Consider the following 576,716-nt stretch of genomic DNA (forward strand, 5'->3'; position numbering starts at 1 on the left):
AGACAAATTCAATCCTACCTTAGTGTCACTAATAATTAATAGGCAATTTTTTTGATACTTGAAGGCTAATAGCAGAGCATGTATTAGGCAGTAACTCTTTACCTGGAGTTTACAGATGCTCTACATTATGTTCCCTTAAAAGGGTGCTAGGAGGACAGCAGGGAAAAGCATGGTTTCTTTCTCTGGATTTTTATGGGGAAGGAAGGGAGTTGGGAGTCTGCAGCACATAGTACACTAAGAAATTGCTGGAAAAGATAGGGCTGTTTCTTACACACCCACAACTGCTGGAAATCTGATGAAATTTGTCTGGGCAGGACTGGAAAGGTCAGTAAAAGTAGACAGTAGGTAGAGGAGAGGCAGCTTTGTAGAACTTTTTGTTGAAAAGTTATTTTGCTCTAGTTGTGCTTCTACTAGCCTAGCATCTACAAGTACTGTAGGTGTTCAGAGGAAGAAAATGTTGAATGTCAGAAGTCTGGCCAGTTCACACACAGATAAGAAACAGTGTCAATCCCTAAAATAACTGTGTTCCACTGGATATCTCTGGAGTGCTGTGTGGTGCCTTACTAGCAGGGAAATCCCACCATATCTACCATATCCATGCACTCCACCATCTCCATTTCAACAGGTTGCTTTTGTGACAAGTGAGAAGGTAGCAAAATGCATGAGCAGGAATGCAAGTATTTGTGTGACCTTGCCCACATCCTCTGAGAAGCATATCCAACTCAGCCTGCAGGACAGAATTTATCACCTTTTCTGATGTAATAACTTTACCTTTGAATCGGCCTCTGATATATACGTTAGTGAAATTAATTGTGTTTGAATTATAACTTGATAAATAATACATTTCTCCATGCAACTAAGTGGAAAGAACAAAGATCAGACTGGATCAGAGTTCCATTAGAAAGACACATCATTAAACCTACAGCTTCTTTCCTCCCTTGTTCCTCGAAAGAAGGATAAACCTCCAGAGGACCTCACTAATATATGAGCTCTTCATCCTCTGAGAAACCATTGAGCATGGAATATACAGCAACATCTTGGCTGTCCCTCCTCTGGACTTGCGCCTACAGGTCCGTGCCCTTCTTGTGCTGAGACCCCAAAGATGGATGCAGTGTTCCAGGTGGGGTCTCACTGGATTGAGGAAAAAGATCTTTTGTAAGTAGATGTGCTGCATCAAGAGTTACAAATTCAAATAGGAACCTTCAATTTTGTATGAAAAGCACCTAATGAGTCTGGCTTGATATGGTAGAGAAAAAAAAATTCCTAAAGAGAATGATGTTTTAAGAAGTGAAATACCAATGCTTCTTATCTCAATTGTTTTACTGATACAGAAAAATGGATTATTAAGCATAAATCAGCTGAAACTGCAAGCAAACTGAGTTGAGATATTTTCATTCTTTCCTAGGATTTTATTTTCTTCTACAGCCTTGGGAGCAGCTATGCTTTTTATCTCTATATATATCTTGCAGATGTAAATAGGTGGTGGGCTAGTCTTAGTTAACAACCAAACACTCATCCTGCTGCTTAATTACTCCGGCACTATGCTCCCAATGGGATGGAGAGAGAAAATAAGAAAAAACAAAAAAATCAGGAAAGAGAAAACTCATGGGTGGTGATAAGCACAGGGACATTGCTTTCCAGTTATTGGCACAGGCAAAACAGACTTGACATGCCAAGAATTAATTTATTGTCAATCTATTTTACAGATTGAGGTGGTAAGAATCCAAACCCCAAACACTGAAACAACCTTTTCTCTCCTCTTTCCCAAGAAGCTCTTAATTCCTTTAGACCCATTTATTCCTTTACACTGGTCAACCCCTCCCAGAGGCACAGAGGGATGTGAAGGATGCACAGAGGGATGCTATGTACAGCCAGTAAATAGCAATAGGTCTTCGCTCTCCTTCCTCTTCATTCTTTTCCCCTGCTCTGGATTTCAGTCCTCCACAGGCTGACGTGGATTTCTGTTTCTCTCTATAGCTTCTCTTTCTCATCCCACACTTGGAGCCTCCCACCACTAACACCTCAACATCTACATGCAATATAAAACATCAAGAACATGGAGAATGCTTTTTGAAGAAACCAAGACAGAATGGAGGGCAATTGTGGGTTGAGCAGAAGGCAAACTCTGTGATGAGCAGAAGCTGCCTGAAAATTGTTCTGGAAATTTGCATATCAGCCCTCTGACTGCCTCCAGCAGAGAGCAATACCATGCCAATAAGTTCTGCATTTCTCAGAAGCTGACTGCATTTCCCATGGCTTTGATTCAAATTTTCAGGAAAAGAAAAAAAAAAAAAAAGAGGTTTGAGGATATTTGGTACACATTTGGCTATATTAATCAGGCAAAATCTTACTACTAGGAGAGGGCTCTATGTCCACCACTGGTGTAATCACTGCTGCAAATACAATGACAAGTCATCATGTCATGGAATGGTGATGCCATACCTGGCAGTGCTGACCTGTGTGGCTCTGAAATAATGGAAGCATGCACCTCTACTGTCTTTGGGAAATAATACCATTGCTTATAGCAATTGCCTTCCATTCTGCTGTTCTTCTGCTGAAAAACCATATAAGGCGGGATGTGCCGTGGTCTGGTGCATGACTGCTGGTGGTGGTGCTTGGGTCAATGGCTGCAGATCTTGGTACCATCACATGGTCCTGGAGACATGGGATTACTTCAATGTCACACAGTTGGGTGCTACTTTTAGCTGTCTTGTTCTTGGAGAGGGAGCTACAGCCCCAAGTCTGTTGCCTGACACCAAGTCAGAGGCCATAAATAGGAGATCCACAAATGTAGTATGTCAGGGGATCAGTCATGTTCTCTGGGATAGGCACAGGCTGTCTCTTCAAATTTCTTCTGTAAGACTGAAAACAAGATGAAAGAAAAATAATTTATAAGTATGACAGAGAATAAATGAGATGCAGTGACTGAGCTGCTCAGTTGTTGATAATTGATGGGTCCTGTTAAACCCTGGAGGATTTTCCTGGTGACAATTTAGTTATTGGTGGACTTGAATTTGCAAGTAGTGGGAACAAATAAAGGGAATTCTTAAAACACCTTAGCAGTAAAAGCTTTTTTCATAGCAAGGCAGACAGCTGCCCAATATCTTTCAAGAACACAAAACAAATTCTGACTTCTCTCTGTAACTGGAAAAGTTAGTTCTATACTTCATAATAGTGATGTAGAGGTGTACCTTATTGTATTTAGTAGGGTCTCAAATAGTCACTCATAGTATTATGTTCAATAAGAAGCAGTACAGTATAATTTCAATAAGAAAAATGTTAGGGCAAAATTCTTAAATTTCTGCAAGACATTTAACATAGCAATTGCCTTCCATTCTGTTGCCCTGCTAAAACAATGCTGTACACAGTCAGCATATAAATTGTTAAATAATGTCTGCAAAAATAAATGTGAATTAGAAACAGCCGCTTGACAATAACAGTTCTAGTGAAATCTTGCAGAGGTATGTTTAGTACGGCTTTTTGAGTCCTAGCCTTGCCTTGCATAAGCACAAAATCTGATAATCCTTCTCCCAAGCACTTGAAATTTTATTTGTAAAAAGAATAAATCTTGGGAATAGACAGACCTTCTTTTGAAAACGTGGCTCAGGATTTCAGTGCTCTGATACTTGCTATAGACCTTTTCATCCAGGTACACTTGCATATAGACAGCTTTTATCCATTTGCTTTTACGATAGTTTTACCATTTTGATTTTCTCTCCTTCTGGTACTAAATACTCTCCTCTATTCATAGAAGGAAATTGTTTCAGCTAAGTCATAATTTTACAGTATTAGGAAGAAAAAAGCTCTTTTAGTCTTCTTTAAAGGAATCTTCTTCCAGGTTCATTTGTGTTACTCACTAACAATACTGATTTTATTTGCATTTTCATTATTTTGGTCCTGGTCATTCCGTTATTGCAGAACTCTTTTATGAGGACTCTCTCATGCAGTCCTCTTCTATGCATCTTAGCCTAGCACATTCCATATGCTTTATAGGGCATGTACTTTTGCTTTATGACAACATCATTAATGAAAATATTGGAAAAGCTTAGTTTTTTCAAGGGGCAGTACTTGAAAAACTCCACCAATCACCATCTGCTGGCATGGTATTTATTCTTTCAGCAGTACCTGTTGTAGTCACCCTTCTAGCAAGCACCTCACCTGCCCTGCAGCTCCTGTACTAACTCTCTAATTCTGTTACTCATTCAGATCTTTTTGAAACAGAGTGCCTGAAGTGAGACACATCCATCTTGTATTTGGTACTTCTGGGAAAAAGAGGGGGGAAGCATGCCAATGAACATGGAAGATAGATAGACGTCTGCCAACCATTAAGTTAAATCAGTTGTATAAATGAATAATCTTTGAAATGCTGTTAAGTTTTGTCTAAATTACCTCTATTTTTTTCTGACAATGAATTAATTTCATAGCTTCAATTCTATGTTGTATTTAAAGATACTACTCCTTTTTAATGTTAACTGCACTATCTTTTAATATAAAATTTCATATTCAGTATATCATGAGCACTTTTCTCTAAATCATCATTCCTAAAACAGATTGTTTATGTTCCATATAAACTGACATCCACTTTTGCAAAATTTTCAGACCAGAAAATCATAGATAATTCTGAGTCTTTCACAAATAAGGGACACACAGAAGATAGAGGTGCTAACAGCCACTATTATCAATGTTTTTTTTTTCAAAATATTGTCTGTAATTTGTTGCTTGATTTTTCAGAATTCTGAACTTAATGCACATGTAGTTGTTGGCCCATTTAAAGCAGGAGACACTTATGTCAACTTCAAAATTAAAGAAGATAAACATTTTTGGATATTCACACTTTTTTTTCTCAGAGCAAAGTAAATTAATGAAAGAAAATATGTCAAAACAAAGTTCATAATAAACCTGTGCAACCTGCTGCGAAAAATAAAATAAATCCTTTACTGGGATGAAGAGCTTTGTTGAATTCAAGGCTGGCACATAACTGTGAATTCATGTGGGCCCCCTCTAATTGTCATTTTGTGAAGTCAAAAGTTCTTACTCCACTAATGTTTGACAGCAATCTGAGCTGCTCAACTAAATAGAAATAATCCCCTAAGGGTTTTTCTGACTGCCCTCTCTGTCTCTCAGCTATCTCTGGCAGATGCTTTAGAGGGCTTTAAATTTTAAAATTGCCTCTTAAACAATGAATGAAGCAGGGATTTGGGTGGTTAGCTATCTCACACTTCTTTCTCTAGTGGGCAGTCTATTTCTGAAGCAATTAACATCACACACAGAAGATAGAACTTCTCAAAATCATTCCTGGATTTATAAAAATATCTGGGAAAAGTGAGTGCACAGAGAAATAGGCATATATTCCTTAATATGTCATGAGGCGGCACATTGTACCACCATCTCAGAATTGTAGCATCTCCAGCTTGCCTGAGGGAGTAGAGGGGAGCTCAGAAAAGATTTTCATGTTATGCAAATGGATCTGGAAATGCTTTCTATGTGGTTTCAGTAGGTACAATTTTTTAGTATACAGCCAAGGCATTAAACAACTTAATCTTCTACTGAAATTATTTTACCTGTCCTCAGTATTGGTTGGATTAGTAAAAACTCTGTTTGTGACTGACAGATGTTCATGCCCAAAGTCATCAGAGAGATGTCCCAGGGTTCTGCCTGCCAAAGAAAAATGCATATTTGGTAGTATCGACTAAATGCATTTCATTTAAATGGATTGGAATGCATTTAACTTCTAAGTATTGGCCTTACTTGTTCTAGTAGCATGGCTAAAGCCAATTTGAGATAATGTTCCTTCTAAAATGTAACCATTACATCCAGTATATTAAAGTTAATCTATTGTCATTGATTTTGGTTCTGTGCCACACTGGGAAACATAATAGTCAACATTTCAGAAAATATGACACAATTCTTTCATATCATTTAAAAAGCTTCTCTCAATAAAAATTTTTAACATGGTATGTATTCATATTATTTTTCTTTCCTTAGCTCATCACTGATATACATGAGATTCAGTTAATTATATAAGGGTATAGGAAGCTGTTTCTTAACAAAGAAATGAAGAAAAGGAGATAGTTTATTTTCTTGAAATTGCATGCCAATACAAAATAAAACATTAATTTAACAGGGAGTGAAGTGTACCTACTTCATCTTTCTTGCATTCCTGACACAATGCCCATTGCTTTTGTCGCCTCATTCCATCTCATGTTGATCTCAGCTGCAATATTTTGGCCATGTAAGTTAAATACCATGAAAAAACAGTGAAATATTTTTGTTCTAAGAAACCCTGAGCTGCTGTAACAGGTAGGGCTTTAGAAATTGGTTAGAGCTGACAATATATTCACAATTGTGTACTAAGCCTACAGTGCCTTCCTTATTCTGATAACAAACAGCACTTCAGAGCTTGGGGGAGAAAAAAAGGAAAATGGATAGTGCTTTTCCTGCTGTATTTTAGAAGCCTGTATTAGTAAGTCTTTTACATGTTTGCGAACAGGGAAGAAGCCTGGCAGTAGAGCTGAGCATGGAGGAGAAAATTGTTGCCACTTAAACCCAAACTTGAATTCTTGGTGTTGCATGTAGCTTCCCTGAGGAACAGGCAGTTTCTCCTGCTTCAGAAAGCCAGATGAAATGGCTACTTTTTTGGGGGAATCAAAAAAGTCATCTCACACTGATTTTTTTGACCATTCTTGTAAAATACATAGGAAAAAATAATTTTCTTCATATTGATGCAAGGAAACCTTTGCTCTTTGCTCTTTGTGCAACACTAGAGAATTTAAATCATAAGAATAAAATTGAAAGAACAAGAGGACTATTTTGGGAGCTATGTGGGTCACCATTAAAACCCCTGTACAGTTCTTATTTTACTGTTAAAATAAATATTGTGCTTTAAGCAGCAGAAAAAAAAATATTTCTATGTGGAAATATTAAATATGTAGCATATATTTGCTACCATCTCTCTCTGGAATCTCTACTAGACTCTAATCTTTTATGTTTTACCTAGCTTTTAGGAAATAAGAAGTCAATGGTAGCTGCAAAATTAATAAGCAGGTGAATTGAGAAAGAAAAAAATCCTGTATGCTTCCACTAATAGAGATCCACTTTGATAATTTTTTAGATGTTCAGAACTTCAAAGTGAAAATATACTGGCATCTGTAGTTATAGTGTAAGAATTCAAGTCCCACCTCTACCGTTATAGAGGAGCTATTCATTTTTTTGAATTTGAGCACACCTTCAAAAATCTAAGAACATATTTGTTTAAAGGGGCCCACATATGCTCCTTTAAAGACGAAACAATGAAGATTGTGAAAATTGTAGAGTGTAAATATCAGCATGCAAATTTGGGGCTACTTTAAAAATAAATAATGCTCCACTAATGACTACTTTCTGACTTTAAATTTTCCTTTGCTCCTATAGTTGTGTCTGGTATATGAAGGATCTATTTATGCCAGACTTACTTTCAGTTCACCCCTGTTTGAACTTTAAGCCCATTAAATTATGAGATTATTTCCTTGGATTTCCTACACAGTGTAGTTCCCCAGCTGACTTTTAAGGCAACAGGGCTCTGCATTTCTAAAGGAAGATGTCCATATTAAATTTTGATTTTGACAATCATGAAAGTGCATGAGGCCTTCCTTCTTCTAGCCAAAATTCACATTCTGCATTTCCAAGTCTTTACTTGGAGATAGATAGATTCCTGTGAGTAGAGGATCGGTGCCTGTGAATCTCTGTTCAAGCTGAGGATATGATCTAGGTTCCTAAAGATGCTGTTGGAAGCTGGGACACTCCAGATTCCCAAGGCCTTTCTTCTTCAGATCATGGAAGCTTATTGTCCCAAGTCATAAGCCTTCTCTGCCAGACAATTTCGGTTCACATTTCCCTCTGGAGTTCTGCTTCTCTTCTTATTCACATATTTTGATGCAGGCCCAGGATGTATTTTGGAGTGTATAATTTTTTTGCATGCAGAACAAAACCCAGCTATGGTCCTGGGACACATCCCAACCTGCAGTAAGGATGAGCAGTGTCAACTCTTGCTGCCACATTCAACACCTCAGCCTCATCTGTCATAAGCAATACATCAGCCTTATCTCACAAGAGTTTGTGTCTCAGTTGCAGGATGTGTCTTCACTTTCACATTAGAAAACAACAGTTCTGCTAGGCTGCAGCACAGATTTTGCTTTGTCACTACGAATGTCAACAGGCCATGGGACAACAGACAGGCCAACAGAGAAAAGTTCCACAGCCGACAGACACAGTCAGAGTCCTGTAGAAGAAGAAAAGGCTTGTGGGCCCACTTGGCAAGGTCCATAGTCTCCTTCCAAAACTGATGCATTTAGCACTGAGAAGAGAACAGAGGCCTGTATCCTGTAGCTCTGGATTAATCCCATCACCTGGGTCACTCCAAATTTTACATTTCTTGATGTCCATCCTTTGGAAATGGCTAAAGCTTCAAGCTTCCAAGCTGTTTGTCCCAGAAATATTAGCACTGAAACCTGAAAGATCAACAAGGACTCTGGTTAAATCAACATACATACTCATAAGAGCTCATAAACTATGGATCCTGGTTTCAAGAAAACATGCTTTTACACATATGTCAGCACTCTTAACAGAAATAATATTTCAGACAAAAAGCTCTGAGGTTCTTGATATTCAATGTTATTGCATGAATTATAAAGCTATGCTTGAACCTGAGTTCAGAAATATTTCTGACTTACAAAAATTAGGATCTAAAATATTCCAGAATACTTGTATGCGTCATGAAGGCTCCATTATAGAAGAGTTACAGTTCTCACTGTCATAGGGTTAGACTGTGCTCAGTGAGGTAGGAGGTGAGTAGTTATTAAATAGATAACTCTAGGATACATGTGCAATACCCATCTTTTAACGAACATTTCACCTTGTCAGTTAATAAATAAGCTATTGTGTTGTTCTTGCTGATGTATCTTTGCTTTGCATGTATCCTGTATATCAAAGGACAAATTATGATGTTAAAAAGAAAAAAAAAAAAAAATTAGTCAGTAATATATCTTTGGTTAAGTGTTTTCCTTGGAGTGCCCTTGAAATGCTTTTTTGCCTAATCACATTTCCTCTTTGTTTATTCTATTTCATCATGCATAAGTTGCTCAAGCATTGCTCACTGGATCTTTGACAAATGGCTTTTATTATAGAAATAATTCTTTGAAAGTTAGAAAAAAAAATTTCTGAAGAGGTTCATAATTTCTTGTCACGACTTCTCAACTTGGTTTCATAATACTTTTCAGAGATGCAGCGGGAAAGGATAATGTTTATTTTACTGATAGAGGAACTATAAAAGTTTATATATATGTTTGATATATGTGCACTAATATATACACTATGTAAAGCTACAGTGTTTAAGCTTTCATTACAAAGGCCAGGTATTTAAAAATCAAGTGATCTCATTTTTCAAGACACTAAACACACACAGTTTTCTCAACTTCAGTAATACCTACTTTTATTAAAAAAAGATTTCAGAGTGCAACTTTGGGCACCCCTCCCTAATATATTCCGATTATTTCATTTATACAAGTTTTAGCAGAGTCAATGGCAAAGAAATTTCATAACTCATGAAGTTCCTAAATCCAGTTGCAGGTACTTATTTTAAAAGTCACAGTGAAAGCTGTTAAACATTCAGCACTTCTGAAAATCAAGTCTTGCATGTAGCAGTGATTTTCTTGTCAGGGTTAATTCACTGGCTTAAGAGAAATTACACTACCAGGAAATGTGTTTGCTATGAATTGAACTGTCTTAGTTGATAGTGATGTTCATTCCCACACACTGTTGTCATGTCACTAAGCCTTAACTTGTGTTTCCCAGTAAAAAAAATTTAGTATTGATGGGACTATCTAGTCAAAGCAGCATTTCTCATTGAAAGGAGGACTTTCACATAGAAATTGCAATACTGCATAAACAACGAATCTAGGCCTAGCTTCACATCTTATTTCTTTACCTCCTCCACCTGAGTGGCACACGGAAATAGGAATAGGGTCAGTTCATCACACATTGTCCCTTCTGCTCCTTCCTCTTCACAATCTCCCCATTCCAGTGTAGGGATGGGGTTGCGGTGTTTCAGGAACAGTGTGCTCCATCTTGGGGTCACAAGCCTTTGAGGTCATAAGCCCTGACAGCAAATCTGCTCCAACGTGGTACTCCATGGGCTGCACAGACAGCCTTTCTCACCGTGGTCTTCACCACAGTCTGCAGGAGCCTCTCTGCTGCAGTGCAGAGCATCTCCTCCCTTTCCTTCTTCACTGACCTTGGTGTCTGCACAGCTGCTTCTCTCGTATATTCTTACTCCTTTCTTTGGATGAAGTTGTGCAGCTTTCTTTTCCCATCTCCTAAAATACATTTTCTCAGAGGTGTTACCTCTGTCACTGATGGACTCAGCCTCAGCCAGCAGTGGGTCCACCTTGGAGTCGTCTGTCATTGGCTTTGTTTGACATGGAGGAAGCTTCTGGCAGCTTCTTTCATAGAAATTGAGTCATCTGGATGGAAAAAGACCCTAAAGATCATTGAGTCCAGCCTTTAACCCAGCCTTGTCAAGTCCACCGCTAAGCCATGTCCCCAAGTGCCACATCCGGACATCTTTTAATAACCTCCAGGGATGGTGACTCAAGCATTCCCTTGGGCAGCCTGTTCCAGTGCTTGACACCCATTTTGGTGAGGGACTTTATCCTGATATCCAATCTAAACCTCCCCTGGTGCAACTTGAGGGCATTTTCTCTTGTCCTTGTTACTTGAGAGAAGAGACCCATACCCACCTAGCTACATCCTCCTTTCAGGAACTGAGAGCAACAAGGTCTCCCCTGAGTCTTCTCTTCTCCAATCTAAGCCATTTCTCAGACCCTTTCCACATAAACCTAATACAACCAAGAATAAGTCAAATGTGCTGTACATGTTAATTGCACACAAACACAGATTTACTGCTGCTGACAATCCTCTTTGCCATGATGTATAATTTTACTGGTTTTAGTTGAACATTTAAAATCAGATTGAAAAATTACTTCCGTGCTCTAATGCTATATCAAACCTTGTTGATACATGTTAGGAATCATAGTTTCATCTGTCTTTCCAGAAATACCAATTTGTTGACTCAAGTGTAGCATAACATATGCTGTATTTCCAGAGGGATGAATTCCATCATCTTGGGATTTTTGCATTTCTATCTCAGAATGTTCTGTACATCCTTACTAGATGCATAGCAGTGGCAGATGCGTTTTTAAAAATCAAGGGTTTCTGTGATATTTCCTGCATATTTTTTCTGTATATAATTACTTAAAATGAAGTAAGATTTGCTTGTGGTCTGTTTCTGTATATTAGTGATATATGTGATTCAGTACTCCAAAATAATCATAAAAGTTGTGAAATTTAACATGAGATCACAGCTTTTGAAAAATACCTGTCACTGTCAAAATCCTTTTATTTGAAAACCCTAAAGGTTATAAAACTGTGTTTACTTCTTGTGTGAGGGTTATTCTCTGATGCATTCTAATTATGCTTAGGAACTAGATACATGTCAAACTACCAGAAACTAAAATTTGTGGAATTTTACAGCTTTAGAGGCAGAGGCTAGGAAATCATTACCAGGATGAAAAGTGCAGGACTGCTCTTTTTTTATCTACAAATGATCAAAGGAAGACACATAAATGAAGACTGATCCTGAAAATGTGGCTGCTGCTTTTATTTCAACTATAGTCATCCACTGACCACTACACAAAGGTTTCAGATAGATGTAGACATACTTTCATTGTTTCAGATTCTGGTTTTTGTAGTATACAAGTATACTGCATAATGTTAGACATGAAGCAAAGAGAATTTTTTAGATTCTATGGGAAAAGAGAGAAAAAGTAGGTTTAGTTGATACCATTTGCTCAAATGATGAGCTGAAAAAAATGTTGAGCTGTTCCAAGCCCCAGACAGTGTAAATGGGAGCAAGGGTGCAGGTCGGAAAGAAAAGTTATGAAAGATCTTTCATTCTTCCCCCTGGATTCTACAGGGCATGGTGTCTTTGTGAAGGAGACATTAGTAATTTCCTTAAGAGCCTTTTATGCTGAAGTAGGTTGTGTTCACTCCTTATAAGGTCTATTTTCTTTAGTTTGAGTTGCCCTCATAATTAGCAATTAAAATGATAAAAAGGAAGAGTGTATTTCATTAACAGTTGTGGATATATAGTCTCTCTGTCACAGAGATCAGGTAGATCTAAACACTACAGTGCATATTTTTAGCATTAAAATATGTACTGTTCCTTCAAAAATATCTGAATTGACTCATTTTTTTTTTGTCCTTGCCTTTTTGCTATAAAAATCTTTGGAGTTTTTTCAGACCATTTATTTAAAGTCTAAGTAATCCACCATGTTTTATCCAGCATTGCATAAACAGGCATGTCCTTATTAGTGATTCTACAATGGGAGGAAAAGTAAAAAGAATACTTGGACTAGATGCCTATTTTTATTTCATAGTTGTACAAAGAAGGTACTAAATGACCATCAAATTCAAAGACGCTTCAGGCCTATGCATGTGAACAATTGTTCGGTTTTTGAGATTGTTCCTGCGTTCATAGTGTCCCTGAAAAATGTATTTCTTGAGAGGAAAAGAGTCTTTTAAATAATACTTTTGGAGTGACTTAATAAATCTCCCTTTTCTCTTGTTTTAGTGGTTGTTGTTTTTTTGGCCTGTGAAAATATCTGTCATTTCCTGATGAGCGTGGGATTCAAAGTGACAGAACAGAGTTAGACAAGTCAGGTAGCAGTAAAAACCCAGAATTTTGCCATATCTCTCCTATATGTTTCTAAAATTGGGAAAAAGTTATTAAAAGGAAAATCAAGTTCCTGTAACTTTATTCTTGTGGGAACTGGGTTTATCTGCAACATTTCTCTGTAATAACATTGTGCTTCAATGCTTACCATTTTTTAGGATTAATTGATTTGAATTATTACAACTTTTGAGTAACCCTTTGTTCACTGTATATCATGTCTCCTAACATTTTATGACCTTTTAAAATTCTAATCACTAAAATACAGAAGGAAAGAACCACCTTGGCATCACCTTAGATAAGGCATGATCTGTGGGTCCAGGCAAGGACCCGCGCTCGCTTCAGCTGCTTTCTCGCAGTTTTCACACCCAGAGCTGCACTTAGAGACCCTCCCAGCTCTTGCTCAGAGACAATTTCACCAGTTCAGTGGCTAGCCTGAATTGACCTTCGCTGGCCACCTCTGCCTCTCATGCACACACCTGCATTGCCAAGCTCCATGGGCACACCCGCGGTCTGACCCGTGGCTGCATTCACACACCCTGCCCACAAACAAGTGCCCACAGCATCCACTCCTTTCACCCAGGATACAGCTGGAGAGGCATTTAATGGCAGGATAGTGAAAATTCCTCTTTTTCTCTTGCTCCAGAATACAAGAAAAGCAGTAGCCTTAACTTATACCTAAAAGAAAGTACACAGGTCAGATTATAATAGGCCCTTTGCAAAATGAGGCAATATGTGGTGTTTCAATACAGCAAGCACCATTGGATTGCTATGCTGGATTTTATAATAATACTTCTGATGTTTGAAAAATGGAGGAAAATGGTAAAAACATTTGAGCTGTGAAGTTCTTTAAGTTTAATTTAAAATAACACACACCTCCAACCATATTGCCTTTTTTTCTTGACTCTACCATCCAACTTGCATTTTTCTAAGTGAATGAAATTCACAGTTTGAAAAGAGAAAAGACTCTTTGTTTTTAAGGTGCTCTCTCTCTTTATTTACATTCTGTTTTTAACCCAGTTCCTGTTTTAAAATGAATTCTGTAGTGATCCAAAAACCTTAGGCACATACATAGACACCTGGGCTTCCAGAGGAGAGGAGACTGAGGTGTGGCATGGGAGACAGGAAGGGAATGCAAAAAAGAATGGGTAAGTTTGTCTAAATCAGACTAAAATCGGACCTTACTGCATTGGGATATGAGCCTAAACAAGCAAAAGATGAAGACTTTTTTTGAAGAGTGGTGTTATTATTTTCATTCTTACTGCTTTGTAGGTCTACTTTCTATTTGTTCTTGTACCTGTTTTTTAACACAAACCTGAGTTTTATTGTAGTTTGAGCTGCATGAATGAGAGGCTCCACAATTTTACTGCTCATTCGCATCTTGGAAATGAAAGATGGCTGCAGACTGTATGAAAGTAGCAATTAAAAACCTACTATTTTATATGTTGTGTATGATTGAGGCACAATTATGACATAATTACTAATTTAATTAACAACATGTTCAAAGCTAATAATTTTTGAGTCAAGAAAGTACTGGAAGCAGCACCAACAGAAATTACTGTACTGCTGCAGCAAGATGCTCCAATCAAAACCCCAAAGCATTGTAAGTAATTAGAGAAATATCTTGTGTACAAGAATTGACATCATAGTATTAAGAGCCATAAGAAAAGATTTGACTCTCATATTTTCAAGACTTGATATCATGACCTTCCACTGAAAACCTTCAAAGGCTCAGAGCAGATTAGATTTGGTGCCTTGTGAAAAAACCTTGGAAGAGAGAGTGAACGAGAGAGAGAAATAACAGGCATTGAGACTGTCTGACTGGTACAGTAGAGGACTGGTATTTTATCCTGAGCAGCAGTTGAATGACGTGAAGATGTAGCTGAAACATTTTTAAATGTAGTTGCAAGTGAAAAATACCCCTTTTTCTGCTATGTTTCAGCCCAGTTTCAGTTTAAAATTCATTGATTTCTATTAAGGTAAATGACACATGGAAATGTCATCTTAATGGACTAGAATAACCTGCATCATTCTCTGAAAAAATACAGAGGCAATTTCATAATCTGAAACATGAGTTTTTCTCCAGTTATTTATTATTTCTGTTAATTCAACTTACAGCATATGGTTAGAAATCTAAACAGTGAATCTTCTGAAATTATATTGATTTAGACCTAAATTTTTTAAGGTTTTAATACTCATCCTGCCTTTTATAGGGTAAGTAGAAGGCCATTGTAGGGATTTCAGTAGCAATTAAAGTTCTTTTTTAATTTTCTTTTTGTTTTATGAGAATTTTTTTCACTCTCCAATTTTCATTCATTTTCAAGCTTCTCTAGGAAATTTATCACCATTTAAATGATAGAATTAATCATCTTAGTAAGTATCATGTTCTAGATCCATTCCATCCAATCTATCTAAAATCTGAAATCCAAAGAGAATTTTTTTTCTGACAGAATTGGAGCATCCTGGCAGCCCTGCTAAAGCATGAGGAGCATCCAGGAGTAATGTAAAACTTGCACAAAGATGAGCTGTAGACACTCTGGTTTGCCAGTCCAGCTGACGCAAATTAAGAACATGTAACATGATATAGTAAATATTTTCCCTCTTAGAACATGAAACATAATTAGACCTTGTACTGGCAGTGAAAGTATACACCAGTATATTACTGGATGTGTCCTAGATAAAGTTTTTAACATGCAAGAAAACTCAAGTTACAGCCTACAAAGAGATGTTTTGGCACAGGAAGAATAAAAGGTAGATTTGGTTAAGGCACTGAGCAATCAGAGCCTTCTTATTCAATTTGTTGTAAACCAAAATATACATCTGCCCAGGTTCCAATATTGCCCTAAGTATTATGTGTAGAAAAAAAGGAAATAATAAAAGTTTGGCTGAATTGTTATACAATTTGATTTTTTTGGTGTAAATATGCTCCACAATACCTGAAGACCAGAGTGACAAACACCAGGACAATTCTAAGCATGTTCACCTTTGAAACCCATAGTTTGCCCAAAGAATTAAGTAGCTCAAGTCATGCAACACTCTACTACACCCAGCACAGCTGCACGAGTGCTACACACCACAGGGTCACAGGGCACGTATCTCACCCTTCTTCCAGCAGAATCACACAATACAAATGCTAAAAGCAGCCCAGGAGCTCACACTCCCTCCTCCTGTCAGTCAATAATGCTGAGCTCAGCATCCATCTCATATACTTTTATAGAGAGGAAATAAATACATTTTAGTGCAAAGCTTGCACCTTTATCATGGCTCCTGGACCAAGTCTAAAACCCTGGTAGAACCAGCTAATATTCTTCATCCACATCTGTGGGAGGTGCTTCTTTGGAAAGCAGTTCAGGGATGCCCTGGGAGACTGCATTTGTTTAGGACACTTTCCTAGAATTCCCTGCTTCCCCATGTCTATCATCTGTTAGTACATGCTTGTCATCTCTCGAGTTCTAGAAAGTTCACTGTTCTCAATAACTTCATTGGTTCTCCTTGTAAAATACTCCTTCCCTTCTCCCTCATTGGTTCAGTTTATGTTACCCCATCCTTGCTCTTCTCTTGTGCCCTTTTCCCATTGGACAGTTTATACTCTGACCACTCTTACTCTTCCCCATTTAAATTCCCTGGCCCCTCTTTCCCCAGTTGCTCTCAGAGCTGTCTCCCCCTGCTTGTAGTTGTCTCCCAGATCTTGTTCCCGTTTCCTCCGCCCTTCGACTTACCTTCAATAAACCCACGTGGATTTTAGCAGCACGAGAGTCCTCCTGTCTTTTGGTGGAGCTTCATTACACTATCCAGGCACCTGTTGACCAGCCAACAGTGGGTTGCTCTGCAGGACTCGGTCCGGGGCAGCCCACACACATCATTAAGAGCTTGAAGGGCTGCACAAAACTGCTAAAATTTTTTTACAAGGATGAAGAGAGGCAGTTAATATATCACATTTGATATCAATAAGATACCTCTATTCTGTCAATACATAATTTCATTGATTGGTGGAAATTTTTCTTGACATACAAAAGAAACACTCCCAACCTCTGAACCCATGCAAGAAGGAGGAATAAAAAGAGATGTATCTTGTTACCATAAAACAGAAGTGTAAGTACAGAAGAAGAGGTTCTATGTCACACCATGCATTCACATTATGCTTATACAAGCTGTAATTCTTCTGAGAGTCATCCTCCACATTCCCCAGAGGACATGCCTGTGTGTAGCTGCAATTCATCTCTGGGACAGATATCTTCTTCCCTTGTTTACACCATAGGAGGCTTTAAAGGCTTCTGGGCTTATTGGGAGAGTGATTAAGCTCACTGACTTCCTACAAGGCATAGAGAGGTCACCATATCCAAAGTAAACTCACCACACCCATTCTGTGCATCTGTAGCTGGTACTCATAATGCTCTAAAAAATCCCCCACACCTGTTATGAGGAGGAGGTGAAGAATTAAGCAACAACCAATGACAAAAGAACTCCTGGGACAGTAGGTTCCCAGCTTTCCATACTAAAGAAGAGTCTGCAAAGGACAGTAGGTCCAACATGCTGCTTTTTTCTCCAGCACAAGCCAAGAGGGTAGCAAATAAAAGAAGTCATTATCTTGGCAGAGAGTCTTTACCTAGTCAGAGCACCACGAATCCCATCCTGCTTGGCGTACTTCAGATGAATCACAGCCTGGAACTACTGTCTTATATGCTTAATCAGATGAATAATTCCTGAAAATTTATCAATCCCAAATGAAGTTGAATTGCCCCTTTTTACTTATTTATACATTGTTCATAAAATTAATTTTAGAAAAAGAAGTTTGTATTACTCATTAATCTAAAATAGTCTGCTCCAGGTAATTGGGGATCATCTGCAACTAGTTGTATTTAAATTTTTCCATGGACAAGACTCAGTATAGGCTCAGTAAGAACATTGTTAATAAAGTATATGATGCATTTAACACTTAGTTTTCATATAAAGCAACATGGTACAATATTTTCCTCTGCCATTTTCTTTCTTTTAAGCTAACTTTGTACTAATTTTTGAACAGCATGAGGGGCATTGTCTTTATACGGATTGTCCTGAAGCTGATGTTCACATAAACAAGCAAAGATTACCCTCCTTGGGTAGAGGCTTCAGGATAATCCATATAAAAGTGACAAACCAAAATTGACACATCAGATGTAAAATGGAAATTAGACTCCTTCCTGGGGTTTTGCTAGCTTAAAAATCTTGCCATTTCAGGTTTCTTAAACTGTGGTGCACAGAATGTTTATTTGTTTTTAACTTCACTGTACTTCTTCCTTTTCTAGGTCATGCATTTCATTATTTCCTAGCTTCTTCACTCATTTCTTCCTGCTTTGATTATGTAAGGAAGTAAGTCTGGTGCCACACACCAAGGACAGAACTAAAAGCATTTCTTCTCTGGTTTTAACAAGAGGCTCCCCTTTATCAAAATGCTTGTGGCTATTGCGTGTTTGCTTTCATCTCAGTTCTAATACAAGGGTGACATAAATCATATTATACAAGAGCAATAAAATAAGTTATTTGAGTTAAAGGTATGGGACTTTTACCGGGAGTATAACCTGAAGTAAAACAATATGCACATGTTCCTGGAACATACTGAATCCAAAAGAGACAAAGCAGGCAAGAATAAAAATAACAGTGTGATCCAAAGGAATACCTTTGGGGACAACAGGGGAAGTGTATGTGTGCATCTTCCAGTTTCTGAATGTATTTGAGCATGTGGACCAGCACCATGAGCTGTCATGAGACTGGAGGGACAGACTGCAACTATGTCAAGCTGGTCTTCCTCTCTGCTGGTAAAACAGTAGTCCTACTAAGAGACTTGGAGGTATCACAGCAGGTTCTCGTCATTATTCAATGATGTTAAAGATTATCTGTCCTGTTGATCCCAGACTGTGCACATTGTATTTCAGTGTTTTTTTTTTTTTTTTTTTTTTCTGTTTTTCTGGTGTGCAGTGGTTCTGGTCTGGTCAGGCAAAGGACAGATGCTGGTTTAGATGCAGTCAAAACAAGGATGAGGCAGATTATGTCTCTAGGCCAGCACAGCTGTGAATCAGGAACCTGCCATGCTCCATCATAGCACCTCCAACCAGTCTGACATAAATAGGAATAGCGCTTTTGCATGCAGAATGCATTTAATTGTTACCCTTCTGTCTGCTGTGGCCACCACAATTTTTCTTGTTGGACTGGAAGAAAACACCTATAGAGAAAGATACTTCCTATTCCCCTCATCTCAAGCAAGTTCTGTACAGAGCAAACGTTGGCCACAAGCCTCAATCTGCTTACATGACATGCAGCTTTTTTTCAGCTATTGTTGGTTACTTGAAATGTCAGATAATTTGATCTCCATGTATGCTACTCCACAGTACGTGGAATACAGCTTTTCTCAGGGATATAGAGAACAGCTGGAAAAAAATGTTTACTAAGGCTTATGTGTGTCAACAGAACAAATTATGCTTAGAAAATGATTAGACTTCATAGTTCTAGTTTCTCCTCCATGAAGCAGCAGACTTGTTGACTTCTGCAGCTGTTTATTACTCAGCGGAAAAGCAGACTCAAATTAGGCCCCAAGATTTGAGTGAACATTTAAAACTTTTAGCTACACTCCCTATCTTTCCCTTTCAAAACACCACAAGTTCTGTAATGTCTAAAATACGGTCAGGAAACTCACCTGGTCACAGTCTGAGTATCACTGCTACCATTTTGTTTTGTGAAAGGTGAAGGAATTTGAGCCCTTGGGCCATTCTTACAAAAATATGTGCTTTCAGTTCTGGTCACTGGTGATGTATTCAGCAGCCCAGAGAAGGAAAAAAGCCCAAAGAACTGAACTACATTTTGCTTTGTTAAGTGCCCTTTCCTGCTAAGTACTGAGTCATAATGCAGAACAACATGTGGCACTTTGTGACGTTGTTTTGTGTTAAATGTTCTTTCTACAGAGAAGGCTACTCTCTAAGTTTGTCAAGTTGTCATTGATGTGAATGATAAATCTGACACACACAAACAGAACTTAGAAAATTACACCATAATTTAAAATCAGACTGATATCTAGGTAAAATACTTTGAGAGCAAAGCCAATATGAAGATGTTGTAAAAGTGGGCTACTATATTACACTGGTTGCATATGGGAAAAAATTGGTTGTATATTGAAAAGCATATTTTCTTTCAGCCTTTTCCACTTCTGTAAAGAATAATAATTAGTGTTGTGTGGTATGAAGTAATCCAATGCTAATGATTCAGAAGATTAGTTTAGGATTGTTTCTCTTATCTATAGAGCCATTTTAGGGGCTGCTGTCCTTCCTCCATCCTTCCACATTGCTTCTCATTTTTGCTTTCTATCTCAGTTTATGTTGCTGCAACTCAGGGCCAGTGGCGTGTTTTCATTATTATCTTTCATTAAATGTTTATTGCATTATGGCCTTAACAAAACAGTAGAATAAGCAGCAGAACTAACCAGGGTTCTTATCTAAGATTGCAACAATGTCAGAGAAAAAAGTAATTGTCAAGCAAATGTGTTATAAGCTTAGCATGATGCTGCGTAAATTCTTAAACTAAACCCCATTTTACTTCAAGGTGGTTTTGTTTCTTAGACACATGAAAAAATACAGTAAGACAATTCTGAAATGAGTTGTTTTGTAAAGATAGAGGTTTCTTTGTAGGTAAAATTAGGGTAGAACCCTGAAGACATAAACAACAAGCATTTTAAGAAACAGGTAAGAGATGGAGACTTTAATGTAAGTGCATCAAACTGCCCTGCAGGGAGGCAGGGTAATGAAATTGTACTGATTTTCTGTAGCAGTGAAGAATGTCACTGTATGTTACTTCTGTGACCAAGATAGTCCCTGTAATGCTTTTCTGCAGTAATTTGCTTTGGAAGAGACAGAACTTTGATTTTTATCTTGGGTGGGACAATGTGGTACATGCAGTTCAAATCTTTTTGCATTGCTTAATTCTTTGCCACACACCACACTGCAATGACATAGTCTAAAAAAAACTACATGTAATTAATTGTTTATGTATGTAATAATATGTGTACAACTATCTAGCATTTTGTTAAACTTCTTTAGGTTTGTCATCCAAATATTAAGTTATATCTAAAACATATAATCTCAGATACAAAATATTGCCCTTAGTTTTTATAGTGTTTGTCCACTCATGGTACACATGTCTTGTGCAATTAATTTAAAGGAAAATACTATTTTCACTCAATTTTTAAATTAGGTGAATAGAAAAAAATGTTTTCTTCTAAATGCTTTAGACTTCCTCAGCCATGAAGGTGTTACCAACAAGAGATTTCTAAACCATAACTACTGATTGTGAAAGCCTTTTAAAATAATTTGAACAGGCTGTAGAAATATTATTATTGCTATACATGTTAAATTCTATCAAGTGCATATTTAATATATGTAAGCCACTTTCAAATGAGCACAAGGCCCTTTCTTCTTAATTTGACAAAGTTATTTTGTTAAATGTGTATCTGTACATGACAAATAACCTGTTAAGTCTAGCACAGCCAGAGGTTCAGGACTCTTCACAAACATTTGTAGATCAATTTGTGTTTCCAGGAAGCCCATGACACTTTCTAGCTCAGTCACAGCCTCAGCTGCATGTCCTGTTGGCTCAGTATGCCTGCTCCTCAAAAGGGCAGGGAAGAGATTAAGGGGAGGCAATGAAAAGAAAGAAAAGCACACCCTTGGCATAGGGAAGACACTGAATGGATCAGGAGAGGAGTGGGAGCATCCCAAACCTCCCCAGCGTGGAGGGCAACAGCAGAGTGAAGAGCATGAGTTCTCTGGAGCTACGGAACAAGGGAGCTTATGAGGGAAGTTAATGGTATAAAAGAAAGTCCAGGATTCAGGTGGGCTAAGCAAGCTCTTTCCCAAGCTGGCCTAGTCCCAGAGCTGGGTGGAGCAGGGAGCTGGACTGAACCCCAGGCTGGGGGTGCCCCAGGGGCTGCAGCGTGGAGCAGGGTGCTGCCGAGCACACCGCTGACCGCCTCGCATCCACGTTACGTCTGCAGGTGTGCAGCAATGCTGCCCATCAGCCGCATCCCTCTGCACTCAGGAGGGGTTTCTCAAATGAAGATGGGCAGCAAATTAATTCTAAAGCTGCAATATATAATGAGCTATTCTCAGCATTTTCTCTAATACTTTAATCCTTATAATCAAATTCCCAAAGTTTAAAAAAGACCAAACTTTGGCCTAGGATGAAAACCTAGTCTCACAGACACAGTCCATGCACAGTTAATGGCTGACAAATCTGTCAAGCACTGTGAACAATTTCAGTCCTAGGTCTAAGGTTCCCACTGAAGCTCATTGGATTTTAATGCTAAACTGAAGTTAGAATATGAAGTTAATTACTTGCATCCACTTAGATATGAATTCCCACACAGGATTCAAAATTCCTATTAGTGAAGGACTTGTAAGAATCTAATTTTTTAGTATAATAATTTAATATTATGCTTATTAATACAGCTTCATGTAAAAAGAGGCTGCACTCTAATTACAGATTTTTATACTGTATGTTGGTACATGTTTGTACTAATGTTTTAGAAATCAGTATATTAATATATTATTTTAGGTACAGTGAGGAGCAAGAAGCTTGCTCACTGTTTGAATAACAGACTTAAAAATAATATTGAAGCATGAGGTCTTCCATTAATTACTGTAGGATTTTGCCTAAATAATTCCCAAACTAAGACCTAAAAAGAAATAACTAACTGAATAATATAGAATTCAAGAAACAAAAATCCAAGATTATTAGAAGGAGAGACAGAAGCATTGAATGAAATGCATCTAAACTATTTTGAAGTTCTAAATTAACTAGTTTGAAGATAATAGTTTTAAGAGTAGCTATAAGAAATGAACTAGATATTTGAGTTATATTAAAGGAATATTTTAAATCCTGTTATTATAGGAGATTTTTAGCATGTACTCTGTATCAGAGTAGTTCCCATTTTATCTGTGCTGAATTTTCTATTCTTCTCCAAGAACTGCACAAAGAATTGAGGAATAACATTTCCTTAAATGTTCATGGTTTCTTTTACACAACAGTAAGCCCAAGAAATCCATATTGAGACTGTCACCATTGTGCTGGCTTTGCATAAAATATAAAAGCATAGGCTTGATTGCCTTTGAAGAAAATTCACTGCCCAAAAAGTCACACCTCTCATCATTGTTCTGTCTACTTTATGTCTCTTATGTGGACCTTCATATTAGTTCATAAGGGCTCTTTTTCTGTTTTTCAGAAACAGACAATTTAAGAGACATTTTTTAAATGCCTGAGAGATGCTGAGGTTTTCCTGTATTTACTTTGTTTGGTTTGGTTTAGTTTTTGAACTGAAATACTGAAGGCAAAGAGTCTGCATTTGGCATTGCTCTGTAGCAAAGTTAAAACCAGTTAATACCCCCAGACATACCTCTCCATAATACCCTCCAGCATAACAGATCTAGGTTTCACATCATAACAAATCTTTGTTCTTCCTCAAAACTAAACCTAAGCATGAAAAAAAAAGGCAAAAATAAAACCCACCATGAAACCTAAGCGTTTGTAAATAGGAAATGAAATAATTAAATAATTGAGGAAAAAACAGATACATACTAAAAAAACTCAATTTTTGTATAGTGTGTGAAACAAGCATGAGTGGGCAAATGAGCTTTAAGTTGATATGTCCTCATTTTATGTGCATTTAAAATATATTCTGCTTGAACATCAGCAGTCAGAAATGTGCTGTATCTATTTCATGATTTTTGGATGCTGCTGTGATTGATACTGCTGACACAGCCTAAAAAAGGCTCATTTTTCATTTTTTGGCTATTTACCACCAGCGATTGACAGCACTTTGAGCCCACTCCAAAATCAGTCAGAGCCATGAATAATCCATCTCCTTTCTCAGTTAATAGCTTATTCCCTTTGTCCTCTCTTGTACCAATTCATATGCAAACCAGAGTAGTGAGGTAACTTCAGAAGCAGCAGCAACAGCACCAAGAGGTGGCCCATTTGAGGTCTAGTCACCTCCAGATAACACCTGGAAAGAGCACCCTCTAAGCCCACTCTCCTATTTGTAAGGTCCCAAAGTGTCTCTAAACATCAGAGCTGGAAGCAGACACAATGTAAGAAAGTATTCAGCTTCTTTCTATCCAAGCTGTTAATGGAAGCTGAAGAAAAGCCAAAGGGTAAGGAGAAGCAAAAATATAAAGTTCTCTCAGCAAATCAACCTGGCCAAGGAAAACAGAGAGAAGAAATGCTCCCTGCTAGCCCCAGGAAGAGCTGTGAGCAGAATTTCAGATACCTAATCTGGAAAGGGGTTTGTTTATGGCTGAAGACCTGAGAATGCTTTTCAACAATTTGTTTGAAATCCTAGCCTACAGCACTTGTAGCAACTGAAATCATGTTCCTGTGTCGTGAGCTTTTCTTTAAGATCTTTTGGAATGCACTATTACCATCTGTTTTTTGTTGTTAACAGATCTACCAAGTTCTGTGTGGCTCCACATGGGACAGTTTGTCAAACTCATTGAGGCATGTTGCAGATTGATACGCGCCAAGTGTTCGCCTTTAATTAACTCAACCTGCAAGTGCAGTGTTAGGGTAGGATTCAGATCATGCCCATAAGTGTGGAACAGGAAAGCTGGTGGCTGCCTTCTTTGGAGAAATGGGCAGACATATGGGGAGTAGACCAGTAGGTGGTTGGTAGCATGAGTTGCTACAGGTGTGGGATGTATCTGGCTGTGGGAGGCAATCTTGGCTAGGCTTGCTTGGTAGGTGTAGGATGAAGATAACTTGGAGTAACTGAATGCTCTGGGAACGGGAAGAATCTCTTGGAGGGACTAGATGCTGCATTTGTTTGGCTTCTGGAGAACTTGGAGGTGGTGAGAGAAAATGTTAGTTTTGCAGCTCAGGTAATATCACAACCACTACCACAAAGACTGCTCCTGCTTCATGCTGCCCCTTTGCAGCTGTGAACCACAAGAAAAACATCATTTTTGAAAAAAAAACAGCAGTTAGAAAGCAATTCTTCAGCCCAGCATAGGAGTTAAGATGTATGGCAAGCCGTGTCTGTCACTTGAACATCACAGCAGGAACAGAGCGCTGCTGCCAGCTCCTGAGCTGCAAAAAGCAAAGAGATTGAGAGTCTTGCTGGCACTGGTTCCTCTCTACAGTCATAAGAGGTTGCTTCTCTTGCTGAACAAAGACAAATGCATGAGGTGCCTGATCAAAACTTTTTGGCCCTTTTCCTGAATATTTATAAAACATATCTGAATGTTAGGATTTATTTTGATTCAAAAAATGTGTAGTTATTTCTCATTTTGAAACCAGTACACAATTTCCCTATTTTCTGCCAGGTTTCTTTTTTCTGAATAAATCAGGATCATAGTTTGATACATTACACAATTATTTTCCTTTTTTTTTTTCTTTTCCTGTCCTTAACAGCTCCAAACCAGAGTCAAAAACTTGACAGACAATTCTTTGCACCCACTTAGCTCCATCAAATCTTCCTAACTTGTGCAGTCTGCAAGTTTAAGTCCAGCCTTTGAATTTTTGACTGGAATAAGGTGGCAAGTAGATTTGAATGGCATGGACACTGTGTCTTTAGCCCTAAGTTAGATCTCTGGCTAGAGAATAGTAAGAGCTCTAACCAATGCAAATCTCTCCAAGGACCCTCCAATGCTGCAGGGGCTTTCCAGCTAGAAGCTTTCCTCCACCAAGATCCCTATGACCTGCTGGAAGGACTTTAAGAAAATTATTCCAGAGCCCTGAAATATGACCCATAATGGCACTGGTGGATCTACAGATATATTATCTTTAAAGTAACAGTGATGCTTTGTTTATATGTATTTGTCTTTTGGATACGTTAATATAGAAGTTTCTGTACTTTGGAAAGATAAAGAAATTAACTTCAATAAACCTCTTCTTTTATCCTCCCCTCCCCCAGCAGCAATGGCTTTATTAAACAGGGGGATAAAAGATTATTTTTAATTTATATACTTGAGACACTTTTAATGATCAGGAAAATTTTCAGACTTGCAATTTAAACCAGTCACTGATATTTGAGCAAAATGAGACTGTAGTCATACTGCTGCAAGTGGGTACTTACTATAATAATACAGTCTTGATTTCTGATTTATCTCTCATACTTGGTAGAAAATTTCTTATAGAAAAGTATTTCCTAGAACTTTAAATACTCAATGCAGATATTGTTGCTCATTATGAATGATTGTGCTGCCATTGCTGTTTTCTTTCTTGGCGCTTGGGTCACACAGTGTAAAAGTTAGCATGTGAATTAAGGTCTCATACTGTTTTTCAGGTCTCAACTGGCATGGTGTATTCTGATTTTACATCAATATATTACTCCACCCACTTTAGGAAATGCCTATTTAAATCTGCTTTTCTGGCAGAATAAGTGGCTATATTGCATAACTTTCCATTACGTTTTCTGTTGGGCCAATTTAGACATGATTTATCTGTAGGCGTTATGTCCAGATGGGATGCTCAGCCCTACAGATCAGGTGCAAAATGTAAAAAACATAAGTAAAAAAAAAAAAAAAAAAAAAAAAAAAAAGAAAAACCCTCAATCAGTTATTTCGAAATGGTAAGACTTACCTGAAATTAGAAAAAAAAATCCAACAAAAATCAAATACCTTATGGATTTGTAATCCTTTTTATCGTAAAGAAATGCTTTTTATTTGGAAGGTCTAACCAAGTTCCTCAAGCAAGAAAAAAATTTAATCCTATTGGAAGAGTTCTGTTAATGAAAGCAGTAATTGCATTTTCCCAGTTTTCCAAATTCTGTGCAAATAATTTTCTGTTGTCCTCACCTTCTGCAGTCAAGGGTTAAAAGGGTTAAAAACCTTCACATATGCTTTCCTAGCATTTGCTAAGAGTTTTCTCCCCGTTTCTCCTTGCAGACCTGATGCTACAAAGGTGGAATGGGTGAGTGTTATTCACTGAAGATGGTCAGCTCTGCTTTCACCTCCACTGCTAAAATAGTTCTGCATTCTTGAAAGGATGACATGTACTGCTCTCTACAGTAAAGTGCCCTAGGAATAAAAAAAAGTTTGGAAGACAACTTTTCAGATCGGATTCTCCTTCTATAAATGCAGCAAATTTCTGTGGGGGAATCTAAAGAACTTGATGGAAATTTCTGAAAAGTTTAAGGCAATAAATGTCAGCAATTTCACTTCAAAGCTTTTCAAAATCCTTCAAATTGAACTACTTCCTCCTGGCTTGGTAACATGACCTGAAGTTCTTAATGTCAAGTTATTTTAATGTTAATGTTAATCTAAATTTAACATTCATCTGTATCTTCCCTGGTGGAATGTTACTCTTGAGAAGGAAAAGGATTGCTGGATGAAAATAGAGATTTCCAATGTCTCAGGTATTGTGGCCAGACAACTGAGTGGCCAGTGCTCACTATGCACCAAGAATCCCACCAGTGGGATCTAAAAATTTGATCTAGATCTATGATGATCTAAAAATGTTGTAGCCTAACCCCAAGACCAGACGGTAGAAGTACAGAACTCACAAGGCAAAAAAGTAACTATTCTGGTTAGAATCAAATCAAGCTGAAATGAAGTATTTTGCTGTAAGCTTTCTGATAGAAAATCAGGATATATAAAATTTACCGGGATGAACCATATTGAGTACAAACAACTTGTTACATTAGTAAAACATTTTATCAGAAAATCTGAGCTGCCTCTGATCACATCTGCTACATATATTTTCTTTGCTTTCCTCAAACACAAATTAGACTGTTTATAAGGAGTTGGACTGCTAAGTATGCATAGGAATTTTGGAGGACAACTGGAAGACATTTTTGCATTAATAATGACTAAAATTGTTCCAAAAAATGGAGATTAAACATTGACCCCTTTAGTCTATGTTTAGGTTTTTGTTTGGTCCGTATTTAGGTACATTAGTGCAGAATCCAATTTTTTGTATATGCTGGATGAACATTAAGTAGTTTTTATTAAGGCCCCAGGCATGGATTTCATCAAGATGTTGTTTATAATTTTTTTCTTTTTGGTAGGTTAGAAAGAATCCCTGCTTAAAAAAACCTTTGTATTTCTCATCATTGTGAAAAAATTGTTTATTACAATCCATTCCCAATGAAATTACATTTCCATAATTGATAGAATAATTAGTCATAACACAATACAAAATTTATTAAGCACAATACGAGTGCTACTTTCTTCATTGTCACAACTCCTGAAAATGGAATAGAAATTAAATATATTTTTACTAAATTGCTGGCTTTTAAAATCTGTAACATTTTAATGAAGAAAATAGATTTTTTTAGTACAGTTAACGTTTGATAGTATTGGTGATCTAACATAACTGCTTGAGAATTACCTGTATGTTACCAAGAGATGTGCTAAATAGTAGAATTACTGTCATTTCAGAAGCACAAAAATTCGTATCATCCAGACGGTCAAGTGTCACAGTAGACTGTTTGGATTCACAGCTAGCAGAACCACAGCTATTTGTATGAAAACTAGAGACCAAGAAACAGTTTTTAAATTTACCACATTTTGTAGGGATTTTTAAGAGAAGTGTTCTCGATATAGCAAAAGAAGTTATATCCAATTTACTTCAATTTAAGTGGACTGAGATAAAACAGCTTCAGAAATAATAACTAAATGTATCAGATGGAGAATTTAAGACTCACAGGCCTTCTTTCATGTCTAACTGAGTCTATATTTATCATGTCTGTTCTTTTTCAAGTAAAAAATACATCAGATTTGAACTGTAATTTTTCTTATTCAGCTCTAAGAGAAGCAAAGCACAGATGTGGTTCTGCGCAGAGCCTCTCTCCAGGGCCAGGTCATTAATATTCACAAGAAGAGAATTAGTCTTTAGAAAGAGTTTGTTTCTTCTGATGAGGCAAGCTGATAAGAAACATTCCAGTAAAGAAAAGACAAAAATAAATGAAGGAGAAAAGATTAGATGGTGACATTTCATCCTTGAACGCAGCATATTTTTACAGGGTAGCTATTATCATTAAGTTACACCCAAATAGGAATGGCTATTAACAAAAGCACTGAAAGTTTAATTAAAGGCTATGGAGGGTTTAATTTAGCAAAGGTGGTATGCAATTCTTCTCAAGCCAAAGGAGAAGTGAACTGGGAGGGATATGATGGGAGAGAGGGAGAGGGAGGGAGAGCTGTGCAGAAGCACCTCTCATCTTCTGCACTGTAAAAATCACAATGCATTAGCTTCTAAAGCAGAGCCTTGCTATGAAAGAAATAGGAATAAAAAGCAGAAGAGAATAAGCTGCGCTTTTACTGGGCAGGAATGAGAGCTTCAGTTGCAGCTGGTTTGAATGTTAGAATACTGGCTAGGAAAGAGGAGATACTGGCATTTCAGCAGACCAGAGCAGCTGGTTTGCAGCTGGTTTGAATGTTAGAATACTGGCTAGGAAAGAGGAGATACTGGCATTTCAGCAGACCAGAGCTTTCCAAGACATGTCTGTTTACTACATCATTTGTGCTGTCAGTAAAATACTCAGATGCTGACAGGAACTGATGATTCCTGAACAAATACACACTGTTGACACAGTGAATACATCATAAACTGGCGAGACTGGTAAACACACTGGCAGTCATAAGCTTCTTTATTACAGCATATGTGTATTTATGCCTCCAAAACAAATATATATTAATATTCCATTTTGTTGTGGGTTTCTTTTTTTTTCCCCCTATCAGCAATGTATATTTCACAATAAAACAAAAATTTAATTTATATTAATGTCCAGGTAACACCTGGTCTGTAAATATTGGTTTACACTTCAGATGTAGTTTTACTAACATATGAAAAATCACACCTTATAATCAGAACAGCCAAGATAGTTTTCAGACAGAATTTTCCTCTTTCTGGAAAAAAGAGACATTTCAAAGAAAATAATACACAGGGATTGTTGGCCCTTGGGTATTCTGCTCCATGTGGTGTTAGCTTGAAAAATGCAAATATTATGATTAATTTTTCATAAAAATGTGTGCATTGACACCTCCTTGCTTCATCACTGAGACAAAGGATTATAAACTATTTCATTTGTTAATTGCAAACTTTAACATCTGATATTTGTCTTAATGCCTGGGTTATATGATTGCCTGAGAATATCAGCTTTTGCAGGTGGGGATGAATCCTTAAATTAAAATTCTACAGGTTTTGGATGATGAGATAGCATATTAAATATTTGAAAAAAATATTATCAGGTAAACAAAAAAGATCTTATTGTTCTTGTTACAAAGACATAGTTTCAATTGTATTTTAGAAAAAAAAAAATCTTAATTAAAATTCTTACATATCTGGAAATAGTGTGGGCATGGGTGCTCCAGACTGAGAGAAAAGAACAAGCTAAAAATTATTTTGAGCCAAGCTTTCTTCAGGTCACTCCCAGAGCAAGATTTGTTCAAAGGTGACTAAGAGAAAATGGATAACTTGACTGTTTAATTTTTTTTAATCTTCTGTCTGCAGTATAAATAGAAGTGGTGACTTTGCAACACCAGCTACGAAACATTATATCATTCTGTGAAAGATGTTCTATGAAAATTGATAGTAACAGTCATATTCAATCAACTTAAAGATTTATTTGTGTACCACAGGGATGGCACAATCTTTCAGTTGATTTTATTTTTAATGCATTCAATCCTTATGAAGGAAGAAGTTATATAAAGAGAACAAAGCATATCTAGCTGTGCACCTTGACCCTGGCCATTCCTTGGAATTTTTGTTGCTCCCAGTGGTGAGTCATTTCCTGAAGACCTATGTGTGGCTGGTAGGTCACACAGTACATTCCTTCCAAATTGTCCAGGACCATTTGGCAACCTTTTTCATTTGTTCCAGCTACTGTTACCTCACAAGTGTTGCAAATGGAAAAATTGCTCTGTGTAGCTATTTCTATGACAAAGCCTCTTTCATGACCTGAGGATAACTTTTCAAACAGTTCTGGTTTTGGCAGCTAATGTACTAAGTGACATTAGCTGTGACTCACAGGCTCAGCAGAAGAGCCACAAAGAAGTGCAGGTAATTGTGGGATCTGACCTGCAGCAGCACTATTGTATAATATGTGATTTGAAGGCAAGCCTAGTTTCCTTTTTAAGATGATCTGATAGATCAAAGCAAAAGATGTAAACTGTTTTCACAAAGTCTGTGAGTATTTATACATCCACACAGAATGCAAAAAATCCACACAACATGCAAAAGTTAACAAGGGGCTTCAGAACTGCTGTTGTGCCTCACTTGTCTAACTCTGGTATTCTTCTGGGTTAAATTCTAACTCTTAATGAAGCTAACAGGATTCTGTCACTCACTTTAAGGGGAAAATGATCTAAATATCTTAAAATATTATTCACATTTCTTCACTTGTTTAGTTTTAAAATCTCTAACATGCTTATCCTGTGATCTAATTCTAACAGGTTTTACCAATTTTGAAGCTGTTAGTCAGTTACATTCTGCTGTTCCAGGTATTATAATATATTTTCCTGTATATGTTTAAACCAGAGTAATGTGCATCACAGACTGGAGTGGATGTATATTTTTGTTTAGGAAACAACAGAGAAGAAAGAAAATTCAAAACAGATCAATAATAAAAAAATGTAGTCAATTTTTTTCACTTCATTTAGAGAATGCGCAGAACATTTCAAACATTTTAAACAAGAAAACTGACAAAGTGCAATTCCTACATTTGTTGAAATAAAATTATAAAACTGCATCTAGAATTTAAAAGAAGTGTAACATGCTGACAACAGCAACATGAGGCTTTCTCCAATTCTCCACCTGAAACAAGCTATTTTTCACTTCCAGCTTATCATTTCTATGTAGTGACTGTCCATATCCTGCACTAGACACAGAAATTCTGCCACCTCTTCTGTTCCAGTTGGGTTTCAGCTGCAGGAGCTGATGACTGGCTTTGGCAAAGTGCTTGTGTAGCACCCCGGATCTCAATGTTGTGCAAGGGGCACACAAAAAGGAGCTGTAAGATTTTCTGGGGTCTCCATCCATTAGTTTGGGAGCTGCAGTTCGTCTTAGGCCCTGAGCTATGTTACAGCTGCACCTGTGTACCTTGCATTCCCTGCCTTGATGGCATGACTTCCTGGCTTGGCTTGGCCCTTTCTGATTGCTACAGCTTTGTACTGCAGCCACAGGTCTGTCAGCTGAACCTTTGTCACTGCTTTCGCACACACTTTTCAGTGTTGGTTGGTGTGAGACATACTCCTGTAAGTGAGGGGACTACACCTGTCCGCCTTGCTGCCTGTCACCCTCAGCTCACAGCTTGCCTTCTCTCTGGAACAGCCCCACTCTTCCGCTTCTCAAAATGAGGTTTGTCTATTTACATTGACATTAATATCTTTATGCACTAGCCTACATTTCTTGGTGTTGCAAGATGAAAGTCAGTGGAGTGCAGTCTACCAGTTCCTCATGACGGAAGGAGGAGGGGCAGACACTGATCTCTTTTCTCTGGTGGCCAGTGACAGGACCCAAAGGCATGGTCTGAAGTTGTGTCAGGGGAGGTTTGGGTTGGACATTACAGAAAGGCTCTTCACCCAGAGGGTGGTTGGGCACTGGAACAGGCTCCCCAGGGAAGTGGTCACAGCACCAGCCTGTGCTGGTTCAGAATTCAAGAGTTCAAGAATTGTTTGAAAAATACACTTGGGCACATGGTGTGACTCTTGGGGTTGGTGCTGTGCAGGGCCAGGAGTAAGACTCGATGATCCTTGTGGATCTCTTCCAACTCAGTTTATTCTGTGATTCTGTGATTCTATGAAATCAGTTCTGCTCTGCATCTCAAAATAATAAAGTAGAAACGGTAAAAGGTTATACAGGTGATCAAAGGTGTGGAGTAATTTCTATACAAGAAACAACCAAAAATCCTGGAAAGGATCCTTTATCCTGGAAAGGAAATGACTGATATGAAACTTCAAGTAGTGAATGACCTAGAGACCTTCAAATAAATGTAGTGTTGATGGATTTAAAAGACATAGAAGGACATGGCTCATGACACATCGTGTCACCAGATTGTGGAAATACTTGACAATAGGTTGGGGAGTCTGAAAGCTTATTCAAAAGAAAACAAAGTATGAAAAAAAAGCTGGAAAAAAAAAAATCTACCAACACTCACTCACTTACTTCCAAGACACTTTTTTCAATGATAAAAATCTCTGTGCTACAAATCACCAGATGTTTGAAGCATCATTATAAGCTTCTGTTCTCATACACTTTCCTAGGCATCCGCTGAGGCACCGCCAGACAGGATGCTGGGCTAGACGGATGTCTGCTCTGACCCGATACAATTGTTCTAATGTTCTTAGCACCCCCGGTTGACACTGAGGAGTCATCTGTGCTGTCAGGATTTGCCTGTGAAAAAAGGACTTACTGTTTTGAATCTCTGGGGAGGAAAATAGGAAGTGTCATTTCCCATAAAGAAATCTGCCTAGCTTCTTTCAGTTCTGCAGTACATGGGGGCTGAATGCAGAGGGCTCTTTTTTAAACTCTTACCTATCAATTTTGGGGGGGTTAATGTGAGTTTTAAGATTAATATTTTCAACACTTCAATTTTGGAAAATTATTCCTATTTTAGAGTAATTTATGTATATGAGAAGAAATTTACAAAGTTTCCCATCAATGACATCAAATCTATCCAGGGTTCACACTATTTGGAGTATCTGAGGTCTGGAAAAGGAGCATAGATTTTGTACTGAGAGCTAGCACTTGCTCTTGGCCCTTTCCCTGGAGTTCCAGCACTTCACTGGGCAGACTGGACACAGGATGAGGGCTGAGTTGGTCCAGCGTATTTGTCACTTTATTCTTCCAATGTGTCCCTGCCCACACAAGAAAACAGAAGAGAAAGTGCCTGTAGAGAGGTGAGAATGAGAACCACCAGCTGTGTCATCACCACTCCATTTTCTGTTCTTTGAGTGGAGTGGAATGCAAACTCCCAGCTTCCTTCTTTTTCAACTACGCCATCCATCCCTGTGGGAGAGGACAAGAGCATTTATAAGGCTGGGTGAAGCTCATTTGAAGAGATTATTAGAGACCAGATGCCAGAAAAGTATTTCTGTGGGGAGAGGAAGGGGGGAGTTATAAAAATAGAGCAAGCTATCCAGGCCACTGTGACAAATATAATGTACAGAAAGAGGAAGAGAAGATGAAGAAGGCAAAAGAGCAGTGTGAGTTAATTTAAATGAACTTTTTAGAACATTTTGACTAGTTCTTGCAACATGACTTCAGTAAGATGGTACCTACAATGGTACTCAAATCTAGAATAACATTTCCATATTTAACATAAAACTTTCCTGCAAATTTTCTCTTTTTGCATTCTGTAATTTTTTTCTATTCTCATTCAGCCCTATGAGGTCAGTTTTTCTCATTACAAAAATTTATAGTCACCCTGAGGCTTCTATATTCTGCCCTTTGCCTTTCCACCATTGCTGATAAAGAGCACAAACTACCTCTAAAAGGAGAATTTTAAGTTGCAGTGATAAATTCTATGAAAATATATCACACCTCCAGAAAACTGAGGAGAACCCAAAATAAAGGTCCTTATCATGATGTTAGGACATGCTTAGGAGATGATTATTGATAAAAAACCAGCTGTACTGCTTTAGACTGGCTGAGTGTCTAGCTCAGAATGGTTTAAATACATTGGTTTATCTGTATTCAAAGTGTAAGAGCTCGATTAGCTGTACTTCCCATTCACAAGAGGAGATTGCCTACCTGAACATGTAAGCAACAGGTAACTTGAACTTGCTGTTGTAGCTCAGAGACTTGTACTCCTTTCTATAAAGACAAAAAGAAAGATAACACCTATCCTTACGTTGTACACACACACACACACTGTTTAATTAAAACACCCCACACACTGTTTAATTAAAAAACTTCAACCTGATATAAGCTTCAACCTGATATTCTGTAGTCCAGTTCCACTGGGTATATTTGCAGCTGGAAATTTCAGGAGTGTCTGCCATCTCTGTGCTATGGAGTGATGTCACATTAGTCTTTCTGGTTAAAAAGAAATGGACAATAAAAGCACCTTACAAGCTGAGAAGTACAAAAAAACCTTACTAGATATTGTAGCAAGGAGACATTTTTAAAAGAGCTGCATGAATCTCCATTGAGTAAACAACAGTAGGAAAAACTCTAAATAAGAAAAAGATGCAAATAAAAGAACTTGTGATGATGAAAAATATGAGGAAGAGAGAAAAGAAGCCCTAGACATCCAAATGCTGAGAAAATATGTGTGAAAGCATCAATCTTGAAACCCAGTGGGGCACAACATGGCAATTATTTCATGTTTGAGAGCATCAGTTTAATACCTGAAAATTAAGTATAAACTGAGCATGAGCACATCGGTTGATGTGCTCAGAGCCTCATCCAAATGCTGCATCGCAGTCCTCAGAGAATGACTAGGCAGGAAATTGTTCATCTTAGAAGACACTAAATAGAGACATGGGGAGGAAAGCAGGATTCAGAAGGCCCAGGTTTATGTGTTGGTTTAAAGCCTGAATCTCAGTGTGGGAGCAGCGAGCCCAGCTCAGCCCAGCTCAGGCCTGACCCCAGGCCAGGTGATGTGCATCAGTGGCACTGCAGCCTGTGTAGATGCCAGTGGTTACACTGCCAACATGCTTGACCTGTGCTGGGACAAGGAGTCATCTTCTGTAAGGATCTGAGCCTCATTAAGCATCCTTGATTTATCCTCGGAAGTGTATTACTCAGTTTATCTGGGGTTTGCGTTAAGAACAAGTGTCAGCTGACACAATATTGCAAGTCCAAACTTGATTGTAGAAGGCAATTCTGTGAAAGAACATGAATTTCCCTGAACCCCATGGAGAGTTCATGCTGGAGCAGGGAAATATGTGAGGAGAAAGGAGCAGCAGAGAGGAGCTGTTATGGGCTGACCACAGGCCCCCATTCCCCATCCCCTGTACCACTTGGAGAGGAGAAAGTAGAGGACTTGTGAGTGAAGGGCTGAAGCTGGACCTTGGAAGAAGGCAAAGAATAGGGGGAAGGTAATTTTGTCTTTGCTTCTCACCATCTTGATATATTTTTAATTGGCAATAAAGTACATTTAGTTTTTGTCCGAAGTCTAGTCAGTTTTGCCAGTGACAGAGATTGGTCATTTATCCCATGAGCTTTTCCATCTTATTTTCTCCCATGTGCTGTTCAAGAGGTGGAGTGAGAGAGCAACTGGGTAAGGTCTGGCAGCCAGCCAAGGTCAACTCACCCCAGTAATAGTAAATTAAACCCATGTTTGCCATGTCTGGGTTTATCATATCTATCTCAGATTCTGAGCATAACTCAGAATTTGTTGAAAGAAAGCATGAGGAAGCTCATTTTTCATTGGACTCTCTCATTGTTTCCCTGTCACCTAAGATGTAGTAGAACAACATTTAGAAGACTTTGCTGAGAGTTTTATGGGGTTAGTGGAAGAAGCTGCTTTGCTCACAGAATACAGGGTTTAACCTTAGTAGGGTGCTTAACATAGGGTCACGTGGCACACAGATGTGACATTCCCTGGCAGAACTCTAAGCGTGTATTACCAGGTAGAAGTGTTGTGATACTCATAATGCTTCAGCCACGTTTTCACTTTCTTTGCTTCTAAGCTTGTTCATGGCAAGGCAAAGTTAGCACAGCCCTACCTACAATCAGAACAGGAAACAGTTTGCTGAGGAAACATATGTTAATTTAAATAAGCTGTTCATAGTTTCCTTTACTGGTACAGTCTCATTGCTCCCTCACCAACTAAATGAGTCATGAAAGCCAGTTAGAATCAAGAGTTAATGTCAAAATGCTTTGGCATTTCCACTTCTACATCTCATACATTTGCAAAGGGAATAATACGTTGCCTGTCCCTTTTTCTTAAGTTACTTCAAAATCTGTCTTAACTACACTGTATGAGATCAGATTGCTCATGGGCACTGGTCTGACATGCAGGAGAACAGACTGATGGCTGATACAGAGGAAATAAATCTTAGGGAGTAACTTACTTATTTTTTTTTTTTTTAAGTTTAATTTGCCAGAGATGACAGAGAAATTATTTCTACTCAGGAAACAATCAGATAATGAGGAAAGGCCTGAGGCTTTTAAACACAGCACCTCTCCTTCCCTCAACGAAATTGAGAACAATGGTAAATTTCTTGCAAGTGGTCTCTTGCAGGAGCATTTCTGAGTCTGGAGGTGGTTTATTTTATTTTTAAGACAGTTTTAAATAATTAGTAAATACCCTCAAAATAATTATTAAATAATTAAATAATTAATAAACCCACTACTTCTATGGGCATCAGATTCTGTTTTCAGCACTGATTCCTACTCCTGACCAGGAACCCACATCTTCCTGGCAAAAGCATCAGCAGCATCCTGCTGAGGTCCCCCCAGCAAGTTAGGAAGTGTCTTTGCAAGAATCACTGCGAGCAGTCCTGACTTGTCCTGTGAGCTATCAAAAAGTGCCCTGTGCTGGGATAGCTCTGGGCTAGGGTACTAAATCAGGCACAGGCAATCCTGTGTGGGACTCTGTGTCATCCAGACATGAGCTCTTCCAACACCAGAAGATGTAAGTGTTTTATGGCCTACTTGTAAAGACTATCCTCAAATATCTGTCTTGAGGGACTTGGAAAAATGCACCTCTTTTGAAATTCAAAGGGGAAAACAAAGGAAAGGGAAAGGGAAAAGGAAAGGGAAAGGGAAAGGGAAAGGGAAAGGGAAAGGGAAAGGGAAAGGGAAAGGAGGGAAAGGAGGGAAAGAGGGAAGGAAGGGAAAAGGAATTTATATTTCTACAGGGTAGTACTGTAGGATTTTGCAATCAAATAGACAAAAATTGTAAAAGTTGTAGAAAATCTCTACAAATGATAGAAAAAGAAGCAATTTTGTTTACTTTAGGAACATGATTGTTGTAAACTTTAAACACATGTCAGATGTGGAATCATATTTCCCCAAGCTTCTTTAAGTCATAAAACACAGTCCATTTTATAATATATTTTCTGTATTCTCTTTAATAGATTGAAAAGTTGACATTTCAGTCAATTTTGGCTTTCAATACTTGCTGTCAGGGAAAGAAGAGCTTTTTCAAATAAAAGACATGAGATGAAAGAAGTGAATCAGAAGTGAGGTTCTTTAGATAAATGACCTTTCAACTTATGACAGCCATGATTATTATTTAATTGGGAAAAAGGTAGCTTATGAATATTTAATCAATAAAACTCCAGTGGAAACCAGAGACTGAAACAGAGATAGGTAGATCTTTGTGATTATACTGATTTCTCCTATTAATTAGAATTCTACTCCATGCTCTTTTGTTGTGTTTGTACTAACTCTTGTGGTAATTGTAATTTGGCTATTTCTGTGGAAATTTAATTTGCATTTTGTAATGTTTTATGCTTTAGCCATTCATTTCTTGTAGATCCCAGCCTATAGATTTTGAATGCAATTAATCTATAACTGGGTGCTATAAGGCTGTTGGAGTGGCTATAGCCAGAGATATATCCCTGTATGTTTGATTACGCTATCAAAGTTTTCTTGATAAAACTAATAATTCAGCACAAGTTTCTTTAAAACAGTAGAAGAATAAAGGGATTGATTTGGAAGATGGAGAACCCTTATGAAGGTAACATTTATTTCTTATCTATTCTTTTATAGTGAATTAATCTCCAACTCCACATAAAGTTAGTGCTAGTCCAATATCAATAACAATTAAAACTTTTCTGGAGTTGTCTCACCAACCAGAGAAAAACAGCTGGTACTGTTGTGTAGAGTCCTTTTTCATGTAAAGTAGCCAGACATTTAAACAATTAAAAATGAAACACAGCACAACAAGGAACATGAGTTAGCACTACAAGTGGCTTCAAAATTTGTTTCCAGTTCAGAATGAATATGTTAGGCTTCAGAAAATTGACATCTTGCTCATTGCTGATTCCCCTATCCAACAACTATCTTTAAAGGCATTGGGCTGCTTCTGTTCTCTGATGAGTATTTGTCAGCTACTTGTAATATTTAATCAAATAAATGGTGAAGCCTTCCGACTGTTTTCCTAGGATTTTTGTATAGCAACCTGCTGCTCCAGAAATCTCACACAGGGGATGGAATCACTCTACAGCAATACAGGCTGGGCACCAGCTGGATGTTTGCAGAGGGGATGGGAATCCTGGTGTACAACAAAGACTTTAAGTGAACATGGGCAAGCTGTCTGCCTCTGCAGGGAGTGCCCAACAGCTGTGGCAGCAAGAGCATAGACAGCAAACCAAAGGAGGTTTAAAGCTTCCCTCTGTTTAGCACCAGGGTTTCACAGCTGGACTGGTGCACCTGCCTGTGGGCTTCCCAGTGGAAGAAATGCATCTGGTGCAAGTCCTGTCCTTGTCCAGGACCACTGTCCTGGTGCAAGTCCAGTGGAAGGCTATCAGGAAACTCAGGGTACTGAATTAAAATCAAAATAATAGCCCATGATGGAAAGCAGAATTTTGAAAGGAGATCCTTTAATATTTAGCATGGTTAGAAAAGCTTTTTTCTTTATGGCACCTAAGAATGTTTATCCAAATTCTGGAGTTTTTGCTGTTATTTCCCCTAAATCTCAAATAACAATTTTAAAAAAACTTGGCTGTGGAGTTATTCAAGAACTGGCTGGATGCAATCCTGTGTTATGTGCTCTAGGATGAGCCATCTTGAGCAGGGAGGTTGGACCAGATGAGTCCAATGGTGGTCCCTTTCAATCTTGCCCATTCTGTGATTCTGTGTTTCTGTGAGAGGTTTTGAATAAGACCTGCTCATGAAAATATCTAGAACCCAGAACTTCTGTGCCTTTAAGTATGTGGAGATTGAGGTAAACAAAAACCAACAAAAAAACAAAAAAGCAAACAACAAATAGAGGGTTTGACTACACTATGGTATGGGCAACCTGTATTTAAAACATTGAGATAGGCTACTGAGGGGATCACAGAATTCCAGATCAGTTCACTGCAGTATTTAAATGCTGTAACAATTACACAGGAGTGACCTGAAGCCATACATTTTCTAGAGAATGACAAAGCTTGTCTTGATACTTGTAATTCACAGGAAGTGCAAAAAAAAAAGAAAAGATACAATGCTTGGCATTCTGCATATTCTGGAATTACATAACACACCATCTTGGGTGGAAGAGATAATTTGTATAAACCTATTTCACAGGTTATGGGCAATTACTGCCTGCCATAGCCTTGGACAAAAAGATTGCTGTGACACTGAGTGAAACATTTCAAAATAGGATGACATATATAGAAGGGAGGAGTCAAAATACATATGCTCCATGGTTGCAGGAGCTTTAACAGTATGTTTACTAAGATATAAAACTTGGATTCAAACAAATTGAGTCAAAGCAATATTGCAGTATTGCTGCAGAAAACCCTGGAAACATAAGCAATATTGTTGTCATAAGCATTAGTTCAATATATCATGGTTTAATTGCTTGCACAGTGAATGAATGTGATCTCAAATATTTTTTAAACTGTAATATAATTGCTTTGACTTTTATTACTATTGTTATGTTCCAGCTCCAATGTTCATATAGTTAAAAGTGATCATATTAATAGCACTGGTTTACTTGTATCTATGCCAATAATATTTCATACATAGCTATGCTTTCATATTAGTTTATTAATGGTCTGAAATGGCAGACTGGGAGACAGAGGTGCCTAGGATGAAGACTGAACCACTGCTGGCAGAACATGACTCGAAGCAGTCTAAGCCACAGTGACATGAGAAACATTCAGAGCATTTTTTAAATGATCCAGAATCATATTATAAAGTACAAAATTTAGCTGCCTACAGTTATTCTAAACAGTCCCAGCAAACTGGCCACTGAGACAAAATTAGCGAACAATCAGATAGCAAATCAGTTAAAAAGTCCTCTGGAAAAATAAAAGTTGGAGGGAGATATTGACAATTTACTACAAAAATTTTTTGTACATTTTCCGCAGAGATCTGAACATTTCAGAGTGAAAGCCAGACTGTGAAAAGACTAATGTAAAATCCTGGCTGCTTTTGCTTGAATGAGGGGACACCAGCATTGGAAAGTCAGCAAAACATAAGAAAAGACAATTAAAAATAGGGAAATATTTTGCTATGTCTCAGAATAAGGGGAACAAAAACAAGATCTATTTCTCTCAAAGCAGTTGTTTCAGCATTTGAAACATAAAATAGAAAAATGCAGTCAGTACTGATCTTGTGCACACTTTGTCAGCTGCTGTTGCACATTTCACGAAGAAAATTCATCTCGGTAGGGACATGTAACTTTCAGGTTATGACAATAGCATCACTTCATTTGCTGGTGCTTGATCTGTACATCTTTACAAGAGGCTGAGGAGACTTCTGGAGGCTGTCTGGAGCTGGAGTGCCTCGGTGTGCTTCTCAGGGATCCCAGAGCTGCCAGGGCTGGGAGGGAGGCAGCAAGCAGCTGGCACTTTGTAACCCACATAAGTTGCACATCTGTAGAGCCTTACAGGTGTGTGGCAGGTTTATTCGGAACTGAAGGGTGCACACTTCTCATCACCCTGCACTGCTTTCCACTTCTATTAACCCTCACTTCACAACTCTCCTTGGGGTAGGAAGTCAGCCCAAACATCCATCGCTTTTGCAGCTTGCCATACAGCACATGAGCTGTGCCTGTGGGAGTCAGTGTCATCTACAAGAGTTTCACATGGTCTTACCATTCTTCTGGAAAAATGTTTGCAGCAGTTGGAAAATGGACAGCACATGTTTCCAGAGCTTTTTTCTGAAAACAAAGGGAGTCTGAATAGTACTACTGCATGAGAACATCTGAGCCCATTTGATTATTGATTCTTTCTTAATCACCAGTGCACCTTGGATCTAACTGTGGAAAGCTTAGGGAGGGGTGTGATTCTGGACAAAACAGCAGAAGGAAATGAATGAAAATGACTGTGGAAGTGAAATCTGAAGGAAGTCCCAAACCAGACATCTCCTTCCTCATGATTTGCAGACAACGTGCTTCTGCTGTTCTGATTCACCAATAATTATGACACTTCTCCCTTCCAGAGTGTTGTTGTAGGAAAGGAAAAATGTTTGCTGCTCCTTATGTCACTTGAGTTCTGCTCACTACAAATCACTTCTAGATGAGACAGAAAATAATACAAGAACCAAAGCTTTGGAAAAGAAGAAATGGCACGTCTCATATATGATTTCCTCCGCTACCTCATATTGTTTGCTAAGTGCATAACAGGGTCTGTTAAGAATCTGGCAATACAATCTATATACAGAAGTCTTTATACTATGATTTACATGATGCAAAATGTTTACAGCTAGAAGTAGCAGAAATTTTTAAAAAATGTGATGATTGAACATTCTTGATAACTCAGCCATAAATCTACATCCCCATATGTTGAGTAACAGAAGCAGAACTCTTAGTCAGTATGCCCTGTACACAGACTGCAAGCACTGCCAGCTTTAACATATGACTGAATGCTTAACTTGCATTAAGACTTTTCACCAAAATGCATTAATTTACAAGTGAAAAGAAAAAAATGTATAAAATACCTTTCTGGAAGATTTAATACTCTATTCTAAATATTATATGATGTTCTGTAAGTTACCAGAAGTAGTGAATTTGACAGATATTTTAGTATGTGACATAGGAAAAATATTTGCCCCCATGCCACCACGAATAGGTAACAGAAAAATTAGCTAAATTTGTCAGCCATCCCAATAGTTTTTGAAAGGTTTTAGGAGAACTTTCTTAATCTTTTCAGAAAATAAATATGTGCTCTTCCTTTAAAACACTCTGACCAATGAAGTATAAAACTCAAAGACTATACATAAAAATCATTATTTGATCCTCAAATAGTTGGCAGAAGTCCTTATTTTCTCTTTGAAAGCATTCCTGTGTTCATTCAGCCTATATATAATAGATAATAAATCAAAGAAATAAACTTCTGAAATTTAGAGAGATAAATATTACTTTCTTCTCCATAGCTCATCATTCAAAGATTAAATAGATAAATGCAGTGCATAACGAGCATCTTTATTTTTTATATGCGAGTTGCAGACAGCAAAAAAATGGGAGGGGAGGAAAGGACCAAAATACAGAACTTCTTTTGTTTGAATTCAAAATTCTGCTAGAATAAGAGGGAAAGACAAAATCTGGGATTTTTCCTCCCTCCTCCAAGCCCTTCTGAAATCATGACTTCTAGCTTTGATATATTTTTTGTCTCCTTAAGCATACAACTCTACAAATTAATTATGTTTATCATGTCTGAAAATACAGAAATACACCTGATGAAGTTATGGCAAACAGTATGCCCTTTTAGAAATTTTCAAGAGAAAAAAAGTTGATTTTTGAGTCTTATATAGATCACCTACCTAAACCTTTATTAGTATTCAGAAATTAGTATTCAGGTGGCTGAAACAAAAGCTGATGGTGTCTAATATGTGTAATATCTTTCTATTTTCAGGCAATATCTAAAGAAAAATAAGTGCAAAAGGGATGCTGCATCACAAAGCTAGGACACCAGGAAAAATCTAGATGCAGAACAAGGACCTTTGATTAAGACTCTATGATACATTACTCCCCAGAATATACTGCAGTGACAGGTCTGTACCCAGAATGAAGACAAGTCTTTAGCTTGCCAGTGAAAAGATCCTCTTAATTAAAGATATTTTCTCTGTATTTTTCTTATGCCTTTTTTTTTAATTTGAGAAAATGTGTGGAATCGCTCTGTGCAGTATTTTGTTATTTAATATTTGTAGCTTTTCTGCAATTTTTACTTTATTTTTGTTTATATGCATATTACAACTCAGTGCATTTTTAAAAGAGGCAAGTATTTTCTTATTTATTCCTGAATAGAAAAAAGCAATATTTTTTCTAACCATGAGGAAAATATATGCACTACATTTTGTTGTTCCTTCACTGTGTCATTCACTGCCCTAAACAAATCTGCCCTTTCCAAGTCCATGAAAATAACCCCTTCACACTGCTGCATACATTTCAGTAATTTATTAGGCTGTCCTTATTTGTTTAGTATTATGTCATTTGTTTGTCCTATAGGCTGTCAATTATTTTTAACTGTAGCCAGTCCAGTACATTGATTTAACATCTTGAGTGTAAAGGCTTAAGATAATTTCTTTTCACAGAGAAACAAGGCTTTGCTGCTTCCAGTGTTTGATGCCTATTTCATTTGAGGCAGATGCTTGGAGCCTGTGAGTAATGCTTCCTTATACTTGAATGCATTTAATTTAGCAGTCTTTCACAGTAGTTTAATTCATTCCAGCTAGTTAATGAACATTCATACCACCAGTATAGATTTATTTTTCCTCTAAAAATCAGTAAAATGAATATAATAAAAATCATTTCACCAACACTTGCCGCTAAGAGTCTTCAATGGAATTTGAAAATTAGTTTGGGAATGAGCCCATGTTCAGAACCAATATAAAAAAGAAAGTACTTTATAGCAAAACATATCAGTCAGCAAAATCTGGAACAAAAGGAGAAGGCTACAGACTAGAGGCAACTCTAGATAGTAAACTAATATTTGTTTTTAATATATGCTGTTCAGTCTGCATGTGACAGTCTCACTTAGGTTCTCTTCCAACAAAATTTTGAAATTCCATACCCGTTATTCAGTGTTCAGTGTTTTTTAACTGAACATTAATGACTGCCATATTTTTTCCAGCGATACAGCAAAGCTCAATTTAAAACTCAATGTACTGAAGGATGGGTTATACAAACAGCCTTTTGGGAAATAGGTTTGTTGAGCAGGGATGGAGATCTTGGTGATACCAAGGATGGGTGTTCTACCTCAAGAACATCTGTGACACAAGCTCTCCACTGGGCAAGCACAGATTCTGCTGGGAAAGGCTTGCTGAATTTCAGAAAGAAAGACTTGGCAGTGTTCATTTCTATATAATCACTAGGCCATTCTCTGAGGGATACCCCACTATCAAAAACCTAAAATTATTCTTCAGACAAATTACAGTAAGACAAACAAAGAAAAGTTATTTGTGATCTCCAAAGTGCTCTGATTTCTGTATCCATCAAAGTAAACATCATAACTGGAACATCTCACATTATTGGTGAAATAAAGGGAGACAAAAAGAAAAGAAAATGAGATTATATATGAGACTTTTTCTTGTTCTGTCATTTCTACCTTACATACCTCAGGGATTTCCAGTCTGCCCTGTGATATGCCAGGAAGAAATTCTCCCTGATAAGGTACACCATATTAGCTTTTTATAGCCAATGTCAGCTCTGCTATAGCATCCAGACATGTCATCTTTCTTTATGAGACTAGTGGTTCTTCATTGTTCATGACACGGCTTTGCCCCGTTAAATCAAGATTTTTCTGATATGACTTCTATGTTTTATACAAGTGCTGTGGGGAAGGAACAGACAATTAAAAGAGGAGGGATGAATCTGGAGCAAGATACATGGCTATGCTGCCATACTGCAGCTCATTAAATATCTTTCTGGGTTAAAATATGGTCTTGGTGGAAACATCTAACTGAGGTAACTTTGTGGTTCACTATCTGCAGCTAGCTGCAGTTAAAATCATCATGAATTATCTGTCTTAAAATTATAGTGTGATTATAATAGAATAGAATAGAACAGGCTATTTCAGTTGGAGGGACCTACAACAATCATCCAGTCCACCTGCCTGACCACAATAGGGCTGACCAAAGTTTTAAAGCAGGTTATTAAGGGCACAGTCCAAATGCCTCTTAAACGCTGACAGGCTTTGGGTTTTGACCGCCTCAGCAGGCAGCCTGTTACAGTGTTTGGACACCCTCTCAGTAAAGAAATGCTTCCTAATGCCATCTGAACCTCTCCTTGTGCAGCTCTGAACCATTGCCAGGAGTCCTATCACTGAATCCCAGGCAGAGGAGCTCAGCGCCTCCCTCTCCCCTTCCCTCTGCATGGAGCTGTAGAGAGCAATGAAATCACCACTTTGACTCTTTTTCTCCAAACTATAAAAGCTCAAAGTCCTCAGCCACTCTTCACAGGACATTTCTTCCAGCCCTATCAACAGCTTTCTTATCCTCCTCTGGGAACATTCAAGGGCCTTTACAGCCTTCTTAAATTGTGGGGCCCAGCACTGCACCCAGTGCTTGGGCTGAGGGCGCACCAGCACTGAATGCATCAGGATAACCATGTCTCTTGGCCAGATGGTGATGCTGTGTGTGATGCTCCCCAGGAGGGGGTTTGGGCTCTGGGCTGTCACAGAATGCACTGCTGACTCACACTGAGCTGCTGATGCTGACCAGCACCCTCAGATCTCCCTTCCTACAGGGCTGCTCTTCAGCCTCTCCTCTCCCAATTTGTAGTTGCATCTGGTGTTACTCCATCCTAGGTGCAGGATCCGTCACTTTAACTTGTTAAATTTCATCCCATTTATCATATACAGCCCAGTGTGTCAACCTACCTATATCCCTCTGCAAGGCATCTTGTCCTTTAAGACAGTCAAAGGCACCTCCCTGTTCAGTCTCATGAGCAAATGTGGTAGTGGTGCATTCAGCTCCTGCTCCCAGGCTGCTCACAAGCATACTGGGCAGAACTGGCCAAGAGAGGAACCCAGAGGAACACTGCTGGTGACCAAGTGCCACACAGGTGTAGCCCCATGCACTACAGCTCTGTCAGCCTTGCCCTTTGACCAGTTCTTCATCCATGCACTGTGCTCATCCCAAAGATGGATAACTTGCCCAGAAAGATGCTGTGAGAAACAAAAAAACTTATTAAAATCAGGAAAAATTACATCCACTGCATTCTCTTCACCCACTAAAACTTATCATAGAAGGATATAAAATTAGTTAATTTTTTTTCCTGTTGTGAACCCATGTTGACTTTTATTGCTGGTGGCTGGCTCAACACCACTTTTCTAAGCATTCTTTGCAGTTGATGACCTGGTGAACCTAGACTTGCACTCAGAATTCCAATGGTGATGTTTTTTCAAACTGGCAGCAAGAGCAAGTTGATGAGTTATTCAGGCTTTTTCCACCTCTCAGTTCATAACACCAAAGTGTGGTTTTTAACATATGCTTATCTCTGATTAAAAAAAAAAAAAAGGAGGGAGGAGGAGCATATGGCCCGTATTTTTGCAGCTAATCAAAATAAAAAACATGTAGCAAGAAGCCTGTGGACATACTGGAATGAAAAAGAGACTCATAAGGACAAACAAAATGTTATACATGGACCACACTTTTGAAAGTTCAGTAAAAGTTTGTGATCTCACTCTACATGACTGAGCCAGATGCAAATTACTATTAATTAAAAGGGAAATATAAGCTATCTTGATAGATCCAACATAGGGACTATGCATTGAAGGAGCATACATGGTAAAACTCCTCTGAAACACAGAACCTAGTTCTCATTTGTCCTTAATGGTGTTGTTGAGTTATAACTATGTATTCATGGGTTTGGTTATTTAGTCAAATAAAATAAATCAAATTACATACCATTTTCTAATCATTACTCATCTTCTTTTACCTTATGAAATTTCGACAGTGGGCATGAATTGCCCACTATGAAGAGTTTAATGGTGGTAAGATGTTACTATTTTTCAAGCCAAACCTATTTATTTGCTGGAGTTTTAATTCATTCTATTTCTAGATTAACACTGTCTTATAAAAACAGACACTCGAATATTTCAAGATAACTGACCCTCTTTTTTTGATTCATGCTCCTGTATAGTACTTTGACTAACAGCTGTCACACGCCAGCTGTTAATTTCTTGATGTTGTGTACTGGCACAGTTATTTGGAGGATTTAGAAGTTAAAGATGTAAGACAAGAAGTTAAAGATGTAAGTTAAGATGTAGAAGTTAAAAATGTAAGACAATTTCTTGATATTGTGTACTGGCATAGTTATTTGGAGGATTTAGAAGTTAAAGATGTATGTTAATATTTTCTATTTACTCAAGTCACAATTTCAGGTATTTCTTATATCTGCTTTATTGCATTTCTTGTACCTCTTTTGATCAGCTGACACCCCTGTGCTGCAAAGTCATTTTGCTCATTTACATTTCCTTGAGGGTGTTTAAAATGTCATTTATTTTACACCACTGCTCTCCTGATAGAGCTCCTTGTGATAGTTCTGTCTTCTCAGGTTTAGGTTAACCTCTCACATGCAAGATAAAAGCTGACCTGTGACGGCTTCTGTGAGGTTGTTCAGATCCTGCAGCTGTTTCATAAGCAGAATGTCAGTGGGGTGGGAGAAGGGAAATAGGAGTATAAGTTTTGGTTGTTGTTGCCAGTACATAAAACCATTTCTTCAGTTCAACAGTTTATTACCAGCAATCCCTGGCACTCACCACATTGGATCACATGCATGGCAGCACTCTGTTTGATTGGGAAGAGTGGCTTTCAGGGCACCACTTAAAAAGAGCATCGGCAGTCGGAAAAAGCAGCATTCAAATTCGTTCAGAGTATCCTTCAGAACTAAAAAAAGTGTTCTTGGTTTTTACACTGAGTTGCTCATATAAACGTACATGTATTTGAAATGCATGCTATGCAACATTATACCCCTGTTTGGAAAATAGCCTAAGGGTTTAAATACAGCCAGAGTAGTTGCATGGAGATCTCCCATAATCTGAAGAGAAAATAATTACAGTACTGTTAGGTTCATTTTAGAAGCACATATCCCCCTGTGTGTTAGTCTATTCCCAGTACAGTTTTACAGTTTTTTGCAGCTTGGCTCTTCTACAGCAATGCTGCATGAAATTCTTCTGTCTGGTCTCAATCATATGTTTGGAAATTAATTATTTTAAAGGAAAATTAAGCTACCTTTAAAGAGAAATTTTAAGATGTAAAAGTCCCATTTTGCACCTACTCTTTCATGTTTCAATATTGTATTTGACTTGACTTACAGTAGTTGCTAGAGAAACCTGCTATTTTAAAATAAACATTCTTGCCCAAAGCTCTATGAATTTGCACATTTGCACCCAGTATTACTTTGGTCAATGATACACTTTCTCTGCTGCAGAGCTTTAAGGGATGAATCTCTGCACCCAAAAAAAAAAAAAAGTGCAGTTAATTTCTGATTGGTATTTACAATAATTTCACTATATTTTTATTTTTAGTAGTTATTATATCATGACCAAACTAGTTAAACCAGTATTTTTTTACTTACAGTTACTCTTATGATATTTCTTTCTTGCCATTGTACATTTCATATTATTGCAAGATCCAACCCTGTAAAAGGATTTTTTTTGCTAGAATAAATATAATTAAAAAAAAAAAAGGACTTAATAAGAAATGAGTTATTGTGAGATTCAGGTTAACTTCTTGATCCCGTGAGGTAACTTTGCTTGAAGTAGTCTTGCAGGTTTTGAATTACTGTTTTCAGAAGCACAGGCTGTTTTGCAGAAACCAGAGTATAATAATGAAGCACTGCACTCGAAGCATTACCAACTGTAGAAGACAGGCTGCTCTCACCTTCCACCCAGCCTGCTGGTAGTTGCTGCATGGTTCTTACCATATGAAGCGTGAACTTTATTTTGTTCTTGTTCCCCAGAGAATATTGCTATGAAAACTTATTATTGTATCACCAGGTCTTGAAACTTTCTTCCACTTCTGCTTGACTGCAAACTGAGATTCTAAATCTAAAAGAGAAAAAAATCACAAAGAGGTGTGCAATGTCTTTTTGCAGAAGTGTTGAGTATCCCTTAAAAGATTTTAAATAAGAAATTAAAAATATTCAACAGCATTACTTGTGGAAAAAAATCACATTTAATGAAAGATAATTTTTGATACCTTGTCTTTATATTAATGTACTTAAAATCTTTTCAAACAATAGATTCTGTCTACATACATGTTATATTTCCAAGTACCTGATTCCTCATATTTTTTGGAAATCCTTATGAATTACTTTTGAAGACCGTATGTTGACAAATGTAATTAAAATGTAGTTTCGTTCTTTTATCAAGACTTCTTTCACTTGCCTACGGTTAATTTATTCTGCAGCCTCATGCAACTGCAAGCAATTATTGGTTTCCTCTGTGCAGAGAACTATTGGAAGCAACCTCATCTATTCCATTACTGGCATAAAGCACTTTTGTACTTGTACTTACAGTGTTACTCACTCCTGACAGATGCCTGTCGATCCTGATCTGAAAGGACTTTAGCAATGAAGATTTTACACCCACTCTATCGCACACTTCTGCTGTTCTTGGCAGTTAAATTCTTTCCTGAATATCTAATCAGAATATCCTCTGCAAAGGTCCACCACTTCTTGCTCTATTTGGACAAGGAAGAAACTACTTTGCTTACTCTGACTCCAGTGAAGCTAATGAAAATTTTAAAAAAAATTACAAATTACCAAAAGTAATGAAATAAATTAAATTCAGCAGAAGGTGGTGACAAGTAATCCTCTGCAGGAATGATAAACATCATGAAGATTGGATGGGATGAGTTGAAGTGTGTCCCTAGCAATTATGCAGAAAAACATACAAGAGACTATGAAGGATGATGAGAAGACTGTGGCATCACAGTGTCAGGATAGTGTGAAAAGAGATAAACATCACTCTGGAAAGTATAAACAGGCTATAAACAGGAAAGTATAAACATAAAGCCTAGACTAGCTTATTCTACTAGGAAGGCTTTATTTTTCAGAAAGATGTAAAGCAATTAATGGAACTTTGATGATAAAAATAGAAAGCAGCTAAAGTGTTGTATATATCATCTGAAAAGATTAAACAAGCTGGGGCTTCCTAGCTTAAAGAAGAGAAAGCTTAAGAGGAAAATGACAGCCTTCATCTCATAGATGAAATAGAAGCAGAAAAATATATGATAATTTGAAGAGGTTGCAGTTGTTCTCTTATCTTTTTCTAACATATTTTGCATGAGGCTGCAATCATAAAAGTGTTTTCTGGAAGTTGGTCACATGTCAGGAGTGTCAGGACAGAGGTTGCCTTGCCATCCTGGACACATACATCGACCAGCTTTGAGGGTATCCTCAGAGCTGTCAAGACTTGAGTGAGTCCATCTTCACTTCCCTGCATCCATCTCTCCTGGGACCCTAGTTTGGCCTTCTTGTGCCCTCAGGCATCTCCTGTGGCCTGCTCTGAATTCTGAAACCAGAATCCTTAAGTGGATTGCTGTCAGCAACATCGAGTCGTTGACTGGCTCATACTGATATGAAGGATTCCATTATTTGTTGACTTGTGTGCACAGTTTCTTTCTCTCCAAAGCTGTGACCCTGGCCTCACTAGGATGAACAGCTTTCAGTAACACTTCAGACTAAACAGAAACACTGGGGCAAAGCTTCCTCATCTTCCAAACAGACAAGTGAATGCCGTGTGCCTTCTCACCGAATTGCTATGAAAATCGGTGCCCAGCAAAATGTGCTGATCATTGCAATACGAGATGCTACCAAAAAATTATACGAAGACAAATTAAAATAAATTCTTTTGAAACTAATATTGAAAAATTCTTTCAGACTTTCTGCATTGTCAAATTGTCATGAGATTTATATCACCTGCATTGCATTCTCTCATTAAAACAGTTTCTATGTAGGGCCAGGGATTGGATATTTCACTCTTTGTGTGTGGATGTCCTGTTGTGGATTAGGAAAGGCATGAGGTAATATAGAATAACCTCAGGGTACTGGCCATGTCCCTCCCAGCTACTGCAAAAATTAACATTGCCCTGGCTGGAACCAGGACTCATGTTATGGGAGAAAAATGCCCTCTATAACAGTAAGAAATGTAGCTTGTTCTTTATGCTATTTCACTGTATCTAGAGCAGCCACCACTGAAATAAGGAAAAAAAATCTTTAATTTGGTAGAAGAAACATCATAAGGAGCCATTAGGGATTAATTTCAGTAATTAATTTTCATACTGTTACCATAATTAATGATAGCTAACTATTACCATAACTAACGATGACTTGTTAACTGAAGATAAATACTGTAATAACAAAACGTCCATGTTGGTCTTCCTTCATTTTAAAGCAGTAATATAATTCTCAACAAGTAAGATTTGATTCCTTTATATTCTTCCCAGATGAGCAAGCTGCTGAATGGGGATACTGACAGGGCCAGAGATTTGAAAGAAACCTTAGATAATAGAACTAGAAAGGGTCCACAGAGTTTATACTATTCATTCCCATTGCGTGTTTAATATCATTGCTGTGAGTAATTCTGAGAAATTAAGTGGAGGAGCTCACCTGAGTAAATAAAAAGATATATGTCTACAGGTTTGAGAACATATTTTTAATTACTAAACCACAATTTTTAATTTTTCTTAAGTAGGTTAAGTTACTGATTTAAGGAACTCTGAACTGGGCAACCACTTAAAAGCAAAAAGTTCCACATATTAATCAGTAAAAAATGGCAATAAAAATGAAATGAAAAAAACCAAAAAACTCCAAACTGTTTCAAACAATGGTTTTGTACATTTAAATAGCAAGCATTAAGACAACCATGAGTGCAAACAAATTAATAGCAGAGTGTTTTTAGAGCAAGATTTATCTGCCTGGAAATTTTCAAATACTTCCCAATTGGTCAGCTGGATGATTATTCTCATGTTTATTGCTGAATCTAGCTCTTATAGCAAAGTCAGCTTCAAACCAAGTGAGAATTGCCATTATGGATTGCTTTGATGTTATTCTTTCATCTAATAGCTCTACATTTGAGATATCATTAACACAAGTGTATGTAAAAAGATATATATATATATATATATATTTTAGAATGCTTTCAGTTGTCAGTAAGACACTTGCCTTACTCAAATTCTTGAAATATAATAGATATTCATATATACTATTTCTATTCTATAGCATTTTTAATGTGAGGGCAGAATTGTTAATTCTTCTCTTATTCTGGTCAACAATAATCTACCAAAAAAAGTCTACTAAGTGCAGTAAATTTTTTGTGACATTTTCTTAGGGGTCTGGTAAATCATGTGTCAATCTGTACAAAGACAGTTTGGCATTGGATTTGCAGCACTCTAGGTTGCCTTAACATTTGAGAAAAAGATCTGACAAATAATCAGTCTAAGTAAGCCAATTAAAACTCCTATACCTCCAAAATTCAAGTTTTTATGGTGACATTGACCATCACAGAAAAAAACTACTTTCTATTTAGAATTACAGGAGACTGCTCAGAAACAGCATTTTGGGTACATTTGAGTTAGGATTTTCAGGATTTTCTTGATCTACAAATTTCTTACCTCTTTCAAACTATTTACCAGCCATTTCATTTCAACCTTGAAATTTAAGATCTTTTTCTTCTATGAGGACATACTCTCTCTCGCTCTTCTGTCCATCAGTTGATCCTTTACTCATTCAATGTGTAATTCTTGAAACCTTTCTGACAACTTGCAGTACTTGATCCAGTTGTTTTTCTAGCCTGCTTTGTATGTAAGAACAATCTTGGCCTGTTCAATATAGCCAAATACTTATTTTTCTACATATATATATATATATATGTCTTCTAGAAGTAAACATAGAAGAGATCAAGCAAAAGGAAGATTGTAATACATGATTCATGTTCAGTCAAAAGAGTCAAATAATTCACAGAAGTTAACAATTAGGAAAAAAACCCCATACCTTAACCTTTGCAGGTAAAGAGTTTCATCCATTTAGAAGTCCTGCGTATACATCTCAGATAAATTTAAAGATCTGTGAAACTGACCCCTCAGCTAAAGGATTACTCAAAAATCTGTATTATTTATATCTGACTTAAGCAATAGTATGAGAAATTACTTTTAAGCCATTGGATAATCTTCAATCACTATAGTCATGAACCAGTTGTGACCATCTAAATATGATATATTTTATTTTACTTTCTCTGTAACCAAAGGAATAAGATAACATTTGCTTACTGTGATAAAACACATTACCAGGAAGATATAATGCCATGCTATATAATACTTTGAACATCGTTAGATAAGTAGGGGAAAAACTTACCATGTGTGAGGAGGAGTTAATCAACAAGCACATATTAATTTATATGAAGAAAATATTAAATTTTTCCTATGACCAAATTATAAATAGCTGCACTTACTACAGCAATTCAGAAATTCACAAATATATTAGGTGGTAGAAGGACACAGTTATCTCTCTGTCAGTTTTCTTTGCAGTGAAATGATATCTCTGATATTATTAACACATTTAATGGCCTACCTTTTACCTTTAAGAAATTAAGAATCTTGTCTATGCCATTTAACTTGACAAAAGACACAAAGCCTTTAAAATTTTACTGTATTTACTATTTTATAAATGATGGCTTCCCTAATATTTTTAGGTTTTAATCTCTGAAAATTTTGGTAGGGTACTGCACTTCTTTACCTCTTTTTTTTCCCCCCTTTCTTTACTTTTTTTCCCCATTTCAGAGATTTGGGCTCCCATAGCGATTTTAACCATTGCTATGTTTATCTGTGCCATGCCAGAGTCCCAGAGTGTCTGCTACCAAAGGGGGATTTCCAGCCTCCAAGTAGCTTCTAAAAGTTCCTGAATGACATTTGAGAGCTTGGCACTGATGTCACAGAATGCTGCAAACTGACATGGAAACGGTAAACTTGCTGGCATAACATGAGGACAGGTTGAGGGAATGGGGCTCATTCAGCCTGGAGAAGAGAGAGGTTTGGGAGAACCTAACAGCAGTCTGATGGTTTCCATGAGGAAATTATTTGAAAGGTGGAGCCAAGCTGCTCATAGGGTTGAGATGACGACAAACACCAGGCATAAGATGAATCAAGACATGTTCAGACCATACATCCACTATGAGGACAATTGAGCAGTGGATCTGATTACATAAAAACACTGTGTGCTGTTTCCAGCCTTGGAAACTTTCAGGACCAGACTGGGCAAAGCCCTCAGTAGCATGGTCTGATCTCACAGCTCAGCCTATTCTGTGGTCAGCAGCTTTGACCCTGCAGGAGATGACCTCCTGAGGTTGTCTCCAATCTGAATTATCCTGTGATAATTTTTATTTCAAGCATGTACAGAGAAACAGATCAAATATTTATTGATCTGTCTATTTGCTGTCTGTAATTCAAAGGTAAATGTGTTTTTAACAAGCAATTAAAGAAAAGAAAAACCCCCAGTTTCCATCCTAGATAGATGCTATAATGTAGACACAACACTGAGAGATGCTCTTTATAACTTGTTACTTGCAAACAAGTTTGCCAGATGGTGGGAAGCCTGATTTTAAGCTTTGTCTGCATTAATCATGAGATTTTGGCTTTTAAAATCCCCAGAAAACTGAGCTAAACAGTAGAAAGATCAGAACCATGCACTTCCAGGTGTTAGAATGCAGTTTGTTCAGCCATCTGTTCAGCAAAAATAGAACATTGATCTGAAGGGCAAAGGAACCCAGGACAGCTGGTAGTTCTTCAAGAGTGTCCTCCTCAAAACACAACAGGTCATTCTCTGCACATGCAGAAGGTCAACAGGAACAAGAACCCCCTGATCGAGCTCAATCATCAGAAGGAAGTCCACAACAGGCAGAGATGTGCACAGACTACTCAGAAGGAATATACAGATGTTACCTAAACAAGCAGGGTTGGAGTTAGGAAAGCCAAAGCTCAGCTGTAGTGGAAATGAAAAACAGATGGAAAGAATAGGCATGGTAACTTCTGTATGTCCATCAACATACAAGGGAACACAAAGGGCCAAGGTACCCAAGGTACCCAAGGTACCCTTTTGTCTCAGTTTCCACCAATGTCTGATACCAGGCTTCCTGGGTCACTGAGCCTACCGGCAGAGTCTCTGGGAATGTAGCATTATCCATAGCACAGGAAGTAATTAGGAACCAATTAAGTCAGTTTTGCACTTGCAAATCCACAGCATTAGATGGACTTTACTTAAGGCTGTTAAGGGAGCCGAACACAGTCATTGTAAGGCCATGCTTTATCATCCTTGGAAGGTCATGGCAAATAAAGGAGGTTTCTTATGAACAGAAAGAAACAAATATTACACCCATCTTCAGGAAGATCAGGAAGGCAAACCCAAACAGTAACAGACCTTCAGTCTAACATCAGTCCACAGAACTGCAAACAAACTTGCCTGGAAACCCTAGCCAGGCAAATGTACAATGGGAAGGTGACAGGGAAAAGCCAGCATAGATTTAGCCGGAGGAAATCCTGCCCACCTATAATAATACCATGCCAGACTCTGTGAGAAGGGAATAGCAAGTACAGGATATTTACCTTGACTTTTGATATAGTATCACACAGTATTCTTGTAGTCTATTTGGTAAGGTAAGGACTAGAAAAGATGGGGATCAATACACTGGACAGGACTGCTATTAAGAGGGCCCTCAATGAGCTGGACATGTAAGTTGAGAGGAAGCTCATGAAGTTCAACAAATACAGATTTATGGTTCTACAATTTTATGTGGAGTAACTCTGTGCAGCAATTCAAGCTGGGCACCAACTGGCTAAAAAGCAGCTTTGTGGGAAAGGGGTGAGAAAGAAGGATGTAAAATAAACATGAGGAAGCAGTGTTTATTATAGGTGTTCCTACAGCAAGAATGTGCAACAACATAGCAGTTATGCAGCCAGAAGGTCAAGGGTGGTGACAGTTTCTGTGTGGGCTGTTCACAGCTGGACTGCTTGTGGGCTTCCCAGTACAAGGAGGACATTGCTACAGTGGTGTGCGTCCAGTGTAGAGTCATCAAAATGCTTATGGGACAGCAGCACATGGTGTGTGAGAAGGCATTGAGTACTAGTTTCTTTGGCTCTCAAGGTAAAAGAAAGGTGAGGAGGCATCTTATTGTTTTGAATATCCAATAAGCACATGTAGAAAAAGCTGTGGCAGATTATTTTCAGAGATAGATGAAGATGGGACAGGCAGCAACCACAGAAGCACAAATTGCATCTTAAAAATGTTGGCATACAAGAGTGAGTCCAGTGGAGCTGATGAGGGCTGTAATGCATGCAGGAGAGAATAAGACAACAAGATTTTTTAGCCTTAGGATGACAAGTCAAGACAGTTTCTTATTTTTTAAAGTTCTTAATAGAATGGCATAGAGAAAATGGAGCCAGGCTCCTCTCAAAAATGCAGAATGCATTGCATAGGGGTAATGGATCTAAGCTGCGACACAAAAGAGTCTGATCAGATTCAAGGAAAGCAAATGCATATGAAATCTGTTAAACCCTGGAAGAAATTGCCCAGAGAGATTGTGCAGTCTCCATCCATTCATCTGCACAAGGCCCTGGGCAACCTGATCTAGCTGGGTGACCAGGAACCTGTTTGGGTTAGAAGACGACTGAAGTTGCTTCTAGATTAGATTCAAAGAGTCTATGATTTTTTTTTTCATTGTTTTAGTGAAAGTTTGTATGTTTCCTATGTTTTTATTAATATATCATAATGTCCTCATTTTATAAAACAGAACATTAAGAGGACAATATAAACATTTTCTGTATTTAGAAAGCAGAATTATGCAGTCTCCCAAAGCTTGTTTGGTTTAATTTAAATAAATATAAGGCTTATATTTGTTATCCATGTAATACAGAGCACTTTTGTTGTTGTACTGTATAATAAAAATAGTCCCTAAATGAATTAATCTTAATTGTGCTTTTCATGGTACATTCGCAGGGCATGTGTTTAGATTTTACAACTGTATATGCACCACTCATGGATGGCAGTGTTCTCCTCAGAGGCTGTATGATCCTTCTGTGTATGTCACATCCAGAGGCTGTATGTCATATCCAGGACTTTGGAGGATGGAGAGATCAGTAAAGGAAATATGTCTATAAAATAGACACACAGACACATTTACATACACACACAGAATTCACCATATCCTTTACACAGTCCAGAATTAAGCCTTCCAGGCAGCCTTGTAGACAATCTCTCTTTGCACAACTCCTTCAGCCATATCAAGCCCTAAACGTAATTCTGCCTCTAGGGACAACTTTGCACGACCCACAGATGCTTTCCCAAGACTGCCATGTGCCCGGGGGGTAAGGTAAGGCTTAGAAGGTTATGTGTAACAGCACCACCTGGTGAAATATTTATACAGTCTACATAACACAGAATACATTAGTAGACAGGCCAATTGTCTGTGCAAATCAAGACTGTGTTGAAACAAGCCTTTTCCAAAACAGTGTTTCGGTTTATCACATATCTCAGGGTCACTTTAAAGATTCCAGGTATTAGAACCAACCACGTAGTACAGAACTTGCCATTACCTGAATTTCATGGTGTCCTAGGGTGACTTTATGATGCTTGCATCCCCAATCATCTGTTCTGTTTATGGATATTAAATTCTGTGCCTTTAAGGCTGGTTCCAAGAGTGAAAGGGGGCAGAGAAGAAGTGCAGAGTTTGTTATCAGAAACTGCACTTGCTCCCCTGCATCCTTCTCCTGGACTGTGCTGTCTGCATCACGGACAGATGGCGGGATAGAGCTCTCCTTTGGTTTTTAGTCTTTTTTTTTTGAGCTAGCTGAGGAAGAGAAGTTCCGCAGGCTATGGCTTTTCTTTTTCTTGGAACTGATCTGGACTGAAAACCCAGAAAAACACTGGCAGCTCGCACCTGTGGCCCACTGGGGCCTGGGACGTGGCATTTTCCAGCGCAGGAGGGACTGATAAGAGACTGAGCGAGCTGAGCTACACTCCATGAGAAGGACTTTCTGTATTTGTCATCTCTTCAGAACAGCAAGAGGTTCTATTGTTTAATATTCTTCTTTTATCTTGTGAATACTTTGCCTTTTAACACTTGTGTAAACAGGTTTTTTCCACTTTTCCCCAAGAAAATAATTTCTCAAACCAGTTGAGTGAGGGGCCTCTTGAATCTGCTTTCTAGAGGGACCCCTTTGGAAGTTTTCTTCCAAATTTGCCCTAAACCGGAACACATGGTCACACCATTGCAGCAGTCATCATAGGACTGGAAGAGAAGACTCAAGAGGTCATTTAGCCCATCCCATTGTCCAGAATAGGATCATTTATCATTGTTCACATCCTGTCAGCTGCTCTCTAGAAAAAAAATCCTACAGAGTTGCTAAAATCTTCCCCATTAAACCTACAATCTATTACTTCTCTCCCGGTTCATCACATGAACCAACTATTTATTCCCTCAGTTTTGAGAGGTTTTTCATTCTCTTTCTCCCAGCTGCCTTCAGCATTTTCCAGTCTTTTATTCAATCTGTTTTCTGCTATAGATTATCTTTTCTCTGGTCTAGCTCCTCCTGTAACAGCAGTGCCAGGTTCTGAAGAGTGCTCTAGCTTTTGCCTTCCCAGTGGTGAATGGGGCACCAACAACCTTTAGATTTCTTTTTGCATGTCTGTACTAGACCAGCAGGTTTTTGTTTTCTGTGTGAAGTGGGTTTCTCCCACCTATTTCACTCTGCACAGCAGAATTCTACCTTTTTGTATCACATTTCCAGCAGCTTAAGTTTCATTTTCACTTCATATATAACTTGAGTCCTCTTCCTGCTTGATCTCAGTTGCAGATTTAATAAACCATTCTCTTCTCTTATCCCCAGGCTACATATGAAAATATGAACCAGACTTAGGACAGACTTGCACAGGATCTTTCTGGATTGCTCCAATCATTCAGATACTGAGACAGAAATAGCTGCTCCCTCAGTGGAGACTTTCTGAACACCAGCAATCCTGTAATCACTCTATAATAATATAATCTGTGGATTTTTTTTCCCTGGTTTGCCTATGAGAATACCATCTGAGATGGATTTAAAAGCCTTACTCAACTATTTTTTCTCTGAAGTCTGTTATGCGGTCATGGACAGAAATCAGATATCATCGACCAGTGCCTAGGATGAAATTACATCAGGTCTAGGTGGATTGAAAGCATCTTTTCTACCAAGATATTCAATCTCTGTTGCAAAATAGACCCCTAATTTTTATCAATTATCCTTACTTTGATAGCTATCTGATTGCAACTGACTGAAAAAAAATATGCCTAATCATTGGGCCTCTCCACAGGGCCCGTCACAGCACCCTCTCATATTCAGTAGGCCTTTGGCTTTGATTTTACAACTCAAGTAATTAAAGTAATCATTTTTCACTACAGGTTTTACTGTTACATTTCCTACACATAATTTCATGCCACTTTTTTTTTGGTCTTTATTTTTCTACTCATCTTTTTAAACTGGTACAGATTTTTCTTCTGTTGTTTTTTTCCCCCAAGGGGAAAGTGCATTTTCTATGAATTCATCACAGTTGATCCTTATAAAAGATGTTGTGTGCCTTTTGTTGCTGAGGTTTTTTTTCCAGTGACATGAACTGTACTGATCCCAGGAATAATTAATTTGCTGCCTTTTCCTATATGTGCCTTTCCAGACACTGGGAAGATGAATATTTACATTGCCTACATGTAATATGCAATTCTTAATACTTCTGGGTCTACCTTTGTTACACGATGAATTTATGCTTTCTGCCAACAATTTTACAGCAAAGGACTGAAGTTGCAGGGTTTACTCTTCTACAGCCCAATAGACCGCATAGCTCTTGATCTATAATTCACACTGCTGTGGATTTTGATATCAACTATATTTTTTTCTTCATACTTTGTACAATTTTATTGCATATTTCCTTCTTATGCAGTTATTCAGCACCAGTCTACAACTTAATTTTTGCCATTCCAATTTGGAAACCCATTCACATAATAAATCTTGCTCACTTTTACCAGAATAAAAGCTTCAAGCATAAGATGTTTCTCTTCTAAAATTTAAACTATTCTTCCCATATTATACTATTCTACAATTTTTCTTACTCATGGTATCTTTCTAGATCACACAGATCTCTAAAGCAAACACACTAAGGAAGAATACATGTTCCATATATAAGTTTGTTATACTAGAAAAGATATTCCACATTGTTTTATAGTAAGTCATGGTTTCCTGGGGATACAAACAAATACCTGGAGGGTGGTTAAAGCTTTCAGCCTTTGCTCTGGAATTTTCTGCACTTGATTTTTCATCTTTGTGATTACATTAATGCTATTGTCTTGCTTATAATAACAGTAACAATGTTATGATAATCATATCCCCCTGTTTAAGCAAAATGAAACAATATTTTAAATAATAAAAAAAAAGTGAAGCAGTTATTTATAGATGAGGGATGAAGAAAAGGCTACCTGTGGCAAATAATGGCATGAAATATATTATATTAGGAATGCCTGTCTTACCAGGAGAATATATTTATGCAAATGGGATTTCAGTCAGGATAAATATTTGTTCTGAGTTAAACTTTCTGGTTTCAATCCTCACATCTCCGGGAAAATCAAAATAAGTTTTATTCTCACATTGAAGACCTAATATACTTCATTTTTAATTTGTGTCCATGCAAAGCCAGGATTTGGTGTCAAAATTCAAAGGGTCTGAAGACCTTCAGACTCAACCACACAAGACATGGTTCCTCCCTTCCCATGTCTGATTCCCTCTGACAGTGAGGAGGCCCACTGCCTTACGGGAAGACACTTAGCTCCTATGCATTGGCACTGTACCAGATATATCACTCATTTAGTCTTTCTCGCAGCTTCTCTGCTACTGATGCTTCACCCCAGTTTGCAACATCAGAAAGCATGCAGTGTTAATGAAAACACATTTCCAGGCTCGCTTAGGTGCTCCTTAAGCTAATAGGTATTTAGCACATTTTCTGTTACAATGACAGCTAAAGGATAAAGTGTAATTAATATCATCAGTATCTTCTGGGGAGAGGGTGGTGAGTTGGTACAAATCCTCTGTGGGCTGTCATAGCTAAATTTTTTAAGTCACAGTTGCTTTTCTTAAAACACATATTTATCTCAAAATATGTCCTTATCAGAGGGAGAGTGAGGAGTGTTAGAATGTTATCAAGGACTGTTTATACCACTCACTGTGTTTCTGGCATATAAAATAGTGACGTCTCTTCTCCCAGAAATTTCATGCATTTTCATTTAATCTGTTTAATTACTTTTGACATAAACAGAAGAAAATATTTAATTACCTCTTCCACTTTCATTTCTGAGATTCTCTACTTTATATGGCATTTGCATCTCACAAATGTACTTTTTCTGCAATTCTTTTTCTATCTGTTATCCCACCTGTGTTAAAAAAATTCTTAAACTATGTCCTTGACATTGGAAATTCAGCTTTTCACCCTGTGATGAATGGCTGTGATCACCAAGAGCATGTTCTCAGATATTCAATATTTTGCTGTAATTCAAATGAACAAAGCTGTTTGCCAAGGAACACTCTAGGAGTTTATAAATTGAGTGCTACTTAATATAGATGCGACATAAGTCCATTTGTAGTGTTCCTGCAGAAGGCTTTCTACTTTTTTTCTGGAAATCAGTATGGCTGAAAGAAAACATAAAGCCACAGGGATGTGACTTTTCTTTTGATCAGAGGAGTTATATAAATCACACTCCTAGGAATGCTGAACATCCCTGAAAAAAATTGTATCCCAGAAATTATTTGTATCAAGGTGTTTGGTGCCTTTGAGGACTGAGACTTATTTCAATGGGATTTATCAGTATTTACACAGACTAAGGAATTGGCCCAACAATAACAGAAGAATGAACTTATCTTTAAATTATGGTTTCTTGCAGTAATTGTGTAATTTAAATGGTTTCACCTCTAACTAGTTCTTCATATTTAAAAGCTGCTGGCACAATGCTAAGACTAATATTTTTTGTGCTTTTTTATCATTGTTATGGATGTCCGTCTTTTTTAGAGAAGAAAGACTGTTCCTGTTGTGATGTAACTGTGCTTGTGCTATTTCTATACAGGAATTTGGGGGGAGAAGGAGGAAAGGAATATCTGACCTAAAATTTTCTTGGACAACATAGTCCCATCTTCACTGGGCAGAAGTCATCTGCAAAGGCAGTTATTTTTTCAGCTTCTGGATGTGTTTTGCTTCCCTAAATAAGGGCTTGTGTTGTTTTGGTTCATCAGTTAATTAACAGGTACTTCTCTAAGAAAAGTAAAAGAGGGAAAGGATATGGCTTTGCAGCTCACTTCTGTGTGATGTTTATGCAGTACTGATTTTAACTCTTGTTTTTGTACAGCTGGAGCCTTCCATGAGAGTAGAGCATGGGTGAGAACTTAAATTGCATCCCTTGATCTGTTTGTTAAAAAGATATCTGTTTTCTATTACCAGTCTTAATGACTATCCTCTACGATTTCTGAAACACTCCAGAAGCTCCAATTATAATAGCAGGAGCATTACAATGCATGCAGAGTGCTGCTCTCCAAGATGAGAAAACTTCAGAATGGTTCTAGGAGAATAATTTGGGTACTTAATTGAGATAATGTTTTGCAAAGCCTCTTCTCTATAAAGGTCCTACTCCTTGGAGTAAGATCCAACGACCATCCATCCCAGGAACCTGTCTCCAACACTGGCCAGTGGTACATGCTTAGTATTATGCACTGAAGTTCATGATAAGTAATAAGAGATGACAACTTATACGAAGATCCATGACTGGACTTTACTGCTGATATCATACTGTAACAGTCTAATCAAATACAGCAACCACTTAGTCCAGTTACAAGCACTTAGATTCTATATTTCTTAATTCTGCTAAAGATCATTAGTAATATAATAAAATCAAAGTATTTAACCCATTAGGCTCTCAACCTTCCCATGGATTCTTATAGGAAGTTGTCAGTGACCTGACTTTTTGTTAAAGAGGAAAACAGTGTTGAAGGTACATTCCTTGGGTTTGCTCACAGTTATTTTTTCATGTTTTCTAATTACACTTGGGCTAGATATACTATGATTACTTAGCTTTGGTACATTATATTGTCATGATACCTTTAGAAGCAGAACTACATAGCTGAACAAAGCTATGCAATAATTAAGCTAAAACAAGCTGGACAACACCATATGTAACACAGATTTAGAACTATGAGACATGCAGCAGACACCTGGAAGCTGGATAGTTTGGCTGCTGCAACTACAACAATCTGGATGACAGTCATCTGATCAGAGAGCTAAAGAAACTTCTTGCACATTTTTTCTTTTGTAGCCATGCTTGAAACCAGCATAAAGCACCAAACCAGCTGGACTATAAGACTGCAGCAGGAAGGTGTACAAAAATTAGACAAAATGTGTAGTAGTGTCTCCTTTGACTCCCCTTTCAGATTTTGGTAACTTGTGGCTGGGAAAAACTAATTGCTCAGGAATTTTATGAAGTGGAAGTTGTTTCTGAGCCTAATGCAGATTTCCTCTATCAGCACACATCTTTCTCCAGTTGCTACTCAAACACTTGAAAATATTTAGCATTCACAGCATCCTGCAACAAAGAGTTCTACACTTTGCTTATGCACAATATAAGGAAATATCTCGTTTAAATCACGACAATTCCTCCAATCTATATTTAATATCAATTTTATAGCTGTTGATTCAGACATGAAAACTGATGTAGATAAAACACATGGCCCTGAATGGTCTTCCTATTCTCCCTACTAAAACCTGTTAGCCTAAAATAAATAAGTGAGTTTAAGATCAAATAATATCTGAGGAAGAATAATATGTTTAGGTCTTGATTTCTGTTATACCGTATCCTGTCTTTTTCTATAGCTGAGATCATTTGCCTTATTGGAAAAAATCAAATGCAAGTCATTTTTTCCAACCAGAGCTGTGAATTTGGTAATAAAAGGGACACATGCATGACTGCTTCAGGTAGGAAAGCAGCTCCCAAGCTTTATTATGCATTGATAGCAGACAAAACTAGTGCTGACCTTCCTAAACCTCACAATGTATTACTGTGACTTTTTGTAACCAAAATATTTGTTCAACTTTCATAATTTCAATTTTTTCCCAAACAGTCAATGACTAGATATATTTTAAAAGATGAGCTTTTCATAGATCTAGAAAATTCCTGTATTTCTCTTTTGTTTAAGACATAAAACAAGCATGTAATAGCAAACCCAGGATTTCTTAGCCTATGAGATAGCAATCATAGCAAAAGATTTTTATTATTTTTTTCTTTTCTATTTTCTTTTTTTTTTTTTTTTTATTGAGCAAATTATCATTCTCTGTTCCTTTAGATATTTTCAGATTTTCAGACCAATGCAATCAGTTTGTGAATTAGATAAGATTGCATGAATTTTTTTTGGTTCTTGCTCTAAGTATATCAGCATGGAAATTATGACATTTCATGCTTTGCTCCTGGGAATTCTGATTGTCTTTTGTGATTTCTACTTGCACTTAAACTTACTCTTAAAAATTTCACTCTTTACTAAATGTCTCAGCTGCATAGGTAATGGCCAACTTTTGTTTTGGAGTTTTGTTTTTGTTTTTTTTAAAGAAACTTGCTTCATATGAAGGACCTGTTTTATAACTGGATAGTTTCTGTGACTGTATTATTTTATCCTAATTTTATTCATTATTTGATTGCCTTCTAATTAATATATTTTTCTTTATAGGTTGATTACTTTCCAAAATACTCCTAGACCTGTGGAATCCTTTGAACCATTCCACTGTCACTGTTGCTTTTGATTGTTTTCTACTGAGTTATTTAAGCATTCTCTTCTATTTCATCAGTTTATTGCTCTCTTTTGACTTTTTCACTCTGCAGGAGCTTGCTATTACACTGTCGTTTTATGTTTTAAACAAAAGAGAAATACAATCCAGACTGATGCTGGACTTTGGACAAATGTTCCAATGTGTCCAATCTAAGGTCAAAAAGTCAATTAAGCAATTGAAGGATTTTTCTTCAGAAGAAAGCTTGAGACTCTTTAGTTTGGAGAAGAGAAGATTCAAGAGGATATAAGAGTGTATAAATACCTGACAGGGGATAGAGAACAGAAAAGTTGGAGACAAACTCTTAGTGCTGCTCAGTGAAAGGACAAGAGGCAATGGGCACAACATGCAAAAAACAAAGTGCACCTTAGAAAAATCTTTTTTAGTGTAAGGATGATCAGACACTGGAACAGGTTGCTCAAGTGTATTGATGAGTCAGCATTCTTGGAGGTACCCAAAACTCAACTTGACACACTCCTGAGAAACCTGCTCTAGATGACCCTCTTTAGAGTGGGGGGGTGGGGGGGGGGGCAGACTAGACAATCTTTGGAGGTCCCTTGATGCCTCACTTGTGAATTTTCTTTCAGCTCTAAGGAGTGAGAAAGCTCTTGTGAAATGTATAGGTCTGTGGTATTTTATTTTTTGAGATCTTGGTCTCAAAAAATGGAAACATTTACACAAAGTCACTTAGTGATAAGATGGTGCTCAAACATCTGAGGAAGTGCTTTAGCAGCTATTTATAAGCTTCCCCTCCAAATACACATTGTGGCTATGCAGTTGTGCAGGTTTCTTCAAACCTGCATCAGCAGGTTTGAAGAAAAATTCTAAAGCTGGAATATTTTCTTGATTAATATAAATACCTTTTCTCCAAAGCGACAAGAGAAGTGTTCCCAACATGAGGTAGGTTTCCTCAGCAAGGCAAAAGGCTGGATTGGGTTTCCCGATGACATTTACTCTACAGCTCCCCACTCCTTAGTGCTAAGTAGGGTTAGGCTGTGCTGCCAACCCACAATCTCTATTTAAGGTGTGACACTGTGCCAGGACCTGACTCAGCCCACACACCCAAAGCCTCCCTTCAGAAAATCTCTCCAGCCTCCTGGACTCCAGCACCCTGGTCTGTCACTCATTCAGTACCAGGGGATTTCATGGCCAGGGTGACCTCTTATCCTCAGCAGCAGCTCAGTGTCTCCTTTCTCACTCCGGAAATAACACTTTCTCCAAAATCCTGGTATCCATTACTCTTGGCAGAATCCCGCAGGCTTGGATCCTGGAACGTTACCAATTCTTACAACTTTCTGCTGTCAGCTGGGTGCTCTTATCAAATATGCAGCTGAAACCATTACCTCACCCAGCTTCACACGATTCTGGAAGCCATCTGTGGTTAACATGTTTTTACTAAGGTCACTAAGTGGCAGAACAGAGGTCTGAAAGCAGGCAGTGCCAGCTCCATCTCCAAAAGGAGTATGCAGCATTTATCTATAAGAACATGCTGAAGCTGTGAAGAAGGAGAGGAAGAAATGCAGGACCTCTGCAGGAGTGAGAGAGAGTATAGCCCTGGCAAGTGGAAAAATTACGGATAAAATTTAACTGTGGTCCAAATCTGGAGTGATGTTCAACTCTCCTGTAGTTTTGTGCTTAAGTCCAGTCCAATTAAAATATTAACTTGTTGATAACATATCCTAGAGTTCTTTTCTCAGTCTAAGCAAAACTTTGGCCACTAAAGAAATAATACCACAATAATTATAAAAACATGAGCCGAGATGGTCTTTCTTGGAGCCAAGAAGACTATAAAATTAAAAGCAGGAAATTTTTTGCCTAGGGAAAATACTTGTCATGCCATCTTGCAAAAACCTATTTCACTAATTAATTCCAAACTTTCAAAAAGTTTCACAGAAATCCCAGAAATAACATGTACAGGCTTTTGCTTACTTTTAAGTATTTTCAGAACTAGGTTCATATCTTGAAATTTGCAGGATTGTGCCATTTATTTGCACTGCCATTTGCAGCTTCTGTTGGGAGGAAGCTTCCTTTAACATAACTATGACAGCTACTGAAGGAAAAAATTGAAGCAACACTGAGATTTTGCAAAATTGTTTTTTTATATACACATGAATATGGTTTTCTTGGATATCAATTTACCTAGGTGCATTTCTCTATTTCAGCTGCTCATTTGATATTTAGATTTATGTGTTTCTGTTCGGTAGTATGAGTTAACCTGATTAACCTGAATAGGTCAGTAAATGCTTTGTATCTGATTTAATCATTGGAATAATTTTGAAGCATTGCAAACTTATGAGTTTGCTTTAGGTTCTTTTTTTTTTTTACTTTCAGTGGATTGTGCAGATGGAGTAAAAATCATAATAAAATGTCTAGACCCAAAATAATTTTACTATATATATATATATATATATATATATATATATATATGCCTTCCTTATTGAAGGAAGAATATATAGACTGTGTTGTGTGATTCAGTAGGCTTTGAATCAATGGTCTTGCCCTTTATTCAGGAAATCAACATTTATTTTAATCAATGAAATTCATTGGAACACCACTGACCCCAACTGAATGACAACAAAAAATAACCCATGTTAATAACCAGTCTTTGATAATAGAAAAAAAAAATAGCTGCATCATTATTCAATAGAAGGTGCAAGAAAGCCATTTTGACATAATCTCCCTTTTGTATTTTTTTTTAATCTCTGCATGGCTTTGTACTGATGCTAATCATGAAACAGCAGAATCAATATTCCTTGTAACTTATGTTATTATTGACAGTTATCAAATTTACTCTGACAAACATATAAAATCAAACCAGTTTTGTTGCCCTGAAATTCTTGTTTTAGAAGTCTCTTGTGACAGAGTTCTGCTCTTACAGATTAACTACCACAGTGAAATAACATATGCCATTTACTAATTTTGCATTCCATTCCTTTAATTTTTAGTATAACCTTTTTCTTAAAAAAAAAGTAAGAAAACAAAAATTCCAAGCAGTGTTTTCTAGAGAAATGTTATGTGCATTAGTATGGTTCCTCCTATGTTTTTTTTGTGTAGATAACAGTCTTATATATTTGCTAAATAGAAGAAATCCTTCCTTGTTTTTGATTAACTGTTCTCTGAAGAATCTGTCTCTAATTCTGCAATGTTTTCTATGAGGTCGGATGAGTAGGGTAATAAAACTCAAGATTAAGGTCTATAGTTGATCAGTATAGAGGTATTATTGTGTGTTCTAAATTATTTATTATCTTATTCTTTTTGCATTTGAAAGCTGTAAAAGTGTTCTGACTGTAGTTATATATTGAATAGCTCTTTCCTGAGCTGCCTATGGTACTTGTCTCTAGTTTGTCCAGTCAATTTGCAATTTTATAAAACCACCTGAGCAGTTCCAAATTTCCAAAGTTCTATTGCTTTCCTCCCACCTTCCCTAGATCTCCCACCTGAAAGCAGGATATCTAGGAAGAGTAGGTGGTTTCCTAAGTAATACCACTAAATACAAACTGTCCCAATATGAAAGATGAGGAAATGTATAATTGAAGGCTAATGCCTTGAAACAGAAAAAGTATAATATTATATAGAATTTGGAAACAAAGTCATATTAAAACAGTGAGTGTAAATAATAGTATGATCAAAATAAGAAAGGACAAGGTATAGGCAGAGAGAATGCTGATGCACTTCTGGATAATTTTTTGTTTGCCACATGCTTTTTGAAAGAAGATGACTCTGGAAATCATTGGCCCACCATTCAGCTAATAACAGATGGTCCAAAACCTTTAAAAATCTTATATATATTTTGCTTCTATCTTCAATAAAAAGGTTATCTATGATTAGATGACCAAAGTAGTCACCATCTGTGAGGAAATAATCCAAGAAAAGAGGTTACTGAGGTACTTTCAGATCATCTGAATCTCAAGTAGTTCCTTCAATAACCTCAGAACTTTTTAATAAACATTCTTAAAAGTTTATAGAGGCTGAGAAAGGCCCAAAGTTAGATACTGTCTTCAAAAAGGGGGAGGGAGAAAAATTACACATGGAATTATAAAACAGTCAGACTGTTATTTAGCACCTTAAATAACAATGTTAAACAACTCAGGCAAGTCTGTATCTAAAACAAACACCTGGTTCCAGGTGTGTGAAATCCAATTTATTTCTGTAGGAAATTGTGTCCTCATTTTTTGAAGAGCAACAGTAACACACAGCTGCCATTATAAGATTTGAAAGAGCAAGTCCTGTTAACTGAACTCAGTAAAATGAATCCAGAAAAATTCAGTAAAAAATAGCAGTCTTCAGTCTTAAACAACAACAACAACAACAACAAAATTATGCATCAGTAGTGGACAAAATAATGTTCTTAAGACCCTGGTCACATCAGATGTATTCACACATCTGGCAGAGATGGCTCTCCAGAGCAACCTTAAGCGGGTCTGGCTGCCCTGCTGCCACATCCAAGCTCTGAAGTGCCACTGAAGCACTGGCTAGCTATGTGAAACCTTACTGGTAGGACACCCTGACCTGCAATCTCAGCTCAGTGTGAGGTGCCCTGGTGGAGCTGGGCCGTGGCAGTACAGCATCAAGGCTGCAGCAATGGGCAGCTTTGGTGGACGGCTGCCAAGGGGGGCAACCTGACCACCAGTGGACTTGGGGGCAGTGTTTTGCTCAGGCCAATTGCTATGGCTCTTTTGTGTGCTTGCTATCTGGCAGGACTGTGGGATTCAGCAGCTTTCCCTGCAATTTATTTCCCATGGCTCAGGTTGTCCTACAGCTGAACAGAGTAGCTGAGAGCACAGGATCTGTCTCTACTGGGAGCTAGTAGAGCTGTATCCCTGACCAGAACACTCATGCAGAAGACAACAGAGAAGGGAAAGTGAAGGAAAGATGTGATGGCGATTGAGCCAGAGGGGCAAAGGGGCAGAGAGCAATGTAGGAACAAGAGGTTCTCCTGTATGTCCTGCTCCTATTTATCTCTTTCCCTAAGACTTATCAGAGATCCCTTGACACTGGAAGTAAGCTGTGATAACACAGAATCACAGAACAATTGAGGCTGGAAGGAACCAAATTCTCTAAGTTAATCTGCTACTGCAATGTGTAATGCCTCTGGCTTACAGTTGCTTTGACAAGCAGTTGTGGACCTCAACCTTTTGTTCTCTGTTGTTTTGCTTCTCCAGAGGGGTACAACAGATGCTTAGACACCAGCTGGCTAAGAAACAAATTTTTTCATGTTGTTGGAGTCCCAAGGGTACACAGGAGATAGTTTCTGACAATCTTAAGTGCTAGCTTTGCTTTTGTTCCTCATTTAGAGAAATAAGGTAGAATACATGAAGAGTTTTTTTTTTCTGAAAGTCCTTTGCTTTTCAACCACAAATTACAGAATTCACTGTACCTTCCTTTTCCCTGAGGCATAGCAAACTTTCAGGTTGAGCCAAGTAAGGATGCTTATTTTCAGCTACCTAGGGTAATTGGTCTCTAAAAACATATGGCATTTCAACTTTAGCAATGACATAATTGTCATTCAACTGCAATAATGTTCGCTTAATTAAATGCATCCTGTGGGGAGAAAAAAAAAGTGTTAATATGTTAAATAAAAAGTAGAGCATTCAAATTAGAAGTTCACATTCAGATTTGGATACTGCATAGTTTCAATTACCTTGTCCATATATAGAATATTGCAGTCCTTATTTACATGACAGTGTGGGGTTTTTTTTTCACTGGACCACTGCCTCTATCTAGAGATCTGCTCTAAGAACTGACGAGGGTTTTAGACATTAAGGTGTAGGATATTTCTAGCTGAAATTTGAATTGAAAGATACAGGTTTCTAGTTTGGAGAGGGAAAGTAGAGCGGGGGAGTCCATCAGCTGGACAAGAAAACACAGGAGTCCAATGGAAACATACCATAGAATTGTAGAATCAGAATCGTAGATTATGCTCGTTGGACACCAGCCTGATGTCACCCCGCTCACTGTAACTCTTTGTGCCTGATTTGTGAGCCAGTTGCTCACGCATCACATAACATGGTGATCCAACTGTATGCTGGATCTTTTGTCCAGAGGAATACTGTGAGACACATCACAGGTTTGCTGTGACATTTCCTCATCTCCTTCATAAGACATCAAAAACTTTGCTGAAGTCCAAAAAGATTACATGAAATGGCATTTCTAGGTCAACAAGGTGGATTACCCTGTTGTAAAAGGAAATTAGGTTTCACGAGCAGGATTTAAACTGTACTGGCTGTGAGTGATTACTGCATTGTCCTGTAGGTGCTTTCCAATACTTTCCAGAATAGTATGTTTCATGATTTTACTGGACACTGAAGTGAGACTGACAGGCCTGTAGTTTCTGGGATCCTCCTTCTTGCCCTTCTTGAAAATCAGGACAATGTTCACCAGCTTCCAGTCAGATGGGACCTCTCTGGATTCCCAAGACTGCTCAAAAACCATCAAGAGAGGTTTTGGAATGACATCAGCTAGCTCCTTGAGGATTCCCAGATGAATCCCTTCAGGCCCTGTAGATTTTTAGGGATCCAGCTGGAGCAGCATATCCCATAAAATTTCAGGGCTGACTGGAGTTGATCATTCTCTCAGTCATAGCCCTCCAGCTCAGGGCACTGAGATCCCCTTGTTCCATCATCCATGCAGAAGACCGAGGCAAAGAATACATTAAATACTTCTGCCTTCTCCACGTCCCTGTTTGGGAGGTGACCATCCTCATCCTCTAACTGGGTGATGTTATTTCTAGTCTGCCTATTTCCATTAATATTAAAATAAAAACCAAACCTTTTTTTATTCCCCCCTACAGTTTTGGCTAACTTCTACTCCAGTTGAGCTTTGGCCACACCAATTTTCTCCCTACAGTGACAAGCAGCATCTCAGTTTTCTTCCCATGTCATCTGACCTTTCTTCCACTGTCCTTCCTTTTTCATCTTACTTCCATAAAAAGACCCCTGTTCAGCCAAGCTGGCCTTCTACCTCACCCGTTTGACTTATAACATCAAGGAATTGCTTGCTCCTGCGCCCTTAGGAGGTGATTATACATGATAATTTTGCTTCCTTTTGTTACCATGTTACTTTCTCTTGCTCAGCTGTTGAAATACCTTATATCTGGTCTTTCAGAAGGGAGTTATGCTTATGCCATTGTTTTGGAAAGGCATGAGACACCACTGGGCAACCTTTGAGTTAATTAAGTTTTTGCTGTGCAATTATAATTTTATTTCCTAAGAAATTGCATGAGAGTAATATAATGAGGAATTAGCTGCTACAGGCATAAGATCTTACTGAAATAACAAACAAATGACATGATCATCATGGTAAACTCTTTGGAATGGCCTTTCCTGTTCAGGTTCAGGGAGGTGGAAAGCAGTGGAAAGCTATTAAAGCAGAATCAGCTGCGGGAAGAAGACAACCACTTCTACCATCTATATTAATATACTATCTAAGTTTAAAATGCTTTTGCAAGGATGGTTGTGGTACTCATGGAACAGAGAACTTTCTTCATTTTGCCTGTTCAGATATTTTGAATTTCTGTGATTACTTACAGGATCATGGAATTATTCTTGAATGTTAAAGAAGTGTGTATGTGATACTGGTCTTTCCACCTTTGAGAGATCAAAACACCTTCAAGTACCAAATTCTGAGATCTGCTTTTCCAAGAGGTTTTATGCTGTATTTCTGGTTTGGCTCTTGATTTTTTTTTAAACTCCCTATGCTTATCTCACTATATATGTGTATGTGACAGTGAGGGTGGCCAACTCCATAATTTTTGAAGTGACTGCAAGTAAAGCCTTTTCATGTTGCAAAAATTCTCACACCCACCTCTACTGACTCCTTCCCAGCAATTAATTCTGCCAGAATGTTCTCCCCACATAGATTTGTGTTCATCCTTCAATCTTACCACTGCCGCTTTTGAGAGTTTTTCACCCTCTCTCTCCCAAAACAGTGGGTGCGGTTGTAACTTTCCACTTCTCCATTATGTGTTTCTCCTGCCCCAGAAAGTGCTTCAGGGGAAGGAAGAGTGAAAAACAAGCAGCTTTTCTTCCATCCAGCCAGTTGAGAGGAACAGCGGGCAGGAAAGCTCAAGTCTCATCCCTTTTAAAAACCTGAGGAATCTAAGAGGTGCAAATATATAGACAGGGCTTTGGAGCTGTACATGCTATTGGTTTCTCTGCATTGTTACACTCGTGGAGGAGGACCCATCTCTTGTTTTTCTGGGTAGAAAAATCAGTGGCACAGAATTTAGGTGTTAAATATAAATTAGTCCATGCTCCATATAGTTTTGGTCTATATAATCCTAGTTACCTGCCGTCTCTTCCTGATTAATGGACAGCCCTCTATTCTGTCTCATTTATGACAATTTATGACCACTTATGTCTGCTCCAGTTTTTCACCTTTTGTAGTAGCATAGTACTCCCATGTCTCTCTTGTTTCTAACATTACTCCAATCACCAGGAGAGACACCCTTGGGACAGTCAGGCCCATTAGCATCTGTGTTGCTCTGTTCTCTTCCTCTCCTGGGAGCGTTTTGGCAGCCTCTATGAGTTTAAGGATGTGACAAAGCAACAACAGAGGCTGGAGGGTAGAACAGAGAGGGCAGAGACCGACTTAACCTATGGGGAGGCACATTCAGGGAAGCAATGGGCTGGGGATGCAGAACTGCCTGTAAATGCTGTGCATGACAGATACGTAACTTTATTGTGTTAGATGTCCAGCATCTTTCCAGTCTCTGCTTTGGCAGGAATTAAACAAATCCTTCGGAACATGGTAAGCTGAGGAAAAATGTGTCATGCTTCTTTCTAACTTGAATGCTCGTTTTGACAAAAATCGACGTATGATTTCTAAAAAGGGGATTCCGCCTCCGGAAAAGGTACCCAGAGAAACAGTCCTGCAAGAGCCCTCCGCCTGTGGGAGCAATTTCAAAGCAGTCTCCAAATGTCTCTCCCTCCGGAGCTGTGAGATGCTGCCACACACCCTAGGGAAGGCAGCGCCGTCCCCGCGGGAGCCGGGCAGGGCCGGGGCCGCCGGGGGCGGGCCGGGAGCGGCACACGCCGCGCTCTCCGCCCCGCGGCCGCTGTCGGGAGCGGCACCTGCGGCGGCACCGCACCCCTCCGGGCGGCGAGGACTCCCGGCCCCGCAGGCGGAGGCCGGGGCAGGCGGCCCGACCCCCAGGGCATCGCCCGGCTCTGGTGCGGAGGGGCGCGGGCTAGGGGCGGCTTTCACGGACGCCCGCGAAGGCACCTCCCGCTGCCGCCGCCGCCGCCGCCGCCCCGGGGCGCTTACTCTGGGCGGACGCCCGCTGCCCTCCCCGGCGAGGAGGAGCGCGCCTGCCGCCCCCGCCTCCGGGGGAGCCGGGCAAGGCATGTGCGTGCGGGGTGGCGCCTTCCGGAGGCGCACTAAGCCCCGGGCGGGCTGCGCGGCGGCCGCGGCATCCCGGCGCAGCATGCCCATGCCGCCGCCGCGGCTCCTCCTCTCCGCCTCCCGCGCGGGAGCGCGCCCCGCTCCACTCCCCGGCTGCCTCCTGCAGCAGCGGCGGCGGCGGCTCTGAGGGAGTTGCGCGGGCTCTGCCCGATGTGGCAAGAAGCGATGATGATGAGAAGGAGACGCCGCTACCTGCTAGAGCGGGCAGAGCAGGGGGGCGGCGGCTGCGGGGCGAGCGGCGAACAGTCCCGCTCCCGGGACTGGCTCTACGAGTCCTACTACTGCATGAGCCAGCAGCACCCGCTCATCGTCTTCCTGCTCCTCATCGTGATGGGCGCCTGCCTAGCTCTGCTCGCCGTCTTCTTCGCCTCTGGGCTGGTAAGAGACGCCCTCCCGCTCTGGGACCCGCTCCATGCCCGGGTTCCCGGACATCCCCGCTGCCGCCGCCCGGCATCCCCTCTCTGTCGACCCGCTGGCATCGCCGTACGCGGCACTCTCAGCCGAGGCGGACGGGGCGGGACGGGACGGGGCGGCTGAGAGCCGGTGCTGCAGCTCCTGCGGCGGAAAGTTGGTGGCGGGAGGCGCCGAGGTGGCGGCGGGGGCCGGGGAACCCCCGCCCGAACTTTGCTGCCCGATATTTAGAGGCGACGCTGGAGCAGCGGCCGCGCGGCTGATGGAGCGAAAACTGAGTCAACAAGCGCATCGAGTTTAATTCACTTAATTCCTTGGCTCCGCTCTCTTCCAACTCGCGGCTTGGCCGTGGTGGCCTTTGTAGTGGCAGGGTTTTAGTCGCCGCACAAAAATACAGACGGTACCTCTGTCTGAAGGTATCTGAATATTTTAGAGCAAGTAAGCCGGGGCTGTGCCCCTCCTTGTGCTAGCCCCCTCCATCCCCTATGATATAATTTTCTAGCATTTGACCCATTTTCTCAAGAAAGCTTTTGGGACAGCACAGCCTTCGTTTTTAAGGAAGGTGACGTTGTTCGGATGTCTTTTCTGCGTGCTCAGTGTGGGGTTTCCAGGCTTTGGGAAGAAAAATGTGTCACAGCAGCAGGTGACAGTCGGTATCAGTTTATCTCCCCTGAAATGGGTGGCGTTTTGCCCTTGCAAAGGAAAAGCTGCAGAGGGCAGTAAAATTCTTGGTCCTTTACAGAGTTTTCCTGCTGTTGATGATTAGAGGCAGGCTGTTTGCATAACTGTATACTTCTGTAGTAAATGGGAATTTGTGTGGTCTCAGACTATTCCTATCCCTTAAAAAACAAAAAAAAAAGAATCTTTTTTATGGTCTTCTGGAAAGCTGAATGTTTATTGAATAGAGCTAGTTATCTCTAAAGGCAAGGATGAGCAGGTCGGTATAATCTAATGGATTCTCCTAGAGGCACTGCAGCTAGCGTTTGCTTATCCTGCTTTATTGCTTGACCAAACTTTTGTCTTAAAGCCTGCAGAAACTGCCTTCAGGATTAGCTAAGCTTTGAGTCAGTTGGTGGTTTATTTCCTTTTGGTGTTTGTATTAGTTGTATTTTAAGCTTTTTGTTCAACCATTCCTACTAAATAGAAAGCAGTTGTAAAAGTGAGGCCAGTAATGGTGATGCTTCATAATTCAGTTATTTAATGTCCAGAGGTTTAAATTTTGGAGCTCTGTGTGCAAAATACAGGTTTGACCACTTATCTCTTTCTAGTATGTTAATGTGGGTGCTTGTCCATCAGGGCTGAAGGGACTGTTGGAAGGTAGAATTGGATGTCTGTTGGGCAGAGTCAACTGTGGATATGTACACTGTACTTGCCCACAGTCAAGGTGGCAGAATTTGGGCTTGACAGTGTTTAGTACTAAATTTTGTACTTTTCAGTCATGGTATGGTCTGCTGCTTGTTTACAAGTTGCATGTGGTTATTTTGGTAATTTCATCTCTTGAGGTAAATCATTTGCAGTAATGGAGGTGGCATAAAACTGGACTCAGATGGAAGGACTGCTGAAAGTTATGGAAACAAAACTGTGAACTGGCTGAATCTTGCCAGGCGTTACTTCTTCAGAAAGAGTGAATTTAATAGTTCAGTCTGCATTTGGAATTCCAGACATACCGGAAGAGAAAAAAAAGTGCTTTTAAAACTGTTTTCCTGAGCCTTTATCTTCCTGTAGTTAACAACTGGATGGGTGAGTGGAGAAAGAGGTGGGTTTCATCCAAGTTTCCAGTCGACAGATGAAAGTAACTTCAGGCAGAGAGAAAGCTTGCCTATATGGACTTCCAGCCACAGGATGCTGGACAAAATCCTTTGGAACCCTGCCCAGAATTTCACCTAAAAGTGCTTTATTATAGTCTAGTTTGTAGTTGCATTTGTGATTGAAGTATTCCTGAAGGTTTAGATCTGTTTCTCCTGCGTCTGAATGAAGGATACATATTTTATAGATCTGTGGACTTTTAATCATTTTTTGTGCCTGATGATATAAAAGGGACATATGGTTAGGAGTATCTGAGCCACAAAATCTGGTATTAATATCCTTATCTTTCATCTTGCACAACTTGTAAAAGTGTGGTTGTTTTGACAGAAGACCTATTTTTGTAGAGAAGGCCCAGTGGAAGTGAAGTGGGATAGTTTTTTGCAGATCTGTGCTATGCATCTGAAGTTAAGGGAAATATTTCTTAACAGTTTCCTTTAGATTTTTTACAAAGTAGTTAAGATTTCACTGAAAATTACTTAAGCCTATTGTAGAGAAAAAATTCCAAAATGACTCACTATTACACTCAGTTTGGATTTCTTGCTTGTGCTTTATAGAACAGTTTAGAACATGCAACGAAGGATTGGACATTGTTAGGATGGATATTCATGAAGCGTGAAGAATATTCATGTTCTAGGCTGTCTAAAAAAAAAACCTGGAAACCAATGGAAGTGAGAGGACGCTTTCCTTCTATTTTAATGTTTTATTTGGTTGTTAAAATATATCACTGTGGTGTCTGAGTTGCCTTTTTTTGGTGCTTTTTCATGTGGCAAAGTATTCTTAAGTGTTCCCAAACAACTCCAGCCACACAGGGGATGTATTTTACTTACTCAGCTCTTTCAACCTGTCAGAATACAAGCAATAGCCTTCCTGATTTCAGATGAAAAATTTATGAAAGCTGTTGCAAAATTACAGTAAACAAGATTACTTACAAAGTGTGTCTGGAAATCAGATTACTTTTCTTTCAGACAATGTACTGCTATTATTACTGAGAGAGGTTTCTTGGGAGATTTTGCTTTTGTTTCAGAGAACTATTGTGATTTTGACCTTTGGAATTAAGCACTCTATCTCTCCAACACTAGATATAAAACTTGAGTCAGCTTGAACGATGACCATTCACACCTTGTAGTTTTAAATAATGTAGTGATAGTATCAACCTTTGAATTTCCTGTGTCAGAGTATCCTCTGTATTTTTCTACCTGGCATGAACTGCATGCTGGCAAAATGAGATCAGTCATCCATGTTTAGCTGCTGCTTTAATCGATAGAGAGTAAATTATTTTCCCAAACCTGCAAAAGCCTTTCAGGACTTAAAAATGCCAGAGGTCAGATTCATTTTCTCTCTGACTATTGTGTTGTTCTTTCAATGTAATATGTATGAAAAACTCATTATTTGCCGGTCTCTCCCTTTTTAGTACTAAAAGCTTATGACCATTTTTAGTGGTATCTAAAACATTTTTGTCTCTGGCAAGAACATATATCTTATAACTACAGTTTGCAGGAGATTAAAAAAAAGAGCCGTTTTTAAATTCATAGTATAAAATATGAGTGTACCTGAAATATCTGAAATTGTGATTAATTTCTTACATGAATAAACAAAAACTCTGAAGATAGGATGATGCCCAAATTGTACAATTTATTTGAAGGCCATAACTTTCCTTTATCTGTGCTTTTTTCTAGACTTAAAGAGTGCCTAGTCCATAGATAAAGGCTTCAATAAGAACCTACACTTCAGGGATATCAAAATCTTTTAGCACTTGTGTTGTAAGTGGGAGAAGATTTAAACCTGTTGTGATCTTCTTTCTGTTCCTTTTCTGAAAACCTATGGTTCACCAGTCTGCTACCAGATACACGTTTTCTTTCAGGCTGGCCTGTTCCCCTTGCTCAGGACCTGTATGCCTGCTGTGTGATGTTAACATTAGCTGCAGCCCTTATCTCCCTCCCGAATTCTTGCTGCCGCGTGTGACCTTGTAAAAGCTCTTAAGATGTGGTTGCTGGTGTGTAGGCTCTGGTGTGTCAATGCATGTTTCTTGAGGGTGTCCTTGGCCAACCGGAGCATGTGTTTAGCAAAAAGTGCTTCTGCAAGGTGGCATGGTGTTGCCTTCCCTCTTCCAAAGCACTCTGAGATTGTACTGGATCAGCCACCTAAGGACTGTCTGTAGAGCAGAGGTATTAGTTGCCCCCTCAACCACTTCTTTGAAGTTCCTGAAAAGCTCAGGATCGTGCTGGTAGGCTCAGTTTAGATTTGTGAACCTTTTTATGGATTTATAAATTCAAGAAACTAAAGGTTGACTGCACATCTGTTTTACTGACATATCAAAATACCTACTGTAGCAAAAAGGGGAGCAGTCAGTGGTTCTTAAAGAGGGAGTACAATTAACTGGGTAGATGTACCTGCAGCATGGCAGATGTACATTCTGCAGGAGTTGGTTTACTGGCGTCAGACTGACTGAACTTACCATCAGCTGATCCTGCATTGAAGAAGAAGTAGTTGCCTCATTCTGAAGGAGTATGTGAAAACTTTCTGGCTGCCAACCTGACTGGCAGAGAACTGTTTCTGTGCAAGGAGAAGATCAGGAGAGTCCTGTAACCCTCTTGGGGTTTGAACTGAGGTGTGCCATTTCGTCCCTTTAATTGATGTTATTCCTGAAATAAATTCCTTCTGTTTCCGGTAAAAGCTGTACATCAGCCAAGCCCTTCCAGATTTCCATGATCAGAATCTTATCTTGAAATGAAGGGGGAAAAGTCTTCCAGGTCCATGTGGAAAACGTAGTTTTAGCATGTTTCATTTGTTCTCTAAAAGCATCTGATGTGTACCTCTGCTAATGTTCTCATCTCATCTGTTTGCCTCTGAAAAATTCATGCATCCACACCAAAATTCATCCATCCACACACTGACGACATGATTTTGTATCTGTATTCTTGAGATGCTCTGTTATAACCTAATTGCATGGAATAATACAGGCATACTATAAGACCATTTGTACTCTCAATTTTAGGATATCTTTTGAGATCAACTCTGTGTAATTTACAGCTTTTTTTAGTTTAAGAGCACCAACTGTTTTCCCAAAGCCAAAGAATAACCAAGGTCTGAAAACTTTGGAATCCTTGCAGACTGAAAGTAAGCCAAAGCATCTGTTAACAGTGTTTTCAAACTCCGATCTATTCATTCCCCCAAGAAGAAAGCAAAATCACAGCAAAAGTAATGAAGTAAGAAAATCCTCACTAATTGAAGGACAAGCAGAAGTTTTCTGCATGCTTGGTGCTATGGTTGTTGTGCTCAGGTGGTATCCTACCTCTCCTTAAACTCTTTCTGCCATACTGCTGCTACTACCAACATGTGAAGGAATTAAAAATAAACATCAGTGTATTTACAATGCCTTTTCTGTCCACAGTTCCAGTTATAATTGACTGTACAGTTGTGCTTTCAAGTCCCTTATTAAAATGTTCCTTGAGGAAACCCCATGCTTCTAATTCTTTTTTTCTTGTCTCTAGATACCATATAGCAGTATATTCTTCTAGCTATAGTTGCTGGTTACTTGATGCAGTCTTAGGATATTGCTATCCCTGCCAGATGTTCCTTCTGATGTTCTCTGAGAGTGACTTTCTAAAGGCAGTATTATCTCTTTAGTGAGGCAAGAAAGGTTGCTGTATCTTCCTGTATGAAGCAGGAATTGCCTGGCTTTCTGTCTGGTTTCAGCCCTCAGTACTGCATCAGTCTGGGCTGCTACTTCTTTCATTCGCTAATGACACTCGCAGTACATCTGTGGTTACTTTTATTGCTGCTAAGAGCTTGTCTCATTTGCCAGTCTCTAACAAGTCTGGAAACAGAGCCATCAAGTTAATGAGCTGCTGGTGGCAATCACTTTGCATGCCTCTGTTTCATCTTTCGTATTGAAAAACCTAAATTCTGGATAAGAATTGGCTAAAACTATGAGTATGGCAATATTGGAAAAATGCTTAGACTTTAATTGTAATCTTAATAAATTGAAGTTTTATGAATACCTTGGCAATAGAAAACTTATTTAATGCCACAAATTGTGACTCAAAATGGTGGATCCACAGCTGCTAATCATTACTGCAGCTGACAGACATGATAACATTCTGACTAGAGCTGTTGTTTACTGGTGTGCAATGGGAATAAGACAGATGATGGATTGGGCTCTGATTGTCTGCTGTCTTTATCAGCCTCAAGCCAGGTATGTGGATTCACAAATCCTGTTCTGGGAACTTCCTAGTGGATCTGCCATGGACTTGCAAATACCTGTCTGCCTGTCTTCCTTAAATTTTTATAAATTGGTTTCAAGTTCCTTGTTGTGGACAGATACATCCAGCCCATTTGTTGGCTTCTACAAAATGGTGAATATATTTCTTTGAACCTTCAAGGGCTCTTTTAGATTAAGGACCTTAGCCAGAAGTCACGGTCTCTGCGTTTATACTGTGATTAAGAAAACTTCTTGTTATAACAGTAGTGGTCACTGGAGCCTTCCAGGCTGCTCCATTCATGACTCCAAACTGATGGACACTTCACACAAATAGATGTGTTCTGCAAATCTCTTGAGCAGCTGGGTGTGCTGGGGAGCAAAGTGCAGCTGAACACCCATAGTGTTTGATTCTATGCCTACCTCTCCAGTCACAGCAGAGCTGTGATCCCAAATAATTATGTGCTGCCATAGTAGCTTCTGCGTATTTCAAAAAGAATTGAATCAGCTCAAGCCACGTTGATCTGTGATGATGAGAAGATACTAACAGATTAAACTTCTGTTTTGGGGGATCTGGATGCAAAAATAAGTGAATTGGCACAGTTCTGCCCTTTTTTCCCTGACTTTTTTTTTTTCTTTGAGCATCAAACCTGATGAAAAAAACCTAAAACTCAAAATAGCTCAATACATTTTCTTTTCCATGTCTTTTCTTTTTATATCTTGAATAAACAACCTTCAGACACTGACCCTGATTCAGGTGATGCTGAAAATTGAAGGGACTGTTGCACCATCTGTACGGGGGAGTGTGAGGCCATGACTACACTTACTTTCTCAGTTGTCTATTTTACCAAGCTGTACAGAAACATTTTCTTCATCTCTTCTCTAAACAGAACTCTTGGTTTTAGTGTGCATATAGGATATAAAAGCCCCTTGCTGTTTCTGGTGTGACCCTATTCCAGGTTTGTGTCTGGGAGGGTCAGAGGAAATGACCACAAATGATGATGTGTTAGTCTGAACATTTTCTTCTTTCACCATCCGTAGTTCTAGTTTTGAAGGTTTTCTTACCTGGAAGGTGTGCTCCAGAGTGCAGGTAAATGGCTTCTGGTACACCAGAGACCAGCTGGGATGAGAGGTGCTCTAGCCCACCTATCTGTTTCCCAAATAGCTTCTCAGAGCTGCTCAGTAAGGTTTGCAAAAGTAGTTAGAACTTACTTTTTTCCACGTGCCTCCCACAGCTGAACTGTGTGCTGAGGGACCGTTTAAGGACCCTAACTGCTATGGCTGGCACAGGGTATCTGCTCACTGACTGCATAAATGGGATTGCTGTCCTTCAATTCCAGGTAAAATTTCCATATCCCTTTCTCCAATTTGCTAGTACTTTGGTCAGTATGGAAAATCCTAGGAAGACTAGATTTCCCCCAGCTCCTTTTCCAGCAACACTGATTTCAGGCTGAGGACATGGACACGTTACTTCCTCTGAGAGAAGTGTTAGGAAAACAGATGCTCTTTGAACTTAGCTCAGCACCTGCTTGGTAGTGCTCCTGCTCCTATAGAATTGTTTAGGTTGGAAAAGATCCTTAAGGTCCTCAAATCCAGCCATTAATCCATCACTGCCAGGTCCACCATTAAGCCATGTACCTAAGTGGCACATTGACATGTGTTTTAAGTACTTCCAGGAATGGTGACTTCAGCACTTCCCTGGGTAGCTTGTTCACCCTTTTGATGAAGAGATTTTTCCAAATATGCAATCTAAACCTCCCCTGGTGCAATTTGAGGCCATTTTCTCTTTTTCCATATTTTGTTATTAGGTGAAAGAGACCAAGACCCACCTTGCTCTGCCTTTCAGGTAATTGTAGAAAGTATTAAGGTCCCCACTGAACATTTTCTCCAGGCTAGACAACCCTCGTTCCTTCAGCTGCTCCTCATATGTCACTTCAGTTGCTTCATATACCTTGGCAGGTGGGTGGATTCTCTTTCCTTGCTGCAGGTATTGTGATGGTCCTTTGTAGCAGCACAGTGGTCTGAGAACTGTCTAGTCTGGTCAAAACCTAGGAGGACACGGTAGGGGAGCTTGTCTAGACCAGTAGCTTGTCCTGTAAGCTACTGGGATCCATACCCTGCTAACTCATGCCAGATAATGGCCACATACTCTCACTGGGGCTTGTTTTCTGTACCAGTGAGCTCTGACTGATTTATAAAGGGATTTTATAAAGTTGTAATGTGACATCTATTTAACAATAAAATAATTTACCAGATTGGTTTTGTTTTCTTTGATTTTTTTTTAATTTTCTTACCTGTGTTTTAATGAAATAGGGTAACAGCACTTATGAAAAAGCTGTCAACAAAAACAAAAATGCCTGTATTTGCAGAATCTGTATTGCTCTATTTCTTATGATTTAGTCTGAAGTTTTACTCCTGAGATATTATTTGGCAATTATATTTTAAATGTAAGTTAACATGTTTTTATCCTTTTATTTGAAATTTTATCATAATAGAAATAATCGCCATTGCAGAATGTGGTCCTGATCATGGAGTCAAAAATGAAATGAGAAATATCTTAGATTTGAAGTTAGTTGAACTGAGAGAAGCATGAGAGCGTGGACAGTATCCTTAGGGGAGTAAACTTTAAGAACATTGTTGTGATAGTAGTAACGGTGTTTAGTGTGTATTTGCACAACCTTAAGAAACACTTGAAAAGTAATTACAGGATGACAGTAGTGCCTTTAATATTAAAGCTGTTTTTCATGCTACCCTATTATGCCTGTTCATTGAATCTTAGGACTATTCTTGCAAGATGTATTTTTAAAAGACCCATTAGAGAGAGGAGCCTAAGTGTACCTTTTTCTTCCTTAAACAGACCCTTAAAATGAGCAGTTTCCTTATGTGCTGAAGCTCCTGTGCTCCCTGGTTCAAATTTTGTCATTCTTACTTTTAAGTGAGTTGCATCTTGACACTTTTTTGATTACAGCCAGATTCTCAAGTTACTATGTCAGGAGGAAAATGGTGAGGGAAAGCCACCTTTTAGCTTCGATTTAAAAGTGACAGCCAAAATATGTAACTGTCACTATTAAATAGCTCAAAGAGTCAGATGAGTACTTCTGACTTCTGCAAATCTAAACGAGTATTTCAGACTTCCATGAATCTATATGGGTACAAGAAAGGCCCTAATTTCACTTTTAATACATGTTACAGTGCATTTAATCTGAAAAATACATCTTTGAGTCTTGTGAAGTATTTTATTATCCATAATGTTTAGCTGATGGAGCTTTTTCAATGACATGTTTTGAATATATTTAACTAAAAAATATATGTTCTTCCTGAGTGTTCTACTCATTTTATCTTCCATATATTGTGATTTGTATAAATAGTAGTTGCATTTATTGGAAAGTTTCTTTAAAAGTGTTTTTTATCATATAAGGAAGGATTTCGAGAATATCTGAAAAGCAAGCTAAACTGAGTTAATAACCCACCTTTGTTTGAGAGGAAGTCAGAACCAATGCATGTAGAATAAAGTATGCAAGAAAGATATTTTGATCACTATATTTACATTAAAAATTAATAAATGAGGTGAGTAGGTTCTAATTACCTCTGGAGCCTGAAATAATTAGTTTCATCAAAGTACGGATTTTTGCTCACTTTTCTGCTTGCTGTATCCCCCCTCTTCTGAGGGGACACTTCAGGGAGCAGGATGTAATTAACTGTCCTTGCTCTCTGGGATGTGGTTTATCTTCTGTGGCTGCCAGCTACTGCCATTGAGTAGGACAATTTTAGAAGTGCACCCATCTGAGTGTTGTAGCCACTAGTAATTGGGTTTGACCATCCTGGTTTTCTTATGCTGTTACATGTTTTAAAGTAAAGCTTTTGATAATTGCCAGCCTAAGAGAAGGTTGAGATGCTGCTGGATGACCTAAAGGCATGGCAGTCCTGTTCGTCTTCCCAGACACTGTTCATGGGCCCTCTGAACCTAAATACATAGTAGTATGCACTGACAGATTTTATCTGACGTGTGGTTAACCAGAGGAGAGGACACAAATAGATGGAAAATAAACCAAGAGAGGAAAACTGCTGTTATGTCAAATGAGGATGTAAAAAAAAAAACAAACACTCACTGTTCAGGTTGAGTACATGGTGTTTGCACGGGGCATATTTTTGAATATAAAATATATGGGCCCACACATCCTGGTTCTACAAGTTATGTTTTTGGCAGGGATAGGTGTCTGTTCTCTGTTCCATGGCATATGATAGAGTAGGAATGGTCAGGGCTCATGGGGTTCTGGCTACATCTTTGTATGCAGATAGCTGCAGTGGAGGTTGTTCCTGTTGGCCTGAGATGGACATTACCTTTAAACAACAAAAGAGCTGGATTAAAGGTCAGTTGTGCTCACTCCATGCAGAGAAGAGAAACCTTAAAACCAAGTGTTACTCCTTCAGAGTCTAGCCACTGTATTGCAGCTTTGACTATTCTTGAAAACTATCTTTTCTTCCTTGGAATTCATTTGGGAATGGTGATTGAACCAGAATTATGGTGTTCATCATGCATTGAGGTGGCATTGTGATGTTCTCTCTTCTTTATTCTATTTTCCTATGTTCTGCATTTCAGGTTGTTTTTTGACTGCTGGTGAGCACCTAAGTGATGTTTTCATGGGTGTAGCTATGATAAACACCAAATATCTCGAAGTATTAGTAGCCAGCCAAGAGCTTGTTGTCATGTGTATAAAGTTAGGATTGCTCTGAGGTGCATCTCTGCACACACATCTCTGCTGAAGTTCATCTGTGATTTTCTTGCTCTGTAGTGACTCTTACGAGATCCTTTTGTGTTTCTTCATAGCTGACCTCCATCTTTGTAAGATTGCTGTTCAGCCAGACTGTTTATGGATATTTTGAACATATACCCTAGGATTCCTGAGGACTTTGGTACCTTCGTTTTTTTCAATTTTTCCTGGTAGATGCCAGATGTGCTGGTACTTCCCTTTGTCTTTGAGAGAGGTCCCAGGAGAGATGGCATCACATCACATGCCTGTCTTTGGACACTGTGGAACTTTTGGGTGCAGGTTACATGCTACTATGGTCCTAGCTCTTTCTTCTTTGAGTCTTATTGGCCCTTCCTGGTGAATCTTGACTGCTTGTGGTTTGTTTTTATTTTACATTTCATGTTTCTGCTTTTGTCTGTAATGCCTTACACTAATGCTTCAGCTTGAGACAGACTTTCTGATTTATTCCCCCTGCATAGATTATTTTGGAATGAGAATTATCCCACACTGAACACAGTTAAAAAACAAACAACCCAAACACTTTCTGCTACAGTCTGTTCTTCTCTAGTTGTTCTTTTTAATACCTGCATAATCTGTTTGTTTGGAAGTTTCTTAGCAGGCTGCCAACTCCTGATCATGTTTCAAAAAGAATTTACTATTTATTTGTATACTCTTAAAAATAACTTCTCAAGCAAGTTCTTTTCTTGGCCTGCATTATTGAGTCTTTACATTAATTGAGCTTTTATATTAAATCCTTTTTTATCATTGCCTTTCAGGTTGTTGTTTTGTTTTTGTGTTTTGTTTTTTTTTTTGTCCTTTACTGAAGATAAATTTTAGAAGCTTCCTTACTTGGATGTTGAGACATTCTGGTTGTGTTTTGGTCTTTCTCAAGTCATTTAGGGGAATTGATTAGCTGTTGTCCTGTGCCTCTGAGTTTTGTAGTGTCTTCAGGCTACCGACAAAGATTTTAATCTATAAGCTTATAGCTCCCCCTTTCAATTTTAGTGTTTAGGTTTTGTTTTTCATTTGTTTGCTTAACAAGATTTATCATTGTTATAAAGAAGCCCCTCAATAGCAATATTTTTTGGACCAGGTTCTTTCCTTTTCTTGAGATCAGACTGATCTCAATATTGTTTTCTCTTTCTTTGGGTGGGTTTTTTGTCTGTGCACTTGTTTGTTTTGTTTTTCAGCAGTGCATGAGACACAGACTGTGGTCTCAGCTTCCATCTGCTGTTGTGATGCTTAGCAAGTCCATCTGGGAGTCACTAAAGTATCCCTTGATCTGCTGTGTTTTCTTCTTTGACAGCCTTCCTTATCTCTGCGTGATAACCAGTCCTCTAAGTAATTTATTTTTATAAGGCTTTGCTGTTCAGTCTCTTTTTTTTGGCTCATAGCCACTTTATACTATTTGTTAATTCTCTTAGACTGTTAACACAGGCCTTTCTTCAGTCTCTGGTGAACAGTATGTCTTTCAGTCTTTTTATACTTTTTCATTATTCTGCTGATGATTTTTTACACCAAGTTTTCAGTAAGACTATTGTGTAAATAATGCTTCAACAACAGGCATTTTCATTCTTCCATCTAGGTTCCTAGGCTTGTAGAGAAGAGTGTATCCTTTCATATGGTGTCATATTTCTTTGCCAGATTTTAAAAAGAGATTCTGTTCTGCCTTTCCTTTGCTGAAACCTTCTTAGCTGAGTTTAATCAACTTCTATCCTTTCATTTAGTTGAGACTTACTGGTCTCCTTGACATTACTGCTTCTCTTAAACCTTGCACTCTGTTTCTGTAACTATCAATCTATAACATTCAATTTGAATGTTTTCCTATGATGTTGAAAGTACCAGAAAACTCATTCTTATCTTTGTTAAGCTCAGTTGCCTTCTAGAGACAAAATCCCTATTCCCCAAATATCTCGGTTTCTTTGATTTCCCTTTTGAACACATTTTCTTAGCTGCTTATTGAACTTTTACTTGCCAACCACTTGGTGTTTTTTGTTGTTGGTGTGGGCTTTTTTTTTTTTTTTTGGCTTGGTGGGTTTGTTTTTTTTTTGAGGATCATTTCTGGGAATGCTACAACTGTTCTCTGCTTTCTTCACTAGCAGCAAATATTTTATCTCCAGAAGTTTTCTTCCAATTTCTTATATTACTGTTATTTGCACAGCATCCATGGCACCTCCAAAGAGCCTTTCCAAAGCTTCTGTGAGTTCTGATGTTTTTTGCATTGAACAGAGAAGTCTTTGATCTCTGGTATGACTTTGCATTCCTGATAATCATTGCTACGACACTGAAGCAGGCAAGGTTCACTGATAGCTATCAGGCAAACTTGGGAAAATCTGGATACCATCATTTTCTACTGACTAATTGAGAAGATAAATAATATCTATATGTGACTAGACTTACTGAAAAAAAAACCCACTGACCAAAACTGCTTGGCTTGGTAGTCAAGCATGTGTGTGGTTATATGGGTGTTCACAAGACGTGCAGGATTGGCCACTGTATTGTCACTGTTAGTCCCGTGTGCTCACAAGGACATTGCCTGTAATGCCAGAGAACAGTTCCTGTTGGATTGCAGCAGAAGTGCTGCACTGTTGCAAAACTGCACACTTCTCATATGGGAACACATTTACAGCACACATGGTTCATGGCTTTCATGCCTGGGGGAAGGCTTCAGGTGGCCACAATGTCATCTGAAGTGTTTGGATGAAATCTTGCTGCTCCAATTATGTTCCCATGTACTAGTGAATACAGAATGGTGTAGAATGGGGCCATGGATGCAGAACTGCTTCTCATGGTTGCATACACAGCATCATGCAGCAGCTGGGCAGCTGTAATGCCACATGATCCATGTGATGTGCAAATGGCTGGACTGGCATTCATCTAGTGTGGAGTCAGAGATCTCTGTGCACTGACAGCAAGTGTAGACTGCACATCAGACTCATTAATAGACAGAACTGAATTTCTCAAAACAACAGACATCATGAAACAACTGGATTTGGGCCTGATGCTGTTATCATTGATCTGCTAAGCCAGAAAGGGAATGTTGAATCAAAGAGAAAAAAAAAAATTCAGGCATACAGTTGCATAGGGCCTTAGTGAAAATGAAAAGCTTCATTGACACAAAATTCAAGACAGTTTGATTAAAAGATACACGTTGGGTAATTTTCTGCTAATGTCCTTGAATACACTGCACAAAACTCAATAGAAGATTAAAAAAAAAAAAAAAAAAAAAAAAAAAGAAAGCTTCAACCAGGCAGCTAAGCAAGAATAACAAGCAAAGTTTTATATTATGAAAGATAAATGGTGGGCACAAAAGGCAGAGGAGTCTTTCTGAGTTGTGGATCCAAAAAACATGGTGTGGTATTAGAAATAAAATCTGGCCTTAAAGGCACTGCACAGTTTCTGAAGTGGAGATGGACTAATACTAATGGAATTGATGGAAAAGAAACCTTGGACTGCTGGCAGAAACTTTTCAGTTATTGTCCTAAATGATGAAATCCTAGATGAAAGAGTCAGCTACTTGGCCAGGAGCAGGGCACGGCACCTCTTAATAAAATAGAGATTTTTCCAGCTGTCTAGCAGATGGCACACAGTGCAGTCAGCTATAAGCAAATTCACTAAAATATAAAACCACAGGAGAGGGGTCACAAGTAGCCAGAAGAATTTTGCAGATTTTGTACAGAAATATTTTTTGTAATATTTGAGAATTTAATTGCTGTCCAGTTTTACAAAGAGAAGGGAGATTATTTCTTCTGAATATCATTTTCTTGAGTCCCGGAAAAGGTTTTACAGGAAAAATGAGCAGTTTTTGCTGCAGAAACAACTCAACAGATTCTTTCAGTCAGTCCTTTTAAAGGAAGATGTTTGATTGAGAGGTCAGCAAACTAGTAATCCTTGAGCCCTGTAACATTTCTTCTAACACTCAACATTTTTGAAAATAGCTGCATGAAATGGAAGATACTGAAAATTGAATAGATGTATGAAATAAAAAAGTAAATCAGTGTTTGAAGAACATTAATCACTTGGTTTTATGTTTACATTTAGAGTGTGTTTCATTGATCTCAGCAAAAAGGGATTTTAGTAGGAGTTTAATGTAGTAAATGGTTTGAGTTAATTCAAAGTGTGTGATATTTGAGATCCCAGCAGAAGTCCTCTGTATATAGACTACTGTTGAATTCCATTAAACAAAAAGAATAAAGTGTCAAAAGAATGAGTGACCACGTGAAAAGATTTTATGCTAAAACTGGCATTTTGATGCTTGTTTGTTAATTTTTATGGATTATTTCATATGACTATGTTTTTATATATAACACTGAAGTGCTCTTTAGCAGCTTTGCTGTTTAAAATTAAACTGAGGACATGGTATTACTGGGAAAGTACAAGATGTAGACTGAGAGAAAGTTGTGGGTTTTGGAAAGATGATTGAAAGTGACTTCAGATTTTACTGGTGATAAGAAGATTATCACACTTTGGAAGAATTTGTGGGGGTTGAAAAATTTCTAACAGTAGACTTTTTAATTTCTTCAGTAATTAAAAGACAGCAAGACAGAAAACACTCAGGGAGACAAAACTGTCAGGTAAGATCCATCTATTGCAGGCTTAGCCATTATGTTCAAAAGTGTCATGCTGATATTTTAATTCCTTTACTGCTGGTGTATTTTAATTTCTGAGACTAGCAGAAAAAAAAAGCAAAGTGTTTCACTTTTCGCCCCACCTCTTTGGGAACTGGTTAAGGCAACAGAACAGCTAACCTTTAGGATTTTGCCACACCCAACTTGCTAAGCACACTGATAATTGCAAATATTGATCGGGAAGCTGCATGTTCTAAATGTCCTGCCCTTAAAGTTACAGTTCTATAGAGATTTAGTTCCTCTGCAGTAATAGGAAAATATTGTTCAAAGTAGTTTCCAAAATAAACCTCTGCCTTACAGGGCCTGCTTTTCTTGAGCTGACATTAGCACATATTTTAAAGGCAAGATTGTGAAAACCCCCCTGTACACATTGAGGCTTTCTGTAAAGGATACACATTATAATAAAGTTTATTTTCTCATATATTTTTTAAATTGCCTAACGGGTACACTGTTCTGTCTTTAAATTTCAATTTTACTTCAGAATTTGTACAGGGTATGGTGGGATGCAAGCATCTTGTGACAGCAGAAGGATGTTTTCCTGTGTCAGCTCAGGGAGGTCACCTGTGCTCAGGAACTGATACTCTGTAGTCTATTTTGGTTTTTTTTTTTGTTTTTTTTTTTGTTTTTTTTGTTTTTTTTTTCATACATTTAAATCAAAATGTAAATTTGTGTAGTAGGCAACCACAGAAAGAGAGAAAGCAGAAGTAAAATTTTAGATTTAGTGATCAAAATAGTTCAGCTAAGTGTTGAGATCAGTGTATGCAGAAAAAAAGGAAATTGAGTAGCTGTTAATTTGGAGCAAACATTTTGATGGATTGATCTAGTTATAGAATACATATAAATATATGTAGCTGCAATAGCACACGTGTGCTCTAAACAGACACCTAAATACTGTTGATCTGTTATGGAGCCAAATCCTCCCATAAAGTACAGAAGTTTTATTACTTTCTTACCGATGTGGAGAAGCACGCAGTTAAAGTGCATCTGAATTTTCTTGCTAGTATGTTTTTAGCATGATCCTTATCGCTGAAATGCCAATTTTCCATCATTTAAATGTGTGGTTTTCCACGGTCTTGGCTTACTCCAGGAGTTTGTTGTTTCCTATGGTGCTGTGACTTGGGCTGCGTGACAGATGGTGCAAGGAAGTTGATGTTGTCCTGTTGCCTGTGACACCTGTCTCTTATAACAAGAGTTTGGCAGTCCCACCTGGCTGAAGTTAAACGCTTTTGGTGTTAACTGAGCTGACATTGGTTGGGCCACTTACTAAATCAATTAATTGAAACAAGTTCCTGAGATGGGATTGATCAAAAATCACAACATTTAGATATATAAATCATTAGTTTTTCCTACTAGTAGGTGAGTTTTGTATTTTTACTCTTACTGTGCAGCTCTGTACTCTTGCAGACATTTAGCCCTATGCCTAAATTTAAGGCCGTAATTTTGTTTTCAGTGTGACTACCCAAGAGCTTGAAAGCCTTTGTGTGTGTATTTGATATTTGGAAGCTTAGTGTTTGCATTTCAGGGTTAGCATCACCACTTAAAATTTCCTGACACTTCTTTTGCTTACACCGTGATTGTCAATGTTGCAATAAAAATTGCTTAAATGTATGACTTGATAAATTTAAAAAGGATTAAAAAATAAGAGGAGTTGAAAGATGACCTGACTTTTCCCAGGGAGAGCAGGTTATATTGTGGCATTTCCCTTGGTTTCAGCCTGCCAGTGTGGTGGGTGCTCCTGAGCTGGAGCTGGGAGCAGCTGGGTGCCACAGTCTGCAGTGCACACGCAGGCAAGGCTGCAAGGAAAATGAAGAAATGGGAACAGCAAAGGGGGCCAGATTTTTACAGCAAGTGTCTCTAGATATCAAGCTCTAAAATTTACTAGATCAGGGTAAAAAACCCAAATAAAAAAAAACCCACTCACTGATGATTTTTTTTGTGTGTAAATGTTTGTAAATTTACAAATTTATTTGTAAATTTTTAGTTTTGATTTAATCAAAGCAAATCATTTATACATAAGAAGGGAAAAAAAGTCATATTAAGATACTTTTAAGAAAAATGTTATGTATTTAAGTTGAAAACCCATCAATAAACAAGATTTAACAGGGCACTAAGGAAGCAACTACAAATAAGGGAAAAAGAAATGTTACTTTGTGCTTAGATGTCTTACAAATCATCAAATAAGTACTTTCAAATTCTCTTGAAGATTTCACCATGAAAAATGAATCTGAGGCTTTTCTGCATGAAGTCTGTGGTTACTGTTGCAGCAGTAGCATTTGGAGCCTGCTTTTGGGGAATCCTTGTTTCTGCAAATGAGGCTGTTAGAATTCATAACAGCTGGGGAATGACTAAAGATCCTGTGACTGTGCTTTGATGTAGTGCTGTTGTATTTCAACCAGGCATACTTTTGAGCATGTACAGCAATAGAAAATCAAATATTTATTTTTTTTTAATGCACCCATCATTAGACCATTTAAAGATGTTAGCGTAGTAGCTTTCAAGTAAGCTCTGTATATAAATTTAAATCTTGAATATTCTGAATCTTACTTCACATTATATTCTAGTCCTTGTTCTGGGCGTTGCTTGTACATTTCAAAGTAAGCAGTTGCTAGGAGAAAATGTATATATGTAATCTAGAGTCTGTACTTCCAGATAAATACTTTAAGCTGAATCTAAGCATGTAGTACCTTTAAACTGTCACTGTCAAAAAGGCTTTTATAGAGCTATGGACATTTTGTGAGGCATTTTGACAGCTGCATTGTTCAGGGTGATTTACAGTTTTCTCAACTTGCTTCAAATAATATTAAATCATAGAGTGCTTTGGGTTAGAAGGGACCTTATAGATCACCTAGTGCCAACCCTCCTGCCATGGGCAGGCACACCTACTAAAAAAGGCTGCTCACAGCCCCACCCAACCTGTCCTGTATCACTTGGAGAAAGGAATTATCATCAGTGCATTCCAGGAACCGCCTGGATTGCTCATGCCCTGCTTTGTTGCCCCTTCAACAGGCACTGGGGTGGCTGAAGCTCCTCATGAGGACCAGGACTTGTGAACACGAGGCTGTTCCTGTCTGTCTATAGAGGGCCTCATCTTCTCCAGTCTTCCTGGTTGGAGAACCTGTAGCAGGCCCCCACTGTAATGTTGCCTGTCTCTGCTCTCCCTTTAACCCAACCTCTAAGCCCTCAGCTCCTCATCCATCGCCCGGCAGGGGATGCTCCGTGCATTCTTACTGGTCATTGACATAGAGAGAAACCCTCCTTCCTTGTGTCCCCTCTCCTCTCCTTCCTGAAGAGCTAGTATCCTTCCATTCCAACACTCCCGTCGTAGGAGCCATCCCACCACATCTGTCTGACGAGGTCCTAGGTGCACATCTCTTTTTTACTGCCCATGCCCCCAAAGCCAACATACTGGCTAGAGTGGCTGGAATTTCTTTCCCTGCTGACTTGCAATCCCCTTTCAGACTCAGAGCATCTCTTTCTGGTATTGGCATCAAACTTGTAGAAGTGGAATGGATTGAAGTTCTGTTTTCCCTAGGAACTTATCTTTTGTAAAGATCGGTGAAAAAACTACTTGCATTCCAGAGTGCGTTACCATCACCCTCTGCAATCCATCTTGGTATTGCTCAGACTGTTCCTGGCTGTGCCACTGGTGCCCTTGTGAGACTGCAGCAGTGGGCAGTAGTGGCCTCTGTGAGGCTTGGGAGTCTCTTGGTGACATCCCTGCTATGAGCCCCCCAGAAGCAGCACAGCTCTCAGGACTGTGTCAGACGCAGACCTCTGTACCTCTCTCAGTAGGGTCCCTGCTGCTGTCACCATCACGTTCTTGTGGTTGCCTTGGCTGTTACAGAGCAGATGGGGCTGCCTGGCTCAGCTCCAGCACCTCTCCTGATGGGATTGGTCTTTTCAGTCTGCAGAGCAGAGAAGAGGTTCTGCAGGGGCATGCCAGGAGTCAGGGGAAGTTTCTTTCTCCTGTAGATTCAGGCAAGCTCTTGCAAGCTTCCGTTCTGCATTTTGCCCCTCTCTGTTCTGTGTGTGCCAGCAGTGGAGTTGTTGGATGGTTGGCCATGGGCTGGGGGCCCACTGCAGACTGAGCTTGGAGCCGGCTTGCCAGCTCAGCCCCCATCGTGCTGCACACACTTCTCACAGCCTGCTACAACCCAGAGTAGTAAAAGAAGTGTTGTGCTATTGTGGTTAGTGGTTACAAGGCTGATTGTCTACATTACAGTTTCTTGCCATGAAAGAAATCCTATTTTGAATTTAACTCACTTTGGAAATCCAGTCTTGTCTTTCTGCCATCTCCACATACAATAAGTTTAGAGTATGTTATTGATGTCTGATGTTTAAGTATATTTGTTTTTAACTTCCTTTTCATTTTTCTCTGTTTTCAGGAAGTTGAAGACCACGTGGCATTTTTAATAACTGTTCCAACAGCCCTAGCAATTTTTTTTGCTATATTTATCCTTGTCTGCGTAGAACCTGTATTTAAGAAGCTGCTTCGTATATTTTCTCTGGTGGTCTGGGTATGTCTTGTTGCCATGGGATATCTTTTTATGTGTTTTGGAGGAATCATCTGTCCCTGGGACCAGGTAAGACTGTCATTATTACTAATTTTACTTCCATTGGGTACATTTCCAAGAGCCATTCTGTACAAAAGCATTCATGTTCATTTTTGTGGGACATCTCACAAAATGTTTTTGTGACTAAGTGGTTGCATGCTGAGACTCCCTCTATCTGTTTTATAAATACCAGAGATGAGCATACTTAAAATACATTAGGAAATATTAGAATGACTTTGCTGTTATATTTTTAAGCTCCTTTAATCATGAATTCTTGATTCCAATCACCAGCTTCTTAGTAGAGTGAATATTTGATTCTAGTGACCAGTTAACATGGCAGAAATGCTAGTTTTGTTCAACACTGTTTATTGCTATCTTGCTCAGTTTAAAATGTTTGAGGTCTCACTGTAGGCTTTTTGTGGTCTACAAGGTGTTCTCTAGCAATGCATGAGAAAAAGGACTGGGAGTCTCCTTACTTGTCTAGAAAAATGGTCGAGTAGAGAAGAAGTGAAGTACCCTTAACATTTTTTAAATTTTATAATGAAGAAAAAGCAAAATATAATTGCAGCCTAATAGCAGCACTTTTGAAACATCAATAAATGATGTGCAATATCCAGCGCTGCGGCTGATCGATTCTTTTGAGTTCTGTCACATTATTTTCTTATCTCCAAACTGCTCTACATGGGAATATGGCTCATATAGTATTTTTATAACTCTTCAAAGGATGGAAAAAGTCTTTTAAACATATAAATATGTCTTCAGAAGATTTCATGCTGATTCTATGAGTTTAACCTTTAAATTGTATTACTCTCTCCAGAATGCACTCTAGGTCCTTGGAACAGACTTGGAATAAATTCTCAGACTTTTTATTCAGATCTTGCAAAGACTTGAGCAAATACTGAACTTTAGGTAGTTCCTTTAAACTCTTAAATATAAATTTTTAATATTATTGGTGCTTTTTGGTAATAATTTTGGAGCCCTTTTCATTTGTGGGTGTCTTTATATTTTCATTTTCTTGGAAGGTTCTGGGATTTATTATCTAAGAAACCTCTTACCTGGTTTGGGGTTTTTTTAGGTTTTATGTCTTTTCAATAGTTTAAACTACCAAACCAGCTCACACTTGCATGTAATAAAAAACATCAGAACATGAACTACTTTTCTTTAGATATGGATTTCACCCTGGGAGTGCTTCTGTCTTTGTGATATCTCACATAGGTAATTCACAAGGTCTTACTTTTTTCATTTGTTTTAATTGGCATTTGTGTCATGTCATGCTAGAATATTTCAGACTTTCAATCTTAGATGCAAATATTTAGTTAGTCATATTATTTATTCATTGTAAATGATACTAAATTTAGTTTTGGTATTTGAAAGCTAGGATAAGGATTTTCAAAAGCACATGGACTGAAAGAGATCTAAGAGGGATATTGATGTCTCAGGCCTAGAGTTGTGTTTAGCCTGTGATGATTTGTCCTGCCTTGCTTTCCTCTTAGGAAAAATGTAGGCATTCCCACAGCATGCAAGGGATGAGTCTGGCTCTACAGAGGAAGGACTGTAGAGCTCTGGGAAATGGCATTGTCTTCCTGTAGGTTGCCAGGACACAACTCCGCTGCTACTCAGTCTTCTCTTTGCTTTGCATGCAAGAGTTGCTTGGAGAAAAGGATATTTGGGACGGAACTGCTTCTCTTGCTCTGCCAACAGAAGCCAGCTCTGGGCAGCTGCCTTGCCAAGTGATTTGCGGGCTCCAGCTGAGAGCGGGCAGGGCTTTTCCAGAATGCAGATGTCCTTGGCATCTGATGGGAGAGGGGCTGTGCTAGAGTAGCCCCTGGCCACTGCTGAGAGTCCAAGGTTGTGTGTGTCTCCTTGTAGTGAAATCCTTCACTTCCCCAGACCTGCTTTTTTTTTTTTTTTTTTTTTTTTCTCCTTTGAATAGCAGTGCAGTTTTTTGGACTGCTTTTGTAGGAGTACTCTTCCCTAGTGTCAGTTAAGAGTAAACTGTGGAAATATGGGAATCTTTCTGGGAATTTGACGCCTTACACAAAAGACTAACTGAAGGTTTGATGTTTTCAAACATTTGAAAAAGAGCTGTGAGCAGTAAAATACTGCCTTGTATTCCTTTGATGAAAGTGTTTTGTTTGCTCTGCACTGAGAATATATAGGTCCATAACTGGTGTTATCTATGTGAAACCAAATTGGAAAAATCCTTCCTCATTGATCATTGACAGGTTCTTTGTCGAAATTTTACATTTTGTGAACCTTTAAACAGTTTTACTTGGCATATTGAAGTGGTTTTGTGATTCCTTTATGCTTTTTATGAAAGAAAGGAGACATGATATAAAATTTAAACTAGTTAGGTTTCAAATATATTTCTGTCAACATTAACTAATTAGAAAATGATGAAAATGAAAGAGTCAGTTCATGCACAGTTACTTACTAAACAAGTGCTTTATTTTAATTTACTTAATGTTTATATATATTTACTTTAATTTAATTTCCTTCAAATTACAGCCTAACTTCTCTTCTGGTCCAGGAGAGTTTAAAAATGTCATAACTTTCATGTCCCCTGAATCTTAACCTTTTTAAGAATATGGCATTTCTTAATTGTACCAGTAACTATTGAAAGATAGATTTTCTTCATACGACAGTTACTAGAAAGAGCGTGTTATTGTGCCATTTGTGGACAGCCCTTTGACTGACACCCCTGTATCTTTAAATTTTGGCTTAATGATTTTCTTGTGCCTTTTGGCTGTTTGCAACTGCTCAATGTAGTTTTTCTCTGTTGTCTTAAAAAAACCTGAGGTGTGAACTTTCACAAATCTTGTTTACAATAAAAATACCATTTGAGAGAGATTATTTTAATTAGGAACTCAATATATATTTAATGCAGAGCAGTTCTTCCTTAGCCTGCAGGCACATAGCTCAGATAATCCACAATTAGTAGAGGGATGGAAATGAAGTGGTTGATCAGGGCCATCGTTTTGGGTTTTTTTTATTAGAAACGTGTAGGCTGATGTGAAATAAGTGCAATTAGTAATTGGTTTCAGCTATCTTTTTGCTGTCCCTGCCCACTGATAGCACACTGTCCTAACAGTCTCCATTTCCTTGACTCTTCTTTGGTTGCAGGTACAGCTTTGGAGAAAACTCTTATCAGGTGGGTATCTGGCTGCTGTTTGAAGGGGAGGGACAGTGTTGCTGTGGACAGTTACTTTGTCCCTTGTGCCAATCTGCCAGCTCCATGCTGGCTCCGTAATTGACTGCTGAGCCTGATCCAAAGGCTGTCACTGGACTGCCTGGGCATCATCCCTAACCCATCTGGGAGAGCAGCCAGCATATTTGCATCATCAGCGTTAGTAGCTAACTTACCTCTTTAGTTAGTCCAAGCTCCCTTACTCCTCTGTGTCAACAATGAAGAATGGTGAGTGCGCTCAGAGGGAGATGGAGTGTGCCTTAGGGAGACAGTGGGTCACTTAACAGGAAAAAAATTGAAACGGTGGCAAAAGTCTTTGGTACCTGACAATTTTTTTAAAGAAGTGTGGCAGCCCTCCTTTATTGGTGTCAGCCTGTCCCCCTGATTTCTTAGGATTTTCTAAAACCTTCTGAGTTTACATTCTTGTAGAAAACTTTCTCACGCAACTTTCTGTAAACAACCTATTGTTTTGCATTCTTTCATAGAGGCGGAGAAATTTGATGTACTGATAGTTTGTCCAGTGTCATTGGAGAGGTGGCACGTCCACCCTCCAATCCACTGGCACCTTTTGAGAACTATAAATGATTGAAGTCAGAGAAATAAATTAGTCTCTTCATTGTGACCATAGCTGTGGTGCGTTGTTTTTCCTTGTGTCCTCTGGCGACACCAGGCCAAGTTTTTGTGGTATCGGAGCCCCTGGTTTTCCTTGGTGGCTTGGGAAACTTGGATCTTGACCTTCATGTGCTACAGTTTGCATGAGCCAGGAGGGAGACTGGGCTGCCTGCTAGGAGTCATGAGACACCTGGGTTGGTAGGAAATAAGTAGAGCAAAGGCAGTCATGCTGAGGCTCAGAGAAAGCCACTGCCTGCTGGCAACTTTCTTCCAAGTCTAAGATGTGAGCAGTAATATGTGAGGATGTTTTCAGTAAGGGAAGAGCCAAGGGTGATGCTTGCTCAGCAAGGTCTGTGAGGAAATCTGTGGATGGTGTGTTGGTGGAGGGCCAGTGATGCAAGGCCGGCAAGCTGAGGAAGGAGTGATGGATTGATTTTATTGTGTTAGAACTCTTACTTACTATAGTATGAAGCACCTTTCCTTCCAAAATGTAAATCCAGTACCTGTCTGTAGAGTTTCCTGCCAGGGAATGAATTTAAATTAGTTTTCTCTTGTTTTGCTGACTGTGTAGTTATTGCACAACAGTTGCCTTTCTGTGTCACCCTCTGACATGTCTAATACTTCCTCAGCCTTTTATACGGGACGTAGGTAAATATGACATAGCACATTGATATCAATGGGTAAAAAGAGCTCTTAAAGCAAGCAGTGGATGATATAAAAAAAGAGTAATTATGCAGCATTATACTAGTCTAATGAATTCTATCATTGCAGGATTCTGGTATTCAATTCTATTTAATCATAAATATGTTTGCACAGTGCAGACACCAGATGTGTTCCTCCTTCTCTGTATTCAGTTACAGCACAGAAATTACTTCGAGCAGAATTTGACACTTACGGTTTTAAAAAAAACTCCAGAGTGATGTGCTTAGAATATATATTTGATTATTTTAGCCTAAATTCTGCTTTTTGAGCTGAATTTAAAGTACTTCTTTGTTTTCTTTTAATCTGTTGATATAGAATGGTTTGATTTGGGCCTTGGAGCAGTCCTGGCTTAAGAAGTGTGGGCAAAATTTTATGCCCTAGTATTTATAATAATCTTTTGTTTTTATACTGTCTTAGCACCTGGGGATACCTGTTGTGTGCTGAGGGGTGAGGGCCTGCAGAAAATTTCTGTGGTTGTGGTAGTCAGCTCCTGTATTAGGCAGTTTGGTAAACAGTGGGTCTGCAGAAAGGGGAGACTTGTCTTTGTGTGAATTACTTTGGGTCTGATTTCCACACCTTGCCGTATCTAAAGCCAGCCCTGCCCTAAACTATCAATAACATGATTTGTGGTTAAGCAGTATAAAACAAAATATATTGTTAGATATTTGAGGAAAGCAAGGTGAGTGTCAGTGAAGTCCCTGCAGCACAGGAAAGTGAGGATGCATTGATGCTATATCACTTGTTCAGGATCTGGAGTGTGGGGAGACTTACTTTTTTTAAAGTTCAAGTTTAATCAGACTCTCAGGAAAGAGTATCCTGAGCAAGGAACCAAAACTTGTAGGAGCATGCTTCAGTACCTTGTAGGTGAATATTCACCTGAAAAAGGACATGAAGAAAACCAGAAGGGTTGTATAAAAGGGAAAGATACTGCCAAGCAGATGATTCTGTGCTTTAGGAATAGGTGTGGTAGAAAAGCAAGACCCCCTCAATCCACCAGAATATGCCATATTTTCAGTCATAATACTGGAAAGAAAACAAATATTTTTAATCTTAATACTTTTTAAATTATACATAAAGTCACAGGCTTTATAGCAAGGCATTTAAGTGGTTTTATCAAGGCTGGTATGGTTATATCTGTATAGAAGACAGGAAAAGATGAACTATTAGACACACCTGCCAGTTAATAAAATCAGTAATACAGTAGATTAATATAATATAATAGTGTGCAAACCCCTGAAATACCGGTTGACATAACCAGTGTGCCATTGTTAACCTTTGCTATGTCCTGGCAGTGCATTATGAGAGCAGTTAGTGAAGAAAAACTGACATCTGTTTTAAATAGGGAATGTATATTTGAAAGAAAAAAAAAAAAGTTCCAAACAGGAGACTAGAAGCCCTGCTAAAGGAGATGACCATTATTAAGGTAACTGTACATGTCGGTGAGAGGAGATGGCAGGTAGTGTGACTTTAGAGGGTGTCAAGCAGGAGGAAGATTTCTGGCTGGATTTTTCAGACAGCTCTCTGGAGAATGTTTCCCTTTATTAGTGCTTTTTACTTGTGAAGGGGTGACTGAATGTCACTGCTATAATGAAATTTATTGATGACCCAGTTCAAGGATTCCTAATACAGGAAAAAATCACAATGTTATGGGGAAGAAAAGCTTGACCTTGAGGACTGCAGTATAGCAGCTAGATGAAATTTAATAATAGGAAATATAAGGTGCCTGCATTTGGGGACTAACAGCAGAAGTTACAGCTATAGGCTGAATTTGTCAGTAGAAAGAGAAGCAAGGACAAGCAGAATGAAGAGAGGAAGCACTAACTGATCACTGGGTCATTTGGACATGTGTCCAGAAAAGCATTGTTTATGATGGCAGATCATCCAGCTAAAAATGAATCCTTGCCTGAATGACTATGTAAACTTCTAGTCACCTTTATGCAAAAGATCACCAGGAGAAAGGAGGGTTTTGTGAGAGGAGGTGAGAAGAGCTTGGCTTGTGTATAGATCTGCAGAGGAGAAGAATGCTGAGAGTTGTGTGACTGCCATCTACAGATAGTCCATGGCTGCAGACATCAGATTTGAGGAGAAGCTACAGAAGAGAAAGAATTAGTGATGCATATACCTACACCCAAACAAAAATAAAAATCACCAGGCCGGTAATGAAAATTAAACTGAAAATTGGAATTTATCCCATACCCATTGGGGCACTTGGTTTGCGGAGTTTAATATACTCAGGATAATAAAGATTAAAATAATGAATTGGTTTCACAGTGGGATGCTGTCCTTAGCTGAGAGTCAGTCAGTGTCTTCATTCAAAGAGAATGGACTTCAGTTGTTCAGGAGCATCCTTTTAGTTCTTTATTTCTATGGACCACAGAACATCAGGAAACTACTGAGATGTTTTAAATGACAATTTCCTTTGACCTGTGCATGAAGTTCATCTAAAAGCTAAAGAGATGCATTTTCTGAATTTTAAAAGTTCATGGCTTTTTACTATCTAAGTATCTTTTATCCTTCTGGTGTTGTGGAGAAGTAGTCTCAGAATTTAAAACATCAGGGGATAATAATTTTGGTCTATTTCTGATCTCTTTAGGCATTCATTATAACATTTCTGAGAGAGGTTTGATGTAATATAAAGTGGAAGGGACTGGATGTGTCCTGGAACTTACTGAATGAACCTTATGAAATTCTTTTTTCCTTGACTCCATTTCTTGAAGTGTGTTTTTTATCTTGGAGGGGACAATTAAGTACAAAGGCTGAGCTGATTGTTGTTTTCATCAAGATTATTGCGTAGTTTACATGTAGTGTGATAATTGGAGTGCAAGTCATGTGAATGAATTTTGCCAAGGCAAATGCACATATTAATGTACAATAGAAATGTTAGATTCAGATAAATATGGACGAAGTGAATGTGGCAAGATTTTTCTCTCTGATGGGAAATAACATTTACCAATAAGAATATTAATGTTTCAGAAAGTACTTAAAATATGCAATGCTCATTTTCAATATCATTATATTCTTCTGATGTTGCTGATGTTGAAAGACCAGGTGATAAATGCAAGTGAATAATATAAGCCCTTCATATGACTTCTTATGTGCTTAGTAATTGATTTGACATCAGGAAATAAACATTTAATAATTGCATAGTACACACATAGTTAACAGTTACTTGTATGATGGAGCTACTAGAGAACCACTGAAGCAGGTATCCAGTACTTCTTGCTAGCAGGTTTAATTTAGGAAGACATGCAAATGTCATTCATTGGAATTGTATTTTATTCAGAAATCTAACAGTTTGCCTGACTTCCAGGAGGAAAGGTTTTGGCATGATACTGCATTAGTCTGTTGGTTTAAGCTGATAGACCTTGCATGCCTGCCTGCTGTGGAAAAGCTTGTACCTTTACATGGCCGTTGCACGTAACATTGTAGGTTTTTATTTTTGTGAATTGGGTGCTGAAAGGGCATATCACCATAGAGCCTGACCTTTGGTCAGTTTTTTGCCTTTGTCTCAAATGTGTGTCAGTTTGCAGGTTTCTAGTGCTGTAAAAATTTAGCTAGTGAGCTATTGAACAAAGAAAAGATAAAGTAGAGGATGAAAATGTTTCCTACAAGCTGCATAAGAAGATATAGTTGTTAGGGGTATTCCCTTTTTCTGTAGATTTTATTAAGTGTTAGGCTCAATTGTGGTGCTAAATAAATGAACCTGAGTATTCGGATTGTCAGAGGATCACTTCTCTTTTAGTCTAGGAAGCAGCTAACAGGATTTTTCCCATATCGCTGCAGTTTATAGTATGCTGGCTGTGGCATCCTTCTGACCTGGTTTAGGGAAAACGTGGGAGGGAACCTCCAAAAGGGTTGCTTCCTCTCCCACTTACTAATGAAGACAGCCTTTATTAAATCTATTATTTGTAACCACTCTGTATTTTTTTGCCTTACAACCAACTGTAGTCTTAATAAAAATATTTCTTGTCTCATTCAATATGGATGAATTTTCATAGATAACAATTATTATGACAATGATAGTGTGGCAAGTTCAGATATCTGAGGGCTCAGTTTGAATTCAGTTATATTCCCCTTGACCACACTTGGAGTTCTGCCTGCCTGCCATCCCCAAAAAAAGGAAGGAAAAAAATCTTTGTGGCATGGTAGTTTTTTTTCTTTCTTTGGTAATATAAGCAAGCAAAGTATTACAGTTTTATCTTACAGATTCTGTAATTTTTAAATATATTTGTAATTTTGGATTGATCTGATCCTAAGTAAATGTGATAGTAACTACTGTATGCATTTTCTTTACTATGCTATTGTTAGCCTTAATCATCCAATATTTTTTCAAATAATGTACAGTTAGTTATGAAGGAAATGGATTCAAAAGCCTGTCATGTAAAAAAGGTGAACATCTAAATAAAACATATTTAGCATACATATGTCTAAAAAGTTCTACTTTCCAAAAAGAACTAAATCAAAAAAGTATTTTATTTCTATTAAATGAGGCAGAGATTTGATTAAGTCTTTTTTTCCCTTGTCACACTATGATTATCCATCATGACTGCATATGTTATCTAATGCCGGTTCCTAACAATGTGCACATATTGCTTACACACCTGTACAAACAAGTATAAATTGATGCCTTAAATGGCTTTCACATAGAGGAGACTATGGTCTTTGTTAGGTAGATATGGGTGCCTTTTATTTTCACTAACCTGAATTTTATCGCCAGTAAGAAACTTATTTAAGTATATCAGTTACAATTTTAGGTCTTTGTTAGGTCTGATGTAGATAAACTGCCAGGTCTACAGGATGACCCAGGGTATTGACAACAGAATGAAAGTATGTGGTGTGAATGACATTAATTTGTACATTGAATTCCATTAAAATGCTGGCTTGGTGTGCAAAAAAAATATTGAGAAAAGTCATGTTTCCTTGATCAGATGAAGACTGGAAAGAAATATTGATTGATGACAAAGCCCCAAATGCAGAAAAGTGCAGTACAAACGCACATTGGAATGTGTCAGTCATACTTCTTTCTATACTATGATTTCCTCTAGAGTAGCCCAAGAGTTCCATGCCTCATTGATGATGTGGGCAGACAGGACATTTTTCTCCAGAGAGGCTAGCAAGAGAATCTGTCCTTTAGAACCCCTAAATTTCTTTTCTCCTCATCTCTCCTTGTTTAGTTTTCACTGCATTTCAGTAAGCACTACTACTCTCAAGCCGTGCGAACATTCCAGGAATGGCGTTTTGCAACATTTCAGGGACATGTGGCCACTGAAACTACAAAAAGAAAATTTTCTGGATCCATAGAATTTGCATAGCATCTGTGATGCATTATTTAGCTGGTGGTTTTGATCACACATGATGTAAAAATGTAGAACAAAACTTTGCCTCTTGTGCTCTTGCAGAGTTTGTATTCTCCTTTATTTACCATGCTGAGCAACCACCTATCTTATGAGTTTATAGATAAAATGGGATTTACTTAGTAAAATGCCAGGTTTCAGTTTTCAGTACTTTAGCTATTTTGTTGCAAATCTTACATGAGGACTCTCTTGGGTAGTGTTTGGCCTTTTTTTACCTGTTTTATCATAAGTGAGATTGTCAGGCCAATTGTACTGCTTTGTTCAGGATGGCTGCAGTCTTGGGGAGAGTGGGAGAGGACTGAAATCAGGACAGATCCCACCACCACTGTGTCTGTGTCTCTCAGGAGCTGTTTCTGTGGGTTGAGACATGGGCCCTTTGGTGTGCATGGGCTGAGCATCAGATGCAGCAGAAATGCTGGGACAAAGCCTCCTAGAAATGTGGTGAAAGCTGAGCACTGCTGCTTGTGCAGTGTGGAGAGCTGGGCATGCAGACAAAGGAATGGCTTTTGTGAAAGTGGTGCCTATCGGTTTTACTAATAGATGCTTTTTCACTATACTCTGGTGTTTTCCTTCTCTTTCGGAGCTGTGAAAGTTGGTCACACAGCCCTGGACAAAAGATGGTTCCTGGCCAGCAGCATGAATGGAAAATGGCTGAAGGAAAAGGTGGAGAAGGGTTGTGTTAAAACAGAAGGAAATAAAGTCCTTAGGTAGGGGTAGGTCAGTAAGCAGACAGCTGAGTGGGCATGGAGCAGCATGCATTTTGTTTGTACAGAAAATAGACTTTCAACTCTTGTCATTTGTATACTCAGTGGCACTGGATAGAAATGGGATGGCAAACAACAGGAGCTATAAAAACTGGAATGATTTTGAAGTATTGAAGGTCAATGGGATTGTGTATTTCAGGCTGCTGTATCTTACTAAAGCATACAATTCTAGTAAGGTTTCTTGCTGTTATGGAAATTGCTTCTTGAATACACTGCACCATCAAGACCTTTATATAGGAAAATTTATCTCATGTATATTTAAATACAATTTAACACTTGACATACTAATATTAATATAGCTCCCCCGGTGTTTGAAAAAAAAATAACATTAGCAAGAGGGAGTGTGTTTTGAATAGATTAATTTTAATGCAGAATATGCATAAGGATGTCATTCTTTTTAGGCACGGTCTGTTGTCGAAGTCATGCAATATGAAGTAATACATTAAACTTGTCACAATTTTGGAATATATTTTAAAGCAAAGAGATTTCTGGGCAAAAAGTATTTGTCTAAAATTGTTCTTCTTATGAAATGTGTAACTGAAAATGTTATGGATTCAGTCTCTTACTGGTAATAAAAGTGAAGTTTTTCACTTTTTTCCCAGTTTACTTTTCTGCATTTTATTATACTCAGATTTCAGAAAAACAAAAAAAAAAAAAAGAGAAAAAAGGTTTGCAAATATAACATAATTTGATTTAATGACTTTCTTAGTATCTCCTTAGGTGCAAATTAAAATAATCATTGCAGAGCACCAAAATGAACTCCCAACATTTGTTGTTTAAAACTGTAGTGCTCTAACCCTTCCTTCATCCTGAGAAATTCTATTCTTGAAATCCTCCAAAAGAAGCCACAAACTAAACTGTAACTGCATAGTAAAATACTTATACCTGTGTCTGTGCAATTAAGATATTACTCTAGTTAGGTTTCTTCTTACAATAAAATAAATTGGTACTTTCAAATCCCATTTCTCAGTTCTCAGACTAGTGACATTTTTCTTATATCATTGTTTTTTTGACTAGAGCTATTGGAGAATTTTTAAGATTGAATTAATTTTAAAAAACCTAAATATTTTGGGGATATATGTTTTTCACAACTGAAGTCCTGAGTTAGGGGAGAGGCTGTGCATGGCAGCTGGTGGAGTGAGAAACCATGATAACATTGATGCCTGAGCAATTCCACAGAAACCCTGATCCTTGTTATCCAGAAATGTCTCTGCTCCTAAACTCCCTTTCCTGCAAAGCACAAATCTCCTATTCCTCCAACACACCCCAACTCCTGTTCCCCAATTATGCAATATTAAGACATAATCACCACTGGTTGTGAAAGCTTCTTCCTGACCTGTTGCCTATTGATATTGTTGTGGGAAGTTCTATCTGGTTCCAGAGGTTTGGGAAGCACTGACAGTGGACTGTGTTGACACAGTACATGAACCTGGTTATAAAGTTTTAGTTAGTACCTAGATACAGCCTCTGATAATTGAGGTAGCTGAAGCATCTGTTTCAATCTGCATCGCAGTGTGCAGGACCTTCCAAAATGGGCCAAGTGTGATGTGGAACTGTGATTCTCTCCGCCAATGTATCCAGAGCAGAATCTCTTCTGGAACAGCATCTCTGATCCAATCTGTCTATTTAGTCTCCTTCTAGAAGGCTTTGTTCTGTCCCCAGTCCAAAAAATGGGCTTAAAAGCTAAAAGAAGCCTCCTTTAAGATTGTTCCTGAGGTCTTTATTGCAGTTTAAACCTTTTGCAGTGAGAAAACAATGTTTTAAGGTTGCAATTAAGACTAGACTGCTAAAGCTAGAAATTCCCAGACAATGTATTGTTGTTGTTCGCTTTTACATGTAGTAGTTTTAATTTTGACAAACTACCACAGAAGAGCTCAGTTGAGAGTATTTTGCAGCCATTGATCCATTGTGGTTGGGCAAGCGTTCTGTCATGATTATTAGAAGGTATTTGCATGAATATAGGCAGAGGTTACACAGCCTCACACTTTGGTTAATGGCTTTTCAGCTTGCTCTTAGGGAAGGGAAAGCAGACGAGGTACCAGCTGGAACAATTCCAATGTTTGTTGGGACCTGAAGTCAAATAGGAAATTATCCCTGGAGCATCAGGTCCCTCTTCTGAATAGTCAAGACTGGCAGGAGTTCAAAGCCCTTCTGTACAGTATCTCACACTCCTATTTTGTCCTTTTTTATTTTTTGGAATCTTAGTATGTAATTTTTTTGTGTAATGCAGTATTGGGTTTTGCGTTCCATGTGCTTATTTTTATTTCAGATATTTGACTTTGGTTGAATTTTGGAGGCTGCATTATGTAGCCATTTATTTAATAGGTCATGATGAAAGTAATGTTAAGCAGGGATCATTAAAGGGGATATTGTGTGGGATAACTGGAAAGTTATTTTAGCCACAAGACTGAAGAGGAATCTCTTCCATCCTAATTCCCTAAAAGACAGGAATGACTCATTTACATTTCAAATGAGGTACAGATACCGTCTGTTACCAACTTCATTCAGATTTCTGATGAAGCCTTCAACAGATTGCTTTTGCATGAATAAAAAAATGACTGGTTATTAAATAGATCAACAGTAATGTTTGTTCACCTTTGATTACACTGGATTTCTGAGAGATAATGTATGTCGTAGAATTGCATGCTCTGAGAATTAAAAAAAAAGTTATATTTATTCATATTTTTATTTTTGCTCTTTAATAACAATAAGGGGACATGAAACCCCCTTGGTCTCTGAAGCCAAGAACTCTCAAATTCTGGGCTTAGTATTTCAGCTGCCCACTTGAGGTGTTTTGGTGTGAGAATCAATTTACCACTTGCAGATTATGAAGCTGAAGAAAGTATTTTCTTTCTTCTCTGGAATAGTGCCCTTTTTCAGGTAACATGCAATAGGTAATTATATTACCTAGCATCTTGTGTATGTTTGTGGAAAAGAAGGAGTTTTATGGCTAAAAAGTATTGTTTTGTCTTTATTGATAGTCAAAAGTGAAGATTTAACAAATTCAGGTACTTATAACAACAGTTATAATTTTACTGGAAGTACTGAAATTTCTTTGATGGATTGTACTTGTGGATTAGTGGCTGTCAGAAGCATTTACATCTCAGATTTTTCAGGGAGCCCTTGCGAAGCAGAATCGATTGCTTTTCGCAGTGGCGTTTTGGCCACTTCCTGCTTTATTGCAGTTCAATAGCAATACCAAACCTCCAAGGACCGCTTCAAAATGGATCAAGGTAATGCTGTGGAGAGAGTGTTCCTGCCAGGTGTTGATTTCCTGGGAGAGTATGCAAGGTGGCAAGCCTGGAGAAAGGATGAAGTGGCAAAGATCATGCGGAAGTGGTGTGAAACAGGCAGAGGAAGGACCCTGTGGTGCTGGAGGTGTTTGGGCAGTGCTGGCAAACTGGCGGTGGTGTTGTACAACTGATATTGCCACTGTTTGCCTGCTAGTCTGCTGGTCAGGAGCCAGCTCAGGCAGCTCCTCCAGCTGGACAAGCCTTTGCAGCTGCATCAGAGATGTGTTCTGGTATTGTCTGAAGTAATCAAATAGTCTGGGAGAAGGGACAAGAAAGAAACTGGAGCATTCCCATTTGGATCAGGTTATTGGAGGTGTGGTTGCTCATCAGCAGCAGCAGGACGTGGCAGATGACACTCTGGGTAACACAGTGGCTTGTGCGTTGCACACCTGTGCAGATGGCTGGCTGGAGGACAACTGAGATCCATAGGTGTGGGAGACAAAGTGCATGGGAGAAATGCAATGGGTTTTAGGTCAAAGAAGGTTGAAACGAGATGAGGGTCAGTCTCCTCTTCCAAGTAACAAGTGATGGGACAAGAGAGGAGATGGCCTCAAGTTGCATCAGGGGGAGTTAGTTGGATATTAGGAAAAATCTCTTCAGCAATAGGATTGTCAAGCACTGGAACATGCTTTTGAGGGATGTGGTGGAATCACAATCCCTGGAGGCATTTGAAAGACATGTATATGTGGCACTTAGGGACACATGGTTTAGGGGTGGATTTTAGCATACTTGACTAATGGTTTGACTTGATGATCTCTGAGGTCTTTTCCAACCAAAACAACTCTGTGATAATGAGCTTCTGTATCATGAGGAAAGGAAGACCAGCAATATTCAAATTATCTGGTCTAAGAAATGGGGTACCTTTGTTGAATGAGGATATGTGGAGGTGGAGTTTGGCTGCCATCAACTGCAGATAGACCTGTTCTTCTCCGCTTTTCCCCTTTGTCCAGGCTGCACCAGCCCCAAGTGGCTGTGCATTGTTTGGTTTATTCAGTGTTGGCTCATGGGCTCAGGGCTGCCAGCTGCTCTGCATGGTGACCTGGAGGCCTTTTGGGTAAGGGCCTGCAGGGCATGGTGGAGAGCAGAAATGGGGATCCTGGTGTTTGTACTTCCTAGAAGAGTAAATCTTAAAATAGCAGCAGCTGTTCAATCTAAAGATATTACAGTAGGAGAAAAACACACGTTTCTGGGACTTTTTTTTCTGTGTCTCTCACCAGCACTGATCAGTTCTCACTGCTAGTGGAGAAATGCTCAGTTAGCTCACCAACTGCTGGTTGGTGAAATGCTCAGAATGTGGTAACTGACATGTGTAGCAACCCACAGAAGGTAATTCCACCTAGTTGTGGTTGTGTTGAAGGTTTCCCTCAAAGAACCCAGGCTATGACATAGACGCCTAAAAAAAAACCACAAAACCTCCATTATAGTGTTAGTGAATGTAAGGAAAATATCAAATCCCTGCTCAGTATGGAAGCACTCAATTTGTTTATCTGCCATCATGAGATAGATATGATAAAAAAACAGAGAAGTAAACTTATGCATGGAATAATATATACAGGTTTGGAGCAGAAGGCAAACCCACTGCTCCTGTCAGATGCCTCTGAGCATCTCTTTCTCTCTGAAGCTTCAGAACTGTAAATACTAGTTAGGAATTTCTCTCTTCTCAAGGGCAGGGAAGGAATTCAGATGGAAGCAAAATAATGAATTGCCAGTTAATGTACAGTTTTCCTGTCAGTGCAATATAAAGTTAATACTTGCTCTGCTAGAGGTGATCTCTTTTTTTGAAGCAGGAATGATGGAGGAAATTAGCATAAATTTTGTGTTTATTGTCAGAGGTGTCTGATTACAAGGAACAAGTTAAAGTAACAACAGAGAGAAATGTCTTCTTTAGATATGAAGAAAATGATTATGTAAATGGTATTTGGGTAATGCAGTTTCTTCCCCCATACTGACACTTCAAAGAGCTACACCAGCACTGCAGGATAAATGGGATGAAGCAGGCACATATTCAGATCTTCCTCCACCCACTGTTCCCCGCTTTACTGTTTCTAAATGTTCATTTGAGTACTTCTGAGTTCTCATTTTCATCACTGAAGCAATCTAAATCTAGTCCAGGAACTACTATCAAGATAGCACATCAGGAATCAATCTGGAAACATCCTAGTAGTTATTCTGCTGTGAAATCAATGTAATGTAGACTAGAATAATTAATTTCACGTGTTTTTCAGTTATGTCTGTTTAGTTGATTTACCCATGTGAAAGAAATAATGCTTAGGAGAAAATCTGTTGTGCTGCCTTATGTAACATTGGCTGAATTGCTACAGAAATAACAGGGTCAGAAGGTGCAGGAGGAAAGCAGCTGATGTTTCAGATACCAGTCTGAATGTCTATTTGTAGCTTATAGAAAAGAGTTTAAACAGCTCTAGATCAGGGTTTATAAAGCATTCCTGCTTGAATGCTTCATCTGGCCACAGCAGCAGCAGCTCTAGGATCCTGGAATGTTTATATGCCATTTGCTGTTTGAAAACCCTTGTTCTGGATTTGTCAGGAGTTCAGCTGATGAAAAATAAAGAGTGAGCACTCATGTTTTGGTTTCACAGCTATATTCATATATATGTGCATACACTTGGCCTCATTCTGTGCATCTTTAAAATATATAGTGTCCCTTAAAAAAATTAAAATAGTGTAAGAAAAATAAATATATTAGAGCTTTCAGTAATTCTAAAATAGCTATCAACCTGAAACAGAGGGAGTACTCTGTGTGTCACAGAATTTTCTTCTGTCCATAAGCTGTGTCTCACATAGTGAAGGATATTGCTTTTTCTGTATTTGCCAGTGTGTTTGCTGCTCCTTCTGTCACTACAAGCATGATGGATTAGCATCACATCTTCCCATCGTTTTGTCCCAATTCCTTACAACCTCTTTCAGGTGCAACTGCATTTTGTCAAATTCAAAATATCTAACTATCTATGTAGATGTATAATGTCTAGATAGTTTCTAGATATCTGGAAAGTTGTCAAAAGTGTCAAAGATATCTTTTGTCTAATGCCAGATGTCTTTAATATCCCCAGCCTGTTTTCTTTGCCTAGGGATATTCCATTCTGCATTTTTATCTTTGCAGTTTGGAGGAATTATTGGTTCCCCTTATCATAATAACTGTTGCTTGAGGTGATAGCAAAAGTTGAGAGTTTGCAATTGCCCTTTAGCTGCTCAAAGCTATTGGAAGCCTCATGCCAGAGAGAGCTTCCTGTTTTAGTTTTAAGCAAAAGCTACTTCACAGAATTCATCAGAACTAAATCACACATAGGTTCTAAAGTTCATCACTAATGATTCAATATTTTAGGAGAAAATGAACACCAACTCTCAAACAAGCCGTAAATTATGACACTGAATGAGAACCAGGTTGGTTTCTTCTTTTGTTGTTTCTGGGTTTGTCCTCTGTAGCTGCTCCCTTGCAAAGCCATGTATGTCTGTGTGAGCAACACATACACTTTACTGTAATGTAACAGATTTTTTGGGTATAACTTCTATCTATGCATCTACTTGCTCATTTTAGCTAATGATAAGTACTAAACCAAATCATTCAAAAAACATTATTTGTATTATGTGATGTATTGAGTTTCCTGTTTTCACAGAACAGGTGACATTTTCTTGCTGGTACTACTTGGTCAGTAGTGAAAATCAGAACTGCCAAGGAATGATTTATTCAATATCTGAATTTTATCTTAAAAAAATGTGAGAGAAAGCAACCAAAACCTGCCAGTAAGTCTGAAGGTTAAACAATTATTCTGTCTGACATTTCTGACTGATTTTAAATATCAGCTTTTAGAGGAAAACAGGACTGTAGATACCATTTGAAGCTGATTTTAGAATGTCAGACTTAAAATAGAGTTGTTCCTAGGCACTTCTGTGAGGTTTTTGTGCATTCAGAGACTTGAATTGTTTGGAGAAATCATATGGGTCATTGATTTACCTGAATTTATGTACGTTCTTTCATAAAACAGAGAGACTAAATCTCTCCTAAGACAGTAGCCTACCCTGTATTGCAAACCCCAACCCACTGAGGACTGAATTCCTCTGTAACAAAAGACCAGTGTAAAATATGTCTGACTTAGAAGTAAATATTTTAGCTTGTATTTAAATTAATGTTGCGTGAGCACTGAAGGCCAGACACCAAGTGTATTTAGACTGATATACTGCTGTAGCTTTGTTGAGTGAATACCATACTGGAAAGCGCTGAACTAGAAATGAAAGTCATTAGTCTTGAAAACAGGGTCAGTGAAAGAAGTTGTGCCAACAGCAAACATTTATGGGAGACAGGCATCTTTTCATTCACCATGGGCAGCAGCAGTCCAGACAGCAAAATAAACAGAGAGAACTGTGTTAGTGCTCGGTATTTGCCTGGATAGAACTGACTCTGTTGCTAGTATATATTGATTTAAATCTAGAGGACACTGAGGGAAGAAAAAAACAAGAAAGAGTGATGAGAAAACTATTTTAGAGCTCTTTATGAATAATTCAGTAACATAATTTATTTCCATCTGAGTGATTGATAATTGCTAATTTTTCCCCAAAACTCTCATATTGTCAGTGTGCAGAAGTGTTATGCATATGGTTTTCTTCTGGACAAATACTGCCATGCCACATCTTGTTCAAGTTTATGTACAATCAGCATGGCTTTTAATCCCTATATAAAGTGTAGAATAGGGCTGTAGAAAGACATATGTCTTTCCAAAACCCCAAAAATGGTCTGAGCAGAGTTTAGAATTTTAAAATATGATCTCGATGTTATTTTCCCATATGTAGTCTGGTCCTGAAGTTGCTAGGGGATGTTGAACAGTTGGGAATGAATTTGGTCTCTGCAATTGCCAATAGGTGAGTAATGGCTTTGTGAGATAAACCATCCCTATAAATATATTGCCTGTAGACTAGAGATATCTGAGAACTTTCAGCAAAGCACTAGATCTTCCCGTTTTTCTAGGACAGTCTATAAAAGAGGTTTCTCATTTCAAAATAATTATCTTTCAAAATATAACTTCTAAAGAGAATATTCCCATGAAATTTTTTGTATAAATTTATAGTTTTTTTCACTCATTTTCAGGCTAACATCAGAAATAAGAGAAAACCTGGTGTTCCCTGCTGTTCATGAATCATTTCAGGATGGACTACTTAACAGAAAACAGTCCTTTTTACTCAATTGCATAAATGTGAATCAGACCAAGCATTGAGCTTTGCTTGTCTTTTACTTAGAAGAAGAATGATTTTTGTGTTACAGATTTTTTGTTACTTACTTTTTGTCAGTGTTGAAAAATAAGTGCTATGTGGCATCAGTTCTCTTGAGAAATGTGATCACAACTGGCATCAGTAATGGAAGGGAAGCAGAAGCATAGCAGGTGTCTGTACCATGTTGATCTTAAGGATGTAATTTATTTAATTGTGTTGAAAATAGAACTTTTTATATTTTCAGTGGATGTGGAGTTATTTTTTTCCAGTCTTTAGTGGAATAAATTGGTCGTCTTGATGGACAGCTGTCTTTCGTAGGTAAGGGGAGAACTGGTTTGTAACTGGTGTTTTTACTGCTGACAAAAACTCAAGTAGGAGGTTTCATATGATTAAGCCTGGGTGAGTTGAAGTAATATCTTCTGTATGGTCTGTGGGGTACTTAAAAATAATACTATTCCACATGGATGTTCCTGGCCAGCTGGTATGGCTGACTGCAGATGCTGGATCAGCCACCTCAGAGATGAGCTATCAATTTTCTCCCTCTATGTTTCCTCAAACCTTTCCCCTTCTATGTGCCCTCCTGGACCCTCCCATGTTTGAAATATTTCATAAACTGTTTAGTTTTGGCTTTGAGAATTTTCATTTTGACAACAGGTTGAGTCTATCAGCAGGTTAACAGTGCTACATAATTCAGATTGTTAAAGGCTCTTTTGAGGCTATTTTCACTGTTTCTGACAAATGACTGGCCATTGTGATGTTGCCTAACAATTTCTTAAATGTTCTTTGCTGATTCTGTTCTTGAGCTAGAAAAAAGCCTTAGAGAAAGAGAGCAAGGGACAGAGAGAGAGACAGAGAAAGCAAATCAGCCTTTATACTGCTTAGGTCTGAGAGACGGTATCTTATTTTCTCTGTGGTACATCTTGTAGGTCTGATATTCATAAATGAACCCTCACAAGTGGCCAAATGGCAGGTTTCAATGAGACCTGGGTGCGCATCATTCTTTCCACATTGCCATTTCTTATGGAAGGAAACTGAGACACATGGGGAAGGGGGGAATTGCAGTGTGTTCTACCAGGAGGAATGGGTTTATCTTCCTAGATAGGGTGTGACAGCTTCAGGGGTCCATCTTTTCCACCCAGCACAGCAATTTTCACACAGATGTGTGTTGTGCATGCCCACTAGCTATTTTTCCAGATGCACTGCTTGAGCTATCTTCACAGTTCATGCTGTAAACTGGGAAGTCACTTTCAGAAGTAGGCAGATACTGCTTTCCGTCACTGGAAGATAGCACTAGAAAGGGAAAAAAAAACCCACGTGATTTGGAACATTCACAATGTTGGGAAGAAATATGAAAGATAAGTGCCAAGGAGATGCAGGTTTCTTTACAGGTAAATCAATGAAGTAAAAGGCAAATTTAGAAGGAGAAGAGAGAATGCAAGTATTTTAAATTTTTGTGTGTTAGGATTGATTCTCAGTAAAAGACCCAAAGACTCTAGCATCAGACAATCCTAGCTATCACCTAAGAGAAATAAATTTCTGGCCTTAATGAGTGCAGAGAGAAGAGCTACAGCAATACAAGGTATAATCTTCATGTGAGTAGTAAAGGAGAAATTGGGGGGAAGGTAGCTTCTTTCTTTCTGAGGCAAAGCCAATCTGAAAATTTTGGTTTTTTGGCCTTAATTTTAAATTTTTTTGTTTGTTGTTTGTTTGTTTATTTTGTTTTTTTGTTTTGTTTGGTTTTGTTGTGACTACTTGGGAAACAGTACAGCAATAAGAGATAAAGTATATCTTTGGTTTGGCAGCAGAAAGATTTGTGTGAACAGACTTGAGCCTCAAGATGCAAGGACTTTAGTAATGTGCTTGGGAATGGAAAGTTTGAGAAATAATCAGGATATGCAAAAAGAGCCTGGTCTTTTCATGAGAAAAAACACCTTCCAAAACCCATTTGGGACCATTTTCCCTTCTAAATCAAGTCTCACCCTCTAAGAAGTCTTTTTTTCAGAGGACAGCCTTACTACACAATACTAGTGCAGCTGTACTGCCACACACAGGGAAAGCTGTTGGATGGATGAAAGTCCCTGTTGAATTCCATACCCTGCAAAAGATCCAACCCTACTATGCCTTAGCATTGTTTATCTATTTCCCGTCTTTCACAAAACAGTACAAAACACAGAGAATTGCATCAAAAGGAGAAGATGGTGCCAACTCCATGGTAGTTAGTGATTTGTCTTCAAAGGCAAATCAACACACTTTTTTGGTTTTGGTTTTTGTTTTTGGTTTTTTTGTTTGTTTGTTTGTTTTTGTTTGGTTGATTTTGGTTTTTTTTCTTTGATTGCCCTGAGTTCTCGGTAAGACCTTGTCTCAGGAGTGGAATATTTGCACTGGAATGAATTTGATCTTGGCAGAGACGAATAGGGAACTTGCTGGCAGAATGAGCATTTCTGAATGCTGCATCTTGCCTCCTTATGCCTGGAAGACAGATATGGAAGGCAGCAATCTGAAAATGGAGGAGCAGTAGAATTTTGCATTAGCAATCTTCTTTTGAGGAAAATTACAGTGACATTTCATTAACATATAGGATTACTGCAATGCCTTGATACTTCTCTTAAGAAAGCATTTTACCAGACTTGTACAACTGGATTCTTCTTGCATATCAGTAGTAGAAGGCAGTTGTGCTAGTGTCAGTAATGCCAGCATTCACAAAGTCAGCGCAAATGAGGAGAACAATTGGATTGTCCGGAGGATCCTTTTTACTCCCGTGAGTAGTGTCTTCTTTCAGCAATACAGATGCACTGAAATATTCTTGCAGCCCTCACAAGATGACTTCTCTGGAAGGGCAGTCTTGGGAGGTTGTCCACTAGTTTTCCTTGCACATGTTAGCTTGGGGATATGCTGTGGAAGAGGAGGACTGAGGGCTCAGTGAGGTGAGTTTTACTGCTGCTGAAATATAAATGCACCACTGAACTGGCAGCATTGGGATGCTGCTGCTCTTATTTGCCCTGAGGAAAGAAAATAATCACATTCATGAAGGTGGAGTGATGACCCTCAATCGTATTTAGCTCCCCTCCTTCTACTTCTTCTCTGTTAACTCCTTAAGGATCTTTATCACTCCAGTCTTACATTTAGTAGGAGGTGGTCTTTTTTTCTGCACAGCTTCAACCCCAGGTTTTAATAGGGCTTCTGTATTATTTAGGCTTGCTGGCTATTTTGAACAGGGAAGTATGTCAGAGAGCAGACAAGATAGACTAGAAATGCTATAGCAGTGTCTTCTTGTCACTGTTCTCATTCTTATCTGTTTATCTAGTAAATGGGGTCCTGGAGAAAGACAAGAAAAAGATGTTTGGGTTTGTTTGAGCAGTACTGCCGCTCAATTCAAAGCCACGTTTAACCAACTGGACACTGTAACACCTGTCTTTAAACAAGCCTTTGAAGAAGCAAGTTGCTGTGAAACAGTTTAAATGAGAACAGGAAAGAAACCACATGATGCGCTGCTGGTAACTAATCATCCTGCAATGTGGCTTTCGCTGGAGATACTTTTAATTGTTTCAAGTGACTTGGTGTTCTGAGAACAGTGCCTTTGTTTATCCTTGCTTCATAATTCCAAAAATAAAGAAAGAAATAAAGGAGAAAAGTATTGAGAAAGAGGTAGCAGAGAGAATGCTGCAGAGCTGAATTTACTGTTCCTGGGGAATTTCAGCTACATTTCTAGCATTGCTGCCTTACATTAATTCTTCAGAGACAAAACCAACTTTCTGTAAGATTTCAAGTGTTGTAAAGTAAAAATTCATGATTCAAAGGGCAGATCTTAAGTTATTTGAATGTTCTTGTAAAAAAAGTTAGGTTTTGTGCTGGAAAATTAAAAGAAGAATCCTTTCAATAAAAGCAGAATCTATTTCAGGCCTTTGTTTGACATATGGGCCAGCATTTCAGGAACATATTTTTATTGAGTGGAGATGTGGGTCCAGATTTAAAGTCGACACTTTAAATCAAAAAGCTATTTACTATCCCCATTAAAAAATAGCGACCATTGATTTACACATTTAATAAAAGGAAAGTAACTAAGACATCAATTGGTAGCTAAGGAAATGGGCTGAAATCTGAGACAGTTTTCTTGCAGTACATTAATTATTATTTTTCCATAACCTCCCCAGAGGATGGAATTAATGACACATCAGGAGGTGTGAAGTGTTTTATTTCTAAGGTCAGTAGACCTACTTGTTTGTCTAAAGGAAGTGCCTAAAGCAGCCCATATTAGGTTTTCCAACGAAAGCATTTAAAAGAACAATGCCATTAAAAAAAAAGTTTGAAATTATTTTCCTAGTTTATTATTGATGTAATCAAGCAGACTTAGTTTTGTAAACAGTGAAATTTTTATTTGGAATTTCATTTCCTTATTTACTAAGTTCAAAAGGAAAATTTGAAAATCAGTTTGACTTTTGCTTGTTTTAATAGCTCATTTGAGTTTCTGGACAAAGAAGGTCACACTGATAGAGTATTTCACCTTGAAAAGTTAAAATATTTTTTAAGTTTCTTTCTACGTAATTAGTGGGTACTTGTTATAATTACTGAGTTGGATGAATGAGACCCGTGGCTTTGCACTTGACTGTGCTTAGCTTTGCTTAGTCTTTTCTTAACATTGATGCTCTTGTACTTATTTCTGCTCCGTAAATCTGTAATATGGGTTTTCTCATACGGAATGGCTCATTTGGCAGTGAGAATAGCTCACATGATCCAGCAGGAGGAGCTTTTTGTTACGAATGAGAAACAAATACAACCAGAGCCCAGAAGCCTGAGTGGAGCACAGCTAGGGTGCAGATTTTGGCCTGCCCAGCCATTCAGTTTTAAGCTTTTCTGCAATTCAAAGCATAAGAAAGTGGGGAAGGGAAATGTTCCAAAATACTGGGGTTTAATAATTTTTCTTTAATTAAGTAGCATTAAGAATATGTAGCAATACTTGTTAGCCTTGTTCAGTCTTGTAATTAAATTATTATCACTCTTTGTTTTCCATTTCTGGCCTTAAAGGAAGACTTTGTGTCCTGTTTAGGTTTCATTTCAGTGCACTCTGATAGTGCATGCAGATATGTTGCAGCATATTTAGAAGAGTAGGCATTTTTTGTGATAAACAGTTCTGCCTAGTACTGACAGCTGTGTAATTCTAATAGGCTTGTGTGCAGAAGTGCTCAAGAACTTTTAATCAGCTTCATTAGAAATAAGTTCAAACATTAGCAGAGGTATAGACTCCTGTAAATATGTATTTGCACATTTAATGATTTAGAAGTCAGAAGAGTTACATACAAATTATGTCAGAAGACTTTTTTTTTTTTCTCACAAGCAGCAAGATAACAATAACCACAGTTTCAAAAAGAGCATTTTAAGGAAGCATATGGGGATATGTGGCATGGACTTACAGCAGAGACTGTGGGATTCTTTGTCCTGGTCACTGTGGGGTCCAGATAGCTCTGAAACCATGGTGAGCACCCTGTTGTGTGCCAGACACTGAAATGGCTACAGGTGCTGGGGGAGAGGCAGGCAGAGAGATGATCTTGAGGAGATAAGGGGAGGGAAAAGCTGCTGACAACACATATGTCTGGAGGTGTCCACCTGGAAGGAGACACTCCATCAAACATGGGCATCCTTCTGAAGCATAGAATCATGACAGAATGGTTTGGATTGGAAGGGACCTTAAAGAACATCTAGTTCCAGGCCCTCTGCCATTGGCAGAGACACCCTCCACTAGACCAGGATGCTCAGAGCTCCATCTAAGCTGTCTTTGAGCACCTTCAGGAATGGGACATCACAGCTTCTCTGGGCATCCTGTTCCAGTGTCTTACCACCCTCACAGTAAAGAATTTCTTCCTAACATCTATTTTAAATCTACACCCTATCAGTCTAAGAAGAGACTGGCCTTCCTAAGAAGGACACTTCCGAAGAACAGTGGCCATGGGTGGCCTGTGGCAGGGCAGCGCTGGCTTAGCAGTTTGCTGTCTTGTTTTTTGTTTCTCTGATAACCAAAGCAGTGTTCACAAGCTGGGATTAGCTGGCACTGAATTAAATGAAAAGCTCACAAGTGGAGATCATTTTGGCCCCAACAGAATTTAAAAAAGAAGAGCTTAGGAACTAGGTAGCTCAGGTCCAATATGCTGCCATTAAAAGCATGTATATTATTTTTGCATTGACTGTGTCATAGCCCATTAACACTACAGCTATTTCCCAGCTACCTACTTTCTTTCATTATCTGCAAATTATTTCACATTCTTTGCATAGGTCTGTGGGTTTTGCCTTTATTTTTAAAGCAGAACTAACTGTTTCTAGTACCCATCTGTGCTGCTGCCAGGCTATCAAAATCCCCAATTTCTCCCACAAGCCCCAAACCAACCAGTGAGTGGAAAAGGCAAAGACGTAATGTAGTCATGAAGGATGGAGAGCATTTGGGAAGGGGGATATCTCTCTGCTTTGGAGGCTTAGGATCTTGTCTGTCTCTGTAATTATTTTTATGAAATTAGCAGGCATTTGAGAATAGAGGATGGAGCATTTGGGATTAGAGAGCACGATTTTTTTTTTACAATGAACATCATTGTCCTTCATACTCTTACGCTGAAAATACAGAGACATTTTCTTTATATGTAGAATAAGATACCCAAACTAAAAATAGTTATTTAGCTCCTTTTGAAAAGTGAGAGTCCTGTTTTCTTACTACGAATCAGAACCTCTGTCTGTCCATAGCAGGACTGAATGTATTGAACCTTTGAACTGTGACTGTAGATACTGATAAACCATCTTAGGTAGCTCAATAAGATCTATAAAACCTGTCAGTTCTTTGCCATATAAAACTTCCAATGCTGGTAGTGTATGCAGAATAAGCTGGATATTTCAAAGATATTCTTCTGCACAGCATGTGAAATACTACAGTACAGATGAAACCATTTAATGTTATAAGTTACTGGAGTTATGTAGATATTGCCTTGATTTGGATTGGATCGCTGGAAGATTTACATCTCAGTGGGCTGCCTGTCAGGCTTCATGTTAGAAATGATACTGATGCTCTTCAGTCTTCTGGCAGATATCAGTTATTCTTTTGGTTAGGTGAAACTTGCATGTTTGGCTCAGTAATGGCTTCCACACTGAAATGGGAAGAAGTGTGAGAAGATAGAAAATAAAGCAGGCTGAAAATGTTCAGTTCTGGAGAAACCGATGTGCAGTTCATTTATTTTAGTGCCTAAGTGAATAGATCAGTGGGCCTAAGGTAAAAGTACAGGAGAAATATAAGTGCATTTAAGGAAAAAAGCACTACACTGTATTGCAACAGAAAAGCTTTGTTGATAAAATTACCCTCAAGGTAATGAATGCTGTGATTTCTCATTCATTTTAGACATACATCTTCATTTTATCCCAACTCATAATACTTTTACTTAAAAGTTTTGGTATCTGTTCCTTCATGCATTGGCATTCAGAAGATCTGGTGGTTGTGGCTCTTCTAGCTGCAGTTTCACTGTATTGATGATTTCTCTGAGTTTTGAGTTTTTTACAGTATCGGCCAGCAACTCAAATTAGTTACATGAGAATACTGAAATATTCAAAATCAATAAATTAAACAATTGTAAAACATTAGAAGTTTGTTTTACTTCCTGAATCCAAATCAGTTCCTAGCTTTTCAAATTTGATTCTGCTCTCATACTCTTGTATATCAAAATTAACTCTCCTGCTATCAATTAGTATAACCAGTTAAGTGAGAAGTAAACTTGTACTTCTTCCTTCCCCAAAAGGCTTTACTTCTCTGTATTTTGTGTAAAGGTAAAATATGGAATAAAAAGCCTTATTGTTTAATGAAGAGTGGCAAGTATAGTATATAAGATGCCTGACTATCTTTTTGAGCTAACTCAAGCTTGTAAAAGAGTTTGATTATAAAGTTTCAAATGGCATGACAGATTTGGCTTTTCATGCATGAGGATGGAAGGGGTCTTTGAACTCTTGCATTCTCAACATTTCCTAGTCCTAGTCAAAACCATCTGGATTAAATTCTTTTTTTCCCCCATTATCTAGTATGGGAAAATCTGCCAGAGTGTAGTAGCAACAGAGGAATAGTGCCTTTTTTTTCCCTATGTGTGGGATGTGTGTTGTGAGAAGAATCAAGTTCCTGTACTCTTTTATAAAGTTTGATAGAGATAAATTGACTCTGGAGGGCATAGTTTTTGACAAACAAACCCAAACTCTCATTTTATAACATTTGATAACAGTTGATTACACTTAAGAAGAGGAAGGCAATTACTGAGAAAGAAGTACATTGTTGTAATTTTACATGATAACAATGGAAAACTGGTGTATTCTATTAACATTGTCAGGAGTGAAAAGAAACAGCAAATTTAATTCTTTAGGCCATGAATCTCTGGGATGCAATCTGAGGGAAAATCCATGCACACATCTGCAATAATATCACTGGACATTGTACTGCTGGGCTTTGGTGCCAGGGATTGGGAGACGCTTCCACCTCAAAGAATGTGTGTGTTGGGGTATAGAAGAGAAGATAGTGTCTCATAGGAAGATGTAAATGAAAATGCCCTGATCTGGAAAAGAAATTTTTTCGTGGCCTTTATATACACTAAAAATGTGTTAGGAATAAAAATAACAATATCTGCGGTAAAAAAGAAAATTGTAATTGCCATAAAAATTATTTCACCTAAAACTAGGTGAGGGGGGTACATAAATTATCTTTTTATTCAAGTTCTGTACAGTGATGACAAATACTGCCTGTCTTGTAAATGTACTTGACTGTCTCTTTTCAGATAAGCAATGATTGTGAAAGGGGCCACTGAAAGCCCCACTTTTTATAGTGGTCTGTTTTTATATTTTATTGCTGTCATCTTTAATTCATGCTTCTTTCCATTTTTATCTAAAGCTTTCAGTAAACTATTCCTTTATGAAAAAGCTCCTTGCAGAGATGTACTGAGTGCAGAATGAGATTTGTCCGTTAGTACTTCAAAGTGTAGAAAATTGCATCTCTGAGCTGTGGAGTTCTGCTTCAGATTTCTCCTGTCATATTGGCAAATTAATAACAGTGTCTGTAAGATGTGTATAATTAGAAGTTGTAATGGGAGTTCAGAAGTACTTTCATGATGGTTTAGAAGTATGAGTATGGGGATGCTGGAGTCTTGTGATAGCTGATGTTCTCTGTTTCCCTTTCTTTCTAAGGACTGTCACAGCTCTGTTGCTGTTCGGGTATACTGGCATAGGCTGTCTTATTTCAAGGATAATGATATTTATCTAACCTGTCTGTGTTTCCTTGGAGCTTATGAATGCTAAGTCATGTTCCTGACACAGTTATGCTGCACCTTAAAATAGTAGAGTCTGTAAAATTGGGAGGTACTTAACTATCAATCTATTGAAACATCCAGTGTATTAAAAACAATTGTTCTCTGTTTCCTGTGTGGCATTTTGGTGCAACTCTGTTGCTTTCATTGACAACCTTAGCATGAAAAAAACCAGATGTGAATTATGATTCTAGATGCAAGAGAATAGATTAAATAAACTGAATTATCTTCATAGGTACTCCAAACTTGCTGGAAGACTCTTGGAGGTAAGGTCATTGCTCACGTGTTTCTGTGCTTATCACCAGAAGATATCTCTGCCACACCAACTCCAGCTGGCCTAGTTTCCAAACATTTTATTGAGCGTGGCACTTCTTTTTATAGTCTCTGGAGTTGTACTGAGCACTGTGAGATTGTGATTCAGTATCTAATTTTTAAGGATTACCACTTCGGCAGGGATAGGATTTGCTGGTAACCTACCAATTGCCGTAACACAGTTCAGGTTAAAATAATCGTAAAATAAGCAATTTGTTTACCAAATAGAAATACAGAAAGCTGTACGCAGTTGCAAATGTTTTTGAGATGGGATGCAACAAGTAAAGGAAGATCACACTTAGATTGAGTTATCCTTAGATTAGCCCCAAAGCTTCTCTCTTTCTGTCTGGTTGTTTGCAGCATCCATCTAATTGTGTGGCTGGGCATCATGTTCTTATGCAGAGGAAAGCAGTTCTTACGCAAGCTCTATATTTTTATTCATGGAACAGAAATTTGATCTGGACGTCTGTTTTCTTTACATCCAATCAGGCCTACGGTTCTGTTAAGATTTACATCATCATCCTTTTGTCCTTTCTTGCCTGGATAAAGCTGTTCCTACCCGAGGGCAGAGAATTATTAAGTCTCCTCTCGCTGGACCATGCAGAGACACAGTGCTGTGTTAAATTGTTAACCTACAAATTGCCAGCCTAATGTGAGATGCAACACTCTCCTTCAGTGGTCATGGCAGTGTTTGTGGTCCATGTACAATCTTTCCAGTGTTTGAATCTTACGTTGTATGTTACAGCTGCAGCTTGTCAATCTTTCTGTATCCTCTCATTTAAGTGGAATTAATACCTGTGGCTCACTGGGGTGGATTAGCCAGAGCCATTGCCAGTCTCTTTGCTGACTTTTAACCTACCTCAATAGCTGGCATGATAATGGGTAGAAGAAAAAATACATCCCATTGCTTCCAGAGAGTTCCCCCCTTTTCTTTTTTTTCTATCTGAAAAATCACAAAGCAAAACAGAGGAAACATTTCCCTCTGACGTTTGTGAAGGTTTCTTTGTGCTAGTCAGATTCCTCTCTACCACTATGCAGACAGCTGTGTATTCATTCAGAGAGAAGGGAGCTCAGTAAGAATGTATATTGTTATAGGTTTGTTGGTAATGGTAATGTGTTAATTCTGTGGATAGGCTGCCTGGGAAAGAAATGCAAGATGCAGGATGGATGTCTAGTTTAAATTTAAATTTTTTTCCCTCTGGCTTATTTAAATGCTCAGGGATTTGACTGCAAGAATAGATTTGATCACTTCAGCTGTCAAGAAAGAAAGTTGTGTCAAGTCCAGCAGCTTCACAGGTGCATGGCATGGTTTTCTTTTCTTTTTTTTTTCTTTCTCTTTTTTTTTTTTTTTTATTTACTTTATTAGTACTAAATCAGGTCAGCAGTGACTTTGGATTTGATATAGCATGCTTACTTGGAGTTGGCCAGTCTTCTCAGAAATATATGAGAATATATGACTGTATTCTTATGCCATGCATGGTTGCCATTGGTTTCTATATTATGATCCACAAGCATTGACTGAAAGGTAGATTTTAGCCATTTCTGTTACTGTGGCTGCCTCTGTGTTTGCATCTATTTCTGTGGATGTGAACAATCAGACAGCAAAATAGGAGAGAAGATCTCTGCTGTATTATTGAAATAACTGCAAGGAGTTCATTTGTATATCAGAATTCTGTTGCAGTGTCTCTGTCATTGCAGTATCTGCAAATTCTTGCCTGTGTTTTCCTGCTATTTTTTTTCATGGGCAAAGTTGTGTGGTTCATTTAAGTGAGACTGTAAGATAATTTAGGCAGAATGTGACCATGTATTTTTTGCCATTTTGTGACACATCTAGTCTTGGCAGGGTTCTTCTTGACTGGTTCTTCATGTACACTGAGTTTGGGAATTTCATTGAATTTGGGGGTTGAATTCAATAGTGTTTGGGAATTGAGTATTTCAATAAAGAGATTAAAAGTATTCTGCTCATTTTAGAGGAATTGCCTTGTTCTGTTCACCTGCAAAACTGAATGTCATAATTGATAACACAGATGCTATTTCCTACTGTAAAAAGGAATATTAAAGAGCATTTTCAGTTTTTATGTCACTCTGTTTAGTGTCTCTTAATTAATTCCACACTCCATAAAAACACATACAGTTTTGGGTAAGCAAAAATAAATTAATTGAAATTTGTGCCTATTATATGTTGTAATTTGACCATTATCTGTCAGGAGATTGGACAGGATGACCTCCAGAGGCTCCTTCCAACCTAAAATTGCTCTGATTCTATAAAGTGAAGAAATATACCAAATATTTCCTTGTTTAATTCAGATAATTTTTCTGCATGTGTGTGGTATATACTACCTAGAGAGATTTTACTGTAAAAAGATGGTATTCTTATTATTTTGGAAGTTGTGAAATGCTTTCTGGGATTTTGAGTATGCTGGTTTTTTTTACTTTGGGATTCAGACTTCCATGCAAATTGTTCCACTGAAAACTTTTGAGGAGAAAAAGCTTTGTACAGTGAAAGCTGTGAAATGGAAGGTGTGAAACAAGGAAGTCTTTTCAGCAAGCAATGGCAGAACTTTCTGCAAAATAACATGTAAATTAATTGTTGACTAATTTTAATACTTACAATGCACTGAGATATGAAATCCTATGCTTGTTAAAACAGATTGGAATAACATTTCTCTGTATTCATCCTACTGGGATTAATTTAACTAATCCTACAGCTACATAATGAATTTCTTTGTAGTTAGAAAAATATTCACAAAAAAAAAAATCTACAAAAATATCTGGAGACCCAGCTACGGTATAACAAAAAGGTTTGGATTCAAAATCAAAAGAAGCTCACTGTGTAAAACCTGGGATGAGGAAAGCATGTGACCTTGAACAGGACAGAGGCAGGCAATGAGAGAAGTTTGAGATTACTTATGTTAATGGTGAATCTGCCTGTCTGTCAGGTTAAATTCAAGCCTTAATATAATTTCTGTGTAACCCCTTTCCAGTTTAATCCTCTTTCTCCTTTCAGTCTTTACGTAAAACAGGGTTAACCTCTGACAGATCTCAAGTGAAGGTTTATCTATGTTATTAAAACAGGTCAAATTTCTACAAATTACCATGAAATTATTTTACTGACTTTTTTTTCTTTAATTTCAATTGAAATTAAATCCCTGTAAGAGAATTAACAGCTTTGATTTATACTATGAATCTAGTAGGGATTAGCATTCCCAAAAAAGGCAGTTTGAAAAATGTGGCAGTGGAAAATAAATGTATGAATACCTTCTCTCTCATTCTGTTTTGCTTGGGAGAGTGTTATGAGTAAAATATATGGAATTTTTACATGTCAAAACTGGAGAAGAGGTGATGACGATTTTTATTGCTATTATCATTGCTAGATTTGGTACATGTGTCCATTCCTACATTTCTGTTCTACTTTTGCATCCCACACCTGTGACTTTTGCCTGGTGGAAAGGTTTGTCTGGAATGAAAGAGAACCTGGACTGCCTCTTTCTCTACTTCCTTGCTAAGGAAGCAGCATCCGGGCTGCTAGCGATGTTGGTTCCCGATGTTCATGTGGAGGCTGGCACATTAGTGGCCATCAAAATCTGACTACTTTCTGATGTAGAAAAAAGTGATTTCTGACACTGGAAATACACTTTGTAGACTTCAAAAGTTGAGGGAGAAGACAATGTTAAGTAAGAGATGTTAGGACAGGTTCTCATGTGCAGAGAGTTATTGGCAGGGTTTGTAGCTGATGGCATGTGTTGACTGTAATGGCGAAGAAAGAGAAACAAAATAAGAAGGAGTGAGAAAAGGGAGAAGACAAACTCCTCCCAGTGGCCATCTTGGAGGAGTAGCATCTGGGGCACTCCAACATCCTTTCCTGCATGTCACCTCTAGTTCAGCATGTGGCTCTCCCTGTGACACTTAACCCTGTTGTGGCTATGTGGTTCTCTTCAGGAGCTGTTCAGACTCCCAGATGATGGTTCCTGCATGGGGTGCTGGTAGTGCTGACTAGAACACGGTGATGTCAGCAGTTGCTGAGATCCCTGCATGCTTATGTTTGGGTTCTCTAATATAAATGAAACCCCACAGTTGAAGAGAGGGAGAAGGGCATGGGAGAAAAGAGGTGATATTGCCAGTGGCAATCCTTTTCCATGCAGTCCAGCACAGTAGCAGTGGTTGGCCCAATATGGCTTGGCCCATATTATGGCCCATGGGCATAACAGCCAAGGTTGCAAGTAGGAAGCTCTGAGCTAGGACCTTTAGACTGAGGTCCTAAAGGTACTGTGCAAGAACCAGAGTGGTAATTTCATCCTGTATTAAAGTCTGTGGGAAAGTTTTAGCAGATGATTTTAAAGTCTTTGGGAAAGGCAGGTGTTACAGGAAAATAACACAGGTTTTTCAGTAAGTGCTACAAAAGCTGTTTTAACCTCATGATGACTAAAAGCTGTGATTTTTTCTCTTTTTTTTCCCCACACAATTTAGTTTCTCTGAACATGGTTTTGTCCACTTTTTTTGATGACATACACTTCTAGGCATGTTGTTTCTATGATTAATGAGTTTTACCGAGGAGGTGTTGTGTCCTATTTTGGCAGCTCTCCGAAAGAAGAAATTTGTTTCCTTCCTTTCCCATTAACATTATGCTACTACTACTCTGTACACAGTCACAGTATTTCATGACAGTCATCAAGAGGCTCCTTTTCTTGGCAATGTCTTGAGTTTCTTTTCTGTTTTGCCTAAAATACATGCTTAGATTAAACCATAATTTGCAAAAAACCCATCTTGTCAGGTTATCATCTTTCTATAAGCAGAGTCATGTAAATTCATCATGTTTTTCTTTTGCAGCAGTTTCTGACTTGAGCTGCTATATGAAACTATTGATTCGTGCAAAGTAACTCCAAGTCTCCTTTGTTCAGGCACTTCACTGACTTAAATTTTTCTACCAGATATACCCCAACCATGACCCTTTATCACTGTCTGGTTATTTTCCCTTCGTTCTGACACCTGCCACAGCAAATGTCAGTCACCCGGGAGTGCTGCCCTTTGCTGACACTTGAATATCTCAAGGAAAGGAGGGCTTCTGAACTGTAAAGGAAATGGCTCCTCAGAGTTGCTGTCTGTATGCTCCTGTTTCACCTCCTTCTTTATTTTCAAGCATAGCTCTTGTTGGATTCTCTGACAATAATGAACTCAGATTTCCAGGGCTTCTCAGTGTGTTGTTAAGGCTACTCTGGTGTCTGTGATGTTCCAGTGGGTCAGTATGTCAGAGGCACAGGTCTGTCAGGGCTTATACTTCCTCTGGTTTTTGGGTGGTACTGGACATGGTTGTGTGATCATGCCCTGGGCTCCTTTAGGAAGAGCTATGCACTTCCTAATGTTTGAGAGAGGTGATCCTTTTTCACTGCTTGGCACTGGTGACATCAAATCTGAAGTTCTGGGTCCAGTCCTGGACTCCCCAGTTCTCAAATTTTAAGTTTTAACCTCAGTTTTAAGTGAGTGAGTCCAGTGAAGAGCCACAAAGATGACCGAGAGACTGGAACATCTTTCATTTGAAGGCAGGATGAGAGAGCTGGGGCTATTCAGCCTAGAGAAGAGAATGCTGAAGGGAGGGTGTTACCAACATGGTTTCTTTTTCCCTTGACTTTTTTTTTAAGGTGGGGAGATGTGGTGTTATATTTTAGTTAAATGGTATGCTCTGTCTCATCCCTCGAAAATGTAGGGTTTATTCCAAGCCTGTGATCCTCCCCTGCAGTATCCTGTGTCTGTAATCCCATTGGCCCGATCTGTTCCGCGCCCACTTTGAATCTCCCTGTTCAGTGTGCCAGGGGTACGGGTCTCTCGCTCTCTCTCTTCGCCGGCTCTCCTGGCCGGTGCTCTCTCAGCCCCTCTCTCCCCCTCCCCTTTCCCCCCTCTCCCTCAGAAACCATGCTGCCTCCCGGGGGTAGGACCCCCAATAAACCCTCATCTAATGAGCACCCTCAGAAGCCGTGTGGAGTCTCCTTGCCTGCCGGCTGCTACCAGAGAACTCACAGCCTAGGGGGGCACCCCAGGGACACCTCCAGTGGGTTCCTCCCACCGAAACTCACCGCTACAGGGACGGAAATGCATGAATTATTCAAGAAATGCTCACATCATGGATTCATACAATGTCATCATGATGCTTGATTCTCTATTCTTTTCCTAATAATTGGTGTTCTTTCATTTGTCCTTTCAGCCCCTGCTATCATTCATTTTTTCTAAGAGCTGTTCACAGTGAGTCTTGTATATTTGTCAGAGGATATAACAACTAAGCTCAAGCCCACTTCCGGAGGTGTTTGGTTGAAATTCCTTTCTTCATTCCTATTTTGCATTTATCTTGTTGGGTTTCATCTGCTATGACCCAGTCACAGCAGTGTGAATCACTTCTGCAACTTTTCCCACATTTTGCTGATTTTGAATACCCTGAACAATGTTAAAACCCCACCAGTCATTGCCACATCACTGTTCCACTCCTTTTTAAAAACATTTAGGATGACATTGAATAAATTTGAGTCCTCTGAATTCATCCTCTCAGTATAAATGTTGACCATTTATTTTCTGTTCTTATTTCTTACTTTTTCCTTTTACCAATCTAATTTTACCTCAGTTCTCTGGGGCTGGCCTGGTGTATAGGCAGTATGGAAAATAAACTTACATAATCATGAACTCTTATAAGATGCTGGAGCATGATTTATTGGACCTGCTGTTACAAAATTTCTCAGCACTAGTATCTGTGGCTTTATATACTTGTGAGCTAATATTTTGGAACATAAAAATGTACCACAGTTATTGTTTAGCATGATGTAAACACATCCTTTAGTTTTTCCTTTGATAGAGAACAGGCTTTTTTATTTGATTGTTCTGATTTTCTTTTGTTGGAATTAACAGTTTTACTTTCTCTTACAATAGTTGATAAAATTCACTGTTAGGCTTCTTTTATGTCTAATATGTAGAAAAAACTCCTTGGATCTCCTGAAGTGTGGTATATTCTTCTGTGGTACTAGCTCATTTGATTTTTTAATTTAAATTAATTGCTGTCATTGCTCATAATTTCTGTCTATGTGCAAGCATGCATATGTTAACATGGGTTTTCACATCCTTTCTAACTAGACTGAGGTTTTATGTATTTTATGTTTCTTTCACAGTTGTATATGTCTCTTCATACAAACTCTGAAAATGTTTTCAACGTATGTTCTTACTCAACTACCTTAAAATTTGACGTATGGTGCTTGGGTGTTGTAAAATTACCTCCTTAATAGTCCATGTGATAATGGAGCTCATTGCTTTGGACTTGAGTCTGTTTACATATACTGTATAATTATTTGGATCTTTCCACTTTTAAATGTGTTAATTTAATTGCAGTTTAGACTTCTGAATAGGATGCAGCATGGTCTTAGCGAGAATTAAATAAATTTGCTTTTTTGATGGCATAGAAAGACAAGGCTTTAGTTTTAATAACATGCTATAATATCTTTATCACTGTCCTTAGATTAAACAAAAAAAAAATTATTAAGATAGCATGAAAGAGGGTATCAACTGTCCCTTTTAGAGAAAATCCTTGCTGTGATGATCTGGAATTATTGCTGCAATTCTAGGTTTCTGACCTTAATATTTAACACAGTAAAACACAGGAGGGAAAGATAACAAGGATGAACAATGAATTCACTATCTCTGATGGTTTTCACTTTTCTCATCACTGAAAAAAAACAAAGACATGGGTTACTGTCATCTGGTCCAGTTAAGAGTGAAATCACTGCCAACAGATGCCGTTGTTGGGCTATATGGTGCTTTATGAAGTTGTCTTTCTGCTTACAGGGATTTAGCAATGATGCAGCAGAACGAATCTGTCTTCTTGACTGCTTAGATTATAATGTGGCTGAAACAAGGGTGGAAAGATACAGCAGAAAGATGAGAATTAAGTGAGGAAAGGAATGATGGTAAAAACAAGGTGTTAGGAGGTAAAAGAAATTCTTTCTTTTCTGAGTGTGTTCAGGAATAATCTCAAATCTACTAGAAATGTTAGTAGCTCAGTCTCCTCTTTTTGTAGCAGGAAGGACCAAAAATTGTTATGAATTGGTGGGTCACTGCTGATATTCCTTGAGTCACTCCTTCAAAATCTCATGTCTCTCTTACTGGTCCCATGCAGTGAAAGAAAAGGTTCTGTGACACAGAAGGCAATCACATAGTAGACAGCACACAATCAGTTTGTATCATGATTATTTCAAACATGAATTTTTCTTCATTTCCAGGAGTCTTTCATCTTAGTATCACATTAATATGTGACTTCAGGAGCACATTTGAAGGTCTCTTATTGTAAAATTATTTTTAAAATATCCATTTTAGTGCAATCAACTTTTATTCTGTCCAATTTTGCTAACGGTTGTTGCTAATTTTTTGGCAGAGGCTTGTAATGACTGTTTCCTGATGACATTTAAACCCAGACCCATGATCAAAAGAAAGGGATTATTACTTTGAGAGTTCTCTATGATCAAGAACAAGGCATGATTTGCAGAGTTGTTTACTACTTCTATGATAATTATTGGAAAATAAAACTTTATGTTTGGTAAAAACAGTGAAGTAGTAATTTATTTCAGACACGATTTTGTGGAGTATATCACAAACAAATCTTCCTTGTTGACTTTATTCTTGAGGTTTATGGCATACCAGGCACTTGGGAACCATTATTTTTATGCAAATTAATATTCAGCTCCTTTTGTGTTTTATCCTGTTGTTGCTCAAAGTTCAACTTTCCTCTCCTAGTTCCCTTCTAACTAGGGAATGGTTCTACAAGGCTTCTTTTCATAATCTCACTGGGATTTCATTTCTTCTTCTGAATTGTCTTGCTTAATTTTAAAGTCAGGGAGGGTACTGTGTCATAACTGCTTTGTCTTTTGCTTTTCCTCTGAAGCACTTTTGACTCTTAGCACCAGAACACAAGAATGTCCTGCAGGGTAAGGCCATGGTCCGTCTAGCACGGTAATGTGTCTCCAAGAGTTGCAAGAGAAGCTGCTAGGCAGCATGCCAAATTGATCACTTTGTGTGTTCAATTTCCTTCACACCTTGGCCAGCCTCCACGTTAGTGACATCAGAGGGTGCATTTCCCTGCCCTGTTTTTTTATTGTTGGTTTATGGATAAGGAGTTCATGAATTAGTTTAATATATTTTTGATCCTGATAGTGTAAGTTCAAGAGCATCACTATCCACTAAGGATAGTGGCTTCCTTTTCATCTTTTTTCAACCAACCTTCTAGTTCCATTAAGTACCCTTTCTTCTGGTGTTTCAGGGTTTGGTGAACAACATTTCCACCTTCACTTATCCAATGCTTTTATAATTTTGGCCTTTTTATAGATGACTCAGAACAGAAGCTGATTTTCGTATTCTAAATTTGTTTTGTTTTATGTGTGTAGCTTGTTTTATTCTTTGAACATTGTCCAGGTAGAAGTTTAGGGGCTGGACTTCAGAATTACAGTGGCAAAGAGTGTTACATATTTGCAACCTTTACACTGCCAACACAAAGTTTTTAATATAGAGTTTATAGCTTGTATAAATACCCTTCTAATGCCATAAAACATACATTGTATTAAACATAGTATTTGTAACTAGTTTATAAGATTAGTAGGTCGTACCAAATCTTATGAAACCTAGCTATTTCTATAGAAAAGCTAGAACATCTTCTGTGCAATTAGGTATACAGACAACATTTGAAATCAGTGGCTGGAATCTAAGTGTCTTTCCAAGGGACAATTCTTCAATTAGCTGATGATTTTTGCTCCTTTTACACAGTGATGTGGAAGCTGATCTTGAAAAACCTCTGAAAGTGATCCTTTAGTGGGCTGGCTACTTCGTTTGAGTTTTTGTAGTCTTACCAGTTTAATTATGGTTATACAGTGAACAGCCAGCACTGTTGCAGTTATCCTAAAGAACTACAGATATTTTATTAGCTGTAGCCTCACTACTGCTGGCTGTGTCCAAAGAAGTGCTATTCCCAAATTTAAATGGTACATTTAAATTTGCAGGCTGGCTTCAGAGCCAAGGTATCGTGCTCCTCAGGGGAAAATTCTGGTCAGAGTAACATTAGCTTGAGTGAATTTTACACATGCCAAGCCTGTTATGATTAACCATCTTAACACAGTGTTAAAAAGGCTGTCTAGGTGGGAAATCGTGAGTCATTGTTGGAACATAATTTGTATAAAATGAATGATTAGTATCTTTTTTACAGTTGTTCTCAGTTCCAAAGCAACATCCCCTATGATACCCTGTGTGCTAGGAAAGACAGTTTTAATTTGTAAAATATGTTAAAATTTCTACTCCACGTACTCTTTTCGTGGAGTTAAGGCAACCCCACTGAAGAGTAGAAACTGGTGACACAAGGGAGACAAGGTGTCTCAGAACAGGTTGTATCCACAAAAACCAGCATAGATTCGTGGCTTGGGTCCACTGTAGTTTGTGCCATCAGTCCAAACTAGTGACATTTCCAATAGCAACGTCTGCAAAACACCAAATATTATCAACTTCATACCAGTTCTCCTAGCTGACAGTCAACAGAACAGATTAAAGGCTGTAGTAGCCAATGTACATCTAGAGGTACTGGAACAAAACTGCCAACATGAAAAGTGCTCAGAATGGGTTTAACTTAAAGAAGGATCTACTTCTCTACCTCGTGCAGCCTGAATCTTTCCATTTTGCATGCTGAAGATGTTTAGTCATAGTTGCATTGTATTCTGTGACAAGAATGAGTTTTTGAAAGGGTTCATGATCATCATATCCCACACCATGGTGTCATTTTACCATTTTGTATCCAGCTCTCTCCAGTGGCATCACTGCACCAATGTATGTGAACTTTTGCTGCCCTTCTGAAAACAGCTGCATAAAATCTGCAGGAAAACCATCTCTTACATACCCATCCAGGCAGCTACGCTATGGCAGTGAACCCTTTAAATCATTTAAATCTCTGTGGAAAGAACTGCTTACATAGTAGATGATAATGTGACCCTGCTGAGTTATGGGAGAAGAAATACAGAGAGCAGAAAACCCACTCAGAGTTTGCTAAGCTCTGACAGTCAAGAGTGATTGGTCAGAGTCCTGGATAATCCTCAATCAAAGCAGGAAAGCTACGTACTTGTGTGGAAGATGTTGCACCGGTGTTAGCCAAAAGTGAACGCTACATGCTGTGATGCACACCATCACTGCTCAAGCACTCCCATCTCCAAGGTATGGATAGCATAAACTCATGGATAAAGTATCTGAGAATCAAATGCCTAAAGCAGTGTGAGTTCAGATCAGGACAAAAAGCATATTTCAGCTAGACAGTTGTAGTGATGACCTGCATGAAAGACTGCTTTCAACATAACAGCAACAAGCCTTGTGATTGTGGCACAATTTGGTGGAACAGGCTACTTTTAATAGTGTCAAAAATTAAAATTTAAAACACTGTAAATTAACTGTGTTTACTGGCAGAAACACACACCAAGTGCAGGCATGCTGTGATCACTGGCATTAGTAAGTCTTGCAGTGACTTAGTGGTGTGTTTCAGAGCTTGGCATCACTGCTTTTTAATGTTGTTATCAGCAATATTCTGCGAGTTCTTACAAAATGATAATGGAAAGGGCCATTCATGATAAAGATCAATGGTAAAGGGCAGACAGTAAAGAGGCAATGGTGATCGTTCTGCAGATTTTGACTCAGACCAAGAACTCTGTTCCTCTTTCTACCTGCTGAAAAACCTTTGAGTGTTATCTTCTACAATATTAAACTTAAATACACCGGCATTTTGAAATATGTTGAAAAGTCCCAAGTCTTACATACTATGTATGTCTGTGATGAAGATGAAAGGTAGGAGCATCTTATTTGAGGCTTACATGGGGAAAAAACTCTTCAACCATTGTGAAATAAAAAAGCAACCTCTGTGATAAAAGGAGCTCTCTTGGGTCATTAGACTACTACTAGAAATAGGGGAAAAGTAGTGTGACAAAAAATTAAAGAGCTATTGATAGGTGCCGTTTCCTACATGTATTTTGGAGGAGAGTTTCTGCCTTAGCATGACTGACTACTACTAGAAATAGGGGAAAAGTAGTGTGACAAAAAATTAAAGAGCTATTGATAGGTGCCGTTTCTTACATGTATTTTGGAGGAGAGTTTCTGCCTTAGTGTGACTGATAGATGTTCTGCTTTGCAACAGCATTCTCATACCAAATTTCAAAACTGCAAATATATGCAAATATAAGAATTGAAGGGTCAATATTTTTAAATCAATTTTTTTTTTGACACAGTTCCTCTGCAACCCAGCCTATTTGAATATGTAATGTCAACAGGGGCTGAATCTCCTAAAAGTGTTCTCTGTTTGTAGTTGTTGAATGTTGAAATTATTCATTTATTTTGACCCAGGAAAGCAGTGAGGTGATTTATAAAACAGTTGTTTACAGATAGACAAGGAATATGGACCTGATACAGCTGATATCACTAGAAGCATTGCAAAATGTCAAAATCTTGCTCACATGCTTAGTAGCCTGTTTTACGTCAATGTTGAAAAGCAGCAGCAGCATACTCCGTCCTACATCCACTTGTAAGTTTGGAAAAGTACATAGCATGTTCCACACAAATGGAGTGGATCCTTTAGTTTGTCTATAAAGTCAGATATTAAAAAATATGCAAGTTGTATTTTTTGAGACAAACCAGTTAAAGAAGAATAATTTTCTATTTTCTAATAATAAAATTTTCACACATATGTGAATACCACATAGGCAATGAGAAAGTTAAACTTGTAAACAACAAAACCTTGTTTACATGAAAAATCACTAAGAATGGGGGCGTTTGAAATCCTTCTTCCAAGACTTGGATCTGGGATTCTTCCTCAAACTTTTTTTTAATATTAAAATCACAGACTGGTTTGGGTTGGAGGAAACTTAAAGATCATCTACTTCCAACCTCTCTGCCATGGGAAGGGCAACCTTCCACCAGAGGAGTTTGCTCAGGGCCCCATTCAGCCTGGCCTTTAGCTGGAAACATATTTTAGGCAGCTGATCTTACATGCTAGTAGGATACTTTGCCTTTTGCCTCTGTTCATCTTACGCCTGCATTAGAGGACCTTTCACATCCCTTGTTGCTGCCTATCTCATTATTTGGATTTTCCCTATACTGATGCTGGTTTTCATGGCAGAAGATGTAATTGCTTTCACATGATTTGTTCTTAGCAAAAATCACATTTGCTATTACCTGTGTTTTTCTTAACTTTTGGGACTCTTGATTATGAATTGCTGTATATGCATATTGTATATGCATATATTGGCTGTTACTTCTACAGGAATTAAAGTGAAGCTCATGAGATTTACCCTTTTCCCAGCCTTTCAAAAGCACATGCTATATTTCTCTTTTCTAAACTGCCAGTGCTTTCTATACCTTTCCCAAGTTTTAAAACTCCCAGTTGGTTCTATCAATATCATAGTTGATTTTTCCTTAGCCTGGACAGTTTTAAAACATCATACTGGTATAACCCTTCTCTTACTAGACCAAGTTTGTACACCCTTTTCTTTGCTGTTGGTTTTATTAACATTTGATCACTGTGAAAACTTCTAGGGAGGACTGAAACCAACCAGTCACTTCTAGGTTGGACTGAAACCAAACACTTTTGTTTTCTTGTGGTATCTGTTGGTAGATTGGAAGAGTAGAGAGGCAAAGCAAAAGCTTGGCATTTTTCTTGCTGTATTTTCTTGTTATCCCTCATTTCCTTTGTAGTTCTCTTTCATTTCATGCCTTTGAAGTATTTGACCCTTGAGTACATGGGAGAGCTGACAGCATTGAAAAGGGTATGAGAGATCAAGAAGGAGCTGGATTGATCTTAATGGAGGGATTGGAGAAAGATGAATGGATAACAGAAATGGACATCTTCTCCATCTGGTTCTGTCCCCATGATAAAAAAGAATGCCTCCACTGTCCTACAGAGGCACATACCTTAGACTTCAGTTTTGACTACGTAGTTGTTACATGCAGATGTGAAGAATACAGACTGGCACTAAGGGAAGTGAGCAGCAAATTACTCTTGCTCATGCCTGCCTGGGAGTTTTCTGTGTTCTGTACTGTCTGTATGCAACTGCTGGATGGTGAATAGGCTTGCAACTCAACTCAAGCTGATGGAAAGCCTTCCATTGAGATATAATTATATACAAGCTGGCACATTTTCAGAATTGTCTACTTATGTGTGCAAAACCTGTGTCCCAAATCTAGTTACATTTTCTCAAATGTGCGGTGGGGTTTGGAATATAAGCACAGCATCAAATATATATTTTCCTAAGTATAGCAAAGGAATCCCTTTTGCTGTTATGGGTTGGGCTGTGCATTTGTTCCATAAGGTTAGTTTGGATGCTAGTACCCTTTAAAAGAAGCTGACAGGAGATTCTGCATATGGTCTGTGATTTACTGAAGCTGTTTTTCATGATTAAATAAATGTATTACCTTAAAATGTAGTGATTTTATGGAATTTGACATAGGTCATGTAGATTCTTATGAAATACAACCTTGTTACATCAAATTTCTTGGCTGAACTTAAGCTTTTTTTTTTTGCATAATTTCATGTATATGATATTGTGAATTTTTAGGACATCAGGATATACAAAATCTCTCTGTACTGAAATTAAGACTCTGTGAGGAGTTTGCCAGATTGTTTTGTAATGCAGGTCACAATGAGAATTGACCAGTCCTGGTCAATATTATTCTTTACTTGTAAATAAAGTATTAATAAAAATAAAAATTTGAAAGTATAAATTTGAAGTAAAATTTTAAAAGTTTGGAATATTTTGTAGGTGTGAAACCATGATTTAGTATCTTGAAACCACACCTCTTAAGTCTAACAGAATATAAATTTTCCAACTCTTAAAAATTAATTCTTCCTAAATCAATTTTCTTCAATGTTTAGCAATGACTTTCCCGTGAAAACTGGTGTGTAACTTTATGCTGAAGACAGTTCAAAATCAAATGCTATTTTTAAAATCTTATTCCAAAGTGAATTTGACATGCTTCTTTTTTTTTTTTTTTTGTCTTGGTGTCTTGCACAGGTATCATTTTTCTTGTTCATCATTTTTGTGGTGTACACCATGCTGCCCTTCAACATGAGGGATGCTATAGTTGCCAGCATCGTGACCTCTGCGTCTCACACGATTGTGCTGAGCGTCTGTCTGTCAGGTACAGCTGTTGTAAAGGAGCACTTGGTTTGGCAGGTAGGTGTTTTGTGGAGTTAATGATAAACTGTGCCTTGAGTTGCCTGGTAAATGAGCCAGGTGTGCCTTAGTGGGTGCTTGGAGTATAAACTTACTTCTGTCTTGATTTCTGAATTGCTAATCACAGGTAATTTGCTTTCTAATAATGAGGGCGTCAGTAATGTTATGTCTTCCTGAATTACACAAAAAAGTGGTGGAATCTACAGCCATGTAGCGCTTACAATGTGAAAACTTAAATTCCTGAAAAAATATGTGATGCAGCTGTAGTGTGGTAGGTGCCCTACCCCTCTGGTTTGTAAAGAACATTGTTCATCTCCTTACCCCACTAAGGCCTTCATTCCAAGACCAAGGAATTTTTCCAAGTAGCGAAATGTTACCTTTGACATTGTTCCTGTGAATATGCTCGAGTCAGCTGGGTTAAAATTCTGCTGTGAAGACATTGCCCTCTACAAGTCTGCTCTAGGTCTTGTCCTCCTTCTGTAGCTCTCAGCCATTTATAGGAATTCTACTGCCTCACCCTGATTGGTCCCAATGATTGAACAAGACTGGCTGGCTCCAGACTCCATGACATTTTGGGAACCCATCTGGGTTTGCAGTTGCGTCTTGGATCGTAACTCAACTCTGATAATCTACCACATGACATACTGCAGATTAATAATTTGTAAAAATCCAAATATTAGGAGTTGTTTTTCCTTACTCTTTTACAGAAGATCTTTTAAATGTGAATTATTACAATTTTAGTTGTAGTGCTGTGACGATCCCAGCTGACATTGATAGACATTTGTATTTTTTAAGGAAAACGTTAAGATTTCATTCTGAAAAACAAAGACAGGGGTTTGGTTTTTTAGTATAGTTATGTCATGTCAAGGAAACAGAATTATTTTAACTTTTGCATCAAAATGATACTGAATCTTTAAAATAAACACATTTTTATAAACATACTAATAGAACAAGAAAGACAGACATCGTACTATTTATTATGAATAGCATTAAGAACAAAGCAAATAATAGTTTTAGCAAATAACAGTAGCAAATAACCTTTTGAGATACTTATGGCTTACTTTGAGGAACACTGTGCCTCAAAGTGATTTTACAGATGTCCTGCCTTGTAACTTGTTGTTCAGGAAAATACATTTTATTTCCAGTTATGGCTGCAGAAATATGTTCTATGGAATACTGAAATTGAAGTCTGGTAAACAACATGTGTTCTGAGATGTAATTCTCCGTAGAAATTTTAAATGATGAGCAAGGTAGTTTTCCTTTTCTCTTGCTGATTTGGATTAGTTGAGTGTTTTTTTGTGAAGGTTGCGAAGTTGTGCTGCATGTTAAGCAAGAACTGTGGACATCTGCAGTTAATATAGTATTTAAATAAGTCAGTAATACAGTTATTGATATTTATAGTGGAAAAAATCAGAGAATAATACTCTTCAGTTTTTTGTTAACCTATGGCTTTTTTTCTAGTCATCGATACACTGCTAAAGCAGTATTAATGTTTGCCACTCCTCTAAAATTATTTTGGGTTAAAGTTGTTGTTTGCAAAAATTATTTATTTTTCTTACCCGTGTAGACCATTAACATTTGGTATATCTAAAACAATACTTTCAGAAGATGTTGTATTTTTAGACACATCACCTCTACAGAATAAAAAGAAATAAATCATGGTCTGTGAGGCAATTGTATCTTCTATTGTATCTTCTCTGAGCTTTCTCTTGGCTGAACAACCATTCTTTCAGTCTTTCTTCTTATGTCAGGTTCTCCTGCCTTATAATGCATTTGATAGGCCTTTGCTGGACCTTGTTCAGTTTTTCAACCTCTTTCAGTGACTGATTGGCATCCCCTAACATTTTAAAAGTTAATCATACCTTCAGTCTATGAGAGAGAAAAATCGATGTCCCAAAGCATCTACTCATTTTGAAATTTGGCAGAGCCTATCTGACTGGTTTTGTCACTCCTTTGTTATCCTCTGTAAGATTTTACATAAAAAAAGTTGCTTCCTTAAAGCTTCAAAGTTTACAATGCTCTTGATCCAGGGTCTGTTGCAATTAGAGATACTGAGATGAAGCTTCCTGCTGGGATAAAGAAGGATTCTTCAACAGACTCTGCTGGTTACATGAAGTAGTCTCTGTTTGACCTACATGTCTTTCGAAGAAAAGGAACGCATCTTGGTTTAAAAATCGGGAATGGTGGAGATGCACTTCCACAAGCCTTCATATTTTTTCCATGGCTGTTGAGTGCCAGTGTTAGAATTCTGTTCATCTTTCTTATTAGGAATTTGTGTAGCCTTATCATCCAGCTTCTGGATCCCATTTTTCTGGCCGATAGGCTGACAGACCCAACAGGATCCAATTTCTGTTCCTTCCATGAGAGTGCTTGTAGACGATCATGAATTTGCCTCATAACATTTTTGTCAGCAAAATAAACGAGTTGCCTGCTTTTGCACTAGCTAAGCCTTTCATCACTTTCACAGTTGTTCTTTGAGTCCTCGCTTGTGCTTCATCAACATGTTTCTTGCAGCGTGGGCATTTGCCTTAGAGGAGCGTGCCAGGAGCAGCTGCAGCCGTGCCAAATGCTAATGGGGGCCAGGTCTACAAAGGGGTCAGTGTGCTGCTGTGCCCAGCAGCACGGCGAGACACAGCCTCTACAGTGAAACACCCGGCTCAGCCTCCCCGCACGCTCCTGTGGGGAACTTAATGCACAGCTGCGGGATCTCTGACGGGAAGGGGGGAAAAAGACTCCTGTGTTCAAGCCTCAGTTTATGAAAAAAAAATAACTGTGTGTGTATGTTTTGGGGTTTTTTTTCTGTTGAAGCATTTAATCCTAGCCTTTATGAGGTGCACGATCTGGAATCTGGGACTGTGCCCCCACTTTCCAGGTGAGAATCCTACTGCCAAGCAGAGGATGTTGTTCTGTGTGCTCCAGGACTGCTCTAAGAGAACATGACTCTAATTCTGATGTAAAGGCATTTGGCTCAGAAGACTTTCACAACTTTAACATCCCTTTCAGTTATTCCTGGAATGGAAAGTATTTAATTGCCATCTCTTCCTATAAACACATAACCTGTTTTTCCCCAAACCAGAACAGATTCTTATCAAATACTTATGTTTTTCCCGTTCTATTATCAACTAGTCAACCAGTCTGATCTCTAAAATAGGCTTGATACTATCATTAGAGGTACTTTTGTTCTTAATCTGTTAAAAAAATAGGTAACCAAAATAATTAAATAACCTATAAGCATCCATTTTTTCCCTATGATTTATGTGAGGAGTCTGATTTTTTTATTTTCATCTTCTAGTTTTACTTTCTCAGCAAGCAATATTGGTGCTCTTGCAATCATTTTTCATGAGCCGTGGCTAAGTGTTTTCTAAACCTTGGCTAAATCACTACAAACTCCCCTTTTAAATTATTTTTTAAGTAGTGTTTTTTACCTTAGAGGGTTTTTTTGGTGGCTTCTTACAGCTCAGTAAAAGGGGTCGCCTTTAAATACACAAAATTATAGCTAGGCAGAATGAATTTGTGCATACATACAACTTCATATTGGCTTTGGACTATGTTCATGAATGCATAAACCAAAAGGAAATAATTGTAACAACTTCTATGAAAGTGTTTGTGTGATCTCATAGCCTTAAGATAATATTCTATTGTGGTGAGAGAAAAACAAAGGGTAAATGAAAAATTTATTTTCAGGAATGTTTGAATTGAGAAATTCCACGGCTTCATCCACAAGATCTTGTGCATTTGCCATCAGCTAAGCTGAAGTCTCCTCTTATAAAATTAAAAATCAGTGGCTATGGCCTATTTAGGGAAAAAAATAAACCAAACAACAGTGAATTGATAAAGGGAATTAGCTTTATTAAAAAAAAATACCAGTTTCTTCATCACCACACATCTTGAAACAAATTGTACCAAAAGCTCTTCACCAGAAGTGTAGCACAGTTTTCAAAGATGGACAACTTTGCTTTTCATCTGTAACATGCAACATAAGCAAAAGGCATATACCTTTTGTTTAGAACACTGAGTTAAACTCATCTATTAACTTAGTAAATTTAAGAGGTGATGATATTTGCAAAAACTGTTTTATGCAATAACACTGTTTTATGTAATAAAGTGGCGCAGCAGAAAAATAAAAATAAAAATAAAAATCACCAGTATTCATTGGCTTATAAAAGAAGAAAATGTACAGCGCTAAGGCTCAGAAATAATAGAGTAGAAATCAGTTTATGCTGTTATCACACAGTGCAAGAAAAAATCATGTTTATTAAAAAAGTCTGGGAAAAAAGCCCATGTCTTTAAGTACATCCAGTGCTGTAAAACCCCTGAGGCTGTAAAGCTGCACAGTGAAAGTTTAAAGCACGTAGGAACTTCATTCAGTCTGAATGTCAAAATGCTGTTACTGGGGGCTGAATTTATCCTTTTTCCTTGAATACTTTTATTTTGAAGGAGATGGGGAAAGGTTATTTGAGAAGGTAAAACAGCTTAAACAACTCCCGCTTTCTGCTGCTCAGTTTCACAAGGTGAATTGCTGTTGTTCCTGCTGCAGGTGTGGACGGCAGTGACTGCTGTGGAAGGAGAGAGGCTCTATTCCTTGTACTCCTTGTAGCAGCAGCTGCCACTGTCCTGTACCTTGTGCCTTTCCCCCTCTGCTCTCCCCACCCTAGCAGCAGTCGGGCTCAGCACATAGTGCAGCAGCTGGGAGCCACTTAGAGAGAGGAAGGCTCTGTCCTGCACTGCACAATGCAGCAGGTGTATTTTTTATTATTGCACCTTTTCTTTACTCTTGATTTTATGCTTTATCTAGGCAGATAATTGAAATGCCACCTGCTGTGGATTTTTAACTAATTTTCACAATCAGCAGAAGTCCTTTGTGTTTCACTCATTCTTTAAGAAAATCTGTACAGTTTGGATGTGCTTATGAAGAGGCCACTTGCCTACCAGAGTATAGCTATGTAGGAGAAAGTATAATTGCATTTCAGAGTATTTAAACATAAACGTGGAGAACATGAATGTCTTCCAAAACGTCCCTGAGGCTGTAAAGGGAAGACCTGTAATACTCAGTGTGATGGAAGATTCAGCAAAGTCCTAGAATTGTATTGTGAAATGAAGCATGTGTGCAGGTGGCCATTTGGGTTTTCCAAAGCACCATTTCCCTGCAGCCCAAAGTCATCATCTAAGAAAAGCATAGAAAATAGTTCTGGTGAGATGTGTAGGAAATCATCAAAGTACAGAAGATAAATAATAAGTGCCTCCTTTTTTTTTTTTTAAATCATGGAAATATCTCCAAATAACTCCAGTTTGCAGTGATTCTTACACTTTACTGAAAGGATTAGATTGACATTTGTGTTAACTTTGTTTAAGTTAATATTTTTATCAGCAGTGAATATTTATCACTTTCATACTACTTTAGCTTTTTCTGTTCTAAAAATGACAATTTCTTGTAGCAATTTTTAGTTTTCCAAAATATAAATTAATTTGTTGAACAAGCTCCCAATCTTTCAGTCTGTCCTTGAAATTATAAAATGCCTATGTCAGAATGCTCAACCTTGAGGCTACTATACTTCCAAAACTGTAAAAAAATTAAAACAGGTGCTAGGAAATTCCAGTACTTCTAGGCTGAAGCAGCAACTAAACTGTCACCTATACAGCATACCTTTTGCAAGGCAGTTGTATTCCAGATCTTTCTAGAGATGCTTTAATGTAAATAACTGACCAGTAAAATGTTAAACCCATCAATTCAGAATTTTGTAATACTGCCCATCCAGATAATATTTTCTTGGGTAAAGAATCCTAGTTACTGCATCTGAGTTAGTTTTGCTGATTTCCTTCCATTTTCACAGATGCTGGCCAGCCTTTTCAGTTACATAGTACTTTTACATATTGGTATTTTTTGTCAAATTTATTGTGAATTTGTTCTTTTCTTATTGCAGCTGGATCATTAAATTCTGTGAATGATACTCACTCTAGGCATGATGCTTTGTCATTTCATATACTCAAAGAATTACTGTATAGCTCTACATATAATTTGGAAATATTCTGTAAAAGAAAAATGTCTTTCACTATCAATATGTGAATACATTTCCTCATCCTGTCAGCCACTTTTAGTGCTGCATAAAATATGGATCAGGAGCACAAACACCTGTTGTTGTGTAGAGAAGACTTTGGTGAGTCAGAAACCACCTTGCAGTGGTTCAAGACCCCATCTCTTTGTAGATGCCTTCAGTAGGATGTGATCTTTCTATTTGTCATCTAAGCCCCTGCCATCCACCAGTGCTAAGCTGCTGGTGAAGTAGAAGTCATTCCTCTTCCAATCATCTTCCAAACCTTGCACTTCTGTGCACTCATGGCAGTGTGTGCTTGTGCAAGTCCCTGGATAGACCTTGTTTCCCTCAGCACACTTCTGCCATGTGTTTCAGTAAAATGCTGGCTGCAGGCCTGCCTTAACTGCAGCTTCCAAGTGCCCATCTTGTAGGTCCTGTGGTGGAATCAGTTAATGCTCCCAAATGAGCATGTGGAGGCCAGGAGCAAAGGAGGTAAACTTCTGCCACATTTTTGGTTTTTTTTTTCTTAGCAGCGACAGCTATGCTACTGGTAAAAGGGAGCTGTTCTCTGGCCCTGGAGTTGGTAGCACAGCACAGCTTTTGTTTACCTGCCTAAATTCTCACCCTTTCCCTTCCCCAAACATGATGCTCAGGTGTCAACTTCTTCCAAAACACTCCTGACATATTCTGTCCTCTCAGACATGTCAAGGCTCTGGGAAAATACTGCTTTGCCCAGATCAAAATGGTGCTAGTGAGCAAGGTAGCAGCTATACAGAAGCATTGATCATGGAACTCAAAACTGCCTTCCACTCTGGTTTACCAGCAGAGACACAGCTGGAGGACATCATCTGGTAACCTTAAAGTAAAGCTGGATCTGGTGCTGGGTGATATTGTTTAGCGGATTAGGGGCTACAGTGATATGCTGGGTGGACTGCCAGTTGGACTGGATAATCTTGTAGGTCTCTTCCAGCCCTTGTGAATCTATGATTCTGTGCATCCATCAATTCCTAATTCTTCACAGGGATTGCACCTTTGGAAATTGCACTGCATATTCTTTTCCCTCTCAGGGTGTATGTGTTCCTACATACCCGGTGAGTGGCATCATTATTTGTTACCTGTGGGCCTGAGAAGAAATCATGTCTCTCCTGTGCCTCTCTCTAGTTATGTGTAATAAATTATGTCTATCTGCCATCAGTTTACAACTGGTTCTGGGTATACTAAAGACTGTATGCTGCATATTTTCTGCGAAGGTCACCTGCCTGGACTCTGCTAGCTCTTACCTGTTTCTGAGTGGGATAGTATGAGTTACAATTTTGATTGCAGCAGTGTGCAAAAAGGAAAGGGTACAGTTTATCAGACATAAAGTTACAAACATAAAGTCATGAACATAAAGTTATGTTCATGAATATATTTGCAGTTTTATTTTCTTTGTTCCTTTGAGGATATATTTTCTCCTAGATGTGTGGCAGTCTATCAGCTCAGAAGCCACAAGAACACAGGTCTGAAGTAAGCAAGCTGTGTCTGTCCCAGACTGGCTCGGGTCTGCGGGCTTTGGGAGTTCAGGCTGTGTGAAAGCACTTATGCTGCTCTGGATACACAAAGCTCTGCAGAGATCTGTCTGCATCTGAACCTTAGGCCAGCTTCCATGTCTTTGGATATACAATAGCACGGTTAATCCTAAACCCTTTAGTCTTTTAACAAATAATTAAGACTTAACAATATTAAAATAGCATACATCTGCAGAAGATTCAAATGCTTATGGGTGCCCAGAACTAAGGCTGATAGGGCATCATTGACTTAAGACTCGGCAGGACAGGAAACAAACACGCTAAAGGAGCAAAATCACCCTGAAGGATTCCAGCAGATGTTTTGTTCTCGATGCATGCAAAATGCTAGCTACTCAAATACCAGTGCCTGTTGTTCAAACAGTTGTTGCCACTATGTGCTGCTGCAGAAGAGAATGAAAAGAAGGACTTGGAAGTTCATTGGGTCAGTTTTAAACTGGGGAAAATGATTGCAACATTGATGAATGCAAATGAGTAGGTCAGATTCTGGAGCATGAAATTCTGAGTTCTTCAACACAGACACAGTTTTGTGTTTTAGAAGCCAAAACTGAGTTTTGCTCCAAAGAGATAAATCAAGCTTTGCTGTGAAGAAATTTGTTCATTTAAAAGATTTTTAATGGCCTCTTAAACAATATTCTTTGTCTTAAATACTCTCTCACTCCTTATGGTCCTAGTTTTGTAGCCTCTCTGTCACAGTAATATTTCTTCAGGTTAACTACAGCAGGTTTGTCTGTCCTAGTTACTAGTGTTACTTGCTACACTTTGCCCCTGGATACATAGAGATGAGATCCTGCTCAAGTTATTTATAGACAGGAAAAGACTGTGTCCAGATGAGTATTTACTCCCATATGGACTTTATTAGTAAAACTGTTGGGATTATTCGAGGAGGTTTGCAACAGCTTGTGTGAGAGAGCTTCACACTCTGAATGCAGATATGAGGTATGCAATTATCCTGTTTCCTCTGGAATGTAGGGGATGAGATAGAGTTTTAGCTTCTGATGGAAGTCAGCTGGGGTTTTGCTGATGATCTCTGAATGCTGACTGCTGCTGACCTCCATGTACACAGACACGCACACTGCTTGATCTTTGGAGTGAGTCATTAAAATTTGGCCTCTGGAAAGAGCTGGACAAATAGTGACATAATGACAAGGAGCAGTGCTCCCAGGTGGTCTGCCTGTTACAACCAACTCACACAGGCCAGCGGGCAGGAGAAGAGAGAGAGGAGATAGTATTCTCCCTGTGTGACACACAGAGAGGCTGTTGCTGTAGTGACGGTGTCCTCAGGGTCTAGCAGGGCAGTGAAGTGGCGGCATTCCAACCCCAGTTCTTTTGCCCTAACAGACTATTTAGATCCACTCATTTATCATGTTTAATTTATTTCATAACGTCAAATACAGTCAGGTTGGTTAAAATCTTTAGGGCTTGCCTTGCCTTCCCCCTTCCCTCTCCCCCCTTCTTTTTTAATAAAATAAGCATAGAATAACAACTCAAAAGTCTTGAAAGTGGAGAAATGGCCACAATAAAAAAGAAAGTACAGCAAAAAGGAGGGGACAGAGAAGATACATTAAATTATTTGTGCAAAAATGGTGACAAAAGCATAAATGCTAATAAATAGGAGAAGTAGAATACTGAAAAGTTGAAAGGTGGGTAATGAGGCACCTTTAATAATATTCTCTATTTCTTGCTCAAAGATTCAGCTTTATTTGCTGTTCAGTCATCAATGATGGCACTATTTGTTTTTTTTTTTTTCTGCTATCCAGTCATTTAGTAAATGTTTTCCTTGAATATTTGGAACTTTCTCACCTCAGTTCAGTTTATTGATGCTGCACCAATGATCTCTGAATGCAGAGATGATTCCCATTCTATTCTTATTGGTATTGACTGTGTCACTTCAGAATCTCTTTCATATGGTGCACACATAGTCCCTGAAATCATTATCTAGTTATTTTCTCTGAACTACATTATTTCGGCTTCCATTGAGCTGCATTTGCTAAAAATATTCTTGAGTCAAATCCTGGCGTTGCACACAAGCAGAGCTGGCCTGCCTGGGACAGTGAGGGATCAAGCAGTAACCTTTTTAAACGTGTTCTGTATCCTCCCTGGACCTACCTGTGCCGTCAGTCCTGGGCTTTGTCAGTGACCTTTAAGCTCCTGCAAATTTAGAACAGAGTACAAATAAAGATCTCACTTCCCAACTCTCTTTTCCTCAGCACAGTCAGTGTTAAACCCAGCTTGGCATTTGAATTGCCCGGTGCAGGTCTTGAATGAGAGACTGATACTGATGGGTCTTGAGTGGCAAATTTCTGCCCTTTTCCCTCCTCTGAGAGGAGGAGACCACAGGCGGGTTGGAAAGGTGTGCTGGAGAGCCATTTTAGTCCTGCTGGAGCAGCCTTAGCAGTGACTCCAATCCTTCTCATATTACCACTGGGATAATCATTGCAGCTGCAATCAGCTGGTCCTGTCTGGAAACAATGTGTCTCTACCCACTGGATTTGGATATTTTGGATATTTCCCTTGTCTCAACCTTTGGCTGTCATCCATCATCTGTGCTTTCTAAACTCCAACTTAAACTTCAACTCCAACTCTAAACTTCTGACTCTTAGATTGGATCAGCTGTTACGTCAATGTTAATTAAAAGCTAATCTTCAAAAATATGAAGGAGCGGGGAAACAGTGACAGAGGAATCCCAATAACCTAATCAGAGCAAACTGGAACTCAACTGACTTAGGATGGGATGTTTAAGGGAGGAACCAAAGTGGGGAAAAGGAGGGTGCATCATGGTTTGGAGGAGGAACAAATATGGGGGAATAGATGAACAAGGCAATAAAAGCAGATGATCATGTGTTAAGAGGCTGTCGTCAGTGCCATTATCTGGCCATGCCCTGTCCCTGACCCATGCTGTTTGTCCTGTCTTCTTCTCAACCTCCATTCCTAATACCCATTCTGTGTGCATGTACCTATGTGTGTGGGGAGACCATAGAATGGAAACCTTGTGTCACAGGGTCCCTCCCAGGTGTTGCAGTGGAGCAGCTGGAGAGAATGGAGAGGTCTAAGTACTCCCTAGTGCTTAGGGGCTTGTGGGTCAGAGGGGCTCAAGAGCTGGGGCAGCTGCACATGTATTTTGTGGGTGTGTATCAGCACGTGTGATCACTGGTCAGCCCACACTAGTGGTGAGTGGCAGACGAGGCCATGAGCCGGGGTTGGATACTGGAAAGGTTAGCAGCCATGTGGCTTGACTACTGGAAGAAGCAGGAAGTCCAAGCCAGACCAGAGATAGACTTGTTTGTGCAGGTGGATGATGATGCAGAGGTCTGCTATTGAACAGATCTGTGGCCGGTTACTGGAGGGATATAGAATGTATCTATGTATGTATTCTGTACTAAATTTCTTTCACCCAGCCAGAGAGGGAGCAGGACCAGGATGTTGGTGTAGCTTGTGTTTGCCCAAGTACTGCATTGATCTTGTGTTTTTCAGTCTGCGTTGATCTGTGTGGTTGGCTATTAGTACGTGTATAAATGCACTGTATGGAGTTGTGACTGGATGGATGTGGGGATGTGGTGCTGCAGCAGCTTTGCCTCTGTCAGACTACCAGAGTCAGAAACCTCCAACATAAACCAGAGCCACGTATTTTCAAATGGAATTCCATATGTTCATAAACAGCATTATGATTTTGCCTAGGAAGTGGTTTTCTTGGTGAACTTGATGAAGATTTGACTTTAATATCTTTACAGTGAATAACACAGGGACAGTTTCTCCTCTGGGCATCCCTTCCCTTCATATTCACATGTGGGATATGGTAAGCCCTGAATCCATAAGCGTTGGTCATCATGAGAAAACATTAAACTTTCATATCTCCTTCTGGGAGTTGCGGACGTGTATTACTGCATGATGAGGTAGTTGGGTTTTCACTTTACATTTGCTGATCAGCGTCAGGGTTCCAGGCAATCACAATAGTATCAAAGTTAAAGAAGAAAAAGTGTGGAAATGCTGCTCCATAATTACTGAACTGAAATGATACCTGGCAGTGAAGGATTGCTGCAGGCAGATGCTGTGAGGGTGCAGAGAGAAGGGAAAGATTTTCTGATGTAAACTGCCTAAGAAGACAATGCTGTCCCTAGAGAGACATTGAGCATTCAGGTAGCAGAGCACATGTTTTTTTCCTCTTCAATGTCACTGAAAGAAATGTAAGGATACAGAGCAGAGGTGAGTTCAGAGTGCTAGAGTCAAGCCAGAAAGGTTGTTATAAATTTTTGAGAAAGATTGAATATCACTTGTGAAAAGGGATTTTCAGTAATGAATGCTCTTTCCATCCCTGAAATATCTGACACAGTTCCTTATGTTCTTATTAGAAATTTATATTAGGTATTATTTAGTTTGTGAAAACAGCACAAGGAAGGTAATGGTACTGAGATTCTCATTCATGCTAGGCTCAGTTTGGATGTTTTGATATGAAACATAATGGGATATCTCAGAGAACTGAGGAGCTGAGAGGTAGGACAAGAGTTGGACTAAAGTGCTTCAAGGTGATGCTCCTCTGTGTCTGCAATGCTTTTTTGCAGTTGTGGTGTGCAGCTAAATTGGCTTCTTTTGCACTTCCCTTAAATAAGTCTTCCCTTCCTGAAAACTAGAACTGTTTGTCATCATGCTGATAGCTCTGAAAGTGGCACCCTTTGGTTAGCACTGACTATGAACCAGCAAAAGTCAGAAGTCCAGAGATATTCAAGAACCATCTGGACACAATCCTGTGCTATGTGCTCTAGGATGACCCTGCTTAAACAGAGAGTTTGGGCCAGATCACCCATTGTGGTCCCTTCCAACTGTAACCTTCAGTGATTCTGTGAAGTCTGACATCTTATTTTACCTTTCCAAATTCAAATTTCTCTTTGTAAATTACTGGAAGTTTTCTCCCAAGACTTGTGTCTTTCTACTTCCCTCACACCTTGGTTTAAAATCAATTTTTGCTTATTTTTTTACTTATTCTTTCTTCCAAACCTGTTTTTTACTTTTTTTCCTGACCTAGCTGGGCCTTTTAAAAAATTTAATTTATCCTTCAGTATAGTTCATCCTGCTTAACAGCTTCCTGTGACAGAGAGTTCATCAGCTTACCTGTGTTGTAAGAAGAACCTTCTTTTGCTTGTTTCAAACCTGTCATCTGTTTGCATCCCCCATATTTCTTACACTGGAAAAGACTGAACATTGGAGCTCAGTACAGCATTTCCAGATCATTTATGATCTTATAAACCTCTGTCATACCTCCTCTATAATTTCTTTCTCAGGCTGCAGAATTGAAAATTATTTATCTTTCCTTGTTTAGAAGCCATTCCATCCCTTTGATCTTCCTTATTGCTTTTCTCTGATCTGAAAGTTTTCTCTTACACAGTATGAAAGCACAGTCTCTAAGACAGAAAATCCATTTAGACTTCATAACATGCTTGTTTAGTAAGGAAGTAGGTCATTGTAAATTCTGATGACCCTGAATAAAGAGGAAAAAAAATTCTAGCCTGATGCTCAAGGCAAGCACAAATTAGCTGAAATGTTACTAGTGAAGGAAATGAAAAATCTGTGACCTGACCCATGCTATCTTGAGGGGAAGACTTGGAGCATTTTGCTTAACAAAATGCACATGATTCTGTAGCTTGTGAAGGAGGTTCAGAAGAACTGTTATGCATTAATTAGGGTGAAGTAAGAGAAATAAATATGTTCGCTTTTCATGTCAGAAGCTAAAATGTTGAGGTCTGCTTGTACTAAAAATAATTCTAAAGGAGAAAATAGTGGTTCTGATTATACTGTATTATGCTAAGACCTGAGCAGCTAGGTTTGTTTCTGCAGGGCTGTTGCTTATTGGTTTATTATCATTATTTTTTTTAACAATTCCAATTTAAGAGTTGTGAAGCTGAATATGAAAAAAAAATTATGCTTCTATACCCATATTACTAGGGATGTGGGAAATGAAAATCTGTACTTAGAAGCAAAGATTCCTTCCTAGACCAGGAGGAAAAATTTGATATTTCTTTTTTTTCTAAGTAACTCTATTCCTCTTTAAAAAACATGTATTCACCAAAAGGACATATAAATAGAAACTAATTTAAAAAAATTAAAATTGCAGTGTATCTGAATGATAATGCAGTTACTGTCTCATTAACTGGATGCCTAAAGAAGGCAGTGATAATTGTGTAGCTGCTGCTAAGAAAATTTTCAGAATGCATTATGGATGTTGTGCCTCATCCTGACAAAGTCAGTTCACAAAAGAGCAATAAGCACTGTCTCAAAGGAGTGTTATGTTTCAGATATCAAAATCTTCCCTTAACAAGCATCCAAGACATAGATCAAAGTAGAACTACAGTGGGTATGGGCTTGAAACTCATACATATTTTCTTGAACTCAGGATTGCAGATCTGTTCCTATCTTGGAAATGAGTTAATTCCAGTATTCAGGGAAAGTTCATGGTATGTTCTGTGGTATTTAGCATTTCAGCAGTGATAAAATGCTTTACATTATGTGATGTCTTGACAACATTATTGCCTGTATATGTGTATATATAATATGCAAAATTATATATATATATAATGTACGTAATATAGATAAATATATTTTTTTCTCCTCATCTACACATGTTTTTTTTTAACAGCAAAGCAAAGTCTCTGCACTATACTGTTGTTTTTCAGCTGTGGTTAGTGAGGTTTTTTGATTACACTTGTGTCCAAGTACCTTCCATTTTATTTCAGTGAGTCCAGATGGAATTAAACACATCTCAATATCGCAGGAGATTTTTATAAGTCTGAACCCAAGTATAGAAGCCTTCTTTCCGCAAATTCTGTTTCTTCATCAAGTTCTTGTACCTTGCCTTGATGTTAGCAATGGGCCATCGAGTTGGACTACTCATAGCTTAAATCACAGACCATATGAACACAGTGCTGCCTCTGAGAGGGACAGAATAGGCTTGGACAAGAAAGTTGTGTGTGTACCTCCTAGATAGATTGAGACTGTCGAGGTTCAGTTTTCTTTTGCTGCCATTTACAGTGTTTAAGGGAGGTAGAGAAAGCTGTGGTAAGGGACAGTGCTAAACCACAGTGTACATGGAAAACTAATAATTTATTTTTAAAAGTTGTTAAGTCTCCTACACTGTTACACTTATGTAAGCAAACTCTTGGAAATAGAACAGCAAATATGATTAATGATGTTTTGGGTGGTTTTGTTTTCCCCTTTCCCTATGGTGTTCTAGAGAAATTCAAAGACATTTAACAGAAAGTTAATTCTCCTCTACCTCTGTGAAGTTTGTTGAACTGGATGAAAAAAGAAAATAAATCCAAAGCTATATTCAGTTACATAACTACTTTAAAATTTTATGTTTTCCAACGGTAGAGCAGTAATAACATTTCATCAGTGCCAAAGTGCCATGTTACATTGCTTTGGGATTCAGAAGAGTGTGTCTCTCTGGCTTCGTCTCTTGAAGTCCTGTTGATTTATTTGAAGTCCTTTGAAGTGTAATCTTTATGCTGTATGCCTCCCTTAATTCCATTTCTTTATTGGTTAAACACTGATTTTAATATGTGGGGCCATACAGTTTGACCTCAAACATCCTATGTTACTTTTGTAGCATGAGGACAATTAATGCAAAGGAAAATATCAGATCTGGAGTGGAAAATAACATCTCGTATTTGGCCATAATCTTGTCTATTCTGAACAAATCTGATGAATATCGTTATGTATTTTAGGATCTTTCATATGGTACATAAAAAAATCATCTTGCTTTCTTAAAGTTTTAAAAAATTCAATATAACTTAATGGGTTTCCTTATTGTAATTTTGTTTGTTGTCTCCACCTGCACTGTGGGCAATTTAATTACTTTGCACCTGAAACATGAAGTGTGTTGTATCTTCAGCAGTAGCCTGGAAATCATATAACCTTAACTTGCCCAGGGCCAGAAAGTACCTTAGGGTCTAAAGTATGCTGTTCAAGTAGAAGTAAAGACTAATGTGTAGATTACAGAGCCAGAAGGAGCTGCAAGGATCATCTGGTGCCACGGTGTTTCTGAGATCAATATTACGTTCCTCACCTGACAATTCTCATCAAGGCTTTTGGCTCCCTCCCCATGCAGTTAGTGTTGATGGTGATTGCCTTTGACAACCTTTGAAAGCAGCACAGAAAGAAGAAAAGCAAAATCTGTTTTGCTCATCTGTCACAGAGCTTCTAAAGAGCCTTTCTGTATCCACTCTGACACTGCTATACCTGCTCTTTAAAATCCAGATTGATTTGTGTCTTAACGTGGAGGAAATTTGATTCCAACTTGTGAATGGACTTTCCCGTCATCATTAAGGCTCGGAGACGTTTGCCCTGACCTAGGTCATGCTGACCTTAATTAAAGACCCAATCACCATGTCTCAGCTAATGTCACACACTATTTTTATAGTCCCTTGCTGCAGTAGTTCCTCAGAAAGCTAGCAACTGAGCACAGCACGGGCAAGGAAAAGACACGCAGTTAACTTGTTTCCAAAACATCTTTATTCAAATGTGATTTAAATGTCCTCAGTTATGGAAACATTTCCCATGATATGATAGAAGTTCCTGTAACTACCATAAACATGCTAGATGGGAGGCAGATCTGGAGTATTTAATTTGTTTGTTTATTTTTAACAGCAGTAACGTGCGTGTCTCATCCAAAATGCAGCACATTAAACTTAGTCATTTTCCACCTACTCTCCCTTTCGTGTTGTTCTTTTTTTTTTTTTTTTTTTTTTTTTCTTTTTTTTTTTTTTCTTTTTTTCCCCTGCAGCTCCTGTATTACATGCTCTTTTGTGCAGCCTGTAAACTTCTTCCTTGCCGGGGGACCCACTCTGGCATGGGATCAGGGGCAAGCTGCCTGGGGCTCACAGAAGAGAGGGGAATGCAGCAGAGGCAAGGGCAGTGTCCTTGTGGGGCACCACCTGCGCCTGTTCCCTTCCCCAGGGAAGGTGGTGCCAGCCAGCAGGCACCACTGCATCCCATCACGTGCTTCCGAGCAAGACGGTTGGCAGCTCTGCAATCTGCTCCATTTGTTCTACTATTCCTGTCGTGGATGCATCATTAATTTTCTTTGAAAAACAAGGGTTGTGAAGAAGAGAGGTTGTTTAATGGAGGGTGGGATATAATGTTTTTGATATTTCAAATACAAAGCTATTAAAACAAGCAGAAAATCCCAAATGTGGAGAGCATAAAAACTATTTATGTGCCACAAAGTATTAATTTTGGGAAATGTTTAGCATCCAGGATTCATCTTGCAGCTTCGTCTATAACTGTGAGGGATTTTCTTAGACATGTCCATGACAATCTTGGTGTTTTTATAACCACCTTGGTCAGCACCATGTTTTAATGAGTCTTTAAGGCATTTGATTTGAATATTTCTCCCAAGTATGATTAATAAAGAAGTTAATAGACTGAATATAACGATTTCTGTATTTTAAGTTTGTCTACATTTTCTTGTACTTCAAGATAATTTATCAATAATTCTAACTTTTTTTTTTGTTTTATTATCTACTGTTACTTGGCAGTTACTCAGAGTAACTCAGTCCTTAATTATCCATCTGACACTAGTGTCTAGTTGAGGTAGATAAATTTTGTCCTTCATCCATAATAGAAATTTTGAGTGTATTTCCAGCTATTGTGCTATAGTTTGTTTATTTTTATATCTTTTTAGCGTATGAAATTATAATTTCATGGGTTGTGAGATGGTTTATTATTATTAATTTTGTTGGAATTGACTACTGGTGGTTGTTTAGATTTATCTCTTGAGTGAGCAGGGAGGGTGTCTCACCCAGCTGCCTACAGGTGCTGGCTACCTGCAGTACCTTTGACCAAAGAACTAACTCACTCTAAGCATGTTGCTTGTGATGGGTTCTGTCTTAATTACTAAATTAGTTTTGAAGGACTGGTAGAGAATCTTTTAAATATCAGATTAATATTGCCTACAATATATAATAGCAGGCAAGCCTCTAAAGAATTTATGAAAGAATAGACTGCTGAATAAATGTTTATTAAATTCAGCTAGATCTTTCTTGAGATGCTTTTAGAGTAACTTTTAATTTGCTTTCAGTGCATAGGTATTAAATATATTAATGAACTGTTGTAATTCTGTTTTTGTGTCTTACTAGTTTAATTCCTCTTAACACTTTGAGTATTCTTTGACCATTGTGGTAATCGTTTTAAAAAAAAATCTTATTTTAAGTGCCATTCATTTAATCATTTATTGAACACATATATTGTTCAACCAGCAAGAAATGTCAAAAGTCCTAGTAAAACCTGCAGTATTTAAAAGCACAGAAGCACTTCCTGTCTTTTCAGCTAAGTCTGAGTATTGATTTTTTAAAATCTGGATAGATTTTGGGCCCCTCTCATCTGATATTTAGTAGGTGTGAGGCAATCACAAAAACCAGATAGTGTCATTTCCATGCCTATAATCTGCTAAAACTGCTTTTGGAACCCAGCTAGCCTAATAGCTCCCTGTAATACCTGCGTATAACATCTCTTATTTTTACCTATTGGTTGCCTGGATTATCTGTGAAGAAAACAAAACATAAATATATTTCATTTAGTAGCAGTACAACTTTGATTCTGTTTGGAAACAAACAGAGTTTTACTCCAGACTTACTTTTCAAAGTCTAATGATTATTTTTTTTTGGGTGGGAAGGTGACACAATGTTGAAGTGACCTGCATGGGAGGAGTGACTGCATGATGTCTGTGTGTACTTCAAATGTGGTTTTCTGCCACAATTCTGTATCCATTAAGGAGACAATTACTCTTTTTGCCTGAAAACAAAAAGTTCTGTGTATAAACACTTAAAAGATTATAAGCTTTCAGGTATTAGAAAACAAGGTAAAAGTAACTTTGTAGCATTTTTTAGCATTTTCCATTACTCTGTAAGACGCTTTTGAGCTTTAAATACAGAAAATCCCAGAGGAAAAGCTTTTTTTTTTTTGTAACATTTGAGTTAGTTACATTCCTAGCATACATGATGCAGAAACACTGCATCAGATTGCTACTTTTGGTGGGTTAGAGGAATAAAAATACAGAGCCTGGTTTTGAATTTCTCTCGTTGCTTGGCAGTTTTGGCAGCATGTGGCACAAATCTGATGGAAACCCAGATGTGAAGCAGCTGCACTTCAGTGGAAATTGGTTGATCCATTTGCTGTGTTGATCAATTTTCATTAGATTGGCACAGTAAATTATTATATCCTGACTCCTACTGCACCTACCTGTGCGTGTGAGGCTGTATCTGTAGTTCTTGGTCAAAGGTACTGCAGGTAGCCAGCACCTGTAGGCAGCTGGGTGAGACACCCTCCCTGCTCACACTTGGGACAGCTTGCTCCAGCTGAAGGGCTGCCTGGTCACCAACCTCTGGCTAGAAGCATGTTAAGGACAATACTATCCTTTTTCCAAGCTTTTCTCTCTGTACACTTTTTATCTTGTTCCACCGCTTTTGAAAGGAGGGATTCAGGTAAACTACACTCATGATCCTGAAGAAATTATTCTCCAAGAGTGTTTTGTACACATCAGTAGCTTACCTCAAAACAGAATTGTATGACCATGGTGTGCAGCTACAGCTCTGTCCCAGAGAGGGTAACAGCTTTACAACATGTTTTTTGTGACATCACAAAGAACATCTGACAGAATTAAGTTTAGGCAAGTGGTAATAGGATTGAGAGTTATCTGTACTGGAGAATGTGATTTAATTTGGGAAGGGCTGCTGGGACACTTAATGCTGTAGTGTGCTGGCAGTGATAAATGACCACTGCTTTACTGTTGAATTTGGTGTCCTTGGTCAAAGAAATTTATGCCCTGAGGCTTTCAGCTTTGGGGCTTTGGGTTTTGGTCTTGCAGTTTTGTGGTTAGCAGATCCACCTTGAAAGGATGTGTAGTACAATTTGTAATACACCAGTGTCTCTCAGTCATGCTCATTAGTTGCAGGCTGTGTAACTGATTTGTAGTGTTTGCCTTTTAGTATATGGCAGTGCAGCTCGTTATTTGCTAAAATGATGTTTTGTTTAAGCTTTTACCAAACTAATAAAACAATGCATTTTAAGCAGGATGAGTTTTGATTAAGATGAAACAACCATTATTCATCAATTACCACTTTATATGTGAGTTGCTTCTTAGTATTGTAGGGTTTTTTCACAGCAGTGTTAACTGTTTGGTCATTAAAGAATATTTAGGATTAGATAGGTATGGATACATTAGATAGGTATTTTTGTTAGTTTTAGAATTTTGTCTTTTCTGTTATTAAATGGGTCATTTGTTTTCCCAAACAAAATGTAGCATTCTAAAGTCTAAATATATTTTTATGTATAAAAATTATCTCCATTGTTTGCAAACATACCCTAAGTTATATGGAAATTAGTGAAAGTTTTGATGACTGTGTCAGTCCTTTTATGTCACTTAAAAAAAAAAGTTTCAACATATTTTGTAATTTTGCCTTCTTAGGAAAATAAGTCTGAAAGTTAAAAAAAATCAACTTTCCTAGGACTTAGCCCTGATTTTAGTCAAAACTGCACTTTGCTTAAGTTCCCAGTATTACATCATCTGTGCAGTTTAAAAGATGAACTTATTAGTACTTCATGTGACAGTTCATGAACTTTTGGATTTTCACCAATATATGGGAATACAATGAAAACTCTTTTGCACATATCAGCTAAAGCTGATAGTTACAATTATGTTTTAGTATAGTAAAATAATTTATTCTGCAAGATGATGCACAGATGTAACTTGTTATTCATAAAAGCATACATGAAAGCAGTGATTGAAGCCCAAGTTTGGAGACATTGGTGAGTTCTAGAAATGATGATATAAATGCAACTCTTCAGCATTAATCCACATGAAACATTCCTAGTGTGTAATTACAGTACCTGGAAATTATGTTTTCAAAAACTATAAATGCTTCAATGCACATTTATTCTGTAAATAAAAGATACTTTAATGAAACATGGATGCAACTTGATGTGTTAATTGACCGGAATGTTCCTAGTGACGGGTCTTCACTATGGAAAGAGGCTAGATAGCATTGACATTATGTCCTCTTCTTACCTTAGTGTGCTATTTTAATGTGTTGCAAATAGAAATATATTTCATGAATTCATTCTTCCCTGTCTTTGCTTGTTTATTGCTCTTATTATGTTTTCAATACCTGAATCCAGTGAAATTGCTTGAAAATATTGAAGGCAGTGAACTAAAGGTCATGGGTGAATCATATTATTTTACTGAAAATTGACTGAATTGAATGGCACTTCTTTTCAGAACTCTTTGCAAGGAAGCAAATAAGGGACAGTGCAGTAGGGCCAGGGTGACTGCTCTGATCTCGGCCCTACAGCATTTGAGTAAGGCAAGCCCAGAGACCGTAACCAGGTTCAACCAACAGACAAGACCTATAAAAGGCAAAATCATGGCAAGGAGACTGGTGCAAGGTCAAGCCAGAAAGCCCATGCATAGGTCAGGATCACAGCCAGCAATTTATGGGCACATTCACAGTGACAAGGCAGGGCTGAGGTCAAGTCAGTCTACAGCTCAAGGGTGTCTGTGGTCAGGCACAGCTTAGCTGGAGACCAGCATTCCTCCAGCACAGCGCAGGCAGGAGCTAAAGGCCCCAGGCTGTGCTTGTGTAGAGCTCCTGGGCCTGAGGATGTCAGCAGAAGCCCCAGGCGAGGCTGGGGAGGGCTGCTAGGATTTATGAGTGTACTCAAAGCCCTGTCACATCAACTACTCCCTCTTCAGCCACAATGCCAGTCACTTCATCACAGAAAGGTTGTCCAGGCGTGATTTCTCCTTCATAACTCTATTCTGGTTAATCCCAGTTATCTTCTTGTCATTTATAGAGTTGCAAGTTGTTTCTAGGAGGATTTGTGCTATCACTTTCCCAGGGATCAAGGTGATGTTATCTTCCTTGAAGACAAGAGTGATACTTGCTTTCTTGCAGAACTCAAGAACCTCCTTTGGTCCCCATGAGCTTTTAAAGGCACTCAAGGGTGGCCTTGTAATGATATTAGCAGGCTCTCTCAGCTCTTGTGGTTGCATCCCATTGTGTCCTTCAATTGGACTGTCAACTGGATCTCTGAAAGGTCTCTAACAAACTAACGAGAAAAATACTGTGTTGAATCTTTTGCATCTGAGGCCATCTCCAGGCATGCTGATTTAGAAAAGATGATCTGGATTCTGTCATATGCAAACGTGGAGAGAATACAAATCAATAGAGAGTTTTTGATGTAGAAATGGCAGATAGCTTTTGGAAAAAAACCCACCCCACCAGTTTTTCTTAACAAGAGAGGACAATTATCCTTATAGATAATTTCTGATTTTAGTGGTGGTGTTGTTGAATGTAAGACAGTGGCCCAGAATGCTTCTGCAGTTTCAGAGCTAATGAATCTCCCTTTCTGTGATAATAAACTTTTGCTAGTATAGAGTGCACTTCATTTTTATTAATTACCTTCTCTCTTTAGGATGAATTCAGACACTAAATGACAGTTTCCTATTATCTGGCAGTCTGAAACTTCCCAATGCAGGATGGGATGAAAGGAGGAGTGTTAAGATTGTGCTAGAGGTAAAAAATACATTTCCAGGAAATAATTTCTGGGGCTCTGTAGCAGTCCACTCTCTTGGTGTGTTGTCTACAAACCTTTTTTTTTTTTTTTTGTCACTTGGCAGGCAATAAGCATGTTCATCACAGTGCTAATTAAGAAAGGTCTGTACATGCTGGAATCTGGAGTGGGGATACACCTGCCCTCAGCCATACTGGCAAATGTTGGCAGCTCCACAAAACACCAATAAAAAATCATACAACTGTTTGTCAACATATGAAGTACTTTTGATGAACATTGTTTCAGAGTAGGAACAGATCAAGAGTATAAAATATTTATTTTCTGAAAAGCATGGATTTCTTTTTTATTCATTGCTGGTTTCTTCTGCAACTGGGTCTTCATTTGCCTTGATAAAATGGTGGCCTCATGCACAGCTTGTACCTCTGTACTTTCCTTGCAGTGCTGCCCAGCTAGCTGTCTCTAGTAGCCGTAATATTGCTGCTCATTTCTTCTCCTGAAGAGTGCCTTGCAAAAGACCACTTTGAAGCAATTCATTGTCCATTACTGTGTTACCTCCACAGACACTATCTACACCACCTATTCAGCGCAAAGAAGTGGAGGTGGAGGAAGATGAAGAAACTAAAGAAAGTCCCAATTCTGAACATATACACGACAGCAAATCAAAGAATCTTCAGTGCAAGCAACTGAAAAATCTAAGCAAAGTAACCAAATAAAGGAGCACTAATACAACACGGGAATTTTTAAGCCTTGGCTAAAGGAAGCAAAGTTCCTTACTCATTACAATCCTGTTCTTTAAGTGATTACTCATTTTGTCTCTTATTTGGCATTTTAAGCAATGAAGTGTTGGAGTGTTTATTATCTGTCCTGTGACTATTGTATGTGGCTCCCATCATTTTGGTTTGGGGCCAGCATTTAGGAGTTCTCCTGTGGGCTGCTGATCATATTCTTTCTCATGCTTCTGCTTCAAGAAGCCCTGATGGCAGGGGCCAAACCCATCTTAGTGCTCTTGCAAAAGCCAGACCTACTGGTGTTGCCCATCTAACTGGCCATTCAGCAACTGACCTGCTTGTCAATTTTGAACTCTTCTGTAACAGTCAGTTATTTTCCATGAAAATAACTCTTGTTTGAAGGCGGTCTCAGAAAACTGCTTGGAGAGGAGTTCTGTGCAGTGTGATAAACTCGTGCTGAAATTAATTGGGAGAGTTGGAACAGCTTAGGTTTTCCAGCATTGTTCTTCAGCATCCCATGGCTAATAGAAATATCTGATGAGCAGTTGGAGTGGGGAAGGAAAGGAGTCAATTTGTAGGCTTAGAGCCACTGGGTAACCGTGGCTCTAGCTGTTTCTAGCTGTGATTTTGTCTTTTCCTCAAAGGGAAAAGTATATTGAAAACCTTTCTCTGTAGAAGATGGTCAATAACAAAGTAGCAGCCTTCATTGATCAGATTGGGATATTCAAAGCAGAGATAAAGGATGCCTGTTGGAGAGAACTGAGAAATACTTCCATGAATATGTTTGAGTGGTTAGTAAAACAGAGCAAGGGGTGTTATACAGTCCCAGAGGTGAACATGGGTAATGTCCATACACTCAAATTCACTAACTTGAATTTGAGATGTTAAGTGAAGAAAAATTAACTTAGTATGTATGTGGACTTACAGATGTGGGAAATTGTGTTTTAAACATAACAACTGAAAAGCAAAGTAAATCTGTTATTGAATGTGGTGCTGAGACCTGCTTCCCTTAGGTAGCACATTACTTTGCAATATGTTGATGCTCTAGAAGCCTTCTTTGATTAAGAAGGGTTGGTATCTGAGAAATACTGCTTCCAAGTCTTCTTTCATGTAGTATTACTTCATACCTTCATGATGTATTATCAAAACTTTCAAGCGGCAGGCTGTACTATTAAAAGGTAGGTTGGTTGCAGGGTGAAGCTTACTTTGCTGTAAAATATAATTTGTATTAGCAACCGAAACTGATGGGGTTTAAATAAGAATTTGCTCTTTGTACAGGATAATTTTTCTTGTAGAAAATAAAAAAAAATAGTCATTCCATGCAGAAAAAAGTCCTGCAAATCATATGCACTTTCTGCATTGTTCATATTGCTGCTTAGGAGCACTTAGGATGTAATTTTTCTATTATCTTAGAACATGCCAGGTTCAAAACAGGCATCTTCTGTAAAGACAGACAGGAGACTGAAAACATTAGAGAAGGGAAATTGGTTTTTTATTTTTGTTGCTAGGTGTGCATCAGAATTTGCAAAAAGAGATTGTATTTTCATGTGACTATTTCTAATTTATCCTCAGTGTTACAATAATATTCCAGTCACATTGGGGAATGAAGTCAGAAATTAATAAATACAATATAACTGCAATCATCTGGAAATTGTATTATTTCCTTCATATTATTAGTAACTTCTCTTGGTACATAGGGAAGCCTTTCAGTTTTGCAAAGTATCACGATATATTTCAATAATTGATTCACAGCTTTTTGTTTCTAAAATATGTAGAAATGTAGTATACAAACTGTAAAGGAATTTGTAAGAAGTGTGTTAAATGCAAAATCTGGTAGTAAGGCAGAGATGTAGGTATTAGGGAAGGTTATAATGTAAATGGCATTATTGCCACTTCAGTGACTTCTATTTGTCTTCGTGTTCACAGTATTAAACACATTTGATTTTTGAAATACAATCTTTGGAAGGGAAATCTTTGTTGTTTAGCATTTAATCTTCCCTCCAGCAATCATAACCTAAAAGCCACTTCTTGTATGGTGCACAAAATTTGTAGGTTTATTTGCCAAGCAAAAACCTCTAGAGAATATTTTGAACACAGGAAAGAGTAAAGTAAAATATGAGCAAGAAAATGACAGTAATGAAAGAATTTTTTTTATGTTGAATATTACATAATCATAAGCAGTTTTAAATTGTAATTCAGTTAAAATAACATTTGCCTTAGATGCACAGTAGTCAAGCTATAAAATACCTTATGGAGCTATCTCAATCCACCTTGTGATTTTGCCTGCTCTAGCTGCAATTTTTTCCTGCTATTCATTCTGCTAATTAGCATGCTTTATCAGCAATTTCGGAATCTATTTGCACCACTAAACTTAATTAGCCAAAGTGAAAACATTTCATCTGTGCAAGTGTTTTTTAAAGTGTTGCAAAATGCCTTTGTATGCAGTTACACTGGTCAGATAGGAGTTTGAAGATCATACACCTAAAAAAGTGTGTAATTTGTTCTAGATAGCAACTAGAGCTGTGGCAGTTAACCAAACCAATTCCCCTGCCCTGCATGCTGGGTCCTTGCTTCAGCACGTGAGTAACAAAAGGGCTTTCTTCAGAGAGTCTGTAAGGACATTTGACATCCTGGTTACAAAAATACTCAGGGAGGACAAGGCTATCACAGAGAAACAATTTCTGTATGCCTGTTCAGTGAAGAAGAAACGGAAGAAAATCTCAACTTAAAATCCTCTCAGAGGGAGGGGTGAAGGAGAGCATGTATAGGTTGGTCTGAAATAGGCCCTGGTTCCTGTCAGCCATAAGATAAAAAATGTGAAAATAAACTTTAAAAAGGTTCTAGAAAGGGTCAGGGGGACTTTGGGTCTGTAAACTCAGTGACTTCATGAGGCAAAAAATAAAACTCTAAGAATAGAGAATGAGATAAGCACATTCTATTTTGAAAGAAGCAAAAGGTAGTATTTCCTTAAAAGTACCTTGAATCTGACTGAAGGCATCAACAAACAAGTAGATGAGTCTGATTTCATTGATAGCCGTATGCCTCGGAAGGAGTCTTTTGCCCAAACCTTTTCAGTGAACTGAGAGGGAAGATCTGTGTGTTGATGAGTAGTTCTTTAAAAGACAAGGAACAGAAGGTAGGAGTAAAAGAACAAGTCTGGAGGGATGGAAAATTTCTCTTCCTTGGACAAGTACCTCCATTTGTTTAATCATTGCTCTCAGCTAGTTTGAGAGTAATAGCCTATTCCTAACAATGCTGTGTAGTATTTTAGGTGCCTGCAGTGGATGTGCTGCTCTGTAGGGGTTGTCACTAATGCTGGTATGAATAGAAAATGACGGAGAAAAGGAGGCTCAGTGGAGACCTCCTCACTTTATACAATTACCTGAGAGGAGGTTTTAAACAGATGGGTGTGGGTCTCTTCTCCCAAATAACAAACAAGAGGACAAGAGGGAATGGCTCCAAGTTGTGCCAGGGGGTGATTTAAACTGGATATTAGGAAAAACAGCTTTGCTGTAAGGGTGATCAGTCACTGGAACAGGCTGCCCAGGGAATCAGTGGAATCATGATCCTTGGAAGTGTTCAAAAAATGTAAAAATGTGTGGCACTTAGGGACAGTTTAGTGGTGAACATGATGGTGCTGGGTGAATGTTTGGACTTGATGATCTTAGAGGTCTTTCCCAACCATAAGGATTCTATGACTCCGATTCTGCTCTATGAATTTGAGGTACTGTGCTAACTTTTAAGGTGTTACTCAGAATATATTCCCACAAACCATGTGATTTAGAAAAAAAAAACAAACAACAACTGTTTCAGGGTGTCCAAGATGCTTCACATTAGGGCTTTGGAGTAGAAAGCCTGACCTGACAGATGTCATCTTGACAGTTTTACGGCATGAAGGAGAGAAAAATGATGTGTTTTATGTACAGCTGGAATGAATTGGCACCAACAACATGAAGAGGTTTTAATATTTTCTTCATTCCTTTCTGAATGTAACCCAAATTTAGTACTTTGTCCCACCTTGCTTACTCTTGACAGCATTTGCCTGACAGCAGAAAATAGAACTTTCAGGTTTCCTGAGAGCAAATTTTCCTGTTAGATGACTTCCAATTAAGAATTAACCCAAATACTATTAGAGATCTCATCGTATTTCAAAATGGTAACCAAGTTGTTTAAAAAACATTAAAAACACTTGTAAGATCGTCATAATCACTAACTCCAACTCTGAGGACTTTCTGGAATCCATTTAATCCAACTCTGTAGGTCATCACTTTCCTCACTTATACACCACTATCATTATCCTCCCTTCTGTTCCACACCATTCTCTGTGAACTGTATAGCCAAAGACCACTGATTCCTAGCACAGACCGCCAAATTATGCTTGATTAAAGTTTGTCATAATCATCAGACTAGCAGAAAAAATTCTTAAGTATATCCAGTTAAAAAGCTTATCAGGTTGTTGTGAACACTGATAGACGAAAATATTACTTGAGAAAAACATGCTTAAATAAATCAGAATTTCATATAGAGATCATAAAAATAAAATTTCAAAATGTTTATCAAATAGATCAAAGCACATATTTATTGTCAACTGTTTAAATGCAGTAGAAAAATTAGACTGAGTATATGTTCCTACTGTAATTTATTGATGTAATTCTAAACTGTCCATTGATTTTAATTTCCATCTATATTGATAACTGAGAGTATGTAGCATATTAATATGCAGTGCAGTTACATACAGTATAAACTACAGAAATTAGGGGAGAAATCTGAAATCAACAGTAAGTTATTGAGGTTTAGGCATATCAGTACATGAATAATGAGCATATATGTGATTAACAGTTCATTCATCTGTTTGTCTTTCCTTCTCCTGGGAGCTTTTGAACCTATTGGTTAATTTCTGTAAAACTTCACAGAAGGGGAGATGCTTAGAGATATATGAAGAAATTTTAATAAGTCTGGTAGATAATAAAAGGAAATAAACTTCATGAAGGCTGCTAGACAGTGCAGGAGAGATAGCCTTGTAGTACTTCCAAGCAGGGCAAGCAGGGAGTAATCTAGTGGTACACATTAAACTTGGCAGTATATTGCTGGTCCTGTAAATGTACTTACATTAGAGATTTTAGTTTAGTTTTTTTTTTTTTTAAGAGTAAACCAGACTTGTTGGAAAAGACTGAAGGTATTTTAAGATCAGACATAGGATTATTTCTGTAACAGTCCAAAGATTGATGTATTACTGCATAGATTCTATTTTTGGGGTTTTTAAAATGGTTTTAATTTTATGGTCTTTTTTTTTTTTTCCTTATAGTGCAGTAATACTCACCCCTACATGAGATCCAGAACCTAAAAATTAATCTCTGTCTTTTTGAGAGGACATTTGAAGATCAGTTTTAGAGGTAAAGAAATGAAATGATCCCAGAGGTACATGTAAACACAAAAGACCTCTCTGCAGGCAGGCAGGAGAGTGCAGTAGCTGCCTGTTTCCCTCTCACTGAGGAGAGCATGAGTTCCCCTTATGCTCATGCAAAAAAAAAAATTTAGATTCGAAATATTAAAAGTCATTAATTACAGGCAATGATATTGATTATATGTATTACACAGAAGTGATCTAAAGGATCCATAACTCTGATTCTTGTTTCTAGTTTATTTTTCCTAGGTTTGATTAAAGAGCTTAGAGTTTATGATCTGTTTTTATCTACACTGGCATATAGATAGGGTCTCTGTATGCCCAGAGCTGAAGGAAATAATTCCAGTCATGCCACAGAACAGCTTAGAGCTATGAGAAAGTTTAATCTGTAATAATGATAAAAAGAAAATCATAAGAAATAACATAGATATTGCAAAAAAGGAATATCCCGCTGCTGTCCTCAATGCTCTGATTGCAAAAGCTGCAAAGACAATTACGCATACCAATTAGAAGACAATATCACAGCTTCCTGGCTTGTAAAATGATATCAATTCCCCTTCCACAATGAGACTCTTTACCAAATTTATTTTAGCACTGAAAATATGGAACCATCTGGGATACTGAGTAATTCAAATCTTTAGGTTTTTTTTTGCTGCTTCTCAGTTATTTTGAGAAGTCTTAAGTTGAAGGAGGGTTTTTTGGTTGGTTTATGGTTTTTCTTTTAAATGAGTTGTTTCTTGCAAAATTGCAGCTTTTTTTTCTACTTACCTTGCTGTAAAACATTTTACATTCTCCTTGATATAGACAAAATATCTGAGGATACTGGGTCTTACTGTTTCTTCTCTTCATCTGTAGTGTGTTCTTATTGTGGCCTTCATAAGTATTTAAGGATTTAAATACCACTGACCTTTTAGACTATTAAAATAATTTTGCAGTGATTAAAGAAATTAATTTTTTACTTCGAATTCATGAGGAAGTATGTATGTAGTTGCCCATAATCTCTCTGTCCTTCAGCCAGTCATGTTCTCTACCTGAATTACTTGAATTCATAAACGTTTACCATCATCTCTAAAAAAGAAATAGAAATCTAAGAGGTTGCTACATTTCTTCATGGAACACAGGAGCTTTCATAATAAAGACCTCAACTTAGTGGTGTCACTAAGTACAGGAAAAGGCCAGGTGTGACATTCTGTAACAGCAGCTGGTAGACCAGGCATCGCATGATCACTAGTTTTAGGCCAGCTACAAAAATTTTTGCCCTGTATTTTGCTCCTCCCCAAAGTTCCTTGTTTTTGAAACAAAGGTTGCCATATGGCAAAATGTCTCCCATTTTCAAATTTGCCATCCTAAATGTACTGTAACATAGCTATAAAATCTGTTGGCACTGAAATGTATTCAAATATTGGACTTCTATAGGTCTGGAAATCTGAAAGAAGAAAAAGGCAGCATTGTATGACTGGCCAGAGCTCCAAGTGGAAGAAATTTGCACGGAATAGCTGGAGAATCTGAGTACATCTACTTAAAATAATGGTGTTGGGCATAGTGCACGGTGACCAAGTGAATAACTAATTTACAAGCCAGCTAGGCATTTCCTTCTAAAATGATGCTTTTCAGTTCTACCCAGCATTAACCCCATTGTTTTTAGCTGAATTATATCTGAGTCTAAAGCTCTACAAGTTCCAAAGCAGCACAGACTTGTTCCATTAGTTGGCTGGTCACACCACAAACCATCACATGAAAGATCAAATGAAGGGAGAGACAATTCATCTTTGAAGAGCTAAAGAATTTGAACTTAGGCAATGACATAAGAATTATTTTTTCTCATGTTAATTTTCTTGGAGTCATCATAAATGATAGCCAATTTTGCCCACCCCTCAGCTTTCATGTCCTCAGTTTTCTTATCCAGAAGAAAAGTGAAATTTAACTATTGAAAAAATTGTTATTATTTTGTGTTGGTTTTGTTGTTGTTGTTAAAAATTCTGTTCATGCAGTATTTGGGAAGGATATGTAAAATATCTAAGAGGAAAGAAATGTGGAAAAGTAACTCATAAACTGGAAGCTTTCAACGCAGGGAAAATCTTTGGAGGATTCTAATTTTTATATTCAGTATTTGAACAGCAGTTTCTAAGATATTTAACAAATTATTTACGCTTCAGTCAGAATCAGCAGTCTTTATTATAATTCTTGTATTTTTATATAGCATAGTACTTCTTTGTATGCGTATACCTTTGTGGGTACTTTTCATCAGTTGAGCTTATATGTGATGTACTACATTTTTTTTTGAGCAACTCAGTGAACTGTAGTACTCTCTTGAGAAATTAGTCATAGCTCCTTTACTTTGTCTTCATTTGCTTTTAAATACAGTCTATTTTGATAGAGAAGCACTAGACATCTGATTCCTTGATATTCACTGATACTGAAAAAATACCTGTGCTTGAATGTAAAATTTCCCCATTGCCAGGAAGCACACAGAGTTTTCTGTAGGCCAGAACAGACTGAGGAGACGTCAGCCATGATTATGTTCCTTAAGTGATTAGAGATGCTTCCTGGTGGTCTCTTGGTGTTCCTTGTGTTAATTTTTGACTCATATTTAGATCACTTTCTGTAGACATGGAATTTATTCATTGATAAAACAGAAACATCAGCACAGTGTATGGTTAATGGATATATCTGAAGGGATGCAGATGGCCCGCAAGATAGATTTGCCTCTATCTCCACTCTGACTGTACAGAGAGATGGGAACTTCTGCTGTGTTGCTCAGTGTTTCCATATGGTGAATTGAGTGGGAGCTTAGTAGAATTTATGTGTACTGTGGGTTTTTGGGGTTTTGGTCATACAGTGCCTGTTCGTAAAGGGTGTTGTCCCAGATTGCATTTCAAACCAGAACAGGTGTGAACCAGGTTAATGCAATACAGTCTTTGAGGTCACTCTGGTCTTTTCCTGCTATTGAGTTACAATCATTATTTACATTCTTTTCCTCAGCTCAGGCTTGTTCTCCTGGGAGAAATCCCTAACCATGTTGTGTTGTTGATTCCTGAATTCCCTACAGACGTTCTCAGCTACAGTTTTATCTGCACAGTTATCAGAGCTATCACAGAAAGATGGAGAATTTTTTACCAGGAGATCCACCACAGCTTTTCTTATTATCTAATACACATCTAGGGTTGGGGGAAGGCAGGGATGCACAGAGTTCTAACCTAGAGAAATGACAAAGTAGAAGATTGGTCTGACCCAGGATTTCATTCCAAGTGCTTTGGTACTGTAGGATTCACAGCATGGCATCTTCTCAGAGCAGGTGCCTGAACAGAAGAAATCTTTTGTATGACTGCATATTGATTAGAGTACTTGGTTAAGAAGTGGGAAGCTCAGTTAATTTTTTTGGACTGAGGAAGACTTTGAACCTGGCTCTTCTGGGAGAATGCCTATGAGACTTTAGAACAAACCTGGGATGGAGGTCATGTCCAGCTCATGTTGAAACGGGGCTGCAATTCAGAGGAAAATGCAGACTTGGGAGGGGAGAGATATTCAACAAGAAGTATATAATCTTGCTTATTTTGTTTAGTAATGTTAATTGCACTTGCTATTGAACTCTCTATTGGCAGGATGCATTTTGCTCAATAGCAGAAATCTTCACTTAAGCCACAATAAATACAGGCAAAAAAAAATCTGTTGAGAAACCAGTTCATCCATTTATTGATTTTTTTTTAATTTTATCCCTTAGTAACAGATTTCTGAATGAGCTCCATGCTAGCCTAAAGAATCAGGGTGTTTTAAACACAGTTTCTACCTGCATATTCACTTACACATTTACTTGTTAGCTCTACATTAAGTATGGCAGTGGCTGAGATATCTTGCACTGTCTTCCAACTGCTTAATTCAGGTGCTGGAAGCCATTGCAGAGCTTCATGTGGGCTGAATTACCCCACTGAGTATCTGAAAAGCCTGGTTAATTAGCTTCCTTGCCTGTCACTCACTTGTTTCCATCTATTTTCTCACTTCAGCTACTTCAGTCATAAAACTGTAATTTGTTTTTCTATGACTGTGAAGATGATACTCATAATTTACTCCTCCATCTACCCATTACAGTATATTTTTTTAAAAATTTGATTGATTATATTCCTGAAGTTTCGCTTAAATGCTCTATGACTTTATGAAGCTGGACAATTCATTTAGTGTGTGTGCAGACTTTCCACAGTGACATCTACCTAGAGATTATAACAGCACACTGTTGATTTCAGTTCGATTTAGTGATCATTTCATTACTAAACCTTCATGCTATGTATCTCAGCATTTTCTATGCCCGGCAGTCTTTATTTTCAGGTATTTTTTAGTACTTCATAATTTCATTTAAAACCCAGCAACAACTGCCAGTTGGAAGATCTTTATCCCTGTACTGTGATCGGTCGCAAAAGATTTTTGTTCACTAATCCATGTCTGCTGACATCAAAGCAGAATTGAGCAATTGTGATTTACAAAGAAGTATAAAATATTTTAAGGTCAAATGTTTTGCTGTACACCACAATCTCATGTGTACATTTTTTTTAATGTATTATTGCCTGTTGAGAAATGTTTAATTTAAACTATTTCTTATTTCTCTACTTCATAACAGAAGTTCTTTGGAGAAGGTGAAATATATAGATTTTTACAATTGTTTCTAGATTTATCTATTTTAGAAAAATTTAAGAACTCAGATGTTGCTTTTAGAAACATTACAATGCCATGATCTTAAAGCTTTAGGGACAGAAAAAAAGTTCTACCAAACTGAAAACACTGATCATTTTTGCAGTAAAAGTGAACAGCTCCTGACTTTAGCTTTGTGGAGCCATGAAAGGTGAGATGTCAGAAATGTCACAGATGGAGGAACAAGTATTGCATATAATGCTGTTAAAATTTGTGAGGAAAATAAAAGCATATATTTAAATCTTGCATTTTAAAGTTTCCATTTATCAAAGAAATATTAAAATTCATGGGAGATTTTTTGTGAATAAAATGTATTCCACAAGGCAATGGATTTCTGTTAATAGGACAATATATCGTTTTTCTCTGAACCACTGCAGCACACAGTTGGACTTTTTTTCTGATCTCTTTCACTACTAGAATTCCCAACAGATTGCCTGGTACGTAGGTACACCAAAACCAACCAATGAATGATCACCAGGGAAATCTATCATAAACTTCATTATTAGATTAGCTGTGGAGAGTTAACAAAATGTTTGCCCCCTTTCTTCCTCCTTTTCTTCCAGACCATGAGTACTACAACATCATATAGTGCTTGTAATCCAGGGTATATGATACACTAGGGCCTCACAAGTAGAGACGATAGAGACCTGCTCTGAGCAGACTGCAGCTGTATCTCAACTTCAATTTAATATTATCTGTATTATTACTTTTATTATTGAATTAGGGATTGGCTTCATTACTTTACTGTGTTTCTTTTGCTCTGAGTGAGCTAGAATGGATAAATGTGTTTCTTTTATTTGCAGCAATAAGCTGGGTAGAGTTAAAAGTATTAGCATCACCACACAATATTGTATCCTTTCCAAAGATCAAGTGCAAAAAAGGCCTGGACTTTTTAAGCAAACTTATTTCTCGTGTTTGTGGGTTGTTTCTTGCAGAGGGCATCTGATGCTGCAAGTGTGACCCCCTAAACTTAAATCTTTAAGTTCTGTGTTTTAGGCAAATGTAATTTTTTGGTAGTAAAGAAAAGTATATTCTAGTAGACAGCTGTCAGATCTTGCTCCTTAAACACTGCTTATCATCACCAAGGTTACTATTTATAGCTGACTGACTGATAGCAGTGGATCAGGCTGAGGTAAAATGCAGGTCAGGCTTTTCATGTGTGTAGGGGAAACTTTTCACCCCTTAATTATATGGCACTGCAAAAGAAAATGTTGCTAAAAGAGCATAGCAATAACACAGCTTCCAAGATTGCTATTAGGAGCTGTAGCTATTGCTTTACATGAGTAGGTGATGATCCCATCTAATTAATACTTAGCAGTGAGCTCTAACATGAGCTGAAATTCTTTTTTCAGAAAACGTGTACCTCATTGAGTAGGCAAACATGTTGTTCATTTTCATTCCGGTGTAATCCTAAATTTAAAAAGTATCCAGCCTAACTGATTCTGTCATTCTGTTATTGCTTGGGGTGTTGCCACAAATTTTAAAGGCTTTTTGAAAGGTTAGCCTTGGCTAGAAACAAACAAAAGCAGAATACATAACTGCAGCAATATTTCATTGCAAGCTAGGAATAATTTCTTTTAATACATTTATATAAATTACCTGACACTTTTTTTTTTTATCCCCCTAGATATTGGCAAATGTTATAATTTTTATCTGCGGGAACTTGGCCGGAGCGTACCACAAACACCTCATGGAGCTCGCGCTGCAGCAGACGTATCAGGACACATGCAACTGCATCAAATCCCGTATCAAGCTAGAGTTTGAGAAGAGGCAACAGGTAAAGGAACACCCCTGTCTGGGTCTGCTTTTCTGTTTGCACACGGTCCCCCTATTTGTCGCTATGTAATCCATCTTGTTAATGGGAAAACACTTACAGAATTACTTAAACTTCATGAAATATGCAAAGTCTTTTGAACGTGGTTGTGCACAATTTCCATCTGACTGTAGGATAAAGTGTTACGGCTATTTCTGTTGTCAAAATATGGTTTTTTCTCACTTGTTCTATGAAAATATTTTATGATACAGAGAGTTTAAAAGACTGTATAGATCCTGTTTGCACACTGTCTCTTTTGTTGTCCTCATGGACTGAGCTGTGAGATGTACATGTGTGCTTTTGGGAATCTTCAGTTCTTCGTGCCCAAGACCAGTACAGCATATTACTGCAGGAAGATATTACTGCACTGTTTTTGAAAAATATTTGAATCCACAATACTGATGAATCATGTGATATAGTTTTAGAGGTCAGGTTTGTTAAGAGGAGCTAGGGAAATTGCATAATGATACTGTCATTTATTGCAGCAGTTGAATAAAAGAATTCTCTGATTGCTTTATATAGTTCTTTTTCTCTTTGCAAGTTCTGTACAGTGCCTATCATCCTGACAGATAGGTGCCTCATTTATGGGAATTTGAAATACAAATCAGTTCATCAAGTAGTAAAGAAGATAGGTGCATTTTGCTTTGAAGGTCACCAAGACTCTAACTTCCATGAACTGTTAAGGATCGGAGAATAGAGACACTGACGGGTGTCTGTGGTCACAAAAATGTTTGTGTGTACCTCGTGTGTCCCAGCTGACCTTAATTGTCATGTCTGTCTCACAAATGCCTGTATCTGCTTTAAATTAAGGTTTTCAAGATCCATCACCAACACTTTTTTCTTAAAATAAGCAAATGGGAATTCCACGCCAGGACTTTACCAGGTTGTGTGTTCGGAGGGCTGTTCTTATTCTGCTGGGCACTTGGCTTGCATACTGGCTGAAGTTGCTACAAAACATTTCAAGTAATCTTAAGGAGAACAGTTTACAGTAAAAGCAAGTTTTGATGATTTAGATACAAAATTTGCATAAGGTGCTATTGCAGGAAAAGTTTATAAGAGCAATCACTTATGTTTCCACCTCTGCCTCCAAAGCTGTGTGCAGGGAATGGGTTGAGCTCAGTTGTAAGGGCCTGAGTTTCTACTATTGGTAGCTTTTCCCTCCAAGAATAGGAAATATATTGGTTTATCTGCAATAAGCAGGTGAGTTGTGTTACTGGACACTGCATTCAAAGGAGTAAGGATTTTTTTTTAAGAAAACAGTACTTACAGCAGACATGGTTCTAGCTGATGTTCTCTGCAAATGTGTATTATTTTGCTAAACATTACTAGTTTCTGTGGAAAGATATAAATAAATAGTTCTGGTGTACTGTCACTTTTGAAGGTCTTGCAGAAATGATTGAGAACCTGACAGTGAAGAGAAGCAAAACTACCAGGAATTCTGTGACAGATACTTCCTCTTTGGGGTTTGTCGTACTTATGTTTTAAAAATGCTGCGGCCTAGCAAGATGGAAAGAAGCAAAACCCTTTTTCACTGATAAATGTCGTTCTTCTTATGGAATAATCAAGGAAACTGTACATAATGTGTTATATATATTTAAGTGTGTGTTATGTTTGTGTTTTGATAGGAATAAATCTATCAAATTACTTCAGACATCTACACAACCCTAAGTAGTGTATTGCAGGGCTGGATTAGTAACAGATGGTGTCAGTGTCTTATTGAAAAAGTCAGTATTCTGTGAAAGTCAATGATCTTTTAAACATCCAGTGAGCTCAAAAAGATCTCATTAGATCTTCAGATCTTCTTCTAGAGATTTCTTTGGCCTTTATCCCCTCAACCCCTTAATACATGTCTCTTATCTCCTGTCAAGTTTTTTCCAGCCAAAGAACGAAGACGTGTACCACCATATTATCACACTTAGAAGCATTAGGTATTTAAATGTGAAAAGATAAAATGAGGATTCATTTCATAAGGTGTCTGTTTTTTTTTTCCTCAGGATTAACACGTCTTTGTTTGCAGACATTAGTTCAGATGTGGATGTACTTTAGTCTGCTTTTAACACTGGTTGTTTTGCCAAGAAGATACAAAAGATCATCCACATTGTTAGTATTCAGGTAGCAAGTCAATCATATTGGTGACTATTTTTTAGAGAATGGGGATACAATGAAACAGTAAGAGCATGGTGCATTTTAGAAAGCATTGGTTTTGATCAAAACCTTTGTTCGCCTGTAAAAGGTTGTAGCATGACCCTTGATTCAACATCTCTGTAACAGGAAAAAAATTAATTTAGTTTAATTTACTTTACATAAGCTACTTTTGTACAAGTGCAGAGTGTAGGATGTGCTTCTAAATGGTTAGGGCTCCAGGTCAAATTTGCACATTTTCCCAGATTATGGACGTCACGTATTTTACAATTGTTTTTGAAAGATGTACAATTTATGTTCCAAATTATTCTCTCAATTTCCTTTTATGTTGAGAGTAGGCTCATACAAATGTAGACTACTGTTGTTTTTCACTTATTGGGGTTTCTTTTGTGTGTCTGTGAATAGCGTTTTTGAGAACACCATTTTGATAGATCAGTAGATAAATATATTAAAATACCACTCAACAATTATGCTAAAGAACTCAAGAGAAGCCCCAGATTTATGCTTTCAAGTGAATCTGGTGAAATGGTGGGAGGGATGTGTATACTGAGGTACTGGACACACTGTACCCACACCACTGTGTATTTCTGCTGCTGGGGCTCAGCAAGGCTGGCTGCCCCCAAAGGGTTGGGAAGCTGTGGGTGGTGACACCTCGTAGCAGGGCAGGGGCCACTTTTGAACTCTTGTGGCAGTATTTTCACTTTGGTGTTTCTCACACACCTTTTATGTCTTTTCAGAATTTATAAAAGAGAAATGTGGAACTATTCTGACCTCTTTTTAATTTGCAGCCTTATTCCAAGATGCGTATTTAAAATAGCCTCTCATAATGTTATTTGTCTCCCTGATAAAAGTCTGGCTGACAGTTTGTAGGGGTAATGACTCACTAGTGCTGAGTGCAAGATCTTAACTCTGACAGCAGTATAATTGCTCCTCTCTCTCTTCTGGGGCTTTGCATCGTGAGACACAGGAATATACACCGAGAGGTTCTTACAACATTGCAGGGAGGTGTTCATAAGGTGTTGGTGCTCAGTGAGTTCTCTGAAATGCTCTCTTTGAGAAGGAGGCAGTATAATGATGGTTTTAGAAACAACACTCAGGGAGCAGATGAAAATGAATGAGGTTTCAAATCATTGAGTGGGATTTTAATTTTTTCACTGAAATATGGTGAAGCAATGCCATTCATTAAAGGAACCGAAATATTTAAAAATTGTTTTTAAATTAATCTAAACAGAGAAGCCTCATACATTTGTGCGGCTTAAGGCTGTTAGTAAAGAACAGAATCATTGAAATACATTATTTGGAACTAACATATGAAATGTTGATTCCTGCAAGTTTAATTAATGCATTTTAATAGATAACCTACTAATATTTTCATGAATATACAATAGTTTTTCTAAGAGCTCATTTTCCTTTTCCTCATAGCTTCAAGGCTAGTAAATGGGAAAAAACAAAAGCATTGGTCTTTAAAATTTTAGACTCCATTTATTACTTCAGCAGTGTTTGTGCGCAGAAGAAAAGGCTTGGAGGGGACAACTAACATCTGCCTAGTACCAAAGGGGCTTACACAAAAGGTGTGGTCAGATTTTTCTGAAAGGCACACTGTGAAAGGATGAGAGACAATAAGCTTGAGCTCTGACAGGATAAATCCTGGCTGGAAGGAGATAAAAGATTGTTCCCCAAGAGAAGGATTAAACACTGGGAAAGACTACCTGGAGAGATGCTGGAATCTGTGAGCAGGGAGATTTTGAAGTCCTAATTGTATCAGATCTTATGCTTCAATTCTTGTGAGCAAAAGAGAACACATGATAAATATAGAGTTCAGAATCTCATTAGGCTAATTAAAGTCTTAACAATCTAATGAAAATACAAAAAAAAATCTAGTTACAATAATAATAACAGTCACAGTCCACACTAATTAACACAAAAAAGCATAAATATAGATAAAAATGTTATGCAAAAAATATTCAGGTGTATCCCCTTGTTTCTCTGGTATTACCCTCAGTCTTCTGTAACCATGTACCCCCACAGTACAGTACTGCCATTACCATGGGCTTTGTACTGAGTTTGCAAGGCCCCAGGGTTAAAGCTCTCTGAATTTTTTTTACCTTCCTGGAGCTTTATTTTTACTTAACTGTAACAGCAGTATTTCTAATGACAAGGTGGTTATAGGTAATTAATCTTATATTTCTTATGACACAGCACAAACATAGATACTATATAAATAATAGTAATGAACAACTACTCTGTGAAGAATGAGATATATACAACTGTAACATAAGGTGGAAAATTGCAGACCTGACATGATGGTGGAAGCCTTAAGAAATGAACACACAGAATGAGGGGGGAGCAATACATACATGTGATGATTGGAGATGGTACACAGGCTGGGCACTGAAGACTCCAGATCTAAGACTGTATAGATCTGTGAGATCTATAAGTGACCAGTCACCACTAGTCATTTGAAGAAGTACAGACCTGGACCTGGACACAAATGTTTTTAGGGATAACAAAGCAAGAGCACAGACTTGCAGACCAGCAAAGAAAGAGCAAGGTATAAATGTGTGTGAACAGATATCTAAAAAGTACTGCAAAGAGATCCTAGATTGAGGAAGAAGTAACCATCAGCATCAACATCAGCATCATATTCCTCCTCATAAAGGGCTTCAGATGCTTATGACTTGCTGAAAGTCTTTCACCATCACTGCCAGGCTGAAACCCATTCACATTAGGACCCACAGGAACAGTTAAAGCATAAGACTTTTTTACCAGAAAAAGGGTTGTAAACTAGAGAAGTGTATGCCTAACAATTTAAACCATATTATTACTACTAGGACTTTGCTTTGTAAATATAGAAGTATTTCTTTCTTTATTGTTTTTTTTCCTAATAATTAGAGTGAGAGTAATACTGATACTTGAATTAGACTGTTAAGGTTTCAGTTATGCTATAAAGAAATGTAAACTAAATCTAAGTATGTAAGCTAAATTCTTAGCTTTAGATGTATGTATGTGTGTGTGTACATTATCAGGCTTGTTGCCTTTTAGTCCATAAACAAGATTTTGGGTATTCTGCTTCATGTGTCCCTCTGGATCCTGAAATGAATGATATCAGTGTTACTAAAGCAGAAAGAAGGTGAGCAAGATGTCTCAAGTTCATCAGGAAAATGTAAATACTGGTGGTTTGAACCCCCTTCCTCTTCCATTTTATTCCAGTTAAGGCTGTACACTGCTGTCCCCCAGTCCTGTTACCCCGGAGGGATTGTTTGTCCCACAGTGTCAGGCCTTAGGTACTCCCAGAGCTAAGGCAATGTAGTGACGCAGCAGGCACGTGACCACAAGACAACTGCTGCCACTAAAAATCAGGCAAGGCAAGCTCAGAGAAGGCTGGAGACCCAGTGTCGGATGCAGAGCTTGTGATGTTGTGGTAAAATTGTATTTTCTGGGCTACAGAAGTCCTGAGCAACTTCATCTAATTTTGAAATTAGCCATGTTTGGAACAAGATGTGGGACTACTAATCTCAAGAGGGCACTTCCAACCTGAATTTTTCAGTGAGTCTCGGGTTTTCTTTAATGTCTTTCCTATAACAGAGTGCTATGACATGCAGGAATACTATGATTTCAGATAGAAAGAAATGAAAAGGTAAATATCACTTTGAATCATATCCTACAATTGCAAATGAATGGTTTTTGAATCAACGAAAAGTCCTATCAGGTGCTACTGAAATTTTTTCCAAGTTTCTCATAATGACTCTGCTTGCAGAAGTAATACCAGGAATTATGTAGCTATTTTTTCTCAATTATTGATGAGAATAATAGTAATTTTGCAAGAGGAATATGTGTTTGTTATGAAAAGTTGAGTGATTTGATAATCAAATAGATACCCATTGTTACTTCATTATGTTCAGGTTGTCCAGTCACTGAAGAATTTGAAATAGACTAAATAGGCATGATGATACTACAAGAACAAGAGTCTTCAATTACTTTTCCCCCAAGGCTTAATATTTAGTACAAGTCTGAAACTTTGAATTCAAGTTTTATGTCACAACCAAGACCTGTAGATCAAAAAGCTGTAACAAAGGTAGGATTGAAAGGTACAGAGGCTTCACATATGCCTGGCTGACCAGAGCTTTTGTGAGGTAAAAAAGATCTGCAGTTCCTTGCCTGCAAAAAGATCAAGGTACTACATTAGCAATCTGCATCTTGCTTATATCCCTGGAGTTATTCTTTCATAATATTTCACTACTTAAAAATTGCTTAGGAGCTTCTGCCCTATGGAGATGGAGAAGTGAGGAGGGTGGTTGGCAGCTCTGCAGTTTACTACTGTGAAAAACTCCAGAGGTCCAACAAGTGTGGGATACTTTCCTTGTAGTGCTTTTTCAGGGATCTGGAAAATTACCTTGAAATTTATAGCAAAACACTACTGATGGATGGATGGCCACTTTTCCTAACCATTATTTTCCCAGTTTTTCTTTGCTGAATTTTTTGTAGGAGCTATGAGAGACTCCTTATGTATAAGTAAGGCTTTGTCATGTAAGTGTTATAAAATGTGCCTTTCACCCCAGGGAATGTATATTTCACTGTAAGGGGAAGAGATGCCAATATTGTAAGTCTAGATATCTATATGAAGACACTCATATTGTCCACAATTCTGAAATTAATGGCTTAGCAAATGCCTTGTGCAAGTATCTACTTCACAGATCAATAGAGATGCTCCAGTTCTTGCATGTAATCTTTTTTCCTACCTCAGAACTTCATTGTGAGAAAAGGTCATTTACCATTTTGCAGTGAACTAGATGAGATTTCAGCTGCTTCTCTGTGTGTTGATCTGCAGTAATTTATTACATCTAACATACTCAGATAAACTGATGAGTCAATTGCTTTGTTTTATGAGGAAAATATGTAGTTTAAGCAGATACTAAGTACCACATTTTCATAGATATCCTGATAATTTGGATGAAATACATAGCTGGCAGGCAAATGTTAATTTTTATCATGGCACCTGCAATTTTGTCAGCCACAATACAAAAGCTAAAATTAATAGGTGAAAAGTCATTATTTTTAGAAAGAGAATGTCTTTTGACAGTGAGTCCAAAATTTTCAATTGTTCATTATTCTCATAATTAATCGCCTCATTTTAAATTGCCATTTTATTTCCAGATAAAATTTATTTAAGTCCAACTAGATCCCTTTGTCCTTACTAACCTTGCTTTGTCTTTTTCAGATCTCCACATTAAACATTATTCTCTACAGATAGGGATTACAGGATATTGTGCCTATAGAAACTACACATAGATCACACAGATTTTGATAATCCAGAGGCCTGGTTTTTTTTAACATATAGAATTGCTCAGTCATGTCATATTTTTTTTTATAATATTGTAAATAACTTAAAACATCTTAAAGGGTTCTCTGTAATGAGGGTTTTCCAGGCATTTGTTCATTTGTGTGACCTCTTAATCATTCATGATTTTTTTGTATCATTTTTATAGCAAGTATATCCGAACACACTGTTGTTAATTATGTTCACCTAAGGAGATAAAGATCCATAAAAAAGTCTTATAAGTGTGTGGGACACATTGGCCTTGTTAGCAGCAGCATCATGCTGGGAGATCCTGCTCATTGTGTTAAGTACCATGAACTCTCTATTCTTTCCAAAGCTACTGCTTTCCAAAATAAATGCTTCTGTATTGTAAATAGGTTTTTTAATTCTGAATTAATTTCCTTTTCATGTTTTAAATACCTTGTGTGGCGCTGCTCACAAAAAGTTACATATTTTTCTAACATTAGCAATCATATCACTTCTAAATATCTTCTTTATGTCAGTTCTAATACATTTAGTTCTTTAAATGATTGCTTACATGGACATTCACAGTGGCAGTGCACATACACTAAACAACTTTAGTTGGGTACATTTGAATCCTGTGTGTCACTGTGTTCTTCCCCCTTGCTTTACTGTGCTCAGGTTATGATGGAAAGGTGTGGTCACTGTCTTTAAGGTCTTCTTGGGAATCTGGCTATATTGGGACTTTTCTAGAAGTTCATGTCCTTGTCCATGGCCTACTTAGGTATTACTTCCAACTGTCTTCAGATTGTAAATCAATTACCTTTCTCTTTTTGTAATATTCTCCTTCTTTCTTCGCTCCAAACCCTTACCCCACTTTAGCAATTTTCTGTATCTGAAAGGCTTCATACTATAAGAAAAACCATAAGAAGAAAATACCACGCTGCAAAGTGTACTATTCCCAGGTGCTTTCAACTACCAAGTGGTAGATGTCAAGTATAGAAGGCCCCTCAGTATCCTTCTAGGAGCTCACTTGGTTGTGTTCAAGACCAGCTTCCAAGACCTGCTATGAAAGCTGTAAGAACTTAGAGTACAGTCTAAGTTCTTGCCTTCCCTTAGGAGTTGCTTTTTGCTGGGGGTGTCACCCTTCGTCCCCCTCTGAGGTTCATTGCAGCTGCACTGCAGTCATGTCAGTGCCTTCTAACTTGTCAGTCTGGACCCCAACCCACAGACAACCACACAGTTTCTTCTTGACTTTCTGAAGAAAAACCCTTTCCTCCAATTTGGAGTGGTTGTTGGATTCACGTGTTTGTGCTCCAAGATGGTGTTAGGAAAATTAATTTTTTCCTGTAGGTCACAAGGCTTCTCTTCAGAAAATCCCATTTCTCTTTGAGGTTCTGGTAAGAATTGTGCATGTGGATGCTTAAGGAAATTAGAAAGAAAAACTACTTAATAATAAGCAAAGGTTCTTGAACTCAAAGGTGCTCACAGCTTGTGTGCCTTGCTGACTCTTAGAGCCACATTTCATGTTTTATTATATTTTAACTTTCTTTTGAATTAAAAGTCTCTCAGAATGAGAGGAATGTGAATTTATATGAGGTGGAAGGGGAGGTGATACTGTTAGTCTTTGAGCTAAAAGGTGCATGTCCAACCTCAGATGCATGGGCATATGCACACCTACAGAATGCTTCTATACAACAGCTCTCAGAGTGTAGGGACATTTAGGCAAATAGGATTTTTGTTAAAAGCATTGCATTTATTTGTTCTTCCAGTTTATCAAGTAGCTTTCTGGAAACTTGTGATGTCTCAGGATTGCTACACAAAATACTCGACATTAAAATATGTTTCTCAGTAAATTGCATTTAGAAATCTGCCAGGAAGTTCAATTGCAAGCCATTCAATCTGTGCTACTGTGCTAATTTTTAAACCAGAATGTTGTATAACACTAAATCATATGTTAGTATAAATCTAAATTATCACATGAACAGTCATTATCGTTGACAAATGTCCTCTTGTTAAAAAAAAAAAGTCTGATTGCCTCATTAAGGGAAATAAACCCAAGAATTACAGCTGCATTGGTTCATGAGGTAGTTCTAGTTGACATGAAGCTTTGTGCATTATTATAGGTGAAAGTAAATGTGACATCTTCATGAAAATTTAACTTTATTAAAATGTGGTAGTGATGACAGTAAACACCTTCTCTGAACTTCCTCTCCCTGTATTTCCTTATTCCACTGAAACCTGACACTTGCTTTCTCAATCCTTACCAGAGCCACTAATGAATTTTTTTCAGCCTCCTCCTCTGATTTTAATGTGTTTTCAGATGGCAGAGATTCAAAAAGAAATAAAAAGGAAAAAGAGAAGTGAGAGAGAATGCAAAAGTCCACTTTTTAACTATTTACAACTTTTACGTTCATCTCTTTTGGATCTATTGAAACCTATTTTGTGAACTTAATTTGTTCCTTTTAAAATTTGTGTCTAACTGAAATGTTCAAAGAATTTTCATGAGCAGAATTGGAAGTGTAGAGTGTAGAGACCCTACTGGATCTGTTTTCAAAATACAATTTATCGAAGGCTTTATTCCTACTTCAAAATGTTTTTTGTACAATGTACAAAAATAAGTCTAAAATATGAAAAGGTGACTTCATCTTTCTTCTTGCTGGGAGACCCAGCATACTGGGTGGGACCCAGAGTACCTAAAATGTTCTCAGCAGGTGTCTGGAGTTTCAAATACCTTTTCTAGATTCTGCTTTTATCTTTGGGGAATATTTTCCCTTTTGCCCAACTTAATAAGCCACAACTCAATCTAGGCCTGTGAATTGCATTGGATATAAATAAGGTTTATTCATTTCCTCTTTATTGGAACCTTATGTGCACCTGAAGGCTATTGCCCCCTCTCAGTTTGTGCTAAAGTGATGAAGTCCTAAAGTAAGGCAAACAAGCCCAGATTCCTCCACTGTGGCTTGTAGGACATGTTTTCTTGGCCTCTGATATTTTGTATTGTCTAACTTTCTGCAGCTGGTCCAGGTGATTTTCTATAATGCTAAATACTTTGGCAGCATTATGGGTTTTTATAAGTACAATCTGACATTTCAGAGGACGAGGACCTTGGAACATAATTTGCTATTGTCCTTTCACCTTTACATTTCCAAAAGTTTGTTTAAAAATCAAATTACTGGAGGTCACATAGAATCCCTAATTAAATCAGTTCCATTGTCTACTAGTGCTGGACTGGAACTGTCTCCACGGTTTCATTTCTCTTTGACCACTCCATTCTAGCAGTTTTCCTGCTTTTAGAGTGTAGTTGCATAAGCCACAATGCACTTAATTAAAATAGAGAGGTGATTTTTGATTATTTGCTGTAACCAAAACCTAATGTAAATATGTAGTATTCATCTTTTCCTTTCTGAAGTGAGAAAAAGAAAATTGCCCCTGGTTCTTTGAACAACTGCAATTTAAAATGGTTTCATATTTTAAATGTTATTAATATAGTTCAGCTATCTGTGTATGATATTAAACTGATCTAAGAAAAAACCAAAATAGCTGCAACACTGATGCCCTTTACTCAGTTACTGGGAAGTCTGCAAGATCCCTCAAACCTTGTTCCCTGGAACTCCAAGAAAATATGCTCTCCCTGCCTTTTTGTGATTTTAGATACCTTCTTAACGCCATGTAGTGTTTTCTTTTTGCAACTGGTTGTGTTTGAAGGCTCTTTCAGTCTAATTCTGTTGACTGTGTAAGAATCTTCTGCTTCCAGCTGTTGTGCATTTGTGGCTGCTCTGTATTTTAATAAAGTGACCGTTGCCTTTCTCCTGTATGGTTATTTATATCCAGTGCATTAGATTTTCTATTTTACACTAAGTAATGAAATCTGATGGAGCAAAGAGTTGCAGCTGACTTTTTCCAAATTCATCACTTTGAGCACCCCAAACCATCCTGTAAATAACTTCATCAGGGAGCATTCCTTTTCCTGTCATTTGCATTTGTGCATCCTTAGTGTTTCTCAGATGTTCTTGTTAAAATGATCTCAAAAGGAATTTTATACTCTTAAATATTCCATTTCCTTCTTTCATGTCTCTCTCTGCCAGTAGATAGGTGTCTTCTTCCATGCTTCCTTTCATCTCTTGGGACAAGTCTTACATTCCTCATGTATATCTCTTCTTTCAAAGTACATTTTATTTCCTGTACAGTCTTTCAAAGAGACCTTTTGCCCTATGAAAACTTTGACTGGTTTATCATTGAAAAAAATAGGAGTCTGACTTCTACTACTGTATTTATTTTGTTTGGTTAATCAGAGTAGTGCTTTTAAATATTTGTGAACATCTGATATGCAGGTCCTGTTCAAGCTGTATTAAGCATCCTGCTCCCCTCATACCATTTTTTTAGATGGCCGTTCAATGAAGACATCAAAAATGTACAACGACCTGCCTGCTACTCCCCCCCAAGATAGTCTGCATAAAGAAGGATAATCTATTTTGAAAACACTAAAATGCAAAAGATAAGATCCCAACTACTGAATGTTCTCAGCCTCTCCTTGAGTATGAGGAGCTGCTCATAGAATACGAGAGAGAGGAGACATGAGAGTATATTTATCTATGGCAAATTTAGCAGCTGCAGGAGGTTCCAGTCACATAGGTATGGGCTAATCGTAGAAGTACTGTAAGTAAGTCTTGATTTATTGCTGAACATTGTCTGTGAGCATCCCTGCATGGTTAAAACAGGAGAAAGTAAACCAAAACAAAAGTATATGCCTATGAAAAAATGGAATAGATAATCTTAAGCAGATGCTTCCCCAGTGATCTGAGTGCAAGAAAATGTGTGACCCAATTACTTAATGAACCAGAATTGATGTTGCATTTAACCAATTTTGATATCCTCAAATCCCATGGCACCTTTTTTCAACTCAACTGCATAAAGTGTGAAAAATTATTTCCTTTTGGTTGTTTTAATTATTGACTGCATAGTTGTATTTTGTGACTACTTAAGTAAGTCTCAGTCTAAAGCTCAGATTGCTGTGTGTCTGCTTTAAAGTTCCTTCTTCCTTGCTACTTTCATTGGATTTTTCAAGTTCACTAGTTACCAGTTTTCTCATTATGGGTCATCAAATGTGACTGCTCAAGCAATAAGACAGTGCTAAATTTGTGTAGCCTTTTTTAATTTTATGCTTTTAGCAGCACTACTGTATTGATGACTTTACACAGGATAATAAATTTTCAGGCTCTAATGGTGCCTAACAGTCCCAACCTTTTTTTCAACATGGAATAGGAAGTTTCCTGTAGTATTTAGAGAAAAGCGTAATACTGAGGTGTTTTAGCCATGGCCCACAGCCAAACATCTTCTGAGCTGCTCACTCACTGCCCCCCAGCCCCAGGAAAGGGGGAGAAAATAGGGGGGAAAAAAACAGGAATGGGAAAGCCTACAGTTCCAGACAGGGAAATCATTTACCAATTACTGCTCTGGGAAAAACAGATTTAATCTCATGACAATAACATAATTTTGGCTAGTTGAAGCAAAAGAGACAGGTAATAAAGCTTCATCTTTCCTCCCACCTTTCCCAGGCTCAACTTCACTCCTTCACTCCCAACTTCCCTACTGTGTTCAAGCACCATGGAGGGGGATAAAGGGTGGTCAGTACATAGGAGCTCCTCTCTGCTGCTGCTGTTTCTTCCTCGTGGTTTTCCTCTGCTCCAGTGATGGCTCTCTCATGGCTGCAGTTTCATCAGGCATATCCATCTGGTCTGGCATTGGGCTGCAGCATGGATATCTGCTCCAGAATGGAGCTTTTCCTCCTCTGCTGATCTTGGTGTTCCCTCTGCTGGATCTCACTCCTTTTGTTTCCTCCTCTCTCTGTCTGACTCTTCCCGTCCTTCTTCACACGCATTTCCCTGGAGATAGCACCATCTTTGCTGATGGACTCAGTTGTGTTCTTCGATGGATCTTTGGCAGAGCTACTGACCTCCTTCCCCAGAGGCCACCTCTGCAGGTCCTCAGCTTGCCACCCATGCCCGAGGGAAGCAGAGCGTGGGGTGTGGGGACCGTAACAGCTGCAGGTGGGGCTGGCTGGCAGGGGGCTGTTGGTGACAGCTCTTTGTACACAGTATTACGTGCCTTGTGAAACCATGGCCTCTGTCCTCTGAGACCTTTCTTCAGCTATTCCCAGTCCCGTCTTTCTCCTGGTTATTACAAACAACTTGGTATTCATCAGAAAAGAGAATGGCCCTGATAATTTTTCCCACTCATTTTGTCACTTTGCTCTAAAACCTGTTCTACTCCAGCATTAATTTGTATCAACTTCTTTGATTTGTACCCCAGAATTGATAGTTTTGCATCTTGCCAATTCCCGCCTTTTGTTAGGAGCATTTAGTCGCATAGTTTTTATGAGTCTTTCTGCAGTATATTTCAATCTTCCTTTGGCCCTCCCAGCTCTGTGTTAAACTCCTTGAGACCAAAAATCCTTTTTTTTTCAGTTGCTCAGAGAAAGTTGTTTCTCCAGAACTTTGTTTTTTATGGTTTTTAATGATTTCATGTTCTTCTCTATTCCTAATGTTTGAAAGGAATATCAGGTTTGGAAGGGTGCCTTTCTCCAGTTACATATATTTGATCTTTTAGAAATGCTCTAGCCAGAGTCGATCCTGACACCTGCCTTCCTTTCCACTTCTGAGCTCTATTGGCTACTGTGATCTTTCAAATGTGAGAGGACTGAGGGAAAATAATGATATAAATAGGTTTTGTTAAATTCCCTTTGCTTTATAGGTCACATCTGGTTTTGTTTGTGAGTCAGTCCGTCACAGATACCTTTAATATTGCCCTTTACAGCATTGAAGGGAACCCTCAGGCAGCCCAGGGCTGATAATGCTGCAACAACTGTGGCTGCACGTCTTTTTTTACGTAATGAAGAAAAAGGCCTGGTGCTCAGGGGTTATGTGCAGCTGTAACACTCTCTACACTGACAACACTCTTTAAAAGCACAGTTGCAGTAAAGAGATTTACTCCAGGGGAGTAACTCCTCATCACTGATTTTGAAGTGTAGGGATTGCTGGGCAAAATCTGTCTGTGAAGAATAGAATTTTAAATTGATAATAACTCCACTTTCTCTCCATATTTACAAAAAAAAATTAAAAATTGCATCGGTAGTCTTGCTGCATTTTTAAGTTATTCTTTCAGGTTATTTTAAAATACATTCTTCCACAGACACCTCACAGTAAGAAGAAACATTTGTTTACTGATACCATGGGGAAAAAAATGCATTCAGCTTGTTAGAGGAGTTATAAAAATAGAAAGCAAGAGTTAGTATGCCTGGTGTTGTTATTGTGACATGCAAATACTTTGCAAATATATCCAAGGATTTCTGAGGTTTTCATTGTTCTATCAAGATAATATAATCAAAATCACAAGCCTTTGGTTTTCTTTTTATACCAGCTTTTTAGGTTAAGCCTTTCTTTTATACATACTCATTTCTTACTCTAATAATATATGCCTTCCTAATGAGAGTTGATTGCTTATCTTGTGTGTGTCCTGTGATAAAGTTTCTCTCAGTTTTCCTCATTTTGTGTAAACTGTAGGCCTCATTTTTCTTTCCCATATGCATTTTCTGAAGTTCTTGTAAATTAATGTGTGCATCTTCGGTGAGTTTGAGGAACAAACAGTATGTCACAACCCAATTTAGAATCAGTGGCATATTAATAACCTATTGCTTTTAGCTGAAGCCCCATTGATTTTTGCATATAAAATGCAATTAAATATTATTGTTGTTGTTATGTTTTTGTTCAAACTCTGTGCAAGGATTCTTAATTATGCCAACAGACTATCATTAAAAAGCTGTGTAATGCTATAAATAGATGTACTCTAACTTACTCACATAAATCACTGCACCAGAGTGTCTTCCTAATTTTTTCCATTCAGTTAAAATTTTCATCTAGCCATTAAAAGACAGAAGCACCTTGTTGCATAGCATGGAATACATTAGCATTTTAAAGATATGACTGTCTGAAGGTGAATTGGTTGACAAGTGTGAGGAATATGAATTATGATGCCCCTGAAAGGAAGTGGCAGAACTGTATAGTATGCCTGTAATGCAAACGTGGATGCAGTTGGTGATTCTCAGGAAACTCTGATGACAGTTAAATAGAACCATGCATGTTTAGGATAGTGTAAAATGCAGGCAGTTGTAAAATCTGCAACATTTTTGCTATACTGTCTAAGATATACTATAAAAAAAGGAATCAAGTCAGCCTGATCCTGGTGGAGACTTTGGTAAAAAAAATTGTATGTTGTACGAATAAAACATGTATGTGTAGGAAAACATCTACCCATTTTGAGAAAGAGAGAGACTTTTCTACATTATGATGAAAATGTAGAAGCCATGTGATAAATATCTGTGAGAACTTATGGTGATTTCCAGAAAAAGCATCCTATTATTTTCTATGCCAGTAGGAGTAAACTATGTACGCAGAACTGCAGTGACAAGGTAAAAAAATGCATCCTAGGGAAATGGATAATAACTTCAGCCCTTCTGTGATCTTACCTAATCCATGAGGTAGGACAACTAGACAATGAAACTGTGGAGTGTGAAGAGCCATGAGAAATACGGTGAACCTGTCTTGAACTTGGGATGGAGGAAGCTGAAGGACTGGCCACAATGTATGCCACTACTGAAAGTACATTGCAAGTTTTCAGAGGAGATTAAATATCCTTTTAACCCCCAAAATCACATTAAAATGTGGTCCTGCTCACTGACATCACTGTTAAAATTAAGAAAGTCCTAACAGCATTCAGCATGCACCTAAGGATTTTTATCTTCCACCAGTGTCCCAAAGCTCTTGAAGATGACTGATCCTGACAGAGCATTATAGTGAATCCCTCCAACCTTGTTCCAGGTTCATCATTAATTGATTCCAGGTTGATCATTAATTCCAGGTTGATCATTAATTGATCCAGTTCAGTGATACTTCTCAGATTTAAAAACGTGAAAACGTGAAAATATACAAAATGATTGAGACATTCAGAAAACGCTATTTAAATCCTAGCTAAAAACTGTGGCTCAGGGGCAAGAGGAAACTGACATAATGTGTGTGCACAGCAGACTTCAAAACCACTTTAGTCTGTGGTTTCAGATCTGAAAAGGCTGTTGCTGAGCACATTTGCTCTGTATAGGATGGGACAAACATTTAGTCTATGAAAGGACATGACCAGAGTTTCCCCAGTTACCCACTGGTACTCATTTTTGCAGCATCTTTGTCCTCATATGCCTGCTTCAAATGGCACTCTAGCAGTGCCTTTTCTGGGAGATTTACTGTGGAGTTCTCAAGCAATTTTGGGTTTTTTAATACTCATGAAAAATTCAGTACAAGATCAGCATATGGTTCAGTCACTGACTTTGTTTAGTATATTACACTTTTTAGAGAAGAGCTGCACTGCTGCTGGATTCAAAGAGAGAACCATTGCAAAACTCCTCTGTTTCTTCTTGATCATAAGCATAGACTCTACACATCATTGTCTTTAAACGACTCACTGTCTCACTTTACAGGCAAAACATCTGAAATTTTCTTTCATAAAATAAAAATAACACAGCTAGGCAAGTATCTGCAACGAAACACATTTTCACTGAGAGGAAAAAACAGAGGGTAATGTAACTGAAAAGTTTCGCTTTAGTTGACTAGAGATGCACAAACTCACTTGCAGTACTGCAGTATGGTGGCTTTTCTTAAGTGATGCTGGAATTGCAGCCTGGGTAGGTAATAAGACATATTTTTAAGAAGCAGGGAAGGAAACAAAATTATATGATAAGACTGATATATGATATGAAATTATATTATTGGCATGAGATATGATATATGATATGATATATGATATGATATGATATGATATTATATTATATGATGCAAGTTTTTCTTTCCATGGAAATGTGTGCTTGAGTTGGTCATGTGATTGATTAGCCCAACTTTACTGAATGAATTGGTTCCTTAGTCTGGAAAGCGACATATTTTTTAGAAAATTAAAATGCACCCTAAAGAGGTTTTTATTTTTTGAGATAGGTTTGATATTGGGAACATTCTGGCATCAGCTGCAGGGTAGGTGCAATGAGAGCTTCTTCTGAGCCACTAACTGTGTTAACAGTGATGCAGGGTTGTTTACCCTTCAGTGAAAGATGTGTTCTTGGGCAGATTAACAAAGAGCCCTGCAGGGACTGCTGTAACCCCACTGTACCCATCACTTTGTGATAATTATACCTGGTGCAGTGTTGCCATTATATCCCCACTGCCACATGTTCCTAACTTGTCTTGTATCTGATATCCCTGTGCAGGGCAGTATCTGTGCAGGAGAATTTGCTCGCGGATTTTCTTTTTTAACAAAAGGAAGATGTTAGCCTTTCAGCTGTAGAGCCATGATGTTAATTCCTTTTTTCAAAGGGAATAGATTTAAATCCATAGAATGATTTGAGTTGAAGGGACTTTAAAGATCTTCTATTTCCAAGCCCCCTGCCAAAGGCAGGAATGCCTTCCATTAGAGAAGGTTGCTCAGAACCCCATCCAACCTGGCTTTGAATGATGGAGGATAACTTATATTTTGAATATGTAACATCCATTGTTTAAATACACTGCATTATTGAAATGAACATATTTTTTTTTCATATATAGATACATAGATATAGAAAGATAGTAGTTTTATAATGAATTACATGAGAATGAGAAGATGACATGGTAGGATTTTGTTATTTTGTGTTTTGATTTCATTTTAGTTTTATTATGTGAGTCACAGCTTTAAGAATTTGGAAAAAATACAAATTTGAGACATTCTGTTGTACCTTTGAACTCGTAAATTGGTATACACTAATTAATTGTATATAGTACAAATGGGACAAAGAGTTAGGCACTCACTCAGAAGGCTATCTGTAGTCATGCCTTAAACACACTAAAGTTACCTACTCTTGTAGGCAACTTTTTAAAATCATCTTGGGTGCATTCAAGTACCTTTTGGCAAGGAATACATATAAAAAGAAATAGTAAATGTTTTAAAGGATGACTGTGTTGTGTAACTTTCCTGCTTTGTGTCCTTGAAAATTCATTAAAATGTTAAAAATCAATCATAAGAAAACTACTTTTCCTCCACCACTGAAAACAAAGTATTAACTTAATTTGTTCTAGACCAGCTTAAAAATGGTAAAAAGAAACAGAAAGGCATTCATTTGATTTAATCCATTGCTAATGTTTAATACTTTGTTAATGTGTGTGAAAATTGGTAATAATTGGTAATTTTAAATAAGTACAAAAGCATCTGAAATTTGCTTAGATGAAAGGGAATACTAAAAATTTAAAATCTTTAAAAAATTGTCTTTTTAGAAAATTAAATTGTCATTGAGAAGACAAATATTACTGTAAGTTTAACAATTACTAGAAAGAAACACTAAGTAATTTTTAAACTGTGCAGAAATTAACTGATTTATCTTTTTCCGAGTAAATTCGTATTCATAATTATGCCATGTGATTCACAAGAGTAAATCTACTGAATCCTTTTTTTAATGCTTCTGTGCTCATTGTGGAGGAGAGGGATTTTCTGCACTTATGGAAGACTAATTGCAACAGTTATCTCAAGGTGAAGCATGAGGAGGAGAGGTCAAGGAATAGATAGATAAAATAAAATGAGTGGTAATCAATCCTCATGTCTGTGTATTCAGCAGAGAAACCTAAAGAAGTTCAGGGATGAAACAACTGAAATGCTGCAGCCACCTCTCTCGTGGAGTCTGTCACCCAGAGTTGTGCTGATAGCTCAGGGCAAGAGGGAGGCACCTGTGATACCAATTTTTGCTGAGCTCCAAGGGAGGACAGAGGACTACTGACTTAGAAACACAGTGTCTGTTTGGGCATATTAGTGGGACTAGTATGCTAGATTTGGGTGAGGATGATAGATGAAATAAAGTCAAGACAGCTTTTGTAGAGCAAAAAAATAGGAATTCTCTGAAGGTTTTGAAACTTTTGGGTGAGAATGATCCACTTTAACAGGCTGCCTGGAATTCTGGAAGACAAGAGCCCTCACAAAAGGGTCTTGAAGAAATTAAGCAGACATGGGACAGGACAAATGTCTTTACAGGATCAAAGACTTAAAATTTTATTACTTATCCCCATTGAGAATTTTTTTAAATGTTGGATTTTTAAAAAAATCCCTCATGTCCCTTCAGTTTTGTTTCATGATCAGATTATTTTAAAATAGCTTTCTGCATTGCTCTGAAACTTAAACATTTCAGTGAAAGTTGCTTATCAACCATAAAATATCTACAAGTCTCCGAAACAATAATTTGTTGTTGGAGCATGTGCCACTAGTCTGCATACTGTTATTTACAGAAGTGCTGTAGTGCCACATAGTACAGCACAATGTGAAGATCTGCCAGCTTTTAGTGAGCTTTATGCTACCCAAAGGAAATCTGTAAATAAATTTGCTTTGTTTTAAAATATTTTTAGATCTCTGTTTATGTATAAAATAAAGCCTGAGTATGCAGGTGTACAGACAGTAGTTTATGTACAATTCTAGGAGATTAAAAGAATACTCAAGGAGTAATTTTACTGGAATTCATAAGCGGCGGATTTACAGATTTACAGAGCTTTCTTTTCTCACTTTGATATAACTAGATAGATCTGTTTATGAAATACATGGATATTGAGGGTAGAGCCAATTGTCATTATGAAATAAATAGCAGGCATCTTCCTTGCTTCTTCTTAAAAGTGTTTCTGTCTAGTGTTTGCAAGTAGCCACTATTTTTACTATTCCATCTTGTGGCATAGCCTGCGCTGCAGCTTTTGGTGTAGCCCAACATATTCTCGTTGATGATTAAAAAAAAAAACAAAAACAGAACCATCAGATTTAGGTAATTGAAGGTATTTTAAATCTGGGCATCTGGCACAGCTATTTTTCTGTCTACTTTGTCAAACTGAAGAAATATGATTTATTGCTGGTCTTTCAGTTCTTCCTGGGCCATATTTTGTTCCTTTCTATTTACTCCCTTCTTCTGCACTGGGAGCAGAGACATGAAAATGCTGTATTGCATATACTGTTGGATTTCTGTATCACATACCACTGTACATCTGGGGAGCTGTCCTTTCAATATGCTTCTGTTAGATACTAGAAACAAGCATCTGAATAATGCAAATGTGAACCTATAGATGAGGAAAGTTAGCTGAAACCAGCAGAACTTGTTATCAGAATGTCACCTTCCCCTTAGTGTTGAGAGAAAAACAAACTTTGAAGAAGTTGTGCTGGAAGATACAAGGTGACTGGTCTGGGTAGCTTTTACTGCCCTGAATCCAGTGAATTTTGTCCTGCTGGGAGAGCTGTAGGTTTGTGCAAGAAAGATTGAGCTCTTGCCCTGAAACAGCTGTCAATATTTCAGCATACAGTCTCAGACCAAAGCACTGGGCTTCCTTGGAGACTGCAAAAGGAAAACGATATGGGAGAATAGCAGAGGAACTCGTATCTCACCAGACACATAAGATGCAGACCTTTATCTGTCAAACATTAAATAATTGCCTTCAGTATGTGTGGTATCCCTCTTTGAATAGCAGTTACAGGTTAAGGGATGAGCTTCTGCAATGGAAGTTTCTCTCCAATTGCCCAAATACACAACAACATTTTGCCCCAAATGATTTGTAGAGTTTGCTCACTGCATGGGCTGCAGTCCATACAGGAGTAGGCACAACTGCAGAGGCTTCACCTGCTGGATCACTGAGAGAGATTATTCCAACTTTAAACCACACTTGGTATGACAGAGCATGACTCATAGGTCCTTGGATGGAATAGCTGCCAGTCTCAAAAAAAAGAAAAGTTTTACTTACAGTAAAGTTACTTAGAATAAGTTAGAATAACTTTACTCTTCAGCCAAGGAAAGCTCATAATTGCTGATGAAACAGAAAATACCAAACTTGAAAAAATCTCATACTGAGTCCTTGCAGAGCAGAGTTTCCTACAGCCTTCTTCTAGAAAGCCCTTCTGCTTGCAGTGGCTTCCATCATTGAAACAACCTCAGCAAGCCCTATCAGTGTCTCTAGGAAATATTTCTGTCAACAAAGTGGGAAATGCTGAAGCTGGGTGCACTGCAGCAAAGTAATATCATACTTCTTTGTTCTTTTTCCCTGATTGCTCCATCCAGTCTTCTGAAAGGTTCTTTCTGCTGCAGCTCTGACTCTCATTTAAATGGATCCACCAGACTCAGAGTGAAGCATTCCCTCCCAGTCACCCCTCTTGGGGAAAAAAAAAAATAATTTTGTTTTTTTTTTTTTAACTGGCATTGCAACCTGCAAACAAGCAAGTTCTGCAATGACCCAATCTGAATATGTAGGATGGCCCTGATTCATCAGAGCACATCTGTGTATTGAGAATTTGTTCTGTAGTTTCTTGGCAGTACTCAGTATTTGAAATGTTGCTAGGTTGTGTTGGATGTGGCAGTGCCAGTGCTGCTAAAGACAGCTATGAGGCTCCGTGGGGAGGAAAATATTTTGAGGTGCACCTTGAACTCAGGATTGAAAAAGAAATCAGCTCCCTTTTGCTTATTAATAAAAATAGTGTGCTAGCAAAAATAAAAAAGAATACTTTATAGCATTTCTTAAAATAAGTGGCTGAAAACATATAGCAGTCTCATATTTTGCTACTTTCTTCAAAATTATGTAATGAAAATGGTGCTAACAGCAATGCCAGTCTAAAAAGGAAATACATAATCTGTAGCTGTTGCTAATATCATACAGAAAGGGTTTCCAAGCAGTAAAAAAAATTTACCAAGAGAACTGGAGCAGGAATTAAATATGAAAATAAATGTTACATAAAGACGTACATTTTTTCTTCTTTCTTCCTTTGTGGAATTACGGTTCCTGTAGCTTAAACAGTTGGTATTTTGTGCCTGTATGCTGAGGTTTCAGTGATGAATAACAAATTATGATACTGTGAATTACATGGGAAAATGTCATCAGTTTAATACATATTACCTTCTAGTTTCTTTTAATTTTATCTCTTTGAACAGCAACACAATACTAATTGTCAGTGTATTTTTCTGATGGATATATCTGTTAATCCATTTTTAAAATGCAGTGTTTCAAAATGAATCAAATTCTATAAAGGCATGGAGCATATTGATGAGATATGCTGGAAATAACCAAAACCAGTGATGGGTAAAAAAGTCACAAACTACTTCCAAATTTCTAGAAAGTTTGGAATCCATTTAAGTGCAGTGATCATAGATTAGATTTCATTAATTTTTAGCATATCTGCCATTACAAATAACTGCCACAATCAGTCGGCTGCAGCTATGGTATGGTTTTTTTACAGTATACAACTTCACACATACAAACATGCAGGCGTCAGTGTGTAAACCAGGATTCCAAAACAAGGGACATAGAATATGGAATTGGTAAGAATAGACCTATTTTAAACCCTTCAACATGTGAGACCAAGAATTCAGACACAGCCCTAATCCCTCAAGGAGACAAACTGGGCCCCGTCTTTTGCTGTGCTGAAGGACATTTGCCAAATGTCTCCACTGGATTGCACATCCCATGAGAGAGAAAGAGGAAGCAGAGCAGCCTTTGTGCAGGAGCCTGGAGATTAGGGAATTCACCTGGAGCACTGCAGAAGCAGGAAATCTAGTACTTGCTTCAGTGATTTTTAAAAGGTTTCATTTTGGAGCAAATTAGTTTCACCTGAAAAGGCTGCTAGGGCTCTACCTCATGCTCACTGATAAGCATTTCTCTGTGGAGAAGGGAAGAGACTTGAGCTCTCGCTTTGGAGAGCGCTGTTTTGATGAAGGTTTGCACATGGGGAACACTGTTTAACTTGTGGATCTCCTGTTAAAGCTTGAAAACCTCTGGAGCTGACACCCCGTTTCTGCACCACTGGCCACTGTGGCTTTGTGTGGAGCCTGTGTTGGTGGCCACAGGTTGCAAGGGGCTGAGGTAGTGAGCTGGAGGAGGGGTCATTGTGAATCATTTCATGTCTGCCAAAGCTGCCTCCAGCCTACTGTGGGACACATGAAACAGTCATGGAAAAAGCCTGCTTTGTGTACAAAATCTTAGCTGTTTGGCATTAAAAAGTCATCTAACTAGGGACCAAAGGTGCCCCTGCCCAAACACAGTTCGGAAGGAAACAGGCAGCTTCTGGAGGCTGGAGACAAGCTGATCTGTGCAGAGGACTCTCTCCCCCCAAACAAGGTACTCTCGCCCTTGAGGAGTTGTGGCACATGGACAATCCATGCTGGAGCAGGGACACACCAGAGGGCACTGCAGGCCATCAGTGTTTGAGGCTGGATCAGAGATGTGGAGGACAGGGGCAGCAGAAACCTTTAATCATAGAGCAGCAGAAGTGGTTAAGCAAACAGTGACAGAAAGAAACTATCACACATTGCTGTCTCAGCTTCCTACCCTGCCTGCCACGTCAGCACAGGAATTTTGATGGACCTAGCATAATGAGTGGCAAAAAGAGGGAAAACTGAGGTCAGGAAGTTCAGAACATAGATGGTTAAGTGTCTGTGTCAGTGTTCATCTTCACTGTTTTGGTTTTTTAATTTTTTTTTTTTTCAAAACTGCAATCAGCAGTGAGAGGTTTGTTTTTGTTTACAGTAAATTAATTCTATTAAAATTACCTGACTGCAGACTGTTTTGCCCACAACAGAGATCCAAGCACATTAAGGTGCCTCCTTCCAGCCTGGAGCTAACGACCTGGTGGCTCTTTGTGCAGAATCATAAACAGCACCCTCTTCTGGGAATTTTCTTCTTATGTGGCTTCTTCCTGCAGATCTAATTTTTTCTCAGTTGCATTTTTAGGATTCCAGTTTTCTCAGTGCATTGCACACACAGACAGTGTCCCAGGAGGACAGGCTTTTCCTAGGTGACAAGGCACTTCAAAGTCTGGTAGTTACCATTCCCGTCTTTCTGTGATTCAGCCCAAGTTCCTGTCTGCAAACTTACATGTGTAAGTACCTCTGGAACATACCACAGGAAACACTTCCAAAATTGTACACACAGTAACATGGAAAATGTTCAGAAAATATAATGTGTAGAATAAAATTCAGAAAATATTTAGAAAATGAAACCAGGCTAATTCTGAATGCTTTAACCCTTGCTATGATTTATGCTAAATTTTGTTTTGTGGTTAGGCCTGGTAATGAGTGTTAATTACTAGTTTAGCATGTATCTGCTATACAGTAAGTTGTTGCTTTTCTTCCCTGGTCAGATTCCTCATAATAAAGAGAATTGGTTTTCAAAACTCTGTTTATATTGTTTTTGTTTTTGGTTTTTTTTTTTTTCAGGAGGAGCAAAGATTTTCATTGAAAACTTTCTATATTTAGTAACTGGTGAATATAATCATTAAAGAGCAATTGGGAGATTTCTACAAGAAACTGTCAATCCTGAGATGGAAATATAATGCAAACCATTCTTGTTCCCTTTTATTTAGACCATTGTAAGGAAACAAGAGGTCTGCTTTATGAATGCAGTAACAGCATACACCCTCCAGACATCTGCCTGTTCTTTGATTTCCACCTAGTGTGAGTCAGCCTCCTCTGTCTTCAAGGCTAGGAAGTGAGCTGTTGAATAAATAGTGGTGCTCAGAAAAGAGGTGTTAAAATATACAGCTTGCAACATTAAAATTTATCATCACTGTTCTACAAGAAGTAGCACAGCTCCTTACTGTAGGCTCACTTTTCATTAATTATGGGTGAAATAAACTCTTATTTCTACTTGAATGAACTTTTATCTCTATTTGAACTGGCTGTTTTATGGGCCAAAACTATGTTTAACTACTTCTACTCTTGACAGAGATTGACTGTTTTGATTAATTTCTGTTGCTGTGTGGCCTTACTTCTCAGTGCTCTGTCTGACCCACTTTTAAGTGGTTTTGAGCTCCTGACAAGTGCAGCTAGGTGCCTGATAATAATCTTTATTCTTAAAAAATCTAGATTTTGGTCTTTATTCTGTGTGGTGAGAAATATTTGGTCACTCAAATATATGCTATCTGTAGACTAGCCAGTAAAACATTAGCAAATCACCAGTGAAATACAGAAAGAAATCCATTCTTGCATATTTACTTGGTAATCTGTAAACAGATGGCTAAAACACCAGAGGCAATGTCAAAGGTAAAAACTATCAGTTTCATTCTATTTAGAAGTCTGTGGAGGAGTGATGCTGTCATGTGCTTCAGATACGATCTTCTAACTTAAATGCAGTGCTGTGCCTTAGAAGTGCTTTTGGTTTTGCTTTGGATTTGATGCTTTTAACTACAAGGTTTGGTTCTAAACTGGGCAGATGAACAGGAAGCTTTAGTGTTTGAAAAAGGGCTGCATAGATACCTTTCAAGTAGTACTCTTGAATATCTTCCCTGACATGTCTCATAGATGGCTTGGAAGAAGGAAAATATGCAAAAAGAGAGATTAATTTGGTTTTCTTCAATTTGTTGAAAAAATAACAAAATTCTTCTCATCAAAATGTGAAGTGAGTTGTACCAGAGTTAAATAGTTTATTGTTTAAAAGAATGTTATTGAGCAATTGCCAGCACTGTAATACTTCACCTCTATTAAAGACTGATATAGTAATAAACATGTTATGCTCATCAAACTGATTCTTTGCAAAATGCTGCTTCTGTCTGTTCATCAGTTCTATATGAAATTTAGAGCAAGAATTAACAGGATCAGACAGAAACAAACAAATTCTGTCAGTTAATTAGTCAGGTCTGGCTGTGTATGTTGGTGTGTTCTCTTTTACTCTATTGTTGTGCTGTTTGGTGACTCGTCACTTGAACAGCCCCAGGATAGGCATGCTTTCTGAAGGTGTAGTGAACATCGTTTGCAAAATTAGTCATAAACAGGCTGCATATGCAAACTGTAATCTATGCATAAACATTAAACATCCCCTAGGTTCTGTGAAGGAATTTGTCTTTGCCAAATATGTGGTGAGCCTGTGAATTTAAATGAGCTTTCAGTCCCCTACATTGAAACAGTGGTGGTGTTTGTTGCTTAGCTTTAGTATTTTTCAGATGTGGAGGTGACTGGTGAGATGGCAGCTCTACATTCCCAGAGCTACTCTACAGCAAACGAGCTGGGCACACTGAGGGTGCACAGTGCTGAATATTTAGCTTGCAAACCCTTGCCTTAAACTGACAGCCTGCATTGGCTTTACTGCTCTTGTGAAGTGACCGAGTCGCGCCACTGATGTTTGGCAATGGCAAAATTGTTTGAAGACAGCTGTCCCCTTTCTGAAGGCAATGGCTGGAGCTCAAGGACTGAGTGGGGAGGGCAGAGCCTCTTCCCAGGCAGAGGCTCCCAGGCAGCACTGTGGGAGCAGATCCCTGTCTAGCACCGACCTGGGCCTCCCCCTGGCCATGGTCCAGTCCCAGCACCTGGGTGGACACAGCTCATCACCTTCTGAGCTCGTGACCTTTCAGCTGCCTTGGGCCTGAAAACTGGCAGCCCCCGCTTGGGGTTCCTCCTATTCTCATGGGAGCAGCTCCTGGACAACTACAGCTTGTCTTCTGCAGAATAAATTCATGAGGGCATTTGCATTTCATGCCTGGGGAGCTAGTGAGGATTGAGAGGATGGTGCTTTCATTCCCCTTGTGTGTGTGTTGATTTCCTGGTGTTGATATTGTAGCTCCTGGCATTGCACGCTTGAAATTTCACCAAAAGGGTCATGAAAACAAAAAGCTTTATGGTACTATGCTTGGGGAAAAAACTCATTTTCCAAGGAGGAAAAAAAATCAGAAATTAATGTTGTTAGCAGTGGCGGGGAGGGGGAGGGGTGTGTGGTGTGGCATTGATGAGAACAGATGACAGTTCATAGTTCTGCCATCAAGAAAGATGTTACCTGTGTCGTAAAGCCTGTACTAGCCACAAGCAAAAGCAGCATCTAGATATATAAAAAAAAGATCAAAATGACAAGAGATGTGATATGTAGGAGATTTCTAGATGTCATGAAAAATCCTTGATCCTTGTCTGGTTTTGTCAAAGCCAATGAAAGTGCTTTGGATATTTTCCAGGAAAAAAGCCATCATAACCAAGGAAGGGGCTGCCACTAGATAGAAGAAGTATAATCAGTATGAAATAAAAGGTGCTGCTGTGATGGGATTGTATTTGGAAAGAAATAGAATGATGCACTCAACAGTTTGGTAGGAAATCAAGTAATAAGAAAATGTTTTTTAGTATTTAATGGGTAGAGGTTTGGGTTAAGTAACTTTCCATAATCAAAAGATTTCAGTGATGTTCAGCATAAAAGTGCTGACACTTCCCAGCAAGAAAGCACAGTCTAATAGTTTTTGAGTGGAGTAACTGGAAGTTACCAGTGGAGATGTTCAATGAACTAGCACATGTGTTATGTTCTGCAAGAAGCTCATCTCATTGTTTATGCTATTATGTATTTTTTATTAATGATCTAGGAGGTATGTGAAGACATTCACAGACAATTACTTTTGCAGAAAATGTAAATACTGATCTTATAATAAATACCATAATATTGAATACTTTATAAACAATATTAATCAAGAGAGTTTTTTGTAACTTTCTGAAGAGACATAATTCTAAAAGAGTATGGGCCATAGCTAGGATATTGTAAGGCTGCAACTTCGTAAAATATTTTGGAGAAAATAGGAGACATGGAACAGCAGACAGAGAACTTCGGGGATTTTACAACAGAAGGTTGTACAGAGTAAGTCATGGACATACTGAGGGAAATAAATGTATGCATGTCCTTGTTCACTGGAGCAAACTGTTAGGATTTGTGTCAAGAAACCCCTAAGAATGCTTGAAGGTTGTTGTGGATTTTGAGAAGAGATGTAGAAAATACTTAGGAGGAGGAGAGTTTTACACTTAAGTCTGTTTACCTGATCAAAAAGACAATTATCTGTGTTTACAGGAATAAGAGTAAGGACATTAGTCTTGAGCTGAGAATGATATAACAGGTCCAAGGCTTCAAAGTAAGGAATACAGAACACATTTTTAACAGTTTTTAACAGTTCAGGTGGTCAACCACTAGAAGTTGCTGAATTCTCCATCTCTTGATGTCTCTGTAGTCAAGACTGAATACCTTTCTTGTTGTATATAAGTAAAGTCAATTTATTGGCTTCAGTCAAAGTAATGAGGTTGATGGAGGCTACTAACATGGGCTAAATTTAAGGAGATAATAGCACGTAATTTTTAGGAATCTTATCATCTCTCAGTTAGAAGTCCAAGTTAGCTTTAAGAAAAAACAATTTACAATTCTTTATTCTTGTAGGTGTGTTTTAGAGGATGATCATGATGTCTGGATTAACAGCACAGCACAGTACTTTGACAAATACCCTCTGGACCACCATCTCTATCAACTCTTGACTGTTCCATCATTTTGTCATCAGGAATCAGAAAATTAATTTATTTTATGTTATTTCTTGATACATTTCAAGGGCAGCTTAAAATTTGATATTATTTGTGTTTATGTCTAAACTTTATTGTGAAGCAGGATGCGTGCATAGGCTAATTGCTTCTGGAGCTCTTACTACTGACTTACTGACCTGATTTGTCAAACTCACTAAAGAGATATATGCCACAGGAATCTGAAAACAAAATCCAACCCACAGAAAAGCAGAATTCAATATTCAGTGCCCTAAATGACATTGAAAGGGACAAAAATATCTCTATACGGGATTATAAGGACAAAAATATTCCTACAGTCCTTTACTGATCTACAAATATATAGTTTTTCTGCAGACTTCTTGAATATCACAAAAAGCTTAACAACAAAGATGGACATTTCTTCCAGTGAGACCAAAATTTGGACCTGCAGTTCTCTCCCTAGATAACAGAGAGAGAGAGAGAGAAAATTGCTACCTCAGAATTTCAGTATTAGATTCTTTGAATTGCCTTGAAGGACAGTTTCTCTCCACTGACAGCAAGGCACAAAGTTGATTTTAATAGGGTGAGTCCTATCAGACTACCTTTATTTTTCCTTAATGACATTCTGTTGGCTATATTATTCAAGAGATCAGACTAGGTGAAAGAATATTTGGCCTTTAAATCTATAAATGCTTACATGTGTGCTCAGTAAAGCGTTGATCATGGTGTAATCTTGCACAAATGAGTGAATCAGTATTGGTAGTTTGCATAACAAAACAGGAATAAGCAAATAAATAAAGCATTATTGCCTCAGGCCAAGAAGAGGTTGATTTGTGAAACATTCACTCTTGAAAATAACCTGTACCTAATGTTTGAGGAGATCGTGCTTGTTTGTTGCAGAACATGCTGTTGCATGATGTTTTGTGAGATACTCAACGCAGCTGCCACCTTGCAGAAAACAGCACAATGCTGTGTTCTTTAACGGAGCTGTGCCAACTTATTCTAGCTAAGAAAGCAACCAGAGTTTATCAAGCTTTAGAGGAGTGATGTGTAACTAAGAATCACTGCTAAAGTTATCTGTATGTTTCAGGGAAATGTCTGACAAAGAGATCAACTTGGATGTGAGAGATTGAGAGGACAAGAACTCAAATAACAGCTTGACATATACCACAGACAGTCTTCAGCTGGAGAACCCAGGGAGGATGCCTACTTGCTATACTTCTAGTGGGGTCCAGGTGGAGAAGAGAGAAGTACTTAACCTATAGTATTGAAAGGCACTTTAATGTTGTATTCAGTATAGGTAGTGGGCTCCAGCTTTTAGCCCTAAGACTTGAAAGGTATCAGCTGGAAGTGACTTGAATGCTTGAGAGGAAAGCATAGTCCCAGGGAATAAGTCAGGAAGCAGTCTTTTGTGCATAAATCCCCTGTATAAGTTGTTAAGGTCATGTTATTAATATTCTAGGGAAGGACATTTGTGAGGAGATTTTCATTATTGTCATAGCACAGCAGTTTCTCTTTCACCAGAAGCAGGTATTCTTATTTTCAGTCTGAAGACTTTTAAGTGGTACCTCTTGACCTGCATTCAGAATTATTTCAGCTTTTTTCTTACAAACTGTAGCTCTTAGAGTGGCTTCTCTGTCTACTACAAATAAGGAAGATTTTTGTCTAAAAGTCAGTGTCTCATATCTCAGTTCAACTAGTTTTGATGTGTAGATTTTCTGTCCTTTTGAGAGAATAATACAGAATTGAATGTATTACCAAATATAAAGCCAGCATAAGCAGCAGTCTTGATTTGTGGTGTTCCTTGCATAGTTCCAGTCTCTAGGAGTTTCAGTGCAGAACATCATGCACTACAAGCTGATCAGTAAGTGGTTTTGATCCTTCCACTATGCTCTTTTAAGCCAACAGCAATGACAAAACAGGAAGGAAGAGGTGTTCTCATGTGCTTTGCATTTCTTAGGATCTTCAGCTGACCAGCCCAGCCGCAGTGTTCATCAGTAGTTGAGATTCACCTTCTTTCACAGCTGTCTTTTAGTGAAAGAAATGAAAATGAACAATCCACATTATCACACAAGGGATAACGTCAGGACTGAAGTGTGAATGCTTGCAGCCTGGAGGATGGAGAGGGTGGCTGAAGGCTGTATGTGCACCTGGGTACGGCAAGGTGTTCTACAGTGTGCTTCACCAATTGCAGTTCTCTAAAGCAACCTCTGGTTGCAACCTTCTCTTTTGCACAGTGAAAATGGAGGAAGAAAAACATTGTTTGGAGGGAATTCTGGTGTGGTGAACAGCTTCATCAGGATGTTTAAGCAGAATGGAATAGTGGGCTGGCCTGAAGAGAAAAAGAAGGGGAAATATTCCATCTCTCCTGATTTTCCCTACAAAATGAGGGCATTCTGTTTTCCTTTTCCTCATATGATTCTTTAGCTTGTAGTTGACTTTATGCTGCTTTCTATGAAAACCTTTCCTCTTGTTTTTTTACTTGCTTCCTTGAAAACATTTGTTGCTTTATGACCTTTTACCATCCTTTCTGAGTTTCAAAGACGTAAGCAGTAACCTGGACATTGAGTGTCTGCATCACTCTGTGTCTGGAATCATAACAGTCAAAGGAAGATAGTGAACCAGCTTGCATTTACAATCTGTGGTATAAAAGGAGTATAGTGTTGTAAAATCGTAGCTAAAAGCACTCACCTCTCCATTAACTGTGTAATTACAGTTGTTAACAAGTCTGAACAATCCTGTACCATTAGATAAAGAGCAACCTGGAAGAGTAGGTTTTCATTATGGAAAAAATTGATTGGTTGTATGGATATTATTTACAAGTTAGCAAAATACCTCCACCAAGGAGCAGTGGAAATGAAACACTGCCAGTGAACAAAAGCAATGAAAATACCCCGGTCTCTTGGATGTGAACTTGCTAAAATGCCTAAACATACTAAATTAGTCTTGCATTTAAGAAATAAATTATTAGTTCAATATTAATTAGCAGCAAAGCAAGATTCTGTCTTGATTCACTGCAATAGAAGTTTTTTGCCAAATATGTGCAGGATCAGTTTCACAGAGCCTCATGTTACTGAATGCTATGCTTACAAGTGCACACATGCTATGAGGAATGTGAATTTGTCGCTATATTTGACAGAGATATATAGCCAAGGTTGCTGCAAATATTAGAAGAGTCTATAGCCCCGTTATTGCCTTGCTCTACTCAAGGTCATCAGACCTGAACAGGAATAATTATACCAGGCAGAGGATTGGATTAATGGCTACACTTCTTCTGGTACCTTCATGAACAGAACTGCAAAGTCTGCGAAAATACTCTTGTTAACCAAAGAGCATGCATCATTCTGAGTAACACCTGAGAATCATGCACATTTTGAGGTCAGCATCTTTTCTGGTGTAGCTGTTTCTCTCTCTGACTCTGTTAGGGGCTTTTTCAGATGCCTTCCCCCTCTTCACTGGTTCAGGCTTCTGGTTTTCATCCTTAGCCAGATGGAGTCTCTCCTGTCTGCCTATGAGAAAATGGGAAATTCTTTTTCAGTTTCAAGATGGAATATGATAAAGCAAGAAGGATTTTTTTTTTGCAGAGTTTTTGTTGACCTGATTTCCAGTGAAACAGGAAATCAGTCTAAAGCTGTCACAGATGAAATGGGCAAAATGGAAGTGTCAGAGAGCTTTAAAAGAGGAAGATCATAATAACAAATGAAGAGGAAGACCCTAATACCAAATAATGAGGAAAAATATGTAGGGTTTGGATTTTTTTAGTATTCCATATGCATTTGGGTTAATTAGAAAAGAAATCGTCAAATGCCATATTAAAGGAGAGAGTACCTATCAAAATGCTTTGCATAAGTTCAGCATTTTCAGCATATTCTGTGTATTTTATTTTCAGTCTAACTGCTAAAATTAAGGCAGAGCATTTAAAATGCATGAAAGAAAAAAGAAAGATGTTGCTTATTTCTGCTTGAATGAGACTGCATTTCTGTGAAAGTCCCCCGGACTGGCCTTGTGACTCTTGTTTCATTTGCTGCATCCTACTCAGATATTGAATTGATTCCTGTAGATAACATCATCAAATGTTAAGCTTATCTTAAACTTTTTCTAATATACCCAAAACGTTGAAGAAGGCAGGTATTGGAAATGTGTTTATGTCTCTGTCACACTCCTCAAGATGCTGATTAACTTTGGGGCTCCTACCAGGCCTGAGAGCAAGCCTCATCAAAATGTTCTGTGGTATTGACAATAGGATGTGCCTTGCACAGTATCGACGCCATACTGAATTTATTCTCCTTAAAAAAACTGTGGATTTCATTTTCAATTTTAGGAGCGTCTTCTACTTTCTTTACTGCCTGCTCACATTGCCATGGAAATGAAAGCAGAGATCATTCAGAGGTTACAAGGTCCAAAGGCAGGCCAGCTGGAAAACACCAACAACTTCCACAATTTGTATGTCAAAAGGCACACCAATGTAAGGTATTGTACTATAATAAAATTTATCAACAACATTCAGGAAAAAAAATTAAAGAAAGAGTTAAGGGAGGAATTAAGAAAATATTTTTTAAACATGCTTTTCAGCAACTTAATATGTAGCACCCCTTAAGTTGATCGATTGCTGACAATGCTACATTCCAGAAGAGCTACAAAGGTGTTAACATGAAGGAGTTGTTGAGAAAAAGCCACACAATAATAGGCTGTTTTTCATAATGTCTTCATTTTTCAGATTGAAGTACCAAATCCTGCTTCTGTGTATGCTAGTCAAAATTGTAATTCATGTCAGTGGTATGATTCAGATTTTGCAATTTTCTTAATTGGAACAATTTCTCAGGATTTGTATCATGTAAACAGAGGCAGCTGTAACACATATGTGTTTTACATAGTACCTGAGATAAAATATTCTGCTGACAGATCTGATTATTTATTATTTAAAAATTTCTAGTAGCTGGAAAAATAAATCACTTTCATCTCAAACATTCTTTCTTCTTAACACAGTACTTTTCCCCTTTTTTTTTGGGTTTTTTGTTTGTTTGTTTTGTTGGGTTTGTTTTTTTTTTTTAATTGGACAAGTTAGTTTAAATTATATTCTTAGAAACTGATTTATTAAAAATGTTGTAGGACTTTTGAGGAAGTTCATGTTCTCTTGTGAGCACAAATACTCTTTGAAACTATTATCATGCTATTATTATACTGATGATTTGTGACTTAAAAAAATATTTCTGTTTTTTCAACCCCATAACAGATAGAGGTATAGAATGTTTATAAATTCCTATAAATATAGGTATGCTTATAAATGTTATACCTGAGGAGGTAATACCTATAAAGGTATATATAGGTATATATTACCTATATGTATTAGGTACATATTGAACACAATGTGTTGAACACAACACCCATAAAGGTAAATACATGTTTATCTATAGATGTAGTTATATTTATTGCTCTACATTTAGTAGTGGCTGTTTTGGGTGTGGGCATATCCCTGTGAAGTCCAGGGCACTTGCTTTCAGGTTTTGCTGCTGGTTGATTGATCTGAGTGCTGCAGAAGGAAGCTGTGACCGAAATTCTGTTCCTTTCTGTTGCAGCATCTTGTACGCTGATATCGTGGGATTCACTCGCCTGGCCAGTGACTGCTCACCAGGGGAGCTGGTGCACATGTTAAATGAGCTCTTTGGCAAGTTTGATCAGATTGCCAAGGTGGGTTGCTATGGGAGGCTGCTGTTAGATTAAATAAGAAAGTCATCTTTATAATGTTGAGGATTTTTTTCCTCTTGGGGTTTTCGTGCAGCCTTTCTGAGACTTTGGCAGGAAGATTGGATTTGAAACGTGTGAAGAAAATGATCTGGCTCTGGTCTGAGTGCAATAGTGCATTTCTGCCAGAGTGACAGTCTGTGAAACCCAAGATAGCTCTCTAATAGGACCAATAGGGACAGCTCATAGAGCCCAATAAGGCTTAATGGCAGATGAACACTTCTTTAAATAGATGTTTTGCAATATCAAGGATTAAGAAACTCAAGAAAGAAAAGTATTAGTCAGTTTTCTGGTTTCAAAAAAAGCATTTATGAAGGAGAAGAGAGACAATATTGATCGAATCAATTTTAATTACTGACCACAGGCTCTTTATTACTCAAGAAAAGAGTCAAATACAATCAGAATTTTTTATTCTGCTTATTTAGGTGTCATTTTTATAAAAATTAAGTCAAATTTCATGTGTAAAGGTAAAATCAGAAACCTCAGAACAGATAAAAATTTCCTGTGTTTTAACTATCATCAAGTATTTTAAAAATTAAATTAAATTAAATTAAAATTTCAGTTTTTAAAAAATATTAAAAAATAAAAAACTTTACATGGTCTTCGAGTATAAAATATAGAAATGCTATTATGCTTGCTAGCTTCTGGAAGCATTCCATAGTATATCTTCATAGACATAAATGTGGAAGATTACATCTTTTGATTTAATATTTCAAACAAAAAGGCTTTATTTAGATTGAGGACATGATAGTTTAGCTCAGTTCTTTATTCTCAGATGTGAACATGTTTTGCAGTGGAATTACTTCCTGCTTTTGCCCATTAAGGACCATAACTGGTGGAGGGATCAACCATACAAAACTCTCTCAGCGTTTCTGTTGTAGCAAGCCCTTCTCTACTGAAACAAGCTTTAGTAGAAGGACTTTCCTAATGTCATTTAAGTCAGTCTTTGCAACAGTAACACTTCATTTATGTATTTCAAATTGAAAGTCACTGTCTCAATTTCCTTTTTTTTCCTCCAGGAAAATGAATGTATGAGAATTAAGATCTTAGGTGACTGCTATTACTGTGTTTCTGGACTACCTATATCTCTTCAAAATCATGCCAAGAATTGTGTGAAAATGGGACTGGACATGTGTGAAGCCATTAAGTAAGTACTAAATTTTTTTTTTTACAAAAGCTTTTAAAACCAGTCTTTCACCAAAATTATAGTATATATAGGTGAGCTACACTTGACAGAAGTGTGTATCATGTGGAGGTCTCGCTATGTGGGAGTCCTCTGTGTGATTTATTTTTCCTAATAAGCTGGACTTTGACTTTAAAACTTGGTGTGCTCTTCTGTAAATTTAAGTGCCAATTTTTATGTTTTTGTCTAGATCACATTAACCACTGTCCATTTAGCAAAGTGAGAAATTGGCCCATCCTTGTGAGGTATATGTGTGGTGTGCCCCTCATCATGAAATGGATAATTATGTTGAATTGTGTTGATCCTAATGACTAATGAAGTAGCCATACAAAATTATTCCTCTAATCCTTAAATGTGTGTAATTGTAGTCACAAGAGGGATTTGGCTTTTCGTTATCTGACCTTCTAACTCAATCCAGGGTAATCACTGTATGGGTAGGTTGACTAAAGCAAATTTGGTTCTTTTCCCATTTATGTGTTCACGGAAAAGGTGTAGTATTTTTGGAAACTAGTATTTTAATCTCTTTGCTTTAGCAATCTTTTATAAAACTAACCTCAGTACAGGAATCAGGTTTCTTCATTCTCTAAAATGTTGTTTCTTCATCCAAAAATGGTTGTACCTTACAAAGTGACCAAAGAAATCTAATTTTTAAATGGTACTTGGGAGAATTTCTCCTTGCCAAGCAAGATAAAAGTCTACAGATTTGGTTGCATTTCAGTTGCTTTCACTTGATGCTTTCTCTTTTTCACTTAATATCACAATTAAGCCATTTGCTTTTTTAGCATATTAGGAAGTAAAGCTACCATCCCTTCTGTAGAGCAGTTGGTAAAAGGGTGTCAGTTCCAAAGTTCTGGCTCTCCTTGTTGGTCGACTTAAAAATGTCAGGATTTTTTCCCCAGCCTTTGAGTAAAAATGAGAGCTTTCTGGTTTGCATTTCAAAACATCTGTGTGATGTGTGAGAAAAGTGAGTTAAAAGTATTTGCATAGAGTTTCCTATCAGCCTGTTGCTTTGTTACTTAAGAGGAAAAAAATATAGGAGGTTACAGGGTGGTGGAAAAACAGCCCTAAACTTGAGCCATAAAGTGCCCTTCACAAAGTACCAAAGTATATCACACATCATAATACAATGTTTTACTTGAGCTCAGAGAGCAATCTGTCAGTTTCTCACCCTTCAGAACTTCCAGTCTTCTCTGAAATAACTTTCTGCTCAGGCTGCTATCAAGTATGTTCATTGTTAAATGCTGTACAATCAGGTTCTTGGTAAGAGCAGCCTTATAGACTAGAAAATTATATCTTAGTTGTAAAGCATATTCTGATCTGACTTTATAACTGTAGTCAGAAACCACAATGCTCCCATAGACAGATCCCTGATTACCACAGCCTGCTTGCAGAAGGAGGGAGGAATCTGTACCCTGTGTTTTCAAATCCTTTCAAAGTATTACGTCAAGTGTCGCAAGCTGCAGGTGAATGAAAATTGCTGATTATTAACCAACTCCATATTTTGTCGTGTGCTTGCTGCATCCTTGTATGGAAGCATCTCCTGACGTACTTCTGTGCCCTGTAAAATTGAGAAGTAGTAATACTCTTGCTATTGGCAGTGTGTCACTCAATATGTTTGACTTGCTCTATCTGAAATATCTTTTTTGTCAGATAGAAAGTATTGTTATATTCAGTCACTGAGGTGCAAACTGCCCCCTCAGTATGTAAGCTACTGAAATAAAGTCATTTGCTGTTTATATTAGCAGTTCTATATAGATTTTACCACCTGAATATAGTTTCAGTTCCAGTTCTCTTTGGAGCAAAAAAGGAAGAATTCTGCCAAATTGCCAGGTGATCTGTACTACAAAGTCTAATTCAGTCTTCTTACCTAATGTTGTGTAGCTCCATTTTGAGCAATTCATCTTTCCTATGCTATGGATTGTTCCCGTGAAAACTTGGATTGTAGTCCCATTGATTAATTGCTTTGCTTCTCTGCTTTATGTTGGAACAAATCCAATGTTTCTTATAGTAGTCTGCAGCCTGCTTGCCCAGGATTGGGATGCTCACTTTATCAAGCCATAAATGCCAGTGCTGCCTGTGATGCTGAGAGCTGGCCACCTTAACTGGGCGCTTTAAGGAGAGAGCTTATCTGTTAAGGCAAAATATTTTTGTGTGTGAATATATGTGTTGTTTCCATTCAGCTCCAACTCTACACCCTTGTCTGTCTGGTGACTTCCTTATTTGCATGTTTCTCAGTCACACATTCTCAAAGACTTCTTTTGATTTGATAACATGAAACAAATTCCATTTTAGAGAAAAGTGAAAGAAACTGTTGAATATAAGATGTTTATAACATTTTGAACGCTATATACAAAATAAAAGAATTCTTTAAGGTATGATTTAATTCCTGCATGTCTGATCCAAAAGGAAACTATGCTGTTAAAGCTGGAAATTTGCAGGGAATTAAATGCCTAAGGTTCAATGTGTTAAAGTGTGTAAGAAAGGGCTAGGTGAGTCTTAGATACCTTGGTCCAGAATTATAGAGGAATAAAGCTCAGGTAAAGCATGTAGATACTTTCCTAATGACCTGAAAGCTTGCTTGTATGGAGTAAAGTTGCTACAATTACCTGCAAGCTAACCATGCCTCTGAAAAATGAAGAATGCTTTCAAACTCAAATTTCACATTGCAATAAGAAAAATACTATCTTGATGAGTATTTAGACTGCACAGCCAGGCTGGGCACTGTGCTGTACTGAAGGAAACCAGAGAGACGGGGGGAGCAGAAAATGAAATAAAGGTGGGAAGTTTCAGATATGCTTCTGTAGGTAATGCAAACGTCCTCTGGGGATGTGATAGCCTACATTCTTGAATGCATTCAGTGCCTGCATTGTCATGGCAATTGTTAAAGGAGATCAGGAGAGAAGAAGTGGTAAACCCTAAATTGGTCTGGAGTCACACTGCTAATTTAATATCTCCTGTCTCCTATCTTTAATTTGTGAGACAGAAGAGAAGAGATATTAAGTGAAAAAGTCCTGTTGCTCCTCTGCTTAAATCCTGAGAGCTTATTATAAAGCAGACTTTATTCCGCTTGCTCTTGCTTTATTCCACAGAATATGGAAGGGCAGTCTTTTGACAAGCACTCCTAGAGGATAAATGTTCCACTTCCATTTTGCCCAGTCTTTTAAAAAACTTTTTTCTAAAGTGCTAGGCTTGTGTCTTATACCTTGTGCAGAGCAAAGTGGTGTTGTGATTTGCAAACTGCTTACAAAGACCATTTACAGGCAGTTCATTTTCAAGTGTGTCAGCTACACAAGAGCAGTATAAAATGGCAATGTGAAAAGAAATACCAATAAACACTTGAGAGAGACAGATGGAATTAAAATACTTTCAGTCATGGTCCTGTTACTTTCATTTCCCAGGAAAAAAACACTTGAGAATTACTGCTTAAATGCAGGATTTACCATATCAAATTAGACCTCTTGCATTCTATGTTGCCTTTCAAAAAAAGGAGGAAACTATCACATTAATTCAATAATTCAGAAGGTACGGAGCTGATGATTCTTATCACTGAGATTGAAGATGTTGCTAGAACTATGCACCCAACTTGTATACAGGACCTATTTGGTTTCCTTATCCTGTAGCTGTTTCTTCCATTAACACCCTGAATTTCTCCAAGTGTGTGTGCACGTTCCTTATTACTGGCTAGGTTTGGGTCCACATCAGTTGGGGTTTAAATACATAAATCCGGTTAAGTTATAATCTTCTCATTTCTTAGAGCTAAGCCTGTAAATATCTGAATTATTTTTATTACTCTTTACAAATGTGGCTAGGTACCCATGTGACATATGTCTGGAAATGTTCTGGTTGTTTGACCTCAGTTTCCCATCAGTGATTCAGAAGAACTGCTTCTGCAAAGATAGTTGCCTGTCTTATGTGCAGGGCTCTTCTGAGATTAGGGATGGGGTGAATAGATACTTAACTCTGTGACTGGAAAGGTCAAAGGTTTAGATGTGGTCTGGACAGTGAGGGTAGCTTTTCATTCGCCGTATAATGTTCTAGAGGGTGCAGCACTCACTAAGCATGTGGAAGGTTGTTGAGCCTATGTTCTCCACAGCCTGAATGGCACTGAGCCCATATCCCCAGAGTGTACAAGCCCCAGCCTGTGGAATATCCTGAGGTGCTGTGGTTTTCTTCCTTCCTCTCACATATGGCAGATATGAGAAGCTCTCCAGTGTAAACATTGGGGTCTTTAGATAGAAGGGTGCATAACTGCAGCTCCAGACCTCCAAAAGCAGCATGTAGAACAAAAACAGTCCCTAGATTCTACCATGAGACTAAACATTTCCACTATTCATTGCAGCCCTCCCAAATAATTTCAGATGAATATAAAAGAAGGAATTTCAGACACAGACTTGAAAATTAATATTTCTACAAATTGTTGCAAATACAGATAATAGGAACGATAATATATAATCATAGCATTAAAAGAATGGAGGCAATGCTAAGAAGAGGTAAATGTTATTACTGTTGTTACTGCTACTTTCATACAATCAACAAATGATAGAATGTTTTGGATTGGAATGGTCCTTAAAAGACCATCTAGTTCCAACTCCTCTGCCATGGGCAGGAACACCTCCCACTAGAGCAGGTTGCACTGAGCCCCATCCAACCTGGCCTTGAGCACTTCCAGGGGTGTGCCATCCACATAATTTGACTGGTAAATTAAAAGAAAGCCAAGGGCCTATTATGTATATTAACAGAGGCTTTATTCTCAACCACAGGAAAGTGAGAGATGCGACTGGAGTGGACATTAACATGCGCGTAGGAGTGCACTCCGGGAACGTGCTCTGCGGCGTTATTGGGCTCCAGAAGTGGCAGTATGATGTGTGGTCCCATGATGTTACCCTGGCCAATCACATGGAAGCTGGGGGAGTGCCAGGGTAAGAGTCTTCTCTGTTAACCTTTGGACAGATGGACTGTTCAGTCATGGAAAAATGCCTAGGCACTGTGTCTTAAGCCATCAGCCTTCATGGAGATGCCTGAACTAATTCTTAGGTGCTGTCTTGAGGGGGAAAAAAAAAAAAAAAGCACAACCAAAACTGGGGCACTCAGTATTTGCTGTGATTTAAGGAGCATTTTTTTCTGGATGGAAACCTTTAGATTTATGCCCATTAGAACTTCTAAAATATAGATTGGAGGGACTGCAAAAGAAGTGAACAGCAAATAAAAGGTGGATCCAAAAGCAAGCAAAAAAGGTTGATCAGGTTTAAATTATGCATTTGATCAGTATCTGTGACTTTGTCCTTCTTTTAAAATATTATTTCAGTCGTGTTCACATCACCTCAGTCACCTTGGCACATTTGAATGGAGCTTACAAAGTGGAAGATGGGGACGGAGATGTGAGGGACCCATATCTGAAAGAGCATAATGTTAAGACTTACTTTGTAATCAATCCTAAGGTTAGTAGTACTTTAATTTTGTGGCCAGTCGTACTTGTTTTTGAGCAGGACCACTAATCTCTTTATTGAATAATTCACTACAATAAGATATTGATTAGGACTGTTACTGATGCCTACAATTATATCATGTTTGCAGTGCAAATGTTTCCCGCTCTTCAGAAATAAGTCTCTGATGTTTCCCAGCAATATCATTAAGAATTGCAGGTTCTTAGCATCTCTCCATTTATAAGTCCGTAATCATGGAGATCTGTGATGCTAGATGATGAACTGCTGCTTCAAAAGGTCATGAACACAAAGGCTGACATCACCTCTTGTCCTCTGTCAACCAGGGAGAGAAGAGAAGCCCTCAGCACCACATTCGGCCTCGGCATACTCTTGATGGAGCCAAAATGAGAGCTTCCGTCCGCATGACCCGGTACCTGGAATCCTGGGGAGCAGCCAAGCCATTTGCACACTTGCACCACAGGGACAGCATGACAACTGAAAACGGCAAGATAAGCACAACAGTAGGGGCCTACTTATGTCATTTTGTACAATATAGCAATATTTGAAAGGAAAAAGCTGCTCACTGCTAAATACCTGGTTATTTCTGCTGGAAGAAGATACATGTAGTTTTACAGGGCATAAATGCAGTGAATTTGCTGCAAGTTTTCCAGTTTTGGATTAGGTTCTAAAAAGACATGCCTTCCTGTAAGTGCATCTCTGAATTAAAAGGAGTCCAACACACTTACTAAAGTACAAAATTTGACCCCCTGAGCTTAGACCCATCCCAAGTCACAGCATGTGCAGTGCTGCTCTTCGTCTTGTGGAAAAATATTTTGAACATAAAGCCAGAATGCAACACCTTTAGTAAGGAAATCCTTTAATAGGGAGAAATTCCTAGAGATTTACTGACTGTTTAGCTACATTCTCAATTTGTAAAATGGCCAAACCTGGAGCAAAGGCTGTGAAGTTAAAATAATCCCTGTGATACTTCAAGTGGACTTTATTCAGAGTACCCCAGGAACCAAATTCATACTTACTGTAACATCTACCTTTTGAAGGTGCTCTTACAAGTCATTAGCTGTGGTTGAAGACCTGAGTTTTACTGTATTTCAGTGTTGCACCTTTTACAGTGAACAGATCTCTTTTTAATTTTACTAACACTGTTGTACTGCTGTCAGTAAGATATTGACAATTCTGCAGCTTGTACATTGCATTACCTTCTACTTCTTAAAAGGGAATGCATGAAGGTAAATTCTGATGGTTTTCGACATTGGCATTCAGTTTTTTTTCCTGTACTGGTGAGACATATTCTTGTTTATAATAAATATAGAGCATCAGAATGTGGATTGTGACAGGTTCATTACAGGAAGTACCCAGCCATCACTATTAATCACAAAATAAATATGGCTGTGATGGCTGCTGTTGCTATTAATTAAAAAATAAGGACCATTGTCTATATTTGGCCACTCAGGTCTCTTTTTTTACAAAAACACTTAAGACTCTTTTTTGCTGAAGCTGGCAAGAGTTTGAGCTACATCCAAACAGTGGTGGCATTGAAGTCTTTGTGGTAAAGGAAAACACTCTTGGATTCAGACTGTTGTATTAGTTTATCCTGTGTTTATACTGATAGATGAGTTTTATTCAAGGTCACTCCATCTTCACTTCTAGCTAGATTTTTCTTTTAGACAGTTTTAATCGAATGCTAAAAATATTTACACTGGAAACTTTTCTCCTTACTTGACCCTGTTTTCAACACCGTTTTAAAAGCAACTTAATATTATTAAAGTTTATTGTAATTAATAGGGGTCTTTTTGTTTGTTTGTTTGGTTTTTAGGATGTTCCCATGGGGCAATATCATTTTCAGCGTTGCAGAGAAAGGTAAATCAATCTTAAAAATTACTTATTCATAGAAAGTCTATATAAATAAATATACATTGGTATGCTTTCAAATACTGAGGGCCATTGCTCATGCAGACTATGTTTTTATGTAAGTACTGATACCTCTTACATAAAGAAGGGCTATGGAAACAGATTTGGCAGACATATTACTTATGAATTGCAAATTCAATTCCTGATAACAAATAGCTTTATTCTGAGTTGGTCTGTTGGTGACCTGCTACAAACCAGGTATTCTACCAGTTGGAAGAAAATTAAATACAAGAAAACTGTGAGAAAGCCCAGACAGGGGTAAGAAAAGGGAAGATGGAAAGGGCTGTTAATAATTTTTCTTACAACAGCTAATAATATGTACTAAAAGAGAGATTTTGTATGTTTGTTTAATTGCTTTGTATTTGTACTGGGGTTTATTATTTTAAAGCCTTTAGTATGTTTGCAGTAGTAGATCGTCAGAAGGTATTTTGTAGTCTTTTATAGTACTCCTGCTACACAAATCGTTTGCAAGATCACAGTACCTTTAAGTTTTCATGGTGTTTCTTGGTACCTTGATCACTAGGGCAAGATGGTGATATCATAAATACTGTAAAGTCATTTAAATTAACCTCCTAAAATTTGAATTGTTATTGTCTCTGGCTACTATGCAATTGTCTAAAATATTGCTAAGTTACAGAAGGTGAACAAGTTTTGACTGAACATGCATGATATTAATAAAAATAGTCTAATTTGAAAACTTCACATTTATATTTGGACAGTATATCCAAAGACTTTCTATGAGTCAGTGAAAGACCATTGGACTGTGGCATTTGGAAATAATGCAGTTCTGAAGTGTTCTTGCTTTTATGTTTCTAAACACCACTCCAGAATAGATTCAGAAGGCACAAAAAATGTGTCTTGATACCATATCATGGAAGGAATTTCTTCCATTACTAATGTCCATAGTGAGACATAGTGAGACATGTAAGTAGGACTCTAGATAAGCTAATTAATTATTCTCACAGGATAGAGCTGCAGTGATCATAAGCACTTTGAAAATCAGTATTTTATTAGAATATGCAAATGTAGGGTTTGAAGCATGACTGTAGGCTTCTGTTTGTGAAAGTCTTAGCTCTTATGCATTACTCAATAGTCTTACGTTGTTAAGGATCTGCCAAGAGGATTAACTGTGTTTGGACAATGTCTCCTCATCTGTCTGTGCATTTTCCCTAGGTTGTTTCTGTGATTGATTTCTGTGAAAAATGAGTTTTAAGCACTTTGCTTACCTAAATTCACTAGCATTGAATAGGCATGAAATCACTTGTGTTTTTTAAAGTTTCTGTAGGTCCACTAATACAAATGCTCTATTAATTTGAAACTTGCAACAGGTTATCAGTATTAGAGAAATTACCCAAAAACTTGATATTGAGGAAAATTCAGGTTCGACTGGGTTCAGTTTGTAGGTTAAGAATATTTTGGTGGGGAAAGAGTCAAATTTCAGATCTGACTAATGACTTCTTAGAAAACACTGGTTTTAAGTTAGCAGTGGATTTAAGTTTTCAAATACAGGCATCACCTGTCAGTATTTGAGATATGTCATTTTCAAGGAAAGCACAACTACTGAAAGGATTGATGATTGCAGCAATTTATGTTTGCAAAGGTAAACCCATTGTGATGATCCTCTGCTGGGTTCATGCTGAGTCCAGTCAAAAGTAAAGAAGCTTTTTTTATTGCAGATGAGTTACAAGGCTCATAAACAGAGTAATATTATGTATACTTGAAACTAATTTCAATCAGTGCTTAGTTTTCTTATTAAAAATAGTAAAGTACTTCCAAGAAAAGAAGACTTAGCAGGATTTTGGTAGGGGATACCTATTATGCCTCACTGCACTAATACATTGTGCTCATCATACAATTCTGACAAAGTTTTTTAAGAAAAGAAACCTGCAAGAAACAGGAATGCTTTGTGAATTTGAGCATATTCCCATTATTTTTCATGAATTCATAATGCTGTGGAAGACTTTCCTTAGAGCAGAATTTCTTGAGCTCTCTTGGTTATTAATGAAATATTTTCTGGTGTTTGTATTTAAGTGCTCCCTAACAGCTAAGCTCTAGATTCCTGAGCATGTGTGTTTGTGAGTGAGACTGTGTCTTATGATGTTTTTTTAAGAGCTTATTATGAGTGTCATTGTGCCTGATGCCTATAGTTGCTATTGCAGTATAAATGTTAAAAATTGATTATAGACTCACAAGTTTACGATAGCTGCTTTTTTGACATAACTTCCCACATTTTGCATTTCAGAACAAAATCACAGAAAAGAAGATTTGAGGAAGAACTGAATGAAAGGATGATCCAAGCCATTGATGGAATCAATGCCCAAAAGTATGGCTTTATCCTCTATCCTTTGTTGTCTTTGTCCATTCCAACTTTGACATAAATCTGCAACAGAGGGCAGTGTTTAATATTTTTTGCTCCCACATGCACATCAAGTCTGAAAACAGTAAAGGTGTTACTAATACTGGCGTAGGAAGCCCTGCACATTTTGAAGATAGGCTGTAAAGTAACATTTTCTACAATATGAGATAAGACAGTGCCTGTGAATCATGGTGTGACAAAGGTATTGACTTTTCTTGATCTTCCTAGCAGAGGGAGTTTGCTCTGTAACTGTTTGTCTGTAGACTCAGGGATGTGACACTACAGATTTATCTTACCTGGGGGCAGAGAAGTAAGACACAAGAAATGATTGTCTCAGAATGATTTTCACATCATTCTGATGTGAAAATTGATGCTTCCTAATTGTCATAGAAACAGTTCCTCAGGATTAGAAACTTTCCCTAAAACCATAGTTTAATGTCTCTCAATTAGTTGGTTGGTTTCTTAGGGAAGGCTAGTTTTGATGGCATGTTGGGATTGCTGGGCAAGACAACCTGCCATGTGTTTTTTTTCTGTGTCCTAGGAAGAGCTGGAGGCAGTGTGATGTTTTCTGTTTCCTGGTGAATAGATAAGGTTAGAAAGACATCAATCCCAGTCCAAAATAAGTGTTCAAGCTTCATATATTTCTCTGATGAAATAAGGGATTTGACATTCAAAAACGTGGACAATAACTGTGATTAATTACATGTTTCCCCCCCACTTCTGTTACTCAGAATCTTAATCAGCTGAGTATTGCACCTAATAATTAAATGTTCATATGTCACATTTTGGGTTTTTTTCATCTTTTAGTCCTATTAAATGGTACTTTAGGAAAATGGATTTAGGAATTTTTTTTCAGTAATTTTAGAAGAGTGCTGATATTTATAGGTCATAGAGTGAACACAGTGAAATAGGGTAGGTGATGTGATAGGTAGATCATGTGATTACACTAGACTTGCCTAAAACAGCTATATAAATTTTGGCAGGTTTTTTGTGTCTTTAGGTATACTTGCTCTGATAAAAGGATTTAAAAAATTATATTTTGTTGTCAAAAGTAAAGCATCTGTATAAATGCATTAAAATATTGGTGTGACCCTACTGTATTTTTTTTTATCTTAGGCAATCCCTGTCTTATCTAATTAGTGCATAAAATTCAGAGAAACTTGGATATTAAAAAAGTTTGTGAAAAAGTTTCATTGCATTTTGTGAATTACATGGGAAACTGCAGAAAGATAAGAAATTATCTTATATATCAGAAAGTCTGAATGTCACCTTCCAAAACTAGATTCTCTACCTAGCTCTGTATTGATTTGCTGAACGAATCTCTTAAAAGCTATGATGCAATTGATTAATACTCACGTATAAGTTATGAAAAGTGCTGATTCCTCAAACGTCAAGGTAATTCAATAATATTTCAACCTGTGAAGGCTAAGCATACAAAAAAAGGTAAATAACATATTTTCTACATTTAGGACACAAAACAAATAACATTTTTGTTTTCTTTATAATTGTGCATATTTTTGTGCCTCAATTTTTCATCTGTAAAATGAAAATAACATTATTAGCTAGAGTGAAAAAGTGGTTGTGAAACTAAACAAGAGGTTTTGTGAATCAAGGAGAAAGTTTTAAGAAAGTCTATGAGAAAACTGGCATTTCTGAATGTTTTTAAATGTGACATTTGTATTATATGGCAAATAGGTCTATGACTAAATGAAGAAAATTTAAAAAAACATTACTGCAAGAGTGAATGAAGAACAAAGAGCTTCTGCGCCTTAACCATTAAGGGTGTAACATCACACTTTCTCCATGGGTTTCTTTTCCCTCTATCTTGAACAAAGCACTCCTGGCTCCAAGTGCCTGTCCTGTACAGGCTGGGGATGAGCAGCCCTAGCTAAGCCATCCCGAGCCGTGGTGCTTAGGGAACTCCTGTAGGACATGAGACGGAGGGACGGCCATCTGCTAGCTAAATATGTACCTACAGAGGGGGCTAAAGTAAAGCCAGTTGGTCTTGGGTGAGTAGGTTGCTGTGCTAAAGGGACACACTCTTTTTGCTCTTTTTTCCTTTATGTGACAGTTCTGCTATGTTCTGTGCATAAGTCCTTGCTGTACACTGTCAACCAGTATGAGCCCTATGAAATTCTGCCTGGCTACAGGCAGAATTCAGATGTCTGTCTGTGTTGTTCCTGGAATTGCAAAAGAATTGAAGCCAAACTTTGATACCTAGTTTCCCAAGAGACATGTCCTCATATACTTGCAAATACTTCGGCAATTTTCAGACTCATCAGGGAGTCAGGCTGAAGGCAGAATTGTTTAGCCCTTATGTCTGTGCCAAAGGTGTGTGACTTTGTGCTCCCTCTTCTGTACTCAGTCTCCACTTCATTTGTTTCCCTCACCTCAGACCTCTCAGTGCCTGCTCTGTAAAACCAGTACAGTTTTTTTTTCTGAACTTTTAAGAAGAACTAAAATCTTCTGAAAACGTGAGCTTGTAATATGGAGTGTGAGGCAGCACGTGCTCTAAATGGCACTTCTGACTTCACATGCGATCAAGTGTGTAACCAAATTGAGCCCTTGGGAGTAGATCTGCAGAGAGAACTTTTTAGCAATGTGCTGATGGTAATTAAATCAATCCACCTGTCAGATACCATAAGGAAAAACAGGAAATTTGTTAACTGTTTGGGGAAGAGGGTTACTTCTTGTTTAATTTTTGTAACTAAATGGAAAAAAACCTTTCTTTTCACATTTTATCAAAAATATTCTGCAAACTGAATGTTTTCTCCGGTAGATTACAGCTGAACCCAAACAAAATCGTGCTATATGTACACCAGCCTTCCAGTTCTCTTTCTTCTCAGAAACCTGACTGTGATCACACATAGATGGGAACTGTTGCAGAGCAAAAAGGGAAATATATTTTTGAATTAAGCATTCAGAGAACTGAATATGTTTACAGACCCTTTTTTTAATGCAACCGATTGCACAGGAACAGGGACAGTCTCCCAGGCAAGGAAACAAAATATTTTCCATTTCACAAATTAAAGCTAATAGCTTACACTCCACTCTGTCCACTCCTGTTCTCCAGGACTTTAATTTAGGATATGTTCCACTGTGGTTCACTGCTGCTGCCTATTTGCATTACAGACTGTCAGTTGAGACATTCCCTTTTATTTAGAAGGCATTAGCTACACTACTAGTTTAGAGCCTAATTTAAAGTTATTGCTGGAAATGTTGGAAAAAAATCTCAGTCCCTGCTACTATTGTTCAAGCTCAAGTACTGCATGTCCACAGAACTAATCTGTTTAATTAATTTTTTGTTTTCAAATTTGCGTTGTGCCCTTGAGGTACAAGCAGCCAAACCCTCTTGAAATTTAAATATTCTATATATTTTTGAGTGTCTATTAAAATAAATGTAGACTTTCATATTAGAACATCTCATTTTGTAAAAGTTATGTCAAGCTTTTGTCAAGATTCACTTAGTTTAAAATCGGTTTGTCATGTTAAAGCAGGGCTATGGTCAAGAGACCATAACAGTTCAAAGATTAAATACCTCCACCTCTTTTAATAATTTTTGTTATATTTTCACTTGCAATAGGAGTTTGTGAAGTGCAACTTACCTACCCACCACTCCTGCATATTGTAACAGTGCCCTTCCTAAAGGTACCTTGTCAAGGCGTGTTTTTGTCTCAGGTTCCTCTTCAGTCCACTGGATATACTACAGTATTTTGGACCTGAGTGGAATAGCACTGTTAGAATTCCATCATATAAATCTCTCCATCTGTTGTCCTTAGTCATGATCAACAGAAAAACAATAGTTCATCTCAGCTTTTTTTTCATGTGCACTTCAGCAATAGAAGCCAAAAAGGAGAGGGGATTTTCAGTCTTCATTTTTACCATCAGTGAAATTCATCATATACACTGCAATACACGTGAACTTGCTTAATTCCAATTTATTTTCTTATTTTGCTGCATTTCAGTAATAGAAAAGGACAGGACTTTCTTCCTATGTTAGTGATAATGTTCCTTCTCTTTTCTAGGCAGTGGCTTAAATCTGAAGACATTCAAAGGATATCACTTCTTTTCTATAATAAGACTCTGGAAAAAGAAGTAAGTTATTTTCAATAAGTTCAATAAGTCAGGCCTTTTCATTGTTTTATGGCCTTCTGGACCCTGAGTGTATTTTACGCACTGGCACAGCTTCAGCAGGAAGACTGGGGAGTTGCCTCTTTCTGCTTTCTCATGAGCAGCTGATGGCAGCTGATGGCTGAACAGTTATGCTTTCCTTTGGAGAAGTAAGAGGTAGGTTGGACCACAACTGGCTGTGTAAATTGGTGAATTTGATGAGAAGGGGCGAGAGGAAGTATTACCATGCTGCGCTCACACTGTCCAGCAAGTATCCTCTGTGTCCCCTGTGGTGGTTGAATACATACTTAGTTATTTTTGTAGATATTTTTCAGTTCAAAGCATCCAAAATGATTTTCAGATTCTTTCACAGTTCAGCAGAATAGTTGTTACGGCCGTCTGACAATGGCAAGTGTTGCTTGGCAATGCATTAGGGTGGAAAAGGTTTCAAGGCTCCTCGAGCCTGTTTTGAAGACTTCTTATGAGAGGAAAAGCAAGACCTGGTGTGGTCTTATCCTTAGTGTTTGGGGGATCACTGATCAAATCAAAGCCGTGCCTGGCAGCACATGAGATTTTAATGTGGTTGTTACCAACCAGTGAATTCTGAAAGAGAACTTGAGAAAAATACGTCATTATGTGTATGTACTTTGGACAATGACTTGGGAGAAAATCTGGGAGCTAAGTTATTTGGCTGAGTCAATGCTTCCAGCAGAAGTCCAATATCTTGATGTAGAATGATGTGGAATGGCAAAGAGCTAATTGTTATTTTTGGATCCATCTTTTTAATATCTTTTTTCGTTGCCTTTTAATGACTCACGAGTCCAGTCTTGGCTTTAAAGAACTTAGTAAGAAGTCTGCTTTTGATTTAAACAGAAGCTTTTCTGGCCCTATGGGACCTGAAAGTAGAGAAAGATAATAAAGCAAAATAATTGTTTAACCTAAGGAGTGAGTGGCCTGCCTTCATTAGGAAATGCCTGGAAAAGTGTGAAACACTGAAACAAATTTAAAAGTAGATTGGAATTCTGTGACATTTTAGTAGCAGCTGGAGGTTCAAAATTGTTGAACAGGACCACTACAAACATATTCAACAGCTGGAAAAGCAGAACTTGCTGCAAGGTACCCATCAAGCAAAGACATATTTTTGCCTTGTAATTCAGTTAGACAAGTGATAAAAATTGCTTTTAATTTGCCATACAATTCAAAAGTTTAAAAAGCTGTTGTGTTGCCAAAGTGAGTTTCTACATATTCATGTAAAGTTTGGTGCACTGGTTTCATAGGCAGAACTTGGCATTAAGCACAGAGACACAGCTGTGTGCTTGCAGTTGGAAGGCACAGCTCATGCACTTTCCATTTTCTGAACTTTGTATCTCCAGCACTTTGTGAAAATAATCTTTGGGGGGTTTTGGGGTTTTTTTGGGTTGTTTTTTTTTTTTTTGTTTTTTGTTTTTTTGTTTTTTTTTTTTTTTTTTTTTTTTTTTTTGTTTTTGCGTTTTTGTAATTAATCTTAAACTTTTGTCCTTTGGAAAAAAAAAACCAAAAAACTAGGATAGGGTAAGTAACTTTAATAGTTACTTAGATAATTTCCCTTTGAGTACTTAATTGGTTTCAACATAGATATATCTATCTCAAATAGCAGATCAACTCTGATAAATATTTCATTGCTTAATTCTCATGTCTCTAGACAGACTAATTAGAGATAAATAGATTTTTCTTATGACAAAACAGATCAAATTGACTCTCTCCTAAGAATATCAAGTGTTTAGTAGTAACATAACATTAGTAGTGGACATATGAGGCCTTTTAACAAGGACATAAAATATTTTAATTGAAGTAATAATATAGGTTTAGTAAATATTAGTGTGCTTCCTAGCTATGATCTGTAGCACAGCTTACACATTGCTACTTTTTGTGCTCAGAAGTTCCCTGTCTAAATTAATATTGCACTTTTCGTAACTGTTTCAGCCCATCCAGTATTTATCAATAACTGAAAATCAGTTTGAGGAATTAATCACAGAAGAATTTTAGAATCTTTGAAGAATGCTTGACCATTCCTAAAAATATTTTAACTTATGCTTTAACATTTTCTTTTTGGTGGGGCTTCTTTTTTTTTTTTTTTGGGGAGGGAAAATTTTTTGGGATAGTCTGTTCAGTGGAGGAACAAGGCAAAACCATTTGACATCACTGTTCTTCAATAAGCAAAATTATTAACACTATGTCTTATAATCCCTAGCCCTGTCTGAGTGGATGTGAAGTCACTGAAGAACAGGAAATTTATGGTTGCTAAAAACTGCATATACATATGTGCATCTTTAAGCTGAAAATTCAGTTGGATGCTATTTTATCTGCTTTGGCAATTGTGTTTTTAACATTTGCTTTTGTTTTCTTCTAGTATCGAGCAACTACTCTGCCTGCATTCAAGTATTATGTGACTTGTGCCTGTCTTATATTCTTCTGCATTTTTGTGGTACAGATTCTGGTATTGCCAAAGTAAGTGATATTTAATGTGTACTTTTTCCTATGTATATTTGCTAATTACTGTAAAAAAAAAAATAAATATAAGTTTAAAATTTGGAATTGTTAGTTTACAGATGTAAATTCATGGAAATTAAATTGAACAGACAAAACTGAGGATTTCAAACAATTTTCAAAGTGAGGCTTGTTTCTAATTTTAAACACTGTCAATAGTGTTACGCCAAACATTAGAAAAAATTCTTCATTCCTTTTAGTTTTTCTCTTTGCATTTAAAAATAAGTATGACAGTTGGACATTGGAGTGAGACAAAATGGATTGCAGAGTTGGAACTGTGGTAAAAAAAATGTATTTAACGTATCACTATGATAATACTGCTATACTAAGAATGAAAACGGAGCATTAATAACCATTAATTGTTTATTTATAAAATTAATTTTGGAATATTAAAATTCATTTCTGGAATAAATATTTTTATCAAAATTTATATATTATGAGATGATTTATATTTTTGCTTATTCTAGAAAGGCTGAAAACTGGAAGACAATTCCAATATAGGATGTTTTATTAGACTTCTTAAAATTAAATTTTGTGTTTGATTGTTTGCACAGTGAAAAGTTGGTTTTTGTTTTATAGCAGTTGTTTCTAAAGCAAACACTTCATATTCCCTGTCATACAGTAATTCTTAACTCATAGTCCTTTCTCCTGTAGACTACTTTCAAGATTATTATTTATAACCACAGTTGAGTGATTCCTCTTGTTCTGTAGTATTTACTCACATTTTAATTCAAAGCCAGAAGGAAGCGTTAGGAAATTATAAATTGACTTTCCATGCTGCAGACTTATAACACGTATAAAGTTTTATGGACTTCTATTCAGATGTTACAACAGCAGTTTCCCAGCAATTTCTCAAATGGAGGCACAAAGCAAGGGACACTCTTCCAAGAATTCAGCAGTATCCTGCACATGTTTGAGTGTGATTTTGGACATTATTAAAAATATGAAATTAAGACATGGTAAATTTTATTTACAAGCTCATTCTGTATTTTGATAAGTAAAAGAATTGATTCAGGGAAACTCATGTTTTGCCACATCCCAAAAGCCAAAAGTGGATCTAACTGCTCCCAGACAGCAGTATGATGTTTCTGGTTTTGATTTTAGTAATGAAAATTAATCTAGATTTATCACCTATCTTACATGTGGTCAGACATTCATTTTGCTCTATCCTTACTATGTTGTTTAAACCAATTCTTTATCTCATTAAAATAGATCACAATATCAGTGAACTCTAGGAAGCTGTATTCAGCTAAGAAAAACATCCTCCAGCTTCCTGGTATTTCTGGTATTTCTAACATCAGAGCAAAATACATTTATAAATGCTTTGTCATTTTCATTAACAAAGTGTTAAGTGTCTTACGATCCTTTTATAGGGCTGCATATTAAATTGCAAAAGCAAAAGTGTAAAATCAATTATTACTAATACATGAATGGTATTCAGCTTCAGGTGGTCTGTGGATTATTTTAATAGATGCAAAAATGGAAGACAGAAAGGCAAGGTATTATACAGGAATCTGCATCTTTTCTGGAAAATTGGGAGCATTGCAAGTTAAAACAACAACAACAACAACAAAAGCTGAAAAACCACCAGTATATGTAATCATCACAAATGCAACTTAAATTGAACATACTCCGATGGTGCAAATGTTATTTCCTACTAAAATTATATCTACCCTTTTTGTTTTCTTTCAAAAGTTCCCCAGGATTTTTAAATGGTGGTCTAATGAAGACAGGGGTCTAATGAACTAAATTTGTCAGTGGGTTTTATTGATTCACTATTCCATTAATCTGGTTTCTCAGTAGTGTAATATCATTGATTCCTGTGCAGGCACACAGCCTGCTGCTTAAAAGTAGATTTGGAGATATTTGCTGATGGATAACATCCAGCAAGTTGCAAGTACTAAGTCATTTCTTCAAGAACACCACACATATTTTCAAGGCTGAAAATATTTATTAATATTTTAATTTTCTTTGGGCTATTAAAGTGATGTGGTGTTTTAATAATAAGCTTTACACAGAGTGGTAATTATAAATTTAATCAAGAAAACTATTGTCTTCTTGGGGTGAAATGTATGATGAGGAGTAGGTCTTCATTGGCATTAAATGAAAGCAAATCTTTATCATTACATTTCCTTGGAACAGGCCTGCAGGAGCTCTCTAGAATTCTTGGTTTCCCAAGTGACAGAAGTATGTCTATTAATTCACAGCAACCCTACACTCTTTATTTAAGCAAACAGAATTGATACTAGCATAGAATTGGTAATGTTGGTTTTTTGAAATACAGACTGGTGAACTGATGAAAGTATATTTCTATTGAATAGGAGCTACTTCTTGTGGTATTCAAGTAAGGGATTGTATTTAGTCTACATTTAAGATTATTCTTCCCAAGTCTTCACTCTCTGAGGCCACTGTGTTCAAGAAACTGTGTCCTTTTTTCCTGAGTCATGCCCAACTAACAGTCATAGTCAGGAGGTCTTCACATAATATTTTTGATCAGGCACAGCTGAATTTCTTCATAGGAGCGGTAGTACTTAGAAATTTTGCCTGAAAGCACGCATGGAAGATATAAGATGGTATAAGTGAAAGGAAATCATTATTATTAGCTATTTTTCTGCTGTAATAAATCAAAAAAACACCAACAACTCAAGTGGAAATTTAAAACTGAACTGATACTATTTGAACATTGAAACTGCCATACAGTCTCCATAGCTATTGAATCGTTTGATGGCTTAGTGAAAGTATCAATTCCTTTAAGAAATAAATAGCTACTATTAGATACCAAAAGAGTCTGAATTCAGTATTGGCTTGTAAAATTGTCAGTTGCAGTGGCTTCATTGTGATTTTATCACCTCAAGAGAATTTGCAGTCCTATCGTTCAGAACATGGGTAACAATTATCTACAAGCTAAGGAAATTCTCTGCATTGAAGGACATGCGCCTATAGCCACATATTTTTCTAAAAGTTACAAAATTGTAGAAAAACTACATTCTTATCTGCATTTTTCAGTATCTTTATCTTCACCAGTAAATTTCTGGTTTTCAGTTAAATAGTTACCAACGAGATATAAATAAATATAATTTTTTTCCAATCTCATACCACTGATAAAAATGAATTGTCCAAAGCAGATATTTCCTAATGAAACCAGAAAAATGCAAGTTTAGCTAAGATCATAAATTATTTAGACATGGAACTACCTGAAGCTTGCAAAGTTCTCATATTGTTTCCTCACTTTTAAACTGTCTCTCCGTAGCTTATGGTCAAAGGTTGTCCTCTTTGGATTTCTGGTGGGGGACTGTAGCAGAGAGCTACAGTCAAGGTCATTCCTTGAAGCATAGAAGAGGCAGGTAAAAACTTACCTGGCTTACACAATTTCTTGTGTTCCTCTGACTAAATATTTTGCCCGAATCTGTCAATGCAATGCATTTGGTAGCTCTACACAACAAAAGCAAGGTTAGTTCACTGTAAAGACCTGTACTGGTTTTATAATGTTTCAGTGACAAAAAAGAAATCATATTATGTCTTTCCTATGGTCATTGCCTCAAATGAGACTTGTTTATGGTGGCACATAATTTTTAGCATTTTGATTCCCTTTGTAGCCTTTTCAGCCCACTTCTTTCTTTCTAGGAGCAGCATGAAACTATTTTGTCTTAGCTTAATTGAAGCAGAAGTCTTGCTGTTTCCAGAAAAGAAGGGGGTGTGGGGAGCAAAAATACTACGGGTTTGTTTCTCTGTTTTCACCACTCAAAGCTGGATTCTAAGACACCTCTTTTTATTACCCTCAGTCTTTTTCTCTTCATCCTGTTCACCTTGCTGTGTAATTCTTGTGCTCCCTCAAAACCATCATTGATTATGTGAAGCTGCTACAAAGACCTTTTGTTCTTGCCTGTTGCCCAGGAGATTAGGTACTCTTTGCATAAGCTCTCTTTATGCCATATTAATTTTATTTCCCTTGCTCTCCAGTTTCTCAAACATCTTCATTTCTTCTGCTAAAAGGATGCACTCCAAACTTGACTGATAAGGCTATTCCTGTGTTGAGTAATTTCTTAAGATGTGGAGACGCCTTTCTTGTATTCTTCATATCAGAGAAAGAATAGTTATATTTTGAAATGTAGGAAGGGTTCCTTGAATGTTAATTAAGGACTTATATGATTGGAAGTGTTTATGCATATGTAAAAAAATAAGCCTGTTTCTTTCCTAACTGGCTCTGGTTTTAGTTTCCTAGTTGTTTTTCTTTTCCTTTTCTTTCATCTCTTCTGTTGCTCATTGGATTTTCAATTCCTAAGAGTAGAAGCTAGTTTTAATACTCTGATGTACAGCTTACTGTCTCAGTGTCAATAAGAAAATCTTGGATAATGTGTATTCATAAACAATAATGATCTTCAAATAACTTTTTAAAGAAATATTATTTCATTATTAATATATGTTATGAATTACCAGTCATTTATTTTGCATCAGCTGTGTTGATGCAGCCCAAAATCTGATGATTAATACTTAATATATAACAAGTTATCTGAATGATTGGAAGGGAAGCTCATCAATTACTCTCCAAAATGCTTTTAATGGCATCAGATTGGTTGGTGATGTTAATGCTTTTTTGTTCTTTCCTGAAAATATTTTGTATAACACGGTTGTTAAAACAGATCAAAATGTTTCTTAATATTTCTGGCATATAATGTCTGATAAAGTAAGATGTCTGCTGAGGCTCAAAGGAGCTGAGAAATATTTCTTAATTCTGTAAAAGTGTCAAATCTGGGGTTAAACCTGAAAGCGGGTACTGAAGTGAGGGACTTCATGACTGCATCTAGCTCCCATGCTTAAACAACTCCATAGATCCAGAGCTTCTGGTCTTCTCTTGGCATTCATTAAACATAATTAGGTTGCACTGGATCTTTCCCTAGGCAGATGTGCTGAGAAGCTCTCACATGGTGCCTGATGGAGCAATTATGCTTGACTGTGGTATTCCTATAGAGAGATTTCCACATTTGCAGAATGAATGAATAAAGGAATGAATGAAGGAATGCACAGATTGTTACTGAATCTCTGTTCATTGAGTGTCCAGGGATGCTGCTTTGGCTAGACCTTCCTATTTAGACTGTCTTATAACACACAAGAAAAGGATGAACAGTAGCACTGAGTAAGGTTGATCAGCATCACAGATATTGCAGCTTCTGCTGAAAATGGACATCATTGACCTGTGCAGTTTTCTCTTAGGGGTGAATGTACACCACCAGCAAGTTTATTTTGTATGTCTATTATGCTCTTATATTATTATAAAACCAACAACAAAAAAACTAAAGCAACAAGGATCTTCTTTAATACAAGCTTCCTAAAGTTAAAACAAAACAAAGCATTGCTTCTCTTAATGTAGTCTGTCTTTATACATGTGGAAATTATTAGCTTCTCCTGGTAATAACTTTGCAAGTCAGAGGTAATTTAATTCAATCATTCCTGAATTGAGAAAATGTCAGGGGAAATGCCTGCCATTCAGGTGAGGGTTTGAGTTGGTTTTCCATGCTATTGATGTTTGGAAGTTGCAATTTGCTCATAGTACTTTTTCATATCATCAGTATTATAGACAAAGAAATGTCATGCTACAAATGTGTAACCAAGAAATTAATACCTGTTTTCCTTTTCTTCTAGAACATCTATTCTTGGAATTTCATTTGGGGCTGCGTTTCTCTTTCTTTCCTTCATTTTGTTTATCTGTTTTGCTGGACAGCTTTTGGTAGGTATTCAAGGAAATCTAATCCATTACTTGATGGTTTCTTTGAAATAACATATTCTGATTTTGCCAAGTCACTCTGCTTTTGCAGAGTACCAGTTAAAGGAAAAAGGATTTGCATGCTCAGGCTTCTGTGGACATTGTTTTGTTGTGGACATTGTCCATGTTGGTTTTCTGTAAAATGTCCTGATTTATCTGAAAAGCAGAAAATGCCAGTGCAGTGGTTGTTTGTATCAACACTAATATTCTGTTTCTCATATGAAGCTGGATCATCTAAGAGGTTTTCATTATTGTTTGATAGATTGCCTTTTCAAATTTTTTTTTCCTATTGTGCTTACAGGAGGTGACTCATCTTATGATTGCTTTAATTTGCAGGACTGTGTATTTGTTTAAGTATTGTATAAGACCATTTTCTGAGTTTAAAGAATATTTCACCATAACAATTTTATTTGGAATATAAAAATGTTTATTAAATTTCCAGTTTTTTCATTGTGTGGTCTAGGTGTTTTTATAATAGCTATTAGTGTATGTAATATTATGCTGAATTTGAGAATTTAATTCACTATTTGAGCAAACCATTCAGCCTTTCAGCATATCCCCCTTTCAGTTCTCAAATAGATATCTATAATAAGGATAAGGAGTTTCAGGATTTGTAAGAAAGTGAATGCAATCTGAATGTGGCATCCCCACTTCTCCTTCTCTGTCTTTGCATAAGCTTGCATAGAGAAAACTGAAAGATCTTTTATTAAAAAAGCACATGGGTAAGACAATTACTTCAGTATGCAATAAAACAGTATGACAAGGTAGTTACAGAAAAAAACAGAGGAAATAGGTTTTTATAATTTCTCTGTCTTCTCTTGTGAGGTTTGTAATTAACCAGGACATGTTTTTAAGAAAATATAATTAATATACATTTCAGTTACCTTTCCAATAAGTTTGGGATGCTGCCACTGCTCAGGAATTAATCTGAAATATAATGCAATGATATTCTTAAATATTTTTAATCATTAGAGTGAGGTCTTAGAGATATATTGCTATTACTTAATAGCAAAAATTAGTTCTCATGAAATGTTATTCTTGACTGCTGTTTGTTATTGACAGTAATTGAGAGTAATATGATGAAGTCAGAGGACTATTCTTGAATAAGCAAATAAAAAAAAATCCTTCAAAGAAAAGCTAGCCTTTTCCTGTAGGAAGAAGAGGTGCTAATGAAATGGTATCAAGAAGTGCTGGCACATACGTTCTCCTGGGGCTTTTATTTATAGTGTTACTAAGGAGGAATCCAAATACATTTTTCTCCATTTAAAGGGATGGAAAAGCAATATCCCTTGTCAGAGTTGTAGATTTGTACCACTTAAATAATATCTAGCACCTATTTTCAGTGCCTTTTTGCCCATGTCACATAAGTACTATAAATACTGTAAATAGAAATGCAGACCTATCATCGCATTTCTGATGACTTGCCAGTTGTCATGTTCTAACCTAAACAACTTGGAAGAGGAGTTATTTATGTTTATGTCTTTTTGAGTTCAGCTGCTCTAATACAGAAACTATGCTGCTAAGAAGATTTCAGAAAGTTACGACTGTAGTTGATGCAATGTTGTATTTCCTTCATGTGCATGGATGTAGTTTTTAGGGTGACAGGTGGGAAGCAGCTAACAAAAGAAGCAGTAGGTTTTCCTTTCCCTTTTTCTCTCCCTAAGATTTCTTCCTTTTTGTCAAAATCCAAACATTATTTTACAGCTTTATCCACAGTGACACTCTATGTTATATTTTGGTTGCATATTTATTGCACTATCTGACCCATCACTGTAAATGTTTTCTTTTTAGAAGAAAAAGTCTAAAATTTCAAAGAAACTAATATTGATATCTAACACTGTTAAAAGAAATCAGGCTTTATCATCCTAAGGCTGAATTGGTTTGGGTTTGTTTGGGGTTTTTTCACACCTCTTTTTCTAAAGAGGTACATTTTGCATTCCCTTACAGAAGACATGTAGTAAATGTGGATTTGCTTATGTGTACACTTGCACACAATTACAGAGCTTTAAATCACCAAATATCTCTCATCTAAAAATGCACCAAAAACCCAAGAATTTTCTGTGCCTGTCTGATCCTGAGAGATGAAATGTGGTGAGTTAGCTACAGGCCAGACACTCACCCAGCTGCTCACTCACTCTGCATCACTCAGAAGGATGGGGTAGGAAAATAAGATGAGAAAGCTCATGGCTTGAGATAGGGCAGGGACAAAACTGACCAATTACTTTCATAGAAAATGCAAACTGAACTTGAGGATAATTGACTTAATTTATTGCCAATTAGAATAGATTTCTGTTGTAAGAAACAAAAACAAAACGTTAAAGCCACACCATTACGCCTCCCTATCCCAAATTTACCTTCACTCCCCTGCTCCAGAGTCCTCTACCTCCCATCAAGCAGTACAAGTAGGGGTGGAGAGTGGTTGGTGCATAAACATTTCTCTCTGCTGCTCCTTACTTTCCCAGTTCCACCCTGCTCCATTTTAAGGACTCCACAGGCTGCAGTTCCTTCAGGAACATCACCTGCTCCAGCACAGGTCTTCCATGGGCTGTGGTGCAGTCATTGCCTCCAGCATGGAGTGCCTGCTCCTCCAGCCTTGGGATTCCCTCTTCTGTTTCTCTCTTTGTGTTCCCTCCTCCTCTCTGTGCCCAACATTTTGGGCTCTTTCTTGCCCTGGTGTTCCCAAGGTGCCTAACCAGGGTCAGGCCTTACCACCAACCTGAGCACCAGCGCCTCGTCCATAAACTTGCAGTAGCAGTCAAATATTTACAGGACTGTAACAAGATTTACAGAGTGGAACCTGAAATGCCAGTAAAGAAGCAAAATCTAAGTTCAGTTTAGGACACCTGGCTATCACTGTGTTATATGTCTTAGTACTTGTCTTAGTACTTTTGACACTTTGCACTCTCAGTCTTCTCCTATTACAAATGGCTGTAACCACCACAGAGAGTAAGTCTCACAAAAAAACAACATTGTACAAATTTCTCTGTATGATTTTCATTTCATTGGCAAAACAAAACAAACAAAAAAAAAACGATCCAGAGTGTAATGCTAAAATTACTAGCTCTTATGGAATTTAATTGCAATATTGTAAGAAGAGATTTATGCTCACTGTTTCACTCTGAGTTTATTAATTGATTCTGCTGTTCAGCAGCACTGCAGCATGGCCCAGCTCAGTCTGGGATGAAGTGATAATTCAGCCATTAGAGAAGCATAGGAATTTTTCCATCAAACAATGCAGCACCATAGTAGCACAAATAAGGATGTTACAGACTTCCGTAGCCTGTCTTTATGGCATCCCCCTGCAGGTCTTGGGCAAACAGGCCAAGGGCAGGGAGAGCTGACAGTTCTCACAGAAACAGTCATTTGCCCATAGGCATGAAACCTTGCTCAATCCTAGCTAAAATGGCATATATCCTGAAACTTGAAAGGAATTTATAACTTCTATGTTCTAATTACTTTTTTGTGCCTGTTAATTTTTTTTATACGTTTTTTGTTTTTTGGATAGACACAGTATTCAGAGATACTCATAGTCTTAAAGATTATGAGTATTTTTCGTCATAAAGATAATTTTTGTCTTTATTTTTTCATATTTTAAATGTAGGCCCCTTTTTTAATTAATTTTGAATATTTTCTTTGAATTTTGCTTGAGGAGTTTCTTTCCCACATAGAAGAATAGAGGACAGTGATTGTCCTTTAGCTCATGTATTTTCTGTGTCTTTTCTCTTTATCATCTTGAAGTACAGATGAATTCATAGAATGCATGTGGAATGCCTCAGACCTGGTAAATGTTAGATGTGTTTCACCTCCTGCTGTGAATGCAAGGAAGCAGACATCTGGTACCTAAATGTTACATTGGAAAATATAATTAATTCAGTGGGAAAAAAAACCACACTAAGCATGTGAAGGAAATATCTTTGGGGTAGCTGACCAAAGAAGTATGAATCTCAAGCAGATGTTCTTTATGCATTGGTGCAAGTACTGTCTCAAAAATCTATTTGCATTACCTGGGACATACATGCACTTAATTGATGTGACATTCTCTTTGTGCCAGTAACATTTCATTAATATGAAATGGTTTTTTTTTGCTGCAAATGTTTATACCTTGCAAACCAGTTTGACTACTTAAGCTAACAGAGAAGATAAAAGTAATATCATCTTATCTGAACATGTTTATAGTCTCTCTTAGATACCCAATTGAATAATGGAATTAGCAGAACACAATACCAACAGAAGAAACAGCAGAAAATAACTGGTTTCACAGTTGAGAAAGATGTTCTGATTTGAGGTTACTGAAGTCTCTGACAAAGGGCAGCCAGTACATGAGCCCTGTCCCTGCTAGAAGAGAGCATATTATTTACACCACATCACAGAGTGATACACAATCTTTACCTTTTTTGCAGGGGTTTGTATTTTATTCTAAAGCAATTGGCATTGGTACTTAGGTCCAGTCAGAATGACTGTGTACCCATAAGATATTTAAAAGCTCTGTAAGGAGAGGAATGTCAGCACCAGCACTACTTGGAAATTATTTTCAGTCTGGAATTTTACCTTTGAAATGAGTGTCTTTTAATGCAGATATAGATAAAATATCTAGGCCCTTTAGTTTCTTCAATAGTAAGGCTCTGCCTGCAAATGAAGATTAAAACAGGCTTGTTTAGGCAAGGAGAACCTAAAGAGGCACTTTGGCACCTACAACAGGGTCCATGAAAGAGGGTCCATGAAATGCTCATCAATCCTAAAAGTCATTCTGATGAGTCTCTAGCAGAGGCACTTAGTTAAGTACCATGTTCAGACTTCAGGAATTGTTATAAGTGTACTGATTTCAAACAAAAATCCTTCTTCTTACTCAGCTTCTTGAGTTACAAATTTACAACATTAGTTACATGATTGAAGCCAGCTGAAGAATTTCTTACCTTGATGAAAACCGCATTCTTTATGTCTGCTTTGCCAAAAATTCTGTTTTATTAACTTTTTAAATCCAGCAATGCTGCCCTTTAGTGTCTTTGCCCATGATGAGATTGTAAGTTCATGTCAAATACCCAAGTGTGCTTCCTAATATGCAAACAATTTTTCCTACAGTTATTAAAAAAGCAGGAAAGCAGAGAGCATCCAGACTCTTTTCAATGGTATGTACATATATTACCTGAGAGCTGATCCCCATGATGTGCTAGCACTGGAATATGGGCTCAGATCAGAGCTCCTGTTGTGTGAGACAGTTTTTGGATGGTAGAATCTCACTTGGAGATAGAGACTCGGCCTATGTAGAACATAGCATTCGGAAATCCTTCGTCTAGTTTAGTGCCCTGAGCATTGTCCTTAAAATGTCATTCAGGTTTGATTCTTCTGAAAACTAGTGGTTCTTTAAATATTTCCCGAGAAAAAGTAAAACCTTGATGGGAGGGACTTAGAGCATCTTAAAGTAGCATAAAACACAGTGATTGTATGTTTTCTTGAGTAAGCAAAGCAGCACAGGAAGTGCTAGGACTGAATTCTGGCTGCCTAAAGGCATATTTTTATTTACTGTTAGATATTTACTGTTGTTAGATATTTATCTATTATTAATTACTTATTATTAGTAGACATTTAGAATAGACACTCAACAAGGTAAAGGCCTTGTCAAGCCTCTCTGGGAGGGAAATGATACCTTAAGTTCGAGCTTTCATATTTTTCAGATTCTGTACTGCCTTAGTGTGTGACTCTGAACTTCATATAAAGTGTTAGCAAGTTCTCTTCACAGTTTAGTTAGATAAAAAAGTCCTTTTCCAGCCTGAGTACCAAGGACACCATTGCGGCTCCTGGCACAAAAAGTATAAACATCAGTGAACTGAGGACAGCAGTCTGGGAGGATGGGACTTCATAGTCTGAAGCTGTAATTGGACGATTGACCCCAATATGTAAATGGACCAAAACTTATAAAAGTGTGAAAACTCATGACCAGTTATCCACTTTACATCCATCTTGGGTCCACCTTGGGTAGAGCCAAGACTGGGCTCTTGTACAGCCCAAGGTGTATGCTTTGAAGGCTTTTTAATAAATACCTACTTTATTCCTTCTTAACTCTGTCCAGCCTCTGCTCCAGATCAGCCTCTCTATGCATCACACTGACATGTTCTTTCCTTTGAATGACACAGCTGAAGTGAACCACATGGCCATTTTAACATGGCCTGTTGTAAAGGATAATTAACACTGCAAAGTATGGTGAAATTAAAACTGTGATGCTGACTTTAGTTTTGCTGTTATTTCTTTATTCAGGATTCTAGATTTTGTCCAGTCAGTTGCATGAAGTAGAAATTGAGTAGCCTTTTCACCTGGATGCATTTTGTATGATTCAAAATTCCTGGCTTAGATTTACAGGTGCCACCGTGGAATTCAAAAGCTTGGTGTTACAGTACTAATTTTAGAAGTACTTTGGTCCTTTTTGTCAACATTAACAGCGTTAATAAGGATGTAAAGTAAAAGCTTGTGTCTGTATGGCAAAATCCCCCTTCTCCAAGCTTAGGTCAGTGTAATTGCTGTCAGCAGTTGGGTTTGAACTTTGTTGTCTTCTTCAACTGTGAGTGAAAATGAGCATGTAAAAAAATCTGAATTTTGTTTCTCATGATTGCATTCTTTGAAACATCAGTATTGGTAAAATATCGAGTAGTATTTGAATGCAAAATGAAAAGAGCAACAATAGAACTATAGAAAATGTGATTCACTGGCTTTCTGTAAATAAGAAGTTTTCAGTGAAGATGTTCCAACCTCAACTAGCATGTGAAGGAGAAGTGTGACAGCTCTTGAAACACTGTCTTTCATCTACAACATAGCTGTCACAATTAGTTCTCGCACCAGTTCCTTGATCCCACTCAGAAAGACAGCATTCATCTTATTAAATGCTGAAGTAGGTTTTTGTGTGTGGAAAGACAACACAGGATACATTTTAATGTCCTGAATATTCAAAATAAGTTATTACTCATTATCATGCTGTGCTGTCATATCAGATTTAACATGTTCAGATGAAAAGGTAATACATTAGTCACCTCTCATTCTACAAATACCTATTATTTCTAGTCAATAAATGATAAACACTGAACCATATTCTGCAAGCTCCACTTAAATACTGGGATACTCTCTAATGCTGCTGAGATCTGATATTTTATCCTACAACCGATTTTTTCTTTAATCTCATTCTCCATTTTATTCAGAAAATTGCAAAGGAGACATAACATTTATAACAAAAACATATGATGGAATGAGCAAAATAAACCTGCCTAAGTCTGCTTTTAAGAGTGGTTTTAATGATTACCCCCACCCCTCCAGTTCTGCTTCCAGGGATTCCCCAAATTTTCAGCCATACTGAACTGCTGCATATGGGCTGGATCTGGACAGCTCAAAAGTGAAGTGCAGCAGATTTGTTATTCACACAGAGAATTATTATTCAACAGTGTAGTCCTTCATGTTTTCCAAGGAATATCTACTCAATGGCTTAAAGATTTTTAGGGTTTTGTCACAAGTTTTCCTTTCAGGACTCTCACTGGCTTAAGAAATAAGGTGGGCGGGGAAGATGTGCCAAATAAACAGGGGTCTTCCCTCTCCAGAGCTCAGAGCTGTGCATTAAACAGACTGGTAAGAGACACGTCACTCTGTTGTGCTTTTGTTTGACAAGTGGAAATAACTACCTAGAACTTCATTTTAAAAGTTGCCCTTTTAACCTAACTCACATTGTTCTTCTGGTTAGATCCATTAGTGTCTTGTAATTTTAGCAAGAGCAATGGAAATAATAGAATCTCTTTATTGATTAATCACATTGTCTGAATGATATATTATTTCCTGAAATTTATGTTGTTCTCCAGACCTTTTCTAAGTGATAAAGTTGCTCTTTTTTTTTTTCCCTTAATGGTAGCAGGAAAACATTTTTTTAAAGAAATGTAGAAAATGAGTCCAATAAGTTCCTCCTTGCTAAAATATACTAGCAAATTCAGGTGATATTGTTCAAAAATCTTGTAAGCAAAGAAAAATTTGAATTATTGCAAGGCATTTTAGTAGAGAAGTTACATAAGTCTGTACCTCTTTTCCAAGTACTTTGAAAACAAAGGGAATTCTCAGCAATACATGTTCTCAGAATGGGCATTGCTAAGTAGTCTCAGCAATTTTATACTGTAATTTTTTTCAATTATTGCTTTCAAATACAAAGAAAGTTCAAATGTAACAATTGGAAGCATTGATGTTAAAGTACAAAAGTTTGAAAAGTTGCCATCATTTGATGCCAACATTCTTGTATTTAGATACTGGGGTTCAGCAGAGATATTTCTGTGTGAAAGTTAATTTTATCCTCAGAGGTAACATAACACAAATAGTTTATATGAGTAGAGAAAACTCAATTTACATTGTGTAGCACTACTAAAACACAAAAGCACCTTTATTCCAACATTGTTTCACATTTAGAGTTTGTTGGGTCCAGTGGAGTTCAGGAGCTGGGAAGTGTTCCTTGCTGACCCACTGAAGCAAAATTTCATGGAATTTAAAACCCAGGGAGGGGATCCTCCTGTCCCACTCCCATTGAGGTCCAAGATGCAACCTATAGTGAGGTTGAGCATGTGTTCCCAATAGGAAAATGGGTATATACCATACACAGAGGACCAATCACAGAGATGCATGGACAGAACAGCACCCACATAACAACACGCAGCACTCATGTAAACATGATCTACACTGATGGTCTATTTCCTTCTTTCTGGAGGATCAGGACTGATGGAATATACACTTCCTGACTGTCATCACCCACAGGCACACTTTTACTCATGGGTCTGGCATGTGGAATTTTAGTCAGTACAATATCCATACCTAGGTTCTGTCCTCTTTACAAAGTGACTAGCTCAAACCTTGGGTCTTTCCAAATGTAGATCTCCTACTTGCTAACCAGTTCTGTTTGAATTTTCTTTATGGTTACACACACACTTCCCCACACCCCTGTGGGTCTCCTCAGGGACTGGTCTGAGACAGTTCAGCTGCTGACACCCACCCGTCTGTTGCCTCACCCACGTGATCTCTCTCCAGTGCCTGGCACCCATTCCGTGCCCCTTGCCATCTAGTCCAGCATGAAGTGTGCTATCATTCACACACATGCAGCCTCAGAATAAGGACTGCACTTACACAGAGGATGGTAAGAGATAGAATTTAATAACAATATGCAATAGACTCATTTAGAAAAGTGTTCACCTGCATCTGTTACCTTTCATCCCTTCTCGTCACCATCTACCTGTATTTCTACATCTCTGATCCACATTTATGCCTTCCTTTCCTCTCCTGTGTCCCATTCCCTAAATGCCATGTAAGTTTTCCACATACCCACAATGCCCATAAGATATGCTATAGTGTTTTACACAACTCCCAAGTTTCTGCCAACCAGCAAAATTAACCATCCTGTGCCAGCCTGCTAGCCTTTTAGGCAGGAATCACCCTGAAAAGGCAGGGCATCCTGGAAAGGAAGATTTTTCATTGAAGCTTCTTGGTAGGTTTCCCATCAGAAATAATGACTGCAGCAACCTCTTTCAGTCATCTTAGAAGCAGCAAATTCAGTGGCTTCTGTTGATGATGTTACTCATCAACTGTCATTGCCCTTTTGATCATCACCATTTGTGTTTGATTTGATTAGCCTCTCATCAGGTAACATAAACCCTGTAAAATTCATAATAAATTATATCTTGTTTAGACCAGATAATTTATTTCCATCATTAACTTATTTTCTTGGAATTTCTAATCCTAGAGACTTTCCTTGAACAGTATAGTTCGCTGTAATATAATTCAGAATGAGCACAGTGTACAGCTTTACACACACACACACACACACACACACACACACACACACACATATATATATATATAACTTCCCAGCTATTTTATATTCCTAGTACTTTCTCAGTGTACTTGTCTAGTTTTCTGTGTCTAATGCAGTTTAAACTTATCCAGCTGCTTTTAAATTTCCAAGAAAATCACAGAACAATGTAGGTTAACTTGTAGTAAAGCTCCAGGTGAGCTATAATAAAGGCAAAAAGTAATTAGGGCACGATTTCATGACTGTTTTAATTTGCCATAAATCCATGCTTCCCTGACTAATTGGGTTTTAGGCAGACTAGACAGGTAACTGAATGATTCATTTTCACCCAGATCCATTCCCTGCATCCATCGGAACATTTCCCTTCTGTAGCAACAGCAGCAATCAATGCTTTGTGCTTTTTACTATATTGAAGTGGGAGGGATGACAAAACTTTTGTAAAATCTATGTGTGGATTCAAATTATCTTGAAATTTGCTACGTACTTAGGGCTGAAGAACAAGGTTTGGGAGTTTGAAAAGGCTTTTGAGCAGGAATTTTTTGTTCACAAATGCAGGTCCTTTGAGTTTATATTTTTGGGTAGGTTTTTAATAAGTGAGAGGAGTAATATGTATATAAAAGCTGCCTGTTTTCTCCCCCTTTTTTTTAATCCATCCTTAAGATTCCAGTGATTGTTTTGACCTCCTGGAACTGAATTTAGAATCTGTCCAATTCAGTATGCAAAACTCCCTGTTGTAAAAGGAAACAATATGTAAAAATAGCTCTGCATATACAGTGGATTTGTCCAAATAATGTATAATTAGGGGCAAAATACTTATGCGCAGTATGATAAAGACTGTCTGCAGAATGCAACCCTCGTGTAGTGTACTGGTGTAATTTAGCATGTTGTGCCATAGCTATTGAATCTGAACAAATAGGTCAGTGCTGTAAATTAGGTCCTATATTTGGTCATTTTTTGCGCTTGAGTTCTCATTTTTGAGACTTCCCGAGCTTGTATCTCTGCTGATGGCTGGGGCAAGGGTGAAAACAATATGCAAAGCCATCTCGGATAATATCAAGTAAATAGAAAAAACACATTGAAGAAAACAATTATTTTTGTGGGATTGTCCTGTTCCTTAAATTTTCCTTGCCTTTTTTACAGAGGTTTCCATAAAACTGAATTTGATATTTGGAAAGGGCACAAGATGCTTCTAGGCAACCTTATCTCCTCATTGCTAAAGTTTTGGGAAAATTAATGTTTATTGGTTGTGTCACAAATTGTTGTTTATTCTCTGTGAGCCTCTTGTGCCTCTATGCACTATGCATGTATGAATGGAGACTTTGCAATGTCTTCTTAGAAGCAGATTAAATGAGTCAGAGCTTTTTATTGTTAATTTTTGTCACTATTTAAGAAAATTTTTCGATTCACTAAATACTTTTTGTGTCAAATTTTACATCCAGTTTTTTATTAAATGCTTATTTGCCTTCTAGATAGTTTTAGGGAAGGTTGATTTGCTTTGCTGAGTTTTTCCATTTAAAATAATTATCAAATAAGACTCCAAAAAGATGAAAGAAAGCCTGGAAACTCTCCTGTTTTATGGGCTGCCAGGGATACATCTAGGCTTTATTCTGTGGCAAAGACTTTGCAGAGTCATTATTTACATTTTGAAGTTTCCAGAGGCTACTAAACATGAATCTTTCATTCAGTCAAGGCAGGTCAGTTCATTTTCAAGGGTTTTGCTGATGTTAAAGGTAATGACACTGCTGTCAGCTCTGTATTTTACTATTATTAGTAATATGTATTGAATGTTTAGTAAGGTACTTGCAAACTATAATTAATTAAAGGAAATGATATTATGGAAGATATTTTAAATGTTTCTTTATTTTCATGTTTACTCATGATCTGTAATTCTCGTGAGACTATAATAGTTAAATAGTTCTGTACAATGTTGTAAGATTAATACTGCCCTTAGTGATAAGATATCTTAATTCTACCCTTGTTTATACTAATTAAATATACTAAAAATCTTTTTTTTCTATCTCTTTTTCAAACTGTTTGCACTTAGCAATGTAGCAAGAAAGCATCAGCTTCATTGTTGTGGATCCTGAAATCATCTGGAATAATTGCAAACCGTCCTTGGCCAAGGATCACTCTTACATTGACAACCACTGCTATAATATTAACCATGGCTGTATTCAACATGGTAAGGGAAAAAGGGGTAATTTTTCTTTTTTTTTTTTTTTTTGTCCATTTAATATTTGTTGTTATTCAGTATTTGTTTAGATGTTAAATTTATGGCCTGTGGCTATGCCAGAAACCTGCGTGATAACAATTGCCAGAGACAGAAATGTAAAGCAGAGCAAAAGAAAACATTCTATGTAATAGAGACCTCTGCAAACAGGATGCTCAACAAGAGCTCAGACCCTGGCTAAATTTGTTAAAGAAATATATTATTTATCATGAAAAGAAAACAGTTAAATCTCAGGTTGAATTGCACAAGTCCCTTAGTCATCTGTGCATTGCTTAGAAATGCAGCATTGCTGAAAGAATGAAGTATCTCCTCACAGGATTTGTAGAAGACTTTGTGTGAAACCAACTAAGCTTTATTCAGTTTTGTGATGCTCCTCTGCTGACCCAAAAATTATCATAATGTATACATTATCAGTTTCACATGCTTGTCTTTTTTTAAAATAAGAAAAAATTGAAAGTTATGTCAAAACTTCAAGAGTATTGACCTACAAATTCATTAGGGCTTACATCTACTTAAGTGATTTCAACCTTTGTTTTTCTCTCCTAACAGAGAAAATCCATGTAATTTTAATATTCCTTTGCAACTATAGCAATTATAGAGTAAATCTGTCATTAGTTTGCCTAAAGCATGACTCTTAATGATCTCATTTAGTCTGAAGGATCTGTTGTCTAATGGGATGAGCAGTACACAGGATCAAAAGTCTTTGTTTATTTTGTCCTGTTGGCTAAGGCAGAGTCTGTCTGTAAGCCTGTGAAAGTGTTCCAGTTCGGTTCTGCTTCTGCAAAGTGGGAACTCTAACATTTATTTAGGCAATGTTTTCATCACAACATCAATGCATAAATATTCACATTTCAAGTGAGTGCGTCACATTTCAGTGCTTTTGAAATTGCAACTCTAATGCTTCCTTTAGTTGCTGGTACTTTTGTCACTTAGGATTTATAAAGGATTTAAAGATTAATAATACCTACACTGTTTTATTTTGTTTTCCCACATTTCAGGGGACCCTTAATCAATCCTTTCTTACACTAAGTATTAAACTTGTCCAAATGATGTAATGTGGGCTTTTTAAATGTGAACTCTTGAAATTTCTGGTAGAGTGTTCTCTCCATTTTACTGTTAAATTTTTCTAGTCTTGTTAATGTTGGTTTGCTGTTCTTTCGTTTTCCTGCTTTTTTTTGAAGGAGAGGAGAGAAACACAAAAGCAATTTCATTCCCAAAATCTAAAATTCACCTAAGTGAATTAAGTTAATTAAGTTTGTAAGGCTGGGAGAGGAGAAACTCAAGGAAGCAGCAGCTGAAAATAATATAAAACTGAATATACACTGACTTTTTTTCAGTGAAAGCAGTTAGCAATGGAAACAATTATTCTGAAAAGCTATTAATTCTCCATTAGCTGAAGACTTTTGGAATTACAACCTTTAGCCATGCAAAAGTTATACAACAGCAAAAGCCTCAGACATTTAGTAACTTGAAAAATGAACATCCGTCTAGATTTTCTCATATTTTGAACCCTGTAAATATTTCAGAAGAAAAGAAAGAACCTACTTGGGTTTAAAATATACTTTGAGTTAGATTTCATGCATATGGTTATTTATTAAGTTAAAAAATGTAAAAGGAAATAAGGTCAGCAACTGTTTTTTTGCTTAGACTAAAGTTCTACTAGTGTTTACAGCCCACTTCAAACTTGGCCTTCAAGCAGTGAAAGACATTGTAGCAAAAAAAAGGAGTTGTTCAGTACATAATTTTTAGACAAAGGTTTTAATTTTATTGGCTCATGTCCAATTTTATGTGGACTGAAAGTTATAGTAATACCTAATAGACTGCATTTTCAAGTCTTAGTGCCTTATAATCAATGTTACAGAGTTACAAATAATCATGTTCCATGATATTCATGAGATGATAATTTTAAGTACAATTCCCACCTTGAAACTAAACCTTAATCGTTTGACTAGCAGAAATTACTTTAAATGTGATTGTGAAATTCGCATTAGCAAATTGTGGGAGAGACTCTGAAGTATCATTATTATTATCTCCAAGCAACATGTACTTAATAGCAGAGTCCGTTAGCTGCATTGACTTCCATGAACCATTTCAGTAGCAAAAGGCAAAATGTAGCCATTAAGATTTAATGGAGGTAAAAAGCGTCTAACCATGCCACACCTAATAAATTATCATTAAGACCAAAATGCCAAATAAAACTCAGTCTTCATGGCCAAGGGAGACTGGAGAAGAGTGGGGCTGCAATTTTATTTGAAATTAGCTGTTTCAGCTGATGTCTGAATCTCTTGTTCAGGTTTGAGACATATGTGGTCCTGATCAGCAAAGGGTAGTTAAAAATCAGCTAATGTCAAATAAGTATCAAATAGTTCTGAGCTGAAGGCAGAGGGTGAGCATTAGATCTGGTGCCATACAGACAGTAGGACATCTATGACAGCATGTCAAGCTGACATGCTTTAAACTGATCAGGAGAAAGTATCCTGCATGGAGCAATAAAGGAGGCCCAGAGAGAAAATAGGACTGCATGACTGTGAAGGGTTAATATTTGAAAACGGAATGAATGGCTGCATGCAGTACATCAAGTGATTGTGCCTTATCATTCTCTGAGATTCATTAGATCTCAAGGAGTAGTGCATGATAAAAGAGTCCTGCAACAGCTCTAGGTTTCAGTGACTTCTGCATCAAATGCATGAATGGTTCTTGGCACAAGCAACAAGATCTCAGGCTTGTACTGTTCCACTAACTCTTAATTACTCTAACTACCAATTTTAAGATTCAGGATCATAGAATCATAGAATAGCTTGGGTTGAAAAGAATCTTAAAAAGTCATGTAGTTCACTCCTGCCCTCCCCCGTGCCATGGGCAGGGACATCTTTAACTCAATCAGATTGCTCAGAGTCCTGTTCAACCTGACTTTGAGTGTTTCCAGGAATAGGACATCCACCATCTCCCTGGGAAGCCTGTTCTAGTGCCTCACTGCCCTCATCATATGTTTCCTTATATCTAGTCTGAATCTACCCTCTTTTCTTTTAAGACCATTACCCCTTGTCCTGTTGCAATGGACCCTGCTACAAAGTTTGTCCCAATCTTTCTTAGGCCCTTCAGGTACTGGAAGGTGCTCTAAGGTCTCCCTGGAGACTTTTCCAGGCTGAACAACCCCAGCTCTCTCAGCCTGTCTTCCTAGGAGAGGTACTCCTGGCCTCTGAATATCTTTGTGGCCATTCTCTAGATATTACTTGCTTTCCTGTCTTTTCTTCCTGTGAATTTTTGCAACTGGATTGTTTCCTCTTAAAGAACACATTTAGGAATGTGACTACTAAGAGAGGTTTGAGTAATTTTGCTCCATTGGTTAATGTACGTCTGTGAGTCCAAGCTGCCTTGAAAGATACAAGTATTGGCCCCATCTAAGTCATGGATGATCCTGTGTTCAAATAATGACAAATAATTAATCAAACCTGCTTTCATTCTCATAGTGGAAAATTGGTTTCTTTAACAGATCTTCCTTTTAGTGTAGCTGACTCTGTTGTTGAATGTGTATTTTTAATTGTCAAGCTCTTTGGCAGACACACTCTAATTACACATCCCCACAGTGCCTGGCACATTGAAGAGCCTGTTTTGGAGGGTGCCTAATGCATGTCTTTTGAGAATAATAAACAGACACTGTCCAGAGGTTGACCTGGCCAGGGGGTTGGAAGGAAAAAGCACAGCTGAAGTAATGTCATTTAAGTGGTACTTGCAGGGCCCAGTAATAAATCTGTTCCAGGATTTAAGGAGCTTTAAAAAATCAGTATCAATCTAGGTACACTGGATTAGCAGAGATGCACTAGCAGGTGAGACACTGCTCTGAAATCATGTTTACAGCAGTTCTACTTCCTTTCAAGGGTGTGGGAAAAGATTGATTCGTGCTGTCACTGCCTTTATAAGTGAGCATCTCTCCATAGCTGTCAAATACAAAAATCATGCTGTCTGAGTCTGTAAAGAGCCAACAGGCTCCTCATCTTACCTGTTGGTGGGAGCTTTGAACAAGGCAGTGACTTGCCACTACATATTGCCTCTGCAGGGGGCTAGGAATTGAATACGTGGTGGCACAAAGATAATTTTGCATTTTTACTTGGCACACAAACATTCATAAAAAAGTAATTACTGAGCAACTTTAATTTGATCCATTTATGCCACAAGACACCAAATAACACAGATGCATGAGCACTTTGCTGTTAAGAAGCCTTGTACAAACTCAGAGGCAAAATGCTCTAAAAGTTCTGCTAAATGCATTTCAGTGCTCTCTGGATTTTCATTATCCTTTTACAACTCACCAATATCTCAGCATCACCTTTATTTGGTAAAAAAAATGCATAATAGTCTGGGTAGGAAATTAGCATCCTAGGCTGTGCTTAAACCTCTTCTTTTGAGCTTGGGAAGAGGGGGAATGATACCAGAATTTGTGATTCTTCACATTATTCTTGGGGCATTCTTGTAAGCATCTGGGAATAAAAGTCCTGACTCAACTGCCAGACCAAATGCCATTTTTCAAAGGAAGCTGTGATATGCATTCTACATCCAAGTACCTTCACACATCAGTGAGAAAGATGGCTTCTTTTCTAATGAGATCTAAACTAGTGTATTATGTTGTTGTTTTCAGACAACAAAAGAGAAGCACTAGTTTGCTTATCCCATGTTTTAGGGGAGGGTCTGTTACCACATGGTTCCCATTGAGGGCAGGTATTTTCATTATGTGGGGCACAAAACTCACAACTGAGGATTGCAGATCATGTGAACACAAGAAAAGAAAAAACTCAGAATATATAAAGTTAAAATAAGAACGTAATGGTAGCATGCTCAGACATTCCCTGGCAAACATTGGTATTCATAAAAAATACTGCTTTCATCTGAGTCATTTGAGTAGGTGTGACTGCTTAGTAGGACTGAACCTACTCTTGCAAAAAATACTATGTTGAAGAACAATATGTATCTTCAGAGCATGATAGCAGATATAGATAACTGATGAGAGACAAGAAAGACAAGTGCAAACACATCATTCAGAAATAAGTGTTGTTTGGCTCACCGCAGGTGACAACACTTCCATATCCTTTTTTTCTCCTTTTTATATTTATTAATGTATGCATAGATATACAATATTTCCTATAGTGTTCTGTGTATGCAGGTAGCATTTATAGGTCAGAAATGCTTTGTGCAAGGTTCAAAACCCAAATTAAAATGTTTTAATATAAATTAACATATATAAATATGTATGCCATATGTGTTTCTATAATATAATTGTGTTTGAGTTCTTCATGTTATATAATCTTTGCTCTGGGGACATGCAAAAAGTGGAATTCTGAAACTAAATATTTCATGTTTACAGAAAAAGTATATGCATTTTTAGTGGGCTGTGGTTTTCTTGGCAAATGCCCTTGTTAAGAAAAATTATTAAATAGCTGGAGGCATGGAGGGAGAATAAATCCTCAAATCTGTCTGAAGGGCTTTTGTCCAAAGTTGTTCCTGTTAAAAGAGGCAGTTGAGCATCAGCTGGCTTAAAAAGTAACCAAGCAACTTCAGAAAATCCTTAAGTAAAGAAGGAAATAGTGTGAAAAGAAGTATAAAAGAAACAGAATCACAGAATGGATCAGGTTGGAAAGGATCACAGTGGTCATCTGGTCCAACCTCACTGCTCAAGCAGGGTCATCCTAGAGCACATGTCGCAGGATTGTGTCCAAACAGTTCTTGAACATCTCCAGTGAGGGAGACTCCACTCTCTGGGCAATGTGGAAATGTGTAACAGGAAGCAGAGAGCTATGCGTGGAAACAGATGATTGTCAAAAAACTATTTTGACACTGTCACAAGTCACCTCTCTGGCATCACATCTCTGCTTCAGCCAGCAAGAGCAGCCTGCCTGTCGGATACTGTGAGCTACCTGCCACGCAAATGGGCAAGCAACAGCACAGGCTGGGGCAAGCAGGGACCACTGCTCAGGTTTGTCCCTGCACACGAACCTGCAGGGTTCTCTTTCCAGCATGTGCATTGACAGCTTGCAGGGAGCTGCACAGACGCACATAAAACTAAAGTACCTGCATCTCCTTTCAGCAGCGTGTGCCAGTAGGGGAACCTGCATTCCCAGAAAAGGGAGTGTGTGCATTTCACCCACACATCCGTTGGGAAGAGGCAGATGTGCATGTAACTCTCTTCATGTGCACATTATTAGAGCTCTTTGGGATCAGTTATAGAAGGATGTTTCAAAATCTGTAGGTGTTCATTAAATTTTGTAGGGTCTGTTTTCATGGTTTATCTGTTATATTTCTGATACTGATCCTCATCTGTAGCAGCGTGGGGTATTTCCCTGAGGGGAAAAGATTCAGAGGATTCAACACTCATCCTGACTTTGTAGTTCACTGATGGCAGGTTAATTATATGCATTTTGACATACACAGTTATGTTGGCAAAGCAAGGGAACCCAGAATGCAACTGCATAAACACGGGTGAGTGCTAGCTTGGTGTTGGTAGTAGGTGGCGTATTGATAACCTTTGCAAATCCACAACCTTGGACTTCTGTTGAAGGGGAGTTAAGAGACAGAATGGCTTCAGACTCTTCTCTGCAGAGATATAAAACATATCAAAGGGCACTCAACACAAGTGGTGACATGGGCGGTTGGATAGTCTTTAGAAAGATAAAAGAAGTTACTGTGCATGGACAGTGCTGAACGCTGCCAAGGGGGAATGTGGGTCTCCATCCTTGGAAGTTTCCAAGACCTGGCTGTACAGAACTATGACTGAATGATTGTCCAGATCTAACATTAGTAAATCAATAAACCATTTTGACCCACATTTAGTTACTCTGAGTGAAGCAGTTCAGGTTTTCTCTGTAACAGTAGTTAAAGACAGAAGTAGAGAAAGAATTTAGAGGTAGGTTACTCAGTGACTACCTGCAGAGAACAGCGTGTGAGAGGGAGGTGACCTCTGGAGCTCTACTCTGGTCAACCACACATGGATTTTCATATTTAGTGTATAAGACAGACTGTGAAATTTCCTAATAAATTAAGGTGACAAATCAGTGTCTGTGAGGTAAGGCTTGGGATTTTACAAAGAAAAAATTCAGATATGAATTGTAGAAAATAAAAGAACTAGGATGAAATTTAGTAGTAAAAAACTCAAGATTATAGTTCATCTGACAAATTAGTGACAAGAGATTGTGATACATGTTGGAAGCTCATCAGATGGAGAGGCAATGAGTTCAGGAATTTAATTAATTAGGTGGGTTTAATGTTAACTCAGCTGAATCACAATAACCATCCATGTGACTGCTTTTAACTCATGGTAAGTATGAACTGCATTTACCTAGGTGAGTCCCAATGAAGGAAAGCTACCTCACATCTGCTGAGCATGATGTTAATAGCTGGCGTGATATCCCTGTGCAGAATGTGTTAAGCTCCTGTAATATCAAGATCTGTCTGAGCCCCACCTGCATGAGGTACAGTGAGCTATTAAGGTTTTGTAGCTGTGAGCAAAGGAGCATTGTTCTAGATATATAAATTCAGTTTTTATATTCAATTTATTCAACACATAAAAATACCTCAAAGGCAGGTGTCAAGAGGATGGTGCCAGGCTCTTTTCAGTGGTGTCCTGCAACAGGATGAGGAGCAATGGCCATAAACTAAAATACAAGTCCCACCTCAACATGAGGAACAACTTCTTCACATTGAGGGTGGAAAAGGCTGCCCAGGGAGGTTGTGAACTGTTCCTGCCTGGAGCCGTTCAAAACCCACCTGGACACATTCGTGTGTAACCTGATCTAGGTGACTGTGCCATGGCAGGTGTGTTGGACTGGATGGTCTCCAAAGATCCCTTCCAACCCTAAAAATTCTGTGACTCTAAGATGTATGATAATATATTTTTTAAAGAATTAGTATTAGTGCTGTTGCATGACTCACTGATAAAATCTGGGAAGTGTGTTTTGGTCACCCAGAAGGTTGAATTGAAAGAAATATATGCAGAGGGTGACTACTAGACTAACTGGGGGAATGAAGAGCTTGTTTTCAGGAAAGAAACGAGTGAAAACATAGATTGATGAGCACAATGAAGCCTGAGATGACACTAAATATTAGGACTTTAAATACTAGGGAGAAGAAGAAGCTATGTGAAAGTTAAAGGATGAGATTATGACAAGAAGAAAAACAAGAGAACTGGCCATGAATAATGGTTAAATGTAGAAACAGCTTAAGAGATTCCAACTACTGGAATAAACGTAGTCACCGAAATCTAAATTGCTAAAAAAGCACTGGATCCCTGCATCAAGGGGGTCTGTATGATGATGGTTTCCTCTGTGATTACTGGCTGAATTTAATGACCCAAGAGATAAATGAATCCACTTTTCAGTTTCAATTACATTTGTCCCAATAATAATGTCAGCATTATGATGTTATTCCATCTGTGTAAACCAACTGCAGTAAAGACTTCTTATTCTTTCTTTAATTCTTCCTGTGTTTAAATAGGACATTCAGTTGAGGTAAATCCAATAATTATTCATATTGAGTTTATTTCTTCATTGTCTCTTGGTTGTGTGAGCTTCTGATATATAATAGTAATATAACAAAGAGCCTTTTGTCTTTCATTCAAGTAGAAAGTGTCAGATGGTTAGCAAAATTCTTTTTGTTTGAGAATGCAGGAACAAGTAATCATGGTATGTTATCTTCCTTTTCCTATGTCAAATTAAAATAAAAATATAGTGAAATACCAAAGTTAAGTGGTTATATGTAAGGCTTTCTCTGCTTCTCCAGTTCTGTTCTCTATTTTGACCTTAAGCAGCTGTCATGCTAATGGACTATATGTTGATTTTTTTTTCTAGTTTTTCCTGGATAATACTGTGATAGCTTTTCCCTCCATTCTTAATTCATCAAATGCAAGTTTTCCTAATTCAAGTAATCAGACACGATGGTGTATACAAAATAACTGTTTTTTCCTACCGGTAAGTTAATTTCACATTTCTTTGTTTGTTTACAACAATTACGCTAAATTGACTGTTACCAGATCTGCTTGAAGTTAAACACCCACCCATTTTTGAGACTGCAGTAAAAGCTTGAATTTTTATTTTTTTTTTTAGTCAGCTGCAACTGCATTTGAAGTAAGTGGGAAGTTAAATGAGATTAGTTCTTCTGAAAATAGAAGAAATTTAATGTCAGATTAAAAAAGCAGGAAACAGCATAATAACAAGGAAGCTTAACTCACCTATGCTAACACATTACAAGACATCAAGATAACACACAGCATCTGCAAAACAGACTGTGCACTGAAAGTCAGGTTAGTCTGCAAGCAGGTTTCCCATGGTGGGAATATTTTCACGTGGCTGACCTGAAAATATTCACTATTTTCATCAAGTGTGAAATTGTCACACTTCTGTTGTTGCATATTTCGGAAAAGCTGGTGTGAGAGGGACAGAAATAAAACTCTCATGTGCCACTATATAAACTGCTTAAGAGACCTGAGCTGATCTGAAGAAAATGTCTCAGTGTGAGCAAATGCCCAATGGCACATGCAAGAGGAGGGGAAGGACCTTGCTGCAAAAAAGTGGGACCTGTGTCCTAGAGAGCAGTGATTCTTAAAACAATTACAAAAGACCTGCAGTTGAAAATACCAAGCCATATATTGTGTCCAAATAGGTCAGCTGGGTTTGGGTGAATAAGCTGGTGGCAGCAAGAGAAGAAGGGAGTTTATTTCATCACTGTGGCAAAATAATGAGACCATTACCGAAATGGTGTGTCCTGATTTCAGGATTTATAAAGTATTAAAACAAATTCTTTCATTTTCAAAAATTTGTCTTTGATAGATTGGCAAAAAAAAAAATTATGTTAAAATTTCACTTCTGACATTAATAAATGGAAAATTAAAGTTAGCTAAAGATTTTAGGACTTTAAAACATCTCTCAAATATGCATTGTTTTCATCCCCAGACACTGCAAATACTTTAGCTTGAAAAAGCTGTAAATTCCTTTTGAGTTACCACTTTTAATTTTTGTCTTTAATCTGGGATTAAAATTTTTCTCTCTTCACTCTATAAGATATTGCATACTTAGGCTGACAAATGTTTGTTTCCTTAAATTAAAAATTTGTTATTTTGAATCTGTGTGTTAGCTATAAGCTTTATTCATGTCAATAAACTTCATGTGATTTATGACAGTAAACCTGACATCTATTGACTATGTAATCTAAAATGAGTACATAAGAGCTTTGGGAATTACTTTAGCCCCAATTGATTTAAGTTCATTTTGAAGCAAAGCAATTTATTTGCCTCATTCTGTACCCCCCAAAATAACTTTTTTGATTAGTGTAGCTTACATTTTAAAAAGACTTAGCAAAGATTCCTCAGTAAATTATAGCAACATTTTTGTGTGAAGTTTTGTTTAGTGTTGCCATGATGCTCCTTTAGTTTCTGTGTAATAGAAGTTGATGTGTATATCTGCTCCTGGGACAAAATACAGTCTGGTATCAGTGCTGTCACCTCCACATGTTAAATAAATAGAAGTTATAAAACTGGCATCTAAAAGATGCAGTTTTGGAATATATTTTATTTGACTAGGAATTTTTTTTACAAAATTACTTTGTCTTCACGTTTCTCTCTATAGACATATGGGAGTAGAATTCCTTCTTGCTTCAGTAAATACCTTTATACCCACAGAACTGCAGGTCTTAAATGTTAAGAGAAGAGACCAAATGCATTGGGCTGGATCCTAAGTGTATACTACCCTGGTGCAAGACCTGTGATCCCAGTAAGAAAGACACTCAGACTCTGTAAGGTGCTGGTTAAAATACCTTTATTAGCTAGCGCAAGAAAGAAAAAGAGAATAGATGGAGTTATGCCCCTTCAGATGCTGAGAATCTTGATTTGTCGAGCATGAGGTGCAGATTCTGTCTGTGGAGATGTTACCCAGAATTTTCCTCTTTTGAGCTGTTGGAGTATTTTCTTAAAAGGAAACATTTATATTCACTGCTTCAGCTGTCAGACAAAAGGGACCTCCATGAGAACTTGCTGTTGCACTGTTGGATAAAGCCAAGGCCGCAGAGGGGCATCACACTGGTACCAAGTGGGAGCTGCCTGCAGGCTCCTGGGTTGGTGGCTGAGCTGGCTGAGGTTATCCGGGGGCTGGGGGATGCACTAAGCAGACCAGTGGCTTGCACCTGCTCAGCTTCACTGCTCTGGGGATTGCCAGATTCTCCTGATCTGCTTGTTGCTTACTGAAAACACTGCACTGCAATGCAAGGTCTGTATTCTTAAATGTATTGCTGTGCCACTCTTCTCTAATTCATCTACCCTTGTCTGAAATTTTCAAGCTATTCTATATATTCTTATGGAACACTGTCAGAGACTGTTCCACTTGAAAATTTCTGGGTCTTTGTCAAACCGTATCCAGTTGTGGGTTCAAGACTGCCTCTCCTTGTTTCTTTTTGGAAAACTGATTTCAACACTAGAATGCCTTACTGACTCAAAAAAGGATGCTGCTATTTTTATGTAGCCATGAATTTTGAGTGTGACCTCCTCTGAAATGCAGTTATCAGAGAATTTTACTTTTTGGTGATTCTGAGCAGTAGTTCTATTTATTTCTTATTTCAACCAGATCTTTGAGCAAATTACAGTAGCAGCAAAGATTGAGATGGCAGATAAATTCTGTCTGATGGGTGCTGTGAAAATTATCCTTCTTAGTGATCCTCCAAAATTAGTATACAGTGATTCAGGTTCTGTCAAAAGTGCTGCCATCAACAAGTCAACAGTAGTCTGAAAATAGCATGACTAGAAATAGAATGCTTTGTAGTTTCAGAAAAGAAACTTCCTTGCAAGGGGCAGGACTGTAATTTTCAGGAAGCATTTCTGGCAAAGGGGTTGCATATTAAAGACTAAGATAATGATTCTAGAGATGATTCCTGATTTAGCATTAATTTTGACGCCGTGATCAATTTCCAGAAAGTATTAGGAGAAAATATTTTTTCCAGGAACTTAACTTCAACTATACATATTTTTGTTGATATATATGACATAGGAAAGAAAAGGCTTTTTTTTTTCTTTTTAGTAATTGAGTGTGTTCTTATGCAGTTATTACTCCACAGGATTTGAGAGAAGGATTTTTTATATATTTATATTATGTATAAGTCCTGTTAATAGCTTTGTATTTTTCCTATCCTAGCTGTATTTCTAGAGTTTGTTAAATTGCATATCTATGAGATTCGTAACTGTGTACTGCATCAGTTTATAACAACTTCAAATATAGGCAATGAAATTATTGCTTCAGGCATTTTACCTTGACCCAAATGCTAGCAAAGGCATACAGGGGAATCCTGGGACTCAAGCATGAATGAAAATTTTACAATGGAAAGGGAGTAAATCTTATGTCAGTCTGCTGGCAATAAACTCCTGCATTAGATTTCAACACCAGCAGTGGTATCCCACAAATGTAGATGAGGAAATCTAAAGTGTCAAAGGGTGAAAATTAGGGAGTATAAATTTCTTTTTATTGGCTGTCTATAAACCATAGTGTCCCAGATTGTGATAGATTGCACACTTCAGTGGTCAGTCAATATTTTGTTTTTTAAAGTAGCCTGAGCATTTTATTATGCACGATTTCCTACTCAAGAGCCAAATTCTAAATATTTTCCATTTGATTTCTCTTTGCCAGTATTTTATATACAGCTGCATATTAGGGCTCATTTCCTGTTCTGTTTTCCTGAGGATAAATTATGAGTTGAAAATGGTAATAATGTTGATTGCATTGGTGGGCTACAATGTTATCCTTCTGCACACTCATGGGCCCATGCTGGATGACTACAGCAAATTTATGTATGCAATGGCACCTCTTAGAAGGTAGGTGGCTAATTCCAGTCTTTCTGAAGTTAAATAATACCCATGGTAGCTCTTATGTCATGGAACATACGTCTTTGGCTATGTAATCTGAGTCACAATGTAAAATCATTGTCATGCTGCAGTCTATACTTTATTTAATGTCACACCTCAGAGCATTAGAATAAAAGTCTGGACAAGGTATTTAAACCACACACTATAGGAAATAGAGTATGGTTTAATTTGCATTTTTATCACAAAGGATGTTTTAAGAAGTCATCATCAAGTTTGTTAAGATCTCAGGCTGCACATCATTAAGGCTTTTAGAGCATATTTGTTACAAGGTGAGGAAAATCTGCTTCCCCAGAGCTAGTATACTGTCTGAAGTGTTTACAAATGAAGTCTTAGCAATTGAAAAGATCAGTAGACCAAGTTCGGAATTTTTTTTTTTTTTTTTTTTTTGCTGTGCCTCTGCATTTGTATCTTAAGTTTTTAGTGAGACTTCTGAAATCTTTGTTACAGCTGATAGTATGTAAGACCAAAACTATTAATCCAGTTCTTGTTATTGCTGTGCAAAATAATTTTTGGACAGCTGTAATTTCTAGCTCATTTTCAAAACAAAGAGATGTTTGTTGGCCTTCTGTGTAGGCCAAGTGTATGACATATGCCACAGCAGAAAATCTGGATATTCACAGTGTTGTTTCAGTATCATTTTTCCTATGCTGTAACAATCATAGAAAAGGATCTCAACTGAAAAATATTTTTTTTTTAAAAGTGTAGGTTTTTTGCACTTAAATCTAAAGATTAAGTGAACAAACCCAAGTCTTTGTTTCCATTTTATTAATGGAAAGAGTATGTGTATGATGGTATGGAGAACCAGGGCACAGGTTAGATTGAGCTTGTGCTTCTGGCAGCTTTAATTTTATCAATCAAGCTCCGTGTCTGTTGGTATTTTCCTTCCTAAATCTTGTACCAAGGTTTTTCAGTGACATGAGTAGGAGAGTTCTAGTGTGAACTGTTTTCCATTGCCTTTAGTGACTTTTGCCAAAGCAGAGTTTTTAATAAACTCTGTACAAGATCTAGTTTGTGCCTCCTCAGGTGAAAAGGTATCTTGGGAATTAGGTGCTTTAGTTTCTGTTACTTCATATTCATTGGATATGATCAAGCTCTCCATGATGGAAATAGTGTTTTTGCATTAAAAATCAATTTTTATTCTATTTGTGTAGAATAAGCCACAAATGCTCTCCATTTGCAAGTAAAAAAGGCTATTATTTTTCTTAAATACTCATCTTATTATTGGACTTCAAAATGTAGGCACATTTGAAGAGAATGTAGTAGAGGTAATAAAAACTTCATAATATAAATAATGATATTTCATCAAATAATATATCGTATCATATTTAAATGCTCTTAGTTTATGTACCAGAAAGTAGAACATATAAACTGTGGTCTTATTTTTGTGCTTGAAGTAATATTGGTTTAACTTTTGAGCAGCCTGTTTTACTTATGTTTTTACTTTATAGGCCAGGAATACTGAAGGACCTGAAGACAATGGGCTCAATTTCCTTGTTCATATTCTTCATCACATTACTGGTTTTGGGTAGACAGGTAAGACACACACTTCTCTTCACCTTCACCAGTGGACACAATGCCAGCAGTCACCTTCTCAAAGAAACACCTTTGTCCTGTTCTCTCCCATACCCTTGCAAAGGAGTGTCAGGATCATCTATAAAACTAGTACTTTTCTTGCCTTCCAATACGCCCCTAAAACTCACCAATAACTATCACTGGCATTAAACTGATAGTGTGCGGCGTTTGGCTTTTCTTCCCCCCGGTCCCGGGCAGCGGGGGTGCCCGGCTAGCGCACTGCATCTGGGCTGGACCAGGGCTGCCACATGTGTGCAAAGCTCTAGGGCTGAGCCTCCACATGGGTCTGCCACGCCTGTAGCCAGACACTGAGGCGAGACAAAGGGTGAGGGAATGGCACACCTTGCTCACGTGGTTGAGAACTCTTTATTCCTGCATGGCCGCAGTGGTGGATAATGCAGCTGTTCCCAAGCCAGCATGGGCAGAAATGGTGGCGGGGTACCGGGAGCAGGGGGTTAAATAGGGGGAGGGCCGACAAGGCGGAAGCCCCCCTCGCCTAATGGGGACAGACAACAGGAGAGTGACATGGAACACGACAACCTATGGGAACATAACAGGGGTGTGTACAGGGTTCTGGGACAAATGGGATTGCAGAGGTGGGGTAATTGATACAGAGTTTTCTGAGGGGAAGGGGAGTGGTTACAAGATAGACATGACCAAGCTCCTGTGATACAGTTTGGAGCAAACCATTATGAGGGGGAAATAGGGGTACATAGAACCGTTCTAACTAACAGTTATTAAATTCCCTAACTGTACCAACTCGGGATGCAACATCAGTTGCCTACTGCTTGTCATTCTGACCAATACTGGCTCATAGCTTCCGAGCTTGTTCCCATCTGTCTGCATCCATCTGCTGTCTCCCTGGTTGCTTAATTGCAAGCTATTTTCTTCACAGTTATTACAATTTGGTGTAGACACAGAAACAATACAGCATGCACACAGAAGTGCACCACATGCTGAGGCCACGGTTGCACTAAAACTGTGACCCAACAGGAAACTACTCTTTTTATTACCCAGTTGTGCTTTTCCGGAACAAATGTGATGTCAATGGTCTTACCCTGTACTAAGCTGAGGGAAGATGCAAGGGCAGTTCTATCTTTAAATCCTCAGGCCCATAAAGTATTCACAGCTAAAAGATGCAATTCCAGCCCATTGTGCCAGAACAATGCAGTGCACAAGACAGGGCTCTGAAATGGAAGAGGCAATCCATGTGAGATCTGATGAACAGCCTGAGTCTTCACAGACTACAGCCTTGGAAAGGACTTTATTCCAGACTGTCCTTAAATCATTCATTTACATTACAATTCCTCAAAGCTGATGACTGTCATTTATATTGCCATGCAGGCGCTGCAGGTTACTACACAAAAATTTCTTATCTGTCAGTTTCTGCAGTATTTATTGTAGTGGTGAACATCCTTCTTGATTCAGAAATAACATCTGCCTTGTCATCAGCAGCACATTAGAGTTTGTTCATTTGATATTGGTGACAGAGCGGGTCTAGTGCACAGCTACTTGTCGTCAGAAAGAGGGATAAGTTCTTCATCGCATCAGTGGAGAATCTTTAGTCCCTGTCAACCCAAATTTCAGATGGAGACAGAGGGTGCTTTCCCAAGAATAAAGGAGAGAAGGAACATCATCTTCAGTGGGAAAGATTTCTTTCTGGGTTCAGTCACATCAACAAGAAAGTTTGTTTTGCACACAACTATAGGTGTTCTCTGTCACCAACTAAGAAATGATCGTATAATGGAAAAAGTCTTGATTTTCAGAGTTCAGGATCCTTGTCATGATAGCACTTGTAACCCTTCAGTCGTTTGCCTTTGATTTTTTTAACTTACTCTCCCTTAAAGAAGAAGGAGAAAAATTGCATTTTTAAATGCTCTCAAGCAAAGTCTAAATATTACCGAAAAAATGTTATGAACTATTTTTAATACATACCTGGCATAATACCTGCTGTTTTAAATTACTGTTGGTGATATTGATTGGTAGCAAATGCTTGGAAAAAGAATAGAGGAGGAAAACAAACCTGCATAGAGTGACCTTTTCGGGGATGTATACTTCCCACCTTCTGCCTGTTGGTATTTCTGTGGCTCTGTTTAATAGCTATTGGCTGTTCTGCTTTCTGTTTCACTATCTGATCCCGTTTTAACCCATTTTATCTTCTGGTGTTTCCAACACCAATAATGAATTTCACAGTTTGATAAAAATTCATGCGTCAGTGTCTATCTTTCTGTTTTTAAACTTCCTATTTTCTACTTTTATTGAGTGGCACTTGCAGGATGCTGTTGAACCATCTTGGCAGTGTCAACAAAGTCAAATTCTTCCTTACCTTCTTCCACAGAGGGCAATGTGCAAGTAACTTCTCTGTTAGTTGTTGCATTTTTTGCAGATAACTAACATATTTTTTTTCTTCTTTTGATATCTGATTATTTAAAAAACACTAAAGATAATAGCCACTGATGAAAATTATGGCCTTTCTACTTCCCTTCAGCTGCCATTGGTGCTCCTCTGTCCCCAGGATGAGTAACCAAAACATTCATCCAAACAAAAAGTGGATGCTTCCTCTGTGAACATGCTCACCACTGGTCATAGAGATGCCTCTCCTGAATCAAAAGCAGAGGCAGGGGATCAGTGCCTCCGGTTCAGTGGGAATGAAGAGAGGAAGAGTTAGTATATCATTACATGGTTTATGAGCCTCTTTAATTATTTTAGCTGCACAGCTAGCATCTCCGCTGCAAGAAGCAGACCTTCCCTCACCTGCTTATTCTTATCCTTTTGTCTCCTCATTTGTACTGGCCCAGCTCACTGTGTAGATGTATAGTGGATAAAAATAGGGAAATGGTCAGGATTAAAAATAAATCCTGCAGAAATGGTTGGTTTTGAGGCAGATCTATTTTCAAAATTTATGGTGTGGCCACAGCAATGCTTGTGCCAGAAGAATGGGGGTGAACAGACAAAAGCAAGGGGAAAAAGCAGAACTGGGTTTTTTTTGATGGCCCTGCCAACATAGGTGACAACCATTTCCTGACACTGAGACAAAGTGACTCATTTCACCCTGCATACAGATCCCAAGAGTTACTTGACAATGGGCTGGCAACAGGCAGACAATGTGTTGAGAATGGCGACTCTTCCATCCTTCCCAGGGGAATCCAGATTGGTATGGGCTTGACTCTGTAAGGAGAGTGCTCACATTTAAACACTGTTGAGCACTAAACCTCTCTTATGATCTGTTTTGAATCCAGTATTGACATAGCCTGTGAATTCCTTTCTCAACAGTACCTAAAATATTATGTTTCCCATTACTCTGTAGGCTGGCTGTATAGTTTTTCCATGACTTATATTGTAGCTATACACACTGAATTTCATTGGTAGTTTTACTGCTGAGGTGCTTGTGGCAGCTTCCCTGAGTTGTAAAAACTGTTTATTTGTTGTCCCTGTTCTGTTTTTTTGTGAGCTTTTATTTTGTGAGGGAATTCTTCTTTTTGAACAAAATAGTCTCTTCAAGAGCCTCTTCTGAAAGAACTCAATGAAAATTTATTTCAAATTTCACTGCTAGTCACGTGACCATTTGCTTCTTTGTAGTAGCGGGAGGCTTGTTTACAGAAAGTATGCCAGCTCATCCAATTGTATCAGCATTAGCCAGTATATCTAAATAGCTCTTTTCCTTAGCATTTACAGTTTGGTTTTTTTTTTTTTTTTACAAAGTACCTTGCTTGTTCCTGCTTCTTTTCCAAAGACTTACCTTATATCTGTAGCCTTTGTCAGTTCTCTAATACTCTGTCTGTCTTGACTGATCAGGATAAGTGTTGTATCATACAAACAATAAAACTACCACCACCACAATTCAAAGTAAGTTAATAAGCTAGTGCTCTTCTCTTTTTGACATGTGATATGCTGACTTTTCTAATTTCAAAGCAAATTGTAGAATACATTCTAATTTTTCTTTTCTGATCTCTGAGTTCTCTTTGACCTTTTTTGGAGCAGCCTAAATTTAATTCAGTAAATAGTAAAGTAGTAAATAAATTATCTTTTTCATACTAGCTTTTAAAGAAACTTATTTTTGAAAACTTCACTTAGCTGCCACCTTTTCTTTTCACTACAAAGTTGGTACAATGTATGGATATCTAATTTCAGCAGGCATCCATGTTACTTTTGTCAGTTTATGCCAAGAATTTTGACATCCCAGGGTTTTATTGGATTTTTTCTGCATGAGTACCATTTGTAGCATTTGAATTTGCCATCTATGTGTATTTCTATTTATACTGTTCCAAGTTCTTGGATGTATAAATATCTAACATATATATAAAAAAGACATTCTAAAAAAGTGACTGCCATGTATTTTGCATCATGTGGATGGTTCTGAAAAAAATCCCTATTCATGACTTCAAGTTTTATAGGACTGATAATTGTCATTTAATACAGGCACAATGACAGGGCAACAATAAAATCCTATTTCTGAATTGCTTCAGAAATCTGTTCTCAGGTTCCCTGTACCTTTATTATTGTCTGTACAAGTATTTAAGTCTCTGCCCACTCTTCTTTTGCTTATAGTTTACAAATATCCTTTAGTAACATAATTATTTAAAATATCCCGCTTGTTTCTTTATTTGACATTCAAAGTCCAGATTTCTGCAATGCAGCATGATCCATTCTAAAATGTCAAGACCCCTTTTACTTTCAGAAGAATGTCCCTTTCGAGTCAGAATAGCCAGAATATTTCCTTTGCTGTGCATTTGAGGTCTGCATTCTGTCCTTAGTAGTATAGGTATCAGCAGAAAGAGAGTATGTTAACAGAGATTTCATGTGATGGATGTTCTCTTTCAGTTTTGTAATTAAATGTTTAAATAGTACCTGGCCCTTATCAACCAATACAAAGGAAACCTGAGTATATTTCTCTCTATGCATCTAAGTGGAGGAATTGTTTTCCTCTTATTGTTTTTTCATCCTGCAAGTATTTGGCAGATACAGTTTTGCTTCATCAGGTTTTTTCTTTCATTGCCTTTTAAAAGCCTGCCAAATCATTTTAATACCATCTAATTTCAATTTCCTACTCTTATCTTTGGCTGTGATCTCAGTAGAATACCTATGAATCATTTTGAACTATGACTTCCACTGTCCAGTCAGAAGGACTACTCTCATTTTTTATGTCAGTGCTTACTGAATGCTAATACCAGTAGCTAGCACTTTTAAGTTTTTCTATAATAAGATTGCCATCATAATCATATTTGCCTAGTTAATAACATAGTCTTCACTGAGATTGCCCGATAGTGTTAAACCATTAAGACTGTGTTGAAATAGCTCTGGATTTTTATCAGGTCAAATGAGATAGGCCAGAGGAGGCTTTACTGTGGAAATAATGCTATAGAATTCATGACAACATCTTGACAATATTGAAAGGAAGTGGAGAGAGCTCCACAAAAGTGCAGTTTTATTAATTTTCCACCACCTTTCTAGTAAAATTGGATGTCAAAGCATACTGATACTCCAAGGATGCTGCATACTTTCATATAGTTCCAGGTATTGTTGTTGGGGTTACTGGAAAGCTACTGTGAAAACTCTGGGACAAAAAGAAAAGCAGGATAAAGTATTACAGAAAGGAGTGTAAAACCAACCAACCAACCAACCAAAAAAAAAAAGCAACTAACAAAACCAAAACTCAACTGAGTTGGCCCAACTGCCTGGGCCATTTTTGATAGTCTGATCATGATTTGATATACTGAATGTATATTATATCAATAGACTGTTTTCTTTTTGCCAGGCTGGTGGCATGGTGTAAGTTCAAGTTAGTAAAAGTTAGGGTCTTCCTGAAATGCCCATTATTGTAAGTGAAATTCTGCACTTACAAAATAATATTAAGCTGCAAAACTGTAAATTGTTTCCATTACAGTGTTTGATTCCTGAAAATAATTTCTACTCAAGTTTAAGAGTAGATAAATAAATCTTCCATTGTTTAAGGCACCTTGCAACTTTTCTTATTTTCTCCTGGGCCTTTTTGTTGGATTTGTTAAAATGTATGTCACAAAGTGTATGCTTGGGGTTTGACTTCTGTGGGACCTGGAATTATATTTGAGTAGCCAAATAATAGCATTGTAGGAGTTGTGTACTGTGCTTATTTTGTCTCTTAAACCTGTACTCCAGCAGGACAAGATGCCTATTGTTTCTTTACTTCTGTGTCCTCTTGTAACAGAATGAATATTACTGTAGGTTAGACTTCCTGTGGAAGAACAAGTTCAAAAAAGAGCGGGAGGAGATTGAAACCATGGAGAACCTAAATCGGGTGCTTCTGGAGAATGTGCTTCCAGCCCACGTAGCTGAACACTTCTTGGCAAGAAACCTGAAGAATGAGGTCAGCTGTCTCTGTATATCCTCTACTCTGTAAGAAAGCAGTGTACCCTGGAAATTCCACTTAATGCTGTTTTGAACAGTGGGTCCTTACAGCAAAAATATGAATTTACAGACACTTTCATTTCCCCTTTCCTTCCTGTAAGGTTTGCTTTACAGCACTAAATGCACCATAATATCCTGAAATAAAAAGGTGAAATTTTCCTAAGTGGCAATGCACTTTGCCTATTGAAGGACAGTAAAAATAGATGAGGAGGAGGAAGAACAGAATGGCTGAATCAAAATGGGTCTAATTTTAAATCATATGCATTCAGATACTTTTTCCTCCATGATCAGAGCTGGGTTCTGAGTTTTCTTTTGTTCAATGGAGAGCTTGTTTATTGGAGTGAAAATTAACCTTTTCACTGAAACAGTGGCTATGTTAATTCTGGAAAGATGTTCCAAACACTGAATTACCTGTTTGTTCACTGCTTAATGGACCTAATCCAAGCACCAGAAAAGTCACCCAAAAGATCCATCTTTACTTTTCTGGAAATTAGATCTGCTCCTAATATTCCTTTACAGTAATAATAAAGCAAATATATATATATATATAAATCCATTTAGAGAGAGTAACAGCTATAGAGATCTTAAATGTAAGATTTTTAATTACCTGTGCTTGCCAAATAATTGTTTCAGAAGTGACAAAAGAGGGCAGAGGGCAGATTTAGGGATTCATTTTTGATCTCCTGAGCCAAAAAGGACAACACCTTCCCTTTCACTGTGGTTTGCATTAAGCAGTACTAATCAGGACTACATTTCAATACTTTAGTATTCCCTGCAAATATTCATTTGGTAGCTAACAAAAACTGCTATGGGGTTCCTTTGAATACAGTGAAGATTTTGGCTGGAAGCCAGGTTGACTCAGCTCCAGTTCTCAGTTAAGGCATTAAACACAGCAAACCATCAGGAGATTCCTTTCTTGATTATGTGCTACTCCACCTCAGCTCCCCAGCAGAGCAACACCATCTGCTTACCTTTGTATCAGCTACAAGATTTATCTTGTCACCCCTCAAGATTCTTAGGTTGGAATGAGTTTACTTAATTTAATGAAGCACAGAAATTGTAAAGTGCTGAGCTCCCCAACTCATCAAGTCAGGTGAAGTAAAAATGATTTGACATTATTTTAATGACATACATTGAAAAAAACCCAAAAAACTGAACTCAAGTTGTTCCCTATTTTGTTTCTTTCAACAGTTTTTAAAGGAAGGCCCTTTCAAATCTCTGGAAGTATTCAGAAATATAAGTATCTGTCATGTCTTTAGATTTGTTTCAATATCAGCAAGGTTCTGTATGTAGATGCAGACGTTAGGGTAGATTAGGCCTTTATTTTCCCTGTGTGGATACATAAGTCAACAGATATGACACTGATATTTGTCCATATCTTCCTTAGCTGCAAACATTCAAGTTAGTATAGTTTTATGTGTGTTCTTTTCTGTTTAAAACAGATTCTGAGATTAAGAAAATGGATGAATATTCTATTTCAAAATACTGCTTCCCTTGGTATTTTATGCATGCAGCTGTATATGGAGAAAAGGGGGAAAAAGTGAGCTGCTGAAAAGCAGGCAGAAGAAATGAAAAGGGAAAAAGTGAGTGGATGAATGCTAACTGGAAACAGTTGGACTGTAGTTTCAAATGACCAACAAAGGTCTTTTAATAACAAGATATATATATTGACTGATGCTAATACACCAAAAGCAAAGGTCCTTCAGAGTAAATAATAAAGGTTTGTTTGCTTTACCAGAACCTCCGGAGCTGGGTTCTGCTTATAATCTGCATGCTGGATACAGGAGAGGTTATTTTCCAATTGAAAGACAGGCTCAAATCTAAAATGAAAAGCAGGAAACAGGGCCAGGATTAAATATATCTGCACCTGGCTTTTGCAGCTTTCTCCTTAATGCTTTTATCCTTCAGATTCCCTATTAGTAAAAAGTGCTTGGGAGTTTTTGTGCTGCAAGCTAACTGGCAAGCCCATCACTGAGCAAGAGGAATCGTGCTTTATTAGCTACTGGATGGAGCTAGCACCTTACTTAGAGCAAAATTTCTGCCCCAGAGAAGCTAACTGCCATACACTTCCAAGGGATAGAATTAGACTGGTTTGCCTTCTCTATCCCAGGAAGATTTTCAGGCACTGGAGATGAGGGGACAGTAAAAGGAACATACTTGGAGAATTTCAGATGTTATTAAAGAGGAGAAAGAAAAGGATTGAATGCAAAAGACAGGATGATTTTATTTTTGTTAAAATAAGAAAAGCTGTTCCTTCCTAGAATGGTGTTGCACTTAATTTTCTGTCTACACAATCTGGAGAGTACTATTTCAAGAGAAGAATTCTCAGGAAAATTAAGGCACTCTATTGTAACATCCTTTATTATTATGATCAAAATAAACTAGATGGGGATGACTCCTTGAAATTCTCTGAAATTTATTGTGATAGTCACAATTACTACTTATCTGGTTATAAACAGTGCCACTTGTTGTTTTTTCCATGATGGTGCTATGTTTCTGAATTTTCACTAGTGGGATGGATGTTGCCAGTATTAGACAGGAAGGAGGACAAATAGGTCGCTATAATTGAAATGAAGTCACAGGGAAGATGACCTGAGGAAACAGATGTAAAGCTGAGTTAACCACAGAATTTAGTCTCTGTACCTTGTTAAGGAAATACTCCCATCTGACCATCCAGGAGCTACTCTGGCAGTCACACCTGCCCCACCTGAGCTGGGACCAAATCCCCTTCACAGTGGGCGGCTCCAGTGAGCTAAAAGGTGCCCTACTTGACTCACCACACACCACGCACTCACAGTCAGACCAGATTTCCTTACTGGCTTGACCCTTATGTTTCCCACAGCAGAGTCTCTGAAATCTGGATTTAACATGGTGTGACAAGAGAATAACAGCTGGAACTGTGAATCAATATATTCCATCCCTACAGCACACATTTGTGGTGGAGCTTCAGCAATGCTATGGGTATAAAATCCTTAGAAAATACAGGAGGCACAAAGATCTAGTAATAAATAATTTATCTCCTCCAGCTGCTCGTGTTCCTTCCTGTCCATCATTATTTTCATGTTTGCTCAGAAACTTCCCTCACACCTGTGATGGGATGAAGCAGTCAGCAGTTTTCCCATAGTTCTGTTATTTTTCAGTTATACATCAGCAGTAAAGATCCACTATGTCTGTGCACATCTGTGTACAGGCACACCACAATCTTCCAAAAGGACACACTGACTGTCAAATTGCAAAACCCAAGCTTTGCTAAGTAAAAAGGGAAATAATATTTTATGCTTCTTGAACTCACAGAATAAATCCTTTTCATGTGAGTACTGAAATCCTTTTTCACTCAAATAATAATTTGAAGGTAGTTTTACATTAAAGTAGATAACAGCCTCATTTACTGCTGTCTACCTTTGTGTATAGATGCTATTTCTTTTTTAAGTGTTAGTTTAATATATTTTCTTTCTTTCTTTCTATCTTTTTTGAGGGGATGTGAATTTGTCCTGAAAGAAGAGATGGTGTAATGTTCAAGGGCAGTGGAGAGGAAAGTGAAGGGGGTAGTGGGAGGTGGTCATTTTTAGCACCAGAATCTTTCTGTAGAGTAGAGATGCTCTCATTTCAGTGGTCACAGAAGGCAGTGCAGACTCTGCCATAAATAAGTTTCAGTTCAGGTGATTTCTTTCTTTTTGGCCCAGCTCCTTGTTATGCAAAAGAAAGGATAATTATTTTGTCCTCTTAGGCATTTTGTCATTTTAGGTTAGGAACTATCAATCAGAGCCATTTTGCATTATGCATTTGCAGTACATTGAGTTTGTGATTTTAGTTCAGTATTTTTAGTTAGTACAATAACAAATAGCTAATAATAAATTGGATATTGTTTTACAAAATGCACTTTCAGCCATGCAAGCCAGACTAAATTCTCTTCATAAGACGTCTCAAAGATGGGCTATATCTAATAAATTAGTGAACATTTTATTTTCACAGAGTTAATGTTCAGGAAGAAGAAAAAAAATCATTACAATATTTTCAGCTTTATATATCAAGTCTCTTTTATGAACAGGTTTATACATTGTTTAAAATTAATAAATGCAGCTAAATGCAAAAAACATCCAACCTCCATCTTGAAGCATTCCAACCAATGCAGCACCTCTGTTTTTAGATCCTGGATACTTAATGTTAATAAGGAAACTTTTTTACAGCTGGGTATGATAATTTTTTTTTTCTTTATACTGTTTTCTTTTGGACAGGATCTGTATCACCAGTCATATGACTGCGTCTGTGTCATGTTTGCCTCTGTTCCTGATTTCAAGGAATTTTACACAGAATCTGATGTAAATAAGGAAGGTTTGGAATGTCTCAGGCTGCTAAACGAGATCATTGCGGACTTTGATGATGTATGTACCTACAACAATGATGGTTTCAATCTTACTAACTCATGATATGCAACAGTCAGAAAACATACTTGAGGGGGAGAGTGGAAGAGCTGTCAGAAAATATTTACAGGGAGTATTAAAGGAAAAAGAGATTTACGTGAGATAAATCAGCTACTGATCTGACATCATATTCAATTGCTTTTCGTTTGCTATAATGAGAATCCTAAGTTTTTGGGGGTTTTTTTTTGCCCTTTAACTGCAACTTTTGAGACAGTTACATTACATGCTATGGATTAACCACAGGTTCTAAATATGAATGTCTAAAGTCAGGTATAACTTTGTGTTATACCTGATCTGCACTGATGATTTGATACACAAGCAAATCAAAGGATTGTAGAAGTTGTAATGTTCCATTCTCTGAAGTCAGAAGCAAGTAGAGAGTATAACTACAGATGGATTGGGAAAAGTCATCAATAATGGCCTCACTGAGAACAGCATTTCTCTATAGGGAAGTTATTAGCGATGAAGATAAGAGTAAAGGTATTAAAATAGTGTCATGACTCAGAGAGCACAGTCTGGATTTGCGGATCTGCAGCTATAGAGAGTATTTTAGCAGCAAATCTATTTGGAGAGCATTGGATGTCCAATGTTCAAAACAAACTGAACTAAAATCTTTGGATTTTAGTCCTATTGACATGGACTATTCCACTGGCACGGAATAGATGCTTACTTTCAGAAAGCTGCGTAAAGCTTAAGTGTATGGTGATCCAGTTCCAATATCACATGAGTGCGAAATCTACTGACTTTTAAAAGCTGTATGTAAGATAAGATGGAATTTATTCTCATAACTATAAATTTCATCCCTTTATAGTAAAAAGGTATTTTAGAAGACAGAAATTCGATTTCCTTGGAGTTCTGTAACCATTGTTTTATCCATCCTTAAGTCCTTCATCCTGCATATATTTGTGAAGCCATTTGAGGTCCATACAGAAACTGCTCTAAGACTTGATTCTCTGATTGGTGTAAGTGTAACAGGGCTGCTGATCTGAATAATGAATGACTGTCATTGTTTTGCAGTTACTGTCAAAGCCAAAGTTCAGTGGAGTTGAAAAGATAAAGACCATTGGAAGCACTTACATGGCAGCAACAGGACTGAGTGCTACACCCAACCAAGAACAGTGTCAGGTACAGGAAAACATATTTCTGCTTAATAAAAAGCATATTCAAATGAAGGCAAAATTTTTGTTCATTAAGCTGCAGGTTATGTATAATAATGTGACCTAATTTTTTCTTATTAGCATAGATTGTATTGTACTGGACAAGTATATACTTTAGTAGTCCCTGTGAATTTTTCTTCATATTGCAGTTTGAAAATGCCACCTTTGCTAAAACAGGCCTTCTACTCTAAATACAGTACAGCACTTTATTCCTATGTGTTGCATCAGGACTGGATTTATGGAGCATAAAAAAGATTGCAAGAATTAAAGTTTTCCATTGTGAGCTGGGAGAGATGATTTGCTTTACTAACTATACACTTACAGAACCCTCAGACTCAGCATTGAGAATATGTTCGTTTCTAGTTTACTTAATATGGTAGGATTAGGAACTGCAGTCAGTGGAAATCCAGATCAGAGAAGCAATTCATAACTTATTCAAAAACCTTGCTTTTGCCATGATCTTTAGAGTACTACAGGTTAGTGACAGAGAGACAGCAATTATGAATCAACACAGTCTCTGCTAAGGATTAATGTGCTCTTGCCAAACTCATGTTCCTTCTAAACACAAACAATTACACATGAACTATAGACCCTAAGGATCCTGAGGACAAAGAATTATTTTAAATTAGCTCTGACATTTAATGCAGGGAGGTGAAGGGGATGAAGAAAATCCAGACCGAAGATAGAAGACATAGAGAGCTCACAACCAAAACTGGTGTATGCAGAGGAAGAAATTTATCGTTTGAGTTATTTCCACAATTGGGAGATCCACAGTTTACCATTCCTTTGGTGATTTAGTTCACATTCTCAAAAGAAATCCACCAGAACTCAGCAGCCTTGATTCTGGACTCCCAAAGATGCACAGATCCTGCAGTACCTAGTGTGGCAGTGACTGACGGCTAGACATACTGTTGGGAACCACCCCCAGCTTAAAACAAGCATCCAAGGAAGACTAAGTGCCTAAGTAAGGGGTCTGAATATATCAGCTGAACAGGAAACCATCTGTTTTAGCTAGGAGTGAACTCCAAAGGAAACAGGCTTCATTTATCTAAACAGCTGCTCCGGCAAGCACCACTACTGTCCCACCCTAGGCTGATGCATGCACTCGTGAATCATCTCTGAAGTTGTCATCTGTCCATCTCTTCTGTCCCTTTATCTCAAGAAATAGGGAAGATTCAGTAATTTCTCATAGAGATCAATGAGTCCATGTCTTATGAAATCAGTCACTTGTCAGGATCCTACCTTGGGCTGTGGGACACCAAAATCAATTTTCTCCTCAGCCTGAAAGAACTCAAAACAGCACTTAAAATAAGGTTACTTTGTTATGTATGAGGAGAGATTAAGTCTACAGCCTTGATAAGTGGTATAAGCTCTGTAAATAAAAGTGCAGAGTGGGGTTACCCACTTCCTCTTGTGTTTTAGTCATTTTCAGGTCTGTTTAAATGTTCTCAGATGTACTTGCTTATCTGCAAGATGAGATCAGTGGAAGAATTCTTAAAATTGTGAATTTCACTGGATCTTAAGCATTTTATAAGGGTGCTGAGCTGTGCAACAGCGAGAGGAAAGAATTTCTGTGGGGCTGTCCACAAGCATTATTTATTATAAAAGGGAATACAAGAGAAGCAGACACTTAGAGAAAATGAATTAACAAATTCTAGGCACACATAGATATTGAGTGCTTGTGGGATTATGCAGCAGCTAATCAGTCACTTGACAATCAAAATATTAGGTGAGGCATGGTTTGGATCTATCACCTCTAGACTGCCTGGTTGAACACAAGTGAAATGCATCCCGTCTCTCGGTCATTGTTTGATCTAACTGTGCTGGACAGGGTACCACCTTCTACATTGCTTCTGTGCATCTGTCTGCTGACATTAGGACATCCCTAAGGGCTTAAGTGTCTTCAAGTGTTCAGCATATTTTGGTTGTATTCTCACAGCAACCAAGGCTCACAAGAATGATTTTACACTGTTTGTTTGTCTTTTGAATTCAGGAGCCTGAACGACAGTATATGCACATAGGAACCATGGTGGAGTTTGCATTTGCCTTGGTGGCAAAACTGGATGTCATAAACAAGCATTCATTCAATGACTTCAAGTTACGAGTAGGTGAGTATCACAGGATTCTTAGGAGAGCATCATGGACAAGGCGGGGAGGGGAGTCAGTGTGAAGTACCAGCTGATTAGTAGTAGAACTGACCAAAAGGGCCATGATAGTAACCAGCACCATCTTTACCCTTTTAAAAAGCAGCCTATGTGGTATTGCCCATCACCCCCTAGAGTGTTGCAAGGCTAGACTTGGAAAAGGGCAGTATTCCTATTTAAAGAATGGTTGGAAAAAAATGTGTTCACATGGTTCTGAATGGTTTTATGGTAATTCAGTAAAAATTATTGTAGAGGTTATAAGCCACACATTTTTGGAAGTTTACAAATACCAAAAGAATACACAAGAAAACTCTAGACTGGGCTTTGCAAAACTATATAAATGGCTTTTCAGAGGACAAAAGCTATAAGGGGTCAGTGAGGCTGGAGTTTGAAATATTTTACATGTACTAAATTCAAGCAAGCACACAAAAATGCACTCTTTCCTTTGAACTGTTAGACAAGGGAGAGTATTTGCCTTTGTTATTCAGGTAAGAGCAAAGATTACTAGTTATTTCTCTTGGAAAGAGGTATCCCTTATGTTTCCATCTCTAATTGCTTCTTCTTGTGCATCCTGGTATTTTTAAAAAGAAACAGACAGCTGCAGTAAGCAGTAGAAAGAATGATAAAATAAATTAATTCAGAGCTGGTCAAGAACCATATGTTCCAAAATGTTTATTTCCTGATAGCAGTACACAGCAGTTTCACAATGCAATATGTAACGTGGAAAGTGTGAAATGAAAACCGTAAACAAATATTGAAAACCCATAAATTCTGTAAATGTGTCAGAAGTATTCGATTTCCAGCAGTTATTCTCCTGTCTTTTCTGTTTCTTGCTGTACTGCTTGCTTTTCCTTTTGGCTGCTCCTCTCAAGTCTATTTCACAGTGCCACCCACTGGCAAAACTTGCTGTCTTCTGACTTGAAACGAGCTTCTTAGGGCAGTCCTTTGTTAGTATGTCTTGTATTCCTTGCTAGAGCTAAAAATGACAAAGCCAATGAGAAGTATGCTTCCTTCTCAGAGTGTTACTGAACTTGATGGTTCTGGCCATAGTTGACATTGCATATACCAGCAGCTTCAGTACAGACAGAGAGCTGTTGGGTGCAGGGGCTACATCTGCAAACTGCTTAAAGCAGTATTGGGTCTTTTCAAGTGGGGACCATGAAGCAAAACAAAACGCTTACTTTGGATTTTTTACTAATCTTTCTAAAGACTACAGAGAACTTAGACTCCTTTGCTTCATGAAATTAAAAAATGTTTTAACTCTAAAAAGAAACACAGGTCCTAAAGTGGTATTTGTGCCACCATAATGCAACATAGGCACCACTGAGATCTTCATTTTCACATCACTTCTTCTCTGCTTCCCAACACCTGATGATGAAAGATTCTGATATCCATACTAATTATAGCCACAGAAACATTTTAACAACTACTTCTGACCTAGTCCCCACAGTGAGGATTTGTACCCAACTGTCCTTTGTAAAAGCCTTCCTTGGCCAGCATCTAAGTCTGATTTTTTTGCGACTCATTAGAGGTTTCATCTTTCATAATCTTCTGTGAGTGCCTGAAATGCTAGTGTGACTTAGGAGGTACACACTGCTCTGATCTTGTCAGACAAGGGAGGAGAGCATCTAGATGACATTTTAGGCATTCCTTCCCTTCTACAAGTTGAGATGCTTGACTTATGAGACAAGCTCAGATATGCTTTTGCAGCAAGTTTTGCACAGGTATTGCTTTCTTTCAGAAGAGAGGCTGGTGTGTTATTTTGCATATAACTTCATAGTTGGAACATTTGTCTGTGTTGTAGGTGACTTAATTTGGTTCCTGGTTTTGGGTGAGACTAGGCCATGAGCCCAGGATGTAGGATACTTCAGAAGGAGATATTCTCTGTCATTCCTGCTGAACAGTGTTGCATTTCATAGAATGATTCATTATTGCTTGATATAAGAGAAAGAGATAGACACTATCACCCTCTGTTAGAGCATTCACCTGTAGTGAGAGTACTACTCTTCCAGCCATGCCCCAAAAATGTTCATGTGTGTCATACAAAAAAGATGGAACACCAGCAGGAATGACATAGAGCACCATATCCCACAATGCTTGGGTGGCCAGAACACATCCCTAAGATATACTGGTAGAAATTTCCTCAGAGGAGGAGGGATCTGAAGGTGAGTCCTAAGCCCCTGAGCTATTTCTCAAGCCATCAACAGCAGTGGTTCACAAAGGAGGTAAAAATAAAAGTCCCTTCCTGCCCATTGTATTTTGTAGGAAAGTCCTACTGCACTGCCCCAGTTTCTGGACCATGGCCACACACATCTCTTCAATATTCCCTGCTAACCAGATTGGGCTACCCAGCAGATGGCTTTTGTGGATTCCAGTCTTAGTTCCCTAGTGTTTTCTACAAGTTGTATGTCATGAAGTAAAAAAAAACCATCCATGGCTCTGTTGTTAATGCAAAGTGTTGCAAAACCCAAGTCCCTTTGTGCATTGAACCATGAGCACTTAGAAATATATATGTATCTATTATGTTTAATAATTCACATATTCTGTGGGGTTGGTGGTTGGAGACTGGGACAGCACACACACCTGCAAGCTCCATGTGATAAACAGCCTCTTTTATTGTTGAGAGCCTTCTTATACAGGGAGTTTAAGACTCCTTGCTCTAGACAGCTCATTGGTCTGATCCTCCCACAGCCCAATTCCTGACCAGTGAGATGTCTGCAGCCCAGGATGGAACGTGATAGGTGAAGTTCCCTGTCTATCAACCCAGGGCCCGGTTTACAGAACCAACCTGGGTTTCTTATTTATCAGTACAAGCCAGCTTGTACAGTAACATATATAAGGTTCCATTTGTTATCTTGTAGTGTTTGCATCTTTTCCCAATTTAACTTCTACAGTCACATTTTCCAGGATTTCCAAGTGGGCTGATAGTGTTGTTGCTAACTTGCGCTGCCATGTTACATAGCAGATGAGCCAGCTCTGAGATCCATGTCCATCCTACAATTACATTTTCAGTTGACTGCGCGAATAAATCCCTAATGATGGTTTCTGTCAAGAAACTAACAGAAATCAGTTATGATCCCTTGAGATAATTTTATAAATCCAAATAACTCACTTGTTCAGGGTTTATTTCTCACTAGGCCTAACTTGGCTTTCCTGCTCGTTGGTATGTACAGTTACAATTATAGTACATTTGATGCTGGTTATCAGTAGTACTTTGGATTTTACTTCCTGGTTTCTTTCCTTACTAGCAAAGTAAAACTCATTCCCTTTACAGACATAATATAGGTTACAAACTGACTGCAAGATAAAAAATGCCCAGAGTCTAACGAGGGACTGTATTGTTCTATCATACTGTTCTACTCCATGCTTAATCAAATTATTTGAATACATATATTTATATTGCAGATCTTTAGGACAGTTCTATGGTCAATTCAGACTTAAGAACAAGGCTTCAAATTCTTTCAGCTCATTCACTTTACTTTATTCTACATTTAAGAAGCAAAAAATACTATAAAAGTAACTTTATTGGGTCGTCAACCATTGCAGAGGAGAGGCCCTTTTTACTACAAATAGAAATTAAAATAAATTCTTGGATATCTGTTTTCTCAGAAGCTGCTGCTCACCCACAGTGTGGTTTCATGCTACATAATAAAGGCAGCAGCAGGTTATTATTAGGATGCCAGTGGTTGAAACCAGCAAGCTACTCAGGATGGGAGGGAGCTGTAAAACTAAAATTAGATGAACTGACTTTTGGCATTTTTATAACTAACATTCTCCTGCCATAAATGGTTGATAAAACCATGATGAATGACTGTTTGCTGCCATACTCACTATCCAGCGAGGGCCAAATGCTGTGTTCATTGACTTGCTATATGCCAGATGCACTGTGTGTCCTTGTTTGGTGGATCTTCACAGAATCACAGAATCACAGAATCAGTTAAGTCGGAAGAGACCTCTGAGATCATCAAGTCTGGCCCATGTCAATTAGACCATGGCACCAAATGCTATATCCAGTCTTTTATTTAACACCTCAATAACTCCACCACCTGCCTGGGCACCCATTCCAATGTCTAGTCACACCTGAATGTGAAGCGATTCCTCGTAATGATCACCTAAATCTCCCCTGGCACAGCTTTAGACTGTTATCTTACACTGTCATTGGTTGCCTGTGAGAAGAGACCAACCCCCACCTACCTACAGCCTCTTTTCAGACAGGGAGAGATAAGGTTTCCCCTAAGCCCCCTTTTCTCAAGGCTAAACAACACCAGCTACCTCAGAGGCTCCTCACAGGGCTTGTACTACAGGGCCTCCACCAGGTTCGTTGCCTTTCTCTTCATTGCTAACATTAAGTTCTGATGCTTTTCAGGTATAAACCATGGACCTGTAATAGCTGGAGTAATTGGAGCTCAAAAACCACAATATGATATATGGGGCAATACAGTAAATGTGGCCAGCAGGATGGACAGCACTGGTGTCTTAGATAAAATACAGGTAAGCCTTGATTTTGTGCTAATGGGCTTTTACCTAAAATGGCAGAATGGCTGAAAGTTTGGTTCACAGACAGTTATGTGAGAAACTGGCAACAGCAGCTCTGAAAGGTGATGCTAACCATTACCTTACCATCACTTCATTTACACAGCCTTAGTAGTTGTAGAATGATGGGGAAGCTTGGAGCTACTCAAGTGAAAATAAGCTCCTGAAGATGAGGAAAATGCTATGTGAGGAAGAGTATTGTCCCCAGTTCCATTTATCTATCTACAAGCTCTCTGCTGGCAACCCTGGGTACAGATGTGATTATAGAAAATTTGATACTCGATGTAAGTGATTAGAATGGGCATCCAGCAACAGACTGCTTGAAAGCTTAGGTGTTCAAACCTCACCTGAGACCCCTGAAGGCCTTATGAGCATTACAGCAAACCCCTTAAAGGTGACAAGAACATTACTTTATCTTCATGCTCTGGAAGAAGATTCTACTCTGCTTTGTTATCAACACTGGCTGTATTACTGTATTGTTGCAGGTTACAGAGGAGACAAACAATGTCCTGCTAACACTGGGGTACATGAGCACCTGCAGAGGAATAATAAATGTAAAAGGAAAAGGAGAACTGAAGACATACTTTGTACATACAGAAATGACAAGATCCCTTTCACAAGGGAATATGGCATCTTGAAGATGCTTGTATGTGTCATCAATACCATATTTTCAGGAAAGTATCACGCACTTTTTAACTACATTTTGGCCCTTAACATGCGTGCTATTTTCTGGTATGTGGCACTTATTTTAATATGGCTGCAGAATAGTCCCATGAGCCATCATTTTGCACCTTGATATTTCTATGTTCAAGGACAGTTGTGATGTACGCTATACGACTGGAAGATTGTACTGCTACTTGCACTGTTATTCAAAGACAAGAAAAGAAGGAATAGGAATCAAAAGGAGGTAATGCATCCTGAAAGGACTAAAGGGAAGTGTTCGTGACAAATGCGGGAAAAAAGGCAATAAAGCTAGGGGTGCATACTATTTCCTGATGCATGGTGTTTTCCAGAAAAAACAGTCGCTCCCCAATAGCATCCACTAATCTGGTATTAAAGTATACAGTATTGTAAATAAGTTTACTCTGTCCACACATGATTTGGATGTGATCACCAGTTGCATCTCATAGCCAGGGACACGTTGGGTGGTTTGCTGGCATTCTTTCTGAAGAGAGAACTAACAATGCTGGAATAGTTTTGTACAAACGTGTCAAATGTTTTGAAGCTATTGTCTTTTGTAAGGTTAATTCATTAAAAGTTTATATGTACTTTGTCTTACTGTTGCTGTCTCTTAGTTTTGCTTCCTTCCTTGGCTTCTGTCACTCTAAAGCTGCGTGTTTTCTGCTGCTGCCGCTGCTTTTTATTCAGTAGTTAGATGTTGAGGCAGGCTATGGCCAGCTATGTCAACAGCTTTGGTCAATAATATCTGCTAGACTTGCTATTACCTTTCAGAAACTAAATCATCTCTACTGTGTTCAATCATGGGTGGCATCCTAGGCACTTTGCAGTCACTTACTACCTAGGTGATACAGAAGACTGACCTCAACTCCATAAACACAAGCAAAGTGGAGGATACTGAAAACAGTAGCAGTGCTACTACTTGACAACTGGCCCACAGTGCTTAAAGAGTAACAAGGAGAAGTTGTACAAGAGAAGAAGAAGTTCTGTTTTGCACTTTGACAACCTCTTTTGCCCTTGCATGCCTTTCACTTAACCTTCACAATGCTGGATTTTTTGGGATATTTAAAGTAACAATCTCATTTATCATTTAAAGTAATAATCTCATTTATACTCACTAGGACATGAGTATGAGTAAAATGCTGTTTTGTGGATTTTTGAGATTAATTTAAATCCTTTTGAATTAAAAAGTATCACACTTGCAGAGTTTCATAGATGAGCTAGGTGAAAGACAGTAAAAGTAGGTAATTTTACTATCTATGCTCCTTTGAAGCACAGATAGTAACAATTAACTTTTGCGTTGTTGTAATAAATTATTTTAGTCATAGCATCCTAACAAGAAAATAATACTATTTACAAAATAGCATATAATTACAAGATTTTTTTCTGAGTGATACCATATGAATATGGAGGTCAACTTATGCACTGTTACCTCTAGCATATTATTGAAATGTAAAAAGTATTCAGACTGCTCATTCATGAAACATACATATACATTTGTATACCACTGCTGTCCTTTTGGAAGTTCTCAAAATTATGGGTCACAAATACATGGCATTGGTCCAGACTCAATGAATGTGGCACAGTTTACTCACAGCAGCCATCTGCCCACTAGTGAATTGGAATATCAGTAGATTTCAAAGTGCCTATTTCATGTAAAACAGACAATCTGAATTTTGATCCCTTTAAGTAAATCTAAAAGCAAAATGCAAGTTATTTCACTTATATACCACATAACACAATTTTTCATCCATTCCTGGAGACTTTTAAACAGTAATTTTCAAGACAGGTACTCAGTCTAATAAAATCTCATGAAAAATATTTTTGTTGTCTTTATGATTTCTTCCTTTTAATTAATAAGTTAAGATAAATGTTTTCCAGTCGAATTAAAGACTGTTCAAATAGCTCACATGGCCGCAAACCCAATGTCCCAGTCACTGGCTAGCTGTCAGTTAGCTATGTCACTTAAGACTTCTCCTAAATCCCTCCTTGCCGTTTACTATAAATTTGTCCTAGAAACACTGAAATAAGTTATTGATCTCCTTCTTAGACTTTGAATGTACTCTGGGCCTTTAAAATCACTGTGGTATTACCACATGTCAACGCAATAATTTCTTACTGTGGATGAAAACCCTTATGTAAAATTGATTCTATTATATTGTCATATATATGTGCAGCTTTCAGGTATAACCTGTGCATTCAGGATTTTGCTTTCATTTGTATTCTTGCTCATCATTAACAAAAGTGGTGCCTAACTCCATAGCCTTGTTTCTGTGATTTTTATAAAAGTTAAACAATTTTATTTCTGTAACCTATGAAATGTTAAAGCATCTGAATGTTGGGGAGCTGACTATTCTAATGAAATATAAAGAAAGATGTATGTGTCCCCTCCAAGAGCATGTTGAAAATGCCCATGTTCAAAGCACTCATATTTCACTGGTGTTCTTCTCTCGTTTTGTAATTGCATTTAGATTCTTGCAGCCAAATCCTGATAAAGAATGAGAAATTGAGCAAAAGATACACATATCTTCGCTCAGACAAAGAAAGGTGCATACCTTCCTCTCTAGCCTTCAGTTGCTGAGTATTACTATCTTTCTAGTGCTGAGAAGCTATTTGTATTTAATAAATACCTCTTGTCTTCCAACGCATTTTACATCTACTGTTTATACTGACTTATTTTTCTGTTGTCTAGTTTCACTTAAGAACTTTATTCCCGCCTCCTGTAGCAATTTCAGCCTCAGTAACTGGATATAACACTACTAATGTATCAGCCCATAACCTGAAAAAATTAATGTTGTAAATCAGTATTTGACATTCCTCAAGTTCTACAGCTTCCATGTTGGTGACATAATTCACAGCTCCTTAGTGAAGTGCAGAGTGCGACTTCCAAAAGTACAATGCAAATGCATTTCACACTGTGAGGCAGCAGCCAAAAGATCAATGTGAGAGTGGTTCACTGTGGTCTGGTGAAAAGAGAATCAAATGGGAACACCTGGTAAGCCTGCTGGAATTCTTTTTCAAAGTCAGTGCTTTGCTCCAATTTATGGAGGGCTACCAAAGGACAGGAAGATTAGACTTGCAGATGTTTTTATAAACTATGGAAATAGTTTGTATTACCTGCAAATTAATGCTATTTAGCTGCTGTTTCTAAAGAGAGAAATTAGTGTCTCTCTTTATTATTTATGCTATATAAACATTTCCCATTTTCTTATATTCATATATGCTTCCTCCATTTTGCAAAATATCTACAAACCCTCCCCTTTTCCACTGAGACTGAGGTAGCTCAGTCTGCTTGTCTTTAAAACAATGTGAGGGAAGAGCTGTGCATCTCTTTCCTATTTTGTTTTTAGAACCTCATATTGGAATAAATAATAAGCTATGTTATCAAGAAGCTTTTTATAGCAGATGATGTACTGTTAAAAGATGTTATTGTTATTATCTTGTACTTTAATACATAGTTTTCCTTCTTCTTGTGATTATATATGAACATACACTCATTTTTAATTTTCAGATAGCAGATTCTAGGTGTAGATAGTACCCCTCAAGACTTTTTACAGGTGAACCCCAAACAATTTTAAGTCTAGGGATTTTTTGCTTTATTCTTCATTTTGGGTCTAAATTAGTGGAGTGATTCTGAGGAGAAAATGTAGAATGATATGTATGTGCCTTAAATAAAATATGTAACTAAGAGATAATTTTTTGTTCTTTGAAGTAATTCAGATTTGTGGGGATTTGTCAAAAGTGGTAAATATAAATCAGCTATAACTAGTTCACCCTAAAGTTTGCTACATGTACATTTTAAGCATTTTCAAATTTAGAAGCAGGAATTATTCAGGGCAGTGGGATTTTTGACATGTCAAAATGCAAGACAAGGGCATTTTGTTAATGTTTGCAACTACAAAGATATGAACCCTTTTGTCTTATAGGATGCCCTGTTTAAAACAAAGATTGTGCCAAGAATTGTTAGAAATTTTTTGGATGGAGAATTTTTCAAATCTATTTGTATAGCCATTGAGATGCTCTTTATGAAAATCTCAGTTTTGACAGGAAAAAATGCATGTGAAGTTTTTCTAAAGGTTGATATTCCTGGGCTAGAATTTTTCATGTTGATTCTAAAAAAAGCATTACAAATAGCAATTTTTATGAAATTTATGTCACCTCATGTATAAAAATGTATACTACTTTACTTACCAAGAGAGTTATTGAACAGAATATTGATCTGAATTGGTGCAGATATCAGTCAGCTATATTGGGTTGTGTGGCAAGGTTTCGGTAGCAAGGAGAAGGGGACAGGGCTACGGGGGTGGTGTCTGTGAGAAGCTGCCAGAAACTTCCCCCATGTCCAACAGAGCCAATGCCAGACAACTCCAAGACCAACCCAACACTGGCCAAATTGAGCCCGTCAGCAACAGCTCTGGAATAACATACCTAAGAAGAGATAAAAAATGCAGCAGAAACAGCAGCTGAAGAGAGGAAACATCTCTGGAAATACAAGGGCAACAAGGAAGGACCAGGAGGAGATGTTCCAGGCAGTGGAGCAGAGATTCCCTTGCAGCCTGTGGTGCAGACCATTATCAGGCAGCAGTGTCCCTGCAGCCCTTGGGGGTCCATGGTGGAGTAGAGATCCACCTACTGCCCAAGGACAACCCCACTGGACCAGGTGGATGCCCCAAAGAGGCTGTGACCCCATGGGAAACCTGTGCTGGAGGAGGCTCCTGACAGGACCTGTGAGCCCATGGAGAGAGGAGCCAGTGCTATAGCAGGTTTGCTGACAGGACTTGTGACCCCATGGGGAACCTGCACTGGAGCAGCCTGTTCCAGAAGGACTGCACCCCATGAAAGGGACCCATGCTGAAGCATTCATGACAGACTGCAGACTGTGAGAAGGATTCACATGGGAGAAGTTCTTGGAGAACTGTCTGCTGTGGGATGGATGCAATGCTCCTGAAGACCCTTCCCATTTGAGGTGGGCATTCAGTCAGTAATTAGGATCTAGAAGAAACAAGCACTTCTGTGAAACAACTGGCTTGACCCAAAGCAATGGTAGTAGAAAGGGGACAGGTTTTGAGCCATTTTTGTTTCAGCCTCTTTCAAGGGCCATTGAATGGAACATATCTGGCAAAGACTGTCTCCCCTTCATGGCTCAGCTGAAGGTCAGGGCCACATGGCAAACTGATGCATGTGGAGGTCAAAGAGCTAGGACAGGAGAGGGCTTGCTAAGCCTTAATTTGACAGCAGGCTGTCATCTCAGCTCTAAGTGACATAAGGTTAAAACAAGTACCTCAGCTTGTAAGAAAACAGCTACTGTTTTTTTCTGTATCAGTGCCCTGTCCAGTTATATGTCACCTGTCCTCTTGTGTCCATCCTGTCTCCCTTCCCGTTATCATTGTCTCTTTTGTGTCCCCTCTCCCTGCCTCCATTATTCCTTTTAGGAAGTTTTTTCAGAGTTATTCTGAAATGTAAAAAGAGTTTGACATTTCAGAACAGTGACCCTGCCTTTGAGACATGCTATGGCTATAAAAATACATACCAACATGTTCAAAACACACTGACATTCCTTCATGCTATTTTATAACACAAACCAGCATATTAATAAAGTCTGGTTGCAACTGGAACAAACCCCCCTGGGCATTCATATCCTGCTTCTGGGGAGTCTGCAAAAGGTGACCAGGAGGAAAAGCCTTTGGAAGTTTCAAATAATTCTAAAAGGATTTATACCTTCACTGGGAAGGAAAATTAAGTTAAAAGCATTGTTTTTAATTGTTTCAAATTGGGAGGTGGTCGTATGGCAGATCTGTAACAAGCACTTAGCATTATTTGTGACAATCTGTATTGCATCCAGATGCTACAATTCAATTCCATCAATTTAATGTTAATAAAAATGAGCTACATGAGAACAGTAGAAAGAAAACTGGAGAGAATTCTTTCAGATCTGACTTCAGAGCTCTTCCCTAGCTTAGTTGTATCTCTGGTGAACAGTTTCTTATGGCTCTATTTATAGCTGCAGTTTCAGCTGAATTGCTTTTCATAAATGGGCTTGCTATTTCTCTGTGCTCGGACTAAACTACAGAAAAGCACTTGCACAGTGGCAAGCAGGTCTCTGCCTAGGAAGCTAATGTAAGGCAGCTGTTGGATTTTCAATTCCACTGCTCACTTACATTGTGCTAATTTGGCCCATGCTACAGAAAGAAGAGGATCTTAATTGGTAGAGGGACATTATTAGATAAGCAGATGGAAATTGTCACAAACAATTAAAAAAAACCACCCACACCAGTCTGCAGATTATAAAGCCTCCATGCTACACTTGCAGAGAAGCTGGAGTGTGTGTAATTCAGTGGATTTATAAAGGGAGAGTGGCAGCTACATAATAGAGATGAGACTTTTGTAGGCATGAATTATTGCCTCCAAGATTGCCATCTTGTCTCCAAGATGCTTGAAACAATCAGTTGTGAAGATTTACAGTACTCTGAAAGTTGGAGGATTTAAAATAAATGTTGGATGTTTGGTAAATTCAAGATGCCTGAGAGAGTGCTATTGTGAAAGTGCTTACCAAAAGATACTGGTAGCATTAATAACAGTAATGCTGTGCCTACAGGACAGTATCTCTATACCTGTAGTTACAGAAAACAAAGGTAAACTAAACCAAGCCACTCACAGATCCCTAAGGACCACAGAAGAAGCAGCGTGGGCATAGTTAGATATATGTATTAAACCAGGATAACCATGGGGTGAATATCAAAACTAGGAGCCAGGTGCTACTAGGACAGAACAGTTTTACAGTCAGTCTGAGATTTATAGCCAGAAGACGTATTTTCCGTGTTCCCAACACAAGTATATGAGGGAATTTTCCAACTGCGTTGCCTGAAATTGCTGAGCATCCTGTGCTGGATTCTGCACCTAGGATAGGTCAGTGTTGGATGTACATACAACCCAGGGAATGAGATGCTGGAAAGCAGTGCGACCTGGAGGTCCTGGTGGATATCAAGTTGAACATGAGCCAGCAGTGCCCTGGCAGCCAGGAGGGCCAGTCCTGTCCTGGGGTGCATCAGGCACAGCATCGCCAGCCGGGCAAGGGAGGGGATTGTCCGGCTCTGCTCTGCTCTGCACTTGAGTCCTGGGTTCAGGTTTGGGTGCCACAATTTCAGAAGGACATTAAGTTGTTACAGAGCATCCAGAGGATGGCAACAAAGATGGTGAAAGGTCTGGAGAGAAAGTCGTGTGAGGAGCAGCTGAGGTCACTTGGTCTGTTCAGCCCGGAGGAGACTGAAGGGAGATCTCATTGCAGCTACAGCTTCCTCAAGAGGGGAAGAGAAGGAACAAACACTGATCTCTTCTCTGTGGTGACCAGTGACAGGACCTAAGGGCCTGAAGCTGAGTCTGGGGAGGTTTAGGCTGGATATTAGACAAAGGTTCTTCACCCAGAGCGTGGCTGGGCACTGGGACAGGCTCCCCAAGGAAATAGTCACAGCATCAAGCCTGACAAAGTTCAAGAAGCATGTGAAAGCCTGTGCCCGAGTAGGTGAGCTACTATCCAGAGAAGCCCAAGGTCTTCACGACACTGGCTCCTTATTCTGGTGGAAAGTTCATACTGTGGTGTGGTTTCATTCAACTTACCCACTTAGAGGGGGATTTAGTTTCACTTAGTGCAAGCTGTCACAGAAAAAAAGTTAGTCCCGTTCGGCTAGGCTTTGCTCTAACCTTCGTCCGCAGCTCACACAAAGGACCAGGGAGCTGGAGCCGCTGCACGGGACTGAGACCAAACCTCAACTACCGGGTGTCTAGGAACTGACACTTCAGGCTTGAGAGAGCTCTGCGGCACGCCCCGAGTCCCCGAGCACCGGGCCACGCGCGCCCGGGGCCGGTTGCTGCCGGGCTGCCCAGGCCGCGGCGGCGCGGGCGGGCCCGGCGCGGGGCCCTGAGCGCGTTGCCGGGTAACGGCGCCGGGGCAGCATGGCCGCCTCCGGGACGCGCTCGGCACAGGAGGCGCTCGGCAACGCGCCGGGGAGGAGGCGGCCTGCCCTCGCTTCCTTCTCCGCCTTCAGCTTCGTCCCGCCCAAACGGGAAGGGCCTCCGGAGCTCAGCTATTTCGGCCGGCCGCACAAGGTGAGGCGGTGAAGGGAGCGAGCCGGGGACAGGCGGGGGGCAGCGCAGGGGGAAGGGACAGGCTTTCCCCGTAGGTCTCTGCACAGTGTAGACCCTCTGCTTGGACCCGGTACAAAGCTCCGCCCTCATCATGAGCGACCTGGTCAGACAGGTACCAAAAATCGTCATAGCATCATAGAATGGTTTGGGTTGGAAGGGACCTTAAAGATCATCCAGTTCTGACTCCCTGCCATGGGCGGGGATACTTTTCACTAGACCAGGTTGATCAAAGTCCCATCCAGCCTGGCCTTGAACACTTCCAGGGATGAGGCATCCACAAGTTCTCTGGGCAACCAGTTCGAGTTCTTCACCACACTCACAGTGAAGAATTTTTTCCTGATACAGAAATATGGCACATAAATCCATATCACTAGACTATCTAATGCTAAAATAACAGGTTTCACCATCAGAGGCCTTTGCAAAGTGTATTTGCTACTTGTGGAAGGCAAATGAGGGTAAGGTCTTTCACTGGGTAACAAGAGAAGGCAGAGACATTGTTTGCCAAGGACTGAGGATGAACAGGCCACTTGTATCAATGAAATGTGAGGAGAAAAACTAGGAAAGGCATCATCTGTCACTAGGGTGTGATGCAGCACCAGTGGATTTTGTCATAACACACGCTCTTGAGAATCCTTTAATAAGAGACTTCTCCGTTTTCATTTGAGGGAAAAGATTTTCCGTGTGCATTGCATAAATTTTCCGCATGGTCAGCTTTAATAAAATAAATAGAGCTACTCAAAACAATAACATCAATATATGCCTCCATAACTGGATGCTTCTGAAGGTGGAACACTGCCACTCAACATGTGGTAACTCAAATGCACTGGCAGGGGGCCTCACTCCTCACTCTGATGCATTATGTCACCATTGTTCCTCATTCTGTCCTCGTAATTAAAATCAAAAATGAAAGCAATCTTACACCTTCTGCCTCAGCTGAGCTACAGTTCCTGGGTGGTGAACTTGGTGAACTTTTCTATGAAGTGTCATATGAGACATTGAAGTTAACAGGCTTTTTTCACAAAAAAAAAAAAAAAAGTATAAAAAAGTTCTGAAATGCCTATTATGTCAGTGTAACATAGCAATGCTATGGCAATTTATAACAATAAATACAACCCATAAGCCCTCTCCTCACCCAAGTGGCAAGCTACTGAATGCACCAAGCACCAGGCAGCAATGACTGGTGGTTTGTGAGAGTTTGCAGGTCCTGTGTCCCTGGCATGTGGGCAGGGTACAGACCAGAGCACTGTGCTGGGTATTGAACGAACAGCAAATTTCCTGCATTGACCAGGTGGCCCTGCTAAAATACAAGAAGATTTCTCTTGTGACTCTTTTGTGTTGATTCCAGCATTACCTTGGCAAGGTGATCTGAGCCAAAGGTGAGTGGGCACAGTTGGTGCCATGCTTCACAAAACAGTAGGGAGAGCACAACAGGAGTAAAGCAAGGGCAGGTCAGAGGGCTGGAATGGTGCTCTTGGGGCTGGTGGAGCTCACCAGTCTGTACAGAATTAGCAGCCATATGGTAGAGCTTTTCCTTACAATATAGTCTGCTTTTACACTCACAACGGCCTGGTTTGTGAAAAAAAGCTGCTCCAGTGGCATGGAAACAAAAAGTGATAATAGCTGTTTAATAGTTTTCTTCATAGTCCAGGCCTTGGCCACAGGGGAGGAAGCAGATTCAACCCATTCTTCTGCAAAATTTAGGAATTAGATAATTTGAATTTTTTTATTTATAGAGCAAAAGGAATCTCATTCCTTTTTTCAGCTTAAATAACTAAAAACCAACCATGTATCAGAGAGTGAAGCAGAGAGAAGTAGGAAGAAGATGGGCTCATTGCATGGCCAGAAGCCAGAAATTCCTGCCTTTTAATCCCTTGGCTGACAATTGCTCCCTGGATTGCTTTACATAAGTTACTGTAGCCAGTGTGCCTAGTGTTTCCTCTTCTGAGATGTGGAGAAAGCTATTACCTATTTTATGTATGTCTGGAATACTAATGAATGCTTGCAAAGCATTTAGCTTTAGCAGCAGTACACAGAGGATGCTTACCCTGAGTGCACATTTATCATCAGCTCTGTGTGACTCACTTGCTCTGATGGGTTTAAGAAACAGCATGCCACCACCACCACCACGACCAACCAAGTTATCATTTACAACAAAGAGAAACAGCAGCAGAAAGTTATCAGTGTATTGAGCAAAGAAGTGTTGTCTCTACAAATCTGGCAGAAAATCTTAAAGAGATATGTGAGACAGAGCTAGTTTTTGATATAACGGACTGGCTGTCTGCGAGTTCCAGAAAGGAGGAATTATCTGCTCTGACATGAGCAACAAATGACACTTACTCTTTCTTACTCTGAAACAAGTAACAAATAATGCCACATGAATACCAGCAAAGAGCAAAGAACATTTCTGGTGGTGAATACAAATTAAATGCCCACTGAATGAAACTGGTACCCTGGGGAGGAGAAGCAAGGAAGCACAGAAATAATCATGGAGATGACAAATCACGTGCAGGGTGCTCTTGAATGTGCCTGAAATCCTCTGAAGCAAAATGATTTCTGAGAAGTGAAGGGATAGATAGGGTAAGTACAGAATAATTTCTCCTCTTGGCAGAAGCAAGTATCGGAGATACCTTTATAAATAAAGCCTGAAATTACAGCAGTGTCTCACTAGTGCTCTTAACTATGGTTTCCTTTTAATGGAACCATTATAACCTTCTTGACCTGCCGTGACTTGACTATATTTGGAGAATACCACTGTAATTTGAAAATCTCAAAGTACATGAGATTTTCAAAGGTTAAATTAGATACACTGTAAAATTAGAGGACAAAAAAAGCCCAACAAAATGCACCATTCTTTTAGTCAGCCATGCACAAAGCCAATGATGATTGATATTTTTAACAGAATATCAACCTTTATGAAGTTCAGTAACAACTGGCAACATATTTGAGTAGGGGATTTTCTTTTTGGTGTTTTTTTTTTTGTTTTGGGTTTTTTTTGGGTTTTTTTGTGGGGTTTTTTTTTGAGAAGTTTTTTTTAGTTTTGAAATTGCTTTAATTCCATTTATGAGAACTTCTTGACTGGATTTCACAAACACCTTTGTTAGAAGAGCAGATCTTATTATGTTGCTTATTTGGATGCAAATATGTCAACAGTTGAACAACAATATTATGGCTTGGGGTGTGTTTTATTTTAATGTCTGACATATGTGTGTCATGCATACCACTGGATCACAGGAATACCTCTGTGGCACATTTCTCAATTCTGCTCTAATCAGAAATTAAATTATGTTTACTGTGCAGGGTACCTTTGTCTGTTTGAAAGTTCCTGGTTTGCTTTTACATAATTGTGCTAGATCATTTGACAAATACACAAATTTAGGAAGGAGAATATTAAGTGCAGAAAATTAAAACAGATCAGATCAATTTCCAAAATTATAACAGATTACAGTGCGGGGGGAAAGAAGTAAATTGCCACAAGGGAAATTTCAGAGCTGAACAAAAATAAATGATACCACATATCATTAGGTAATTTTGAAAACTATTCAAAAGGACTGGCCCAAACTTCCTAATGAGGTCAGTAATATTACAGTTGTCATTATCTAATGGAATATATGCACTATTTAAGTAATTATTTGACTACATGTATTCTGTAATCTGTAAAGTAAAGCAATTATGTGAATTAGCCATTTTCCCCTTTTCTCAAGACAGGAGTTTTTTTCACCTATGATGCTGTTTTTAGAATACCAGAAGGTTACGACCAATATCTTCCACAATGTGACAGAAAACACGCAAAGAGTCGGGGCCTTAAAATTAATGAGGAGGTAACCCTTTAATAAATTCATAATTATCTTTGTTTAAGGTGTTTTGTACTTTTTGACAAGACTGGAGGCTCTAGGGTTTGTTTTACCCTTTATAATGTAGCCCATATGATAAGAAAGAAATTGGAAGGAGGACATCAGCCTGCAGGTTTAGGAGAAAGCATTATCCCATGAAGACACCCAAATTAGCTCTTGTTCTTTCATATCCTGAAGATTTCCAGGTGACAAGACATATGCAAGTTAAAGCTAAGGGGAAGAGGCAAATCCTCTCTTGCAGGGTGCAGGGAGTACTCTGAACCATCTGTGCTCCTCAAGAGTTGTACTTCAGGTAGTTCTGCAGTTATTTCTGTAGTGCTTAAAAACTCTTTCCCTGAGAGGACTGGATTCAGAGGCCATGACTTCACTGTCCTCTGACACCCACTGTGTCTATGCCAGCATTTGCTGTGAAAGCCCAAGTCTCTGAAGCTGGTGAATTTGTTAGGAAAACCTACACCAGATTGCCCTGCAGGAAGGAAATTCATAGGGAGCTACTGCAAAGGTGTGGTCAATCAGAACACATGGACATGCCTGGTAAAGGATGGGCAAGCATTTGAGGCCAACAGAATCTGGGTTTGATGTGCAGCCTGATAGGTAAATACTCCCTTGGAAACAGAAATACTATAATATATATGCATAAATGTACGTGGATGTATTTTTGTATGCAGCATCTGAATAATACACATATATACAACGGTCTCTGTATATAATTATAATTATGCATACACACACATAACTGCACATAGAGGCAGAGGCTGTCAAAAACCAAATGAAATGTAACCTCTGTGTACTAATGACTTCAAAATCCCAACTGGTTCATGGATGTAAAAGTGATGGGTAGGCTAGGGATGGCTGCCTGTTTTGATGGTAATATATTATACAGAAGGAAGAAGGAAGAGTGACACAAGAGTTCAAATTACTCTAATTTCTGTGCAATAAAATTATGGTTTTTTTCTGACAAAGCCCACTATTTGGGATTCATCTTACTAGCAGTTATATCTGCCAGACATTTCAGTGGAAGTGTGTAGTCATAATGCCCTTCAACTCTATCAGACAGTGCAGGAAGCATTAGATGCTCCCAAAGGAATCCCAGGAGTGCCCATTAGCATCACCTGCTCATGCCTAATAACTGCAAATCTATCTATGTAAATGACTACTCTAATTAGAAATTAAACTTTTTATTTAAACAAAACAACCTCCCTCCCCTAGTACCAAGCATATTTTTCAAGTGGGAAATTTATGTAGAAAGTTCATCAACATAAAGTTACAGCTTTTTACTGAGCTCTTGTATCAACAAAACACACTTTCCTATTGGCTTTCTTCCTAGAGCAAACTTGTATGGCCCAGAATTCATACCAGCTGTGCTGGGCAGTGCACACAAGGGACTGTCCAAACAGGTGTCCCTTAATCCAGCCCTTTAATTAGCATGGATATACATCAAACCCACAGTTATTTCATACTACAACATGATCCTACTGCATGTCATGACACCCAACACTGGATGTAACCATAACTAAGTGCAGATCACATACTCCATTCATCTTTATCACAGTGGCCCTCTCAGGCTTTATGTAATAATAACTAAATTATAAAATATAATAAATAAAAATACCACAATTGACATCTTTCTAGTTCAACACTGAACACAGACAGACTGAACCCACCACAGCTTTACTTGAGCTGGAAAAAAGCAAACCACTGCCAGTAAGCCCCTCATTTTCCGTAGGTAACCTGGGTGCAGGGAATTCAGGAGTACAGTTACAGAAGCTCAGTTTAGCTACATGCAGCTGAGTAACTGCAGTGGAGTGTGTGCTCAGGGCTGCCATTGCTGATTGCAAGTGTTAACAGTGCTAGAATTACACACTGCGAGGGTGGGTAGCAGGACGCTTCCCAGCCAACTGTTGGAAAATCTGAAACCCACTGAATGCCAAACCCACAAAGATGAAATGCCAGTGTGCACAGTCAGTACTGTGCTACCAAGGATGCCGAAAACTGATTTTAAATAAACTTATTTATTTAAAAGGAACTCAAACTATTGGCATCACATATTGCTGCCTGTCATTAGCACTGCAAACCCTGAATTTCTAGCAAAGTCTTTCTTGATGGTACAAAGATTTTTTAGTTTCTCATTCTTCATCATTTGTCCACAACTAGGGCAGGGGAGGAAATTATCTTAATTTTGCCTGCCAGTCTTCTTGACTTGATTTTCGTTCAGCTTAGGGTTAAAAGTTGGTGAACGCAATAGCTTTTAATAGGGTGGAGTAAGGTGGGCAGGATAACTGGGAGATAAATGGTTGTTTTGAAATGAGCTTTTGTATTGAGTGGGTTAGTTAGTTAGTTAGTTAGTTTGTTTGTTTTTAAAGAGTGTTTACAGCATCTTTCCAAGAACCTCAGGTTCTATCCATGAGGCTGGAAATGTCTCTTAGCTGACTGCTGTGCTGTGAGATCCCGCCAATCTGTGCTCTCACCAGCATCCTTGCAGGATGTAAGTGCTGATTTGCTCAGGCTTGTGTCTGTTGTAGCAAAGTAGTCGTTTGCACTTGAACTGTGGTGTGGCATCTGCATTTTGATTCGCCTTTTAGATACTATGTATATTATAAGACTAGAAAAACACATTGCAGACCAAGGCTTACTGTGTTAGTCAATGTGCAAACATAAAAGCAGCCTGATAAATCTGAGACCTTTAGCTAGGGAAAGAAAAACAAACAAATCCTGTCTTTCCCTTCTGACTCCGTAGCTCCCTGTTGCTCTAACACAGGAAGGAACTGCAGATTGCAGATAGTGATTGCATAGCCTCTTAAAGTGCAGCTTACTAAGAACAAGCTTAAAATCTTGGTCAGGTTGTTTTTCATCAAGTCCACTTTCAATCATGGTGAAGCAGTTATTTCTGTAATCTTACAGCTACAAGTATTTTTAGTAAAACCTTTCATTGTGCAGAAATGAAGTAGTATATGCTTTATTTCCTTCAGGGAAAGCTTGCATGGGCTAGTGGTTGCTCAGGGTTTTTCTTTGGGCTTTGATTTTTTTACATGCTGTGCTTTCACTGAATTGTGCAAGCAGGGTGGGTGTTCCTGTAACAGGGGGCACAAATCTCTCCTATTTTTCAAAATAATCATGCAATTCAGTGCATAGGAAAAATAAAAATAAAATTTGTGCTTTTCTAGTATTTAGTTACCCAGTAAGCACACGGTAATCACATGTTTATGTATGTATTTGTGTAAAAAAATTACCAGTCCGCAGCTCCATATCTTATCATCTTGTAATCTAGTGACACATTCATGTTTTACTAAGATAAAAATAACATAAAAAACTAGGGCAGGGATAGAACAGTAAGCTAAACAAATGCACATGCATATTGCAGATGCTGTACAGTTCTGTCAGCTATTTTCCCCCTGGCCACAGCACATTTAGCAATAGAAAACTGCCATGTTTTCTGTTCACCCCGTGATTTTCTTCTAAGGCGACTTTTGTGTTTTCACAGGAAATGGCAAGACCCGTTCCTGTGCTGACATCTTCAGAGTATGGGAAGCGCATACATAAGCCCTTAGACCCAGCAACTGGAGAGCATGCGAAGGTTTATAGCGTGTACGCAGCAATCTATGGGGAAGGCAGCCGCCCCGCTCAGTGAAAAAACCTTCTCCAGGCCTGGATCCATGGGAAATCTCTTGTATCTGTCATCGCCAGCAACATTTATCTGGGGAAAAAACCTAACACTTTGAAAAGCAATATGCTGCTTTTGCCTTTTCCTCTACAGTTTATTTAATGAGAATGATAAGGATTAAAAATAGGGTGAAATAGCAGCTGCACTTTTTCTCATGCTAATTAAAATGCATGTCTTCTTACATTCTCATTAAAATCTCATGAAGAGCAGCACCAACAAGAATTTTTTAGAACATTTTAGGCAGCATCGCTGGGAATGAGACCTATTGGGTCAAAAGCTCTGTCTGCAATTCTGGGCACTGCATCTACCTAACCATTCACAGACCTAACGTTTTAAACAAGCTTGTCCATCAAGGTATCAGTAGTCACAGATTTTTCAATCCTTACTGAGTTTCTAGAGAATTGTGAGACATTGTTTTATATACACAACAGCTGAAATGGGTCTTCAGCTCAGAATTTTCAAAAATGTACGGGCCTATGTGCTCATCAGTTTCACTAGACTTCAAGTGGAACTCGAGTTAAAAGGAACTTCTGAGCACTTAGTATTTGAAGAGACAAAATCTGGGTTTAGCTGAATTCAGACATTCATTTCACTCTAGGAATAGCGTCTGACTGATTTAACAAGAAAAATCATCATTGGTTCTATATCCCATCTGGGAAAAATGGGAAAAAAGACTAAGTAATACTAGCAGAACAAGCACTAAATAATTTGGTAGAAAGGGTGAAAAAAACATAAGGATTTGAGCAGTAGACATTTAAAAAAGCATGTTTAGCACAAATGTCTAAATCTGATTAAATATGTGATGCCTCGTACTTTCATAGAATCCAGTACTAAAATTTTAAGGTAACTTCAGGAGGAGTTTCTCCAGCAGAGTATGCATTAGTTTAGTTCTCAAGAGCCGTTGATCCTGTTGTTGTTTAAGGCTGAGGCAGTATTGTTCAGAAAGGAATAGCCTGAGTGATCATACCAGAAAAAGGACTATAAGTTCACAGCTGTGACTGACACTGTTTTTGTCAGGTATTTAGACACAGGAAATCTGTGTCATTTGTAAATACAGTGAGACACCTAGTGAAAAAAAAAGAGAAACAAAAACCTTCTAAATCTAGGACCTGAAAAAGTAGTAAATTAGGCAGTCGATAGCACTTGTTTGGCTATGATGTGAGAAGCAGAGCACATAGAGCAGCCCATTCTGAGAGTTGTTCATTACTTTCATTATTCACAACCTGCAGTTCTTCTACACTCATTGCGCTATGGACAAAAGGACATTAATGGCTACATTCCTTTTCAAAATAAACACTTCACTAAACAAATTTAGCAGCATTAAATGAAAGGAATCATAGTAAGAACAAAGGGAGAAGGAAATGTTTTCTAATATCATAATGCTTTTCCAAAAATCAGTATCAAGTTATTACTAGTGAAGAATTAGATGGAATATGGCCATATTCTTAGCAGGTTATTTTTACTTTGGGACAGTCAGTATAAATTGCTTTTTTTAAGTAGCCTTACTATATTTACAAACCATCTGTGTTTGAAAAATTATTGGAAATCAAATTTGTTTGAGAATACCACCACCTTCTGGCGTATGTGAGAAATAGCATCGCTTCCACCACGGACCAAGTCCAACATCAAAAGACCAGTTTGAGTTTTCCTATCTGGTTTCTTTGCTTATGTCACACCCTTCTCATCTTTGTGAAGGCCTTTCACAGGTTGTTCCTCCCACTACTTGTTTCTCATTCAGTTCTGAATGGTTCACTTTTTCCTTCAGTGCTCAGTGTCAGAAGAACACCCTGACAATTTCTTCTGTATTAGTGATAAGTTCCTTATAAACATTTGCAAAGCGATTTCAGCTCTCCAATTTCTCGCTTGCCAGAATGACAAACTCTTAGGTTACTGATGATCTGAGCTTACTATTACACATTGGAAAGCACCTTTTGGCACTCCCTCACCTGTCAGTGTTGACATACTACTGTGAGGAAGAGTTTTATACACGCAACAAATTAACACAAACAGAATGGACAGTGTATACAATGTAAAGCATATTCTGGATCTGGATTTTGCATCCAGTAATCTCCAGAGCCTGTTAGGGTAATTGACCGGCACCTGCAACTCACAAATTATTGGAAGGAAAAACTGGCCAGATCTCTGTCTACTGGTGAAATATACAGAATGTCAATGATGTGAAAGTTTCACCTTTTTTCTATCAAAACAACAGTGAAAATCAAACTAGGTAATGCTGGGAATTCTGCTTTGCTACTCATAAATAGTAATTCCACACCGAGAGGAAGCACAAGCTAACAAGAAAATGTGTTACATGGCGGTTCATCAAGAATACATAATATAATCAGAACTAAAGCTCTTCTTTTTTCCCTTCATCATCTGCAAAGCAATGCACTGACCCAAGTTAGGGCACTTGTTCTGGCTGAAGTGGTAACTGGTTCTGGTTCTCACTTCCAGAATTTCTGTTCATAAATAAAAAAGGGCTGCCATGGGACATGGTTCTTCTGAGCTTCAGAGCATAGTTTCTGTAACCCAGAGGAACTCTAGAGTGCATACATGACCTCATTTAGACAGTTTAGCTAAAACTGCCACCAAAGGCAAAAGTACAAATAGAATACATCTGGAACATTGGGCAGCCCCACAGAGACAGTTGTACAAATCCATTATCCTGTGGCAGCTGTTACTTTACAAAGTAAAGCAAATCCTTTTTATTAAAAATGCTCTCGTTTACTGTAAGGCATTGCTATTTATTGAACAGCACTCTGCATCTCTTAAGTAAAACCAATAAACCAATACTGCTTCTGCAACTACTTCAAATTTTAGTTTTATGAAACACTTGGGAAATTACATGAGCAGCTGTAAGTAAATTGCACAATTTCTTCTTTTACTGTCAAGAAAAGCCCTCATTAGTAGGTATTCTGTAGGCATATACCTACAGAATAGGTATAAGCTGTACATCCAGACTGCCCAGTATCCTTCAATAGTCACACATGGCTGTTTGCAGCTGTGAATTAGAACCAGTTAAAATACAAGGGAAAAGCAGCACTAACTGTCTGGCACTTATATATGCAAACTTGTAATAAATATTGACACAAATCTTACGAAAATATGATGCTCTTTATTACTCTCTGCATGTCAATTGTTCCAAATATTGGAAGGTTTCACACTCAGAAGCTCACTTTTTTCTGAGGTGCAGTTACGTAGAAAAAATAATTTTTCTTCCATGCACAGAATTTACACTTTGTACTATAGAAGGTCAGCCTGTTATCCAGCAGTATTCTCCAGTGTCAGTTGCTGAATCCATATGTACAAGGAAAGATTTTTTTGTGTAGATAATCTGCTATTTTTCTGATACTTTGTAGACTTTCTATCTCAAAAAATGGAATCTGGAAACAAAAGAGAAATGATTGCTGAAAATACCTTTTAATAACAACAGGGTAAGACTGATGTTCATTAAGCAGATGCAAAACTACACATCGAATACTTATTTTGTTTTAAAACTAAAGATTTAACCCTAAATGTACTATTGATCTATAAATTACCTGAAGAGAGATTACTATTAAAAAAGAGTGATATTTATTACACCTTAAAATAAGCTAAATATTATGGAATTAGGATTATAGAATAAGTGATGGTAAGTGGAAAATAAAATCTCAAGAAATGAACAGTTTTCATTCAAAGTATGTTTCAAGAAAAATATACCTCTATTAATTCAACAGTCAAAATAAAGGTTATACTCTGTCGTGAAAATATTATTTACAAAACAAATCAGCTTCTTTTTTTAAACTCCTCTTTTTAAAGTCCAAACCTTTTAAAAAAGTAATTAAAAATTCCAATTCTAATGAACTCTTAGATAACATTTTCCTTTAACTCAAGATTTGAATCTTAATCACTGAAGAGAAGTACTCTTCCAAACAGCAACTATGCAGCAAAAAACACAGAATACACTAGTTGATCCAAGGAAGAAAAAGGTAGTTCTGTACACCCTCAAAAAGGCAAAAACTAGGCAAAGAGAACTTAATATAGAAAGAACAAGACTACATCTGCTTTAGGAATTAGTTGAAACTACAGTTTTAAGTACTGTAAAATAATTTTTTACTCCTTTTCTTAGAGGAAAAGTAAATTACTTTCTTTGGACTTTACCTGCACAACTTCATAACCAAGTAACTGAAGGTGTCTCTGTTTAATAGCTTCTTCTCCCAACAGATTGTGGCTATGAGCACAAAATCTATTTTGACCATCAACACACAGGGCAATTCTAAAATCAAGCATAAGTGTAATATCAAAAAAAAAAACAACCAACAAACCCACAACGATCAGTTATTTTAATCACCACAACTACTGCAATTCCTAAGAATCAGGAGACAATACCTCCCTCTTACACCCGTTGAATCAGATGTAGGATGGGAGCTATGTAGTTCAGGATAATTTAAATCACTCAATTTAAGGGCGGGAGATGAAACCCTGAAACTTAGTGAAACTGATCTGAAAAGCTTTTTTATTTGCTCTGATCAAAAATTACCGTGCAAGTTAATGAGTTTTTTTTAATGCTATGATTAGTAAGCTGTTTGAATTCTTCTAGGAAGAAAAATGTAAAAAAACTTGCCTCAGCTAGAAAACATTTCAGCAACTAAATGTATTTAACTTACTAATTTACCTGTTAAATCCATTAGAGCTTAAATTGAGTTTAAGCTATGTCTGTTTTAAGTTAAACCAGTACATATGGTTGGCAGCATGGATTATAACAATATTTTTTCTTCTGGGTGATAAAAATCCCATAAACTTAATCCAAGGTTTTTATATCTACTGTTAAAAAGTTGCTTAAATTTTCAGTATGTTAAGTATACTGTGACTTTATTCACTTTATGAAAGCTGCTACTTAAAAAAAAAACACATTGAAGCTCATTCTTAGAGAATTTAAGCATGGGGTCTTGGAAAGATCCTCTATTAGTCTTGGAGCCTTTGGAATGTGAATGTGTCCTGGTTTCAGCTTAAACGACAAAAGAAGGTTACACTGGAGAAAGCCTAACCTCGTCAAAGACTTTTGCTTTGTTCACACAGTGCAGCTGCAATTATCACGCAGGCAGGTTGCTTAACTTTGTATCCAAGGCTTCCCAAAGTATCCCTATGCATTTCTCAGTATCCTTATTATTCAGGATTCCTTGCAGAAGTAAATTTGTGAACTCAAGCTCTGTTAAATCTGTGCAAATACACTCAGTTAGAATTTAGTTTTAATTTGAAAATTAATTACAGAATATCAAAATAGATTACTGTAATCCAAATAAGGATGACTTGATTCTGACTGTCATTGAGTAGAGAAACCAACTGTCTGACACTGCATAGTCAGGTGGCAAAACAATGAGCAAAAAGCAGATTGTTAATCTTGTCCTTCTGTCACTGGTTTCAGTGTGAGACCTGAGCTTTGTTGAAGTCAATGGCAAAACTGCAAATATCTTAAATTTTGCCATGTTTTCACCCTGGATGCTCTTTCCTAGTGTAAATCAACATTTTACTAGTGGGTTTTTTTTTATTCTCTTACCGTCTGTGTACCTCTTCAAGTTGGGCCGCAGGCAATACAAAACCTTCTTCATCTAATTTAATCTCAATATCTTGTGTAGATGGAAAAAGAGAAGCAATATTAAACGTCATTTCTTATAACGAACTTTCTACTGTAATTCTCATCTTCTCACCGTTGTTTTATTAAACAATTATTATATATCACAATTTCTTTTTTGAATCACAGAGTCTGGCAAAAGTTGTATAGATTTAACACAAATGAGTGATAATTAGTAACAGTTTAGCCTTTCATAATGCTAACAAACAAAGCAGCATTCCAAGTCCACTCAAAACTGTAACACAGTTAAATGGTGCTCTGCTGTGCTAGCTGGGGTCTCTGGAATTTTGAGGGCTTTGCGGAGAGACACACTCTATCCCTCTGCTAGCTTCAACATCCTCATGAAAGCTGACACACAGAGAAACTCTGGAATCATCCCCATTTTTATTTTTTTAAATGCCTCTGACATCCATGGTGTCCAAGACTCCCTTCCCTCAACATCTTATTATCATCCACCCCTCCTGGGCACGTGCCTTTCCTCATCACTAACTTCTGTTTCCTGCGGCACACAACAGTGTTTTGCTCACTCCTGTCTTACAACCCACAAACCCCCACCGACTTGTGTTGTCAGCAGCTCTTGCTGAGGGGAGAGGAGCCCAGCTGAGCAGAGCACACAGCTGACCACCTTCCCTTCTCTACTCACCACTAAAGCAGGGAAATCAGGCAAGTGGCATTGCCTCATTTTGCTTTACATTATACAAATTGTTTAACGGACAAGGAGCTGATAATACAAACAGAATACAAGCAGCTGTTAGCAGCTGTTTTCAATGCAGACTGGCTGCACAAATACCAATCTGCAGTGCTTTTCTCTCCATTTTCCTTTCTCTGACTCTAAAAATTATTTACTTAAAGTTCTCAAATTTCAGATCTTTTACAGAAATTGGTATCCCAGTTTACTTTTTCTGTATTTGCAGAATTTAGACTGCCCACAAAGGAAATGATAGGTTTGGCACCACACACACACATATTTAATTACTAATCTAAAGAAATGATACTTACCAACTACATAGAAATACGGTGTTGATACCTCTGATGCAAAATATATTCTTTTTTTCAGTAAATAAAGTAATCCTGTCTTCACCCTTTTAAAGAGGTGAACATCAGGAGAACTCTGAGGTGTGGGAAAGGCCTTTACTTGGTACTTAGAAAGGAGTTTCGGACCCTAGATAGGGACAGAAAACCAAATCAAAAAAGGGAGATAACATTTTTGTAATTACCTCATATTAACATAGCAAAATGTATTCTGTGCATTTCAAAGCCAAGTCTATTGAGAGACCTACAGTCTGAGGTATGATCTGCTGGAAACTTAAAATCACCCAAACCACCAGAACATCCTCAGGAAGCTTCAGTGCTATCATGCTCATGAGAAATGCACAGCTGTTTCCATTCATACAAATATATCAAGTCATTCAATTAGGTAGAAATGCTCCATATTTTCATCAAGGAAAATTGGTTTGTCCAATTCCAATGCTTTTTATGGGAAATAACATGCAACTAAGTAAAAACAGGGCCCCAATGACCTTATCACCTCTTGTTAACATCACTTCTGGTTTCACATGTACTGTACCTCATAAAATGGGCACTCCAGAGTGACAGTCAGAAAAAGCTGGGTTAGCTGGAACATAACAGCTCTGTTCAAACCAGGTGGCTGAGCTGAAACAACAGTATTCAGATTTTCAGGTGTACCTTCCATAAAGTATCTTTATACAAACCATATGCAGAAGTTAGGAAAAGCTATTCAGTATGACGTGTAGAAAAACTACTTAATCATTAAAATTCTCAGCATTTGTTTAAATAAACAGAAAGATCAGTATGAAATTACACAGGTAGAAAAATAAGAAAATTATTTACAGAAATATCAACACAAATATTTACACAATGTCAACAAAACTAGCAAGATCCTAGTTAAAACTGTCATATTCTTTCACAAAAAATTAGGATCCAAAAGATGCACGGCATTCTACACAGAATAATAAATTTGAGTTGAGATCTTAAATAAATATCTCCTTCTTATAACCACTCTTCCCCGAGTTATAATCCCAGGATCTCATTGTTTCACTCTCATTATTTTTTTAATCTGCAAGTTGTGGATAATACCCAATAATTTCTGGAGATTTGTCTGCTTTGTAAAGATCAACTCCTTCAGGTACTTCATGTTGTTAAAAAATTAAGTGACCAAAATTTCTAATCACTTTGAAAACTTTAGCTTAGTTCTATTAGTAGAGCAATCTTAGCTGGTATCTTATTAAGTCAAGTCATCCTTCTGGCATAGCTTACATGTCTCTACCATGACCCTAAAAATGCTTTAGTATCAAATAGAGAATAACTCAAAATGAAGTGTTGTTCATAACAGATTTGTGTCCAAAAGCAGTGAAATATGCGATAGTTAGAGCCAAGAACAGGCTATCACATGGGGGATGTTCTAGCATCATGTATAAGACAAAGGACAAACACGAGGAATACCAGGTCACTGTTTTTAAGAAAATCAGAAGGATTAACTGAATTATTTTAAGGGAATTCAAGTCTGTGTTTTAAAACTGTACAGTGCAATTTCCAAACTCAACTAAATGACATTCATGAAAGACAATGGCAACTGTGACAAGGAAGCATCACCCTTTGGCCTCATGATTGCTATTTTCCAGTCACTTCAATTAGGTCACTGTTGATTTCACAGATTAAATTGATAAAAAATAGATCCTTTGACAGAAGACAAACTACATAATAGAAAGAAATGTGGAACATCCCAGGAGAAATTCTGCTCCTTACCTTGAAGCTTTTGCAGAAAATAGGGACTAAATATTTTTGGCAGGAAATTTATCGGATAACGTTGAATAAGAACACAGGAGTGTAGCAGGTTCAGCAAGGTGTGAGGCTGAAAGTGCCTCAGGCGGGTATGCAGCACAGCCTCAAGCTTCCTAAACAAGGAAGAAGCACTTGGAGGCAGGTAATTAAGGGTCCCAAATGGGATAATATATGCAGCAATCTGGTCAGTGGTAAGTTTGTCAGCACTGGAAATGAAACCTTCTGCCACTGCATCAAAGATGGGCTTTGAAAGAATCATCTTTTTGCAGCAATACTGCATGACCTTGCTGACCGTTTGAGGATGCATAGTGCGGATGGACTTGGGGACATGTCTTTCCAGTGCCTCTGTAAAAATTTGCACTCTTTGCCCAAAGTATAGGAAAGCTTCCAGTACATTTACCAGTTCCTGATCTGTGAAATAGGGAACATGCTTCACTGAATGTTTACACAGTGCATTGACTAAGGGAACTGCCTGAGTCTGACAAAGAACCACCAGTGAATTCAGTATTACACTTGCAAAGTTTGGGCTCAGCTGGGAAACTGTGCGTAAAGTGACGCTGTTCAGTCTGTTTAGCAAGTCTTGGCATTGTTTCCCTTCCGCCACAGTCACTTGCAGTATCTTATAAACCATCACTATTTCCCTGGGACTCCAACTCTTAATGTCTCTTTCTTGCATGTGGTTCACAATTTGTTCCAGCATCGCACTACTTGGGCCTTCTAACTCAAGCAAACACTTTCCAAGAGCACACAGATTTTCAGCAGTCAGCTGTCCCCTGCCAAGCCGCTCCTTGCTCTCCGAAAGCAGGCTTGTCATCAGCGTGCTCTGCGGATCTATACGTAGCTTTATCAAAGCCTGCAATGCATTCAGCAGCCCCCTGTTCGACAGTTTTGAGGATTCAAATTCAAACTGGAAGCATAATGCCCTGAAAACTTCATTCTCTAACAGTCCGGGGTTTTTAAGACCATTGTCATCCACCTCAAGTTCAGATATCTTCTGTAGGGCTCCTGAGGCCATTGTATCAGACATCACCTCTACAGAGCTGAGAAAATAAAAAATTTCTTTTGATGTACAAAGGTTGTTCAACTTCTTGAAAAACAGTTGTTCATCCATACACACATTATTTGATTTAGTACAGTTCCTTGTATCTCCACGAAGATGCACAGCTTCATTAACAGAAAGTGGCTGCATCTGCAGCTGTACGTGTTTTTTCCTACAAAATGTATACTGAGATTTATCTTTGACACACAGCATCCTCATGGCTACGGAGCTACAGTTTTGGGGTTTTCGCTGCCCACTGTCGAAGTTCAGCCTATTGCTTAGGGTCATCAAAGCAGACCTGCTTGCTGGTGTGCTGGATGAATACAACTGGAAGGTTTTTCGGCTAATCAAAGCCATTTTGAATCAAGTGAGTTCCGAAATGATACCTAGGGGAAGAAATGTAGATATGTAGTCTGGAAAACACCACCAGGGTCACTAAAATGCAGAAAAAACACAACTCCAATCCTTTTGGTAGCTGGAAAGACGAGTACGATCCCTCTCCCGCGACCCCGAGCCCAAGGCAATGCAGAGAGCAGCAATGCCGGGAGCGGCGATCCCCGTGCGACAGGCTGCCCCGTGTTCCCGCAAGGACACTCTGGCAGACAAACAGGAGACTTTGCCCGCCACCCCCGCGGCCGGGGCGGCACCGGCGCGGCCCCTCCATCCCCCTCTGCACCTACTGCTGCTACTGCCGCTGCCGCGGGCCGGGGCCGCGCTGCTCCGCCCCGGGAGGCAGCCGGCCGTGCCGGGGCAGCCGCGGCGGCCTCACCTCGGCAGCCATCACGGGCAGCGCGGCGCCTGCCGGGACCTTCCGCCGCCTCCGCTCCGCTCGCCCCGCTCCGCCCCGGCCCGGCCCTGCCTCCTCCCCGCGCTGCCGCTGCTCCGGCCCGCCGCGGCGCTGCCCGTGCAGTCGCGGAACGGGGGCCGGCTCCGGCGCTTCGCTTGGAAGTGGGATTCGCGTCCGTGTGCACCGCGTCTTCCAGCGCAAGTACTCCCGTTCCCTGCTCGAGGGGCACCGGGGCCGGGCGGAGCAGGTGGGCGGGGCGGAGGGTTTGTAGTTCGCTTTTATATTTGGCTTGGCCCTAGAATGGTTCTGAGCGAGTCGCAAGCTGTTGAAAAAGTGGCTTGGGAATGGCTTTGTGGCACAAGGCACGGTCCCACAACCTGGCTTAAAGCCACAGAGGAGTGCGTGAAGCTCTTCTGGCTGCTGACAGAAAGAAGACGTTCTTCTGAGTTTCAGAAGGGTGAAACTCCTCCATGTGTGCATTTCGGGTTGAATGAGGATCTAAGGAGTTTATCCGTCTACTGATGACACAGTTAGCAGTGTTGTGCACTGAAGTTTCTTGCTTTTTCTTTCCGGTCCGGGGCCGCGCAGTTCATATTTGCCAGAGCAGGTCCATGACGTGCGCGGCCTGGCCTTGCCGTGCAGCCGCGGCTCTGCTGGGGCGGCACGTGTGGTTCATTCCTGCATGGATTGTCCTACACTCTGGTGCCTCTGGGAGCTGCTGGACTCCCTGCTAACCTTCCGTAGACTGTTAGCTCTCGGACTTTTCCAAGTATTGGATCAGGAGAGCTGTAGTTTGGAATTTCATCCTTCGTTTCGTGTTTAAGCCCTGGTGTGATCCAGCAAATCACAGGTTGTGTTCCCAGCTTAAACATTGTATTTTGATGTGTATCTTCCAGCACGACAAGGTGTTAAAGGCTGCTGGTGTGGTAGTACTATTAAAGTTACAGGGATTTTTCAGAAAGCTTGATAGCTAAAGAATTACCTTTTTTCCCCCTATTTATTCCAGTTGAACTTGTATCATGTAGGTGGAAGTGGCTTAGCGTCTTTGAAGAGTGTATAGAGCAGCAAAGCAAGAGCAGTGTGAGCAGCATGCTCGTCTGAGAGCAAATGTGTTCCTGGTTTGTGGTTGTTCATCTGCAGGTAGGCATGACTGATTTTTCTCTCTTTGAGCAACATCACTTAGCAGTCTGTGCACAAAGATCTTATGGTTGATGACAGAGAGAAGACATGTTCGCAGGGTGAAACTCTTCAACTTGAGCAGTTTAGATCAAATGATCGAAGGAATTTATTGGTCTGTTGTTGACACAGTTAACTTTTAGGGAATTAAATAAACTAGTCAGTTAATTGAATTACATATTTAAGATGAATAGCAACAATGCAACACATATAATACTAGGCTCCTGGAAAATATTAATAAATGCCACAAATATTTAAACATCTTTCTGTATCCAATTCCAAGGAATTGTCTAATTGTATTCTCTCCCATTGCTACAAGGATTCATTAGCACTGTTGCATACACACGCAGTACCCTGTCTCAGGCGGTCTGCATGTGCATCTCCAGCACCATCAGCTTTTCTGGCTGTGTGGGTTCTCTTATTTCCACATGCTGTCTATGAGAGGTGTGATTGCTCCCAATTTTTGTGTCTCTATGCAAGCTACTGGTCCATTCACCAGTGAAAAAACCTCTCTCCAAGTTCTCATCTATGCACCGAAAATGTGTGTGGTTACTTTTTGCACCCTTTATTGTTGCTATACTATCTGGAGGAGAAAACTCACAATGTCTTACAGGAATTCTGGCTGCTCTGCCTGACTTCGGCAGGGATCATAGCACTGTTAGGGCACCATCTGACCATGTCAGACCACATCTTGGCTGCTATTCTTTCTCTTGCCCTCTCCATTCCCCACACTGTTGCAAATTTTTGTGCTTCTCAAACATTAACAGCTTCCCAAGCTGACTCTTGTTCTAACAGACTTGTTGGTAATGCCTGGTTTATAATGTTGGCAGCTTACTCCTCAGCTTTTCTTGCATAGAAGGTTTCTGTACTATGGTGTGGACTTTGTGGGAAACTGATTATCTTTCTCCCTTTCTGAGGTATGAGGAAGAGTGTAGTAATGAAGCACTGCTTTGTCTTTATTGGTTTTACTCATTTGTGATCGGGTGATGCCACCTGCTGACAAGAGAGTTAGGTGAAAACACAGCACATGACCTGGATGAATCTGTATTACTACAAGGATCTGAGAGTATTTAAACAGTTTTCATGCTATTTTTTATGAATCATCATAATTATCACATTTTTTTCTTTTGGAAGAGGAAGGTGAAAAACCATTTTGAGGATTGTTTTGTTGTATGCACCTTCTGTGCACGTATATGCATGAAACCAATTATGTAAATGAATTTATTTAAAGGTTGTTGTTAAGGTAATTATAATTTTAGATAATATATGTCATTAATTTAAAATTAAAACTAAAATGGAAAACACAGTAGAAGAAAATACAATGAAAACTTCAACATTTTCTAGTAAGTACATTTTTCATGAAATTCAGGTATGATTGTATGATACAGGCATTCTTAAGAACCTGTCACTTAGTTTTGCTACTTTTGATGTATATTTATCAAAATTATAAAAAAAATTCCTGTAGGAAAAACCTTCTGCAGTATTATGGGGAAAATATTCTGCCATATCTATGGAGTACAGTGTTCTTATACAATTCAACTATGTTTGTTTTGTCTTGAGAGAAAGAGAAAAAAGAGATACCTCAAATTATGTAGCCACAGGTTTCCATAACTCAGTGTGTCTGGCTGGGACACTGAATGCTTTCTGAATGCTTTGTGGAAGCAATTGGTGAAGTGCAGCAAACTGGGGCCAGGTATGGGAGAGGTACCTCAGACTGGGAACCGAAAATTTCTCAGTACTAATTCTAGGTATTTGAGTTCTACTGTGCCTCCTTAGCAATGAGAAGATACTGACAAAAAATTAATTTGTAATATCCACTCTAAAGACATTCTGCTTCTCTCTCTTATTTACTGCTGCCTGAAGTAAATCTGTGGTGTTCTCTGTATCAAAATAATGGAAAAAAACTTCTTGCATTTAAATTTTCATGGGACAGGTGAATGGATAAGGATATGCATCTCCTTTATCCTGCTGCTTGTGAGGGACTTGGTGACACCACGGCAGATTTCTCTAAGATTGTTTCTTACTTTTAGGAGAATAAATACCCAGAGAGTCAATTCTGTAGTTCACAGAATCACAGAATAGTCTGCGTTGGAAGGGACCCAGAAGTATCATCGAGTACAGCTCCTCCAAAGTGAATGGCCAATATCGGGATCAAACCTAACCTGGTGTTATTAGCATCGTGTTTTGAGAAACTGAGCTAACCTCAGGGTCAGGTTGCACTTCTGTAAGGAGCTCCCTTTTGAAATACAGAATTAAAGTCAGTGTTTGTGCTTCAAAATACATAGTGGGCAATAAAGTGTAAAGTCATTGCAGCAAAAAATACTGATTTCAGAAAAGAAGAAACTGAGAATTTAATTTTTTTCCTCATGCTTTGTAGTTTGACTTCACCAGGTCTATGTTTTGTTTTCAAAGACAGCTCCGAAAAGTGAACAAAGCAGTCACTAACTTGAAATGGAAAATATATAATAATATAATAAAAAGAGTATATATTTTCATTTTAAAAGTTCTCATGTTGTATTGTTTACAAACTAGCTTCTTGATATCAGAGATATTGTTACATTACTGGAGCATCAAGGCAGTACAGCACATAGGACCAACACTACACATCTTTTGCAACTTGATCTACAAAGTTTGCTTGTGAGAAATTGCTTCACTTCAGAGCAGATGCCTCATTTTTACGTTTAATACTGGTGCTGCTATCTTTATCTCTTTTTAATCTCATAAGCAAAGTAAAATCTTGCTTTTCTGCTTACAAGAAATTCACTTTTTAAATTCTTTTTTCCCCTGCAGTTTCTCTAAAAAAATAGAATGTGCTGTGAATCAAAAAGGAGATTTTTGCTCCTCTATGCAACACAAAAGGGGCAGGCAAAAGCCATAGCTGAGGAAATATGGCAGCAAGCAGGTGCCCATGGACTTGAAGCTGATATGCACTGTATAAGTGAAATGGATAAGGTGAGATACTCCATGCTGTTTTGAAAAATATGTATTGAAGATCTGCATTGTTTTTCACATGCTAGAGTGGTGGCTCTTGATATCATCAAGGGTAGCAGATGCACCCACCTGAAAAACACCATCTAGTGTCAAATTTTTCTTCTTTGTGAATCAGTAATTTCAACCAATACTCACAGTTGCTTAATAGCCTTCTGCCAAAGATAAATCTTGAGATTTTTCTTATTAGAACTGTAGATTAATATGTCTTTATCTCTCGTCTAACAATGATTCAGTGACTTCTTGAAAACTTTTTCTGTGTGCAGTAGTGAATGAGTTCTGTACTTACAGGTCAGGTCTGCTATTACTAGAAATGATTATTTTTTTCCTCGATTTTTTGTTTGTTTTTTTGTTGTTGTTGGGTTTTTTTTTGTTAGGTTTGAGTATTTTGTTATGGGTTTTTTTTGTTTGTTTGTTTGTTTTTGGGGTTTTTTTTATTTATTTTGTTGCATTGATGTTTTGTGCTGTGTTAACTGTGGGCTCCAGCATGGCCCAGAGCTTTTGTGGGTCTTCTTGTGTTGCTTAGCATATGCACTCATTTCAATTCCCACAGGACTCACTTCAATTTATGTTCTAGAACAAAATAAAATGCTTGACTGGGACAAGGAAGTGGCTTTTTATTACTTGCTGTTATCCAAGAGTAAGAATGTGAAAACTTAGTTCTGTAACTGAAAGCATTATGGACTGTAATTTCCTTCACAAAGTACTCTTAACTGTATGCCCTCAAACAAAAACATATAAAAACCAAACAATCAAAACTTGATAGCCTGGTTTTTCATATGAGATGAGGAGAAAAATAGCATATAAAAGAGTTTTTTTTCATGCAGTTGAAAATGTGAGACATTTTGAATGAATGTGCAATAAGTATGGAGCTGAGTGTTAGAAAGAGACTTTTATGCAGCCAGCAGGGAATATGAAGATCCTTCTTGTATTCTTGCATTAATTTCTTCTGCATTTGACAGGTTTGGAGATTAGTTTCAGGAAGATGATAGTCAGAACATTTCTAGCCCTGTTATTGGCCTGCCACTTAAAGAAATATATTTTGCCAAATTTGGCAAGACAATTCAGAGCTGCAAATTAATTATCAATTGAGAATCTGAGAATTCGGCATTGAGGAAAAAAGTAACTTCTGCAGCTTTGTACATTTTGTTGCATATAAGCTTCTGGTTTTTTTCCCTACTTGTCAGTTAGAAAGTCTGCCTTTATGTAGCTTTTGGGTATTTTCAGACCTTGTGAAGGTCTGTGGATGGACTAGGTGGTTACAGAGCCAGTAATAGTAATTCTTGCCATTAACAGTAGTAATTCTTGCCATTCAAAAGTGAATGGTCAAATACTGCTCAGGTCTCAGGAGCACTGGCTATTTCCAAGTAGTGTCTCTCACCTACAGTGAGAGACACTACTTGTGCCTCAAGGGGTGAGATAAGGTCATAAATCTTTGGTTGGTTATGGTGATTACATTTTATGAAGACTGAAATGAAGTGGAAGTGAGGTAGAAGCAGTAAAAAGTGGGAGATTAAATTGAGATCATCTTGGGTCACAGTGTGTGTAGTCAGCCTTGGATGAATTATCTGAATAAGTACATTTTCATGATACGTATTATTTTGGATGAGACAAACCTGGCTGTCTGATCCCATCCTCTTCTTTCAGCAACCATACACAGCTTGAGCACAGCTTGAGCAGGCTGCTCACTGCTTTTGAGTGGCATTGCTGTCCTCAGCTGAGGAGAATGTTTGAAGGAAAAAGCAAGAGTGAGACAAACCTCAAATACAACAGATATAGGAGGAAGTGGAAGGTAGAGTAAAAAACTGTGTAGTTGTGTTAGGTTCTTGCTGGTCTGGTAATGTAGCAATCCTCGCAGTAATTGACACAAATTATTGCAGAACTTGTATCACCAAATGTTTAGTTTTCAAAAGGTGTCTAAGTTTGCAGATGAAAATCTGCAGTGGAGTAAACAAGAACGTAGTGAGCTAATCATTCCTCTGTTCTAATATGCCACTTCATAATTCCTGAACTTGTATCTCTTTTGTTTTTTTAATGGAGCTCATTTTAGCGTATATTCTCATGTGATACCAGTAGACCCTTACTTTCTTTACTTCAGTAATTTGCCTTTCTTTGTAAATGCAGTATTCACCTGTGCCAATGCACTGCAGAAGTTGTGGGTCTGTATTATCAAATCAGCTGTGAAAGTTTTGAAAATCTGAGTGTTTATTGTAGCAGGACCCTTAAGGCCTTTTTTTGTTCAGCTTAGAGCTCAGTTTTGGAAGTCTCAGGATTTTGTGAATACTTTTTGCCTGAACTTGTAAAATTTTGCCTGAACTTGTAAAAGACAAAAGCTGTGTTTGGAAGGTTCCTGGGCCACAACTCATTGAAATCTGGCAAAATGCCCTGGGAATATCCTTGCATGTTTACTCTGTTTACTTATGCTTCTCTAGGTCTCTGCTGTAGGCCACTGTCAGAGGCAAAGCATATAGTAATTTAAGTTTACCATGCAACTGCTTTTAGCTCCTTCAGGAAAGATTTGGAAACATTGCCAAAAGCAAAAGCACTTTAGTCTGTTTCTATGTGTTCCTAGCACTTTTGGGTTGTAGGTGTCAGGTAATTTTTTACATGGCTTGACAAGGAGATAAAGTTTGAGTGATTTATTGAGGGAGCTGTTTAGAACATAACTCCTCAAAATCTGGAGTTTCAAATTACAGTCTTGAAACTGCTCCGAGTGAAACACAGCACCTCTTGCAATCTATTTTCTCATAGTCCTGTTATTTTTATTAAACTTAGAGTGCTGGGAGATGATTTAAACTGCAACCCACAGGGAGCAGTAGAAGGAGCTTAGGTTATTATGGCTAAAAGGAGGCTAAGGAGTGCTCTAATAGCAGCCTATGTGAGCCTGGACTACAGGGGGCCAGATCCATTGGGTGCTACCTGATAAACTCAGATTTGACACTGGTGGAGAAGTTCTGCATGGAAGAAGCTGCCTAGAAAAGGGAAATCTACCCTTAGAAGTTTTCAAAATTCAGCCAGTTATAGCTGACTGAGTGCAGCAGTGTATGTTAGTCATACCTGGGGCATGGGGTGGGATAGGGTGGTCTCCAGAGGTCACTCCCAAACACTGGACTGGAGCTGTGTTTCACAGAGGTCACTACCCGTAGGCCATAGGGGTGCTGTGAGAGCGATTTGTGTGGGTGACCCCACTGATAGCACATTGGCACAGTGCTGCCGCCTGCTAAAGATGGGATAGTCAAAGGTTCTGAGTGGTTTTTACTTGAGAAGTAATGAATGGTTGCACGAGATCCGTATTTATGGAACTGACACACAGTCCCTACTACAGGCAGTTCTTGTCAAGCTGGTATAATGGGAGTAGCCCCATAAAACTCTGGGAAATGTGGGAGACCAGTATTAGCAAAGGAGAGACAAGTGAATTAGGGGCAGGGTGAATGGGCCAAAGTTAATCAGACTGCAGAGCACAGTGTCTGATTATCACTCTTCAGGGCTACCTTGGTTCCCCCTGAAGGACTGGGGGTTTTTTGGGTGTGATCATCTCAAAGGTCTTTTCCAACCTAGTTAATTCTGTGATACTGTGATTTTGTAACATGGAAGTTATCAGACAGGACTAAATGATACTTAATGGAACTTAAAAATGATCCTTCAGTTTGTGTGGCCACACCCCACTTATCTGTGAGAAATCATGAGGATTATGGCTGTGTGACTGTGATCATACATACAAAAATACTTTTTCCGCTTGACAAATAAAATACTGTAAGAACTGTGTATTTAAGCTGTCTGAGTGCAGTTGTGAAGTATTCTTCATGTATGTACTAGCCTGCACAAAATGCTGCCCTTGGACATCTATATATGGGATCATAGGATATTTCAGGTTGGAAGAGGCTTTATGATGTCATCTCGCAGCAGGGTCAGTTGGGGTCAGAGCAGGTTCTTCAGGGCTTTATCAAATCTGGTCTTGAAAACTCCAAATATGATCATAAATTGCATCCCCAAAATTGCTTGTAATTACTTGAAAGACTTTCTGTGGCTTAATATAGGTAAAACGTGATTAAATAGTTTTTGTGTACACTTGGGAAAAAGAAAGGTGGGAGATAGAGTATCTAAAGCCACAATTATGTATCAAATAGCACCTTGTAACTTAACTTGTTCTATTGCTTGTAGTATAACCTGGAAACAGAAAAGGATCCTGTAGTTATTGTTATTTCCACTACTGGGACAGGAGACCCACCAGACACTGCCCGCAAGTTTGTAAAGAAAATTCAAGACAAGACCTTGCCTCCTGACCATTTTGCACATCTCCAGTATGGATTGCTAGGTGACTTAGTATTTTCTATATTATTGCAGAACTTGTCTGTCAGTCAATAATTTTTATATTCCTTTTATTTCTGAATAGGTGATTTGGGCTTTTTTAAGTGCTTATAAAATACTTATTTTTATAAACATCAGTTTTATATAATCTCCTCTATGAGCAATAAAGGAAAAACATCACAAAAATTATCTGCATGTAAGCTACCAATGTAATTTTTTATAGCTTAATTTTCTCTCTTCATAAAAACGATATGATATAGGCTGTCTATAACTGTTTGAAGTTTAAATTTCATGTCAAGTCTCTACAGAGATTAGTAAACTAGATTAGTTTACTTGGCTGTGTGAGTCATTGAGCATTTTTCCCTACAGAGGGAAAGGCAGTATAAAATGTTCTTAAAAAGTAAAAACCTTAAATCTTCCCATCCCTTTAAAATTGCAATAATTCTTTAGTTTTGAATGTTGTACTCATCAAGAGAATGAATGTACCTTCAGCTTAAAGATACATAAGCAAAATACATATTTGGTAAAATACATGATATATCTTGAGCTGATTGTAAGGTTAGTTGTTCAGTTTTCAAATTTCATTTATAAACAAACTCCAGAAGTGTCTATTTAAACCCATGTTATTTTTACCTGACAAGTTTGAGTTTATAGATGGGAGTGAGGAAATTTCTACATTTCTAATAAGAAAGGGACCCATTAGAAGGAAATTTCTGCTGCATGTATAATGTATAAGTCTGAACTATATGCATCCTAATCATGTAGCATTCTGAGAAGCTATTATGATATTGCCTAGTTACACATAACAGTTTGTGAAATAGGCAGGTTTTTCTTAGCTGACTGCACGCATATGTGTGTGTGTCTCTGTGTAAAGGTAAATATTATATTAACCCTGAATTTTATTATGGCAGAAATTATTATGGTGTCTAAATTACAACGTGATTCAAGTTTAACAAGTTATCAGTCTTAAAATACATTCATGGTATCCATCTAAACTGGTCAATGAAATGTTTGCTCCAAGTACTGTACTTGAGAGAAAGCAAAAGTCCTCTTAAAAGGAAAAAAAAAAAAAAAAAAGAAGAAAAGGCTGTTAAAAGAAGAGGGGAATGCTTCATTATTAGGTGGCATCATGGTTTAACTACAGCCAGAAACCAAACCCCACCCAGCTGCTCTCTCCTTCCCCCAGCCACTCCCTGGTGGGATGAGGGAGTGAATAGGAAGGGTAAAAGTGATTACACTCCTGGGTTGAGATAATGACAGTTTAATAGAGAAGGCAAAAGTCATGAACACAATTAAAGCAAAACAAGGAATTCATTCACCCTTCCCCATGGGCAGGCAGGTGTTTCAGCCATCTCCAGCAAAGCAGAGCTCCATCACACATAGCAGTGATTTGGGAAAATAAATGCCATTACTGCATATGTCCTCTTCTTTTCCCCAGCTTTATGTGCTGAGCATGATGCCATGTAGCATGGGATGTCCCTTTGGTCATTCTGTTGGGGTCATCCGTCCCAGCTGTGTCCACTTTGTGCACCTCCACCACCCTCACTGGTGGGGAGAGGGGAGGGGAGTTGAGAGGCCTTGGCTCTGTGTAAGTGCTGCTCAGCAATACCAAACATCCCTGAGTTACCAACACTGTCTCCAGTACAAATCCAAAATACAGCCCGATACTAGCTATGATGAGGAAAACTAACACTATTCCAGCCAAAACCAGCACAAGTGGAAATAATAAAGATCTAGTGGTTTGAAATTCCACACAAGAAAGGGTCAGGCTGGGGAAAACTCCAATAGCAATAGTGAACCAGTGGTGTGGTTTACTTAGAGAATTTGTGAAGATGAGCCTAAAACCAGTACCTAAGATCAGTGGTCTTTAGGATTACTGGGCAAACATCTCTTTTGTGGGGTGGGTCATTTGGTTGACCTCTTAAAGTCTTGGCTCTTCCATGGGCGTACCTCCTGAGTGCACTGACTGTTCAACTGGTAACAAAGAGCATCTTCATCTAAAACACCTTCACAACATTTAAGGAGCAGAAAACCCAGTGCAGCTGAAACAAAATCTGCAAAGAAATCTTTGATTCCTGCAGAGGAAGTTGATGGACTATAGTCCCTCATGCAGATGTTTCAGCTTTCTTCTTAAAATCACTGCTATGTTTGATCCTTTTTATTTTTCCCCCAGGTTGCTAATATTTTAAAATCTCTTTTAGTACTCTTCTCATGTTGCTGACATTACTAACAACTTAATCCTGAAAGATAATTTCTTTTGGTAATTCACACATAGTTTATCAGTTTTCAGTTCCTTGTATTTTTCCTATTAGAGGAATTTTGTGTGTTTTAAAAACCTCAAACTAAAAGCAGTATTCTTTTGGCATGTGAAATATTGAAAGCAAAGTATTTTCAGAGTATTTCTCTGTCTTACATTTAGGAAGAAGGAGCCACTTCGTGAACCCTATTTTGGGACAAACACAATTTTGTTTGAAATTCACATACATGTATGTATATTTCAATGTAGCATCTGAATAATACACTTACATATGCAAGTGTTTAAGTATTTATAGATATTATAATTATATTTATCATAGAATCATAGAAGGCCTTTGTTGGACAGAGCCTTTAAGATCATCCAGTTCCAGCCCCCTGCTATGGGCAGGGACACCTGCCACTAGACCGGGTTGCTCAAAGTTCCATCCAGTGTGACCTTGAACATGGGATGAGGCATCCGTAACATCTTTGGGCAACATGCGCCAGTGCCTCACCACCTTCACAATAAAGAATTTCTTGCTAACATCCAATCTAAACCTACTCTCAGTTTGAAGCCATTCTTTCTTGTCCCATCACCACACGTCCTTGTAAAAATCCCTGATGTCTTTCTTGCAAGCTCCCTTCAGGTACTGGAAGACCACAATTAGGTCACTCCAAAGCCTTCTCTTTTCAAGGCTTAACAAACTCAATTATCTCAGCCTTTCCTCCTAGGAGCGGTGCTCCATCCCTCTAATCATCTTGGTGCCCTCTTGTAGACTGTCTCCAACATACCTGATTCTTCTGTTTGCCTGCAAGAAAAGTCTGTCCTGACTTTGTGTAGCCTGGGAGGCTGCCTGATTGACACGATTCCTCTTTCCTTGAATTTGCTAGGTCTGGGAGATTCAGAGTACATGTTCTTTTGTAATGGCGGAAGGACAGTAGACCGACGACTTCAAGAACTTGGTGCCCAGCACTTCTATGACACAGGATTAGCAGATGACTGTGTAGGGTAAGAGCTGAATGGGTTTGGATTTTATTTCTTCATCATGCAATATTTGCATAGGCATTTGGCTAAATGTTCTGAACTGTTTGAAGTCCATTGAAGCTGGATGCTCAGCACCTCATAGAAATGAGTTCTGCCTCAGCACAATTTGCCTTTTCAGTCTCAATTGCCGTTAAGTAAAACTCCATTTTTAAAGTGTGAAGAAACGTCTGTAATGCCTGGAAAAATAGTATTTAGCAGTTCTAGAAATTAAATAAGTCAAAGTAGAGAGGTTTGAAAATGTAATTTCTTTCCTTTTTTTTTTTTTTTTTTTTCTTTTTTTCTCTTTTGGGGATGGGTAGAGGATCACTTTAGAGTAATTATATAAGACAATTGCTCTCTTTGCTGTAGAGGAATTACATAAGAAAACAGCTCCCTGTTCTGCTATTCTTTCTTGCCAGTAGGCTGCAGTCTTGGCTTAGTTATTTTGATCTGCTGCTTTTATTGGTTCTGTACATGATGATGCAAGGCAGTTGAACACAAACATTGTCATAACCATAAAACTTCTCTCTTGTGTTCTAAAATAATAAAAATGGGCCATTAGTGTAAGCTATTGATGTTGCTGTTGCACAATGAAAAGTTGCATATTCTGCTGCCATTCCTTCAGCTTTCTGTCATAAAGTTCAACATATAAAAAAAGTAAAAATGAGAAACTGTAAGAGGAGCAAGGCTGTTATACATTTTAGACTCTGTAAATTTACATAGTGGTAACAACTATTTTTTTTTTTTTTTACAAAGAAGTAATCTTGATAACAGCTGTAGATATGTATTAGAAATGGAAAGTGAATAGTGTTTTTTGCTTTTCATTATTTGTAAATTAACAGTCCAGGAAGTCACAATAATTAATCCATGCATGTCTTCTTTTTTTTTTTCCCTCCATTCCCAGTTTGGAATTAGTGGTTGATCCTTGGATTGATGGACTTTGGCTTGCCCTTAAGGAAGCATTACAATTGCAGAAAGAGAAAGAAGGCATGAACAATGCTGTCAATGCTGTTTCCAGCTCTCTCTCTACAGCTCCACATGTTGTGCATGAGCTAAAGCTAAGCTCTGAAGTACAGAACTTGAAGCTAGAAGATGAGGGAGCAAGGGGTTCTGATAATCTGTCACGGAAATTGGATGACATCAGTCTTGTGGCTCCAGCTAGAGACACAGAACCTTCACTTGTTCGTTCTGTCCCTCCTGTCTCTCAGTCTGCTCTTAATATTCCTGCCTTGCCACCAGAATATATAGAGGTGGAGTTTCAGGACACCCAGGGTGAGGTAAGGACTTATCTTTGAGTGATGGAAGCCTCTAGCTCTTGTAGGAATATGAGTGTGTATATTCCTACATAAGGCTCAAAAGAGCAAGTGAATGCTTACATAACGGAGATATGTCCCCAAATGCAGGAGGCTTTTGAATTTTAGGTAAAAAGTCAATTTATATTGAATGTAGGTGCCACCATGTGGGTTGTGGACACTTATGTCAAGATATGATTCAGCTAAATAGTAAGTTGGTGTTGCACTGTCAGGAAGGCAAGAATTCAAATCCTCTGTGGCTTACAACAGTGAAAGCATCTTGCTGTAGTGAAGAGTACAGTAAAGTTTCTGTTCAAATTTTTCATACTTTCAGAATGCACTAAGAGGCTGTAAAATTGCTCAAAATCTTGCTGCATACTTAGTAATGGAGAAACTTGCCATTGTGAAAACATGATCATTATTTTACTGTGGGAAATGGAAGATGAACTGTAGATCAAAAGCCAATACACTTTTCATCTTGAAGCCACGTTGAACAAAGACTTGCTGTACTAAGAGAAGAAATAGCATGAGCTGGAAATCATCTCCACTTGGCAAGAGTGACTCAAACTTTTCTGGTTGCCTGCAGAGGGTAGATGTTTCAGCTATCCATGCAAGGAAGCAGTGAAGTCTGGCTGTTCTTTAAATGACAGGGAGTCAGGAGCTGAGTATAGTAACAAATCCAGCGTTGCTACCCACTACCCAAGCAATGCAAAAACAGGAGGTTGCAGCCTGGATCAGCCAGGAGTGCAGATTACCAGGCAAGTTTGTGGGAATCTTGGCCCAAACCAAGAAACTAGTCTCAAGATCCAGGCCTGGATCAACAGGATCTATGTCCAGTCATGGACATGGTTGTGGTTGAGCTGCTGACCAGTGCTGCTGTAATGTAGCTGTGGCCAGGGCTGAAGAACCACTACTGAGCTGAGGTGGGGTTTCTGGTCCCAGATCTCTGGTGTGGCTGCTCATGATCATGAAAGCCCCTTAGTATCCTCAGACTCTGATGCTCTCTGTTGAGATTGTTAATGGAAATGCTGAGACAATCACTTAGTCTAGCTAATATAGTTGTGGAAGGGTGTATGGATTTAAACACTGGATAATTTTTCTTTTCTTTTAAACCTTGTATTGTTAGTTTTGCTCAGGTTGTTGAATTTAATAATCCAAACTCTTCAGGTTTATTATTTAGAGGTACTCTTCTATTAAAGAGTAATAGTTGGTTTGAATGTGCTTCTGCAGTCCTTGAAAAAGCCCGTTTTCTTAAAGTCAGCATATATTCAGACTGATCCCTGAAATAATTCGTCAGATTCTAATACTGATGCCTTTTCTGTATATAGAAAAAAAAGTTTGCTTTGGAATAGCAAATGGAAAAAACTGAATCTGCTAATCTGGAACTCAGTGACAGATTAAAGATTATAGTCCAGATTTCAGATATAAAACGGGGTGGTCATCCTGAACCTTGGAAAGAATCAAATGCATGTTTGTGGGTTTTTTCCCTTTGGAGCTATTTTTGACATAGTTGGCTAGATCTTGTCAACAAGTAGGTTCTATGTACGGTCATGTTTGGTTTTGCAGGTATCACACAATTCATGCCCTTTTTTGGTATCTCACATTGCAACAGCAGGTATGGATATTCTTTGCAAAGCAGAGCTGAAGTTGATGTGTTTTGAAATTCATCAAGGTGAGGTTTGGATATTTCCAAACAGAGACTCCCTGCCATTTAAAGAAGGCCTGGTACATGATCTCTCCAAATGATTTTGTCTTAGGCTGTTGAGTCTCTGGGTTGAATTAGCAAGTTGCTGCATACTAATAGCAGAGCAGAATAGTGAGTTGTTCTAAAGCATTTCTGGGAAGTGTAAGATAATACAATTTAGCTTAAATCTTGATTTCATTATGCCTTGATTTTGACTTTGAGGGAATACAAATGTAGAGAATTACAACAGTCCAGCTGATGCACAATGACTTGATATGGCCCAAGCTATTAATCACCATGTCAAAATCTTAAGAAAACAAAGAAACTTCCAACTGTTGGTCTCAAGTGATTCTCTTGTCTCCTTTTTTAAATAGGAAATCTTCAGATTAACAAATATTCTCCTATTGGTGGGATGATTTCTTTACAATTGACAGAGTATTGTTAAAGGCATTTGTTATCCCTCCTGCCTCTTTTTATTTTTGTCTGCATTGATCTCAAATGAAACTTTATAGTGATGAGAAGTGAGGGCTGTATTCTGATCTTCAAGGGGCAGCCTTTGATGTACGTGTTCTGGAATTATTCTTGGTGCCCATTTGTCATACTTAGGGCACATTCTTACCTGTGTAGAAATTAGAAATGTTATAACATGATGCTGTCTTGTAGAGTGGGTTTTGCTCATTAGCTCTAATTTAAAAATCCTTTTATAAGTTGCCTGTAATAGTAGACCCTAAATGGACCCCAAAGCCTTAAGCTGTAAACCTGCAGTGATGTAACTTCTATTCTTACTTCTTACATCCATTCTATACACCTAATAATCCTTTAATTAGGCAGGACTTTTCTGGGGTTTAACATAAATGCCATTCTCTAATTGGCTGTTTTCAAAGCAGTTCTTGAAAAATGAAACATGTTGCTGCATTTCATAATACTGTAGGCCCATTAGACTGTTCAAGCCTACTGAGTTTTTGTAATTGAATATATGCCAGTTATTGCTTAAATGTGATTTTTTAAAAAGAGCAAAACATTATATGTATATAGAAGATCCATGTTTTTCCTTATTGTTTTGAGTTGTTTTTTAAATTGGTTCAAAAACAACCTGCACCACCACCAATTCCTGTATGTCATAGTAAGATGTCATAAAGCTGATTTGCATTTCTAGTGTAAGTTTTTGGATCATCTTTTTCAGAATCCGCATCTGTCTTCACTTACCTCAGAGGGAACAACCTTTGAAGTGCCAGTTACAAAAGCAGTTCAGCTCACTAGGGAAGATGCGATAAAGACTGCATTGCTCTTAGAGCTTGATATTGCAGTAAGTTGGTGAAGGCTTTTTCTTTAGTGGGTTAAAATAAAGGGTGAAAAACATGTCTGTTATGTATAATAACTGAGGGGGAAAATTATTTATTTGACTGTTTAAAAAGAAAAAAATAATTTTCTATTTAATAGGATGTCAGCTCATGCTGATACATTTTGTAAATGTAAAATTTGATTTATTTGTTGAAAAATAGGACTCCATGGAAGTCAAAGCAGGAACAAAGTGTCAAGTTAATTTCTTTGTTGTTCCATGGATATCATATTGAGTGAAATACCTTTATGAAGGGAATTTGCAGTGGAGAAAGGTATCAGAAAATATTGCAAATTAATAATCTTTCAGTTTATACAAGTTGAAGAATATTCAGAAACTGTATAGTAAATTGTGACTGTTTATTATGGTGGGTAATCTACACAACTAAGAATTTCACTAGTAGTATCAAGCAATAGGAATTGTTAGCTCTTGAGCACTGTTTCTGTCTTTGGCATTCATTTGCTGTGCCTTGTTAACATGCTGCTCAAACTGTCAACCTTGGTTGCCCTCAGTTAAAAAACTGGTTTAGTTTGTTCAGTGAAGATCATATTTTGTATACTGGTTTTAAGATGAAAGGCAGGCAGAGAGTGCTCAATATTACTTTATAAGAAATCTTGAAAAGGAAAGGAAGTTGCTTTTGAGTGGTTTCCCAAATTGATAGAATATTACTTTTGGGATATTGTGATGTTTGGCAGTACCTTTTGTTGGACTCTCTTAGCCTGATCTGTTTCAATATACATGAGACATCTCTAAATCTAAGTTATAAATATATTCTATTAAGTTTTGAGCAACTGATTCTTTAAGCAACAGGGTTTTTTGCATGTATTTGTATGTATATATGCATTCTGTCACCAGCACCCACTGAAAGTTTAGGCATTTTATTGTGTTTTTCATCTAACATTCTTGCCAGTCTGTGTATGCAGGTCACTCACCTGATGCATAAGGGAAATATGATGATGCAAGTATAATTTTGCATGCTCCTTTAACAGGCAGAAGCTTGAGTTTCACACAACAGTTTGAGCAGTTGCACACAAGAATCTCAGGCAGCTAAGTAGAATCTAGGTCTTAAGATTTGAATTTTCACTGTGCTCTTGTCTGGTTATTTTTCTTTCTTTCCTCCAAAAAATAAAAGCAATTCTGGTAATTTCTGTTACAATTCATCAAATAGTTAAACTAGCAAATTTTCTTTTAGTGATGATGTGTAGCTATAAAAAGTTGCATTAATTATGAGGACTTCATTTCTTTGCTCTTCTCAAATCAGAAAATGTAGAATATCAGTAATTAATGATCTGGGCTGATTATATAACATAACCTCTTAATAGGTATTTATTTTCCTTCTGTTTGGGCTTCTCAGCAGTTCTCATTAAAGAGTGCCCAAATATTTAAAACAGATAAGGAAAGACTTTTTCTAATTAGTAAGGTTAAGCCTGAAAAAAAAGCATGACTACTTCATTTCTGCTGTGCTCAAAACCGCCAAGTGTTAGTGCAAAGTAAAAATATTTGGCTTATTGTGAGCACAGTAGTAGGAAGGTTGTTGTCAGGAATGGGAATGCCTTAGTTTGTAGTAAGATTTAATAGAAATGTTTCATGTTTTAAAACAGGATACAGCTTTTGAGTACCAGCCTGGAGATGCCTTCTGTGTAATATGTCCCAACAATGTCAGTGAAGTGGAAAAGCTTCTTCACATTTTGGGGCTTTCTGAAAAAGGAGACGACTTCATTTGTGTAAAAGTTAAGCAGGGCACTAAAAAGAAAGGTATGGCGTGATGCACTGGTCATGGAACCATGCTCCTTTCTGTGTTGTTAGCAGTTGGTGTACGTACTTTTGAATATTTTTACTGTTAGTATGGGGGAACACAGCTGTCTTTCATGGAGGCATATTGGAACTCACAGTGATGTGTTAAAAAAGAGGATGCATAAGAATGCTGCTGCTGGTTTTACTGTAGATGAGCCCTTGACTGGGAACTGCAGCCTGGCATTGGCATTCATCCATCTCATTCTTATTCTTTGCTCCTTCATGTTTGTGGAGATAAGGCTTTAATCATATAACCTTACAATCCCTCACTTGATTTTACTTGAAAGTAAAATCTCCTTGCACAACACTGCATGTCAATCTGTTTTACATCCTAAGAGGGCTGCACTCCTCAAGGACAAGCCTTCATGCTGTTGCAAGGTGCCTTTTAATGGACTTGCAGGTCTATGGATGTGTTCTGCTGAGTCTTACGATGTCATACGTCAGAATGAGTGGCTTCGGGTTCAAAGCATGCCTGTGTACTGCCAGCTGGACCTGTGTGAATTACTCTTTTCTTGTATTGCAGTTGGTGTCTTAATGGTGCTGCTGAGTTGTGTCTTTAATTCCACAGGGTGGTGTAGGGGGTTCTTTGTTGTTCTGGTTTATAGATAAATCAGTTCTCACTGTGAGATTCCCTGCACCTTTGAGGGTTGCACACGTTGTCCATAAAGTATGAGATGTGTGATGCCACTTCTGTATATTAATAGATGCACATTTGACTTCATTTTTGTTCTCTTTTCTCCCACTGAACTAGGAGCATCTCGTCCACAACACATCCCTGAAAGAAGCACTCTCAAATTCATTCTAACCTGGTGTCTGGAAATAAGAGCAATTCCCAAAAAGGTGTTTATGTGTTTTTTCTTCTAAAGAGAAATCAGTAATTCTATGCTATATGGTCTCTTACAAATCTGTCCTTGCTTTGTGTGTAGTTATGGTATCTCTTGGTGAATAAGGATCGTCAGTTTGTATGCTACTGTTTCTACTTTACTCTGAGAAAAGTCACTTCTGGTAGGTTGTCTGCCAGACATTCCTGTTCTGCAGTATCTTGATTCATGACTAGTCTGGAAGTAGAAAAGTATTACATAACTTGGTGCCAAATAGCTGGGAAGACTGACTGAACCTAGCCCCATAGTCATTTTAAAGTAAGCAGTCTTTTTAATCAGAGGGAGCCACACCTGTCAAGTTCTGTTGCTGAAATACACGTGTTGCTGTATGCAAATGTACAACAGTGTCCTTTACATTAGCTCAGCTGGTCAGAGCATGGTGCTAGTAATCCTGTGTGGGCCATTCACTTAAGAGCTGGAGTTGATGATCCTTGTGGGCCCCTTCCATCTCACAATATTATTGCGAAATCTGTGAAATTTTAAAGCTTTACTTCAACATTTCAGTAACATAGCAGTATTCAAAGGAAGATTTTTGCTTTTTTAGTGTTTGTTCTCACAACATGTATATATTATTTTCCTTTCATTTTGTGCATGTAAGAAAATCAAAACTTCTAACTGAAGATGCATCTGTATTTCTGGTATTGTCAAAACATATTTTAAAGATAACTTTATGTGAAAGATGAAGCTAAATGATTGTGTGATCAGGTCTCTAAGGGAAATCAGTTTTTGGGAGGATCTTTTTACTCAATTTACTGGATTTTGCAGCAGAAGAGAATATTCCTGTTGTTTCAACCATTTCAAAACCACATTTAATGTTTTTGAAAATCTGTCTCAGCAATAAGGGTAGGCAGAGAGTACTGGCTGGGGAATATCACTGAAGCCAGTTTTTATAACCTGTCTGCTGTATTAAGTCTTCAACCTAAAATGTTCTTTATCTGACTTCGTACTCAAAACTATTGTCTGAGCACAATGGTTGAGCACACCATTATTTGTGTGGTTGAGCACACATTATTTTCCAAGTATTCCTTTGTGTAGAATGTGTCATCTGATTGCACTTGGTGTTTTCTATCACTTTTCTTTTATGCCCTGTTTCTATTTCCATCTTCCTTTTTTGAAAAAAAAAAACTTGTAACTATTTACATCTGATCTTCACTTTATCTTACAATGCTCAATTTAACTTTCCTTTAAGAAAAGTTTACACTACCAGTGTGTAGGCATAAAGTATAGAATAAAACACCACAACAACATTAACATGACTCATTTAATACCATACTTTACTTATAGTCATACCTCTTCTAATATTTTTGTTATTTGTTTCCTGGCATCTGTACCCTAGCAAATGGTGTTTTGTCTTGAATTGTGTTATGGAGCTGCCTAACTAAAGTGTAAATAGGGGCAATAAGAACACATTTCCAAAACCTGGAATTTTAGGGGGAATGACTTGTGCCTGTTTTTTTGTGTCTTCCTTGCTCAATAGGAAAAGTAGGATTTTCTGATGTGCCAACCTGTTGCAGACATTAGAAGAGCAATAAAAAAAGATTGATAAATAAAGTTTATTATCCATTAACCTAATTCCTGTTCCCAGGCAACCCAAGTTTTTCCCAGGTTTGTGATCATTTTCCCAAATTGACAAGTCTTTTTACCCTTTACTCTTTCCTTTCTTCCCTACAGGCATTTTTGCGAGCTCTTGTAGAATGTACCAGTGATGCAGGAGAAAAACGGAGGCTTCAAGAGCTTTGCAGCAGACAAGGAGCTTCTGATTATACTCACTTTATTAGAGATTCTAATGTTTGCCTCCTGGATTTACTTCATGCTTTTCCAAGCTGCAAGCCTTCCCTTAGCCTGTTAATTGGTAAAAGACTGATTTAGATTTAATTAGATTTGGTTTCTGAAAATGCGTCAGACTAAATGCTCAATTTCCAAAGAAAGGGGAGTAACTTTTCAGTTCACTGCTTTAAGAATATAGTTTCTGTAGTGATCAAGCTGAAACTCTTGTTGGGGAGCAAAGCTCTGCTCTATAGTTCATAGTCTTTGGCTTTCTTTCTGCAAACATTTAGGTTCATACCAATGCTTTGACTGCATTACTCCTGTACATAAAAAGTAAGCATAAGGTGCTTGCAGGATTAGGGTCTTTATGAATCAGTTCCTTAATTGCTTGCAATTGAAAAAGACATATTTTTACAACTCCTAATTTCTCTGCCTACATGGTCTTTTCTTGCACTTTTACCTGTTAAAACAGAATGGTCTTCCCAGTATATCTGTATTTATGCTATGTCTAACACACTCACTGGGTTCCTGATATAAAATACTGAAAGGATGGGACTATAGCTGTAACTATGTCAAATACATGTGAAATCGCTGGCAGTTACTTTTCAAATTAAAATCCAGAGTTTCTTAATATGTTTCATAATATGAGTCAAAGAAATTGCTTTCTGTCTTCTTGCAGTCATTTTGTTGACCCTTACCAAAAATTGCTGAAGGGGTTTAGTGTCTTGTTCAAGTAATTTCACTGCATTACCTTTTCTTAACTCTGCCTAGCAACTAGCACTTTAAATGCTTTAAAACCTCTCGTGTAGAAGAGCACCTTTAAAATATGTCAGGGTGTGCATGTACTGACAAAAAGAGTAGTTCTGCTTATGTACATACATAGATATTAATGTGTGTGTGATATATATAGGGGGTTGTTTGTTCAAAAAATGCCCCATGAACTCCTGTGTCTTGTTTTTTCAGCTGAGATTTCAAAACTTCACATAGGTAATCAGTGATTTGAAACTGAGCTGACACATCTGCTTCTAGGACATTATATATAGGAAACTTTCAATAAAGCAATCTCTATTGTGAGAGCTTTTGAGCTCATAGTGGAAAGGTGGGGAAAATTAAATTTCAAGCTTCACCTCATCTGCTAGCTACTGGCATCTCTTCTGTATACCTTACAGTCACTTTTGTTTGACCAAGAACCCTATAAATTAACTGTTATGATCTCATTGTATAGGAGCTCTAATTGATGTTCCACAAAGTCTAAAACCCATTCAAAATAGAGTTCAGGTCTTAATTGCATGTTTTTAAACCACAATCACTGAATGGTACTAGAATAAAATTATGGTTAAATTAAAATAACTTGTAATCTGTTACAGTGTAAACATTCATTATACAATATCTTCATTGGGGTGAATCAAATAAGTGATAGTTTTGGTTTTTTTTTCTGTTCTTTAGAACATCTTCCTAAATTACAAGCCAGATCCTACTCTGTCTCAAGGTAATGAAATATTCAAATTGTGTCTTCTTAGTTATTTAGGTATGGGGTTTTTCTCAAATATATTTGCATATGTTAGAATCTGAGGAAGGAGAGAAGTGAAGGAGAAAACGTAGTTGTGACCCTATTGCAAAAAACATTGACTACTTCAAAGAATATTGTTTTGAGTGTGTGGCAAGCCTTTGGTAAAGCTCTCAAGAACAAGCTCACGCACAGGTAAATCTGGTAGGAATTTGGATTCCCTTCTGTAGCACTGGCCTTTGAGTCCAGCCTTAAAACAATTTCTAACCAAATATAAATATTATGCAGTTAGCTGAATGTTGAGAATCTTGATTCAGCTGAAATGGTTTGGGCTGCAGACAGACCTGCTGCAAGATTGTACAACTGTCTCTCAGGTTTTAGTTTGGTTTTTAATGTTTTTTTTTGCAGTTCAAACTTATATCAACCAGGAAAGCTGTGCTTTGTATTTAATGTTGTGGAGTTCCCTGCCGGTCTCTCAAGACCAGTCTCACGGAAAGGAGTATGTACAGGCTGGCTTGCTGAGTTAGTTGCACCTCTACTGCACCCCAGTAAAAACTCTCAGGATACAAAAGGAGAAAGCGCTTCTACTGAAAAGGTATGAATATTAGTTCTAAAGTTATTAACTGTTAAATCTATGCATGTCTGAAACAATTGCAGGTTTCTTTGTTCCCTGCTGTGATGTACTGCATGTGGTTTGGAGCATACACCTTAATTTGTGGTTCGACCCTACTTCTGTATAACTTGTCCTGAACACTAAAGTTAAATTATACTTATCTATGCATACCTAAATTGTGAAATTTCCCATTGCTGAAAGGCCAGAGTTGTTTTCCACCCTTCTGTATTTCTAAGTGTATCTTGAAGGATGTTTTCGTGGACTAAACTGCCACTGTGTAATTAAATGGTTACGACTGTTTGCATCACAAGAGAGAGGCACTTGGTCATTTCCAGGAAACAGTGGCAGGTAATGGGGGAGAAACTGTAAAACTCACACTTCTTGTCAGGTCTTCCAGAGTTTGCAAAGGCCAAGTTATTGAATATGACGCAGGGGACAGTCCTCTGTGGTTTTTTCTGACGTGTATCAGTGATTGTTTGGCACAGTTGATATTACTGGGAGAAAGTACTTCTTTATTTTTTTCCCCCTCATTTCATTTTGTGGCAGAAATTCTGTGTAATTAATCGATCTCAAAGTCACTAGGTCTAATCTAATTGTTAAAATACAGGGATTCTACTATATAATTGATATGTGTGATATACATATCTTTTCTCAAAAAGAACTACTGGCAGCCTAATCTATATTTGATTATGAAAAATGGAAACAAGAATAGAATTTGTTTGAAAGGAAACTGTGACAATAATTCAAGGTGTCAGACAAAATGGGGAAAAACACCATACATGTTATCTTCATTTTTTACAACTAATGCAAAGATTAATATGTGCATCATATATCTTATTCCAGTGTTCACATCTGCTCTTTATTTAAAATATAATTGATTTGAAATTAATTAAAGATCAAACAAGGAAAAGAGATGGTTAAAAAGAAAAAAAATATTACAAAATGAGTCTGGATAAAGTTTAGAAACGATTTTGTCTACTGCACAAGATAGATTTCAGCATAGATAAATGGGCAGCAAGGCATATAGACTGCAGAAATATATGGGATAACCATACAAAACAGATGAGTGTGATCTTATGCAAAAATAGATTAATTGAATACATTTTACAGTATAAATGTGTTTACCATTTGCAGTCTGTTTTAAAATAATTACCAGTTTGGAATCATTAATAGGGTAAATAAACTCCTAACTCAAGTGTGGTGTGAAGTGTATATATATATAAGTATTGTTCCCCACCAGCAAGAATTATTTTATTTTTTTATCATCATGAAACTAGGAGAATAATGCTCTTTAACATTGTTATATCTGTAGTGAATTAAAGTATAAAAAATTAGCAGTGCTAACCCATTCAGATTTACACAATGTTTAAATAACTTGGTCTAGTGCCCTTCTCCTTTGTTAAACTTGAAAGTAAATTCAAATCCTTTCATAATTAATGTGCAAACAAATTAGATATTTGCTTATGACTTCAATGTATGAAGCTCTTCTATGGCTGCTGCTGAGTCTTGAATAATCTTTCGGAATTAAAAATAGTACTCTTTTGTTTTCTATAGATTATGTTGGCCGTGTCTCAGAGGATAGGTATGGAGCTCATATGAAAATACGACTGACTTTCTGACACAGATATGAAAATTAGAATTACTGTTTATTACTGGGATTGTATAAAACATGTGCCTCCCCTCACCCATATACTTTCGGAATCATGTCAAACTTTCATGAAAATTAAGAAAGCAGGCTCTTTACCAGTAGGCTTCAATTCACTATAAACAAATCTTGACCTCCCACAATGTGAAAAAAGGTTGAGTTGCCTTTGATAGCTATAAATTAGCTTTACTTCCCTTTAAATGCCAACACCAAACTTTCCATACATTCTGTAACACTATTCCCCAAATTTGTGGTGCAATCAGTTTTCTTACTCAGCAACTCGTGTGTGTGGTTTCATCAATCCTCCAAATGGATTAATAGGTTTGTAAATATGTGGGGTTTTTTTTGGTTTTTTTTTTGGTTTTTTTTTTTTTTTTTTTCTCCAGAGACTTCTGTGAGATTTTTATAAATATCCTGAAGGTTCTAAAAATGTCGTGGTGTTTTTACTGCTTAAGAATACCCATATTTTACCTAATTTTATTTTAGATCTCTATTTTTCCTCGTCCAAACAATGCTTTCCACTTACCTGCAGACCCATCTGTGCCATTCATTATGGTTGGTCCAGGAACAGGGATTGCACCATTTATTGGTTTCCTACAACATAGGTATGTACCAAGGTGTTAGCAGGAGAGCAACCTTTTTATGTTGAGGAGAAATACAGCCTGAGGGTTTGAGTATTAAAGCAGTTAATTTTTTTTTTCTTTTTGTAATGGTGGTATGCTGATTATTAGCAGTCTTAATAATTTTAAACAAACGTTGTTTGTGTATTTATTTGTTTTTCAAAGTAGTAAAACTTACATTTTCATCTGACTGTATTTACTACTCATAGTAGATATATGAAATGTTGGGTGAGTTGCTGAAATAGTAATAAGAAAATAAATCCTTTATCTGTTTGTGTTGCTGGTGAAAGTCCTGTAAGAGTATGATAGTTTTTATAAAGTGTTGATTGGCTTAAGTTTGTTATTCAATCCACGTCCTTGAGAAATGGCATCTATATTAAAAGGCATGGTGAATGTCAAGTTTTCTCCCATATTCTCTTATTTCTGTGTGGTTTACATTTTGGTGTTTTAAGATAAGGAGCTTGGCACCAGAACCTTCAACTCAGCAGTAGTCTTGGTGTCTGGGAGTTTGTGTGTGAAGGAAGGTGGATCTATTATTTTCCCTGTCCAACTTCAGCAGCATAATTTTGCAAGGCAAAGAGATGTTTGTTCAAAAAGTGACATCACCAAGAATATGCAAAACCTTGATCATTCTGAGGAAAAGAAGAGCAGGAGGAGTGAAGTATTTGGGTGGGAATGGTTCTAAGTTTTAAAGGTAACCAACATATATTCCAGCGTGACTCATTAGTTCCAGCAAGGTAATGGAGTTTCTTGGGTCCTATAGCAATTTTCAAAATATTTTATTTGAGAGAAAATTGAAATTTTGACATGAAGTTTCTAACTCCATGCTTTGCTTTAGCCAAATCATTGTGTACTCCTTAATTTTGATTCTCAAATATACCTTTACCTCTCAAAAGTATTTTGCATTTTATTTTAAAGTATAAATGAAATATTTGTCTCTCAGTGTAACTAGAAAATGGCAGCTAAAACTCCTTTAAAATAATACTTCCAGCATTATTTCAAGAAAATGAAATAATTTTTCTGATGATGTGGTAGTTAATAAATTGTTATTCATAATATCTAACTGGTATCTACAGCTAAATGGAAAGACTTCTAAAACTGCTGAGTTTTCCCAGGTGGTTTTACATAGCTTCCAATGAAGGATAAAAAGTAGTGATTACCTTATTCAGCAGTCTGGATTATTTTTTGAGATGTTTGGATGTGTCAGTCTTGACTATTCCAGTATGAAACTGTGGCAAAAAAAAAAAAAAATTAAGGTTGATTGATCTTGAGCTGGTCTGAAAGTGAGTAGTCAAGAAAATCAAATGAGGGTTTGACTTGGATTTATCTAAATTGTTTCACATTTCTGCCAATTCAGAGGTTTTTTTGAAAATATTACTTTAAAGGAAAATTGGGTTATATATGTTTCAGATTCTGCACTTGATAAAAAACGATTGGATTTTTTTTCTCTTTAGGCAGAAGCTCAGAGAGCAACATACAGACTGGGAATTTGGAGAAACATGGCTGTTTTTTGGTTGTCGGCATCAGGATCGAGACTATTTGTTCAAGCAAGTTCACTATTTCACATCCATTTTGTATTCATGAGGGAATGCTCATCTGTGGGCCATTGCTAACAGGTTTTTATTACCTTTCAGAGATGAACTCCAATGTTTTGTTGAAAATGGAACCTTGACTCATCTTAAGGTTTGTTTCTCAAGAGACTCTTCAACTGCGGAAGTGGCCCCACCTAAATATGTGCAAGATGTCCTTAGGCTTTGTGCTAAGGAAGTTGCCAGAGTCCTGCTGAAAGAGAAAGGTTACTTCTATATATGTGGGTGAGTAGAGTGGAAACGGACTGTTCAGAAATTTGAGGCTTTGGAAAAGACTTAGAGCTGTTTGAAAGAAAGGACCAGTATAATGCTGAAAGAGCCTTCCTGGAGAGCTAGACTGTCATCCCTGTGTCCTCTGTTTTCCAGTATAATCTTGAAATACAGCTAGTAACCACAAAGTTCCACTGATTGTTTTAGTCACTTATAATTTATTTTCCTTTTTCTGTTCAGTATTCAATTAAATTATAGGAGGTTTCAAGCCAGTAGTTTTCTCCTTAGAAAATAAGATATATGAATAGATGTGATGAGAAACTGCTCATCTGTGAGACAATAGCAGTCTTCTGTGTTCCAGGTGCTCAAGAATGCTAAAGTTCTGTCATAGTGATACATTTTACCATGGGAGGTTTTGTTTGTGGATGCTAACTTACCTGCAGGTTCAAGATTTTTAGAAAGTTTGTTGATAAATGGGCAAACTGTTTGAATATAGGGCCCAATGTTAATGCATTCTCCTGCAGGTATAAATGCCAGCTATTTGTATTGAAAATAGCCTTATTAATAAGTGAGGGGTTTGGTACCAATTTTTGGGTTTTTTTTTCTTTAATATTGGAACTGTGTAGTGATATAGGAATCAAAACTCATTTAGCAGGTCCAATTCTTCTTAAAGAAACCAGTTATTCCCTGCCAGCTCAACTAGGGTTGCAAGGTTTTTTACTTATGAATTACAGCATGCTGAAAACTATGTAGTGTTTGATTGAGAGAAACCCTAGTTAATGTCAGTGCTCAGCTGCAGGAAAACTCAGAATCATGCTGTACAATTTAAAAGCTATGTTTTTATTTGGGATTTTTTAAATTATTCTTTCCTATATTGTCCTGCCTCTGAAGCTATTGATAAATGGAAAAATACACAATCACGCTTTTTCTCCTCTATTTTTTATTTTTCAGAGATAAGAAGCACATGGCTGATGATGTAAGTGATGCTGTAGTAGACATTTTAAGCATGGAAATGGAAGCTGACAAATTGGAAGCACTGAAAATCCTGGCCATGCTTCGAGAAACAAAACGATATTTGCAGGATGTTTGGAGCTAAATATGTAGCTTTTCTTTGTAATACAAAATACTTCCTTTTACACATATGTTTCTGACTACAACTTATTGCCAAAAGTTCTGTCAGTAGTCACACAAAGGTTAACTTTCTCTATTGACCTTTCCAACAGGAACATGAAACCCTTTAAATGACAACAAACCAGGCTGGCCTTTGAAGTGTATGGTTTTTTAGAGAAGTTTCATAATGGACTGTCTCAGTGCCTTGATTTTCTCTTCTTAAGATTGGGTTGCTGTATAAACTAAAAACTTCTGTACTTTTACGAGCATAATTGTATGTTGACATTTCATCATGTATCTTTTCCTGTAATATATACATAAGGAAGCTACAGAGTAAATATGTTACACACTGATCTGTGCATCATGAAATACATTACTGACTTGCCAAGATTTACTTGAACACTTCCTAGATACTTCCTGAGACTGCTTGCATTTTTTCTTCTTGCACAGAAGAAAAATTTTTTCTTCTTGCACAGTTACTGCCAAAAGGAATGAATGTCCAGGATATTGCACAGAAAGGTTACTGAAAATTTTCAGCTCCAAAGTTCTCTTTAAATAATTAGCTTTTCCATCACATCATTACATCATGTCTCAAAATTTGCAATGCACCATTCTAATGGTTATTAGATCTTCCTGCATAATTCTTTTGAAATTGTTTTCATTCCCATCTCTGAAATGTTTGTGGTTTAATTTATGAGAAAATTCACCAATTGCATTGAATTTGGTTGATGGAAGAATATTGCTTGGTAAATACTTTCGCAGATTACTAAATCAATCTTCTTAAGTTGAAGACGTAGAAAATAGAATGTTTTGGAAGTAGTTGCCCTTACGTATGGCCACCCACTGCAAAATAAAGTGGCTGAAAGCAAATTAGTGAAGTGTCTGGTTGTCTTTCTAACAATTGACATTTGGAGTACAGATAGGTGGAAAAGTAAAAGTAAGTCATTCATGCTTTTCTTCAGAGCCCTACTATCTTCCCTGTGCTTTTTCTAACTTCTAAACATCCATGTTGTCTCCTCAATTCCAAGTCATAGTTAGACCTTTAAAGGTAAACACAAAGTGTGACTGAATGTTTTAGACAAATCATTATTTATTTCCTGGGGGAATTGTTGTTTTGTTTTGACTTACACATAATCAGAACCACATCACTTGCTGCAGCTTTTGTTGTTTTCTAGTGATTATTAGTTAACTGGTAGGTAAATTTTTTAAAAATTGAAAAGTTAGGATGGTCACTTAGAATAAAATCATGTGTTTAAAGAAGAAACATTCCAGTGAAGTTCTTGGAAATAAGGTTAAGATGTAACCTGTGCAATGATTATTTAAATAACCTTGGCAGATACCAACTAAAATTTTGTGCAGGAGTTCTTCAGCAGAGTGATTATATCAATCTCTGTCATGTAATCTCTACAGAAAAAACTCCATAGAGAGAGGTGGCTTACAGTAATTGCAAACTACATTTTTTAATCTTTAGCACATAAAAGAGAAGTCCTTCTTTTTCAAAAGTACTCAAATTTTAAACTCATGGAAATGATGAACACAATGCAAATGTCAACATTTTGCATCAATGAATCAGCTTTACATATTTTTGAAAACTATTAATGAAAGTAAAATCTATTAGTTTTGGAATAGTAAAGATAAATCTTTACCTTCTGTTGGCTGGGGTTTGTTTGGAAAAAGCAATTACTATATTGTGCATTCTCAGCTTAGGGTTTTCTGTTCCACTTGAAAGTGCTTGGAGATTACAGGAAAACCAATGGTTTTCTGACTGCTAGCTTCAGCTTTCCCCATATCTCTTACAGGTATTCATTGTCAGGCTTACATCCCACAGTCTAGGAGTTGCAGTGACTATTTTGGTAATACCGCAGGTTACTGCATGGCACCCTTTGGGATACTGACAGCTGAGTCTCCTTTTCTGATTGTGTATGTTGCATTTGACAGGGTCGATATACAGCTGGTATCCATGCATTTCTCCTCTCCTTTATCAATCTCCTAAACTAAAATATTTGGATGATTTAGTGGTAAATCCTTAGTTAAGCATGTGGGCTTTATTATCTCTTAGAATCACAAAAAATGGTTGCAGGTTATTATTAAATTTATAACTGCATGGTGCAAACCCCAAAGCTCAAATAACCCCAGCAAACATCACTGTGTGTTACCTGAGGAGGAAGTTTCTTTAGGTGACATTTAACGTGGAGGACTTTTGAGATACAGGAATCATGAAGATGGAAAAGGCTTACAGTAAAAGCTGTGTTTTTCTTAATTGTCTTGTGTTTCTCTGTAATTAGATAATGCTGATTTATGACTGTTTCTTTTAGAAAAGCATACAGGGTGGGTTTTACTGAATTTTCTAAACTTAAGGAGGGTATTTATTCCAATATATTCAATTAAAAAAAATCTGCTTGTTAGGTGTTCTTCAGTTTCCTGTTTCTTCTTTGCCCTCATTCAGCTGCACAGGGCAGGAGATTGCATGGAATGCTGCAGTTAGTGGCACTGATGCAGGTTTGATGTAACTCTTCCACTAACCAGTGTCTCACTGCTCTTAGTTACTGTATTGTGTTTCATACTCTGAAAATACCATCTTTTTGAAACCTGCCCTGAATGTAATGCAAATTCTTTTCCAGCAATAATATTTTATGTGGCCTAATAACAATTACTGTTACTATACAAGGATGTGTTGTCACATAAACCATATGGAAAATACACACTGCATGTTTTTTCTGACTGTTATGCTGTATCCTTGCTGATGCTGCTTCCCAGATGATAATACTTCTGTGCTATTGAGGATAGAAATACTTTGTCAGGCTCCATGCTTGGCTAAAGTAGTGTCTATAGCAGATAGCATATCAGGTGCCTATAGCATATCAGGTGCCTATATCTGAAGACTTTGTGCTTTTCAAAACCTTGGTCAACACCATGGCAGAGATAATTTTAAATGTATCTGACTCACAAATAGCCTGTTTGAATGGACAAATTCAGCTGCAGGTCTAGGTAGTGATGGATTGTACTAAATAGACCAATTTGGTCCATTATTCTGTAGCTGAGTTTTTAAAAAGAAGAATAAAAGAGCACTTACAGCAGCAGATATGAGATGACCTGCTTGTAAATCAACTTTGAGTTTTATGGCTCCCACAAAGTCATATGCTTGCAACTTTTATTTTCTATAATGTAAAAATTGATGTTCTCTTTGCATATTTATACAGTTAGCAGTTTGGTATGTTGATGGCTTTGAACAACCAATTTATTAGTGTCTCAGTTTCACTGGATGTCCTTTGTATAAAAGGGACTTTTTTTTTTCTTTCTGAGTAGCTCTGTCATTCTGCATCTTAACCTGACAGCTTCAGATTTATCTCTGCTCCTCAAATGGAAAAAAATTTATGCCTCCAGCTCTGGTTCCATTTAATTCAGTTATGCATCATCTGAGTTGGGAAGACCAACACTGAATCCAGTACTCCAGTTTCAGACATGTCAGTCTGAAAAATATTTTAAAAAATAATATATTTATTTATATAATAAATAGCAACAATATTTTCAGTATAATTTTATATTGTTTTATGGGTTTTGGAGTGTCATGGAGGAATGAAAATGGGAGAATTTGGCATCTGTGTGCCTGCTAGTGATTATAGGAAGAATATTACATCACTGAAAGTTAAGATCTAGAATCCCTTGTCAGTTATGGTAAATAAGAGATGAATCTACATTAGCAGAATAATATGAAAGATTGATTTGTTGAAATTGTGCTATTTGATAACAATGGTTTACTATAAGAGCTATAGATAATTTTAATTAATTTTGAGTCTGTTCTCTAGTTGAAGAAAATGTAAATATAAAAAGCTGCTTAGTATTATTAGAATTACCTCACATAAAGAAATCAAAATGCTTTTGAATTGATGGAAAAAACAGTGTATCAATTTGTTTAGTCTGAAAAGCCTGTTCAAATATATTTCATATTGAAAGAATCAGAGTTTTATAGAAATGCAAATTACAGTCTTGAAAAGTTGATTCAACACTGCTGCAAATTATATTCACTTTCATTATCATTTGAATAAATGGTTCACTTCTGGTGGAAAAAGTTTGTCACATTGACAAAGCACTTCAAGCCAATTGTGCTTATTAAAAAAGAAGAGGTTCTACTGTTGGTTTGAAAACAGCAGTTTTGTAGAGATCCATCAGTCAGGAATGTTCATTTCTAATCTGCTTTTAACTCAATTGCATGGATGATTGATTAGGTTTCCTTTTTTTTTTTTTAATGCATTGTATGGTAACTTGCTGGAAGATCAGCAGGACTGCTTCCAGTACTTACTCCTCAATGTTCTCAGTTTTTCGCATGTTGTGAGAAAATGGTGTCACTTGCCCTTGATTTATGAACATCAAACCAGACCAAAGCAGAATTATGGGGCTGTAACTACTCGGTGTTTTTGGTTGGAGGCAGATGTTGAAATAGGCACTTCTGTGTGCATCTGTACATCCTGTGTGTCTGTAACAACTCCTCTGTTTTCCAGATAAATGCCAGCTCCCTTCTTGTGATTCTTACAGATCACTATTTTGAGACTAAGATAATACTGCACTCTCTTCCTTATGATAGGAACAGGTTCCTGTAGATAAACCACTCTATGTCACCTTTTTGTGTTCTGCAAGGATGAGAAAGGAGCAGTGTATGAGCTACCAAAACTACAGTCAAGTATCAGCTTGTGGCATTTGCAAGACACTGTTTTAAAGGCAGAATCTCTTTCCCCTTTTTCATGTTACAGTTCCTAAGCTTGTTGAGAAGGGGTGGCATTGCAATGAACACCCCAGAGGCACAGCTTAATGGTAGTAAATTTTTTATATTTTCCTTACCTAAAACAGCCAGGGCAAGCACAAATCGGAGAGGAAGAGATGAACACTGTAATGTTTTTGAAATAAATTATTGGATGCCCAAGAATTTCCCACACATTAGTTTTTAAAAGATCTGTTCCTGTGAGAAGCAGAACACACTGATATTTCTTAAAGCTATTTTTGAAAAAATCCCAAACAGAAAGGTAATTCCTAAGTAGAAATGGCTATATTTGTCTACCCATGGGCAAGTTTGTTAAGGCTCTTACAAATTTGCACATGGAGAGTATTGCATTTTAAGATAAATGCAAACATTTTTCATGCTTGTAAAACTTCCTACCAAAGTCCATTCAGAACTTTCTTTGCCCATAGGCCATGAGAATTATAAGTCTCTCAGCAGTTTGTAGTTGTTTTTTTAATGGGGTGTGTACAACATATTTTTTGTCTTCATAGACATGCATGTATATATCCAAGTATATAAAATAAATGCATATATCTTCAAATATATATATTTTATATATACATTGCTAAGATCTGCATACAGTTTTTGTCTTTGCTTTGCAGGTAAGACATATTTTGAAGTGCCTGTCTGGATAACTGTGTCCTTCAGTTTACACAGCTATATATACTAATAAAATATATGCAAACTTTAATTCAGAAAAGGTCAAAAGAAGGCTTCCAAGAAAAAATAGCTTCCAGGTAGTTTCCTCCATTTATTGGCATCAAAAGAATATAGGCTTTTTTTTTCAGAGAAAAAGAAACTTATGAATGCACAAATAGTAAATAAAAATGAGGGCATAAGTCTGTAAACTGCTTTATAGATGTGGTGGAAATATTTATTTCTCTCATTTCTTACAGTGACTGTTCCTTACAGTGCCTGTAGCATGGCTAGGGGCTTTCAAACACATGAAGAAACACAACTGATCTTGTTCATATTAATTTCACTAACTATAAAGGCTTTTGTAGAGTTTCATTTAATCAACTGACATGGCTGTCAAAATTTAGGGGAATGAGGGAATCTGTATTCTGTGAATACATTATTATCCACTGTTTCTATTTATGTATTCAACATGTAGATTGTGAGTCCACTCTAGATTTATCTCTGAAAGGTCATGACAACCAGGAGAGATTCCTGAGGGCTGGAGGAAAGAAAATGTCACTTCAAGATCTGAATAAGGTCAGCTTTGCCTTGTTCCCTGGGAAGGTGATAGAGGAAATCCTCCTGGAAACCATTTCTAAGGGGAAATTGGTGATCTGATTAGTCACCATGGATGGTGAGGAAATAGCAACTGACCGATGTAATAGCCTTCCTGAATCAGGGCAGAGCAGTGGAAATCCTTGGAGCTCAATTGTAATATGGATTTTACCACTGTCTTACTGAAGAAGTCGGGTCTAAAGAAATAACAGTGACGTGGCTTGAAAACTGGCTGAACTGCTGGTTTCCAGAGATTAGCTTAGCTGGATGCTAAAATGCCCCAGGGGACAGTACTGGGTCCAGTCCTGTTTAGCACCTCCTTCAGTGCCCTGGACAATGGGGCAAGTGCAGGTTCAGCAAGCTGACAGATGATGGAGAACTGGGAGTGCAGTGCTGTTTGATAGAGGAGTGTGCTGCCTTTTAGTGGGGGACTCTGACTGGAGCACAGAGCCAACAGGAATCTCCCTTGCAAGTGACCTTTGCATGTGTTTGTCTCTAGTTTACATTAGCTAGCACCTCTCTTACATGGAGTGTAGTTTCACCCAGATGGCTTCGGACACAGGCTTCAGATATTGAAAAGCTATTCCCCCAGGAAACCTGCAAATTAGGAGGGAGTCCTGGAGACGTTATCCAAAGCTTGCACACTGGGGAGTCTGAGCTGCTTGTTGATGCCTCTGGTATCTACAGCATTATGTGATGTCTGTGGTCTCTTGCTTTCCTGACACTTTTTGCTTTCTCAAATGTTCAATATTACACATATTTGGAAGGGATGAGTTGGGGGAGGGGATTTAATTGACCACATCTGCCATCTATCCAGTAGAACTTTTTCCCTGAGGTTTGCTTTAAAAATTACCAATTTGTTTCCTAATAAAACTTCTAGGTTGAAATTCAACAGTATTTTTCCATGACAAGATTTTCAGCACAGCACCTTAAGCACTGGTATGTGACTATATGTGATTTGTGCTCCTGCTTTGTTTTGGTCCAAAGCCAGATTAATCTCCTAAAAGAAAATATTCAAGGCATGGTATGAACTTCTGCAATTCAGTACATCTGGGGAAGTTCATCCCCAGCAGAGCTAAATTAAAAATAAACTGCTTGACTGTGAGTCAGGCTGAAAAAAAAGGGTGCATGCAGGCTTCAGAAAGACAAAGTATACATGCCAGCTGGCCTAATAAACCACATTTTGTTCTATACTTTTACCGCTGGGCTTGTGCAAGGAATGATTACATTGCTATTTTTTGAGTCATTTATTGTGGCTCTGCAGCACTGGAGAATAGTCAGCTTTGGTCTGAAAAGAGATCCAGGTAATTGTGAGTTTCAGATGATCACTTATATTTCTAAAACATCTGAAGAGAATGGTTGATACTTGCTTGTAACATTGATGTGCAGGGTAGACAATATTTTTTTCCGTTTTATGGCAATAATTCCAATGGCATCGTTGAGGTTGTAATTTTGTCTTTCTTTTCTGGCACTTCTGTTGCAATAAAGTGTCAAGCAGCCAGGAGTCAGCAATGGAAAAACCTTTTTCTGTGTATTTCAGAAATAATTTTTATAAAATCCCAATTTTTAATAGAATACTCTATTTGTCTCTTAATTATTTTGTTTCTGAACTCATACTGTGTATTTTATGCAGACTCTGGGTTGACCTCTGCAGAGGATATGCCCTTCTTTTTCTCTGACAGAGCATTCAGAATAAAGAGATGGAATACTATTGTTTTCTTTAGCACTGATACTGGTAAACACCAAGTGAATATGATGGAGGTAGCCATATCAGCCTTTGGCTTTGTTTAATTCCAGGTTCAAATAGTGCCTTGTCAAGGGAAACAAAAAATACACATGCATGATATACACACCTCCAGCACCAGCTGTGAAGAAGATGACAAGAGACCGTGTGTGCATCGTCTTATCATGACCCGTGCAGGGGCGTGTGTACGTAAATCATTCCCCAGGCAAGCCAGCAAATAAGCAATCAATGATCAATGTAGCATACACAGATTTTTCTTCCTGTGAATCTGCCCTTGGCATATTCATCAGCCTTTTTTTTTTTTTTTTTTTTTTTTTTTTTTAAGAAAGGAGGAGAAGGATCATTAAAGCAGGTATAATGAGTATTGGGTTTCAGTATACATGGTTTTCATTCTCAGATTTTTGTCTCCTTGCTGCATGGTAGGGCTGAGAAGGTTCCTTGACAGGGTGCCTGTGATTCATTGCCTGGATTGTTCAGAGTAAATACAGTGGCTTTCCTAAGGCAGACAGCCCAGTTTATCTCTGCTGGCAAACGGTAGCAGAAGAATACAATGAAGGCAGTTCTGCCACAGGTGGACTTACTCTCTGAGGATGCAGGGGATGCAGAGCATGCTTTCACTGCTGTCAGGTGCTGCGGACTCTGCTGTCTTGCAATCAGCTTTAATTTGTGGCTGAAGTTAGATAAAAATTCCACCAAAGTCAGCAATATGGGAAATGTGCTGAACTAACACAGTCAGTCACCTGCTTTGAAGGATGCATACTTTCTGGCCAGCTTATGTTCCTGGTGAGATACTGTTTCAGGGAGTGCTGTGCATATCTGCCTTCAGTGCTTTCTGTGACATCTTTGGGAGAGTGTGTCCCTGTGTCACACGCTACTGAGGATATCAACAACTTCCTGCACTCCTCAAACACTCTTAACGTGTTACACAAATACAACATCCTTGTATTTGTGGCCCATGGCATAACTGCCCATGGCCCTCATAGCCCAGGCCATGGGCAATTGCAGCACCAGAGAAAACATTTTGATGGTGTTTATAATGCCTGCCGCCTTTAAGGTGGGGAATGATGAAAAGGGCAAAATGCTTCTGGAAATAGCAGCCTGTGTGATGTTAAAAGGAGTTGTCTGACTTTATCTTGTAGAAAGAAAAAATACTAAGCATAGCACAGATTTGCTAAGGAGAAAAATTTTAATTGCTTTAGAGAAAATTGTTACTTAAAATAAGGCAAAATATGAATATCAGAAGTGAACAGGGATGGAACATCTGAACAAATACTACTGTCAATGAGCAGAAATTTGTACTTGGACACCAGCATGCAGTTCTTATGTCCTAAATCAGATCGTGAGTGGGTGGCACAACTTCTCCATTACTTGTCTTTTTGTGAAATCACTGGTGAAAAAACTGTGTTAAGGGTGAAGCATAAAATAAATCCATTGTGTCTTAAGTACAGACGACTAAATATATTATTTGCAGTGTGCCATCCTCATTGTGTCACGATGAATAACTATTACTGTGATCCATTTTTGTCTGTGTTCTAGTCTAGCTGATACCTGACATCTAATTTCTGCAAATTTTTACATTCAATCTGTTCTACTTACTTGCCATTAACTTTATACTCTTCTACATTTTTGTCACAGTTTTATTTTGCCTGAGTGGGTCAGAGAAAGAACACAGTTAGTTTTTCTCTTCTTAATTTTTGGTTGTATTCTTCTGCTCCTGTGGACATGCCTCAATAGCATCTGTATCATACAGAGAGAGAGCAAATAAAGAGATATCCATTGGGATGACCTTTGTAAGGAAAGTTGAAAGTATCATGACAATGTTCAAAAGTAAGTAAAAGATTACTTTAAAATGAAACAGTAGGAGCAAAGGCAAAATGAGGCTGTCCATTGATTTAACTTCAGAACCATTTTAGAAGAGCTGCAAATGATTGCAAGTCTAGAGACTGTTTAACAAATTTAACCTCAAGCACTTCTATTTATCATTTTTGGCTGGTAGAATTAGCTTCATTTCAGAAGCAATGACAGATGGACTTCTTGATTTATGATATATTTCAGCTGAGGCCTGAAATACCTTCTTAAAACCCTTGTAGCAGAAGTCTTATATATTGATCAATGGGGGGCTTGATCTCCAACAGAAGGTAAGGCAAATTCCTCATACAGCCACTAAGTCACATCTTATAAAGATTCATCAATCTTGATGCTCTGTTTATTGGGGTTTTTTTAAGAGATATAATGTTTTGTAGTGATACTGCTTTAATAAGGTGAAAAAAAAAAAAAAAACCAAAAAAACAAACCCAAACCAAATCATCAGTGATTTTGAAAATGTTTTACAGCAGCAACTTATTTTCCAAGACTGGTCATTTTTGTCCAAACTTGGATTTATGCTTCTTTGTATGGCTTAATTGTAGTGTTTAACAATGGCCTTTTAAAACTGGCGACAATGACTAGGCAGTGAAAGAGTCTGGGAACTGGAATTCTGGGCCTGTCTGGGAAACTTCTGTGAACATTGGTCCTTCTGCTCTCCCAAAAATAAATACGTATCAGAAGTTCAAAACATTTTTCAAGTCAACTTAATTATTTACACTTCAAATTTTCTTGGATGCACATAGAAGCTTGACCCTGTCCTTAGCATTTTAGCTTTTGAGTTTATTTGGTTTTCTTTCGCTCTCTTTCCTTTCCCACCTACTCTTTCTCATTGCTTTTATCTGTTAAAATATGTGCTAGATTTGTTTTTCGGCAAAAACAAATAACAAAGGAGCATTTTAGAGACCTTGCCCACTCATGTTGCTGTTTTGCCTCAATCTTCAGCAGCGATGTCTTCTAGGCCTTTCTCTTTAAAGAGAAGGAACCGCCAACAGTGGATGTAGATCAGATGAGATCAGGAATTGCCTGAGATAGTTCATTCAGACCCAGGAGACTGGACAGGCTGCGTGCAAAAGAACTGAGAGAACTGGTTGGTCTGCATCATACTGCAGATTCTCTCGTCTTTGATGTACTGAATAGAGTGGGAAAGATCCTCAGTGGCTGAAGGAGAGCAAATATTCACTGGCTTTATTTCAAACTGAAAGGACAACTAGAGAAGTGACAGACTGATCAGCTTCTCTTTTTCCTCTGCAAAAATCACAGAGCAAGTCTCCTTGGAATGCACTTATGAGCAGAAGCTTGGGAAAGTCAGCATGAATTTAACAAAGGTATAGCATGTGAGTTATTTTTAGAATAACATAATTGAGTTTGTAGATAAGGAGGCAGCAGTAGATGTTTTTAGCTTAACTTCAGCAAGTCTTTTGGCACTGCCATCCACAATATTTCTGTATCTAATTGCTATGAGTTGACCCTGGTCAGCTGCTAAGCACCACACAGTCCTTCTTCCCCAGCAGGATTGGAGAGAGAACAGCAAGAGCAAAAGTGAAGAAATTCATCAATTAAGATCAACAATTTTATGAGCGCAGGAAAGAAGTGGGTAAACCATCCCCACACCAAAGGCAATTACTCATCACCTTCCCCCAGCTCAGCAATGTCTTGCAGGCCTCCGAGCTGCCTCAGAAAACTCAGTGTGTGCAGAGCAGCTCTGCAGAGGAAGACACAGACATCTTAGTAGACCCCAGCTAAATATATCAGTGTACAATGGTAGCAAAGAAGGTCCATTTACTGGATTGTATTATCAGGTTGAGGGAAGCAAATCATTACTCAGTACTTTTAAGACCACATCTAGAATGTTGTGTCCAGTTTTGGCCCCTTAATTCAGGAATGACTGTATTAGGGGGACTTAATAGGAACTGCCTCATACTTAAGGCTCAGCAAAAACAAACCAAGCAAACAAAAAAAAACCCAGCAGGATGTAGGTGACTTTAGACCTGTATCAGGATATTAGTACATGGAATTAGCCATGATTTTCCTTTCACTATGAGGAAAATGGTTTGCTGAAGAGTGTGGATATGCTACTATCTCAGCCTAGCATTGTTTCTTCACAGAAGATCACCTGTTGGGAATACCAAATCACTAAGGCAAATCAATTTGGATACACTTTAGAATGCCTCCCAAGTGCCATTAGACAGCTACAGACTGTCTGTATCATGTGTGATATGCCCGATTGCCTGATTTTTCAATGTTTTTGTCTTATTTTTTGTCTTATTCTTTCCTATTCAAAAATATGAGGGGAAAATGTAAGGTATGAAATTGAATAAACAACTAATATCTTGTGTTTCACTTCTGAGCTTCTGTTTATCTTTGCATGAAGACAAGCACCTCTGGTTTGCTGCCCTTGCAGTGGGCACTGCTTAAGGCAAAGCTGGTCAGCACCTGGGTTCAGCTCTCCAGATCACAGGCAACAATAAAAAGACTGAAGGTTCATTTTGTTATTGAAGTAAAGTGTGCTCAGATTCTACCCTGGGGATGTTTCTCCTTTGCCACCCACAGCAGAAAAGCTGTTAATTTTATTTCTGCCCCTGAGGGCTGGAATTTGAACCATTCCACTAGGTAAACTGGAAAATACCAACAGTGTAATACCAGATATTCTGTATGGTAGTTGGCCTATTTATTTTTCTTATTTCAAGAGAAAAAAGTAATGAAATAAACAGGTTTTCTGATAATTGTAGTTCTTTGTTTGGCTGGGGTTTAAGGATGGTATAATTCTTACTTCACATCAGTACTTGCCTGTTAACATTATTACTCCATAAAGTACTTGCTCTGGATCCTAGGTAGTAGGAGTCCATTAGGCATAACCACACAGAAATATATGTATACACATAGAAATATATGCAAATATATGCAAAAATCAAACCTCTGTGGTGTAGACTCAGTGAGTTGGTAGTAAGTCTTCAGGGAGCAAAAAATGTTACTTATTCCATCTTCAGCGTGAGGTGCTTCAGGAGCTGTACATCAATTTTCCCCCAGACTCCCATACCAGAGTCACCCATGCTACTGCATGAAGTTCTGCATAAAGCTGCCTGGAGTTCCTTCAGTGCTGGACTAGTCTGCCCTGACTTATCTAAGGTGAATACAGGGGTGCAGCCTTTTCACTTGGCAAAATCATCATTTTCAGTGTGATTACTTCAGAAACAGAGGGGGAAATAAGTTCAGCGATCAGTCACTGACCTTCATTTAGTAAAAATAAACCATGGCTACATCTCCTGTTCCCACATAGGGGAGAACAAATTTACCCTCAATATCTATTTCCACATTTTCAGTAATAAAGAAGTGTGGTCTGCATGAGATGGTAGTCTGAATCTTTCTGCCCTGTTGGGCATGGCTATTTGGTCTGTCTTCAGTAACATTTTAAGAGCTTCATCTTAGCTCTTAACAGGAGTGCAATCTTTTGCAAGCAAATATATTAAAATCAACCATTATCATGTGTAAGACATTTCTACAGAAGAGCACCAGAGGAATAGTTTTTGGTCCTATTTCTTTGCATGGGAAATCATATGCTTTCTACCTGTGAATATAATTAAAAAAAAAAAAAACAACAAGCCAACAAAACACCCCAACAAGAAAAAGCAACACAAATAAAAATACTCAGTCACAATGGATTCCGTTATCTTCTCGGATATGTGTTTGGATAAAACAAGAAGAAATAGCTGATGCCAGAATATCTGTGGGTAGTTTAGAGAGGGGAGTACCTTCTTAAGTACATAGAGTTTGACTGTTGGAAAAGAAAATTCCAGATTTAAAATGTGTTCTAATTTTGTTACCTTTAAATAGATCAATCTATTTTGTTGCCAACTATAATTGCTAAGGGTCATCTACCTTCAGCTACTTTAGTCAACGGTGTATAATTTTGTAGGTTTCAATATTGAGCAGCAAGAAGTTTTACCTGCATGTATCCTTCTTTTTGCTTCCTGGAAATGCAAAAGTTTGGGCTGAGGGCCCAAAGGAAAATTATCCTCAAAACTCAGAGGCATTTAGATAATCCAGATTGATTTAAATATGACTTGCAAAGTTAGTTGTTCTCAATTATTTAAAAAATAAGGTTTGGAGGTGCTAAGCATAGTTCTTGTGGTAAAGCTTATAAAGCTGTTTTCATTCACATGTAGGACAGGAAACAAACACATTCAATATTTGGAAAAAATAATTTTGAGTTCTGTGAGGTAGAAAGGGCTAAATATTTGTGTGTGTATTGCAGTGAAATTATTGCACTACTTTAAAATATAACAAAAATCAGCTAAAATTCAAAATTTGAGTCTTGGCACATACTAACCTTAATAGATCCATCAACTTTGTATTTATTTATTTGGCATTTCTTTATTGTTTATATTTTTTACAGCAATTGTATTAGTGAATGACATTTTCCCCTTTGCTGTTTTCTCACTATGCCCTTCAGACTTAGAGTCAGCACTGTTTAAATAAGCATTTTGATCTATCAATGAAATACTAAAAAGTATTTTGCACACTGTTGTAGTATTATCAACATAAAACTTGAGTCTGTGTAAAATCTTATGTGCAAAACCTGATAAAGTAAGTATTAACATTTCTTATACATTAAAATATAAAAGCTACAACAGAATGGCAGATGAAGCCATGCACCTATTATGTTGCAGTGTGATTCTGAAAGCAGTCAGGTTTTGCTAACTGAGCATGAGCTAACTGATCTTGAGTACACCTCTGTTCTCCTCAAATATTCTTCAGGTACTCCACAAAAAGCTGAGAAGGCTCAGACTGCATTGCAATGACTGTCTTCACTTTAGCAGTTCTAGTGTGGAAAAGGGCCTCTTGGACCTTCAGTCATACTATTCTTGTGAAAAAAAGTTGAGTATGTAATGAAAAGTGAATTTTCTGCACTTTTTCTTTCACTTCACAAGGAGTAGTGAACAAATACAACTGTTTAAGTTACAAGGCTTCAGTTTGTAAGTCTTAAGCTTGTAATTTCTTCTACTCAGAATTAGTGTTTGAAGAGTGTCAAATCACTTCAAAATCACTTGACTTGGGTCCTGGAGGTTGGTAAGATCTATTGGTAACCGTGTGCTACCTGAGTCAGGCACATTTCGCAAAACAACTCTGCAAGAAATCTTTGGACACAAACAGCTGTAATAAATCTGGTTGCTTGAGCGCTGGCAGCTGCTGCTTCTTTCATTTCCATGCTAACCATGCATATGATATCTCATCCAAAAAACATATCTCACAATTTTCCATTGTCAGACTCATAACAATGGATTCATGGGGACTGTGTTCTTTCAACTGGTGATATCTTTTTGATTTTTACATACTGCAGAGAAGCACCAAAATTGAATAAAATAAATAATAAAATATCCAAGAATGAAAGGTTTTACAGCTGTGGCTTGTGGTGGTCTTTTCTTAAGACATCTTCAAAGGCAGTTTTTAGGTGATTACCGCTTTGAAAATATTATGTGAATATTTATGATATTGATAGCCAACACTAATTCACAGGAATGGATTGTGGGAATTCCCTATCATCTGTTTACAAAGAATTTACAAGCCATTTTTCTGGATTAAAATTCTTCAAAAAGCCTGCTTTTCTGTACCGATCTCAAGTGTCAACTTGCTGCTGTCAGTGATTATCAGCTGCCTTTACTGCTGTTTAGTTTGTTTAGGTTTAGTATTCAGTGTTATCAGACCACTGAATCGACAAGTCTGACAGATGTTTGTGTCTGTGCTTGCTGCAGCCATAGATAATCACCTGGTCTCTATAACTGGAGGAGAGACCGCTCCATGACAACATTTCATTCTGTTCAACCAATTTTCTCTGGAAAGGGAGAATTTGCCAATATTTACCTCAGCATAACATATTCCCAGTTAATAACCGGACTGATTCCATGCCATGCTGCAAACATATCGCAGCATCTCTATTGCTTTCAGTCATTTTGCAAAGTCTGCATGAAACAGCCTTTTCACTTGCAAAGTGACTGAAAATCTTTACAAGAGAATAAAGGGAAATTTAAGTTGAATGCTGTTGTTAAGTGGAGATTATTGACAATTTCCTTCAGGTCTGGGATAGAAACTGACACAGGATTCTTACTTCATCCATCTGGGTGCTCCTTTTCCATGCTGGGAAAGTATCTTAATCCATCCCTTCACTAATCCTCCTCGCCACTAAAGCTTCTCTGATGGCAAAACAATTGCTCTCTAAATTGAAGTGTTTGTTAGAAATTTCTGGAATAACCACTGAAGTTCACACATACAGATTGGTGTTTCTAATTTGCTCTGGAAGGAGGATGCCTCTCTGCAGGTCTCAGGCTACAGGGCATGCCTGGAACCCCTCACCAGACCAGGGAAGTGGGAGACAGTCTTAAAGCAGGCAGGACATGGGTACTTATTGAGGATCTGTGCTGCCAAGTAAGGGAACTGTGGGAGACAGTCATAAGACAGGCCAGTAGCCTGGGCTGCATCCAAAGCAGTGTGGCCAGCAAAGTCTGCAGGTGTGGCCAGCGAAGTCTGCAGGAGGGAGGGGATTCTGCCCCTCTGCTCTGCTCTGGTGACACCTCATCTGCAGTGCTGCATCCAGCTCTGGGGTCCCCAGCACAGGAAGGACTGAGTCCAGAGAAGGGCCTCAAAGATGATCAGAGGGATGGAGCACCTGTTCTATCAACACAGGCTCAGAGAGTTGGGGTTGTTTGGCCTGAAGAACAAAAGGCTCCTGGGAGACTGTATTCCAGCCTTTCAATATCTAAAGGGGGCCTACAAGAAAGATGGAGAGTGATTTTTTACAGGGCAATATAGTAAAAGGACAAGAGAGGATTGTTTTAAACTGGACAAGTGTGGATTTAGGTTAGACACTAGGAAGAAATTCTTCACTGTAAGGGTGGTGAGACACTGGAACAAGTTGCCCAGAGATGCTTCATTACTGGAAATGTCAAAGGCCAAGTTGGATGGAGATTTAAGCAGCCAGGTCTAGTGGAAGATCTCCTTTCCTATGACAGGGAGGTTGGAATGAGATGATCTTTAAGATCCCTTCAAACTCAAACCATTCAAAGATTTGAATTCTTGATGATTTCCAGTTGGACATACCCCTTGAATACAGTCTATCATCTGCCTCTTATCTCTCTGACAGCGGTCATGATTCCTGTGCATAATCTCCCAGATTTTCAGTTCCCTGTCTCAGGTGCTGCTGTTTCTTCTGCCTTTATGGAACATTTGCTAGTTTGCAATCTAGGGTACAGAGATCTGTTACAGCCCATTTCTGCAAATCTGTGTGGGCAAGGAAAGTACTACTGCAACTGGAGCATCTCAAGTGCTGCAGAGCACTGGTGGAATCTCTGGTTTTGGAGGTTTTTGGAATGGGCTTGAACTAGATCTTAGAAAACCTGATCAAGAGGCTAAGAGATAATGTAAATGTAGAGAGAATGTGTATGACTGAGAATATGACTGAGCATATTTCTTATCAGCTGTCATCACTGCTGCAGGGACTGACTATGACAACTCTGTGACGGTTTCAATAGTCTGTCTCCTAAAGTGAGGAAGTAGAAAGCACTGCTGTTTCCAACAAATAAACGGCCCACTTTTCTTATCATGTCTTTTTTATTCTTTTACAGTTGGAGTCCATTTCCACCATGAGTTACAGAGAAATATATAGTTCATAGTATTTTTTTGCACTGTGGTACACACTGGAATGGTTTTGAAGCTCACTCTTTGGTCTTGAAAATTCTGTATACTTAAATGTGTTCTTTAATTTTATTCTGTATTTCTCCCAAAGCATAAAGGATATAGTGTATTCAAGTGATTAACAAATATTGGCAGGTCAGGTCTTTGTTTTTTCAGCTTGCATGCTAGGTGTTAGCATTATTCAATTTAAAATGATTGAGATAATGATCTCTCTCCTTGTAACATGTTACCTTATCTAGCCTATACAGCCCACTTTTCTCTCAATCAGGCTAAATGCCATGGGATTTCTTGATGCTGATAAATAATAACATTGAAAAACTGGTTGATTTCTTTGTACCTGCGGCAAAGTAAGCTTTGAAAAAATATTCCTGGATTTAAATGTGTAAGTGCACATTTTTCATGGAATTTTTGTTAGAAGCATGTACTAACCAGAAAAAGATAGATTTCATGGGCTTTAAAAGGAAATACACATAATCATTTTGAGTTGTACTCAAGTGAAACTGTGAAATCAGTTTGGTTTTATATTTTAAAGAAAATAATATGAGTTTAATTTTATACTGTGTTTGAATGCAATTCTTTTATACTTATAGCTAAAATTCAATAAAATATTTTATTATAATGAGGCTTTTGCTTTACTGTTCAGAAGATATCATTTCACAATATGTTCTTTTAGAACCACTCAAAGGCTTTTAAACTAGTAGTTCCCTTTCCAACTTTACTTTTTTCCCACAATGAAAATATGGTAGCATTGGGAATTCCTAGTTGAAAAACCTTCTTTTCTGGAAGTCTCTAGTCCGACCTCCTGCTCAGAGCACTGCTACTACAGTCAGCACTACCTTGGGTTAACTGTGACACTGTCCTGCTGTCCTGCTGTCTTAAAAACTGCTAAGGGTAGGGAAGGACATGTGTCTATACATACATCAGTACAATTTTTCAAAGTTTAGATTTCCATTCCAAATTAGATTTTATATTTCCATTTCTGAAAGTATTGCAGTTGTACAGAGATAATTAATGTAGCAGAGTGAAGATGATATTTAATAAATTCTGCTTTAATTTTAGAAAGTTTCACAGTTTTGATGATGGCCTTCTAACAAATTGCTCAGGATCTGTTCTAAATCCTTTTGAAAACGGGAAAAGAGCAGATTTAGATGCCGTCAGAGCCACCTGCTTTAGCATCAGCAGAAATTTTCCATGCAGGTACATTTCTACCACAGAGTGCTGATGCATGAAAGGTGAAACACCCTGTGGAAATGTGTCAACACTAATAAAGCTTTCGAAGGATATGAAATATCTTTCTTCCTTCTTTTGGACCAGTTTGGCTGCCAGCCTCTTTCCTCCTCAGTCGATCACTTACAGGCTGCTGTAATGAAAGGCTTCCAGATTCCCTTTGGAACCAAACCAACTCATACAAGTGTTTCACTTCCATTAGATTTTTTTAGCCTCTTGACATTTTCTCCTCTCTGCTGGACAGATTTGTCTCAGGGTTTGCAGGCAAGCAGCAATTGCTTTCTAGGTCAGTCCTTGATCAGAGCTTCTGTGGGCAATGTACGCTACAAAATCTGTGAAATCAATAGAAGGGAGGAGATAAGCTGTTTTCCTGTAGTTTGTGGTGTTCTGCTTCTTCTCAGGTATGGAATAAGCATTGTAGAAATTGTGCAAGATGGCATGTGGAGTGAAACTTGAGTATAGAAAACCAGTCAGGATATAGGTACTCCTTGGAGCATAATTCTAAGCATCTGAAACAGGAGATATTTTTGAACATAAAGAAAATGTGTGCTTTTAAGCATATTATTTAGTTGGAAAACAAGAAATAAACTAATTTATGAGAGTCTGTAATATTTCAATGTGTCTACACTACTTATTATGTCTGATTTCTTGCCTGTCTTAAAAATGAGAAGAAAGTTTCATGACTGAAGATCTCATTATATGTAATTGAACCTCTATAGTTTAAATATTTAAACATCTCTGCAGTGTCTTGATTTATGTGAAGAACTGGTCTTAAAAGTATTGCTTATTCTTAGGGAGCAGTTTTGTTAAGTATTGTATCTCCTTATTTCCATTGCTTTCTGCAAATATTACTTTAAATTTTGTAGTATACCATTCTTAATATGCACTGGTGTTTTTCCTGCATAATCGTACATTTTCTCTACTTAAAGAATTGTAGTTATTGGAGAATAATCAACTGTTACCATCTCTTGCTTGACTAGAAAACATTAAAAGAGACATGCATAGTGGTACTGAAATTGGCCCTTTTACTCCATTGCAAAGGGGGAAATAGTAACTATATTAAACTAATACCAGTGAAGTTTTTGAAATGGATGGGATAAATAGTTTTTTTGGTTGTAAGACAAGAAAGATGCATGACCACATATTCTGTGACAATTATTAGAATTATTAGCCTGTTATTAGAATTTCAAAACTTGCAGATTTGTTTCTGGTATTAAGACAATGAGATTTTTTCAGAGGAATTTCTCTTGGTACTGTATGTACAAGTAACTTTTCTGCTTTAACCAAAATCAGGTTTCATTTAAGTCATTGGACACCTTCTTTACAAATTCCAGTTTATCCCTGGATGTCCCTTTCACAACAGATTTCTTTGCAAGTTTTCATGTCTTACTATCTGAAAAAGTTTGCAGGGAAACGTCACATGGGAAAGAAGCAGAGATTCTGTGGCTGCAGTTACAGGCAGAGATATGGGCTCTTACCATGGGTTCAAAAGGACTATGATGGCACTCTGAAGGTGCTTGGGAGTAGTCAGCATAGATTTATGAAGGGGAAATCAGGTCTGACAGTCTGACACAATTTGATGACTGGCTTGGCAGGTGAGGACAGAGCACTGGATGTTGTTTATCTTGAATTTAGAAAAGCTTTCAACATTGCCTTCTATAACCTCCCTCTTGGAGAAGCTGATGAATTACAGCGTAGACAAGTAGACAGTGATTGAAAAGTAGCTGAATTGCTGGGCTCAGACTGTTGTCAAAAGCAGCACAAAGCCCAGCTGGAGGTCAGGCACTAGTGGTGTCCCCCAGGGGCCAATACTGGGTCTGATCATACTTAACATCATGAATGACCTGGACAATGGGGCAGTGCACTCTCACCACACTGATTGATAATGCAGAGCCAGGGCAGGGAGGTTAGTGATTAGTTAGCAAGCTGAATGTCCTGTCTTTCACAGGGAGCTTGACAAGCTGGAGCATGAAGCCAGGAGGAGTCTCATGAAGTTTAGCAATGGGGAATGCCGAGTCCTGCACACTGGGAGGAATAGTCTCACAAACTTTAATAACAGGAAATACAAAGTCTTGAATACCTGGAGGAACAACCCCATGCACCAGCATAAGCTCAAGGCTGAGTGGCTGGTGACCAGTTCTGCAGATAAGGACCTGGGAGTCCTGATAGAGAACAAGATGAACATAAGACAGCTGTGTGCCCATTGCACACAGGCTGCATTAGGAAAGCTTTTTCACAGAACCACAGAATATTGGGTTGGAAGGAACCCACAAGGATCATCCAGTCCAACTCCTGGCCACGCACAGGACCATCCCCAAGAGTTACACCCTCTGCCTGAGAGCACTGTCCAGAAGCTTCTTGAACTCTGTCAGGCTTGGAGCTGTGACCACTTCCTTGGGCCCTGTTCCAGTGCCCAACCACCCTCTGGGTGAAGAACCTTTTTCTAATGCCCAGCTTAAACCTCTGCTGACTCAGCTTCAGGCCCTTCCCTTGGGTCCTGTCACTGGTCACCAGACAAGAGATCAGTGCCTGCCTGTCCTCCTCATAAGGAAGTTGTGACTGCAATGAGGTCTTCCCTCAGTCTCTTCACCTCCAGGCTGAACAGACCAAGTGACCTCAGCTGCTCCTCATACAGCTTCCCCTCAAGGCCGTTCACAATCTTTGTTGCCCTCCTTTGGATGCTCCCTAGTAATTTAATGTCGTTCTTATATTGTAGCACGCAGGAGTCAAGGTGAGGCCACCCCACTGCAGAGCAGAGCAGGACAATCCCCTCCCTTGCCCGGCTGGCCATTCTGTGCCTGATGCAACCCAGGACAGGGCTGGCCCTCCTGGCTGCCAGGGCACTGCTGACTCATGTTCAACTTGCCATCATCCAGGACCCCCAGGTCCCTTTCCATGGCACTGCTTTCCAACATCTCATTCCCAGTCTGTACCTACACCCAGGATTGACCTGGGGCTTTCCTTTATTCTACTTCATATGTTTGGTGAGTTCCCAGCCCTCGAATTTGCTGAGTTCTCTCTGCAGGGCTTCCCTGCCTTTGAGAGAGTTGACAGCTCCTCCCAGTTTTTTATCATGTATCCCTTCCAGTCCTGCATCCATGTTGTTTATGAAGATGTTGAAGAGCACAAGGCAGAGGATGGAGTCCTGTGGAACCCCACTAGCGACAGGTCATCAATCTGGTGTCACCTCATTCACTATAACCCTTTGTGCCTGACCATTTCCAGCAGGTCAAGGAAGGCGATCAGCACGGGTGGGACAGATCAGGTCTGCTGTGCCTGGTTTTGGTCTGTTCAGTACAAGAAGGGCATGGACAAACTGTAGCATGTTGAGCAAATGGTCATGGAGCATGCATTGTAACAATAAAAAATTGTTGATTTTTATAATATTTATTTTGTTTGTTTTATTTGCTTTTATGAACTGGTTTTGTTTATTACTTGTTTTGATCTATTTTTTACTTCCTAATTTAACTTGCAAAATAAATTTTATTATGTAAAAAAATAACATCTCAAGCCAAAGCAAGAGGTAAAAGTAGAAATAACTGATTTTGGTTTTAACCTCTGTTCTTTTGAGAGCTATTTTGGCTGAGATGCATGATATGCCCTTTATTCTTTTAAATTAAAAAAAATGATGAAAGACTTCAATGTTTTGAAAAGTGAAGGGGGTTGGCATGCCTTAAGAACTGCTTCAACATAATCTGTAAAATCCAAAGCATATGACACCAAATTTGATTTTAGAATGAGCTGTTTTTACATCAAGATTGAGCTCATAATAAAATAATAATGAAAGCAGATATTTCAGATTTTTGATATGTAGTCTAAGAATAATTTTAAATCATATAAAAATACTGGTTTCCTAGGGTGTCTGTGTTGAAATGAATTTCAGGGAAAGACAGGGTAGAAATAGGAAAATGAGAAGTGTAGCAGACTTCTAAATATGCTTTCCACACTAAGCAAATAAACACTAAATTTGTTGTGCCCTAAAGCCAAGTGTTAAGCTTTAAGTTTTCCCTCAGGTGGCAGCTAAAAAGGAGCAGCACAGTTTTAAGACAGGATCCTACAGGCACAGCTCAAGCTTATCAAAAGTGATTCCTTGTCCTCCCCTGTCTCACCCCAGGTCAACAAATAAAGTGAATTCTAAGTTAAGTGACCTGCTTCTGGCAATACTCACTGTCTTAGGATCACACTCTACTGAAAATGTTTGAATCAAAAGGTCCAAACATAAATGTTTTATAAACTGTGTGAAGAACCTTATCTTAAAGAAACAACCTGTTTTGTTCATTTGTGATGAATTGCTGCAGACTGGCTCCTTTACCACTGTATGTTTACACAAAGAATGAAGCAAAATTAAAGTGCCATTAAAGTTCTCTTCATTATGTGCTAGAAAAACCTGATGTGGTATGTGTTTGAGTACACTGTTGTGGTACTCAGATTTGCAGTCTGCCACTTCTTCATGATAAGCAGACAAAACATAGATTAGACCTTTATTTTTTTCTGGAAAAAGATAGCCTCATGATCTCTGAGACTCGTTTTCTCTCCCTCTCTGGGTGCCTGTGGACTTGGTTGACTGCTCACTCTAAAGTCTGTGCAAAACTTACAATTGTTTAATGGGGATAGTGAGGAGCAGTTGGTGGATGCAATTGCGCTTCCAACTTCATTTAATCAAGTACCACTCCTGGATAGAGGGTACAAAGGGAGCTGGAAGGAAAGAAGGGATCCTCTCTGAGACCCCCAGCAAGTCACCATAGAATCAGTATTTGGTAACTGCAGCTGAGCTGTGACATGCCAGCATTTTGAATTCAGTTTCTCTCACAGTACACTACTTGTGTCTTCTCAGCTTTCTAGTTCCATGCAAATAATTATGAGCTTGGTTTTGAAGGAATTGATACCACATAATCAGGCCTCAGGACAGTGAGGAAGACCAGGTAGGTCTCTATTTAGTTATGTCTCATCTAAGTGCTAAAATGTTAGCTAAATTCCTTCAGAAGTACTAGTAGGACACAAATGGAGCACAAGGAGAAAAATATACACAGCAAAAATATAGAAGGACAGCAGCAAAGAGACCTCAAGAGGTTGAGTGTGTATAAAAGAGACAGCAGAGTTCTCTGTCTCAGGCTGTTACTGACTCATTTGCGCAAAACTATGCCTTACACGTTCCTGAATTTCTGGAAAGGTGCTGTTTATCTAGCAATATTGGATATTGATGGTCCCATAATCAACTGATCGGAAGAGGCCTATGGTTGCTCTCTAAGCCTGTCTCATTTTTTCAAGTTTCTTTCAGTTCTTTAGGTCTCCCTCATTTTCCTGAAGAAAATTACTGAAGCTTGTTATGCTTCACTTCAGAGGCACTGTCTTTTCCGTGCTACTTTTTCACGTCTGTTCCAGAGGTGTTGAAATTAAAGAAACTTCAAAGTGATAGGAAGATGGAGATCTCAGAATAAAAGTAGAAGCCATTGCAGAATACTTTTTCAGTATTGTTTATTTAACATATAAAGGAAATTCATAAAACTATATTTCCCATATGCCACTTTTTTTCAAATAAGATAATCTGTTGATTGTTGGAGACAATCTCATTTACCTGGCAGCCTAAAAATTAAAAAACACAAAATCCCTCTGATTAATTTTACATTCAGTTGCCTTTCTCCTTATATCTAAATAAATAATTTGTTTGAATGATGTATGTTTTGGAATAAGGTTATCCCTACACACAGAGGCTTTATCAAAGCACAGCATGTGTATTTATATTAATGGGATGATTCACTGGCAGGATTTTCTGTCTAGTGCCAGAGTTCTCTATCTCCAGTGATTATTTCTGTCATCACATGCTTTACTTATTTATTTTTGGCTGACCTTTTGTAAGCATCATCTTTCATTATTAAGTGTTAGTCAGGAAAATGCTGACTTGTAAACTGCACACTTCTTCTGCACTTACAAGCCATCAGTTGTTGATGAAAAACAGAGAAAACCTGAAAGAATTGCCTTGTGAGTAAGGCTTTTGTATGTCTTTCAGAAAACCTGATTAATTTGTGATTTTGCCACACATTTCTTATGTGGCCGCTGGAGAATTGTGTAGGCTCAGAATCCAAGCTGTGTAAACATGATAGTGATAATTCCTCCACATTGTATTTACCTTGCTCCTGCATTACAACTTTTTCAGAAAATGCTATAATTTTTACCGCATTTCCACAATGTAGAACAGTGGACTCCTTTAGGTCCACAGTAGCACAAAGAGTTGTGTTAGAAGCAGCAAATCATCCCTCTTTATACAAATATATTCAATGGAAAACAATAAGTGGGCCTGCCAAGACTTATGCTGTAGGTATGGCATTAATGTCTTCTGGAGTCATACACACCACTATTTCTAATTTCCTGTCATTTGTCCAGGGACATCTCTAAGAATCCAAGGAAGACAGTGAAGAAAACTTTTCTTCATCAGACTCAATCACTCATAAATAGATCTGTATCTGAACTGGCAATGCTTTATTAACTCTTTATCAGGGATAACATGCTGTCTCCTGGACAGGACTGTGCTCTAAGTGCGTTGAATGAGTGGAAGGCTGAAATGATTCCCTTGTGCATCAGTTTGGAGAGAGTGCTTACAAGGTTTACATGCATTTAATGAAAATTTTGTCCAGTGTCAGAAATTGAATTTGCAAAAATTATCAGGTTTATTGAGAATTACAAACAATTCCTCCAGGATGGAAGGGATCTAATATCTATCTGTATTTATTCCATCTGAAGCTTCAAAATGAAACTGAATCACATTCCATATCTTTATTTTTCCTTAATAAACATGAATAAAATTGTATTTCTGTCATGAGAAACACATGGATTTACACTCAAAATGTAATTCCCATCTTCTCAGGGAAAGCTCTCCAAATTCAAAGAAGAGCTAATGAAATAATTTTGCCTTCAAGTTACTTTGAAATTCTTAATTTGACTGTCATATACTCAGAATCCAGCACTGCCAAGAGCTAATTTCCAGAAAAGTAATAAAAGGACTGGAATATTATACCATCCCCTCTACTACCTACTATTCGGTAGAATATCCTGTCCTGGCCTCTGTGAAAAGGTAGCACCTGACATGAAGTAAGATACCTGCATCCTCTGTTTGGGTACTCACAAACATTGGTAATGATCACCAGGATTTTTTCCAGTTTCTCCAGAAGGTGAGGCTTCATGCTGTTCTCCCTGAATCTGCAGAAATCCCTATGGCTCTTTGTGAAGCTGATCATTCAAAGCACTTGCTGAGAGAAATGTGTTACACATAGAGGCTAAGAACTGAGGAGTTCCTGACACAAATCAATTTTGACAAGAGCAGACCAGAAACAAATGCTCAAGTTAGTTTAATATTCCACCCGGGCAGATCCATGTGGAGAGATGATAACCACACACTTGCCTTGAACTGTTGAAAAGTGTCAAAGAATTTTCAAAATTTGGCAGCACTTTGGGCGACTGCAATCATTGACCAGACAGAACCTGAGTCCTGGTGGTCCTGAAGGAGATTCTGCACATGAAGTCATGTTAGAATGAAGGCTGAAGCACTTACAAATCTAATTTAAAACTTGCAACTCTTAATGATGCAATATTCAAGAATTCATGTTAACGTAATTGAAGATTATTAGGGAAGCTGCCATAAAACTTCTTCTTCACCTGTTAAGAGAGCTCATGGTGTAGCAAAATTATTTGACTCACATGAGATCTCACCTTTCAAAGGGTTTTTGCATTTTTGAGATAATGTTGTTTTTCGCCACTGAAGAAGATGGAAAGCAAAAGAGATGCTGAAGTATGTCTTGTGTAGCCCTTTGTCAAATTGTGCATGGATAGCATTGGAGTTCCTCTGGTTCTGTCCTTCTGAGGTCCTCTGGAGGAGAAATCTTGACTAGAGAAATCTACATTGAGAAATCTTCTGCCTTCTGTAGCAGAAGACAGAAAGAAGACTGAGTAAGGAGTGAGAAAGAACAAGCATTTAAGGCATCAACCTGAAGTTTAGATGTTGCACTGGCAGGAGCTGAAGCAGACGCAGTATCAAAAAGAACACGTACTGAACCAACATGTGGAGTCATGTTGCACAATTTCTCACTTTTGGTCTTTAGAACACAGAAAAAAGTTTTCAATGAAGCTGCAGAAGTAGTACAAATGAAAATAAAGGTTGCTAGGTGTTATCCTTTGACATAAACATTCTAAGCCTATCTAACATATCTGAAATGTCTGTTTCCCTGCCTTACAGAATAATTCAGAATAGTTCATTCTAGCTTTAGTGTGTATTTGACTCCATGTTTCTTTGTTCTTTATTCTTTTCTGTGTTGTTACAGTCCTGCTGCTTCTCCTTGATAAGCTGCTTTCATGAGTCCTCTTTTTCCAACTTCTTGCTTGCCTGGAATATTAACAACTCTGCTATTCCAGGTATCCCAGCTTATTGTCCACCATGTACTACAATGACTCTTGGACTGAGAACATTCCCCCAGTCCCTTCCACTATCCCTCAGCACATCTTGCATGCCTTCCCATCGCTCATTTATCCTGCTCTACATGATGCTTGACTGAGGCTTGCAATAGGTGAGATTGTAGGCAGTAGTGAAAACCAAGGCAGCCTGGAGAGCAGAAATTTCATTCAAGGTGCCCCCATCTGTGATTCTTTCCTAATCCTATCAAGGTTGTTGTCAAGCTGGAGGGTGATGGCTCTGTTGGCAGATGCAGTGTGCCAATAACTTGGATGTGCTGGAATCTGAGAGTCTTCCATTGGAAATGACACACTTCAGAGTACTTGTAAATGCTATTACTGAGAGCCTGTCAGAACTAATTTTGATGAAATGACTCTTAGTTAAAGTTGAAATTAAGTTAATAAAAATTGAAAGGAGGGAAAAAGCATGTGAGATAATTTCCCAGCAATGTGAGTGGATTCTTCTTCCCCATTCTCTGGCCAATTCACCTCTTAAAGACAACATTGTGCATTTTCTGTAAGTATTCTACTGTTTAATGAAAACAAATTTCAAGGCATAACAGTTGATACCCTTCAGGCTGCTCTACCTCTAGGCCCTGCTAAATTTTCTTTCTTTCTACTCTTTCCAAGACAATGCATGATAATAATGTCCAGAAGAAGTAGCAGTTGTTTACAGCATATTTGATCCAAGAAGACAATACTTAAATATACAAAAAAACAGTTTGATTTTTATTTTAAGATTTAATACACTGGTTTTCTTTTCTTTTAGGTGTATGCTGTCTTTTCAAAAGAAAACAGTCTGGGTGAGAAATAAAAAATAATTTATCAGATGCATATGATGGAAGTAAAGCAACTCAGCTCAGTCAGTTTGTTGTATAAATTATCATCAGCAGGGATTAGGAGGAAAATGTTCATTTTAGACAAACCATCCTCTCAGTAAATAGCTATTATTTCTCATCTCAGAATTTTTTCTGTAAAGTTTTACTATAAGGAAGAAAACACAGATTTTCTTTTTAAAGCTCTTTGTGTGCATGAAAAATAGGGAACTACAAAGATTATTTATGTTTGACCAAAATGCAAATTGTATTCCAGGGATTTCAGTGTGTAATGGAGAGTGTCCATTTGTTTGCGATTTTTTTTTCAATTTGTGTGTTATGTGCCTCTAAAAAGCAAGTAAGTGGATTAGACCCTCCAGTTCAGATTGTCCTTTCTCTTGGAAGTAGCTGAGTCTGTTTCTGGAGGGCTCTTGCAGCCTGCAGGTAGAGGCAAAGGGCTGGAGCCTGCGTTTCACAGGAGGCACTACAGCCAGCGGATAAAACCCACATCTGAGGTATGACAGGGAAACCCCAAAGGCTCAAGAGGATTGTGCAATTTCCTGCAGTCCAAAAAGTTCTTGATGATACTGAAAGAAAGACTACAATAGATAACAGGAAGTGTGATTTATGAGCTTTTACATGTTCTAGTTTGACCATTTTTATAATTTAGGAGGGTTTTTTTGCCAACTTTTATTTTCTGTTTAGAAAGTAAAGTATTCTACATTCTTAGATAAAAGAGAAAACCTGCATTCCTTTATTTTTTCTTTATTTACCTTTTCTTAGTCTCATTTTAAAACCTGCCATTCTTACAAAAGTTCACTGTAAGCTCATTACTGAGTTCACTCAAAACTGTAGTTGTTACATAGTATTTTTATAGATTTTAAGAGCACTAGCATAAAACTATTTCTCTTACATATTCTTCAAATAATTCAAATATAAATAGAACACATTCACAAAAAATATAATAAAACATCTATAAAGTGCAAAAAATGTAAACAAACGACCAATGCAATAAAGAAAAAATCAACCAATTTGAAATTCTTGCTGATTTTGCACATTTCAGTCTGCTGAGTTATTACAAGGTTCATTCTAATTTTCCAGATCTAGCTGCCTGATTGATCATGAAGTGTGGATTCTGCAGTCTCTCCAACACATTATAGGTCTCTGGTATTTTAACTCACTCTATTCCACTATCTGATCACTGATACAGTAACAGTATTACTGTGAGCATTCTATTGCTCTCACTCAGGTATTATTTGGATTAATGTAAAATTGCAAATGGCTTTACTTCCTATGTTGAATTTCTGAATGCATTCATGACCAAACAATTCCTAGTCACCAGCTCTGGCAGGAAATGTCAATTGGCATTGGCAAGATAGGAAGTCTTCCATTTGCTGTAACCTGCTGTTTCAATGTTAAAGGTCAAATGAGCACAGCTTAATAAAGCAGTTGGGAATTTGCAGTCAAGTCCAAATGTGACTGTTGTATTGGCTGGGATTCTGTACTGGGGACTTTCAAAAGATTTAGACATTTGGCATCAGAGACTTGAGGCTTTCAGCCAAGAGTTGGGATTGTTATTCCAGCTTTCTGTCCTCTCCTGCACAATTAATTCACTCGGCTGTGTTTGATCCTCCAGCTCTTCCTTCTTAAGGGGTCCTCCTGCCTTGCCTTGTTTTCTCTCATTATTTAATCAAGAACTCTCTGCTTTTTTCTCAGTGAAAGGAGGAGTTTTATATCTTCATTTTTATGTTTGAATGGACTTTTGCTGACCCATTTGATGAGTGAAAAATCTGTGAAACAGCTGCCACAGCTTAGTGCAACTTGTTGAGGCTTGGATAAGCCCTTCCCTGCCCTACCTGAAGGCACTAGAAACAGCATAAATGAAGTGACCTCTTTTTCATTTTATAATTCTATGGTTAAAAAAAAAAAACTGTGTGTGGACAAATAAGTATTAGGCAACATTTAAGACAATAATTCGGAATTTTCTATCTATTAATAAAAATGGCTTCTTCTTAGGCATTTTCTGTAACTGTTCTTTGCTGTCTTCTGGTGATTTTAAAAGTTCTGAAGCACCATTTTAAAAAGAACCTGTAGTAATAGTTACAGATAAATTTCAGTAAAAGCTTGTTTTAGGTGTGGAAGAAAATATAGCTGATAAATATGATGGCAGTTAGAAAATTCCTCAATAAACATTTATATATTTACCATATGACTCCGTGTGACAGAAAAACTCACATCCAAATAAAAATACACACAAAATACTATTTTTTTTTCCACGTAAACTGCTATTTCCAGAAGCTAGGTTTTTATAGGACCTCTAGTTAATAAGGTTTTTTTCACTTGGGTCTTTAAGGTTGACTGCTTTTGTTTTCATCCAAAAGAACTGGCTACTGCTTCTGCTGGGAATAAATAATAGCAGTTATGCTGTGTTTGCTCTTTACTCCCTCTCTTAGTCACAGAAAAGATGTCTTATCATGCACTGGAAAAATGTAAGTTCATTTTTCTTTGCTGTATTGTGATTATAAAACTTCTTCAACAGTAGCTCTGGTGGGTCTCTAACTCACAGAAGTTCTTAATTTTGAAAATTCCTCATTCTAAAAATTCCCATTAGAAATAAGTAGGTCAAGAATATGCAGAATTCAACTTAGATACAGGACTTTTAAAAAATACTTCTTCCTTACCTTCTGCTAAATTCAGAGTGTCTTGAAACCTAGTCTTTACTGCCAGCATACAGCAGCTATGTGCATTCACTCATTGTGACTTCTATTTCCCATCTGCTGGAAACAATTTTTTTTAGATTGTTTCATTTATCCTTGAAAAGATGTACTATCTTGCATTTAATTGCCATTACCCCAAGTCCTCATAACCTATGGCTTGAGGCTATGGCTCCCCTTCCCCACTCCAGGTCTCTCTCCTTCCTCTTTGCTGAGATTGTAGTATATGGAGTATATGCAGAATGCTTCTTCCTTTCTGGCAGGAGTCAGTCCTCAGGAAAGTGGGAACTGGCCTTTCAGCACAATTCCTGAGAGGCAGAGGAACCCCTATGCTGCCTTGTTTGAGCTCATTTCAGACAGGTCTCTCTTGAAAGGGTGCAGGTGGTGCTGATGCTGGAGGCATCTGTTCATAGGTTACTGAGGTCAGCTCATCTTCCCTTGCTCCCCTCTGCAGCCAACAGCATTTGACTGCCCTGTACAAACAGGCAGTAAAGCAGAGCTGATTTAGGGAGCCCTGAACAGATCTTGTGATCAGTGTCACATGCAGAAATCCCTGCTTTAGAGTTTTGTGGAGAAGAGCCAATTTTCATGTGCCACTAAGCACTGGCTTAAAGTTGTACTTCAACAGAAAAGATTAGAAGATATAGGTCAAATCACTGTAGCAAATCAACACAGTCCTCAAAATCTAGCTGTAGAATTTGCTTAATGCCAGAGAAGTAATGTTTTTCTCACTGAACTGGAGAAGTTAAATCTCTCTGAAAGGCAATATTTCTGAAAGATACATGAGCCTTATTTTTAAAACCTTCTTGAAAGCCCAAGAAATACCAAGATCATGAGAAACAATAAAAACTTACTTGTCAGTGCAAATCCCATCAGCTGCAGCTTGTTTTCCCTGTCATCTTGGATGCAAAAATCATCAGAAAGTTAACAAGCTTCGCTTTTCCGTGACAGTATCACCTGAACATTTCTCCGATGTTGTGCCATGTAGAATTTGAATGACATGTAGTAATTTTAGCAAGATTCATCAGCAAAATTTAAGCCCTTTGTTCTTTGAAGATCAAAAGACTGTCACAGATATGATCATTCCTATTTTTCATGATATCACATTCTCCATTTTCACCTTGTACTTCAAAATGACGGCAAATTCTAGTTTTGATAACTACAGCTTCAGGATTTATGATTTTTATTCCATGCCTTTCAGTCCCGAGACCTTCAAATCTAACTAACTGCATCCCTTTTATCTGCTCACTAATGACTCTCTGGCAGACGTTGTTACGAAAGAGTGAAGCTTGAAACATCTCCGTGGGTTTTAAAAGTTGATCATTCATAAGGGGGTGTTGATGAATACAAGTTTTGTCTGCAAAATTTGAATGTGAAATCTTTTCAGGATCTATGTTATGGCCAGCCCTTTTCAGATTTTTCATCCCCAGAACTGAACTCAGAAACTTTTCAGCCCATCATGAATTTTGAAATAATAAACAAATACAAATGAGACCATCTGATAGAGCACCCCATTCTCCCCTTCCCACACCCAGCACAGGAATACTGCTGTATTAAAACCCGACATTTCAATCACAGCAGAGGCACACTGCTGATACAAAGGATCACCTAAGTGGAATAAATGTAGATGAACATTTTCACAGCCAGACATTAAATGTGCTATGTGTGGGACTAAATCTGGTCCACATGTGAGACAAATATAAATACCATTAATCAGCTATGGAGTAGATTTTCCCCTTTGCATCTCAGGTTTTTTTTTTTTTCCTTTTTTTAACAGCTAAAAGCACAGGGAGAAAGGGGCCAAAGAGAGTCTCATTTGCTGATGAGCTATAACACTACAAATCATCAGGGAGAGAGTTCTGGTGTCTGAGCACTCGGAAAAATAACAAAGGCTACTTTTGACAGCAACATAAAACATCACATTTTTCTCAGTAAATTAATCACAGTAAGTTAAATGATGGTTGAAGGCTGCATCTGTGGGAGACAAAAACGACACTTTCCTCCTACCTAGACAACAAAGTTTAGACAAGCATGCAAGCTGCCTGCTGGCTTATTGCTTCACAGCCTGTGTGGCTTCTCTAGATGAATTGACACTGCTTCTCTAGAGGCGTTAACTCTGTAGTGGCGTAAAAATGGTCATTGACTTGTGATTGCATTTAGCACTTTGAAAATACATGTGCCAGACAGACCGAATAAGGGAGCTATGGATGCTAATAATGCTAGGCTGCACAGTGCTGAATTCCCAGATGCATTAGGGAAGGTTGATACAGTTCCTTGAAGGAAGGAAGACAGGTGAAGATGTAAGCAGCAACATTATCTCACTTCTTCGAATCTGCTTGCTGAGCACTGTCTCACTGTGCAGAGGAGGCTACAGCCATGCTGGCTGAATTTCTTCACTGGCAGCGTGGTGAGACCATAGGTCACAGCTGAATGCTTGGGCTGGGCTGCCCAGGCTGTCCTTTTCTCTATAATGAACATCTCTGAAAGGAGCTTTGCATTCAAATGGCTTTTTCTGTCAGGTTTTCTCTCATGCCAATTCAGAGACTATATTGAATGGTCTCTATTAAATCCTGGCCTCACCTACCTCCTGCCACCTTGGCATGCTATATGTATTCTCCTCTCCTCCACTGCCTGGAGGAGATCCTTGGTTCTGTAGAAGCCTCCCAGCTAGCTAGATCCTTTCTACCCTGTCTTCTCTGTCTTGATGGGCTGGAAACATCAGGCTTCCAAGCACAACTGTTCCCAGAGCACGGCTGCTCTGGAGGGCACCACAGAGTGTTGCACATAGCTGCCTGAAAAAAGAAACCACTTGTGTCTGCAGAAGAAACAACTCAAAGCAGCAGTGAGTACAGGCATTAATTCCAAAATTCATTTGAAATAATAGTGCCTATGTTCCTTCCTTCATGAACTGAATTTCAGAGCTTGTGACCGAGTCATTCAAGTACCAGGAAGCTGGATATCAAAATAGTCAACTTCTTATGCTATTCTGCACTACTCTTTGCTCATTCAGAAATGCTGCACACCAACAAAACTTTGCCTCTTCAGTATTCTCGAATGATCAAGAAATTTATGTTTTCTGTATCCAGATTAATGATTTACAGATGCTGCATTTATTATTAATGCAATCTATGGTAAAATTAGCATGGTGGAGTTGCTAATAGCTCTTAGACACACAGGAAGATGTCTCCTGACACAGTCATGTCCTTACATGTATATGCCAGCTAAGTTACAGCTAATTTAGTTGAAAAACAAATCAAAAAAAGATTAAATAAGTAGGGTGTCTAGTGACATCAAATTCTTGCCCACAAAATATTGCTTCCTTAAGTGCAGTTTGAAGCCAAATGTAAGCATTTGTAAATGAAGCAGCTAATTAACTGCTCTGGTGGAGGATAATAGTTGGAAGCAGAGTTTTAAGCAAAAACAGTGTGCTCTCTAACATAATAGATAAAGGCAATGTGTTAAGAAGGCATATTTCTAAGTCCATGAGCAGAAGACATTTGAGTTTTAAGACAGGAAATACTGGACAATCAAGTCAACAAGTTCTGGTAACCATTAATTTTCAAAGAGCCTTCCAGATGTTCTCTCAAGATTCCTCACCCTGAATCAGCTTCTCACCTATTTTTTCTTCCCATTAGTGGCAGTCTGTTTGTTGCAAAGATAATGAAAGGAAGAACATCCTACAAATTATGTAGTGGTTCTTACACAGACCTCTGCTAATGAATTCTTGTGTGATTGACTGTTTAGAAGTGTCAAATTAAGTTCTCTGCTTGGAGGCTTATATTGACTTAAAATACTTCACAGATCAAATGTGCAACTTCTCTTTGATTTGTTTGTTCCACCCAGCAGTACAGAGTCTAACAGCATGAAAAGGCTTCAATAGTAGCTCTGGGGCAGTGAATTAACAGAATGACTTGCTAGATTATAGTATTTAGTAGTGATCACACACTGTCAATTTTCATAATCTGTGAGGAAACTACAGATGTAAATAACAGTATTGGGTAGGTGTTTTCTCTTGGTCACAGAGCAGCCCCCTTTTCCTAAGACATGCTTCCAAGAAGTTGGACCACATGAACAATGAGTACACGTTGTGTGGAGCATCCTGAAGGGTTTCTCATATCAAACAGCACTATATAAAAATAATAATTATATCTTCAGTAATTCAAGCAACCAGTGGGGATGTATGAAACTGAAAAGGACTGTGTTCTGCAAGTTCCCAATCAAGGCATTCCTGAATAGGAAGGAGTAGACAGGTCAAAGAGGCTGAAAGGCAGAGTAAGAGGTAAAGCATCTTTCCCCATGAAATTCCTGGGAAAAGATATTATCTGATTCTCACTGGAGAGAAGGCTCATCCAAAATTAATTTAGTTAAATTAATCAAGTAAAATCAGTTGGAACACAAGGCTCAGAAGAGACTTTCAGCTGAAGTTCTGTCCCAGGTTCCCCAGGTAGTTTGTAGTGGCATTTCCATAACCCAACAACACCTGGTAACTTGAGACCATTCTTTTACCATTTAGGGAAGATATTTAGCACAAAAATTTTAAATCAGATAAAGAATTTTTCTTTCTCTCAAATGCTTGTCTTCTTCAGTTATGTGTGGTAATAATACACATTTCATCTAAATGAACAGTAAAGAAAAATATTTCCCATCTTGATTCTACAGGTGTCGTTAAATGTCATTTGGGAGAGAAAATGCCAGAAGGTAGGTTTTTTACTATGCATGAGATTAAATTCTGTTCAATAAAGCAGTTTTTACTGGGTTAAAAATAATATGATTGTCTGCCATTATGAAGAGCTTTCCAAGTTTTACAGTGCTACTACAGCAGTGATTAAAGTTTTCTTGCCTATATTTATTGTAAAAATGAGTAAGAATATACACCAAAAAGGACCATTTGACTCACTGAGAACATTTTCCTGTTGTTGCAGACAGACAAACTGCTTGATCTTTTTCATTGGTAGAAACTCAATTTTTAACACCAAGTATGTGTTTTCTCCCTTATATCACTCAAAAAGATATACCAGAGCTCACTCAAGTGGAATTAAACCTCTAGATTCAAGCACACATTTATTCATTAACAGAGAACCATTTGTTCCTGTGATAAAAACCTCATTTAACGTAAGTATTTTCTTCCTCCCAGAGTTCATGCTTCTGATGCTGTATTTATGGAATGTAGTAATATCTCTACTCACTCTTAAAAGTGCTTTACATTTTGCAAAATAAAAAAACCAAAACATAAGAAGATAGGCTCTTTATAAGAATATGTTGAATTTGGAAGCAATGCCAAGAAAATGTTTAGTTCACTTGATACTTTAAAGCACAAAACACTCAAATTGTGGAAAATACAGAACTGTATGCACTCATCATTTTCAAATATAAGATATGACAAAATTATGTATAGAAGAAGACAGTATGGACACTGTTCTGATGGTGAGGTGTGTAGGAAAATGTACTAGCTTTAAACACTAACTTGGATTATTTGGAAATTTGTTTTATAAGAAAGAATAAATATTTGCAGAGATTCCTATCTGGAAGTCTGGTTCTCATGCCTTGACAAATTTACTGTACAGAGACTCAGTGGATAAAAGGGGAGGAAAGTTCAGTTCTCCAAATCTGACCATGTCTTTAAATTTTAAGTTTTTTCTTTGTGACATTACCTTTCAAAGGTACTTATGAAAAGTCACTGTAGAACTATTTTCAGGTGTAATTATCTGTAATACCTAGTGGCTACATAAAACTGCACCTGCGACTGGCTAAATTGTATGGTCTACATTTACAGATACAATATCTGCCAGAAAATAAAATGTCAGTTTATGCAAATTAGGCCCAGAAGTAAAATATTTCCAGATACTCTTGTGGACTTCAGTAGGCTTTGGATCCCACTTTAAATATGTTTTTTTTCCCTAGATTGGCACTTGGAATGCTTCTGAGTGACAAATTACATTTCTATAAATTGGAGGAGTAGCAGGTCTTGATCTTCTAACATAATGTAAGATAATATTTATGGTTTGATTGGAAACCACTGTTGATTTAAATTTCACTTTTAGCAGCCACAGACAACAGGCAGAGGAGACCAGAAACTACAGAATTTGCCTTTTGTTCAGTAGATGGGATGCTGGAATTACTGACAGACATGCCTTTTCATAAAGGCTGTTCTAAAAGTGGCAAGGGTGTCAGCAGTTACTCTTTGCTGTGTTCCTGGAGTATTAAATATTCCTGAATGGCTACAATTTTCCTTTTCAACAGCAGCTTAGGTACTTTTAAAGTAAACAAGCACTAGTGTCCATCAGAAGGGAAATGTTGAACATAATTTTAAATATCGCTTCATTTATATGAAAATCGCCCTGTTGTCTATATTGTGTGTTATCAGGCAAATTCCAAAAGGAATTTGTGTTGTTGGGCTGAATTTGATTAATACCTGTGAAAAACCTCAGAGTTTTGTTCAGAAGACACTATTGAAAATTCAATTTAATGTATACCATAGTTGAAATTATGTTTGTCATAGTTTGTATGCTGTAGTAGTAGGCTGGAACACAAGGAGTTAAAGTCTAAAGACTTGGCTATTCAGAATCACCAAAATTCATCAAACTGCATTTTTAAAATTCTCCTTTAATGAAAGCATGAAAAACTGGACAACAGGTTATAGACAGCTCTCTTCATCAAAGTAAAATTACCTTGTTTCTGTTGGACGTGGTAACAAAGTTACATAAAGCACTCACTAATTGTAGGCATTTTTCTCTCTGATTCAATAGGACAGGAAGTTTGAGCCATAGGAAAACAGTTAGGAAAACAGAGAGAGATGTTTGAAGTATTTTTAAACCCATTCCCACCCTTGTGCTCCTTCCAGTCATTGCCACTTGTTTTATTTTTCCTAGATAGTGCCAATGGCTTGCAGTGGTCAGGCATATTTCATTGAATCACAGATGTTCCATGGTTGGAAGGTACCACTGGAAGCACCTCATCCAATTTCTTATATCAGGGCCACGGCCAGCACAAGGCCAGGTCAGTCATGGCTTTGTCCAGATGAATCTTGAAAAACTCAAGGAGGTTTTCCATGGCCCACTTACTTTGGGGAATTGTTTACATAGGACTTTATTTTTCCCGGCCACTGACCTCCTTATAACTTTTAAGATGAAGCTGACAAGAGCTAAACTATTTTCTACTATCTTAAAAGCACCAGCCTCTTAAAACTTTCCAATTTTTCTATGCTTCCTATATATTTTTCACTCCATTGATTTTAATGTCACTGACTTTCAGAAGTTTCCAAATGAAAAAAGTGTTTCTTCTGAGATTTTCTTGGATGTGTATGGCTCAGTCGGGGTGTTAAGTGTAACAAAGTCATCTGCATAATGTGGCGTGTGGGATCATTATATGAGCACAACATCTGTGATGTGACTGAGCACAAGGCAGCTTCTATAATACAAGGCAAAGAACTGTAATGTTTGAACACAAGTCTTCCTTTATTTTCAAAATTAATGCAGGTTTTATTTTACAGATAAAAACATATTAGACACAAATTAGAAATTAATTTTAAAAATCCTTAAAACATTCTTTCTTAAAACATTGCTGCTGCTTTATTGATGTTTCAGTGTCAGTAATTCTGTATGATATGTCAGCCTTGCTCTGAGTTTGGATTTTATTGGCAAGCTCATAGTACTTTAGTGCCTGTTGAAAAATATCTGTTTTCTTGATTATCTTTCTGCTGTCAAGTCTACTATGCCATCCCAATTCTCAGATCTTCTGATGCATGCTGCATGCGTACAATGACTATAACTACAAGCAAAACGTCACACAGAAGCTGTGGAAAAAATAAATGTATAGTCTATCACATCTGTCAGTATCTATTTTAAATATGCTTATAGAAGAATATGAGGGCAAGGGAGGAACCAAACAAAATAGGCAAAATTATTTTGACAGGAAATAATTTCTACACATTTCTACAAATTGTGGATAAAATCTTAGCACATCAATATATACATATCTTTGAAAGAGTGAGAAGAAATCTGGAGAAAAAGGAAGAATTTGTCATGAGTGTCATGAGAGATGGTGTCAAAAATCTTTCTGAAATCAAGATAAACAACTTCCACTGGTTTCCCCTGTCCATTGAGCCAGTCATCTTATTACAGAAGAGTAACTGGTCAGGCATTTCAACTTCACAAACACAGGCTGACCAATTCCAATTATGAAATTTTGCTTAATATGGTTGGAAATGGCTTGAAGGAGGTTTTGATGCATCATACCCTCCAGGTAATGCAGTGAGGCTGGCTGGACTGCAGCTCTCCTCATCTTCCTTCCTCTTCTTGAAGACAGGACTGATGTTGCTTTTTTTTTTCAATACCCATTAAACTTTCCCCTTTCCCACAACTTTTCAAATATGATAATGAGTGGCCTCACAATACCAACCCCCTTAATACTCAAGGATGCAACCTGTCAGGTCCAATTCATTCAAATGGTTCCTGAGTTTATCTTGCTCTGTTGAGGGTATATCTACATTTCTCCAAACATTCTCATGGGTTGGAAGGTCCTGGTATCCCTGAGGACAATTCTAGCCAAAAAATAATAAAGCAATGAAGAAGAAATTCAGTGCTTCAATGTTTTCCTTGCCCCTTGTCACCAGGGTTTCTACCCAATTCAATGCTAGGGCATTCCTAGCACTTCCCAGTTTTCCCTTTACTGCTGATATTCCAGTGAAAGCCCTCATCATCTGTCCCCAGTCACATCTCCATCCCTTCCAACTGCTCTCTGTTACAAAGGACAACTCCAAATCACAGAATAAACAAGTTTAGAAAGGAACTTTGAAGTCATCAAGTCTAACCAGTGAGCTAACATTACCCTACCAGCTAAACCATGACACTGAGTGCCTCATCAAGTCTTTTTTTAAACATCTCCAGGGACAGTGACTCAACCACCTCCATGGGCAGCCCATTCCAATGCTGAGCCACTCTTTCTGTGAAGAATCTTTTCCTCCCCTGCTCAGAGGATCTGTATCCTTCCTAAGGAGTGTGTATAAAGCTGCCTCCCATTTCAAGTCAAAACACAATTTCTAGATTAGTGAGCAAGGCTGAAAGGCAACGATGGTGTTCAAGATTTCAACATGGGAAGGATAATTTATCTGCAACTGTTGTACAGCCTGTGAACATGTCACCACCTCTAGAATTAAAGCAGCTGGGTGCTTGTCCAGATTTTGACGCTAGTTTCCTACCTGGGAAAAAGTTAGTGACAGCAAAGCTGAGTAGAATCTAAGTGTTCTTTCTGTATCTGTAATAGGTAAACAAGCCTTTGATAAGGAGTTGTTACTATAACACTCTTTCAGACCTTGCATTGAAAAGAAATAAACAAGCCATAGTCAGAGAAAACTGACTCAGCATTAGGAGTTAATAAGATAGACAAATTCTTTGCAGTTACTCTGGTTTTCCAGCCATTTCTTTCATTACTTTTGCTACCTTTTCCTCTGCAAATTGTTTCTAGAGCAATAAAGCACAGGTATGTAAAATGGTGTTATATGCACACTCTTGCAGAAATATTCTTTAATTTCATTACTTGAATTATTCATATGTACTTGTATGAAAATGTTTTTTCTTTTCAGTCTTGAATGAGAGAAACTCTCATCTTCCCAGAATTTGAATCAGGTGTGTGCTGCACAGAGCACAATTACACAATTCTCTGACATAATAAAGCAGAATAATCTGAAGGTGTTAAAGAAGAAAAAAACTTCTGGGTAAAAATTCATTTGAAAAGCCAAGAAGGGTGATATTATGATACAGTCTCTTTTCCATACCTATATAGTTAGTATAAAAATTGACAAGTGAAAACATTTTAATGTGCCTTTCATATGCAGAAGTGGTGATTTCTGCTATTGTTTTGTTATAATGAGACTTATAAAGAACTACATTAGAAATGTCTTACATGTACTATAATTTATTTGCAGCTAATTTTTTTTAGGCTATGTTTTTATTGCTCACTTTATTCAACTTTCTGGGAAATTAAGTTTTCTTGCCATCTCCAATTTGCATTCTTTGCCTGTCTCTAGCTAGACTTCAATTCCCAAGGAAAGTTTCATGTCAATAGTGTAAGACATTCCTCAGCATAATGCAGGACTTCAGGAAGCCTCCCAGTGACTGTTGGGAATGTCAAATATCAGAATCATAATGACACCTAGCTTGCTACTGCAGATAAATGAAACCCAGTGATGGTACACTGGAAAAAATCCTGGATATTAGTTCTTCCTTTGCTTCTGTTCTTATAGACACTGTGACTGTGACCCCTTTTTTATCATCTTCTCTGTGTTTTCCTTGTGTCTGTTATATATAGACTTAATTTTGCCTTTTTTATGTCCTGAAATTGATTCTACCTAACCCCAAAGCTTCATTTCTTCCGTAAGCAGTGACTGAGAGTGTGGTGTCAGGCACATTTGAAAGGTTTTCTTTAGTCCCTTCTGGACAGGTCATCTGCTGCAGAGTGGCTTGGAATGGGATGGTTTGGGACTTGGCAACCCCTTTCCAGAGGATGTCAGCATGCTGCAGGGGGTCCAGCAGAGGACAGGAGAGTCAGGGCCCAGAGCACATGAGTTGTGGGGAGTGTTTAACTGAGCTGGGCTTGTTTAGTTTGGTTAAATGGTAAATAAACTCACAGCAGCCTAAAATGCTTGAAGGGGACTGGCAAGCTCACTCTTCTTGATTGTGGCAGGCAATGTAAGGGACAACGACTCCAGGCTGCAAGTTGAATAACTTAGATTGGACATTTCTTCCAAGAGCACACAGAGAAGTGTGGTAGAATCTCCATCCCTGAATGTTTTCAAGACTTGTCTCAGAAACAATGTAGAATATTTTCTGAGAAATGAGACTGAAAGTGGAGATAATGTGAATGTTTCTGGAAAGATGGGAGAAAAGGAAAGATTTTACTCAGAGATGTAGTAACAATTCAAAATCAAAGCCTAAAATTTGAAGCATTTTATGTGGTCTTTTGTTTTGTTTTTTTTTTTTTTTAATCATCTTATCTTTGACAATTTAAAAGATTAATTTTAGTAAGCATTCCCTCTCAAAACAATAAATTTTTAAGCAACCAAGGGACATGTTAAAGCAACTTTTGGTCCTTTTTATGAGGAAAGTGGAATTAAATTTAAATTTTCAATCCCCAGTGACACATTCTCTGACAGAAAATAGATTTGTATGATTTGCACGTGGGAAGTGTATTGATATGGAGGGTCTCTCCATTTTAGTGGAGAAAATATGTTAAGCTGCTCTTATATGAATGCTGCCAAAAACATGTCTTGATAACAGGTAGCATAAAATATGATTTACCTAATCCATTTTAAGGCCTACTAATTCTTGATGGGATTATAAGAACATCTTTGGAACTAGTGCTGCAAAGGAAATAATTTTTACCATTTTATATAGCTTTACTGAAGTTTCAAGGATTTTCCCACTGTGGAGTAAGTTAAGCCAAAACCTAGCAAGGACTACAAAAATGAGTGAGACAGTGTAGAAGACCTGATGAGCTTCAGAAGATAAGTCTCAGTTGGAATGTGATCTGCTGGTTTGGATTTCTGTTTTGCCAAATTTGACCTTTAGTCTGAGATCTAGGTATTGTTCTCATGAAGAAGACTCAGTCATGTCGGTATCGGGCAAGGCTGCTTACTTTGCTTTGTCTCTTATGACTTCCTAGTTTAAATTTTGGGGTTTTCTAATTTTTTTTTAATAATCAATATATCATTAACTAAAGCAGAGGGTCTGTTCTAATTCAATTTTGACTTAGGTGAATGATCTAAACCCTAAATTGTGCAACTATTAACTGTTACCCTATTTCTGTCAGATCAATATTTTCCAATATGTAAAAAACACCATTAAAAAAATCATGTCTGGTTCTCTGTAGAGTCGGCTTTTGGCTAGTTAAAGAGCATGATGACTGTATGATTTTTGTATAGGGCACTGTGGCATTACACTTTGTTAGATTTTTAGCATCTAATGCTTATGGGCATACCCACTTGGACTGCAATCTCAGTCCAACATCAAATGAATCCATTAAGGCAAACTTGGATGTTAACAGAAAGGATTTTCCTTCTTCCTTGAGCCCACTAAAATATTTGTGTCAGTGCTATTAACGAAATATTCAGTTTAGTTAGATTACTGTAAGGTAACCATTTTTGTAATTAGTTTTTATGAAGATCTTTTCTTAAATATTCTTTATAGCACTAACAGAACAAAATCACATACCCGACTTCTGAAAGAACAGCATTTTGTTGATGAATGAATGGATCTATGCAAAAAAATATGTAAAGCATTTTGCGATACTTAGAGATGAAAACTACTTGGTGTACATGACTTATCAGCGGAACCTAAGGGCTTCTATCCAGTGTTGGCATCGTGGTTTCCTGAGGAGACAGACATGGAACATTTCACCATCAGCTAAGGCTTAGAAACCACCTTGAGTAAAGGGCACTTTTGATTTCCCCACCAAATGTTAATTTTCTTGAGATTCTGCCCTTGAAGGGATATGAGATTTAGTTGCCAAATAGCAGACTTGGTTGAAATTAAGATTGTAGTTATGGCCATACGTGCCACAGAAGGTAAATGTTTCAGGAGACAGAGCATTTTTATACAGATAATTCTCCAATGGAATTATATTAACTTTTTTTTTTTTTCAACAGTCATGGATGACTGGAAATCCTTAATTACAGTAATGTCCTGGTTTTGTCTGGTCTAAATTTCTTCCTTGTAGCTGATGGAGTGCTGTGTTTTGGTTTCAGGATGAGAATAATGTTGATAACAAACACATTAATGTTTTAATTGTTGCTACATAGTGCTAAAACAAAATCAAGGACTTTTCAGCTTCTCACACCACTCTACCGGGGAGGAGGCTGGGGAGCACAAGAAGCTAAAAGTTGGAACCATCAGGATATCTGACCCAAACTGGAGAAAGGAATATTCCAGACCATGTGCCCAGTTTATAAACTAGTGGGAAATCTGGTGGGGGGGCTGCTGCTTGTCACTGGATTGGCACCAGTTGGTGGGTGGGGAGCAATTCCATAGTATATCACTTTGTTTGTATATTCTAACTATTTTTTTAAATTTTCCCTCTTCCTTTTCTCTCCTAATAAATTATCTTCATCTCAAGCCAAAAATTTTACTTTTTTTGCCCAGTTCTCTTTCCTGTTCCCCTGGAGGGGCAGGTAGAGGTGGTGGGAAGAAGGCTGAACAAGCGAGAGGCTGTGTCATGTTTATCTTCCTGCTGGCTTAAACCAAAACTGTCCTTTTTATCACCCAAAATGAGGAAAGGTTGAGATAATGGCAGAATTTATGGGAACCTGTTAAACCAAATTTACTATAAGCATTCATTATATTAGTTTGGTAGTAGCTCATTGTGGGGTTGCCAGTAGAGAAAACTGCAGCTTTTGCTTCAACATTCCCATTAGGAAATCATGATCCCCTTGGCCCTTCCTTAAGTACCCACCCTTCTATTCTTCATTGGCACACTTGAGATTTAAAGATGCAAAAACCGTCTGTCTGCAACATGATTTCTGTTTTTCTAAAAAGAAAAAAGAACTTAATAAGGACAGTGCCAACTTTGCAGATATTTTGTTTTAATATGGTTATTTACATAGTCTCACTTCCTGGCCTAAGTCAGATTTTTAATTATGTACTATCTGCCTTGATTAGATTAATACAGATATGAATGTAAATTTCATTTTCTCTTTTTGAAGGACACCTTGTAATGAGATTATCCATAAACTGATCTTTGCTATGTGTCTGCCCCTGTTAGCTTCTCACTGCTGGGTGCCAAATAAATGCATGCATTATCTTTAGAATTTGTGTCAGTGTGAACTCACGAACACTGTTTGCCTAATAATTTTATTCGCAAAATGGTTGCCTTTTCCACCAGTTAGCTGTTAGTTTTTGCTTAATATTCACTAGCTTCCTTTTTTTTTTTTTTTTTTTTTTTTTTTTTTTTTGTTTTGTTTTGTTTTGTTTTGTTTTAATGAGAAATGATAAAAACTAAAAGCTAGGATGAAATGCCCACCTTATTATAATAATTCTTATATTTATGAATTCAAAGAAATAATCAGCACTTGAAAGAAACCAGCAATATAATTTAAAAAAGCATTAGAAAGGGTTCAGAACTTGTCAGCTTTCTTAAGGCTTGTTGAGCACAACTCTGTTCTGAGGTCATCTTTCCTGAGTTGGGAATCCATTTGTACAACAGGTGAGACCTGGAGAGGGGGTGAGTGGGCAGGAGCTGTGTTGGGGAGGAGAAACACAGGAGAGGGAACACAGAGGCAGGTTGTTGTCTGTGCTGTGGCATTGTCCCTCGTGGGTCATTCCCGGGAGTGCTCTGAGCCCTACCAAGTGCTTGCCCCTGCCTCCCCTATGTGCAGGCAGCAGTTATGCTCCCAGCCTGCGAAGAATTACTCTGCTGATGTGGCATTTTGTAGGAGCTGTTGGTCTTCTCAGGTCCTGAAGGACCACAGGAAAAGGCTGGAAGACTCTTTTCATCCTGATCCTGGCCTTTTAGGAGCTGCAGGCTGTGGCATCACCCAGATTGAGGATCAGGGAAGGGAGGAAGGGTAGATTTTAACTTCAAAGATAAATGATTTTTTACTCAGTGTCCTGTACAATCAAATAATGAATATGTATTTTAACTATTCAGAGGTGTCCCTTGCTTGATGTAACAATAATTGGCACCAGGTGTGGGAAGTTCCCCTTTGAAATCTGCAACTGATAACTTGGAGTTCAAGGATTTTATCCTTTTTTCTTTCCTTCTTCCTTTTTTTTTTTCTTTTTTTTTCTTCCCTACAGATCACTTTGTAGTTTTGTTTTTTCTATTATCAGAAATGTAGCTGCAGAACTGTCACTTAGCAGTTGACCCAGGACACACCAGCCGCCTCTGATCTCTCCAGCACTTCCCTGGGGTACCTTAGCTCTTCAAAGATTTTGCCTTTTGTAAGAGAATTACTGAGTTTGTTATAGTGGTGTTGGAAGGGTTTTTTATCTCTTAGATGTGGATGAAATATTCTCTTGGCCTTCTTACAGTATAATTCATCACAAACTTTGGGGGAAGGACAAGGCGGAGAACTAGAGACCTAAATGGCCCTGGCTGATAATCATGTGATCGCATAGACGATAAATGTATGCGAGGGAAGATTTTCAGAAAAATAATGTGAGCTTTGTGTTGAGTGGTTTTGTGACAGCACTTCAAGCTAAGTTCTCTAAACTCATCCCCTTACTGTGCACACATCAAAACACTAAAGGGGTTTTAAAACCCAGGAGTTATTCAGCAACAGATCATGGGATTTTCTAAAAGAGAGAAAGCACAAAGTCACTTAAAGAAGACAAATAAATTGGGCATCATGGACAAATCTCTGTCTGTATTGCCTTTGCAGGACATATCATGTGTCCTGGATTTGTTTTAAAACTCTTAAACAAGTGTCTTCCTAGGTGGCAGCAGAGCACAGTCTCTCTTTCTGCAGGAATTCCATCCTTCCCACCCCTTTGGAAGTCTCGTGGCGTGCCTGCTCCTTGCTTCTTTGAAGCAATCTATATCTGTTGCTCACTGCACTCTAAAAACTTCTGTTAGTGGACAGACATTTGGATGTCTCCAGGCAAAATGTATTTTCCCCCTCTTTTCTGAACAGTCCACCTGTCCCAAAGTGTAGTAGTAAATCCTGGATTTTCTGCAATTTTCTCTGAAAATCTCCAATTAAACATTGCGTAACAAACTCTTATGCAAATGCTCTCTTTCAAAAACTAGTAAGCAATTTCATGAATACCCTGCAAAATGTATACACGAGGGTAAATGATGATTCCATTAGTAATTAGGAAACATATTTTGTTACTTTTATTTACCAGTCAGTTTTTCATTAACTCAATCTTTTCTCATTACAGCCTTATGGAAATGTGGTATTGTGAATTTGGGAACAAAGGAAGATATAAATCAAATGCATTTTATTTGGCTTAGCTTCAGAGCTTCTCACAAGCATCCCCTAGAACCAGTGAATTGCTAACATGAACATTATGTGGAATTGCTCAACCAACATGCTTTTTTTTCTGAAAGGAGATATTTTCTATATGCATTTTTAATAAGCTTTCTGCTTTTGAATCAGAAATATCTGTGCTACAGAGGATAAGCTGTATTTCATAGTTCTGTAATCACTGAAGATGAAGCTATACTTTCCAATTAATGGCTTTTTCTGGATAGCTCTCTAGCTAGTGCTCCAGACCAAACTGAAGGAATTTAATATTGTTTACATTAAAATTATTACTTAATATGGTTTTCTATTTTTTCCTTTGACATGAAAACTTAATGAATGAAAGGATTTTTAAATTAATTGTGAGGTAAGAAACTCTAGTTAATGTAATCCTAGCTTCTCTGGCTTCATAAATATAGAGTTCCAGGTGCTTATGCCTTAAATTGAAGATAGGTTGCTAAACCTCCTTAGAAGCCTCTAATATAGCAATGTGTTCAATGAAACAGTATTCCTTAAGGATTTGTCTTTTTTTTGGTGCTGTACTCAACTATATTAAAGAAAATTCTAAAGAGAAGTGAAATGTTTAAATGCTACCAATAATTTCCACTGATTGTGTTGCCATTATTGATATTAAACCATAATGAATGGGCCAACTGCAGTATTGGGAGTTTTAAAATTTATTGTAAAATGGGACTGCACCACAGCTTTCTAGGCAGTGAGAGAGCTTTTGAATTCATACTGGTTACTTGCAGAAAAAACAATAGTGGCAGAAAGTGCAGCACTGGTCGCAGTAGAAATACATAACTGTTTTTGCTGTAATGCAACATCATGGCAGAGAGCTGTTGTTTATATGTGAGTTTGCATTTTCTGCTTTGACCCCATTTTCCTTTCTCATAACTTTCTCAAACCATTATATTCTTAGTTGAAATATTTTATCTGATTTCAGTTATGAAGTAAAGTATTTATTTTGGAAAAATATACATTAAAAAGAATAGAGAAAAAGAAAAGTGTTCTCTCCACAAGCTGTTCTGGAGCATATTCTTGAAAATGCATAGAATAAGTTTCAGCAGCTTAATTTATGAAAAGAAGTTTCAATTTGAATGTTTATTAAAAATTATCTTTTTGAAAAACACCTTAAAGATTATATTAATTTTCTTTGGAGACTGTGAAGCATAGATTTGCTGGGGTGGATATCAGAATTTTTAAACTTGTAAATTGAGAAATTATTGTGAACATTACTGGAAATAAAAAAAAAAAAAGGAAAAAAGAGAGGAAGACTTCTAACTTTGAGTACTGTATTACAGTACAAGATTGTGTACTCCAGTTGCATTAGGATTTGCTTTGAGGATAAACATAAAATAGTACTCAGGCAAGGATGTTTTGAATAATGGAAGATACCATAGGAAGACAGAATTTTTTGTGCTTAGCAGTCTCACAAGGGGACTGCAAATAATTCTTAAAGGGAAGAATGGGACTGCAGTAACAAAGTTCTGTTGCCTGCCTAGATGTTTGATTTTGTTATCTTGAATCTGGCAGGAACCATCACAAGAAGCAGCTGAAGTTTTAGTGATTGCTGTAAGACATTCTCAAAGAACTGACTCTACACTTAGCTTCCTATGTCATGTAGACTGTTTCCAGTGATGTAGTGAGTCTTGGTTGGGTTGGTGACTTATGCATGTAGAACTGACACAAGGTTTGGAATAATAGGTTGTTAGCAGCTATTAGAAGAGAGCTGAAAGATGGTAGAGTAAATCTGTGAATTCTAAAGAATGTATTATGGAGAACTATAATTGTGGTCATGATTTTTAAGCCTATTATTAAGAAGTTATTATAATTCACATTTTTTTTTCTATTGTACATACTCTTGAAAATACTCTTGATAACTTTTCAGAAGTCTTTGAGCTAGGAAGAAATGAACAGACATGTTGATTAAGCCTTAAACAGAGCTAATGTGAGCTTTACTGGAAAAGAAAGAAAATTATTTATCGTTATTATTGTGAGGTTTTTGAGTCCAAACTCCACACTTGGAAGGTGAAATAAGGACTCGTACTTTTAAAAAGTCTTATATGCTAAATCTTACTTAGGACTTCCAAAACCTCCTTTGGAATCCTGGAACTAATGTAAGTAAAGGTAATAAAGTTGAATGGTATAATTATATGAACATAGATTAGTTTAAGTGGGGTTTTTTGGACAGAGGGGGGAATAGTTGACTTGATTTAATTTGTTGTTTCAAATTTTATTCTAACTCGCTGACAGGGATCAGTGACTATATAGAGGAACAAAACAGTGTAAAATTGTATTGTGTTTTTCTATAGGCAGGGTAAATTTGTTTGTTTACCTTACTCTAAATGTTACGTAATCTGCAATTTAAAAAAACATATTTCTTTTAAATTAAGTTGTGATTTCATGGTTCACTATGTGCAAATAAAATAATACTTCTTTCAATCCAAGACACCACATGAATTTAGGCATATAATATTTACAAATAATTTATTCAAAATCTGAAAAATTATATACCTGAAATTTGTTTGTTTGAAAGGAAAATATTGGGAAATGGGAATGAAATCTTAGCCTGCTTGTATTTGCATTCAAAACAACATTGACATACAAACCCCATCATTTTTAGAAATGATGGTGGGTCCAGTTGGTATAGAGCAATATGTATCAGATGTATACTCCTACTTCAGCCTCTACATTTTCTCATTCTTCTGTTTTCAGTTTGGTTCTCTGTGGTGTCTGCTTTAGCACTGTCTGGATGGCAACATTAAGATGTTACAGCTGATAGAGTAGCAGGAACTCCAATTAACATAAAGATTTCCTCCTCATCCAAGTGAGCTTCTTTTGAGTGGCTCCTCATCCTTGAACTTGATATCTCTTAAAAATATGTATTTCGTGCTCAGGTAATATGTGGTACAGAAGCCATTTTCTGACATTTTTCTCTTGTTAGTGAAAAGGAACAATTTGATATACACACTACTCCAGCCAAGGCTTTTGACTAAAGGTTGGGAAGGAAACCTTTGAAACAGCATGACGACTACCTAAGATTCAGTAGCCTAATACTTTGGACAAAGAATAATATTTAGCTCTTAACAAGTAAATTGTTGCTCCAATTTCAAAATAAAATATGAGACATATAGCGTGTTTTTTTAACTTCTCTTGGTATGCTGACATCATACAGAGGACATGAAATAAACACCAAGGCTTCTCATCAAATTTTGGATTGGACCTGCTCTTAAGGCTGGATGAAGTGATTAATTCAGTATATTTCTTCTCTGTTTAGAAAAACAAAGTGCTTAAGCAAAATTATTTCTGTATTTATATGTTGAACCAATGTGATTTAATATTTTAAAGCACTTGGAAAAGCAAATATTTGCACTTGGGTGGTCCTCAAAACAGGAAACCTACATTTACTAGCAAATGGGCTCTATGATATTGCAGCAACCTATATTTTTTTCCCAGAGTTACCATAAACATGAAGAAATCTAGTTCAGTTTTTTTCCTCAGTCCTGTGTACACAGTTATAAATTATGGCTCTATACCAACATAACATTTTTGATCACTTTCACAAGATATTTCCTTTTATTGTTTGCTTTTACCTCAGTTTCACATTTCACATTTGTGTTTGAAGCACTACTGACAATCTTCATGAAGTATCAAAATAATTCTGTGTATTCACAGAGATGAAAGTTAAATAGAAATTTAATATTGCTTTGAGTAAACCACCAGGCTTCTAAAGTGTTTATTTCTCCAGAGCTATATTTGGTCTTATATTTTCAGATCTGTGGTTTTCCTGTAACACATTTTAAAAATCAGAAAATAATCTTCCAAAATGGAATCTGTACTGTGATTTAATTTGTTTACTAGCCCACTGCATGATTCTAATATGCTGTGATAATATGATAATTATAATTAATATAATATAATGAACCAAGATAGGTTGTCTGATGCTATTACAGTTTGACAGAGAAGACTATCCTGCAAGCCACAAAATATTCATTATGGTGTAGCAGATAAATTTAATGTCAGACCAAATAATGATTTAAGTTTATCAAGATAAATAAGAACACATATAGAAACTTCTTTATGTATTAATTTACATTCACAAAATAGCACAGAAAACTTTTCATAGAATCAGAGAATATCTGGAATTGGAAGGAACCCATATTTTTACCGGCATTATGGCACAGCAGATAATTAAGGATAGAATGTTAGATAAATAAACTGACTGTAATGGTAGAACTTGGTTTTGGATTTAATAATTTATTTGAAATTTACTCTTTGTCATAACTAAGGAGGAATAGAACAGTTCTGTAAATACAGCTTTGAATGGAGTGACAACGTGACTTTGATGACTGTGATGACTTTGCCAAATTGAATTCGTACATTCAGTTTATTTTGCCTATTACAACACATAAGTAGCAGTAAAATCACCATGAAGAAACTCCTCATAAAATCGGTGTTCCAGACAAATAAAAACTTTAACTAAAATTAGTAAATATGCTTTAAGTTACTATACAAAAAGCTGTGCTAATGGATATAATACTTGTACATGCAGAAATAACAAAGCCTTATTTCTGTATATAAGTTTAGGTGTAAGAGTGTTTGCTGTTTTGCTGTGTTAGTTAATTCAAATTTATTCCTTACCCATATCCAAGTAGCTACAAAGAGAAAGTGCACTGAACACTTAATTCTGCTCCATGTCTCCTTTCTCCACCTCCAGAAAACTTACAAGTATTTTTTCAAGTGATTCTGGAAGTAATTTGCTACCTGTCCCCTTCTCTTATGGTGTTCTCAGAATATCAGTTGCTTAACAAGTTGAATGCATGAGCTAGAGTCAATCAACTACCCTGAGCTGAGATTGTCACTTGTTGTGAAGCCAGATGACAAAAAACAATTCTGGTGTGATGTTCTGGGAACCTTTTAACACTCCCTGCTGGAAGCCTGCTGTTTATCTTCTTGTTGAAACATCTTTATTGTTTTATCCTTTCAAAATGCAGCTTTTTATTCACTCATGGGGTGTTATCTGTCAATCAATTCAGCTTCATGCTGCTTTGGTAATTAGCTAGTTTTGATCAGAGGCCAAGAAAGAAAGGTGAACCCTGCCATGAACTGAAAAGAGATGGCTGAAGTGGAATTACGAATGAGTGTTGAAGACCTGATTCTCAACTTCTCAAGTGTGCAGCTTCAGAGCTAATGGACATCTTCAGAGCACACTGACCAAGAACCTAATGTGGGGCAGCCAGGATGGGTGGAAGTACATAGGAGCTGTATTTTTCCCTGGGTTAAGGAGTACTACAGATCATCATTGAGATAGTCTCTGAAAAAATCTAACTGTATGTGACACTGCAGAATTTATATCTTTTCTCTCTAACATGACTATGTTTTCCTGCTTCTGCTACCTTGTCACTGACATCTTCCTGAGAAAGTGAAACATTATTTAAGGGGAAAAGAAGAAAGAGGTGGAGACACTGGATGCTGTAGGACACCTCAAAAAAGAAGGCTTGCTTAAATCATGATCGCAGGGTGACAGAGATTTAGATTACATAAATTAGTGACTTCTTGAGTGCACTCCTAAAGAAAATAATTTCAGCCTTGATACTCTGAATGTGTGCTGCCAGGATGCCTAAAATTTCAGAAGACAAGAAACACTGAAAATTGATTGTATCTGTATTTGTACCTTTAAAGAATTTTTTTTAACTATGATATGTTTCACCAGATATCTGACAATATTAGCAAGTAACAAAGAAAGAGGTTTTCAGCTGTCATAGTAAAGACCCATGAGTAGGTAAGCAGGTGGACAGGAGTAGGCTCAGACTGGGGAATGGTAACTGCAGTTGGAGTCCAGTGATTGTACATACAATCTTTCCTGTAATGAATAATCCCACTGAAATAAAATTAAGTTCTCAACATGAATAATGCAAACAGTGTGTTTTAATTTAAATGAGATCACAAGTCTGGGGATTTTTTGGTAGAATAATATTTTTGAGCTCATGAATAGCATTAATAATTTCAAGAATTAATGAAAGTTGAGAATTTTAATTTGAAGCTGTTATGGACTGTTTAATCTATTAAAATGCACATGGGACATTTTGGCTTTTTAAGACATGGCAAACATTCTGAACAGCGAGATGACATTGCCCCCCTGTAGCTCATGCATAATTTTTAAAGGTGTTAGGCATGCCTGGGCTAGTGTTATTTTGTGGAAACTCTTTAAACATGCTGCATCTGGTTTGTGTATATGTATTTTGCTAGAAGGCAGCACAACTCTGCTATCTCTTTTTTCAAAAACTTTTTGGGCTAAAACTCCTCAGAGATTTAGACTGCTGGAGATTTAGAGTCAAGCAGTATAAAGCTACCAGCCCAAAGGCTGTCGGTTTAAGGGCTTTAACAGTGAAGAAATATGATCATTCTGGCTAATCTGGAATATTTTCCATTAAAGGGGACTACATCTTTAAAAAAGATCACCTTGGCAAGCGACTTGTCCAGAAGATAGTTGTTCTGAGTTAATTCTGATAAAGAAGTCATCCAACTCCTATCAACTATGGGATGTCCTATCAACAGCAGGGACATTCCTTAAGGAACCTTTTAGTGATTCAGGCCCAGAAAAAACTATTGAGTGTCTGCATGGATTCATGTAGAAGGTTCATGTAGATCAATATCCTGTTTCTGTCAGCAGGCTTCCCCAAATTGTTCTCCTGACACTCAGCTTGCAGTGACACTGAGGTCACTGGAACGGAGGTAATTTCTGTTTTCCATATCCCTCAATGGATTTTTCTACCATCCTTTATAGAGAAAATGTCAATATTTTTCCCCTTCTGTTTCTTCAGGGAAGGAGTTTCACAGCTCAGGTGTGCACTGCTTGCAAAGAAAAGCTCTTCCCTTTGGCTTTTATGCTGTTGTAAGGCATATTTGCTGTCCCTGGTTCTTATACCAGCAGATAGAGTCAGCTTTTGTCTGCTCACCTTTTCCACGTCACTCATGGCTTTATAACCACACTATTCTTTTCTTTGTCATCCCTTTGGCCAAAAGTTAATCTTGTTATTCATTCCTCATATAAAACCCCTTCCAAATCCTTATGTGGTAACACCTCTTTGTTTTTCCTTTCAGATTCCATGTACATTTTTTATGAAGAGACACGAATCACACACAGTATCTCAGAAAGTGGTGCACCATGGATTTACACCACAGCCTAATAATGCTTTCTGTTTTGTTCTCTGTTACTTTCTTATTTTTTCCTAACATTTAATTTCCTTTCTTGACAATTATTGAATAATAGTTCTCAACCCAAATATATATTTCAGCCCCAGAATAGCATCAGATCAGAACCAGTATTCCATGAAGTCTCTGATGTTTTTACAAATGCGCATACATTTTTGTTTATCTACGTTGAATTTCATATGCTGTTTTATTGCCCAGTTATTCAGAATCAAGTTCTTCTTCAAAATCATTTCCCATTTTTATTTTATTGAATAACTTAATACCATCAGCAAAAATTTCAATGCAGTCTCTTTGCAACTTCATCATGAATGCATTACACAGCATAAGGAAGAAGAAATGATAACTTCATAAGATGTATATTCCAAAAAGCATTTGGGAAATTTAAATAGGAAATTTAGCTATTTAGCAAAATTAATAATGAGAATATTTTACCCTTTGACAGGATTTTCTAAGGATCCATAGACAGGACAGGCTTTTATAGGAACAGCCAGTGTTTTTTAGTAGACCCGCTAATATTCTTGAGGAAGAAAAATTACCTTGGACATGAGTGCAAAGTGTCTTCCAGGTCTCAAAATAGCGGTAGCAGTTTTCAAAACAAAATATATGTTAAGAACAATTATTCAAAATTTACTTAATTACACATCAGCTAAATCATCTCTGTATGAAATAGGTATTGCTATATAGGAAGCATTGGGAGGGAGAAAAAAACCTAATGAAGAGAAAAACAGAGATAGAAAGGAAGAAAAAGAGAAGCTGAGAAATGTGAATAGACACTGATCACATAAGGGAACAAGACATGTAGTGCATAGTCTGTGGAATATGGAGAGGTCAGTGCTGAGGAAAGACATCATAATATGTTATAAAGAGAGTTCTGTGGTTTTTTTTGGTTATGTTTCCTTTGTGGAGATAAAAATATCCCCACAAAGATGAAGATGGAATGATTGTTTTCTGGGAAATGCCTTTCACTGATATCTGGATATTTCTGTCATGCACAACCTGGATAGATCAGTTCATGCTGGTATCTAATAGTTGCTTATTATAAATTACCTGTGTGCCTTGATAACCTCTGGTGCACTGGGTGAAACCTCCTACATCTGTCCAAGTGTAGCAGCCAGAGCTGCTCAGGGATCTGTTGTAGGAAGTGTTCATTGCAATCAGCACAGAGAAGTTATGTGTGCAGTCTGTGTTGAGTGCTGCTGGGATTATGGAGAATTTGCTCCTGATGGTTGATTTCATGACACTGAGAAGCTGCTTAAAGTCTCAGGAATGTGGTTTTGGAAGGATTTACTTCCAGCATTTTCTTCCAACTCTGTTTAATGATTTTGTATTCAAGTTCCAGGAAAGAATGGTATGTGCTAAGTGGGATTTATTTATTTTCCTTATTGCTAGGTAATTATTCATGTAAGTGTTCAAGGAACTCTTAGAAGAATGACCTATTTCTCTAAGTATCTTTGTTGGATAAAAGTCCTCTTTTATTTATTACTAAGTGGCTATTGCAAACCAAATGCAATGGTAGAAGAGACTTCACCCTGATCTTTTAGCTTTTGTTGTATATTTCAGAACGCAGGTGGTCTATAAATAGGAATTCTGGCATGCAGAATCCATGTATCATAGTTTGTAAGTTGTCATTGTTTGTGATGACCATGCTGTTTGAAAAACGATATTTGTATAATAGGATTTTGGAAGAAATTTGACAGAAGAGTGCACATAACTGAACTTGTGGGGGAAACAGTAATTTATGAGCCAAGTGATGAAGACACTTATGTATCTTAGACTTTTTGGTGTTGTAAAGAGCTTCCTGAGCATAGCTCATAGGTTCACTGACTGTGGGCCTAGTACAGTGCTTGTACCTATGTCAGTGATGGTTCCACAAATGACTGCCTGACAGTGACAGCAGATATTAATTTTCCTGGAAGCTCTATGGATAAACCTCTCCAGTTTCAACTTTGGCAGCAAAACTGGAACTGCTGAGTTGGAGGTCAGAGTTTACTGACTTTACTTTCCTCACAGAGCTCCTCCGATCCTATAGTTCAGGAAAAATCCTTTTCCTTCAGAAATGTGTGTACGTATATCCCCTGCCCATCAGAAAAACAACCATATGCAGTAAAATAAGAACTTCCTGTACTTCTTCATGCAGCTCATCTACCTGAAGGAGTCTGCAGGTTTTTTAGGTGGTTCATTGTTTTTTTCTGTGCCCAGATAACTCCTGGCCTCTTTTATGACTTGCCTTCAGAGATGGACAACCTGCTGATCTCCTTCCTACAGCAGCTTTTTGCTCAGTTTGGTTTCAGGGGCCTGCTTGTTCCAAGCATTTTATCTCTAAATAGCCTATTATTTAGAATCTGCATGCTAAAATGTATCAAATGACTGACAGGAGAATTATTGTTAGTCTCCATTTTGATCTTGCAACAGAACAATCTGAAGGAAGAATTTGTCTTATGTAATTTTGGATATCTGTACCTGAGACAGTTGCCTATATAACTTTTGTAAATAGAGTAAGACATGAGGTGCATGATGCATCTGATATACTTCAGATGCCTACCTTGAGATGAGATATAGCAGTAGCTCTTTCTTCCATTTGTTATGGAAGAGTTCTAAGAAACTAGATCATATGGAGATGTCTACATTGCAGATCTTTTAGAATAGATGAGGCAGACAGATCCTACTACCTGGGGCTCTGCCGATAAATTGGCCACTTGAACAGGGAGGAATTTGGCTAAATAAATTCCTCTACAAGTTCCAAAAATAGCAATGAACTTGAAGTGAGGAACTTTTTCATCTTCTGCTACATGCATGAAGTTCTTACCTATAGATGTAAGAGTCTTGTCTAGTGACAGTGAGTAAGACCATTAAACTAATTGAACACAGAAATAAATATGATCCCCTGAGATGGATCACAAATATTCTTTATTCATTTTTATCATTAACTTGTCATTTCCAATTTTTACAACAAATAAAGAAACAAGGCATAAAAATAAAATAAAAACAATAAAAATAACTGCTCAGAAACCTCAAGCAAGGAATTTAATGGAAATTGACTGTATTTAAACACATGCTTGAGTAAGTAGTCAGGAAACAATAAATATTGTCTAACATGTCCACAACTGTGCCCAGATGGAAGGCAGAGGAAAGTAGAATTTTGGAATTTGTCAAAAATTTTAATGCTTTTGTTGAGGCTTTGGTTAGATGGCTGTCAACACCAGTATTGTAATAGATGCTCTTCTCTTTTTATTCAGAAGAATGGCTGTTGGAAGGCAAATTCTTTATAGTGACTGTAAGAAAACTGATCTGAATATGATTCTGGACTTATTGAAATCTACCATCAATATCAGTTTCACTGCATCAGTTTTTTCATCTTAATATCACAGTCTTTCATCCTCACAGTCTTAGAGTTTTAGGCTAAGCACAGATTTCGGGTTGGTGCTTCCAGCTCTGGTATTTAACCAGTCTGTAAATTGAAACTAACAAACTTTAGACATTTTTAGACTACTTTTTCTGGAATAAAGGAAATAGAAATCTTGTCAAGATGGCTTCAGAATAATCATTTTTTAGTTTTTCAGGGTGAAATTTGAAGCAGACTATGCTATGATAAGCAGGCCTAGAAAGAAGACATTAGGTACTGGTCTTCCTTCAGCACTCTGGAACTGGCTGATCCCAGGCTGTTTGGTCTTCAGGAACACTGTCTCAGCAAACTTATACAGAGGTCTCATTTTCTTCTGCTGTGGCATCTCCTGCTTGTGAAACACAGTGGGAGAATGTGGAAATGTCTCAAATATCAGCAAGCATAAAGGTGAACTCTGGCACATGGCTGCAAGTCTCAGGCCCTCTGGCTGCAGAGATATTTAGCTTAGACTTCACCATGTAGTTACTGCTAACTGAGCTGAAGAGGAGTCTTGTAGTACTGCAAAGAAACAAGGCTTCCATGCAGCTTTACTTTTGCATCAATTTTCCCTCCTGATTTTATTTACAGCTTGCCCAAACAAATATGTTGGGAGCTTCAGATGTCATTGTTTCGCAGAGCTATGTGGCAATCAGCATATACTCACGGATGTTGTAGAGACAGTCTTTTTAAAGGTGTATATTCTAGAGCCCTCCTGGGAGATGTGTCCAGTTATGTGATTTGTTTTTAACCCAGAACGAGAGATGCAGCTAGAATTGTGCTTACAATGGAATAAGTATCTGTATGAAATCTGAGTTTGTGTGTCGTGTACTAACACTCAAGTAACAGTCCAGCACTGGCCAAACTGGTAGTATGGGAGCTTTAGAGGAAAAATGAGAAAACTACAGATATCCATGGATTTACTGGGTCAAGCACTGCTACATTTATAAATGCAACAGTAGTGACCCAGAAGAAGTGAGTCCTACTCTTGCCCAAAAGGAATGGCAGAGAGTGTATGGCACACTTACCAGCTCAGCAACTATTTCCTGTGAAGACTTTTAATGCTAATGCATTGATGAAAACAGTCCTCATATAAATCAAATTTACAGCCTTAGATATCTGTTATTATCTGTGTAACTAATATATTTTTATCTCCTTCACAATTTAACTGGGCCATTAACAGGCAATTGCATCATAACTCTGTAATTGCAAATACAGGCAGATAGCTGTTTTTATTCACTGAATTTCATACTGGTGCATCTTGCCTTTCCAAACTTGTTTAGTATGATTCTAATTTCTTTCTAACTTATTTTCTTCCCACTTCCCCCTCCTTCTTCCCTCCATTGGTCCACATTTTTTCTCTATCTCAGAAAAGCTGTAATCATATTACATAAGAATGTGAGGAAGCGTTTTTCATTGGACATCAGTCAGTTGATGAATTTCTTACAGCAGCTCTAATTTTAACTAATAGCATATGCTGGAGCTAAGACAAGTTCTGGAGTGTCCAACAAGTAGGGTAGAGAATGTGAACATGAGCTGAAAAACAGTTTTGAAGTGCATCTGATGGATTAAATTAATTGAGGCATTCAGGCAGAGTATGAAAATTTCTCTCATGTTTTGAAGGACTGCTGCAAATTAAATGATGGGGGACATTCAGATGAATACCTGAAATAGTCAGAATTAGAAAAAGTAATAAAATTTGTGGATTTCCTGCTCCTCTCCATACTACCCCTCCTCCCCCAGGAAAAAACCCAGTCCCCAAACCCTACCAACAAAACAAAACAGAGAAATGAGTAGCCAGGATAACATGAATCAGCCCATGAGCTCTCAGGAGAAGGAAAAATCATCATCTTTGCAACTTGAGTGAGAAGAAAGGGCAAGACAGTGGAAATCCCTGTTGTCAGCTAGGTAGTAGTCACTTACTCTGTAAGCCAGTGATGGGAAAATATGAAACTGAAAGCATTCCTTATCAATGCAACAGAGGAATCATGATGACACGATGCAGAAAAAACCTTTAATGAAGGGGAAGCTGATAGCTATACTGTACAAATCTTTGCTGGTTTCCATATATTATTCAAGTATGCAATTGCCAGAAGGAGAGGACATGGCTCTTGATGCATAGCTGTGTTACTGCTCTTCAGTGTTTCCATTTTTCCACTAGAAACATCTAATGAATTTCCACTGATGCTTTGATTTGAAGTAGATTTGCAGTGTCTATGGCAGTGATTAAAATTTGGACACTCTTTGATCCATGAGTGTACTAATGAAATCTAGTCCCCGAAACCCTAAAACTAGGTGACCATTTTTTCAATCACTGCTTGAAACAGACACTTGTCCATTTTAATTCCTGAACCATAAGTGGAAAATGTTCTGGAGTGTTCAACTTGGCCCTGACCAAAACTATGTCAATGATCTTTCAAGAAAGGTAACTCTACTGAAATTTTATTCCAACACCTAAGAAAATTTCTTGGGAATCTGTGATATGGCACCCAGACTAAGCAGAAAGGAAGTGGTACTTACAGGCTGAAGTCTACATTAGGATGCCTGTCTGTGAAGGAGTTATCTAGCTAAAATTAGGTAAAGGACAACTATTGAATCCTTTGAGAGGAGAGATAGCAAACCTAACAACTTTATAATCAGTAATATTCATACAGCCTTTGTAAGACAAATTAAGCAATGCAGTTCTGCAAGAACTGGCTAATTTGCACTTAAGTGTCTCCACTGAAAGCCAGGACATCCATATAAACTGTCATTTCAGGAACAGACTGATCCTAACCAAAGGATGAAGAAAAATCTGTGAGAAAGCATCTAGAAAGAAATAAAAGGTACTTACAGCACAGTGGTTTTACTTTACAGATTTCTATGTCAGCTTGCCTGACGGCACAGATGTGCCCACTTTGGTGAGACGTGGTGAAATAATGCTTTAAGCATGTGATTGGAGTGTATGTGTATGGTGGCCTCATACAACAGGTTCAGCCAGACAGATCCTTCTTGAAAAGAAAGACAGTGAATAAATAATAAAACTGTAGGAAGAGTGAGTAGGAGAAAGCAGAACAACACTGAGAAGATAACATGATACTTCAGTGACTAAGCATGTCTCTGAACTAGTGAGAAGATCGTGTGGTGGGAAATAGGAAATTACTTTACATAGCATGAGGATATGTTAGAAATCAACCGGAAGATAAGACACAAGGACACAAGGTTAACCTCTGATTCTTCTTCCTCTAGGTTCTTGCAGCACGTATCTATGGGGATAACGTCAGAAACATAATTTCTTTCAAGAAAAAATTGTTAACAGTGATTATTTATGATGACTGTTGAAGTATCAATTATTTGTTTCAATCTAAATAGAACTGGATTTGCTTTTGTGTACTGCATATCCTAATCCTAAAATAGAAAAACCCCAATGCCTCTTAAATAAGTCAGTGACTGTCTGTCTTGCAGAGCACATTCTTTGCTGCTGACTTGCAACAAGGTTTAAACTTTCATCTAGTACCAATAAAGTCACAAATGTTTCAAGAAATTAAGTTGATTTAATAAACTTAGAAAAATTATATTAATTTATTAACTTTATGTATGGTCACCTAAAGGAATGTTTTAAACCTTTTAACCAGGTGCTTTATTTCTGGCCCATTGCTGAGGAGACAGATTCAACAAGACTACTGCTCTCATGAAAGAGATTGGTGCGAAAACATAAAAAGGGGAAGAATTTCTCCTGTCAATGGGAAATAGGTTACAGACAAGACTGAATTAGCCAGTATAAGAGACCGAAATAGAGAACAGATGTTTTAGAAAGAGGCTGAGAAAGAAATTAGGAAGACATGAGAAGCAACTGTGAGTGCAGAAGTCACATGAACTGGGCAAACCAAGAAACCAATGCAATATTCCTGACAGTGTCTACTTAGTTGAGCTGTCTGATTGATGAAAAATGAATCTTCCAGAGTAGAGAATTCTAAAGGCAAATAATATTTTTTAAATCGTCATCAAATTATTTGTGGTTGAGAACTGAATATTTTAAAGCTTTTTAAGATACAAAAGGAAAAAAGGGTTCTTTCAGTGGTAGCTGGGAAGACTTTATTAACTACATCTGTATTATAAAAGGGAAAAAAAAATATTCCACTAGTCTGTTCCTTGGGTTTCCTGTAACAGGTTAACCCAAAAATGAATCCATTGCTCATCTAGTATTAATGTGATTATTTAATATTAGCACCTGCCCCTGTATCACTTGTGATAATTATAGTGTGTTTTTAAGGGGTTTTAAAATTGCTGAAAGTTTAGCCAATGTTTACCTCTTTGCTTTATGCAAATGCATTATATTATGAGCATAGAAAAAATGAGTCAGGACATGAACTTAGCTGCTCTTAATTTAGCTAAGCAAATTTAAAAGGAAAAATTCACAGACAGTTCATAGCAATCATAGTAGTCAGTTTTATTAACACCAAATTTGAAAAATTGAAGTAACTCAGGCTGTCCCATTTTTCAATGCCTCCAGAGAAACAATCAGGTGAAATCTGCCAGAAAATCTTAAAAATGTGTTTGAGGAATATACCCAGGGAACCAAGTTTCATAAATTGTGGGGTAGATGGGAGAGGAAGGGAAGTTTTGACATGCAAATTTGATGTAGGTTTTTCTAAATATCTGTCGTGTTTGCCAGCATATAGAATTTCCTAGTGAAGGATTGCAATAATGTACGGCTTTATATGATTTTAGAGTTTTATTTGAGTTTAAAGACCCAAAGGTGCTCTTTTGTATTTTATTTTAAGAAGGGTGAAGTTTAGAAGCTGCTATGAACCAGTTGCTGGTCGTACCTCAAGCTCCTTCTTCCTTACCTGCAGGAAGACTGTCAGCAGTTATGGGAACATGTGGCCATTCCAAGCTGCAGTCAACAATGTCATTCATATATAAAAATATTTGTTCACTTTGTCTGAGCTATTTCCTACCAAAGCTGATAAAAACTGCCCATTAAAAATTAAAGGCAGTGTGTCTGGGACGAAAAGCTCACATTGCTAATAGCTGATTGCTAATTGCTACATCATGTATCCACCTATAGCCAACACACAGTTGAAAAAAAAAAATAAGAAAGAGAGAATAAGAGAGAGCAAGAAATGCATAAAATATGTTTTCCAGAATGACCAAAAATATTTTTATGTGAAAAAATAATTCACTGAAATTTCCTCTGATTTGGGAAGCTAAGGAGAGCTTTTAAAACAAAACTGTGATTTATTTTGGAAGGTAGCAAAGAACTCTTTCCCAAAGCAATTTTACAATCTTGCATTTTTCTTTGATAGTTCTCCCTTAGCAGTCTGCTTATTCTAGAGTAAAAGGCTTTTGGGGTGGATTCATGTTAGTTAGCATACAAACTTGCAATTAGTTAGATGATAGCTAAAAAAAAAATACTCATTTACTGATGCTAAGAAAATATATTTGTGTTAGTCAATCTGGTGCCAAAAAACCTTTTTCCTGGATTTCTTTTCTCTTGAGGATCTCTGTGTGCCTAGCTAAGTCAAGCACTGACAGTTGGGTGGTATTTTTAGAATCAAGCAAATCCTGGCAAAGTAAGCCATCAGTCCATTCCTGTGTGAAAAACTCAAGGAGATTCTAAATTTCTTGTGCTACATTATCTCTCTTTTTTTTTGATACCCCTGGATTAGCAACCAGGTGTGAGTATTGCTTATGACCTTACTGAATATAGTAGGAAAGAAGATTTCTTGTGCTGTTTTCAGCATTATCACTCCTTCTATCATTATCTACATAACAGAACTATATAGCAGAAAAAGTGTTTTTAGAAGAAAAAAAGCCCCAATCCATATCTTATTTCTCACTACTTATTTCAACTGTAGACTCAAAACATTAATGTTTGGAGCAGGTTCTAGCTTATTTTGGGGCTGATCTAAGGCTGTCGTTATTGCCCAGATATTCAAACACATTTCACAGAAGCAACTTGTTCTTGTTTTCTTATTACAGCAAAAGATAACTATTCCTTATAAAAGCTTTGCAGTAGATTAGTTGAGTTGAGAAGAGAGTGCTGCTCTTCTCTCCGTTCAGGGGTAACAGTCCTTTGGGCCCAAGCCACAGCAGCCTTTTGAGTACTAGGAGGATGATGACATACATACAGAGGTTTATGTGCTTGTTAAAGGACTTTTTAAAATTTTCTGATTGAATTGACTCAAAAAGAAATAATGCAGAAATGCTGCATCTTGGCTAAGCTTTTGACTGAGGTAGATATGTGGGAATAATACCCATGTTGTCTTTCTGTAACCACCCATGAAAGTGCTATCAGCAAAGAAAGCAAGCCCACAGACTGAAGCTATCAGCTTCAGGTGATATGGTGTTTACAATTCACAGTACGTCTCCTGCGTAGCAATTTCCATGCCGTGTGCCTGAGCTCAGCATTCTGTGCAAAATCCTTGTGGTAAAGATTTATGTTGATATTCCCTCAGCTTTGTGTTATAGACCAAACATTCAAACCTAGTATTTCTTGGTGATTTTGATAAAATAACCACAGCTTGCATTCTAAAATAATGGACTTAGCCTGAAATGTGATGGTTTATTTAAATATAATGAAAATAAAATATAGATTTCATAGTTTAAGAAGCACTTTTTTTGAGGATGTCACATGAAATACACATGAACAGATAAATACAACTTGAGTATCTGTTTCAAGAGTCATATGAAACAAATAGTTTATTCTATAAGAATTTTTACAATTTTATATGAGAGGCAGGTGCTTCTGAAATAATAGCTTAGTTCTACAAGGCATTGATTACTGTGCTGTACTGCTGAATTCAGCAAACAAAGCTGTCAATCAAAGCTTATTGAAAACTTAACTGAGAACAAATAACTGCAGGCTTATTGTTGCTCCAGATGAAGTTATGGCAGAGCTCATTTAAATGAAAAGGGTTCAGCACTGAACGACCCATGAAGCTGCTCCTCAATCTGTTTCTTTTTCCCTTAATAAGAATGGTATATTTTAATTGAAATTCTCTCTATTAATATGGTTAAGACATTAAATATTTATTTTTAAATACAGTAATCTTGGAACACTTTTTAAGCTAAAAAAGAGTTTATTTTAATGTAACACACGTAGAACTAATTTATATGGAGTGAGGCACTTGGAGCATAAACACATAAGAAGTTACAAATAATACGGCAACTGACAGGTGGAACTGTTTCTGTCTGTTCTGGATTTTTTGTGCACAAAATTAGCAGTCATCACACTACTACAGAAAGCTGTGTTTGTGCCACAAACGGCCTTTAGCATTCATTTCCTAAAATACCAGAAGTTTCCTCTAAAAGTTTTGCTCATTTTTCCAAAACCATTACTTCTTTGTGAAGGCCCTAGAGCCACGCAGAATTCAGGCATGGTGGTTGTCAAACATTTCTGGAGTAAATAAAGCTGCTGGCAATAATGTTCTGCACCCAGCAGAGTGAAATTGTATAGATTTTATGATCTTAGAGGTCCTTTCTAATCAAAACAATTCTGTGATTCTAAATGTAAAAGTTTAGCTCTGTGGCCTACTACAGTTAGGAGTCCCTTAAACAAAACTTTGATGTTCAGTAAGTGGACTTTAAAACTCTAGACTAGATTCTATTTGCCCTTCTGTATTAATTAATAATATTATGACTATATAATTCTATATAATTTCTTCTATGGCATAGAAGCTATTTCTCTTTTATTGTTTATTCTCTTGACATACATGTGGACAAAATTGGACATATTTTTATGTAAACATGGGCATATACTTATAAGTTGCATTTATTTCCAGGAAATGGATGAATACTTACCAGGTGTTTATTAACAGAAATTCCTGAAATACTGATTTGTAGCACCAAATAACTAGGTTGAGTTCTAGTTTTTTTTCTTTAAAAACAAGTAAGAATATTTTAGGCAAAGTACAGCCTTTTCAGCTGATGTTTTGTTTTGTTTCTCAGGAACACTGTTTACATATTGACTTCCCTTCTCTAAATATATATTATACATATCTACTGCTGATAATGTCTGTTCATGCCCAAAAATCAGAGCTCCATCATCTTTATTCATTTCAACTGAGATGGATATTGCTGATTTTCTGCTGGTCTGTTGCTGGGTTTCTGAGTACTGCCCTAAGCAGAACCCATAATGTGTTAGTTGCTATTGCATCTTAGGGAATTGACTTTATTTCTTCTCTTTGAGAGTTGTTAGCAATGCTGCTGGTGCCTGTGAGCCATTTGCTTTCAGGATAATAGTCCATTCACTTTGTTTTCCTTTAACTGTTCTTTTATCTGTTATCTTGATGGCATCTCTTTTCTCCTCTTGTCCCTGAGGTACTCCTTCACTCTCTGTTTGTTCCACTAAGTACATTATTTCTGACAGTTCATCCATACACATCTGCTCTGTGCTGATTTATGTATTTTCTAATTGCATGCTGGGGGTGGCAACCCCAGTATTTCACCAGGAATGAGCCATCATCATTTTTAACTCAATATGACCAAAAATCAGCAGCTTAAGTTTATTTCATAGCTTCTCTTCCCCTCCGTCTCTGTTCTAGTTGACAGCTTTGAACAACCAAATCTGAGTGCCATGTTTTGCTCATTTGCATTGGATAACTGTGAGATGTCCCTGTGATGCTGCATTTTCATCTTCAGCATTCCCCCAGTTCATCAGGTGTTTTCATCACCTTATTCCAGATTTCCCAGTTAGGCTCACATATTATCATTCAATGAATATCACCACCTTGCAGCTTCCTGCTTTTCCAAATCTACCCATCACCCAGCCCTTTATAAAATTTGGTCTCTGAGGCCCTGTTGATCTGATTCTCTCATTTCCTTCCTTTGCCTTCTAAAGTTTTGTCATATCTTTATCTTCTTGGTTTCAAAGCCCTGTGTGACTGTTTGCAGTGTTTGATGCTTTTTTTTTTCCTGTGTGCTTATGGTGGATGCAGTATTTTTTGCCTTTATTTGGAAAGGTACAAACTTCACTGAAGAAAGGGTAGTGTACATTTCACTCTAGGCTGGGCAGGCTTGCCTTTGAGACATGCTTCTGAGTGACAGCTTTTTGGTTTTTTTAGCTTCACTGAAATGTAGATGGTGGACAGTTTTCAGCTGACAGATGTCTATATTATACAAGTAGATATACTGGCATTGTTGTCTATTTGCCAGTATCTTCAGAGGTCAGGCATTGAAACAGATTTGAGGCTAAATATTCTGTCACTCTAAGACGTGGTCATTTCAGAACAGGCCTGAAGTTGCTGATCCCAGGCTGCTTTCTTTGGTTTTCTGTGTGTGAATGCAAGCTGAGGACTTCAAGTACCTAGAAGGGACCAACAAGAAAGCTGGTAAGGGACTATTTACAAGGACATGTAGTGATGGAACAAGGGGTAATGGCTTTAAGCTTAAAGAGGGTAACTTTAGATTAGATATTAGGGAGAAATTATTTACTGTAAGAGTAGTGAGGTACTGGAACAGGTTACCCAAAGAAATTGGGGATGCATCATCCCTGGAGGTGTTCAAGGCAAGGAATTTTGAGCTTGGTCTAGTGGAATATGTCCCAGCCCATTGCAGGGGGGCTAGAGCTAGATGAGCTTTTAATGTTCCTTCCAATCCGAAACAATCTGTGATTCTATCACTTAGTTCTGTGTGAGTTTCAATCTAATATGGTTCTGAAATGCTGCACTGACTTTGCAAGAGATCGCATGCCTAGAAAAAGTTACTGTACAAATCCTGAAGATCATAATTTTCTGACAAAATTGTGATAGTCTCACCTGTCAGCATTTGTCCTTTCCTTATATGTGAGAGTCCCTGACATCTCTGTTTTGGCCATCAGTCCTTGTCAGTAACATACCTTAACTTTAGTTGTTGTTTTCAACCTTTACTGTTTGTTCATGCTGCCTTCTTCTGCCCTTTAAAGTATGCCAGGTAATAAATATGGTATAGCATTGTGGGTTTTGGATGCCCTATTTCAATGCTGAAATAAAAAATAAAAACATTCTGACCACTTTTAAAGTAGTTTCACCCAAGTCAGGTAATTAAAAATTAAATCCTATAGCCAGCTATGCAAAATTATGATCCAAGGTTCTCTATTACTTGCATTGAGCTTGCTGCAGGATCAGGATCCTCTGAACATGTGGCAATTTGATTTGTCTTTAATGCATAAGGGATGTAATGAGTATTTCTCATTATCACCTTTGCATTGTGACTTAAGTCTTTCTTGAATAGTGGCTTAGAGAAAGGGATGACTTTGCATGTCAGTGGTCTTACACATTCTATTGACAGACACTTTCCAAGGACTTTCCTCAGATTGGAATAACAATGCACTGAACACCTTCACCAAGAGGACAAAGAGTTGACAGGTGTCAAGGAGAGAGGGAGGCTGATGAGACATCTGCAAGTTGAATTATGTACCTGCAAGAAAACAAGACTAGCTATATCAAAGAAGAAAAATGTGAGGTTTGATGAGGTGTAAATCATTTGTGTTTCATACTCCTGGGAAGCAGCAGTAAGAAAAAAAGATGTAGTTTCATATCAGTGAGCAGGAGAATGTGATACATTTACAACAGTAAACAAGACAAAATTAATAAAGACATTAAGAAAAGATCTATTAGAGCTGAAGTGAGCAAACATCTCCATGAAGATTTATAGTCTGTAAAAGTGATATGAATTGTATAAATAATTATTATTTCTGTTAGCAATTCACACCCTGTATCTGAATTTCAAGGTGATTTCTAGCAAATAGATAAATTGTTCTTAAACATGATTTCAGTGAAAGGTAAGTGGTGTTCTCAAACTTTGACTTGTATTATTGTGCATGGGTGCATTTTGGCCTTGTTTTGATTTTGAATATATTGGTCAGATACGTAGAATTCGACATTAGATTCTGTCTTCTAACGCACTATTGAAATGGAAGTTGGAAAATTGATGTAAATTAATCTAGTTTTAGTACCATTAACTTTCATTAACCCTTCATTTTCTGGTCATTTTCAAGACTGAGGAGACAACAGTAACAGTGTGATTCCTGAGGTCTCCTGCTGTCAGAGGTAAGATGATGCAAGACTCACAGTACCCTAAAGTCTGTTTTCCACACTGATACTAAATTTTCAAAGATAAAGGCCTTGCTCCCATTTGTTCACAGAGCAACTCCAACCTTCTGTTTATCTTTCAAAACAAGTCCCCACAAGGATAAGAAATTATCAGCTTCCTTGAAGAGCTAGGTCTCTGAGACATCTCAGATTTTTCCATACTTGCCCTCACTTTTCCACTGGAAAGGACAGTTAGACTCAAATTCATTTGCTGAAACATTGGATGTTTTTAGGTATTTTTATTAAACAATAAAGATATGAATAATGCTTCTCAAATACCTTTGAATGGTAAAGTAGACATATATACGTGTAGTTACAAAATAGTGCCCTACAGAGGGCTTGAAGAATGAGCATGAGCTGAGTTCCGGAAGTCACTTTCTCTCAAGAACCAATAATGTCCTGACTTCAGTGTTCATCTGACAGCATCTATTAGTTTATATGAGGTGTGAGTTGAGTAGTTTACACATTTGTGTTTTTTTTGTATACTATATATATTGAATTATGTCAGACCAGCACAACCCTTTAGAGTCATGGATTTATTTACTTAAGGTCGACAAGCTTTTTTGTTAGTATTCATTGTAAATCATCCCAGGAGCCTCTAGCCTCTAGCAATTATTTAAAGTTTGAGATGCAGTCAAAACCTGTCAGTTTTATTCACGGTATTTATTAATTTTCTCCTGCACTTTTATATCGTCTTGCTTTTTTAATGATGTTAGATGAACCATTCAACTGAGCCTTCATTTTACTTTCAATCTGCACATTTTTTTCCCTCTGGTCCAGGAGGTTTGTACAGCCAATAAATCAGTTTTAATTTTGTCCTTAAAAGTGCTCAATAACAAGTAACTCACACAGTGATCAAACAAAGTAGTACACAGCTGCACGACACACTGTCACCCTGCTGTGCTGGGGAGCAGGAAGACCCAGCTGCTCTCCAGCAGATGGAGACCCAAATATACTGTCAGGGCAGGACAGAGGCCTTGACAGCTGAGGCTCACCACCCCAAGACAGGCAGGACTGATCTGAGAAAGGTGATCAGGGCCACCCAAGAGTCCAGGTCATTAGGTAAGACCATGGAGAAAAGGCAAGTCCAAGGTCAAGCTGTGAACAGAAGTCAGGATCAGGTCTAGTGATGATGACCGTGGTCAAGTGATCATCATGTAAGCACATAGTGATGAGGGAGATCTGAGATGAATCTGAGAAATCAGTCCCAGGGATCAGGATCTGGACCAATGGGATACATGGCCAGGCACAAACAGAGCTGAATTGAAACATTTCTTTTCATTGTAAAGAGGAGAAGCCTCTAATAGCTAGCTAATGATTATTTGTGTTTTTAAATTTAATTGCCAACCCTAATGAACAAGTGTGATATTTATTTCAGCATGGGGCTGGAAAGAGAACTCAGGTAGCTAAAAAATCCAAATTATTACTAAAATTAGTCTATTTGTCAGCTTTTTAAAAATTACAAATATGGGCGGTATTGCTGTGCATTTGTTGCACACTAGGATAGATGAGGGAGAGGGGAAACAGGATCACTAAAAAGCACTGTTCTAAGCAGAAACCCTGCTGCAGACACTTTCATATATGCTTATGCAGAGATTGAAACTGGTCTGCACCATTACAGGGGGTGAGAAAGAGAGAAATAGCGCAGTTTCTTTCTTGAGCTCAATGATACAGACCTGTAAACAAATAACTCTTTAAAACATATGTTTTAATAAGATCCCAATAAAATGGTAGGGTAAAAAAAATCTGATATCACTATAGATGCCAGGAACCCCCCTTTTGTGCAGCATTGGATGCACAGATCTTATCTCTGGAGGGCTTCTTCTGGTGAGCTAGGAAACTAACATGGAACTACCACTGCACTACACCCCTGTGGATGTTGGGAGGTGTTTAGAGAGGCAAGTGGTAGGACTGGGCAGAGGGAAATCAGATCTAAGTAGTATCTAGATCTTGCTTTCAGTGTCCATGGGAATCCTACAATGTGGATGAAAGATGTCATGGAGCTCCCAAGCCCAGCTGAGAAGTTTGGAGACACATTTGCACTCAAATAAATTGGAAGCCCAATGTAAATGGAAAAAAAATATATGATCTTTTCTTTTCTGTCATGAAAGAAATTATGAAAAAAAAAAAGCCACTGGTATGTTTGATAGTAAAAGGGTTTGAAATCATGGGGATTTGGGGAGTTGGCAGGAAAACTAAGCTCGAAAGCCATGTCGGAGTCAGATTTGGGTCTGTACCCCTGATTCCCAGAGCTCTGCAATAAAAGCACCTGCATATAATCATATCCTGTAATTATGTGTGTTCCTGAATGCTAATATTTTCATTTAAGGCATTCAAATATTTGTCACTCTTATCAGTGTAATAGTGACCTAATTTATAATAATACATAGATATTTATCTTTGAAATATTCACCTGGATATTAAAGTGATTTATGGTGTTAATGGGCAGAGACTGAAATTTTTAGTTCCATATGAAGGTAGCTAAGAACAAGATGATGATGATGATGATGATGATGATGATGATGAAGATGATAATAATACTAGTAATAATAATAATAATAATAATAATAATAAAAAATTTAACAGCATTTCAATATTCTCTGTATTTTTTCATTTGTGGTCTCACATTTTGTAAGCATTTTCTTTTCAATCTGTTAGTAAAATGCTTTATAAATCACTATAGAAGGTTCTCACCAAAAGAAAGGAAGGTAATTTATCTTGATGCTGTACAACCATAGCAATGTAGACACTCTGTAGTAGTCACGTTTTGGTTTCTGTCCCCTTTTTCCCGTACAATATATTATTTTCATTGGTTAAAGAGACAGTGTGATACAAAAAAGTACCCTGGGAAAGTACAATTTACAGTTCAGTAGCATCTGGGAAAACACACTTCCTTCTTACTTTAGAGCAATTTCCAGTTGGTGATTAGACACTGATCTCTTCTCTCTGGTGACCAATGATAGGACCTGAGGGAACCTCATAAAGCTCTGTCAGGAGAAGTTTAGGTTGGATATTAAATAAAGTTTTCCAGCCAGAGAGTGGTTAGGGATTAGAATGGGCTCCCCTTGATGTATCATGGTTCGTTCAATGGTGCGGTGTCCCTAGTGAAGGCGACACTAGTGCTTTCAAGGGCAAACAAGCCCTTTCTGTAACTTGCTGTAGATGATACTACTAGACATATATAAAAGGTCTACCCTTTTCATATTTGACATCTGTCTTCTAAGTATGTTTAAATGGTTCTTAATTCAAGAGGTAGTCACAGTATGCTAAGAAGAAAAGGCTTATTAAGCTTAACCAAATATATAAAAATTAATTGTAACCACTCTGTGCATACTAAACAGTTTCTCATGTGACTGTAGCTTGCTAGAAAAATGATTAATGTTCAAAATGTGCTTCTGTTCATTTGTCTTGATTCCAGTGAGCATGTGAAAGTCGTAATTCAACATATATTAAACTAAGTCAGCAAAAAACCTTATTTCTTGAGTTGACAAATGCAACGTCCTTCAAATTATTAATCTTTTTCCTTAGCAGAAAAACAAAAATTGTACCGTACAAAGAGGTGTGGTGACAAAGAGGTGTGGCAAAGGCCAGTTAAAAAGAAAATAAGACAGGAAGCTTGAATTACTCATTTGAGACAACACAAGTAGCACCTTCTCTTGCAAGAAATTATTTTATTATAAAAAAATTCTTATATAAGAAATGTAAATTTGAAAATAAATGATAAATTAATTGTCCTCATATGTTTTTATGTAGTTGGGTGGACTTACAAAAGTAATTGGAGAGATGTAATTAATGTCACATCATTATAAAAATTGTTGCAGTCAAGGACATGAAAATTCAGTAAATAGCAAAGTTTTCTCTAGTGATTTTCTGCTATCTGCTTACGGCAGAGAATTTTCACAGGAGTTGCTCATGTGGCAACATTTCTTTTTCTAGAGCATTTTTTGGTGAGGTTTTATTCTGCTGAAATGGTATTTGTTCCCTAGATATACTGTATGTGTTTTATTTTAAAAAATGATTGCGTGGTGTGAAAAACAGATGGAAGTATCCCTTCAATGTGAGGAGCCCAGTTTCCATAGGGAAATAGGTATTGAGTTACTGGTCTCTTAAATTTTTGGCAGTTTCATGCATATTTTAAAATACATAAAGGTAAAAAAAAAATAAAATCCCTAAAGTTTTAAGTTAGAAACCTGTCTTATTAAAGATGAGGGTTTAGCTGGAAATTTAACCCAAATATTTCCTCCTATTTTTGCTCTCCTCTTTGAAACAGAGCTTGTAATGATAATTGTATTTTCTTTTCAAATAAGACTAAAATATTGTCTTTGTTTTTTTAAGGGGAAGGGAGTATTTGTTTTTTTGATTTGTTTTTTTTTAACAATTTAATGACCAAGACCTTCAAAGTAATGCCACACAAACCTAATTTTCATAAGCTCTCCTGGGAATTTTTTTTTTCTAAAATTCTAGGTAACATTTAAAAATATCTTCCAAAATATGCTGGGTAGAAGGGCTTGGATTAGTGTAACTTTTTGACTGCAGCTGAGCCAGAGGTTGGTAATCAAATTGTTTACATCCTCTCATCCTTTTTTTTTAGCAGTTTATCTTTTCTGTTAGTACTGTGAAGTGCTTCATATAAGCATATTGTACATCTCTAGTGAAAGAGAAACCTGCTCATCTTAGAAAAAAATGTGGTTAGAGGGCTGCCTAACACGCAGTCAACATAAGGGCAAAGTTGCTTGATGCAAAACAACAGCTTGAGTTTGGGTCTTTAACCGCCCAAATGAGTACTCTGGTGCCTTTGAAATATACTATTTACCTTGACTATTTATTTCTGATGCATTCTAGAGTTATTGTACTTTTTCCAGGGAAGAATGGAAACTTTTTATTAAATAAGCATATTCAATGAAGGGAAAAAAATCAAACCACAAAATGTTTCGTTGATTTGATTGAAAATTATTTTGCTTGTTAATTTCTTTCTGGCAGCTTTAGATGTCAACACCTGTTTAGAATTAAAGAAAACTATTTCATTTCAGGTAAAAAAAACAAAACAACAAAAAAAAACCAACTATTTTCCTAACATCAAAATATTTCCCTACCACTTCCAAGTGGATTATCAGAACTCAAAAAATAGTATTAATTTCACACAGAGAAGAAGCAGATTTTCACTTTAATGAAGCATCAGCAAATGTAAAAACATTTATTCATGCTTTTTTCATTTTTTTTTATCCTCTACTGATATTTCTATTCAAAGAATGTTACAAAATGGTCCTAAATATTTTGCTTCCTAGGGCATAGCTGTACATCCTTCACTTTAATCTATTTGGCTTCTGTAGTTTGTTAGACTGAGTTCTGTCCCAGGCAGAAGTAGCCAACAGGACTCTTTTCTAATGTTTATGGTCTTCCTGAGTTTTTGTTTATTTGTCTAAACATAAGTATAGTTGCACAGCTCAATGCTATAGAATCGGATTAAGACCACACAGAGAGGTTAATCAGGCAGAATCTCAAGATGTAGAAGAAATACTTCCACTAACACCCTTGGGGCTTAGAGTCTTGAAAGAGACCTGATCCAATGACAGGAGTGACAGCCTTTATGGGCAAGAGTCCTGTTTGTGCAAACAGCACACAATCAACCACTGTGGTGACATGAATGCATTAGCTTCATCTCTTCAGTCACCCAAAGTGACACAAATTTGCACCAGACACAGGTTCTGAGAAGTTCATAAAGCTGGATACATTGGATTAATGTGACTCATATCTACTGCCACTCAGAGATATGAGACTATCAAGACAGAATTATTAGTGGTAGGCTGGAAATTTATGACAGTGAGGTGGAGAAAAATTGCATTTTTGCAATGATCGAAAGGACTACAAGGAGGAAAGAAATACTTCCTACACCAGATTTTGGACTATGCTAGTCACGACCTTCACAGAAACCTGAAGACGCCAAGAATTATGTTTGAACAAGGCAAAGGTAGACTTGAAACCTACCCATGACTTTGATCCTCTTGCCTCATTTCCTGTAGAAGCTGGTTCTACATAGCATGCTGGTCCTTGGACGCTCTGTGCTTTCCTTGGGGGTTCCTGCAGCAATGCGTGGATGTTCTCAATACCTGTAAAGTCAAATTCTGGAAGAGAACTTAAAGGAAGATTATAATGATCATTCTATACCTTCCTCACCTCCCCAGTGCAGCAGTTAGCAATGTCCCTCAGATTCCAACAGGAGAGCTTCTAGCAAATAAGAACTGTAGCTATAATTGCTTGATTGTATCACAATAAATTTGCTGTTGGAGAGCCAGAGGAAAGAAACAGAAGGAAAGGAGGCATTTAGGTGCCCAATCCCTGCAAAACCCTTTGTGAGCAAAGAGCAATTAGATTAAACATGAACATGCTCATCACCCTTTCAAGATTCTAAAGATGACTTTGCTGGCCAGACACTGGGGAAGAGTTTCCTTGCTGGAAATTAGTTGCTGTTGCGTTGCTGCCTTACACCAACTCCAGCCAAAACTAGCTACTCTGAAAACTCTGTTTGATCACATGGTAATTCCCAATGAGCTCCCAACTACACTGAACATCCTGATTAGCTTTATTTTGGTTTTATTTCTTTTGGGTTTTGTATCTTGCCATGGTGATTTCAATGTTGAAATGTTGAGATACTGCTGATTCTCTCAACAATCCAGACTACTCAATATTGCTGTGATTTCAAGAATCCACTGCAGATTGTAAGAGAAGATTTCTACCTACTTGTTAAATACACCAAACAAATAATCAAAAACTGCATTTCTTCTGTGGAGGTTGTTGTACAACAGACCAGCAATACCCTTTTGAGCCTGATGTAATAATTTCAGCCAAGCTCCCATTCAGCAAATTTGGTATTCAATGAGTTAGCCAGGTGCAGTCTTCTTTGTGAAATGTTAACATTCCTATAACATCTAAAGGTGCATACTAAAAAGCAACTATATTGTAATCTTGCTGTTTTACTTCAAAGTTTTGTATGTATGCATGCTAGTTTACTAATTTATATAGTTTATCTTATTATGTTTAAGACTTTTTTAGCTGTCCCAATTCAAATAAAGAAATCTCACATATTTACTGAAGCAAAAATAGCATCCACCTCAAGGATGTTGTTGCTCTTTTTTTAGCTTAACATCTGGTATGTGGATTACATCTATTCTCATAGTCACATATTCAGAGAAAAACTCATTTCAAGACTCCTTGGGCTAAGTTCCCGATACTATTTTAGAATGTGATATTCTTCCATAGACAGGCTTTTATACATTTTCAGCATATATTTCCTACTTGATTATATTATTTTATTTGAGCAACAAATAAAAAATATTGCAAGATGAAGGAAAAACACCTCTAAAATAAAGTCATATATTTTGGTAATAACTCTGTAACACATTTTGGTAAATTGGAATGTGGAGTTCTGCAAAAATATTCCTAATATTTTATAAGTCTGATATGCTTTGGAGACACCTGGTTTTGTCATTGCATTCCACTTTATATATAATACATGAATATATTGAACAGAATCACAGGAATGTGATCTGCCAGTACCTCCTGTCCACCTTCAGCTGGTGAATTTTTACCATTCCCTCGGATTGTTTCATCATCAGCAGTTCTATAATGTAAAAATATACATTTTAAGGTTTTTGGGTTTTTTTTTTTTTTTTTCAGTTATCTTAGAACTTTCTTCTTCAGCTTCTCATTGCTTTGTTTATAACTTTCAAACAAGAGCCACCTCCAGCAGTCAAACAATTTCTGTCTGTCCTGTTTGTACCAGTCCCGGCTATTATGACATTCATTTCTAGCACATAGCAAATTTTATATATAGGTTCAAATTGCCTGATAGCAGACAAAGAGAAGTATCCCTTTGATCCATTGGATAGTGGAATGGCAATCAGGCACAATTTGGTGCAGCTTTCAAGGGCATTAGAGCTCCTTATGGCTGAGTTAAGTAACACTGAGGGCTCCTTGATGGTCCTTGTCATGACAGACTGAGCAGCTACCCTGGAGTGCAATACTTTTCTTTAGTCAGAGAGTGTACTGGAAAGGAGCTATCCAGGTAGAAAAATTTTAATTACTCTATATGTCTTTTAATATAACAAACACCGTAATTAAGACTATCTGAACAAATCCCAGAAATTAATCACAGAATAGCCTGAGCTGGAAGGGACCCAGAAGGATTATTGAGCCCAGCTCTTAAGTGAATGATCCATATAGGGATTGAACCCCCAACCCTGGTGGTTTTTAGCACCATGCTATGAGCAACTGAGCTAAAATGGAAGATGTTACCTTGGAAAGCAAAGTCTTTGAAAACAATTTAAGGAGCACAACTGATGTTTTAATTTAAAATTTAAGGAGAACCCAATACATGGTGTCATGAGGAAGGAACACTGAGATGACTTACTCTGCATGGCACAAGTATAAAAGATATACTTCCACCTTGGACTCAAGGCTATGTTACCTAATCTTCTAACTTTACCTCTCTTCTTGGAATTAATGTTCATGTCCCACAATACCAGCATTATAACTACAGCCCATCTGCCATCATCTCAGGTTCAAGTTTTCACCTTTTGTTCAAGCAATTCACCTTTTTTTTTAATCAATGTTTTAATAAGGTAGGTTTTAGGATGCAAATGCAGGTCACGAAGCAGAAAACAATATTAAAAAAAGGGCAATTCCTAGACTTACAATTTGTCCAGAGCCTATCCGGCTGTGGCTGATCAATGACCCATAAAAACGTAAGAAGGCTCACAGGAGATGTGGATGGTGACAAGCCCATGAAGCTTAGACAGGGATGTAGTGAATGGTCATGGCTACAAAGAAAGCTGAACTCACCACAGAGAGGACTGGATGGTTGTCTTCTGTAGAAGAATAGTACCATCTGAGTGGATTAACCAATTTTCTGTCCCTTGGTTAATAAAAAGAGCAGAAATAGTCACACAAGTTTTAATAAGGTAACCAATACAGAGCATGAGCAATACAGCCAAACAAAAAGGACTTTGATGAGAATGGCAGACGTGATCTGGATTCTTGTCATATACATCTTGCCAGCAGCTGAGGATAGTGAGCATATTATTGAGAATTGTGTTAATACTCTGATTCAACTATTTATTCCAGCTGTATACTCTAATTGTTTGTACCTGTGTTGTGATTCAAGCATGTTGCTGTATCACCTTGCAAAATCAAATTTCTATGCAATGTCAAAAGAGATTCAAATCAGTAAATTTGATGTTAAACTTTAAATCCTCAGTGTGTGGAATAACTAATACAAATTGGTCAGAATATTAGACTCTGATGCTTATACAGGTTTTTCAGAGCTTTATCACAGACTTTGTTTTGTTGCTGGTATCTGTGTCCTGTATGTGTCCTTTCATTGCACACAGTTTTTTAAGTCTCTTGAATGTGGAAATTTCCATAGTGAATGTACTTAATTAATGATTCACAGCAATTCCCCTCATCTTTTCAGTATTTTCCCCAAAAATCATCACCCACTGAGCCAGGAAAACAGGTGCATGTAACAAAGATACATTGATATAATCATTTTTTTGCCAATTTTTGTCGATTAATAATACATAACTTTACAATATGCCTGTATTTGAAGGACCTATGATACCAAAATATGAACCCCAGCACAGAAATCTTCTACAAATAGTCTGCTATGCATGTTTCAAGAAGATTGCTGAAAAAATAACAAAAATTAGAGGAGATGCACAAGCAGTACTTGTGGGTTAGCAGGAATAACTTGCAACAAATTGCTTAGCTCAGGCTTTTTTTATCTTTTCCAGGTTTGAGTTACTTGGTTGTACTTTACAAATGTTTGAACAGAGAGAGGATACTAGTTCCCAAGATGATTTTTAACCTCATGGAGAATACTACAGTAAAAACCTTAAGGCAAAGAAATTCAAATTAGAAATACTCCATAAATAAGTTTAACTGCGCACATGACCATCCAAAGGCACAAATTCTGAAGGCAGAGATACACTCTCAGTCTTTTGAATTCCTTGAACTGAACTGACACCCACCTAGAAAATGTTTCTGGGCAAAGAAAGTTTATTGCTCTCAAGAGGGAGTTAGCTGAAGGAAACATAATGGCCTGTTATTGCTGGACACAAAAGTAAGTAACTGAATGGTCTCCACACTGTGCGAATCTATTTTTTATGTGATAAAGAGATGCATAAACCCATCCTAGAAAAAAAAAAAAACTGAGATAAGTCTGATTTTTTTTCCTTTAAATTTTTTGCTGGCATTTAAAACATGGGACTTGGAACTGTAATAGACTATGAGTTCACAAATTCTAGTCTCCTGTTTAGAAATATTTCAGTATCTTTTCACAATTTTGGAAATAGCACCAGCTATTTCAACTCAAATTCTGTTTCACAGCCTCACTGCTCTTCTGACTGAATTTCCATTCCTGATCTATACGTGGCCAACTTACATATTTTCATTCTCATGTTGTTCTTCTGTTTATGCTTCTGATGTAGGTAAACTTTGTGTAGAACAGTAATGGCTTTATTCAATTCTCAGATTGGTGGACCTGCACATTTTAATTTTTTTTGCCTTTTCCTGTAATACATGCTCCTGTTCTCTTATTTCTGCCAGCAATCCTTCTCTACATTTGTTCCAGTCAGAGATCATGTATGTTGAAAGATGATTGTACTGCTTTCTGTGTTTTATTCAATTTTTTTTTCTCCACCACTGCTCTGCTATTCCTTTTTCATCCTTCACTATTCTCCGTTCTGTGATCTGAGCTATTTTTCGTTCTGCTTTTGCTTTGATTTATTTATGTTTTTCCTTGTTATCCATCCAATCTGGCCTGAAGTTTTAGTGTCACTTTAAGATAAATCAAAGTGTATAATTAGGCTGGAATCTTATCTCCTACTGTGGCCATGCCCATAAATACATACTTTGTTACACTGCAGAAATTCTCCTAGTAAACTAAGATTCTTGACTTAGAGACATCTCTGCACTTCTCAATGCAATCAACTTTTCTTCAAAGACAGCCATCCATTTAGAGAACTCTTATCAACTTTACCACAACATTCAATAGGAAAGTGTTTCCTGAGTTTAACTATACGTTGTATTTTTTATATTACTTTTAAATCTAGTTTTATTTTGTATCACCTTGTTCCTATACCGGAAGAGACACTGAACAGCTGTTCCCAACCCTTGTCTCTTTACAAAATTGAAGAGAATTAGTCTATTTAATTTGTTTTTTTCAATTTCAGTTGTTTGATTACCCTTCTCACTTTTGGTTTCTAAATCTGCTCCATCTATTTTTGTCAGAGAGGTATTGGAACTACACAGGATACTCCAAAAACAGGTGGATATTTCCTGTGTACATTGATACTGTCATGTTTTCTGCTCTGTGTTATTTTACCCTTTTACCTTCTGAGCAGAGAAGGTAATCTCTGTAGTGGTAATCTATTTTTTATTTTTTTTCTGAAATGCTTTGAAGAGCTTTTTTTAAGTCCCAGTAATCAATTACCACTCAGCATGTATGCAGGGTCAATCACACTGCATATGTTAGGGTTTTTTTTCTCTCTGTCATTTTGCATCCATTTTTCACTGAATGTTATTTTGCTCTTTCACTCTTCTGTATCTACCAGTCTCATAAGATCATTTATTTGTTGTCTTTAAATCCCAAATATCAGCTATCAAACTTTGTCACTTTAATATGCATCAATATGGTGATATAGAGTGTACTCCACTTATATTCCAAAAACTGAGCCTCCATATATTCTGAAAACTGATAATTGATTCCAATCTTTTAATTTTTATTCTGTGCTGTGAAGGATTTGTTTCTTATCCTGTCATAGGATATTATTTTGAAGAGCATTTGGGGACTAACCTTTTTGAATACCCTTTGCAAGTCCACACAGACTTTGTGAATTGTATGCATATCACCTCTAATTCTTTATATGTTTTTTAGAGATAAATGATACATAACTGAACACTACAAAACTTTTCTGGATTTCCCCAGTGCCCAGTATCTACCTATGACTTCTCTAATTCCATCTTTTTATCATGATTGCTAGTAATTTAACTGTGCAAGCAACAGATGCATCGGTCTGTACTTATTCGATCCCACTAATATCATTAAAAATTAACATGGTATTCTGGTTTTCTGCCCATTTGAGCCTGGCTTACTTGCTCAACTACTTTACCCTACATTTTTCATGGGATGCCTGATTGAAAATTGTCTTGAGACAGTAATTTGTAATCACTACATTTTTTTTTCTTTGAATAGTCTATTTACATTTCAACTTAAAATTTATTCTTCTATGACTTTCTCCATTCCATGAAAAAACAGGCCGTAATGGCAACCTTCATTTCAGCTTCTAAATACAACCACAAGCCCCAGAGTCTATCACAAACTCTAGTCACTAACCCCATTATAAGCTATATCCTAAGAAAAAAAATCAACCCATAGTTAAAGCCCTGATCCTAAATCAGAACCAAATCCCTAACCCTTAACACCCAGCCCCACATTCAAGCTGTAACACCAAAGCCCTAAATCTAATCTTGTGGACAGCATTAAAGTTAGGATTCAGTTTAAGTTTGTTTTTGTGTTAATGCTTCATGGCAAGCTGAGGATTTGATTTATTGCTGGTGTGAAGATAACAGAGTGGCCAAAGAGTATTGGGGGTTGAAATTGTAATTATGGGTTTGGGCAGAGCAGAACTAGAGGTTGTGTTAGGATTAATTTTCGAAATTATGTCTGCGCTTGCACACAACAATTTGGATTATGGATTGGCTTTATGTTCAGAGTCAGAGTTCCTCCAGCACTTCAAAGAGGACATTTAAGGTTGGCATTATGAGTCGCTGGTATTCAGATTTACATACAGTTCTGATTGAGTTTGGCTTTAGCATTATGATAGGATTTAGGATTAGGGTTGTACTTAAAATTTGGATTTTGTGCATGAGTGTGGTTAGTTTTACGTTGATTCATGGGATTAAGGCTAGATTTAAAATTTGGGTTAGATTAGGGTTTTGGGTTTCTGTTTAGCGTTTTGTTTAATTTTAGGACTAGAGTAAGAGTTAAAGATCAGGGTTCCTATTTTGTTTTGTTTAGGCATTAGGGTTTATTATTAGTGATATTTTTAGGGGTATTTATGATTAGAGAGATTACATATTTTTGCATTTTTTGGATTCCAGCAGTTTAATCAAGGCTATAATAAGTTGGAACTTTTCTGTTTCTGCATTGACATACATTTGGAGAAGAAAAAAAAAAACAGTTAAAAATATTGTTATGGATAAGAAAGTCAGATATATGCAATTTGGTTTGAGCAAGATATATTTCTGAAGTATGTGCCTAGGTGATGTAAACATTTTTGTCTATATTTTCCATTAGGGCCAGTTAATGAAAAGTTTCAGTAAAAGAACAATAACTTTTGGAGGCACTGTTATTAAAGAGTTGATGGTATGATAAAACCTGCATCAACTCAACTGGTAATGCAATTGATGGCAAGGACCCAAGCAGACTATGTGAAGTTCAATCAAGATATTTTCCAGCCTGCAGAAACCTAAGTTAATCACGTGAAATCCCTTATGTCTTCAGGAGGAATACAACCAGATGACAGCAAAACAGAAATCGTGGCCAACATAAACCCTCAGCCACTAACATAATCAACAAGAACATAACATTTCTGGAGACACTTGTAAACTAAAAGAAAATAACATTTCTGGAGATGCTTGAATTGACTAAATTTTTGGTGTAGTACATACTTTTAGAAGAAGCCTGGACTGCTGCACAGAATTGATTGTTTAGTAGCACTAAATTTTGAAGAGCAATCATAAAAAATGCAGCAATAAACATAGGTAACACTGTTAATTAGTCAGGGTATATTATGTAGTCAGAAGCCTAGTCATTGATCAAACAATGGGATCCTGAAATGCCCATTGAAAGACCAAAGTCTTATTTCATGTATATGCTGAAAGTTCATGTCACCCAATTTATTTCCAAGGAATATTGGCTACTGCATTTGCAAGAGGTGGGGATTTTTCCCTCTTTGAGAATGTAAAGAGGCAGAATGCAGCAGTGTCTTTTAGCAACCATTGCTGTGACCATCTAAATCTCTAACATCTCTACTGAATTCGAGGCAAAATACAAAAAACACTATCCACAACTGAACATCATCTCACCTTCTGATTTGTAAGGCATGGAAATAACGCACCATGATATACGGGAAAAAAATGCTATCTGTAAGTCAAGAGTAAAAGTGGAGAATAAGCCACAGCTTTTGGTAGCATTAGGTTTTGCAGAAATATTCTTCTTCATGCAAAACTGCACCTAAGTTTTCCTGGCAGGTGTATTAAAATACACACATAAGAGAGAGCAGCCACTGTGGTGTTATACAAACCTCTGGAATTGATGTTAATGCCTCCTGAGAATGCAGATTTTACAGCTATCACAGGATGCTGATGCCATCACATACTTGGTCTATCTACACACAGATACTGAAGCAGTGTTGATGGCTTACTTGAGGCATTATGACATCAGGTCCACACAGAGCTCTTTGACCTCTCTACATACAAATCAAGTTGAAGTGAAGAAACTATAGTTTACCTAAGACATTTTTTCACAGTAAAGATATAAGAATGAATAATCATTCATTCAAGTATTTACTATTTGTTAATTAATACTTAAATTTAATTATGTTTGCTCACCGGAGAACCTTTGCTTGGAAGGGCTCTTTCATAGGGTGCAAAAGCTTGTTCAGGATCTGGAATGATAAAATTTGTATACAGGCTTTAGTAATTCTATGTCTCATAAACAGTGTTGTGGTTCAGCTTAGTGGTCAGGATGCTACTTTGTGATCCTGGTGTGACTGACACTGCAGATATAAGAAAACTCACTCTCAGATTTACTCCACATGATTAAAAAAACCCTCTCTCTTCTTTTATTCACTTCTGAATATTTCTGAAGCAGTTGGTGTTATCTCTCATGTACCAGGTTCTGATAATTGCCACTTGCTGATGCTGCCCAATACAACACAAACTAAAATTAGCAGAGGAACTTCTGGTTCAAAGAGCATATGTGGGAGTTAGCAGTGCATCTCTAGGGCTACTGCTTTAGGCAACTCCATGAGTCCTATGCTTCACCTGAGCCCACAGGGAAGCACCATTGTGTGCAGAAGACATGGTCCACACACTTCCTGCAATGTTTCACCATTGTTCTTTCTGATAGTTCCACCCTTATGGATTTTATGGTGTGCTGAGAATTGAAGATAAAGGTATTCTGTCCTCTGTTGATACATGCAATACTTTCAGGTGGAAGAGACCTGCTTTCATACTGGTTTCCAGAGTAATTCTGCTAATTCAAATGGAATGCAAGCAGTTCAAAAATTATCAAATTCAGAGAAACTCTCTTAGACTGACATTCACCTGACTGCACGTATAATTTTTCAGCATTCCGATGTGCATTGCAGTATGCAGTATTAGACTGTAGCTGTTTAATACACTGTTAGTTGTTTGGACTTACTTTTATTGTTGGGTATAGAAAGAGAGAATCTCAGAATTTGATTCTTCTAATTTGAATGTGTGTTTCCAACATAAATCAGAAAGTTTCTGAAAATCTGTCTGAAGCTGTAGCAGATGAATCTCAACCCTGTTTCCAGGACATCAGGTTATCCTCTGCATTATTTCATTTTCTAAAGAGTGACATGACTGGCATTTTAAATTCATAATTTATAATTCCATGTCTTTGTGGCATCTTGTCGTTTCTCTGTGTTAAGCAGTGTGAAACACCACAGGAGTAATCTGTAGTCAGATATGACATTTTAGTGAGTTGCTCTTTTTCTGTTGAATGTATTGCTAAAAGAAAAACAAAAGCATCCATCAAATGCAGATAGATGCAGTTGCAATTCATCTTTCCATCTTTTGGATAGTGTGTTGTACATTGCAATGACTAATACTTGCCACGTTTCTGCCAACATGCTATCTTCCACCTCTTACTATATCAGTGATGTCATGTGTAGGTCACTTTATGATAATAATGCTTATGATCTGATTCTTTCCCAAATGAAAAAAAACAAAAAACAAGAACCACTTCTTATTGATTTAAACCTGGGTTTATGTGTCAATAGAAAAAAATTCCACAGTGATTTTCCAAGTAGAGTGTCCCCCCAATTTATCAAAGTTTCACATCCCAGAAAGTTTTTATGCCATTGTGTAAGGTATACATCCTCTCCTATTTTAGCTGCATTTTTGCACAAACCTCATCACAAAAAAATATGAGCCCTAATAGCATTTTTCCAAGTCACCAGCCTTGTCAGATTTTCCTAGTAACTTTAGGACAAGTCCTCAAGGGGTGACAGTCCCTTGCACTGCAATTGTCCAAGATTGGTTACTACACCCATGGCCAATTTTGTAAGCATATGTTTTCCTGCATTAGAATCTGTAAGTTTTTCTGCCTGACTGTAATCTAATTTGCTGTTTTAATTCTATACTGAAGAAAGCATCTCCTTCCAATTGTGTGTCCAAAGTGAATGTCAAGATAATCTTATTTTGGGTACACTTAATTAATCTTCTATTTCTACTGATTTAGATCAATGCTTTAATCAAAACTTTAATGGTTTCAAGGGCTTTCTTCTTGTAGCTGGTTGATGTGAAAGAATTGACAGCTTATGGTTCCAGTGCAGTGTCAGGTCAGAAGCTGGTGCGTATTCCCTCTACTCCCACATCAGGCATGTGTTAAGTTACTACTCATAAAAGGGAATTTTTTTCCCATGTTATTAACCTGAAATGGAGTATGAGAGCAACAGCTGTATGGACTCAACAGTCATTAACATGAACTGGAGCTGTTGGACTGCAAACCTGTCTAAGCAGTCTGGCTTGGGAAGGAAAAAGGAAAAGAAAAGGGCAGTTGTGCTCTATTTTTTATGATTTTCTTTTATATCTAGGGACCAGATTTACTGCTAATGAACCCATCAATATTAATTAGAATGATGGTAAGCTCATGGCCTTTTCTTTCCAAAGTGTTTGTATTTCTCTAAGGTAAGGAACTTAATATACAATGGTCACGTCACATTTAACACATTCTGGTTGAATCTCCTATCTGAGCTGCTTCTAAATGGTAGGTACTTAATATGAGTATCAGTTAAGGTATTGTGATCGTATTTGCACCAATTTTGTTAAGTCATCTGACAGTGAGAAAGTTGTTTCTGGAATTTCTGTTCTTTGCTTAGGATCAATGTTCCTTCATACCTTATACTTCTTACTATGTTGGAGTTTTTCCTGCCCTACTTTTTACAAAACTCTTATTAATTATATTATTGTTGTTTTTATTAAAGACAGCAAAATAATTAATGCCAAATAAACCATCCAAGGATGATAAACTTTGTTTTTATTTTTGAATGTAGATATGGACTGTAAGTGCAAAATACATGACTTATTATATTTTAATGGAATCCTTCTAAGTTGTCGTCTTAAAATATTCTCTTTTTTTTTGATGTGTAGACAGTCACAACGGTTCCACTCAAGCTTTTCACTCTGTCCGCACAAGTTAAGTTTTCCAAAACATGAACAAGTAGCGTGTAATGAAACATAGCTGTTAAAAATTGTGTCTTTCAGAGAATGCTGTATGCTAAAGATTTAGAAATATCGGGAGTTCCTCAGTTATTTCTATATGTTGATGAACCATCATTCAAATGAACAATTGGTTCAAACCATTCTCATTCATTTTTACATTCACTCGTGGGAAAATTTTGCAGTCCGTATTGCTTATAGATCTCTAAAGATGTAAATATCTTGAACAAGCACAATGTAATGCTTTTTATTTTAGATATATTTCCACCTTTTTTCACCGTAAATATTCTCATCCAAAAGATCAATGTTCTAGCAAACATTTGGACTTAATGATGATATAAAATTATAAGATTTACATTTATAAATATTTTTTGCTAATCAGTGATGTGATCACGTCATGTGAATTGGTCTCTTCTTCCTGATTTATGAAAAAGAGTGAACATTTCCTTTTTCTTACAACCATTAAAATAATACTATCTAAGGCAGTGGCAGGGCCAAAACTCTGTGGTTCCTCCAGACTCCTTTTGGGTTAACCAAGCAAACACCCCGTGATTCCATAAAGTCTAGACACTTCATTTAGCATAAGGTAAATTGTCTCTGGCGTTAAGTCTGCCTCCACTAACTGTGAAAGCTTCCCAGAGGATAAACTGAATGGTGAATGCTTTTTGACAGATAGAATTGGGCAAGATGAATCCCAGCTATGTCATGCCCCAAGATATTCACAACAGACATTTGTTTTATAGGGCTCTTGCAGCTTCACAGACTCTTCAGCAATCCCACCTGGTGCTGAATGTTAGAAAGAATTCGTTTTCTAACATAGAACTTGCTTATCCCTTTGCTGTGCTTTAATCTGCAGGCAGCTGAACACCCCAGAGTCATCTGGTCACTCTGTCCCCCAGAGATGTGGGAGAGAATGGGAAAGCAGGTAAAACACATGGGTTGCGATAAAGACAGTTTAGTAGGACACAAAAGGAAATGAAAATTATTAAAGGAAAGTATACAAAAAAACTGATGCACATTGCAATTGCTCACCACCCACAGCACAGCCTGCCCCAGCCCTAGGACAGCTCTTCAGACAACTCCCCCCAGCTGGACAGTTCAGCATGATGCTTTATGGTGTGAAATATTCCTTTGTCCAGTTGGGGTCAGCTGTCTCCAGCTGTGACCGCTCCTAGCTTCTTTTGCACCCCCAGCCTACTCACTTGTACTCCAATATGAACATTTTCCTGGCTCAAGCCTTACCAAGTACAACAAGAGCCCTGTTTGCTGTTCTTGCAGATTGTACTCCTACATGTTTCAGCTACAGTAACTTTCACAGCCTTTCCTAAGGGACCTTACCATGTATATGTGACACTGTTTAATTGTATCCGAATTGAATTAAATTGCATGTTTTTGCAAATTTTTTCTCTATTTTATCAAAATCAGCAGCTCCTCCCTTGCTTTTGCAGTTCTCCCTAGTTTGGCACTGTACTTTTGCAGAGCAAAATCAAAATGCAAGCTACCTGCCTAGGCAAACTGAACAGTAATCACTGTTTGAAGAGGAAGAAATCTGTTCATCTCCCATGGTTTCTAGCAGAAACGATTTTTAGCTGTTGTGTTCTTGCCTGACAAATTGGACACTTTAGTTTCAAACTCTTTCACATCTTCCCAATAGACTGGCATCCATTACTTCTATGTGATCTTTTGTTATGATTTGGGATTCATAGCTTTTCTGATAATTCTAATAAATGATGGCGGCAGAGGAAAACAAAACTGATTTCTGGACCACTCTAAGCTACGTTAACAAGGCTGAAAGGACAATAAATAAGAAGAAGTAAATTTTTTCCCATGGCAGGATGTTAGACTATGGCAGTTGGAGGCTTTTCAGAGTCCCAAACATATCTGGTCAGGTAAGCAGAAATTGTGGCATCAAGTGGGGTTTGTTGTTGATAAATACACGTTCCAGAGGAATATTGACCTCCTAATATATTCCTGGACTCTAGATTAACTGTAACACATGGAAAGAGATGTGGGTTGCTATAGGTTGCAAATTAAAAGTCCTAGCTCAGCAGAAAATCCAAAGATCGTGAGAATGAATAAAGACAGGAATAAACACAGAAAGGTTAAAGCAACATAAAACTATTCTGTACCTTGACGGCATACATTCAGATTCTTCACTGTGGTAACATGATTGCCAAACAAAAGGGATCCAAGATGAATAATATACCCAAGTAGAAACAGAAAGGTTGGAAAGCATAAAGTGTTCACTTTTTCACAAATCAGGAAGATACCAATTCACCTGATGTGATCACATTGCTGATTAGCAAAAATATTTATAATTGAGGATCTTATAATTTTATACCATTGTGTAGCCCAAAAGTCTACTAGAAGTATTTATTAACCTTTTGGATGAGAATATGCCTGGTGAAAAAATGTATCTAAAATATTGTTTATATATCTTCTGTTTGAGGGCATAAACACAAAGTACATTAAGAAGGAATTTCCCATCAGATAGTTTTGCCAGTGCAACAAAGCATCCTTTAAAAAATGTATCAAAAATTAACAAAGAAAAGTCAACAAGACTCAGAAAATCTTTACAAATAAAAAGTTTTCATCAGCATTAATGAGTGGAAAGTACTGTAGTCTGGACCAGTAAATTATTACACACAATTACCAAAGTGTTCACACTGCTATAAATCAAATTGCTGGAAGGCTCTATAGCAATGCATTTCTTATCTCATTTAAAAATACTGCAATATTCCAGTATTTGTACAGGAACTTTTGGAAGAAAAGATGAAGATACTCTGAGAGGTGTTTGCAGAAACCCTGTGAGATCTGAGTCAAGTCCTATGAAGGTGAGGCAGCAGCAATGACAGTACAAAGGAATCTGATGTTAAGCAAACAGTATCAGCCTGAAGCCTATGACTGGTTCCAGCTGCCACTGCTCTATAGAAAGTGACTCATACCCAGAGCCACCCACATCCTGAGACAAGATTAAGAGTTCACCAGCATTTCTATCACTGGCACCAGGGAGAAAAGGGGGATACAGAAGGCTTTGCAAAGGAGGAAAGAACATACACCAAATCACTGCTTCTTCTGATAATACAGAAGTCTACTGTAATTGCAGCAGTGTGTGTGTACATATCCTCTGGACAGACATCTGTTGCTCTTTAAAGAATTTAGCTTCCTCTGCTGCTGTGGGTTGCTGTAGACATGAATCTTTATTTGAAATAATCACTGTCTGATTAATGCTCAGGAGATTGTTGACCCATATGGAACAAAGAGATGTTCTTCCTCACTTTCATTCCAAGGGAAAAAGCTTCCACTCACCCTCCTCAGTGCAGGCAATGGAGCCATGGTTCCTTGCAACTACTCCTGCAGTACCAGCAGCAGAGTTGTTGCTGACAGCAACTCAAAGAAGGACTCAAAATGGAGCCCCCACATACCTAGTCCATTCTTTTGTTCTTTTTCCCTGTCCTTTTAATGGAATAAATGTTTGGCTTAATTCAAGAAGAGATTTTCAGGCCTTTTCCAGCAAAGAGACTGGCAAACTGGAAGCTGCTGGAAGACTGGAGAAGTCTGCTTAAATGTTGGCGGTTTTGCACAAGGAAGGAAAGGGAACTTGTGTTGTCCCCTCTCATGGCTGAGGAACAGTGGCACTAGTGATGTCAGCTGGATACCCTGCAGTTATATATACAGTTATGTATACAGTTCAACAGTGATTGATAAGTTCCTGATGACTAGAACAGGCAAATCTATATTCAGTACTGTTCCATAATCCACAAGTTTCATGCCAAAAGTGAAAGCAAACAAGAAACAAATCCCTTCATATTTGAGGTATCGTGGCAATTGCAGTCTAATGTATTCTTAGCACAACATATCTATTTACAGGGTACATTTTTTATCTGGAAATTGAAAATGCAAAAATATAAACCCATCTCTATGACTTCAGTTTTCATCTACTCAATTACTTTAAGTAATTTTTCATATTATTTAAAAATGACAACCAACTCTTTAGCTGCTTTGATACTCTGCACCACATAGGTGAGGATTTCAGCTCTGGTAACAAGCAAAAGAATATGAATTGCTTGTTTTCGGTCAGTGGGGTTTAGAAGTGACTGATCCTTCCTGCATCAAAACTTTAAATATCAGAACAGAAGTGACTGAAGTGTCTTCATAAATGTATAAAAAATGGCTGTTAAAATTCACTCATCCAACATTATTTATGTTAGTGAAGGGGATAAAACTATCCATTCTACTTTAGTATTTTGTTGACATTTTAGAACCTTTAGGATGTTTTATTCTGTGTGAACACTGCAAGATTTTCTGAGGTGTCTTTTTAATTAAAAAAACCCCCAGCATATGGCTTTAGCAAGAGCCAACCAAAATAATGTGCAAATGTGTTTATGTGTGGATGGCTGTATTCCAAAGTTCAACAGTGCTAAATTGGCAGCATTTTCTGAAAAGATAAGATTTACTGTTTGGAAACAGGATGAAAGTTTCAGCTTTGCATTCCTATTGCTAGCTAAAAAAAGATCAGTTTGGTTTCCATTTGCTATTTTAGCAGTGCTTTATTTATCTTTATTCCTTTGCTGCAACTATATAGGCATAGCGTAATGCTGTCTTCAACATCAACATTTTAGAGCTAAAGCTTGTGCAGAAATGAAAGCACTAGAGGATGAAAACTTCAAATATATGGGTCAGAAAAGTGATATTGCTCCTATTGACACAAACAGTGCATGTTTAGCCTGTGGAAGAGCTGAGCAGTTTAGGTTTGCTGAAGGCTGTTTGTGATTTTAGACTGGATTTAGAAACCAGTATGCATAGCCTTTGATAAAAAGTAGCCTCTGTTTCTCAAAAATCATGCTGTTATTTTGGCAACTGATTCACTTGGTAATGCCTAATGCAAACTGCTGCACTATACAAACAATGAGGACATATTATGCCAACAATTAGATTGTCTGCAAAATGGCCTCACTCCATTTACATGATAATGAAATGGCCCACAAAAAGCAAACACACCAGAAAATGAGACTTTATGTAAAGTGTCTGATACTCTGTGCTAGTTGCAAACCTTAGAGCAAGTCTGTTTTTTGAAACTGGCTAACAACTTTTACCGAGTCAAAGACCACAGACAAGCATTGCAACGAAAAACAGAATATGTAAACATTTATAAATCAATCAAGCAACAAGAAATGATTTTTTTAAATAAAAAGCCAAGAATGTTAAATCTATAAAATTGATTCCACAAGAGGAAAGAATGCTTTGTTATTTTGTGTGTATGTTGAAGGCAGACTTCAGCTCTCTTCTGAACAAACAGCTGTTTACTACAGGTGCTGCACTACCCAGAGATTTTAGGTAGATCTAATGACAGAAAGTTGCTTTTCTTCCCTATCAAATTTCTTTCCTTATGCATTATTAAATAGAAAATATATGCAATCTTACCTAAGTGTCCTAGCATAGGAAAACCTTATTGTCTGCATTGGAGAACAAAGGGATTTTCTAAAATACTTCTCAGTTTTGTCAGTGATTTCTTGGAGGACACATGTCACTTCTATCTCCAGGGCAAAGAACCTTTTAATGAAGCAAGGGACAGAGTCTTGAAATACCCAAAGCACTGTAAAATGTATCCCTAGCTTGCTTACCTTACATCCTAATTTTATGGCTGATATTGCCAAATTAAGAATGGACCAATTAAGAATGGACTCTATCGAAGCTTGTGCAAAATGCAGCTCCCTCTCAAAGACCTTACCCACATATGTACAATGACCTTGGATATAAACTGGAAAAGGGAACTCTTTTAAAAGCATACCTGCAAAATTTAACACCAAAAAGCTAGAAAGTTTCTGAAGGATGATTCCCTATGTAGATTTCACAGCAAGAGTGTCTGTGTCCTGGAACAGGCTGCCTGCTGGTTTTAAAGAGATTGTCGATTTTAAAAGCTCAAGAGGAAAAGATCCTGAGCAGTCTGTCCTAGTGATTAAGTTGGCCCTGCTTGGAGCAGAATGCTGGGCTGCAGAACTTCAGAGGTCCCTTCCAAGCCAAATTACTCCATGATTCCAGGATCCTTCCTGTTTGTGTGAGCATGATCTAAGTCTATAGACACATTTTGCTGCTAATTTTAGAGCAGATGCCTTCCTCGCCAAGAGTTAGTCCGCAGCTGACTGCTGTTAGCTAAAACCTTTTTGTGACAATCACTGACTTTAGATTATGGCCTTGCAACAGAGAATGGATCTGCTCAAGGGAGGAACCAGCTGTTTTATATGTCTTTTTATACTCATTGAGCATGTGGCTGCATGCTTTATTTACTGAATCACATCCAAGTCCCTCTCTGACAGAAATAATTAAGAAATTTTTTTTTGTGCACTTATTGCTATGATTTTCAAATACTTAATGAATTGATCTTTATAAGCTTTAAGTGATACCTGTATACTATCATAGGAAATAGCAGTATTGCTTCACATTTTTACAGATGGGAAGTGATGAAGACAACAGGACAACTTCTATGTTCAAAGTATCTGCTCAAAGTCCTTACTGAGAGCCTTGAGTCCATCATGCAACCTTAGGAATGATATAAGCAAGCTTAGGAATGAATGCCATATCTAATCTCAGCGTCTGCTCTTAAGGCACATCTTTCTCTTTTTCAATAGGTTACAGGAATGTTCTGAAATGGCTTCACTTAGAAGGGCTGTGCCATTTCATTAATTACCTCATCTTTGAAATTGTTTTTGACCTTTTGTGAACCAGCAGAGGAAGATCTGAGAATGACATTCTGAAAGCTACAGAAAATCCAATATATATCAAGTATCTAAAGTGGAATTATTTTATGGTTTTTGTTAAATTAATATTATTCATATTGGTGGGTCAACAATTAAAATAATAGAATGCTGAAAAATGAAGAGTATAATTTTTCACTCAATTTGTGAATATAAAAGTCTGCAACAGTGTCACAAATCAAAGTACTTTTTCAAAATGCTACATTTTAAGCAGTCGTCTCCAGATGTGGTGTTCAAAGACATCAGTATATGATTTCTCCTTCCTTTTTCAGCCAATATCACTGAGAAACAAATGTGTGAGAGAACCAGTCATTGTCATGACAGTATAAAAAATTATATTTTGAGTTTAGCTAAGAGATTTATGCAAGGTGGCAGTCAGGTCAAACTATCAAATTCTGCTTTAAACTGAAGCCACCTTTCAATTTTTAACTTTGGAGAACTCAAAGATGTTTAGAGATATCTGTGGCACAATCAATTTCTTCTAAAGACCAAAGGCAAACAGAAAGAACCATGTTTCCCTCTTCACACACTTTTGCACCTGTGTGCATCAACAGATGTTTTTGCCTTGCTTATTCCATCAAAGAGCACACTGGAGTTCCTCCTGCTGTGACTTGGAAGTGTATTCCTAAAACACACTGAATATGTGGGTGTGTCAGAAAAGCACAGAGGGTGCATGTGGATATGATTGAAATTAATGGCAAAGTATTGATTTCCATAGAGTCTGATTTCATAAATTAAGGGCAGACAGTTAAGTCTAAACATGTAAGAGAAGAGGGAAGAATATGGGGAGAGGAAATAGACACAGGACGTGCTCTCCAGTAGGTGGAGAGGACCAGAGCCCCCCAAATTCCTCCTGCTCCAACTCCAAATCAGTCCAGTTCCATGGCAGAGGTTGTTGCAGTAGAAGCTTTCTGTTTTATCTAAAAAATTAATAAAATCTAGGGACTATTGACTGCATGCATTTGTTTTAGAGCCTTAAGTTTTAGGTCATAGTCATATCACAGTGTAGCCCAAGCACTAATCCAGGGCTGCTGGAAATGCAAGTGCCTTGATATTCTACACCCTATTTAAGTAAAGGCTGAAGGTTGACTTGTCTTATCCCAGACATTATTGTAACATCTCCACATTCATGTTTTACTGAAAAAAATTGCAGAGAATTTCAAATGACCTTTTCAGCCATTCCCTATCTTTCCCTGTCTCTTGTGGTTTTTATCTGCTCCCTTTCATCAGGAAATGTTGATTTATGCCCTAAATAATAAAGTCTGGATGAAGAAAAATATTTCCTTAGTGTTTTCTCCACTAGCAGTCGCTGCTGACTAGCCGAAGTTTCCATACATCACTCTTGCAGGAAGAGTGAAGAGTTACTTCAGCCACAGAGAGAAACAAACATTGTTAACAGGAAAATAAGACAACTGGGGGTATTATACCGAGCTAAATCATCCTGCTGCTGAGGAATACTGAGGAATTGCAATTCAGCATCAAAAATAATAAGGGTATTATTTCATCTAGTTTGCTTTATTTTCCTCCTACACAGGGCATTTTTATTTCTTTACAGTGTCTCAATCTGATCAAGAAAAAAGTGTATGGTTCTTAAAAAAAAAGAAAAAAATAGGGATATTTCTTTGTTCTTTGGCATCTTAAGTGCATTATTTCTGTGCCTGTGCTGCTGACAGTATTCAGCTTGGAGAGTTTCCACTGCCCCTCTGGACTGCTTATGTGGATTCGTTCATGTCTATATTGCTGCAAGCACTCTAGAGAAAAGTGCTATAACCACATTGCATTGCAATTGAAGGGATATCTCTCTCTGTACCACATGACAAAGAGCTTTGTGCCTTCTCATGGAAGTGCTTTACAGTTCAGTCGGAACTTGCTCACTGCTCATTAGTTCCCTGTGTGGCATGTGACTTCTCCAGTAGCCTCCACACAGGGATGCAGCCAGGCAGTCTGTAGCTGCTGCCTGCAGCAAAGCCAGGCTCCCTGCTGCATCATCTGTTGCTCTGCAGGCTGCTATAACTCTGATCCTTTGGCCACTGCTGCATTTTGCCAGCCTGGTTTGGCACTTTTGCAGGCCATTGGCAGAACTCTCACTGTCTGCTATAGGATCTGCCAAGTTGCTTGCAAGTCATGTGAACACGACATCCAGGAGGCGCAGCTAAAAGTGCAGTGTGCCAGCCATGGTCAGTAGCATGAGTCTGGTGGGCTGCCTGAGCTGCTGGGGCCATCAGCTTTCCCACAATGTGGAGAGGTTTGGGAGCTAGACAACCAATATCCACTGCTCTGGAGATGGGATAGGATGGAAGAGCTGAAGCTCACACTGAGCTCCTTGGGAGGACCATCAGCTCCACATGCATCCATTCCAGTCAGATACTTCATGGTAGCTACCGACTACTCTTTGGGACAGCCCTTGCTCAGTGTTTTGTGACCAGAGGTTATGCCCCATCCCCAAAACTCTCCTCTTTCCCCCTTGGTTGCATGGCAGCATCTGCTGGCCTCAGCAGGTGAGCCTGTGGGCTATGGCCTCTCCCACCATGAACGCAGCTAGGGATGATTTTCAGGACATCTGCTGGGTTTGGCTTTCTTGTAGATACATTCCTCTGCCTTAGTCTTGTTTACTTGTCCCTAGACCTGGAGTAATTGAACAACAGTGTCACCTTTATCTTATCTCAGGTTCCCTTAGGCGGCTTAACTCACAGTCTGAAGTTCCAGTCAGGTCAAGGAGGAGTGGGCTTGGGTGGTCACAACTTCTTTATACAGTTTTGTCATAATGGGCAAAACTCCCTCATACAATGTTTAAGGCATTAGCCATAACATTTCAGTCTCTGACAGCCCCGATGTGCCCATACCCCCTGTGAGGCTTTGGACACAGTCCCACATGACACCCTGAGCCCCACACTGCCGAGGCCTGGCTTTGGAGGGTTGCCTGTTTGGGTCATGAGGAATTGGCCAGATGGATGCAGCCAGAGAGCTGTGGACACTGGCTCCACATCTGGGTGGAGGCTGAGGACAAGGGGCGTCCCTCAGAGCTCTGCCTTGGCACCAGGGCTCTTTAACGGCTTCAACAATGACACAGAGAGTGGATGGGGCTCGCCCTCAGCACGGGTTTGGAGGGAACAGGAAACTGAGTGGGGCAGGAGCTGAGGAGAAGGACTTGGGGGTGCTGATGGATGAGGAATCTGGCATGTGCAAATGTCCAGCTGCTCACAAGATGGCAAATGCTGAGGCAAGGCTGGACAGCAAGACCTCCTGAACAGAAGTTCTGGCTGCATCTGACACAACCTGTGTGAGAATGATATTGCCTTTCCTTACAGACCAGTTGCTGTGGCATTTGGCCTTTCAGCTTTTGCGTATCCAGCCTGAAACTGGACAGTTGCCGTAGTTCAACATGCAGCAGAGAAGACAGATAAACAAAAAAGTACTCCATTTTTGGTTATGTGCCTACAGGAGCCTGCTCACTCACTGGCACAGCAGAAGGCCATAGAGCGGGTCCACCCAGTCCTCACAAAGCACATAATACAACATTTTACATTACTTTACAAAAATGTACCATTTGCATTTTGGAAATCAAAGAGCACATAAAGAAAAAACCCCGATTATCACACATGATGCATCCTGGACTTCATTTGCAGACCATTCAGGCTGACGGGGAATGTGAGACCATCTGCTTCATAAATTACCTGACTATTCATTATAACTAAAATAATAAATAGCAAGAAAGGTGATAAATTGAACACACAGATACACAAATCTGACAGGTAGGTGATAATTGAGACAGTAACGAAAACCAGAACTACTCAGACAGTGACTGATCACTGAAAAACTACTCAGGCACAGCCTTGAAGTGGGTCAAGCTGAACCATTAGCAGATAAGCAGGTGGAAACAAGGCTGAGTATTATGGGATGCTTGAGTCCCTGTGGACTTTACAAAAGTCATTATGGAAAGCCTAAAGGAAGGGCCAAAGGCTGAGAAATTATGTTCAGGGTGGATCTAAGAGGAATAAATTTGAGTAAATAGGGAAAAGGTAGAAAAATAGGCTGTTTAAACAGTCTGCTGTTCAGTTAGCTTGTCTAACCCCTATTCCTGATCACCTCAATCTAGCTAATATTCCTACTAAATCATTTTTCTTAACAACTTTTTTTTGTATAAACACACTGTCTATCCTGTGTGTAAGTCCTGTAGGGTATATATGTCAGTGTCTGGAGACCCTCATGTGCAAAAGAGTTCTTGGGTGACTGCAATTGCAGAAAGAAATATAGAAACTCTTCAATTCCTCATGCAGCTTCCATGCATGGCTGGATGTTATGTAATGTCTCAAAATAAAGTTTTATTATGATGTGATTCTTATGTGGAGTAGAATTCCCTGGAGCAATACTGTGAGGGCAAATGAGTTGGCTGGCACAGACTGAGAGGACTGTGCCAAGTGCAATAAGATAGACTTGAGCAGTCTCAACCCTAGCACCCATATGGTGGGTTTTCTGAAAATCCTTTCCCCACAACTATCCCAAGTCTGGACCCTGAAGGAGCAGGTCAGTTCACTCCAAAGGACTCAGAAGCAATCTAACCATGTGGATAACTTGGAGCCACGCATTTGCATTTGCTTCCAGGCAGTAGTTCTTTTTTTTGCAATTGAAGGATGCCAGCAATTTATTGAAATGACATTTAAAAACAAGTGTTTAAATAATAGAAATAGTAAAATATTCCCTTTTGATGATGTAAAGGTTATTTACAAAGACAACTGCAGTAATAAGTCAGAATAACGCTGCATGACATTGACACATATTTCACCTCATTTGTAATAGCTGCCATGAACAGGCCTGTTGAGGTAAATGGTGAATGCACCTTGGCATTTCCAGCTTCAAAAGCCACAGTGAAGGATTTATAACCCCTGTAACTTTCTAATACTTCTCTGGAAGGAGTAAAAAAAAGAACAGTTTAAGTGACATCAAGATGGAAGTATTCTGTAAAGAGAAATAAAGTTATTAACCCATTCAGTCTTTTCAGAGGCTGCAGCAGTCAAAGAATGGTCCTTTCATACAGTCGGTAATAGCACGCTATAACTCAAAGCAGCTGTTAAAAACATAACCAAGGACATAATCTGCACTTTAGAAGTCTCCCTCATAACAACTATCACAAAATGTAACAGTTTAAACTAGCTCAGTGCCATTTCTCTCAGCTAATTTCAGAGCCATAAATACAGGCCTCTGCATAAAAAATTAATTTCTGAATTTTTATGCCAAAAAAGTGTGCTCAATTCTATAAATAATCACTTGAATGAAAATATTTTATTTTTTTAAAATGGCATGTCTGAGCTTAAAAGTACAAACAATGTGAAGAGATATTTTCTTTAACAGCTTTATTGCAGTGTTCCTTGTCATCCACTTATTTTTCTAGAATATGTATTATTATTTTAAAGAAATGTGATGGTCAGCTATTCCTTCAGAAGATACTCCTTGATCTTAAAAGGCCTGCTAGCATGTTACCATTTCCAAATGTGCAGGGTAGAAATTTGTAGTGTCTTGCAGGATGGAATAAAAGATTGGTACGATCTGTGAGGTGAGCTCCAGAAAGAAACGCTGAACAGGAAATCTCCTTGTCCATCTCTCTGCATGCAATGTATTTCATCCAGCCATATCATAAAACTGTCATTAAAGAGAAGTCTCTAGAATATCTAGAATCATGCTGGTCTTCTCAACATAGCCTTTCACATCAAGACTTTAGGAGAGTCAGTACTGCAGCAGGTTTTTTAGAACAAGTCTTGATAACTTGATGTAACTTGCCTTGCCAGGGTATCATGAGTAAAACAAGCCTTCACTATGGGAAGTGCAATTAATTCATTTTATTTCCAAATAAGATAAACTTTTAATTTCTGATTCTAAGGTATTGAGAAACAAATTTTTTTATTTCTGTCATACCTTGCTCCTTACTCCTGCTTTTTGATGCTCCTTCCTTCTTACTCATTCCCTGTGGTCTACCTTGGTTATTCCACTGGCTCTAGTCCCTTCAGGGTGTACCTGCTCTAGCAAGGAGTGCCTCATTCTACGGCAGGGTCTCCAGCTCTGTCCCTTCAACTTGTCATGTTTCACATCTCTCCTCCTCTATGTCGCTTTGTGTCCTTTCCTGTGGATGGCCTCACATCTCTGGTGTCTCCTGACACCAGCAGGAACCCATTCTGTCTTTCCCATCTCTATCCCTTGAAAATATATTTCAGCAGGGGCACTGTGTTCTCCTTCAGCTGATGTTCTGACATGCAGTGGAATGATGTTGGCTTTTGCCAAGGCAGTGGGAGCTGACTGACTGGCACAGGGAGGTTCATCACCTCCTTCCACCCAGAGCACCCACAGCTCCTGCTACACTAACCCTGCTGACTGTGCCCAGCACAGTGGGCAGTGGGTAGCAGGAGAAGGCTGCTCTGCCAGGCACAGGTAGCCAGGGGCACACACAAGAGCAAAGCAAAGTCAAAGAGACCTCAGTGACAAGGGAACAATCCCAGAGACCTGAGCAAGGTGAGTAGGGAGGTATGGTGACAGTGACTAAGTCCAGTCACAAGTCCAGATCCCAGATAAGTTCATGATGAGTAAGAAATCAAATAAGGAAGTCAAGCCAGCAAGGCACAGCTATGATCCAGGTCCGATCCAGACACAGTAACCAGAGTATTCTTCAGAATTTATTCCATCACAGAGGCTGTTTAGTCTGTAGATTACTTTTTCTCCTAAACATGGGCAATTTGTATTCTAGAGACCATTATTTTTGTTTTATAAAATGACTTTAATTTTGTTGGAAGATGGATATTTGATCATACTTGGAATTATGATCTCTCTACAGAGCAGTGACTGTACTCTCAGCTAGGCAGAAGCTTGCTCTTAATATCCTTGTAGAGAAGCACTGCATGCAAAACATGCTTCCCAGGAAGGTACCAGCACCCTAAGAAACTGCCTGACACCATAATCTCCTTCCATAGTGCATGTTGCCTGTCTTTTATTGATAATAACTCCTCATTGTTGTTATCCTGGCTAAAGTTCAAAGCAGTGATCTAGAAATGAAAGACTGTTGTCTTTTATCAGACCCAGGAGACATTCCAGCGTCTATCTCAGAAAGGATGGTGTTTAATAGCAATCATTTAATTTCATAGATTTCTATAAACAACCTTAATGATGTCATTAGAATTCTCAATGCTAAAAGGTAGCATTCCCAGTTCAAATTGTCACATTAAACACGCATGGTCTATTCCAACTAATTGAATTAATTTCCCATTACAAGAGAAAACAACAAAAAAAAAGTATTTTAGCCCTGAGTTTACTTGTGCTGCTACTATTTTTACTCTGGATTTCGGAATTGAATGGACTCACAAATTTTTCAAACTGGACATTCTCTTCTCCCTTGACAAACAGTAAATTTGATAAAAACATTTTCTCCTGTCATGTTCCAATCTTTTAGTAACTTTCAGCCAAGTTCACAGCATATTTTTAAAGGGAATTATTTTGGAAGAGCAGAGTAAAGAATTTCTTTTAAATATCTAACCTAAATTCACCTTCTTTCAGTTTTGAACCATTCCCCTTTGCCCTATGACTGTGTGTCCTTGTGAAAAATCCCTCTCTATCTTTCTTGTAGGTTCCCATTAGGTACTGGAAGGTGCAGTAAGGTCTGCCTGGAGCCTTGTCCTACCCAGCTGTCTCAGCCTATGTTCATAGGAGAGGTGCTCCAGCCCTCTGATCATCTTTGGACTCTCTAACTCTCTCCATGTCCTTCTTAATTGTCTTTGTTTATTCACTAGTTATAATCTTGAAATTCATTACATTGCTTGCATGATGAAGTTGAATTATTCATCAAGGTGTGAGGAGTAAAGCCATGGTATTGTAAATTCATAAAGTTGCTGACTCTACCAGTTAAATTCTGAAAGTGGTCTTCAAATACAGTGTTGACTACCTTATAGTTAGGCTGTATAAAATAACTATTTTTTGGCAAACTAATGCAAACTTAGAAATAAATTTTCTGTAGAATAGAGGAGTCAAATGCATAAAAAAGCAGCAATTCAGCAGTGGATGATTTGAATTTAAAGTTAATTTTCATTTTAGTGTGTGCCCTGTATTTCAGGGAAATAAAATTGCAAGTTTTTTCTCATTCCTCTGAGCTTTCTTAAAACATAAATGGTATTTTAGACTTATAGTTTTAAATTAGACTCGTTGTGAAACTATACTGCTAGATCCAAGAGCAAAATTAAGTTATATATATAAAATAATCAATAATAAATTGCACTGAACCTCTTGAGCCCAGCCAATTAATTGTTGTAGCAAAATAAATCAAACTTTAATAACTTTGAAGCTATTAAATTTACATCAGTGAACAGCATTCACATTTGTTGTTAGTCCCACAAGATCTAGATACACATAGCCCCAGTTGGCTCTAAAAATAATCATTTATTTCACATTTTCAAAGACTTTACTGGAGAGCGTTAAATTAATAGCATTCATATTGTGCTAGGATATCTGAAGGTCCAGTACAGCACCTTTAGTCCACAAGTTATTTCCACTGCACTTAGGATCTGATATGGCTAAATGAGTGCTAATCTGGAGAACACCATGAAGCCACAATCAGACTTTATCATTGCATTATCAGATTTGCTTCTTTTTTTTCACTACACTATGGAGCATTACTACTTTCAATGTCAACCTCTTTCAGCCTCTAGACTGTAACTGACAGAGCTTGACCTCTGTGATACCTTTTCAAGATAAACTATCTATCAATCTGCTTCTGGCCAAGACCAAAAACTGATGGTGTTGAACTCTTGTGTGCAGGGTTCAGACATAAAAAGCTGGCACATTGCTAATTACTTACTGATGCTGACAGTCTTGGCACTGCTCGAGTTGCCTGCATCACTTCTCCTGGATTATTTATTCAGCTTCCTGTGCTGGCTTAAGTTATATACCTTTTGGGCCAGACATTGTCTTTCCATATATGGCTACCTGACCTCCAATCCACAGTTTCAGTACCAATACATGTTATCAGTACTATGTGTAATCATACATTACAGCAGTTTAAATTGATCCCTAAAAGGGAGAAATACAGGTCCCGAATCACCTGATCTGACTTTGAATTTAGGCCTGTTACAATCGGGGATTTAGGCCAGATGATTCCAGAGTCCCTTTTCAATTTAAATTATGCTATGATCCTGTCATCTAGGGTGTTCTCAATTTTACATTTACTTGTCCATAACTATTCTTCTGTAAATTAAATTCATTGCTTATAATAACCCAGTTTATTAATATCCCGGCACCATAGTGACTGAAAAGTGTTGCTAAATGTGCATTACATCTCCATTAAATAAAAGGTGTGCTACTACCTTGGTGTAAATGTAAAATGCTAGGAAAAGTATCTCACCTTCCTGTAAAACAAACTAATAAACAAATATGCACCAGTTTCATTTCTCTGTACATATTGGTAAAACGATATCTGAAGTTTGGAGAACTAAGCAAGATCTCTTTCACAGAAAGAATGTCATAGATAGAGTTGAAATACCACTTCGCTTCACTTTTCTTTTGTACTGAATGGCAACATTTTACTTTTTGACTAGCAGGGCTTGACATTAGCAACAGAGGTTGGTGAACATTGTAAAATCTGACAGTAATGTCTTCCTGAATTTCTGAGTGTATTAATTTCTGCTGTGTTTGTATATTGCCCTTCACACATGGCTTCTATAAGCTCTTGTGGTGCTGTGCATAACATATGAGACTACTTGGAGACATCACAATGAAATTACAGCCAGCACTACTTAAAGTACATAACCTTATTTTAATCAATATGAGTGCTTAAAAAGAACCAGTTTCACAATCATGTATCAATATTGTTTTAGATATTTTAAATGAATCATAAATTTCAGGTATTCTCCAGAGAAAATGTTTCACAATTGCTGCATAAAGTAAAGAAAAGTTGTCATGTGCTTCCATGCGTTCAAAACAGACACGAAAACTTTTCAAAGGTTGATCACCTGCAAATACTTTCCAAGTAGACTTATTATGTTGTTTGTTGAATGTATTCAAAGACATTATAACTATTAATGTATTTTTTGTAAATGGGTGGCGTGGTTTAACCCTAGCTGGCAACTAAACTCCACAGAGCCGCTCATTCACTACCCTCTGATGGGATGGGGGAGAGCGTCAGAAAAGTACAAGTAAGAAAACTCGTGGTTTGAGATAAAGACAGTTTTACAGGGAAAACAAAAGATGCACGCTCAAGCAAAGCTGAACAAGAATTCCCACTTCCCATGGGCAGCAGGGATTCAGCTACCCCCAAGACAACTTGGGTCTATCATGTGCAATGGTTACTTAGGAAGTAACAAACACCATCACTCCAAATATCCCCCACCCCCTTTCTCCTTCTTCCCCCCACTTTATATACTGAGAATGATGACATATGGTATAGAACACCTCTTTGGTGAGTGGGGGTCAACTCTCATCATGGCACTGTGGAAAATTTAGGACAAAGCATTTGTTACAGATTACTCTGCCAATTTATAACTAAAACCAGAAGCAATTTCTAAAACAATCAGATTTTTCATCATGTACAGAAATTGCTTTTTCTATTATTTGGCAAAGTAATTTGAATAATTTGGTGATTAATTTCATAGAATCATATAATATCTTACTTTAGAGGAGATCCACAAGTCCACAGTCCAGCTGCTGGCCCTGCACAGGACACCCCAAGAGTCACACCATGTGCCTGAGGGCGTTGTCCAAATATTTTGTGAACTCTGCCAGGCTGGTGCTGTCACCACTTCCCTGGGGAGCCTGTTCCAGTGCCCAACCACCCTGTGGGTGAAAAGCCTTTTTCTAATATCCAATCTAAACCTCCCCTGACACACCTTCAGGCCATTCTCTGGGTCCTATCCCTGGTCACCACAGAGAAGATGTCAGTGCCTGCCCCTCCTCCTCCCCTCACAAGGGAGCTGTAGACTTCAGTGGGGTCTCTCTCTCCTCAGTCTCTTCTTTTTGGCTGAGCAAACCAAGTGACCTCAGCTGCTTCTCATACGGCTTCCCCTCCAGGCCATTTTATTTATTTTTCATTAATACAATCTTTTTCTAGTTGAGATTACAAACTACCAAAGAAGCAGAAAGACTTTCAGAATTGTGTGGAACTTCTGTGAAAGTCTTGTGCAGTGATTCATTTGGACAACAGAATCTTGATCTACTAAGTCAGTGCTAAAGCTGCAGTCTCCTAGGTGTGTTCTCCAGGGAAATTCACTGTCCACAGAATGCAGGGAAGAAATAGCAGTTTCACAAACCTAGAGTTATTCCTGACTCAGTAAGCTGCCCTACTCCCCCTGATTTGTCTTAGTAATTTTTTTCTAACATAAGCTGCAAAAGATAAACCTGTATTTCCATTAAGAAAATAGAAAAATTTATTTTATATATCTGTATATATATATATATATTTAAATTCAGTGATTCCACACATTTTTTTGGTGTGCAACTAAGGTGTCAAAAATAGGAACAAAACTGTGAATGAGAGTCTGGTTTTTGCCAAGATATAAGGATGTAATTTTTAAAATTACAAATAAGGATGTAATTTTTAAAAGACTTTCCAGGTTCACAATAACTTGTGGACACATCATATTAAATACATTGTGTGCTTAAAACTTCATATATGGTCTAGTAACATGATTTGAAGTCCTTACCTAAAAAGTTTTTAATTCCTCAGGCAATTGTTTCATGTTTTTTTGTATTTGTTTTATCTTTATTTGCTAGTCATACAGATGATTTTAGTTAGATATAAGTTAGAAAAGACCCTGGCTTTATAAAAATAGTAAAGCAAAGCTTTGATACTGAATATAGGAGAAGTGTGATTTCCTTTTGCCATAGCACCTGTATTTGACTAATTAAGGAGTTGGGTCATCAATCTTGTGAAAAGCTGGTTTGGAGGGACTGTAGAATATTTTCCGTTGTTGTGGTACAAAAACTGACTTTCAGAAGAAGGAGGGAAAACAGTGATTCATAGCAGAGGAGATCTGGCAGAAGACTATCTGGTTTGAAATTAGACATTTTGGACAAGGTTAAATAACATACTGGTTGAAGGTTAATGCAATGTAAATATAGATGAAATATATGAATAAATTAAAATGAAGGTGAGGCTGTTAAAGTGTTGCTTCCTGGACCTACATCCATGAAACAAGCAGAGCTTGCCTTTCATCCTGTGCTGCAGTTCCATCATTGTTTCATAAAATGAACTACTTTCATTGCTGAAATAAAATAAATTCAGATTCTGCCAGCTTTTGTGCAAGTACCCTCCCCCTGCAGTAATTTTAGCAGCTTTTTGGGCAAAACCTGATGAACCATATGAATCCAAAAAGAAACCATTGAAAGAAGTCCATTAAGCCACAATATCATAAAGCTGCCCTGCACTTTCTGTGTCAGAAGCTGTTTTTATTTTAATGTGTTAGAAATAATCAGTTATTAGTTTTAGAGTCAACTGTTAACATCACTTTTCTATCAGTGTTGCTTTGCTAAAAAAATTGAAGCATCAGAAGTACCATTTAAAGTGTCTTCCCGATTGAATATCAGTATTTCAGCACCATATTTCAAATAAGGATGTAATTTTAGAAAACCTATCATATTTCAATTTAGCAGACTTTTTCTCATTGAAATATTTTGGCAGCAATTGCTGATGTTTATACAGCCTTACTCAGAAACTACCTCCTCTGAATAGATTGCTACACATCATAGTTAATTCCTGACATAAGAAAAAGTTCAGATTTTAATGCTTCTATAATCAATTTCAAATTTTTTCTATAACCAAAGATTGCTTTCTGCTCTCAATATGCAGAACAGTCAGGCATCTAATTCTAAAGAAGAATAATCACCTAGGCTTTTTAAAATATTTTTTTTGTGTTTTTAAGTAATAAATTTCAAAGTACCTGTGAGAGGAACATGAAATATAATGGGATTATTTTTTTTTTACCACTAGTTAGGCATAAGGAGTACTCCACAAGTCAGTAGATAATGATATGTGTATCCAGATGAGAACATAGAGCACAGAAAAGAAGCACATTTGGTTCTCGGCCATGTCTCCAGGGAGAATCACCAGATCTTCTGGGTAGACCAATAAATGCCAACAAGCATAACTAATGTTCCCAAGATGTAAACATTTGAAACTGGAAGCTGAAGCAGAGTTGAGGCTGTCGTTCTTCAGTTCAGGGAAGGATGAACCAACAATGTTGACAGCCAGTCACTGATGGAGATGGTGCACCACTGCTTTGACAACACTTTGACCGGTGCTAATCAGCTCTGTCATCTTGGATGCCATTGCAAAGACTGTGACAAAGCACATAAAACACCCAGTATGTTTCTTTCGGGATATATCCTAAACTTTAAAAAATCCGAATAGACAATAAGGAGGAAAAATGGGGGAAATAAAATAAGTTCAGAATAAGAATCAAGTCAAAGATTCCTCCATGATTAAAAAAAAATAAAGATTGATTTTCAACAACAGAGGAATCTTTGGAAAAGAAAGAATCAGCCAAAGTCTGTACACAGAAAGTGATTTAAAAGAAGAGGAATTATACAGCAGCAACAAATGGCCGTACAGATATGGTGTCATATGAGAGACAAGCAGAACTTCAGTATATGAAGTTATAATTGTTAAAGTGGTTAAGGTTTATGGAAGGCAAAGCTTTGTGCTCAGAGAGAGCTCATCCCGTGGCTTCTCATTCAGCAAAAAGGGGCTTTGTTTTCTGTCCACAAACAGTAAGCAGTAACAGTAACAAAATCCTGCAGAAATTCCCTGATTGCTTTTCTTCACAGTAAGAATGATCTGTTTTTTCTTTCTGTTTGTTTTCCTTACTTTAAGACATTAATTATCCAAACAAGGACCTTCCATTTTATTCCATGACTGCTTAATTTCCTTAAAAGCCTGTAGGTGAGGTACTTTGTCAGAAGTCTTTCAGAAATCCATTTTGATTTGTTTTTCTTCCAGTTTGTTTAAATATTCAAAGAACAGCAGTGATTTCTTCTAGTCCTGCCTCACTTTTTAAAAAAAGCTGTGTTGACTTTTGTAAACTGGATAATATTTACCAGTGCTTACCATTTCTCTGCTTTATTAAATTTCCTGCTATCGGGTCCTTAGAGACATCAAGTTTACAGATCTATTGTTCCCAGAGCTGCACCGAAAGCCTCTTTAGAAGTTGATGTCAGACCAAGACAATTTCAAGCAAGAAACATTATGCCAACCTTTATATTTCTACAGTTGGCTTCATTCATTTTTTATGAGTCTTGGATAAATGCCATCTGGCATCGGTAATTTTTTTATTGTGCATTTTATAAATCTGTTTCTCACCCTATTTTATACTTTTTTCCATTTTCAGCAAATGATCTGATTATTCACTCAGAAAAAAGGGCTCAAGCATGGAAATTTTCCTAGATTCTTTCATAGTAAACTCAGAGAACTGATTTAGTGCCTATGCAAAATCCTGATGTTTTTGGAGCCTCCTCTCCTGTGTTGTTTTCCAATTAGTCAGAGTTACTTGCAACTAAGATTTCTGCTCCTAATATACTGTGAGAAGAAGTTATTATCTTTTATTCCTTCTGTTAACTGCTCTTCAAAGACTTTGTACTGTGATTTTGTATAAAGACATTATACCATCAAAACTTTTAATATAAGGTAAATAGCCTAGGAAGCATTTTAAGCTAGAAATTGTAAACCGAGTACATCTAAAACTTGATTGGTCAGAATCATTAGAAGGAAAAAACCTAAAATGTAGTTTGTTTTAATGGAGGTCTTCATAAGCTTTATGCTGTTATTTAAATAAAATCAGGCTGTGGACACTCACAATTCACAGCATCTGTGAGAAAACAATCCAATGGATATGTTCTTATTAGATCGACACCTAGATCATGACTATGTCTTAGGCATCCCTGATGCATTATTGAGGAAGACAGGAATGAAAAGGTCCCTGCCAACCTTGCCCACTCCTTCTGTGATTTTGTGAAAAGATATTTATTCAGAAGAAAATCAAAATAAAAGCATTTATTTGATAAAATTGCAAAAATTAAAACACCCTGCAAACTGTGCTAAGGAATATCTTGTGGGGAAATAAAGAAAAGATGAGCCAATTTAACAATTTAACTGTTATTTAACTGTTTCTGTGATGACTTCTAAAGTGGTCAGCAAATGAGAACAAATTAATTAATCATTGCAAAAAAAAAAAACCAAAAAAACTCCCACCTAAAAAAAAAATGTTTATTATTGTTATACAAATGCTGAAAGTCTGATTGTGTTTTAGACATCTCATGAATTTGCAGAATATATTCAAATCCTACCATTTAATTTCAAATAGTTTAAATCAGCCTGAGAATTTGTCTTCTTTGAAATCCAGACCTGCTTAAAGATCTTAGAAAGAGGTACAAAAAAAAGGGGGAAATAGAAATGAAACCAATAGAATATAATAGAAAAATTTAATTCTGTACATGAGGAAATAAAGGACTTGACATTATTTTATAATGCCCACCAATAAAATGTTGCTTGTGTATTACCGATGTTTGGAAAAGAAGAGGAAATTTGCAAAGAGAATGGAACATTCTCTTTGTTAAACTCTTATCAAACATGGGCCAGTGTGTTTATCACTTGAAACAGCTGCTCACTTAATATCTCTGCTATCATGGTAGTGCTAGGAGTGTATTAACAGTAATTGTAACCAACAATTCCTTATCCTTACATGTTACATCCACTGAATTTCAAGCGCTTCCTAGAAGGAGGTCAAGACCATTATTTTTATGGTAAAAAATAGAAAAGAATTATGTGGTGAAAACCTGATAATTCTTAAGTTTAAAAATCACAAAGACAGTAATTTATGTTATCGAACCAATTTTTGTTCTTAAGTGTTCAGATTTCCAATTTATTTCTCGTGTAATGCAAACAAAACATATACACACACTTGTGAATACACACACACACACTATTTAAAACATTATTTAATAAATCACAATGATCTGTGACACAGGAAGATAAATCAGCTAGAGTTATGAGGTAGACTGAACTACACTTTTTGCTAATAGTGAGCTTAAGGTCTCTATAACTCAAGAAGGCTTTAAATCCAAGTCTATATGAACAGAATGTAAACCAGTTTATTTAATTTTTAGAACAGAGAACTCAAAATGACTAAGTCAGGACAGAAAAGCAGGTTTGATAAATCAATGTCCTCTTACTGCTGTTCCCTTAGAAGGTGTGCCTTTACTCTTGTATTTGGTTTCTGTTAACTCAGTGTCTTGCTGGAAAAAACATATTCATGTGTACTCTTCTTCAGACTTTGTGGAGATTCTACTCATCTCATAGGTGTGCTCCCTCCTGTTCATCCTCTTCTCTTCAGTTCCTGCTCACCACGTAAGCCTTCCCTTCAGACTACTCTGAACAATCCACCTTTTCTTCTGAAGACCCCCTGGTTATTCCAGGGGGACCAGACAGTCTTACTCTCCTTCTTCCAGAGACTTGCCAGCCCCATTTCTTTCTCTTCTTAGAAGAACATGTTTCATAATGAAGTTAAAATAAAAAAACAAAACCAAAAAATCCCCCACAAACCAAAATACATATTATCCACTATTTTAAATAACATTTAGATAAAGGAAGTTACTCTAATGAAAAAAAAAAAGCACTCTGTCACAACAAGAACACATGGGATAGTTATTTGGTATTTTTAAATAATCTGATACATTTTAAAATAAGTGGGTATTTTTTTTTTCTTAAAGTGATTCTTATAAGGTTTCATTTGAGTTGCTGAGTCATTCCCTTCATGGTGTTCTCATAATATTTTATTTTAATGCTTTAGTTCAATTACTTGATGGCTTTCAGTTTTCTGCAGCTGAATTCTATTTATATCTATCTACCTATCTATTTATAAATGTATAGAGACCTACAGAGATACATGGCTGTTACAGTTAAGATTCTACAGTTTAAAGAAAACTGGTAGTATGAAAAACAGAAAACTAGCAGCACTGCAGATAAAGGAGAAGACAAAAATACACAGTATTAAATATTTGTATCCAGAGCAGAAACAGGCTACTCCTTCAGCACGTCATGATTAAAGCCTAGATCCTAACAGGCACACTAACTTTGACATTAACATAAAAATGCTTGGCTTTTAACAAGAGGAAATAACCAGAAATTTGTCTGTTGGTTAATTTACTCCCTATAGAATGTAAAAGTCATCACTGTCCTGCAGAACCAGATCCAAGCTGCAACAAAATCAGCATGGTTGCAGTTAGCCCAAACATCATTTTCCTTCAAAGGCAAAATCCCCTGTGTGTTCTCAAAGTCGCATGTGGACTCTGGTTTTACTTTAGCCAGGCAACAAAACACTGACCAAGAGAAGGGCAGGCAAAAGCTGCAGTGCAATTCAAGTTTCCTGAAGACTGTCTGTGGGTGATTAAAACAGTGCAGGCTGCTTTGTCAAGAGATTCCACACACATAGCCATAACAAGTGTGAGCTATTTGCAATTGTTTAGGTTATACATTTTTTAGAAGAAGCTAAGTGATGCAGCAGGCTGGAACAGGTGATGATAGGGGCAAATCCTCTGACACAAGATAATTGGTTAGTGTAAGCAAGGAATAGAGTGGGGAAACAGCTGGTCCTTCAGCCTTCCTTTTTTGCAAGGACAAGGATCTGTTCTGAGGATTTGCAGTCTGAGAAATGTTCGGTGTAAGATCTGAACCTTTCCCTTTGCCTTTCCATATATGAATTAAAACACTAACTCAGTGCAACAGCAGTAGTGTGTATCTGGGAAGGGGGCCATCTGTGTGTCTCACATTCAAACAGCATTCATTGCACGGTCTGATTCAGCTGAGGATATCTCACTAAGCAGTGTTAGTAATACCACACCTCTCTGAGACTCCTGCAGATAAATAGACCCGGATTTATCATAGGCACTTCACACCTGCCCTCCCTTCCCCTTTCCAGATGAGACTGGCAATGCTGTTCACCAAAAAGAATACAAATACATGTAGGAATTAAGGACTATGGAGAAAAGAATTATGACCCCCTTAGAATTTCTTTTTATCTGCTCCAAGCTCAATTCTTCTCCCTCTTACTAGACTGCTCCTAGAAATTAGTCAGCTGAGTTAGGCAGCAGCTGAGTCACAGCTTCATTTCATAAGTGGCTGAGAAGAACATGGTATTAGCAGAGACCTCAGAGTTCACTCCTCCCACAGACATCTAGTCTGTCACCTTGAGGAGTGCAACCAAGAAAGTTCCACAGGACTGCTATTCCACAACGGATATGAATTGACCCATAGGTCCACGGTCAGGAGGTAATTTTTATTGGAAAAGAGTTATGAGCAATCTCAGGAATAGCTGGACCCTGCAGTACCAACACCCACTTACTTCTAAGAAACAGACTCCCTTAACATTCTCAAAAGGAGGTTTCATATGCCTACGCAGAAAATGCCCTGCCATTCCCTGCCCAATGGTGAACAGATTAGTCTTCAGCATGCAGAAGATAGAACTGGAGAGTCACTAAGGCTGGAAAAGACCTCCAAGATCACGGAGTCCAACTGTTAACCCATCACCACTGTGTTCACCACTAAACCATATTCCCAGCTGCAACATCCACATTCCTTTTGAACACTTTCAGGGAAGGTGATTCCACCACTTCTCTGGGCAGCCTATTCCAATGCCTGACCATCCTCAGAGAAGAGATCAGTGATTACAATGCCATTTTGTGCCACCCACAGCACACTTCCTGTTCTCACAGTCATGTATTTCAGAGGCAAGCAGAGCAATGCTTCTTCATCTCTCACCAGCAACAATAGGAATCCTCACATAAGATAAATACTAATATAAATACCAAGCAAAGATTCACAATTTGCTCTTATTGGAGATGCTAACACATGAGATACTCAGGAATTCAAATCACATATTTAATTTTTTGTCTCCAGCAATTCTGTTTTATCAAACAATGTCTCAGTTTTATCAAAACACTCAGCTTTCAGAGATACAGAGACAGTCTTGGTTCCTTTTCTATCTGTTAGGAGCTGCTGGCTATCCTTCAGTCTGCCACTGGTGAATTTGGATATTTATTTATGAATGCACAGCTGCTGATAGAACAGTTTTAAACAACACACATTAAAAGTTCTAGGATATCCTTAAAGTTTTCAAGTGGAATTTTTGATTCCTTCTGTGTTCATCTAAACCTAGTTTATAAACTATCTGGGTTATATGTATTTTTTTTCACCCAACTGAGGCAAACATCACTTTCTCAAATAATTTCTCAATAGTGTTAATTCATTATTTTTGGTTTCTTACAATATTACCCAATATTGCCATAATTTTTACAAATGGGAAATATTTCAGCCTTCATCAGTCAATATTACATTTTATTTTAATAATTTTATATTATTAAAATAGATAATATAAAATATTATTTGAAACAGCTATTTGATATTTTGGATACATTTCTACCTCTAAAAAAATGTTTGCAGTGATATGCTTATCAGAAATGGTGGAGGATAACTAGAAGTCCAGATTCTCATTTTGTTCCTTGGTATATTTAAAAAGACTTAGTTTGTCATATGAAAGCGCTGGAAAACAAATGAGAAGTAGCTGGTAAAGACAAGGAAAACTTAGAAGAACTAGGAATACATGTTCTTATGAGACACTGTATGTCTTCAGCTAAGGAAGCCTCTGTGACCTACTACCTATGTATTAGTTTACACCCACACATATAAATACATGTCTTATATAAATACATGCAGGTGGAAATTCTCTTAACATTGACATTGATTCAAAACACTGACTGAAGATGGATCAAACTGCAGGTCACTAAAAACAGAAGACTGACATCAAATATATTTGAAAACAGGCATCAAAATTCTAACTCCAAGTCTCCAGGGTATACCAGCAAACAGTATCAAAAATGGTAGCAGTGGACTTTGAATGCTTATAAATTAAAAGGCTTTACTTCTTTACATACAGAATGAAAGGCTAAATGCTCTAGATAACACAGGAGGAAATATGATATGCTTATTCTCCTCATTGTTTTAAGAGAAGTCAAACTCTTCCTCATTCCTTATTCATCTGGATTTTTGACAGTTTTATGGGTAAACAGCTGATATTAAAACTTTCTTGAATTTTCTATTGATTTGCAGCCTCACTGTTCTTGTCTTGAGTCTTGTTCTTACATTCATACTTAAAACCAGAAAATAATAGAAATATAATTTTGTGCATTTTGAATGCTATCTCTGTTTTGTCACACAGACACAAACTAGTCAATAAAACTGAGTGGGAAGTGGTTGGATGTAACCCCAGGCAACATATCTGAAAATGTCAGATGAATACATCAGTGTTTCACAGCAATCTCCTGCTGTGAAGGTTTCCTCGTGTTTCATTTAAACAGACAGTTTTGTTGCCATATAAAACACTAGGAATACTCAGAGCTTGAATTTAGATTTGAACAGAGAATCTTTCCAAGGATTAGGGAAGAATTCTTATAAGAGCATCACAGAGAAGCACACAAAATATGTACACACATTATACATACATATGAAAAATTATATCTTTTTAGTGGTAACTGCACCATAATTTTGAGCCTGATATCTTTTTTGATAGAATCAGTAACAGAAGCTTTCACTTACCATGTCTTCCAGCCATACTGACATAGATGCAAATCAGATGACTGTGTGTACAAGTGCTGCTTAAAAAGATTTTGGGTTTTTTATGCAAATACATTGCAACATATTGCCTAGTATCCTGCTGTTGACAGAAAATGGCAAAAAGTCATCACAGACATCTTAGAAAACCAGGTAAGTTCATGATTACCTTAAAGCCTCTTCTATTTTTTATTTTAAATGTCCAGCAAAATGGGTTTTGCTGGGATAGAGTTAATTTTCTTCACAGCAGCTGGTATGAGGCCATGTTTTGGATTTGTGCTGAAAACAGCGTTGTTAACTCAGGGGAGTTTTATCAATCGCTAAGCAGGCCTTACACAGAGCCAAGGCATTTTCTGCTCCTCACCCCAGCCCCTCAGCGAGGAGAATGAGGGTGCACAAGAAGTTGGGAAGGGCTACAGTGGGACAGCTGACCCTGGTTGACCAAGGGGACATTCCACACCATATGGAATCATGCTTAGCCTATAAAGGTGGGCTAAAAAGAAAGAAGGGGGAGGCATTTGGAGTGATGGTGTTTGTCTTCCCAAATCACTGTTATGTGTGATGGAACCCTGCTTGGGATGGCTGAACACCTGCCTGCCCATGGAAAATAGTGAATGATTTATTTGTTTTGCTTTGCTTGTATGTGTGGCTTTTGCTTTTCCTTTTAAACTGCCTTTATAACAATACCGGAGTTCTGTCTCTTTCATTCTTCCCATTATACCCCCCCCCCCCATCCCACTGGGGAGTAAGAACATTAAATGTTGCCATTTGCCCCTTCTACTACATAAATCCTGCAAGAAGACAGAATAATTATTGTTTCCTAAACAGAGGAAGTGTGAGTCCTTAGTTTCTAAATTATACAAAACACAGAGGTTTGGAGTGAGGTCTAGCTGCGTTCACCTGCCTGTGATTTCACATAGAAAGCTTTTAATGTTGACCCTCTCCTATTGAAATAGAACCCATAAAAGGAGATATGACTGTGCACATTTTTACCTTAAAATAGGGCATAGCTTACTGCAGGTTGTGCAGCAAATTGAAATAATCAGTCAACTATTGTGGCAATTGCTTTATGTTCTGTTATGTTTTGTACTTTGATTGGTGCCAAATGAACACTATTGAGATTTACCTAAAACAAGCTAGGAGGAAGAACAAAAAGTGCAGAATAAAGAAAGGAAATTCAGAAGACTGGGTTTAGACATCAGAATTCATTGGGGTTTTTATGTATCTTTCAACCCTAAACACAAAACTCATTATTACTCAGCTGTTCATGGGGAACAAAATGAGCATGAGAATCAATGATGCAAAGACAGCCAATTCATGTGTAGTTGAATGTTTCTGTGCATTCCACATTTCTGTGAGGAGTGAGCCATTCTTATAAATCTCTCAAATAATGTATCTTGCTAGCAAAACTCTTTGCCACTTCAGTTGCTTTTGCTAGCAGAGCTGTCTGAAAAATAAGGCTTTTGATCCATAAGAAATTGGCTTTTTGTTTAGTACCCAGTAGCAGAAATTCCTATATCTGTATACAGTGAAACTGATTTCTTCAAGAAGGCCTTGTGGTAGGATTCAACCCTAAAAGAAACAAAAAGCAGGGTTTGCCTTGTTTATCAACATCTATATTGTTATAAACCTAATTTAAGATCTAAAGCTGGACTGTATCAAAGTCCACTGGAAAAATGTCCTCAGACCTCTGGCTGGATTGATGTCCTTTGACAGGGAAGAAGAAAAGGAGATCAGCAATACAGACCCAAGGAGAGGTGATACCAAATAGCAAGTGATTGACGATTTTGCTGTGTAGAATACCTGGGTAATACCACAAAGCTGCTATGAGTTGTATACAGACTCTTACTGTTCATGGATATTTTGAATGGTATCTGCCACAGTTCTGGGCTGTACCTCAGCAAAATCTGAAAATTAATATAGAGAAAAATGATTTAAAAAGTCAAGATGCTGAAGAAGCAGCCTCAGAGGAATAAAGTAAGTGAAAGGATGCAGTTTTTTTATGGGAGCAATACTAAATCAGGCACAAAACTTTTGTGGAAGATTAGTATTTTGGAGTGAGGTTAAGTCAAGGTATTTCATGAGAATGCAATACAGATGTGATGATATGATACCTTAAATTACCACTAAACATTAAACACAGGCAAAAGGCAAGCTGACTATGGAATCCCCATACTTCTTGCAAACTACAAATATAAATATCAGAAAAATTGTTTCCCACAGAAAAGTTCTGTATTTGCAGACAGTTGAGCACAATGTTTAAAAGCCTTTCTACCTTCCTTTGTTCTTTAGAGAGGAAACATATTCTACCTCTAGAGTTATTCCAAAATTAAAATATCTGAATTGCTCTAGAGCACAAGGGCTTTGTCAATTCAGCCACTCTTGCATCTCATTTTGTTACTGCTAAAAGAGAGAGTAGGCAGCAATCAAATTCCACACCTCTCTGATACCCTTTGAGAGGAAGCAGTTATGCTTTTAAACAGAACTGTGCTGGGCAACATGGAGTTTGCTGTTAAATACTGTTGCAAATACATAATTGAATTGCTTTCAATGGCTGCTAAAGCAACCTATGCCTCCAGCTCAGGGAATAAAACCTTACAGCAAAATAGTTTAATAAAATACATTGTTTCACTGTGATACTTCTAATTTTGTGTTTTCTATTTGGATTTCTTTTTAAAGTATGAATCTTCTTTATATTTATTAACTTTCCAGAAAATTAGCAACAGTAATTACAAAATCCTTCTTAGGTTCGCATGTTATTCTGATTTTATGCATGGTGAACCTGTAGAAAATATCTTTGCTTCCTTGGGCTTCCTCTGCTTTTGTATCATAATGAAGATCCAGGGATAAAATAATAAGTGAGCATAGTTAGATATTTAATATTGAGTTACGGGGAACTTCCTGAAGTGTGAATTTTCTGAGAATTGTTTGTGCAATTCTTTTGTTCTGTATACAGACATTACTATTAGGCTTGTATGACTACATTGAAAATATAAATGAATATTGACATTCTTTAATTTTTTTTTCTCTAGATAGGTCCCAAGAGCTACACTAGTGCTTGAGAGGCTAAAATTTAAAAAGGAAAAATTATGACATTGTGCTCTTTTGAAGGAATCTAAGTATTTTGCCTTTTCATATGTTTAATTCTATGTTTTATTGACTAAACTGTATGTAGTTATATAATATTCTATATGAAAATATTTCTATGTATCTTGTGTATTTGCTAGAAACTTAAGCCATTCACCTTGTACAATGTTTAATAATATTTTATTCAATTCTACTCAAGAGGTCACTAACAACAGCAGATATGTGGCGAAGATGATCCAATTTTTGAGTAGTTTCAACTAATTATCGTAATAAATCCTAGTACATTGAAATTTGAAGCACCATGAGGATACTCTAGAGTAGTCTTTTATTGTGTGCTAGAAAGTATTCATTGGTTATAGAAGCTTCTGAAATTATTTAAGCCTTTATCAGAGATCTTATACACTGTTTTGGGAATTGTATTATTTTGAAACAGTGATTGCACTGGTCTGATTTATACTATCCTTTTTTACTGTCATGTAGTTTTTCCACAGAGCATATATTGTATGTGTTAAATACTAGAAGTGGTTTTAAGACCCTGTTTAACTTCAGTGACTTTATGTAATCCAATAACTGCCAGCACTTATATGGCACTGCTAAAAATGACCTTGAGATTTAAATTCTTGGTACCATTCATTTACAAACCAAAGTCCATGGAGCATCAATGTCATGAAGCAAAGTCTAGAGACAGACACACAGGAGGGTAGGATTAGGGAACATAATACAATGAATAATTTTGAGGGTTAGATTTAAATAATCCCTATGAAATTCAGTAGCATAAAGACCAGTTAGCTAATTTAGCAAAGCACACTGACTAATGCGTAAACAATTTTGTAGTGAATAAAAAGACTCACCAATGACTGAAAATTAAAAATATTGAACAATGGGTTCACTAGGAGCAAAGGTAGTTTGGAAATTGAAGGTTATATTGAGGTAATTATATTTATTTTATGAAGAAAGGGTTTTAATCAAAAGAAGCAACCCAGGAGGCCTCTACCTGGATATTTTTTTATTTCAGAAAGAAACAAGGAATAAATACTTCGAGATAAAAGAGTCACAATTCTTCTGTAACACTTCTATGAAGAATTCTACAATATACTGCTTGAAATCTTCCAAGTATTTATTCTGTGAGTACCAAGCAAAACTCTTGTGCATCAGTCTACCTCCTTCCTGATTTATGAACATGAATATATTTGTATAACATATATCTGAGCTTTAGAGAATAATCATGAGCCAGCTGACCACCGGTAAAAAAAGCGGTAAAGAAAAATTTCCTTTAATGCATCTTTTCCCGGAATATATAGTCACATTAAAATTTTCATTCCACTAGACCATAAATCAAAGTATTACAACAAACAGAGGCTGGTCAATAATACATAATTACAGAAAAAAAGACAAATGTTTCAATTAGAAAAACTTGCCCTGGAGGCATTTTTAAAAGGTTCTTGGCATCAACTCTTCATACAGGGATATAAATCCTGCAAAATCAGCTTGAATCAATGTTGTAGCATCAAGATCTACTTCTAGACTAACAGAATAGCTGTGGTTAGAAGGGACCAGCAAATGTCATCTAGTCCAGCCCCCTGCAATGAGCAGGAACATCTTCAACTAGATCCGGTTACTCAGATCTCCGTGCAGCCTGACCTTGAATGTTCTTGGGGATGGAGCACCTGCCACTTCTCTGGGCAGCATGTTCCAGTGTTTTACAACATTTGTCATAAAAAAATCTTTATTATTTCTAGTCTAAATCTATCATCTTTTAGTTTAAGGCTTTGACCTATCACAAGAGGTCTTACTTAAACATATATCCTTGTTTTTCTTATAAGCCCCTTTTGAAGGGGCTTACAGAAGGTCTGAAAGGCCACAAGGAGGTCTCCCTGGAGACTTCAGGATGAGCAGCTCCTTCTCTCCGAGTCTTTCCTCATAGGAAAGAATCTCCAGTTCTCTGCTCACCATCACGGCCCTCCTCTGGACTGTCTCCAATTCCCTGGCCCATGTCCTTCTTATGCTGGGGGCTCCAGAGCTGGACTCAGCACTCCAGGTGGGGTCTCACCAGAACAGAGCAGAGGGGAAGAACCACCCCCATCCCTGCTGGCCATGCTGCTTTGGATACAGCCCAGGACACAACTGTCTTTCTGGGCTACAAATGCACACTGTCAGCTCTTGCTGAGCTTCTCATCAACCAAGTCCTTCTTCTCAGGGCTGCCCTCAATCCATTCTCCACCCAGTCTGTATCTGTGCTTGGGATTGCCCTGATCCAGGTACAGGACTTGGCCTTGGACATGGGGGTTCCATGGGCCCATCTCTTAAGTTCATCCAGGTCCGTCTGGATGGCATCCCTTACATCAGGTGTGTCAGCTTGGTGTCACTTGGTCCTGCCTGCAGACTTTCTGAGGGTGCATCCATCTCATTGACCATGTGATTGATTAAGGTTAAACAGGGCTGGTCCCCATATGGCCCTCTGAAGGACACCACTTGTCACTGACAACCCTCTGAACATAAAGCTGTTGACCACTAGTCTCTGGATCAAAACTTCCAACTAAATCCTTGTGCACTGAACAGTCCGTCCATCAAATCTATCACTCCCCAGTTTGGAGAGAAGGATGATGTGACTGTGGCTGGGGATTGTGACAAAGGCTTTACAGAAGTTCAGATAAATGACACCTGTCACCCTTCCCTTGTCCACTGATATGGTCACTCTATCATAGAAGGACACCAGGTTGGTCAGTCAGGACTTGCCCTTGGTTGAAGCCATGCTGGCTGTCTCAAATCACATTCATAGGCCTTAGCAAAATTTCTGGGAGGATCTGTTCCATGACCTTCTCAGGCACAGAGGTCAGGCTAACAGTTAGGTAGCTCTCAGGGTTGTAATGGGAATTACAGTCAATTAAATGCATTGTTCAAAAATGAGATGTACACACAAAATAATTTTTTTCTGTTAAAAAGAAAATAAGGCAAAGTCCTTTAACAAAGCTTTCCTAATGCATTTTAAAATTGTGGGAATATCTAACACAATATTGTTAGAATAATAGATCAATTTGGTGTTATTCGATATTGCAAAAGGCAAATTATATGTTCAAGTCTAGTGTGAAATATTCCTGAAACAAAGATGTAGCAAGCATGGGAAAAAAATTATAACCTGTCACCATGAGATATAAGCAAAACTCATACAGGTATAGATGTGGTACATCATTTTCACATTTTAATTTGATAATGCCCTTAATGCCCCATATTCTTGTTCTAGTCATTGATTGTTACAATTATGCTCAATTCCACTTAGGAAATTTGCCATGACTCTTAAAATTATGACATGTGACACTAAGGATTTTGATAGGCTTAGTAACACAACTGACAGCTCATTTGCAGTTTCCAGATTAAAGTGCTCTGTGTCAGTCCTTCAAAAGATAAACATGCACAGATGTTAATAACACAGAGAGTGAGAATTTTATGACAATACCTACTTTGCTAAGTACAGGGTAGAAAGCTTGGGGTCTCATAAAACAGTGAGCAGTAAGCCTCCTTACTAGAGGTTAGAAAAAAGAGAGAAAACTTGTATTCTAGTTCAGATAATACAGGTAGGGTGACATAAGCCATGCAACTTTGACTGTAAGTAGATGTCTCTGCTACTGTGGGAGCTTCTCTGTGAGCTGGAAGAGGGTCTAGAATGTCAGCATTCAGAGCACAGGACCCCAGTTTTTTGTCTATGGTCAATGCAACCAGTTGCTGTTTTCATTACCTGGCTTCTTTGAAATTATCTCTTGATAATGGATGGAGAGTCATGTGCTATATATTGTCTGTTTGCTGTGTTATATGTCATGTCATGTCATGTTATATCATGTTGTGTCATGTCATGTCATGTTATATCATGCCATGCTAAATCTTGGGGACTTAGTGCACTCTTGACACCAAATGCCTTAATTCTGCAAACTGTGTGTGTGCTTGCAATTACCAGGAATTACATGACAACCAAGCCCATGGGGACAGGGTCCTTGCATGCTGCCATAATGCTGGCAGAGCCACCAATATTACAACAGTTTGCATTATCTGAGGAGCTGCCCCTGTAGGTGGAAGTCATGTCCCATGAACTGCTATGAACAAAGCACCTCTAACAGTAACATGTTGTACGTACACTTTGTAAGATACTTACTTGCCTAGAAAAATGGATTTCAATATGAATTCCTCTGTACTGGTGTATTAAATGAAAGTGCTTACAGTATCAGTACTTCCATATAAGGAGCTGTATTTTAAAAAAACCATTAACTGCTTCTGAAGTAATGGTGCAACCATTTTCAGGGCTACTTATCTCTTTCAGAGTAACATCTTTATGTATTAGTTTTACAGAGCTAATGGGTTAATTGTACTGATGCTGTAATTATGTTTTATGTGACTCAGGTATGCAACAGCTGTTGACCTTTTTAGTGCCACCAAACCAGATAAGTCTGATACACCACAAGAAGCATAGTTCACGCTAAGCATTTTTAAAGTGGATAAATCATATTAATACCTCATTAGCCTCCAGTCTTCCATACACACTCATTAAATAGAAAAGCATGTTACCAAGATTGCTCAAGGTTAAGCAACAGCTACAAGAACATAAATGAACTTATAAATGCATAAATGAATTTGAAGTGAATAAAAAAAAAGTTGTTATTTGTTCCTATTAGGAAACATTCCTATTGGGATTTTGTTATCTTCCACTGGTGATTGTCTATGCTACTGCAACATGCTGTAACAGTAATTGCCTATGACATAGGCTTAATACCCCATCTCTGGGTTAAATAAATGCTGTTACAACAATTTTCAACTCTTTTTGGAAATGAGAGTTGGTATAAGCATGTCTTTTAGGTGAAGGAAACTTAAAGATGTTCTATATCAAGGAGAGTTTATTCCACATCTCATTTTTACCCTGTATCTGCTGCAGTGGCCAACTGAAAACAGCTGCATGTGTGTGTACTGAGATGTATGGATATCCAGTTGGAGCTCCACTGAATGAATTTAAAGAATTTTTTTCAGAGAGTTCACTTCATGCAGCTTCATTAATAGAAGTCACAGAAATAAAGATATGGAAATTGCCTTTTCCAAGAAATCATCTAGACTTAACCCCATGCACTGAGGAAGGAGAAGACTGTTCCTGACAGACACTGGTCTATCTCAAACACTGAAGAATACTTACCCTATTTTTCCCTATGTTTTTTGCTTCAGTTCTCTACCATCCTACAGTAGAAGAGTTTTTCCCATCACCCCACTAACAAGTATTTTTGTAGATTAAGTTCATTTTTCCAGTCACGCCTTTATGGTGGTCACAAATAGCAATTTATCTCTCTCGGTAGCTTCTTTTTTTTAAAGGAATCCTAATTCCTTCAAACTTCAGATTAGACAGAGAAGGCTCACTAGACAATTTGCAATTTACATTAACTCAAGCTGAACACAGAGCCAGTCAAAGCTGGACACAACTTCAACTAAGACCTTTGAGTAGAAGGAAGGGGAAGAGCAGAGTGAAGTCCCTACTATCCCAGTGCCTCCCTGCAAGTGCTGTGTGACTGACCTCTGGGCTTTGCCTCCTAACGGAAGACTCCATTCTTGTTCCGGGCTGCTGTAAGCATGCTCTGGGCACTAATGGTCAAGGCAACAACTGCCCTAGTAAAGACACAGGAGGGCTGAAAGGCCCTTTGCTTCAAACATTTCTTAGATGTAGTTTCTATTTTTAAATTAAGGTGATTAAAATAAGAAAATCTGTTGAGGACTAGTTTGTTTGCTAGCAGGCCCTTTATTTCCTTTATCTTGGATATTACACCTTGGTACACATAGACCTCTGGGGAATGCATGGATTCTAGAAGTCTCCTGAGTGCCACTGGAACAATGCGAGTGAAGGAAGCTCCAGGGTGGAGAAGGGAGACAGCTGGAACTCAGTGAAATCTTTTCCAGTTCTCATTGATTTTAACCCTCTCTTATGCACCTGCAATTTCTCTCTCATTTGTTTCCAAGCCTTTAGCTTCTGCAACAAAACAGGCAAAGATTCTACTAAGAGATATTTCCTTACTTCTTTTTAATAAAAAGACAATCAATACAGCAGCTCTATTTCATGTACCAAGGGTAAAATGCTACGTGAACATGTAATTGGAGATTGTATTGCAAATCATATGTAGAAGAAAATATAAGAGAATTTCAAATAAACAGTGTTTCTAACCTTTGGTTTCATACTTTCTTAATTTTGCGTAATATTTTCTTATGTTTAAGCACTGGAGGTGCAGGGAAACTTCATTTGTAGGTGTAGGGGTAGTGCTTTTCAATCCCTACATGACCAGTAACAAACAAATCTTGGTGTTACCTAAGTCAGGTCATGGATCTTTTAAACTTACACATATGAATGTCCATAGCCAACTGCACTAAAAAGCAAACTCCCCAAAGCAAAGCTGTCCACATAAGCAAAGTCTCGACATTGCCTGGGAAAAATGCAGTTGAAGTGTGGGAAGGTGTTTTATGAATATCTGACAAGTAACAGGATAATTCTGTTACATTAACCAAAAACTAAAAATAAATCTACCAAAAAAAAAAAGAGAAAGATGAAAAGGACATGAGATTACTTTCTATTGGTAGGAATTTTTAAATAGAATGGCACATCAAACTTGTGGGTATTTCTTCTGTGTGAATGTTTGTTGAAAATGGTCATTGGAAACTTTGGCTGTACAAATATTGTGTTAAGCAAATTGGGAAAGTTACATTTTCTGTATCTCTCCAGTAAACAGCTGGGGAAATGCCAGAGCTTAATGGTACTCCACGGCAATAAAATGAAAAAATAGCAGTGATTCTTCACCTTTTTCATGTTTCCTTTGCTCAATTCCTAGAGGGTTTCCAAGCAGAGGTTGATTTGGACTGAAATATTCACCCAGATTTCCCTGAGGAGCTAGTACAAAAATATAAAGGACATAACACACTGTTTGGAAGTGGTTGGGAAGATGTCAATGCCATCAGATCTAGCATGAGCAGTAACACACTAATGTTCCATCTGATCCTCCAGGTGTTTTCCTGACAGACAGGTAAAGCTTCTGCTCCACTCATCTTGACTGAAGAAATGTTTTTGACATGTGTGTCATGGCCAGAACAAGAGATTTGGTTTGTTATCATGCTTTACCTGCAGGATAACAGTGGGGCTGTCCCAAAGGCAACCCCAGAGAAAATCAATAACATGATTTGATTTTTTTAACCCTTTTCCATTTTTTTTGATCCTCCTTTTCTCTGCTCTTGTACCATCTTTTCTGCACTCCAGCTCCCTCCCAAATAAGCAACCCACCCTTAATTACTTCCTTCCCACTGATCCTGATTTTACTACATCAAAAGTTCATACTTCTGATACTTTTAAATTGAATCCAGGTAAATTCTATTTATAATATGTATATTGCATAGATACTGTCTGCCCAAGTAGACAGTACACCAAGGCTTCACTCCCCAAAAGGTGTCCGGCATTCCCCTTCTATGATATGCAAAGTCTGGCCATTTTTCTCAATTAACTTTCCTTGGCAACCTGTGAAGTCAACTTTCACAGTGTTTTATCTAACTTTTGGCAGCTTTTTATACTGTTATCTGTCACATCCAACAGCTTCTAATATCATATGCAGTAGTCCTCCTTTTTTTGTGGGTTAAACTCAGCAACCTGATAATTTGCAACTGTTCACAATTAATGTAAGATTTAAGTGGTCTTACACTCTGGTGAACAAACAACAAAGTTATTTTGTTGGAATTGTCAGGTAGAATGAAGAAATAGTTAATTGTCTATATGTTTATTAGTAGGGAAGAAATTAGGAAGCCACTAGACTAGATACCAGCAAGGAATGCTGCCTGCACTGCTCTTAGTAATGGACACAGGGCAAGGGCCTGGTTTGGTGTGATGTGTATAGCAAACACTTGCAGACTGTGAGGTGACTCTGACAGAAAACTTAGAGCATACCTCAGCAGAGTTTTGAAAACCTGAGTAACAATTTTTTTTCTCATGTATGGAAGAAAACTTATTTTGGAATATCCTCTTTTGTGCATAAACAGGACGGCAACTAGCCGTTTGTGATGTCTCTATTAACAATGCACTAGTGTGGTGGTCATGGTTTTTCAGGATAAAGGTGGATGGGGCTGGCCCACAGTGAAGAGTGCTGTGACACTTTAGAAGAAGATCCTAATAGTAACAAAAAGAATAATAACAAGTCATAAACCTGTAATTTGAGTAATGCCAATATTTATCATTAGAACGCAGAAACCAACTTCCAATCTGCAATGCTCAGCATTATAAACAGCTTATAATTAATCCTGTACCAGTGTACCAGCAGGGGCTTGGAAGAGCCATGGAAGATGGCTCTGATCACCAGAAAGAGGTAGATGATGGACACAATGTCTTCTCTTCTGGGGAGTAATCAGATAATACATTGTCCTGGAAGCCACTGTAAAGTAGAACCGTGGTTTTCCTTTTGCTGTTGTTTAATGTTAGTGTCACTGAAAAATAATCAGAGTCTTGTGGAAAGGTTTTATTCTTTAAGGATCTGGATGGCTGCTTGATAGACCAGTGAATTTAGTTAGGAGATGTTTTTTGAGCAAGGATGAAAGAAGGAAAGGCGAAAAAGAACACAGACTTGCAGCTGATGCCGCAAACTATGGAAAAACTCAACAGTGAGGCCACATTGAACCATAGAGCTTTCCATTTCTTTCCCTTCGTGAAAGAGAAAGTTGGCATGTTGAGTCTTTTAGACCTTGTTATTTAGGTCGGAGTGTTTAGGGAAGTAAAGTTGGAGAGAATATCAAAGAAGCACTAATTTCAGTACAAAGGTAAAAGTTGTATTAAGGAGCAGAACCTTCCTCTAACCATTTTGCAGAATTTAAGGGCCTTCCCTGAGATCCCTCAAGCTTCTAAATATTTTCTAGAGGTTTTTTCATATTCTTTACAACATCAAGGAGATTTGTCACTGCTTCAAATTTAAAATCTGTAAGACTCCTGGAAAAAAACCAAGATATAAAGTGTTACTGGGGTAGGTGGCTTCAATCAATTTCTAGTTAAGCAGATGTAAACTTTCCCTGTGAGAACAGCATGTTAAAAACCCAATGAACTACATCAGTACTAGATAAAATTGTGATGTTCTGCCAGCACTCACACCCTTGGGATGCAGCAATAAATGAACAGAATTTGCCCATGATTATGTTCTGCTTGATACTTCATATGATACAGCAATAAACCTTGAGGCACCAAGAACATACTTACAACCGTGAATCAATATCGTGGCTGCTACTAGGTTCAAATTCCCGAGATGGTATTTCCTTGAAAAGGTCATATCACTGATTGCTTAATATTTGCTTCAATGTTTAGGTGGTTTACTACTATGCTAGAAGGGGCACCAAAGAAGAAAACAGACTGACCACTGGTAATTTTTCTATATGCTTGCAGTCTGGGGAAAGTTAAGTATGACAAATTTATGACATTCTGAGCATTACCTGGGAAGCCAAGTGTATCGTTCAAACAGGATAAGAGAAGGCTTAATGCAGAAGGTGACTTATGATGGAAATCAACACCATGTCAAATCACCTACATGGTTGCAAGACAAATTGCAGGCATGATGGAGAAAGGAATTGGATATTGTCTGTTCACTGAATTTTATACCAACAGCTTTACAGTTTTCATTTGTGATCAGATTTTCTTTTTTGAAGGCAAACATAGTCAGAATCAAGAATTAATTAGCCATGTCAAAAAGGTCAATAGGATTCTGTATCTCCTTAAGGAAGAAGAAATTAAATAGCCACCAGCTGCTTCCCAATACAAATGCCTTTATCAGGAAGTTAGTTCCTCATTTGGTTGTCTCTCTTTTCTTTTTTACTTATCTTGTAGCTCAGTGGGACTGGAAATGTTTATTTCTTACATGGCTTTTTAATGCCAGTTAGCCTTTGGATATGATTATGCAATACAAATAAATACTTGGCAAGTTGTTCATACATTTGGATGAAAATAAGGTAAAAAATTGCCACCATGAAAATTATTTAGCACTGGGAAATACTATCCAGACAAGCTGTGTAATCTCCATCCTTGAAGATCTTAACCTCTATTGAGGTCCTGAGCAAACATATAGCTTTGAATTTAGACATTCTTGGAGAAGGAGCTTGAACTAGAAATGTCCAGAGTAACCTTCCAGAGTAAATCTTTCCATGGTTGTCTGACTCCAGTTATAAGCTGCTAAGTGACAGCATAAGTTACCTTTAGCTGAGAAACAGTTTCTGTTAACATTGTGTCCTACTTTTGAAGTTATTGCAGTCTGAGTATTACGGGACCCCTATATGAAGGACATAAAACAGTCTTTGATACATACAGAAAAAGAAGATCTATAGCCCCTGGAAAGCCTGACTTCTCTGTAACCAGTTGTTAGGTTTTCTAAAGTGTAGTTTCCAGTTCAAGACTCTTAATTTCAGCATCTGAGATAGCAAAGAAACTCTCCATCAGATTTCAGAACAACCAAATATCTGCAAACCTTCTTAGCACACTCATATCTAGAGTTCCACTGCTGACAATGTAATTGTCCTATAGCTCAAGATCTGCTCAGTCTTATTGCTGCTATAATGCTCTTGGCGCTAATGGAAAAGTAACGCTGTGACAAAACAAATTATATCACTGCACACAGAAAAGACTTTTAAATACTAAATTAAAGGAAATTTTCAGTGTTAACACATTTGGTGAGTTAAAGTCTTTGCTCAGTCACCTACCAAGCAGAAAAGAACCAGTACAGTTTGTCAAGAATTTGTTATGGATCCCTGAGCTCAGTGTAAATTCAGCCAGCCTGTGCTGACTCTAATTGACTGGAGTGGACAATTAAAAGTAATAAAAAAATAAGCAATTAAAAATTATTTGCAAACAATTCATTACTTCCCCTCCCAAAACTGAAGGCCTAGAGGTTGGTGAGAATTATTGATTAGCGATCCATTTTATTTTATTTCTGGATACACTATCCTGAAGGATTTGTCAGCAGAGAAAGCGTATGAAGCATTCTCCTCTAGGCAGAGGTAGGGCAGATAAGTGCAAAACAATTTTGACTCAGCCATTAAGCTATAATTAGTAGAATCCTCTTCCTACTTATCACCTAATATAGTTGGTAGCTGGGAAAGAAAGTCTGAAAATAGAACTGACCACCCTGGAAATAAAGTAATTATGAAATTAGATTATAGCAAGGAATCCCTTTTGGTGTCAGGCTCACTCACTTTCACTGCCTGTGTTGCTAGTCACAAAGTTATTCTCAAGAGGTCATCTCAAGAATAAAACAACAACATTCAGAATGAGATTTCTACACCCTGAACAAATTAGAGACTAATATGAAGTGCACTACATGCAATTGGCAGCTAATGAAAGAAAGGGAAGTTTTCAGACAAACGGGTGAGGAGAGTCACAAAAGCTAAATCATGCCAGATTTACTTAATCATCCTCTACAACAACAACAAAAAAAATCCTCCATCAACACAGGAAGAGCAGTGGATGTTGTTTACCTGTGTTTGAGAAAAGCATTCAAGATTGCTTCCTATAGCAGTTTCATAGACAAACTGGCAAATTCAATGGGTGACCTGTGAGATAGGTAGGAAATGGGCTAACAGGTCAGACTCAGAGAGTGGCAATGGGTTTTCTCAGGCTGGCAGCCTGTCACAAGTGAGGTTCTACAGGGATCAATACTGGGTCTCACACTGTGCCTTGTAGCTCTGTGGCACCCACAAACCTCCAGTAGATAAACCAGCTTGCAAGTAACATCAAGGAGTATTGCTGTTACATTAAACTGAGCAGAAATTATTTCACAAAGGAATATCAAGTGCTTTTGAGAGTATTTGGATTTCAAGTACTTTTGTGAGGTAAGTAGGTATTTTTACAGGTTTCTTTATAAACATAGCCCTTTGTGTCACTTCATTTCCCTTAAATTAAATTTTCTTATTTCAATTCAAAATATAGAAATTTCCTAGCAGCAGTGTCTACATGTAAAAGGAAAATGAATTAACTGTTATACGCTTTTTGAATACAGGTTGAACAGCTTTGCCTATTTAAATTCCTGATTAGTATTTTTGGAGCAATGCTTTACGGCACCAGAAATTAAGCTCTATAAACGGCACAATATACAATGAAAAAGTGCTTTCAAATACTTTGTATAATATTTAATACTTCTGCTATTCTAGGGGCATTTTGTAGTTTGCCAGCATGTGATTTTGGGAGTGTAGGACATTACATTAAGCAACATTCTCAACCAAAATGAAGAAATCCAAGGAGACATGTTTCCCATGTAAATGAGTGGGGCAAAGATTCGTAGTAAGGTATCAAACATTAAGTTGTCTAATATTAAAAGCAACTGATAAGAAACAAATGCTCATATGCAAAAAAGTAAGAATTCCTGTTGAGGGCAGAACATAGACTCAGCTGGTATTGTCCCTTAAGAAAGAGGTTGAGGCTGATACTCCAGATAAAAGTGAACTCTTGGGTAGTACAGCAACCTATTGTGAGATGATAGACTGTAGTAAAGTGAACTTATTTCCTGGCTTCTACAGACAATTAGCTCCTTCCCTCCAGCATGAAGTTTAATAACCTGTGTCATTATATTTCCTTGCATAGCCAGAATGCTAATGCTATTAATATTAAATTCAATCAGAGTGTTAAGTTGAAAAACTGCTTTCCAGCATGTCAGGACCTGTTCAGTAGACTACAGACAGATAGAAATTACTCTGTCATATCCTATTGACAGGCTGATGGATAACACCTTCTGTCAACACATGTTGAGAAAAATAATGTCAAAATAATTTCACAAGAAATTAAATGATCTGTATTAAATTATGCAATGATTAAAGATATATAAGGTGAAATTAGTGTTTAATCTAAGAAATAGTTACCTTTACTACTGCCGAGAAGCACATGGAGATTTCAGAAACATTCTCACTAAAGTAATTTTAAAAGTCTGAGGAAAAACATCCTTTTCTCTCCTGGTTCATTTCCTTAGGAAGTGGGAATACAATGTAATTCCCAATGTCAGTCTTCACCTCACTGACTGCAGAATGTGCTATTGCTCTAAAATTAATGCAGTTGTTCTGGATGTGCTTTAATCAAGTGACAGATGCGTTGGTGGGCTTGTGATAGAGTAACCAGAATGTTTTGATAGTTAAATCTAAAAACAGGCAGTTAGTTTTTTCCAGGTTAAGGCTTGAGATAGGTTTTCTGACACTGCCTGCTTCCTTGTGAAGTGAGGGCAAGATCTGAGCAATCTGGACTGATCAGCATTCTGCTCCCCACAACCAGCATGGGTTTGGAAGTGATCACTGAAACAGCCTTTCTAGTTTTGTGATATGATTCACTACAGGCACAAAGAGTTGAGATGTTTCCTCGAATTGATTTATTTTTTACCTGTAAGAAATTAATTCATTTAAGTTCTAATTTCTCTATCCTTGGCACATTGAAAAAAAATCAACAGGAACATCTTTTTTTTGAACGTGACCAATACAGTGCACTCCATTATTTTTGTGTCTTTGGAGAAGTAGAGCCTCCTTAAGAATTCCTCCTTGCTTTCTCTAGATTTTCTGCATTTTTTTCATGGCTTTGCATGGGCCTCTTGTGTTTATCTGAAACTTGGAATTCTTAAAACCATGTAGCATCCAGAGATGAATTTGAGTCATCAGTGAAGGAATAAGCTTTACTAATTTTCAAAACAGTTATTGTATGTTGTTCTTTCTTTCAATAGAGGCTTTTCCAATTTTCTTTTTAATTTCTTATGAGTTTGTTTGTTTCTGTAAAGTGTGGCACATGGCATTCAGTGATACAAGAGTGCGGTAACAATGAGTCTCTCCAGCGGATGACAGAATCCTTCCTTGTGCTGTTTTTGATAGAATATGTTCCTATAAATATCTTAACACTTCATCTTTGCAGTATTTATTTTAAAATGATGGAAAAAGAATGCTGTTCCTAGGTGTTTTATTATTGTTCTGAGGGCTGTGTCAGCCTGTCAAGTATTGACTATAATTTCTTTAAGTCTTACTGAACCCTTAACTACTCCCAGGTTCACACTAATGGTATAAGGCAATGTTATGCACAGACACCATTCCATGCTTCTTTGCTTTTCCATCAGCCAGATTTCCATAGAAGCTTATACCAGCCTTACAAAATGTATCCAATTTTCCTGCTGAGATTGCTTTGATAGCAGACCTTTGACACACGTCAAGGAAGCCACATTTTACTTTCACTACTGAGAGGCCTTGATCTGGTGACCAGGTCTCAGTAAATGTGCCAAGGGTACATGACGGGAGATCTCCTCCAGAAATACTTCCACCACGTTTTCTTCTTATCTTGCCTTTGAAGCAGGCCTAAAATCCTGTTCAAAATATATTAATTAGGGCCACTGGCGAACAAAAAATGAGATTTCATCTTCAATATCTCTGAAACGCACTAATGAAGGTCACTAGCAATAGAGTTATTATCTGATGATATTTTGTGTTGTCAAAGAAGAATAGCTAGAGAAGAAGAATAGCCAGACTAGGTGAGAATGAGGTGAGAATGAAGTAAAAAAACATGGCTACAAGAAAAATATCTTATTGTAGGAAAAAGCAGAGCAAAGGTGAAATATGGCATAGATTGCCTACAATAAATACTTCAGCAACGACGGCAGAAATATTCCTGAGTTTTTCAAGGCCGTTTTTTAAAACTAAAAATAAATCCAAGAAGTGCTTTTTCTGTTATTTAATGCCTTTAACTATCCTATGAAGCCTAATTTATGTGAAGGACTTAACACAAATTAGCTGTAAATCTGAAAAGAAACCATACTGAAATATGCAAATAGTATTACATTTCATAACAAATACAGATTTTCATTAGCAACCACATACGTGAGTTCTCAGCAAGGAATCAGTGGGGTTTTTTTCTAAAGATTATTCTACTGATTTTTTTCTATATTTTCAGAGTTTTTATGCAAAATAACACACTTAAACAATTAATTATAGATATGACAACATTAATGAAGCCTTGCTGACTGTGAAAGTCTCCTGTAGTTAATCTCTCTGATGTTTGATATGACTGAGACAGCCTTTCATGGGAAGACAGTTTTCTCTTCAACTTATTTCTACAACATCTGTAGAAAGACATCTGTTTTAATATCTTCAATCAGTTCAAAAAGTACTGGGGCCAGTTGTGCACCTGCAGTTATAGACTGTAATTGCTTGGGAAGCTAAGCTAATGTCAGTAATTTAGGTGTCTGCCATGAAAAAAAAAAATCTTTTTTTATACTGCTTTTTTTGCTGTTTTTTTTTTTCCTATTGTCACTTCTTCCATACACTGGATACTTCTTACACCATAAATAAAAGAAACATAAAAAAATACCAGAACAAAAATCCTATGTGACTATTGCAAATCTTTCTCTGACATTGTGGTGCTACAGAAAAGGAGATGGAATATGTAACCTTTATAGCGTCAGTCATTTTTTAAGTTAATTGGAAAAATCTCAGAATAGCTCCAGAGGAAAATCCTTTCAGAGCACTTTATGACTAGGCTTTTAGTATTAAGTCTAGGAAATTGATGCATTTGAAGAAAGAGGTCACAAGTGAAGGAGAACTTGCAGATCTGCATGACTGTAAGCAGCAGAGCTATTACTCAGTCACATTAATCTTTTCACGTGACAAGAAATGATCTGGAATCAGCTTTGTAATCACAGTATATAGTCCAACAATCAGTAAATACTCTGGAAAATGTTCTTTGTTAAGCTGAAATGAATATGCTCTTAAAAGAATTTAAAAACAACAGTAAAAGGCAATGCAAACAAACAGAGAAGAAGTCAGTGGTGTACCAAAGGTATGAAACTGGATATGTGAGTGTATATGTATATCCATATATATATATGGATATATATGCTGGTTTTTTTTGTTAACAGAGAACAAAATCTCTCTATTACCAGTTATTACCTCAGGTCAGGGCACCACTGTTCTGAAACTCAGAAGGAGGCTAATATGAAATTCAGTGAATGTTAGTTGAAAGTCACACTGTTCAGTTCTTTTTTATTATTAAATGAAGAAAACAAAAATAATGCAGTTGAATGCTTCATTTAACTGTCTAATATCTACAGGCTCTTCTTTCATAAATATATTTTTAAAGATGTATAATTTCATCATTATTTGTAAAAAAACTACTTGCGTTTTTTTTTTTTTATTCCCAATCCATCAAAGGTAGGAAAAGCCTATATTCTCACTCCTAAAACAGCAACAGGTTTACTAATTTTGCTTTCAGCAGCAGAACTGTTTTTAGGGCATAGACCAGATTCTCTGAAATATGATAATTTATCAGAAGACTTGGAGAAGGAAAGACAATTTTTGATGCATAAAATGACAAAATTTGTAAAATTTGGAATTTGCACTTACTATATTGGTAATTTAATTAACTATATTACTATTGGTAATTTAATTTAACTATGTTTAGTACCCTGGCAATCTTGTTTGGTTCTGTTCTGCGCACGCATGCAAAATTGCCATGTGGCCATGAGCAGATCATTTAGGACCTGACTGTAGTGTGGGTACTGAACTTTACGTAACATGACTGGTGTTGCTTTGGGTACAGCTAAAAGACACTGACTGCTTGTATGACAAACACAACAATTAACAAAGTATCTAGACCTATCAAGATGTGGAAAATTTCTAAATCCTAAGAAATTCCTTCCCTTTCACTTACAGGAAGTCTAGCAATGATTTTTCTCAGTGGTTAATTTTCCATCATTGGCTGATTGTGGCTATTGATCACTGTGAGAGACGACACACTATCTCAGGCTTCTGCATAAGATTCAGTGCAGAAAAGGCAGTAGAACATTATTCATAGTGTATGTGATTACAGTGTGTTGTGCTCTGCAAGGAAAAGGATATACAAAATAGTGTGGCTTGTATAAACAACTGTTTTAGCACAGCACACATATTCTTAATACTGCTGTTTACTGTGCTGAGTAACACTGGACTCTGCTTATAGCCATGCAGCAGAGATCCCTCAAAATTTCTGGGTTTAAGGACTTGTTTTACTGTAACCAAGAAGTTCTGCTGCTGCTGCAAAAGCCTCATAACTAGCTTAAATAAGACCTTTGTATTCAAGGAGAAAAGTAGTTAAAGCTTTTCATGTGCAAAGATGTTGTGTGAGCACAAAACTGGAATATGAAAAGCATGCTGATCTGTTTTTCAGTGATGTAAATAATCTATGCAGAGGATAAGAACTTGCCTGTGCTAAATTAGACCTTAAATAAATGAGTCAAGAATTAAGTAGAATTACTTACCTTAGGTTAAAAGATAAAAAAAACTTTTGCTGTACAAACAGGAATCCAAATCCTGTCTCCTCACAGGGCAACCTGTAAGTTAAACCATGTATCTTAAAGCACTGTTTGAGCGGCTCTTGAATGCTGGAAGGCTTAAGGTTGTGACCTCTTCTCTGGTGAACTTGTTCCAGTGCTCAACCACCTTCCAAGTGAAGAATTTTTCTAATAGCTCATCTGATCTTCCTCTAATGCAACTTTAATCCATTCCCTTGTGTCCTATCACTGGATACCAGGGAGAAGAGTTCAGCACCTCCCTCTCTGCTCCCCTACGTGAGGAAGCCCTGAACCGCAATGAGGGCACCACACAGTGTCCTCTCCTCTAGGCTGAACAAACCCCGTATCCTTAGTCACTCTTTGTAACCCATGCCCTCTATTGCTCTCACCATCTTTATTGCCTTCCTTTGGACATTTTCTAGTGAATGTTCCCCTTATTTTTGGAAGCCCTAAACTGCCCACATTAGTCAAGCTGAGGCAGCTTGTGTCCCCAGAATAGTGTGACAGTTACATCTCCAGAACAGTCAGCTATACTGTGCTTAATGCACTGCAGGATGTGGCCGGCCTTTTTGGCTGCCAGCACAAACTGTTGACTCATACTGAGCTAAAAATCTACCCAAACCCCCAGATCCCTTTCTTCAGGGCTATGCTTCACCCATGTTTCCCAATCCATATGTACATGCAGGACTACACAGTTGCAGATGCAGAATGCAGCATTTGTCTTTGTTAAATTTTATATGGTTGGTGATAGTTCTATACTCTATCAAGATCTCCCTGTACAGCCTCTCTATCCTTGAGGGAATTAATGACTCCTCCTGAGTTAGTATTGCTGGAAAACTTATTTTATTGTGCACTCAAATCCCATGTCCAGGTCACTGCTGAACTCCATTTTCACTCCGAGAATTAGCTGCTTTAAAAAATGCCCTAAGTCAGCTGAAAAATAAGATGGAAGTTAATTTAGCTTTATATTTGCAGCCATATAACTGTGTCTCATTATTATTACTAAGTCAGCAATGGATTAAGGCATAAATCTGCAGATGCAGGAGAAGGATTCATTGCAATGTTTGCAGAAGCTGCAATGACATCCTAAGCACAACACTTTAGAGAGTCCATATCCTTTGAGACCACAGCTTCAGGGAATATTACTATTTTCCTTTGGTGTTCAGTAAACATTCACATTAGACAGGACAAGAATCAAGGAAAATACATGTTTCATTTACACTTGAAATAAAAACTGTGAAGAGTAGCATGATTAAATGGAATTGTCAACAGTGTGCTAAAAGCTTCTCTACCTAAATATCATTATTTTCTTCTGAATTTTCAGTAGGAAAATCAACAAGTTTGCACCAATAGAAAAGTTAAATATTAAGCTTTGTTCCCTACTACCAAAAAGCTGAATAGTATTTATCTTCATTTTCATTTCCTTGTACAGCCTGTGCCAGGTCAGACTACCCCTTTTAGTTCTGTTTCATTTGGATTCAACTGGATTCATTGGATTCGGTGGATTTTTTAAAATTTTCTTTCCAGTATTACTCATTGCTGAGTTACTTCTAGCTGTGCCTAAACAACTGAATGGACTTGTTCTCTGCAGTGCACTGCAAATTATGACGGGACCAAAATATGTAAAGGGGGATTTATCTGTGCTCATAAAATAAGGGGAAGGACATTTCCTATTAAAACTTGACACTTTTGTCTAATATTTTTAAGTAAAATAAAATGTTATCTATTCTTTTAATTCTTTAAGATGCTTTATTTAATATCTCTGAAAATAGCCTGTGGCTACTTACATTGAGTATGTAAACACTCTGCAGGAAGTATAGTGTGTTAATACAAAATTGTATGTTTAGGCAAATTCACTGTTATTCACAAAGTGCTGGCAGAAAGTTCAATGTTAAACATATTCTCCAGCTGTGACATAGATAGTTAGTTTTTATATTTATATATTTTCTACAAAGTTGGAGCCTGATATTCAAGCCATCCACAGCTACATGAATTGACCTTGCAAAGTGCAATAAATTGTAACAAAATGCAAAAATCAAATCCTGTGCCAGCTATAGCACCTCCCTAGCCCTAAACAAGGAACAGGAACATCACTGCTGTCTTTCAGTGGGCAGAACATGAATAATATGATGACAAAAAGCAACACCATAAACCTCCTACACAAATCTAGTTAGCTTGTGCAAAATAATAATTGGGAATAGAACTAAAAATTTCTCCTAGCCTTGGATAATATCATACCTCTAAGTATTGTTGTATCTTGATGTAAAGACTAAGAAAATGTAACAGAAAATTGTCTCAAAAGAGGAGGGTCCTGATCTATTCTGTCTCTTCCCCTGTATTTGCTATGAATTCCTGGGCTTTTTCTGAATCAGATCCCAGTTTCTTTCTGACAGATTTATTTTCAACTACATCATTTAACTGAACATCATTAGTTATAGAGAAATAAATGCTGTGTAGCCAATCAAGAAGGATGGCTGAATCACTAAAAAGTAGGGATGTACTCAAACATATCTTAGTTAAACATTTTCATAGATGCTTGTGTAGAAATTGCACCTACTTTTGATACAGAGGTGCTAGAAATGGAGACTCCTATTGACCTACCAGCTCTCTTCAAAGACACTTTATGAGTTCCTATCACATATTCACCTCACACATGCAAGTTGAAAGCTGCTGATGCATTCGAATAGGGAATTTTGTTCAGAAAGAGAGATAAATATATGTCAAGATAAACACTTTAGTCCTAGAAAGGATGCAGGACCTTTACAGAATGGCAAATTAAGTTTTGTCTAAAGAAAAATCATGTGGCTGGAGGAGACTGGCAGCTGCTTAGTCAGCAACCCTGGCTTGCTCATACATTAGGCCTGAGCCAGTTCTGTGGAATCTGAGATCTAGATGCTAAAGTAAACATGGTATACAAACATCACATATGAGAAAAATGTTTTATGCTTAATTCTTTGAGTTAGCTCTTGGTATCTCTGATGTGGTGTTTGTACCCTTCTAGCCCCATCTTGCCTGTTGTTGACTTCTTCAGATCACGTACCAAATATTGGGCATTTCCCAAAACATGACCTAAAACAATGTTTATAAGCAATAAGATTTTACAAAATATATTATTCAATGCAAAAATTTATACACAACAGAAATATTACATTACTGGGTGTGTTCACATTACGCAAATGAGACCTCTACATTTTAAACAGAAAAACGCACTTTTAAACAGAAAAAATACACTGTCCACTGTTCTGTATAAATCCTTTTAATGATGAAAAATTGCATTGTCTATTTGAGTAGCACTATCTAAGTTATCACAATGAATATAATACAGATATTTATATGCTGTTCCATGTCGATTTGAAAATGATCTATAATGAATCTTTTAATTTCGTAGTGTATGAAGTTGAGGTGAAATAGTTGTACCATGCCAAGGGAAATGCCTTTGGCATGGTACAGCTATTGATGTTAAAAAGAAGTTAAATTTATCTATAAAAGATAGATTTTCTTAACTAAAAGCACTAATCCTCAACAGTTCTTCTTGAAGTTAGACTCCAGAAGATATAATATGGAAGATTAGGAACATAAAAAAAAGACATAAAAAAGACAGACCCCATAGCACAGCATAAGTTATTTAGGTGATATTTTAGAGAAAATTGACTCAAATTTTCTGGGAATGTTACAAAGTCTTCTGTGGGGGGAACAGAAAGATTGTGTGATGTAATTCACCTGGTTTCTACCCTAGTCCACGTCCATCCTGCAATCTAAAAGGACTGTTATGTTATGGAGCTGAAGGTAGAGAGTAATTTATTTTTTTCCCCACAAAGGGGTGGTAGGAAATTAAACAAGAAGGTGTAATTGCTTTGGATTCTGAACCTTGTCTCATATGTGTTCCACACTGGCTGCTGCTCAGATCACAGGCTGGAAAACTGGTATGGACTGCTGTGATAATGTAGTCTGATTTCAGGTCTAAGACAGGAATATACTTATATCACAATTTAAAATTTTTCTATAAAAATTTATAGAAAAAAGTATCTAACATTACTTTTGAAAAACAAAAAGTTGGTTTAATGGTGAAATATCATATATGCTACAATAGAGGAGGTTTATTGTGTTTTGCACTTTTTCACTGTCAGTATTTAGCCAAAGGCTCCTGCAGTGCTCTTACTAATTAAAAGATTCTTTCTCATTGCATTTATGTAAGGACTATGATTAAGAAAATTATTCTTTTTCTCATTATACAAAGCTGGAATATATATTTCCCTAAATATTTCCCAGAGATTTAGTCATTCTGAACTCTTCAGTACTTATCCAGCTACCATGTATTAATATTTTTTTTGCTGTGAAACCATGACTGTGCTCAGCATCGACTGTAGTCCCAGTTTCAGACGTAAGGGACTTTAGCTGCTGTCATTTGAGATTTCCATGTTTATAAATCAGAGTATTACTTTATTTCTTTAGGATAATCATTACACTTGGAGATGCTGTAGTACTTCTGATTAAATAAATTGGCTTAGAAGAATCACAATATCAGTTTAACCCACTTATGTACAATATTAAATAGATATATAACATTTATATTAAATGGTCAAGTAACATTTGTCATTTCAAATGCACAGAACTCAATTTGCTTCGTTGCATAGCAACTGGTAATTTTTTTTAGAATCCTCTTCTTCAGTAAAGGTGCAGATAAAACTTTAGAATATCAAAATATAATATATTAAGTAATTTTTTTTAAGATTTATTATTATTATTACTTTTCAAGGAAGCCAAAGGTTTTACAGCCTTTGTAATGGTATTAATGTAGTTATAATTAGTCTTCCTGAATAATGAGGAAGTCACTTAAAAATAAGGTGGATATTGTTTTCATGGTCATTGTAAAATTATAATCTTGTTTTTTTACTGTAAAATAAATATGCACATAAAAAGAGAAAGACAGGAACACTAAATTAAATATGCGAAGGGATCACCTGCAAATTCAGTTGTATACCTTCACCTTTACGCCTTCACCTACAACTTTAGTTCTGGAAACAAAGGCCATAAAGGGGAAGGATCACCTCCTTTTAACTGCTGGCAATGCTTTGCTTAAGGAATCCCAGAATACCATCAGGATTCTTTGTGGCAAGTGCATATTATGGGCTCATAGATTTATTTATGTTGGAAAAGACCCTTAAGATCACTGAGTCCAGCCATTAACCCAGCACCGCCAAGTCCACCACTAAACTGTGTTCCTAAGTGCCAAAACTGCACATCTGAAATATCTCCAGGAATAGGACTCCAACAATTTGCTGATCAGACATGTTCAACTAGGTGTCCACCACAAACCCCAGGTTCTTTTCTGCAGTTGCTTTCAAGCTGGATGTCCCCAGCACACAGCAGTGCCATCAGTTTGTTCCTCCCCATGTGCAAGACTTTGTACTTTCATTTCTCGTGCTGATTATGTTCCTGTCAGAACATTTCTCTTGCCTGTCTCTCTCTTTTGAAATACAATCACAATATTTATTTTATTTCAATCTTTTGGATCATTACCAGTGTTCCAGGTGCTATTGTAAATCAACATCAATACCGCAAAGATGCTTAACCAGTTTTTTCAAACTCTAGCATTAAATCCAAGTACAATTTTGAGGCAATTGATATTGAAAAAATTTCCTCATGTAACTTTCACTCCAAGAATTAGAAATCTAGCTTAATTTGTCCTCATTTGTGGACTGCTTTTTTCTACCTTTGCTTTAAAAAGAATAGCCTTTACCATTCTGTTCAAATCCGAAAGAGAGTAAATTGTCTGTGCAGCCCTGGAGGGATCTGCTGACAGTGAGGGCTTAGTAGAAGAGAGGTCTTCCAGTACTGTGTGCAAGAGTAAGACTCCTGAAAGGTTTTTCTAACAAATTATAGAACCAATGTAAGTACAAGATCAACCCTGTCTGGAAAAAACCCACATGTTTTGTAGCAGTTACATGATGAATAGTCTCAATGTGGTGTTCATTCATAGCAAGCATTTTTCTTTGTAAGGAAGAAATTATTAAAAATATAAGCACTTGTTTTTTCTTGATTCTGCAATAAATAAAGTCACAATAATACAATGCTATCAGTAAGACTTGCATGGTCTAGCTGAAAAGGGTCATATTAAAAGAACCCTCTGAAAGCAGCAATATGAGCAGTTTCACCCCATTACCCTTACTGTCACTGTTTTACTGAACTCAGTGTATTAAAAATGGAAAATCATTCCCACATTTAGCTTATTCCCATAACTAATTAGATCAGAATTGGAATTTCTATTAGATGAGCACCCCAAAGGTATTAAAATATCACTAAATACCATACCTGATTTTTCAGACACTACTGCACTGCATCATCTGTACAAAACAGATAAAACACACTAATCCAATAGAGGGGATTTCTAAGCTGTTAAATAGCTCATACATCTTGTATAGGCAGACCATTTTCGATGATATTAAAGTAAATTGGCTTCATCTCTGCCTAGATACTGATTGATCAGTAGTTCCAGTGGCACAGTGATACCCAGTCCTAGGATTTCATTATTAGCTATAGCACTTAAATGTGTTAATGATATCCAAAAAAATGGAATAAAATCACTGATATGTCAGAATAAAGTAATTCATATTACCTGTAAGACAGTGCTTGGAGGCTGAGTGCAGGTGCTTAACTAAATGTTTTAGTACCATAAAATTTCATAACCTTTCTACAAAGTGCAGTCAATACAAATTAGATGTTGGCAACAGTAGATTCTTATTTAAGCTGTATCCTGCAGAATCAGAAATACTGCAAAAAATTGTCAGGTAACAAGGCAAGTAAAGGAAAAGTTCTTATGTGATATGTTGATAGAAAAATAGATAGAAAATTGATAGAAAATATTGGAATTTTAAGAAATAAAATGAGCATATAAGCAACCAACTAATCACAGGAATATCACTCGGTAATGTACACAAAGGCTGCATTTCCAATGGACTTTTGCTAGTAAATTGCTGAGTATTTAAAGCACAACCTTCACTTCCTTTCCTCTTTTGCTCACTGTTAGATGAAATGGGGTGGTCAAAGTTGACTAAAATAAGGTCCTCAGTAGGAAATTTGAGCATGGTTCTCAGATTAAGTCACTGCATGGAGAACATTACCAATCCTTTGAATAGTGCTTGACAGCAATGATTCTTTTGATCCTACCTGTTTAATCATTAATCTTTGAAGTAATGCTTACTGCTGTTCTCAATTCCTTTCTCCGGTCTAGTGCTTATTGAATATTTTAACAAAAATCATCAATTTCCGTGCTTTCGCCCATAATGGCCAACAGCCTTTGAGGATATTCAGAGAGTGAATTTAAGCTGTATCAAGTTGCAGGTAGAGATGGATCTGTCTCCCATAACCGTGGCCTGAGATTGTTCAGGATTTTCCCGGTGCAAATTGCTGCACTAAAATGGATCACCTTTGCAACTTTAAATCTCAGTCATGCCCAGACCCATATTATGTTTTGACTTATATTACGGATTTGTTTTTAAGAGTCTTCTTTGCTTAGGTAATAGCAGCAGCTTAATTCCTATGAGAATTGTACTAATGACAATATTAACATATTAAATTCTAAAAATTTCCTTCTTTACCATGTCACACCACTTGTTTACTCAGTATTGCTAGGAAACAAGAGAATGTAGGTTAAGAAGAGTTACGTTGTTGCAGCTTTCAGCAGTATCTCTGTGTGTTTAAAGGACAACGCATTTTAAAGAATGTGCTTCTCGGCTTTAATTTCTTTTTATTGCCTTGGATGTCTAAGAAAAGAGTAATATCTTCGAAGTTAGTAGAATTTTAAATTTATGCAGTCACTTTTAAAAAAATATTCCTTGATTAAGTTTTGACACAAACATCTTGCTTCATGAATGTTGATAATCTGATATTAAAAATTAAAGATACTGCAATAGGCTGTAGCTGATCTAATAAGAAATTTGGAATTGTATTTAATTTACAGTGAGAAGAAGTAAGCTATTAACTAGTCTTGCCACCAAAGCTTCTAACAACTTTATATCTGTGTTACTTTCTGCTGTGCCATCCTCAAATTTTTTCCAGGGTTTATACAAAATGGTATCTGTTGGTTGCTCTTTAAAATCAAGTGATTGCTGAGCATAAACAAATATATGCAATTGAAAATGAGTCTTTCTTTTTTAAAACTTGTAGATCTGGCTATACATAAAGATATATTTTGCCAGTGAAATATTGAAATTAACTTTAGGGCAGCACCTATTCCTTCCAGTGAATCATAAATATGATGATCTCTGCCATATAAGTTCTGTTATTTTGTGAATTGAAGCAGTGTCATCAGTTTCAAGTCAAATCACAAAATCAAACTACTGGCCCTACTCCCCTGCTCTTATTTAAGATGCAGCAGTCAGATACACTGGTATCACAGGTCACATGCCTTTAAAAAGCTGCTGGTTTTAAGTCCTATTAGCATTCCCTGAGCTGTTTCTTCTGCCCTTCTGGCAGCTATCCTTCTAAAAATATGCTTTGGAAATTACTGCAAATCTGGAAAGAAACAAAGAATAATTAACTTGGTCAAACATGAGCAATCACAGGAACAAGCTAATTGTGACTATCTTCAAATACTTTGATCTACTATATTTTTTAGTTACTGATGTGGTAAATTATTCTGTAGAAAAGACTGTGACATGGTGAGCAATGTGTTGACCTTTCAGTTCTGAACTATAGAAATACTGAAATAGAGAAATACAGAATTAAATACTAGGAGAGAATGAATGAATCTTTTTATTATTGAGATTAAATTTAAAACTTTTCAGTTTGTATCTAGCTTCCTCACTTCCTCAATTTTATTTCATAAGAAATCATTTATTTTATGAGTAGATGACTGCTTATCTACATATATTTTATCTCTCACACTTCTTTTAGCACACATCAAATTGTTTATCAGACAGAGAGACATGCTAACAAGGTAATATTTATCTTCCCTGTTACAGTTGAGAAACAGCAAATTTACAAAACAAAGAACCTCAATAACACAGGGAATTTGAAAGACAATTCTCTGTTTCTAAAAATCTGTCCTATCTTGGTCAAGAAAATATTGGGAATGAAAGCAAAATGCTTTAATCAGTGCTGTTCCTGCCAGTGCAAATGTCAACATTTTCTCATACAAATTCTTATGTATGGAGACATGGTTAATGGCCCACAGTTTCTCTGAAATATGAATATCCAGCTAAGTTCTATTTGGCCTTTAGAAAAGCCAACCAACAGAGAAAGTGATGAAACCTTTTTGATTGCTATAAGGCTGCTGATGGATGATCTTAATACCTTATGTTGCTAGGTAGGTTTCACACACCACCGATAGAAAGATTGATATTTATATAAAGAAACCTTTGTCTAAGCTGTGGATTTAATAACCAAACCAGAGCTAGCTCATGAGAATAGGAAATCCATGCAATTTACAATCACTACAAGGCTTTGATATTTTTCCTCTGATTGAAAACACTTCTAGCAAACTTGATGGACATCATCATCCATGTGCAAATGATTGACATCCTGTGCCTCTTGTTTGGCTCAACATGTTCATGTTCATGCAATTTATTTTCTCTCCTTTTTCTAAAGGCTGTCTGGATAAGGTGGTAAGTAATAATAGTAATAACAGTAATAGATGCACTTTTTTTCCCCCTCATAAACTATAAATACTGCTTGTTTTAACTCAATTGTAAAAAAATGTAGGCCCCTTTCACAGTTAAGATAAATATTTGTAAGTGCCTTTGAATTCTTAAAAGTGCACTCATTTGCATTACTTTAGATTACCCAACGTTTTTTCTGTTTTTCATTGCACTTTTATAATCAATTTGAAACCTTGTAGAGATTAGGACAAATGTACAAGGACAATGAAGAAGTGAAAAGACTAATCAAATCTTCCAAAACTTTAAGAACCTCTTGTCCTATGCCATTTCTTGTTTTAGACAAGCCTCTTTACTGCTCCCCTTGATAATATGAAGTGTTGAGCTGAATTCAAATGCAAATACCCTCTTAGGATGATTCAATCTACTTTAGTAAACAATATGCACATGATGCATAGTATGTTCAACAATTTATCAAGCTCTTAATTCAAAATTTTTAGCCTCCTAAATAGGTACATTTCTTATTTGTCAGTTTTCCCCTTTTGCTGCTTTTCTATCCAAGTAAGCTCAATATATTTTCAATGAAAAATGAGATTTGTCCTGAACTTGAAATGCAAGAGTGAAATAAAGTAATTTAAACACAATCTGCAGGTAGCAAAAGATAGTTCAAAGTTGTATCTGTGTAAATTATTGAGGAACACAAAGACAGTGTAGAAGCACAAAAGGCTCTTATACTCCCTATCTAATGATCTTAGACCATCAACACAATAAATTAATCCATATTTTTTTTCTGAAACTTCTGACTGGCATAAAAGTGAATTATTCTCAAATGAAGGTAAGGCTTATGGATTGATACTGAAAGTACTCCTGAAAAAGAGGAATATAACAGTAGCTCACCTGTTTAAACAGCTGTCAACCAACAGTCAACTAGTAGGGGAGAGAAAGTTGTGCCTTTGGGCCCCAGAATTTGATCATATGGATTTATACATCTTCATTATGAATAGAAAGGAAACCCCAAGAACTACAGACCTATCAGCCTTACTTCTGTGCCCGGAAATATCATGGAACTCCTAGATTTTAGACTGAAGTGTACTGAGGTGATTTGAGACAACCAGCACAGCTTCACCAAGGGCAAGTCCTGGCTGATGAGCCTGATGGCCTTCTCTGATGGAGTGGCTGCAACAGCAGACTAGGGAAAGGTTGTGGATGTAATTTATCTGGACATCTGTAGGGCCTCTGACACAGTCCCCCACAATGTCCTTTCCTCCATATTGGAGAGAGAAGGATTTGATGGGTGAAATGTAAGATGGATAAGAAAGCATTTGGGTGATCATATCCAGAGCATAGCAGTCATAGCTCAAAAACCTAATGGGCATCAGTGATAAGTGGTGTCCCTCAGGGATCTATGTAGGGACCATTTGTATTTATTATCTTCATTAATGACATAGAAAAAGGGATTGACTGAACCCTCAGCAAATTTGCCAGTGACACTGAGTTGAGTGGTACAGTTGACACACCTGAGGGATGGGATGGCATCCAGAGGGACTCAGACAAGCTCACAAAGTGGGCCCATGGGAATCTATCTCATGAGGTCCAACAGGACCAAGTACAAGGTGCTGCTCCTGGATCAGGGCAACCCCTGGTACCAACCCAGGCTGGAGGATGAGCAGTTCAGAGCAGCCCTGACCAGAAGGATTTGGGAGTGCTGGTAGATGAGAGGCTGGACATGACCCAGCCATGTGCACTCCCAGCCCAGAAACCAAACATGTTCTGGGCTGCATCTAAAGCAGTGTGGCCAGCAGGGCAAGGGAGGGGATTCTGCCCCTACTCTCCTTTCATGACATTTCAGCTGGAGTGCTGCATCCAATGCTACAAAGACAAATCAATCATCTTGTATTTCTCAATGGTGAAAAATAGATGTAAAAAGCATTTTTTGTAAACTCATATGCTACAGAAATGCACTGCCTGAATTTCTGTCTTCAAAACCACACTGTGACATCCTAGAAGATGATACATTTTGTCGTCCCACTGAAGTAAAATAGGTTATCAAATATTTATTATATTTTAGTTATGTGGACACACTCAGGCATTTTAGATATTTTGGGCTTAGGTCTCACTATGCACTGTACTTTCAAGGGTTTCTAAGTTTTCTCATACACTTTTAAGTTTTCATAATTTCCAAAGTGCATATCTTCCCATCAGGACTGATCTCATAAAAGTAATTCACAACACATGTGTCGTGGTTTGACATGGAAGTGATTTTTTCAGGAAGTTGGGTCAAACCAATCAGTGGTCAAGTTTGGATATTGGCACCTGAAGTGACCACTGAAGATAGGGATACGCCTCTGAGAACACAGGGGGTTAAAAGCAGGAACTCCCAAGAGCTCGCTCTCTTTGGTTCCAGTCAGGGTGCTGTGCAGACCTCCCCTGCCCAGCCATGGGGCTGGGTGGGGGAGGGGAAGCCATGAGGCCTGGTCGAGGTGAGCTGAGGGGTAGAAGGACTGGAACCGAGCCAGCTCCTGTGGACGGAAGGGTGGAGAGAAGCGGAGATGTCTTTTTCATTCCCCCTCCCCCCCCCACCCCAGAGGGAAGAGATAGAGAGTCTGGACGGCACCTGTAACTTTGCCGGCACAGAGGAGAAGGGGCGGGGGGGGAAGGCGCCCAGCCTTGGCCTTGGGAATCGGCTGCTGGGCAGAGATATCAGCCATCCAGGGAGTCTGAGCTTTTAACCCTTTCCTGAGAAATGAGGACTTTGTAAAATATTACTCCTCCTTGATTTGAAGTAGAAGAGAGACAGTCTGGGATCCGAGATGATGGAAGAAGAAATTCTTGAGTTGGAAGGAGATGATGGAGTGGCTTGTGGCTGGACTTTTCTTGTTAGCCATAGACTGAACCAAATTCTCCTGACAGAAGCTGCACTTAGGGTGGTGCGTTGGTGTGCCAAGAGACTTGTTTCAGTGATTACCAGCAGAGGAGTAGAGAGAACAGAGGAGACTTGGAGAAGGTGTAGAGAAGCCCTCTATCTTCAAGGAAGAAGAAGAGGAGAAGAGGACCTCTGTTCTTGGACCCTCAGCCCCAGGGGGAAATGGGGGGGACTGTAGTCCCAAAATGAGAAACTGAACTGTTGTCTCTTTTGGTCCATGGCAAAGCATCCTTAAAGGAGCCCTATGAGCAGTCTGTCCATGCACGGTGGTGAGAGCACTATGACATGGAAAGGAGAGTGTCACCATGGCAGATTTTCTCGGGGTGGTTGCCATGTGTGACATGGAAACAGAAGGGTGGCAATTGTGTTTCCTGGGGAGTCTGTGGCACAGGAGAGACTCCTGTCTCCCTTGAAAGATTGAATATTTGAATATCTGAAGGGTAGCAATTTGATCAGGATCCTGGGTGGTGTCTCACTGTTGAGTTTGTTTGGAAATTAGGTGGGAGGAGGACGGGTGTTTTGGAAAGTCTTCATCCAGGATTTAGTGTTTGTAGTTATTATAGTAGTAGTAGTTTAATAAAGTTCTTTTCTTTGTTACTAAGTTTGGGCCTGCTCTGCTCTGTTCCTGATCACATCTCACAGCAATTATTTAGAAAAATACATTTTCATGGGGGCGCTGGCATTGCGCCAGTGTCAAATCATGACAGCATGCTCTGAGTCTTCCCATTCCTGAGTTTGAATGACAATTTCTAATAGGAATAGTAGTTTTACAGAATCCCTAATCCTTTACAATTCCCAGGTTTCAGTGCCTTTAAGTAACAATTGAATAATCTTATTAGGTAGCAATTATGATTGCAGAGAGACCGTCTATTTTATACAAATTTCTCTTTGCAAAAAAACTCAGGTGTAAAATGATCCGCTCATAGATTTCTGTTCCTTTTACATTTTAGACAAAAATATATGGAAAGCATCAGTAAATAATATAGGAATGCATTTTCATCTTAAATACTGAAGATTTATGGCAGTATTACAGCTTCATTTCAGTAAAGTCATGATGCATAAATTTTTTAGCCATGCAGGTTTCAGTGTCATTTTTGATAGCAAAATGTAAGAGCTGCATTTACAGACTGTAGCAATAATTGGGCCAGATAAAACTGCTGAGTGTAGGAGAAGTTTATTAAGGGTATAATGGGAATAGAAACATAACTTCAATAACCTAATCATTTTAAAATTAGTAGTGTTGAAGATAATGTAATTTTAGCAAGATTTTTTAAGACTGAAGATGAGTAAATAATTTACTCAGTTAAATTAGCTTCTTCTGTTAACTGTATGAAAGGAGGATCAAAATTTTTCTGTATTTATTCACCATTCAGGTTCACTCCCACCTGTTAGCTTTTGTTGATTTTTTTAAATAGGTCTGTGAAATCTCTGCAAATATGCAAACCCATTTTTCAAGGAATATATGACTATCATGTTCAAGTCAGTGCCTGATGGTGACTCATTCACAATTAATAAAAAGTGGTATCATTTGATATAGACTTTCTAGATATAGTAATTATTGAAAAAATTACATACTATTAATAACTAACTAGCAAGATAACACTAAAATGCATTTATTTATTGAAGATTAATCAGCAGACCCCTATCCTCAAATAAGAAACTTTTATTCACTTTTCACTTTTCTTTTTGTATATTTTGATTTGTGATTTTCATATTTTGTTTATTTTATGAACCAATTTGGAAAAAAAAAATATATATGGGACAATAATTTTAATTGCTTATTCTAAAATAGCTTGGAACTAGGCAATATTTATAAATGTATCAGAGATATGATTTTCTTTTTCCCAGTGATATTTTTCTATTTCTTTTCTCTTTGTACCATTACTGAGACAGTGACTGTTTCTTTCAAAGCAGCTTGAGCTGACTTTACAATTGCTTGAGCTGACTGTACAGTTGCTATGATTGTGTTACCTAAATTGGTCCTATTAATCATGTTTTTATTTGTTCTTTCCAAATGAATGGTGTCTACAGATAGGGAGATCGTTTAATCAGTAAATTAATTAAAATTGAAAGTATTGAAGATTCTTCTTTCTACATTTATTGATATTCACTGAGAGAGTAACTGTATTCAACTACAGCAAATAACTCACCATATGGAATGAAGAATATTTTTATTCTTTTCACCAGAGTTTTGCTAAAATCTGTATAAAGGTACAGTTGTCCATAAAGATACACATGATATACCTGTAATTTATGTCACTGATGTTGGAGGATGCAATGGTTTGTCTGTTTCTCTCCGAAACAGTGATACCTGGCTTGAAGCAATGTAGCATCAATTAAAAAAAGATCAACTGGCTACATGCATGTGCAAACATTTCTTCCTAGTGAGTAGCAGTGGTTACAAGTGTTAGTTTCAAGGTTGTTGTTCTGCATAAATCCTTTCAAGTTCTTGTGGTGGGTTAGCCTTGGCTAACTGCAAAATCCTCATCCAGTTGCTTGCTGGCTCCACCTCTCTGTGAGGTACCCCATGCAGTTCCACATGGTGATTCACTAAAGACAGAACCTGGTACTGGAGCTACATATAACTCTGACTTTTTACTGAATGTCAGAAATTTAAATAACCTCTCTGTGCTCCCATTCTTTGTGTAGTACTAAAGGGAAAAAAATCAATTAATTATGGAGAAAAAAAAAAGAATAGACAAATATACTGTACCTCTCTGGCAGACTGTACTCTTACATAAAATTAGAAGAAGTTATTTTGTCTGCCTAAATTTCCTGAAAGTAACTGATAGAACAGGGAAATGGAGAGGTATCCATAAGACGTAAAATCCAGAATTAACAGTATATCCTCTTTAAGGTAGGGAAGAAGTTTCACATAGAGATGAATTCAGCCTTGCAGCATTAACAATATTTCTACTATATTTGGAATAGGGGTGAAGGAATATGATTTGTGACATAGTAAAACAATACTTTCATTCAGCTATATGAAAGAATTTTGTGTCAACATACGCTTAACAATAGACAGGAAAGTATTAAAGTTTGTTTATCATGTCTCATATTGCCAAAGGTTTTGAACATATCTGTTGATATAATAACATACAGAATTATAACGTACACTACATGACTTCCTAAGACTCAAGATTTAGATAGAGAGATCACAGAGAAAAAACCCACTGGATAATGTGCCTTTCATTCCCAATTATCCATTGAGAAAAGCATATATGAGCATGTTTAAAAACAAAAAAAATCGAGTATGATAGTGAAATAATGCCTGAAAAGGTTCTGTGATAAGAATAATTTGCCTGAATCTGAAGGGCTGGTTCACTCACTTCACTCCAAGAGGTTGCAACTCTGAACCTGCCTATCCCAAAGTTTCTCAGACTGGAATCTGTGGCATTGGGCTAAATGGTTGAAGGGCTAAATAGTTGAAGGATTTGTAACTTATCTATGTCCTGAAAAGTGAATAATATGTATGTAAAACAATTAACAGAAAGTAAATTGGTTTGGCTGTGCAAACATTAAAAAAAAAAAAACCCAAACAGAACCCCACAATTAATATCAGTGAGAGCACTAGTCTAGTCTAGTCTAATTTGGTCCACGTAGGCTCTGGCTGCTGCCAAGACACAGAGATATTTTTCAGAGTCAGTTAAAATAGTTAACCTTACACAAGACTCTGAAAAGATGATGATATAATTTAAATTGCATATCAAGGCATAGACACAACTCTGGAGAAAATAAACATGGGTTGAAAACTGCCCAGTTCACGCAGCAGTACTGGGAACAAGCATTTTGTGAAATACACATCGCTCAATGCAAGACACTGCAGGGACAGCTTCAGTGATATACAGCATGCAGCACAACCCCTAGAAGATACTCTAATAAAACCAAGAATGTAAGCTCCTTTTTCCTTGAGGAGATTGCTTTCCATTTGCTGACAATGAAAGGAAGCAGCAACAAAGGCTGGCCTGCTGACCCATGAGACCACAAGAGTATTAGAATTGCTCGTTGCTCCTTGAATAAATGAGTTCAGATGAAGTACAATGGCTTGAACATTTACCAAAACTCAGGCTTTTGCCATATGTTTGACTAGGATTAGGGTAAAAGGAACAGGATACATGACCTCCTACATTTGATGTCTTAAAAACTTTAAGAAATTGCATGATGTTTCTCTGCTTAAAACCTGAAATCTGTCGTTCCTCATTGCTTATTTTTAATGAAGAACCTTTGGTTGCTTTCCTTTCTGTCATTGGTGAACATCTTTGACTTAAGTAGATAAACTCAATAAATGTAGAGAAGAAAGAACTATTAGTTTTTGCTTTGGTTGTATATTGCGTGTGGCCTGTTTCACAGTCAGGAAGGAAAGAGAAAACTAGAGCTGTTAAAAAGATAAGAGAAGATTACCCTTGAATGTTGTGCATATCTAATTAACTATTAGCAACATCAAAACCAACAAAAAGAACTTCTATATTTCTTTCCAAGTCTTAATATAAAAATATGTACATATTTTGAACTGTTTTTTCAATACAGTTTTGATTTAATAAAACATGTTCTTGACTAGTGTTTTATACAATTACCACCAGCTCTCAAGTTTCAGATGCCTAGCAGCTGTTGCAACAATGTCATAAATAAGGCTAATGATTTCAAAGCTGTCTAGAAATTTACAACTTTATTTATCTGGTTGGAACATTTGCATGGTTAGCCAGTGGTTTATATACACAAGGACCACTGAAGAGCTCTTGTAGACATCAATTTGGGAATTGGCTACTTATTAACAGATTATGAAGCTGGAAGTAAATTATTAAGAATGGGAGACAGATACCAGATCCAGTGAGGTATGAAGAAGTGGGCATACAATGTTAGTATTGCAAAATAAGAACAGATGGAGACCTCTGAAGCTGTAAATAATTCATTCCATAATTTCATGTTTTACTGCAGGGAATAGGGTAAAACTTAGTGGATTTTCCCTGGTGACCTAAAAGACTTGATTTGTTTCAAAGCCCTTGTGAATTGATACTTCATAGATCACTGAAATTGTATTACTAGAGTTATTCAATATATACAAGAAATTCCAGGCTTTCCCTCTTTGACTTTATGTATTAGCATATATATCTTCCACAGAGTCACTCAACAACACACACTTACAAATGAAGAAATTCATTGGTTATACTGTAAGATCATTGAATCAGACACTGCTTTTTTTTATGTGGCACAGGACACAGGTCTGTGTGTGTTTCTCTTTAGTACTACCCCAATATAAACACAAACCAGAATAATTACAATTGTGACATTCAGGTCATATGTCAGTAGCTAAATTATATTTAACATCCTTTCCAAAAGCTGATCTTCTACAAGAAGTAGAGTTTTGCAAAAGAAGATTTGCAGGAGATAAGTAAAATGAAAATTTAAGTTGGGGGATTTTTGAAGATTTGATTACGTGGAAGAAGCATGACCAAGTTTCCATGAGGTCTGTTAATTTCCTGAAGTCTAAAAGCTGCCAGAGTGCCCAAATGTGGTAATCTGTGAGTACTGGACACCCTTTGCATCTTCTTCGAGACTGAATCAAGAATGAATATATGCCAAGATATTTTCTGTAGCACTGACATCTTGACCACCCTGAGAAGGAAACTGCCTAGGGAACTGTAACACATTTTTTTTATCACTCAATCAGATTCCCTTCTCTCAAAAAAGCAAGGCAAAAAAGAGTGTGTTTGCAAGATGTTGTTCCTAATAGTTTTGGTGCACAGTGAGGATTCACAGTGCATGGCTCTGTGTTTGGATGTAGGTTACATGTACCACCAGTCACAAGTGTGAGGGATGCTTGCTCAGCGCTGGTGCGAAAGCAGACAATTGTATAACTGTGTAACGCTTATGCCTGTCAGCATCTTCTACTACAAGGATGCAGCAAGAGCTTTGCAAGGTCCAACATCCCTGTTGGTCTGTTGCTTTCCTTGTGTGTTGAGGGTGCCTCTGTGGGGGGACATACTCATAGGAGCTTATCGCTCTCTACAACTATTTGAAAGGAATTGTTGTGAGGTGGGTGTGGGTCTCTTCTCCCAAGAAACAAGTGGTAGGACAAGAGGAAATGGCATCAAGATGTGCCAGGAAAGATTTAGATTAGATATTGGGAAAAAATTCTTCACCAAAGCAATTGTCAAGCATCGGAACAGGCTGCCCAAGGAAGTTGTGGAGTCACTGTGGAGGTATTTGAAGGATGTGTAAATGAGGCACTGAGGGACATGGTTTAGTGTTGGACTTGGCAGTGCTGGGTTAATGTCAGACTGGATGATCTTAGAGGTATTTTCCAACCTAAATGATTCTGTGATTCTATGATTTTCCACAAATCATCTTCTACATCAGTCGATTAAAAATGTCAAAACACATTTTAATATCTTTTATTCAAATTTATTCTTTATTCCTTAAACACTTGAAAGACTTTACCATGGCTGAATAATTCCAACTGAGAGAGAAGTAAAATCTTCTTTTTATAATAAAAATTTTTCCTGCTAGTAAACTAAGTGCCTCTACAGTCTGTAAAAAAAAACCAAAAAACTCTACTTTATAATAGAATGGACAATTTGAGTTTAGAGTCACTCTCTTTTAATCACTTTATTTTAACTGTACATTTCAACACTTAGTAAGTTAATAATGCATTTTATGTACAATAACCTTCAAAGAGAAATGCCCTAATGTCTTTCAGATAATTTGCACTGTTGGAACTGCAACAATTTTTTTTCATATACAGTATTGTTTTTTTACTTTAATAGAAATAGTGATTTTATATGGTACACATTTATTTTATATAGTCAGCCTTCCAAATTGAACAAATTAATTTACAGAAAACATTGTAAAGGTCCATCTGAGTGATAAGGTAACCCAACCAACTGTGTCTTATGTGTCTTCAAGCCACAGCCAGTTGAGAAGCAGCAAAGGGAGAAGTGACTGAATATCAAAACTGGGTAATATCTCATGAAACAGAGAGACTGAAATGTACATTTGTGACTTTAAACACATTTTCATGCATATACTTTCTTTTATTCGTGAGATTTGACATCAAAAATAGAGAAAAATGTCTTTTATTTCTACATCAGAAAATGGTGCAGCTTTTGTGCTGTGAAATTCCTGTGTTTTTCCCCACCCCTGAATTCAAGGTTTAATTTGTAAGTCACCCAGTGTTCTAGACCCCATAAAAGGAGATGCACAAAAGTTTTATGATAGCAGTCAGTAGCTTCATGGGAACATCCAGTGCCTCTCTTCAGGCACAACTGTACTGTTTGCTGCAAGGACTGGAGTCATCACTGAGATGCACAAAGCATTGTGAAGGATTAGTCACAGGCCAAATGTGGGGTGCTTCCATTCTGGGTGAGTGCATATGACAAGATTGACCCATTCAAGACAGATAAGTATTGAATTTCCAAGGATAAATTTTGCACTTGTGTGGGTGCTAGAACTATGAAACTAAGCTTAAGCCACCATATTATCTTTTAGTTCCTTATGCTACCTTCTACCTGATGGTAACTCAGAACTCAGCATGTGTGGCATTAATTATTTCTAGTTAAATCCTATGTGTGGATGCATTGTATGAATAATGCTTAATTTCTATGAAAACACAGCTCTTCAAACTTAAAGAATTCTTGACCCTTTATCCAGAAAATGTCAAGTGTTCATATGAAAGGATTTGCTTTACCTTTAGGTGTTGTCTCCATGTTGTCCTCCTGACAGAAGTTTTGCCTTTCAGTGTTGCTTGGTGAAATTTTGCCACTTCTGTTCCTAGGCTGGTGTCTGAATAGTTCTCTTCCTGGAGGTCCAAAATGTGTTTCTTCTTGCACTGTCATAAGTGCAATCCATGGATAGAACAGTCTCCTCAAAACAAAAATTCTGTTTGTTTTTCTTATTTATAGATGCAAGTCCTTAGAGAAATGTTTTTTAAATAGTCTTGCACACTGGTTTATTATGAGAAGGGAAATATCTAAACTTCTGGAGATATTTTTGAGAGAGCTCACATTTCAATCTTGCTCCTTCAAAGAATTGGTCCTCTTTTATTGCCTGAAGTTTTCCTCATAAATTAACCATAGTTCCTTTGATTTTTGTTATTCATTGTGGGCTTCTTCTGTTCATGGTTTAAATATTGTTTTAGGCTGGCAGGCACAGAGGCAAAATATTCGATGCTGGTGGCTAAACTGCTGTCAAGCAGCTACTGAGGAGTAACGTAGTTTGAGCTGCTCCTACCTTCCTGTTCCTTGCCCTGAACAATCATCTGTTGGCTTGGATAAAATAAGTGAACTAGAATAATGAACTTCTCAACTAACCAGATCTAAATGCAGAAAATATTACAGAACAGCACTATATTCATCACAGATGGAGCCACACAGTATTTTATCTGTGTGAAAAATGCCAGAGAATGGCAGAAGGATTCACTGAATGTGACCTTTGAGTGGATGCATGCTTGCAGAATAATTAATTCTAGTTATTAGCTGACACTTTAATTGAATTTAAATAGATTATAAACTCAAAGTTTGTTACTACACCTTTTGCATAATAAATATTAATGTTAATTTCAGGGGTGTCAGGAAATATATCATCAGTCTCTGCCTGTTATGTGGGATAAAACTCTTAGAATTTGCTTCTTACCTCAGATGCATCTGGGGCAAAATAGAGGTTTTAAATAGTTCACCATACACTGAATTAATCTTTCAAAAACATATGATATTGTTAATCTTCACATAACTGGTTGAGTTCTTCACTCTTCTCGGAGTCTCTATCATCTGTTTCAATATGTGTGTGGGGAGGATTTCCTTCTAAAAGCAAAGGAACCATTTTCTAAACAGAACATAAAAAAAGAACATACAGAAATACCACAGCAATGTGCCAATATACCTTTGTCTTTATTTTCATATCTCTCACACTTATGCCTGGTTCAGTGTGGCCTTTTTAACTGTATTATCTTTTCATGGCAGAAAAATAGAGCAGAAAGATCAAAAAATCCCTGTGTTTTTTTTCTTTAACTCATTCTTTCAAATTCAGTTAGTATTTACACACATGACTGATAATTGACTTGGACTTGAAATTTTTTTAGTACTTTTCTAAAAGGATTCTGTTGTGGCAAATGTATTTGCATAAGATGAGTATTATCCAAAACAGGAAAAATGCTCCTGTATTAGAGTTAATACTGAGAATCTTATAGTGCTGTGTAAGCAAAACTCTATTATTGCACCCAATATGTTTCTGCTCAGGAAATGGGATAATAAATTGAAGCTTCAAGATTTCAAACCATACTTCAAATTGAAATATTTGGGAAGGGGGGTTGTTGACACTACTTTATCTTATCAAATATTATGCCTGATACCCTTTATTATAGGTCAGTTTCCAATCAGTGTAAAGGTTGGGAATTAAATTCTCTGCGTTGATGTTTTGCTTGAGCCTGAAGAGAAGATTTGCTTTTATTCTGGAAATTAATCATGCAAGTTCTGACAATAAGATGATAAGAAACATGTGCATTATTAACTATACCAATATTGGAACTAAATAATAGAGTAGTTACTTTTTTCTTTGTTCATGGATATACTTTTTAATGGCCTAGTGAAAAATTAGCCAAAATTAATTTTGAAAATAATTTCAGTTCATGAACACCCCCTGGATATTACATATAGTATGGCAGGGAAAATATCTGCTTTTTTTCCAGGGAATATCCTTTAATCATTCACAGGTCTTTGTTCTGACTAGGTAACTGAATATCTTATATCTGTAAAGAACAGAGTGTGGATGAACTGACTCTTGTCTCTACTGGTGTCAAAAATCTACCAGCAGTGACACAAAGAGTAGTAATCGTGAGGATTCTAGTGGTGATCAAGGTAAATGTCAGCATGATTGAATCATTGTGTTTTGGTTGTTTTTTTAGGGATTTGTGATATCAGCACAGTATTTAATGAAAATAAAGGCTTCAAGGCTGAGAATCAAAACCAGAAAGTCTCAGCATGTCAGGGCTCTGTGTGCACCGATGGTCCTTAACCCCCTTGTATGCTCTCATCTGGAGTGTCCACACACACCTACTCTGCATGTTGGTCCATTTAAGTTCACACCTGAGCCTTGTTTGCTTCCCCCAGCTATGCTGTAAGTGTACTTGTCTCCAGCCCCTGCAGTCTCCAGCCTTGTTTCCTGATGGACCTTGAACAGACTTTATAAGAAACCTGTCTCCAATCCTGGCTCACACATAGACCTTAGTCCTATGTCAGTGCCTTGCTTCTACCCTTGTCTCCAAATTTGCCTCCTTCTGTCCCTGGGGTCATTTTTGTTTTCCAGCTCTGCCCCTCTAATACAACAACACTGTCTCTGATGTTCAATGAAACAAAACCAGAGATTGCACATGCCTTTTAGGGTATGATATCTTCACCAAGAGTAATCATGCTCAGTTTTTATAACAGTGTCGCTTTATTTGAATCATCTCTTAGAACTGCTCTGAAGATTTATCCAAATTCAAGTACCTTTTATCATGTAGTTTATTTTCCCACTCTTTTCTTCTTTTTCCTCTTCTATTCTGCTGCTTTTCCAGCCAAATCTAGACTCAGTCTACTTCCAAACAGGACTCTCCCAAGACCCATATCTCAGCCTCTTAGTATCACAGAATCATTGAGGTTGGAAAGGGACACTGAGTTTGTCTAATCTGGTCTTACTCTTTGGCCTTGTACAGTCACGTTTTGATTATCTCCAGCCATGGAGGCTCCACAGTCTCTGGGCAATTCCTAGATCTAAATGGAATTTTTTGAATTTTAAATTATGCATTTTGTCTCTCACCTTTTAACTGGTATGACTGAGAAGAGTCTGTCTCTATCTTCTCTACTCTCTTGCATCAAGTACTCAGACACATTAGGAAGATTTCCCAAGCATTTCTTTTTAAATCTTGGACTGTCCTGAAGTACATGACATCATGATCTTTTAGATATATAAATCATAGTTCCTCCTTCTATCCTGTTGTATACCAGTTTTCTTTCATGGTAAAATTTCCAAAGAACAAGTTCCCTAAAAAAAAACTGCTGGGTATTCTGTCATATCTCAATAAGTTCAAACTCAAAAAAGACCAGTGAACACACAGAAACAATAGGGAATAAGACAAACAACTGGAACTAAGACATATTTCTATTGCTTGAATATTGTCTCAAAGTATCACCTTGATATTAACTACAGAACGTGAACGCATAGAGAAAAATGTAACACCTCTAGTAAAGAAAGTTTTTCAATAAGGCAGTGTTTTCTTGCATTACCTTTGCTGCATTTCCATTCACCTTCTCCGTTATCTTTCCATTTTAATTGCTTTTTCCCCTTTCTTTTGATCTGTGTTATTTCTGAACATTTCTATATTTTTTCTGTTTCTCTCTTTATCCTGCTATTTTTCCACACTCTTTCCTCAGGTAATAGCTTTTTTCCCTCCTGCTTTTCCCCTTTTTTTTTCTTTTTGCACAAATAACAAGTTTAAGGTCATCATCTGGGTGCTAAAAGGCAGACATTTTGAAGCACCAATTTTAAACATGTCAGCTGAGGAGATAGAAAATTGTGAATCACCTTTTGAAAGTGCAAAACATGTAATTTAGAATCTGTTGCAATTTAGTGTCATTGGTCTTTGATTATATTTCTTTGGCATTGCCTGATAAGGTTGTTGACCCTTTAAAAAAGCCTTCCAAAAGGGCATAAACTCCACAGATCTGACAGATGCCTGCAGAAAAATGAGTAGCCCATTTCTGAGTTCACTCAGAACTTTTCTGTGAAGGACTAAAAATGACAGCTGAGGCTAGGAGGCAATTAGATGATGTATTCTGAGGGTCTGAGATGAAGGAAACTACAGTTTTGGGAGTCTGTTCAGGTCCTGAATTCTGCTTCTAGCTAGATTCCTTTATGGGCTGATTCATGAGCCTGGAGAGTCAGTGTGGGATTATTTCACAGAATTTAAGAAATGGAGGGGTGGTCTGGAGGTCTTCTTGTACAGCCTCCCATTCAGAATGGGGCTGCCACGTTCCCAGTTATCCTTTTAAATATCCTTTTAAATACAATGGGATGTCAAAAGATAGTAGTTCACAGTTCAGAGTTAAGATAGAAATATTTTCCTTTTTCTTTTTCTCAGGAAAGCTTTTGTCATGGATATGACAACTGTTTAGTGAAGTCACCTGGTAATGTCTTCTGTAGCTGGTCACATCTTAAAGCTTGCCAGAAGGACATACAACGTAAGCAAAGAAAGTTTCTAAATAGCTGTTGAATTACTTTTATTAGTTGAAGACAAGAAGAACTCTTTTCCCAAAAGCAGAGTAAGATGGAATAAAAGGTGGTGTGTTCAACGTATCGTAAAATTAAAGGATGTATTCTCCAAAGTGTGTTTTTGCCAAACTGTGATGGGCTTACAGCATGGGGAGAGACCTTTGCATTTTAAATGAGAAGAAACAGTTTAAATGACTGTGTGCATTTCCACAAAATATAATATCTCTGAGTGAGACCTGTGGGAATCTGTCCAGCTTTGTGCTAGAGAATCATGCCTTGCACAAGGAGTCTCCAAACTTGTTCTGCTGTCCCGTTTTTTGTTTCTCTTGTGGTTTCAGCATTTCCAAAGGGAACAGAATAATGTTCAGCTGTCCCGCTGAACTATGAAAAATACTCTGACAACCACTGAAATACTACCTGGACATTCAGTAAGAGTGTCTGACAACCAGGGCTGTTTCTGTACATCAAAATCCAGCAAAATGAACCTGTGACTCCAGATTCATGGCACAGGAACAGATCTTAGTGCACAAGCTGTGTCCTTTGACAGCATCTCTTACAATTCCTTTATGTTAGAAGGACTCCATAATGCGTTCAATGAAATCATGTAGCCTTCTGTCTCTATGCACACTTATGTAACTCTAGGGAGAAAATTATCATTCTTCCAGGATTCTCAGTAAGGACTGTGTGCTGGCTCTCCAGATCACAGTCTTCACAGATCTGCTTCTCAACTTCTAATAAGACTTTGAGGATTTGAAAAAGAGAAGGAAAAAGGGATCTTTTCTAACTGCAGAAGAAGGCAATACTCCAGCTACAAGGTTGTGAACAGTAATCCACTGAAAAAATAAGGTAAGAACATAAAATGTACTCAAACATGTATTCCTACTACAGCAGTATTCTGTTCAAAAAGTGGTAGTAGGAGATACAGTTTAAACAAAAAGTATTTTCAACAAGGAAGTTACACGATTTTTATGACAATTTTTGCTAAATTTTGAAAAAGGAAGACATATTGTTATCTACTTTTGGCATATAGCTAGAAAAAAGCAGATCTGTAGGAGTGGGATTTGGATCAGTAGCAGCAGAAAACGATTGCTTGAAGCAACTGTGAATGAGATCATAACAAAGTGTAGGAAAAACTAACATTCTTGAAAAAACTATAACTCTTCAGAATAAATTATGCACCCGGTGTTACTTTATAAGGTACAATAATGAAGAGACAAATGTAATTTTTTTCAAGATTTTTATTAGCTGAAATGTCTATGTTCTTACTTCATATTTCCTACTTTCCACACGTGGAGAATCAGCTATTCAGTACATCTGAAAAATTTTTATGAGATAGCATGGAATAGTTACATAGAGCATAGTATGTTTTCTTTCACTGTATTCTTTTAATATTGTTGTAAGGGTTGTCCATGGACATGTGTAGTTATGCAGTATATCATTTTTCTATTACAAGATGCAAAAAATTTTCATGACTGTGTACTGACATTTTCCCCCCACTAGGTAGAAGAACACTGAGCTCTCTCTCTCTACAGCTGCTCTGTTTCTCCAGTGGGATGAGGTGGCAAGATTATGGGTTACTCTTTTACTTGGATCGCCTATTTCTGTGGCAGTATGAAGTAATCAGAAATTTCTTTAAAACAGCTATCTTTAAATCATCTATGTCTATATCTTTTAAATATCACTAATTTTGTGTCTTCAATGAAGAAAAGGCATGAGAGGCAGGATTATAGTAAAGGATTTTAGTAAGATCATTTTCTTCATTTGTACAACCTGTGGCTGATATGTGAGTTCAGCAACTGCTCAGAAAGAATAAAATTACTCTCAGAAATGAAGGATGGGATTTCTTTTTACCGCACACCTGGAAAGGGCACGTTACAAACAAGTTCCAGCCCACTGAAGAAATGGAGTCGTAGTGCTATAATACACCTTACAAAAAATGGCTTTGTGCCACATTCCCTTTCCAGTGAACCTCAAATACAGTCATGAGCATGTATTGGCTTATCCTTAAAATGTAGTTTATTACCTGAGGCCACAAAGTGAAGAAGAAGTCAAGAGGAGCTCTTGGGAACTTTTAGTTCAGACGTTGCACCAGCAGGCAGTGCTGCCTTTTCCCCTCATATGCTTTGCTTCCACACAGAAGCCTTCAGTGTCAAAAACAGGCTTAAAATAATGCCCAGGCTTCATAATGAGATGTTAGCCACTAGATGTTGCTCACATGTTACTCATTCTCCTGCTTTCCTCTTTCCTGCTTCATTTTGCTCAGGATGATGCTGACTTTGTACAGTCATCTATTTCACAAGACTTCAGATTCACAAATATAAAGAAATATCATTAGGAAAAGAAGGTTTGCATTAAAATGTTCATTATAATAGAAATTACCTAGTTGTAACCCCTTTGAAAATATTGTGCATACAGGGAACACTTGACCCTAGTGACTGGATTTATTTAACACTTGGAGTGTTATGCATAATTTGTTGTTCTCATTAGCTAGATAAAATGTTTTAGTCCCCCTATGTGTCCATCTTTCATTAAAAAATGTTTATCAGCTAGTGGAGAAACTAATTAGAAACCATTTTGCCTTCTGAAAGTGAATAAATAGCAAAGAAGTTATATATAGGGTGTTTAAAATAGTACCAACACTTTCTTTATTAGCATCTTCCTTTTTTTTTTTTTTTTTGTTCTAACTTTACATGCTTCCTTCTTTTATTTCTCTATCATGAGTTATATCTTATAAGCCTTATATATAACTGCTTTTCCCATGGAAATTCAATTATAAATATATTTAAAATAATAGTAGCAGTGTACAAAGCTTTAGCACTGAGGACTTATTCTCTTGCCATCTTTGCTACATCTTGTCTCTAAAAATGCAGCAGTTTAGTATTTAGGAAAAATTATAACTGTTAAATGAAGGCACTGCACATGTTGTCATTGTGCTTCCATAATAACCCATTTTTGTGGATTCCAATTCAGCAGTCAATGTGCAGGGAACATTACTGAATCATAAGCATGTTTTTTCTTCCAAGTAATTCTGTTTTTTGAACTAATTGGGTTCGGTTGCTCTCCTCAGAATGCTGTTACATTGATAGAGATGAGACAGACTTTAGAAGCTGGTATCTCACCAAGCAGAGACAGAATTTTAGTAAGTGTGGTTAGGTTCTACTCTTACCTGAATATGAGTATACAGAACTTCAAGTTATGTGAGTCTATTTACTAAAAATATTCATACCCCCCCCACACACTCTCTCATATTTCTATACTTTTATAAAATTATAGTGCTCCATTGAATTAGAGATTTAGACAATTGTCTAGCAAGAAATTGTTTAACTCTTTTCCCAGTAGTGTTAGTATTGATATGAAAAAAAAACCTAGAGCCAACATAAACACAATACAACCACCTCTAAATGTTTTCCTGGCCGCACAACACCATGGGTAAGAAGAATTGTCTCAGTTTGAGCCTCTCAGAGTAGGCTACAGTTAAATGAATTGCATGGAGGGAATAGAGTTTAGAAAGAATCATTATTGACTTAGTTAAATGTCCTTTTTCTCAGTTCTTTCAAGCTTGATTGCAGGGCAAAGCTTCTTCACATGCACTAAAACACAGTGGAAGTAGGATAAAAGAGAAGCTCAGACTGATCTAAATAAATGGAGGGCAAATGACAACAAGGGGATCAAACTCCTTGTGTTAACTCTAATTGCCATGTCGCTGTGCAGACCTGGATTGAGAGGGACAACACTGACTGGCTCGTGGGTTCCCAGTAGGAAAGGGTGACTGAATGAAACTGACCTCAGGCAACAAACTTTGACAAATGGTCCTTTTAGATGACATCGCATTAACTTTGCCTCTGTCTCTGTAGTAGGAAGGTAACAGAACATGTGAATTCATGCCTCATAGAGGGAAACAGAAGCTGGATAAGTAAAGAGAATCATAGAATCATGGAACGTGCTGAGTTTGAAAGGGCCATCAGGATTATCACAAGCTGAGTTATATGACTGAAGGAAAAAAAAAAAAAACAATCGGTAAGAAACAAATGGGTTTGATTCTCATGGAGCAAGAGGTGCATATAACCAGTTAAAATAGACAAGAGAAAGACATGCAGAAGGGAAAAACAAGCCCTATTTGTCTTACTGCAGAATATTTTGCAGATCACAGAGGCAATACAAAGTATATTTTATGTACTGGTTAATCTGTGTTGTGTAATAGAATTTGAATGTGATTGACCATATGCAGGAAGTAAAGCCAAATTTAAAAAGTATATATATGTCTGTGTAACCAATTCCCACTAGAAAAGGAAGTACTTAATATCATGTTGAAATATATATTTGCCCGATAAAAAGGGTAGATAATTCTAGAATTGCAAATACTTAGAAATACATTTACAAAAGGGCATCACTGTATAGTAGCATGCACTAAAAAGGAAATGAGATTTCAACTGGAGAAGGCACTGATAAGAGGATACTTCCCAGTCTCCTCAGTGCAACACCTGAATACATACAGTATTTTGGTAAACAGAGCCAGCAATAGCATGTTAAAGCAGGAGCAAATGCTTTATTTGAAAATTTCCAATGCGTATCAAAATAGGCTTATAAAATTCTTCACAGTCACTAAGAAAGAGGTTTGGAGGCATGGAAACAACTGATCACAAAAGTGCAAGAAAATATTTTAATATTTTTTGAAGATTTATACAGTGCAGCAGAAATCAAATAAAAATGCTATCTATGGAAGAACCACACTTTCTAAAAGCAATATAATTTCCAAAAGTGACAAATAGGTTTATCTGGAGAACTAACTATAATGCTATTTAGCTTTGCTTTTTTCTTTCTTTCTTTTTTTTTTAGTGACAAAGCAAAGAGCGAAATTAGGATGAATTGGGAAGCTTCCCAGGGTAATGAAGAGTAGCACACCATCTGTTTGAACGGGAAAAATATTTGATCAGTGCGTGTTCCTCATCCTGCTGTGCAATACAGAGTTAAAGGTTCTTCTAACAAAATGATGCTATGTAACCTGAGAAATGGCAACTGAATTGAACAGACAATAAATGCAAATCACCACCGGCTCTTGGGACACCTGAAATTCAGCCAAGGTATGGACCAGTCTGCCTTATAACAGCTGTGAAAATTATCTTTCTACCACAATCAGAAATTTTCTGAAGTTATTCATCTGATAAAACTTTTCCCTCTTTTTAAGATGTATCAGTGGGAAATTTTTGACTACAAGTCAGTACAGGAGGACCTGGGCAAAAGGTGATTTAGAAATCTCTGGTATGCTTTGAAAGGAAAGCTGAAGTACAGAGGAGCTGAAATGGATACCTGGAGGTTTTGTTTTCAATTGGACACAGTATAAATACTAGGCTTTTTTTTTTTTGTATTTTCCCTCCCCATGTATCCTTGTTCACTCTTAACCCAAACAATATAACAGTGGTGAAAACTATAATACTGTTTTTCATGTAGACGTTTAACAGGTAAGTAACTAGGTAGATGGTCTTTTAAAGTATGTAAGGGAAGATGTTGCCACTCTCTTAAAGAAATCCTTTGGAAGCAACATATGGATTGTTCTTGTGCACTAGTTTTCACTGGTCTCGGCAAAGGTTTTTTGGTATTTGCAGTGGGTGAGGTTGAAAGCATCTGGTCATGTCAGATGCTGAAGTGGCATTGACTGAACAAAGGAAACTTCTGAATGAAGAGGAGTAACCTATGTATAATGAAAGTGGCAGTCTAACAAGGAAAATGTGAGGGATTTTCCTGCCTCTTACTGGAAGATGGGTGTTTTTCTGCTGGGATGTATAGTAGAAGTGACTGTGTATCTCAGTTTTCTCCACTTATTTTCTAAATACCTTCAGACTCATTGCTGTCAGAAGAAGAAAAAGCACAAACTTCCATCTCCTCCAGGCACATTTTGAGTAAGTTCAGAGTGACACAAAAACCTTGAAGTTTTATGGGCAACTCTCCCCTTTTCCTGTGCCCTCCCCTGCTTTTCAGAAAAATGATAAAGCAAAAACTGGCTAGGAAAACAAATGATTGAAAAATAAGAGAAATAGAGGCAACAGTTGACTTTTATAGAGAGCTGGATCATACCATACTGCTATAAAAGAAGCAGCCTGTATTGTTTCTGGTCACAGACATTCATGTGCTAAATTGCATTGAAAATCAGTCTCCCCCTCTCATTCCAAATGTCACATGGCTCCTGCAGGACACATCTGCAGGTCTGGGCAGATCTGCTCCTCAGCAAGGGCCTCTTTCAGCAGCATTTATCTATCTTCAACATATGTGTAAAGACCAGTTCTGCCTCCCCTCAGATGCTCTCAGCAGAACTGCTTCAATCCCTCAGCTGAACGAGAGACCTCTGATCTTTCTCAGGATGCAGAGCTGAAATTATAAAACTGTAAACTAGATGTGAGGCTTAATTATAATGTCAAATAGATTGGATTTTAATCAGCTCTCTGGATATATAGTTAGGAAGGATTTATCAGGGCAATGACCCAATTTAAGAGTACGGATTTCAGCTGAATGTTCTGAAAACAATTTGGTTCCGTGCCTATAGAGGGGAGACAAAAATGCAGACCTCTGCTTCTTAATGAGTAATGTCTCAATCATGGCACAGGCTTTAGAAAACAAATTAATCTCTGATGTAACAACAGAGAAAATTTCTGTGCCATGGTGATGATTCTGGTCACAGACACAGAAGAAATGACACAAAGACAGTTGCCATAGAACACAAAAAGTTATTATAGCATGTAGAAATGTATTTTTGAGCAAAAGTTACTGCGAGTGCTCAGTGTGAAAGGCAGAAGACTTATGGGAGTATAGTCCCAGTTCGGTAGCAGCTGGACTCATTAGCCAGGCTTTTGTCTGGTTTGGTGAAAAATGGGAGCCAGAAGAGACTGCCATGCTCCCAACACCAAGGTACCACAATCCTGCTGAGATAAGGCTTTATTCAGTAAGAGCTCTGAACTAAAACCCATCACACTGGTGAGACATTTCCAAACTGCTCAGCCAGAAGGCTGTCAGGAAAGGAGGCTGCTGGAAGCAGGTACACAGGTGCTAGGTGGTGGCCTTGGACTGCAGCAGGGGCTTCCCTCTATCCCAGAATGGCAGCAGAACCCCTGCTCTACAGCTATGTAATTCCTTGTGTTGTGCTGTGCTCAGTAGCCAGAGGGAGCAACCTTCTGGGATGCCTTGTCTGCTCAAAGTTGTTCAACTATATCCCTTCTGATCCTTCTCAGCTTCCCAACTCCTGGCAATTACTTGAAGTATTCTGAATGGACTTGGCAATCTCAAGAAAGTCTGTTTGGTTTTTCTCTGGATGTTTTAAAGTGCTGGTCTGGCTTACAGTAAACCACCACCTTGCTTTTAGGAACCACCACAAATAAGTGACTAGGACAGATGACAAAAATCTGGCCACACAAGTGCTTTTAAAGTACAATGCAGCAAACCCACATCTCCAAAAGTCTGTGCAAAAGCACCTACTGATTTTAAAAATCCAAAAGGTCACCAAATTAACACTGTGTTAACTGTAGTTTGAAAGCATAACAAAGGCATTCCAGAGTAGTTTCATTAGAAGTTAATTCTGGTCGCATGGTCTGTTGATGTAAGGATGTTCTTTCTGACAGAGTTTTATCAAGGACATTTTCCCAGAGATTTTGGAGGTTTTCTCTCCCCACTCTATCAAATGTATACTCTCCTATTTTCTGGAGGGCAGAGGGCATTGCACATCTGCATCAGCCTGTCAGCTTGACCAGAATGGTGAATGCTGCTCCTTGGGTATGCTTTATGTGAACCTGTGCAGTGCTCACTTATTTGGGTTTGTTCTTTAAAATAGTTGAGTGTGCTACAGATGTGAGATTTCTAATGGGAAAAAAAATCCAAGGGAAAAAAAAGGAGAAGGGAAGGGAAGGGAAGGGAAGGGAAGGGAAGGGAAGGGAAGGGAAGGGAAGGGAAGGGAAGGGAAGGGAAGGGAAGGGAAGGGAAGGGAAGGGAAGGGAAGGGAAGGGAAGGGAAGGGAAGGGAAGGGAAGGGAAGGGAAGGGAAGGGAAGGGAAGGGAAGGGAAGGGAAGGGAAGGGAAGGGAAGGGAAGGGAAGGGAAGGGAAGGGAAGGGAAGGGAAGGGCCCTCACTAATCATTTCAGATTTTTTTTTGCCATGTTAAAGTACTGATAATAGATTGTGAGAGAAGCAGTATCAAGGAGAAATATTTGGAAAGGAGAAACTCTGTGGAGGTCAGGACACATTTTAGGATGTTTAGTTTGTACTTTAAATGACTTTGTGCTGAAGTAATCAAGCTAAATGGGATATTTAAGTAACAGCTTTTCTACCAGTAAAACTAATCTTCACATGGTCTTTTATTTTTGAATATGAAAACATGATGTAAAGCATACTTTTCTGATTAGTTTTCAAAGTGAAAATGAGTTATAGTCTCTTCCCTAGATGCAGAAGAAATGATTTCTTATGTGTAACTTTCTATGCTAAGATACATGCAAGGGATCTGAGCTATACTCCATATATTTTCCAAACATTTTATACGTTAAATTTAAATCCCAATTCTATGAAAAAAATTCAGGAAAAAAATTAAAAATCAGTGAAAGAGGAGTGAGAACCATAAGGTGAACTACAATTAGTTTAAAAAGCCTAGTACTAAAGTATAATTTTTTGTGAATAAATAACTGAGATTTGTTAGTTCTAGTTTGCCTTAAGGTTATGGTGGATATCTATAGTTATTTTCAGCATTTGGATTTGAGCAGTCACACCAAATTTTGTGTTCCAGATGAGATTATGTAATCATGACTTCATGTGTCAAAATAAAATAAAATATCATTTTTGTTATGTAAAAAGTAAGCTTTAAAGATACTATTACAAGTTAGTTATAGCCTCTGATATTTATTAAGCCTCTTTATTAAAATCAGTCACACCAATCAAAATGAAAAAGAATCTTATTCTATTACATATCTAACATTCATCTAAATATATATCAAATAAGTCAAAATAGCTATGAGGAACTTCTGCTTCAGCAGAACAAAATATTGCCTTCCAACAAGCAGAGGAGTATAATTTTAATGCTTATAATGTAAAAAACACTGAATCAATATACCTGCTGTATAAAATTTTTAGAAGAGCAGTTGACTATAAGCAAGATTGGTTGCAAATATCATGTGCAGAATTTTAACAATAATTTTTGGTGCATGTGTGCTTTGTACTCTTCTACTTATTGCTGAAAACATGGCAACAACACATTAGGAAACTAAAGTCATATTTTATCTCTGTGTTGCGGCAGTGTAAGTTCTGGAAACCCTAAAGATCTTAATGTCATATCAATGACAATTACATTAACTCACTTTACTGGCTCTGAGATACAAAAAATGTGTGATTCCACTAAAATTCTGCTCTCATAATTGGATTCTGTTCAAATTAAACCACAGGTAGTCCTGTATTTTAATTAAGAATCATTACAGCCTTATGCTGCTATACTGATAGTTTGGTAGAAAATGAGTTGAGCTAAACTGTTTGGAAAAAGAGAAATGGGAAATATCTGCTAAAAAATATAACTGCCTACCATGTAAAAAGGCTATCATCCAACCTTTTAGAGCTGTGGTTGAACAGACTAATGTGCTAGCACAAAGGTTAAAGCAAGAGGCTGCAATCTTAAGCAGAACAGTCAGGAATCCCAATGTAAAACAGCAAAGAATAGATTTTTTAAATTACATTTTTATTATATTCCAGAAAGATAAAAGGAAAAAAGAGTGGTAGTTATTGGATAGGGAAATTATTTTAAATTGATGATTGGCCCTTTAAAATTAGTAGTTGAAAATACATTATGCACTGTAAGTATTAGAGAAAAAAAAATACTCAACAATTGCACAAATTCCACATCTGTGATTAAAATGCCGAAGCATTTTAAAATTGCTGTCTATGGGTTGTTGACCCAGGCTGTTGTTGGAAGGTGGGATCTACTCAGGTGCTTGCTCACCTCTGCATCCCCACACAACCAGTGGGATGGGAGAGAAAAGGGGAGGCATAGGAGTGAGGAAACTCATGGTCAAAACCAAGATAAGGAAAACACTCACTAGTTACTAGAAAAAGAGTCTTGATTTGGGACCACCATTGCAAGATGCTTCCCCTTCCCCTGCTACCAACACCTTCCCAACTGCAAACTGCACCCTATAAACAATCAAATGCCCTTCCATTCCTAAATATGCTACATTGTGTATAGCTCTCTTAGGGTAGATTTCTGTGAAAGTTTGGAATTTTAACCTATAAAATCACTTTATTTGGATTTAAACAATGGTTTTCTATAGCTAAAGGATTTGATGCAAAACCTGCATTTCCATTTTTTCTTAAATTTTCAAGTGCTAGTACACAGGCAATCCTAGACCGTGTGCACATGTATGCACAGATACAATTGGTCTCTAACAGTGACCAAAAGTTAAGACATTCTTTTATGCCAGCACACTTGGAAAACAAAGCCTTATATATGTAGTTATAAGAGATTTAATACTGCCATGGAAATAACATGGAAATCTTATACTGCTCCTGAGCCCTGTGACAGCTTTGCAACTGAAACACTTCCATGTGATTAGTTATAGAAATTTCTTAGTTATTAAATTGTGAACATTTACTTTCCTGTATCCTTTTTTTTGTATTAAGGACCTATTGTCGAAAGTTAAATTCCTGTTTTAAGATCAGATGTTCTGTCTGTAGTGTCAACATCTAAAGGAAAACAAGACACAAACATAAAGAGGACCCAGTTCTTCCCCTGCAGCAGGTGAGCACCACAGCAACCACAGAGCAGTAACTCCCTGGACAGAGGTGAGTGCCCTGCCCTGCAGATGGGTTGACAGGTTTCCTCAGAAGCTTGTGTCTGAAATTTTCTTCTCCAGCAGACATGCAAAAGGCTGAAAGCTGCTCATCATTCCCATTTCACTGCCATATAACTAAGCTGATGATTCCAGAAGATGGGAAAGCTGGTTTCAATGTCACTATTGAATTATGAGCTATTATCTCTTGTTTCCATAATATTTCCACTGTAGCACAAAGCATGATGAATCAAACACAACAAAATCATGAAGGCTGAAGCTCCACAACTTCATAGTCAAGTTCCAGAATGCTCCAAAAGCAGCTCTTCAAGGGCAAACACTGTTTGGCCTAGTTAAATACGCTTTGGGGACTGCTGAACACATTAACATCCTGTGGAGAGGAGCTGGCTTTAGAGACTGAAGTGAGAAATGATCTATGATAAAAATACATTTGGGGCAGAGCAAGCCAAATGTGAAAGCAGCTCTAACTTCTCCCATGGCAATTCAGGGTGTTCTACTCTTTCTTGTTTTCTGCTCTGTGCTGTGAAGAAAATCAGCTGATGCCAGTTTTATTTATCCTGAGGGGCTGTTTTTCTTCTATGAGCTATAGTCCAGTTAAGGATGCTGTACATGCATCTCTTGATCTTCTAAAAAGGCAATGTGTTTAACATGAAAAAATATTTTAAAAGCCATTTGGGGGATCTAATTGGAATTTCAGGGCTCCATCATCTTAATATAAAGAGTCCTATCTTCAAGAAATCTTCCAGAAATAAGCTGTATTCATTGGAACCTGCTACTTATGGCTTTGAATGATTCATTCAACCAAGACTCTTTGGTCTAACTAATATGTGTTCTGTACCTGGTCCTCATTAATCACCACGGTATTGCAATTCCACAGTATACCTCTAACAAAGAAAAAGATTAAAGAGAATTCTTTTGGCCATGCAGTTATATTCTTAGTCTTATGCATTTATATTTATAGTCTTAGAATAGTTGACCTCTTTTTTAATCAATGGAGGCAATAGTTTTCAGGGGTAGGCCAATCACCAACATGTCACTTAAGCAAATTCTACCATCTCACAACTCTGTATGTTTTTGGAAAAAAATAAGTTGTCTTGGAAACAAAGGTCTGCCTCCATTAAACTTGCTGCACGAATATAGTTGGAATACTTTTTAAATCTGTCATTAATGCACTGCTGTGTTTTCAAAAATCTGTGTCACATTTGCATTTAACAGGTAAGATAAATGGTAAAACTTTCTGGGCTTTTTTCTTCAAGCTGAGTAAACAAGTCTTGAATTTTCTTCTTCTCATAAGTATTTTTTTCATACAGCAGAAAAGAAAACTTAATTTCATCCCATGCATTTAAAGTGTTTTGTTGTAATAGTGTACCAGCCTATGAATTGATTCAAAGCAATGTTTCAGATCAAATAAGGAAGATCATGAGACAAATACTGACTAAAATCCATAGAGGGTTTTACTCCAGAGTAAAACCACAAAGGACAGGAAAAGAATTAGTGCTTTTGTAATACAGATTACAGTTTATTACAAACTATTCACATGTTACAGTTTATTACAAATTATTCACATGTTACAGATTCTGCAGGAGCAACTACCAGGTCATCAAAGATGTTTTTTCAAATTTTGAAGTGTTATTAAGCAGGATGTTAGAATTCCCAGACTGCTAAATAAACTATTGAAAATTCAGGTCAAACTTCACAGCTCTGGGAGATATATTCAAAGGCTTATAAATAACAATGACTTTCAAGAAGAAGTAAATCCATACCTAATGATGTGTAGCATTGGACTGCTGAATGTAGGTGGTTTTAAAACTATATACAGGTCTTTTATTAATCAAAAATAGTATAGTAAATGTGCTAATGTCAGTGCTATGCCTACATTGTTGTGATTTCTGCATCATGATGTTCCTAGGTTAGAAATGTCTATTGACACATGCAACATTATAGCAGGAATACATTTCTCTTTTTGTAGGTAGAAAGTGGAATACATCTGTCAAATTCTCATTCTCCTGTAGGGTTTTCGTTTTTTTTTTTTTTTTTAATAGATCACACAGCTATTGAGCTCCCATAGCACAGAGCTGTGACAATATGACCCAAAAAATATTTAGCTCTTATTTTTCACTAATATTTATCTAAGTTGAACAATAAAACATTTCCTCCCCCTTATTAGTGTTCAAGCTATGCTATTCAGTGCAAACATCTAGTTCTTAAGCAAATATGCTCCTCCAGCTGTTATTTTAGTATTTTCAGCTTCTGATACCCTAGGAATTTCACAGGCATCTCTCAACCTACCTGAGATCTAATATAATAACTATAATCCTCCTATCTTGATATTTTTCAGAATTGCATGGAATTTTGGTGAGTACTTCAAATGTAACATTTTGGCTTCAGGTTTTTTATCTAAAAAAAAAAATGGTTTACTGAATTCTTAGTCCTAATAAAAAGGCTATTTGCTTTGTGTTAGTCATGCAAATATCTGTGAATTTCAAACAGAGTGAAATTCTTGACTACCAAACATTTTAGATAAACTTTTAGAAAAAGTTCATGTAAACTTTTAGAAAAAGTTCATCACAACAGTCGTGTCCAAAACTAGCAAGGGCATCAATTAAACAAAAAATAAAGTGGCTTTGCTTAAGTAACATAGTATACATAATAATTCTTCTAATAGAACTACATAGAAGTAATGAATAGAAATAATGTTTTTTTTATTTGCAATGCACAAGATTTCTCTTCATACAGTTCATGCTGTGTGACCAATGTATGTGTACTCATCCTATTTGTGAAAAGAACACTTATTTTCTGCAATATTAAAAGTCCAATTTTTTATGCTTTTTAAAACCTATTTTAAACATTGTTAAAACGTCTAATACATATTTCTATACCCAGTTTGCCTACCTAAGGAACAAGGTAATGAAAAACTAAATCTACAGTTCTCTTTTTGCAACTGGATTTGCATCAGCCTACTGACTCATTAAATAATGGTCTGATTGGATTTAAAAAATTGTAATAAAAATAAAGAACACTGAAAAAATAAAGTCTACTTATACAACAATTATAAACTAAAAACAAAGATAAGGAACGAAGACATGCTTTATATAATATATATTATCCATGTACATCGTGATACTGTGTGTGGCCATCTTATGATTTCTTAGGTTTAAAGTGCCCTTGTCCATTGCTGAATGGAAAAACAGAAACATATGACTTCTCTCACTGTTTTTAATCCTTACCTGAATTTCCAATTACTGCAACAAAAGATCAAAATTTAGTATTCCATCATTATCTTCAGATTAAGTTTAATCAAAGCACTTTGTATGGGCCCTTCAGGGATCTCTGAGAAAGAATTATTGTGAAAATATAATAAAATTATTGGAATTAAATCAATTGCCTGAAAGATTTCAAAGTGGGCATTAGTGACTTAGTAGACTTTGATTAATTGAATGTAAAGTCTTGAATAACAACAGAGTGAATGGAAATTGACTTTATTACACTAAATCAAATAATTGACAATTTGGCCAATGACAATTTTTAACTGGCTAAATTAGAAAAAATGTAGAAACCCAACTTGTGTTTGAAACAGTGTTACATGGCAAAACATTGGGGTGAAGAAAAAAAAAGAAAAAAACCAGTTTCCTACTTTTGGAATTGCATGGAGGCTCTGGTAACCATGCAATAATCTGGTAATGCTGAGAGGCTGGGAGGGAGTGAAAAGCAAAAGGACAGACTGAGCAGAAAAGCCGTCATTTTCCTTTTCAATTTAAACAGCAGCAGAAAGGAGAATCTCTTACATCACTCCACACTCAGCTACACACTCAGGATTATTCCAGTAAGAGCTAAAAAAATAAATTACTTGTATATTTCTTCACTTGACGGCGCAGGAGTGCTTGAGGAAGAAGGACTTTCTACATATCCCTTGAGCAGTAATTATGCAGGTAAATCAATAATTTGGCATAGAACTTGCAAAAAAAAATCACACTAAAGTTTTATTCAGCAGCTCTGCCATCTAAGCAAGGAACACACAAAAAATATGTTTTGCATTTATGAGAATGCCACATCTTCAAAATTATGACTCTCGTTTCTTACAAAATAGCAAAAAAATCCTGACTTTCAAAAACTAAACTAGACTTTTTAATGTGTAAATTATAGCTTGAAGCTGGTTTAATTAATGTTAGATACCTCAAGATTTCATGCTTGAGTACAACATAATGTAAAACAGGTATGAAATTCTGTCATGAAATATTGCTATTTTATTAGATTCTTACAAAGTTATTAGAAAAAGCTTGAGAACATTTATAGATTGTAACCACTTAGTATTTTATATTTAATATAATTTAATATGGAGATCAAATTTTAAAAACTTATAATCATTATATTAAAACCATTTACTTCTTACTGCATTTTTTGCATTTTTAATATTTATTACTATTGTACTACACCTAATCATAACAACAAATAATGCAGCTGATGTCAAAGAGTATTCCACATTTAATTTCTCTTCAGGAAAATGAGATATTTTCTTTTATTGTACTACCCATTGCCTCCTTTTACAAAAAGAGTGTAACTGTTTTTGCATCTTGTTATTTCACTTCAAGTTAGAAAAATACAATTTCCAGGGATGATGAATACCAAAGGTTGTCACAGCAAAGTGATATACATTAGTTGTTCTCTAAAATGGCTGATAATATTTGAAATTCCATCTTAGATTCACCCAGAGATGATGATGTTACATAGCATAACAGAAAGGATAGTCTCATTTCGGTGTATAAAAGGAACTAGCTGCCTTTCCTGCATATTCAGATTTGCATGTCTATGGAATCTCATGTTTTGACTTTTTAAAAATCTTTTGAAATACTTTTCATATTGTGCTTTTAGATAGTGACAACAGTGTAGTTCAAATGCTACAAGTTTAACAATTGTGTTGATATGAAATGTCTCAGATTGGGAGGTTGACTTTTGATGAGGTAGGAAGTCTTTGCAATCTAAAAGAATGATTGTGGATTCAATCATTCTTCCTCTTCCTAATTGTCTCTTGCAGAAAAATGACCATAATGGCCAGGTTACAGCACTCTACAATACATGCTGCCTGAACAGCAAAAGATTACATAGCTTCTATGCACAGTACACAGCCTAATTTTTAGTCAACATTGTAATACAAACATACTGGAATAAGAAGACAAAATCCTGCACACTTGAATATAATGTACCGTTTATCCTTTATGACACTGTTATTCAAGCATAATTGCATGTACATATATTACTGAAATCAGTGTTTAATCTGTGTGCAGACTTAGTTTACAGATTCACAATTGCTCCAACTCATTTGTCATACTAGAGCCAGTATCCTTTTTCAGACTTTTTCAGTTTTGTAGATGTTAAAGAGAATTTCAATAATTCACAATAATAATTTATATTGCTCATCTGTAAACACTCAACTCAAACCCACCAGCAATGTCATATGACATATAGAATAGTATAATTACTATAGGTGATAGTGTTTATTTCTTTTGAGAACTGGTTAAAAATTATGCCCTTTGCATATTTGAATACTTTGTCATCTATTAAAATTATGTTGGCCAGAGCAATCTGCACAAGTGCCTTGATCAAAAAAGTGAAAGCAAAAGGATATGTCATATTAGCACATTTATGATTTAAAGTGTATAAGCCAGTCTGGAATTTTTAAAATTTGGTATATGAGACTTTATTCTATAGAGTATAATTGTGTTCCTTCTGCTTATAATGTGATGTGTTACTTGCCATCAGCAGAGCAGGATAGTTATTTCCAGCTGACTCTTTCTGACAGAAAGACAAATTTCTTTTTGTTGTTTTCTTGTCTGGTACATATGAATATACATGTGCTTTTCTGCCCTGTCTCTGTTCTGCTTCCATTAGCTTACAAGCAACAAATGTGGCATTTTCCTTCAATGTTTTTCAAATCCAGCAAATTGGTGCTTGAGAATTACTTCACTGTTTGAAAGAGCTTATACATAAAAAAGCATCAGCTGGGAAATAAAAATAAGCAGTGATTTCTTCCTAAACTTTGTAGTGAGAGCAGAGTGGATGTGTGGTAGCAGCTACACTCATGAGCTAAGCAAACCACATACAGAAAATATTGAGGGACGGGGCAGGGCTTATCATGTGCTTCAGAGGGAGCCATGGGGCAGAGGCTCCACACACGACCAGCACGTGCATGTGCTTACTTTCTGTTTGCTGTTTAGCTGGATCTCAGCAAGTGTGATGGCCCAGAAGGGCAAGGCAGCGCTCAGGTGTCTGTCAAACTGGCAAGAATTGTCAAGAATAACAAGGATTTTACAGGTATGATGGTAACAGGCAGAAGCAAACCTTGAAATGGTCTTATAAAGCCCACCAAAATGAGCACAGTCTTGGAGACCATGACAACCAGTGAAATTTTAGCCTCAGAAAAAAATGGAGACTCAGGGAATCTGGTCATCCCTAGGTAGTTGTAGAGAAAGTGAAGATACTCTCTTCACAAGGATCCACACTGACAACAGGAAATGGGCACAAGTTACTTCAAAGGAAATTCCACCTGGACTAAGAAAAAGTCCGTTCACCATGAGAAAAATTATATGTTGGAATAGTTGCCAAGAGAAGTGATGGAATATCCCTTGCTGTAAATATACAGGACTGTGCCTTACAGAGCAGTGGGTGATTTAATCTACTAATTTAATCATCCATCTAATGGAGTCAGATGATCTCCAGAGATCCCTTCCACTGTAGACTTTTCTATTATTCCAAATTTCAGTGAGTCTATAGTTTTGCTCCTTGGACTTTTACCACCTGATAACATGATAGGGTGAGACATAAACCACAGAAATGAAGGCACAGAGCTATTGCCAGTGGCAAGCTGAATAATGCATGAGGATATATAAAATACTATGCAGGAATTATATTAATTATCTTTTCTCAGGTGTTTCTGATGGTTGATAATTTGGACTAGTTTTTACTGGGAAGATCAGGTTATTTACCTGGAAGCTAGAACAAGTTAAACATGAGGATAAGATTTGTGCTTGAAATGCGAAGGCTCCTACAGAAATTTGAATCTCTAAGCAAATGAAGAGCGGTTCAAGAACTGTTCCAATTACAAAGCAGCCTTCAGAACTGCATGTTTTCTGGATTTCTTGAAGGAATTTACACCTGATTTTTATTCAGCAGGAACTCCAGTACTTTTATTCTTTAGAATGATATGCTGCATAGACCCAATATTAATGGAATGACATTCAGCTGAGACATAATAACCAGCCACTTCATCAGTACTTTCAGATGTTTTTAATCTTTCCGTCAAAGAGTCATCTGTGTCTTAGGAAAATGATATGCTAGGAATGACAGATGCTTAAAGTTGAAGTAACCTCACTCATATTGGATGTTTCCTTGTTTCATACGCTGAGGTTCCTGTTCCTCATCCTGTATTACCACTTATGTTAAGATCTTTGTATGTGATTGTGTTTTGTAGCATTAGTCACTCTATTTATAACTAAGATGTGATTCTTAAAAATAAAAGTTTTGCCTGGACTCCAGTTCTTAACCAGTGTAACTTATTGCCCTAGGTACTCTGAAATTCATGTAAATAAATTATTTCACCTATATTACCTATAGTATTTCCACATTCCAACTCTTAAACATGAGGCAGACTTTTACTTTTTTCCCAGATATTTCCATTTTTGATCTATCTTTTATTGCTGACAGCTGTATTCTCTTCATCTAATTATTGAAAAAAGGAGCCAAAAAAAGTGTATCAACTTACAACTACAATTTCAATTGGACAGGCTTCCAAGATTTTTGATGAAGGACAGCAGTTTGTGTTTCATCCTCATCATACTCTTATTTCAAAACACAGAAAATGGCCTGAGGAATGAGGAACTTGCTGCTTTCATATATTCCTAGGGTGCATGCTGGAATTACAGTGCTCTGGACCATACCTGTATGAACAATGTCGTGTCCGATAGCACAACATGAAAAGACTTAATATTTGTAACAGTATAACATTGAGTTACACTATCAGTAAACTCAGACAAAAAGTCCTCAGAGCTAGTTAAGGGAAAAATTGATTAAATACTATGTCATAGAGAAAAAATTCTCAGTTTATTTACTTTAAACTGAATCAGGACAGAAACAAGTTATAGATTTATAAATGACATAAACAAAACCTACCATAATCTTCATTTTCAGGGTCAATATCAGTAATACAACATATAAATCACAATACAAGACACTTTCAAAATCTATCAAGCACCTAGAAATGTCTAAATATTTTTAACAAGCAGTCCCCAAAATTTATAATCATAAATGCACACAGAGACAGATATTCACAGACCTACCATCACACCCATGGCATCCTCAAAGCATCCTCTGATTTACAAGCACCATTGCTCCTTCAAAAGCACTGGTTACCCTGCTTGCATTTTGTCCTGTAAGACATGGATGCTACAGCCTTATAGGTGTCTGTGTTGCTCTCTATAACCTATTAATTCACAGCTGGTGAGAAAGCACTTCATAAGTTTTTGTGCGAAAACAAACACGAGGAGTGTGTCCCTGTTTTTTGCTGGCTGAGCTGCTGCCCCATCAGCTGCAGAGCAGGCAGGTCAGGGTGTCTCACAGGGAGTTTGTTCTTGCTGGCCAAAGCAAAGAGATGATCCTGGTGGGGCAAATTCTGGCAGTGTTGAACCAAATTTTGGTGGCTGCTGTTTCCATTCCAGGGTCTCTGATTCCTGCTATGAATTTTCATTATTCTTTTATACTGCTCTCAAGATGAATTTATTCTTTGTTTCTAAAGTTCTTCCATTACTGTTTAATTCTGCTGATGGCAGTCTTTCTCTTACACATGATCAGGTTTTGGCAAACACACCTTTTTTGTGTGTTTGAAACACACACACAGACTTCACATTCTTACTAATAAAATGTGTTAGCATTTAATACCAAAAGATTAAAATTATAAATCTTAATAGAAAAGATTTGGCTAGGACAGACAGAGTGAACATTGTCACAATGGAATAGCTACAAAAGACTCCTGCTACAAGTGGGTAGAAAGACTTCTGCTCAAAAAGACATTCTTCTTTGTCTGGAATTGAGCATGTGCATAATAGTAAATAAGCATAACAGTATTATTTGTACTTTAAAATCCCCTCTCTTGACTATGGCCTGCATGTGTAAGAATCTTCCATGTTGTGATTGCAAATATAACATGTCTGAAACATGAAAACAAACCCAGAAGAGATATGGTGTGTTGATACATGTCCATGACCAAAAACCCCAAATGGATGGCTTAAATGTAGTTACACTAAAGATGGCACCGCAGATATAGCTTAATTTCTTAATTGCATTGCTTCTCTTTGTCTGCCTGCTTGGATAATGCTTTTTTGCTTACTTATCCAGCCAAATACAGGTTTTATGAAAGAAGATTTGCTTGTTCTTGGGAATAAGCCCTTTCCTTGATATGACAGAAGTCATAGCAGGAAAGAAAGAAAGGAAGGAAGTTTTGCTTTTGTTGAAAAAACCTTTCTTGGTTTGATTCATCATAATGCACCAACCCATGCAGTCAGAGGCTTCTCCAACTGTAAGAATCCATTGGAGAGTAGATTTTTAATCACATTATGTAAGTAACCCATGTTACAAATTTATTTTTCTTATGACTTATGGGTCTTCATGGACATCGGATGTGTTCAGCACTAATTATCTAATTATATAATGTGAGTTCCTTATATAGTTTGAGTTGAAAAGACTTTCATAATGAATTATGCTAGTAAGAAGATTTTGACTCTCTACCTTCCTATAAACCAATCTGGAGCAATTTGAATACCAGCAAACATAGCACTTCAGCAAACATGATAAATAATTGTTGAGTTACATACAGAAACCTGAACTTTTTTTCTGCACTGAATGTTTTTGCCTTCATCTTCCAGTGGCTGGATCAAGTCATAGCCTTGACTGTTATATTATATTCTACTATAAAATTATCATGCCCTGTTAGGGGTTTTACAGCCCTTGATGAAGTAACCCATTTTAACTCATCTAAGAGATATTTAGTTATTGTGTGTTTGCGCCTCTCTCACAGAGGTGATTAAATGGCAACATGTTAGCTAAAATTAGGTCTTTGGTGTAAAGAAAGAAAGAAAGCAAGTTACTAAAAAGAACTGGTGCTGGTATCACAGACCAGGGTTCCACAGACTGACTGCCTATCCAGCTCAGCACTGAGCTCTGTTATGCCAAGAGTATCTTCACCTTTCTTAGCAGTCTTCCCTGGTATGTAGATATCAAACACAAAGTGATTTTCATGAGCATTTCAAGGAAATGAGACACTTCTGATTTAAGGCCCATCTCCCAGTGCTTGAATTATGGACATCATAGCTGGAAATCTATCCAAATCAGAAAAGAGCCAAATGACAAACAATCCTGTTTCTTTTGAAGAATTATCCTTCTGTATGTACACACAAGTGTTAGCTTATCCTTTTCTGGCCAGAGAGCTACATGGGACACTGAGATTTTGATTAACAACCAGAATCTGCACTTTTCAAACTCCATGATGGGTTCCCTCCCCAGTAAACATGTAAGGCCTACACTGCTCCTCTAGGACTTTACATTGGATCCTGTGGTATGCGTTTGATTTCACACACTTAGATATCTACTTCCCTGTCATGGGAAGAAAGAAAAAAAAATGCCTAATAATGTTTAATCAAATATGCATTATATTAGTCATGGAAAAAGACTAAAATGGAAATACTCCAAGACATAATTACTTTAGGACATTCTACCCTAAAAGGGATCCAATTTCCACAGACTCTTATAAGAAAGTTGAGTTAATAAGTTTCCTTAAATTAAATGCTGATAAAAGAAATCCAAACAGAATTAATGAATGTGTACATCTATTGGATATCTTTGAAAATGAGACTGCAAGATTTTTGAAGGCCTGAACAAAACAAAAGATTGCACTTCATGGAGGTGTTTGGAATGACAATATTATTTTTTCTTCAGGGTTTGTACATTCATATCAATATCAAGATAAAGATGGTGATGTAAATAAAGGTGTATTTTCACATATGAGCACACTCTGCTCCTAAGTTTCATATGATGAATTCTGGAAACAGCAACCAGCCATTCACAGATCAGTGTGAAAACACAAAGTTTTCAAAGATGTCACTTTGCATACTCAAAAAATAGAGAGTGTATATCCCATGGGGAGGAAACATCCAAAGAATTCAAATCTACTTCATTTGCTGCTGAAACAAAACCAGACTGAAGAAGTAGATGTTAAGGCCCTGTGGGTTTTTTTTCCAATTAAAAAAAAAAATCATTGAACAACTTAGAATGCTTACTCATTACCAACAAATATGCTCTCCATGATCCAAAAAGGAAACAAAACTATAACTAAATAGAAGTAATTTATATTCTTTCTGGTTGAATTTCACAATAATATGGAATTGATCATCGAATATTATCATGCAGCTTTTTATGCCAGCTGGAAGACTTTTGTCAGTTTTCTTACACTGCCTTTTGCCAAGCACTTCTTCCTTGAAAATATATAAATTCCTTTTACACCCCTCCAAAAAAAAATTAACATTCAAAAATTTATTTCATTTTTGTATTTGAAATAAAAAAGATGAGATTAAGAGAAGTCTTAGGTAACAGCAGATAACTGTATTCTGCTGTTAGTCCTGCTGTCACAGGAATTCTTTGTATCAAAGTTTTGTTCTATCTGTCCCTGCAGGAAATTGAGAGAACAGTTTGAATTTTTTTACAATGTATGTACAAATAAAAGGAAAATACATGAAAAGCCAAATGCACATATTAACTAGGCTTCCTAGAAGGTGCTACTAATTTCAGAGTCTACAGCTCTGGAGATCTACAGAGGAGTTTGGAAGGAAAAAAATTAGACTTTAGGAAGAAAATACTGCATTGGCCTTATTAGAGGGAAGGTCTATAAGAGGTAGAGTTCCAAGAGCAGGGGTTTTTCACAGAAAAGTATTTTGTGCTTTTGGATTTTATCCAAGTAGAAGAAAGTGCCATGATTTGGAGGGAAAAGTTGTGAATTATAAAGGAACATTAATAATATTTAGTACTGGGTATTATTTATTAGTACAGAGGTATTGAAAAAGCAAGTTGCAATCGCAATCCTTTGAAGAAAATTTATTTAGCAGCCAAAAAATAATGCTTGTTGAGCCCCAGAAGAAAACTTAATTACTGAGACTGGTTACCCTCTTCCCATACAATTATTTTTCAGTGAAATTCTTGCCTGTCAGAAGTGCTTGCCAATTTGAGCCCTCAGCAGGCTGCCAGGTCAGCTCTGATTCTTTCCCTCTATTCATAATGAGAAATGTCTTCTAAAAAAGCATTCTTCAAGTTCTGTGCTTCCAGTTCGTAAGCCTTAGTTTTGTTCCCAATACTGGTGGTATCTGTCCCCATTCTGTGGCTGAATGTCTGCTCTCATGAGGTACTGAGAGGTCACCAAATTGAGGCTTGTTTTCTCTTCATTTAAGTTCAAAGAGCTTAGCAAGGCTGCCAAGCTGACATCTAATTGATGTTATATCATGAAATTAGTCTTTCTAGTTGCTGAAGTGTAATGCAAACTTATTCTCAGAGCAAAAATAACATTAAAAATTTTCCATGCAGCTGAAGAAACCCATGGAAGTGGGGAACTTTTGGTTGACAAAGCAATCAAAAGAATCCAGAATAGTGGTGCCTAAATTTCAACTACAATTCCATTGTCACTGAAAGGAGGAAAATAGCCCTGTCTTCATTGGCAAAGCACATATATGCTTATAGGTGAAAAACAAATGTGGAAAAGACGTCCTAAAAAACTAATAGGAGCAATTACCTCTTCTTTTTGGAATCCTTGCAGAATTAGAATGATCCTGAAAACTCCTCCACACCACCTCACCTAATAATCTTATCCTTTATTGAAATAAAGTTTCCCATGACAGGAAAAGTAGCTGTTAAATATGTCTGGATGAGACAACACTCACTTCTGAAAGTGAGTGTAGAATGTATATACCAGTGAAAGAGCAGAGATGGGCTGTATGGGCTGACCTGGAGGTTTGCCAGCAGAAGATGAGCATTTCAATTGTTGTGAGGAGTGTTACTAGGATGTTGTCTTAATTGTAAAAATCATCTATTCAATATTTCAGTCATGAGTGTATTTTTTCATTTAAGGGCAAATTTATGTCCATACAGTTCAAAACCTAACTAGTGGTGTTTCATTTGGCAGGAAAAATTCTGGATAGGACCCAAATATGAAGCCTTTATGCGTGTTAGTCTTCCCTAGGCCTAGGGAAATTGATGTTATTTTAAAGCATACGAGTTCATGCATTTTTATTAACATGTGCTTAGAATACTATTTCACAGATAGCAGCTACCAGAGACACATTAAACTTGCTTTAGAATTATGATGTCTAGTCATGATCAATGCTAAGGATGATGCCTATGCTGTTTGCAGCTTGACACTTGCAAATAAGCTATTAATTCAGATGTGCTTACTAGCTTGTTGTGCAATGTCTGAGTTCATCCAGGCAATATCACTGAAATTGATTTCTCTGTGGAAAAGAACAGAATTAAAGAGATTCATCTCATAAATAAGACACAAGATGGTGTTGACATAGCCCAGCAGTGGTGCTTCCAACATTAGCTGGGGCTTCTTTTAATTCCCCATTCATACATGCTCTGTATGGACCACTGACAGGAAATAAAGAAAATCACCTGCCTATTACCCATATTCTGTACTGAATAGGACATCTTCAACAGGACATCTCAAATTGCATATCTTTCAGATGTGGAACTCACTCTTTCTTAGATTTTCTCATTTTCCACTAACATTTGCATACGTGGGACAGTAAAAAGGATAATGCTAAAAATGCATTGAAATAAATTATGCTCTTCCCTTAGCATACCATCTGTTCTCTATGAATGACAGTAGGAAAAAAAAAACACAAAAAAAAGTTATTCTTGATTTGTACTGAAATAATTGTTTGCCATATCAGGGATACAGCAATGTCTGTACTACTGTGGATGCAGATGCCTGACCTATCTGACTGCAATGCAATGAAAAGAAAATCTGCTAGAGAAGAAGAAAATGAAAATTTTAAAACACTTGTTGCTTCTCTATACCTGCAATTGTATGTCTTCCTTAGACATAGCATGGCAAATAGTCTTTTCCCTCCATTTTATATTACAGTTGCAGCCTTAGAAATGCACTTTTTGGACAAATCATAACTGGCAGTAAAAGCTGCTCTTTGATTTCATCTGTTCGGGTCTTCTGACCCTGAAACTTCGTGCAATACGTGAAATGCCCTCTCACCATTTCACAAGGAGTGTGATACAACTCTGGAACTGGTGATGGTTCAGAAAAGGAGCTCATCTCTCTCTGTCTTTGGAGGTTTAGAACACATCCAGATGTAGCCATGGCTAGCATGATTGAGTTGGTTATTGTCTGCCTCACAGTGGACTGCATTGGACTGTATGACCCCAGAGGAAGAAATAAATACCTTCTTTTTACCATCTATTTTTGTATTTAAGCTTGGAATTGGAATCTGCCCATAGGGCATAGTCAGAAGGAGAATAACACTGTGAAATGAAGACACATTCTTAAATGAAGAACAAAAAAGAATAATGAATACTTCCAAAATACAAACAATGCCTAGTACTTTGTATTTTTCAATCTGTGTGTCTGAGTAGTGCCCAGGAAGGATGCTGAGATAGGAAATATTGGTCTCTGTACCAAATGTAACCTGATGTTTGAGCAGCAAAATGATGCCAAAATGTTTTTCTGGAGCTAGTGATTATGTATGATTAAGAATTGAAGTGGCATGAAAATAATAACTTAAAACCTTTTCTTCTGAAACTTCACAGGCTGCAGCTACAGTTTATTCATGAGTCTGACAGCCTGAAAATCTGAGTTATAATGGCAAAAACATTAAAATAAGTGAGCCACAGCCTGGTGTTCACTATGCTGAAGACATGGTTTTGCTTATAGAAGGAAAATGAGAATGGAGATGAATGGGACAACCTTTGTACTGAGTTTCTAGACAAGCTAGAAAGTTTAAGACTGTTTCAAAATTGGCTTCTGAGACAAGTTCTGTGATAGATTTTTACTCTCTTAGGAGGTATCTTTCATTACAGGAGCCACAAGCCACCACATGTTCAATGATATTTTAAATAGACGCCTATTTTTAAGAAGTCACAGTCGAGGAGAGAAAGAAACTTTTCACTCTGAATGTATCATGAAAGCTTTCACACTGCACTAACTGGACTAGACTAACAATCTTGCCACACTAGAAAAAGGGTTTTACTTCCAGCAATAAGCTGAAATGATGACTCCAGTGATGGTTTATTGTCTCTCCAAGGTCTCAGTATCTTTGTTGGACAGTGAAGAATCAAGAAATTTTCAGTTCAATTTGAAAAGGTATCTCCTTACTGGAATTCAAAAGAACTATTAGTATAGGAGAAGTATTACTATGTGAACATAACATTAAACATGCTGAAGTTCTTACTGCATAAATCCTCGCTCCAAGTGTGGCATTGACTTTCTCATTCAGATAGGGAGTGGAAATATCATTTCACAACAGCATCAAACTCAACTTTGCTGTAAAATTTCATGACCTGCTTTAGACAGCACAAATTAGAAAACAGCAGAAAGTGTCTGTATGCTGCAAATCTAATTAATTTCTAATTTTTTTCTTTCCTTCCACACAATTACATATTTATTACTATGACAGTAGAAAATTAGGTAAAATATTCAAAACTACTAGAGTGATCATCATTTTTTTTTTACTGTGCTATTAGCAGAAATATATTTTTTTCCACTCGTAGGCATTTTCGCTAGAGTATAATTTTCTTTGACATGAAGAAAACTGGTTTTAATTTAATATGTATACCAATGGATTTTGGATGGATTTTTACATTAATTTTCATGGTAAATTACTTATGTTTTTTCATGATTATCTGAACAGGCATTTGAACAGTTATTGCAATTCACTTCTTGTTATTTGAACTGATATTTTTATTGTCAAGACAATTAACAATTTATGAAGTGGGAATTGAATCCACTAAAGATCAGAGATTATTTGCTATGAACTAATTTATGAGGCTTTAAATATTTCACTCAATGGCCTTTTGTATTGATAAAACTTCTTGCTGTTTCCTAATAATACTGAACAAATGACAAATGACAAATTGCTCATTGCTAAATGCTCCTGCGCACTTCAACTGATAAAGTACTGAACGTGCCCATGCTGACATAAATAATCCTTTTTGCTGCAAAAAATAACAATTATTATAACAATAATAATAATCATCATCATCGCCAGTTCTGAAATTTAGATTTGGAAAGGGAGAAATGACAAAAGCATCATTGTAACTTTACAGAGTGGCTTGTATTTGTATTTAAATATCTCAGGTATATTGGTCTATGTTATTCTAGGTAGTATAGAAATTGTAATAGAGGAGAAAATCCTATACAAAGTAACTATCCTATGATAGTAAAGAGCAGTTATAGCTGATGAATGAAAAAACAAGCCAGGATGGTTGGAGAAATGCAGGACGTATCATCTGGAAACAAATAAGAAAGATTAGATACTAATTTTTCCAGGTAGCTGAAGTGATGGTGCTATATTTCTGCTTTTGGTTTCCAAGCAGAACAATGTGTAATTGCTCCTGAGGATGGTGGGCAATAGCATGTTTTAGATTCATTTCTGCTGTGCATGTCCTATGCAATCAATCTTTTCATATGCTGTCAATGCAATGTATCCATAGCACTGCTGAGCTGGAAACTAAATACCCATCATAGTAGCAGGTCTGGTGGATTCTGGATTCTGGATGTTCTGTGTCAGTTCTGCAGAGTTCATCTTTGCATGTGCAGGAACTGTGAATTCTAGACAGAATGAAATTTTGTTCAAATGGCTACAACACAAGACTCTCTTTGAAATAAAATGCAGAGCTGGAAATGAGTGCGCACATGAAAATTTGGGTAAAAAATTTCTCTGAAGATGAAGGACAGAACCTGTCCTTATATTTTCAGTTTGTTGTCTATTGTAGTGCTACCCTGAGATCTCTAAACTGTTTGTGTTCCCATTCTGCTCTGTGCAAATGCAAGCAGATAATTCTTTCAAAAAAGGCAACTATTTTATATCACATATTTTAGTTTAATTTTATTTCTTCTCATGACCTTTCATAGGAAGTGTTTATATTTAAGATAAATTTCAGTGACATTTTCCTCCTACACAGAACTCTACACGTGGGACAGGTCAACCCTGGTCGTATGTATAGACATGAACAAGAGGCTGGAGAAAGGGACAACTGCTGTGGAAAGGGAGCTGGTGGTCCTGGTCAACAGAAAGTTGAATATGAGCCAGCAGTGCCCTGGAAGCCAGGAGGGCCAGGCATGTCCTGGGGTGCATCAGGCACAGCATCACCAGCCAGGCAAGGGAGGGGATTTTCCTGCTGTGCTCTGCACTGGGGCAGCCTCACCTCAAATGCTGGGGGCAGTTTTGGATGCCACAATATAAAAAAACCCCACTAAACTACTAAAGACAGTCCTTACTCCTCAAAAGGAGGGCCACAACTATGACAAAAGGACTTTTGGGGAAACCGTATGAGGTGCAGCTGAGGTCACTTGGTCTGTTCAGCCTGGAGGAGACTGAGGGGAGACCTCATTGGAGTCACAACTCCCTCATGAGGGGAAGAGGAGGGGCAGGCACTGATCTCTTCTCTGTGGTGACCAGTGACAGGACCCAAAGGAATGGTCCGAAGTTGTATCAGGAGAGGTGTAGGCTGGATATCAGGAAAAAGTTTTACACCTGAAGGTTAAGCATTGGAGCAGATTCCCCGGGGAAGTGGTCATAGCACCAAGACTGACAGAGTTGAAGAAGGTTTTGTACAACACTCTCAAAAACATGGTGTGACTCCTTGGGTGTCCTGCACAGCGCCAGGATTTGGACTCAATTGTCTTGACAGGTCTCTTCCAACTCAACATATTCTATGATTGCATGATTCTGTAAAGAATTTAGACAATTAGTAGAAAATATTTCCCTATAGGATTCTTAGAATTCAAATTTGGTAGAGAATGGCAGGGAAAAGAACTTGCAACACAAATTTTAAGAAAAATTACAGGATCAGCTAGATTATTTTTTGGTATATCAATAGACATTTATAAGTGCTTGTAAGAGAAGAAGCACTGCTCATATAAAAGTAATCAATTACCCTCAGCAGTAGAAATTAGTATTGTTTAGCAGAGTGGCAGTAAAGACACTGCTTTGTTTGCTTAGACAGTATGAGACAGTCAAAGAGAAATCCTGCATTTTAATACTCTCAATCCTACTGCAGCCTTTCCTCAGGAGGCAAAATACTACCCTAAGGAATTCTAGCATGGGCAGTCCTAGAGATGAGTGCAAAACTATGCTTTATCGAGAAGTTAGAAGGGAGCAGGGCCTCCTCATCTCAGAATTGCCAGGGCAACAAAGCAAAGATCTTGGGCAGAGTCTTTGCTAGCAAATGTACCTCCTAGAGCCATGCAGGATTGTAAACTCAGGAAAGTAGCATGAAGCTGTGTACATTTTCTTACCTGTGTTGCATGGAATTTTTGTTTTCACAGCCTTTGTGTAAAGTGTTTATAGTTTTAGTGTATTTTTAATTTGTTTCCTCTCTACATTAGAAAAATAGCCAGTATGTTTTGCCTCTACCTTTATCTAAGAGATTGTTCGGTAACTTTCTATTTTTTTTATCTGAATGTTTGCTTTAGAAATCAATGCAGAGAGTATTTCCTGTACTTGATGATGGCTTTGGATGAGCAAAACTAAGAGTATTTTGGGGACCAGGTGTAGAATTCCTGTTCCAAATAAACATTCTGAGCAGGCATGACATCAAACACAAGGAAATCACCAAGGTTAGCACAACTTGCATACGTGTTCTGGCTTGAATTAACAAGTTTGTCACCCCAAATTTACCATTTTCATAGCCTGGGGTGTTATCAACCATTACTTTCAAAAGCACATAGCATCTTGAACAGCTGTTGAAAGCAGACTTTATTTTACTGTGTCCAGAAAAGAAAAGATAGGAATATATTTTCTGGCTTTTATGCAGTGGAGAGAAAGAAGCAGATAAGACTTTAACGAGCAGGTACACAAGTAGTTAACCATGTCAATGATCAGAAAAAGAAACTTGCTATTGGGAAGAAAGGCTTAAAACCAGGAGATTTGGCAAGGACAAGGGAATAGCATCAATTGACAGGGGATGATAAAAAATGCCAGCTTGGGAAAACGCCATTTCTTATGCCAAGTGTTGTGCATCCTCTGCCTGTTTTGAGAAGAATTCCTGTAGAGACATAAGAGACTCTTAGACATGCCTGAAGCTTTTTATTCCAGTGAAGCAGGCAACAAACCTCCCGTAGGATGAACTAGGCCAAACAGAGTCTGTGTCCCTGTGTGTCTGTGGCACCCCATGTTGTTATCAAGGTAATGAAATAAATCTATTCTTTATGGCTGTGGTTTGATGGTTGCCCTGGTAACCTGTATGCATCCATTCACACACCTGCAGATGACCAAGTAGAGATCATGAAATCTTGTGCCTCCTACATGTAAAGTTGCACACTTTAATTCAATGTCAGACAAAGTCTGCTGTAGTAGTTGGTCATTTATACTACTATTCACATACAATTGCATTATTCTCTACATATAAAAAAAACTCCACTTGTTCCTCTGAAATTTACTACTCCTTTTAATGCATGGTTTGTAAATTTACTATGCAACATAAACTACCTCATAGTATTATTCATAAAAGGAACCAAAAATATTCAAAATGTAATTCATTTGTATATATTGATACCAAGGCTAATACAAGCATGTCTCTTTTACATCAGCTACTACTTGCTTCTTGTTACCATGACAATTCAGTATCTTAATATCCTCAACAAAATCTACTGCAGAAAATAAATCTATTCCATGGGCTAGTTAAAAAAACTGGTCAACTCATCATCCTATGTATATAGTGAGAAAGTCACAGTGTAAGATCAAAACCAGCCTGATGAATCAACAAAATACCAAGGTGTATTAACATCTCAGGCATATTTGAATTGTCTAAGAGCAGCTCCTCATGTAAGTTCAATCTTTACACAGTTGCCTTCTGATGTGAAAATTGACAATGTGATTTGTTTTATATTTTTTAGTTGCAGGTCATAAAAAAATTCTCTATTTGTCTGATAATAATTTATTCAACATTATTTTATGTATCTATAATTTTCTACCAATTAAAGCAAATCAAAATTTCAGATAAATTATTTCAGAAGGGCATTCTGCAGGAAAGCTTTTGAATCAGGAGACAGTAAGAGATAACTTTCCAAACTAGATAAAATAAAATGGCCAAGTTACCTTTGGAAATTCAAATATGTCATGATTTAACCCTAGCAAGCAACTAAGCACCACACAGCCATTTGCTCGCTTCTGGCAATCAAAAGAAAAACTTGTAGGTTGAAAAAAAGGGATGCGCAATACAATTGCTAACCGTCCTCTCAGTGATGCCAAAATTTCATCCCTGAATTGACATCAGTTCTCTCTTCCAGCTAACTCAAACCGTTTATATACTGGGCATGACATTCTCTTGTATGGAATACCCATTTTGCCTGTTTGGATCAGTCGTATTGACATTGCTCCATCTCAGTTTCTTGTGCACCTCCTCATTGGCAGAGGGTGGGAAACAGAAAAGTCCTTGATTTAGGGTAAGCACTGCTCAGCAACAACTGAAACATCAATGTGCTATTCAGCATCTCATATTGAATCCAATATTCAGCACTGCACCAGCTACAGAAAAAATATGAACTCTATTCCTGTAAAACCAGGACAACAGAGTTCAGCCATTGTGGTGGAGATGAATCATAAAGAGAGATTTTGGGAGGATTTTGCTGGCCAGATTTTATTTCTCCATTGCTTTCTGATTTTCATTATGCCTCTCCATTGCCTACTGCCTGGTGGCAATAAGAAAGAAGTGTCAAACCAAAAAAAGGGTTACTTAAACTTGTGTTAGGTTATTCTCAAGGCACTACCAACCAAGCTGGCCAAACAGCTGTTACAGTTTTAACATCTTTACACCATGCTGTCTTAAGTCCTACCTTACTCTAGAACAATTATCTGCAGTTGCTGTTAGCAGAATATAAGATTTGGAGTAGCATAGGTTAATTTAAAGTCCTTTCCATCTTTTTGTGAATGTGCTTTGATGTTAACATGATATGTTCACTATGATAAAGTGAACCTCCAGCCCTTTTGAAATATCATTAGCACTATGCCTTCACAGTCTAGGACATGACTATTAAACAGTTTAAACACAATCTAAATTACATAAATAAGAAATAGATGAGATTTAGATTACAGTCTTAGACCAAAAGCAATAATTAAGATTTATTTTATAAAATTAATATTTTTAAGATAGACATTGCTCACAGAATTTCTAGAGGTTTGTTCACAGATTTGTTTCCAAAAGCGTTGAAAGAAATCTTGCTGTGTGTTATAGGATGAAGTTAAATATGCATACCAAGGTACTGCTCACACAGGGAATTGAATAGGCTGAAGAGTCCAAAAGCATATGGAAAAATCTTAATTCATCCAAAAAGTTGTCAGTAAAGATAAGAAATAGAAAACACAATGTCTAGGCAGTGTGCAGGTCATTCAGTTTCCCTGCAGTTACCATTTAATTCTCGATGCAATACAGATACCTATGTCAAAATTTTGGATTCTGAAAATTCTCCTGCCTCTAGCAAGCCTTCTAGTAGGTAACTTGTATTTAGAGGTATCCAATCAGATGTCTATTTGGAAATACCAAAAAATGTCAATGGAAGTTTGAATGAGTGTCTGCAAGATAAGTGAAGCCCCTAAGTTTATAAAAATTAAGGTTAGGTTGAATGGGGCTTTGAGTAACCTGGTCTAATGGAAAATGTCCCTGTCTGTGACAGAGGTTTGGAACTAAACAATCTAATTTAAGGCCCCTACCAACCCAAATCAATCTGTGACTATAAGATTAACTACCAGTTAGAAGGAAGGAATATATGAGTCAGAGTAACATCTCCAGAGAAAGATATGAAGAGATATACCCTGTTGAGTATGCATGATGTGAAGGCCAAATATGTGTTGAAGTCTAGAAGACATGATTGGATTTGGGCCTCTTTTTCATATCACTTCAGAGGCTTTAGCTTGTAAAAATAGCCCCTACTTTAATTTACTAGCCAAGCTAGAAAAGGCAACATGCAAGCTTGGAGATTTGCAAACTTGAATTTGCAAATGTTCTGGAAATAGGTGCTGCTGCTGCTGCTGCTGCTGCTGCTGCTGCAGGATGATACAATATTTTATTCTAGAGGAAAGTGAGCAGAACTTCTGAACCATGATTCTCAGTCAGATGCATAGCATTTGTTTTCCTCCTGGCCCTGCTACCTGTGTGAAGGGGATCACACCTTTGGGACAGAGGAGGTGAAATATTTCCTGTGTGTCTGCAGGAATACAACAATAAAATCTGTGAAATCAGTGCACTGATAACAAACCTGACTGCAGAAGCAGCTTTAAGGAAAATCTCTTCAGGATTGACCACAAAACCCTACAGTACATTTGATCATTTGATTTGATGCCAGTGGTGAAGCTTTCTTAACTGTAAAGCTGACACTGATAGAACGAATATGATCCAATATCCCCTAAGAGAGTCTCTACTAAGGCAGAATAGAGTTGGGATTCATACTGATTTTATACCCATTTTTCGATCCTGCTTATTCTATTGCTCAAAAATATTTTCTTATTCTTTACTCTGTCATGTTTCTGTCTGAACAACTAAATTTTTTTTCTTTCCAAGGATGTAAATGATCTGGGGAGCATAGTGAGTGCAACACACTGTAATAGTTTCTTTCCAGTCCTGTGACATTTCATAACAGCTGAAGTCCTTGGAAGATACATAGATCTGCGTACCAAAAATTGCTCTCTCTTCCAGAATTTGAATTCCACCTGTTCTGTAAAAAGACACTCTTAATGGAAAACACAATTATCATTCAGTCTTTTTCTTCTCCAGTTATGTAGTTTCCATTTCAAATTATACCTTTTTGTTGGTCACCTCTCAATCAGTTTGGCCAGGTTTGTTGCAGTCTTGCCAGTTGACATCAGAGCCATGATCCTTGTTCAGCTTAATTGCATGCCTGTCAATAACATTTGCTGTAGATTCAGCTGATGCATTTTAAAGATGTGAATCCTAGCAATCCTCTGCAATTGCTGTTAGAAGAATATACGAGTAGAAAATATGCTTTTGAATACCTGAGAACTTCCAGCCCTTCTGAAACAACCATTAGCACTGTCTCTTTACAGTCTAGGACACAAGTATCTGACCATTAAGCTGTTCCAGCACAATCCAGATTACATAAATCTTCCGAATAAGAAATAGATGAAAGTTAAATCCTAGGGTTAAACTGAAAGGAATAGCTAATATTTCTTTTAAAAGATTCATATTACCAAGTATATTAGGTGTTGCTTAAGGAATTTCTAGAGCTACAATTTTATTTCCAAAAGTGTTGGAAGAAACCTTGGTGTGCAAGGTTTGTGCAACTCCATCCTTGTTGTGGGGTGGAGTTGTGTACAAATACCAAGGTGCTGCTCACACAGGGAATTGAATAGGTTGAAGAGCTGAAAACATATGGAAAAAGCCGTAATGCATTCCAAAGGTGGTCAATAAGAACAAGAGATAGAAAACACAAAAAATGCCCTTGTAGTTTACAGCTCATTAAGTTTCCCTGCAGTCACCATTTAATTCCAAATGCAATACAGACAACCATGCTAAAATTGTACATACAGCTGAGGTTTTTAATTTTTAAGTACTATCTGAAAAAGAAAAAGCCCATTGGGCTTGGTATTTAAAGTCTGATTTTGACTTTTATATGGATTCTAGTGGAGTTTTTGGCTTTCTCTACTATGTATAGTGTGCTTATATCCCTTTCTGGGTTTCAGACATTCTAGGAGTGCATGAAGAACATGACTAGTAATTGGAATCCATTTGTTTCTTGAAGTTTGTCACTGAGACTGATCAGCAAGGGCACTTATTCATCAGTTCCCTATTTCTTCAGCCAGCAGATGAAAAATAAAAGGTTATTGCCTTGGGGCTGTGAATTTGTTGGGGCCCCATGAATCTTCCTGGTATAGTCTGGTTCATAAGTCTTTCTGGTGAGTCTGGAGATTTCTTATCATTACAGCAAAAGGGCTCACCTAACAGATTATCTTTCTGCTAGCCAAACTGTGAGTCATCCTCTGAAATGTAAATGTTATGGAAGACTGTGCTGAATAGCGCTGAGCTGAGCTCCATGGGAATACTGACTCAGTGACCAAAGGAAGAAACATGCACTCAACTACATGGATTTTCTTGATGTTTCTAGCCCCTTAATGGCAAATTTTGACAGGACAAAGAAAAAAGCCAGATCCTGTAACACTTAAATCCAGAATAAGCACTGATACAAAATAATCCAAATTTATTTTCCCTTGGGATGTGAACTGCATGTCATGCTCTAGGCAGTCATAGGCCATGACCTTTCCAGTTGTCATCATGAAATACATCAAGGTGTGTTGCAATTTAATGGAGATAGCATTATTGATACTTTGGACATATTTGATATAATTAAATCTTAATTTTAGTCTAGGAAGCATGGAGAAATGAAATACACAGTATATTGTGTAAACAGCAGTTTGGGCATTAAAACGAATTAGTAACTACATATTCCTATTTTACAGTCTAGTACTAGCCAACAGGATTCTGCAGCTTCTCTAGTCTTCTGCATGATAATGGGAGTGCAGAACAGTGGGGGAAACACAGGTTCTGACTCCACTTCTCCATCCAGCACACCAAACCTGAAATGAGTGGTTTTCCTCTACAGCCTGATCCAGAATAGGCAGTTTCCATAATGGAGAAGAGAGCTGGACAAGGAAGAAATGGAGAACAACCATCATGCTTTGCTTGGATTATTGGTGCCCAAGTTAAATTTAGAACAAAAGACCTCAGTAAAGAAAATATCTGGCAAAAGAAAAATCTTGTCATAAAACTTCCCAAGATAAAAAGACAGTAGAATGCACTTTCATTGTGCCAGTACACTTTGATTAGTTGTATCCTTATGAGCTTTTTTTTCAAACCAGACAAAAAATGGATTTAACTAATCTTCTTAGTGGATAATGGACTTTCACTGGGAAAAGAGAAGTTAGAGAGACAGCTCGACTGGAAGAAAGATGATGAAAATATATTTGATGCTCAGAATGTCTTGATTAAACTAGCAAGTTATGTAAATTGGTTAATTAAGCAGATATTACAACTTGGAGCATCTCAGCATGTTTTATATAATGATACTCAATTACTGCAGAGTAGCTCTACTCTGTCGTAGAGAATAATATCTCATTTCAAGAATTCAGACTGGTAAACTCCTGCATTCTGGCAGAAATGTGTTTCCCAAGATTCTGATGGATTTACCTGATGCAAGAATTATGGTTTTGTGCTTAATTTCTTTTTTTTTTTTTTAAGAAATTATGAGACTTGGTTGGTTCCATCTAAACTGTGTTGGATTTTGTTAGAAGATGTAATAGAAATATTTATTATGTCAGATTGTTGTAAAGCACATCAGATATTTTAAAAATGGCTATCTAATTAAAAATACATATCCTTATGCTGTGTTTATCTGCAATGATTGTTACTGCCATTGTTCTTATGCAAATACTACTTTGACCTAAGGTATTTTTAAATTTCCAAGTTACTCATGGGAATTAATATTCCAATTAGTAAAATCAGAGATGAGCACACATTCATCTTTCTTCTAGTTCTTGATTCCAAGAATAAAAAACAGTTCTAACAGTTAGAGCTCTTGTGTATTGTCAGCACTCAGCCAGTGCTGACAATGGATGAGCAACTGTCTCATGGGTAGGGCACAAAGAGTTACAGTGAATGGGATGACATCTGATGGATGACCTGTCACTAGTGGGGTTCTGCAGGGTCCCATCCTTGGCCCTGTGCTCTTCAACATCTTCTTTAATGATCTGGACTCACGACTCAAACAAATACTGAATAAATTTGCCAGAGATGCTAAATTGGGAGGACTTGATGACTCCCTTGAGAGCAGAGAGGTCCTGAAGAGAGACCTTGGCAAATCAGAGATTGGCAATCACCAATCCTAAGAAGTTCAACAAGGAAAAGTGTCGGGTTCTGCATCTGGGGTACAGCAACCATGAATGTACAAACAGACTGAGGGACGAGATGTTGGAAAGCAGTGCCATGGAAAACAACCTGGGGGTCCTCGTTTGTGGCAAGTTGAACATGAGCCAGCAGTGCCCTGGCAGCCAGCAGGGCCAACCCTGTGCTGGGGGGCATCAGGCACAGCATGGCCAGCCAGGCAAGGGAAGAGACTGTCCTGCTCTGCTCTGCTCTGCTCTGCTCTGCACTGGGGCAGCCTCACCTCAGGTGCTGGGGGCAGTGTGGGTGCCACAATATAAAAACCCCATTAAACTACTAGGGAGTGTCCAGAGGAGGGCAATAATGAGGGTGAGACCTTAAGGGGAAGCCGTATGAGGAGTGGCTGAGGTCACCTTGTTCATCCCGGAGGAGACTGAACGGAGACCTCATCACAATCTACAACTTCCTTGTGAGGGGAAGAGGAGGAGCAGACACTGATCACTGATCTTCACTCTTGTCTCCAGTGACAGCACTTGAAAAAAATCAGCATGAAGTTGTGTCATGGGAGGTTTTGGTAGGATATTAAAAAAAGGTTCTTCACAGAGAGGGTGGCTGGGCACTGGAACATGTTCCCCAAGGAAGTGGTCACAGCACCAAGCCTGACAGAGTTCAAGAAAGGCTTGGAAAATGCTCTCAGGCACATGGTGTGATACTTGGGGTGTCCTGTGTAAGGCCAGGAGTTGAACTCGATGATCCCCATGGGTCCCTTCTAACTCAATATAGTTTATGTTTCTATGGCTTTAATCTTCATAAATAAAATTTTTGAAGACCTGAGGAGCTTGTATTTCACAATGAAAATGCTTTGAAATACCCAGCCATTCACACCACACAGCAGCTGCTATTGAAACCACAGAAATTCCCTGTTCATGCATTTCAAGCAACTGTGACAAGACTAGCCATCAGTTGTTAAATCCCCTTGAACTACAGACCTGTAAGTGATGGCTCAGAAGGCAGACAGAATATCCTCCAAGGCTGTCTTTTCTGCCTCTCCTAGAGCTGTGGCATAATCTCTGTCCAGCAATAACTTTTGAGCACCATCGGTGTATCCAAGTGATCAGGAACATGATCATGCCTCAAATTTACTAGGTGACTCAGGGCTGACTTTTTCAACTCAAGGGGAAAACTCTTCTTTCCCTCAGGTTAACAGCTCACCATGTACCATATTCTGCTTTAATCTTCAGCTGCATGCACTAAGGGGACAAATGCTGAAAAAAGTTGCTGTTCAAGTGTGTGCACTCATGCCACATCAGCTCCCTGACGAAGTCAAGCTGGCTGAAAGAGCTGAGAACTGGGATGCTGGAGCACCTGGCTTTGCTGTTGATCTTGTGATGAGAGATCCTATTCCAGAGCCAAGGCTGGCATGACCTTTACCATGTTTTCTGCCATCCTAATTCTGTATCACAGATATCTAAAAAAAAAAAAAATGGTCTATTGGCTACTGACTCATCAAGAGACATGGCTGCTCCACAACCAACTCTGTTGATCCTGTGGCTGAGAGGATGCATTCTTGTCACTTAGCTGGAGGTCAGTGTTCAGAGGAAGATGGAAAAATCCCACTGTTCAACTGTTCAAATGTTAAGACCGGAGGAAAATAACATCTTTCCTGACACTTGCAGAATTTAAGTGCTGCAGTCCTTGAATAAGGAATTAAGAAATTCCTTAATGTTTACATATGAATATAAGGGTTATTGAATTGTGATAGCAAAGAAAGATTTTGGGTGGTTATTTTGGTATAAATAGCAGCAACCCATGTTGAAAAATAAGGGAATGTATAAGCTAGGAAACAAATATTTTCTCTTTCCTCAGCCTGAACAACCCTCTACTCTGTAACCTGTACTTACATTCCCATGGCATGTATTGTCTTGCAGAGAAATTACTCAACCTATCCAGAATTTAAAAACTTTAAAATAACTGATGGAATCTCTGTGTTTTCATAGCCCAGCTATCTCTATACTTGGCTTCAGGGCACTCCTATCCCTTCATCAAAATGAGGCCAATCTTCTTTTCCACTGGGCAGTGATCTTTGACTGGTATTTGTTGATATTCAGCTATTCTCATTTCAGTTTGGTCATATCCTCAAGGCAGCCCTGAGTCCTTCTTGTCATCTGTGTCTTTTTGTCTTAAAGTTGTTCTATTTTCACAGCTGTTGAAAATCACCAGTTAGAAATTGGCCTGACCCAAAATCCATTTATTTCAGGAAGCCTAAATCTAAGCCAGAATCATCAATGGAATTTCAGAGCAGCTGTACCTTCCCACCTACACAGTCATAAATCAAAACAAGAACATGATCCAGGCACATTTGAACTTCAGATTTTGAAACCTAAAGGAAGATAAGCTAGATTTGAGATTCCCCTTTCCTCTTCCTACAATTGTAGGCATGTACACGCATATAACATGGAGAAATTTCAGAACTAGGGGATCAACAGCCATGTTGTATTTTAAATATACTGAAGATATTAAATTTAATTTATACCTTGCTTTGTAAACGGATAGCAAAGTGAAAAAAAAAAAAAAAACAACACTGTTAACACTCCCTCTTCAATCACAATTTGACATGAAGAGCTTGAAATGAATCCTCACTATATCCTCTGGAGAGGTGCGGCCATCGGGATTATGGTTTACATTCATGACTCCACTCTTTCTGAGTAGCTACTGATCAATAAAACTGGTTTGTCTCTAGTAACCTCACAATTAAAGCTCCTGGCTGGTCTGATTTGCAGATTTCTGATGGTCATGATCAGGGCCGTTCAGTCTTTCTCGTTTTTTCTCATCTTGAAGTGACCTTGATGGTTTTCCTAAAGTAAGGAGCTGCAGCTTTCATCCTCCAGGACCCTATGTCTGATAACATATCAGGTTCACTGTTGGTTTGCACTGCTGATTTTTTCTCTTCCTCAGAAGAGAAATATGCTAAAGGTATCTTTACAGCAATATTTCCCTCACTTTGGAAATGCTATGGAAATGTTCTTTTGATTAACCTGTTTCCTTCCTCCACTTTCACTGTTTATAGAACAGAAATACAAATTAAGATTTGGTATTTTAACTCTGTTGTTAAGCAGTGGCTTGTTGATAAGTAGATGTCTGAATTAAGCGACACTTTTGAAATAGGTATCAAAGATGAAAGCATTGCATCTCAGCTGGCAAACTGCATTTCCTTCTGAAAAGACACTCCCCCCCCTCAAAAAAAAAAAAATAGACAATACTGAAAAAAAATAAAACTGTGGTGAAGAGGAAGCTTCCAAATTTTACTAACTCCAACTCCTGCAAATTACATTACAATGTTTGCAGTTAATTTTTCTGCTGAAGTACAGAGGCAGAATTCCACGTCTTAGTGTGGTTTATCTCTTGACTGTTCAGATCTGTGCAGGCTCTTACATAGCATTTCCACATCCTGTAAAGCAACAAATGTATAACCCAGAATTAGAACGAGGTGAAGAAATTGCTTAACTCTTAAAAAGCAAAGGCAGAATATGTCATGATAGTATGTCACCTTCAACATACAGAAGAACTTAAAATACAAGCCAAAATACTACACAGATAACGGAAGTTATTTTTCTGGAGGAATGGTATCAGCATTTCTGGTAACAATTCCCAAATGCTTTAACTGCTGAAGAATGTGCCTTGCCAAATGGAAGCTATTTCCAGTTCTTGTGTTCTACATTACGACTAACCATGCTAAATTACAGAGGAGTTCTTCATCTACATGGCAGAGCATGTACACCAGATGACATATATAGATCAAGGCTAACACCTAATGAGAAGCGTCAGTGTAAAAAAGCAAAAGAGAAAAAAGGAACCAAACATCTATTTGATTGGTAGCAGAACAGAAACAAGTCATATTTTGGCTCACAACCTTTGACAATGTCTTCATACATTAAGCTGAAGATAACTGCTGAACAAATAATTAATGAAATGTGCCAGATGCCCTCTGCTATTTCTACTTACTCTAGCTTTCAGATAGAGTAGCAATTTTTAATGTCTGCATATTCTAACTCAAGTAGATGGATTTTCTAGCTCTAATAAGAAGGAAAATAGGTATTTCACAGCAGTTTTTCCTGTGTATTTTAATCTTATTTTTTCTTATGCACTCTATCAGAAAAAAATGGTTGCTCTTTTGTCACACTGGTATGTAAACCATCAACTGTTAGAAAATAATTTTTCAATTTTTGTCAGAAATGTTTGTGTCTGCAGTTGTTTTTTTATTTTGTTTTGCTTTTTTGTTTCTTTTGGTTTTTGCTTGTCTGTTTTTGGTTTTTTTTTTTTTTTAAGATTTATTTATTTTTAAAAAGATTTTGTGAACTACCCTTTAATTTGGAAGGAGGGAGGTCTAGTATGTAAATTTTCTTTTACTTGATGTACTTGGTTAAATAAAGGCCCTAAAAAAGAGTGACCAAAGAAAAGATCTAATCTTTTCTTTCTTAGAGTCTTAAACCAAATTTCTCTTCCTGTCTTCTTCACCAGTAGGTAACAAATTCTTGAATAACTTCTAAGTAATTATATCCTGATCTGAAAATACTCAACATTTCAGTCTAGATTGTCAAAGCTGCTTTCTGATATGCTGTTGTCAGGCACAGGCACACAGAAGAGTAGGTCCATTGAAAAGAGAAGCTCTTTCCATTCAAACAGTTTACTACCTCATCGATTCATCAAGCCTGATACAACCAAATGGAAAACATTTTTGTGCTGTTCACTACTAATGCCTAGTAAAGAATACTGGAACTCCTTTTAACGATATTTCTTGTAATATTGTTCCATAGAATACGTTTTTTTTTTCCCCTCCCATAGGGTCTTTGGGAACAAAAGGTCTTTATTCTAGCTTTAATAATCATTAATATTCATATCAGATTCTTTCTTTTTAAAGAGCAGCCTTTTTGCACAGTACTTTTTTGAGGAAGGAAACTAAATTAATAGCATTATGCATTTTCTGAAATAAAGCAAAAGTCATTAAAGGAAAATATTTGAAATTCAATTATAAAATGTCTGGCTTGGAGCACACACATACAACAACTATCATCATATCATTACCTTTGTGGATAAGACTTATTAGGTTCAAACTATTTGTTTCATTATACCAAATATGCTAGACATTTGGGAAAGAAAAAACTTTTAACTCAAAAGTGTTTGTAAAAATTGAGAGGTTTTAAACTATTCAGAAGAATGTTTCCCAGGTTGAGTACTATGTCTTTGAAGACACACTCCTCTTTACATTCACTACATTAATTGCAATAATTAATTGCATTAATTTTTATCACAGTGATTCAAGTCACACACATATGCAAAGCCAAAATTTACAGCCTGTTAGAAGGCTATGAAAATGCAGGGAATGGATGCTCATTGTTCAGTGTGGCAATGTACTTTTTGGTGACTCATGAACCAGCCAGCTCCTAGGGGTAAATGAATTCTAGAATGAAATTCAGGATTATAGTAGGTTACTAGGTGAATTAGATGGAGATCTGTTAAATTCATCTGGTATGCAGAAGTAATTATCAATTTGAAAAAATTATCACCATTCCTTCAATCACAACAGCTGAGGGTATGGAGGCCTCCTCCAGGTTGACTGGACATTCAAATACAGATCTGGCACTGATGGGAACACTTGTTGTAAGCGACCCACTGTTTGTGTTTACCAAAAATGGCACACCAAAATCTATTTCTTGCCTTCAACAATTGCCACAGGACATTGCTAAGGAATAGGGGAACTATATATTATATATTATATATTTAGCTCTAATATCTTTCTAAAGGATTTTTCCAAGAGAAACTTCTTTTATGTTTAACACCACCAGACAGATTGCTTTTCTGTGGACTTGTCAAACCACGTCTTGGAATCCAAGGAAAACTATAGCACCTACAATATCCTGTGTCAACAACTTCTGCAGATCTATCTTCACCTGTGGGAAGAGCTTTCTCTTTGTGCTTGTTTTAAAGTTTCTCAATTTTTTTTTTATTTTATGCCCCCTGGATCTTGAATTGAAACCCAACTGCTGTGTGACACTGCTGGTTTTGCTGACATGCATCGTATTTGTCTCCAGTTACCTCCTGTCCAAATTGATCGGTTCCACTTAGCTGACCTGCTCTTCATTCCGTATCTGTGTGATTTATTGTCCTTCTCTGAACTTTGTTTATATCCTAATGGAGATGAAGGAATCAGAATTCAAGCTGTTGAACTATGTCACCTGTAGGCACTATTCAAAAATATGTGGGAAGATATACAGAAAAGACCATACTGCTACTGAATAAACATTTTAACTGTAAGATTCTTGTTGTTTTGACTGATAACAGAAATTCAAAGCTTATAATAATTTTATATATGAGATTACACTATTTTCTGTTTATCATTTTAAGCTTATCTACAGTAAAATTCAAATATAAATTATTATCATGTCATTTATTCTCTGAAGGCCTCTTTAAAATTTCCCTCTTTTTTTTTTTGCTGCTTCAAATAATTTAGTATCAATAATGTATTTAGCCACCTCTTATCTTGTATTTTTTTTCAGGTTGTTTATAAATATGAGGAAGAGCACAGATCCCAAAGTTGGTGTTCTTTCCTTCCTTGCAAGAACTTCCTTGCAAACTGGTCGCTCACATTTTTTATTTCCTGACTTGTGTGCAAGTAAGGGCTTTACCTCCTGGTTTAAAAAGCATTGCACTGCTAAGTTGACTTTAAAGCAACTGGATTTTATCCATTTTCTTCTTTCTAGAGTTCCAGAGAACTCTAATGGGTTTAAGAAGAAGGACTTTGGTTTACAGATACACTGTTGACTCTTTTCCATTGGGAAGAGATCATATCTATCTATGTGTCTATTATGTTAATTCTTCTCTTTGTTAACTTGCACTTTTATTCTCACCAGAAACTTCTTTGTTTTAAAAGACAACAGTATTTTTTTTCAGGGCTACAATCCCTGTGATTCTTATGGGGAGGTTTGTGGAGGATGGAAGCTACTTGGAAGCAAGGGAAAATAAAAGAATCTGCTCAGCTGATGATTTAAACAACTGATGATTTAAATAACTGATGATTTAAACCTATTAGGGAAAACTTACTTAACATCTAGCATTTGAAGATCAATCTTCATTAAGATGGCTATATAGGATGAAAGTTCTTTTTGAGAGAGTGCATTTTTTTCGCAATACTAGTTAGGGTCATTACAATCAACAACAATTCTTGAACCACCAAATGATGAAAAATATGATTGAAAAAGAAAACAAGATCAGAAAGTTTCAATTATTTCTGTGCTGAAAATTTATCAGATGCTATTGTGTTTATTTATCTGTCAATCTGACAATTGCAGAATGGCCTCCTCGCCTGAATAAACAATTAATGAGCCAAGCCTTATAATCTAAAATTCTTTGTGAGAGCTTTCATGTTTTGATACACATTTGTACTGGACTCTGTATTTTGCTGTGCCATGACAGTTTACATTTTCTTGCTGCATGGATTCAGTCCTTCTAAAATACACAGAACACTAGTCATTTACTGGAGCTAAATGGAAGACAGGAAAGATGCTCCTAGAAGAATGAAGGTCAGGATAAAATTACCAGTTACATGTGTGGTAAGGTGTAGTTCAAATAAATAAAGTTTTTGTACTGAAGGGCAAAAGAAAAAAAACAACCTAACAGACAACAAAACTTTTCTCTGTTGAGACATTTTAATTCTCTCTCCAAGGTAAGAGAGAATTTTTATTACTTTGTCATAGTGATTTATTTTGGAGCAATAAGCTAAAATTTTCAGAATGTTTGAATGCTGTTTTAAACTTCATTGCCCCAAGTAGCGTGCTGGGGATGACCACTTAACCTGACAAGTGTAATTACTATTAAATTTATTAATAGTATAATAGCACAGAATCTGAGCTGTTTATTTTTGTCCATTTAATGATAACGTTGGTTGATGTGTAGGACTCACAACACTAGTCTCAACTGTGTCTTCTCTGTAATTCTATAGGGCCTGTTACTGGTTGTGGTACTGCAGCAAGAGTTCATGGACTCTCGCTGCAGGGAGGACATTCATCAGAAGCATCTATTAGAAATCGAATGTGCAATGACAGCTGGGGTAGCCTGGAAGTCCTAGTGCAGTTCTAAAGCAGTCTCACAACAAGACACTTGAGAATCCAAGTATTGTCCACCAAATCTGGAGCACCCCAAACCTGTCAGAGAGGCAGACCTGCAGACCTCCAACGAGGTATTAATTATGGAGTGTCCTAGGGAAACATGGATGCTCAGTCTTGTTTTATGTTCTGTGACAGTAGCAAGCATTCTGTGTGCCTTTGGGAGATGCCTGACAGACTCACTGACAGGGAACAAGAGAGTGTGTTTATACATTAATGTTTGTCATACAACAAGTGTTTGCATTTCTGCCTGTTGATTTCAGTGGGGATACTTCTCCTGCCTCAAGCAATTTATCTCAGCCTGTATGTTTGTTTAGTGGGCATACAGACTGGGGCTCAGATACTTAATAAGTGCTTGAATGTGACATAATCTAAAATTCAAAGTGAGGAAGAGGTTCATTTTGTGACTGCCTATGATTTGTTTGCTCTGTAAATTCATGCTGCCTCTTCCTCATAAATAATGCCACAGTTCTGTAATCTTGCAAAATGGGTATTTTAATATTCCTTCTTTACAGCATCTCTGCAATGATGAGCCTGATTTTTATCAGTAATATGATGCACAGCTATTGATATATTTTAATGACTTCCAAGATAGTTCAGTAACATTTTTATTTAACACATTAGCATTTGATGAAGAAAAAAAGCAATTAATAAAAAGTGGTCTAACAGCTTAAATGAGATAAAAACCTTCTGTACAGTGGAGTTTATTTAACTAGAGAGGTGATTTTTTCCCAATGCATATTGTCTGCTTGCTTGGTTGTTTAATCACCTTTCTGATCACTTTATATTTTTGTCTTTGAGATGTCTAAGACTGAGGAAGTGTGAAAGGGTCTAGCACCCTAGAAATAACTGTGACTGATGGACCTCTATAAGTTTAAGAGTGAACTTAGAAACTAAGTTAGCAAGAATTTCCAAGAGAAACTTAAAACCAGTTTTCCCTCTTCTCTCTCTCCTGATTTGTCAAAAAACACCAAGGTAGCACATGGGCTGTAGAATCTGTTAAATTCCATCCCTGCAGCTTAATAACTCATTAATGAGACTACAAGATGTATGGGAATTTTACCATTGCTTGTAGAAAAACACATTTATTCAATATCTTTTGATAAACAGAGGGGTCTATCTGCAAAATTATCTTTTCACTTCATAATCTAATGCTACCACTTGGTCATCAGGTGTCTTAATTATTTAGGGTCCTCAATGTTCACAGAAAATTTAGACTACAACATTAAGTTTCCTGATTTAAGATGCCCATTTTCTTTTTCAAGTGATAAAGGAGCTTGTGAAATTCTACTTGATGCTCACATTCTTATTTGTCAATTAGGTTTGCTAATTGAAATAGCCATGTAAGAAATATTTGAGGACCACTACAGGAAAACCAAAGAGAAGTTTAAAGTTCTAAACAAAAAGTTCAGTCCTGAACTTTGTCAGGAAACTTAGCAAAAGAAAATGTCATCCAGTTTCTGGGTATAATTTAATAATGGCCATTTATCTGCTTCTTTGGTTCCAGTATTGTCATTTGATTTAAATTTGTTTTTCTTAGTCTGGAAAATAAGTTACAGTAAGATAAGAAGACGTTGGGTTTTGTGGTATATTGTAGCTTTGGCAAAAATTTTATTTCCATTTTTGCTTTACCTCCATGGCTTCACTTATTTTTCCTTCAAAATCTGTTTACTCCTATTGGAAATATACTAGTGATCCTGCAATTAATATATTTTTCCTGCCTTCTTACATATAAATCTGGCATTTTTTACTGTGCTGTGATATGGTAGCAACCGCGATTTTGTTTGAAATCTTCAGTGTAAGATCACAGTGTTAACACCACTGTGTTAATCAGAGAACTCTAGAATGATGGCAACTGGCTTCTCAAATAAATCACAGATATTCATTCCTTCTATGCCCATTGTGTCATAGCCAGTAGAAAGGCAAACATGTCTGCAGTTATTGCATCCAATATCTGTCTTTCAGAGCTGTGAGATATTGTAAATCAGCTGAATAGCAGTATCTTGTTTCTGTGGCAGGCTGGGACTTATATCAGGATGCCTTTCATGTAACTCTGTTTGCACTGCTGTATTTGAGAGAGACTTTGATTGGCCTAGCAGTAATATGGACATAGGTCCATATCCAGACTGATGTTCAGATGTCTAAGGTGACATTCTAGTGGCAATTCAAATGCTCAGGGTGTGAGTCTTTAGAGCCTTTTGTAGCCAGACCCACCTAGCTCTTGAGGCACCTAAATTTCTTGAACATCTCAGCTTTTGGCATCAACATCCATGTTTCTCTTGTGAGAAAATGAGCCCTGAACATTATCAGCTGTACTCAGAGTTGCCACCATAGCAACAATACGGCCCAATGTGTTCAGAATTCTTACCATGAGGGTGGGATTTTACCATCTCTGGTAAGACTATCCTCAGGTAAATTATGTTCCAGCTCAATCATTTGTCTGTTGACTTTTGTGCTGCCTTTGTCTCCTTAAAACTCTATTGACTTACTTCAACCAAACTAAGAAATTCTATCCTAGCTTTGTCCATACCTTTGGGATTCAGGTTTGGGCCCAAGAGAGTCTGTGATGCAGCCTTAGATCACTGCCCAGCAAAAAAAAGGTAAAAAGTAATTCAGTCTCCTCTGCTCCACTGGATGACTGCATAAAAGGGCATTTCCCCCTGACATGCCTTACATTTTACAGACAAGAAAGGGAGACTTCCTCCTAAGAGTGGAAAAGACCAAAGACCCTACATTTAGCAGTGACTACTCTAGCTTTTTATCTGAGCACACTTCTTGTGTTGGTGTACTCACCCAGATGCAGACACAAAAATATTAGACTTAAATTTTAATTAGCTCACAATACCCATGCCCTTCCGAAGTTTTTTCTTTCTTGTGGAGTTTTTTGGTTTTTTTTGGTTTTTTTTTGTTTTTTTTTTTTTTTTTTTTTTTTTGTTGTTTGTTTGTTTTTTTTTTTTTTTTTTGAGGGGGAGTTGGGTTGTTTAATTGCTTTTTTCTTCCCTGAGAAGAAGCTGAGCCACATACAGATTAGAAATACGAAGCAAAAATCCTAATTCTTCCAGAAAACTTTCTTCCATTCATGGGAGCTACACACAGAAAATTGGACCAGATAATTTAAAAACATTCATGGCAGTATGATGACACTTGCACAAAATTACTATTTTAATCTGCTTGCTAGTGTTGTCTTTTTTAAATGGTGCACGTTTTAAAGTCTTGTAAGGGGACATTAAAAATCACGACCAAAGAAAGGCAATCAAATATTGGTTAAATTTGGTTGGTTTATCTTATAGAAATTTGTTGCTTAAAACATTTTTTTTCTTGAGAATCTGGTTTACTTTCAGTAAATTTGTGTTATGCTGCTGCAGGGTTCTAAAGGAGAAAGGTTGTAATGTCTGTAACACATACCCATTATGCAGGGCATTTGACTCTACAGTAATACACTATTACAAAGAACTGCAGCTTCTATCAGCCCTGGAGTTAGTCCAGCCTATAGTGTTTGTTGAATTGGGCACAAGTTTCTAAGACTCCAAGAGGCTTTCCCAAAGCCAAATCCTGAATCTGAAATATCAAAATTGTCCTCTGGGCGTGCCACTCTTTCTTTAGGCCCACTCAAGACAGTATCCTGGAAGATCCATCTAACTTATGGAAATGTCTACTGTGTGCTTTCAAACCAGTGTTCTAAAAAACTTTTTTTTTTCATTCCATTATCCGTATTTTGATTGTTTTGAAAGGAAACAAAGAACTTTGAGGGAAGGAAGGCTAAGTGACCATCACAGACTTTGAAAATGCTAAGAATGAATGGTAAAACATGCTTTCTCTAAAGATTTGTTTCATATTTTAGTCTCTTCAACTCCTCATGTGTTTGAAATTATTATTTTTTTAATAGCAGTGTGTCTTCTAGCTTATACGGAATTTTAAAAACATTTTAAGCATAAATTGTGGTTTCTACACACTAATCCTTCTGTCAAACATATTCTGTTCCATAAGTTTTTATGTCATATTCATCTCATTAAAGCACTTCCGAAAAAAATTCTGAAGGAATGTGCTTAACATGTGCCATATGTTTGTTTTTAAAATGTCTTCCCATAGGGAAGGATGAGTACAACAGAATATTTTTCTTCTCATGTTATTTAATTAGACACATACAAACTATTCTGAACTTCTGTAGCAGAAAGTACAAATAAAAAAAATATTTTTCCCTGATATAAGTTTGTAAAATCTCTAAATCTCTAAAAGTCTGTTTCACATTATTCAGTGCCCAGTCTGTCCCTGTGTGAGGTGTGTTTCCTGCATGGGTGAGATGTGTTGCTGTTGTCAGTGACAAAGCTGGTGACCACAGCTCACTTCAGAATTATGGGTATGCTTTCTTCAGTTTATACAATTTTAATATATAGATAGATAACTATTTGTATTTCTTTACAATAGATAGAACCAACAGCAAAGTTCCAAATGTGTCTTTCAGAACATAACCTCCATGAACTGCAAGAATTTGAACTGTCTACTTCTGCAACATTCAGTTTACACTTAAATCTTAAAAAAAGGTACAGCAAAATCCTTAGATCTTTTAAGAGCCATGTATTACACTGTTCAGAAAAGGATTCCCAAATTCAAAAATAAAGTTTAAACAAGCTGGCATATGGTGCTTTGGTTACCTGCTTCTCTTTAGTTAAAGTCAATAATTTCTTTCCCCAAGTAACGCAACACCAGATACCCAAGTTTAATTTTATAGGTGGAAAATATCACTCATCCAAGTAACATTTTCTCAGTGGTTTTATCTTACCATTCTGTTCTTCTTCATCGGTTTCATGGACTGATCCTCAAACTAAATATTAAAAAGAAAACCTTGAGTACTTTATGAAAGGTTGTGACAGGAAGTTTAAAGAAGGAAATACAGAAACTTAAAGTAAGAGTTTGAGAATCCACCAGCTAGAATTACACCATTTCTTCAAACAGCTTCTTTTTCTCTATCCTTATACTTGGACTCAGCCTGCAGTAGAAATCAAGGAATTCTCACCGCTGACAAATTTGTTTCCACTGTTGCCTGTGGACAGAAAATGGTTGGAATTAGACACATCGTTGAAATAGGCTAGCATTCTTCCATGGCTCATGTCCAAAGGGTTATGTGAACAAAGGCAGAGAATTGTAAAAAATTATTTCTATGAGAACAGGCTTCATGACATTAGGCTTAGTTTGATGTCCATCTTCCTTTGCATTTTCTGTCTCTTGATTTATTGCTCATTTATTTCTTCAGCATCAGAAACTGCTTTTACTTTATTTATGTCAGCACTGTTGTGCCTGGTAAATGGTTGGTCTCAAGCATTGCACATATTTTCATTTACAACTAAAACTAATTTGCAATTCTATCTTTCCAGTCCTTCCTCAGAATAGTAATTTTCAATCTAATCTGTAGATCTGTAGTCCTACAAAAATTAATATTAAATATATATAGACAAATTTATTTTAGATCAACATCTCCACTATAAAAATGCTGGGCAGCACAGAAAAAAAGTATTCCTAAAACCACAGCTTTGAATACTTTAGATTGACATTTATTCACATAACTACCTTATTCATCCTGTTTGCTGAACTTGCATAGTCATCTCTCTCCCTGCTATGCCACTTAACGTGATCAAGTTTACTATAACCTGGATTTATCAGTTTACCTTTACTACTCTCATTTTCCATCTGCTTTGATTTGTTGTCAAAAGTCATCTCTTTATATCATTGCAATTAAGCAACTGCTATTTAATTCAAATACTTTTCTTTGTTTAACCAATTGATCGACATTATTAGACACCAGAAACTAGCTCCTACTTTGTTTTTTACAGTTATTCTCTGTTCCTGCCATTTTCTGATTGTAGTCTGACTGCTGCTATTATTTACTGTGAATCACTGATAATTACCATACTTTCCAAATATCTATCATTTGCCCCCAACTTTCTAGATTTTGTTTTCATGTTTGCATTGAACTTTCTTTAGTAGCTACTCCAAAACCTTTGCTTCTGTATTTTTCATGGATCCTCACCTGAAAACTCTTTTATTTACCATGTTAAATGATTATTGTAAAAGGAGGCTACTTTCTTTGCTGTCTGCTTTAGAGGAAAATAGGATGAGTGATACAGTGAATGTAATCAGGCATCAAAGGTGGGTTCTTATAAATGTATATAAATAACTGTGTATAAACACATGAAGGAAGGTTGATAAGAAGAAGAAGCCAGGCTCTTTTCAGTGGTGCCCAGAGACAGGATCAGAGGAAATGGAGCACATTAACACCTCCCACTTTGGAGATTCTCAAAAGCCATCTAACTCGACATGGTCTTGGGCAACAGCTCTGGGTAGTCCTGCTGAATCGGGGGTTGGATCAGCTGACCTCCAGAAGTCACTTCCAACATCAATGCTTTCGTGACTGCATGATCAACAGATATATTAATTAATCTTGTAGACCTCCTCAAACACAGGACTTTCATGAGCAAACTTTCTCCCTTCTCTAAAGCTTATAATTCTTCCCTGTAAAAAAAATAATGTTCTCTAATTGCATCTCATTTCCAGTATATTTTTCACCTTATGTTTAATTTTCTGTCTGACTTGTTTGAAATACTTCACAAATATTCATAATCTGAAAATATTGGTTTTTCTCCTTTTTTTTTTTATAGCATAAAACTCAGGCTGCTGGAAATCAAGTGGAACGCAGAGAATGTGACAAGACTTATTCACCTTTTTATGCACAGTCAGTATTTCAGATATCGAATTATGTTCCCTTTCTACCTAATTCTCTTTCCCCTTTGGCCGATTGGAGTTGGTTGCTTGAAGGTCTGTGCTTTAAATGCCTTCTTTCCTGACAATGAAATAATACAGATTGCATTGAATATTATAAAATGTGATATCCAGCAAATTGCATTTTAATGGTTTGAAGGAAAGTAATGTAATTTCTCAGCATTCCTAGGGTGTCAAGAAAAAAGGAGGAATTAGTGGAATTTAACTACAGCAATGGTAGAAAGTTACCTTGGATTTAAATATGCTTTGAGAAGTTTTCATTTATGATGCCAAACTCCACAGCGCATACAGAATATAAATGAGACCAGGAACATTTTTTTTTTTTCCTTGTCTGATGAACAAGAACAGTCTTGATAAATTCCAAAAAAGAGTCTTATAGAAATTGATGATAGTCAATTTGTTCACAGGTAATAATCTTGCATTATGTTTGACACTTTCTGATTGATCTTTGTCAGTAGTTAGTTATTAATGGGAGAAAACTTCAGTCAAAAATTTATGTTAATGCAGCAGCAAAGAGAGGTACTATTGGCAGAACCTGACAAAACACAACAAAATTACTACTTGTAAGGGAACTGTAATTTAAAGTGAAAGAAGCAATGATTTTTCATTGCATTAATATATAACCATAAGATTCAAACAGTGATTTTTTGCTCATTGTTTTTGCTTGCACACAGTGTGCTCCAAAACAGCACTGAAATATATGACAAAATTAAATTATGAAAGCATATCAATGTTTTTCCAAACTCTTAATATTTACCATTTGAAATTGCTCTCCCTCAGGTTGTATACAAATATGCAAACTTTTGTATCTGCCTGTGATTAATTTAAAATATTTTCTTTAATTGATGAAATAGAAAACCGTAAAATAAAATCTTGTGATGTATGGTAATGACAAAATATGATGCCATTAGTCATATTTTCATTCAAACTTAGAAAAAATAATGCCAGGCACCACATGAGGGATACTTGATCAAACTTTTACAAAAGCTAAAATGTTGATAGTATTTTAAATAATGAAGAGGCTCTCTGACCTAGAAAGGGGCAGATAATCTTTACGACAGGTGTTATGGGAAGCTATAACAAAGTAACATTCTTTCTGTATTGCACACTGGCAGAATTTTAGAATGAATTCCACTGTTGGCCAGCTTTCTGCACACTAACTCACTCCTAGCAGGATTATTTTGAAGACATAAAATCTCTGAGCAGCTTCAAAAAGGTTTTTTTATCTTACATTAGTCCTTGCTGCCATTCTTTTTCTCCTATACGACTCCATCAATAAAAAAATGGTCTGATGGTAAAGCACAGAAGTGTTCAATCTTCAGCTACTGACATCCTTGGTGTTTGCAAATCCACTCTGGTTAGAAATGGGTGGTTTTCAACAAATGAAGAGTGACACTTTCTTTTCACTTGCTCTTTGCTATAGCATGAGGCTCTTGTTTCCATTCCTAGTTTTATCCTTTAGCCATCAAAATTGTCAGTTCAACGTTATCAGTTAATGGAAAAACAATTTTCTGCAATTTATCTCTGAGTGATGTTTTCTTGTTCATCTAAAGATTGTGCAGGCAGTGTTTGGGCACAAAGATAGCCTGCAGGTATAACATCTTTGGGTAAATGATTGAAAACCTTTCTTGAAAATGTGTACTATGAAAATCTTTCTTTCAGGAAAAGACTGGGTACAAAAGTATCTAGGGATTTTGCTATGGCTTCCACTCAAAATAAATTAGTTGAAGCTCTTTTTGGAATCTCTCTCAAAAAATCTCTGAAAATTACCAACTCCCTTATTTGGCGGTACTATGACTTCTATTCTAATGATCTCTAATATGTACCTTTTCCCATTCTTTCCTTCACTAAACCTCTCTTTCTCTCTTTTAGTCAGAAACAAACCTTTATGTCCCATGAAATGCCTCTCAAAGAAACTGAATATGTTCCCAAGAATTCTTTCAAACAACTGACACCCAACTCTCAGGAACTTTCAGTACAGTCTTGGTTTACCCTGCTTCTGTCCAATGGAAAAAATAGCACTGCCTGTTCAAAAAGACAAGAAAAGATAAAAGCTTCATTTCAGACAATATTTAGAGAAAGACTCCTGCATCAACACTAGTATTCAAAGTCAAATAGACAAAATCATAACATTCAGTCTCTCTTTTGGCAGATATATTTTTCATGGCTTAGCTGCACATTTAGGTGTGCATTTGACTGATTGACATTAGCTATTTGCAGAAGCAGGAAGAAAAATAATGAATTGTTCTGAAATGAGGTTTGTAAAGGCCAAGCTCCTTCTGATCTTAAAACTATTAAACATGTGCCAAGATCTGGCTTACCTAGTTCTCCTTGACTTTCATGCCAGTCTGGTTTCAATAAGTTTGTGAAAATGGCTCCTTTTGCCAGAGTGAAGCAGGAACCTTTGAAAATATAAACCAGATGAAAGATGCAGATGTCACAACACACACAAGACTTACAAGATACTGGAATGCTTTTAGGCCAAAATTCCTATGAGTAAAAGGGCATTGTCCACAGGATCAGATCTTATCTGTCCTCAAGACTCACCAGTTTCTGTCTAAGTGAAGTATTTTTAAAGCAGTTTTCTGCTGATAGTAAAGATTTTAGATCAGAATGCATATTTATGCAGCTCATGAATGAGTGGCATAGAGTTATGGCAAACTACAAGCTTCTTTAAAAATGAACAAACATCATTTTTAGGTTGTTCTACCTGCTTACTAGGTTGCAGAGCACAGACACACTGAAATGTGGGTTTGAGTGTAAAAAGAAGGAGCAACTGTAGAATCAAATCCATTACTCAAAATTACACTTTAAATGTGGAATTAAAAAAAAATGCTACTAAGGAAGAAGCATATGCAAGCTCCCTGTTGCTTTTAATATGTTCTGTCTTGGTATGAACTGCAAGAACCCATGGCATGATCGGATTCTGCTGCCTCCCTCAGTAGGTCTCCTTCTCCAAGAATTTTCCCCTAACAATTTCATCTTTATGCCAGACAGGTTAACCTAGCACAGTTTGTATCTTCTTAATGGGGCACAATACTGTTGCTAGCCAAAAAAAAAAACAAAAACAAAAAAATCAAACAGAAACAAAACAAAACAAAACAAAAAAAAAAAAAAAAGGAAAAGAGTGTAGTCCCAGTTTCTAATATGAGCAGATTTCAATAACAGCCTTAATATCATCTGATGGAAGAGTCCTTCCTATGGACATGGAGAGTAACTTTGCCTTCCTTTGGATGACTGTGCACTGAAGTACTGTGTTCCTACTGGTAAGCAAGAGCTTCAAAACAATCAATGAAAACTAATCAAGTGAGAGGATGCCTGCAGTCCTACATGCTGAAGTCACCAGAAATTTGTAAATCACAGGCAGAAACAAAGCTTTGCTTTTAAAATAATTTGTTTTGCAGAGGGGATATGAGAAAAATCTAAGAGATGTATAAGGTTAAAAGAGACGTAACAAAGAATATGGAATGTGTATTTTAAGACACCATTATGTGATCACTAAAAATCTCTCTGAAAACTAAGGAAGGAGGGAGAGACAGAAAATTAACAACTAATTTTTGGTATTCAACTCCATAAAGACTTAGTTTATCATGTGGTTTGGCTACATATTTTACAACATCTAAAACTGTCTTTTAAATGTCTTTGTTTTCTGTGGAGATTAATTTTGATGAAGATTATATGACATACCAAAGTGGGAAAAGGCCGAAAAAGGAAAAGAGGAAAGGAAATAATTATTGAGGTGAAATACAGATCTGTCCAAATTAGAAGAAGAACTTAATGAAAGTCAGAGATAATGAAATACTGAGGGCATTGTAGTGACTGAGAACTCTTAGAGTAGCTAGTTGATTTTAGAAAGTTAATAGTATGATACCGTTATGGGTCAATATGTGTCTGTAAGGAAGCAGAACACAGGGCTGTTGTGAAGAAATCTTTTATGTTTTCAGTGCACTGGGGAAAATGGGCCACAGTTAATCTGTTTGTACACACAAGTTTGTAAAGGTAACCAGCTGAGCTGGTAGACACTTAATGAAGGCTTTCTGCAGAGGAAGAAGAGTGCAGGTAGTGGAAAAGTCCTTAAGTCATACAAACCACAGAAAAAGCCTTGAAAAGATTCATAGACACCATAGAGCCACACAGAAAATTTTGATAAAAGTAAAAGAGAGGAAAAGACAGACATGCTTTTTACCAGACAGTATTTCATTGTGATCGCAAAATTAACAATCTCAAAATTGACAGATCTCTGTGATTCTGAAGAAGCTGGGACTCTACACCCTTGAGAACACCCAAGCTGAAGGAACATTTCAGGGTGGTGCAGAAAGAGAAACAGAAGAAAGAAGCTAGAGCTGGAGGCTCTAGTTTAATCTTCCTCTTTTCTGTTTTTATCTTTAAATACTGTTGTTCAGAAAAATTCTGCAAAACCTAGCTTCCTGAACATCCTGCTCTCCATCTGACATTCAATCCAGAGGTATGCCATGAATGTTCAGAAGAATATAGAATGGTTCTCAGAAAGAAGTTTATTTTTGTGTTTATCTTTGTTTATTTTTTAAAAGCAAGATTTTTTGTTGATTGCATTTGGTATGAAATAAGATAGGAAATGGAAACACTTTAAAAAAGTATAGGAAATGCTTTCCTGCCTTCCAGTTGGTGTGTCTATAATAAATCAATTGATATTAAAGCTGAGATCCAGACAAATTTATGTCAAGCCCAGCATGATATTCCAAGAGTGTAAAATGAACACAGCAGAAAAGATTCTCTCACAGCTATGAGCACTAATCCTTAACTGAGGGAAGATGATCAGTGACAAATTTTTTGAAGGTGTCCAGCAGGTAGGATGTTCAGATTTTCTCTTCCCATTCAACATATACATAGAAAACCTATTGCTGATTTCTAATAGGAAAAAAAAAGTAAAAAAACAAACCCTGCGTTTTCTTATTTTCTTTCTGCACAAAGAACAAGCAGAGTTAACTGCAAGAATAAAAAAGTATAAATCTATTTTTTATTTTTGTATGAGACAGCAAGACAGCAAATGACTCCCATTTGCTGCAAAAATGACAGCACTGTGGGCCAAATGGACTTCAGCACAATATTGATTAGGACTATTATAGCCCATCAAGGAATAAATGGGACAGCAATTTCAAAAATGCTCGTGGAGTTTATGCGATAGAAAGAGAAAGACAAATTATTTGACATAGAAACAGCCAAAGCAACTGGCATTGCAGATTAAAATTATGGATATTAATATGGATATAATATAGCCAAGGAAACTATAAAAATATATTTAAAAATAATTTCACTAAGGTAATTTATTATTTTATAAGCATTTGTGTGAGAATTAATTAATGTATTCAAAAGCACTGCTAAAGAAATTTAAATATTCAGAATCAAATGTGTTTAGAGGTTCTCTCCGAACAGCTGAAATATTCCCAGCTTCTCCAGAGCTGTGTGAACACTAATGTCTTCTCTTTTCATGAGCACTTCATCCTACAAAGAATGTAAATTATGATGCTTACTGAATTGCCTCAGCTTCTCCTCTTCTAAAAAATGTCGTGGTTGTTGTGCAGAGAGCTGGGCCTTACATGGTGCTGCTCCTCTGCTCCATCTTCAGGAGCGTCCTTCCCAGGCTGTCTGGGCCACTCAGCCTTGACTCCAGCCTGGGCTAAAGGGACTGCTGGACTCAGGCATGAGGTGACAGTGGGTTGGAAGCACACAACACTTTGTGACAGGCACCCAGAGCTGTAAGTGGTCAGTTGTACAAGTTCTGGCTGAGGTCTTTTTCCAGCAGCAGGTTGAACTTTCAGCTCAGAAGTTGATGTTGCCTACAAGATAGTTCCAGTTAAATCCAGTGACAGAGAGCAGCCCTGCTTAGAATGTGAGGCAGAATATTTCTTGCAGAAGAGGCAGCAGTAGTACCATCCAGACTGTTTCTTACTGTTTCTTTGAACTCTTACCTTATTTGCATCAGCACTTCGAAAAGTGTTTTCTGTTACAGATTTTTTTTCATTTCTACATATTACATCTGTAATCAGAGGCTGTAAATTACTTTTCTGTTCTTTCTGGTGGTTCTGTGCCACTCTACTTTGGATATCAACGCAAACTACAGCTGCATCACTCATTCACACTTTTCCTCCAGAATTTCCTACAAGAAGGTAGCACTGCCACTATGAAGTACTTTGCACCATCTGAGATCAGTAGCTTATTTATTTTTGTTCAGTAGCATTAAGGTGTGATAAGGCTTGAACAAATAACATAAATAGATATTCCACTTTAACAAAAATCTTAGCATTGTTTATTTCTCTCTAATTATTATTTCATCCATTTCCAGCACACTACTAATTCTCTGAAATAGTATGGAAGCTGGCATGTAACAAAATATTGTATTCATTAAGAGCATAGTAGATTTTGTCCATTAAGAGTGTAGTCTCCCGTGTAACCATCAGCATTTCTCCTGTTCCATAGGTGTAAATTATTGGAGATGATTGGAGCATGAACTATTTCTGTTCATCATCTCACAGAACACAGTTTGACTCTGTTTTCACCAAGATTGCTGTAGAAAATAAATAAATAAATAAATAAATAAATATTTTTCAGATCACATCTTTTTTTTCCATGAAATGGAATAGAATTTCAAGCTACATACTACTTTTGATTTAAAAACGATGCTGCTGTTAGCTTCTTTTCCTTCAAATCAATACAACTCACACAATGTAACCAGCTAAGAGCTGAAGATACAATCCAAGAGGTGCCGGACTTTGTACCCTCTTAGATATCAGATAAAAATTGATAGCATTTGGAATTAAAAACACAAGCAGTATTTAGGAACAGACAGTCAGTAAAGAACTAACCAGGGGTTGCCTTACAGCTATAGCAAAGGTTTGTGGATCTCCTTAGATTAGCTGAGACAACACTGCTGCTAAGCTCCTATTTTATGAATACCCAGTGAAAGCAGACAGCTTCTTTGGATTGCACCATGCAGAAATATATGCACACAGGTTTTTGGACCCTTTGAAAAGTAACAACTTTCTTGTACTGTTGCTTGAAAATTATAAAGGAAGCTAAATATTGGCCCAGTAATTTCAAGTGCAAGGAGTAATTTCAATTAATAAGGAGGTAGAAGCCATTCAAATGACAAAGGATATATTACAGGGGGATTTTAAAGCAATGCAATTAGGTATATCTAAAGAGAGCTAACTATTGTCAATATGGCTGAGCCACAAAATCTACTCCATGGATAGGCACAGAAGATCAAGGAGGTAGACCATGTTCTTTGCCCAAATTAAAATTTTGAAAAATGCTCTAAAAGAAGGTACTTTTAGAGTAAAGACTGGCCATCCCACTCTAGAAAGGCATGTCAGCATCTCTGGGGGATAAACACATGGAGTGCTGTGAGCAGGGCAATTGCCTCTCCATGCATGGTCTGGAGCATGCTGAGGGGTGACTGCAGCTGGGCTACAGGAGGTGACAAGGGGTTCAGCTAGTTTAGGTTTGGCACTAATACACAGGATTTTAGAGGAGAGGATGGGGATATGCAGTTCACAATCCCCCTTAGAGCAGCTAAGCTACACAGTATTGCTGTGATGTGTCCTCCACCAGGATGGACACAATTCCCACTTAAATCCGGCATGATTATGAATTACCCCAAGCAGACTTCTGATCATAATTTCAGCAACAGATTTGTTCTCTCCTGATCTCCCATAATTTTGTTGTATCTGAAGCACAGGATTAAAAGTAACACTTAGGAGACTTTAAAATTGTATTAACACTTCTTCAGGGCATTACTTATGGGTGCTGTGCTTTTTGGAATGAGTAAACCAGAGTTGGAATCAACAGCTTTACAGCCAAGGTTCCAAGTAACCAAATCTGAATTTAAATTTGGACTAACCTTCAAAGCTAGTCTTGCTTTGAGTGTAGTTTGGATCAGATGGCCTCTAGAGGACCCTTCCAAAGTAAACTATTAATTATTTTAAATGCGGTTTCTGGGTGGTAAAAGGATTATAGTATTTTACTATACACTTTATATATCTTTAGTGTCAAGTTTAGTAATTCCTGGCTCCGTTAGAAAAGTTTCTGTGGTTAACTAAGAACTGGCTGGGGAGCTACCTCAGGCTTTTTGTAAACAGAGCAGACAGTTCAAGTCTCTAATAGACACTATTTTTTTTCCTCATAGCTGCTATTTCAAGTATTAGAATTACTTGTAATTCATTAAAGTGTTAAAAATAGAAAACAAAGTTTTTAATAGTGTTATTTTTTCTAGTCCCTAGTATATTAAAAACTAGGTGGTGGTTTAATAATTGTTTCTCCCTCAAGGAAACACCTGCATTTCAAGTGATGTCATAAATTTACTAGTTTTCCACTTGCTCATGATGAATTCAGAGGGAATAGGAGGGGGAAAAAAAGAATATTCTAAAGAACATAGCATGCAAAAAATAATTCTTATAATTTCATCATATAAATAAAAAGTTACATAAACTTTCCCTTTTTTCTTCTTTTTTTGTATCTGATTGTCTTCAAGAAGCAATTCATTTACTAATTCTTCCCATCATCCTCAGCATAAAGATCCCTTTCCTCTAATTCTGAACTTTTTAAAAAAAGTATGGACTTTGCTCTTTATCTCAAATGTAGACTGACAATCTTTTCCTTTTGTGAATTTAATCAAAAACTCACTTTGACCCACTGAATTTCTTCTTTCTCTCATTGCTTCCTTACTAAATTGAATGGCTTTGTTTGGGTGTGAGACTTATCTGCTCCTTTCCTTTCTCATGCCTAATCAATCACTGCCTGGTGTAAATGCTGAGAGTGGCACGTGTATCCATCATTCTGCTGGTGCTTAACTACATGGGCTCTGAGCTGCTGGAGGAAGAAAACAAGTGACATCCAAGTAATAAATATTTTATGGTCTTTGCCTTTGACAAATATTAATTACCTACACAACAGTTCGCTCTCTAGTTTATGGTGTCTCCAACCTGGGGTCAGATCTTTTTTTAGAGTGAAGTAGGGTGAAATTCCACTCAACCTTTGACAAGATTTAATTAAATGAATGGTTGGGGTGCAGGTGGGATGGAAGATATGATTATGAATTACAACATTTTACTGATAAGCAATTCTCTCAATTTTACATGGTTCTGTTCTGCTCTTTGCAAACCAGACAAATAAAATGGTGCACCTCATGAAAAACTATTAAAAAATCCCTACTTTTTCATCATATGTGCTTCCTTGGCCTGCCACATTCCACTCATTAGATTGCATGTATGTTGGATTTTACAAGAAGTTTTCCTGCCTGTTATAATTTTAACTCCTTTTCTATCACCTGGTAATAAAAAGAATATTCATAATCTGGACTGCAGTCAGTTCTTTGTCAAACCTAATTTGCATGAATAGATTAGTGTGTGAATTTTGCCTGGAATAAGATTGCGAGCACTAGGTCATCATATGTTATGCATTTGCAATCACAGCTTCTTACTCAAATAAATTGTTATATTCATAAGCAATTCTAGCCAGTGGATCAACAGGAAGTATCTAATTAAATAATTTCATTTGTAATTGCCATATATCCTGTTTGGAGAAGTAATGTTTATTTTTGTTGAGTATCATCCTAATTATTTGATTTATTTCTATCTTTCCAAGCATTAGTAATCTTTTCAGCTTTGGAAAGTCTCCCCATAATTATCCCCTGAGGTCAATGTAGATTGTAATGTGGAAAACTCTGAATAGTTCGGAACCTGGAATGGCTTTAAAGGAACGTCCTGAAATATGACTTTTGGTCCTTGGGCCAATAAGATTTTTTTTTTCAAACTATTTCATATTCTTCTGGCCTATAAACCTTCAATTTTCATATGTTTGACTCTGTGAAACAGCAAAAAATATCTTGCTTACATTAATAATCCATAGCTGTGTTATTGTTATAAATTAAAATTATTAATTTTTATATCATTCTTCCTTTTTATAACTCACTAAGGATATTATTTTTTTTTTAATCAAAGAAAGTATTTAAGTGTCCTTGCAAGTTTTTAATCCTGAAGACCAGAAATTTACTTGAGCAATTAATTGTTTTGTTGAAGACTGTCTCCATTCATGGAATATCCTCACACAATATATGCCCACTTTAAATAATTAATTTAGTCTGAATCAATCTTTTATATATTTTTTTTCAGAGGCTGACTGTAAAATTTAGCTGTTTCTTGGTGGTGGTTTGTAAAATATATCAGGTTATCTCATTAGAGCTGCCTCACTGGACAAGCCTTCAGGTTTTTCTGGCATGCATACCTGAAAAAGCATTTGTTTTCTCAGTGCCCATAATGTAAAGCTCCTTTCCCTCCTACAGTCTTATATTCACCTTTTCTTTTTTCTCATTGTACTCATTCAGCAAGCAAATACTCTTTCTCTATGCACCTTATGCTATGGTAGAAGTTTTCCCACCAACCTTCCTGGTAGATGGTTTTTCTTCTGAAGCATTTCCTTATGATTTCATTGGACACCAAGATTTGGTAAATCTCTTGGCAACATCCCTTTCACTGCGCTATTAGTGCAGCAAATATTACTGGTGGTCATATTCCTTCCTTCTTCCTTCTCCCATCAGTATTTTTTTAATCAAAACATATTTGGTCTGAATTTTCTAACTGCAGACAGAAAATATGCTGTCTAGCAGAACTGGAAGAAATGCTAGCCCTCTCTCATAAACAAATAGTGGCTTATTTTCAGTTTTGCTCAGTACTGGAATAAAATCATCAAAAAGAATATTCCCATAAAATGTAAGAAAGTGTTTATTTTTTTACTCCCCTAGAGCCTCTCTATACTCTACCTATTTGTTCCCTCAACATGACATGGTATTTTGTCCATGTATTTCTTTTCTCATGTCCTTGCTTTTATCTTTGCCAACACGAAACATTTATTAGTTCGACTAAAAATAACAAATGCAAGATTTTAGCTCAGCACGAAATGTTTTCCTCTCCCCTGAGAAAGAGCACGGCTTTCTCACTCTTTTCCCACAAAATGAATTCCCTTCTGGGACTTCATTCTGGCCGGTGATGTGTTGATGTACAATGCATCGTATATGAAGCTATTATCAGCCTGTATTTGGAAGAAAAGAGGTTATCCTTGGAAGGAGGAAGGTTGGTCCTCTTTGTGTTCCAGTGATGCTGGGAGAGGCAGGGTCATGGCAACTCTTGCTGCTCTGGGAAGGGCTGTGCCTGTGCTGCAGATCGCAGTCTCACAGGAAATCCTCCTCAACAACAGGATGAAGACAAATGCCCCCCCCCTTACAGCTCTCCCTCATTTCCTGGTGACTGTATGTACAGTGGCTCAAAGATTAAATTAAGTTTGTTATGTACTACTTACTAAGAATTGAAAGAAATTAATTGAGCAGAAATGATTGCTCCTCTGACACTTTCATAAGAGCTAAATCCTTGGAAAACAAACTAAGTGTTGCTGTTTGGTAATGTTGCAGTTTCCTCACTTCATAAATGAGGACCCAGGGTCCTTTCAGCCTGTGTTGTTCTGAGGGGTTCTTCCTGTGTAAATGTCATCAGGGGAGGGGAAGTGAGGATGAAAAAAGTACACACCTAAATCTCACCCTAACATTGAATCAGAATGCAGGTAGATTGGACAAAAGGGTGTGAGAGGTCTGCATTTCCTGCAGTTTAGGTATAGCCTGTGAGTAAAATCTATATTTTCAAAGAACTCTTCTTACTCATCTCCAGAGGGCCTTCCCAACCTCAATAATCCTGTAATTCTGTGAAGATGCATAGAACAGCCAGCTAGAAAGTACACAGAATAAAATGAGACTTTCATTTTAATTCTCTTGCCTGCCAAGTGGCTTAGAGAGTCAGCTTCTTGATTTATTTTTTCATTCTTAGATGTAATTAATATTTTAATTATTTAGAGAAAAAATGAAAAAACAGACCACCAAAAATGGACTGTGAGCAACACACTGCAAAAATTTCAAGAGCCTGGAGTTCATCTCTCAATTTATAGGAGATATAGGTCAACTTTTTTACTTTTAATAAGGCACAGTGATGATCTAAGCCCAGAATGATACTCTAAACATTGTTTTATTGCATTTAAAAAAACACATTACCATCCCAGCAAGTTTTGTCCTGCAGCTGCTCCTTTCTGTAGGTAACATATCCTTTCAACATGCCAATTACCACTTGAGAATATCACCTATGCACAGGCAAAAGCTACCAGAGCTTAAAACTCTGCAAGGACTTGATGAATGTTAGTGATGCCTCAGGGCTGCATTTTGACATTAGTTTCAAGTTGGGTCTGGATGCTGTATGCAAACTCCTGCAATAAATCTGCAATACAGTAAGGAACATGACCCAGATGTGCCAGATCCTAAGTGGACACCCTTCCTTCTGAGTCATCCTTCCCACTTGGAAAGAGGAGACTTTGTCCACCACAAACCTTGAAAAGGGAAGAAGGGCAAAATCTACCATTCGCAAGTAACTATACCAGGGTTCTTAGTTTTCCTTTGAAACACTTTGAACAAAGTCATATTGTTCTGAGAAAAAATGGCTTATATTAAAGGGCATTTTCTTCTACATTTTGTAACTGAAATGAACAGGGCTAATGCCTTTATTAATGTTCAGCTCTTTATTAAAAAGATCAGCTGGGCAGGGGGCCTGAATGGAGCTCGCCCCAATTATTGTAGCTTTCCCAGGTGGCCAAAAGGAAGGAGGCATGCAGGGTCCGTCACTGAAGTCCAGAGCAGCAGCTGTCCCTTCTTCTTCCCTGTGGCACAACCAGTGGCCAAAGGGTGAGGAGACGTGGAGTGCAGAGTCTGTTGTTGGAGTCCAGAGCAACAGCCGTCCCTGCTCCATCCCTGGTGGCAGCCTCTGGGTGGACGCTCTGTCTCTTCTGTCTCCACTTGCCCCAGCCCACCCCAGTCTAGTCTCTGTTAGGTGATGATGACAGACAAAAGTCGATCATATACTGTGTTTCCCTCTTCCTCGGCTAGGTCATTTGTCTATCCCCCTCTACTGTGTTTAGTTTTTTATTTAGGTGTGTCTTTATCCCCCAAAAAATACTCCCATTATCCCAAGGGGTTTTCTTATTCACATTTTAGTCCCAAAATGTCAGTGTGGTGGGGGGGAGGCAGGTTATCTCTAGGTAGTTCAGAGAAAAACACAGCAATTAACTAATTAACATTTCAATATCGGTAGCCAGCAATAATTCCAGTGTTGCCATGGGAACTAGGAAGGCCCTACCCGCCTCTCTGGGGAACACCTGGAAACTTTGTTCATTACAGTAACCATGACTTTTTTCCAGTGGTGAATAGAAAACAAATTTTGGATGATACAGACTCTTGCATCCTGGGTTTGGGTTCAGACTGTGGGTTCTGATCTTTGTTGGTTGGCCGGTTCTGTGTACCCTCATGCATCCCCCGTGTTTTGCACCCCCCACCGTGGGTAGCTCCAGGCTGCCTGCCATTGGATTTTCCCCCTTTCACTCTTGTAACCACTCCCTGCCTACTCCTGAGGATTCCTTGCCCGTCACCCTACACACAATCCTACTCACCCCAAAGCCCCGTGTCCGCCCTTGCTGTGTTCCCATTGGTCGCTGTAGTACACGTCATCACCACGATGTCTGTACCGATTGGGGGGGAGGGCTCCCCGTCCCTCCCCTATTTCATCCCACTCCGCTCCAAGCTTGGGGCCATTTTCGTCCATGCAAAGTTGGGAGCGGGCTGCAGCTTTTCCACCGCGGCTCTGGCAGCCAATAAAGCATCCAGCCGCCACACGGACGGATTTGGACGAATTCCCTGCCTCTTTGTTTCTTCCCTCGCACCAAAGGCGAAACGCGGGCAACAGCCCACCCCAAAGCCTGACAGCAGAAGTGCCCAGGAATCGCATTGCGCCCCAGCCCAGAAGAGAAGCTGAGACAACCAAGCTGGGCGCTCGAGAGCTGACCGAGGCCAAGAAAAGTAACGCATTGCTGAGCACATGAGGTCACTTGGGGTCACCTGAGGTCATTGTAGGCCCTGACTGGGGTCACCTGAGGTCATTTGGGGTCACCTGAGGTCATGTGAGGCCCTGACTGGGGTCACCTGAAAACATTTGGGGTCACTTGAGGTCATGTGAGGCCCTGACTGGGGTCACCTGATGTCATTTGGGGTCACCTGAGGTCATGTGAGGCCCTGACTGGGGTCACCTGAGGTCATTTGGGGTCACCTGAAGTCATGTGAGGCCCTTACTGGGGTCACCTGAGGTCATTTGGGGTCACCTGAGGTCATGTGAGGCCCTGACTGGGGTCACCTGAGGTCATTTGGGGTCACCTGAGGTCATGTGAGGCCCTGACTGGGGTCACCTGAGGTCATTTGGGGTCACCTGAGGTCATCTCAGGCCCTTACTGGGGTCACTTGTGTTGCATGCTGGGTTTGGGTTCAGATTGTGGGTTCTGATCTTTCTTGGTTGGTCGGTTCTGTGTACCCTCATGCATCCCCCGTGTTTCGCACCCCCCACCGTGGGTAGCTCCAGGCTGCCTGCCATTGGATTTTCCCCCTTTCACTCTTGTAACCACTCCCTGCCTACTCCTGAGGATTACGTGCCCGTCACCCTATTCTCGCAGTCCTACTCACCCCAAAGCCCCATGTCCGCCCCTGCCGTGTTCCCATTGGTCGCTGTAGTACATGCCATCACCACGATGTCTGTACCCATTGGGTGGGAGGACTCCCCGTCCGCCCTGTCCCTCCCCTATTTCATCCCACTCCGCTCCAAGCTTGAGGCCATTTTCGTCCATGCGAAGTTGGGAGCGGGCTGCAGCTTTTCCACCGCAGCTCTGGCAGCCAATAAAGCATCCAGCCACCACACGGACAGATTTGGACGAATTCCCTGTCTCTTTGTTTCTTCCCTCGTGCCAACGGCGAAGCGCGGCCAGCAGCCCACCCCGGAGCACGGCAGCAGAAGTGCCCGGGAATTGCGTTGAAGCCCCCGCCCCGACGAGAAGCTGAGACACCCAAGGTGGGCGCTCGAGAGCTGACCAGGGCAGAGAAAAGTAACGCGCAGCCACGGGTGGTGACCAACGCTGGGGCTACGGCCAGCGCAAAGCCACGGAACAGGCAGTGAGTCACTGCAGAGCACCCCGAAGCCATGCGGAGAGAGCGCCGCTGCCACGAAGCCGCGCCGCCGACCAGTGAGTGCTGCTGCCGAGACCAGCGAGCGCGATCCACGCGGAAAACCATCACCGCCACTGCAGGGTCACGGTCCACGATGGAAAAGTGCTCCGTGCCAGACTGAAAACGGGAGTAGTGTCCCCCCAAAGTAAGTCAGTGACGTCTCCGCCACCCACAGGAAAACACGCAGTGTTTTCTCACATGGGACTGGAAGCACAACCATTCATGGCTACGGAAAGCCGAAGAACGGACGCTTCCCAGGAAAGAAGACCCTGGTAGAAGCTTTTATTTGCGAAGATTGTGGTTTGGTGAGTATTTAGTGGCGGGGGGTATCCAGCTAATACTCCCCTTCACGTGCGTGGGCTCTGCTGCGTTTCGGAGGGTACGGAGCACGCAGCGCACCGCGTGAGCGGCGGCCGTCGGGGCCTTTTGTGTTTTTTGGGGATTTTTTCTGCTTTTTCTGTACCAGGGGTGATGTTGTGGGTAGAAATACCATGGGGACTGTGCTATCTACCCAACAAAGGGAATTCTATGCCCAAAGGGAATTTTATCAGTGAAGGGCCCCTACCCCAAAAGTTCAGTTAAACAGTTTGTACGGTGGCTGCACTTTTCCTTCCCACGCTTAACCGTGGAGGATGTGCGCAAAACAGAGTTCTGGGAGCAGGTGGGAGCTAGTTTAGCAGAGGGAATCGACAGGCATCCCTCTGTGAAAGGCTGCTTCCCCAAGTTCCATCTGTTAATATCAGAAGTTGTAAAAAGAGTCCGTGTGGAACACAAGCCAGGAACGGAAAGAGCCATCGAGAAAAACTGTTGCTTCCCCTAAACCCGTTTCCCCATCCTCCTCTCCTACTCCTTTTTCCCCTAACCCGGGTAGGCAGAGGGGAGTACTCCGCCACTCTAAGGCGCAGGGCAGCTCCACAGATGTGGACTGTGCTCCTGGCGCCCCTCAGCCCCCCCGGCGTCCCTGCCTTGGCAACATTAGCTACTTCGCTGAGGAACCGACCCCAAACCCCTTTTCCAATCCCTTTCTCCCAGTCAGAAATCCCACTTCTACCCCGCGCAGTTTCTGTTTCCTTGAACCCTTTTCTTTTTTCTCCTGAGGAGGCCGCAGCCACGTGGTTGGGGTCTTTGTCTTCCTAAGATGGAGGACGGCCACATGGAGGGGTTTCTCCTCCCCACAACCACTTTCTCTCCTTTGTTCCCTTTGTCCCTGCCTTTGACCCCACCGCCTCCTGCTTCACTGTGGGCGTGGGCACCGCCCACTCCAGGCATTGGGTTGCCACCCCTCCCCCTGTTCCCCCTCAGGTGGGCGTTCCCTCCTTCCATGTCCTGCCTGCCGCAACATCAGCCCCAACCTCCCCTGACAGGGAGGGCTCTGTCACCTCCACCCCGCTGTCCCAGGGTGAAGATTCTCCCCACCCTGTCCGCCCTGTCCCTTGCACCCCGCCCCCACGTCCTCCCGCTCCTCGGATACCCGGGGAGAAGGGAGGGGAAGGGGGGGGAGAGGGGGAGGGGAGGGGAGGTGTGGGAGGTGGTCCTGGGGAAGATCCACCAGGAATGCCCTGGGAAAACACAGTAGTATAAGGGAAAAGCAATGCCCCGGGATTCCTGCCTTTCCACATGCCTATCAATTGTTGCACCCTCCCCTGTCCATGGCAATCAACCAGTTATGTCATCCCCAGTTCTGGAAAGTTCTTTGTTCTTTGTACTGTTATTGGTTCTCCCACCGAAACCTCTCCTTCCCCTCTCTCTCACTGGTTTTCCCTGATCACCCCATCTTTCCCCACTGGTCCTTTTGTACCAGGACCCCACCTTTCCTTTCCTGGTTATAAGCCCTGACCCCTCCTTTGGAGGGGGCTCCTAGAGTCAGCTTCCCTCTTGTGAGGTTGTCTCCCTGTGCCTCTCCTGCCTTCTCCTGTTTCTTCCTGCCCTCGCTGAACCTTCAATAAACCCTCGAGAACTGCAGCACTCCAGCTGTCCTCTCGTCTTTGGTGGATTGAGACTGTAAGCTATATGGGCTCCTGTCGACCGGCCAGCAGTGGGCTTCCCTGCAGGACTAAGGTCTGGGACATGCCACAGGGATGGGTCCCAATCTACAAAGTCGAGCAGTCACTCCGCACTCCAGCCTCCTACACCAGGAGAGGGGAAAATCTTACATGGACCCCCCTTCCCTATGAATCAATAAAAGAGGTCTGCAAAACATTGCGCAATTTTGGACAAAAAAGCCCTTTTTTTAAGGGCATTTTAAAAACGACTTTAACATCTAGAACCATAGCGCCAGCAGACCTTAAACGTCTGTTTAGCTGCCTGCTTCTCCCATCAGAATACAGCCTGTGGGAGAGGAGGTAGAAGAAACTGGCAGCAGACCTGCTTCCCAAAATCCAAGAAGGGCCATGCAGCCTTGATTTCGCGGGGACCCAATCACTTTAGACCGTCTCGTGGGTGAAGGAGAATGGAGTGAAGGGCAACTTCAAGCTCGGGGAATTCCAACGGCCGTGCTGGACGTGTCCAGGGGTGCAGCAGAGCGTGCGTTCCTGGGCATGCCCACCAATGACCCGATGGCTCCCTATACAGCAATTAAACAAGGTGTTGCAGAGCCTTTTGTAGATTTCATAGACCGGGTCTGGGCAGCAGTTGAGAGACGGGTGGAGAGACCTGAACACCGAGACGGACTGGTCCTAGAAGTGGTGCACATGAACGCCAACACCATGTGCAAATGAATTATCCTGTCACTGCCAGCCTCACCAGCGCCGACCCTCGACCAGATTATCGAGGAGTGCACCCTGAAATCGCACCTGATGGAGGAGGAGGCCCCAAGGAGACCCAAAGACAAGCTGGTCGCATCAGCTGCTGCTCCTGCTCCAAGGAACTCAGCTCCGAAGAGACTTCCATCCACATGCCGGTGCTTCCACTGCTATCAGGAGGGACATTTTCAGGATCGCTGCCCATGTCTAAGGACTATACCACCCAGGGCTGCGGGAGGAGGGAGGGGGAACGGGAACCCCACAATCCCAAAAAACTAGGAAAGGAACGCACACTTGCCTCGCGCGCTGATAAAAATGAGGCAAGTCGCGATGCCGCGAGAGGAGCCGCGATGCACCATCTAGTCCCATCTGTAAGCGGCTGCCTCTCAACTACTGACATCGGGGAGCCTTATCGGCTCCGACTCACCAATTCTGTCCACTTTTGTTCCCAGGACTGGCATTTCTTCATAGTAGATGCAGAGCTTCTATCACACATCTGCCGCTGTGAAACCAGGAGGAAGGAGGACCTTCTTAAATGCAGGTACCTCGTGGTCGGAGACACAAAAAGCACCCCACTGGAGATAGAGGTTCCTCTGGTAATTTCCACCCTTAATCCGAGGCTCTTCTATCTCGTGGCACGCTGTGTCCATCCCCCCCTCTTCCTGCCTAAGGGCCAGGTTATGGCACAGGCAATTCCTATTCCTCGTGCTCTGTGTAATGACCTGGAACTCTCAGTCTTTTATGCTGGGAAGTTGGGAGAGGAAAAACCCCTCGTATGGTGTAAACTCAAGTGCGAGGGGCATTCTATATACCTTCAGGGGATGTTGGACACAGGGGCAGACGTCACGGTCATCCCACCACATAAGTGGCCGTCACACTGGGAGCTGCAAAGCGTGGCCACGCCAGTCTTAGGACTAGGCGGGCCCCAGCCAGCAAAGCAATCAAAAAATATTATCCAAATTAAGGGTCCGAACGGACTGCTAGCCTCAGTACGTCCGTTCGTGATTGATTGTAAATTTACATTATGGAGGAGAGACGCCATGTCCCAGTGGGGAGCCAAATTGGAATTTCCAGCCCCCCAGCATTTTTAGGTGCGGCCACTGAGGAGCGCTCCACACAGAAATTAACATGGCTCACAGATAAGCCTGTCTGGGTGGAGCAGTGGCTGCTAAGTAAACAAAAACGACAGGCGCTCACAAAACTAGTGGAGGAGAAATTGGCAAAGGGACACATAGTAGAAACAAACAGCCCCTGGAACTCTCCGGTGTTTGTAATTAAAAAAACAGGGAAGGACAGGTGGCGACTCCTCCATGATTTAAGAAAGATTAATGAAGCCGTGGAAGATATGGGCTCTCTCCAACCGGGTATGCCATCTCCATCTATACTACCCCAAAATTATAATTTGGCTGTAATTGACATTAAGGATTGCTTCTTTCAAATCCTGCTCCATCCGGATGATGCTGCCTGTTTTGCCTTCTCTGTACCCTCCATCAACAGGGAAGCCCCTGTGAAGCGCTACCACTGGACAGTACTACCTCAGGGGCTAAAATGTTCCCCCACTATATGCCAGTGGTATGTCACCAGGGTTCTGTCCCTAATGCGTGCCAAGTGGACATCCTGTATTTTCTATCATTACATGGATGATGTGCTGATTTGTGCCCCTGACAGCAAGGTCCTACAAGCAGCTCTGGAAGACACTGTTAGAGCCTTGTCAGTGGCCAGATTTGAGCTACAAAAGGAGAAGGTACAGTTACTGCAACCCTAGAAGTACCTGGGCCTAGAAATTAATAACCGAACGATTAGGCCTCAACAAATTCAGATAAGTAACAACCCCAAGATGCTGAATGACATCCAGTGCTTGTGTGGATTGCTAAATTGGATCAGGCCATGGCTGGGACTCACCACGAGGGAACTATCCCCCCTTTTTGACTTGTTAGCAGAAAGGGAGGGGGATGAGGGTTTAAGCTCCCCAAGAGTCCTGACCCAGGAGGCCAGTGCTGCACTCGAGAAGGTCCAAACCACCATCGCGAGCAGGCAAGCCCATCGCTGTCAACCAGGGCTGCCTTTCTGCTTCATCATCTTAGGTGAGTTACCCCATTTATACGGTATAATATTCCAGGGGGACAAGGGCCAACAGGACCCCCTCTTGATAATAGAGTGGGTGTTCCTTGGCCACAGACAGTCCAAAAGTATCACCAGGCCACAAGAGCTGATGGCGCAGCTCATAATACGGGCCAGGGCTCATCTGCAAGTACTAGCGGGTTGTGACTTCACATGTATCCACCTCCCCATCAAAACATCCACGGGGAAAATGACCAAGGAGACCTTTGAACACCTTTTAAGACAAAATGAAAATTTGCAGTTTGCTCTAGACAGCTTCTCAGGCCAAATTCAGATCAGGCATCCTGGCCATCATCTGTTCAATACAGAGTTCAAATTGTTGCCAAAAAAATTGCAAAGTAAAAAGGCTCTCAGAGCACTGACAGTGTTCACAGATGGGTCAGGAAAGTCCCACAGGTCAGTAGTGACTTGGAAAGACCCAGAGACTCAGTTGTGGGAATCTGACGTTAAGGTGGTGGAAGGTTCCCCACAAGCGGCTGAGTTGGATGCTGTCGTGAGGGCTTTTAAAAAATTAGATCAACCTTTTAATCTAGTCACGTGTTCGGCATATGTGGCAGGAGCAGTGTCTAGAGCTGAACATGCAATTGTAAAAGAGGTCCTAAATCAAGTCATCTTCAGGTTGCTCACAAAATTAGTACACCTGGTTTCTAACCGTGAGCATCCCTTTTATGTGGTACATATGAGATCACACACGGATCTCCCAGGCTTTATTGCCAAAGGGAACTGCAGAGCAGACGCTTTGGCAGCCCCAGTACAGCTGGGAGGTCAGCCGAACATAGTCAAGCAGGCCAGGCTCAGCCATCAGCAGTTCCATCAAAATGCCCCAGGTCTGGTACGCCAGTTCCATCTGCGGCGTGACCAAGCCAGGGAAATTGTGGCCTCATGCCCCAACTGTCAGGAGGCAGCTTTACCAACACTGGGAGCAGGTGTGAATCCCAGAGGTCTCCACAGTTGTGAGGTATGGCAGATGGACATCACCAAAGTCCCCAAATTTGGGAAACTCAAGAATGTCCATGTAACCGTGGACACCTTCTCGGGAGTGGTTTTTGCCTCAGCCCACATAGGAGAAAGAGCCACAGACGTGAAAAAACACCTCATACACGCCTTTGCTACCTTGGGGATCCCAGCCACAATAAAAACTGATAACGGTCCAGCATATACTTCCAGGGTGCTCAGTAACTTCCTGCAGGAATGGGTGGTCCAACATAAAACCGGGATTCCTCACTCCCCCACCGGCCAGGCCATAATAGAGAGGACTCACCAGACACTGAAACAAGTCCTCCGGAAGCAGCGGGGAGATGTGCGAGTGCTGCCACCGCACGAGAGGCTCTGCAAGGCATTATTTACCATCAATTTCCTAAACTGCTCTTTTGACAGGCAAGAACCGCCAGCCCTGAGACATTTCAAACAACATCAGGAGCTCCAGCCAGAGGAGCGGCCTCCAGTACTAGTGAGGGATCCGGACTCTAAAGAAATCCAGGGTCCATTCCCAGTTTTGATTTGGGGACAGGGATATGCCTGCGTATCCACGTCCTCAGGAGTCAAGTGGATCCCCAGGAAGCATGTCAGACCTTACATTCCAGGACAGTCAGTGAGTCGGAGCGATACAGTGCCAGTGGATGCAACCAATGATCCCACCAACCAAGGGGTTGCATCCAATCGCAGGCACTGCAGAGAAGAAAGAGGCTCAGCATCTCCCTAAATAGCATAGTTCTCACATCTACCTCAGCCCGTGTATGTCCCCAGTCCACATGTTTGTAATAAAGTTGTTGCCCCAGTTCCCCTATCCCCAAACACCCAAGAAAAAAAAACAGCTCCAGCATCATCTCCAGGCCCTCTCCATCTGCAAAGCAGTCACTGCAGTCACAGCAGCAGAAAAAGCTGGAAGAAGAGGCCACCGCGTGAGAATCCAAGTCAAAGCAACTGTCTTTTTTATATTTTTTAAAGCAGGGAGATATTCCATCCTGGGTTTGGGTTCAGATTGTGGGTTCTGATCTTTGTTGGTTTGCTGGTTCTGTGTACCCTCGTGCATCCCCCATGTTTTCCCTCCCCACCGTGGTTAGCTCCAGGCTGCCTACCACTGGAGTTTCCCCCTGTCACTCTTGTAACCACCCCCTGCCCTTTCCTGAGGTTTCCCTGTCAGTTAACCTGTTCTTGCAACCCCATTCACCCTGGAGCCCGTGTCCGCCCCTGTCGCATCCCCGTTGGCCATCCCAGTCCACGTCACACCCTCATAGCCTGCCCCCACTGGGCGAGGGGGGCTTGCGCCTCCCTCAGCCCGCCCCCTACAAAATCCCACTCCTGTCCATGCTCGCGGCCAGATTCGTCTGCCCGAGGTTGGGAGCAGGCTGCAGCTTCTCCATCGCGTCTCTCGCGGCCAATAAAGCATCCAGCCACCATGCGGATGGATTTGGCCGAATTCCCTGCCTCTTTGTTTCTTCCCTTGCGCCAACGGCAAAGCGCGGCCAACAGCCCACCCCGGAGCGCAGCAGCAGAAGTGCCTGGGAATTGCGTCGAGCCCCAGCCCCGACAAGAAGCTGAGACGCCCAAGCCGGGCGCTCGAGAGCTGACCGGGGCCGAGAAAAGTAACGTGCAGCCGTGACAGACTGCTTTGCAAACAGCTGTTTCAGTGCCCGGTGAATTGAATTAATTTGGAGGTATTTCAGTGGCAATATCTGCATTCAGAATAAGAAAATTGCATCCATATTCTTTAAGACAAAACTGAGAACAAAAAAGAAGTTCAGCTCAGAGAATGGAAATAAATAATTTTCTGTGGTAGCCGCATTACAACTGTTGCAAATGCTGCACAATTAAAGTCTGAATTTGAATTTTCCATACTTATACTTTGTTTTCATAGGATTTATGTTTTCTCTGCTGAGTTTAAGTAGATTCACATGTATGGAATGAAAATATTTTGTTCAACTGGTTTTACTGGCATGTTTATTCAGTCTGCTGAAGGTTCTCCAGCAGCTTTTCTGAAGTTAAAAAGAGGAAAGTAATTATTAACAAAGGCCTTTTTCTTTTTCCTTTTTTTTTTTTTTTTGTTTTTCTAAAAAACAAAATTTGAATAATTATCAACTACTTTACTTTGTCACCTGCTTCATTGTTTTGTTTCCCTGATGGTTTGTACCTCTTGAACCTCTGGCCTTTGTGAGTTCTTGTGATCAGTAGTGGCAGCCTGATTTTGCTTACACAATCTTCTAGCTAAACAGACCAAAGCAGAAACTCTTTCTCAGTTCCTCACACTGCTATTGTTTCATTAACTACAGAGTCTGGAGGAAACAAGAGCTCTCCATCATTTGCAACATGGGAAACTTCTATTTCTTCACACCCCTTACTGAGTATACCTACATCTGCAGCTGCATTCCCCTGAAGAGAACCAGAAATAGCATCTAAAATGAAGAAAACAGATTTGCTTCTTGTTTCTGTTCCCACAGCATATGCTTCATGCTACACATCGGATGGAAATAGAAGATCAGGCAGCAAAAGAGCTAATTCCTAAGAGAAGATATGTGCCATTACATCACTGAAAATCTGGACAGTCAGCAGGACAATGCTGAAGTTTCTGGCCTCCACTCTTGGCTACCCTATAAACACTGTGTCTCTCCCCCAGTGAAAAGCCGTCCAATTTGGCTTAGTTACAAGTAGAACATTTTGCATGCAAAGATTTTGCTCCCATCTGTGCCCCGATTTGTCCTCGAGCCAAATATGTGGTGCACAGCTGACCCACACCACCTTGAGCAACCACCATCGGCCTAACCAAAGGCTTGACATTATTTTCAGTAGGCAGGCTGGTGACATGAGAACATAATCCCCCTCAATTACTCTTAGCTTTACTTCCTACTTCTGCTATGTCCCTTGATATGGCACAACAGCCAGAAGGCACAGATTTAATCCCAGAGCTCTTATCCTCTTCTTGTTCTATGAATAACCTCACATCTCTAGGAGTCGCAAAGTCATGTTCATTACTTTGAATTCTTTGTCTTGGCATTGACATAGGGTGGGAAGAGTTGAGAAATAAATCTTTACACTTGTTCATATAAGACACCTTTGGAGAATAGTCTTCCCAGGATGCCTGTATACAACTGTAATATGACAGGCTAAAAGGCAGATAAATGAAGGAACCTCTTGTAGGTGCCCTGAACAGCCCCCTGTGGCAACTGTAAGCTCCTTATGGCTCTAGAACTAGGTAGATGAATCTCAAAAGTAATACTCTTATACTGGAAAGTTAAATGTAAATATCCTCCTGTGTTCATAATGAGTAACACCTCCTACATGCACGTAGCCACACCATTGTCGTGTCCTTTAACTGGAATTTTTAATCTCCTTCTTTGGCATTGAGTAAAGACATAAAATATAACTTACCTGGCAGGTTTAGGTGATCTGAAGTCAACCTGAAAAGTCCTGCCTTTAAAGCACCAAGAAGATTTTAGATAGACTTTTTTCTAACAAAGAAACAAAGTTGTGTTTTTTAAATGTATTCATTAGCAGAAGTCCAGCTCTGAAGCAAAAGTAAATTCTGAGATACTCTCTGTATTGAGAAAAAGCACTTTAAATAAGCCTGAGGCTTCCTGCTTACACAGACAGCATCATGCTCAGCTGATACCTGTGGGAAAGTACCTCCAGAGAGGCTAATTAGGGGCTATCTGCGTGTAGACTGCATGGTGCTCCAGAGTACTCTCCCAGACAAATCTACAGAGTGGATGGTTGAATTCAAATGTCCTCCAAAGTGCCAAAAACCAATTAGTGCTGGATGTCAGCACAAACAGCTATGAAACACTTGTCAGAGTGCAATGGGATTTTTCCCACAGAACCTAGCAGCACTAAATCTGCTTAAAATGTTAATCATATAAAGTAAAAAGTAAGCCAGGCTGCTCTGAGCCCTTCTGTTAGCCCCTGTCTATGGTACATATGGACAATTAAAACATTAAAACAGCCTTGGCAGAGCACAAAGTGTAGTTTTAACCTAGCACCATACCAAGAAGTCACCTAACCATGTGGAGAAACAGAAAGTGTCAGACAGGATCCTAAACACTACTTTTCAGAAAAGCCAGTCAGAAGTGTGACTCACTAGTTAATTAACTTCTTTTCCATGTTTGGGGAGAAATTGTAAGTGAAAAAGCAGAAAAAACAGTAAGGTATACCAACAGTTTTTTATCATTAGAAAAGAGACCAAGCATTTGCTACTGAGTTCCCTGATATAATAAAAGACAGAATTTGGAGACTGATGTGACATCTGAGAGGGGGAAGTCTTTTCCATCTAAGTCAATGAAGCACATTTCACTCAAATTGTGACCTGGCTTCTGTTTTGTGGAGTAGCAGCACAGTTTGCAGTCAGCCAAGAGAAGCCCATTTGGTGTCAGTCAGTTCCTCTCAGACACTATGTATAAAACTCACGTGAAAGGATTCTAAATAAGATATGCAATGTCAAAAGAAACATTTAAGTTTAGTTCATTAGTTTTCTACCTGCCTTAAGTCAGAAAACCTTATATGATGAAAATCAATTTACAACATCTACTACAAGTTATAGTTTGGGTTATTTTGCTGTTCAGCAGGAAATTCTGCTAGTGTTGAAAACAAAATTATATTTTTCTATTATTTCTTAGATCATTAGATGAAGGTGATAAATGTAATCAGTAGATTTTCATAATTTTTCTTTGGTTCTTTTTACTTTGGTGATGGTATTAAGGTGATACTCCTCATATTGCAGAATTTACAGCAAAACAGCAGGTAGCATTTCACGATGCTGTCAGTCAGCTCCTTCCTTGGTTTTCTTGATTGTTTACTTGAAAAAGTCAGGGGAGAGTGCTGAGATAGCAAAAGAACTGATGGTGAAACATAAGAATTGTGCTTAGCTTTCCTTGTTTCATTTGAAGATAATTTATCTACCTGGTTCCATAATTTCAGAAAAGAGAGAACATCTGTTCAGGACTCCCCCAGATCTGCATGTGGGCTGCTGCCATCCTTTGTGCAGTGTTGGCAGCTTCTTTAGTTTGTGTTCTTACAGGGGGATACAAGTGCGCCATGTCAGGATACTTCCAATTTCAGGTCTTTCCTGTATTCATTGCTTTTTCTCAGATATTTATATAGGTCAATTAACTTTTGACAGAAGTTAAGGTTCTGTTTAAAATTAGTCCAAACACGCATGTTTTTTTTATGAATAAGTAATTCAAATTAAGTGTTCATTTTTTTTTTTTACAATTCTTTAACTTACACAGTCCCCACAGACATACATGCAGTTCTTAAAAATTCAGAAGAGGAGAGTGTTGTCCATCACATTTTTGAAGGTCTGCTGCATAAATAATGCCTTATAGCCAGCTAATCCTCAAGTGAATAAAAATATTCTCTACTAAAGCAGGTTTTCATTTAACAAATTTGAAAATGTAAACACAGTATTAATAACATTAGTAATAACAACAAAAATGATATTAATAAAGTTTTGATAGTTAAAACATTTTTGAAAGATGGATATAGTTTCTTTTTAAATCTTCCTTAAATCTTCATTGTGCTTGTAAAAATATTCATTATATTTTGAGAGTATTCTTAACTCTTAGGTAAGGCTCAAATTGAATTTTTCTGTTGTTTCAGAAAGAGACATGGGAGAGTAGGGAGAAAAGACCTTTCCCTCTTAGGTTTGGATGGCATTGAAAATCTGAGTTCTGGCCTTTTGGGATTCCCTGAAAGTTACTTCTTTTTTATTCATTCAGAAGGTAGAGAGGCTTTTTTAGAGGAGTATCTTCCATTTAATTTAATTTAAGATTTTGCCTGTTCTCAACAGTTCTTCAGCAGTTATACTCAATTTACAATTTAAAAGCCTAATAAAGCTTTCATTTTGAGGATTTGTTATTGACAGAATTCACTGCTTTCTTTTTAATATGATGAAAATTTTTTGGCTATTTTACCATATAAGAAATTCTGTAACTGGTTTCCATTGACTAACAGCAGGACCTAGAATTAATAAATAAGGATTTGCAGACAGGAAATACTTCCTCTGAAATCTGCTGGCACTGGAAACATAAGGAGAGTACATATTTTCTAGAGGTTTCATTAATTAGCCCGAAAAATTTGGTTCAAAAAGTAAGCATACTATAAATAAATATATACTGTTTTCTCTCAATATAATTTATAGATATATATTCCTTCAAATTTACTAAAAGTGCAGGAGAGTCTGTGGCAACCTGAATTTAACTGAAATAATTTTTGCAATTATTCTTCAGGCAGCAATATTAATTTTAATAATTTGCAATCTCTCCTAATTTTTGAACTCTCACAGAGCAGAGACCAGAATTTGGTTCCTTGTAAAATCTCAACTTGGTTTCTTGGGGTTAATGTTTATGATACTGTTTCAGTGTGTGATCATAGTCTGCATTGTCTGTGCCATTTCAGTTGTATCAGGGCACAAAAAACTGATACCTAATTACTGATGAGCTACTTGGATTTTCAGTTTTACAGAGTATGGTCTCGGGTCTAATTTATTGCACAACATCCAAATCCTGCTAAAAGTTAGAAATAATATGTTCTTAGGTCCTTCCACTACAGTTGTTACTGTTATCTCTGAATATTCACAGAAAAATCCTGAGAGTTTACTATCCTCACTTTTTGGCTGGAGAGTCAAGGCACAGATCCATTAAGGTAATAAAACCCATTAATTTAAAGTGGCCAGTTTGAGACTTCAGAGCCCTAAATTTTCAGAAGATCAACACTATACAGCAATGTGTCTTTGACACCCCACACCATTGGCTTATCATTGTGAAGAGTACCAGTGATGGAAATAAATGAAATCCCATCCTCTAGAATCAATATTTATCTTGAAAGCAGGATTTTGCAAATGTGGTTCTTTTCAATACACACTGAAATTTCTTCTTGACAGGAACATTGATTTTTGAGAATATCCAATGCCTAAACTGAGGTTTGATTTTTTTAATGTTGCTTCAAAAGTTAAAAAAGCTGATAGACTTCTTGTATGATAGTACAACCTCAAAATTAATTACTCTGTTTAAACAGTGTGAAATCACTTGTTCAATAAAAATTGACCCACGAGAAATTACCTAATCTAAGGAATATACACTGATTTAGAACAATTCTGTTTTTCAAAATCTTTGAGTCCTTTAAATAATAAAATTTCCTTCAGTCTGACTTGTCACTACTTGGCACTTCTGCAAAAAAACAGCATGAACCCAGCCATACTGATACCTAACAGTGGGTAAAAAACACAACCAAAGAACACCTGCGAGAAGTTAGGGTGAATGACCTGCCCAGGAACACACTAAGAAATTTTTGGCAGATATACATTTATAATCCAGTCTCTTGGAGGGAATTCAACATCCCCAGCCAGAAGACCATTATTCATTCTTTTCCCCCAGTTTCTTTTCCATTCTCTACACAGCTTTTAGCATTTGCTACAACTGAAGAAAGGATCCTTCAAAAAAATAGGCCTGTTTCATCACACACTCCTAATTCATCCCAAAAGCAGAATTTGGTGTGCAAAGAGAGACTCGAATCCATGCAAAAATTAAAAATGTAATCACAGAATTCAGATTCTTATTATGTTGGTCATGTACAGGGATGATGTCCTCAATGAGCCAAGGAAACATGGTTTAGATAAAACTGCTGAAAAGCAGATGGAAAAATCATTAGAAAGCTGGGTCTTTAAGACCCATAGTCTGAGTCTTTAAAGCAAGACAGAGTTTGGTGTGGATAAGGTGCCAATTGAAGTAGGCTCAGCCAGCTATAAAAATATAAAATGAGGAATGCTCCAGACCCAAGTCCTTGAGACCTCATTCCAGTTCAGTGCCAACCTGAACACCTCAGACTTATCATACTGATTCTGGTTTGATGGCATAGCCATTCCCATTTCATCAGGGTCTCTTGTCACAGGTTTTTTGTCTTTTCCACAGCACTAGCTAAGTATTATTTCCTGCCCTAAGTGCTCATGGTTCCCTCCATGTTGTCAGATTGGGTGGGCAAAAAAATAGTACACCCCTCATTAATAAGTTGTTGCTCCTCCAAACAATATTTCTAGCCCTTACTCCAAAAATTATAGCGACTGGAATATTGCAAGTAAACCCATATTGATTATTCATTACCCAGTGATTTTTTTCCTCTGGCCTTAGTTCCAAGTGTCCCAAGGTTGTCTTCTCTGAATCAGATCCTGTATGAACTTTTCAGCTTATATATTAAAAAAATGTATGAGCAACTAAATTGGAAGGTAATTTCAGAGCTAGCCAGTGCTCCTAGCAAAATTTACACTACCTTTTTATCATGCTCTCTGTTCCCACTTCTCAGAGCTTCCTGAAGACTTATTTCTACCTTGATATATTACAAGTAATTTAACTGCAGTGAGAGAGTTGTGTTCATAAGCCATTAGCAATGTGATGCTGATAGACATACTGGAGATAGAATCTAGAAATTCAAAAACTAAATTATTAACTCATGACTTCCCTTATCTTATACTATTCCTCGTGGTAAAAAGAAAATTTTCATTTTGTACCCCCCTCTTGCCCTTTCATTCCTGTAAGCCTTTTGTGAGCTGATATCCCTCTATAGGTATGCAGCAAGACTGAGAAAAGGTAATATTCACATCAGAACGAATCAGCAGGACCCAAGAGAGCACAGCAGCCCCTTTAATTGACTTGCAGTGTAAGATGACTAATTCTTTGTCTTAATGTCTTGTTGAATGCACAAGTCTGTTTAGTGGATTCCTTTTCTTAAATGCAACTACTGTGTCATAGAGAATGTGTTTCAATTTCCACTTAATTTACAGACTGGACACTAAGTGAATGTTAATATATTGCTGTAGTTCCCTACCCAGATTTCAGTTGCTTCAAAGGCAGGCCTTTCCAAAAATAAGTGAAGCTTCTCATATATCTTGTTTACAGTTTTATGGTATATCCCAAGGCTTTCTGAAATAATGATGGTATGTAATACTTCAGCCATCTTCTTATCCTTGATGGTTCCCATGAACTGAATAAATGTTTGCATAAGCAATACATTTGGGTTTTTTTTGTATTCACTTCTGAGTACATCTTGCTGCTTCATATACTTTCTAGATAAAGTGGCCCATCAATTTAAGTGGTTTTTAATCTCTATCATTCACTCATTTTACAGTTAACTTATGATCATGTTCTTCATATACTGTCCTTGGAAGTCTAGTCACTGATTTATGAAATTTTGCCCTCATCTTTTGCTGGAAAAAAATATAAAATAGATGTTTACTATTTCTAAATCCTTGGAAACATCATAACAGTAATAAAATCAGTGGTTTTATTAGTCTTTGTCTCCCATACACACAAACACCAGAATAATGGGTGCTTTCCAGTCCCTTAATACAATGACAATTTGTCTTTGGGAAAGAATCATTGGCTTTCATGCAGGTTCAGTTCCATTTTGTGGTTAATCTGTTTCAGATTATCCTGTACTCGCTGTCTCTGGCTAGACTCTTACAAAACTGTATGTCTGGAGAGCATAATGAATGCATATAGCAATCAAAAATTGGTTTTGTTATGCAAGCAAAAGAACCTGGTGTAGGATTTGATTCTTATGCTGTGCAATGATTTAAAGAGCATATAATGGACTTATATTACTAACTGTAAGGCATCATTCATTACCAGAAAAGGTTTTGGACTCAGACAAAAGGAAACTTATTCTCTCTTTAAGAAGATATGCATGCATGCTCAGGTGGATAATAAAACCTGTAAAAGGTGCAGCATTGGAGGTTTGCTTTAAAGCTAATCTGATTGGACCATGTATACTTAATATTTGAAAGGAAATTCTGCAGTGTCTTTTTCATCACTTTCTAATTACCCTAAGGCTGCTGTAATCTTTTCCTAAAACACAGTAAATGGAGTAGATTGAAATCCCTGTAACCAGTGAAACTAGAAATTACAGCAATACATATTTTTAGAAGAAACTCAAATATTATAGACAAAGTTTCATTTGTTTTTATTTCCTAACCCATTAAAATATATTTTATACTGCTCATATAATTTCTCCCTTCGTTTTGCCACCTACCCAGAAATGCCTCAAGTCTGACAATGGAAAAATATTTCATAATTTACATGAATATAGGGCAAAGATTTCCCTCTCCAAACAGGTATAGTTTTCTGTGAACTGATTAATCATTCTTTGTAGACAAGGTAAAAACTCAGTATATGAACAAGTCCTAGCTAATGTTACAGGAGAAGAGAGTGTTCAGTGCTCTGAGGTTTAAACTGGGAGCTGACTGTGATGCTAAAAGATGGTGGAAACAGTAGTAGCTCAAGTACACAGGCAGCAAAAAGAAGAACTATAAGACCTGGCCAGACTTCCAGCTTGATCAGGACATGCATGTGTACCAGAACAGGTGGGAAGTGAGGAAGCAGCAGCTGGTGTTCATGACTTATTTTGATTCACTGGGAGAGGCAACAATATATTTTTAACTTTCCAAGTAGCCTCTGCTTCCACCAAACTCAGGAGGAGACAGGAGGCAGCTCTGTGGCTAGCAGGCTGTCTCCAAACCTGGCCCAGTGTGGTGCCCCTCCTGGGATGGATAATTTATGGCGTGTCATTAGTTGAGTGCTGTGTACATGTAACATCCATTTAGGAGAAGTAAATCAAATATATTCTGGTGAAAACTAATGTAAATATTTCATTAAAGCTGAATAGTATTTCATATTTTAATTTATTCTTCAATAGTATGTTTGTCTGACTACATTAAGGAGCAAAAGTATAGATTCTCTTCAGGTAATTGTCTAGGTTACTTTTTTTAGATCCTCAGTTTCATAAACTGTCTAAATTGCTTTCCTCAGCTGGGTTCTCCTCAGGGCTTTTACCTCCTTGAAGCAGTTATAAAACAAAGTTATTTTAAGGGGGAAAAAGGCCAAGAAACAGGGAAAACATACAAGAAATGAGAGGAAAAGACTTGTCAGTTTAATTGAGTACTTGGGTATACGTCTATCCAAGATAATTGGGCTGAAATATCCGTCATGTAATACATATCTACTGTTCTCAAACTTCTACAGGATTTTGTGAATGCATGAGTTGAAAAAGCAATTGGACAGAGCTCTGAGAGAAGAGTCCTACCGAGACTTTTCAGTTCAAAGACATCTGTCTCTCAGGAAGCCCCTGAGAAGTAGCTTGCTGGAGGCTGAGAGGGTGTGATGGGAAAGTAACTTTACTTGTTGGCCTTGTCCTTGTGTTCTTGCCAAAGTAACTGCTGTTGGCCATCATCATCCGCAGGAACACCAGGGCAGATTTAGTACAGGAGAATATAATGGATTCAGGCAAACAAACATGCATATACACACAGAGAGAGAGAGACTATTGGTTTAATTGAAAAAGAAATTAAGAATTAAACAACTGTATCATAGTCTTCACTTTCAAGGTCTCCAGTGACTGACCAAAAGGTAAGTTTAAGAATGAATCATTGGTGGAAACAGAAAGCTTTAAAAAAAAAAGGTCTTCAGCTAAACTTGATTTTTTTTTAAAGAATTGATGGCAAATCTGGAAGATTATACAAAAACTCTGAGTTTGTTATCATTTAAAACATGTCTCAAAACGGATTCATATCCAGTCTTTGTAAGATCATCGGCATATAACTGAAAACCTGTGATGCAAAAGGACTTTTCAGGCAGGAAAGTAATGAAGGGCAAAATATGCATTGGGAATATGGCAAGTTAGCCTTAGTGATTTAGAGAATAGATCAAGTAAAAACCTTAATGATATTCACTCAAAACAAATGGACAGAAACTGTAAATACCTCTGAGAGCAGAGGTATAGTACACGGGAAACCAGAGATATCGAAAATGTGCAAAGATGCAAAAAGATCCAAAGAGAAAACCTGTGAAGTAATACAATGAGAAATTGGCTGAAACTCATCTACTCAGTCAAAGAAGAGAGAAATCTAGAGAGAAGTGTATCATTCTGCAGAAGGAAACACAGGTGCTGAACAGAACTCCCACTAACTAAAAAAATCTGTTATTTTTTCTCAGTCTGACCCCAAGTTTTCATTTCGAAGTTCAGGTGGATGCTTTCTTGAACATAAACTCAACTAAAACAAAGATTTCTTCCCATCAATCAAAATGATTCAACTGAAAACTGACAAGGTAGAGTGAACAGTGTAACCTTTGAAACAGATTTACAGTCAGCTGAACATGAGCTATTTCCCTCAAGTACAATATTTCTTTTCCACAGTAGTGGTCTAGTTGTGTTTGCAGAACTGTATGTGCTGGGATGGGAGGACTTTGGCATTAAGTAATTAACCTGGGTGCTTTTTTTGTTTACGGCAGAACCAGCATAACTAGCAGGAGGAACGTACAAATTAAAATTTCCTCTTCACTAAAGAAATGGGGAGATCAGCATCTGTTTCCCATGTTTCTTGTACCATGCTCCTCTATCACCCCAGTAGATCCTCTGATATGAGGATCTACTATGAATTAACGGATCAGAGGAGGGGAGGAGAGTGAGGAAAGACTTTGTCTCATGTTGGCAAGAGGGTTGCATCACACAGGAGAGGCCATAGTGGTCCAAGTCCCCATTCAGTTTCCTTTCAAGGTATCATCTGTTAGGATGTGATGATGCTTGAGGCTGGGTTCCAAATCCCAGCAAGATCAGAGTGGAAGGAGACAACCATCACTACCTCCAGCCCTCTGGAACTTCTGCATCCAAAAGTTGTTCAGCATTTGGATGATTCATGACTGCTGTTAATTTAACTGAGGCTATGCTCAAAACAACAGAGCTGACAAATGAAACAGAAATTTGCATTTTTTAATCTCCTCCCCTGCACTTCTATGGTTCCACAGGATTTCCATAATTTAGAAAGCTCTAAAAAAAATATTTGTTTCATAATTCATGAAGCAAAATAGTGAAATACTTGCATTAATTATTTTCTCTAAACACTCAGGTGGAGAAGAACAAAGTGAAGAAACCTGCACTTTTAACAAATGTCAAATCACAGCATTGTTCTTTGAGCAATCTCTTTTCATTTTCATTTTCCTACAAAAAAATACCTTTGGGAATTTGGGTAACTGGTTTCTGGTGTGATTTAATTCAAATTTGACTGAAAGTATTGGGTCAATTATCAGCCTGTAACGAGCATTTATGAGAAATAAATGAATCACAGTTCAACTAAAACTGCTTCTACTCCAAAAATTTCATCAATTCAGCTCTGTGATTTAGGAAACAAATTCATCAAAGAAATGGGTGTGCAGATGACAGCTAATTCAGTAAAGACCTAGAAAATAGTGAACATTTCCATTTTGAGCTAAACTACCTTTCAGATTCTTTCCTAGACCAGAACCAGGATGCCCTGTCATGACTGAGATGCATATGAGAGTAGTGAGACAGAATAAAAAGATGGCTGCACACTGAGCTTCCAGTGGTTAAGAACACTACTGTCTTCAAGGACTCTGTTGTGCATCCCGACATCTTCCTCCCAAACTCACTTTCCTCTTTGAGTGCTGTACCTTGTCTCCAGCTCCATCTCCTGAGGATGTGCCTGGAATGTTTTGTTGCCACCTGCACCTTCTCTCTGTGCTGCTCCAAGCAGAGGCTGCACTATTCACATCTCTCACTCATTGCTCAGATGTTCCACTATTTGTGCAGCCTGTATCACATGACTCCTTTTTCATTTTCTCTTTCCTAACCATGGTGTAAATACTGCCCATTTTTGTGTTTTGTCCTATTTTATACCTTTCAAGAATTTTGATTATTTACATCCTACTGTCGCCTCCTCCCTCCCCAACCAAAAATCTTGTATCTCTTCTGCCTAATAGAGATGGGGCTTAGGCAAATAATTTCTCTATCTGCATTGTGGTCATATACTTATTTCTGCTACACTCACGGCTGCCTGCAAGACAGTTTTTTGTGCAGCATATTGATTGTTCTGGAGAGATGAACAGAACTGAAAGCTGAACATATTCCTTACAAAAAGTACCAGCTGCTGCCAACAAACAGTTCTGTGTCGTGCTGACAGTCAGAGAGGGGTCTAAAGCCATGGCTCCACTAAGTACTTCCAGAGGCACAACTTTCCTCCTCATTTGCTGTCTTCAGCATGCCAATTGACAAGACACTTTGCAGGCTTCCTCTGAAAATGGATTATTGTCTGAAGTGTGGAAATTAATATAATATAGTTCTAAAAACAAATCATTGTCTTTGTAAATTTCTGTATTATTATACATAATTGTCATATATTATAACAAAGTAATGCCACCCAGGTTATCATGATGCCTCACAAACTCTGCCAAACTTGTACAGGCTGTTTTGAGCTTGTCTAAGCAGAGTTGCAGAACCAAGACTGGACATGCTCCTGCACTGGGATGATGTGCGCAGTTCAGAGTGTATTGTTCTAGAAATGTACTCTTAGTGTTGGGAGCATGGAAAGGAATAATGAAAGGGATTAGCAAGAATTTAGGGGCTGATTTATGCAAAATCTAAGGGAAGGACAGTGTGCACAACAATTAGCAAGACAGTGTCTAATGGTTTAACAAAAACAACATAAAGCACATTTAGAATAAATAATGACAAGTATAGCAAATGCTAAGTAAAATAGCTCTTTAGGCTGCCTGTGCAAGACCTACTTTCATATCAGAAAATACTTGGGTCTATGTCACTCTCTATCAGGTCTAAATTTAAAGTAATCTGTGGATGTCAAAGTGAAGGCTAGATAGATAAGATAAAATATTGATATTTCCACTATATAAATAATTTTACAAGGCCTCATAGATGGAAAAAATTATCCTAGTAGGTACTCTAAGATCCACGTGAACTAAACATCTGTAAATTTATTCAGAGAAGATTTATGAGATTAACATATGATGATTCTGGTTCTTTGAAA

At 37.8% G+C, this 576,716-nt stretch overlaps 4 protein-coding genes and 1 long non-coding RNA gene across 11 annotated transcripts; 3 read left to right on the forward strand and 2 right to left on the reverse strand.

Moving 5' to 3' along the window:
• The first annotated feature begins 74,536 nt into the window (after positions 1 to 74,536).
• On the forward strand, positions 74,537 to 277,815 carry ADCY2 (adenylate cyclase 2). The gene is made up of 25 exons (XM_068196378.1): positions 74,537 to 74,915; positions 94,717 to 94,914; positions 138,681 to 138,842; positions 173,438 to 173,587; positions 206,693 to 206,841; positions 207,948 to 208,059; positions 209,133 to 209,260; positions 214,057 to 214,215; positions 214,602 to 214,734; positions 215,064 to 215,240; positions 216,554 to 216,597; positions 218,891 to 218,971; positions 223,030 to 223,099; positions 225,504 to 225,601; positions 231,281 to 231,365; positions 243,260 to 243,397; positions 252,280 to 252,399; positions 256,096 to 256,280; positions 257,780 to 257,864; positions 264,088 to 264,246; positions 268,523 to 268,669; positions 269,726 to 269,833; positions 271,859 to 271,973; positions 276,376 to 276,500; positions 277,028 to 277,815. The coding sequence occupies exons 1-25, from the start codon at positions 74,688 to 74,690 to the stop codon at positions 277,178 to 277,180; spliced, it is 3,309 nt and encodes a 1,102-aa protein (XP_068052479.1). The 5' UTR covers positions 74,537 to 74,687; the 3' UTR covers positions 277,181 to 277,815.
• Positions 272,667 to 284,957, reverse strand: LOC137477401 (uncharacterized). 2 transcript variants are annotated; one of them, XR_011000981.1, is made up of 3 exons: positions 284,835 to 284,957; positions 277,015 to 277,077; positions 272,667 to 272,985 (listed from the first exon to the last, which is right to left on the reverse strand). It is a non-coding gene; the product is annotated as an uncharacterized lncRNA (long non-coding RNA). The 2 variants fall into 2 exon arrangements; XR_011000979.1 differs by lacking the exon at positions 284,835 to 284,957 and having other exon boundaries at positions 277,015 to 277,107.
• A 190-nt stretch (positions 284,958 to 285,147) lies between these two features.
• Positions 285,148 to 292,911, forward strand: CFAP90 (cilia and flagella associated protein 90). Its single transcript, XM_068196401.1, has 3 exons — positions 285,148 to 285,323; positions 289,064 to 289,180; positions 292,695 to 292,911. The coding sequence occupies exons 1-3, from the start codon at positions 285,171 to 285,173 to the stop codon at positions 292,839 to 292,841; spliced, it is 417 nt and encodes a 138-aa protein (XP_068052502.1). The 5' UTR covers positions 285,148 to 285,170; the 3' UTR covers positions 292,842 to 292,911.
• Positions 292,912 to 296,047: 3,136 nt separating this feature from the next.
• On the reverse strand, positions 296,048 to 303,176 carry FASTKD3 (FAST kinase domains 3). The gene is made up of 7 exons (XM_068196409.1): positions 303,096 to 303,176; positions 301,252 to 302,712; positions 300,053 to 300,138; positions 299,485 to 299,647; positions 298,411 to 298,480; positions 297,015 to 297,129; positions 296,048 to 296,257 (listed from the first exon to the last, which is right to left on the reverse strand). The coding sequence occupies exons 2-7, from the start codon at positions 302,681 to 302,683 to the stop codon at positions 296,159 to 296,161; spliced, it is 1,965 nt and encodes a 654-aa protein (XP_068052510.1). The 5' UTR covers positions 302,684 to 302,712; positions 303,096 to 303,176; the 3' UTR covers positions 296,048 to 296,158.
• Positions 303,177 to 303,265: 89 nt separating this feature from the next.
• On the forward strand, positions 303,266 to 331,768 carry MTRR (5-methyltetrahydrofolate-homocysteine methyltransferase reductase). Of its 6 annotated transcripts, XM_068196471.1 has the most exons (15): positions 303,993 to 304,253; positions 307,080 to 307,241; positions 311,439 to 311,592; positions 314,712 to 314,829; positions 315,749 to 316,121; positions 319,004 to 319,126; positions 320,761 to 320,914; positions 321,705 to 321,793; positions 323,506 to 323,686; positions 325,048 to 325,090; positions 325,517 to 325,703; positions 327,853 to 327,971; positions 329,441 to 329,533; positions 329,621 to 329,800; positions 330,737 to 331,768. In XM_068196471.1, exons 2-15 carry the CDS (start codon positions 307,098 to 307,100, stop codon positions 330,879 to 330,881), a joined length of 2,103 nt encoding a protein of 700 aa, XP_068052572.1. In that variant the 5' UTR covers positions 303,993 to 304,253; positions 307,080 to 307,097; the 3' UTR covers positions 330,882 to 331,768. The 6 variants fall into 6 exon arrangements, with proteins under 6 accessions (XP_068052562.1, XP_068052533.1, XP_068052524.1 ...); XM_068196423.1 differs by lacking the exon at positions 330,737 to 331,768 and adding an exon at positions 303,398 to 303,649 and having other exon boundaries at positions 304,120 to 304,253; positions 329,441 to 329,800; XM_068196461.1 differs by lacking the exons at positions 307,080 to 307,241; positions 330,737 to 331,768 and adding an exon at positions 303,266 to 303,314 and having other exon boundaries at positions 304,120 to 304,253; positions 329,441 to 329,800.
• The last annotated feature ends 244,948 nt before the right edge of the window (positions 331,769 to 576,716 follow it).

Source organism: Anomalospiza imberbis, chromosome 1, assembly GCF_031753505.1.
Source record: "Anomalospiza imberbis isolate Cuckoo-Finch-1a 21T00152 chromosome 1, ASM3175350v1, whole genome shotgun sequence".
In the NCBI taxonomy this organism is placed as follows: domain Eukaryota; kingdom Metazoa; phylum Chordata; class Aves; order Passeriformes; family Viduidae; genus Anomalospiza; species Anomalospiza imberbis.

What these genes read in the sequence shown, in the direction of transcription:
- FASTKD3 (XM_068196409.1), bottom strand. Translation starts at nt 302,683, where the DNA reads ATGGCTTTGATTAGCCGAAAAACCTTCCAGTTGTATTCATCCAGCACA. An exon ending in TGGAGTGCCCATTTTATGAG is followed by an intron (nt 299,648 to 300,052) that starts GTACAGTACATG and finishes GTCCCTATCTAG; the next exon opens with GGTCCGAAACTCCTTTCTAA. An exon ending in TTGGTTATGAAGTTGTGCAG is followed by an intron (nt 296,258 to 297,014) that starts GTAAAGTCCAAA and finishes TTTTGTTTCCAG; the next exon opens with ATTCCATTTTTTGAGATAGA.
- ADCY2 (XM_068196378.1), top strand. Translation starts at nt 74,688, where the DNA reads ATGTGGCAAGAAGCGATGATGATGAGAAGGAGACGCCGCTACCTGCTA. An exon ending in AAAAGGCACACCAATGTAAG is followed by an intron (nt 206,842 to 207,947) that starts GTATTGTACTAT and finishes TTTCTGTTGCAG; the next exon opens with CATCTTGTACGCTGATATCG. An exon ending in CAAGAAACCTGAAGAATGAG is followed by an intron (nt 264,247 to 268,522) that starts GTCAGCTGTCTC and finishes TCTTTTGGACAG; the next exon opens with GATCTGTATCACCAGTCATA.
- MTRR (XM_068196471.1), top strand. Translation starts at nt 307,098, where the DNA reads ATGTGCTGTGAATCAAAAAGGAGATTTTTGCTCCTCTATGCAACACAA. An exon ending in TTCCCTTAGCCTGTTAATTG is followed by an intron (nt 323,687 to 325,047) that starts GTAAAAGACTGA and finishes TCTGTTCTTTAG; the next exon opens with AACATCTTCCTAAATTACAA. An exon ending in GGTTACTTCTATATATGTGG is followed by an intron (nt 329,801 to 330,736) that starts GTGAGTAGAGTG and finishes TTTATTTTTCAG; the next exon opens with AGATAAGAAGCACATGGCTG.
- CFAP90 (XM_068196401.1), top strand. Translation starts at nt 285,171, where the DNA reads ATGGCCGCCTCCGGGACGCGCTCGGCACAGGAGGCGCTCGGCAACGCG. An exon ending in ATTTCGGCCGGCCGCACAAG is followed by an intron (nt 285,324 to 289,063) that starts GTGAGGCGGTGA and finishes CCTTTTCTCAAG; the next exon opens with ACAGGAGTTTTTTTCACCTA. An exon ending in GCCTTAAAATTAATGAGGAG is followed by an intron (nt 289,181 to 292,694) that starts GTAACCCTTTAA and finishes GTGTTTTCACAG; the next exon opens with GAAATGGCAAGACCCGTTCC.